Below are 576,716 nucleotides of genomic sequence, written 5' to 3'. Positions count from 1 at the left end.
CATAGACCAGTTCCTCCAACCACTTGTTATCAGTAGTATGTAGGGCAGTGTACAGAGGCCAGTAGCAAGTAGGGCAGCACACAGAGGTCAATAGAATGTAGGGCAGTGTCCAGGGGTCCGTAGTATGTAGGACAGTGTATAGAGGTCATTAATACCATATGCAGGGCAGTTTACAGAGGTCAGTAGTATGTAAGGCAGTGTCCAGGGGCCAGTAGGATGTAGGGCAGTGTACAGATGTCAATAGTAAGTAGGACAGCGCACAGAGGTCAGTAAGATGTAGGGCAGTGTACAGAGGTCAGTACTGTGTAGGGCAGTGTACATAGGTCAGTAATACCATACGCAGGACAGTTTACAGAGGTCAGTAGTATGTAAGGCAGTGACAACACTGAAGAAATTACACTTTGCTACAATGTAAAGTAGTGAGTGTACAGCTTGTATGACAATGTAAATTTGCTGTCCCCTCAAAATAGCTCAACACACAGCCATTAATGTCTAAACTGCTGGCAACAAAAGTGAGTACACCCCTAAGTGAAAATGTCCAAATTGGGCCCAATTAGCCATTTTCCCTCCCCAGTGTTATGTGACTCATTAGTGTTACAAGGTCTCAGGTGTGAATGGGGAGCAAGTGTGTTAAATTTTGTGTGATCACTCTCACTCTCTCATACTGGTCACTGGAAGGTCAACATGGCACCTCATGGCAAAGAACTCTCTGAGGATCCAAAAAAAAGAATTTTTGCTCTACATAAAGATGACCTAGGCTATAAGAAGATTGCCAAGACCCTGAAACTGAGCTGCAGCATGGTGGCCAAGACCATACAGTAGTTTAACAGGACAGGTTCCACTCAGAACAGGCCTCACAATGGTCGACCAAAGAAATTGAGTGCACATGCTCAGCGTCATATCCAGAGGTTGTCTTAGGGAAATAGACGTATGAGTGCTGCCAGCATTGCAGCAGAGGTTGAAGGGGTGGGGGGTATTCTCTAACATCCCCCAGCTCCATGATGTCGTTGTGGTGGAGTGGAAGAAGACTTCAGTGGCAACCTGTGAAGTTCTGGTGAACTCCATGCCCAAGAGGGTTAAGGCAGTGCTGGAAAATAATGGTGGCCACACAAACTATTGACACCTTGTGCCCAATTTGGACATTTTCACTTTTGTTGCCAGTGGTTTAGACATTAATGGCTATGTGTTGAGTTATTTTGAGGGGACAGCAAATTTACACTGTTCTAAAAGCTGTCCACTCACTACTTTACATTGTAGACAAGTGTCATTCTTCAGTGTTAACACATGAAAAGATATAATAAAATATTCACAAAAATGTGAGGGATGTTCTCATTTTTGTGAGATACTGTATTTATTTATTTATCTATGCATGTATATGTACACATATATATACTGTATATATGTGATCTACAATGTTTTATGGTTGTTAAACTTATTTACATTATATTGTGTTTTGTTGTAGCCCTGATGAAGGGGAGTTTTTCTGATGCCTGAATCCTGTTCGCTGTTTTTTTAGTACAAACTAATAAATGAACATGGGCTCTTTTGTCATTCAGTCGGTGCTCTTTCCATTGGTGCGTGTTTTTTTTTTTTTTGGTTAACTGCTGGGCACCCACCCACTGGAGGGTAGCTTTGTCCTTTGCAAGCAGCATAACCTGAGCCATTGAGCACTGAAATGTCTTTGCACTTGCTCTATGAACTCTAGCAGGATCCCAGTATGAATCCCAGCACCTCTTGGAGGCGTTTTCTTTACTGGAGGAACACAAAATATAATCCTTGCATCACTGCGTCAATGCTGAGAGTCAGCCGAATCAATCACTGATGATGTCACCCGGCGCTCCACACAGTGCTCTGCCTCTCCTGGAGAAACACAGAGGCAGAGCCTGCCTGCTGAATAAAGCCCCCTCCCACAGCAGTATGCAGCGAGATGGACACTAGAGCAGAAAGTCTGCTGATGAGCTGACAGCCAGTAGAGTGAAGGGGGAGGAGCTCGGGGAGACCCCACATGAAGAGAGGCACCACTGGAGGCACCAGAAGGGAGAAGAGTGACAGAGAGACACTGAGAAAGGTGGAGGGGAAATCCACTGACACTGAGAGCAGGTGAGTGCCAGTGTCACTGATCCCATCCCTCTGCCCCTGATAACTTCAATCCCACCATCCCTCTGCCACTGATCCCATCCCCCCACCACCATCCCTCTCCCCCTGATCCCTTCCATCCCATCATCCCTCTGCCCTTGATCCCATCCATCCCATCATCCCTCTGCCCTTGATCCCATCCATCCCAACATCCCTCTGCCCCTGATCCCATCCATCTCACCATCCCTCTGACCTTGATTCCATTCATCCCACTATCCCTCTGCCCCTGATCCCATCCATCCCACCATCCCTCTGCCACTGATCCCACCCCTCCACCATCATTCCTCTGCCCCTGATGCCATCCATCCAACCATCCCTCTGCCCCTGGTCCCATCAATCCCACCATCCCCCTGCCACTGATCTCATCCCCCACCACCATCCCTCTGCCCCTGATCCCATCCATCCCACTATCCCTCTGCCCTTGATTTCATCCATCCCACTATCCCTCTGCCCCTGATCCCATCCATCCCACCATCCCTCTGGCATGGATCCCACCCCCTCCACCACCATTCCTCTGCCTCTGATCCCATCCATTCCACCATCCCTCTGCCCCTGGTCACATCCATGCCACTGATCCCATCCCCCACCACCATCCTTCTGCCCCTGATCCCATCCATCGCACCATCCCTCTGCCCTTGATCTCATCCATCCCACCATCCCTCTGCCCCTGATCTCATCCATCCCACTATCCCTCTGCCCTTGATTTCATCCATCCCACTATCCCTCTGTCCCTGATCCCATCCATCCCACCACCCCTCTGCCACAGATCCCACCTCCTTCACCACCATTCCTCTGCCCCTGATCCCTTCCATCCCACCATCCCTCTGCCCCTGGTCCCATACATCCCACCATCTCTCTGCTACTGATCCCATCCCCCCCACCACCATCCCTCTGCCCCTGATCCCTTCCATCCCACCATCCCTCTGCCCCTGATCCCTTCCATCCCACTATCCCTCTGCCCTTGATCCCTTCCATCCCACCATCCCTCTGCCCTTGATCTCATCCACCCCACCATCCCTCTGCCCCTGATCCCATCAATCCCACCATCCCTCTGCCCCTGGTCACATCCATCCCACCATCCCTCTACCCCTGTTCACATCCATCCCACCGTCCCTCTGCCATGGATCCCATCCCCCCACCACCATCCCTCTGCTCCTGATCCCATCCATCCCACTATCCCTCTGCCACTGATCCTAACCCCCTCCACCACCATTCCTCTGCCCCTGATCCCATCTATCCCACCATTCTTCTAACCTTGATTCCATCCATCCCACCATCCCTCTGCCACTGATTAGACATGTGCAGAATGAAAACATTTGTTTTGTTCATTTCAATTCGTTATTTACATAAATTTGTTTAGTTAAATTAGTTTAATCTGTTTAATTAGTTTTCAGAATTTGTTTAGTTTATTCATATTCAAATCATTTCAAATTCAGATCGATTTGAAAAGTTTTTGAATCAATTTAGAATCGTTTTTAGAAAGGAATAGAATAGAAAAAAAATAACAAAAAATAAAATAATAGAATATTAAAAGAGTAAAACAGAACAAAATAGAATAGAAAATAAAAGAAGAGAATAGAATAGAAAGGAATAGAACAGAATAGAATAATAAAAAAAAAACACTAGCACAGAATAGAATAGATATAATATACCAATTTTCCAAAATTCAAATAGAATCAATTCAATTTTGAAAAGAGTAGAAAAGAATAGAATAGAATAGAATAGAATAGAAAACAACACAATAGTATAGAAAAAAACCAGAATAGAATAGAATGAACATAACCATCTTCCTATTCTTATCTTTTTTTTTCTATTCTATTCAAATTTTAATTGATTCTATTTGAATTTTGGGAAATGGTTATTTTCTTTCTATTCTATTCTTTTCTATTCTATTTTTTAAATTGTAGTATTTTTCTATCTGTTTATTCTATTCTATTCCATTTTATTATTTTTTTATTTTTATTTTTTATTCTATACTATAATTTTCTATTCTACTCTTTATTTATTATTTTTGAAATTCGATTTTCTGAAGGTGGTTATATTCTTTTTATTCTATTTGGTTGTTTTTTCTATACTATTCTGTTATTTTCTATTCTTTTCTATTCTATTCAAATTCAAATTGATTCTATTTAAATTTTGGGAAATGGTTATATTCTTTATATTCTATTTTATTTTTTTATTCTTTTCTATTCTATTATAGTCTATTCTATTTTTTTTATATTCTATTTTTTAATTTGTATTCAAATTCAAAGGTATTTTATTTGAAATTCTAATTTCAGAAGATGGTTATTTCTCTTTTATGTTATTCTATTCTATTTCTTTCTATTATATTCTAACCAATTCGGTTCTTATATTTTCTATTTTATTTTGTTCTGTTTTACTATATTATATTATATTCCTTTATTTTCTGTTATATTCTCTTCTATACTTTTATTTTATTTTTCTATTCTATTTTATTCGCTTTGAAAACGTGAAAACTATTTGAATTTGAAAACTATTCTAATTCAAAATGTATTTGAAAATGATTCAAAAACAATTCGAATTCCATCCAAATTTTTTTTTTCATTATTTCGGATTTGTTTAAATTCGGTACTATTGTAATTCAGAAATTCAGATACATCTGTATTTCACAAAAAAAATAAAATTTGTCCAATTTGGAACGAACTGCGCATGTCTACCACTGATCCCATCCCCCCATCACCATCTCCTCCTGATCCCATCTATCCCACCATCCCTCTGCCACTATTATAACAAGGCAAAATGTGGAAAATGTCAAGGACTATGAATACTTTTTTAAGGCACTGTACATGAATTTGTTTTTGGTGCTGAACTGAAGTTATTGCAAATGACTCCCACAGAAGTAGAATAATTGTTTATCTGTATCTTCTTGAATGCTACAAGCAAGGGGATGTTCCCTTAGCTTAGTGAATGTGGTGAAAATGTATTTTGCAAAGAAAACTCAATCACGTTCAATGAAATAAAAAAATAAAAATGTTTTGCTTGCACGCGGTTGTAAGATAGAAGTCAGCAGAACTTCACATCATTCATTAAGATAAGTATAAATTCCCTTGCAACAGTCTATTTTCCTTTAGTAAATAACTGCATGCCTCTAAATAATTCACTTCTTTGTTTAACCTCCCTGGTGGTATGATTAGTTCAGATTTTAGGTGCTGAAATCGGTACAATTATTTTGCATGGAAATTTGGCGTTTTATATTGTAGGCCTGCAATTCTTAGAAATAACTCTCTTAAATCTGTTCAGAAGCAGAGTCTAGCAGACATCCCGGGTATGATAAAGTTTTATAAAACTTTTTTAAAGTTAATATAATAAATAATGATAAAAAAAATTATTCAATAATGTAATCAAATCCAAAAACACTGAAATTTGCTCATTTGCAGAATTGTCGCTGTCATTAGATTTAGTGTTTGATGACGAATTTCCCCACAAATAGCTATTGCTCAATTCTGCAAGTGATTATAATTTATTATCGCTGTGTTCTAGTTGGTCTAAAATCACTTTTGACATAAAGGGACAGTTTTTGGTTGCTATGGGCAATCTCCAAATTCCAGGCAGAAAAAACAGTATTTATAATATAAAAGTGCATGCAGGGCACTGCACAGACCACTAGGGACAAAGGGGGTGTGTCATTTTTTATACAGTACTGTAATCTGTAAGATTACAGTACTATGTGTGTTTTGTGTGTTGCTACTTTTTTGAATTTGGCACCGATCTCCGCTCCCGTGCGTCATAACGTCGCAGGGAACGGAGCTCGGCGGCACTCGGGCACTGTGTGAATCAAGCGGAGGACAGCTCGATCACACAGCGCGGAGGACATCCCTGGATCCAGGGGACAAGGTAAGTAACCTCTCCCTGTGTCCTCCCTGTATCCAGCAATGTTATCCTGAGTCTGGCTCAGGGTTACCGCTTATGGTACTGAAATCCCAGCCTGAGCCAGACTCTGGATCACTGCCAGGGAGGTTAAAGTATTACAATTATTTTGTTTTAGGCCAACTCTTATTTGTAAAGGGAATGCCTAGGTCAGTTGCTATCCACACTGTTACTGGTTTCATATTAAAGTATATGTATGGGTGAAACTTTTTTTTTTGTATAACAAAGTGATCGGTTAAAACCTGTTATTTCTTGTTGTTTGTGTTTCATTAGGGACATTTCTCTTCTTTTCCTGACCTGGAGATGCAACAGGAAGTAAGAAGAAATCTGTCCAGTTATGGGAATTCTTCTCTTATTCCGTGTACACATGATCAGAATTTTGGTCGGAAAAAGCTACCGTCAAGAATGCGGTGACGTACAACACGTACAACGGGACTAGAAAATGGAAGTTCAATAGCCAGTAGCCAATAGCTTCTGTCTAGTAGTTGAATCTGAGTGTGTGTGAGATTTTGCGTGTCGGAATTGCATACACATAAACGCATTTTCGGATAGGAACTTTTTCCGACCAAAAAATTGAGAACATGGTCTCAATCTTTTCCTGGCCAAAATTCAGCCAACAAAAGTCTGATGGAGCATACACACGATCGCATTTTCCGACCAAAAGCTCTCATCGGTCTTTTACTGGCCGAATTTCCGATCGTGTTTACATGGCATTAGCTGTCACTGAAACAGTTGTTCACATTGGAGGATTTACCTTCAATTCATGTTTTAGGGACAACTAAAATGTTTTCCATCATGTTTTGTCTCAGTGACAATCCTCCTCTGTGGGGACACAGGCCGCAACAAAATCTAACAAGGGATTCTAATATCTATCTATATATATATATATATATATATATATATATATATATATATATATATATATATATATATAGATATAGATATATAGATATATACACACATTTTAATATTACCCAGTGCAGTAGCTGTACATCACAAGATTTTATTTTAATGCATTGTGCACCCAGCATTTGACAATAATATAGTGGAACCATATACAAAACCATGCATTGCATCGCCATTCAGCTTTTCATTTACATATGTAATTACACCCTTTTAAGGAAAACTGAGCCCTTTTCATGATTGACAGAACTACATTTTCTTCCTATGTTCCAGCTATTCATAATTTTAAGATCAACTTCCTCCGCTGTCTTCTTTTAGCCAACAATAAATGGTTCCTGATGGTGCAAATCTTTCAGTAGGTTGACAAAGACAAACTCCAAAAAAAGCGTTTTGGCTTGATTTTCTAAATACTAACAGGCCGTTTGCTTTGCAAGGAAAATTACAGGGTGCTAGGAGAATTTTCTCTGAGAGCTTTGTGAATGTGGTAAAATTTCACCTGCCAAAAAATGTTCAATCGTGAAAGAAAAAAAAAGAAAACAGCATTTACTTGCACATGATTGGATGATGGAAGTCAGCAGAGCTTCACTTCATTCCCTAAGCTCTGGGGCAAATGTCCTTGCAAAGTGAAACTTCCCCTGTAAAGTGAACAGACTATTTGTCTTTAGTAAATCAGCCTTATAGACTCTAAAGTTTGGTATTACTTGAGAATTTTTATATTTCCTTGCTGTTCACATTAATACGTAATGCTATTACCTAACCACTTGCCATGGCTTATGTATGTCCCCATCTTTTTCTTCTCTTTCACCCCATTCTCTTTTTTTGTACCTATCACCCACTAATGTCTATGAATGCTTCTACTTTTTTTCCCCCTTTTCCTGGTAAATATAATTTCCAGTATGTTTTATGTCATTTTAGGTCCATATTCTTTGTAGTTAAAGTGCATAGTTAGTAAACCCAGGAGCCTGCATTCACTATATCTGGTCCCCCACAGTACACAGAGAATGAAAAATGCAATTATTTTAGTAAATATGAATTGCTAAATAGCTTTGCTCTTCATCAGTATTAGCAGTCGTATGACTTCTGTCAGTGTCTGGTTAAAGCTTGTAGGAGGAGCTTTTATTCTACTCTGACTGTCCTATGAGGCTACAGGACCCCTGGCCCTCTGTCTGGACAGTGCTGATTGGCCCCGCCAAACACATTCACGCTCCCAAGAAAAAAAAAAAACTCTAGCAATACCCACCAAACTGAGCATGTGCAGAGTGACTCCAAGGCATTGTACTATCAGGAAATGGGTTGGGGACTGTGGAAAAAGGGGAGGATTAGAGACGACGGGATCAAACAGCCTTTTCAATGCGCAAGATTAACCCAATAGGACCACAGTGAGTATAACAAACATGCTTTACTGAATTTACTGTTGTGACTTTAGTAACCCTTTAACCCCTATGAACATTTAATTCCCTGTTACTTACTTGCACATATAATATTATTGTTGTCTTATGGTCAACTGTTACCAATTCCTTTGCATGTGCTTTATCTTTTAATTTTGTGTCACCCAGTCACATGCTTGCCAAGTCTACAAGATTACATTAATGAACTTTGTGAACTTTAATGGTATCCCAGTCTTAGTCCAAAGGGTTCAATGTTGCGTTGGCCCACCCTTTGCAGCTATAGCAGCTTCAACTCTTCTGAGAAGGCTGTCCACAAGCGTTCTGAGTGTGTCTATGGAAATGTTTGACCATTCTTCCAGAAATACATTCGTGAGGTCAAGCACTCATTTCGGACGAGAAGGCCTGGCTCACAGTCCCGCTATAATTCATCCCAAAGGTGGTCTATCAGGTTGAGGTCAGGATTTTGTGCAGGCCAGTCAAGTTCCTCTACCCCAAACTCAAACTAAAGCGAACAACCTGATAGAACATCTTTGGGATAAATAAGAGTGGAGACTGTGAGCCAGGCTTTCTTGTTCAACATCAGTGCCTGACCTCACAAATGCACTTCTGGAAGAATGGTCAAACATTCCCATAGACACACTCTGAACCCTCCTAGAAGAGTTGAAGCTGGCATAGCTGCAAAGGGTGGGTCAACTCAATCTTGAACGCTACGGACTGAAGCCTTGTACACACAATCAGATTGTTGGCCAACAAAACCGTGGACTTTGTCCAAAGGGCGTTGGTCCAAACTTGTCTTGCATACAAATGGCAAGGAATTGTCGGCCAACAAATACGAACGTAGTTTTTCAGCTCTTTAGCGTCGACCTTTGGCTCCTTCTGCTAATTTCGTGTTCGTAGAAGTTTGGTGAGTGTTGATTAGCCCTTTTCATTTGGCGCTTTTCATCTGGCGCTTTTCATTTGGCACTTTTCATTTTGCGCTTTTCATTTTGCGCTTTTCAGTTTGTTTCTGAATTGCCATGTTGCGGAATCGGAGGAGATCACGTGTTATTTATTATTAGCCTTGGAGTTTTTGCTTTCACGTTATTTTTTTGGTTGAATAATGATTTGATTTGGTATATTTTATATATTTTTAGATGCATAGAATGCACTTTTAGGTTAAATTCTATTGGCAGATAGCATGTCTAATTTCATTTGTTTTCTTTTTTTAATGCACAATAAAAAAAAATTGTGGAAAATAATACTTGGCTATGTGTTTTACGTCAAATGACAGTTTGGGAGTAGGCAGTTACATTTAATAAAATACAATATAAAATTGACAAGAGACACCAACATAGTTGTATCTTTGATCTTAAAAACTATGGGATAATGGTGTTGTGGTAACTTGCCCAAATAAAAAAAAAAATAAAAAAGCATAATAATATTATTCTTGATATCACCAGAAAAAAAAAACCTTTGAAAATTTGTTTGCAATAACTCCATCAGTATCACCAGCTTCATTATTATCCTATTAAAAAAGAAGAGAATGTGCTCTGCATTTCGAGATTTCATCAATTTCTACGTTACGAATGTTAATTCTCCATTACGAAAGCTAGTTTACAAGACCGATTGCTTCTGGCTCCGAGCATGTGTGTTGTACTTTGGACTTTTGTCTGGACTTGTGTACACAAGCTCAGAAAATCTAACAACACACATTTGTTTGCGGAAAATTTTAAAACATGCTAGCCAACATTTGTCCATGGAAAATCCAAAAACAATTGTCCGATGGAGCATACACATGGTTGAATTTACTGCCAACAGCCTGTCATCACACATTTCCAGTTGGAAAGTCCGATCCCATGTACGAGGTTTAAGACTGGGATGCCATTAACGGTCATGTGTGTGTGTAAAGGCAGGTGTCTCAATAATTTTGACAATATATGATATATATATATATATATATATATATATATATATATATATATATATATATATATATATATAATGGCATATGACTTTAGTATACACTTCAATACAGGGTGTTTTCCCCCCTTACTATCCAGCACTGTCATACTTTGAATGACAATTGCGCAGTCATACAACACTGTACCCAAACTACATTTTTTATCATTTTCTTCCCACAAATAGAGCTTTCCTTTGGTTTTATTTGATCACCACTGGGTTTTTTATTTTTTGCTAAACAAACTAAGAAAGACCGAAATGTTTGATGGGAACTGATATGCAGCACTAATGGACACTGATAGGCTACACTGATATGTAGCACTGATGGCCACTGATAGGCAGCACTGATGGGTACTGATGGACACTGATAGGTGGCACTGATGGGCACTGAGAGGCAGCACTGATGGACACTAATAGATGGCACTAATAAGCAGCACTGATAAGGAGATACTGACAGGCATTACTGATGAGCATCTGTTAAGGGCACTGACAGTTGTTACTGATGGGCACTAATTGTCACTTTGATGGGCACTGATTAGCGATTTTGGTGGGCAATGACTGGCAGCTGATGGGCAATGATTGGCATTGTGGTGGACACCTCTGATGGGGGCTGTGCTGATAATTAATGTTCTTATTATCAGTGCACACCCCCCCCCCCGACAGGAGAGACACCGATCGGCTCTTCCTGTCAGCATGAACCGAGGAAAGCTGATTACTGGCACTTCCTGGTTCACGCTGTGATCAGCTGTGATTGGTCACAGCTGATCATATGGTAAAGAGCCTCTGTTAGGGGCTCTTTACCATGAACTGATCGCTGTGATTGTGGCTTATCCTGCTAGACGTCATTTGATGCCCAGTCAGGATAACTGAACCACTTCCCAGCCATCTTTTTGCTATTGGGAAGTGGGTATACATGAACTGACGTAACATATGCTATGTGAGGGTTTTGATGAGGGACAAGGGCAGAAATGAAAGTGAATACAATAGAAAATTCATTCCTCACTCCTTGGTGAACTTCTTTAAATTAACCATAAAATATGATATAAAGAATAAGGTAAGGTTGATATCGCTAATGTTGTATCCATTATAAAATCACTTCAAAATACTGCTTAGGATAAATGTCCTAATGTGACCCATTATTATCTTCTTAGATTCAAAAAGAGCAAGAGTTTAAGCTCTGTTAATCAGCCACATTGTATATATTGCACTCTGCTTTCTGATTTTATAGAGTGGTAGCAAGGTCTGTGGTTGTAACCAGACCCCTTCCCATGGAGAGCTTTTCATGGAGAAAAAGGTGCAAGGTGTAAGGAGTTTAGATAATGGGGGTGTTATGTTTTTGGATCAATTATAGGAAATGGAGGTTTTGATCAGTGGCTATGGTATGGAAACTCAAGAAACCTGGTTATAGGCAAAAGTATACACTTTGTTGTATTTTAACTGTATATTTAGCAGACACGTTTTGGCCCTGCTAACAAACAAAATGGTCTATCATTATTTAAAGCGGTAGTAAAAAAATTCTTGAAATTAAAAAAAAACAAAAATAGGCCTCTTGCATGTTTAAGCCATAATGTACTAGTATGCACTGCATACTAGCTATTATGACAGACTTACCTACAGACGGAACCCTCCAGCACAGTGCTGTCACGGCTCCCCCTGATTCCCAGCTCTTCCATCTTTGCCTTGTCTTCCTTCCGGGTTACATATCTTTGGCTGCTTGAATGGCTTGGCCACAGTGATATCATTTCCACTAATGGCTATGGGAGTCACATCACTGTGGCATACAGAGTGGGCCACAAATGTGGTCTGAGCTATGCACATACATGCTCAGATTTCATTACCACTGACAGGTGTGGGGGGGGGGGGGTATTTATGAAAGAATAGACCTCATGGGTCTCTTCTGTTATAAAAACCCCTGCCTCTCAGAGGTTTTAGAAAATTTGAATTTCCTACCACTTTAATAAGCATCTAATAATTATTGTATCCTTTTGTATTGGGTAATCATTTGTTGAACTACTGAATCTTTACATTCATGACCCAAATCTTCCTACTTGGGTTTTTACAATGTTATTGAATTCCTAGCCTAGAAGTACGTTTGTCACAAATAACACAGAACAGCTGTGCTACAGATGCCTAATGTGCCTTTTGGTATTAGAAAAAATATTATTTTGCCTAGAAGCAATCATTTCAAGTAAATGTCTAGAAGTAGTGCTATCCAGTCGTATGAAAAGGAACTCACAAAAAAATGGAATAACTCAGTCTTACAAGGAGTTAATAGCTTTTTATATTAGCACATCAGGGACAATATTTTAATGAACCACTGTTTGTTTGCCTTTGTTATGATATTTAGATTGATCCCATAATAGTACAAACTAGGCTCTGGCATTCCCCAGCTTCCTGACCTTTCTCTAGAATGTTGAGCTGTTATTGGGTGAATATTTAAGCATGGTGAGGCTCGAATTAATATAAAGCCCCTATTTAATTTCAAATGTACAGTGAAATATTGCAGAATTTTATTTAATGAAATATGAATTTGATGAGTTGTTATTAGCAACCGATTACAATAGTTGTTTCAGTAGATAAGGCAATTCCTTGCACCTCTCATAATGCATTCAATATTTGAATATTTGAAAAGTCAACTAAACAGAGACAAATAAAATCATTAATCTGCTTCAAGGTTTAATACAGATTTCACCAATTGGGCAATTAGTCATTTTTGGTAAACGGAGATCTTTAGTTCATTTTTTGCTTTGGCATTATGTCGCTTACCTCCATATTCTTTAAAAATGGCATTTTCTCATTGTCAATGTTATATGTCTATATTTTATCCCCTCATCATGCATACAAGCAATAAAGTTAGGCAGGGCCAGATTTAGGCATTCCTAAGTAAAGAAGGGGTGAACGTGAAGTGACTGAGACAATAAACACAGCGGACAACTATGACAAGTGCTTCCTCTTCATACCTGTTACCAGTCTTTTCCTCAGTTAAAATTCAAGACTACATAAGTATGAACAGATAAGCACCAAGTAAAAAAATTATGCATTTCTATAGTGACTTTGCACATAAGCTTACCCAACGATTTGGCATTTTGTATTTGAGCCCAGTTACTATTTGAGACTGTCAATAGAATTTATTTGTAACTGTTTTTATTAACCTCCCTGGCGGTATGATCAGTTCTGGTTTTAGGTGCTGAAAGCGGTACAATTATTTGACGGTACAATCATATGACGTCTTCCCAGAATTCCGCTCTCGCGCGCCCCCCTGGGGCGCGCACTCGAGAGCATCTGTGACCGCCGGGTCCACAGGACCCGGCGCATCCCGGATCACGGTAAACGGCCGCTCATCACGGCCGTTTACCACGTGATCACTCCGTCAAATGATGGAGTGATCACTTGTAAACAAACCGGTGTCATGTTATGACGCTGGTCCCTCCCTCCCCCTCTCTGTACCGATCGGTACAGCGGAGGGGGAAGAGATCGGTGTCAGCAGCGCTGTGGGCTGCATCTGCAGTGCCCACATCGCTGCTCACCGAAATTTACCCCTCAATTCCCTGCCATTACTCTGCAGTACCAGCAAATACTCTGCAATACCCGCAAATAAATACTCTGCAATACCCACAAATACTCTGCAACACCCACAAATACACTGCAACACCCGTAAATACTCTGCAACACTAGCCAATACTCTGCAACACTAGCCAATACTCTGCAACACTAGCCAATACTCTGCAACACCCGCAAATACTCTGCAACACCCGCCAATACTCTGCAACACCCGCTAATACTCTGCACTACCCTCCAATACTGTGCACTACCCTCCAATACTCTGCACTACCCTCCAATACTCTGCAGTACCCGCCAATACTCTGCCGTACAATTCCAGCCAATACGCTGCAATACCCTGCCAATACTCTGCAATACCCTGCCATAAATTGCCATACCCGGAGATACCCAGCCATACTCGGAGATACCCAGCCATACTCGGAGATACCCTGCAATACCCAGCCATAGTCGGTGATACCCTGAAATACCCAGCCATAGACACCCCCCCCCGCCACCCTCCGGTGCTTCTACCGACTCGCCAATATGATCAAAGCCAGAATCTTTTTTTATTTTTTTTATTTCAGGCTTCCCAGCTTAGAGGTGAGATGCGGGGTCTCATTGACCCCATATCTCACTGTAAAGAGGACCTGTCATGCCATATTCCTATTACAAGGGATGTTTACATTCCTTGTAATAGGAATAAAAGTGATGAAAAAAAATTGTTTTTAAAGCGCCCCTGTCCCCATGTGCTCGCATGCAGAAGCGAATGCATACGTAAGTCCCGCCCACATATGAAAACGGTGTTTAAACCACACATGTGAGGTATCGCTGCGAACGTTAGAGCGAGAGCAATAATTCTAGCCCTAGACCTCCTCTGTAACTCAAAACATATAACTAGTAAAAAAAATTTAAAGCGTCGCCTATGGGGATTTTTAAGTAGCGACGTTTGGCGCCATTCCACGAGCGTGTGCAATTTTGAAGAGTGACATGTTAGGTATCTATTTACTCAGCTTAACTTCATCGTTCACATTATGCAAAAATTGGGATAACTTTACTGTGGTTTTTTTTTTTTTTAGCACAAAACAGTTTTTTTTCCAAAAAAAAGCATTCAAAAATTGCTGCGTAAATACCGTGCGAGATAAAATAAAGCAAATAAATGATGATTTTTACATGTAGGAGAGAAATGTCAGAATTGTCCTGGGTGCTCCAGAACGCCTGATGGCGCTCCCTGCATGTTGGGCCTCTGTATGTGGCCACGCTGTGTTAAAGTCTCACACATGTGGTATCGCCGTACTCGGGAGTAATAGCAGAATGTGTTTTGGGGTGTAATTTGTGGTATGCATATGCTGTGTGTGTGAGAAATAAACTGATAATATGACAATTTTGTGAAGAAAAAAAAAAGTAAAAAAAATCTTGATTTTGCAAAGAATTGTGGGAAAAAATTACAACTTCAAAAAACTCATCATGCCGCTTACTAAATACCTTGGAATGTCTTCTTTCCAAAAAATCATTTGGGGGGTATTTGTACTTTTCTGGCATGTTAGGGTCTCAAGAATTGAAATAGGCCGTCAGTACTTCAGGTGTGATCAATTTTCAGATATTGGCACCATAGCTTGTGGACTCTATAACTTTCACAAAGACCAAATAATATCCACCAATTTGTACTTATTTTTACCAAAGATATGTAGTAGTATAAATTTTGGCCAAAATTTATGAAGAAAAAATTACTACTCTGCTAAAATTTATAACAGAAACAAAGAAAAATTAATTTTTTTACTGAATTTTCGTTATTTTTTCTTTTATAGCACAAAAAATAAAAAAACGAGCGGTGATTAAATACCACCAAAAGAAAGCTCTATTTGTGTGAAAAAAAGGACAAAAATTTCATATGGGTCCAGTGTTGCATGATTGGGTAATTGTCATTCAAAATGTGAGAGCACCGGGGGCGTGGCTTGACCGGAGCCAAGATGGCAGCTTAGCACCAGAGCTCCAGCGCATAGCGGGCATACCAAGCGGCTCACGGAACACAGCGGCCTTAATTTTCGGTCCCATAGTGGCGATCTGACTCGGGCACCTCTCGCCAACATGACCAGAGCGGAGAAGAAGCCCAGAAAACTGACGGCTTACTTCGCACAGCCGCCTAGACAGCATACCAAAGATGGCGCCGGTGCGTCCTCCACTCCGCTCCTTCCGCACAATCCCTGGGAACAACAGGAGAAATCGACCCACACCAGCGGCGAACTCTCCCCTGACGACTCGCGGACGTCCACCCCGCTGAGTAGGAGCCCAGCTAAAGCCAGGAGCAGAAGAGACTATTCTGACACACCGCACCAACCTGAGGTGAGATCCCCTGTTGACTCTCAAGCAGACACTAGGGAGTTTCATGACTCCATTACTTCCTTCCCCACCACTAATCAGCCGGTTTTAGACACCACCCTTAAGGACATGCTCGTCTCCTTGCGAAGCACTATCCACACGGACATGATGTCCTGCATGCGGAGTTTCGGTGTCTAAAACCGGCTGATTAGTGGTGGGGAAGGAAGTAATGGAGTCATGAAACTCCCTAGTGTCTGCTTGAGAGTCAACAGGGGATCTCACCTCAGGTTGGTGCGGTGTGTCAGAATAGTCTCTTCTGCTCCTGGCTTTAGCTGGGCTCCTACTCAGCGGGGTGGACGTCCGCGAGTCGTCAGGGGAGAGTTCGCCGCTGGTGTGGGTCGATTTCTCCTGTTGTTCCCAGGGATTGTGCGGAAGGAGCGGAGTGGAGGACGCACCGGCGCCATCTTTGGTATGCTGTCTAGGCGGCTGTGCGAACTTAAGGAGGTGGGCGAGAGGGTGAGCCATGTCGAAAACAAAATGGGGGAATACGCCACTACCATCAACGACCTGATTGATGCTCACGACTCGGTCGAAGAGGACCAAAAGTGGATTAAAGCTAAATTGGCAGACCTGGAGGACCGGGCCAGGAGAAATAATGTGAAGCTAAGGGGTATCCCTGAATCCGTGACCCCGGCAGAGCTGCGTCCTTATGTTACCAAGCTGTTGTCCACCCTCATGCCGGATCTCTCGCCAATCGAGATGTCCATTGATAGAATCCACCGGATCCCCAAACCATCCTTTATCCCAGAAAATGTTCCCAGGGATGTACTGTTCCGTATGCATTTTTTCCAAACTAAGGATCGCCTGATGCAAGTGACCAGGCGAGGGGAACACCGAAATACAGACTTCTCTGGCCTGCAATTCTATGCTGATCTCTCGCAGCACACCTTGCAGCTACGCAAGAACTTGAATAACATTACTAAGGTCCTGCGGAATCATGACATTAACTACAAGTGGGGATTCCCCACCAAGCTAGTTGTGCACAGAGACGGGTCCAACTATGTGATCTCTACACCTGATAAAGGCCTCCAACTACTTAGAAAATGGAAGATACTCCCTGACGATTCCTCTTCGCCTCATGATGTGCACAGCCCTAAGAGTCGATCATCTGCTGAATAACTGACTTTTCCTGCCGTTACTTTTTCATTACTTTTCTTGACACCAGCTGGCGGCCGTTGTACTTCTTTAGTTAGTCCCTAATGGGGCCCGCCTGATGGAGCTGTGCTTTGTTGGTCAATACAGACCCCACTCACTTGAGCAGATAAGATCTGCACACGGGTCATGACGACCCTCCGTTTATTCATTTTCTGTTTTCGTTCTAGTTCTTTTCCCCCTGTTCTGTTTTTTCCCCAGGAGATTTCAATACCTTCCCAACGTCCAGACGCCGTCATCCTTAAGCTACCTACATGCCTTTCTCATGATGGTGACTTGGAGAAGATGTCCCACCCACCGTACCTACCTCCCTGCTTGCTACGGTTTCAACAGGTCGAATTGTATTGTGAGTACCAGTATCCCCCCAGGTTTAGCTTCCAACCTCTGAGTACTAATGCCTCTTAATGTCTTGTCTATTAATGCCCATGGTTTAAATCACCCGGCAAAAAGATTCTCCTTGTGGAAGGAGGCCGAATCTTCGAAATGTGATATACTATGCATCCAAGAGACACATTTTCGCAAGGACTCTCCTCCAAAATGTACAGCTAGGGGATTTCAACATTATTTCTTCTCTAGCGCTCACAAGAAGAAGAGCGGAACTATGATAGCCATTAGAGATACTGTCGCTTTTCAACTGCATCAGGAGCTTACAGACCCGAACGGTCGTTTCATAATTTTAGTTTGTGATATTAATAACGTGCGCTACATGCTGGTGAATACTTATGTACCTAACGTACGCCAGATCCGCTTTTTGAACAGACTTATGGTCAAAATCTGCAAAATTAAGCAGGGAGCTTTGCTGCTGTGCGGAGACTTTAATGTTGCACCTGACCCCGCAATGGACTCAACTTGTACTTCTGCTAGGAGACCTCAGTCTCTGGGCAACTTTCTTCGTAGGAATGACATTTTTGATGTTTGGAGTTGTAGACATGCTGGTGAGAGGGACTACTCATTTTACTCTCATAGGCATCGCTCTTATAGCAGGATAGATCTCTTTCTCTCGGATAGGTGGCTCCTCCAAAAAATCATGCATACTAAAATTAATACAATCACCTGGTCGGATCATGCATCAGTGCTGATCACCATTGCTGATGATAGCCCCTTTAACGCCGCTTATTTGTGGCAATCTAATTCCCGATTAATCCAGGATCCCACCACCAAACGATTAATCGAGGACCACCTGTCCGAGTTTTTTCGGTTCAACTCTACCCCCGAGATCGCTCCTGATATAATATGGAATGCGCATAAGGCGTTTATCCGAGGTATCTTTATACAGCAGGGGGCGCGGTTGAAGAGGCAGAGGCAGAGGCAGACAGATGAACTCCTGAACAAAATTGCTGCTTTAGAGAACCTACATAAATCGAATCCCACCCCGGCCTTTCATTCTGCCTTGGGCCATCTACGACATGAACTTAGGCTAGTGCTACTGCACAAATTTGAACAGGTGGAGAGGAGGCTTAAATTATCTTTTTACTCCTCGGGCAACAAGGCTGGAAAGGCCTTGGCACGTAGACTTCAGGGCCAGAGGTACAAATCAAAAATTCCTTATTTACTTAATTCTAAGACTAATGTCAAAGAATGCGATCCCCAGCAGATCGCTGACTCTTTTAGTGACTATTACAATTCCCTATACAATTTGAACAAAGATAACTCCACTCCACAACCGACTAAGGAAGACATATCAAACTTTCTTGCCCTAACAAAACTCCCTACTCTTACTGCTAAACAATTAGATGAACTAAATTTGCCCTTCTCGATCGATGAGACCTACAGGGCCATAGACACCCTTCCAATTAATAAATCACCGGGGCCTGGCGGGCTAACTGGGGACTACTATAAGTCTTTTAAAATGATTCTGGGCCCTCACCTTCTTAAGGTCTATGAGAATGCCGCTGCCTCTGCTCTCTTCCCGCAGGAGATGTTGGAAGCCGTTATTGTTACGATACCCAAGCCGGGCAAAGCCCCGGAGGTACCTCAGAACTTTAGACCTATATCTCTGCTAAATAACGACTTAAAGATATATGCTAAAATGATTGCACTTCGCCTGATGCCGATGCTACCTAACCTTATTGATGCTGACCAATCTGGTTTTACCATGGGGAGGCAGTCTTCGGACGCCACTAGGCGCTCTATTGATGTTATCCACTTAGCACGGGCTCGGCGAACGCCTTCTCTGCTCCTTGCTTTGGATGCGGAGAAGGCGTTCGACCGAGTTCATTGGGGATATTTGGAGGAGGTGTTGAGATCATTTGGATTTACGGGTCATATTTTATCGGCTATATTGGCTCTCTATTCCTTGCCTTCGGCTAGAGTTTACTCCTCTGGAATGTTGTCAAAGCCCTTTCAGATCACGAATGGTACCCGTCAGGGGTGCCCGTTGTCCCCTTTGATTTTTAATTTGACAATCGAGCCTCTGGTGGCGTGCATTAGACAGGACCCTAGGATTTGTGGGTTCGAGGTGAATAATCGCAAACACGTCATAGGCCTATTCGCTGATGATGTGATCCTAATGCTTACTAAACCAAAAACCTCACTGATGCACGTCGCCAGAACCTTGGAACATTTCAGCAAAGTCTCGTACTATAAGGTGAACACAACCAAATCATATGTTCTCGACATAGGAATTGCCCCACATGAAAAGAAAATGCTGCAAGCTAGCTACCCTTTTATTTGGAAGGACTCCGGGATATCTTATCTAGGAATCACTTTAACCCCCTTTCCTGAACAACTTTTTAAAGCTAACTATGTCCCTCTTATAGATAAATTGAAGACGGGCCTTCTATCCCTCAGCAAATATATTCTCTCCTGGTCAGGGCGCCTGGCGGCGTTCAAAATGCAAATATTACCTCAGCTGCTATATATTTTTCGGACGGTACCCATTCCGGTCTCTAATACATTTTTTTAATAAACTACAGTCTTTGCTCTCAAGATTTCTCTGGGAAGGTAAAAAAGCTAGGAGTGCTTTTAAGAAATTGAGCAAAAACAGGAGGGCTGGCGGTCTAGGCCTCCCTGTATTAGTAGATTACTACAGAGCAGCTATTCTGGCACAACTGAGGGACTGGTTTGCTATCGAACCGCCCTCGCTGTGGGGCGACATAGAGCGGCATTGTACTCCTGGTTGCAATTTGCTCAATCTAGCACTGGCATTCCCACTCCTGGAGCGGGCCCCCGACAGGCCTCCCACTCCCTGTAGTGGCGTCTCTGAACTCCTGGAAACTATTAGTTTCCGCACCCCCGCGTAGCAGCCCAACCTCTTCAATCCCAATGCCTATATTAATATTGACCTGGCTAATCCCCGAGCTATCCCTGCACAGATGGAATAGTTTGGGATTACAATGGATTCAGGATCTCTTTAAGGGACCCCGACTCAAGCCGTTTGCTCAGTTGCAGGCGGAATATGGTCTACCTCATTCAGACTATTTCACCTATTATCGTGTACAATCTTATCTCACAAGAAAGTCTATCCCCCCTTTCGTGGTCTATTGGCGAGTTAAACAATATCTTAGTGCTGGATGTGCAAAAAAAGGCAGTATCTCCTTGTTTTATGACGCTTTAAACGACAAGTCACTCTTGGAAAAGACGGGACCCATGATGGCCTGGGAGAGAGATCTTGGGATCTCGATCCCTGATGATCAGTGGGGCCGGACTATCCATCATACCTACGCTGCCACTAAAAGTACCTCCCTCTGGGAGCTAGCCCATAAAACCACACAAAGGTGGTATCTGACTCCCTACCGTCTTGCTAAGTTTAATTCCTCGATCTCACCTCTCTGTTGGAGGAACTTCTCCCAAATTGGCACCATATTTCATGTCCTATGGTCATGCAGTAAGCTAGCTGAATACTGGAAGGGAATATTCGTGCTTTTTAGACAAATGACAGGCATAGCGACCCCCCCCCACCCCCACCCCCACCTTGGCACTGCTTAACGTAGGAATTGAGGACATTCCCCCTTCACTTAGGCAGTTTGTAACCCACCTATTTATAGCAGCTAAGCTGGTACTCCTCAGGATCTGGCTCCTCATCCCCCAGAAGTTCTAGAGGTTATTAGAGTCCTTGCTACCCATTATGCCTATGAACTTATCTTAGCATCGTCATCAGGGAGGCGTACTGCCTTCCAAAACAACTGGCAGCCTTGGTGCGATTGGTACAAAACTAATATTTCACACTGACTGATATACTATATCCTTTCCTCTTACTGAGAGCATAACTGCATACAGATAATTGAGCGCTAATCTCCTTCTATGGGACCTAGTATTAGGTCCCTTCCCTCCCTTCCCTTCCCTCTCCCCTCCCTGATATGGTTTTATGTTTCTGTTCTTCCTATTGTTCCTGAATTTCTCTTTCATGTACAGGTGATTCCATGTAATGGTAATATGGTAACCGATGGGGCATCTGATATAACCCATTTGATGGGGGCTCATTTGGCTGGTTTCTGTGCATTGCGGGATCTTGCAAAAGGTTCCGGGCGCTTCTTCCCCCAGAGGTGCAGCTAGATCCCGGAAGGGGCGCCTCTGGTGGAAGTGCGGCATAGACCCAGGCTATAGCGTAGACATTAATGTGGAAACATGTTATATCGAAAGTATATGCTACTACTTTATAGATGTTGTTATGAGGTTACCTGGACAAGCCTAAACTGTCTCTTATCTATACGGACTGTTTGCCTCGCCTGTACGAGAGTTGATGTACTTTTTTTTATGTCTGTTTATACTTTGTAACTCTGAAAAATTTTCAATAAAAACTATTGGTTAAAAAAAATGTGAGAGCACCGAAAGCTGAAAATTGGTCTGATTATTAAGGGTGTTTAAGTGCCCAGTGGTCAAGTGGTTAAAATTGTTTATTAAGTACAAATCACATCATGAAAAGTGTCAATCTGGGATACAGGACACAATTTACTATGGTACAATTATTTAAATACATTTGTTTAAATATACAGTTATTCTACAGAATATCATACAACATCATGAACATTGCAAATGCATAGACACACTCATCCATTCATAAAATCAATAAACATAAGCAATTGCTCATGGTAAGCCAAACTAGTCTGGGCATCAGTTGGATATATACTCGACGCACGTTTCATGGTTCTTGCCAATCATCAGGAGTAAAAATGCTCTGAAATTAAATCCAAAAATATCTATAAATATGGGATAACCTTTAAACCTAAAACCATCTCTCAAGAAAAGGGGGGGGGGGGGGCTATAACCTATGTCCAGGGGATGCAGAGGACAGGAATAACGATCTCCCCCGGGGCTGAGGTGAGGAATCGCAAACAGATCGAGGATAGCAGCTGGGTAAAAAATAGGTGACTATGTCACGACCATATATGTCTAAGGTCGCGTACACACGGGCGGACTGTATGGCCTACTTAGTCCGTCGAAACACATTTCAGCGGACAGTCCGCTCGTGTGTGGGCTTCAGCTGACTTTTTCAGCGTGCAGTCTGGCGTACTAAGTATTTCGGATTTTTCGAAATTCTGTCCGTCATACTTTGGTTTCAGCGGACAATCCGCTCGTCAGTAGGCTAGTTCGACGGACTAAGAATGGCGCATGCTCAGAAAGGATTTACACGGCGAAAGGTTGCATTGCTGTGTATTCGACTTCCTATTTCTAGTCCCGTCGTACGTGCTGTACACGTCATCGCGCAAGCTTTCGACGGACTGTTTGTGCATCCGTGTGTGGTCAAGTCCGTTCATTCGAAAGTATGACGGACTGTCCGTCGGATTGTATGACGGACTAAGTAGGCCATACAGTCCGCCCGTGTGTACACGGCTTGATGTATACTTACCAGGCCATACTGTTCTGCGGGAATATAGAAATAAGACCCTGTGAAGTAAATTTACTATTCATGGGACAGATCCATACTTGTAGGTGAATGAAATTAATGAATGATATGCAGTTAATGCAATAATATAAAATGTAATAATTGAACTACAGCAGGAGAGAATGTACAATATATATCCACTGTGGATAAATATAAAGTAAACCCATCGTATGGTGAGCTGAAAGATGTAAGCATAGCTTATGCCATGTACACACGATCAAACAATCCGGTGGAAAAGTCCAGCAGACTCGAGTCCGCCAGACAATCTGCCCATGTGTTGGCTCCGGCGGACTTAAAAAGTAGTTTTGCACCAAAATTTGTCCGCCAGACTCGCAGTCCGGCGGACAATACGCCCGTGTGTTTGCTAGTCCGCCGTACTTTTGAAATGAACGGACTTTTCCCACACGGAGAAAAGTCCGTTCATTTTGAGTGCGGCTCCAGGTATGCGGGACTAGCGAAGGAAGCGTTGCTGGCCCCGTCACCTGGTATGGACTTAAAGGGGAAGCCCTACACTGAAAAAATGGTGTGGGGGCCCCCCCAGGTCCATATCGGACCCTTATCCGAGCACGCTACCCGGCCGGTCAGGAAAGGGGGTGGGGACGAGCGATTGCCCCCCTTCTGAGCCGTACCAGGCAGCGTGCCCTCAACATGGGGGGGTGCTTTGGGGAAGGGGGGGCATGCAGCCCCCCCACCCCAAAGCACCTTGTCCCCATGTTGAGGGGCCTCTTCCCGACAATCCTGGCCATTGGTTGTCGGGGTCTGTGGGCGGGGGGCTTATAGGAATCTGGGAGCCCCCTTTAATAAGGGGGCCCCCGGATCCTGGCCCCCCACCCTATGTGAATGAGTATGGGGTACAATGGACCCCTACCCATTCACCTGTGAAAAAAAAAATCTAAATAAAACACAACACACAAGGGTTAAAAATAATTTATTGCACAGCTCCAGGTGTCTTCTTCCGTCTTGGGAGGTCTTCTCACCGGACTACTCTGCTATCTTCTGCTAGCTCTTTTACTAGCGGAGGAGCCCTGCTTTCTTCTTATACGTGGCACTTGTGGCAGATGGCACTAATATGTGGCACTGATGACAGATGGCACTAATAGGTGTCACTGATTGGATATATTTTGGGATTTTTTTTGGTTTGGATATTAAGGGGAACCTCGTGCCAAAAAAAAAAAAAAATGGCATGGGGGTCTCCCTCAAAATTCATACCAGACCCTTCAGGTCTGGTATGGATTTTAAGGGAAACCCAGCACTAAATTTTTTTAAAAAATGGCGTGGGGTCCACCCCAAAAATCCATACCAGACCCTTATCCAAGCACGCAACCTGGCAGGCCGCCGGAAAAGAGGGGGGATGAGAGAGCGTCCTCCGTCCTGAACCGTACCAGGCCACATGCCCTCAACATTGGGAGGGTACTTTGAGGTAGCCCCTCAAAGCACCTTGTCCCCATGTTGATGGGGAGAAGGGCCTCATCCCCACAACCCTTGACCGTTGGTTGTGGGGGTCTGCAGGCAGGGGGCTTATTGGAATCTGGAAGCCCCCTTTAACAAGGGGACCCCCAGATCCTGCCCCCATGTGAATTAGTAATGGGTTACAAATGTAACCCTACCATTTCACAAAAAAAGTGACAAAAGGTTTTTGACAAGTCCTTCTTCTTCTTTGCGCTTCTTCTTTCATTTTCTTTGTTCTGGTCTTCCTTCGGTGTTGTTGTTCTTCTTCTTCTTCTCCATCCTCTTCTTCATCTTCTTCTTCTTCCACTCTTCTCGTCCCACATCTTGCTCCAGCTTCTTCTCCACGCCATCCGCACTATCCACCTCTGTGGGAGTCTTTAGCAGTGTGACGATTTGCTTCTTCTGACACTTCTTAACGACTTTAGTACCAGGCCTATTCTGGCACTTCTCTCCTTCATGTAAAAATCATAATTTTTTTGCTAGAAAATTACTCAGAACCCCCAGTCATTATATATGTTTTTTTTAGAAAACACCCTAGGGAATTAAATGGCGGTCATTGCAACTTTTTATCTCACATGGTATTTGCGCAATAATTTTTCAAACGCTTTTTTTTGTGAATTAAAAAATAACAAAACAGTAAAGTTAGCCCAATTTTTTGATATAATGTGAAAGATGATGTTATGCCAAGTAAATATATACCTAACATGTCACGCTTTAAAATTGCGCACAATCATGGAATCGCACCAAACTTTGGTGCTTAAAAATCTCCATAGGCGACGCTTGAAATTTTTTTACAGGTTACCAGTTTAGAGTTACAGAAGAGGTCTAGTGCTAGAATTGTTGCACGTGCTCTAACGCACGGGGCGATACCTCACTTGTGGTTTGAGCGGCGTTTACATATGTGGGTGGGACTTACGTATGCGTTCGCTTCTGAGCGCGAGCTACCTGGGACAGGGGCATTTTAATTTTTTTTTATTATTATTTTTTTATTTTACTTTTTTTTTTTTTTTTCACTTTTTTTACACAGGACAGAAGTCAGGGATCCAAGTAGAGCAACAGCATGCAGGATAAGGAGCCAGAAGGGATGTCAGCAAGCAAGGCTTTAAGTAGGCAGGTCAGACGAGCATCATCAGGAACAGCGGGTAACTGTGGAGAGAGAAGAGAGCTGGCAATTAGCCGACAGCTGAGCAGCCAGCCCAGAGAAGGAAGGGCTAAGCCAGCCCTGACAGGATTCTCCTGAAGCAGTGAGGGGGTGGGGGTGCCAATAGTAGGTGTCACTGTAGGTTGTGAGGACCTAGTAAGTGAAGAAGGTTTATTCATGTTGTCTAGAGTGAGTTTTTTAGCTTGTTGTTCCTCAGTCGAATCGCCGTGGAACTGACGTTTTGTGCTTAATCCAGTTTTGGATGTGTGACTTAATTGAGCTGGAGGGTGATGGGAGGGGTAGAAAAGGGAATATTGCTGTTAGCTTGGTGTATGGTGACTGAGTTATGGATTAAATTAGATTGACCTCTATTTGAATTATACTTGTTGAATGCAGAGCTCCATTTGTAGGCCCTACCATCCTTAAAAGTGTTTTTGTCCCGAGTAAATTTTTGTCCTTTTTTCCCTTAAAATGTCCCTGTTAAATATTTCTAAATTCGTTTTGAGTTTATTTTATTTTATGGGTCTCAGTGATTTCAGTTGTTGCAGTCTACTGCATAAGGAGACAATATCCACATCTAACAGGGTAGATCTCCTTGTGTATTCTCCAATTAGAACTTCCATTAGACCCCTGGAGCAAGTCCGCAGTACCTGCTCCCATTTTGTTTTTAACTCCGAGTCCAGACCCTCCAAAGTAGGGAAGATATGGACTCGGAGGCCCAGCGGATTAACTTAGTATGAGCAGCGGTTACTTAGTATTGACAACAGATCGCTCTCCTCACCCCTGAAAGCAAGGAGATCTGTCTGTTTACATTGACAGATCTCTGTTCTGTCTCTGTGTAGAGAGTTCATAGGTGCCAAGTGGTCATCGGCTCCTCCGGTGGCACGTGCACACCCCCTAGTGAACCAACATACAGTAACAATAACGGGAGCCAACCTACTGCAGTACAACTGCGGCGGTCGGTAGGGAAGGGGTTAATATCCACACCAGACCTGAAGGGCCTGGTATGGATTTCTGGGGGACATCCACACCATTTTTTTGGTACTTTTGGTTTGTGGTTCCCCTTAATATTCATATCAGACCCAAAGGGCCTGGTAATGTACTGGGGGGACTTATGCATTTTTTTCAATGATTTTTTATCTATATTGCTTGGATCTGACAATACATTACAGCTGTGAGCAGTTTTAAATTACTTTATTCCTTTAGAAATTCAATTTTGCTGTGGTACTGTTATAAACATGGAAAAGATACGGTACTTTACAGACAGACTAAGGAGACCCCCAGGCATGATATTTAAAGGCATATTTAATTTTTATTGTTTCACTTTAAGCAATAGTAAAATCACTGCTCCCGTAAAAACTTCCGTATTTAAAACATTTTTTTGCATTGATACACGTCTCCTGGGGCAGGACCCGGGTCCCCATACACTTTTTATGGCAATAACTTGCATATAAGTGTAATAAAAATTAGCACTTTAGATTTTTCACGTTCGCGTCCCATAGACTTTAACCACTTCAATACTGGGCCATAGTCATATGACGTCCATAGATGGGATCTCCCATCCTGGGTGCGCGTCATATGATGCTTCGCACCACTCCTGCGGGAACCCAGCGCTATGATCAGGGATGAGGCATGTCCCTTGGACACAGCCCATCCCAGATCCGTGTAAAGAGCCAATAAAAAAAGTCTCTTTACCAGGTGATCGGCTGTGTCCAATCACAGCCGGCCACATGCACTGTCCACGTGCACGGTGCTCGTGCACGCCCCTAGGGGGTATGCAGAGCACCGATCAGGGTCGAGGCTTGTCTTCCTGACACAGCCCAACCCCGATTGTAGTAAAGAGCCAACAAAATTGGCTCTTTACTACGTAACCAGCTGTATCCAATCACAGCCGATCACAGAATGTCAACAAAACGCGCTACGAGATGTTACCAGGTTCCGGGTAACCGATCATGTGTGAGGAGGAGATTGTGGTAACAGTTTGTTACCGCTTACAGTGCACACCAACACACACTGATTTCCCCCCCCCCAATAAAGAGGACCTGTCACCGTCCATCAAAGTACCTGTCACCAGCCATCAAAGTACCTGTCACCAGTCATAAAAATACCCGAGTACCTGTCACAACCCATCTGAGTACCCGAGTACTTGAGTATCTGTCACAGTCCATTGAGTACCTGAGCAGCTGTAGCAGCTCACTTCCGCAGAGAATGTTAACAGATTGGTCTGACAGGAACCACCCTTCATAAACCCATGCTTCTCACTACTAATAATGATTTCTTCAGCAAATTCTTGGATATAGTCCCTTATCATTCCCTCCAATTATTTACGTACTGTTGATGTTAGGCTGACTGGCCTGTAGTTTCTAGGAATATGTCTCCACACTATTTTGAATATATTTACCACATTTTTACCACATTTTTCTCCAATCAGTTGATACAATTCTTGTCACTATGCTGTCCACAAACATTAAGAATAATGGTCTAGCTATAACCTGACTGCGTTCTTTGGAGACTCTGTAAGCCATCTGGTCCTGGTGATTTGTTTGTGTTAAGCTTATCTAGTCTTTTCTTGACTCTGGCCTCTGTTAGCCACAAGGGTATGTCCTGTAATGTTTTTTTTAACAATCCTGTCATGGTCAGTATAACCCCCTTTTCCTGTGTGGAATCTACACCCACCAGAGGAGAGCGTTGCATAGATTGATTCATATTTTTTTAAGATGATTATTGTCTTAATACATTTTTTTATGGTTTTAAAGAGGAAGTAAAGCCACCGGCCCTTGTTCGCTTCCTCCAACACCGCCATCTATCCCGGAGTGACTTCCAGGTATCGCGGCTCCGGCGCTGAGCCGCAATGACGTCACTCCCATGCACGCGTGCTGGTGCCGCCACTAATGGCATGATCGCCATTAGAAATGCCAATCTCAGTGCGCCTGCACCCGATGTCTATGGCCCATGTGCCATAGACATCGGTTCTTCTATTCTGCAAATATCTCACAAACCTTTTAGGTTTGGGAGATATTTCTTGCACCTACAGGTAAACCTTAATCTAGGCTTACCTGTAGGTTAAAGTGGTTGTAATGGGTTTACAACCACTTTAACGTCCTGGCACCACCATAGACTCTTCTTCAGTACAGCGGTTATATGCTTTTCTGATATAGGAGCTCCCACCTAGCGCTACTTGTGGTATTTTTTTCTGATGGTTGTTTTTAATTTTTTAATTTAGAGTTCTTGTGCTACCCTCAGCCCTCCTTTTCATATGATTTACACTAAATGTGATCATCCTATGATCGCTAGATCCCAAGTTTTCCCGTTTTGCCACATCTGAGATCAGACTTGGATCAATCGTAATTAATAAATCTAGAAATGCATTCTTTCTAGTCAGGGAATCCACCAATTGAGACATGACATTGTCCTTTAAGACATTCATGAAAAAACGAGCCTTTAATGAGTAAGATGTCCACTCTGCCCAGTCAATATGGAGATAATTGAAGTCCCCCATTATGATGATATGTCCCTGCCTTGCTGCCTTTTCTAACTGTGATAGGAGGTCCAGTCATAATCCTCCTTCAGGTTGGGGGCCCGTAACATACCCCCACTATTAATTTCCCACTTGTTTCTTCTCGTTGGAGTTCTAACCGCACAAAATCCACCTCCCCCCTCAAACGGGCGATGTTCAGGCCAAACTTATGCTTGTCTCGAGCTTTTCGCCCATCCCTTCTCCTATCATAGATTGTGTGGCTCCAGCATCCTCCTCCCATACCTCAGTCCAGCCTGTGTTTTACTCCACACTAAAAGACATGCTGCTATCCTTCAGAGCCTCTTTGCAGGCAGATATGGTGTCTTGCATCCATCAATTTAAGAGGGACCTGCAAGACATAGGAGAAAGAGTAAATCATATTGAAGATCTATGTGCCTATAGTATGCCCTTTAACACCCTGATGAATGCACATGCAGCACACAGAGACAATCTGACCTAGCTGAAAGCTAAAGTAGCCGACCTGGAAGACAGGTAGCATCACAACAATCTCAAGACTCTTGGTATCCCTGAATCTGTTCAACCTTCACAACTTCCTCACTAGCCTGAACCCCTCAAGCACTGTTTGGCCATTTGTAATAAATTGATCTTTTTGGTAAGAAGCTGCTTTTTTTCCTCGGGCTCGGGCACACTTTTTGGATTGGGAGTGATAACATACTGGTTCCATTTCCAACACATAGGGGTTGATTTACTAAAGGCAGATCCACTCTGAACAGCAAGTTCACTGGCAAGTGCACTTGGAAGTACAGTCACTGTACATTTGAGGGAAAGATCTGAAATCAGGGGAACCTCTGCTGATTTTAACATCCAATCATGTACAAGCAAAAATGCTGTTTTTTATTTTCCTTGCATGTCCCCCTCAGATCAATAGTGACTGCACTTTGCTTTGCCTTTAGTAAATAAACCCAAGAGTGTCTTCTATTTTAAGCTTAAGAAGATATTTTTTCATCTTGCATTTATTACACTGTTTCTGTAGACACTTATATATATTTATTCACTGGACACTGTAATTTTCAGGGGTTTTCTTTCCGTTTACTTGAAGTGTTGGTTTTGCACTTTTATGTATTTATATATTGATTGTGATCATGGATTTATGTTTTCATATATGTATAAAAACAACAATTTTTATTTTTTTGTTGTGCTGTGTAACAGACTCCAGACACCATGTTGGGTATCTCCACCAATAAGCTGCTTCCCAAGTTCTGGAACCCAGGACCCGCAAGTCTGACTATAGTTACCCCAATAACTAGGCAATACCAGTTTTGGAGAAACCAGAATAATAACCGTTTATTTGAACAAGTACACAGGCTTTTATACACTTGAGAAGGAGGTTCTCCCTCCTGATCATATTACTCTAACAATACAAACTGTAACCAGAAACATAAATTAACATGAGCTAAATAACTAGTCATTTTACCAGCCTAGGTGACTCAGAGGTCTGACCTCTCAAGTAAGACTTGCCTCTTCTAGCTCAGAAGACACAATACACATTATGATAAGTCTCAAAACTCATTATGGCAGGGGGCTTCAGACAGGTGGCTTGCTGATTACATAAGCATCTGCTATAAGTCCCACACTGGCAGAGACCATTGTGGCCTTTTTAATAATGTCCCTTTGCATTACATAACAGAACATTTTCCTAAATGCTTGTAGCTCCCTCAAATGCTAAGCCCCATAGTCGGTAGCATTCAGTCCCCTCCAAAAGCCTCTGTCTTGGGTGAGTCTATCACATTTCTCCCCCATCAAAGGTCGACTAACAAGGTCCCAGACTTCCACCTGGTCTGGAAATTGGTCGGGCAGAGTGAACTCACATAGTTAGTCCTCATGATCTCCATTCTTGGCTACAAGGAATAGTGCAAGAAAAAGTTGTCATCAGTAAGTGTGGAGCAGAGGTCATTGACACTCTTTCCAGCTGCCAGAGGTTTTCGCTGGGTGGTATGTAACATTGCAGGGCTCGGTCTGCTGCTGGGGAAAGGGGCCTATTGCCCCAGCTTCCTGAAGCTGTGGAGGCACTGTAGGTGCTAGGCAGAGCTTAGCGGTGCTCTGCCATGTTGCCAGCAATTCAGCTAGGATTAGAAGCTTCTGTCGCTGGAGAGAGGGGCCAACTGCCATGACTCCCTGGAACTCCACAGTTGTTGCTGGTGCTGGGCAGAGGTTGGTAGCACTCTGCCCTTTTGCCAGCACTTTTTCTGGGCATTCCAAATAATCCGTTTTGGCTAGCCATTGGGGCTGGAGGCCAGCTTCCTCCACTCCCAGACTGTGGATCTGCTACTGGGGAGGAAGGATGACCTCCATCTCTCCCAAACTGTGTAGCTGCCAGTGGAGAGGTGAGCTGGCTGCTTCATCTTCCATTCCCTCATCTGGCTGCTGGGATGACATTTCTCGGTTGCTGTCTCCCGGGTGGATGGGTGGATCCTGGCTGGGGGGTTAAGACAATTCCCTTCACTCTGTCTGACTGTTGGGAAGGGAGGACGACAACCCCCTCTCTCTTCTCCCCCTGGATCCTGATCTGCTGCTGGAAAAAGACCATCTCCTTCTCACCCTGGGCCTCCGGAACTGCTGCAGGTGTGGGGCAGAGGTCTTGGACCCTTCATTCAGTTGCCAGCACTTCAGGTGGAGAAGTTTTTTGTAACTTCACCAATGCTGCTGGTAGGAAATCCCATGTTCTTGTCAGTCTTGTGGGAGAACAGCTGATTGCCTCTTCTCTCAGAAAGGCAGAAGATATTGTTGGTGCTGGACAGAGCTCAGTGATGTTTGGCCCTGAACCAGCTCTTCTGCTGGAGGCTCACTCAGTTTTTCTAACTCAGCAGAAAAGTCGATTAAATCACTAGTCTCTGCAACTGCTTAATGTCCAGGACACAGGTTAGCGGCACTTGGGCCCAGTGTCAACACTTTGGCAGGTGATTCGTAATCCATAACATCCTCCGATGAAAAGTAAATTAAATCCATACCTTTTGTGATCTGTGGCTGGGGAATGAGGATGACTTCCTCTTCTCTCAAGCTCTGTAACTGCAAATGGGAAGATGAGACAGCTGCTTCATCTCCCGTACCTTTACCCAGCTGCTGGACAGATGCATTCCTCCATCCAAGCTCATTCCGTGCAGAAACAGGATTGTCAAGGTCAGTCAATGCTTGCTGCATCTGCCATAGGACCTCTGCATCCATAGCTACAGGCAGAGATGGGCAAAGCACTGTGTTACTCTGGACATTGCCGACCCTACAGCCAGGATTACAGGACTGTTGGTTGGTAGTTTTGGATAATCCCAGGAGGCAAAGGGAGCTCAGACCTGCTGAACAGAATCTAGCAGTCATCTGTAGGCTATCTCCAGCTATCATTCCTGATTGGCTAGCAACTCCAAATTGTCCAGTGTCCGGGGAACTTCTGAGACATTTCTGTATTCAAAGATTTCTTCCGTAGCCACTCCAAATCGCTCCCAGTCAGGGTCCCCAGACAGCCTCTCTAATAACAGCTCCAGGCTGTCATAGCAAATACCTTCTGTAAGGGTATCATCTGCTGTCCATGGGCACACTTGGGCTACATACTAGCAGAAGGCTATGTAGCTCTTGTCCAACTGCATCTCCACCTGGACCAGCCTGGTTAGCTCAGGTTTCCATTCCTCGTGTGGTTGTCTCCTCAAAAACACCATTTGCACTCCGCACTGCAACCAGTACCTTTCCTGGAATGAGGAGAGAATTTTTCATTGATGTCACTGCTCACTGGCTAGCACTTCTTTCCAGAGTTACCAGAAGACAGAATCATACCATCCCAGCAGGACCTGCTCTGACACTGGTCCCCTGTGCTGTATCTGAATTCCTTTTCCATGGCGGCTGGAATCTGTACCTCTCCTCTCCTGCTATTCAGACCTTGGATCCAGGTGGAGGTTTGAATTTCCTAGACTGCAGGAATCATCCCACCACTGCTACCAATGTAACGGACTCTGGACACCCTGAAGGGGAATCTCCACCAAGTAGCTGCTTCCCACGTTCTGGAACACGAGACCCGCAAGTCTGACTATAGTTACCCCAATATCTGTACAATACCAGTTTTGGTATAAACCAGAATAATAATTGTTTATTTGAACAAGTACACAGGCTTTTATACACTTGAGAAGGAGGTTCCCCCTCCTGATCATTATACTCTAACAATACAAACTGTAACCAGAAACATAAATTAACATGAGCTAATTAACTAGTCATTTAATGAGCCTAGGTGACTAGAGGTCTGACCTTTCAGGTTTGACTTGCCATGTTCTAGCTTAGAAGACACAACACACATTATCATAAGTATAAACAGAGAACACCTTCACACAATAGCAGACCTACTTACAATAAACACATTATGACAGGAGGCCCTAGACAGGTGGCTTGTTGATGAGATCAGCATCTGCAGTCTCCCACTGGTAGAGACCATTATGGGCTTTTTAATAATGTCCTTTTGCATTACATAACAGAACGTCTTCCTAAATGCTTATAGCTCCCCCAAATAGTCGGTAGTCAAGAGGTTAGCATTCAGTCCCCTCTAAAAGCACTTGTCCCAGATGAGTCTATCACACACTGTAGCTTGAAAAAATATTCATACCCCTTCAATCCATGCAATCCACATTTTGTCATGTTAGAAACAAAATTGGAAATTTATTTTACTACAATTTTATGTGGCAGACCAACACAAAGTGGCACATAATTGTGATGTGGAAGGAAAATGATAAATGGTTTTCAACACTTTTAACAAATACTTATCTGAAAAGTGTGGCATGCATTTGTATTAAGCCCCTTTTACTCTGATACCCCTAACTAAAATCTAGTTCAACCAATCTAGTCACCTAATTAGTAAATAGAGTCCGCCTGTATGTAATTTAATCTCAATATATAAATACAGCGATTGTGTAAAGCCCTCAGAGATTTGTTAGAGAACCTTGTGGAGAAGTTTAAAGAGGAGGTCCATCTAAAAAAAAAAATATATATTAAAAGCCAGCAGCTACAAATACTGCAGCTGTTGACTTTTAATAAATGGACACTTACCTGTCCCAGCGATGTCAGTAGCCGAAGCAGGTCAATTGCTCAGCTCTCGGCAGCTGCCACCGCCATCCTCGGTGAGGGAATCAGGAAGTGAAGCAATGCGGCTTCACTTCCCTACTGCACATGCACGAGTCCTGTTGTCCTGTGTGTTTCCCAGGAGACAGCGCGGGGGAGGGGCATGACTACCGCTGGAGTCTATTCCCGGAAGTGGGGGCAAATACCGGTATTATACAGGTATCTGCACCCCCTGAAAGGTGCCAAATGTGACGCCGGAGGGGGGAGGGTTCCAAAAAGCGGAGGCTCCATTTTTTGTGTAAACCTCCACTTTAAAGCAAGGTTAGGTTATAAAAAAAATATCCCAAGATTTGAACATTTCACAGAGCACTGTCCAATCCATCATCCAAAAATGGAAGGAAAGTATATTCATGTGTTAGTGGCAAGGTCAAAGTCTAGACCTAAGTCCAATTGAAAATCTGTAGCAAGACTTGAAAATTGCTGTTTACAGACACTCTCCATCCAATCTGACAGAGCTTCAGGTATTTTGCAAAGAAGAATGAGCAAAAATGTCACTATCTAGATGTGCAAAGCTGGTAGAGACATACCCAAAAAGACTTGCAGCTGTAATTGCAGCAAAAGGTGGTTATACAAATTATTGAGTCAGGGGGGCTGAATACAAATGCACACCATACTTTTCAGATATTTATTTGTAAAAAAATTGAGAACCATTTATCATTTTCCTTCCACTTCACAATTGTGTGCCACTTTGTGTTGGTCTATCACCAGGGCCGCTGATAGGCCAGTACAACTGTCCCTGCTGTACTAGGCCTGACCAGCAGGGGGGCCCCGGGCAACCTGAACTGCAAAGTAAATTAAAAAAAAAAAAAAAAAAAAAAAAAAGATTCTCCTCCACCGATCATCGTCCGCAAATCCCATTTGTTGTATTTCAGGCGCAGAAGAATACGTCTTCTGCGCCCGCTCCTCCTGCTCCACACACCACACAAGTCCCGGCCAATATATCCTATGGTGTTGCAGAGTGATATTCCTCTCTCTCTCTCTCCGCGTGAGAAGAAGTAGCAGAGTGAGAGGAGCAGATAGTGCAGGGGTCGGGCGATCAAGCTATTGTGGACACTCAGGAAGGGGGAGAAAGTGATCTCTGCTGGAGCTAACAATTACACAGGTGAGGTGTATGCTTGCTTGGGGGGGGCAGGGGGGGCTTGAAGTTCAACATCTACTACTACTCTGAAATTCATACTCTGCCAATACTCTGCAATACATACTCTGCAATACTCTGCAATACATACTCTGAAATACTCTGCAATACATACTCTGCCAATACTCTGCAATACATACTCTGCAATACATACTCTGCAATACTCTGCAATACATACTCTGCAATACATACTCTACAATACATTCTCTGCAATACTCTGCAATACATACTCTGCAATACTCTGCAATACATACTCTGCCAATACTCTGCAATACTTTATACTTACCCTGCCAATACTCTGCAATACTTACCCTGCCAATACCCTGCCAATACTCTGCAATACTTACCCTGCCAATACCCTGCAATACTTACTCCACCAATACTCTGCAATACATACCCCGCCAATACCCTGGCAATACTCTGCAATACTCTGCAATACTCTGCAATACTTACCCTGCCAATACTCTGCAATAAATACCCTGCCAATACTCTGCAATAAATACCCTGCCAATACTCTCCAAAATACCATTTTATTTATTCATTAATGGTTTTATTACATATAGATATTAAAGAGGTCTGTTCTCATCTGAAAACAGTATTTCTTTTGGATAATCAAACCTATAACTGTCTGGAGAAAAACAAATATCACTTGTAGACAAACCTACCCTTTGTTTCAAGGCGGGGTCTGGGGAGGGACAATGGGTGGGGCCAGGGGTGGGGCTGAAGGAGGGACCAGGGGTGGGGCCAGGGTGGAGCTGAAGGGGCCCCCGTCAGGTAGGCTGTACGGGGCCCCATGATTTCTATCAGCGGCCCTGTCTATCACATAAGACCCCAATAAAATACATTTACTATTTTGGTTGTAACATGACAATATGTGGAAAATTTCAAGTGGTATGAATACTTTTTTTCAAGGCACTGTATATCAAAACACACAACACAATGTCCTGTTGAGATTTTACTTCTAGTTAGGTAAAAAATAAATAATTATGTCACGTACCTGGTGTGGAGCCTGATGTGCTGAGGAAGGCCTTTCTTACACCTCTGGCTTGGGGTCCTTGATAGAGTAGACAGGTGGTGCAGGAGCACAGAGAGGCATGAGTGCCTGTTGGTCTTGCTAGCAGTGAAGCCTATAGAATGTCTAGGCCAGATAGTGGAAAACTGGTGGTGAACCACAGCGGAGCAGATGAACTGGGTCATGGCAGGTCAGCAGTAGGCATGATAGGCTGGCAATGGTGGCAGCAGACTGGTGAGGCACAGGTTGGTACCAGGCCGATGCTTGCAGCAGAGGGCTAGCAGCAGGCTGGATAGCAGTGGAGTTAGGCAAGCCAGGTCAGATACTGGTAGTCGGATCAGGTGCAAGGGTGTAGACAGAAGCGTAGTCAAGTTAAAGGCCAGAGTCAGTAACCGATCAGTGGTGTAAAAGCCAAGGGAGCAGACAGAAGCAATGGACAGGAGACAAGCTGGGGATCAGTGCAAGCAGGGATCAAGGAGTAATTAAGACAAGCCTGTCCAGTAACTGGAATCAGATGCAGGATAGCAGAATGCACGTTTGCACAGAAACACTGTTTCTAGATGAGACAGCACTGAACCAGAGCACTGACTCTGTTTAAATAGCCTATTTGGCCCCATGAATGATCACCGAGCATGTGCACATTTTCTGATTGCATGTGCATCAGTTCTGTGCTGATGATACTCATGGATATCTCCCAATGTGGAAGGGAAGTAAGCATGATTTCTCTTTTATCTTCTGAATTATGTTTCCTCGACTAAGCACTGTGTCTACAGTCCTCAATGGTCCTCAATGTTGCCAAAACAATGTGTCCTCACTGCTGAGAAATACATGCAGATACTTATCCATCATGCCATACCATCAGGGAGGCATGTGATTGGCACAAAATTTATTCTGCAGTAGGTCAATGACTTAAAACATACAGTGATTAAATACCACCAAAAGAAAGCTCTAAAATGCTAAAAATGTTGTTTGGGTACAGTGTTGCATGATCACCGCACAATTGACATTCAAAATTTGACAGCATTGAAAGCTGAAAATTGGCCTGGGCAGGAAGGGGGTAAAAGTTTATTGTACTGAAGTGCAAATGGTAACAGGTAACATTTCTAGTAAATGTGGAGGAAATACAAAGAAAAGGAAAATACATTTTGTACAGAATACTATGTATTGTATATAGTTAAAGGAATCCAATATTTTTCATGGTAGTGGTCCTTTAAAACGGTCATACTTGAATGCAAACAGAGATTTTGCAAGGCATTTAAGGACACTTTGTGAACATGTTCTCAGGTATTGTAGGGCATTTTATATGATACAGGATGTCGCCTGATCCTGTATTCTTTCCTGAAACCAGAGCAAATACTATAAAACTACCATTTTACTTAGTAACCTTCTTTTGAAAATGCAAGGTAGCTGTTATGCTGACCCAGTGGTTTAATTGCTAAATCACTGACCTAGAACAAGTGTGAAGATTAGAAAAATTGGAGAAAAAAGTTAGACAGCCATATCTATGTATTTGTTCCAGGTCAGTGACTCAGAGTATTGAAATAAAATGGTCAGCATTAAAAGTAGTAAAAAAAAAAAGTAGTATTTTCAGAAGGTGGGGCAGTAGTACCAGTCTCTGTGTTTAGAGGTTAACATTAATGGTCACCTGCTGAAAGTTACCTCTAACAATAGAGGAAAAAAGGGTAGTTACCCCAGCCCCACTAGTCCAGGTGGTTTATCAGACCCAGGACTGCTGCTGGATCTGGGAAAATATGCAATAGAACCAAGTTTGGTGTCAGGAAAGGTATTCATTTAATATATTGCTGGTTCAGTGCTTCTGTAGATCCACAGATCCTTTCTTCCTATCTATCTCCATATTTAGTGTTGTGTTTTTTTTTTGTTTGTTTTTTGTGGGAATGAAAAGATAGAATAGAACATACACATAAAAGGTACAAAATAGATAATAGCAGAGAGTCTAACAACGGATAATCAATGTGGATTCATGAAATTAAGGTCATTTTTTAAATAAAAAAGGAAAGGTTTGGTGTGATGTGAACACACTGACATAGAGCTAAAGTTAGCAGTGGTGCACCATGTCAAATAATAAATACACAACAAGATAGTGATATATTACAGAAGGAAAACTATAACATGGTCAGTTAAATGGTAAATTGATTATAGTTTTGAGAAAGTAAGGGCATACTTGTAGACCAGGAAAATAGCATTGCACCCTAAAGATTAAATTGAGGGGCAACACACAGCTCCGGGTGGACTTAGGAATAATGGTTAACAATATACTTGGCATAACTTCTCAATTCCAAATGACACCTGCATAGGTTAAACAATCTTGAGGCTCATAAAAGGAAAAATAGAAACACGATAAAGGCTATAGTCCCACATATAAAATATGGGAGTTTTTTTTTGAGCAACATATTGTGAAAAAAAAACTTTATAGAAGTTTCAGAAGACCAACAGTGTCTTGCAGGGATAGATTAGAGAATGTTCATATCCTTTGTTTTTGGAAACATTAGGATTTTACATTAGTTTAGTAGTGTTCTTTATTGTGAGAGTGGCAATATGTGGAATGATTTACTGCATAAACAGAATGGAAAAAACATTAAACCGGTTGTATACCCCTTTAACACATTTTTAATTACAGGTAAGCCTATAGTAAGGCTTACCTGTAGGTAAAATGAATATCTCATATCTCCTAAACCTGTACAGTTTAGGAGATATTCACCTTGCATGCAGTCGCTGACGTCAGCAGCGCATGCGCAGTGAAAATTCGGCAAAGGCATATCGAGTGACGCCATCCGGACCCAGAAGAATCGCTGTGGCAAAATGTCAGCTTCCTCGGCTGTGAACTGGAAACAATTCAGTAGCTTCGTTCTAGGGTAAGTATTTCATAATGAGCTTGTATGTGGTGCATACTAGCTCATTATGCTCTTGGCTTATAGTTTTTTTTTTTTCGTTCTTCTTCTGGGAATACAACTGCTTTAATAGAATTTAAAAAAGGACTGGATGATTTTCTTTCAATTAATAATGGCCAACATTAGAATTAAATAAAGTTTATCTAAAGCCAAAATGTTTCTTTTAGTTATGTATACTGTGAAAGGGTTAACCATTCTGTCAAGTTTTATTATTTCTTATTGTAACAAAGGACATAATATTTTCCTGGAATTTACACAGTCTCAGCCAACAAATTTAGTCTGCCAGCAAACCTACAGGAAAAATAATGGGTTTAAAAATGTTGGCTGCTATTGTTGTCTGCTGAACTAGCACAAATACACCAGAGTCTCATAGCACTGCATTTGAAGAGCCAGTGGAAGATTACAGGGCATGGACTGAATATTGGGGTTGTATTCCTGGTGGGAAAAGGAGCTAGGTTAGATCATTCAGATGCATACATCCCCTCCCTCATATATGGCCAACTCTAGATGCCAGTAAAGACCCAAAGGAGGTATTTATTCATTCCCTCCTCTATCCAAATAAAAAAATTCATGTACTTTAATGTGTGCCTCTAGTCATATTAATCTCACAAAACCACCACTTCCATGGTAGAGTAAGTACCTCCAGGGCCTAGTGCCCATGTTTTAGAGTACCCAAGGAGCCCCAAAATCCATGGCGTTTCTTCAAGTACTAATCAGATTTTGTGATTGTGAGCTTTGATTCTATCTCTCATGCCTCAGTATTGGTCCATCACTGTGAAGTACACCCTGATTTAGATTGAGCAGGGAATAGTAAATGGAAAGGATCAGAATATGTGACTACTGCAACTTATTATTACAGGCAGTCCCCTAGTTACAAACATCCAACTTAGAAATGACGCCTACTTACAAACAGAGGGAGACAACAGGAAGTGAGAGGAAATCTACCCCTAGGAAGCAAAATTCACACCTGTAAGCCCTTGTACACACGGTCGGACATTCCGACAAAAAAATCCGGTGGATTTTGTCCGACGGATTTTGTCCGAAACTTGTGTTGCATACACACGATCGGACAAAGTTGTCGGAAAATCTGATCGTACGTAACGTGATGACATTATTTTGTTAGGACGGGACTATGTTCAGGCTAGTAGCCAATAGCTTTGGTCTAGGAATTTGATCTGAGCATGCGTGGCACTTTGTCCGATCGGAATTCTCTACATCCGATCATGTTGTCGGAAAGTTTTATAGCCCAGCTCTAAAACTTTGTCCGTCGGATATTCTGACGGAAACAGTCCGATCGAGCCCACACACAGTCAGATTATCCAACAACATGGTCCGATCGGACATTTTCCGTCGGAATGGAATGTCCGACCATGTGTACAAGGGCTAAGAGTTATTATGGGAAAAAGGTGTCTCCACTGATGCTTTATCATCAAGGCTTGTTTTCACAACAACCCCAAATTTCAAAATTCAATTGTCATTGGGTCAGGAAGTGAGGTGAAATCTTCTAAACAAGGGCACAGACAGCAAAACAAATTATACAGGGGTGTTAACCCTTCCCTATGCTATCCAAAAGCTTAAAAATTGTTTTTTTGGCCGGAGCTACACTTAAAAAATGTACATGTTCCGACTTACAAACAGATTCAACTTAAGAACAAACCTACAGTCCCTATCTTGTTTGTAACCCAGGGACTGCCTGTACTACCTAAAAAATAACCCAGTAGAAGTCTATATTATTGCATCATACCAAAACGAGCTAAATGTATTATTATTATTATTTTGCATATTTTTATTATTATTATTTTGCATATTATTATTATTATTCGAAAGGATAGTATATGCAAACCCTCACCTTGTAAAACAACCCATTCAAATTAAAAAAGAAATGAACGATAAAACATTTGTGTATAGATATATAAACATTATAAATACCTTTTTGCCCTGTTTTATAACATATCACATTCGCTCTAAGCTCCTTATGCAGCTACGAATAAAGAGCTGGGGAAGGAGAAACAGTAGCATGCTGAACTTCCCAGTAAATGCTTACACAAGGGGGTGTGTGAGCAGAAGTTTGGTCTTTGAAGGAGAACACACTAAGTTCTCGGCACTGCTGGTGAACTTACCACACTTTGCTCTCATACTTAGTGTATTCAGTTTTTAATAGGAACGCAGGGGGGACTAGGAAGAACACCAGGGATTTCACACAAAGGAAGCAATACAAAGAGAAAAGGATACTTTTTAATACAAGTACATGGTACAGCCAGGCCTGGACTGGGATAAAAAATAGGCCCGGGAATTTTAGACTGAGCAGCCAACTTTTCCAGGGACCGGGGGGGAGGGGGGGGGGCATTTGGTAGACATTTAGGGGGGTGACTGGTGTTGGTCCTCCATACTGTAATGTGCAGGGACATGGTGATATAAAGGGAACTGCACTGTAAAGGGGTACTGCAATGATTACAGTGCCCCTTTACAGTGCAGACCCCTTTATATATCAGTGTCCCAGTCCTATTGTGGCCATACAACGCTAGTACTGTCTGTCTCCTATTGTGCCCACACTGCCCAGTGACACTGACCTGCTCTTTTTTGGTTGTGCAGTACAGTGTGGCTCGCTCTCTCTGGTGGTGTGGGAACAGCATGGCTCTCTCTTTGGTGGTGTGGTGCAATGTGTCTCTCTCTCTGGTAGTGTGGGAACAGCATGGCTCTCTCTTTGGTGGTGCGGTACAGCGTGGCTCTCTCTAGTGGTGCGGTACAGCGCGGCTCTCTCTGGTGGTGCGGTGCATCGTGGCTCTCTCTCTGGTGGTTCGGTGTAATGTGACTCTCTCTGGTGGTACGGTACAGAGTGGCTCTCTCTGGTGGTGCAGTACAGCGTGGCTCTCTCTGGTGGTGTGGTGCAGAGTGACTCTCTCTCTGGTGGTGCGTTGCAGCGTGACTCTCTCTCTGGTGGTGCAGTGCAGCATGGCTCTCTCTCTGGTGGTGCTGGGGCTATTAGTTCCCCCAGCACAGTCCCTTCTTTCATTTTTTATGTCTCCTGTAGTAGCTGCTACAGGCACTTCTCAGCTTGTTTCCAGGTTTTCTCTCCCCCCCAGCAGTGTGCATGCTGGGGAGTGTAGTCAGCTCCCTGCTGAAAACAATTGGGCCACCTATCTCTGGGACTACATTTCCCATGGTGCCCCTCTAGTTCCCCGATTGGCTCTCTGTTGTGGCCAATGGTGAGGGAAGCGTTTCACATGTGCGCCGACAAGAGGGGGGCGTGCGAGCGTGAGGAAATGTCTTGACAGCAGCCATCCCCCTTGCTCCTCCATGTGGACACCTTGGCTGGAGGAGGAGGAGCAGCCCCTGGGAGCAGAGCATAACTGTCAGTGCGGCGCTCACTGAGGCTGAGCTGTGTGTGAGAGAGACACACAGCTCAGCCCATGCAGCTGAAAAGTTCAGCCGGAGAAGACACAGGAGCGGCCGCATAGCGGTAGCGGCGAGAGGCGAGCGGCAAGCGGCGGCCACGGCCTGTGTTAACCATGTTCAGGCCGCGGTCACCCATTACCTCCCACTGTGCGGCCTGAGCAGCAACATGCTATGGACCGGGCGGCCCTGGCCACCCAGGCAAATGCCCAGACAGAGCCATCTTAATAGCATCATGGGCCCCTGGGCAAAGTAATGCTATGTGGCTCCTACAAGCCTGCCTAATTTACGCACAACTTCGAAGAATTAAAGTACAATATTTTCTACTTTCTGCTATGAAACATATCAAATTACAAAAATGTCTTTGGTAAAATAAAATCCCAGAGAGAGCTATACTCTCTCAGCCCCCCTTCACACCTGTACACTCACAGCCCCCGTTTACCTCTGTATGCTCGCAGCCCCCCTCACACCTGTACGCTTACAGCCCCCCTCATGCCTGTACGGTCTCATCCCCCCTCACATGTGCATATATGACACACACACAGACACACACATATATGTACACAGACACACATGTAAACAAACACACACACATACACAGATACAGACACACGCATGTACACAGACACACACGTATACAGACACACACAGGTACACACACATGTACACAGACACACACTCGTACACAGACACACACTCATACACAGACACACACACACGTACAGAGGCACCCACCTGTACACAGGCACCCACATGTACACATACACACACACATGCACACAGGTACACACATGTACACAAACACACACACACACATATGTTCACAGACACACACACGTACACAGGCACCCACATGTACACAGACACACACACGTACACACACACACACACACACACACACACACACACACACACACACACACATATGTACAAAGACACACACATGTAAACATGCACACACACACATGTACACAGACACACACACACAGGCACACACACACATGTACACAGACACACACACACACAACCCCCTGACTTATAGAACAACCCTTACTTGTTAGGTGGTGTTCCTTGTCCCACTTCCAGCTCTTGTGCAGGACACACAAGGGGTGCACATGCAGAAATTTACCAGCTCAGTGACACTCACACACATTCCAAAAGCCAGCACAGCCACTGAGCTCTCCTGCACCCGCCCCTGCCTTCTACCATCCCCGCCAGACAGCCGGGATCTTCTAGATCCTTGGGCCCTTAATAGTGTATGGGCTGTACTCCCCTGCCCGCCAGACTACCTGTGCCCTTTAAGCCTTACTCCCTTACTCCACTGCTAATTCTATTTGCCTGGCGCCCTGGGCAGTGCCCAGGGGTGCCTGCTCAGTAAGGAGGTCATGACAGCAGACACTTATCATGATTATGAAATGTTGAGTTTACCTACTCTTTAAAGCTTTTAAATATGGTGCAAAACATTTTTTTTATTATAGAACACCTAACACGTGTAAGCTTAAAGTGACACCAAACGATATTCCTATTCTACAAAAATAGTCCATACACATTCACTATACAATGTCCCCTTGGGAGACCATGAACTTCAGTTCAGCCAGTAAAGTAAATATCAGGACCTTTTTTCCCACTTTTTGCCTAATTACATACAGGGGTTGATTTACTAAAATTGAAGAATACATAATCTGGTGCAGCTCTGAATAGAAACCAATCAGCTTCCAGATCAAAGCCTGATTGAACAAGCTGAAGTTAGAAGCTGATTGGCTACCATGCAGAACTGCACTAGACCAGTTTTAGTAAAGCAACCCCACAGTCCCTTACAATGGAACCTCACTCTCCCAAACACCATTATTTGTAATCCTCATGCTGGTATCATTAGTAAATAGATAGGAAAGTGTATCATATTTACTTGTTTTAAACTATTTATTTATTTATTTTACATTGTTTCCGTTACTTCCTGGTTTATTTTCTAGGCAAACAATGTCATACACCCCAGGAGTCTTCAGGAGGGGAGGAGGTGAGGAGGGGTTTTCACAGCTAAGCACATTCTGCTGCATGCATGCTTGAGCTAAGGGCAGATGGATACCAGGAAGTAAATGCTACATGAATCATCTATCCCTACTCAAGATAGCCGTGGGCAAAAATGTTAGAGGATGTTTTTCAAAGTAATTTCTCAACAAAATAAAGCATGGAGACATGGATGGATTGGGGAGTTTGCTATGCTTTGAATATTAAAAATAAATTAAATACTGTTTTGGGTTTGTGGTGCCCAGATGCAGTGAAGAGCTGCTTTAATACCTCTCTCAGGTTATGGCCTGGTGAGATTACATCTCCTTGAGTCCAGAGTAGAGGCTCTCCCAGTGTCTGTTTCGAGGGGCAGGAGCACTGAACTATAGACAGCCCCTTGACGGAGGCCAGGTTCACACTGGTACGACACGACAGGCGTGCGACTATGGATCCGACCTTGCTCTGCGACTTGAAGTCTGACATCTGTCCGACTTCAATGAACAGGGATCCGACTTTGATCCCCGACAACAGGCACTGTGTCTGGTATGAATCTTTAAGGGAAACTCCCTGGCAAATAAAAAAAACGGTATAGGTTCCCCCTTCAAGACCATACCAGGCCCTTCGGTCTGATATGGATTTTAAGGGGAAGCCCCCACGCTGAAAAACGGCATGGGGTACCCCCCAAAATCCATACCAGACCCTTATTTGAGCATCTAGCCTGGCAGGCCAGGAAAGGGGGTGGGGACAAGCGAATGCCCCCCCACCTGAATCGTCAACATGAGGGGGTGCTTTGGGGCAGGGGGGCCTTGCACCCCCCACCTCAGAGCACCTTGTCCCCATGTTGATGAGGACAAGGGCCTCTTCCTGTCAACCCTGGCCATTGGTTCTTGCGGACATGGGGCTTATCGGAATCTGGAAGCAGAAGACGTCAACGGAGGAGGCAGAAGAGCCGGAGAGGGGAAAGGAAGTCAGAAGAAACACCAGAGCTACCTTAATAAATTACTTTACAAACCTGTGTACTGCGTTTTATTTTTGCCTTTTTTTAGATGAATGGGTAAAGGTACAATGTACCCCATACTTATTCACATTGGGTAGGGGGCCACGATTTGGGGGCCTCCTTGTTAAAGGGGGCTTGCAGATTTTGATAAGCCCCTTGACAACCTATGGCCAGGGTTGTCGGGAAGAGGCCCTTGTCCTCATCAACATGGGGACAAAGTGCTTTGGGGTTTCCCCTGCCCAAAAGCACACACCTCCTCATGTTGAGGGCATGTGGCCTGGTACGGTTGAAGAGGAAGGGGCTGCTCACTTGTCCCAACTCCCTTTCCTGACCTGCCAGGCCATGTGCTCAGACAAGGGTTGTGTATGGATTTTGGGACCCCCATGCAGTTTTTTGGCATGGGGGTTACCCTTAAAAACCATACCAGACTGAAGGGCCTGGTATGCTCTTGCCGCTCATGCGGCATGAGCTCCCAATGTCAGAGCGTTTATCCTACAAGTGTGAACCCGAAATAAAAGTTCTGTGCACACCTGTACAATCATGATGCTGGTTTCCAGTAAAATGTAGACCTAATCCAGGAGTTATCAATACTGGAGAAAACTGCAACTCATTTTCTCTACAAGGAACAGACATCCCAGAGCCCCTCAAATGAGAACCCTGGGTGACATCTAACAATTTTGACACATGACACAGCACTGATACAGCCTGTAAACCAAACATCCTTCATGAACCTTGACTTCCCCCCTCACTTTTATTTGTTTGAAACAAGCAGTGCATGTTAGGTGCAGTCATGTGCACTGCCGTATGCTTACTTTAAATTTCATAGTCCATATTTGTTAGTCCATTTCAGGAGTTAGCAAGATAGGGTAGTTACATTCCTACATACATGGGACCAAAGAGAAGGACTGTATCCACTTTCTAACAGAAAGCCAGATCACAGAGAAAAATGAATTTGGAGATTTTAGGATACTGACAGCAATAGAAGGTGCTTTTTTGAGTTAAGAATACATACTTGAATAGAATTTTCAAACAGTTTAGTGTCATTTTAATATGCTACATCTGCATAGCTGCTTAACTAATTGCACTTGCAAGGAGAATGACAGAATCCATAAATTGACAAAGTGCCATCGTTTGGCAAACATGTGATTTATACATTTTTAATTGTTCACATACATATACACAAAAATATACACACACCATATTCACCAAAAAAATTACAGTTTAAAAAAAAAAAATTACAGTTAAAAAAAACTCAAAGGCATTGTTGCCACACCTGATTCAGCTTCCATCTTCTTTGTGCAGGGATAAAAGATGCTGGTCACAGTGGGTCACAAGCCAGCCACAATATTTTCATGGACAGTTGCTCCCATCCATGGACTTTAACAGATGGGATAAATTGTTTTTTTTTTTTTAACAAACTGTCTGTGAAAATATGGACAGTTGGCAACCCTGCAGAAGATAGACACTTGCATGCCACTACAGATGATGACTTAATACTAAGCCCTTGTACACACGATCGGAGATTCCGACGGAATGTGTCTGATCGGAGCGTTTTGTCGGATATTCCGACTGTGTGTGGTCTGCATCGGACTGTTTCCGTTGGAATATCCGTCGGACCAAATTTTCCAACTTGCCGGAAATATTTTCCAACAAAATGCTCCGATCGGACATACTCCGATCATGTGTAGAGAATTCCGATCGGACAAAGTGCCACGCATGCTCAGATCAAATTCCTACATCAAAGCTATTGGCTACTAGCCTGAACATAGTCCCATCGTAACGAAATAACGTCATCACGTCGGATTTTCAGACAACTTCGTCCGACCGTGTTAATGCAACAGTTTCGGACAAAATCCGTCGGACAAAATCCGACGGATTTGGTTGTCGGAATCTCCGACCGTGTGTACAAGGGCTAAGTCTGACCGACATTTTTAGTAACACACCACATTCTAGTCTACTTATTTTGAAACACATTTCCCATGTAAATACCAACTAATAAAAGAGAAACATCATTGACTGTCATCTTCTATAATTAATAATGATGATATAATTACATAATTATGCCTCTCCTAAATACAAGCTGTATGAAAGCCCATACAAGTTAATACATGCAAATATACAGAGAGATTTGACCCACTGCAGTAAGTGGCACCTTTATAAATTCCAATGAAAAGTTACAGAATATTTAAATGTGATATATTTTAAATTTCACAGGATTGTATTATAATGAGCCAGTGCAATAACAGAGCCTGTATAAGCTATTGTAATCACAGGTAAGATTCACCAAGCATAGTGATCAGTAGGAATGATGTATGAGCTAAAATTATGCATTCATAAACACTCTCTCATTTGCATGCTGTCCTAAGCAATAAGCACCACCAGGGATAGACTTAAGTGATCGGAAAGGTCAAAATTAATGTAGTTGTGTGGGATATTTATCAATGGTGATGAACTTCACTGCTGTCGTTAAGAGCCACTTATAGGTGGAATTGACATTGATTTAGTTACTCTTATCTTTGTTAACGATATTATTAACCCGTTTTAGAACATTACGGAAAGAGCTTATAAATGATTAATAAAAAAAAGAAAAAGTGATAACAGCATACATATATTTATCTTTTTATTGACATACAGTAGCGCCAGTTTATTCTGTAGGTTTTAATAGAAAACATTGGATCAGTCCCTGATCTAAGGAATGTGCAATCAAATGCCCCTTTCACAATCATACCCATATTAGATCAAATTTCATCTAGAAGCTACTTGGCATAATGTATGTAGATTGTGGGATGAAAACTATACAACCTAAAAAAAAATATGAAAAGCAAGCCCAGGGCAAAAGCAATGCAAAGTTTAGCTATCATTCTTTTGAATATTGATTGACAAATTGCCAACCTAGGTTGATCCACTGGGAGAATTATCCTGATCAGTTATTTGACAAAGAAATCCTTTGGACTACCTAACTATTCACTGGATGGACCCTTAAAGTAGTTATTAGAGATGGTCTGGATGCTCTAGTCAAACCCAAGTTCGACTCGAACATCTGCCGTTCGTCTGTTCGCAGAATAGACAAACATATGTGGCATTTGCGCCAAATTTGAGTGTCACAGAGCACCCCATAATGCATTGCGAGATTGCAGTGCATTGACAGCTACTGATTGGTCAAAGCATGCACCTGACCTGCATGACCAATCACAGCACAATCTGTTGTGAGATCCATGATTGGCCAAAGGCAGGGTGCTGCGGGGCTAGGTACACGCTATATAAGGCTGCTTACACAGCAACTGTATGTAGGGTGATAATGTGGAGATTGAGAACTTGAGCTAGATTAGGTCGGGTAGTTAGTGGCATGCAGACAGTTTAGTGTATATATATGTGACATGTGACAACACTGAAGAAATTACACTTTGCTACAATGTAAAGTAGTGAGTGTACAGCTTGTATAAGTGTAAATTTGCTGTCCCCTCAAAATAACTGAACACACAGCCATTAATGTCTAAACCGCTGGCAACAAAAGTGTCCAAATGTCCAAATTGGGACCAGTTAGCCATTTTCCCTCCCAGGTGTCATGTGACTTGTTAGTGTTACAAGGTCTCAGGTGTGAATGGGGAGCAGGTGTGTTAAATTTGGTGTTATCGCTCTCACTCTCTCATACTGGTCACTGGAAGTTCAACATCTCATGGCAAAGAACTCTGAGAATCTGAAAATATATATACAGTGCAGGGTATATAGTGCAGTGCAGAGTATTAGATACAGCATATTGAAGTGGTTAAGGGGAACCCTATAACAGAAAAAAATCACGGGGCCCCCCCCAAAATTCATACCACGCCCTTTGGTTCTAGTATAGATTTTAAGCGGAACTCCATGCTAAAATTGAAAAAAAAAAAACAGCGCGTGGTCCCCCAAAATTCATACCAGGTCCTTTGGGTCTGGCATAGATTTTAAGGGGAACTCCATGCCATTTTTTTTTTAAATGGGCATGGGGTCCTTCCCAAAATCCATACCACGCCCTTTGGTTCTAGTATAGATTTTAAGCGGAACTTCATGCTAAAATTGAAAAAAAAAAAAACAGCGCGTGGTCCCCCAAAATTCATACCAGGTCCTTTGGGTCTGGCATAGATTTTAAAGGGAACTCCATGCCATTTTTTTTTAAATGGGCATGGGGTCCTTCCCAAAATCCATACCAGACCCTTATACGAGCAAGCAGCCTGGCAGGCCAGGAAAGGAGGGGGACAGGCGAGCGCCCCCCTTCTTAAATGATACCAAGCCGCTTGCCCTCAACATGGGAAAGGTGCTTTGGGGTCCCCCCGAAGCACCTTATCCCCATGCTGATGGGGACAAGAGCCTCTTCCCGATGACCCTGGCCATTGGTTATCAGGATCTGCGGGCGTGGGGCTTATCGCAATCTGGAAGCCCCCTTTAACAAGGAGCTCCCCAGATCCTGCTCCCCCTATGTGAATGGGTATCGGGTACATTGTACGACTACACATTCACAAAAAAAGTGTCAAAAAGTAAAAACCACAACAGACAATTTTTGACAATTCCTTTATTAACCACTTGCTTACTGGGTACTTAAACACCCTTCCTGCCCAGACCAATTTTCAGCTTTTGGTGCTCTCACACTTTGAATGACAATTACTCAGTCATGCAACACTGTACCCAAATGAATTTTTTTGTCCTTTTTTTCCCACAAATAGAGCTTTCTTTTGGTGGTATTTGATCACCTCTGGGGTTTTTATTTTTTGCGCTATAAATGAAAAAACGCATATTTCTTTGTTTCTGTGACAGAATTATGCAAATTATTAATTTTTCTTCATAAATTTTGGCCACAATTTATACTGCTACATATCTTTGGTAAAAATAACCCAAATTAGTGGATATTATTTGGTCTTTGTGAAAGTTAGAGAGTCTACAAGCTGTGGTGCGAATCGCACAAAATTGATCACATCTGATGTACTGGTGGCCTATCTCACTTCTTGTGACCCGAACAAGTCAGAAAAGTACAAATACCCCCCAAATGACCCCTTTTTGGAAAGTAGACATTCCAAGGTATTTAGTAAGAGGCATAGTGAGCTTTTTGATGTTGTCATTTTTTTCCCACAATTCTTTGCAAAATTAAGATTTTCCATTTTTTTTCTCCACAAAATTGTCATTGTAATAGGTTATTTCTCTCACATGGCATCTGTATACCACAAATGACACCCCCAAAAAAATTCTGCTAATCCTCCTGAGTATTACAATACCACATGTGTGGGACTTTTTCACAGCCTGGCCACATAGAGAGGCCCAACATGCAGGGAGCGCCATCATGTGTTCTAGGAACATAAATTAAACATCTAACTTGTTGACTACTTATTACACTTTTGAAGCACCAGGACAATGACGCGTGACACTGATGACAGATGGCACTGATACGTGGCAATGATGACACTTATACGTGGCACTGATGACATGTGGCACTGATGACAGATGGCACTAATATGTGGCACTGATGACGGATGGCACTAATATGTGGCACTGATGACACGTGGCACTTATACGTGGCACTGATGACACGTGACACTAATACGTGGCACTGAAGACATTTGGCACTAATACGTGGCACTGATGACAGATGGCACTAATACGTGGCACTAATACGTGCCACCGATGACAGATGGCACTAATACATGGCACTGATGACGCGTGACACTGATGACAGATGGCACTGATAAGTGGCATTGATGACACGTGACACAGACAACAGATGGCACGTGACACTGACAGGTGGCACTGATGACAAATGGCACTGATATGTGGCACTGATGACAGATGGCACTAATACGTGGCACTGATGACAGATGGCACTATGTGGCACTGATGACACGTGGCACTGATGACACGTGGCACTGATGACAGATAGCACTTATACGTGGCACTGATGACAGATGGCACTGGGGACAAATGGCACTGACAACAGGTGACACTGGGGGCAGGTGGCACTGGGGGCAGGTGGCACTGGAATGGATGGCACTGGGGTGGATGGCACTGGGGCAGGATGGCACTGGGGCAGGATGGCACTGGGGGAGGATGGCCCTGACTACTGTTTACATATGAGATCATCTCCCATTGGACACGCCAATCGCGCTGTAAACGGCCGCTGTGATTGGCTGTTTACAGCGATCTGTGTTTGCCTGTCCCCGGGGGACACGGCAAACACAGAACTTCCCCGATGCGCGCCCACGGCGGCGCGCATTGCAAAGTAAACATTAGAACGTCCAGGGACGGCCACCCGGACGAAAGCGCCTGCTCTACAGCCATCATTCGGCTATAGGGCGGGCGCGAGGTGGTTAAAAAAGAAAAAAGTGTCCCACGCTGTCCAGCCATCTTCAATCACGCTGCCCGATGATTGGCATAGAGTTTCCCTTAAAATACATACTAGACCCAAAGGGCCTGGTATGGGATGGGGGGGAACCACACACCATTTTTTTCCCTGATTTTTTATATATATTGCTGGGAGCAAGTTTACAGCCGCGAGCAAGATAACCGCTTGCTGACCGCCTCACGCTGATATACGATGGCAGAAAGGCTCGTACAGGCAAACTAACGTACCTTTACGCAGCCCTTTAAGAGGCAGCCAGTGGGCGTGCGTGACCACGGCAAGCTCCGTGAGTCAGGTCGCGGGTCCCGTGGACTCGATGTCTGTGGGGATACCCGCGATTGCCTCACGGAGATGAAGAACAGGGAGATGTAAACAAGCATCTCCCCCTTCTGCCTAGTGACAGTGTCACTGATCTCTGCTCCCTGTGATTGGGAGCAGAGATGAGTGATGTGTCAAACGTAGCCACGCCCCCCACAGTTAGAATCACTCCCCAGGACATACTTAACCCCTACACTGCCCCCTAGCGGTTAACCCCTTCACTGCCAGTATCATTTACACAGGAATCAGTGCATGTGTATAGCATTGATTGCTGTATAAATGACAATGGTCCCAAAAATGTGTCAAAATGTCTGATGTGTCTGCCATAATGTCGCAGTCACGATATAAATCGCTGATCGCCGCCATTACTTTTGTATTAAATTAAAATTATTAATAAAAATGTCACAAAACTGTCCCCTATTTTGTAAACGCTATAACTTTTGCGCAAACCAATCAATAAACGCTTATTGCAATTTTTTTACCAAAAATATGTAGAAGAATACATATCAGCCTAAACTGAAGAAAAACATTTTTTTTATATATTTTTGGGGGATATTTATTATAGCAAAATGTAAAAAATAATGTTTTTTTTCAAAATTGACGCTTTTTTTTATAGCACAAAAAATAAAAAAACACAGAGGTGATAAAATACCACCAAAAGAAAGCTCTATTTGTGGAGAAAAAATGAGCATGTTTGATTTTTCATATTGGTGTCCCGTAGACTTTAATAGGGTTCACATGTTCACTAGAACTTTTTGCCTGTTTGTGGTGTTCTGGTTCTGGTTGTTTGGCCCACCCCTAGTGGTTGTAAACCAAATTTGTGAAATTTGACCTAAGCACATACATCTGTAATGTTTACTTATCTGTCTCCAAAGCTTTAATTGTTCTTTCTGGTGCTCTGTTCCTATGTTATCAGCATATTCACTTCTGACAAGTTCTCCGACACATGAGATAACAGCAGCTGAAAATTTGTGTCAGGGAGGGAGGTTAGAGGGAGATAAGCAGAGAGCTTGTCTATTCAGACTACAGCTCTGCATGTTCCTTTGTTCCTCTGTGGAGTGGGGTCGTGTGTCTTTCCTCCAATCAGCTCTCACACAGTGTATGCCTAGACTCCACACCCACTGTTGAAAGAGGAAACAAGAGATCTAACATGATCTGCACTTTCCAAAGAATGTAAGAAGGGAAAGACAGCAGGCATGCTGGTAAAACCTACGTAGGGAGATTTGTTTCATCTCTGTGTATCATCTGAGGCTATTCACATCACTGAGTATAGGAGAGTGTTTACATCCACTTTAACTCCAGGAAAAATCATAGATGAAGTAGAAATTCTAATGCCGCGTACACACGACCAGACTTTTCAACATCAAAAGTCTGATGGAATGATTCCGACAGACTATTCGATCGTGTGTGGGCTGCAGCGGACTTTTGATTTGCAAAAGTCTGACAGACTTTAGAAATGGAACATGTTTCAAATTTTTGCGAAAGAACTCCGCCGGACCCAGTTCCTACTGAGAAATCTGCTCGTGTGTGTGCTAGTCCGACGGACAAAAACCGATGCGAAGGCAGCTATTGGCTACTGGCTATGAACTTCCTTATTCTAGTCCGGTCGTACGTCATCACATTCAAATCCGTCGGACTTTGGTGTGATTGTGTTGCCAAGTCCGTTCATTCGGAAACTAGAAACTATCATATTCAAAAATAAGCAATGAAAGCACCTTTTTCCCCTCAGTACAGTATTCCCATAAAACAAACGTATGCTTTGCCCATATAGGGCACAGGAACAAGTTGACTTAAATGTCTCCCCCAAAGCTGTGTATATGCACTTTTCCTACAGGCTGGGTTCACACTATTGAGAATTGGATGCAGGAATATTGCGAATTGGATACGGTATCCCCACATTCAATTTGCAATAACAGCAGATTGTGACCGACTCTCTATGGAGCTGGTAAATATATCTCTGATGTGACTCCGGTCCATTTCAGATCCAAATTCAAGCCAAAACCAGGATGCACATGACCCCTGTTGGGAGCTACATCAGCATTAAGTGCTAACCCAGCCTCGCTCTCCTGGTGCTCAGTTTAGCTGCTAGAAGTAAAAAGAATTACCCAGTACTCATGGATATGGAGGAATGTATTCCTCTACCATACAGGATAGCATGGACGTGTGACAGTGCTGGTGCTGGAAAAATGGCCTATCACTGTTACAAGGTGGCAGGGAAAGGTCCTGTGCAGGTCCTGAGTGATTTGGAACTTATACAGGGCCTTTTTCACTCTCCCCTATGCAGAGGTTGTATAGATGGCCTCTTCATAGAAACAAATTTGATTCTCCATACATACACATACATGAACATGTGAGTATAATGCCCAATACAGGCGGTCGGACATTCCGACCACAAAATCCGTCAGATTTTTTCCGATGGATTTTGGCCCAACAAAGTTGTCGGTAAATCCGATCTTTCAGAAATTTTTTTACATAAATCACATACGACGGGACTATGAAGAGGCCAGTAGCCAATAGCTTTCGTCCAGTAATTTATTCTGAGCATGCGTGGCACTTTGTCCGTCGGAATTCTCTACACACGATCGGAAAAAGTCTGATCAGATTTTGTTGTCAGAAAATTTTTGATCCAGCTCTCAAACTTTTTTCGTTGGAGATTCCAACAGAAAAAGTCCGATAGACGATAGGATTTTCCGACAACATAATCCGTTCTGACTTTTTCCGTTGGAATTTCCGACCGTGTGTATGGGGCATAAGATGTTGTGGGTAGAGGAGTTGGGAGGGTAACTTGAAAGTCAAATATACAATATACTGTAGTTATCTGTTAAAGTGAACCTGATTTTTTATCCTACATGGGCAAAGTGCAGGTTTGCTTTAAAGAAAATTCTAAGCATACAATAGGATCATTTTAGTTCTGTTAATAAGAGCTCTAAACTTTAACCAAGTCTCTCTAGAGGTTTAGAATACAGATATAGCTTTTACTACTTTTGTTGGTGCATTATTAATAAAGGATAATAACAATCTGTAAAATGACTTGATGAGTTTTTCAGCTCAATAACTCTTGGGAATTTTCGATTAATGGCATTATTCCCATTTAATATTGCAGATAGATTTATTTTTCCTGGAGAGCTCCAAAACAGAAGGGAGACCTGCAGAGTTCTAATAGGTGTGTACAAAATATAAAAGGCATAACAATTGATCTTATCATGTTTTTATACTGTGAAAATTTGTATTGTAAATTTAGATTTCAGAATATTTTATAATGATGCTCGGAGCTATTCTCTTTTCTAATTTTCTCTACATTTTTAGTAAAAGTGAAATCGCTCTGCAAAATGTATTTAGCAGATAACATTGTCAATTTAAAAACTTTTTGTATTTTTCCCCATGAACTTTACATCAAATAGGCATTTGTCATTTTTGGTTGCGCATTTTGCTGATGCGTGCAAAGGTAATTCTAAAAAAATATATATGAGAAAAAAAAAAGAACCAGTGGAGTGTGTACTTATAATAAATTACAAACTAGTGTCCTGCCACTTCTTGTGTAATTGCATAAAAATAGTAAGTATGCTATCTGGCTATCCTGTTTTCTCCCTGACAAGAACCTCCTGACTCTATGAGGAGGTGAGTAGGCATGTGTACCATTTGTCCCCCACCCTATGTGCTACCCATTATTACTCATTTTTGTTTCCCTCTCTCCCCCTGCCACTACAGTATGATGTCATCCTGTTTGGTGTCTTCTATAGCATTAAAGTGGTTCTAAAGGTTCTAAAATGTTTTGTTTTAAATGTTCTAAAATGTTTTTTTTTTTTTACCTTAATGCATTGTATGCATTCAAGGTAAAAACCATCTGCAAGCAGCTCCACTTCTAGCCCCCCTTATACTTACCTTAGCCTGATCTCAACCTAGCTATGTGCATGCTGGTTCAATGTGCACTCATTGGACAGATATTCAACAGTGGGAGCCATTGGCTCCTGCAGCTGTCAATCACAGACAGTGAGGAGGGAGTGGGGCATGAGACCAAGCCAAATTCTCTGTTAGTGGACACACAGAGCTGGCTCAGGAGTGAGCATGCACGAGTGCCCCCATAATAGGTGACTTACTACAGTATGGAGCACTTGACAGTTTGAGAAGAGGAGGTTTGAGACTGCTCTATTTAAAACCATTGCACAAAGGAGGTATGTGTTAGCCCTTGTACACACGATTGGAGATTCCGACGGAATGTGTCTGATCGGAACGTTTTGTCGGATATTCCAACTGTGTGTGGTCTGCATCGGACTGTTTAAGTTGGAATATCCGTCAGACCAAATTTTCCAACTTGCCGGAAATATTTTCTGACAAAATGCTCTGATCGGACATACTCCGATCATGTGTAGAGAATTCCGATCGGACAAAGTGCCACGCATGCTCAGATCAAATTCCTACATCAAAGCCATTGGCTACTATCGTGAACGTAGTCCCGTCGTAATGAAATAACATCATCACGTTCTGAACGATCAGATTTTCCGACAACTTCGTCCGACCGTGTGTATACAACAGTTTCGGACAAAATCCGTCGGACAAAATCCGTCGGACAAAATCCGACGGATTTGGTTGTCGGAATCTCCGATCGTGTGTACAAGGGCTAACATGTTTATTATTTGAAAAAAAAAAAACCTTTAGACTCACTTTAACCATTTCAGTTTATTAATATGGATGATTTGTACTTTGTTTATAAGATTTGTAATTCTCAGCAGTGATGCTACATCAGGTGTTTTATAGGTCATCTAGTACTCAAATCATCTATTTGTATATGCCTTAAAAATCAATAAAAAGATTGAACAAGTAAAATAGTAAGTATGAAAGGGGGTAAAATATTCAGTAACAGTAAAGGCATAGGCAGCAGCCAGACTCAGGGGCTATTCCTATTATTTTTACCATCTAGTCTACTAGAGTGAAATGATTGGTTTATTTGTTTTTCTGGCCAGAGAGAGATTATGAGAAGAAGATGGCAATTGGCCTTTTTTACTAAAAGGGAATACAAAACTGCAGAGAAAATTTGCTATGAAGATTGCAATGCAGGTTCACAGGAGCATGTGGATATATAGTATGTGTACCCATTCTTCTTTATCCCCTTAATCTGCTAAAGTGCACACTCATGCTTATTGCATATGTTGAAGTCCCTGTTTTCAGTGTGCATAGAACATCCAAATAATGCTGTTTTTGTGCTTTATATTCTGATAACGTACACTAAGATCTTCCTTAAGATTTGATTGTGAAATTTAAAAAAAAAATGCCTTATGCCATTTCTATTCAGTAGGGTATAACTTGTGCATGTGTCAAAAACAGGAAATTAAAAAAAAAAGATTGTTGTGGTACAAATATTGTAGGGTATGTATGGGTATTTATCACTGGAACCTCCATTCACAAAGAGTGGAGTATGAAATATTTGACATCCAAATGCCATGGGCAAAGCCTACATACCTGTACACGTTAGATTCATATGCATTTTTGAACCTTGCATGCAGAATGGACTATGTTTTTTTTGTTTTTCATTTAGTAGTTTTGTACAGTCACTTTTAGTGATAAACAGTGTGTATTTCATGCGGTCTTGCACCCAGTATCACATAGCCCCCAAAAGGAACTTCCATTGTTATTTTTAATTTGAAAATATTGAAAGATGTGTAAACGCCGGGGCAGTTGCTTATGCTGGCCGCTGTGCATCCACACCTAAAGAATTGTTTGCATGGACTCGGTACTTGGTAATGAATAACAAATAATAAGTAATAAAAAATATATAAAGTTTAATGAGGACAAGCACATATACACAAACATTAAATCTTTAAAATACACCACAGTTAGCAAGCTACTGACGGGTTCCCCCATAGAGTTTCTGTTGAAGAGGGGTATACAAAATTTCCTCTACTAGTTTTGCGGCAAACGGCTTCTTCAGGAGGATAATCTATAAAGTAAATAATACATTTGAGCAGAGCATAATCAACACAGCAAACAGTATATAAATAGCGAATGAAGATTAAATTAAGGAGACAAGCTCATCCACATGGACCGAAATCACAGACCACAGGACCCATCAATTCCTCTGGCGGTGTATACGGGGGATTCTAATCAACAGACTCTGATTAAGAAATGTATAACCAAAGTTAAAAGTTATATTATACGGCTTTTTCCAGTACTCACACTGGTGTGACCAGGTGGCGAGGAAACTGAATCAGTGATATTGTGAACAGAGGGAGGAAAGGAAAAAAGATGGGGGGGAGGGGGAGAGATGAAGGAAAAAGGGAGGGAGAAGAGGGGAAAGGAGGGGGAAGGGAAGGGAAAAGGGGGGAGAAGAGAAAGAGGAGGGGGAGGGGGGAAGAGGTGGAAAGAAAAGGGGATGAAAGGGAAAAGGGGAAAGGGGGGAAAGGGGGAGGGGGAGGAGAGGGAAGGGAAGAGGAAGGCGCGGGGAGGGGGGAGAGGGTGACAGGAAAGGGGGGAAGGGAAGGGAGGGGAGAAAAAAGGGCGATGGGAAAAAATGGAGGGGAGGGGGGTGTGGGGGAGTGAAGGAGGAAGAGGGGAAGGAGAGAAGGGGGGAGAGGGTTAAAAGGGGGGAGGGGGGAAAGAGAATGGGTAAGGGGTGTGCACAGAATAGGGGGTGGAGAGAGGTACAATGCAGAGAAAAAAGATTGGAAAAGGATGATAAAAAAGGCTAACCACCAAAACCACCTTGTCCACCAAGGTATATACATCGTGATACTAAAAGACTCACCGGGTTGTTCCGCTGGTCAATTTAATTTCATGGGCTGGATGTAAAAAGGAGGGTGAGGCGGTGAGGCAGAGCAGTTACCCAGTTAAGGTGGCAGGCAGGACAGTGACCCAATAAGGGTAGCTCTCAGTAGTGATACAAGGGCCATTCAATAGCCAAAGATGAGGAAGCAGCCCTGAAAAGCACTTAAATCTGCAAGACACAATAGAAATGTAATAGTAGGGTTTTTATTCCTGGTAAACTGAATATAAACACAAGGGGCACAGGACACTAAAAGGACCTGGTCCCACAACGCTCAATAAACAGTTCAGATCTCCTTAATTTAATCTTCATTGTAAAGTTTTTCGCTATTTATATACTGTTTGCTGTGTTGATTATGCTCTGCTCAAATTTATTATTTACTTTATAGTTTATCCTCCTGAGGAAGCGGTTTGCCGCAATACTAGTAGAGGAAATTTTGTATACCCCTCTTCAACAGAAACTCTACGGGAGAACATGTCAGTAGCTTGCTAACTGTGGTGTATACTGTTTTAAAGATTTAATGTTTGTGTATATGTGCTTGTCCTTATTAAAATGTATATTTTTTTATTATTTGTTATTCATTACCAAGTACCGAGATACTTACAATCAATACAAACAATTATTTAGGTGTGGATGCACAGGGGCCAGCATAAGCAACCCCCCTGGCATTTACACATCTTTCATTATTTTCAAATTATTAATTTGGATGATAGTACTTTTATATACTGTATTCTCCTTTGGAATCTGAGGCGATACTCACCTTTTTGTCATTATTTTTATTTTGCCAGCACTTAACTGGCCTATGCCCAGACCAGCAAATGGTTTTTATTAGTGAATTTCTGTGTACAAGTTTTACCAGATGTTAATGTATGTCAGCATGCATTTGTGGGTGTATAGTAGAAGTTTTATAGCCCAGATTATCAATCTCTATTATTTTACTCTTGCTTTTTTCCTTGTAGAGATGGTAATGTTTAACTTACCTCTACAGCAAAGTAGCAAGCTGTAGCTTAGAAGAAATCAGCTGGGTGAAGATGCCTAATGTTTACAGAACAATGGTGGTTTATAAGAGATATATAATGCTAAGAAGAAGGAGAGTCCTGAGTAGTGCTCATGATGGTGATAGAAGTGGAGAGCTTTTGGAGAGAGAGCCATGGTCAAACCTTCTTATATGCTTCCAGCAACTTTCCGAGTCTTTTAACCACTGATGCTGCACCTATTGGTGAACACAAAGTAACAGAGTTACATTTTTATTACTGTAAATGAAGCTTGTCTTTACAAGTGTAATAAGCAATATACAGTTGGGCTTTAAAGTGTTACTAAACCCAGAACCCTGCATTCACTATATCTGGCCTCCCATAGTACACAGAACATGGAAATGCAATTATTTTATAAACTGCTAAATACCTTTTCTCATCAGCAGTATATAGCAGTCGTATGACTTCTATCAGTGTCTGTCCGAGTACTGTTTAAAGCTTGTAGGAGGTGTTTTCATTCTCCTCTGACTTTCCTATGAGGCTGCATGACCCCTGACTTTCTGTCTGGAGAGTGCTAATTGGCCCAGTGCTGATCGCATGCACCCCCCAAAAAAAATAAAAAAATGTCTAGTAATACACACCAAACTGAGCATGTACAGAGTGCCCCTAGGGCTCCATTCTGTCAGCAGATGGATTGGGGACAGTGGAAGAAGTGGAGGATCAGAGAAGACAAGATCAAACAGCTTTTTTTTACACAATATGCATCCCTTAGATTTCACAGCGAGTATAGCAAGCATGCTTTACTGCATATGCAGACTAATTTTATATAGTTACATAGTAGGAAAGGTTGAGTAAAGACAACAGTCCACCTGGATCAACCCGTGTTGGTGTGTCAAATACCGTGTGACATAAAAATTTGCAAAACCTACTCTTTTATTCTCTAGGGCCACTGCTACAAAAATATATAATGTTTGGGAGTTCTAACTAATTTTCTAGCAAAAATACAGATTTTTTGTTGTAAACAAAACGGGTCAGAAAAATGGTTTGTCTTAGACTCCTTATGCCGCGTACACACGATCAAACAATCTGGTGGAAAAGTCCGGCAAACTCAAGTCCGCCGAACAATCCCCCCGTGTGTAGCCTCCGGCATACTTTTTTGACACGAAAGTACGCCGGACTCGCATTTCGGCGGACAATCCGGCCGTGTGTATGCCAGTCCGCCGTACTTTTGAAATGAGCGGACTTTTCCCGCCCGGAGAAAAGTCCGCTCATTTCGAGCGGGTCTCCAGGTAGGCGGGGCCCGCGAAGGAGACGTCGCTGGCCCCGCCGCCTGGTATGGACTTAAAGGGGAACCGCAACGCCGAAAAAAGTCGGCGTGGGGGTCCCCCCCAAGTCCACAACAGACCCTTGTCCGAGCACGCTACCCGGCCGGCCAGGAAAGGGGGGGCGAGCGAGCGCCCCCCCTCCTGAGCCATACCAGGCCGCGTGCCCTCAACATGGGGGGTGCCTTGGGGAAGGGGGGGCCCCCCACCCCAAAGCACCTTGTCCCCATGTTGATGAGGACAAGGGCCTCTTCCCGACAACCCTGGCCGTTGGTTGTCGGGGTCTGCGGGCGGGGGGCTTATCGGAATCCGGGAGCCCCCCTATGTGAATGAGTATGGGGTACAATGTACCCCTACCCATTCACCTGTAAAATAAAAGTACAAAAAAAACACAACACACGAGATAAAATACTTTATTGCATAGCTCCGGGGGTCTTCCGTCTTCGGGGGTCTTCTCGCCGGACTCCTCCGCTATCTTCTTGTAGCTCTTTTGCTAGCGGAGGAGTCCGGCTTTCTTCCTCGCCGCCGGCCTCTTCTTCCGACTTCGGGGGTCTTGTCCCCCTCTTCGGTTCTTCTGCCGGGCCACCGCGCCTTCTTCTAGCTCTTTTACAGGCGGTGGTCTTCTCTCGCCGCCGCCGCCGCCTTCCGTTCTTCTTCTTCTTCTTCTCCTGGAGATGTTGACTCGACAATCTCTCCGGCCGCAATGCCAGGGACGCGCTGCGCTGCCACTTATATAGGGACAAGGGGCGGTGTCACATGGCTTTATGTCACATGGGTTGGTCACATGGGTTGATGTCACATGGCGACAGTCCCAGCATCCTCCGGGACTGTGACATCGTAAGAGGGCGGGGTCACCATGTGACACCAACCCATGTGACATAAACCCATGTGACACCGCCCTTGTCCCTATATAAGTGGCAGCGCAGCGCGTCCCTGGCAATTGAAATGAATGGACTTGCCCACACACGGAGGAAAGTTTTTTCATTCTGAACGTGGCTCCAGGAAGACGGGACTAGCGAAAGAAGTGAATGTCTTCACCTGGTATGGACTTAAAGGGGAAGCCCTACACCAAAAAAACGGCACAGGGGTCCTCCTTAAAGTCCATATCAGACACTTATCCGAGCACGCAGCCTGGCCGGTCAGGAAAGGGGGTGGGGACGAGCGAGCGCCCCCCCTCCTGAGCTGTACCAGGCCGAGTGCCCTCAACATGGGGGGGTGCTTTGGGGAAGGGGGGGCTCTCACTGGTAAATATATTAGAAGAAGAGAAGGCGGTGACAGCGACAGAAGACCGGGCCACCGCTAGTAAAAGAGCTGGAAGAAGAAAGTGGAGGCCCGGCAAGAAGAACCTAAGAGGGGGACAAGACCCTCGAAGTCGGAAGAAAAGGTGGCGGCATCAGAAGACCGGGCCACCAATAGTAAAAGAGCTATAAGAAGAAAGCGGTGGCCCGGCAAGAAGAACAGAAGAGGGGGACAAGACTCCCTAAGTCAGAAGAAGACACCCGGACGGTTGCGGCAATGAAGAAGAAAGTCGGGCTCTTCTGCTAGTAAAAGAGCTAGCAGAAGATAGCAAAGGAGTCCAGCGAGAAGACCCCCAAGACAGAAGACCACTGGAGCTGTGCAATAAATTATTTTAAAAACATGTGTTTTTTTCTTTACACTTTTTTTCACCAGGTGAATGGGTAGGGGTACATGGTACCCCAAAACTCATTCACATAGGGTGGGGGGCCGGTATCTGGGGTCCCCTTATTAAAGGGAGTTCCTGGATTCCGATAAGCCCCCCGCCCGCAGACCCCGACAACCAACGGCCAGGGTTGTTGGGAAGAGGCCCTTGTCCTCATCAACATGGGGACAAGGTGCTTTGGTGTGGGGGGGCCGCAGGGCCCCCCTTCCCCAAAGCACCCCCCATGTTGAGGGCACGCAGCCTGATAAGGCTCAGGAGGGGGGCGCTCGCTCGTCCCCACCCCTTTTCCTGACTGGCCGGGCTGCGTGCTCGGATAAGGGTCTGATATGGGCATTGGGGGGGTCCCCCACGCTGTTTTTTTGGCATAGAGCTTCCCCTTTAAGTCCATACCAGGTGACGGGGCCAAGGAGGTGTCTATCTCCCCGCCGAAGGTGGCGACATTGACTTCCTTTGCTAGTCCTGTCTACCTGGAGCCACATTCAAAATTAATGGACATTCCTCCGCGTGTGGGCAAATCCGTTAATTTCAAAGGTCCGGCGGACTAGCGCACAGACGGTTGGCGGACAATTTTTAGTCAAAACTTCTTTCTAAGTCCACCAGACTTTTGGAAAGAAAAAGTCAGCCGGAGCCCACACATGGCCGGATAGTTTGATCGTGTGTACGCAGCATTAGTGGTGGTGGTAGTGTTATGGTGCCAACTTACCAAGTCATTGAAAGTCATATAGCCCAGTTGCAAGTCAGTAGTGACAAGTCAAAGTCAAGTCGAGTCATTTATTGAATTCAGTCAAGCAAGTCGCAAGTCCTCAAACAGGTGACTCAAGTCTGACTTAAGTCAAGTCATGTGACTCAAGTCCCCCACCTCTGCATCATGACTTGTGGTTTAATTACGTCTTTTCCACCTTTTGTGTGTACCATGACAGTAGAGGTGTTGTGAATAGTACTCATTAGGCACACATCTTTTTTGTCGTGCCATCTCAGTGCCATCATTTTGCTTTTCTGCCAGGCAACTTTTTCTCCTGCCTTCAGCTTTTTATTGCCAAAGGTTGGTGGCATGTCAAGCCGATTAGCTCTAACGGTCCCATATGCATCTGTCTTGTGCTATAGAAGGAACTCATAGAGTTCTGGAGAAGTGTAAAAATTATATGTGGTAACACAGTAGCCCTGACTTAGCAATGGTTCAATCAAAGTATGAACGGAAGCGGTTGCCATTCTATAATTACTGAATCTTTTGTTGAACTTGGTTCCTTTCCCGGTGTAAAAGATCAAATTCCATATGTAACCAGTGCTGGATTCACAGAGCATGAATTATTTTATGACAAATGATGCTCTCTTAGAAGCAATATACTGTATCTGAGTCTTCCCTTTGTAGACCATTAGACCTTAGTCAATACTGGGTTCTCTATCTGGTACATAGGTCTGCTGGATTTTTTTCTGAATAATTTGATATACCTCCCAAATCTTTTTCAGTTTTGTTGCTGGGTGAGAAGTCTCATCAAAGTCTTCATTATTTTGAAAGTGCAAATATTTCATTATAAGAGAAAATGTTTACTCCGACCTGACAAAAAAAAAAGGAGTGGCTAGTAATTTGCTGGTTGTCCAATACCACTGCTGCAGGGGTTTCCCCACCACTCCCTGAATAATTATGAGGCCCAGAAACTTCCAGACTTCCATCCTCTGTGGTAACTGGTTCCCATTTTATGCTCCTGGCAAACCTCTGATGCGTAGCAGCTTGTTGTTCCTGGTAACGATTTGTCTCCATAACAATTTTTTCTATAACCTCATCGGTCAAAAAGAGTTGGAGGTATGCCAATGGGTTGTCGTCTTCCACATCCACTTTGATACCAGGTGTTCCAGTAAATGGGACTCTTGGGGGAGCTGCATGCTCCGTACCGCAGTCAATTGAGCACCAAGTCCACACATCACTGGGCACAGTCGCAGGATCATGACTGAAATCACTTTCCGTGGCTGATGACGAACTTCCCCAAGAATCACTATCACTCAATTCTGCAAGCAATTCTGTATCATTGTTGCTGTTTTCCAACAGGTCATATGCCGCTTTTGACGTATAGGCAAGCTTTTTTGATGCCATGGTCACTGCGCAGTTTCCAGACAGAAAGTACATTAAAACTGCAGGCAAGGGCACTGGATTAAACACTGGGGGCAAACTAAGGTCAATTTTATTGTATTTAGTAATGTAATCCAATAGGATTACAATGTATCAGTGTGTTTGTGTTTTATACTTTTTGAATTTGTCACTGTTTCCTCCTCCCTGCGTCGCGACACTCACAGGGAATGGAAGCCAAGGCACACAGTGCATCGGGTGGAAGATGTGGAAGATCTGGCCGCCGTACACAGTGGAAGTACATCGCGGGATCCCGGGGACAAGTTAGGTCACCTCTTCCAGGATCCAGCGATGCAATCCAGAGGCTTGAGGTTACCACTAATGGTATTGAAATCTCACCCCGAGCCACACTCGGGAATACCGCCAGGGGGGTTAAACTGGATAATGCCTGAAGGTACTCAATGAGTGTTGGACCTCTCTATGTGGCTAGGCTGTGAAAAAGTATCATGCATGTGGTATTGCCATACTCAGGAGGAGCAGCAGAATGTGTTTTGGGGTGTAGTTGCAAGTATGCCTGCTATGCCGTGTTTGATAATTAATTTGTTAATATTACATTTTTGTGAGAAAAATTATTCCTTTTTCAAAGAATTGTGGGAAAAAAAAAAACTACAAAAAGCTCACCATGCCTCTTACTAAATACCTTGGACTGTCTACTTTCCAAAAAGGGGTAATTTGGGGGTATTTGTACTGTCTTGGCATGTTAACGCCTCAAAAAATTAGGTTATCAGTTCATCAAGTGTGATCAGTTTTCAATGATTAGTACCATAACTTGTAGACTCTATAACAATAATAAATAAAGCAATTTTAAAACAGAGGTAACACTTACCTGCTCTGGTCAATGATATTGCATAGTAACCTCAATTTCCTCCTCGTCTCTTAGTCATGCGCAGATGGAATCATTGACACAGTTTACAGTAAACATCTCCTAAACGGCGCACTACCTATAGGTAAACCTTATTCTAGACTTACCTATAGGTGCAACTTACACAGGTAGGTTTACAACCTCTTTTATGCAGAGAATGTAAAAAAACATGTTGAATACTACTTCAAGTACTATATACAAATAATATTTTTATCTGCCCTGCTGTATACTCTGAGTATAATCTTGTACTGATGTTACAATTGCAGGAAACTCAAAAATCATGTAGCATTAATAAAGCAATACTGTTTCATTTTAATTTACTATGTGTCTCACAGGCTGCTTCAAAAAGCAAACAAATGTGACACAGAACAATTAGCTCTTTACCTCAAAGCTGCAACGGTGGGGTGACACAGTACAGTTTACCTGGCAATCTCTACTAGCGTTCACTGCAATTATCATTCTTTTAATGAATCTAATTAAACACAAGCAGAGCAATTTTTCATTGACTTTATGAAAAACAATTTAAATGCAGCTATTTAGTTAGATTATTGCTTTATATGTGTGACATTCCATTTCTGGGGAAAGCTCACATCAAATGCATACGTAACACCAAATTGTTACAATAACGAGCTAGGAAACTATATTTTTAAGCGCAGCTTATCCATCACATTTAGAAAGTCAGATTAACATAAATTCAAGCAGGGAACAATAGGTGTAAGTGATTTAAGGCTCTGTGCTACTTTAGAACAGGATCTTTTAAATATTTATACTATATTGTTTTTGACATTTAAGAACTCAATTATCGAATGAGTAATCAGCCTTTTGTTATGTTACTTTGGAAAGTAAAAATAAATTGCTGGAACTAGAGAGATAATACGATGGAAACGTTTCTTGGAGATTTTATGATTCCTTGTCATCTGAAAAGAGAAATATGCAAAGTCTCTGCAGAAAGAAAGATTGGAGAATGCTTGCTAAACACTGTCACAATAGTACAATTGCAAACATAAAAAATAAGAATGTAAATCATCTTATAGCTTATACGGGCAAGGTGTTACATTTTCAGCTCGATCCAATAAACAAAAAGGAAGGTACATAAAAGATGATTTCATGCTAAAGATGTAGAGGTGTAGATAAAGATTAGATCCATTGCTTTATCTTCCATCATCTCCATATATTTGACACTTTTCTCTGTAAATATTTGTGTTCCCATACCTCTACACCTTGTAATCTGAGGGGGGGGGGGAGCCCTTGCTAGTTCGCCAGACTTTCTAAATGAACGGACTTGCCCACACATGAACTAAAGTCCGTTCATTTTGAACTCGACTTCAGGTACAATGGGACTAGAAAAGGAAGTCAATCTCGCCACCTCCATCAGCGAGATTGACACATTGCTAGCCCCATCGCCTGGTATGTGTTTTAAGGGGAAGCCCCTACGCTGAGAAAACGGCATGGGGGTCCCCCCAAAGTCCATACCAGACCCTTATCCGAGCACGCAGCCTGTCTGGTCAGGAAAGGGGGTGGGGGATGAGTGAGCGCCCCCCCTCCTGAGCCATACAAGGCTGCATGCCCTCAACATGGGGGTAGGTGCTTTGGGGAAGGGGGGAGCCCTGCGGGCACCCCACCCCAAAGCACCTTGTCGTCATGTTGATGAGGACAAGGGCCTCTTCCCGACAACCCTGGCCATTGGTTGTCAGGGTCTGCGGGCGGGGGGCTTATCGGAATCCGGGAGACCCCTTTAATAAGGGGGCCCCCCACCCTATGTGAATGAGTACCCCTACCCATTCACCTTGGGGGAAAAAGTGTCTTCTTCTTCTTCTTTTCCCCTCTCTCCTGCTGTAATGGTGGGGACACGTTGCCCAGCAACTTATATAGGCATAAGGGGCAAGGTCACCGGGTTATGTCACATGGTGACCCCGCCCCTTATGATGTCACAATCCTGCTCTTTTTCTAGCGGAGGAGCCCGGCTTTCTCCTTCATCGTCATCGACATCCGGGGGTCTTCTTCTGACTTTGGGGGTCTTCTTCCGACTTCTTCGTGCTTTCCGGCCCCTTATGCCTATATAAGTCGCCACACAACGTATCCCCAGCATTACAGCGGCAGAGAGCATCGTGTCAATATCGGAAGAAGAGAAGAAGAAGACGGAGGTGGGGACGACGATGAATGAGAAGACCAGGCCAATGCTAGTAAAATAGCTGGAAGAAGATAGTGGAGGAGCCCGGCAGAAGAACCGGAGGGTGGGAGAGGAGGCCGGGAAAGTGCGGAGAAGTCGGAAGAAGACCCATGAATTCAGAAGAAGACCCCCGGACAGCGACGCCGACGAAGGAGAAAGCCGGGTTCCTCCGCTAAAGAGTGGCAAAAGAGCAGAAGGAGGAGTCTGGCGAGAAGACCCCCGAAGTCGGAAGAAGACCCCTGGAGCTGCCTAATAAACTACTTTAAAAACCTGTGTTGTGTGTTTTTTTTATTGACACTTTTTCCCCCAGGTGAATGGGTACAATGTACCCCATACTCATTAACATAGGGTGGGGGCCGGGATCTGGGGGCCCCCTTATTAAAGGGGCTCCCGGATTCCGATAAGCCCCCACCTGCAGACCCCGAAAACCAAGGGCCAGGGTTGTCAGCAAGAAGCCCTTGTCCTTATCAACATGGGGACAAGGTGCTTTGGGGTGGAGGGCCTGCAGGGCACCCCCATTCCCCAAAGCACCCACCCCTATGTTGAGGGCATGCGGCCTGGTATGGCTCAGGAGGAGGGGTGCTCACTCGTCCCCTCCCTTTCCTGACCGGCCAGGCTGCTTGCTTGGATAAGGGTCTGGTATGGACTTTGGGGAGACCCCCACGCCATTTTTTCAGCATAGGCGCTTCCCCTTAAAACCCATACCAGGCGACGGGGCAAGCAAGGTGTCAATCTCGCCAATGGAGGTGGCAAGATTGATTTCCTTCTCTAGTCCCATCGTACCTGAAGTCATGTTCAAAATGAATGAACTTTAGTTCGTGTGTGGGCAAGTCCATTCATTTTGGAAAGTCCAGTGGACCTCCGCTGCAAAGAATCCTCCTGCTCCTCCCTCTACTCTTGTGTGTTCTGTGGCATTGCAAAAATGGTGTCTGCATAAAGCATGTCTTGAGAGGAAATGAAGTCGTCCTCTTCCTCTTACTGCTCTGCCTCAAGTGTCCTGTCCATAATGCCATGCAGAGTATGCTCCAGCAGGAAGAGGGATAGTGTCACTGATGCATGCATTGTCCCAGCACACCAGCCTTGTTGCCTCCTCAAATGGTGACAATGCAGTGCATGCATCCTTTATCAGCAGCCATTGGCATGGAGAAGAAAATCAGAGCTCTCCTGAGCCTTTCCCTGTGCCATACTCACACAGGTAACTTATTGATGGCTCTCCGCTGCATGTGTTGCCAATGCAGCACTGCCAAAGTTGGTGGTTGATCTCTACTATGATGGCTGCCTCATTGGGGTTGTGCCTCCCCGTCACTTTTCTCTTCTGTTCTATCAGGCACCCAAGTTGAGTCAGTGACCTCATCATCATCATCCCACTGTGGCTAAGGGAACATGACTGCAAATTTGTTGTTTATCTGTGTTCTCTGCTCTCTGTAGGCTCATGTTTCTCCCTTCCTCAACCTTAGAACCAACATCAGAATCAAGTAATGTCTGTGCATCTTCAAGAAGCAAGTGACTGACACTTCTTTTTGAAGAAGTTCAAAAAAGTTGGCTGACTCCTCCATATATGATAGTGGGGCTCAGGGCCGCTGATAGAAATCATGGGGCCCCGTACAGCCTACCTGATGGGGCCCCCTTCAGCTCCACCCTGGCCCCACCCCTGGTCCCTCCTTCAGCCCCACCCCTGGCCCCACCCATTGCCCCTCCCCAGACCCCGCCTTGAAACAAAGGGTAGGTTTGTCTACAAGTGATATTTGTTTTTCTCCAGCCAGTTATAGGTTTGATTATCCAAAAGAAATACTGTTTTCAGATGAGAACAGACCTCTTTAATATCTATATGTAATAAAACCATTAATGAATAAATAAAAATGGTATTTTGGAGAGTATTGGCAGGGTATTTATTGCAGAGTATTGGCAGGGTATTTATTGCAGAGTATTGGCAGGGTATTTATTGCAGAGTATTGTCAGGGTAAGTATTGCAGAGTATTGCAGAGTATTGCAGAGTATTACCAGGGTATTGGCGGGGTATGTATTGCAGAGTATTGGTGGGGTAAGTATTGCAGGGTATTGGCAGGGTAAGTATTGCAGAGTATTGGCAGGGTATTGGCAGGGTAAGTATTGCAGAGTATTGGCAGGGTAAGTATAAAATATTGCAGAGTATTGGCAGAGTATGTATTGCAGAGTATTGCAGAGTATGTATTGCAGAGTATGTATTGCAGAGTATTGCAGAGTATGTATTGCAGAGTATTGCAGAGTATTGCAGAGTATGTATTGCAGAGTATGTATTGCAGAGTATTTCAGAGTATGTATTGCAGAGTATTGGCAGAGTATGTATTGCAGAGTATTGCAGAGTATGTATTGCAGAGTATTGGCAGAGTATGTATTTCAGAGTAGTAGTAGATGTTGAACTTCAAGGCCCCCCTGCCCCCCCCAAGCAAGCATACACCTCACCTGTGTAATTGTTAGCTCCAGCAGAGATCACTTTCTCCCCCTTCCTGAGTGTCCACAATAGCTCGATCGCCCGACCCCTGCACTATCTGCTCCTCTCACTCTGCTACTTCTTCTCACGCGGAGAGAGAGAGAGAGGAATATCACTCCGCAACACCATAGGATATATTGGCCGGGACTTGTGTGGTGTGCGGAGCAGGAGGAGCGGGCGCAGAAGACGTATTCTTCCGCGCCCGAAATACAACAAATAGTCCCTCCCCTGCAGCCTCATACAGAGCAGACTAATCACATCTCTAATAAAAAAAAAAAACTTACCGAACAGGGGGGGGGGGGGGGGCTGGTTTGCGGTTCAGGTTGCCGTTCAGGTTGCAGTTCAGGTTGCCCGGGGCCCCCCTGCTGGTCAGGCCCAGTACAGCAGGGCCAGTTGTACTGGCCTATCAGCGGCCCTGGTGGGGCTATGGCAAGAGTAGCTGTGGATAAGGAGGCAGAAAAGACCACTCTGGCAGCTGTGGTGGACTGCAAACTAGTGTCAGCTTGGGTGATAGAAAATGAGAATGATGAGGATTGGTTTGTAAGCCAGTCCACCACCTCCTTTGCATGCTGTGGCTGGATAACACAGGAAACATCACTAAACAGAGAGAAATCTGCCCTCCCTAAGAACCAACCATGTTCATCTTTGCCTGTGGAAACAGACGCTGCTGGACCCCTCAAAGTGGCATGGGAACATTTGCCTATCCTTGTTGGCCTCCCAGACATGATGGGAGGCTTATTACCCAAATGTAATAGACACTAGGAAATGGTTGCATTTGGATGCACTTGAATGAAAAGTGAAATTTGGTGCACTTTGAGGACTGCCACTGACAGAAATTGAAAAACTAGTAAAAGAATATATAAAAGGGGGAACAACAGCGTTGCAGGAAGAAAAACTGAGGCTGACAATTTAAAAAAGGAACAGGCTGGGGACAAAAAAAAATAGATGCAGCAACCAAAAAAAAAACAATGTGTATACAGCACTACTGCTGGTAAACACTGCTTTACACTGAAACTACACTATACTCACACTGCACTGACACTACACTAACACTCTACACTGACACTCTACACTGAGAATAGTCACAATAACATACTAACTAGCTACCACTGAACCCTAATCTATCTATCTCCAACAACATACTGCAAAAGGTTCATGTGGGAGAGAACCTTTTATAGTGTGGGTGGGACTATGAGCACTGAGCCATGATTGAGCAAAGTCATCATGACTTTGTCCAATCAGGGCTCTGATAGTGCTCTCTGACCTGATTGGGCAAAGCCTTGCTCCTGACCAGGGGTCAGGTGCATTGCTTCATCCAATTAGGGCCCTATAATGCACTGTGCAGCCCACAGTACATTGTGGGGCACTCAGCAGGGGCACATGTGATGTTTGGGCCGAACCTATGCTCAGCCCAACCTGCTTGCCCAACACTATTTGCCGAACTTGTACTTGCCTAAAGCTGGAAACCCCTCTTCCCACACACACACTTCTATATTTGGCATGTTTTAACTTTCGTTAATATTAAATCATAGTACATAAAAAATAAAAAAAATAAAGATAGCTATAATAAACTAAGGTAATAAGATTAACTTTATTCAACTTATGCCACGTACACACAATCAGACTATCCGGCGGACTTAGTCTGGCGGACAAACCACCGTAAAGTCCACCGGACTGTCCGAACGAGCCTACCTGCCCACACACATGACTTTTCCGTCGTACTTTTGAAATGAACGGACTTGCTCACACACACGGAGGAAAGTCCATTCATTTTGAGTGCAGCTCCAGGTAGCCGGGGGGACTAGCGAAGGAAGCGTTGCTGGCCCCATCACCTGGTATGGAGTCAAAGGGGAAGCCCGACGCCGAAAAAACGGCGCGGGGGTCCCCCCCATATCAGACCCTTATCCGAGCACGCAACCAGGCCGGCCAGGAAAGGGGGTGGGGACGAGCGAGCGCCCCCCTCCAGAGCCGTACCAGGCCACATGCCCTCAACATGGGGGGGTGCTTTGGGGAAGCACCCCCCCTCTCATGTTGATGAGGACAAGGGCCTCTTCCCGACAACCCTGGCCGTTGGTTGTCGGGGTCTGCAGGCGGGGAGCTTATCGGAATCCAGGGGCCCCCTTTAATAAGGGGGCCCCCGGATACTGGCTCCCCACCCTATGTGAATGAGTATGGGGTACAATGTACCCCTACCCATTCACCTGTGAAAAAAATGTAAATAAAACACAACACACAAGGGTTAAAAATAGTTTATTGTACAGCTCCGGGGGTCTTCTTCTGTCTTGGGGGTCTTCTCGCCGGACTCCTCCGCTATCTTCTGCTCTTTTTCTAGCTCTTTTACTAGCTTTCTTCCGCGCGAGAAAAGTCAGTTCATTTCAAAAGTACGGCGGACTAGCACACACACGGCCATATTGTCCGCCAGACTGTGAGTCCAGCGGACATATTTTGATGCAAAACTACTTTCTTAGTCCGCCGGACTTTTGGGTAAAAAAAGTCTGCCGGAGCCCACACACGGGGGGATTGTCCAGCGGACTTGAGTCTGCCGGACTTTTCCACCGGATTGTTTGATCGTGTGTACACGGCATTACTGTAACACTGGAAGTGTATTCTATACTTTGCCATGAACCTTCAAAACTAAGTTTGCCTTTCAGAGCCTTTGAACCCAAAACCCCATAAGACCCAATAATAAAAATGTTGACATCTTATGTGTGATATTACTTTTGTTTTGTTTTTTTGTTTTTTTTGCGATTTCTTTTAGTGAAATCATTATTATTAAAGTTAGGTTAGCATGCCTTTCCTGGGAACTAGGCAGAAACACAATTGTTTTAATGACTGATGACCGAGACCCATTCAAATGAAATGAGGCAATCTATAACTTCCCCGCAACCATGTAGCCATAAGCCAAAACTTTTCAGACAGCAACATTAATGTAAACTAGTCATTACTGCACACAAACCCATTGAAATAACTAGCTTCAGGTGATGAATTATCCACATAAGCTGTACCTTTTTATCTACAGCATTCCCTCCTCTACAGCCTTCCAAAGTACACAGTTTAGATGGCATTTCTCAGATTCCAGGAGGCAGGGGCAGAGATATGATGTCATACACTGCACATCACACACCACAGAGCTCACAGTAATCTGAAGGCTGATTGGAGGGAAAGTACACACGCCCCTCAGTCTCACTGGGAAACACACATCTGGGGCTGTCAATCACCTGCTGTGTGTTAGAAGGGCAAGGTAGAGTGGGCCACCCCCCAGCATAGTGCAAGTACACAGTATGTAATACACTATAGTATACACTATACAAACTGCTCCAAGCCTGCAGCATCTATCTCTTAGGTTTACACCCTGTATTCGGGCGGTGGCAGAAATAGAATACATCTCACTCAAAAATGTAATTGAGCAAGCAGATACCACTGCACAGTATATTCAACTCCAACGTAAGATAAAAGAAAAACTGTCTTCAGCTCAGATCCCAGCCTATCAGTCATGCCCCTCTGACATGTTTCACCCACATTGGGCTTAATCATAGAGGTGACCTCTATGATTAGGCCTAATGTGGGTGAAACATGTCAGATGGGCATGACCAATGAGCTGGGATCTGAGCTGAAGCCAGTTTTTCATTTACACTACATTGGCGTTGAATAGTGTGTTCAGCAGTATCTGCATGCTAACGCACACACTATATTCTTTGTAAATGTTTAATCTCTTATTTTCACATGCCTTTCCTGGGAACTGGGTGCCTTTAAGGAGGATTGGGCTACCTCCAGGCCCACCTACCCTCTATCTATTAGAATTCATGTACTTCCACTGTTGGAGACTCTCATAAATTTACAAGAGTAAGGACTGCAGATAATACAGGGTGCAGTGAAGTGGCCTTGCAGCTTACCCATGCATTTGCAAATGTGTGCTAACTAAACCCCTGTTTTTAATGCATACTGTTAGGTTATTTTTGAAATAATATATAACAGCAGGGACCATTCATGTTCCCAACAACAGTATCTTTGAGGGGTTAACGTATTCTGCCACCACTGACACCAAAGGCCCAATTTTTCATCAGGGTATATAGTGCAGTACATATAGTATATATACATACCTCCCAACATTTTGAGATGGGAATGAGGGACACCTACTAACAAACATATGTTGGCATAGGACATGCCCCCTGCCACACCCCCTTAAGGGAGAATTAACCAAAAAAAGGTTAATTAAATCTACAAGGACTTTTTTTTACCACTACAATTCCTTTATACTGGCTTTTAAGAATGTACAAATGCAGCAATTTAGAAATTGGAAAGATTTAGCACTGTGAAATACTTTTTGAAAGATAAAAAGTGCATTTTATATACAACTATATAGATCAGACCAAAATGAGGGACAAATGAGGAGGAATGAGGGACAGAGGGACATTGCTCCAAATCAGGGACAGTCCCTCTAAATCATCGACAGTTGGGAGCTATGTATATATTGCAGTTCAGAGTATATAGTGCAGTCCGTATAGTATATATACTGCAGTTCAGTGTATATAGTGCAGTTAGTGTAGTATATATAATACAGTGCAGGGTATATAGTGCAGTGTACAATATATGCTATAGTGTATTGAAGTGGTAAAGACCTGAAGGGCCTGGTATGGACTGGGGGGGGGGGGAACCCACACTGTTTTTTTCAATTTTTTTATGAATATTGCCGGGATCTGGCAATACATTATAGCCATGAGCAAGTTTAAATTACATTTTTCCTTTAGAAATGTCATTTTGTTATGGTACTGTTCTAAACATGGGGAAAATGTGCTACTTTGCAGGAAGACTAAGGGGACCCCCCTCCCCCGGCACAATATTTAAAGGAATTTTTCATTTTTATTGTTTCCCTTTAAGCATTCTTAAAATCACTGCTCTTGAAAAAATGGCCATTTTAAAAAGTTTTTTTTTGCACTGATACATGTGAGGCAGGACCTGGGTCCCCAAACGTTTTTTATGGCAATAACTTGCATGTACGGCTTTAAAATTAGCACTTTTGATTTTTCACATTTGTGTTCCACAGACTTTAACGGTGTTTGCATGTTGGCACATATTTTTTGTCTGTTCGCAAGTTCAGGTGTGAACTGAACCAGGGGGTGTTTGGCTCATCACTAGTCAGGAACAAGAAGATAAGAATTGTCTCCCATCAGTTAATATCATATGACATCATAAGTCCCAACAAAATAGTCCAAACAACATAAGAAAATTCCACATAGCATCAATAACCCAATAAAAGCAATAAACAATTGCTGCTGATATTGATATATATATATATATATATATATATATATATATATATATATATATACTGTATGTGAATTCTATCTCACATATCAGTTTAGATTCCCCCAGAGGTTCTCCCCCTTGCATGTAACTTGCATATTTTGAGACCCCAAGTGCATTACTTTACATGTTCCTGTCCATCTTGCTGACCATGTGCTTTCTGAAAAAGGGGTGTGTGTTACAAGGGGTGGAGACAACTGTGGGGCGTTTCCATTAATTTCTATGGGACCATAAACACTTGTAATCTGCCAAAAAGAATCTTTCGAGCTTCAGGCATTTCGCTTCAGACAACAAAATACTCATACTGTATGTGAAGAGGGGCCACTGAAATGAATAGGATTTTGCTTGTAGGGCATTTTGGAACTTTTGAGATGAGTGTTTTACGAACTAAAAGGTGTGAATGGGGCCTCATGAACTTTATATCCTGTCCTAGCTCAAGTCTACAGCGTAAGCATAGAAAGCACTACCCACTGACATATTGAACGTGCTATAATATAAATTAAAATGGAAGTAAACTCCCCTATCATTTTCAGCCAAGGAAGCTGCCATCTTTGCCTCTGTTTAATCTTCAACTGCTATGGTGCTGCACATGTGATTCGTTATGACACCAGCCACTGGATGGTTTGATAGTTTGGCTGAGAGCACAGCCAATGTGCAGTTAAGCATTCCTGGCATGCCTTTTTTTTAACTGTTTAAATCGATGGGTTTACTTCCACTTTAATTAGTTAACCCACATGAAGAGTAAAACTCCTTCATTTTAGCTAAATAACAAAAAACAATAAAGAGACCATAAACCATTAACTAGTTTCAAAAATGTGTTTGTTTTGACAAATCTAAACAACTGCCACAGTGTTATTCAATGGGTAACCTGAAAACATAATAATAATAAACTTTAATGAAAATATATGAAGCCATCCTAGCTATAATACTTAAACACAAAATTACACGATGTCCATCCAGACAATGCTGGATGACTACTTCCCCACTAAATAACACCGTGACTTATAAGTGGGTAGGAGTCATGGTCCAGTCCTGAAGGTCAGTGAGTAACGGCCAGATCTCCTTTTTATCTACTCCTGTAGCGCAGGCTTTGGCTGCCCTCCAATTCTAACTATTTCACTGCTTGCTGCTATGCAGGGCAACTAACCAATTCGTTAGCTCTTGCTGTGCAGGGATACTGCTGCTGTAGCCAATGGCAGAGAAAAGTACAGGGAGAAAATAAGCCGTGCAGTCCCCTTCAAGCTACCTCATGTTGGTCCAGCACGCACATCCCCTAGTTGTCAAAAGGTGAGCCAACGTATAGCTATGACGGTTCCCCCAGGGGAGCCAACCTGGTATAACTGTGGCAGCTGGTTGGGAAGGGATGAATGAAATCCCCCTTCCAAATATTTTCCTTGACCGAATTAGCTAGGTGAAAGCCCAGAGGTGATACTTCACAAGGCATAGCCTGTTTAAAAGAAGTTTCGCCAACCACAGCAGAAGAGGGTCTCAAAGCTATAGAAGGGTTAACAGTGTTTTGGACATCAACGGGTGCTCCAGATAGAAAATGTCAAGGAACCCCGTCACACTCCGCTTGAGTGCTTCCTCCAGTCTGAACATCAGATATCAGATATTACAGCCACATATTGTAACTAAAAACCAGGCGAGACTAGCTCAGTTACACAGCTTGAATATGGAATCCTTTATTAGACAAACACAAAAATATATACCCCCTGATCATATTACCCTAGCAAACTGTAACCATAAACAGAATTAACATAGCTAATTAATTAATCAATTAAACAACCTAGGTGAATCAGAGGTATGACCTTTCAGGGCAGACTCGTCATCTTTTAGCTCAGAAGACACAACACACATTATCATAAACATAAACACAGGACACCTTCACATAATAGCAGGAGCCCCTAGTAGCAGACAGACTGTCATTTTACAAAGGCCAATGTAATCAGCTCTTTCAATTAACACATACACTTTGTATATTTCCTGGGAGATATGGTGGATAAATATTATTGTTTCATTTTAAGTAATCCAAGCCATATTTTCTTGATCACCCTGTGCCCCTAATAGACACAGGGTAACTTAGACATAAGAGGTGCATGGGGAGCTGAAACAAGGGTTTCCCAACCTCTCCAAGGGATTCTGGGTTCCACCAACCCCTCCCGCTCAAAGTGACTCCCGTCACAGAAAACATGTCCCATTATCCAAAAAATTTCCACTAATCGGAGGTTCCAATAAACATTTCTCTATTGGACCAATATCAGCAGTATTTAAATCTATACTTGCTCAATGTGACTGTGCCCCTTTCAAATTAATGTCATTATTATTAGTAACATTCATTGCTCCAGTGTTCTGTGCCTCTTCAGCCTCCTGAGTAACAGCACCAATTGTCTGTGCCCCTTTAATATTTCCCAATATATTAGCATTAACATATTTAACTCAGAGATATTTGTATTTGAAAGGGTCTCACCACCAGAATTAATAGTAGGTTGCTCACTGCTGGCCACTTCCAGGGCTGGCTGAGTAGCACTGTTCGGCCTCATTCGAGGTGCATTCCTGTGAGGAAAACCGCCAGCTCCCTACTTACCTCTCAGCTGTGGAGAAGCACCCATCCTCTGTTTCTTAATTTTCCTTCCCGGCTGTTGGCATGTAATGCGCATGTTCGCAGCTGTCTCCTCCAAAACTCCAGGGTCTAGGCTGACAGAAAGGTCAGGAGGAGTAGCCAGGACCCTCCTCCAGGCAACATAGAAGCCGCTACTCACCTCCCGCACCTTCAGCCCTCTCAATGAGCGGCATAGAAGGCTCTCCTGTCCCTCCAGTGAATGGCACTTCATCCTGCTGATTTGTGGATCAGTCCTGAAGGCCAGTGAGTAACGTTCAGATACCCTTTTATCAACTCCCATAGCGCAGGCTTTGGCTGTCTGCCAATTCTAACCAATCCACTGCTTGCTGTTGTACAGGGCAGCCGACCAATCCATTAGCTGTTGCTGTGCAGGGATGCTGCCACTGTAGCCAATGGCAACCTGCAGAGAAAAGTACAGGGAGAAAAGGAGCAGTGCAGACCCCTTTGATCTTATGTGGGTCCAGAATATTGCTATGGACCTATCATGAGAGCCTAATAGTTAATTCACCATAACACTTAAATCAGTCATAAAATAAAAGGCTATAGGAGTAAATAAACCCATGAGTTTTTTTTACAGACAGGGGTTGTTTTACCAAAACTGAAAAGTCCAAAATCTGGTGTAGTTCTGCATGGAAACCAATCAGTTTCCATTTTTTTTTGTCAAAGATTAATTGAACAAGCTGTTTAGAAAAGTTAGAAACTGATTGGCTACCATGTATAGCTGCATCCAATGTTGCACTAGTAAATCAGCCCGATTTACTATGAAAAGAAGCTGGTCAGTTATTGGCTGTTGTAGACATGATATATTTGGTCAAACATTTTAAAATAAATACCTCTTTATTTTAAAAAAACCTGACCTATCATTTCTAAATATATACCCCTGTATTTATACTTTTTCATGACATCTGCATAGCCGCAATGCTATTTTATGGGGAAATATTAATAATATGCAGCAACATTTTTAACATTTAATTTGTATCACAAATGGTAGCTATTTATATTTTTTTACGACGTCCCATTAATCCAAGAGTTGCTTTTGACTACACTAAGTCAGGGGATATATTTGTCTCACACTTTAGCTTCATTCTCTATTTTGTACATCATTGGAGTACACAATTTATTCATTCATTTTTGTGGCTACCTCTGAAAATATCCATTTTCAGATTTGTGAGTATTGCTTTTTTTTCTGAAGGGAATAGTTATTTTTCTGGGTTTTATTTACACTATATTTTTTTCTATTACAATTATATGGAAACAATATCTGCATTTATTTAATGTGAAACAATTGTTAATTAGCTATGCACAGTCCAAAAGCACCTAAAGCACAGACAGTATCTGCTGAATATTTGTGAAAACATGAATCATATGTTCTGGAAATAAATCAGTGTCAGTGATATGCTAGAGAATTTATTGTATTTGCAGATATAACATTAGGCTTCATTTACACAAGCATATGCATATTTTCTGCATTAAATGTAGGTTCATGCTGACAGAACTAGCAGAAGACTCTACATAAAATAAATGCCTAAAGTCTAAAGCCTAAAGTACTCACATTTAGAGGTGTTTAATTGCATACATAGATTAGACCTATGCAGCTCTTCTAACGGCTTATGCATATATCTGAAAAGTGCATTTATATTCAGCCCCCTTTACTCTGATACCCCTAACTAAAAATTGTGTGAGACAATTGCCTTCAGAAGTCACCGAATTAGTAAATAGAGCCCACCTGTGTGAAATGTAATCTCAGTATAAATACAGCTGTTCTGTGAAGCCCTCAGAGGTTTTTTAGATAACCTTAGTGAACAAATAGCATCATGAAGGCCAAGGAACACACCAGACAGGTCAGAAATAAAGTTGTGGAGAAGTTTAAAGCAGGGTTAGGTTACAAAAAAAAAATCTCACGGAGCACTGTCCAATCCTTCATCTGAAAACGGAAAGAGTATGGCACAACTGCAAACCTACCAAGACATAGGCCGGGCAAGGAGAGCATTGATCAGAAAAGCAGCTAATAGCCCCATGGTAACTCTGGAACAGCAGCATAAATCCACAGCTCGTGCACATCGTGCACTTCACAAATCTGGCCTTTATGGGAGAATGGCAAGAAGAAAGCTATTGTTGAAAGAAAGCCATAAGAAGTACCATTTTCAGTTTGAGAAGCTATGTGGGGGACATAGGAAAACATGTGGAAGAAGGTGCTCTGGTCAGATGAGACCAAAATTTTATGTTTTGGCCTAAAAGCAAAACACTATGAGTGTCAGAAAACTAAGACTGCACATCAAAGTGAACACACCATCACTACCATGAAACATGGTGGTGGCAGCATCATGTTGTGGGAATGCTTTTCTTCGGCAGGGACAAGGAAGGTGGGCAGAGTTGATGGGAAGATGGATGGAGCCAACTACAGGGAAATCTTAGAAGAGAACCTGTTAGAGTCTGCAAAAGCCTTGAGACTGGGGCAGAGGTTCACCTTTCAGCAGAACAATGACCCTAAACATACAGCCTGAGCTACAATGGAATGGTTTAGATCAAAGAATATCCATGTGTTAGAACGGCCCAGTCAAAGTCCAGACCCAAATCCAATTGAAAAGACTTAAAAATCGCTGTTCACAGACACTCTCCATCCAATCTCACAGAGCTTGAACTATTTTGCAAAAAAGAATGGGCAAAAATTTCACTCTCTAGATGTGCAAAGCTGGTAGAGACATTTCCAAAAAGATTTGCAGCTGTAATTGCAGTGAAAGGAGGTTCTACAAAGTATTGACAAATGTTAAAAACCATTTTTCGTTTTCCTTCCACTTCAAAATTATGTGCCACATTTTGTTGGTTGATCACATAAACTCCCAATAAACTACTACGTTTTTGGTTGTAATATGACAAAATGTGGAAAATTTAAAGAGGTATGAATACTTTTTCAAGGCACTGTACATGTGTACAATCTGCAGATCTGTGTAGCACTGGATCCAGCTGTGAACTACTTTTTTGTATGCAGCTAAACGCACAAATCTTCACTGCTGCGTGTGGTCTCATTGATTACCATAGTGCCGCATTTAGATGCATATAAAACTGTACATTGGATGCATCTAAATTAAGCATTTAGGATTCTCATGTGAATGATCCTTTAATCTGTAAGGCATTTGATATATTTTCTATCTGGTAAAACTCTTATTTGAGTTCAATAAAAACCCCAAAAAAACAAACTCATCTTATAGCCTTTTGGCAGTTAAAGCAGAATCAAACTGTATCTAAGCTCCACAAACTGAAACCGCTATTTAACTCATTTTTAGTATTCAGGGTAAACTCACTCATCAATCCATGTCTCCATGCTTTATTTAGATAAAAAAAATCACCCCCATTTCAAGCATTTCTAGTCTTGGCCATCTTGAGTAAGTCTAGATTCACATCTATGTTGTTAATACATTTTTCTCATATCGTCTTCCAGGACAGCCTTTGAGATATAGGGCTCCTCCCTCCGGGACAGAAAACACGTCAAGCCAATTAAATAAAAGGTGTGGTCCTCCAGGCCCTCCTCAGTTTTTGTGTTTCCTGCCGGACGGGAAGGAGCACGTGTGGAACTGGTAAGGGGAGCTCCTTCTCAGGGGTTGACCTGGGGGGAGCACCTTGGTGGACCTGACCCTTAGCACCCCTCGGTCCGTTCGAAGGGAGGAGAGGGTAGCTTTCAATCCCCGCTGCCATTTAAAACGTTCGGAGAGAACGAGACCCCGATGCGCGGCAATCTCCCCCTCGGTAGCGCTAGCCGCTCGTACCTGTCGGTTGGATGGTGGCGGGAGACGTTCGTTCCACCGACCAGCGTCCGGGTACTGTGAGCGGTGCATTCGTAAGGAACGCACGCGTCGGGGCGGAGTCTTTGCGTTCTGGCGTACGGAAGTGGGAGAGACGCACTTCCGCCGGATTTGCGTCATCAGGGGGCGCCGCAGGGCCTGTTCCAGTCCTTTGGGCGCGGCGGTGTGACTACAGGGTTGCCTGGAGCGGTGTGAAGGCTCAGAGAGACTGAGTGAGACACAGGAACCATGGAGAGTGCAGTTGTGCAGGTGGACTCCGGTTCAACAGGCTCCAGTACCTCTCAGGTAAGCTTGGTGAGGGCAGACCAGGACTTACACTGGGGGGTGGAGGGGTCACTCTGACCCATAGTACCTTCCCGGGGTGGAGAACCTGCTGGTGAAGGGGGGCACTTCCTAGGCAGACCCTAGAAGCACAGTGGTGTGGTCAGGGGTGGTATTTTAATGGGACCCTGTTTTTCTTTGTTTTTAGGTTAAACAGGACAGAGCCCAGATACCTTTGCCCAGAAAGAAATGTGCCGTGTGCGGGGCTAAGTTAGGCACCGGTTGGGAGAAGCCGCTTTGCCCGGAGTGTGTCAGTAGCCTGGTGAAAGAGGACTCGGTGGCAGCTTGTCACAATGTGTTGACATCCGTAAAGGATGAGATTGCATCCACCTTCCAATCTTTTAAAAATATGATGGATAGGGTGCAGGGTCCCTCTGTCTCTTTACCCAGGGCCGTGAGTATGCCTTCCTTATCCGAACCAAGTCAGGAGGAGGAGGTGGATAGGGAGAGGTTACCTAGGTCATTAGCCTCCTCTAGGACAGAGTCTACTTCGGAATCTGAGGGGGAGGAAGAGGCCATTAGATCAGCCAGATACAAGCTGTCTTTGGATGATGTGGGTGACCTCCTCAAGGCTATTTATGACACTTTGGAGATCAGGGAAGAACAGGTCCAGCTTTCAAAACACGACATGATGTATCAAAGGTCAAGTGTGCTGAAAGACAGGGTATTACCCGTCCATAAATCGCTAGTTGAGGCGATTCTGCTGGAGTGGGAACAACCGGAAAAAAGGCCATTTTTTTCAGGTAGCCTTAGAAGGAGGTTCCCTTTTGAGACGGATGCGGTGCATCCCTGGAACAAGGTTCCCAAATTGGATGCTCCCTTGGCTAAAGTCTCTAAGAAGACAGATTTGGCCTTTGATGATATGGGTTCACTCAAGGACCCTATGGATAAGAGGGGAGATGTACTGCTTAAGAGAGCCTGCAATGCCTCTTCCATTGGGCTTAAACCAGCCTTAGCAGCTACCTGTGTGGCCAGAAACTTAGAGTGTTGGCTTACACAGTTACAATCGCATATTTCTGCGGGTACTTCTAGGCAACAGTTGTTGAAGTCTTTTCCGCTACTGTTCAAAGTGGTGGGGTTTTTGGCCGATGCCTCTGCAGAATCAGTCAAATTGGCTGCTAGATCTGCAGCACTAGTGAACGCTGCCAGAAGGGCCGTTTGGCTTAAAACCTGGTCAGGGGACGCAGCTTCAAAATTGAAGCTATGCGGATTACCATTTTCAGGGGACCATTTGTTCGGGCCCGGCCTGCAAGAGGCGTTAGAGCGCACGCAGGATAGGAAGAAAGCTTTCCCAGGAAGGAAAAAGAGACCTGAGGGGAAACGCCTTTTTCGAGGCCCTAGACAGCAGAACCTGCAGGAAAGGGAAGTTCGCCCCAAAAAGAATTGGACGGGTCACAAGGGAAGGGGCAGAGGAGGAATCTTATTCAATCCTCCTCAACCCTCCCCTAAAAACCAGTGACTCCTGCGTCCCAGTGGGAGGAAGACTGGGGAAGTTCCTCCCACAATGGGATGCTTCAGCCGAAAGTCCGTTCATTCGAGACGTAAAAAGGAACGGCTACAGGTTGGAGTTTGGTTCAGTTCCCCTCCCAAATTTTCAAGTAACAAGGTTACCAAGGAACCAAGAGAAGGCAGAGGCTTTGGGTCTTCTTCTGGGGGATCTGGTGGACCAAGAAGTACTGGTGCAGGTGCCTCAGGAGGAACGAGGCTTGGGGGTTTACTCCACGTATTCGTGGTAAAGAAACCATCAGGAAAGTTCAGGTTAATACTGAATCTCCGCCCCCTAAACAGATTCATAAAATACAAGCGGTTCCGGATGGAGTCAATCTTCTCGGTAACCAAGTTCCTGTTTCAGGGCTGTCACATGGCCACCGTGGATCTCAGGGATGCATATTTGCATATCCCGATTCATCGGGAATCTCAGAGATTTCTCAGGTTGGCGGTGAGGTTGAACACGGGTGTGTTACACCTCCAGTTTCGAGCTCTCCCCTTCGGGCTTTCAGCCTCACCAAGGATCTTTACAAAGGTCTTGGCAGAGGCACTGGCCCCGTTAAGGCTCAAGGCTATAACAGTGATCCCATATCTGGACGATCTACTGTTCATAGCCGAGTCGGCCTAACAGCTGCAGAGGGATGTACAGGAGGCCTTGGTTTTCCTACGCTCACTAGGGTGGCTGATAAACCAGGAAAAATCCAAGCTGACCCCCTCATAGGAGGTCCTGTATTTAGGATACAGGATTTCTTCGGTGGAAATGAGGGTATTTCTTCCGACGGAGAAGATCTGCAAGATAGAACAGGCGGTAGCCCAGCTTCAATCTGGTCGGGAAGCCCAGATCAGGGAGGTTATGAGAGTCCTGGGTTTGATGACATCATGCTTTCCAGCGGTGGCCTGGGCAAGGCATCATCAGCGTCCTTTACAGAGACTCATGCTCCGTTATTGGGATGGCAGGCAGCAGAGCCTGGATCAGGTTATGCCCCTATCCTCGGCAGTCAGGAGGTCTCTGTGGTGGTGGCGGGCCCAGGTCAACCTAGACAGGGGTCTTCCCTGGTCCCCACAAGCTACGGTGGTGGTCACGACCGATGCCAGTGCGCTGGGTTGGGGTGTCCACCTAGAGGGAACCTTAGCCCAAGGTACCTGGTCAAACCTAGAGACAGGTCGTTCCTCAAACCAGAAGGAGCTTCTGGCAGTTTGGAAGGCTATAGAAACCTTCCAGTCCCAGTTACAGGGCAGGGATCTGCAAGTTCGCTCAGACAATGTGGCAGCAGTAGCCTACCTGAACAAGCAAGGGGGAACCAGAAGCCCTGCGCTGCAGGTAATTGCGGACAGAATCTTCTGCTGGGCAGAGAAGAATTTGTCCTCAATATCAGCCATTCACCTGAAGGGAACTCAGAATTTGCTGGCCGACTTTCTCAGTCACCAGAAGGTAGGTCAGGACGAGTGGTCCCTCAACAAGGAAGTGTTCGAGGAGATTGTGTCATGCTGGGGAAGGCCAGAAATAGATCTATTTGCAACAGAAGGCAACAGGAAGGTGACGCAATTTTTTTCGGTTCACCCACAGGATCGGGCCAGGGGGATAGACGCTCTTGCCAATCCATGGCTGTTCGGCCTGTGTTATGCCTTTCCTCCCGTAAGGATGGTGGCGGAGGTCCTGCAGAAGTTCCGTTCGGAGGCTACGGACTTCATTTTAGTAGCTCCTTTTTGGCCAAGGAGACCCTGGTTTGCCAGCATAAAGAGATTGGCCGTTCATCCTCCGCTGTTTCTACCAGTCAGGGAGGACTTACTTTCCCAGGGGCCGATCCTGTGTCCTCAGACAGAGAGGCTCAAGCTTGCGGCCTGGTATCTGAGGAACAGATCTTAAGATCACAGGGTTTTTCAGAAAGAGTGATTAAGACCTTGTTAGAATGCCGTAAACCAGTTACTAGGGCAATTTACGCCAAGGTAGGAAAGAGGTTTAATTCCTGGTTGCGAGAACAGGGAATTGCAAGTCCCGGGGTCCCGGCAGTCCTAGACTTTCTACAAGCAGGGGTAGAGCTGGGCCTATCTATCAGCACTCTAAAGGTACAGGTGGCGGCCTTAAGTGTTTTCCTTCAGTCCTCCCTTCAGCAGAATCCATTTGTCAGGAACTTCTTCAAGGCTCTATCTAGATCCAGGCCTGTGAGAATGAAGACCTGTCCTACTTGGGATTTGGCCTTGGTTCTTAGGGCTTTGACCCAAGATCCATTTGAACCATTAGAGGGAGCATCACTTAAGTGGATGGTACTAAAGACTGTGTTTTTGATAGCGATCACATCAGCTAGAAGGGTCAGTGATCTGCAGGCGCTCTCGGTCAGAGAGCCATTTCTGTTAATCTTAGAGGACAGGATAGTACTTAAGACTGACCCTAGTTTTCTTCCTAAAGTGGTGTCCACTTTTCATAGGACACAGGATATTATTTTGCCAACTTTTTTCTCAACCTCAGACGAGGACGAGGCGAGATCTTTAAGTTTGTTAGACGTCAGGAGAAGTCTATTAGTTTTTCTAGAAGCCACTAGGGTCTTCAGGAAGTCAGACTCACTTTTCGTTAATTTTTCGGGCGCCCGCAAGGGTTGCAAGGCATCCAAAGCGTCTATCGCCAGGTGGATACGAATGGCGATAGTTAAAGCCTATGAGTTAGAGGGGAAGCAGGCACCCTTAGTTAAGGCACACTCTACAAGGGCGGTTTCCGCATCGTGGGCAGAGAGGGCTGGAGCCTCTCTGGAGGAGATCTGCAAAGCAGCAACGTGGTCCAGCTACTCAACGTTTGCAAGACATTACCGTCTGGATTTATGGTCTGATAAAGAGCAGACTTTTGGACATAAGGTCCTCCAGGCAGTGGTCCCGCCTTGACAAGGTGAGCTCCTTGCTTATCATCTCAAAGGCTGTCCTGGAAGACGATATGAGAAAACCGGAGTTAGACTTACCGGTAACTCTTTTTCTAGGAGTCTTCCAGGACAGCCTGGCTTCCCACCCAAAGTTGTTTAAGTTGGACTAAGTGGTGAGGATGTGTATTAACATGATTGTTAGTGTGTTATGTCTTTCAGAGCCTCCCGGCGGTTCTTGGAGTAAAACTGAGAAGGGCCTGGAGGACCACACCTTTTATTTAATTGGCTTGGCGTGTTTCCTGTCCCGGAGGGAGGAGCCCTATATCTCAAAGGCTGTCCTGGAAGACTCCTAGAAAAAGAGTTACCGGTAAGTCTAACTCCGGTTTTTAGGCAAGTTTTGCAGTGCATTTTTAAACCCGCATTTTGGCATGCATTTTTCACGCATTTTGCCTTTTGTGTTTTTTCCCCTTTAAAAACCCTGTATATAGCTGGTTGGACAGTCACTCAGCATCAGCATAGGCAATCTTGAAGGGATGTGACATTTCAAAAAAAAATATTCGGTTACATCAGCTTCAGGTTCTTGGTAGCTGGTGGTGATCCAAGACTGTTTCATCTTTATGAAGGTTAGTCAATAAACCGAGTCGGTGGACAGGCGCACCCTGTGATCAGTTACAAAGCCTCCAGCAGCTTCCGAAAGAACGCTGGATGTAGGACAGGCCAGTAGCTCAATTGCATACTGTGCAAGCTCTGGCCAGTGATCCATCCTCAAGACCCTGTAAGACAGAGGTGGGAAAGGTGTCCAAGTCTGACCTTGCCCCTAGGTATTCCTGCACCATGTAAATCAGACGCTGGCGATGGTTGCTAGAACCAATCATACCTTGGGGCTGCGGACTAAAAAATTGTCTGAATGGCCCCCTTCTCCACCGCTCCTTCTGTGACTGACCAAAGCCTCAGCAACACGTTGTCCAGGACCAGGAGTTTGTAACCTCCCAGTCTCTGGGAACGCGTTGCACAGACCTTTCTGCAAGGCCTCCCGGAGATGTCTCATCCTCTGCTTCCTCTGCGATAGCAAGATAAGGTTCGCAACCTTACCCTTGTACTGTGGATCAAGGAGAGTGGCCAGCCAGTAATGGTCCCTATCCTTGATCCAAAGAATACGAGGATCCTTCCACAGGCTTTGCAGGATCAGGGAGGTCATGCAGCGTAGGTTAGCTGAGGCATTTGGTCCGGAGTCCTCTGGGTCACTAAAGACAACATGATCCGCAGCCACCTCCTCTCAGCCACGTACAAGTCCACTGGTTTCTTGGGACTGTAAATCATCTCTAAAAGACTGCTGATGCTGATGCTGAGTGCCAGGCTCCATCTCCATGCTGACACAAGCCTCCTCCTCATCCTCGTCCTCTTCCTGTGTGATGGGTGGGACAGCAGGAACACTGTCTGGATAAAGGGGGCCTTGAGAGGCAAGGAAGTCCTCCTCCTCCTGCCTCTGTTCTGCTTCAAGTGTCCTGTGCTCCAACAGGTGGACAAGAGGTACAGTGTCACTGATGCATGCACTGTCACTGCTCACCATCCTCGTGGCCTCCTCAAATGGTGACAGGACAGAGCATGCATCCCTAATCATGCCCCACTGGTGTGATGAAAAAAAAAACAAGCTCCCCTGACCCTGTCCTGGTGCCATAGTCGCACAGGTACTCATTGATGGCCCTCTGTTGCATGTTTAGCCACTGCAGCATGGCCAGCGTTGAGTTCCACCTGGTGGGCGTGTCACATATAAGGCGGTTCTTGGGCAGGTTCAACTCCTTTTGGAGCTCAGCCAGCTGAGCACTGGCATTAAATGATCTGCAGAAATGCACACAGACTTTCCTGGCCTGCCTCAGGACATCCTGTAAGCCTGAGTACCTGCCCAAGGACCGCTGCACCACCAGGTTAAGGACGTGAGCCACACAGGGCACATGGGTCAGTTGTCCCTGTCGGAGGGTGGAGAGGAGGTTGGTGCCATTGTCGCAAACCACCATTCCTGGCTTAAGCTGACATTGCGTCAACCACCTCTCGGCCTGCCCCTGCAGAGCTGACAAAATATCTGCCCCAGTGTGGCTCCTGTCCCCCAAACAAACCAGCGCAAGCACGGCATGGCATCTTTTTGCCTGCGTACTTGCATAGCCCCTTGAAAGCCTACTGAGCACCACTGGTTCTGAGGACAAAGCACTGGAAGAAGCCATGGAGGAAGAAGAAGAGGAGCGGGTGGAGGAGAGAGGTGTGTCACAACCAGTAGTAGCATTTTGGAAGCATGGTGGCGGAACAACCTCCAACACTACTGCACCTTGTCCTGCATCCTTCCCAGCTCCCAGAAGAGTGACCCATTGGGGCGTGAAGGATAGGTAATGTCCCTGTCCATGCCTGCTGGACCATGAGTCAGCGGTAATATGCACCTTACCACTGACTGTCCTTCCATGAGAAAAAGTGGTGTTTGGGGACCTGCCACTGAGGAACCGCACATTGCACAAACTCACGGAAGGGGGCCGAGTCTACCAACTGAAAAGGCAGCAGTTGAAGTGCTAGCAATTTAGCCAAGCTAGCATTCAACCTCTGGGCATGTGAATGGCTGGGAGTGAACTTCTTTCAACGGTCCAGTAGCTGGGGCAGGGACGTCGGTGTACTGCTACAGAGTGCCCGCAAGTACTTGGCTGTGACACTTGGCTGTGACACTTTCTACACTTTCATTCCTCTCAGTGCAGGTTTCAGAGGGGACTGAAGATCTAGTGGGGTTGGAGATCCCAGCTGATGAGGAGCAAGGAGAGGTCCGCTTTGTTCTTTGGTGTGGGTCTTTAAGGTACGCTTGCCAACGAGCTGCATGGCAGGTCAACATATGTCTGGTCAAGCATGTGCTGCCAAAGTGGCTGATGTTTTGGCCACGCGAGATACGCTTGAGACATATGTTGCAAATAGCAGCGGTGCGATCTGATGCACTCGTCTCAAAAAAGGCCGATACCAAAGAACTTTTGTAATAACGCGCAGAGGCAGCGCCCTGCACAGGCGGAGCTCTGCGGTCTGATTCAGTCCATGCGCTGCCCCTAAGCTGGCCCCCAGAGCACATCCTGTCTCATTGGAGATGTGCCTCCTCCTCCTCCTCCTCTCTCCTATCAGGCACCCACGTGGAGTCAGTGATCTCATCATCCCCTCTATCTTCATCACTGGAGCAAACCTGGCAAACCTGGCAGTATGCTGCAGCTGGTGGAACCTGACTGCCAGATTGCTGTCCTTCTTGAGCATCCCCTCTCTCTGCGCTCACGCTACTGCCTTACTCTAGCTGGGTATCATCATCAGAGCCTTCAAAACGCTGGACATTCTCCTAGAGCATGTACCCAACACTGTGCTCAAACAGTTCGGGGGACTCTTTAGGAGGACATGGTGGGTCTAGGGAAGGAGTGACTAAAGACATTGAGACGAGGGAAGAGGACACGTTGGCAGCTGCTTTGCTAGTACCCTGAGCCTGGGTGAGAGAGGATGAGGAGGATGAGGAGGGCTTGGTCATCCACTCTACCAAGTCTTCAGCATGATGCGGCTCAACACGTCCAGCTGCTGAAAATAAGGACAAGTGTGTCCCATGGCCACGTGCTGATGACGATGCACCGCATCCACGACCAGCACTGTTGTCTCTAGACACAGAGCCTGCTTGCCCTCTTTTATTGGCTTGTGACTGTCTGCCTCTCCTTGTTGGCCTTCACGACATAGTAATGGCCTGCAGGGAGATGGGAAAACCATAAATTGGGTAGTGTATACTGTGCAGGAGGCACACAACACCCACTTCAACTCCTGCAGATGCCTGTATTAGAGAACACCAGCAATAAAAGGGTAGATACAGGTGTATATTGTGCTGGAGGTACACAGCACCCACTGTAAATGCTGCAGATGCCTGTATTACAGAACACCAGTAATAAAGGGTAGCTTCAGGTGTATATTGTGCTGGAGACACACAACACCCAATTTAACTGCTGCAGATGCCTGTATTACAGAACACCAGCAATAAGGGGTATCTTCAGGTGTATACTGTGCTGGAGGCACACAACACCCACTTTAACTCCTGCAGATGCCTGTATTAGAGAACACCAACAAAAAAGGGTAGATACAGGTGTATACTGTGCTGGAGGCACACAACACCCACTTTAACTCTTGCAGATGCCTGTATTAGAGAACACTAGCAATAAAGGGTAGCTACAGGTGTATACTGTGCTGGAGGCACATAACACCCACTTTAACTCCTGCAGATGCCTGCATTAGAGAACACCAGCAAGAAAGGGTAGCTACAGGTGTATACTATGCTGGAGGCACACAACACCCACTTTTACTCCTGCAGATGCCTGTATTAGAGAACACCAGCAATAAAGGGTAGCTGCAGGTGTATACTGTGCTGGAGGCACATAACACCCACTTTAACTCCTGCAGATGCCTGCATTAGAGAACACCAGCAAGAAAGGGTAGCTACAGGTGTATACTGTGCTGGAGGCACACAACACCCACTTTAACTCCTGCAGATGCCTGTATTAGAGAACACCAGCAATAAAGGGTAGCTACATGTGAATACTGTGCTGGAGGCACACAACACCCACTTTAACTCCTGCAGTTGCCTGTATTAGAGAACACCATCAATAAAGGGTAGATACAGGTGTATACTGTGCTGGAGGCACACACCACCCACTTTAACTGCTGCAGATGCCTGCATTAGTGAACACCAGCAATAAAGGGTAGATACAGGTGTATACTATGCTGGAGGCACACAACACCCACTTTAACTCCAGCTGATGCCTGCATTAGAGAACGCCAGCAATAAAGGGTAGCTGCAGGTGTATACTGTGCTGGAGGCACACACCACCCACTTTAACTCCTGCAGATGCCTGTATTAGAGAACACCAGCAAAAAAGGTTAGATGCAGGTGTATACTGTGCTGGAGGCACACAACACTCATGTTAACTCCTGCAGATGCCTGTATTAGAGAACACCAGCAATAAAGGGTAGCTACAGGTGAATACTGTGCTGGAGGCACACAACACCCACTTTAACTCCTGCAGTTGCCTGCATTAGAGAACACCAGCAATAAAGGGTAGATACAGGTGTATACTATGCTGGAGGCACACAACACCCACTTTAACTCCTGCAGATGCCTGCATTAGAGAACGCCAGCAATAAAGGGTAGCTGCAGGTGTATACTGTGCTGGAGGCACACACCACCCACTTTAACTCCTGCAGATGCCTGTATTAGAGAACACCAGCAAAAAAGGTTGGATGCAGGTGTATACTGTGCTGGAGGCACACAACACTCATGTTAACTCCTGCAGATGCCTGTATTAGAGAACACCATCAATAAAGGGTAGATACAGGTGTATACTGTGCTGGAGGCACACAACACCCACTTTAACTCCTGCAGATGCCTGTATTAGGGAACACCAGAAATAAAGGGTAGATACAGGTATATAGTGTGCTGGAGGCACACAACACCCACTTTAACTCCTGCAGCTGCCTGTATTAGAGAACACCAGCAATAAAGGGTAGCTACAGGTGTATACTGTGCTGGAGGCACACATCACCCACTTTAACTTCTGCAGATTCAAAAGAAAAGAACACACTATCCCTGCCTATCCTGCTCTCTCCTTGCACGTCAGAACACACTACACAAGGCCACCGCGCTGGCGGCCTTATATAGTGTGGGGTGTGTACTAAACCCCCTGAGCTATTATTGGCCACAGGCATCCTGCCTGTGGCCAATTATGGCTCTCCTCGCTGCCGGCGCTGTGATTGGCTAAGCATGTGGGGTCACAGTGCATGCTTGGCCAATCATGAGCCAGAAATGCACTGCGGTGGCACAGTGCATTGTGGGCCGTGGGCGCCACACAAATTTGGCGCGAACGGCCCATAACACTCGGTAATCACCGAACGGGTGAAACAGCCGGTGTTCGAGTCGAACATGCGTTCGACTCGAACACCAAGCTCATCCCTAATTGTAAGCTATAGCTATCTCACCACAACTGAATCAGTTATAGAGACCACACTTGAAATGCTTAGATTGGAGCTGAATGGTTTTTGATGTTCTGCTTTCCCAGGAAAAAAATTATCTATAGCGCTGGAATATAATGTGAGATGTGGAAACAGGATATACAGCAGCTTAGGACAGTTCAGCCATTGTCATTCATGTCTATACAATCCTGCAAGATAATCACAGCACAATCACAGCACAACACAACATCTTACAACACCAATGCTACAGTGATTGCATCCTACAACACCAATACTACAGTGATTGCCTAATAAAACCACTAAAAGTTCTGCTATAAGTCAATTGTGTGAATTATATATATTTTATGTGATTATATCACATTTTTCTAAATATTTTACTTTATCTTTTCATGTGACAACACTAAATGACACGTTGCTACAATGTAAAGTATTGTCAATTTTCTATACCATCAAAATAACTCAACACACAGTCATTAAAGTGGAAGGCTACTCTAAAATAAAAAATAACATTAAAGCCGTTCTGCACATATAATAATAAAATTTTCCCATTCTGTTGCCTCTAGACCGTACATTTGATAATGCCACATTTTTTAAATTTTTTATTAATCTACCTTTTGTAATTTGTAGTATTTGATTTTCCTCCCCTGTGGCGATGGGTGGTCTCTTACGGGGATCAGCATCACTTCCTGCTGAACCCTGCACTGTCTCCTGGGATCTCGTCCAAGTAATCCCAGGAGACATTGCGGCTAATGCAGCCGAAATCTCGCGAGATTTCGGCTAATACAGGTTGTCTTTGGCAAATACAGAAATTACTTGGACGAGATCCCAGGAGACAGTGCGGGGTTCAGCAGGAAGTGATGCTGATTCCCGCAAGAGACCACCCATCGCCGCAGGGGAGGAAAATCTACAAATTACAAAAGGTAGATTAATAAAAAAAAAAAAAAATGTGGCATTTTCAAATGTACGGTCTAGAGGCAACAGAATGGGAACATTTTATTATTATGTGTGCAGAACCGCTTTAACATTCTCAAAAAAAAAAAAAAAAAAAAATTGTAAAAAAAAAATAAAAAATGTACTTACCAGAAACCCCTGTTGCTAGGCAAGCTTCCTAATCTGCCTCTTCCTATTCTGCGGTGCTTCCTCTTCTTCGTGGAGCTGCCCGTTGCCTTCTTGGACATGTGTGTGTCCCAGAAAACAACAGGGCCATTCACAAAGTGCTGCATGGCTCGTGCATCGGTGGGTAGACTTCGCAAACTTGCTGGACAGGAAAGTGCCCTTATTTAAAGTCAGCAGCTACAGTGTTTGTAGCTGCTGCTTTTTTTTTTTTTTAAACGTGGCTGGAACACCGCTTTAATGTCTAAACCGCTGGCAACAAAAGTGAGTACACTCCTAAGTGAAAATTTTCAAATTGGGCCCAATTAGCCATTTTCCCTCTACGGTGTCATGTGACTCGTTAGTGTTACAAGGTCTCAGATGTGAATTTGGTGTTATCCCTCTCACTCTTCATACTGGTCACTGGAAGTTCAACATGGCACCTCATGGCAAAGAACTCTCTGAGGATCTGAAAAAAAAAAATGTTGCTTTATATAAAGATGGCCTAGGCTATTAGAAGATTGCCTTGACCCTGAAACTGAGCTGCATCATGGTGGCCAAGACCATACAGCAGTTTAACAGGACAGGTTCCACTCAGAACAGGCCTTGCCATGGTCAACCAAAGAAATATAGTGTACATGCTAAGCATCATATTCAGAGGTTGTCTTTGGGAAATAGACAAATTAGTGCTGCCAGGATTGCGGCAGAGGTTGAAGCCGTGGGTGGTCAGCCTGTCAGTGTTTAGACCATATGCTGCACACTGCATCAAATTGATCTGCATGGCTGTCATTCTAGAAGGAAGCCTCTTCTAAAGATGATGCGCAAGAAAGCCCGCAAACAGTTTGCTGAAGACAAGCAGACTAAGGGCATGGATTACTGCAACCATGTGCTGTGGTCTAATGAGACCAAGATAAACTTATTTGGTTCAGGTGGTGTCAAGCGTGTGTGGTGGCAACCAGGTGAGGAGTAAAAAGACAAGTTCATTGAGGGAGCCATGAATGGCAACATGTACTGTGACATACTGAAGCAGAGCATGATCCCCTCCCTTCAGAGACTGGGCTGCAGTGCAGTATTCCAACATGATAATGACCCCAAACACACCTTCAAGATGACCACTGCCTTGCTAAAGAAGCTGAGGGTAAAGGTGATGTACTGGCCAAGCATATTTCCAGACCTAATCCCTACTAAGCATCTGTGGGGCATCCTCAAACAGAAGGTGGAGGAGCACAAGGTCTCTAACACTCACCTGCTCCGTGATGTGATCATGGAGTGGAAGAGGAATCCTGTGGCAACCTATGAAGCTCTGGTGAACTCCATGCCCAAGAAGGTTAAGGCAGCGCTAGAAAATAATGGTGGCCACCCAAAATGACACTTTTGGGCCCAATTTGGAAATTTTCACTTAAGGGTGTACTCACTTTTGTTGCCATCTGTTTAGACAGTAATGACTGTGTGATGAGTTATTTTGAGGGTACAGAAAATTTACACTGTTATACAAGCTGTACACTCACTACTTTACATTGTAGCAACGTGTCATTTCTTTAGTGTTGATGAAAAGATATAGTAAAATATTTACAAATATGTGAAGGGTGTACTCACTTTTGTGAGATACTGTGTGTGTGTATGTATATATATATATATATATATATATATATATATATATATATACTGTATAGTAGAAGCTATCTGCATTAAAACATTTAATTCTGATTTCTGCTTATAATATATTCTTAAGTAAATGAGACAGAAAGCAGACTGGGTCTGAACCTTCAACCTCTGCTGTGTTTGGCTGTGTCTCTTCTTGCTGAAGCCCCTGGGATACTGGATAGCAGCCTGGACAATAACTTGAACAATCTTGCCTTGATCCTTGTTTCTATTAAACCTTAAACCCCTTGCTCCTCCCATAAACGTGTTTTCCAGATTATTGTGCTCTCTCCAGCCTATACCTTGCTGTTGTCATTTCTGCTGCCATTCGTGTATTCGCTGCCACTCATCATCAACCTTTGAATTGCTCCTCGATTATGCTGCTGCTTGTTTCCAACCTGAAACCACTTGTTACTGAACTTTGGCTTGTTTATAACTAGAGTTGGGCAAACGGGTTGGACTGAATTTGCAGGGGGCTTGGTGGGATGTTCGCTCACTGCGTGCCCCACAATGCACTGCACACTACACAGTGTATCCTAAGCCCTGATTGGGAAAAGCTTTGCCCAGTCAGGGCACAGTGAATAACTGTTGTTAAGGAGCAGGGACGGGAAGCCAGCTGCAGCATCTTTAGGAACGGATGAGTGAAGCTGTCAATGAGCTTCCCCGCTGACACTGAATGAAAAATAAAACATTCCTGACAATAGAAAATCCATACCAGACCCCAAAAAGATAGAAAATACATACCAGACCATTATCTGAGCACGCTGCTCCCCAGGTCAAGAAAAACGGGGGGTGTAAGTGAGCTTCCCCTACCCCAGATCACCTTGTCCCCATGTTGATGAAACAAGGGCCTCTTCTCTCCCTTTAACAAGGGGGCCCCCAGATTCCAGCCCTCCTATGTAAATGTGTATGGGGCACATTGTACCCCTACTCATTCCTCAAAAAAGTTTTTGACAATTCCTTTATTAAAAAAATAAAATAAAATTACGTTGCACCCGTCGGACCCCAAAAAATAAAAAACTATTCACCTGCACTCCATTTGATGGTTCTTATATTGGTAAAGGATGGGGTAACCTGGTACTGTCACCTGGTGGAACCTCCCTCTTGTGACGTCACTGACCAGTGCATGCTGAGTCAGTGACTTCACAAGTGGGTGGTGCCACCAGGTGACATTTCCAGGTGTCTCTGCCCCTTACCTATATGAGAACTGTCAAACAGCGGAGCTTGCAGTAGGCAGTTAGCCTTTGTTGCGAGCGGATCTTTTTTGGGTCCAATGGTGGTGTTATTGATGATGGATCTACATCGGGGGACATGTGTTTTTTATTTTTAATAAAGGAATTCGTGAAACTGTGTGTGTGTGTGTGTGTGTGTGTGTATTTATTTCTTTTTGACAATTTTTGGGTGAATGGGTAGGGGTATGTACCCCATACTCACTCACATGAGGGGGCCCTTGTTAAAGGGGCTTCCAGATTCCGATAAGCTTCCAGCCTGCAGACCCCCACAACCACAGCCCAGGGTTGCCAGGAAGAGGCCTATCAGGGTTTACTTCCTTGTTAATCACTGCTTCTTTAAAAAAAACTATCTTTTTTTAAGTTTTTTTTTTTGCATTTGTGCATTGCCCCCAGGGGAGTACCCCGGGCCCCCATACCCTTTTTATGGCCAAAAACTTGCTTATAAGCTTTCAAAATGGTGACTTTTGTTTTTTCAGGTTCAGATCCCATAGACTTCAATGGAGTTCAGATTTCGGGTCTGAACTTTTGCTATGTTCGGGAGTTCTGATCCGAACCAAACCGGGGGGTGTTTGGCCCATCTGTATTTATGACTATGCTTCTGCTTGACCCTCTACATGCTATATCTGCTTGACCTCCTTGTGGGGCGATCCTAAGAGCTGCAACATTGTAACAACATGCATCAACACAATGAAAAGCTCTTGTGAACCCTGGTTAGTGCTTAGGCTCCATGCCTTGGGTTAGCTCATGTCATCGACCAAGGTGACCTGCTTCTTTACTTATACAGCTGGTCATTGGGATCCTCTCAACTGCTATAGCTACTGGCCTCTGAGCTTGACCCCTGACCATGACAAAGTCTGTACTTCACAAAAAACCTCCAGATACAGAGCCAAACAACTGATACATTTCTCAGAGACTCCCAGTTAACTCTTTTAATTTCAGCACAGCAAAACAAGACATTTACTTTGGAGGCTGAAACACAGCAAAAACAGATATCCAGAACAGGAACTAAGCAGACAAGATAAACACTTGTTTAAACACTTGCCGACTGCTGCACGTCGATGTACGTCGGTAGAATGGCACGGGTGGATAAATGGGCATACCTGTACGTCCCTCCGATTTCGCAGGCTAGCGGGCGTGTGCTTGCGGGTCCCCAAGACCCAATGTCCCCTGGTGGCCCATGATCGTGGCAAGGAGAGGCATTTCCCTGTTCTGCCTAGTGACATGACAGAAATCTACTACTCCCTGTCATCGGGAGCAGTGATCTATGTCGTGTCCTAGTGAACCCATTACGACAATAAATTACAACTTCCAACCCCCCCCCCCCATGCCTCTTACTAAATACCTTGGATGGTCTACTTTCCACAAAGGGGTAATTTGGGGGTATTTGTACTGTTCTGACATTTTTTGGCCTTGAGAAATGAGATAGGCCGTCAGTACATAAGGATTTACTAATTTTAAGATATATATCCCATAGTGTATTCTATAACTGTCCTACAGACTAAATAATATGCATTTGTTTTGGTTATTTTCATCAAGCAAATGTAGCAGAATACATTTGGGCAAAATTTATGAAGAACAGTTATTTATTTGCAAAATTTTATAACAGAAACAAAGAAAAACTTGATTTTTTTCAAATTTATTTTTCAGTCACTTAGCAAAATATAAAAAAACCCAGTGGCAATTAAATACCACCAAAAGAAAGCTCTCTTTGTGTGAACAAAATTATAAAAAATTTGTATGGGTACAGTGTTGCATGACTGCGCAATTGTCATTCAAAAGTGTGACAACGCTAAAAACTGAAAATTGTCCTGGGCAGGAGGGAGGTAAAAGTGCCTTGTATTGAAGGGGCTAAATCACACACCTTCATAAATCTAAATCTCATCACTCTGCATCTACAAGACACTCCCCCAGATTCACTGAGTCTCTATAATCGACATCTTCCACTCTCATCCAACCACCTATTAAAGTGATTTTAACGATCACCATGTAAAACAATCCATTCAGTTTAAAATATAAACGAAAGGCAAAACATTTTTGTATAGATATAAACCGTTTAAATACATTGTTTTCCATTTTTCTTTAACCACTTCAATACCGGGCACTTATACACCTTCCTGCCCAGACAAATTTTGAGCTTTCAGCTCTGTCGCACTTTGAATGACAATTGCGCGGTCATGCTACACCATACCCAAGCTAAATTTTTATAATTATGTTCCCACAAATAGAGCTTTCTTTTGGTGGTATTTGATCATCTCTGGGATTTTTATTTTCTGCTAAACAAATAAAAAAAGGCCAAAAATGTTGAAAATTTTTTTTTTGTTTCAGTTACAAAACTTTGTAAATAAGTAAGTTTTCTCCTTCACTGATGGGCACTGATGGGGCCGCAGTGACTGGCACTGATAAGGCGGCACTGATGGGCACCAATGATGTGGCACTGATAGATGGCACTGATATGCAACACAGATAGACACTGATAGGTGGTACAAATAGGCACTGATAGGTGACACGGATTGTCATGGATAGGTGGTACGGATTGGCATGGATGGGTGGCATGGAAAGGTGGCATGGATGGGCATAGATAGACGGCATGGATGGACATGAATGGGCACTGATAGGCAGCATGGATGGGCACTGATAGGCTGCATGGATGGGCATGGATGGGCACTGATAGGCAGCATAGATGGGCACTGATAGGTGGCATAGATGGGCAATGATAGGTGGCATGGATGGGCACTGATAGGCGGCACGGATGGACATTGTAGTGCACAGTATTGTATAGGGATGGATGCCAATCAGTGCCAAACAATAATGCATGGCAATCAGCGATGCCCATTGTGGGCACTGATTGGCATCCATTATGGGCATTGATTGGCATCCATTGTGGGCACTGACTGGCACCCCTGATGGTCTAGGGGGCATATCTGGTGCTGGGCATCTCTGGTGGTCTGGTGGCACCCCTGGTGGTCCAGTGAGGGCATCCTCGGGGGGGGGGGGGGGGGCTGTGCTGATAATCGATCAGCACAGCCCCTCCCTGTCAGAGGAGCAGCCGATCGGCTCTCCTCTACTCATGTCTGAAAGACGCGAGTGAGGAAAAGCCGATCACCGGCTCTTTCTATTTACACTGTGATCAGCCATGATTGGACACGGCTGATCACATGGTAAAGAGTCTCCATCAGAGACTCTTTACCGAGATCGTAGTTGTGGTGTGTCAGACTGACACCCCACAACAATGATTGCCACGATGTGTGCCCCCGGGGGCGCGCAGCGGCTTAATATCCTGATCACATTATATGATGTCTGGTCAGGATATTAAAACCACTTTGCCACCGTCATTTTGCTATATGGCGGGTGGCAAGTGGTTAATAAATGATCAAATTATCTCTGTTCTCAGCTGCATAAGAGCTGGGGGGAGGAGAAGCACCAGCACACTAAGCTTCCCATTGAAGGACTGTGCAGCGGGGGACATGTCAAGACAAGTCTGATCATTGGAGGAGAGTACACTGAGTTCCCAGCATAGCTCGGTAACTAACCATGGTGTGTTCTCCTGCTCAGTGTGGTCAGTTTTTAAAAGGAAAGGGGACTATCAGGAACACCATTGATTTAACACAACAGAAGCAATACAAAGAGAACAGGATAATTTCTCATACAAGTACATGGTACAGCTGCCACATATCTGGAATAAAAAGTGTTTGGGTAATAAACTCTTTAACCACGTCCCACCTGGACTCTGCACATATACGGCCAGGTGGGCACTTCCTCCTTCTGAGTGGACATTGGGGAACATCCTTCAGAAGGAGAGGGATTATGTGCGTATGTGCCAGCGCAGCGGTACCATCCTGATGTGCTTGTGTCACCCGAACGCGGCACATGTCAGATCGGCAGGAGGGCTCTGTGTCTGGCCCTCCTGATCACATGATGGCTGTGCCCAATCACAGCCATCATGTGACGTAAATAGAGAGCTGGTTGCTAGGCGATCAGCTTTCTTCTCCTCACACAGAAATTGTTAGTGAGAAGAGGGAGAGAGGATTGTTGCAGCTGGCCGGTGATCAGTGAGTATGAGCTGTTTTTTACAGCTTTTTACACACTCATCACCGGCCAAGTGTCCCCACACAATGTCCCCAAAATGTTGTCCCCACAACAGTGTCACCACACATATGTTCCCACACATGTCCCCACACACTAAAAACACCTGTCCCCCACATATGTCCCAGTAAAATCATCTGTCCCAATGATCATCTGCACACATATGTCCATGATCATCTGCGCACATCTGTACATGATCACCTGCATACATATGCCCGTGATCACACAAACCAATTATTATACACTTAGCAGGATTTTTTTTTTACCAAAGACGTGTAGCAGAATACATTTTGGCTTAAACGTATGATAAAATTAGATTTTATTGGATTTATTTTAAAATAGAAAGTAGAAAATATTGTTTTTTTTTCAAAATGTTCACTCTTACTCACGCTTACATCACAAAAATAAAAAACGGTGTCATGAATAAATACCACCAGGCGTGGCTACCGCGCGCTGGTGCATGGACGCTTAGGCAGTGAGCTCCGTTCCAGCGAAGGTTCCTCAGCGACATAGCAGCGACGGACAGCATTCCCGCCTGTGTTCCCGGTGACCGGAGACTCCACAGATTCGGCCGGCATGTCCCGCAAATGGAAAGACGCGGCCAAACCGAAGAAATTGGCAGATTTCTTCAAGCCGGCGGAGCGAGGCCTGCGGCAAGATGGCGCCGGCGGTGCTGACTCGCCTCCGCCTCCCTCGTGTAGCTCCAGGTCGGACGAATCCAGCCCTGAAGCGACAAGTGCTCAGCGAGGACGTTCGCCAGCGGCATCCACTCCAAACTCATGCAGCCCTGTGAAGTCTAAACCCAGGCTGGAGGAAGACTGCAGACAGGTGAGCACGGAGCAGGACTCATTGGAGGACACAAGGGAGTTAGCAGACCCCTTTAGTGCTTTCCCTACTGCTGATAGACCTGTTTCAGATACCATGCTCAAGGAGATGCTGCTCTCCCTCCGCACCTCCATGCATGCAGACATGTTGAAATGTGTCAGTTCTTTTAAAACAGAGGTGGGGGAGGTGAGTGGCAGAGTTGACCATATCGAATCAAAAATGGGGGAATTTGCAACTTCCCACAACACACTGATTGATGCTTTTCATGAGCAGGCAGATGAAATCTCCTGGCTAAAGAGCAAAATCGCAGACCTTGAGGACAGGTCGAGAAGAAATAACATCAAAATAAGGGGTATCCCTGAAACCGTCCTCCCTGCGCATCTACAACAATATGCCAGAGAACTCATGTGTGCGTTCCTTCCCTCCACTGATGAAGCGGAGATGCAGGTAGATCGAATACACAGGCTGCCTAAACCATCCCATCTGCCAGATAACATCCCTAGGGATGTGTTAATGCGAGTGCACTTTTTTCAAACCAAAGAGAAGCTCATGATGGCGTTTCGAAAACAGCAGGTCCCCCCTGAAAAATTTACTCACATTCAATTGTTTGCGGACCTCTCGCAGTATACGATGCTAAAAAGGAAATCGTTGGTTTCAGTGACCAAAGCCTTGAGGAATCACAATATTCCGTATAGGTGGGGCTACCCAGTGAAATTGACTGTTACCCACGAAGACAACACCACTGTTGTGACCAACATAACAGAGGGCTTGGCCCTGCTACGCTCCCTAGCCATCCTACCGGTACAGACGGATGACGAGCCTGCTTCCGCAAAAGTGGCACATTCTCCGGATGGTTGGCATACAGTGTCGCATAAGAAGAAGAAAAACTCTAAGAAAAGTAATCCTTGACATGCTTTTATCCCTCGCCGAGACACGGTCGGATACACATTGGGGCCTTGCCGCACTTTGGAGCATTAGTGCGTTCTTTTTCCCCCCCTGCAATAATGGACGGTTTTTCCGCCCTCTGGTTCTTGTTGAAACCTACCTTTTTACTACTGTTTTGTTTCCCTTACATAGACATTCTTTTCTCCCCCCCTTTCCCCCTTTTCCATTTACGTTCTCCAGGGTCTGGTGATTTTCTTCTTTTTTCAAGATCAGAAAGCCTGTTGAATAGACTCATTTGTCCGTGTGGTCGCAGTAGAAGCCTGTGGGTCGTTGATGGTATCTCCCCCAGATGCCGTGAGTATCATCAAATTCCTGTTAAATTATGTCTTTCAAAGTAGTTTCATTTAATGCTAACGGGTTGAATCATCCTGCAAAGCGCTCTTCGGCCTGGAGGGAAGCTCTCAAGCTTAAAGCAGATGTCTTATACATACAGGAGACGCATTTCGAAGATGGCAATGCACCAAAATTCCAACATAAAAGCTTTCCATCCCTTTTCATGTCCTGTGCACCGAAGAAACACAGAGGGGTCCTTATTCCTATTAGGGACTCGGTATCTTTTGTCCTGAAGGAGTTGCATACGGACCCATCGGGTAGATACCTGATTGTTCAAGGAGAGCTTAATAACAAGCCGTATACCCTGGTCAATCTCTACGCTCCCAACACCCACCAAATTCGGTTTTTGCAAAGACTGTATAGGAAGATTGAAAATATGAAATGGGGTTCCCTAATTATCTGTGGAGATCACAATATTACTCCTGATTTTGCTCTGGACTCCACTACAGTCGCCAAGCGGTTCCCTCCCAAATTGCAACCTCTTATACATGCGTCGGATGTGTATGATGTCTGGAGGTGCCAACACAGTGAAGAGCGAGACTATACATTTTATTCTCCCAGGCATAACTCGTATTCCCGAATTGACTTGATACTTGTGGATAAACAGCTGTTACAGTTAATCTCCACATCTACTATTCATGACATTACGTGGTCTGACCACGCCCCGGTCTCCATGGTGGTGATGGAGGGCCGTGGTCCTGGTCCAGCCTACATTTGGAGAGCCAACTCCCGTATCTTTCAGATGCCAGAACATGTTACTAGTATTAGAGCACATTTGAAGGACTACTTTGTTTGTAACGAAGGTTCGGTAGACGACCCGATGGTTTTATGGTGTGCCCATAAGGCATATATTAGAGGGGTGATGATTAAGATATGTGCAGGGGAGAGGAGGCGGAGGACACAGAAGGTTGACCAACTGCTTGCCACCATAAAAACTCTTGAATCCCTCAATAAAGCCAATACTGATTCCCAATTAGCTCAACAGCTTTCTAGAGCCCGCTCTGATCTCAGACGTATGCTCATAGAACAAAGTGATAAATATGTGCGGTCCCTGCGTATGTCCTTTTATGCCTCAGGGAATAGAGCGGGCAAATTTCTAGCTCAAAGGCTTAGGGGCATTAGGACTAAATCTAAAATACCATATCTCCTAGGGTCTCCAGACAACAGAAAATTAGTTAATCCACAGGAGATAGCAGAATCATTTGCCGAATATTATGCGGCACTTTATAATCTAGATAGAGACCCAAACACCCCCAATCCTACCGACGATGCTATTCAGTCGTTCCTGGCCAAAATTCGGTTGCCAAAGCTCACGGAGGAGCAGTTAACTCTCCTCAACTCCCCAATAACGAGGTCTGAGATTGAAAAAGTCATCGGCACGCTCCCATTAGGAAAGTCTCCGGGTCCAGATGGCCTATCAAATGACTATTATAAGGTTTTTGGTGAGCAGTTGTCCCCAACGCTTCAACAGGTATTTGCAGCAGCAGTGTCCTCCGCCTCCTTCCCTAGGGAGATGCTTAAAGCATATGTTGTCACGATCCCGAAACCGGGCAAGGAGCCTACAACTCCGGCCAATTTTAGGCCGATATCTTTACTTAATACTGATGTTAAGGTCTATGCAAAAATTTTAGCGCTCAGATTACTTCCGATACTTCCATCTATCATTAACCCTGATCAATCCGGCTTCACTGCGGGCAGGCAGGCCTCAGATGCTACCAGAAGGGTCATTGACGTGGTCCAGTATGCAAAGACCTGTCGGACGCCTTCTCTGCTCCTATCTTTGGATGCGGAGAAGGCGTTCGAAAGGATCCACTGGGGATACATAAAGCGGGTTTTGATGCAGTTTGGTTTCTCGGGCCCCATACTTTCGGCAGTGCTGGCCCTGTATTCTTCTCCCTGTGCACAGGTTTACACATCTAATATGTTGTCATCAGTTTTTGATATATCGAATGGAACGAGACAGGGGTGTCCGCTGTCCCCCTCCATCTTCAACCTCCTCATTGAGCCACTGGCGGAGAGGGTGAGATCCGACCCCTCCATCACTGGCTTTAAAGTGCAGGGCAGGGAGCACGTGCTGAATTTATTTGCAGATGACATTATCCTATTTTTAACCACCCCAGCCATCTCTCTTAGACAGGTTCATCAGACCCTGAAGGAGTTTGGAGATATCTCTTTTTATAAGGTTAATTCAACTAAATCCTTAATCCTGGGACTAGACATTCCCCCTCCCTTAGAGACCGCATTGAAACAGGAATTCCCTTATAGCTGGAGCAAGGAACACATTACCTACCTGGGAATCAAAGTAACGAAAGAATTGAAACAACGGGCCCCTTCTAATTTTTCCTCCTTGTTGACAAAACTTAAAACTGAAACCGCTCAACTGAATAAAACTGAACTGACCTGGACAGGACGGCTAGCTACCTTTAAAATGATTATTCTGCCACAGATTTTGTACATGTTTCGAACCCTTCCGATCCCCCTAGGGGATGCTCATTTTGGTCCCTTTAATGCACTACTCAAACAGTTTATTTGGAGAGGCAAAAAACCGAGATGTGCCAAATCACTACTGGTAAAGCATAGACAGGCGGGAGGAATGGGACTGGTGGACCTCCGGGATTACTATAGGGCCTCACTTCTTACACAACTCAAACACTGGTTTAATCCTTCCTGCGAAACTCCTTGGGTGGCGCTGGAGAAAGCCCTATGCCCGACAGATGACCTGAAATTATTGCTTTTCTTAGACACTTTGAAACCCCTCCCTGTGCATACCCTTCCTCTTACTATCCGGGCCTCCCTGATGGCCTGGAAAACTCTTCTTAAACTTGCTTCGGAGGGCCAGGAAATTCTGAAATTACCTGTGCCGTTGGAGGTGGTTTCTTATATAGCTCTCAACCTTTCCATGGTTAAATGGCATAACAAAGGAATTAAATTTATTGCTGATTTATACACTGACTCGGGACCCATTAAATTTGACATGCTTCAGAAACATTATGGTCTTCCCCCGTCAGACAGATATACTCACTACCGAGTGATGCATTGCTTGGGTTCCATAAAATCACGCCAAGTGCTTGTTCCTAAGGTTGCTTGGAAGTTCTACAACTCCAGTTTCCTAGCTAGAGGTGGAATTTCCCTTTTTTATAATCTGTACCAAAACAAGTTAGAGTTCATTAAATCCCGCCCCTACCTATTGTGGGAGAGGGATATGAATACTACCTTTACGCTTCAGCAATGGAAAGAAGCTTTCCGAGCTATCTATGCCTCTTCCAAGTCCATTAACCACTGGGAACTATCACAAAAGATCGCCCTTAGATGGTATCTCACCCCCTACAAAATATCTAAGTTTGATGGTGGAGGGTCCCCGTTGTGCTGGAGGCGATGTGGAGACATTGGGAATTTATACCACGTGTTTTGGAGCTGTAGGAGCCTGACGAGCTTCTGGAATTCCTTGTTCCGCGTTGTCTCCAGCGTGTCGGGGATCATAACTAGACCTAACCCCTCCCTAGCTATACTGAATAAAGGTATAAACAACTTCCCCTTGGAATCTAGAGTAGTGATAACACACATTCTTTTGGTGGCCCGTACATTGATAGCGAAATATTGGAAATCCGACTATGCCCCGAAATTATCCGAAGTCCTGGTTACTACCCAAACCCACTGTGCATATGAAACCTTAATTGCTAGTAGGCAGGGAAACAGAATGAGGATGGTTAGTAAATGGCAAGTGTGGACAGATTGGTATAAACCTGCTTGACCCTACTAAGGGATACTAATTGATACTAATTGATAAAGATGTATTGTTTGGAGGGGATCACTAGACCCTGGACCCTTTACCCCCCTTTACCCCCCTTTTGTTCTTTTCTTTCTCTTTCTCTTTTATCCCTTTTCTTTTCCCTCCCTCCTTTCCCCTTTCCTTCATTTTGACTATCCACGACCTCATATCATAGCAGAGAGAATAGTACTTATTATCGAGAAACATTGGAAAGCATGATATATAGTATATATAGTTTATAATAGCGTTTCAATGAGGTACTGATATCATATTTGTGCTCTGCCAATTGATATAGATATTCTTTTCAACTTAAAAGAATTGTATATTTTCTTGCCAACTCTACTATTTGTCATATTCATTTGTTTGTGCTTTTTTATTCATTCTTTCCTGTATATGTTATATGAGAAATCTCAATAAAAAAATAATTGGAAAAAATAAAAAATAAATACCACCAAAATAAATCTCTATTTGTGTGAAAAAAAATTATAAAAATGTAATCTGGGTACAGTGTTGCAAGACCATGCAATTCTCATTGAAAGTGCAGCAGGGCTGAAAGTTGAAAATTGGCCTGGGAAGGAAAGGGATGAACGTGCCCAGTATTGAAGTGGTTAAAGCCTGTGCAGATGCTGAAGCTTCTAAAATTCAGGAAGCCTTTGCCCAAAAGAAAGCAGAGATGGAAGCGGTACTCAAGAAAACAAAGATGAAAGCACAGATGGAAGCAGAAGCTGCATGCAAAGATGAAAGCAGAGATGGTCAGAGAAGGGGCATATAACAAAGCAAAGATGATAATTTTGGAGAAACAATGTGAGTATGCCACAGTGTTGCAATAATCAAAAAACTCAGTATAAAGTATAATTAGGTTCTGAAATACTTTATTTGGACCCAATAAGGGAAAGTAACTTCAAAGAGAGAGGTAATAAATCTGCTGAGCCTAGATATCAGCATCAACTTTGCAAACAAATTCCTCACAAAGACACAAAACAATAATTCAGCTAAAACAATATTATACATATATAGTTCACCTCCTAATGGATGTTTCAGTTAACTACTTGCGGCACTCTAATGAAGATGTAATCTAGTCAGCCTATGCTATCCTATTAAAAGGAGTGGGTCTACAAAGAGTAGTATAGAGGCCTTCCTATAAGTAGTGGCAAAAGCGTTTCTCGTTGCAGATCTGATGTTCTTTGCTAGCTAGTTGGACCTTGTTAACTATAATCGGTTTTGGTTTGATGAAAGCAATAGATTCACCAGCAAGTGATTGTGAGATAAAGATGTCTATGCAAAGTGTCTCTGTAACAGTGGCAATGAATAGATAGGGGTCGAGCAATTTGCTCTCTCACCAATGAATAATTCGCTCCGATGTCTTCTGTACAGGAACTCGTGTAGTGGCACTTGTGTCTCGATCTTCTGAAGTGAAGCTTGCCACATGCACCCACACCGACAGGCAGGGGATCTGGGTGATGTTGACGACAGGATGTCCAACAATGAACAACAGAGCTAGGCCCCTTTTTCCTCGGGTTGGACTCTGTGTGGTAGGCCATGACCTCTCTCCCTGTGGCACAGAGAGATCCGTCTTGCATCAGGCCCAGGAGGAAGAGACCCCACGCAGGCTTTTTGGCTTCTTTTATAGCTACTCCCAGCAAGCTTCATGTTATAGTTAAGATCTCTGGGATGTGTGGTCTCAAGGTACATGGGTGCAAAGCAACTCTCTGAAGGAGAACTATACATCCCATAATTCACTTTGTTGGGCATACAAATACGAGGTCACTGATTACACTTATTATTACACGGACAAACAAAGTCTAGGAACACTGAAAGGTAAGGTGCTTTCTGCTTGTAGTCCATGTCGCTACATCCCCCCCCCCCCCACTTGAAAGTCTTTGGTCCCTAAAGATATAGCATAACCTAGAGTCACTTTACTACATGAAGTCAATCAATTAATTGTCTGCTAAACTAGAGGCTGCAACAGCTAATAATTGGCTTAATGAAGGATCCTCTAATAACAAACTATACACATCAACAGGAGAGGAAGTTATGTTAAGTTTATGACAGGCCAAAAGTAGATCAGTGATCCTTCACCAAAGACTCAGTGAAGGTAGCGAGTGCTTGACTGGGACATTGAGCAGTGGGTATGAGTTCATCAAAGTTTTCTCCAAGAGTGTCGTATGGTCAACCTCTTTGGGGGACATATCTTTTACCTCAGCTGAGAATGTATATCTTCCAGTGACTCAGGTTCCTGTTCCATTCCCCAATAACTGCATCCAGCTTCTGGTTCAAAGCCTACCTCAGTCTCTGGCTCTACCTCAAGTTCTGGTTCAAATTCAGGTTCTATTTTAGACTCAGGTTCAGGAGCTACCTCTCTCTCCATTATGTTAGCAGGAGGGATGAGTGCATCAGCTAAGTTCCAACTTTACTTTCTACGTTTCTAGAGATGTGTAGGGAGGCATAGCCTCAATGTCAGGCAGGTGGAGGCCTGTCCCTAGACAGTTTTCTTCTTCAGCCCCAGCAACAAGGGAATCATCTTTCAAAGAGGGGACCCACATCAAATCCAGGGGTACTTTCTCATCATCGCTTTCTTCTTCCGGGGATGTGAGAGAACAGGGCTTTTTGATCCGAGGTCTCAGTGTTGGAAACTGAAGGGGTCGGAGACTAAAGGGGCTTGGGTCGGGGACTGAAGGTACTCAGACAGCCTCTGAGATAAATAATGGATGGTTCCGATGCCAAGTCTTTAGAGGCCCAGTCTTCCCTTCTGGCCTGATCTGATACACAGGAGGTCCAGGCAGTCGCCTGCAAACAATGTAAGGTTGGGAATGCTAGCTTATGTTTCCCTGCCACCCCTAAATTGTGCAACAACACCTGATCCCCAGGATGTAGATCCTGGACTCTCACTTGAAGATCAAAGTACCTCTTATTTCTTTGTTCTCTAATGGTGGAAGTTTCCTTGGCTTTCTCATAAGCTACCTTTAGGTTCTTACTTAGCCTGTCAAGGTATCCCTTACAAGAGGCTTGAGAAGTGTGATCTTTGGATGTTCCAAATGCTAGGTCCATTGGTAAATGAGTCTCTCTCCGAAACATCAGTCTGTAAGGTGATTATCCCATAGAATTATTTGAGGTGCTATTATAAGCATTAATTATTGCAGCGATATGGTCTCCCCAATGTTGTTTCTTCTCTAGTGGGAGGGTTCCCAGCATGTTCAAGAGAGTATGGTTGAAATGCTGCAGTTGTGGATCACCTTGAGGGTGATAAGGGGTAGTTTTAGACTTCTTTATGTTTAGAAGTTCACACAGTCTACAAACGAATTTGCTCTCGAAGTTCCAGCCTTGATCTGGGTGTAGACGCTGAGGCAACCCGTGAACAAAGAACTTCTCCACTAGGGTTTTATCCACCGTGCTAGCTTGTTGATCCCTGGTGGGGAAAGCCTGCATATTTTTTTAAATGATCTGTCACAACTAGGACATTACTCCTCCCACTCAGATCAGGTTACAGATACAGGAAATCAATGCACACCAACTCCATTGGCCCTTGACTTTGTAGACGACCCATTGGGGGCCCTGCCAGGTAGGGTCTTTCTCTGGATTTACCTGACGCAAGAGCAACAGTAGCTTTCCACCTCCGTTCTCAGGAACAGCCAGTAAAATCAGTCCTTGACTAGTTTGAAAATTCTATCTGGGACTAAGGGACCATGGTTGTCATGGAGGGCAGTTAACACAGTCAAAAGATGTTGCTCTGGACAGAACAGCTGATTTACACTTTCAGCCTCTTTGGGGTGGGGGGGGCTCTTTGATATATGATCCCCTCTTCCATTGTCATTCATTCCCATACCCACTGAATCACCTTGGAGCCTTCAATAGGGCTATTCATCAATATCTTTAGTCAATAGTCACTTCCTTATTAGATTCCCTAGTGAATCTTCCCGCTGATCTCTTCTCATGCCCTCCTTAGTCAGCTGAGGCAGTTCTTGGCTGCGTACTTGGGTCAGGTTACAATAATGTTTTGGTACTCCCGCAGGGGTGACTCCCACAGCTTTAGCCGCAATGGCTCCCCTGTGTTTATATTCTACCCCTTGACACACAGCTTGTACTCCTTCTGGAGCCAAGTGCACCCAACTCCTCTGACTTTTCTGGGTGGAGTGAAGTCTTCGGGAAAGAGCACCAGCGTCTTCATTTCCCACTACGGGATGATATTTTTTCAAACTGAATTGGAACTAAAGCATCTAGTCACCGATGCCTGGTGGCATCCAACTTAACAGTGGATAGTAAGTAGGTCAGGGGGTTGTTAACCGTCTTCACCTCATACAGGTAGTCCCTGAATTTATCCACTATGGCCCACTTGAGGGCCAAGAATTCCAATTTGTGTACTGGATAATTCTTATCAGGAGAAGTAAGGCTGTGGCTCACATAGGTTACTGGGTGGAGTTTCCCCTCTGACTCCTGGTAAACACTCCCCCAATACCATCCCTACTGGGGTCCACATGTAATTCGTAAGGCTTTGAGGGGTCAGCGTAGGTCAACACTGGAGCCTCGACCAGACTCTCTTTCAAACTGTTCAAAGGACCTCTCACGCTTCATCATCTATTGCTCTTGGATAGATTCCTGTCAGAGCTGGCTTAGCCCTTCCTCCTCTGGGCTGGCCGCTCAGCTGTCGGCTAATTGCCAGCTCTCTTCTCTTTCCACAGTTATCAGCTGTTCCCGATGATGCTTGTCTGACCTGCCTATTTAAAGCCTTCCAGGTAATTTCTCCTTTGCCTTCACGTTGGTCACATCACAAGGAACCATCTCCTGCTGTTTGTTTCAAGACTGGCTTGCTGACATCCCTCCTGGCTTCTTTTTTTTTTTTTTTCAAAGAATTTTATTAAGTAAAAAGTCAATACAGAAAAAAGAAACATATGATTAACATCTGTTGCAAATGGTAAGGCACATAGAACCTGTTGCACATATATTAGCTCGTATAACAGTGAAAATCAAATATGAACTTTAAAGATCCAAATACTATTATTGATCCAACCGGATAGTGTAAGTTGCTCAAACAGTCCTCTTTATGGAAGTCCGTTGGCTATGTAACTTTTTTGTTTCAGTAAGCATTAAATGATAATTATCTTCCTATAAACAGAGGAGAAAGAGGGGGGGGGGGAGGGGTAGGACGGAGGAAAGAGTAAGGGAAGGGGGACAGTGGGTGAGGGGGGGGGATGATGGGTGCGACTCCGCTGCCCTCAGTCATAAGTGGGGGGTGAGGAAAATAAGACGATAGGCGGGTGGGCTGTGTGGTGGTGCATTCATTTGTTGGTCTATAGAAGCAGAGGGGTCGGGAATATGGGATGTCTGATGTTCCCTGGGGGGGTATCCAGTAAGGGGAGGTTGGTCGGTGTGGTGTGTAAAAAGGTCAAAGATAATAAGTCACAGGTTGGAATGTTGAGTGTGGGTCTATTTCTGTCTCTTGGTCTAGTTGCTACGCGCTTTGATGTGATCGAAGTCTGGTGTAGTCAAGAAGTGTTTCCAACATGCCCATTTTGACCCATATGTACTTGGGGTGTCTTTAGCTATGTGGATTAGTTCTTCCATGTCCGCTATCCTTTGCATTTTCAAAAGCCAAGTTTGGACAGTAGGGACGGTTCGGGATTTCCAGTGGATCGGGATGCATTGCTTAGCAGCATTGATCATATGTATTATAATGGATTTGCGATATGTAGATTGCGTCAGAGTAGTGTGGTGTAGAAGGAATTGAGCCGGGCTGTAAGGTACTTCGTAGGTCGTTATGGTTTTTATCAAGTGATGTATCATTGTCCAAAAGGGTTGGAGAGAGGGGCATGTCCACCAGACGTGCAGCAGGGTGCCTTGTTCTTGTTGGCATCTCCAGCACGTATCTGAGATGGAGGAGTCCCATTTGTGTAGCCTCTCTGGTGTTTTATACCAACGGGAGAGGATTTTGTATCCCGTTTCTTGAACGGATACATTTGTGGAGCCCCTATGGATGTTAAGGAATATGTTGTTCCAGTCATCTTCTCAGGGCCGGTGCACCCACTAGGCGGATTAGGCAGCTGCCTAGGGCGCACTGCCGCCTAGGGGCGCAGCCGACCCTTGCCTCCCCTTTCTTCCTCTTCTCCCACCCCCAAGCTCCCGGCAGAGCCACTGACAGGGGACCCGGGGAGCAAGGAGTTCAGTGCGGCGGGAGGGTGGTAGCCAAGCGCTGTGGTGTGCAGCTTCTCCCCTCTCCCTGCCAGGATTTCACAATGCTGGAGGGAGAGGGACGTCTGTGTAACAAGGCAGGGAGCCAATAGCGCTCCTCTTCTGAGTGGGAGGGCGTGACTGCTGAGTTGCTCCGCCTCCCACTAACTCCTTAGCCAATCGTATTGTCCAGCCCGCCACATTTGACCAGAAGATGTTGGTCAGAGCAGGGAGGGATGGAGAGGACCCGACATACCTGAGCATGGGGAAGGTATGAGATAAAACTTGTCCCAATGCTGGCTGCAGAATCGTATCAGTGTTCTCCTTCTCCTGTGCTGTGTTTAGGATATGCAGAGATCACACTGATCGGATGACTTCCCCTTGTCTTCTCAAGCTGCTTCTTATCTGTGGTTTTATTTATTTACACTGAACACAGGACAGGAGAATGCTGATTAGACTTCTGCAAGACCTGCAATGACTGCTGTTTCTATAGCTATATGTGTCCATCCATGATTTGTTTGACCTTTTATTTATCTTTGAAGGAATTAGGTTGGTCAGGCTGGGAGCGTCTCAGACCTGTTAACCATTTACTGTCCTCCTGTGCTTAAGAAATTACTGTTAGTTTTTTTTGTTTTTTTGGCACATTGTTATATCTTGTAAACTCCTGTTTACACATATTGCAGTGATCAATGTTTTTCCACACTGGTCACTGCTAGCCTAGGAAACGCTTGTACTATGTCCCCAGTCTCTGACCCTCTTCTGTACCCTGTCCCCAGTCTCTCACCCTCTTCTGTACCCTGTCCCCAGTCTCTGACCCTCTTCTGTACCCTGTCCCCAGTCTCTCACCCTCTTCTGTACCCTGTCGGCAGTCTCTGACCCTCTCCTGTACCGTGTCGGCAGTCTCTGACCCTCTCCTGTACCGTGTCGGCAGTCTCTGACCCTCTTCTGTACCCTGTCCGCAGTCTCTGACCCTCTCCTGTACCCTGTCGGCAGTCTCTGACCCTCTTCTGTACCCTGTCGGCAGTCTCTGACCCTCTTCTGTACCCTGTCGGCAGTCTCTGACCCTCTCCTGTACCCTGTCGGCAGTCTCTGACCCTCTTCTGTACCCTGTCCCCAGTCTCTCACCCTCTTCTGTACCCTGTCGGCAGTCTCTGACCCTCTCCTGTACCCTGTCCGCAGTCTCTGACCCTCTCCTGTACCCTGTCCGCAGTCTCTGACCCTCTCCTGTACCGTGTCGGCAGTCTCTGACCCTCTCCTGTACCGTGTCGGCAGTCTCTGACCCTCTTCTGTACCCTGTCCGCAGTCTCTGACCCTCTCCTGTACCCTGTCCGCAGTCTCTGACCCTCTCCTGTACCCTGTCGGCAGTCTCTGACCCTCTTCTGTACCCTGTCCCCAGTCTCTGACCCTCTTCTGTACCCTGTCGGCAGTCTCTGACCCTCTCCTGTACCCTGTCCGCAGTCTCTGACCCTCTCCTGTACCCTGTCCGCAGTCTCTGACCCTCTCCTGTACCCTGTCCGCAGTCTCTGACCCTCTCCTGTACCCTGTCGGCAGTCTCTGACCCTCTCCTGTACCCTGTCGGCAGTCTCTGACCCTCTTCTGTACCCTGTCGGCAGTCTCTGACCCTCTCCTGTACCCTGTCGGCAGTCTCTGACCCTCTTCTGTACCCTGTCGGCAGTCTCTGACCCTCTTCTGTACCCTGTCGGCAGTCTCTGACCCTCTTCTGTACCCTGTCGGCAGTCTCTGACCCTCTTCTGTACCCTGTTGGCAGTCTCTGACCCTCTCCTGTACCCTGTCCGCAGTCTCTGACCCTCTCCTGTACTCTGTCGGCAGTCTCTGACCCTCTCCTGTAGCACGTTTTGCAGTCTTTGACCCTCTCCTGTACCCTGTCGGCAGTCTCTGACCTTCTCCTGTAGTATTTCTGCAATCAAGGGGGGCTATAGGTATGTTGGGTGGTGAGGGAAGAGGGCTGTGGGCGCAGTGGGTGGTAAAGCAAGGGAGGCTGCAGGCACAGTAGATGATGAAGAAAGGGGTCCCAGATGCAGTGGGTGGGGATGAAAGGCATGCCTAGGCACAAGTGATGGTTAAGACGGGCCTGTAAAGAAAAATGTAATGTATAATTCAGGGCAAGGAGCTTCATAATCCAGAGCCCACCAAAATCTTCAGGTCCAGGCCCATGATGCTCGTAATCCAGGCTGAGCAGTCGCACTTGCAATTGGCCCTGGTGTTCACAGTGAAATAATTAAAACTGACAGATTGTCACACAATACACACTGGGATCTGTGATCAAAGAGTGTGTTGTGCTATTATTTAATGACACTTCACAAAGCCATGCAGGGCATGTTTTTTTTTTTTTTTTTTTTTTTTTTGGGGGGGGGGGGGGGGGGGCGCAAGTAGCTGGTCTTGCCTAGGGTGCAAAATAGTCTAGCACCGGCCCTGCATCTTCTGCAAGTGTAAGGTTTAGGTCTTGTTCCCAAGCTGTACAGATTCGAAGGTCGTTAGATTTGCAGTCCCCAAATAAGAGAGAATGTGTTTGGGAGATAAGATGCGCGTGGGGTGTATCTGAGGCGCAGAGTTGTTCTAAGGGTGTTAGTTGTCTCGAGTGGTCTGTCTTATTCCCCAATTTTTTGAGGAAATGGGATAGTTGTTGGAAGGTCCAGAAGGGAATAGGGGTCGTTTGCATCTCCCTAGCTATTTGGGAGGATGATTTTGGGCGTCCATTGTTATAGAAATGTTGTAGTAGGACTTGTGGTCGTGACCAGTGGCCTTGGAGGAAGTTGGGGTGCATCCCAGGCGGGAAGTCAGGGTTTAGTTTAAGTGGAGTTAGAGGGCTCGTGATTGAGGAGATGGAGGATTGTGTGCAGAGTTTTCGGAAACACCGCAAAGTCGGTGCTATGAGTGGGTGTATCTTGATTTCCTTTTGGGAAAGCGAGGTCTGAATCCACGGGAGGGATCTGAGTGGCATTATAGTGCATGAGGATTCTAGGGATACCCAGTCTTTGTTAGACGACTGGGTATTCCAGTCTACAATTCTAGTGAGCTGGACTGCCTTATAATAATTCGAAAGGTCTGGGAGGCCTATGCCCCCTAGATGTTTGGGCCGAGTCAGGGAGGTGTATTTAATCCTCGGTCTACGGGAGCTCCAGAGAAATCTGGAACATATGCTTCTGTAGGAGTTGAAGAATGATTGTGGAAGATGTATGGGGATCGTCTGAAGTATGTATAAAAATCTCGGTAGTATATTCATTTTTAATATGGCGGCCCTGCCGAACCACGAAAAGATTGGCTTATCCCATTGTTTCAGGTCAGAGGCAATTTTTTGTAACATAGTTTGGAAATTCCTTGTGTATAGGTCTTTTAGGTGGGATGTATGTTGTATACCCAGGTAGGTGATGGAGTGGTCATTCCAGTGGAATGGGAAGTTCGTTTTACAGTGGATTACGTCTTCAGGGGGGAGGGAGACATTGAGGGCATATGACTTGGAGAAATTGATTTTAAGGTTGGATAGTATGTTGAAATTTTTGAATTCACTCAATAAAATCGGAATTGTTGTGTGCGGACGTGTAAGAAATAGTAGGATATCGTCTGCAAACGCAGCAAGCTTGTATTCTTTGGTGTTGGTCTTGATTCCTGATATATCGGGGTTTTGCCTAAGGCTGTTGAGAAGGGGTTCAAGGGTAAGAATAAAAAGCATAGGAGACAGGGGGCATCCCTGTCTAGTTCCATTGGATATGGAGAAGGCATCCGACAGGGCATTGTTAACACGTACTTTGGCCGTTGGGTTGTGGTATAGAGAATTAATAAGGGCGGTAAATTGTGGTCCAAAGCCTATGGACTGTAATACAGCTTGCATGCTACCCTGTCGAATGCCTTCTCCGCATCAAGGGACAAGAAGAATCCTTTACTTTTGGAAGTTGTAATGATGTGATGCAGGTTTATAGCTTTGACAGTATTATCTCTAGCCTCACGATTGGGGACAAATCCCACTTGGTCCTTAGCAATGAGGGAGGGCAAGATGGGGAGTAACCTATTGGCCAAGATTTTGGCGAAAATTTTGATGTCCGCATTAAGTAGGGATATTGGTCTGTAGTTAGCTGTTTATGTGGGGTCCTTGTCTTCTTTGGGGATGACCACTATGTGAGCTTCAAGCATCTCTTTATGCATATAAGTCGTGTCAGAAAGAGAGTTGAAGGCTGATAAGAATGGCTTTTGTAAAATATCCGAGAAAGTTTTGTAGTAGACTGCGGGCAGTCCGTCCGAGCCTGGGCTTTTACCGGATTTTGTTTGTTTGAGGGCTTTGTCCCATTCGACTTGGGTAATGGGATCTTCCATGTCAGCTAGGAGGTCCGGTGTTGAGAGTTTTGGGCAGTATTTGTTAAAAAATTCTGTCATTTGTTGTAGTCTAGAATGAGCAGGGAGCGGGGGGTTATCAGATCCTTTTAAATTGTACAGTTTGGCGTAGAATTGTTCGAATTCCCGTGCAATCTCATTGTTTTTGGTGTATTTAACTCCCGTTGGGGAGTTTAGGCAATGAACGGTAGATCTAGTCTTTTTAGAATGGAGTGCCCTCGCTAACATTCTACTGCTTTTGTTCCCGAATTCATAAAAGTATCTTTGGGATAGCATGTACCTTTTCCTAATGTTTTTGCCTAATTCCTCCTGTATTTTTGTCCTGATAAGTTGAAGGTCTTGGAATGTTTGGGAGGCTAGGGTGCGTTTGTGTGCCGACTCTAGTGTTTTGAGTTTGTCAAATAATTGTCGAAGATATCTCTGTTTGTCTTTTTTAGCTTTGGCAGAAATAGAGATCATTTTTCCTCTTATTACGCATTTATGGGCGGCCCATTGGGTCATTAAGGGAGTGTCTGGGGTGTCATTCTCTTTAAAATAGTCATTCAAGCAATTTCTGAGTTCTGCCATGTTCCCTACGTCTGAGAGGATAGTGGGGTCCAGTCTCCAAATTTGGGTACGCGTCAGTCTATCGGGGAGTGTCAGCGTGGCCGTGATAGGGTGGTGGTCTGATTGAGTCATTGGTTCTATCGTCGCATTTGTCAGATAGGCAAGATCAGGTTGAGTCAGGAATAAATAATCAATTCTTGAGTATTTGTTGTGGGGGGATGAGTAGAAGGTAAAGTCTTTCATTGTAGGATGTGTTGTGCGCCAGGTGTCATGGAGAGAGAGTTTTTGGAGGGATAGTTTAATCTGACGCAGTGCTCTATAAGGTAGAGAGGAAGAGCCCGTGGATGTATCCACCAGTGGGTCCAGAGGGACATTGAAGTCACCACCCAAGATCAAAATACCCGATTGGAATTCTTGTAATTGGGTGGAGACGGCACGGAAAAAGGATACTTGTGATTTGTTGGGGCTATATAGATTAGCTAATGTTATAGGTTTGTTGTACCAAGTGCCTTTGAGAAAGATGTATCTACCCTGCTCGTCCTGTATTGTTTCAGAAAGCAGGGGTATGTTTAGAGAACAGGATAGATACACCCTTGGTTTTAGTGGTCGGGGACGTAGCGTGGTAGTGGGTAGTGTAATAATCCGATGATAGTTTGGGGATGTTCCGGGAATTAAAATGTGTTTCCTGTAGGAAGACTACGTCTGCTTTCAAGTGTTGCATGCTTAGTAGTATTGATTTTCGTTTTTCTGGGATATTTAAACCCTTTACGTTCAGAGAAGCTATTTTGAGCGAGGGGAGAGTGGTTTTGGAGCTTGCAGTGTTCATTATGGGTAGCTTCTTTGATATGAGTAGAGTATCAGAGTGAGGCGTTGTATCTCTGGGGTGAAGAGGGCAGTGGAGAAGAACCCAGTCGTTTGTAGGTCTGTGGAGGGGTGGGGAGTGGGTAAGGGTAAGGTTAGGAAAAAGGGGAGGTGGTAGAGGGGGAGTAGGTTGGTGATACTATAGAAATTAGGGCTTGTGTAGCTGCGTGTATGGGGGGACACACAGCTAAGCTGAATACGTGGGTACTGGGGTCGGGTGTAATAACCAGTTACACCCGACTGAAGTAATTCCAGTAAAAGTCAGATCACTCTCGGAGGAGATCTCTGCGGGTGAGGGTGGAAGGTGTCGAAGTGAGTCGTAATATGGTCTCACAGTCCCAGAAGGTCTCGGAGCCCATGATTAAGACTTACATCAGTATAATCAGTTGCAGATGGGGGAAACTGGTTAGTGTGTAATATTTCCGCAGTTTATAGATAATAAAGGGTGAAAGGGCCTATCAAGGTATGATGAGATTAGCAGAAGAGTTGTGTGGTCATCAAATACAAGCATATCTCAATCAGAACGGAGTGAGAGGGTAAAAATCAATCCTGCAAATAGGTGTAAGCGGATAAGGACTTAGCAAGTAAACAGCAAGAGAGAACGAGTGGGACGGTTTTAATAAGCCCAGGTAGATTCATGTTACTGACTATGTGAATGCCAGCAATATGTCCGCCCATTGGTATTGTTTATCCTGTATAGCAGGAGTCTACCAGGTGAGTTATGTAGCTTAACAGTCCAAAATCAAACAGTTTAACAGAGCTATAACAAAATAAAGAACAATTAAGTAGGTATAACCAATAGAGGATTCCCTATTTCAACCTGTTTTAGAACCCCGTCTCAAGGTTAAAATGACATGCTGCAAGTCAGTCTCCTACCCCCCTCTACTTAGCATGGTCGTATTACCGGTTCCCAAAGGTGAAAATCAGAATAGGGCATATAAGTTAGGGAGTCTACGGCATATATAACAGACTTGTGTAGCATACCCGCATGGCGATCGATCAATTTATGAAAGGGGGGATCTAAGAAGCTTAGCCCTCTACCACGAGAGGGTATGGTATTAGGTGGATATCGATAGACGTGTCACTAAATGGCCTTGGAGTTTGGCGGGAGACAATAAGCTAGAGTACCATAGCAGGGTTCTGCTTATTAGTCAGGGAATGTGAAGTATCTCTAGAAGTCAAATATTGCGTAACTGAGGTATCGATCGCCATGGGAGTCACACATATAATAAGAAAAAATCAGAGAGAAAAGAAAAAGAAAAAGAAAAAAGAAAAAAGATCAAAAAACGATGGGTATAAGAGAAACGGGTATTCAGCATGGTCAAACAGTAGGTATTCTCACTGACACTGCAGAAGCAGTGAAGATGGATCTATGGGCGTCCAAGCTGCAGGCGTGTAGACGGCATCGTAAGAGTCTTAAGGCACAGTCACATTTGCTCTGTGAGGTCTGGTGAAGTGGTCAACTGGGTATCCGGGTAAAGTCAACAGCTCCGCCGGGGCTCTGTGGGGGCTGTGCGGCCCTATTTAGCATTGAGTTTGGTTTCCTACAAAGGGTAGAGAGAGTTACTCACCAGACCTGTTGATCTCGTAGGAGCGCGTCAAGGCTGGGAATGAGGGATCATGTCGAGCGAGATGGGAGAGGAGTGTGCTGACATGGGCAACTTGTAGTTACCATTGTGTCTTGGGGGGGTATGCAGGGAAAACAGAACAGAAAGTTTCAGCAAGAGGGTAGCGACATGAGATCCGGGGTTCGACAAGATGATGGTTATAGGTCATTCCTTGGGAAAGGTGTGATTCCTTTTAGGCTCTTCTTTGTCTCTGGTAGTCCGGGGATGCTGTGGGACTATTATTCCTCACGTTGCCTGCTGCGCGTGGAGAGGCAGGTGCAGGTGGAGGGTATGCCCTCCGACGGCGGCTGATGCTGAAGTTCCCTGCTTCCGCTATTCCATCCATAAGTTCCGTTCTGTGCATGGTGGGTAAGCGAAATTCGCTGTACCAATCAGGTACCTCGATTGTTGGTATGTTGAGAACAGAACAAAAATGTTCCATGTCTTCGGGTACTCTGAGATTCGCTGTGTGGCCATTAGCAGTGGCTGAGAGGCAAAACGGGTATTTCCATCTGTAAGTTACTGTCCTTTCACGAAGGACATCCAGGAGGGGCCTTAGTTCTCTTCTCCTCTGCAGGGTAATGGATGATAGGTCTTGAAAGATTTTTATCTCAGATCCATGATGTACGATCCTTCCTCTGGCTCTCGCCTTTCTCATTATTTCCTCTTTTAAAATAAAATCTGTGAGGCAGCATATTATGTCTCTCGGCGGGTCCGCTTCTCTTCCTCTGGGGCGAAGCGCTCTGTGTATCCGCTCAAAGGGTATTGCGGTATCCAGGGGTCTTTCCAGTAGATCATTGAAAATGGTCGCAACCGTTTGGGCAAGTTGCGGTGGATCAACAGATTCGGGGAGGCCTCTTACTCTCAGATTCCTCCTTCTGCCACAATTGTCGAGGTCCTCCAGGTGGCGGTTTATCTCCCTGAGATGGATTGCATGCGATTCCGAAATCTGCTGAACCTGGCACAGTGAGGCGTCGTGTCGGGCCTGTGTGTCTTCTACCTCATCCAACTGCGTTGTCATAGCCTGGAAGTCCGCGCGGAGTTCCGAGATAGCTGCGGATAACGTGTTTTTAATGTCCGCAGCTACCGCTCGTAAGTCTGCGATGCTGAGGGCGGGAGACATCGGAGGGTCGTATGCCTGTGCTGGTGGGCTGCGGCTCCTAGATCTGAGGCGTCTGCCAGCTGAGGAAGCCTATTGCGCCGCGGTCTGGATTTGGGCCTCCTGTGAGGCGCCTCTGGCCCGTGACCGAAATATCTCCGGTATATGCGGGCTTGACGGAGGGTCTTGGCTCCTGGGTGTACGAGCACTTGCCGGGGGAACATTTTGTTGTGTGCTCCCCATGATAGACAACTGTGGGTAAGTCTTAGCCGATTATAGCTGGACCTCTCAGGACGGGAGAGAAGGATCAAGTGTCCATCGTCTTCAGGCTCCAAGCCACGCCCCCCCTGGCTTCTTATCCTGCTTGCAGTTGCTCTTCTTGGATCCCTGACTTCTGGCCTGGCTGATAACCCGATCTGGAATGAACTTTGGACTGGCTGACTACCCGATCTGGCTACTGGACTCTGGCTATGCTTGACTATGCTCTTTCTATTTACCTTTTGAAGGACCATTACTGGTTGGCCACTCTCCTCGATCAAAGGTGCAATAGTAAGGTTGCGGACCTTATCTTGCCATCGCAGAGGAAGCAGAGGATGAGACATCTCCAGGAGGCCTTGTAGAAAGGTCTATGCAACGCGTTCCCAGAGACTGGGAGGTTACAAACTTCTGGTCCTGGACAACGTGTTGCTGAGGCTTTGGTCAGTCACAGAAAGAGCGGTTGAGAAGGTGGCCGTCTGATCGATGCATTCAGACAATTTTTTAGTCTAAAGCCCCAAGGTATGATCGGTTCCAGCAACCATCACCAGCGTCTGATTTACATGGTGCAGGAATACCTAGAGGCAAGGTCAGACTTGTACACCTTTCCCACCGAAAATCCTCTGGCTTACTAGGTCTTGAGGATGGATCATTGGCCAGAGCTTGCAGAGTATGCAATTGAGCTACTGGCCTGTCCTGCATCCAGCGTTTTTTCTGCTTTGTAACTGATCACAGAGTGCGCCTGCCCACCGACTCGGTTGATCGACTGACCATCATAAAGATGAATCAGTCTTCGATCACCACCAGCTACCAAGCACCTGAAGCTGATGTAACTGAATAATTTTTTTTAAATGTCACAATGCCTTCAAGACTGCCTATGCTGATGCTGAGTGACTGTCCTGTTATGTTGACTGACTATCCTCCTCCTCCTCAATGATCCTGCTGATAGCTTGGAAGAACATTTTTGTTTCTGGGTGACGCCACCAGCCCAATTTTTCAGCCACTGTTTAACAGGGGCATGTAATTCCAATTTTGATGCAATGCTTTGCAGCAGGTCTCATTGCTGTACTCCAACTAGAGTATATGGTGGAGGTTGCAGTGTCGTGTCACCAGCACCAGTTCCTTAGGCCCAATTTTTCAGCCCCTGTTTAACAGGGGCATTTAATACAATTTTTGATGCAATATTTTGCAGCAGAGCTCATTCCTGCACTCCAACTACAGTATCTGGGAGAGGTTGCAGTGTCATGGCACCAGCAAGCAGTGCCTAAGGCCCAATTTTTAAGCCCCTGTTTAACAGGGGAATGTAATTACAAATCTTCATATAATATTTCACAGCAGGGCCTGTTCCTGCGCCCACTAAGAGTAATTGTGAGGACTTATAGTGTCCCAAAGGCCCAATTTTTCTACCACTGTTCAACAATGGCATGTAATTACAATTCTTGATATAATCGTTCACAGCAGGGTGCTCCAGCGCCCACCAAGAGTCACTTTGAGGGCTTACAGTGTTGTGGCAACACCAACACCTTAGGCCCACATTTCTGCAGAGCATATAGGGCAGGCCCCTACTTTCAAACATCCAACTTTCAAACGTCTCCTACTTGCAAACGGAAGGAGACAACAGGAAGTGAGATGAAAAAAGACGGACGGCCAACAAAAATTATACGGGGGTGATAACCCTTCCCTATGTTTTCCAAAAAGCTGAAAAATAGATTTTTTGACTGGAGCTACACTTTAAAAATGTACCACTTCAAAATTATAAACAAAGTCTACTCAACACAACAAACCTACACAGTCCGTGTCTTGTTGGCACCACCTGTATACTGCTTTTCTGAGTATATAGGGCCTGGGGGCCCCACTCCTTTCCTTTATTTAATTTGGGTAAGGGGTTCCCCTTAATATCTGTACAAGACCCAAAGGAGCTGGTAATGGGCAGGGGGGGCTGCCCATGCCATTTTTTTCTCAATGATTTTCATCCGTATTGCCGAAACCAGACATGACATTAAAACCGCAAGCAGTTTTAAATGACTTTTTTTCCGCTAAAATGAATTTTGTGCAGGGACTGTTCTAAACACGGGAAACACATGCCACTTAACAGGCCTACTATAGACACCACCCAGGCAGGATATTTAAAGGAATATTTCACTTTTTTTCACTTTACTCGTCATTAAAATCAGTGCTCCCGAAAAAACTGCAGTTTAAAAAAAAAAAAATTGGCATTGACCCATGTCCCCTGGGGCAGGAGCTGGGCCCTCAAACCCTTTTTAGGGCAATATCTTGCATATTAGCCATTAAAATTAGCACTTTTTATTTTGAATGTTCGAGTCCCATAGACTTTAATAGGGTTCTAAAGTTCACACGAATATTCGGTCCTTTCAAAAGTTCTGGTGCGAACTGAACTGGGGGGTTGGTTGTTCAGCTCATCCCTAGTTCCGGGCTATATCTCAGTTTGTCAAGAGTGACTGTAATGGGTGATCTGATATGACTAAGTCGTGAATACTGGATTCCCTGACTTTGTGGATCAGAGAGTGAGAGCATAGAAAGTAGTCGAGTCTCGCAAAAGATTTGTGGACTGGGGAAAAAAAAGTGTATTATTTCTCTAGGGGGTGTGAGAGTCTCCAGATGTCTAGCAACCTGAGGGCATGGATCATGTGATAAAGGTGGTTGTGTTGGGTCGGTGAAGGTAACTTTTGCTGGTGTGTGGAACTTGATCTATCTTCTCCGTCGTTGACGGTCAAATTAAAGTCGCCTCCTATGAGGTGTGGGGTATTAAGGTTGTAGTGTAGCCGTCAGTTTACTGAAGTAGGTCTTGTCTGGGGAATATGGGCCAATCGAAGTTCGCTGGATGTGAATTTGAGGTGAATAGATATAACCTTCCTTCTGCATCCTTATTGATGGAAAGTAAATCGTAGGTTAAGCTCTTGTGTAACAGAATGATTGTGTCTGCTTTACGGCCCTTAGAGGCTGAACCCAATACTGTCCCTACCCAAAGCTTCCGCATGTGAGGGAAGTCGTGTTGCTCCAGGGTGGGACTCCTGGAGTAAGGCTATATCCACTTTTAGTATTTTTAATTGTCTGAGGACTGTCATACATTTCCCAGGGGAGCGTAATCCCTTAACATTCCAAGATGTTATGCGGATGGGTTGCATTGCTCAAGTGGGAAAGATGGGTTGTACAGTGCTGTAAATGTATCTTACCTTCAATAGGTAGTCTGAGACCAGGGTAGTGGTATAAGAAGTATGTTGTCAACTGGGTGGTTGAGGGAACCTTCCTTTCTCAGATAAGGGGAAAGGGCTAGAAAAACAGGGGTAACAGAGATAGTAGGGAGTAACTATGAAATAAAAAAAATTGTGACTTCTCTTTTTTCCGTATGCAACTTCCTCATCCGTTTTTGTATTTTTATTGAAAAAATTTCAAAGAGAATGTACAAAGGGAAGTACAACAACAAACAATTGTCAGTGTCAACAATGTTACAGACAAAGGCCAAAGAACAAGAGAAAGAACAAAAATGAAAATGCAGTGGTCAGGCAATATCTGGTCACAAACACATCTAATGTATTAATTCACCCATCATGTGGAAAGGGGGGTCAGGGGGAAGCGGCAGGAGGGGGGGGGTGGGGAAGGATCCAGTGTGTGGGTAGGCCAAACACATGGGTAATCCACATAAGAAGCATAGCCAACCACCGGATCTGGGATACGCTCATTCCCCGAGGAGCCTATACCAGACTGAGGCAGCCTCGGGGTGAAACACCCATAGGTGGAAGGATGAGAGAGAATACCAAGGATTCCTGAACGGGCTATAGATAGGGGGCAGTGAAACTACCACACCGCACTTCTGTTCAAGGGGGTGAGCATTGCCGGGGGGGCTGTAGGAAGTCCTGGGTTAAGCTGGGAATGGTCCCACAAGTCCCAAACTCGGAAGAACCTAGGCAGTGTGTCGTGAATAATAGCGGTGAGGTGCTCCATTCTACAGATCTGTTCAAGAGTTTGTAATACCTGTGGGAGCGTTGGCGGAGATTGTGATAGCCATCTAACTGGTATGGCTCGCTTTGCTGCCAGTATAATAAAACCTAATAGTTTCTGGGCGTTTGCGGGTAGGTCAGGGAAGGGCAAGCCTAGCAGAAAATGGATTGGGGTTAGTGGGAGGGTGGTGTCGAAAAGGTTTTGCAGATATGCATGGACAGAGGACCAAAAAGGTTGAATGACAGAACATTCCCAGAAAATTTGAAAAAGAGAGCCAGTAGCCTTCCGACATCTCCAGCAAAGTGGGGAGACCCCGGGATCGTATTTATGTAGGATCTCCAGAGTCCTATACCAAATATTAGAATTTTGTAGATTGTCTCCTTTTGTTCTACACATCGAGATGATTTAGAGGCTACATCCCAAATTTTCAGCCACTGGGGAGTAGTAATGGTCTGGCCAATAAGCCGGGACCACTTGTGCATATAGAGGTGACCGGGGCCAGAAAGAGAGGGAGAGGCCTGTAGATATTTGTAAATCTCGGAGATGAGTCGCGTTTGGTATGGGCCTTGGGAACAAAGAAGCTCAAAGGGGGTAGGATTGTTCAAGGTAAGAGTGGGATTTTTGGAGCTAAAGTAGTGTCTGATTTGAAGATAGGAGTAAAATAGACCTTTGGGGACCTGAAATTTACGTTGGATGTCTGCGAAAGACAGAAGCGAATGAGTAAGTGGGTGTACCAAATTACGGAGCTGGAAGATACCAGCACATGTCCAGGGGAGCATGCGAGAGTAAGACAGGCTGTCTGGAATGTCAGGGTTAAACAATACATTTAATAATGGTGAACATGGGGAGGCCAGGGAGAAACGCTGGGCACATTTCTTCCATATAGAAAGAGTAAAGAGCATGGGATGTAGGCAAAGATTCCTAAGCTGATGTATGGAAGTCTTCAACTCTGCCCAGATCATCGAGCAGGGGTGGACCGGGGTGGTAATACTAATTTCAATGTCAGACCATACACTGGACGACATTCTATGTGACCACACTATGACCGGTTTCAAATGTGTAGCAAAATAGTATTTAAGAATGTCCGGGGCCCCCAGTCCACCTCCAGCTCTGGTAGCGAGCACCACTGAACTAGCTATCCTGTGGGCTTTATAGTGCCAGATGAAATTAAGGAAGGACCTCTGTGTCGCTTTAAGTTGGGACATGGGAACGGGGATTGGTAACGTTTAAAATAGGTATAAAAGTCGTGGCATGACAGACATCTTCAAGACATTGATTCGACCCAAGAGAGAGATGGGATAAGGGTCCCATTGTCGCAAGAGTTGGTCAATGTCCCGGAAGAGTGGCAGGAAATTAGCTTGATAAAGACTAGAGTAGGAAGATGTAAGGTTAACCCCTAGGTATTTAAGGGAGTCTGTACACCAATGGTAAGTGTAATTACGCTGCAAAAGGACAAGGTCTGAGGGGGGAATAAGAATAGGTAACGCTTCTGTCTTGTTGGTGTTGATTTTATATCCAGAGAGGGAGCTAAATTGGTGCAGTAGGGCATGTAGAGTGGGAAGGGAGGTGTGAGGTCTGGTCAAGGTCAGCAGAATATCGTCAGCATATAGAGACAATTTATACTCTGTTTGGCGTAATGTCACCCCTCGAATATCAGACTGATTACGAATAGCAGCTGCCAAAGGTTCCAAACAGAGAATAAAGAGCAAGGGGGACAATGGACAGCCCTGCCTAGTGCCATTACTGAGGGCGAAGGAAGGTGATAGATAGGAGAATAGCTGGACCTGCGAAGAGGGCCTGGAATACAGGGCCCGTAAGGCATCAATAAAGGGACCTTCAATGCCAAAGTGAGAGAGCGTGGCAAACATAAATGGCCAGCTGAGTCTATCGAACGCTTTTTGAACGTCAAGGCTCAGGATTAGGGCTGGGCGGCTCATTTTATTTAGTAAATCAATCAAATCTATGGTACGTCTGGTATTGTCTCCCGCATGTCTAGCCAAAACAAAACCTACTTGGTCCTTGTGGATGAGCTGTGGTATTAAACAGGATAACCTATTCGCCAAGATCTTGGTGAAGATTTTGTAATCAGAATTTAGCAGCGCAATGGGCCTGTAGTTATCCGGGAAGGAAGGGTCTTTACCTGATTTCGGAATCACAGAGACGTGGGAATGAAAAAACTGGGGGTCAGGTATGGTGCCTTTCAGTAAGGAGGAGAATAGGGAGAGTAAGTGTGGACTAAGAATCGGAAGAAAGGTTTTGTAGTAGGAATATGGTAGACCATCAGGGCCAGGGGCTTTTTGGGTGGGAAGATTCTCCACCACCTCCGCCAATTCCTCAGGGGAGATTGCGGAGTTCAGGGATGGGAGATGGTCAGGAGAGAGCTTGGGAAGGGGCAACGATTCCATGAAGGAATTACATTTCTCCTCGGTAAAAGCGTAATGGTCATCAGTGAGCAAGCAGTTATACAGCTTATGGTAGAATTGGCCAAATATTTTGGACATCATGAGAGGGCAGTAAGAGGGGGTACCATCATGTTGTTAAAGGGAATCTGGATAAGCTTGGAAGGGCCTAGGTTTAAGTTTGTTCACCAGTATCCTGTGGGGCTTGTTAGAGTACTCGTAAAATTTCTGTTTAGACCATAAGAGGGATTTATCTATTTTCTGCATATCAAGTTATCTAAAGTGGTTGTGTAAGTAGACAACATTCCTGAGCCCTGCCACCGTGGGAGAAGAGAACAAACGGTCCTCGGCTTTGCGAAGCCTGAGAAGAGCCAAGGCTCTCTGGTGTGTGGCATCTCTTTTGAGTTGGGAACTTGTTGCAATACAATGCCCCCTGAACACAGGTTTATGTGACTCCCACAGGGTGGAGGGCCCAGAGACGGTGCCAGTGTTAAGCTTAAAATAATCAGTAAGGCAGTCGGACAGTCGGGCTTTAGTCTCAGGGTTACGCAGAAGAGTCTCGTTGAGCCACCAGTTACAGGTTCGGAGGGAGGCCGAGGATAGGGAGAGTTCCAAATGCACGGAAGAATGATCCGACCAGGGGACGGGATTAATTTCCAAGGATACCGCAGCTGTCAAGAGGGGCGTAGAGATGAAGAAGTGGTCTAATCTAGAGAAAAGTTTATGAGGGTGGGAGTAGAAGGTGTACTGTTTCTGAGTGGGGTGTTTAATCCTCCATATATCTAATAAACTTAGGGCTCTGATAAGTCTGCGGAACGATTTGGAGAGGGAGTCCACATTGGAGGAGGTTTTAGAGGAGAACAAGACACACGTATCTTTACCAGGGGACATGATCATATTAAAATCTCCACCAATCACTGTAAAAGGGTGTGCATATTTATCTAACATGTCAAAAACAGCATTAAGGAAGCGAACCTGACCAGAATTGGGAGCGTATACATTCAAGATCACAAGAGATTGAGACTGAAATGTACAATCCAGAATAATAAATCTGCCCCGGGGGTCCAGGTAAGAAGATTTAATTTGTAACGGACAGGAGCGACCAATCACGACCGCCACGCATGCCTTGCCAGATGGATCCGAAGCCAAAAAAGAGGTCAGAAAAGCTTTGCTGGTGAATTTAAGGGAGCCCCCAGGACGGAAGTGCGTCTCCTGGATCAGTATCACGTCAGCCCTGGAAGCTTTAAACTCTTTCAGAGCCAACCACCTCTTCCGAACAGAGTTTAAAACTTTCACATTACTTGTAAAAAATGTCAGCGACATAACAAAATAAACTGGTGATAGAGCATATGAAGAATTACAGAGCAGTCAGTGGGTATCGAATCCCATGTGGTAGGGAGTAAGAAGCAAAAGGAAAAAAAGAAACAAAATAAGACAGAGAAAGAAAGCCTGACACTCTGGAGAACATCGGTATAATAGCAATATAGACAATGACAATCAGCAAAAAAATTGCGGCTATCGGTCACCAAGAAAAGCAAAGGAGACCGAGGCCATGACAAAAAAAAACTTCCCTAAAAAATAAAATGTAAAATCGAGTAGAGTCACAAGGATATGTGAGGCACTGGAGAAAAGCTGTAGGCAAAAAATAAAAAGACAAAAAAAGGCAAAAAAACAGTCTATGGAGGGACTGCATGAACAACAACAAAAAACAAAAAACAAAAAAAAAATGTAGATGACACCTGAAGAGAAACCTGGAGAAAAATAACCTCCAGGAAGCCCAGGTCAGGGCCAGAGCGGGTGTCACGAAGACCACCTAGTATGAGGGAGGGGGGCCCAGAGGCCACACTCCGCCTTCCATAGCCAAAAAAAACTGATTCAGCCAGCCTACAAAAAAGAACCGAGCAGCTGTGTAGGAAGAAAAAATAACAGTCAATATGCAACATAGCAGAACTGTAAACAGTAAATAATGAACAGTGCACCCCGTGGGTGTCGGGGAATAGGTATGGGGAATCCACCATGGTATTATGGCCAAAAACTGCGCCATGGAAGATCCAACAAAGCCCCATCAGAGGGGGTAGGTAAACTCAGTTGTGTTCCGATGCGGTGCCCCTCAAGTTGGGGGTCTGAAGGACGGTCTCCGTTGAGGGGTGAGGTTGGATCTAGGAGGCTTTGGTCGAACTGGGGTCCAAATCCGGGCTGGAAGTGCAGACGGCCGAGGAGCAGAGGGAAGCGGAGTAGGCTCTTCATCTGGAAGAGGAGGTAGGCCAAGGCTGCGCAGGAAGGCATCGCTTTCATGTAGATCTCGAAGAGAGAATTGCGTGCCTTCTCGGGTCACTGAGAGGCGGAAGGGGAAACCCCATCTGTATGGGATCTTGTGGGTTCGGAGATGAAGCGTCAGTGGACGGAGGTTCCTTCGTCTCGCTAAGGTAATGGGTGAGAGATCATTAAATATTTGGATCTTGGCTCCTTTAAAGTCCAGCCTGGGTGGGTTACGAGTGGCGAGCGTAAGAGCTTCCTTGCTATCAAAGTAGTGGAACCGAACCACCACGTCCCTTGGGTTAGCACCCGCTGGGGGTTTAGGCGCCAGTGATCTGTGAGCCCTGTCTAATCGCCAATCAATATCCGGAATTTGGGGGGCCACCACGTTAAACAAGCTCAGAAGGTAGGAGCGGAGATCCCTGTCCTCTACCGCTTCAGGGATGCCTCTGATACGCAGGTTCTGTCTGCGTTCACGATTTTCGAGGTCTTCCTGTTGTGTTTGGAGTTGGGAAACAGAGCGCTTAACAGCAGCATTGTCTTCCTCCAACACTTGGACATACTGAACCAGTTCATCAAATTTAGTCTCTAGGGTTTCTGTTCGACCGCCTAATTGATCGATCTCACCTCTCAACTCCTTGGCAAGTTTCCCTACTTCCTGAGTTATGGAGTGAGTGATAGCTTTGAGCAGGGATTGGAGTTTAGCGTCCAGGACATCTGCTGTAAACAAGGTGGGTGAACCCTGGTCTAGGGTGGGCGAGAGAGCTTCCGGGGTGTTCAAATCTGGTTCGTGGCGAGGATGAGGGTCTGATGCAGGGTCCCCCTCCAGTTGGGAGGAGGGGGCGGGTTTGTGTAGATAGCGGTCCATGGTGGAAGAAGATTGGGGGAGAAGTGCGGAAGCGTAGGACTTTCTTTGGTCTCCTATTTTCCCCATGGGGTGCACGGCTGAGCTGAATGGGTTGAGGATGCGACTCCCGGAGGTAGTAAAGCTGCAAAACGTTGAACAGGTGTCTTAGGAAGGCGGGGGTGAGGACATAGGCCCAGAATCACATGGTTGTCATGATAGGGAGATTCTCACATGTTCTGATAGTCAATAGGCCTGGCCAGGTTGGCACAGGAGTGGGAGGGGGGGCAGGAGAGGCACGGAGAGAATAGGGAGGGATGGGGGCAGAGCAGTCAGCTCAGGTGAACGTGGGGGGAGGCCAGGGACACAGGGGAGATAAGGGGGATGGAAGCAGGAGAGTACCTGGTTAGAAGGCAGGAGCACTGTGCTGGAGATTGATGAATCCAGGCAGGGGGTCAGGCACAGTAGGGAAGAATGGTCCGGAGTCTTCTAGGGCCCTCTGACAGGCTTCACCACAGATGGAGGGCGGCGATGGATGCAAACCGCCACCACAGGGGCCACCAGCACTTCCGCTGGCCGAGTAGGCTGGACAGGCCTGGGGCCTAAAGATGGCGGCCGGCCGTGTGTGTGTGGGGCTCCGCAATAGGCCTCAACGCGGCCGGACCGTCTGTAGGTGCTCCAGGTCACCTCCGGAGGTGGGCCTCTTCCCGGTCGGCTGTAGGGAGGCATCAGCCGCGCCGCAGAGCACAGGGGGCAGCGCGGAGGTCCGGAGATGAAGTAGGCCCCAAGATGGCAGCAGTGCTCCGGCAGCCAGAAGTAGGCCGCGAGCCTGAGCGGGGCTCGAGCGGTCGGCGAAAGAAGCAAGAACCCCCCCAGGATGGTGCGGAGAGGTTCCGGTACTCACCGGGGGGAGTCTAGGGCTCTCTCCCCGCACGGATCGCCCCGATGGCGATAGATTAGGCGGTGGTTGTGTCGGAGCTCAGGCACAACACGTCCGCTCCCGTCAACTTCCGGTCACGCCCCCCCACACCCGGTTTTTAACCAGCCTACAGTATATAGGAGTATGTAATGGGGAGGTCTGGCGCAACCCCTCTTGTTTTGAGAGTGCGCCATGGAGGGTGGTCTGCCACTTTTGCAGCTTTTGAGAAGTCAAGTAAGTGACCTTATGTGGAGAAGTTGCATAGGGCTTACCAGTGGAGATTGAGTACATATTGTAAACTTTTAAATAATAAGAAGCAATATAAACAATATGAAACAGCATATAACCATTCAATATAAAAGAATGTAGAGTGACCTTGTTAACTATTTTAGCTGGAGGGAGGGTATCATAGTCTGCTCACCGGCCACTAGGGTGGTGCTACAAGTAAGTGGGGAGACATCAGTTTCCAATAGAGCCCTACCCATACCTTGTTACAACCTGAAAGGAAACACTTTACACTTTTCTGGGGCTCCATTGCTCTCTCAGCCCCTGTTTTACCTTGTCTGCATAAGAACCAGAGGTGGTTTGTTTGGTCAAGGGTGTGTGGAGGCATTGGCCTTATCCAGTGACTGGAAGATGAGTCTCCATCAGGGGCTTGAAAGCACCGGGTTGCCGGGTATGCTAGCGTGAAGAAGATGTTTTTCTTTTAGAGTTCTGCACATATCGGCTGGAATTCCTTGCATTTGTGGGATACCTCTGCAGAGTAGTCTGTGAATAGAAGCAGTTTGTAACCATCTACTATGACAGAGCGTGAACTTCTGAAGCTTTGGAGAATATGCGCACGTTCAGTGTAGTTGACGATTACCGGACGTGGGCGTTTGTTGTCATTAGAAGGGGCTCCGATCCGATGTGCCCTTTCCACCGTGCAGCGACGACTTAAGCCAAGGGCTTCTGGAATGATGATGGTGCAGAGGTTGAGCACTGTGTCCTGCTTATGGGATTCTGAGAGGCCGATAATTCGTAGATTGTTTCTCCTGCAGCGATTCGCGAGGTCCTCCATTCGATCGTGCAGGTGTTGTTGATCTTGAATGAACTTTTCAATCGCTGCGTTCATATCGTATTGATCACCTTCTATGGATGATATACACGACTCTGCTGTGGTCAGCCACCGTGAGGGTTCCTTCCGTAGTTGTTGTATTCCTTTTGCTACTGCTCTATCAACTATTGTAGTGATTGTGGGTAGAAGTAGAGCGACTACTGCCTGTGCTATTTTGTCAGGAGGGTTGAGGTGTCCCTGGCTTCCTGAGTTAGAAGTATCCAACTCCTCATTTACTGGTTCTCCCTCCCTGGTGCTGTTAAGGGTGAGAGGTGTGTGAGCGTTCTGAGCGGGAGCAGGCGCTTGTCCTGCAGTGGCTATCTTAGGCAGCGCATATGTCCCTCAGGGAGAGGGAGAGCTGCTGGGTTCTCCTCCTTTCACATACGGTGCCAAAACCGGAAATTGCAGAAATTTTGGAGTAAATCTTTCCATGATCTGCAAGATGTAATTTGGATCAATTCACTGTCTCTAAACACTGCTGATTTTGTAAGGTATAGCTATCTCCAGCACAACTGGATCTGTTAGAGATCCCACTTGTAATGCCCAAACAATATGTTTCTGGCTTTTAAAAAGTTTACCAGATGAACCATCATCTTTCATCATTAGCTGGGACTTTTTTGATAGGTGGTTTTTCATTTTTTCCTATACTTCAGCTTTAATGAGTATTAAAAGCTTTATGAATAATTCAGTGAGATATGGTTAGGAAAGTGCTATTATCTTAGTATGCATTATTACAAAACACTGAATTACCTTTAAAAATGTATTCTAGGCAATACTGTATCTTTTTTCCAAAATTGTATATTTTGTGATAGACAAATTAATTACATTTACCACCATTTTGCATTGCACCGGAAATCATGTGTTTAATTGATTGTCTTACTCACCCCTACATTAGTTAAGACTAACTGTGCATTCAAGAAACATGCTGTTTTCTGTGTCTCTCACATGTTTTACATCAAACATATCAGGCACACATCTTAATTATTTTTTCAATTTTATAAATTAATAAAAAAAAAACATTTACATGTTATTTAATTTTTATTGATGTAATATTTGTCTTGCTTAAAGGACAGAATTTGCTAATAGGATTAATGCACCCAAAACTGTTACATACATTTTGGATCTACGCCAACAGTTTTACCATCTTTTGTATTATAATATATTCATATTTACAAGAACTGTCTAGCTTTGGTACAAATAGTGTTGCCATTCAGGGACAAAACAGGAAAAAAGGTCTTTATAAGAAGAATTTTCTTTCTTTGCATCTGTATGGACTTTTTAGACAACATTCCTGTGCTCTACTTTCCTGTTACATTACATTGTACTTACCAATGCTCCTGCCTAATGAGAGAAGCCCACATGAAGTGTTTAATAAAAAAAATAAAAGCCCTGTGGAGGGACCATTTGACATCAGGATCAGCAAGCATATTGAAAACCTTTCCAGTAGAATAACTGGCTTCATTATTGGAACAATGGAGACTGAAACCCAGTAAGATCTACTTAGTTACTATGAATGTTCCACAAGCATTTCTTCACAGGTGAATATGGTAATAGTGTCAGTGGGGTGCTGTTTTCAAGAACCATATACATTCTTGATTGAACTACACTTTGATCATCTTATTCACTGGTACGAATAACACCCCTGTGCTGTGCAGCATAGCAGTGATGGATTTAGGGTTTTGAAATCGCACACTCTACATCTCAGAGAGGAGAGCTTAATGTAATATGAGACCTGAGTGGAGGGAATAGACACTTCATACATAATCTCATAGGGAGACATGCACAGCTGAGGCTGTGAATCACAGTCTACGTGCTTGGAAAGTACACAGTATAAAAGGATTTGCTTTGCTTTGTTCATTTTTCAAGTCAAAGGTTAACAACCACTTTAACCACATTCACTAAGCTCTGGGCCAAAATCCCTTGCACAATGCAACTTCTCGTGCAATGCGAACAGCCTATTTTGCATTAGTAAATCAATCCCTTTACCTCCAGTCTTGAAAAAAAAATGTTTATCCTGCCATTTTATTAACCTCTAAGGCCCCTTTCACACGACGATCCTGTCAGTTTTTCAGGCGGACCTGAACAGATGCTCCATAGAGGTCTATGGAGCGTCAGGCGTCAGCGGTGACAAGTCCGCTGACATCCGACCTGCTCCGATCCGAAAAAGTATGATGGAGGAAAAAGCTATTTTTCCATTCGTCAGCAGATCGGTTGACCATGGACACTGCGGTCCGTCGTCACCCTATCTCCCATAGGAGGCGCTGTGACAGGTCCATCCCTGCACAGTGTGCAGGGATGGACCTGTCATCTTCCTGCTCAGCGAAGATCGCTCCGGCGATCCCCGCTGAGCAAGCGGATATCCACGGCGCGGATCAGCACTGATCCGCCCTGTGTGAAACGACCCTAACTAATTTAGGTTTTAGTTTAAAAAATTCTAAAAAAAACTATACATTTTCTTAGCTAAAATTGTGGTCATGTGACATACTGGGTTCAGTATTTTTTTTCTAGTCTGTAGTGATGGGGGATCTTTCTTGCTTCTTCCTAGTGATGTGGAAGCTAACCATTGGTTGTCAGAAGTGACCATCAAATTGTCCTCACAGGTTATTCAGAGGATGTTTAAGTTACATAGCGGTGGCCTCATGACAGTATGATACAAGGGGCGACAACAACACCAGTTAGCTGTTCATAGGGTAGCTAGTGATCATGAAGATGCACCACATATGGCCACTGGCAGTGACTAGAGGTAAATAATGCAGTTTTTAAGAGTTTTTTTTTCTTAAAATATATTCGCTAGGAGCTGTTGGGATGCAGGGAGATCTGGATAGACTTCAGCTTTAAGGATGCATTCCAGTGAACATTTCACGTAGATGGTCACCTAAAAAAGATGTCTAATGGAGCTATTATGAGGGTCTCTAGATCATTTATGCAACAAAGTATTATGCAGGGATGGGCATGGACAGTTTTTAACTCCCAAGGAAGTTCCAGCTATCAAAATCAATCATAAAAAGAAAATATTAATCCGCATAATTAATTTTTGTAATGCAAATAACTAAATGAAAGGAATATATGAGAAATGATCTAAGCTTTCACACATTGTAAAAAAAGTAAACACGCTGATTGGACTTATCTCTAGCCGAAATGAAGAACTACTAATAAAAAGAGACAGAGAGTTTCTTTTTAATTAGATTCATTATGCTAATTGAATCTAGCATTAAGTGCATGTTAGGTTCCCCAGGAACTGCTATGACTTTGAGAACCAAATCCAAGGTGGGATTTAACTTGCCTAACGAAGCACTATTAATATTTCATAACAAAAGATAATGTATGCCACACTGCACATGAAGCAGGCCGGCTAATGGGATGGAAAAGGATTGCTTATTTTGGTGTATTGTCTGATAAGTACAGTTCTCTTGGAAAACACAGGTACTTCTATTGTAAACCTTTTCAGTGGACTTGACCAGTTCTACAATGAGTTTGATAGTGTTAATTTAATACACTTGACTGATAAAACAGAAACATGGTCATCTTTAATGAAATGAGGCTTTAAAGGGCTCTATGAATTTTAATTGATACAAAATTGATTACATATTACTCATAGTGGATTCATTTTCAGGGCTCAACCTAGGGATCATTCATGACATGCTGATCATTTCTTAACAATATATTAGTACAATTAGCATGCAGAGATCCGACGTGTGATTTATTAGTATAATTAGTATCTAGAGATCTGACGTGTGATTTATTAGTATAATTAGTATACAGAGATCAGATGTGTGATTTATTAGTGCAATTAGAATACAGATATCTGATGTGTAAGCAATTTCTTGCTCAATCTTTAGTGAATAAACCCTTGACTCTCAGGAGTACATGGTGGTGCTGGCAATTTTCTTTGGCATTGTACCGGCTGAAATGAACCCCATTCTAAGCTGAATCAATAACAAAAATACACAGAGGTCTTCATACACTTTAGTTATTACAGGTTAAAAACTCTGCATGCAAATAAACAGGAAAGTTATCACCGGGGCAGATAGGAATCGTTTCCATCATGCCTGTCAAGTTAATGAAATTGTTCAATATATTTAAAATATATGTAAACCTTTAGTCAAATAAAGCACATACAGTAAATACTCATAAACGTGTTTTTTAAAAGAGAAGTATTGGAATACTTTTTTTTTTTAATCATACTTACCTTGGTGAATGCAGCATCGTCCGATACTGCATCCCTGCTTGCTGGCTCTAACACTGACAACAACTTGATTACAGAGCTGGTGACTGTTAGTCAGCAGCTCTCTGCTCTACCGTTTATTTCTCCTTTAAATACTGGTTTCACCTTTTTCATCTCAACTTGTATATCAAGTATCAAGCTGTTACTATCTAAAGTACCTTGAAAAAGTATTCATACCCCTTAACATTTTCCACATTTTGTCATGCTACAACCAAAAGCGTAAACTTATTTTATTGGGATTTTATGTGATAGACCAACACAAAGTGGCACATAATTGTGAAGTGGAAGAAAAATAATAAATGGTTTTCAAAATGTTTTACAAATAAATATGTGAAAAGTGTGGCATGCATTAGTACTTAGCCCCCCTAAGTCAATATTTTGTAGAACCACCTTTCACTGCAATTACAGCTCCAAGTCTTTTTGTATATGTCTCTACCAGCTTTGCTCATCTAGAGAGTGACATTTTTGACCATTCTTATTTGCAAAATAGCTCAAGCACTGTCAGATTGGATGGAGAGCATCTGTGAACATCAATTTCAAGTCTTGCCACAGATTCTCAATTGGATTTATGTCTGAACTTTGACTGGGCCACTTTAACACATGAAATTCCTTTAATCTAAACCAGTGGTTCTCAACCCTCTTCTCAAGTATCCCCAACAGGTCATGTTAACAGGTTTTTCCTTTATCTTGCACAGGTACTTTAAATCAGAGTCAATGGCTTGGTATTTTGGACAGCTATTTTATCTGAGAGAAATTCCCAAAACCTGTTGGGGGTACTTGAGGACAGGATTGAGAACCACTGATATAAACCCTTCCATTGTAGCTCTGGCTCTATATTTAGGGTTGTTGTCCTGCTGGAAAGTGAGCCTCATCCCCGGTCTCAAAGCTTTTGCAGACTCTTAACAGTTTTTCTTCTAAGATTGCCCTGTATTTGGCTCCAACCTTCTTCCCATCAACTCTGACCAGCTTCCCTGTCCCTGCTGAAGAAAAGCATCCCTGCAACATGATGCTGCCACCACCATGTTTCAGGGTGGAGATGGTGTGTTCTGGATGATGTGCAGTGTTTGTTTTCCTCCACACATAGCGTTTTGCTTTTAGGCCACAAATTTCAATTGTGGTCTCATCTTAACCAGAGCACCTTCTTTCACATGTTTGCCGTGTTCCCCACATGGCTTTAAAATGGCTTTCTTGTTGCCACTCTTTCATAAAAGCCAGATTTGTGGAGTGCATGACTAACAGTTGTCCTGTGGACAGATTTTCCCACCTAAACTGTTGATCTCTGCAGCTAATCTAGAGTTACCATGGGCCTTTTGGCTGCTTCTCTGATTAATGCTCTCCTTGCCCAGCCTGTCAGTTTAGGTGGACCATGAAATGTTCAAGGCTTGGGATATTTTTTTATAACATAACCCTGCTTTAAACTTCTACACAATGTTATCCCTGACCTATCTGGTGTGTTTCTTGGCCTTCATGATGCTGTTTGTTTACTAAGGCTCTCTAACAAACCTCTGAGGGCTTCGCAGAATAGCTGTATTTGTACTGAGATTAAATTACACACAGGCGGACTTTATTTACTAATTAGGTGAATTCTGAAGTCAATTGATTCCACTAGATTTTATTTAGAAGTATCAGAGTAAAGGAGGCTGAATACAAATGCATGCCACACTTTTCCGATAATTATTTGCAAAACATTTTGAAAACCGTTCATCATTTTCCTTCCACTTCACAATTATGTGCCACTTTGTGTTGGTCTATCACATAAAATCACAATAAAATACATTTACGTTTTTGGTTGTAACATGACAAAATGTGGAAAAGTTCAATAGGTATGATTTTCAAGGCACTGTACATGTATGTACTTCAGGGATGGCTGGGTAGTATTCTTCAGGGTGAATTTCCTGATTGTGAGAAGTATGTAGTCTCCATTGAGAAAGCTTGTAAAAGCCTGACAATGCAGGTTGAGTAAATTGGAGACAGAGATAAAGTGGAATCTCCGTATAACAGGAATCACTTGAAAAAGGACCTTTATGGAGGCTCAGGAGGCGGAGTCTAGCTCAATGGACATGTCCCACTAGAGCTCTGCTCTGTGAAGAAGGAGAACCGCTAAACAAAGACAGCCCGCCAAATTATTTCTTACAGAAACTCTGTCTGAACATTCCTGTAAGGTGAGAGAATCATTTGGACTAAAAATGGTATTGGGGGAGCCCGGAATAAGTTTAAAAATACCCCCAGAGGAGGCGCACAGGCAAAGACTGCAGTGAAAATGGCGCCAGTCTCCTCAGCTACAGGCACAATCACCTCAGCACACAGGATACAAACACAGCAGTCTCAGCAAGTCTCCTCAGAAGAATCTGACACTGAATTATTTCTGTCACAGAAATCTTCACATGAATTAACTGCATCCCAAAGCCTTATGAAACAATTTGAGGAGATGCTGAACAAAGCATTAAAGATTACCTCAGAACAAATAACCAGTAACCTGACTAAAGAAATCAGAGAATTGGGAAATCGCACAGCTGCGCTGGAAATTAAAGTTGAAGAAATAGAAAACTCAACACTTACTTGAATGAAATAGATCTTCTTAAAGAAGAAAACATTACACTACAAAATAAACTGGAATATTATGAGAACCGTGCAAGGTTCAATTTGCGATTCAGAGGTATACCTCTGAATCACAAACAGCATTATGCCAAGAATTGCAACCAGGAATACCGATTGAAAGGCTGGAAATGGACAGGGTGCACAGAGCTCTCATGCCTAAAAAAGCAGATGGACCCCCACGTGACATCATAGCAAAGTTCAATTTTTATTGCACAAAGGAACAACTCTTAATTGCAGCCAGAGAGAAAGACAACCTAACCTTCCAGGGTCAGAATTTTCAGATTTTCCCTGATCTCTCTTAACCACTTCCCACCCGGCCAATGCATATATACGGCCGGGTGGGAGCCATCTACTCCTGATAGGACGTTCAGGAACGTCTTTCAGGAGTAGCGGGATCGCGCGCGCCCCCGCGCAGCGGCGCGATCCCGATGTGCTCGTGTCACCCGGACACGGCACATCTCAGATCGGCAGGAGGGCTCTGTGATTGGCCCTCCTGATCACATGACGGCCGTGTCCAATCACGGCCGTCATGTGATGTAAACAAACAGCCGGTTGCTAGGCAATCGGCTCTCCTCTCCTCACACGGAAGTCACCGCTGAGGAGAGGAGAGCAGAACGCTGCAGCCGGCTGATGATCAGTGAGTATGGGCTGCTTTTTACAGCTTTTTACTCACTGATCATCAGTGTAGTGTAAACACACAACACACCACACAGTACAAACACAGTCCCCACATATGTCCCCAAAACACACATGTCCCCAAAACATACATGTCCCCAAATAATAAAAACACATGTCCCTAATAATAAAAACATGTCCCCCACATATGTCCCACTAAAATCACATGTCCCAATGATTATCTGCACACATATGTACGTGATCACCTACACACATATGTACATGATCATTTGCGTACATATGTCCGTGATCACACAAACCAATTATTATACACTTAACAGATTTTTTTTTACCAAAAACATGTAGCAGAATACATTTTGGCTTAAATTTATGACAAAATTTGATTTTATTGGATTTCTTTTCAAATAGAAAAAAGAAAATATTGTTTTTTTTCCAAATTTCCGCTATTTTTGCGCTTATATCGCAAAAAAAAAAAAACGGAGTCGTGAATAAATAACACCAAAATAAAGCTCTATTTGTGCGAACAAAATGATAACAATTTTATTTGGGTACAGTGTAGCATGACCGCGCAATTGTCACTGAAAGCGCTAGAGCGCTGAAAGCTGAAAATTGGGCTGGGAAGGAAGGGGGTGAAAGTGCCCTGTATTGTAGTGGTTAAGTAACCATTTCTAAAAGTCGTGCCATGAAACCACATTTAATGGAATTACAACGTCATAACATGACATACCAATGGGGTTTTCCATTCTCCATACGCTTCAGCTACAAAGGTACCAAACACATCTGTAGATCACCAAACGAACTTCAACAAGCCTTACTTGACCTTAAATGATTGATGGAACATCTGCAGCTACAACCTTACATAGAAGAACAGCATCTACCTCTTTCCTACCTAACTCATCCCATGCAATCGGGAAAAATGTGGTTCATCACACACATAAAAAGGGTCGCTATGTTTCTCCCCCACAAGGCCAAGAAGATCCAATGGACTGACAGGCTATTCTTTAAGAAATACAGTTATAAGCTAACATGGGAGATATTTTCCCAGAGAAACAATAACATACTGAACTCATTAACTATGCTCATTTGACCCAAAATTGCAGCCCACACCTGTATCCTATGAATAGAATTCATTATGGGTCAGGGGAAATCCCCTACTAAGGTTAAACCTGAATATGCTGAGCACATTCATATGGGAACATCATTTTCATCAGCTATCACCAATATATGAAACAAAGTTTCTTTTTCTTTTTACCTAAATAGAATGGTTAAAAGAGCTCTCATAATTTACTACTTGCCACCTAGAGTTGCATAATATTATCATTAAATAAATAAGGAGACTCATTCATGACTGAAAAGATATCATTTTTTTCTAGGGTTGATGTATTTATATAGGCTTTAGAAACAAAGTTTTAGAGAAGTCTAAGTTCTTGATAAAAGACATATCCCATTTACCTTTTTTAGATTAGATAGACTACTCTTTCAAGTATTACAGGAATTTAATAATCTTAATTATTATTTTTTTTTTTTTTTTTTTCTTGGAAAACCTATAATAGAAAATAGATAATACTTTCATTAAGCCATAAGGGCTATAAACATGCATCCTAGCGATGCAAAAAGTTTTTTTCTTATTTTTTCATTTATATTTTTTGTTTCTTGTTTAACCACTTGAGATCCGCGCTATAGTCAAATGACGGCTACAGCGCGGATCTCAATTTTTGGGACTACGTCTATTGACGTCGTCCCCTTTAAGAGCTCCCCGCGCGCTCCCGGGAGCGCGCATCGGGGAAAATCTGTGTTGGCCGTGTCCCCTGGACACAGCCAATCACAGATCGCTGTAAACGGCCAATCACAGCGGCTGTTTACAGCGCGATCGCCGCCTCCAATGGGTGATGATCTCAAATGTAAACAAATGAGATCATCACCCATTGCCGAACGGGTCTCCTCACACAGCGATAGCGTGTGAGGAGACCGAAGGAGTTAGTGAGTTTTACAGCATACTAAAAGTGACAGTAAACCTATTAAAAACCCTGCCAGTGCCCAGATCTACCCCACCTGTGCCCAGATCTACCCCACCTGCGTCCAAATCTACCCCACCTGTGCCCACCTGTGCCCACCTGTGGCCACCTGTGCCCACCTGTGCCCACCTGTGCCCACCTGTGCACCGCCAGTGCCCACCTGTGCACCGCCAGTGCTCCATCTGTGCACCACCAGTGCCCGCCAGTGCCCGCAGTGCACCACCAGTGCCCGCCAGTGCCCGCCAGTGCCCATCTGTGCACCGCCAGTGCCCGCCAGTGCCCGCCAGTGCCAATCAGTGCCCATCTGTACCAATCGGTGCCCATCTGTGCCTCAGCAGTGCCCATCTGTGCCGCCTAAGCAGTGCCCATCTGTGCCGCCTCAGCAGTGCCCATCTGTGCCCATCTGCTGCCTTATCAGTGCACATCCGTGCAATAAATCAGTGCACATCTGTGCAATAAATCAGTGCACATCTGTGCCGACCTATCAGTGCCCATCTGCCGACTCAGCAGTGCCCATCTGTGCCGACTCAGCAGTGCCCATCTGTGCCGACTCAGCAGTGCCCATCTGCCGCCTCAGCAGTGCCCATCTGCCCCCTCAGCAGTGCACATCCGTGCAATAAATCAGTGCACATCTGTGCCGACCCATCAGTGCCCATCTGCCGCCTCAGCAGTGCGCATCTGTGCCGCCTCAGCAGTGCCCATCTGTGCCGCCTCAGCAGTGCCCATCTGCCGCCTCAGCAGTGCCCATCTGCCGCCTCATCAGTGCACATCCGTGCAATAAATCTGCACATCTGTGCAATAAATCAGTGCACATCTGTGCCGACCCATCAGTGCCCATTTGTGCCACCTCAAAAGCGCCCATCTGTGCCACCTCAAAAGCGCCCATCTGTGCCACCTCATCAGTGCCCATCAGTGCTACCATGGCTAAACGTGTCTTTTCCGCTGAGGAGGCGTACCAAATTATTTCCGCGGCCGACGAGAGCAACGGGGAGCTCTCCTCTTCAGATTCCTTTTCGGATTCGGATTCTGAAGCCGACGTAAATTATGAGCCAGTCCTCAGCAGTGAAACACTGACTGATGAATCCGAGGAGGAAAATATCCGGCCCATCAAGCGAAGGCGTTCTAGTGAGGCAGTGCCGTCCACCAGCACCGCAGTGCCCCAGCGAGAAAGGCCAAGTACCAGTGGGGTGTCATTTCAGCCCCAAAGGGTTAGGAGCCATGCTGGCCTTCCCTATGCCCTTCAGAACCCCTTGTGGCTTCCTCCTAATTCAGGAGAGGCCAATGTTCCCCCTTTCACCGCCCAGCCAGGAGTCCAGGTGGACACGGAGAATTTTAGCCCTATCGATTTTTTTAATTGAATTTTTACGGAGGACATGTTGGCGTCAATTGTGGCCCAGTGCAACCTGTATGCACAACAATTTATTTTTCAAAATCCGACCTCCTATTATGCCCATCCCTACGAATGGAGAGACCTAACGGTGGAGGAGTTCAAGCTTTTTTTAGGCCTCACATTTAATATGGGACTCAACAAAAAAAATCAATTACGTACCTACTGGTCAACCCACAACCTCCACCACTCACCGCTCTTCTCCGCGGTAATGCCCAGAACCAGATATCAGATGATCCTGAGGTTCTTACATTTCAGTGACAATTCCCAGTGCCTTCCACGAAACGATCCAAATTATGACCGCCTTTACAAAACTCGACCAATACTAAATTATTTTTCAGAGATATTCCCCAAATTGTTTACCCCGGACCAACACATATGTGTGGATGAGTCCCTTATTAAATTTAGTGGCAGGCTTAGAATGAAGCAATTTATGCCCAGCAAAAGGGCCCGCTATGGGGTGAAGGTCTACAAATTATGTGACTGAGCCACAGGGTACACATATTCCTTCAAGGTGTACGAAGGGAAGGACACCCAGCTACAGCCCCCTAATTGTCCGGACTATTTGGGATCCAGCGGAAAAATTGTTTGGGACCTCATATACCCCCTACTGGATAAAGGCTACCACCTCTATGTAGATAACTTCTACACATCTCTGCCCCTGTTCCACAACCTTCACCGGAAGAAGACGCCAGCATGTGGCACTGTAAAAAAAGAATCGGAAGGGCTTTCCTCAAAGTCTGGTGAACAAGAAGCTGCGGAAAGGAGAAACCGCAAGTCTAAGAAACAAGGAGGTTCTGGCAGTGAAGTGGAGGGACAGAAGGGATGTGTATATGTTGTCTTCTATCCACAACGATACCTTCGTGGAAATCCCCAGAAGGAATGGCCCCGTAAAGAAACCCAAATGCATTTCCGAGTATAATTTGTTCATGGGAGGAGTCGACTTCAACGACCAAATGATGGAACCATATCTGGTCACAAGACGGACATATCATTGGTACAAAAAAGTAACAATTTATTTTTTTCAATTGGCCATTTATAATTCATATGTCATTTACCGCAACGCCACCCAAAACCCCAAGCGTTTCTTTGGCTACCAGGAGGAAGTTTTCACAGCCCTTATTTTCCCAAACGGCCCACCAGAAAATATCAGATCAGACGTTGTTAGTCGACTCTCCGAGCGCCACTTTCCGGATAAAATCCCCCCCACACCAACAGGCAAAAGACGCCAAAAAAGATGTAAGGTGTGTACCAAAGCAGGAGTCAGAAGAGACACATCTTATTATTGTGCACAATGTCCTTCCCAACCAGGCCTCTGTATAGGCGACTGTTTTCGGCGTTACCATACTTCAATACATTTTTAGTGAAGTATGGTAAACATAATCCTCAGTTCCTGCCTTCATACACCTTCACACCCCTTATGCCACTGCCTGCTTTGTAACTGACCCTGGCTTGTTATTTGACCACTCTTATGCCTGTCGATTCTGTACATACCGCTGCCTGATCTGGAACTGACCCTGGACTGTTATTCGACCATGCTTCTGCCTAACGATTCTGTACATACCTCTGCCTGATCTGGAACTGACCCTGGACTGTTATTCGACCATGCTTCTGTCTAACAATTCTGTACATATCTCTGCCTGATCTGGAACTGACCTTGGACTGTTTGACCACGATATTTGCCTGCCTCTTGGACTGATCTTGTATTCTGCAACTGGACTAGTGGGATTCAACACGGGGTCTCACATATGTGAGGGGCTCCAGTATAGTTTTTCTGGAAGAAGAAAACAATTTTCTTTGTTTTCTTATTCCTAGATTAGGGTCTGGAGACTCGGAGGCTTCAAAGAGATTTGGGAGGGAGAAGCCTCTACCCCTATCCCCATTCTGTCCTGAACGAGGCTCTACTTCTGTCTGCTGCCTGTAGGACTTACTGCCATCATGCCGCACTGACCACACCACAAGGACCTGCCTACTACCAGGACCAATATTTTTGGCACTGCTGACATCTCTGCACTAACCCTGGACTGTAATATGGACAGTATCCCTGCCTGCTGCCTGAAAAACTGTGTTCGCTGTTGCTGACCAAGTCCCTGCCTGCTGCCTGGACCAGTGATATCCTCCTGTGGACAACTGCGCTTCTAAAACCACAGGTAATCTTTTCTTTACCCTTTGCTCAGCATAATGTATTTGGGGGTGTAATTCTTGGTATGTGCAGGCTATGTGTCCCTGGAACGCCGACGGTGTTTCTTGCATGTTGCGCCTCTGTATGTGGCCAGGCTGTATAAACGTCTCACACATGTGGTATCGTTATACTCAGGAGGAGTAGTAGAATGTATTTTGGGGTGTTATTTTTGCTATGTAAATGCTATGTGTTGGAAATATCTTATAAACGGACAACTTTGTGTAAAAAAAATGCGTTTTCATTTTTTTCCACATTTTCCAAAAACTTCTGGAAAAAAATGAACCATTGAAAAGACTCATTATGCCTCATAGATTATACGTTGGGGTGTTAGCTTTCCAAAATGGGGTCATTTTCTGGACGTTTCCATTGCTCTGGTGTTCCAGGGCCTTCAAAACTGTAATAGGTGGTTGAGAAATGAAATGTGTAATTTATGCTCCTAGAATGCCTGAAGGTGCTACTTCAAAATTAGGCCTCTGTATTTGGTCAGGCTGTGTAAAAGTCTCACACATGTGGTATCGTTATACTCAGGAGGAATAGTAGAACGTATTTTGGGGTGTTATTTTTGCTATGTAAATGCTATGCGTTGGAAATATCTTATAAACGGACAACTTTGTGTAAAAAAAAAATGCGTTTTCATTTTTTTCCACATTTTCCGAAAACTTCTGGAAAAAAATGAACCGCTGAAAAGACTCATTATGCCTCATAGATTATACGTTGGGGTGTTAGCTTTCCAAAACGGGGTCATTTTCTGGACGTTTCCATTGCCCTGGTGTTCCAGGGCCTTCAAAACTGTAATAGGTGGTTGAGAAATGAAATGTGTAATTTATGCTCCTAGAATGCCTGAAGGTGCTACTTCAAAATTAGGCCTCTGTATGTGGTCAGGCTGTGTAAAAGTCTCACACATGTGGTATCGTTATACTCAGGAGGAGTAGTAGAACGTATTTTGGGGTGTTATGTCTGCTATGTAAATGCTATGCGTTGGAAATATCTTATAAACTGACAACTTTGTGTAAATAAAAAAATGCATTTTCATTTTTTTCCACATTTTCCGAAAACTTCTGGAAAAAAATGAACCATTGAAAAGACTCATTATGCCTCATAGATTATACGTTGGGGTGTTAGCTTTCCAAAATGGGGTCATTTTCTGGACGTTTCCATTGCCCTGATGTTCCAGGGCCTTCAAAACTGTAATAGGTGGTTGAGAAATGAAATGTGTAATTTATGCTCCTAGAATGCCTGAAGGTGCTACTTCAAAATTAGGCCTCTGTATGTGGTCAGGCTGTGCGAAAGTCTCACACATGTGGTATCGTTATACTCAGGAGGAGTAGTAGAACGTATTTTGGGGTGTTATTTTTGCTATGTAAATGCTATGCGTTGGAAATATCTTATAAACGGACAACTTTGTGTAAAAAAAAAAAATGCGTTTTCATTTTTTTCCACATTTTCCGAAAACTTCTGGAAAAAAATGAACCATTGAAAAGACTCATTATGCCTCAAAGATTATACTTTGGGGTGTTAGCTTTCCAAAATGGGGTCATTTTCTGGACGTTTCCATTGCCCTGGTGTTCCAGGGCCTTCAAAACTGTAATAGGTGGTTGAGAAATGAAATGTGTAATTTATGCTCCTAGAATGCCTGAAGGTGCTACTTCAAAATTAGGCCTCTGTATGTGGTCAGGCTGTGCGAAAGTCTCACACATGTGGTATCGTTATACTCAGGAGGAGTAGGAGAATGTATTTTGGGGTGTTATTTGTGGTATGCACATTCCGTGTGGGAGAAATAAGCTATTACAATGAAAATTTTGTGGAAAAAAAAAAAAATCGTAATTTTGCAAAGAATTATGGGAAAAAATGACAACTTAAAATAACTAACCATGCCTCTTACTAAATACATTGGAATGTCTACTTTCCAAAAAGGGGTCATTTGGGGGGCATTTGTACTTTCCTGGCTTGTTAGGGTCTCAAGAATGGAGATAGGCCTTAGTACATCAGATGTGATCTTTTTTTGCAAATCTTTATGATTTGCACCATAACTTGTAGACTCTATAAATTTCACACAGATCATATAATATGCAAAAATTTGGGTTATTTTTACCAAAGATGTGTAGTAGTATAAATTGTGGCCAAAATTTATGAAGAAAAATTGCTAATTTGCTAAATTGTGTCACAGAAACGAAGAAAAATTCATTTTTTTTCAAAATTTTCGGTATTTTTTCATTTATAGCGCAGAAAATAAAAAACCGAGAGGTGATCAAATACCACCAAAAGAAAGCTCTATTGGTATGAAGAAAAGGAAAAAAAAATCATTTGGTTACAGTGTTGCATGACTGAGTAATTGTCATTCAAAATGTGAGAGCACTGAAAGCTGAAAATTGGTCTGGGACTGAGGGGGGTTTAAGTGCCCAGTAAGCAAGTGGTTAACAAAGCGGTTCTCCTATTCACGGAAGTTCCGTGTGCTTCACCTAGTCTTCCACGGATCCCCTCTGTTAATATGGGGGGACTCGACGAGGGCCTCTTGTCCCCTGTTGGGGGGTTTTACCCTTCACCATGGGTACATTTTGAATACCTTCATATTATATTATTAAGCTTAGGTAATGTAAACGTATCTGTCTTTTTCTTCTTTCCTAATCTAGATAACACTGGACTTTTTTTTCTTTTTTCCCTTTTCAAGTCCATATGGGTTGAGTTGAGAAATCGTCAGGTCAGAACAACGGGTGAGTGCTGCCTTTTGACTCAGCTACCATGGCCCCCTTTAACATTTTATCCCTGAACATACAGGGACTACATTTTTTTCTTTCATACTATCCACAGATATTCACTGCCTCGGACAATACCAAACAACGTGGAACTCTTGAGGCTTTCCACCCCGTAACCACTCTAAAATCTCTCTCTCTCTCAACCCCTTTCCAAACACAATTTAATTGATTCATGGAGAGAGAATAATCCAACAAAAAGAAATTACACCTATTTTTCACACCCTCACCAAACATTCAGTCATATTGACTACATTTTCCTGACCACAGGAATGATACCTGAGATTCTCTCATCAAATATAATCCCCATCCCATGGTCTGACCATAATGCAGTCCTAACAACTATTGCATCAACCATACCTAAAGCACAAGATAAAACATGGTATTTACCATAGATATTACTTAAAAACCCTTTATATTGTCACAAAATTGAACATGCTCTGAAAGAATATTTAACATTCAACAAAAGCCCAGAAATTTCCCCAATAACATTGTGGGAAGCACATAAACCGGTCTTGAGGGGAACACTTCAGCAGCAGTATGGAATACTCAATAGAGAACGCAGAAATCATGCACGTAAATTAGAAACACAATGTAACTCCTTTTTCTTAGCTTTCCAAAGCAATCCTAATCCAACTACTAAAAACTATTTAGAGAAGGCACGCCTGGAATATGATCTTTTTCTTACAGAATCATCTGATAAATTACTGCATCGTCTCAGACGTGCTTTCTTTATGAAATCTAACAAACCAGGCACATACCCGGCGAGGGCACTCAGATCAACAAATAACTAATTTAAACCAATTCGATTAAAACTATCTAAAAACATATATACAAGCAACCCCCTTAAAATCGTTCACAAATGTAATTCTCACTTAAATACACTATACACGGAATCAAATACATTCAATTCAAATGAAGCAGATTCATTCTTCTCACAAATTAACCTACCTGAACTAACTGTTTCACAAAAAAAGACGACTTGAGATACCTATCACAGATGAGGAAGTAGAAAAGGTCATCAAAGAGTTTAAAATTAATAAAAGACCAGGAACAGATGGTTATTCTGCATTATACTACAACACCTTTTCAGACTCTATTTCCCCTATATTGGCAGAGGCATTCAATGATTTACTCGAAAATAAGTCATTTAGACAAGAATCCTTATTGGTGATCATATGTATGATTCCCCATTCCAAATTATGAACAGAAATTATAAACAAAGCACTGCATAAACTGTCTGCGCTATATAAATCCTGTATAATAATAATAATAATAATAATAATAATAATAATAATAATAATAAACAGTGTATTGTGGACACATTGAGGAAGATGTACTAAAAGTGGAGCACACAAAATCTGGTGCATGGTATCCAATCAGCTTCTATATTTCAAAATGTCTTGGTATACTGATGCCTTAAGACTTCTCTTCACTGGAACTAAGGGGCCAAGCCCAACCCCTGAAAAACAACCCCACACCATAATCCCCCCTCCACCAAATGATTTGGACCCGTGCACAAAGCAAGGTCCATAAAGACATGGATGATTAAAAAATTACAGTGCAGCTAGGGTGTTGTAGTCAGAGACCCCAGCAGCAAAGAAATTTGGGTTACGAGAGATGGGCTTTAGCAAACATATATTCATAAAGAATAGGGATGGGCAAGAGGTTCGGCCTGAGCATGAGTTTTGGCCGAACATTTTTATGTTTGCTCGTTTGACAAACACCCAAATTATTGGGGTGTCCAACCATTTGATCGACCTGCCGAATGATCACAAAGCACTGTGCCACCGCACAGTGCATTGGAAGGCCTGATTGGCTGAAGCAAAGCATTGCCCAATCAGGGCACAGAGCACTGTCAGAGCCATGATTGGAGAAAGTAATGATAACTCTATCCAGTCGTGGCTCATTTCTCTTAGTTCTGCCCCACACTATAAAAGTATTCTTTCAATAGCATTAATTTGTAGTTTGATATTGACGTGGAGAGAAAAATAACAGGACTCTGTTCAGCGCTACTAAAGAGTTAGGCTGGGTTCACACTGCCACACGGACTGGCTCACAGCAAGGGTCCATTGCGTCCCTGTTCCCTGTTTCAGGTTTGATTTCAGTCTGAGTTTTTGGCTGAATTCGGACATGAAACAGACCAAAAGATGCACAGGACCCCTGTGCAATTCACTCCGTAGCTGCTCCGGAGATGTGTGAATTGGCTCCAAAAAGAGACGGTCACAAACTCCCGACGTGCATATTGGATGAGGTGAAACCCACATCCAAATCACAATAGTGTAAACCAAACTTTAGTGCTCAATAGTGTGCTATTCTGATTATATTGTCAGCATAGAATATCAATTTAGTGTGAATCTAGTGATAGTTCAGTCGGTGAGTGTAGTGAGTGACCATTCACTGTTACTTTAGTATAAAGGGTAATAGGCGCAAAGGCAAACACACAATTATGAGTCCGAGAATGTTTTTTCAATATAAGTTCTCAATAAAGTTTTTCAATTAATGTCCATACACTTGTGTCAGCTCAAGATCCAGAGCGCAGCTCACTCTGTGGTATATAGAGAAAAAGAAGAGAAAAGAAGCGATACTAAGTGTAGTATTTTAAATACTATTTTAATATGACCCCCATAATGGGTTACTCACAAGACGTAGGCAATACATAGGCTCATGCATTCCACCATGGATTCCGGAAATTCTCCAGTGCTTCGGTAGCTATCTTTCAGCTATAGCCACTGCTTCCCTACAGCGGGAGACACACCACTGCCCAGTGCTTGGAAAATAGACAGACAAACCCCTCAGAGTGTACCCTTACTGATGTGTATTGCCTACAACTTGTGAGTAAGCCATTATGGGGTGATATTAAATCATATCTAACATACTACACTTGGTTGCACTTTTTTTTATCTATCAGTGACCATTCATTTTTGCATTAGTGTCAGTTTATTTTGTCAGGGCAGGTTTACTGCGGTATAGTTCAGTGTGTTAGTGAATGTTTAACCACTTAAGGACCGCCTCAAGCAATATACGTCGGCAGAATGGCACGGCAGGGCACAAGTATGTACAGGTACGCTGCCCTTTTAATAGCCCAGCCGTGGGTTGCGCACGCTCCGCCGGCGGCGCACTCGCAACCCGGGCCTGAGCTCCGTGACCGTGGCCCACGGGACCCGCGGACCCGATCGCCGCCACCGATTGGGTCACAGAGCTGAAGAACAGGGAGAGGTAAGTGTAAACAAACCTCTCCTTGTGCTTCCTAGTGAGCCTGATAGTTACATAGTTAGTAAGGTTGAATAAAGACACCAATCCATGCAGTTCAACCTGAGTGAGTGTCTACAATTGTCCCTATCCCTGTAAATTGCACACTTACATCGGTCCCTACCCTGAAGGAGCCCACAATCCAAGCTTCCCACTCATATACCAGGGCCAATTTTGGACAGAAGCCAATTAACCTATCTGCATGACTTTGGCCTGTCACTGATCGTCTGTTCCCTGTCATAGGGAAAGACGGTCAGTGATGTCACATACCAAGCCACGCCCCCATACAGTAAAAAAACACACACGTAACCCCTACACTGCCCCCTAGTGGTTAACATCTTCACTGTCCGTGACATTTTTTACAGTAATCAGTGCATTTTTAATCGCACTGATCACCGTGTTAATGCTAATGGTCCCAAAAATGGGTCAAAATTGTCCGACGTGTCCGCCATAATGTCGCAGTCACAATAAAAATAGCTGATCACCGCCATTACTAGTAAAAAATAGTTATTAATAAAAATGCCATAAAACTATCCTTTATTTTGTAGACGCTATAACTTTTGCGCAAACCAATCAATACACGCTTATTGCGATTTTTTTACCAAAAATATGTAGAAGAATACATACCAGCCTAAATTGAGGAAAAAAAATGTTTTTTATATATTTTTGGGGGATATTTATTATAGCAAAAAGTAAAAAATATTGAATTTTTTCCAAAATTGTCGCTCTATGTTTGTTTATAGCGCAAAAAATAAAAACCGCAGAGGTGATCAAATACCACCAAAAGGAAAGCCAATTTTGTTTGGGAGCCATATTGCACGACCGAGCAAAGGGGCTTGGTCCTTTAGCTGCAAAATGGTCCGGGGCTTAAGTGGTTAATGCAGTATATTTCTGTGCGTTAATGCACGTTTCACACAGTATATTTCAGTGCTTTAATACACATTTAATACAATGAATTTCTGTGCCTTACTGCATGTTTAACAAAGTATATTTAATTGCGTTAAATGCCATTTAACACAGTATATTTCTTTGAGTTACTGCACGTTCTATGCAGTATATTTCAATGCATTACTATACGTTTAACGCAGTTTATTTCAGTACGTTATGTGCCGTTTAACACAGTATATTTCAGTGCATAACATGCTGTTTAAGGCAGTATATTTCAGTGTGATACGTGGCATTTAACACAATATATTTCAGTGCGTTAGTGCACATTTAACACAGTATATTCCTGTGCATTACTGCATGTTTAATGCAGTATATTTCAGTATTTCAGTGCGTTATGTGACGTTTAACACAGTATATTTCAATGTTTTATGTGCTGTTTAACACAGTATATTTCAGTACATTAGTGCACATTTAACACAGTATATTTCTGTGTGTTGCTGCACGTTTAATGCAGTATATTTCTGTGTGTTACTGCACATTTAATGCAGTAAATTTCAGTACATTAGTGCACGTTTAACACAATATAATTCAGTGCATTACTGCACATTTAACGCAATATATTTCAGTGCATTACTGCAAGTTTAACACAGTATATTTCAGTGCGTTACGTGCTGGTTAACAGTATATTTCAGTGTGTTAGTGCGTATTTAACACCATATATTTCTGTGCACGTTTGATGCAGTATATTTCAGTGCATTACATGCCGTTTAATGCAGTATATTTCAGAGCGTTGTGTGCCGTTTAACACAGTATATTTTAGTGCATTACGTGCTGTTTAAGGCAGTATAGTTCAGTATGTTAGTGCTAGTGTTCAACAAAGTATATTTCAGTAAATTTCTGTGCATTACTGCACATTTAACACAGCATATTTCCATGTGTTAGTGCACATTTAAAGCAATACATTTCTGTGTAATACTGCATGTTAAACAAAGTATATTTGGGTGTGTTATGTGCCGTTCAATGCAGTTTATTTCAGTGCATTAGTGCCCATTTAATGCAGTATATTTCAATGTGCTACGTGCCACTTAACACAGTTTATTTCAATGCATTAGTGCATGTTTAGTGCAGTATATTTCAGTGGGTTACGTGTTGTTTAATGCATTATATTTCAGTGTGTTACTGCACATTTAATGCAGTATAGTTATGTGCATTAGTGCATGTTTAACGTAGTATATTTCAGTGTATTACTGCACATTTAATGCAGTGAATTTCAGTGCATTAGTGCACGTTTAACGCAATATAATTCAGTGCGTTACTGCACATTTAACGCAGTATATTTTAGGCGATTACTGAAAGTTTAACACAGTATATTTCAGTGCATTACGTGCTGGTTAACACAATATATTTCAGCGTGTTAGTGCATATTTTTAACGCAGTATATTTCTGGGCATTAGTGCATGTTTAATGCAGTATATTTCAGTGTGTTACATGCCATTCAATGCAGTATATTTCAAGATGTTATGTGCCGTTTAACACAGTATATTTTAGTGCATTACTGTACTTGCTGTTTAAGGCAGTATATTTCAGTATGTTAGTGCTAGTGTTTTAGCACAGTATATTTAAGTATATTTCTGTGCATTACTGCACAATTAATGTAGTATATTTCTGTGTATTAGTGCACATTTAACGCAATATATTTCTGTGCAATACTGCACGTTAAAGAAAGTATATTTTGGTGTGTCACATGAGGTTCAGTGCAGTTTATTTCAGTGCGTTAGTGCCCGTTTAACGCAATATATTTCAATGTGTTATGTAGCGTTTAACACAGTATATTTCAATGCGTTAGTGCATGTTTAGTGCAGTATATTTCAGTATGTTGCGTGCCATTTAATGCATTATATTTCTTTTTTATAACAATAAATTTTTATTATAAATTTCCACAAGAATTACAGCAAGGATGTACAACAACAAACGTATGATCAAACTATAGTGTCAAGTACATATATAAGCAGTATGGAGGTAGCACATTAAACAAAAAATATAGCAGTATAGTTCTGTGCATTAGTGCACATTTAACACAGTATATTTCAGTGCATTACATGTCATTTAATGCAGTATATTTCAATGCATTACATGCCATTTAACACAGTATATTTCTGTGCATTACTGCACATTTAACACAATATAATTCAGTGTGTTACTGCGCGTTTAACACAGTATATTTCAATCGATTACTGCAAGTTTAACGCAGTATATTTCAGTGCATTACGTGCTGGTTAACACAATATATTTCAGTGTGTTAGTGCATATGTAACGCAGTATATTTCTGGGCATTAGTGCATGTTTTATGCAGTATATTTCAGTGTGTTACATGCCATTCAATGCAGTATGTTTCAAGACGTTATGTGCCATTTAACACAGTATATTTTAGGACATTACTTGCTGTTTAAGGCAGTATATTTCAGTATGTTATTGCTAGTGTTTAACACACTATATTTAAGTATATTTCTGTGCGTTACTGCACATTTAATGTAGTATATTTCTGTGTGTTAGTGCACATTTAACGCAATATATTTCTATGCAATACTGCACGTTAAAGAAAGTATATTTTGGTGTGTTACAGGAGGTTCAATGCAGTTTATTTCAGTGCATTAGTGCCCGTTTAACGCAATATATTTCAATGTGTTATGTGGCGTTTAACACAGTATATTTCAATGCATTAGTGCACGTTTAGTGCAGTATATTTCAGTGTGTTGCGTACCTTTAATGCATTATATTTCAATGTGTTACTGCAGGTTTAACACAGTATAGTTCTGTGCATTAGTTCACATTTAACGCAGTATATTTCAGTGCATTACATATCGTTCAATGCAGTACATTTCAATGCATTACATGCCATTTAACACAGTATATTTCTGTGCATTACTGCACCTTTAACGCAATTTATTTCTGTGCGTTACTGCGCGTTTAATGCAGTATATTTCTGTGTGTTAGCGCATGTTTAAGCAATATATTCAGTGTGTTACTGCACATTTAACACTGTATATTTCTGTGCATTACTGCATGTTTAACGCAGTATATTGCAATGAGTCAGTGCAGTTTTACTACAGTATATTGTAGTGTGTGTATCAGTGGAGTGTGTCTATGTAGTGAGTACTCAGGTTAAAGTGCACCAAACACTACTTTCCATTGATTAAAGTGCATCCACGTACACATTTTCACATCTTTATTACATTTTGTTAATAAGCACCCCCCATCTTGTCTGGTAGGCCAACAAGGAGAGGCAGATGTTCCTTTGGCACTGTGAGGGGGCCAGCAGCGTATGTGTACACAGGCAAAGGTGTATGTGGTCAGACGCAAGGCATGATTTCCCCTGTTTAGCAATATAATTCAGTGCATTATTGCACATTTAACGCAATATATTTCAGTGCATTACTGCAAGTTTAACACAGTATATTTCAGTGCGTTACGTGCTGGTTAACAGTATATTTCAGTGTGTTAGTGCGTATTTAACACCGTATATTTCTGTGCACGTTTGATGCAGTATATTTCAGTGCGTTACATGCCGTTTAATGCAGTATATTTCAGAGCGTTGTGTGCCATTTAACACAGTATATTTTAGTGCATTACGTGCTGTTTAAGGCAGTATAGTTCAGTATGTTAGTGCTAGTGTTCAACAAAGTATATTTCAGTAAATTTCTGTGCATTACTGCACATTTAACACAGTATATTTCCGTGTGTTAGTGCACATTTAAAGCAATACATTTCTGTGCAATACTGCATGTTAAACAAAGTATATTTGGGTGTGTTATGTGCCGTTCAATGCAGTTTATTTCAGTGCATTAGTGCCCATTTAATGCAGTATATTTCAATGTGCTACGTGCCAATTAACACAGTTTATTTCAATGCATTAGTGCATGTTTAGTGCAGTATATTTCAGTGGGTTACGTGTTGTTTAATGCATTATATTTCAGTGTGTTACTGCACATTTAATGCAGTATAGTTATGTGCATTAGTGCATGTTTAACGTAGTATATTTCAGTGTATTACTGCACATTTAATGCAGTGAATTTCAGTGCATTAGTGCACGTTTAACGCAATATAATTCAGTGCATTACTGCACATTTAACGCAGTATATTTCAGTCGATTACTGAAAGTTTAACACAGTGTATTTCAGTGCATTACGTGCTGGTTAACACAATATATTTCAGTGTGTTAGTGCATATTTAACGCAGTATATTTCTGGGCATTATTGCATGTTTAATGCAGTATATTTCAGTGTGTTACATGCCATTCAATGCAGTATATTTCAAGATGTTATGTGCCGTTTAACACAGTATATTTTAGTGCATTACTGTACTTGCTGTTTAAGGCAGTATATTTCAGTATGTTAGTGCTAGTGTTTTAGCACAGTATATTTAAGTATATTTCTGTGCATTACTGCACAATTAATGTAGTATATTTCTGTGTATTAGTGCACATTTAACGCAATATATTTCTGTGCAATACTGCACGTTAAAGAAAGTATATTTTGGTGTGTCACATGAGGTTCAGTGCAGTTTATTTCAGTGTGTTAGTGCCCGTTTAACGCAATATATTTCAATGTGTTATGTAGCGTTTAACACAGTATATTTCAATGCATTAGTGCATGTTTAGTGCAGTATATTTCAGTGTGTTGCGTGCCATTTAACGCATTATATTTCTTTTTTATAACAATAAATTTTTATTATAAATTTCCACAAGAATTACAGCAAGGATGTACAACAACAAACGTATGATCAAACTATAGTGTCAAGTACATATATAAGCAGTATGGAGGTAGCACATTAAACAAAAAATACGTAAAGTTTAGCATTGCACTATTTCCTGGAGACTAAAGATCTGTCTAAGCAAATGCAGCTCTAGCGTAGACAAAGATAAGCCAAAGCAAATAATTGTATTACAGACTGAAAGATACACATTAGTGGAACATTTTGCGAGCTCATCGACAAGATATGTACTTAAGGGATGAATATGGGAAAATCTTCCCAGAGGATAGGGAAAACATTAAATAGGGGACGTACGCCCCTCCAGCCCGGGTGCCCCTTCCGGGATCTAGCTGCACCCAAGCCAGTTGGCCGCACCTCCCCTTGATTCGAGTCGTGAAGTTATTCCCTCTCAGGATGCTAGTTGTGTTCAGTTACACTGTATGCCCCTTATACCAGTTCAGCCATGGTTCCCATTCTGTGTAAGCCTGACTATATTTGCCTAAGGAGGAGGCGAACATTAGCTCATAGGAAATATGTAAGTGAGCTGTCTGGAGAACCCCGAAGAGCGAAGGTACTGTCATCGACCTCCACCCCCTGGCCAGCTCCAGGCGTATACTCAGGAGAATATGGGTTGCAATTTTCCTTAAACTAGGAGGTAGTATTTCAATGCCTAGAGACAGTATAGCTAGACCTGGGCATGGGTGCACAAGGGTATTAGAAATCATGGATACTACGTTAAATACGTCAGTCCATAGAGGTTGGATTACTGGGCACTCCCAGAAAATATGAAAGAGTGTGCCTCTGTATCCGCAGTTTCTCACATTGGTGAGGCTTGAGGGGTATAGCAGGCTATCTTCGAGGGCGTTAGGTACCACCGCAACAGCAACTTCTGGTAGAGCTCCCACAAGTTGGCGCTTCTAGTGGTCTTGTAGGTAGAGGAGATGGCAATACGCCATTGCTCAACGGTGTAGGATTTGGACAAATCCAATTCCCACGACCGCATGGAGGGGGTTTTAATAAATGTTGTTTTCTGCTGTAGAAGGCTATACATTAACGAGATTCCTCTAATAGACGTGATAGGGTTTGTGAAGTAAAGATGAGCCCTCCACAGTAAAACGATGGACGGGTTAGGGAGAGTCGAGAGTAAGTGGGAGATTTGATTATAGGTGAAAATGTCGCCCGGTTGTAATCCGAACTCCAATTGTAATGATCTAAAGGTTTTTGTGGCCGGTCCTATTTGCAAAGCACTAACTGCAGTGACACCTTTGGCCAGCCAGTGTTTGATATTTAGGTTTGGGATCAGGAGTTGAAGACAAGGAAGGGGTAGTGGAATGGATTTGGAAGGAGCATCGGCCAGTGGAGTGTGAAGTAGGATTCTCCAAGCCTCTATGGCTGCCACCATAGGTGGAGAAATGTTAGGGGGTAGAGTGGACATAAATCTAGCTGCCAAGAGTAGATCTAGTGGATTCTTATAAGGACATAGGTAGCTTTCCAATTCAATCCATCTAGCCTTGGCCTCGCTCTGAAACCACTGTCTGATTTGTGCCAAGCACGCCGCCAGATATTAGTCTTTTAATGCAATATGTCCTATTCCTCCTACCAATCTAGACTTAATAAGTTTGTGAAATGCGCATCTGGCTTTTTTCCCCTGCCATAGAAAATTATTCAGCATAGCTTGAGCTTTAGTAAAGTATGTGTTAGGGGTTGGAATAGGGAGAGTGTGAAATAGATATATGAATTGGGGGAGGATTGTCATTTTAAGTGCCGCCAGACGACCGGACCACGTTAGTTCCACTCTAGATAAAGAATGCAGTTTGTGTTCCAAATGTTGAAAGAATGTTGTGTAGTTTGCCTCAACTAACTGTGCCGTCCTAGCCGTTAATGTAATGCCTAGATATTGTATCCCATTGGCGTTCCAAGAATAAGGGTAGGTGTCTTCTAGGTGGGCCTGGACGACAGGGTCAATACCTAGACCAAGAATGTGGGACTTATTTTCATAAACCTTATAATAAGATATTCGGTTGAATAAAGTCAAGGCATCAGAAATTGCAGCCAGGGAAGACTCCACCTCAGTCACGATCAGAATTATGTCGTCAGCAAATAAACTGATAACATGACTGTCTGCGCCGACTGGAAAGCCCCTGATTGTAGGGTGGCTTCTAATATATATAGCTAGTGGTTCCATTAAGAGGCTAAATATTAACGGGGATAATGGGCACCCCTGTCTCGTGCCATTAGAAATCGTGAAAGCGGTGGACAGGACTCTGGATGTGCTCACCCTGGCCGAGGGGTTTGAGTACAGAGCTAGAATAGCCGAGAGTATATTGCCGGTAAAACCAAAGGCTTCCAGGACTCTTGTCATATAGAGCCAGTGTATGCGATCGAAGGCCTTCTCTGCGTCCAGAGTCAGAAGCAGAGAAGGCCTTTGCTGTTTCTCGGCCATGTGAATAATGTTAATCATTCTGCGGGTGGCATCCGACGTCTGTCTGCCCAGGGTAAACCCCGTTTGATCCGGATGAACAAGTGCAGGGAGTAGTGTGACTAGACGCTGAGCAATCAACTTGGCGTACAATTTAACATCAGTATTTAGGAGCGATATCGGCCTAAAATTAGAGGGGGTATCGGGAGTCTTCCCTGGCTTGGGTATAGTAACAATTATTGCTGCTAACATTTCAGAAGGGAAAGAGGCAGAGGTAGCCGCATCATTAAAAACTTTCACTAGATAAGGGATCAGTACTGGGGCAAATTCTTTATAATATTCCCCCCCAAATCCGTCCAGACCTGGGGATTTATTTAGAGGTAAGGAGGCAATGGCTTTATGGACGTCAGTATCAGTAAATGGTTCATTTAGGGATTGTAGTTGGCTGGCCGTCAAGCTGGGGATGGAGATGGAGGACAGGAAGTCATCAATCGCACCTAGTTGTGGTTGGGGCGTCAAGGGATCTTTTTTAAGGTTATATAAAGATTCATAGTAAAAGCTAAATGCATCAGCTATTTGTTGGGGGTGATATACTTTTTGCTTAGTCACGGGGTGGATCATGTAAGGAATCTTAGATTTGTGTCTGTCACCCCTCAAGTTACGCGCTAGGAGTTTGCCTGCTTTGCTGCCATGTACATAGTAATTCATCTTCACTCGTTTGGAAGTTTTTTCGAAATCTTCCAGAAGCAGGAGTCTAAGGTCATGTCTGAGTTGGGTCAGTTTTTTAGATAAGGGCAGAGTGGTGTGGGTCTTGTTTTGTGTCTCAATGTCAGCAATTGCTGTAGTTAGCTCGTTAAGGCGCCGCAGCCTCTGCCTCTTTGCCCTCGCTCCCAGCTGTATCAGAATTCCCCGCATATACGCCTTATGGGCATTCCATAACATACAATTATCTCCCACAGTACCATCATTATTATCAAAAAATTCCCGAAGGCGGGTGTTTACAGTGTCTCTAGAGTCCTTCTGTTGGAGAAGATAAGAATTAAGTTTCCATAGTGGGCTCCTCTGTGCCGCTGTTGGATCGGCAATAGACAACACCACCGGGGCATGGTCTGCCCAAGAAATGGTGCCAATGGAGACATCTTTCGACAACAATAATACTCTTTGGTCAACCAAAAACAGGTCTATACGCGTGTAGACCCGATGGGGTGAAGAAAAAAAAGTAAAATCCCGTTCAGTCGCATGGAAGCAGCGCCAGGCATCATACAGATTGTTGTTGTGAATAGAGGGAAGTAGTGTAGCCGCCTTCCGATGGGAAGTCGAGGTGGAATCGCACGTCGGGTCTGGAGTGGCGTTAAAGTCTCCGCAAATCACGAATAAACCCTTTTGGATCTTCCGGATTTTCCTAGTAAGCTTGTTGAAGAAATGAACCTGGTGCACGTTGGGGGAATATACTGTGGCAATCGTGTAGGTGGAGGAATTTACTTCACAAACCAGGATCAAAAATCTGCCTTTAGGGTCTTTAACCTCTAGATGCAGCTTAAACGCCACTGTATCCCTAATGGCTATGAGAACACCTCTAGATTTGGAGTCAGCATTGGCTGTGAAAACATAGGGGTAGTTGCCATGCAAGCATTTGGGGGGAGCTGAGGAGTTGAAGTGCGTCTCCTGCGCGCAGACAATGTCACTGTTGTGGAGTAGAGCTTCCCGCCAGAAGGATTTTCGTTTTACGGGATGGCTAAGGCGCATTGATGGTGAGGATTTTCAAAGCCATATTCTATGGGGACTACGTGCTAAGATGTAGCGGTGGTACGGGTCTGAGGTGGTGAAGCAGACGACCGAGGGGTAAAAGGGGTGCATAAATGAAGAAAGTGCCGCAGCCAGTAAGAAAAAAGGTGTACTCACATTGCCGACTATTGAAACATAGAATCCTCTTGGAGGATTTAGAGAAGTGGTGTACCAGTAGGCCGAGCTGCCCGACAGCTTATCCTCCAGAAGGTTCTCAAAGAGTTTCGCTTCTCTGGCCGTTAGATGTCTCATGGAGCAGAAACAGAACAAATCATGAAAAAGAAAAGAAGAAAACATGTATGAAAAAGAAGAGAAAAACATAGTTCAGTACCGCTGAGCACCAACAGGGTGCTCCTTTAAGTAACTAACAAGTCACCCGCAGTCAGCGGATAACTGCTGTTATTTGTGGGGGTTTAGTCCGACCAAATAGGTCACGGCCCTACACTCCAGGGATATAAAGTGTCTCAGGACCAACCGATAAGTTCATGTATGAGAACGTGCATTTTTGCCGGTGACCTCTTTCCAGATCCTGTCAACTGGTCTGGGGGTGCTGGTGGGAGGGGAGGTGGTCACCCCCTCAGGAAGAATATCCCATTCTCGCAGGAGAGCAATACCTTCCTCCAAGGAGGAGATCGCATACGTGCGATTGTCCCGTGTCACTACAAGTTTCGTAGGATGGCCCCATTTGTATGCGACTTTGTGGTTTCGGAGAGCTTTTGTAACTGTGTTCAGGTTCCTCCTTTTCTGCAGGGTGTATTGGGACAGATCTTCAAAAAACTGTAGGTTTTGATACTGTGAAGGGACGACCTCCCGCGTTTTCATGTATAACATGAGGGTTTCTTTAACATGAAAAAAGTGTAGGCGTAGGAGAACATCCCGTGGTATTTGCTCCGACAAGTGGGAAGGTTTGGGTAGCCGGTGTATTCTATCTATGGTAACATCAAGATCCGTAAGCTCAGGAATGAGGGTTTTAAAGAGCGTTGTAGCGTAGGAGTTCAGGTCAGATTGTTGCGCTGATTCGGGGACACCCCTTATTTTCAGATTGTTTCTCCTAGACCTGTCTTCCAAATCGGCCAATTTCGCCTTAACCCATGTAGTGTCGCTTTCTTTTTCCTCATAGACATCTACCAAGTCATTAATTGTATCAGCATATTCGCCCATTTTCACCTCAATGTGATCCACCCTGTCACCCAGATCATGAATGTCCCGGTTAAACTTATACATGCAGGACGCCATATCCGATTGTATGGTGCTTCTGAGGGACAGCAGCATGTCTTTTAATACAGTGTCCAGCACTGGCTGATTTAGTGTAGGGAAGGATTCGATCGATTCCGGCATGTCCCTTGTGTCATCTCCGGAGTCGGGGCCTGGGCTGTCCACGGTATGTAATCCGTTGCCATCCAGCCTGGGTTTGGACTTAACTGGGCTCCTGGTAGCTGGGGAAGGCGGGGGTGAGGGCCGGAGATCGGGTGAGGGGGTCAGTTTAGCAGGATTCCCTGTGTTAGCGTGATGTCGTGCTGCTGAGGTTGCAGGGCCGGAGTAGGCCTCGGCGCCATCTTGCTTACCCTCCATGCCTTTTGTGTGGAAGAAGTCCGTTAACCGGTGCGGGTGTCTGGAGTTCCTCCGTTTGCTAGGCATGATCCCGACTGTTGCCCCTGCTAGATCGCCGGTTTTCCGAGTGAAATCGGTGCTCGGATGGTCCGCTGTTAGCCGGAGCTCTGGTTATATGCGACCATCCGGCTCCGCTGCAGGCCACGCCCCCTTAACGCATTATATTTCAGTGTGTTACTGCAGGTTTAACGCAGTATAGTTCTGTGCATTAGTGCACATTTAACACAGTATATTTCAGTGCATTACATGTCATTTAATGCAGTATATTTCAATGCATTACATGCCATTTAACACAGTATATTTCTGTGCATTACTGCACATTTAACACAATATAATTCAGTGTGTTACTGCGCGTTAAACTTGCAGTAATCGATTGAAATATACTGTGTTAAACGCAGTATATTTCAGTGCATTACGTGCTGGTTAACACAATATATTTCAGTGTGTTAGTGCATATTTAACGCAGTATATTTCTGGGCATTAGTGCATGTTTTATGCAGTATATTTCAGTGTGTTACATGCCATTCAATGCAGTATGTTTCAAGACGTTATGTGCCATTTAACACAGTATATTTTAGTACATTACTTGCTGTTTAAGGCAGTATATTTCAGTATGTTATTGCTAGTGTTTAACACACTATATTTAAGTATATTTCTGTGCGTTACTGCACATTTAATGTAGTATATTTCTGTGTGTTAGTGCACATTTAACGCAATATATTTCTATGCAATACTGCACGTTAAAGAAAGTATATTTTGGTGTGTTACAGGAGGTTCAATGCAGTTTATTTCAGTGCATTAGTGCCCGTTTAACGCAATATATTTCAATGTGTTATGTGGCGTTTAACACAGTATATTTCAATGCGTTAGTGCACGTTTAGTGCAGTATATTTCAGTGTGTTGCGTACCTTTAATGCATTATATTTCAATGTGTTACTGCAGGTTTAACGCAGTATAGTTCTGTGCATTAGTTCACATTTAACGCAGTATATTTCAGTGCATTACATATCGTTCAATGCAGTACATTTCAATGCATTACATGCCATTTAACACAGTATATTTTTGTGCATTACTGCACCTTTAACGCAATTTATTTCTGTGCATTACTGCGCGTTTAATGCAGTATATTTCTGTGTGTTAGCGCATGTTTAAGCAATATATTCAGTGTGTTACTGCACATTTAACACTGTATATTTCTGTGCATTACTGCATGTTTAACGCAGTATATTGCAATGAGTCAGTGCAGTTTTACTACAGTATATTGTAGTGTGTGTATCAGTGGAGTGTGTCTATGTAGTGAGTACTCAGGTTAAAGTGCACCAAACACTACTTTCCATTGATTAAAGTGCATCCACGTACACATTTTCACATCTTTATTACATTTTGTTAATAAGCACCCCCCATCTTGTCTGGTAGGCCAACAAGGAGAGGCAGATGTTCCTTTGGCACTGTGAGGGGGCCAGCAGCGTATGTGTACACAGGCAAAGGTGTATGTGGTCAGACGCAAGGCATGATTTCCCCTGTTTAGCAATGTTGCCCATGCTATCTAGCCACAGCATGCACAGGAGGTGGTGGATTGACTTACTAAATCATTCTCATCCTCCTCATTCTATGTCACCCAAGCAGAGACTAGTGCCCAGTCCACTGCAGCTGCCAGAATGGCTAAACCTGCCTCCTTGTCTACAGCTATTCCTGCCATAGCCCCAGTATCAAGCATGGAGGAGTTATTTAATCGCTTCTCGGCCTTTTGGCTAAGATCAAGTGTAGTATCTGTTCTTATCAGTTGCCAAAGGAGGTGCTGTTCCATCCCTAATAGAGAGGGTTTGGTCAGCACTCTCCAATGGCGTAATTAGTATTTGGAAGGATGGTTTCGGTAGGGGCCATGTCGTGCCACCTGACAGTAAACTGGGGGCCTATGCATGGTCGAGTCTGAGCCGTCTGGAAGGGTGCTTCTGGTGAGGATGGGTGCTGCTATTGGTCTGACCCAGAGGGTCAAGTACCTGGCCTTCTGGCCTGGATTGGGGTAGTTCTAGCCCTGGACAGTCTTTCGGGAGGGAATACGGCTCCTCTCTATTCTGTGGGGGAGGAGCGGTTAGTACTTCCCGAATATAATTAGGTAGGAGTGATGGGAGTGACGGTGGAGCCTGATGGCAAAGGGCTCTCACCAAGCTTCTTGATCTTCAAGCCTTCCTTCCTGGGGTGGGGGCTACTGTGGTCTGGACCGTGGGTCAGGGCGGTCTTGAAAGCCTTTGTAGTATGTGCCCCTGGAGTGGCAGTCCAGGGGTGTCTTAAGATCACCGTGAGTGAGGGTCACGTTGATTTTAGTCACCACGGTCACTGCACCAATAGCACGCTTTTTTAGCACCTGCCTCTTGGGCTGGGCCTTTTGGCTGGGGCCAGAGGAATTTTTTATTCCTGGCTGGAGGGCCTGGTCATTGTTTTACACAATAGCCACTCTTTCACTCTCCTCTCCACTATCCTTTCCCCACATTATTTATTTATTTCTTGTGTGTTGCGTCACGTCTTTGTTTTGTCACTTTGCACGTGTGATGAGTAGGGTCACAGGTCCCAGGGCCTGTCCTAAAAGTCTGGGGAGGGGGTGGACATGGCCTTTTGGCTTAGTTCGCCCTCTTCCTTAGGGTTCGGGTCTCCATTCAGGGGAGCCTCAACTAGTATTTGGGTGGGTCTGTTTCGGCAGACCTTCCAAAGAACGGGGTCTGCCTGGTTTCGGACAGAAAGACCAAGTTTTAAGTGTCCTTGTCCCTGTCAGGAGCCTAATGCCCCGGGGGATTCAGGACAAGGACCTCTGATTTTAAAAGGCTTGTGTACCCGTTTGCACTTTTTTGTGTCACTCTTTATGTGTGTGCAAATTTTTTATGCACCGGGTGAAGTTTTTGAGTGTGTTTTGCACGCCACAGGCTTTCAATAGAAACAAGGAGGAGTTATTTAAACAAAGCTTCAGCCACTTGCTCCTTGACAATGCACAGCCATTACTTGATTCATATGTTGGTTATTTCTGAGGTTGAGGAAGGTAGGGACATGAGCCTACAGAGAGGGAAGAACACCGGTACACAAATTAGCAGTCATGTTCCCTCAAGTTGTCTCCAGTGATAATTATGATGGAGGAGATGATGATGAGGTCACTGATGTGACTTGGGTGCTGGATAGAACAGAGGAGGAAATTGAGGGTGAGTCACAACCCCAATGAGCCAGCCATCATGGAAGAGAAATATATCACACATAACCGTCAGGTAGTGTGTGAGGCAGCGCTCACTGGCAGCTATATATTGGATCAATAACAGGGAGGGGGGTAACAACAAGATATACCCAGAATAATTTAATAAGAATTAGTCCATACAGTCCATAGTAGTAAGGGATATCAAGGAGAAGTCCACAGGACGGTGGATGGGGATTGCACACGCAGTCACTGGCAGCTCCTCAGCAGGAAATTGGAGTTCCCTCAGACAAACAAAAGCAGCAGAAAGAGGGCACCTGGGTCAGTGTGATAGTAAAAGCAAGTTACATTTTATTCAGATACATTTACATAAAAGTATCTTGCAAGCTGCACACAGGTGGATGTGGATCACCAATCAAGCAGTCAGCTGTCACAAGGGATGAGAAGACCACTGTGGGTATAAGCTCAGACCTGACATATGGAAATGTATAACCAGCAGCATCTCCAGCTCTCACACCTGCTCTCACAGAGCTAGCAAGAGAACAAATAAGGAAGGGGACGGGCCACAAAGCATTTCTGTTATCTCCCGGTCCACTTCCCACAGCTCAGCTATCTGGGCCTTTTTAAGCACATGAGCAGCTAATCGCACTGTTGCAATTTGCAAACTTTGTTCTGAAGCACATCAAGCATGGCAAAAACACCAGCCTTTGGGTACCACATGCTTGACAAGGCATTTAAACTCCAACCACTCAGCCTGTTGGCAAGAGCACCTGAAAGCCATATAAAAGGGATCTAATTCTGTTCCTCCTCCTTACTCACCTCAGTCTGCCCCTGCTATACCTCATGACCTCTCAGCAGCCTCCACTGACAGGGATGATGGTATAGTGCAGGGTGTCCCAGGTCCTTGCAGCACATCTGCCTGTAGCACACCACCAGCTGTAGACTGTAGCTGGCAAATTTTTCTGCCCAATCTGCTGCAGCGGAAAAAAATACAGTCACTGCCTCCCACATGCTCAGTGTCTAAATGCAAGCTTGTCACAGCTGCTGGCTCTACAACTTCTGCCTTTCTGTCTAGTGAATTCTACACCCTTCTGTGAATTTGCAGAATGTACTGTACCACAATGGCAGGTTCCTAGTCACTATTTCTTTTCACGCAAGGCCATTCCAGCTCCAGCTCTGTACCATCATGTGGAAAGCAATGTTATGGCATCATTGGGCAAGGAAGTCAGCTGCAAAGTCCAAAATACTGCTGACACATGGTCCAGCAAGCACGGTCAGGAATGATATATTTTTTTTCACAGCACACTGGGTAACTCTGCTTGCAACTCAGAAGGATGCAGGACAGGGCTCAGTGCTGCAGCTTCTTGTGCCACCACGTCTTCATACAGATAGTGGTGATGATGCAAGATTTGTCAGCTCTACCCACGCTTCTTCCTCCTTCTCCTCCTCCATGTCCTCCTCTGCTGAATTGTCCTATGAACCACCAGTGCCCCCTAATTGCTCAAGGGGCTATTCAATGAGTCAGGCTAAAATGTGCCATGCAGTGCTTCAGCTGGTGTGTCTAGTGGACAGGAACCACACTGTAGCAGAGATTATTGCAGGTCTGCAGGGGTTGGCTCAGAGGTGGTTCAAACCACGCTATCTGGAGCCAGGAATGGTCGTGTGCGATAATGACACAAACCTCCTGTCTGCCTTTAGACAGAGAAAGTTGACACGTGCGTGGCACATGTCTTAAATTTGGTGGTGCGGCATTTCTTAAATAGGTACCCAGGGTTGGAAGATCTGCTAAAGCAGGCTAGCAGAATCTGTAGCCATTTTAGGCAGTCATACACAGCCAGTGCTTAGTTGGCTGAAATTTAGCGGGAATTCCACCTGCCCATAAACTGTCTGATTTGTGACATGCCCACAAGGTGGAACTTGACTTGGGCAATGCTGCAGCAACTGCAGCAGAGGTCAATCAAAGAGTACCTGTGTGATTATGGCACAATGACAGGCTCAGGTCAGTTCTGCTTTTTTTCTCCACGCCAATGGCTGCTCATAAAGGATGAATGCACTGTACTGTCACCATTTGAGAAGGCCACAAGGATGGTGAGCTGTGACAATGCATGCATCAGTGACACAATCCCTGTTGTGTTCCTGCTGGAGCAGAATCTGCATGGCATTATGGACAGGGCACTCAAGGAAGAGCAGAGTGCAGATTCTTTTTTTTGCACCACAGAACACACAAGAGGAAAGGGAGGAGGTGGATTCTGGCATTTTTGGAGGCATTGGAGAAAAGGAAGACATACGTTAAACAATAAGAGATGTTTTTTTATCCTCAGAACCCTTGGGAATAGTACGTGGCTGGGAGGAGGCAGTTCCAGATAATATAATCATCAGTGACCCAGAGGAATCTGCTTCTCATGCCCCGCAGACTTGCAGTGCATGGGCTCCCTCATGCTTTAAAGCCTGCGAAAGGACCCAAGAATATGTGACATAAAGGAGAAGGATCTCTATTGGTTGGCAACCCTCATTGACCACTGTTACAGGGGGAAAGTCTCAGAACTCATCCCATCCCCACAGAGGGTACAGAAGATGAAATCTCTTGAGAAAACCTTAAAGAGGAGTTTATCGAAAGCTTTTTCCAACTCTAGTAAGTTGCAGTATCGTTGAAAATGTAGTTTTGACACTTCTGTTGGGCAAGAGAAGAGCGGTGGAGAAGGCAGTGATGCATTTCACAATTATTTTAGTCCTCACCACCCAGGGCTGTCAGCTTTCACATCCCATCAGCAGCGTCTTCAAAATTTGGCAGACAATAATCTAGGGGCGAAAACAGAGATGGAGAGCTTTCCGGTTGATGATCAGCTGGGTTACTGGATCATGAGAATAGACCACTGGCCAGAACTTGAGCAGTATGCAATTGAGCTGCTGGGCTGCCCAGCATCCAGCATGTTTTCCAAATGGGCATTCAATGCTGCTGGATGCTTTGTTACTTATAATAGAATGCATTAAGACCAATTTCTCCACACCTGTTTGACACGTGCATATCATTGTAATTTTTGACAGCAAGGCCACTTCTTGCTTTCATCAAGAGTATCTCCATAGGGTTACGGTGAGAAGGCACCACTGACACCCAAAGACAAATTTTTCCGCACCTGTTTGACAGGTGCATATCATTTCATTTTTTTTTCCATTCTTTTTTTATCAATTTTAATGTTAGGGAATACAAAGAAGTACAAACATCACATAAAATAAAAAATAAAAAAAGAGTACAACATGAGGAGATACAAGAAAGTGCAACATGTACAAAGGAAATACAAGAATGTAGGTCCAATATCTGATGTCAATATACTGTAGCTATCATAAACACAAATAGACAATATAGCATGCCAGTTTAATAGATCCACATTTTACAATGTGCATCAAAAATATTCCTCATACCTTGTTTGTAGGCAAGCATAGCTTCATATTTATGATGTAAGAAAACAGCCTTGACAGCCTCTGACGGGTTTGGTATTTTGTCAGATTTCCACCCCGTTGCGATGAGTTATCTAGCCGCCAGTAAGATATGAGTAATTATATAATGGCAGGAGAGAGGAAACCGATCCATTCCTAAATTGAGAATCACGCTATCTAAATACACACACTTCCCACGTGATACCAATATTCCAACAGATAGACCGTGTTGATAAATAGTGATGGCCGAACGGTTCGCCCGGCGGTCGTTTCGCAGCAAATTTCGGCTGTTCGCGGCCCGCCCGTTCGGCGGACTATTGGCGCCTTTCGCCCGGCGGACTTCCGTGTTTACTGTGTAAAAGAACTTTGACCTATGATGACACATCCATCATGGGGTACAGGACAGTCAATTGAGACATTACAGCACATGGACACTTGGACATTCCCCCTAACTTAAAAATACACCCGATCCGGCGGCCATTTTACATTCTTTCTTCTGTCACTATAGGGAGAGGTTGCTGTGTGGAGCAGGGAGAGATTACAGTGACCCAAATCGCTAGCTATTTGGTACACAAAAGTTCTTTTCAGGACTGGTATGGGTGTTAGGTGTAGTTCAGGATAGGCAGTGCTGTGCTAGTGATTGTTGCAGCAGAGTGTCTTTTGTCAGTTTAGAGAAAGGGACAGGACGGTGTGTGCTGCAGGGACAGCCAGTTTAGTCATTAGCTGTTACTATCAGGTCCACAAAAGTGCTATTTCAATTATTGTTCCAGTAGCCTCTGTTTTGTCAGTTTATATAGGGACAGGCAGGAAGCAGTGTGTGAGGCAGTGAGGGTCAGTTTAATCAGTAGCTGTTACTATTAGTTCCACAAAGGTTCTTTTCAGGACTGGTATCAGTGGTATGGTAATAGGCTTGTACACGTATAATATTCTTTCTTCCAAATATAGAAAGAATATTATACTTGACTGCTGGCCTTCTGCTGCAGTCTGCTAATCATTCACAACCCACTTGTTCCACAAAGCTCCTTATAAGGACTGGTAACTTGGTCTGTCTAGGGTGCTACAGTACATAGGGTTGAGTGAGGTACAGTCTGCCATTCTATAAGGACTGGTATAGGTCCACAATACATAGGGTTGAGGTGCACTACTGCTGACCGCTGCCCTATACTGCAGCAGTCCTTCATCGGTATAGGGACTGACGTACAGTCTGCTAATCACTCACACACAACCTACTTGGTCCACAAAGGTCCTTATAAGGACTGGTAAGGTATAGGGTACTACAGTACATAGGGTTGAGTGAGGTACAGTCTGCCATTCTATAAGGACTGGTATCGGTCCACAATACATAGGGTTGAGGTGCACTACTGCTGACCGCTGCCCTGTACTGCAGCAGTCCTTCATCGGTATAGGGACTGACGTACAGTCTGCTAATCACTCACACACAACCTACTTGGTCCACAAAGGTCCTTATAAGGACTGGTAAGGTATAGGGTACTACAGTACATAGGGTTGAGTGAGGTACAGTCTGCCATTCTATAAGGACTGGTATCGGTCCACAATACATAGGGTTGAGGTGCACTACTGCTGACCGCTGCCCTATACTGCAGTAGTCCTCCTTTCAGCTTTGCATTCACAGGCAGATCAGTGGCTAACACCGCTCAATTTGACAGTTGGTAAAGTGGTGTGTGACAACGGTGCCAATCTGCTTAGCGCATTGAAACAGGGCAAAATCACGCACGTGCCATGCATGGCACACGTCTTAAACTTGGTCGTGCAGCGATTCGTTGTCAAATACCCTGGGGTCCAGGACATCTTGCGGCAGGCAAGGAAAATCTCAGCCCATTTCAGAAGATCTTACACGGCCATGGCTCGCCTTGCTGACATTCAGCGGCGACACAATCTGCCGGTCAGACGTCTTATTTGCGATTGCCCGATGCGATGGAACTCAACCTTCTATATGCTTGATAGGCTGCTCCAGCAGAAATGTGCAGTTAACGTCTACCTGTATGAACTCTGCGGCAGAACCGGTTCTGGGGAGCTAGGGTTTATTTCACCGCGCCAGTGGCTGCTCATGCACGACGCATGCAGACTTCTGCGCCCATTTGAGGAGATCACCAAACTGGTCAGTCGCAGCCATGGCGCCATCAGTGACATGGTACCTTATGCCTTCTTTATGGAGCGTGCATTGCGTCGTGTCATTGATAAAGCTGTGGAGGAGCAGGAGCGGGAAGATGAGGAAGTCGTAATGCTGGATGAATTCCCAGGGGGGCTACTCTATCTGAGACAAGTGAACAACAGGAGTCTGAAGAGGAGTCAGAGGAGGATGGTGCCGGGGCGGATGAGGAGGAGAAAGAAGAGCATGCTTTAAACCTTTCTGGGATCCCTGTTGTGCGTGGATGGGGAGAGGAGAATGAAGAGGACGACATTATCCTGGATGATAAGCAGGAGAAAGGTCACCACACCGCTTCCACTTTAGTGCAAATGGGGGCCTTCAAGCTCCAGTGTTTTAATAGGGACCCCCGTATAAAAAGCATAAGGGTCAAGGACCAGTACTGGGTGGCAACGTACTTAGACCCCCAGTACAAACACAAAATGGCGGAAATGTTACCGCTGTCACAGAGGGCTGTCAGAATGCAGCACTTCCAGGCCTTGCTTCGAGAAATGCTGCATTCTGCTTTTGCGTGCGCTGGCAGAGGAGAAATTCCCACTCCCAGAGAAGAAGTTGCGGGTACCAATCCAACAGCGCCTGCAAGAAGAGGCCGGTTTGAAGATGTGTTGGTGACTTCGGATATGAGGTCATTCTTTCAGCCGACCCATCGACAGGTGTCATCCGGATCCAGCATCAGGGAAAGCCTAGACCGTCGGGTGTCCGACTACATCGGGTTAACGGCTGATGTGGACGCTCTGAGGAGTGATGAACCCCTGGACTACTGGGTGGGCAGGCTTGACCTCTGGCCAGAGCTTGCCCAATTTGCAATCGAACTGTTGGCTTGCCCCTCGTCCAGTGTCCTGTCCGAAAGGACGTTCAGCACAGCAGGGGGGATCGTGACTGATAAGCGTACTCGCCTAGCTCACGACAGTGTTAACTACCTCACATTTCTAAAAATGAATGAGGCATGGATCTCGGAGGAATTCAACACATGTGACCAGTAGACCATGTATATGTCTATAAACAATTTTTTTAATCGAGCACACAGACCTTCTTTCTTCATTTGGCTCACTTCCTTGTCCAAAAAAAGCACACCGTACTATATGCCTGTACCCTCCTGTTTGAAGAGGTTGAACGGTGTCATATTTCTACTGGGGCTGCTTATTATGAGGGGCTCCCACCATCCCTGTGCTGTGCTGACATCCTCCTGGGGCTGTACCTCTGCTGTGCGTATTATGAGGGGCTCCCACCATCCCTGTGCTGTGCTGACTTCCTCCTGGGGCTGTACCTCTGCTGTGCATATTTTGAGGTGCTCCCACCATCCCTGTGCTATGCTCATTATGAGGGGCTCCCACCATCCCTGTGCTGACTTACTCCTGGGGCTGCTTATTATGAGGGGGCTCCCACCATCCCTGTGCTATGCTGACATCCTCCTGGGGCTGCTTATTATGAGGGGCTCCCACCATCCCTGTGCTGTGCTCATTATGAGGGGCTCCCACCATCCCTGTGCTATGCTGACTTCCTCCTGGGGCTGCTTACGGTGCAGGTGTCAGTGCTGTATATCACGGTGCTGATGTCAGTGCTCTCTGTCACGGTGCTGCTGTCAGTGGTGTATATCACGGTGCTGGTGTGAGTGCTTTATGTCACGCTGCTGATGTCAGTGCTCTCTTTCACGGTGCTGTTGTCAGATCACTCTATCACGGTGCAGGTGTCATTGCTGTATGTCACACTGCTGGTGATCATCTCCTGCACCCTCTTCTTTGCCTACCCTGGTCCCTGACCTTCCCTCTCCTCCATTGCCTTCTTGCGCTCCACAGTCCTGAATTGTCACAACAATTTCCCATATAAAAAAAGAATGCTTGTAGTTGTCGATCCCAGATTCACCTCATACATGTGTTATGTCATTGGCCATGTGGTGGGACTATGTTTGCACAGCTATTAATTATTTTGTGGCTGCAAATTTGACCTGTAGGTTTGCGAAGTTCGCCTCCCATTGAAGTCAATGGGGCCCGCCGCGAACGTTCCGGTTCGCGAACTATCGGCCGCGTTCGCGGTCCGCGTTCGCGAAACGTCCCGTCGGAAGTTCGTCCATCACTATTGATAAATATAAAAAATATATATATAAGAATAAAGTGCACAAGTGTTTTTAAATGATCATAGTGAACATGATTACCACTAACCCATAAATACAATTATGAATCACATATACATTTGCATATTGATAATCTAAAGGCTAAAATTGAAAAAAAATACATAAGAAATTAATCAAAAAAAGTCCTTATTAACAACTGAGTATATCCTCATATGATAGTCCTCAAAAAACAAATCTGACTTGTGAAGTCAATTATAGACAAAATAAAACACCACGTGTTGGTTATAGTGTCCAAAGGTTCTGATTCCTTGCTTCATAAACCGTGAGACATGACGTAGTGTACCACCACCAAATATCAAGATTGGCTCTTTACCAGATGTCAAAAATGTATTCGCACATCAAAGGATCAGATCATGCTACACATGCTCCTCAGTCCTCCAGAACTCCACCCTCTTCCGAGATCGTGGTACAAAAAGGTTTTTCTGTAAAGCTCCAAAGGTGAACTAGAATGCTGCACTCACGCTAATCCTCTCTTTAGTCTTATACATATGGGATAGTGAATACTCTGCAATGACACAAGCACATGACCTTCAGACTGATAGACTGGGTAGCAACTGCTATTGTGTTCCCACCAGAAACAAAGGTCAGTCTGACCAGTACTGGGTGGCAACGTACTTAGACCCCCGGTACACAAAATGGCAGAAATGTTACCACCATCAAAGAGGGCTTTCAGAATGGAGCACTTACAGACCTTGCTTCGACAACTGCTGCATTCTGCTTTTGCGTGCACTGTCAGAGGAGGAATTCCCACTCCCAGAGAAAGAGTTGCGGGTACCAATCCAACAGCGCCTGCAAGAAGAGGGTGGTTTGAAGATGTGTTGGTGACTTCTGATATGAGGTCATTCTTTCAGCCGACCCATCAACAGGTCTCATCCGAATCCAGCATCAGGGAATGTCTAGACCGACAGGTGTCCGACTACATTGGTTTAAGCACCGATGTGGAGGCTCTGAGGAGTGATGAACCCCTGGACTACTGGGTGGGCAAGCTTGACCTCTGACCAGAGCTTGCTCAATTTGCAATGGAACTGTTGGCTTGCCCCTCGCCCAGTGTCCTGTCTGAAAGGACATTCAGCGCAGCAGGGGGGATCGTGACCGATAAAGCTCACTCACCTAGCTCACGACAGTGTTGACTACCTCACATTTATAAAAATGAATGAGGCATGGATCTCGGAGGAATTCAACACATGTGACCAGTAGACCATGTATATGCATAACTCTATGAACTATTTATTTAAACGAGCACACGGTTATTTTTTCGACCTTTTGCTCACTTCCTTGTAAAAAAAAGCACACCGTACTATATGCACCATACCCTCCTGTTTGAAGAGGTTGAGCGGTGTCATATTTTTCGAGTTGCTGGTATCAGTGCTGCTGTCAGTGCTCTCTATCTTGATGCTGGTGTGGTCTCACTGCTCTCTATCATGGTGCTGGTGTCAGTGCTCTCTATCACGGTGCTGGTGTGGTCTCAGTGCCCTCTATCTCGGTGCTGGTGTCAGTGCTCTCTATCACAGTGCTGGTGTGGTGTCAGTGCTCTCTATCACGGTGCTGGTGTCAGTGCTCTCTAGCACGGTGCTGGTGTGGTATCAGTGCTCTCTATCACGGTGCTGGTGTCAGTGTTCTCTATCTCTGTGCTGGTGTGGTCTCAGTGCTCTCTATCTCGGTGCTGGTGTGGTCTTAGTGCCCTCTATCACGGTGCTGGTTTGGTGTCAGTGCTCTCTATCACGGTGCTGGTGTCAGTGCTCTCTATCACGGTGCTGGTGTCAGTGCTCTCTATCACGGTGCCGGTGCTGGTGTCAGTGTCCTCTATCTCGGTGCTGGTGTGGTCTCAGTGCTCTCTATCATGGTGCTGGTGTCAGTGCTCTCTATCATGGTGCTGGTGTGGTGTCAGTGCTCTCTATCTCGGTGCTGTTGTGGTCTCAGTGCCCTCTATCTCGGTGCTGGTGTCAGTGCTCTCTATCACGGTGCTGGTGTGGTGTCATTGCTCTCTATCTCGGTGCTGTTGTGGTCTCAGTGCCCTCTATCTCTGTGCTGGTGTGGTGTCAGTGCTCTCTATCACGGTGCTGGTGTCAGTGCTCTCTATCTCGGTGCTGGTGTCAGTGCTCTCTATCACGGTGCTGGTGTGGTGTCAGTGCTCTCTATCTCGGTGCTGTTGTGGTCTCAGTGCCCTCTATCTCTGTGCTGGTGTGGTGTCAGTGCTCTCTATCACGGTGCTGGTGTCAGTGCTCTCTATCTCGGTGCTGGTGTCAGCGCTCTCTATCACGGTGCTGGTGTTAGTGCTCTCTATCACGGTGCTGGTGTCAGTGCTCTCTATCACGGTGCTGGTGTCAGTGCTCAGTCTCTATCGCGGTGCTGGTTTCAGACAGTGAGGGAGATAGCAGCGGAGAAGCCAATCAGCAGGCAGTGCCAGCACCATGGCTGAGGATCAGCACTGGACTGGCACCCCCGCACCTCCGCACCTCCGCACCACCGCAGTGGAGCCCTGCATAGGTGGGGGTAAGGGACGGGCAGAGGGAGGGGCTCAAGCACAGGTTGGCACACTGGGACACTGGCACAGGGCTGCGCTGCCCTGACTGTGGCACTGATCATCTCCTGCACCCCCTTCATAGCCTGCCCTGACCTTGCCTCTCCTCCATGGCCTTCATGCACTCCTGAATTGTCAAAATTTCACAGATAAAAAAAGAATGCTTGTCGCTGTCGATCCCAGATTCACTTAATACTTTTGTTATGTCAGTGTCCATGTTGTGGGACTATGTGTGCACAGCTAGTAAGTATTTTGTGGCTGAAAATATGACCTGGAGGTTTTTAAGGTTCACCTGCCATTAAAGTCAATGGGGTTCGCAAACTTTTGGTCGCAAAACGTCCCGTCGTAAGTTCATCCATCACTATCCCAGATAATCCTCCAGAATAGGAGAGCCCTGCGACCATTGCTAGATGCACTTCGCTCCCAAAATATCCAGTATCGCTGGAAATTCCCTTTTTTTCGATTGACTGCATCCACTAGGGAGCGCTCTGCCCTCCTCCCCACCCCAGAAGACCTTCAAGGCTTTTGTGATCAACTTGATCTCCCTAACATCAAGCTTCCAGAGTGGTATGCACTTTACTTCCCAGCGGAACCCTGGCTTCCTGTCTCCCTCAACCCCTCGACAAAGGTTTCCCGGCAGAGATCCCGCAGACGGAGACCCGGATCTATGTCGCCGAACGCCCGCTCATCACGCCGCAACCTACACCAACTCAGCCCGGACTTTTCATCACCTCCGCCTGTGAGACAAGAAGCGCTGGAGGACTGAGAGAAACCTACTTCTAAAGAAACCTGCTACATGTGAGTAACCCTCCCCCCCCCCGCACACCAACCTCATTACTCTCCACCCCATACGAGACTTCTATGATCCCCTATCCTCCACCTGGCCATCGCCACCTCAGCCTCAAGACCACTCTGGCCACCTATCCCTGTCAATGGTCGGTGCAGGAATACCTCGGGCCCACTGGTTACCAACGCAGGCATAGCCAGGTCTATGTCCGCACTCCCCGATGTTCCATAGATGTTACAGAACTTCCTTTCACTCTCCAGCTCCTCTAGCATCACTCCTCTGGCTATTACCAGTTTTCGTCCGGAGGCTTTAATCAATTCGATACTTAAAGGGTCCTGTCTGCAACGACTACCACACTGTGGAACAGCCCCGACCCACCTAAAGACCTGACCCGATTCCATCGCATCCTTTCCTTTTGACGTATGTGCACCTCAGACCCCTGCTGTTACTAGCACTGTTCGGCTGCAGGCACGATTGCTGGGAACATACCGCAGGTATGGGCGGCACAGTGGTGTAGTGGTTAGCACTCTCACCTAGCAGTAAGAAGGGTCGCTGGTTCAAATCCCAACCACGACACTACCTGCCTGGAGTTTGCATGTTCTCCCTGTGCCTGCGTGGGTTTCCTCCGGGTACTCCGGTTTCCTCCCACAATCAAAAGACATGCAGGTAGGTTAATTGGCTTCTGTCCAAAATTGGCCCTAGTATATGAATGGGGACCTTGGATTGTGGGCACCTTGAGGGTAGGGACCAATGTGAGTGTGCAATGTACAGGGTAGGGTCTATTGTAGACACTCAGGCCGCGTACACACGGACGGACTGTTCGCCCAACTTTGTCCGCTGAACAGTGTTTGGGCGGACAGTCGGCTCGTGTGTGGGCTTTCAGCGGACAGTTTCAGCGGACAGTTTGACGAACAAGGTTTTTCGGAATTTCCGAAAAACTGTCCGCTGAAACCTTGTTTCAGCGAACAGTCCGCTCGTGTGTAGGCTTGTTCGTCAAACTAAGTTCCGCGCATGCTCAGAAAGGATTTACACGCCGAAAGTTATAATGCAGTGTATAGGACGTCGTATTTTTCGTCCCGTCATACGTGCCGTTCACGTCATCGCGCACGGTTTCAGCAAACTGTTCATCCGTCGTGTGTGGCCATGTCCGTCCATGCTAATTTTGAGCGGACTGTTTGCCGAAACTGTTTGACGGACAAAGTTGGGCGAACAGTCCCCGCGTGTGTACGCGGCCTTACTCAGGTTGAACTGGATGGACTGGTGTCTTTATTCAACCTTACTAACTATGAAACTATGAAACTAGGTGAACCACAGGTTGAGGTACAGTGACTGGCTACTCCTAGAAACACTCGATGCCTTGAGCTGGGCACCCCCAAGGCTCTAATGCAAACTAGAATACCCTTGATGCCCAACTATCAATACCGGAGAGGTGGACTTTCTCCTGTTGCACGTTAGCTCCAGCGGCCCCCCTTGAAGCAGCCCTTTCCATTATGTGCTATTTCATTTTATTTATTTTACTTCACTTTATTATTATTTTATCTATTTTATTTTATGTTTTTTCTATTGTTATTTTATTTCCATGGACTGTGTTTTACTACTACGCCTTATAGGATTATATCCTGTATCTGTATATCCTGTACCTGTAATAGGCTTCAATGTGGCCTGAGATAGCCTTGTTCTCCTCCCGTAGGTGACCCAGGTTTACCACTCCCTAACCCCTCCCATCCTGTATTACCCTTTCCCTACCCTTACTCTTAGATCCCTGGACCGCAATTATTCTGTGGTTGCCGTCTTCTCTACTACCCCCACACAGCAGTCTCCCTGAGAGAACGCTGACACCCCAGGACTCTATCTTCCCTCTGTCAGGTGGATAGCTAAGCTATTTCCACCTCTGGTTTACTACTCCCCTTGTTGCTCTATCTTCACCCCCCTTCTTTTCTTTCTCCCTTTTGATTTCTTATCCCCCCCAGATCACCCATCCCCTTATATTCTTCCTAACCCCTGCTTCCCCCCCCGTTCTCTCCCTTTGCCTTATTGGGGGGTGTCCCTCGTCCACCCCTGTGATGAATCCATTACCTTATCTGGTTAAGTGACTGTATTCACCACTGCCCAGCTTAATACAATGCAGACCAAACCCCAAGCAAGCGCTCCACTGACACTAAAATGTGTATCTCTAATGCCGCGTACACACGAGCGGACTTTTCAACATCCAAAGTCCGACGGACTGAGTCCGTCAGACTATTCGATCGTGTGTGGGCTGCAACGGACTTTTGACTCGCCAAAGTCCGAAGGACTTTAGAATATGGAACATGCTTCAAATTTTTCCGAAGGAACTCCGCCGGACCCGGTCCCTTCGAAAAATTTGCTCGTGTGTATGCTACTCCGACGGACTAAAACCGACGCTAGTAGCTATTGGCTACTGGCTATGAACTTCCTTATTCGAATCCAGTCGTACGTCATCACGTTCGAATCCGACGGAGTTTAGTGTGATCGTGTGTGGCCAAGTCCGCTCAGCCGAAAAGTCTGTCAGAACTCCGTCGGAATTCCAGCAGAACTCCGACGGAACTCCTTCGGAAGTCTGTCGGACATAAGTCCTCTCGTGTGTACGGGGCTTTAACGTGAAAGGTCTCAACCTGCCAGAAAAGAGATCTCAAGTTCTATCATCTCTTACCAAATTTAAAGCTCACTTGCTTTTCTTGCAGGAGACCCATTTCCGATCCGATGCCATTCCTAAACTCTCCAACCACATATATCGATCTGCCTTCCATGCCACTAACCCTGAAGCCAAATTGAAAGGCATTTCCATCCTGAAATGTGTATCTTTTAATGTGAAAGGTCTCAACCTGCCAGAAAAGAGATCCCAAGTTCTATCATCTCTTACCAAATTTAAAGCTCACTTGCTCTTCTTGCAGGAGACCCATTTCCGATCCAATGCCATTCCTAAACTCTCCAACCACATATATCGCTCTGCCTTCCATGCCACTAACCCTGAAGCCAAATTGAAAGGCGTTTCCATCCTTATCTCCAAGCACGCAAATTTCCACTTGACTGACTCTCTGATAGATCCAGAGGGAAGGTTCGTTTTCCTCAAAGGCCCCTCACCAAAAATATTCCAGGATTGACTTCTTCTTTCTTGCTTTCAAAGATTTTATTGAATTAACAAAGCACGAAAACATAACAGATACCTTGTTACATGCGTTGGAGAGATATTACATAGCCGAAAGTCTCATAAAGGTATATTCAGAGGACAACAGAATACTAAGATCCTAATACTCTGTTCTATCTTCTCCAGTTCCGCCCACACACCTTATATGCGGACTCACTATGTCTATCACCTACTGGGCCTCACCTGCACCCCAGCTGGGATCACACTGTGCAGGGTGAGAGCCTCCCGGTGTACTAGCCCCCTCCATGTGGATGGGGGTCATCAAATACAGTGTGGTAGGTGGAGTCTATCGGGAGTACACTCTACTCTCCAACTCCTCAGCCCTCCAAGTCTGAAAGATTAAGTAAAGACGATCTGGGAGAGATCCTGGAGGATGAGGGAACAAGGATAAACTTCGGAAAAAAGACAGGGGGTGGGGGGCAAGGGAAGGCGGGGGAGGAAAGAAGGGGGGAAGCATGTCAACGGACAACCATAAATATGAAACAATAATAAATAAATAAGATAGCCCTACTACTGGCAAAGATAAAGTGCAAATATATTCATAAATGAAAAAAAATTTGAAAGTGCAACTGTGCATTAATGAATCAAAAGGTGGCTGTGTGCATAATGCTCATAAGGTTTGCTGCAATGAATCACAAAGTAACTGTGTGCATAATACTCATAAGATTTGCTGCAAACACCAAAATGCATAAACAAAAAAGCAGTGTAAAAAATAATTAGATTCGTCCAGCAAATGGAGCGAATAGTGACAGATAATAGCGTGAACAATAAAACAAATCTAAATCCAAGTGACAGCAGTGAGTCACACTAAAGTGTCCCATACATGATCAGATTGCAACAAGGAAGTTGGAGGAGTCTCCAAGAGCCTGCTGCACAGCCATCCCCGTGATCATCCCTTGTTACCTGGTTGCCCTGAATTATTTTCGCTGTTTACCTTACAGCGGTGAGATAATTGCATAGCATTAGCATCACTTGCACGGATCATCACTGAAGGATTGTTGGCTCAGCACGTTGCACTTTAATCTAGTGTGTTTTACCAAATTGCACTATCTGATCATGTATGGGACACTTTAGTGTGACTCACTGCTGTCACTTGGATTTAGATTTGTTTTATTGTTCACGCTATTATCTGTCACTATTCGCTCCATTTGCTGGACGAATCTAATTATTTTTTACACTGCTTTTTTGTTTATGCATTTTGGTGTTTGCAGCAAATCCTATGAGTATTATGCACACAGTTACTTTGTGATTCATTGCAGCAAACCTTATGAGCATTATGCACACAGCCACCTTTTGATTCATTAATGCACGGTTGCACTTTCAATTTTTTTTTCATTCATGAATATATTTGCACTTTATCTTTGCCAGTAGTAGGGCTATCTTATTTATTTATTATTGTTTCATATTTATGGTTGTAAATTAGCGCATCACACCCCCACCTTGTTTTAAGTTTACACTAGTGAGAGCCAACTCATACAGTGATTGCTGCTTTTTTCATTCGCTGTTCTTTCTGTCTTCTTCTATTGTCCATAGAGCGCAGAAGCCCCTAGTTATACACATGTCAACGGACAAGCAGCATCCAAACCCGTTTCAAACCCTGGGAACTAAGGCCGAACTCCCGGGATAAGGGATATACCCACGTACTGAGCCCATGGTTCCCAGGTAGCTTCGAATTGGGCCACGGAGTCTAGTAGGATGCCAGTAAGCTTCTCTTGTAGCATTATCCACATTTTTTTCATGGCGGCTTTAAGGGAGACTCTGGGGAGTTTCCACGCCTTGGCAATTGTCATCTTAGCTCCCAGGAAAATAAAATGAATCAGTTTACGAGTATGTTTCGGAACCTTGGGGAGATTAGCATTAAGGAGGGCGATGGCAGGGCTTCTTGGAAGAGGGAGGTCTGTGATTTTCTGTATTAAGGCTAAACATTTTTTCCAAAAAGGCCTTATTCTGGGGCATTCCCACCAGATGTAAGCCATGGAGCCTACCAATTGGCAACCTCGGGAGCATCTGGGATCAGCGGCGGGGTACATTATGGAGAGACTCGTACAGGTCAAGTACCACCTGATGAGGACCTTTAGGTTGGCCTCTATCAGTGAGACATTTCTAATGCCTTTGTAGGCTCTGGAAAAGGAGGCCTGCCATTGCTCTACAGACATGCCAATTGCTAGGTCGTTCTCCCAAGCCATCATATAAGTGGTTTTAATCGGGCAGTGAGCAAGTGCCTTGTATACAATTGAAACCGCCCCTCTCTGCTCGGTAGCTTGTCCGCACTACAACTCGTACGGAGCGAAGCCGGGGGGAACCGGCTTTTCCGTCCAAATTTTTAATAGGAAGTGGCGGATCTGGTGGAATCTGAAACATTCTGAGGGCGGCATCTCAAGTTGGTTCACACAATATTCCAAGGTAATAAGGCCCTGTGCGTTGAAGAAGTGCCCAATTCGATATAGACCCTTGTCAAGCCACCATCTAAAGACTTTGATATCCTGGCCCGGGGGAAGTCTGAATTGTTAAACATGTGTTCCAGGGGCTTTAGGGGTGATATCAGGTGGGGACAAGCTCTCAACTTATCCCATAACTGTAATGATTGCGAGAGGATTGGGGAGAGAATTGGGGGTCGGAGTCTGGGGGGTGACCAGAGAAGAAAGTTGAGTGTAAAAGCCAGGACGGCCTGCCTCTCCAGGGAAACCCAATCTGGTTTTTCACTTCTGCTGTATACAGTGGAAAGCTGTGCAATTCTCGCTGCCTGAAAGTACCAAAGGAGTCGAGGGAGACCCAAGCCCCCCTGAGAGCTGATGTTGTACATGGTCCTTTGGGGAACCCTGTGGCCTTTACCCCCCCCAGATAAATTTGTTTATTTTGGCTTGGAAAGACCGTAAGTGGACTAGTTTAATGTTGATGGGCAGGGCCCTGAAGAGGTAGAGCAGTCTCGGGAGCATAGTCATTTTTATAGAGTGAATCCTGCCTAACCAGGATAATTCTCCTTTCTCCCAATGTCCAAGGTCATCCTCATGTTTGCGATAGACGGGGGGATAGTTGGTCTCATACAGCTGCTCTATCTTGGCAGTTAGATTAATTCCCAAATACTCTATGGAGGAGTCACTCCATTTAAACTGGAAAGCATTCTGCAGAGCCGACTTGGTTTCTGGCCTGAGTAAGATGTTAAGGGCATTGGATTTAGAGTAGTTCACTTCAAGTCCTGAGGTGACTGAAAACTCTTAAAGAAGTTTGCATAAGTTCGGGAGGGAGGTGGTTGGGGAAGTCAAGAACAGAAGAAGGTCATCGGCAAATAGGCCCCATTTGTGGGTTTGTTTCCCATCCGTCACTCCTTGTATGTGGGAATTTGAGCCAATGGCAATGGCCAAGGTCTCAATTGCCATCGCAAAGATTAAGGGGGAGAGGGGACACCCCTGCCTGGTTCCCCTGGCTATTGTCAGTGGGTCAGAGTGCTGGCCTTGTATTCGGATCATAGCTGTCGGGTTGGAGTATATGGACCCCAGGATCCCCTTAAAGTGAGGACCGAATCCCCAGGTGTTAATTAAGTTGAAAATGTATGTCCAATCTATAGCGTCAAAAGCTTTATGGAGATCCAGGAATAAAAGCATTCCCTCCTGTTTGTGGTTACTAGTGATGGACGAAGTTCCGACGGGACGTTTCGCGAACGTGGACCGCGAACGCGGCCGATAGTTCGCGAACCGTAACGTTCATGACGGGCCCCATTGACTTCAATGGGAGGCGAACTTTGCAAACCTACAGGTCAAATTTGCATCCACAAAATAATTACTAGCTGTGCAAACATAGTCCCACCACATGGCCAATGACATAACACATGTATGAGGTGAATCTGGGATCGACAACTACAAGCATTCTTTTTTTATATGTGAAATTGTGACAATTCAGGACTGTGGTGCGCATGAAGACAATGGAGAAGCACAGCACAGGGATGGTGGGAGCCCCTCATAATAAGCAGCCCCAGTAGGAAGTCAGCACAGCACAGGGATGGTGGGAGCCCCTCATAATGAGCATAGCACAGGGATGGTGGGAGCCCCTTATAATATGCACAGCAGAGGAGGAAGTCAGCACAGCACAGGGATGGTGGGAGCCCCTCATAGAAAGCAGCCCCAGGAGTAAGTCAGCACAGCACAGGGATGGTGGGAGCCCCTTATAATGAGCATAGCACAGGGATGGTGGGAGCCCCTCATAATATGCACAGCAGAGTTACAGCACCAGGAGGAAGTTAGCACAGCACAGGGATGGTGGGAGCCCCTCATAATAAGCAGCTCCAGGAGGAAGTCAGCACAGCACAGGGATGGTGGGAGCCCCTCATAATAAGCAGCCCCAGTAGAAATATGACACCGCTCAGCACAGGGATGGTGGGAGCCCCTCATAATATGCACAGCAGAGTTACAGCCCCAGGAGGAAGTTAGCACAGCACAGGGATGGTGGGAGCCCCTCATAATAAGCAGCCCCAGGAGGATGTCAGCATAGCACAGGGATGGTGGGAGCCCCTCATAATAAGCAGCCCCAGGAGGATGTCAGCATAGCACAGGGATGGTGGGAGCCCCTCATAATAAGCAGCCCCAGGAGGATGTCAGCATAGCACAGGGATGGTGGGAGCCCCCTCATAATAAGCAGCCCCAGGAGTAAGTCAGCACAGGGATGGTGGGAGCCCCTCATAATGAGCATAGCACAGGGATGGTGGGAGCACCTCAAAATATGCACAGCAGAGGTACAGCCCCAGGAGGAAGTCAGCACAGCACAGGGATGGTGGGAGCCCCTCATAATATGCACAGCAGAGGTACAGCCCCAGGAGGATGTCAGCACAGCACAGGGATGGTGGGAGCCCCTCATAATAAGCAGCCCCAGTAGAAATATGACACCGTTCAACCTCTTCAAACAGGAGGGTACAGGCATATAGTACGGTGTGCTTTTTTTGGACAAGGAAGTGAGCCAAATGAAGAAAGAAGGTCTGTGTGCTCGATTAAAAAAAATGTTTATAGACATATACATGGTCTACTGGTAACATGTGTTGAATTCCTCCGAGATCCATGCCCCATTCATTTTTAGAAATGTGAGGTAGTTAACACTGTCGTGAGCTAGGCGAGTACGCTTATCAGTCACGATCCCCCCTGCTGCGCTGAACGTCCTTTTCGGACAGGACACTGGACGAGGGGCAAGCCAACAGTTCGATTGCAAATTGGGCAAGCTCTGGCCAGAGGTCAAGCCTGCCCACCCAGTAGTCCAGGGGTTCATCACTCCTCAGAGCGTCCATATCGGCCGTTAACCCGATGTAGTCGGACACCTGACGGTCTAGGCGTTCCCTGATGCTGGATCCGGATGACACCTGTCGATGGGTCGGCTGAAAGCATGACCTCATATCCGAAGTCACCAACACATCTTCAAACCGGCCTGGAGCATGAAGGCCTCATTTTGCACTAAAGTGGAAGCGGTGTGGTGACCTGGCTCCTGCTTATCATCCAGGATAATGTCGTCCTCTTCATTCTCCTCTCCCCATCCACGCACAACAGGGATCCCAGAAAGGTTTAAAGCATGCTCTTCTTTCTCCTCCTCATCCGCCTCGGCCCCATCCTCCTCTGACTCCTCTTCAGACTCCTGTTGTTCACTTGTCTCAGATAGAGTAGCCCCCCCCCGGGAATTCATCCAGCATTGCGACTTCCTCATCTTCCCGCTCCTGCTCCTCCACAGCTTGATCAATGACACAACGCAATGCACGCTCCATAAAGAAGGCATAAGGTACCATGTCACTGATGGCGCTATGGCTGCGACTGACCAGTTTGGTGATCTCCTTAAATGGCCACAGAAGTCTGCATGCGTCGCGTATGCGCAACCACTGGCACGGTGAAAAAAAACCCAGCTCCCCAGAATCTGTTCTGCCGCAGATTTCATACAGGTAGACGTTAACTGCACATTTCTGCTGGAGCAGCCTATCAAGAATATAGAAGGTTGAGTTCCATCACGTCGGGCAATCGCAAATAAGGCGTCTGACCGGCAGATTGTGTCGCCGCTGAATGTCAGCAAGGTGAGCCATGGCCGTGTAAGATCTTCTGAAATGGGCCGAGATTTTCCTTGCTTGCCGCAAGATGTCCTGGACTCCAGGGTATTTGACAACGAATCGCTGCAAGACCAAGTATAAGACGTGTGCCATGCATGGCACGTGCGTAATTTTGCCCTGTTTCAATGCGCTAAGCAGATTGGCACCGTTGTCACACACCACTTTACCAACTGTCAAATTGAGCGGTGTTAGCCACTGATCTGCCTGTGAACGCAAAGCGGAAAGGAGTGCCGGGCCAGTGTGTCTCTTGGCTTCCAGGGACAACAGACGCAGCACGACATGGCAACGTCTCACCTGGCATGTGGAATAGGTTCTGGGGAGCTTGGGCGCCGCAGCAGAATAGACGCTAGCAGCGGAAAAGGAGGAGTCAGCCGAGTAGGAGATGGAGGATGGAGTATGAGGAGGAGGAGAAGAAGAGCCAGGCCTGCATGCAATCCATGGCGGTAAAACCAAATCTACACGGGTGCCACGGGTTACATGCTTGACGGCTGTCAGAAGGTTCACCCAGTGGGCAGTAAAAGTGATATACCTTCCCTGCCCGTGTTTGCTAGACCACGTGTCTGTGGTCAGATATATCTTGGCACCGACACTGTGGGCCAGAGATACATTCACTTGCCGCTGAACATGGCCATATAGCTCTGGCATGCCCTTCTGTGAGAAATACTTCCTTCCTGGGACCTTCCATTGTGGTGTTCCAATGGCCACAAATTTTCGAAAGGCCTCCGAGTCCACCAGTTTATATGGCAGTAGTTGGTGGGCTATCAGTTCTGACAAGCCAGCCGTCAACCGTTGGGCAAGAGGGTTATCCGGCATCATCATTTTTTTACGCTCGAACATTAGGCCCATGGAAGCCTGCCTTTTTGCAGAAAAACGTGAGCTTGGCGTGATGGAAGGTGGAGTGGAGGACAATTGTGAGGAGAGAGGAGAAGGAGAAGTAGAAGACGAGGCTGGACGGTGAGAGCCTGGAGTGTGGCTTTGTGTGTTCCGTTGCTCCCACTGTGCTCGGCGATGGCTGCTCATGTGCCTTCTTAAGGCGGTCTTCCCTAGGTGAGTGTTGGGCTTACCGCGACTAATGCGTTGACTGCAAAGATTGCAGATGGCAACACTATTGTCAGCAGCGGACACGTTAAAAAAAGCCCACACTGCAGACCCATGTGCCGACGTCCTGGGAGCGCCAGATGTGACCGTACATGGTCGATGACTCGCTCCTGATACATTAGCAGTCTGCTTTGTCCCTCCTGTGCAATGTAAGTTATTCCTGCTTCTCCTCCCTATCTGCTGGTCCATATCTCCCTCTGAACTCCCTTCCTCTTCCTCTCTTGTGGGCATCCACGTGACATCACTAGACACGTCATCATCGACGTCACCTTCCCCACCGCTATAAGTAGAGATCTCGGAGTAAGCAGCAACATCGGGAACCAACCTCCTCCTTGGGCTGATCTGGGTACTGTCGTCAGACTGCTGAGAGGTGGTTCTTGCTACCTCCTCTTCCTGATCCAATGCCAAGAGTGGCTGCGCATCAGAAATGTCTTGATATGGATCGGAAAATAATTCCTGTGACTCAAGCGGAAGGTATGTGGTGGTGGTGGTGTTGTTGGTGGTAGTGTCTTTGGGGGTGCACATAGCAGAGAGTGAAGAAGAGGGTGCAGATTGAGAGGATGAGGAGGGTGCAGAAGAGTAAGGCTGAGTGAGCCACTCAACCAAGTCTGGTGCATCCTTTAAAGTAATTGAACGCACCTTCTGCAACTTCCCACTTTGGCTCAAGCCTGTTGCTCCTGCCCTATCCCTACCACCCCTTCGGAAGGACCTGCCTCTTCCTCTGCCTGTCATTTTTTAAATGACCCTGTGACAAAACTCTCAGTCCCTATACTGATAAAGGACTGCTGCAGAATAGGGCAACAGTCAGCAGTAGTGCACCTCAACCCTATATACTGTGGACCTATACCAGTCCTTAAGGATTAGCAGACTGTACCTCACTCAACCCTATGTACTGTAGTACACTATACCTTACCAGTCCTTAGAAGGACCTTTGTGGAACTAGTAGGTTGTTATTAGCAGACTGTACGTCAGTCCCTATACTGATAAAGGACTGCTGCAGAATAGGGCAGCAGCCAGCAGTAGTGCACCTCAACCCTATATATTGTGGACCTATACCAGTCCTTAAGGAATAGCAGACTGTACCTCACTCAACCCTATGTACTGTAGTACACTATACATTACCAGTCCTTATAAGGACCTTTGTGGAACTAGTAGGTTGTGATTAGCAGACTGTACCTCAGTCCCTATACTCATAAAGGACTACTGCAGCAGAAGGGCAGCAGTCAAGTATAATATTCTTTCTATATTTGGAATAAAGAATATTATACGTGTACAAGCCTATTACCATACCAGTCCTGAAAAGAACCTTTGTGGACCTAATAGTAACAGCTACTGATTAAACTGACTGTCCCTCACTGCCACACACAGCTTCCTGCCTGTCCCTATTTAAACTGACAAAACACAGGCTGCTGCAACAATAACTTGAATAGCACTCAAAACTATATCCTGTACTACTTTACCATACCAGTCCTGAAAAGGACTTTTGTGGACCTAATAGTAACAGCTAATGATTAAACTGACTGTCCCTGCTGCACACAGCGTCCTGTCCCTCTCTCTACACTGACAAAAGACAGGCTGCTGCAACAATCACTAGCACAGCAGTGCCTCAAACCTATATCCTGAACTACACCTAACACCTATACCATACCAGTCCTTAAAAGAACTTTTGTGGACCTAATAGCTAGCGATTTGGGTCACTGCAGTCTCTCCCTGCTCCACACAGCAACCTCTCCCTATAGTGACATACGAAAGAATGTAAAATGGCCACCGGATCGGGTCTATTTATATGTTAGGGGGAATGTACAAGTGTCCATGTGCTGTAATGTCTCAATTGGCTGTCCTGTACCCCATGATGGATGTGTCATCATAGGTCAAAGTTCTTTTACACAGTAAACGCGGAAGTCCGCCGGGCAAACAGCGGCAATAGTCCGCCGATCGGGCGAACCGTTTAGCCATCCCTAGTGGTTACCAGTCCAGCTGGATTGGAGAAGGGAGACAATGTCGACTGCTCTCCTAATCTGCTCAGGGCCCTGTCTGCCCAGGATGAATCCCACTTGGTCTTTGTGGATGTAGCTTTTGATAAAGGAGGCGAGGCGATTGGCTAGGATTTTAATTAGAATTTTAAGGTCATTGTTGATGAGAGAAATGGGCCTGAAATTTTCTACTTCTTCGTGGTTTTTATTAGGTTTGGGAATTACAGTGATGTAGGCTGTGTTGAGGTGTGGGTCTAAGGGGGAACGCTCCGTTTTGAAGTTGAAAAATTTAGCCATATGTGGAGCTAATAAATCCCCAAAGGTCTTGTAGTATGATGTCGAGAGACCATCTGGCCCAGGAGCTGATCCAGTTTTCAGACCTTTGATAACCGCCATCACTTCTTCTGCTGAGAAGGGGTCTTCCATAATGCCCTTATGAGCTTGGGATATGGTCAGTAATATGAGATTTTTAAAAAAGGATGACAGCACTGGAGCTTTCGCCGTCGAGGTTTGGCTAGACAACTTGGCATAGAAGTCATGGAAGGCCCTCAAGATTTTAGTCGGGTTGGCAGTGGGGGGTTGTCCGTTGATCCTTAATTTGGGGAAGGAGTATGTATTGGATTTTGGTGTGAGTTTGAGAGCTAACATAGAACCTATTTTGTCTTTGTGGAGGTACCACTCCATCTAAGGTGTTTCTCCGCCGACGCGGTTAGCTTAAGGTTAAGTTCTAGTCTTGTTGCGTCCAATTGGTCAGCTAAGGCCTTCGAAGGGCGTTTTTTGTGGGCAGTTTTCAGATCTGCAAATTTGGATTCCAAATTGCAGATGTCTAAAAGGCGTTCTTTTTTAAGACGGGAAGAGAGTTTGATGAGTTCACCTCTGACTGTGACTTTGTGAGCTGCCCAAAGAGTTTCTGGGGAGATGCCCTCTGTCATGTTAATGGAGAAGTACTCTTTGATAGAGTCAGCTATGTACTTAGCGTGTACAGGGTTGCTGAGGATAGATTCATTAAGGCGCTAATGGACGCCACCTGTGTTGGTAATAACGTTGCGGAGGGAAAGAAGGACCATGGAATGATCCGACCAGGGTGAGTCTACTTTCGATGCTCTAAGGGTCAGGGGGACTAACGTTGGGGGAACAAGGATATGGTCAATCCTCGCATACGATTGATGTGGAGAAGAATAGTGGGTATAGTCCCTGCTCTTAGGGTTTAATTCCCTCCAGATGTCAACTAGTCCCTTAGAGTGGAGAATTTTTGCTATTTTACTGCTCATTTTGGTGGGTCTAGTCAGTCGATCTTTAGGGGGCTTTGTCTTATCAAGTCCCTGGTCAAATGCGACATTGGAGTCCCCTCCCATAATAATTTTGCCTTCTAAGAGCAGCCCCAGTGTCGAGAGCAGGTCTTGAAAGAATTTGGCTTGTCCCTTGTTGGGAGCCTAATATGAAACCAAGGAGTAGAGTATTCCTTAAAACGTCCCCTTTACGAGTATGAACCTGCCCTCAGGATCCCTGTAATCTGATATGTGGGTAAAGTTGCAGTTTTTGGAAAAGAGAATAGCTACTCCCCTAGTTTTATTGGGGACATTTGCTATAAAGAACGTGGGGTAGTAAGAGTGGATGAATTTGGGTCTATAACGGATTGTGAAGTGTGTTTCCTGTAATAGGACTACGTCAAGTTTCAAAGCTCGGTAGCATTCTAAGGCGACTCTCCTTTTCCTGAGGGAGTTCAGTCCTTGTGCATTGTGTGAAGCCAGCCTGAGGTCCCTGATATTGGGGGATGTGTTAGCCATTGGAGCAGAGAGGGGGTGTGCTCACCTGTATACAGCCATTTATCCCTCAATTGTTGCCGCCCGGGTCAGTGAAAACAAATCGATTCTGTTGATTGGAGGGGTCCTCAGGTCTGGAGAGGCTACATGCCCGGAGACATGCTTGGAGAGAGAAGAGAGAAGAATGTGAGGGAAGGAAGGGGAAGGTAACACAAAACCATGAAACACGTCTTCTGCGAAGACTGACGGTGAGCAGGTGTGATAGAACCCACCGCCCACCGTCCCCGATAGTTTGGGCACCCCTAGGGGTCGCCCAAAAACCCATGTCGTAGAGACAAAAACTGCCTCTAGGAGATGGGTTAGAGTGCATAGGGACCATCCCGGACCCTAACAGAAAAAGAAAAAAACTATACATAATAACTAGCCTTAGCACCAAGCGGATCAAAAACAATGTTGCCTAAAAGCTGTTGTACCTCAACTATCGCTTGTGCCTGGCCTCCGTAGAAGAAACCAGTCCCTCCAATCACGGTGGGAGCCCGACCCAAGGACCAGCCTCCCGTGTAGGAGGGGGCAAGAGCGGCCGGGGAGAGTGGAGGGAGATTGCAGCACCCACAGGATAGGGAAACCCAGGGAGAAACCTCCCCTCCCACTCCCCCCGTCTTGGGTGCCCCAGGCCCACACAACACCTGGACTCCCTCCACCCCCTCTCCCTAGGAGCTGGGGTGCGGAGGGGAACCCCAAATGACCCGCAGGCCAGAGGCCACCCCACCCCCCCTCCCGTCCCCAAACAGACTCGATGTGGTTCCGTTGAGCTGAAAAATAAAGAGGAAAACATGAAAACATTAAGTCATTAAGTCCTTCTTGATTGGTGCAAACTGATGTTGGCCGAGTGCCGATTCATGTTAGGCGAGCCCGGGCGGACCCGATGGACACAGCCGGTGGAAGTAACGGGTCATGGAGCTTGCTGAGGTTCGCATCCCACGCGATCCCTGCTGTCCCGTGGGAGATGTTAGTTTACACCAGCAAAAAAATTCAGAGGGGGGGATACTTTGTGTAACTGCCAAGGAGCTGTAAACTGGGAGTACAACAAAAAGGCAAAAGAGAACAAATGTAGAACAAGTTGGATGAGGGGAACCATCCGCTCCGTCAACCAAAAGGGCTGCCGCCCGTAGAGTTCCGCCCTATAGGGCATAAAGGTGAGTAAAAGCAGACTTCTCTGAAGTGATTATTCAGGGGGGGCCTCCATCTTTACTCTTCTTAGAGCGACCATTGAGCCAAAGAGGGGAGACAGGGCTGGTTGGTGGGGGTCTCTTGGCAGATCCGGCCGAAGATGTGGAGAAGTCCATGGGAGCCTCCTGTGAGATCAGCTTTAGGTGTAGAAAGAGTTTTTCACCTTCCAGTAAGTTGGCGAACGTGTATGATTTCCCGTGGAGGGAGAACTTCACTGCGAATGGGAAAGTCCAGCAATATTTAATTTTCTGATGGTTGAGCACGAGCAGTAAAGGCTTAAGTGACCTCCTTTTTTGTATAGTGGAGGGAGCTAGGTCTGCGAATATTTGTATGCGGTGGCCTTGAAACTGCAAATCCGGTTGAGCTCTCGATTGACGCATGACCTCTTCTTTAATCGCATAAAAGTGGGGTTTGACAATTATGTCTCGGGGAGAGCCATCCTTTCTGGGGGGCCCCAGGGCCCGGTGTGCCCTGTCCAGTTCCAGGCGTTGCGGCGGTACTTGCAGGGCCAGCTGGGAGATAATGTCACATACAGTGGGGGGAATGTCAGTAATGGATTCCGGGAGGCCGCAAATACAAAAATTGTACCTCCTAGACCTGTTCTCGAGGTCGTCGATTCTTGCAATGGCCACGTCTAGCTGGTCCTGTAGAGTTTTAATATGGGCTTCATTGTGGTTGGTCCTGGAGACCGTGGTGTCCATTTTATTTTCTATGGCCTCAATCCTGGTCCCCAGGTTGGCAAAGTCCGATTTAATATTATTTGTGATTTGGGTAGCAATATTTGCCAGACCTCTTTCCAGTAAATCAGAGAATTTAGAGAAAAGATTGGCTTGGAGAGTGGAAATGTCCGTCAGGGAGAAAGAGGGAGATGCAGGCCCCTGGAGCTGCGGTGTGGGGGGTCCTTCTGGTGATAGGGGGATGGGGCTTGAGGCGAGTGGGGTTCACTGGAGGGCCTCTGGAGGCATTGGGGGCCGCCCTGTGCCACCTGAGAGTAAGTTAGGGTAGTGGGGGTTAACACTTGCCTCAGATCTGGTGGTTTCTCAGTGTAGGCCGCGTGTGTCTGAGCAGCTGAGGCGGCGGCGGCCATCTTGGATGATGTCCCCGCCTATTATGATGTCACAGTCCCAGCATCCTCTGAGAAGAAGAGAAGAACAGAAGACAGCAAAAGCAGCGACAGCGGCGACAGAAGACCAGGCCACCGCATGTAAAAGAGCTAGCAGAAGGTAGCGGAGGAGTCCGGCGAGAAGACCCCCGGAGCTGTGCAATAAACTATTTTAACCCTTGTGTGTTGTGTTTTTTTTTTACTTTTTTCCACAGGTGAATGGGTAGGGGTACATTGTACCCCATACTCATTCACATAGGGTAGGGGGCCGGTATCCGGGGGCCCCCTTATTAAAGGGGGCTCCTGGATTCCGATAAGCCCCCCCGCCCGCAGACCCCGACAACCAACGGCCAGGGTTGTCGGGAAGAGGCCCTTGTCCTCATCAACATGGTAACAAGGTGCTTTGGGGTGGGGGGGCCGCGCGGCCCCCCTTCCCCAAGGCACCCCCCATGTTGAGGGCACGCGGCCTGGTACAGCTCAGGAGGTGGGGCGCTCGCTTGTCCCCCCCTTTCCTGGCCGACCAGCCAGCGTGCTCGGACAAGGGTCTGATGTGGACCTAGGGGGGGACTCCCACGCCGATTTTTCGGCGTAGGGATTCCCCTTTAAGTCCATACCAGGCTACCTGGAGACGCACTCAAAATGAGCGGACTTTCCTCCGCGTGTGTGGGCGAGTCCGTTCATTTCAAAAGTACGGCGGATAGTCTGGCGGACTTAGTACGCCGTATTAGTCCACTGAAAAAGTGCCGTGTGTGGGCAAGTAGCCCGTTCGGAAAGTCCGGCGGACAGTCCGGCGGGAAGTCCGCCAGACTAAGCCCGCCGGATAGTACACTACGTGTGTACGCGGCATTATACCTTCGAAACAAGACTAAAGACCAAAATGATACCGGTCTTAGACCACCACCCTGTTTGTCAGGGTATGCTTATGACCCGCCTTTTCTGTTTTTTTTGTTTATTTTTTGTCTTGTAACTGATATTTGGATGATAAGTTGTACCAAATTAACTGTACTAACCTTTATCTGTTTCTATTGTTTACTAAATAAAATCTTTATGGAAAAAAAGTTGCTTAAAGCCCCATACACACTATCAGTTTTTTCTGCTGAGTTTTTCCTTCAGATTTACCAAAACCATATAATATGAGGTCAAACATTAGGAGTTTCAATGTGTATGCAATCAGGCAGGCACTTCTATTACATGGTTTTGGTAAATCTGAAGGAAAAGCTGATAGTGTGTATGGGGCTTTTGAATGTCTTGTAGGGCTTTTAGATGGGTATTCTTAAGAGCTATAGGTAAAGTATGAAAAACTTAGAGAATTTGAGGGTGACACATTTTAAGGGAAGCTAGACGTCATGACCAGGACATCTCCACTTCCACTTTAGCTAGGCGGGTAGTTTCTTGAGATATTTGGGCAAATAATGGAGTGTAAATGGCCTCTGCCAATTTTGAAGGGTCTGCTGTCAAAAGAAGGCTTAAATAGAGGATATTGGAGTCTGTCCAAGAATAAGGAATGTTGGCCTGCATCACTGTCTTAAGGGAGGGTGGTATGTTCATAATTTAACCGATTTAGTAAAGTTGACCTTATAGTATGAAACTTTGCTAAAGGTGGTTAATACTGAGTGGGCATTAGCTAACGAAGAAGATGGATTACGCATAGGATGACATCATCCACAAAGAAACGTATAGAATGGGATCTGAAATGTGAAACCTTGTATGTTTGTGTGAGACCTAACTGTTTCAGCTAACGGTTCTATGAGAAGGTTAAATATTGTCAAAAACCATGAATCAGATCGAGACAGAAGTACAGTTAAATCACACTTGTTTAATTATAATAAAAAAAGGTAAACAAAGTAAGCGTAGTCAAAACATAGCCAGAGTTCAGGAACCGGGAACAGATTGTCAGACAAGCCAAAACATCAGTGAGTCAGAGATGAGCATATGAGCATATTAGAACAGCAAGCAGGATCTGGAGCAAGAAACAATGTCAGCCAAGCAAGTCTTTAACAGGAACACAGGAGAGCGTCTCTAGAGATGTGACCAAGGTGAAGGCAGAGATCACCTGGACTGGATGGCTTGAGTAGGCAGGAATGACGAGCAGGATATCATCAACAGGTGAGTCACTGTAGAGATAGGAGTTGGAAATTAGCCAACAGCTGAGGGGCCAGCTTTGAGAAGGAAGGGCTGAGCCCAGCTCTGACAAATGTAGAGGGGGATAATGGGCACTCTTGCCTCATCCCATTGGTTTTAGAAAATGATCTAGAAAGAATGTTAGAGGTGTAGACCTGCGCGCATGGAGATGAGTATAGGGCAAGAATAGCTGAAAAAATGGGACCCGAAAAATCAAATTTTTTAAGCGTCTGAATCATGTTCCCCCAATGAACTCTATCGAATGCCTTCTCTGCATCTAATAAGAGAACCAGAGAAGGCATCTGATGAGTGCTGAAATAATGTATTATGTTTATGATTCTTTGGGTAGCGTCTGAGGCCGGCCTGCCTGAGGTGAACCCTATTTGGTCAGGGTTACTCGGCAAGGGTAGAATGGGGAGGAGTCTAAGAGCAAGGATTTTTTCATAGAATTTTATATCAGTGTTGCGTAATGAGATGGCCTGAAATTGGATGAGGTTGTGGGCTCTTTCCCAGGTTTTGGGATGGTAACAATATATGTCTGTAACATCTTGGGTGGGAATGAGGCAGATGAGATTGCAGCTGAGTATACAGATGTGAGAGTTTGGCAAAGATTATGCTGGAATACCCAATAGTAGTCATTTATTAGGCCATCCAGTCCCAGTGATTTACCTTTGGGTAGAGACTTAATAACTTTGGCGAGTTTGGACACTGTAATAGGTGCATTCAGGGAGTCCAACTGGGAAGGAAAAAGGAAAAGGAGATTTATATTAGGTAAAAAGTCCCCTATTGTGGGTTGAGCCGCCAACTTAGGGTCTTCCCTAAGGTTATATAAGGAATGGTAATAATCAGCAAAAGAGTTTGTTATGGCCTTAGTGTTCATAACTTTACTTTTGTCCACAGGATGGATTAAATGGGTAATTTTTGGCTGGTTTTCATGCTTTTAGAGCCTCTGTGTAAGAAATTTGTCTGCCCTATTGCCCAAGGAGTAGTGAGACAATTTTAAGCTAGTTAGTTGTTTATCATACTGTTCTATAAGTAGAAGAGGTCATTCTAATCCTAATTTAGATTTACATAGCTTATGCATTGATACAGTGTATGGGTTCGCCTTGTTATGCGCCTCCATTTGTTTGATATCAGACAGCAGTTGTTCTAATTTCTGCAATCTCAGTTTTTTTACTTGGGAACTGAGTTGTAACAATATACCCCTAATAAGGGCACACCACAAATCAAATAGATTAGAAAGAGAATATGTGGGGCGGAGCCGGCCGGCGGAGTGTATGGCTGCTTAGGAGTACAGCTCCCGCCGTGTATTATTTCCGGAGCAGAGTATAGCAACGAGGGGCACCGAATCTCCGCACGAACAGACCGAGGGAGAAGCGCTGACCACAACGGGAATGCCGAGAAAGAGAAAAGACCGGAGGGAACCCGGTAAGCTGACAGACTTTTTCGCCCGTACAGGCCGAGCCGCCAGCCAAGATGGCGCCGGCCATAGCGCCAGCAATACCCGTCCGTCCTCCCCGCATGTCAGAGGAGGATGGAGAGGAGATGGTTCCCCAGCGGAGGAGCGGGGTCAGCGCTCCCCGGATTCTCGGGCCTCGTCTGCTTCCAATAGTCCTGCCAAAGCCAAACAAAAGATAGCAGACGCATCCCCTGTGGGCTTAGAATCAGACAGCAGAGGTGCAGTGTTAGATGACACTTTGGAGTTTCAAGACGCCATTGCGGCCTTCCCTACTAACAACGCCCCAGTAATGGATTCAACCATGAAAGAGATGCTGCTAACCCTGCGTGGTGCAATCCACACGGATATGCTGCAACTGGTCAAACAATGTAAATCAGAAGTTAAAGGGGTCAGCAGTAGAGTGTCCCATATTGAGAATAAGATGGGCGAAATTACTGAAACTTTTAATGCAATGGTGGACGCACACAATGATCATGACGATGATATTCAGTGGCTGAAATCAAAGGTCGCAGACCTCGAGGATCGCTCCAGAAGGAACAACATTAAAATAAGAGGGATCCCCGAAACAGTTAAACCGCAGGAGCTGGTGACCTTCCTGACTAAGGTGATGAAAGATGCACTACCAGACCTACCTGGGGAAGAATTAATAGTGGACAGGATTCATAGACTGCCGAAACCCTGCCACATCCCTGAGCAACTTCCGAGAGATACTATAGCCCGAATTCATTACTTTCATGTCAAAGAAAAATTTATGGCTGCGACTAGAAATGCGACCCAAATACCAGAAACCTTGCAGGGACTGTCGTTCTTCGCAGATCTCTCAGCCCACACAATGCAACGCAGACGCAACTTGGTGACGATCACCAAACCGTTAAGGAACAACAAAATTCCATACCGTTGGAGCTACCCGGCTAAATTGGTGGTGATGAGAGGTGACCGTGATTACATGATTTCTAATTTGGAAGAGGGAATCAAGCTGCTGGAAAAGTGGAACATTATCCCCCGCCAGAACGAGTCTCAGCAAGACGAAATGGATGGTAAGCGTAACCCCGACCAGTACACCTGAACTTCTCACAAGTTGGTGCCCCCAGTTTCGTTTCATTTTATACGCTCCGGAGAGTTGTACCGGCGATATGGACTAGTTCATCTTTCCCCTAAGAATAGCAGGTATATGCCTGTTCAGATTTAGTGAGAAATCATATCTTTTTATTCTAAGTGCTAAAGCACATTTGTCTGTTTGATTTATTCTCCAGTTTTTCTTTTGTTTCTCATCTTTTACTTTATTAGACCTTTTTGGTTCACGACTTTCAGTCCATTAAGACATTCATCGACAGAAGCCTCACAAGGCAATAACTTTGAACTACCGAACTAAGGTATCTCATACCCCTGAGATTGATACTTACCTTAATTTTGTGACACGGCACACTGGTATATCTCATTATCCTTCCATCATATTTTCTCGCCCAGGATACCAACTGTTTATCGTTACTACTAGTGTCCCATCCCTGTGTGTCAGGTAGCTCGCTTCTTTGTTTGTATTGCTACCCTATTCGTGAGAATGGCGTTCAAAATCACATCCATGAATGTGAATGGTTTAAATATTCCTTTTAAACGGCATATGTTGTGGAAAGAGGCCCGCTATCAAAAATGTGATATACTATGTCTACAAGAGACACATTTCAAAGAAAAAGGGCACCCTCTCCTGTCTCACAACCAAGTTCCGCACTGCTATCTAGCTTGTGCAAAATCAAAAAAAAGTGGAGTCGCTATCCTCATTAAACAGTCAGTAGCGTTTAAATACAAAGCCCACTACAGTGATGGCGAAGGCAGATATATTATTTTGACATGTGAGATAGGAGAGGTTGCCTATACCATTGTTAATGCTTATGCACCCAACAACCATCAAATAGCTTTTCTAAATAAGTTATGGAAAAAAATACGACATCATATGTATGGTCATGTTATACTTTGTGGGGATCTGAACGTCATTGCTGACCATCAGATGGATGTATCTAGATCTGGTGGCGGGAAGGCGATCAGATCTTCCTTACTTGATTTCATGAGTAGAAATAATCTGTACGATGTTTGGAGATGCCAACACTCTAATGAAAGGGATTTCTCCTTTTTTTCAAAGGTCCACTTGTCATACTCTAGAATCGATACTTTCCTGGTGGACAAATTTCTATTACAAAAAATATCAAGGTCCGACATAGGTCAAATCTCTTGGTCCGACCACGCGCCGGTATCTGTGACGGTGGGCACTCAAAAGTTTAACACTAGAGCCAACAGATGGCGCAACGATACCCTACTGTTCGCAGACCCGGCGCTTGCATCAGACATAGAGAACTCAAACAAAGAGTTTTTTCAATTCAACGACAAACCAAATGTTGACCCATTCACCCTGTGGTTATCCCATAAGGCGTATGTGAGGGGGATTTTGCTGAAACACAGTGCAGCCTTACGGAGGAAGAGGAGGCAACGACTGGAAGAAGTACTGAATGACATTAACCATTTAGAATCCCTAAATAAACTGACACCTTCCCTAGACACTAGTTCTAGGCTATATAAAGCAAGAGAGGACCTTAGGAACCTGTTAATTTCCCAACATACCAGGACTTTACACAGACTCAAAGCGGACTTTTATACGCATGGTAACAAAGCAGGTAAACTACTAGCAAACCAACTAAAAGATAAATTTGTTAGACAAAAAATTCCCTTCCTATTTCATCATAAGACTAAAACTAAACACATTAACCCTAAAGACATAGCTGGCACTTTCAAAGACTATTACGAAGCCTTGTACAATATTGGTAAGGACCCCAATGTCTCCCAACCGTCTTCGAATTTAATCAACTCTTTCCTGAAAGATATCTCACTCCCTGTGGTTCAACCTGGGGACTTGGATGTACTAAATTCCCCATTTACTGCGCTAGAGATCAAAGAAACTATAGCTAGACTTCCTAATGGTAAAACACCAGGACCAGACGGGTATTCCCCAGAATATTATAAACAATATAAAGACATACTAGCTCCACACCTACAGAGAGTCTTCCAGAGCGCTGCCTCCTTGGCCTCCTTTCCTGAAGAGATGTTGCAAGCCACAATTATTACTTTGCCCAAGCCGGGAAAGGAACCAAATAGTGCCCAAAATTTCAGACCCATATCGCTACTAAACACAGACAAAATTATAGCAAATAGATTGGCGAAGGCTCTCCCACGTCTTATCAATCAAGACCAGGTGGGTTTCGTAAAAGGCAGACAAACCACGGACGCTACGAGGCATATAATTAATATTATACATTGTGCAAATGTTTCCAGTCAACCCTCTGTTCTCCTGTCATTAGACGCCGAAAAGGCCTTTGACAGGATACATTGGGGATACATGTCCAAAGTGCTAGATAAATTTGGTTTTAACGGACAAATTAAATCGGCTATCAATGCATTATATTCTACTCCGTCAGCCATGGTATTCACAGAGGGTGTTTTCTCTGACTAATTTTCAATAACTAATGGAACGCGACAGGGGTGCCCCCTGTCGCCTTTAATTTTCACACTCATGATGGAACCGTTAGCGGAAATAATTAGACAACATCCACAAATAAAAGGTATACTTGTAGGAAAGGAAGTATAAGGGGATACCTATTGAAATTACCAAAGATATAAAGACTAATATGCTTGGGTTTGCATTTCTCAATAGCTTCAGACTATGTACAAAATAACGTGACTAGATGACAGATATCTGCATGTCTCTCCAGAACATCTGTCTGTAGTTTCGTTTCTATACATTGCTGAGAGACACAAAGCTAGATAAGGACTGGTTACACAAGAATATGGTCAGTCAGTAGATGCTGAAAGGGCAAAATAACTGTCAGGAGATAACCTTTAACTTACATTTCAGGAAAGAACTAATGTCATGAGTTAAATTGTTGATGTATGTGTAAATCACCCTATTGGCCCCTCACAGGGCAGGGCTTTTGTGGAATACCACATAAAAGACGGTCCTCTCTCCCATTAAACCTTGCAATCAGTTACCACGTACCCACGAGTATGTGTATTTGGTTATCCGCCGGCGATTGGGACCTCCATTGAGCCACTCCAGCCTAGGCTATCCAGGGGAATCTAGAAGACGAACACCTTACAGTTTTGGTACCAGAAAGTGGGGTTTGCACAGGTAAGTCATATTTACACCTTTACCTCTTTTTATGGTAATTGGCGTTTATGCTTGACCTGTCCAAACAACCATTATAAGAAATTTAATTGTATATATATATAAACTGTGCCTTCGCAACGGACTAGGCTGGTCCCTTGGGGGGTGAAAAGGGTTCGCAGGTACTGAGGAGTCTGACTAGGTTGGTCCGACTATAAACTAAGAGAGATATTCATGATTATATTCTAACACGGGAGGTATCATATACGCCCGTGACATAAGGATTGGCTAAATGGACGCCCACTTGAGAACTTTTAAAGTGCACTATAAATAATGAAATGCATCATGATGTGATTACTTGATAATGTACATGTAAAGTTTTAAAGCTGAAATCTTAAACCATAAAAATATGTCTGTTTCTCTTTAGGTGCAAGCGTAAGTATATAGAGTATTAACGTTGTATAAGATATAATTATATAGAGTGGATATCTGTTTGAATAAACCCAAATGTTGTTAAATGAATACAGAGTATTAAGAACCAGATTGTAGTGAGGTAGCGCCCGCCTGTTCACGCTGCACGCTAGGTTTATTTTTTCTTAGCATTGATGAAAGGTAGATTCTTTTGACCACTAGACCTACAGGCTTCTCTTGCAGACTTGGTGTAAGAGGGGTATATCCCGCCACCAGGAAAGATTTACCCTTCATCGTATATTAAGGGTAAATCTTCATAGTTTTATATAAGTCCATCTGCCCCAAAAAGATCAGGGATCCTACTCCCAGACCAGAGACCGGATTGTTGAACAAACCGGGTGTTATCACCTGTGTCCTGCCACTAGACACACTGCCCAGACTACTAGATGGGGAATTCTGCAGCAACCCAAGCCATGGCCACCCCATCACCCTATGAATTTGTCAGTAATATGATCCCTGGCCCCCAGGTAGAACCATTTTGGACACAAGTCCGAGAAAGGTGTCAGCAATTAGGGATACATGACCCAGGGCCATATGGTCCTTGTACTGAGGAAGACTGGCAGGAAGTAAGTAAAATATGCCAAATCCACAAAAATTCGTACCCTCCAGGGAAGTGGGAAAATATTCAATATATGAAAGATTGTTACCATGCATGGGATAAATGTCTATGCAAATATAAAAAGAAGCATATTAATAAAACTACAAAGCTTACTCCAAATATAGGACCCAGTGCTATGGCTGAAGCCACTGCACCCCCTTCACCTCCCCCTCCCCCGCCTCAATGTCCACCCCCACCTTATGTTATGGTAAAAAACGAGGATGGGACGCCAGGTTCATACCTTCAACTATATCCTTCACTGGATCCTGTAGTCCTAGCCGCCATAGCACACACCACAGCAACACCACAACAAGTGGCCCAATGGGAACAAGTAAGTAGGGGCAGAGAGGAAGAGGGGAGACAGGAGGAAGTTACAGGACAAGAAGAAGTGGGTAGTCCCGAAAAGCAGGAATTAGAGGCACAGATAAAAGAGTTTGAAGAGAGGAAAAAGGAGGAAATGTTAAAAGAATGGCAGGATAGGATTATAGCGCTGCCCCCCACCACTACAAGAAGCCATACAAAAGAGACACCTATTCCCAAAACTGAGGAGTCAGGTCCAATTAGTAAAAAAGGGACATTATCCATAGAAGAGGAAACTGAGAAAGAAGCAGTAGGGGCTTCATTCAAAGCACCTTTGATGACCATGGGGAACACCAAGGTGCATATACCATTACCTTTGGGTACACTCTCCAAAATAAAAGAACTATGTCCCAATCCCAAGAAGTATCCACGAGATGCAGGTACCTTTCTGGCAAAATATAGTGCAGGCACAGGGCTTGACAAAGATGACATAAAAAGTATTCTTAGCATTGTAGACCCAGACAGCCCAGAAGTAGCCCCTGTAGACGACCTATGGGCAACCCATATCCAGATCAATAAGGATTGGATATCCTTTTGGAAAGGCATGGGAGGTCATTGGTCCAAATTATACAAAGGGTCATCTGCACTCCAAGAACTGATCCTAGCCAAGCAGGAACCTAAAGAGAAATTCTATGATTACTGTACCAGAGTATACTCCCTATGGAAAGCTGTAGATAGGGCCACACCACAATTATTTACTACTACCATCATGTCAGGAGGCGATCCCAAAGTGACGCAATTGCTCAAATTCACAAACCCCAAATGGGCGGAGCAAGCACCAGATGAATTTATGAAGGACGCTAGGTCCAGAGAGACTTCAGGGGTCTTTGAACAAAAAGGGGGAATTTTCCCCTCCTTGACACAAACACAAACCCTAGTCACACCTGAAACCTCATCCTCACCACCGCACCTCATGACCATGCAGCCCTACCCACCTGACCAAGGATGTTTCAATTGTGGGGAACAGGGACATTGGAAATCACAGTGCCCATATAGACAGCGGGCGAGCTATCCAAGGGGCAGGGGAAGGGGGTACAACGCTGCTAATCGCCCCCCCCCCCTCACACTACAAGGTACCCCCAATATCCGCCACCTCCCCAAACACCATCTCAAAACCATGAGCTTGCACAGCCACCCTACATCCCAACCTCTAACAGACCTCCCCCTCGAATCCCCATGCAGTGGCCGTCTACCCGACAAACACACCCCCAATAGGGATGCCTAGAGTATGTCCCTTCCCTCAGTCTGGTGTGCCACAACCTATCATGGAAGAGTCTACCACAAGTTATATTACGCGTAGACAACCACATAGTGTGTTTCCTGCTTGATTCAGGTGCCACTTTTAGCTCATTAAATGATGAGAGGTATGACACACCACTGTGTACTGAGGGACACTCTATTGGAATAAATGGGACATCGGTTACTCATTCCGTCACCCCGCCTTTACCAGTCTCTACCCCGGATGGACTAGAGCTATGTATGCAGAGTTTCGCTGTCCTGACTTCCTGTCCAGTGTCCCTAATGGGCAGAGATTTACTATCCCAGTTAAACATTACCATTAAGTTTGACAAAGACGGCTCCCTCACTGCAAGTTCCCCTCTTTGTGACTTACACAGCCCAAAAAGACATGCACACAGGAGTTTCTTTCTAATGATACCTTCCTCCCTTGACCATCACACAATTTGGGCAGAAAACAAAGGTAGTGTGGGCTTTATTAATTGCACACCATATGCACCCCAAATGCGATCAGATGCGGGGATACAATATCAAAAACAGTATCCCCTACCCCCAGAGAAAGTCAAAGGCATCTCCCCTCAAATTAATGATTACATATCAAAAGGTATCCTGAAACCAATCATCAGTCCCTGGAACACGCCCATTTACCCCGTAAAAAAGGCTAGTGGGGAGTGGAGACTTGTACAAGACCTAAGGGCAGTTAACAAACAAGTGATTCCACTTCCACCCCTAGTCTCAGACATCACTTTTATCTTCTCATGTATACCGGCACATTCTCTATGCTACACAGTGATTGATTTAGCAAATGCCTTCTTTAGCATTCCCATTGCGGAAGAGGCCCAGCCTATGTTTGCCTTCTCCTGGACGGAGGGCCAGTTGACGGGTCAGTTAACCTGGACACGCCTGCCTCAGGGGTATGTTGATAGTCCTGCTGCCTTCTCTATGGTACTCAATGAGACTGTCAAATCTTGGACGCCTGAGCGAGGGTCGGTGCTAATACAGTATGTGGACGACTTGCTCTTGTGCAGTCGCACTGCTGAAGATTGTGCGGTCGATTCCACATCTCTGTTGAACCATCTAGCCCACATCGGGCATTTAGCATCCAGAAAGAAGATACAGTGGTGTATGCCACAAGTGGAATACTTGGGGTGCATACTAAAAAGGGGGACAAGGATGGTCTCCCCCAAACGCGCCGCAGCCCTACAAGCTCTGAGCCCCCCAAAAGACAAGGCAGCCCTGCTCTCATTCTTGGGCGCTGTGGTATATTGCCGCCAGTGGATCCCCGACTGTTCTCATTATGATGGCATACTAAGAGAGGCCACCGCCTCAACAGCCCCTAGGCAGGTTGATTGGACAGAGGAACGGCTTAAGGCCTTCCAGGCCCTATTGAACAGTTTGTCATGTGCAGCCGCCCTGGGGTTGGTAGACTATGGTAAAGCTTTTCAACTATACTGTGTAGTCTCGGGGACCTCTTTTGCCGCGGTTTTGACACAACAGCATGGAACAGGCTACCGCCCTGTCTCCTACCTATCCAAAAAAACTCCCCCTTCAGGTTCAAGGCATGCCATCATGCCTTCAGAATTTGGCCGCCTGTGCTATGGCCGTACAAGATGCCAACAAGATGGTCTTGGGACACCCGATGACGCTTTACACCACACATTCTGTCACCCACCTCATACAGAACATGAACACCCAACACATGACCTCACAAAGACTCAGTGGATATGAGATTTCCCTCATGAACACAGACAATCTGTCTCTCAAATATGTTCCCGCCAACAACCCTGCCGTCCGTCTCTTGCACTCCATGTTACGCCTACCACGAGACCCAGACCAGTTTCATGACTGTATAACACAAGTGGAGTCTATCACATCACCAAGACCAGACCTCACCGACGTACCGATTACCAATGCAGACAATGTTTTTGTGGACGGTAGTTGCTCCCGTCCCTCCGATTCCACCTTCCAAACAGGATATGCAATAGTCCAGTTGCCAAACAAGGTATTAGAAGCCAAACCACTGCCCCCCTCTTCGGCTCAGGTGGCTGAACTAGAAGCCCTCACCAGGGCCTGCATTTTATTTACAGATAAGAAGGTGAACATTTACACAGACAGTAGATATGCATTTGGGGTGGTGCATGACTTCGGAGTAATATGGGCTAAAAGAGGTTTTAAAACAGCAGATAATAAACCTATTTCCAATGCTACCCAGATTCAGGCACTTCTTCTGGCTATTTTGCTCCCAAAAGAGGTGGCAATAATTAAAGTAAAAGCACATTCTTCAGATAATAGCAGACTTTCCAAGGGAAATGCCTTAGCTGACCGAGAAGCGAAAAAGGCAGCCCAGTCCTCCACCCAGGAGCCCACCCCCACGTCCATGTACTTTAAGGATCATTTCACCTGTCCTAACTTTAAATCTGTAGTGGCACAAATGCAATCATTAGCCACTGAGGAAGATGTCTTGTATTGGGTGAAGGCTGGCTTGACCAAAGACCCAGAGGGTCTGTGGTCAAAAGAGGGGAAGATATTGGGAATACCTGAGGCAAGCAGTATTCTAATTCTCTCCTACCTTCATGGTCCAGGACACATAGGTGCCGTCCCTTTAGCCACTATGTACACCAAATCTTTCTGCACAAACGCCTTGAACAAACAAGTCAAACTCCTGACCACAAGTTGCCTTACCTGTGCTCAAAACAATGTGCAGGGCAAACGGCATGGCCTACATGGTCATCTACCCCCACCAATAGGTCCCCTTACAGATTTACAAGTAGACTTCACACACATGCCAAAACAAAAGGGGAACCTAAAATTCCTGTGCGTTGTCGTAGATAAATTTTCAGGCTGGGTTGAAGCCACTCCCTGTGCAGGTGAGACAGCCAATATAGCAGTATGCTTGCTGAATAACTGGATTTGTAGGTTTGGCATACCAACATCTATTTGGTCAGATAGGGGACCTGCATTCAGCTCCTCCGTTACCCAGGCTGTGGCTAAATTGTTAGGGCTGCAATGGAAACTACACATCCCCTATCACCCTCAAAGCGCAGGGGTAGTGGAAAGAATGAATAGAAATATAAAGGATAAATTGAAAAAGGCCACAGGGGGCACAATGAAGGGATGGCTTGATCACCTCCCTTCTGTGCTATTCCAGATTAGGACGGCACCCCACGCCAGAACGAAACTTTCACCTTTTGAAATTTTGATGGGAGTCCCCGCAAACATAGAATTACCCCCATTAGACCAAGACACTGATATTGACATTTATTCCCAACAGGAAATGTACGTGAAAAACCTGGTAAGTATGCTTCATGAAACGAACGAACAAGTTTCTGTCACCTTTTCTCCTCTTTCCACAGAGCCAACACACCCCTTCATCCCAGGAGATCAAGTGCTAGTCAAGCAACTGGCCCATAAAAAGAGGATCGGACCAATCTACTCTGGACCTTGGAAGGTTGAAAAGGTGTCCAGAACTGCGGTCCTGACTGACCAAGGAAACACCTGGATCCACGCCAGCAGGCTGAAAAAGTGCCCACCGCTTCCCACAACTCCCGACCCCCCACCTATTGAAGGAGAACCCGACCCACCCGAACAGCTACCGGAACTGCAAGAGATTCAGGAAGGCATTGGACAATTAACCCTTGAAACCCTACACGATAGCAAGGAAGAAGGACAAGCATAAGAACTTGTAGAAATGTTTTTACCTTCAGTGTCAGGGAAGGCTGTATGCCTTTGGGGTAGTCTGGTACTACTTGTATTCCTGCCCACATGGTTTATAGCCAACTGTATATATCATCCAAAAGACTTAGGTCTATTAAAAGGGATATGTGGACCACCTAAGATGAATAATACCCCCGGCCAAAGACATAGTAGAAGTATTATACCCGTTAATGAGTCACCTAAGGGACTGACTGACAAGATGTTACTACTAAAATTCAAATATAGCTATGCTCAAAAATCCGGTTTTGAGAAATGCTGGATCTGCAGCAAGCTACATCCCAGTACAGCTAGAATCCCTCTCATGGCAGTCCCCTTGAATTTTACCCCCCTCCTTAATGGAACACCCCCTATCGTCCTAACGAATGTTACTAGGACCCTTTCAAATAAAACCCTCACTTTCCAAATTATAGGTAGAAGCCACTTCCCAGACTGGTGTTTCCAACTGGGAAACACCACAGATGGAGCCGAGGTTTGCAAACAAGCAAAACTTAACATTTCAATGACGTTATTGCCCAACACAGGGAAGAGGTAAATAAACTACAGAAAGAGGCAAGAAACATAGGAAAAAACTGGGATCCATTCTCGAGCAGTTTTAGTTTTGGGGGATTAATATCTTGGCTCCGAAATACTGCCATGACAATTGCCACTGTGATTCTCTTTATTCTATTTTTATATGCCTGTTATAAGATAATCAAATGTTTATGTAAAAAGGGAAACACGGCCGCTCCGGAGGATCTGAAACTCACTTCCGTTGTTAAAGATCCAACGGTATGGTATAAAAACCAAGAGCACGAGGGTTCGGAGTATGAAGCCTGTGCTACTAAATTAGAAAGGGAATGATCATTATGTAAATCACAGAATGATCAAAGGGAGGATTATAAGGGGATACCTATTGAAATTACCAAAGATATAAAGACTAATATGCTTGGGTTTGCATTTCTCAATAGCTTCAGACTATGTACAAAATAACGTGACTAGATGACAGATATCTGCATGTCTCTCCAGAACATCTGTCTGTAGTTTCGTTTCTATACATTGCTGAGAGACACAAAGCTAGATAAGGACTGGTTACACAAGAATATGGTCAGTCAGTAGATGCTGAAAGGGCAAAATAACTGTCAGGAGATAACCTTTAACTTACATTTCAGGAAAGAACTAATGTCATGAGTTAAATTGTTGATGTATGTGTAAATCACCCTATTGGCCCCTCACAGGGCAGGGCTTTTGTGGAATACCACATAAAAGACGGTCCTCTCTCCCATTAAACCTTGTAATCAGTTACCACGTACCCACGAGTATGTGTATTTGGTTATCCGCCGGCGATTGGGACCTCCATTGAGCCACTCCAGCCTAGGCTATCCAGGGGAATCTAGAAGACGAACACCTTACAGGAAGAACATACTATTACACTATTTGCAGATGACATTATACTCTCACTGTCCAACCCGATTCATTCGCTCACAATTATCCAGGATCTACTCTCTCAATTCAATGCGATTTCCTATTATAAGGTTAACGAGTCAAAATCCAATATCATGGGTTTGGCTTTACCCTTGAGTATGGAACTCTCATTAAAAAATTCACTACCATTTACATGGGTAGACGGCTCCTTTCAATATCTGGGCATTTCTATTACAAAGCAAATCTCCCAGCTCTACCAAACCAACTTTGAACCACTAATTGCAGAATTTACACAAGAAATGGTGAAATTGAAACGTTATTATTTATTTTGGTCAGGAAGACTAGCAGCATATAAGATGATCCTGCTCCCCAAATTATTGTACTACTTTAGAGCGCTCCCTATCCGAGTGCCAGCCTCATTCTACTCTAAAATGCAAATTGCTTTGTCACATTTTCTGTGGGACGGGAAAAAGGCGAGATGTCATCGAAATCTTCTTACGAAGCATAGAGAAGCAGGAGGTATGGGGGTTCCGCTTTTAAAGGACTACCATGTGGCGGCTATTTTATCTCAAGCCGCGGCATGGTATGACTCACAGCGTCCAATACATTGGTGTAGGGCTGAAAAAACTTATGTACAGAAGTGAGAAATACAAAACCTACTGGGGACTACAATAGTAGCTAAACTACCAATATGTGAGAGCCACCCCACGATTCATGCCACTCTTAACGCATGGGTCTACTTCTTGCAAGTTAAAAACCCCCACGTCAAACACGTTACGTCACAGATCCCTATTAGTTCTCTTCTTTTACTTACACCAGATCTGCAACTCCAAAACTGGGAAAAGGCAGGAATTCATTTCCTAGCTGACCTTTATGATAGGCAGAAAATGAAACCTTTTACACGCTTACAGTCTGAATACTCATTATCACCTTCAGAGTTTCTGACATTCGCCAGAATCTCACATACTCTGAGAACAACTTCTACCTTTACAATTGATATCCCATGGGAGGTACATAAATTTTGGTCAGCTGGTTCCTCTAAAAAAAAAGGTATCTCATGTTTTTACAACCTACTAAATAGCAAAAAATACTTAGAACTTCCTAGACAACTCCAACAATGGGAATCAGATTTGAAAATTACTATTTCTCGAGAGCAATGGCTTCAAGCCATAAGGTATAATAATAATCTTACAAAGTGCACAAGCTATAAAGAAACTACGCAAAAACTAATGCTTAGATGGTATAAAACTCCGTATATAATAGCGAAATTCGACAAAACGCAGAATAACTTATGTTGGAGGGGTTGTGGTCTGGTGGGAAACTTGGAACATATGGTTTGGTCTTGTCTTTCCTTAAGAAGCTTTTGGGCGGTAATATCAAACCTAATAGCTGGTGTGACAGGTATACTGAATAAAATAACTGCCGCACAGGCCCTCCTAAGTGTTGATCTTGACATATACCCGGGCAATTGCCGTTCTGTAGTGCTACATATTTTGAATGCTGCACGGCTAGTTATAGCCCGACACTGGAAGTCAACATCTCCTCCGCTGATCAGAGAGGTTTTACAATTGGTTAAGGACTCGTGTGCATATGAAAAAACGATTGCATGGAAAGAGGGTAACCACAAGAAAGTCCTTGCCCTGTGGTCATTATGGGATAAATATAACAAAACAAACTAAACCTTATGTCTACAAGTTGATCTATTGCCTTAATCTGAATTATCTGTTTTACTTTTCTAATTAAGAGATAACTGTTTATGCAATATTGTTACTGTATCAAACACAATAGTGTACTCAATTTAATTGCTGTCCGTGACAAACTACGGTCGACGCACTAAATCCTTTTTGCCTTCTCTATATTTATGTCTAACCTACATTTTTAATAGGCAGACCTCATATGATTCCATTGTTTAAGTTTTGTTTGTATATACGACAATCGCTCTGTCTACTTTCTTTTCTAATTTGTTTCTTAAGCAAATTTTGTATCTATTTTTGAAAATTTCAATAAAAACTATTTTGAAAAAAGAAAGAGAATATGTGCCGAATGTTAAAAAGTTATCTAATTGCTGGGCAATATAAGCAAAATGAGTAAGTGTGTGTATAATATGTGAATTAGCACGCCAAACATATGTTGGATTATCAGTGTTTTCCTCCTGCACTTCAATGTATATCGGAGCATGGCCAGACCATGATATGGTGTAAATGGAGGAGGAAGACACAGATTGTAAAACCATTCTATCAACCAAAATCTAGTCAATTCTTGAATAAGTATTATGCCTTGAGGAGTGAAAGGTGTAATCACGCTCGTTAGCATTCTGAGACGTCCAGATGTCATAGAGATCAGTGGCATGCAGAAGAGATTGAAGAGAAAGGGCAGAGCACTTGGCTTTGGATGTTGAGTCCAGGAGGTAATCAGCCATCAGATAAAAATCCCTGCAGAGGAGCAATGCTCCTTTTCGTAGGGTAGAGATCTTGTGGAAAATTTTCTGGAGGAATCAAAGTTGATTATGGTTGGGAGTATAAATGTTGGCAAACATATAAAGTTTGTTATTGAGTTTTCCAAATCAATATTAAGTATCTGCCTTCGGGTATGCATGCAACAACAATTGATTGAAAGCAACAGAGTTTGTAATGTTATACCAACCCCTCCTTTTTTTGTTGGAGACCGAGGCCAGAAAAATGTGAGGATAAAGCTTATGCTCAAAGTCCGGGGTGCTGGGAGCTTGAAAATTAGTCTCTTGAATGCACAAGATGTCACTTTTAAGTTTAACCACTAACAATTTCCCCTTAATGGCCAGCCTATTTTTTGCGATACGGCACTACGTCGATTTAACTGACAATTGTAAGGTAGTGCAATGCTGTACCAAAAAAAAATTGATGTCCTTTTTTTCCCACAAATAGAGTTTTCTTTTGGTAGTATTTGATCACCGCTGTCGTTTTTATTTTTTGTGCTATAAACAAAAAAATGAGCGATCATTTTGGAAAAATAAAAAAACTATATTTTTTACTTTTTGTGTATGTACAATAATTTGAAAAAATTTATTTCTTCATCTGTTTAGGCTGATATATATTCTTCTACATATTTTTGGTGAAAAAATCAGAATAAGCGTATATTGATTGGTTTGTACAAAAGTTATAGCATCTACAAAATAGGGGATAGATTTGTGGCATTTGTATTATTTGTTTATATAAATGCACTGATTACTGTATAAATGTCACTGGCAGGGAAGGGGTTAACACTAGGTTGTGATCAATGGGTTAAATGTGTTCCCTTATGTGTGTTTATAACTGTAGGGAGATGGGACTGACTGGAGGAGGAGACATATCGCTGTTCCTAATCACTAGGGACAGCAGATCTGTCTCTCCTCTCCTGTCAGAATGGGGATCTGTGTGTTTCCATACATACAACCCCGTTCTGGCTCTCATGCCCATGATCACGGGTTGCTGCCGGACATTACGGCAGCCAACCACATGCATTGTGTCCCCTACCATGCAGCGCGCACCTCCTGTCGCCCTTAAAGGTGCCAATGTACACCTACAACTACTTCTACACCTAAGAAATTTTAAATGTGTTTTCTGATACTGGATTATCTGTGGCAGGAAGGGCAGCCAGAGAGGTGTTCTGCTTCATTCCTAATTTATCATCATCAGTGCAGTTTTTACTAATGGGAGCCGAGTGAGAGGGAGATGTATATGGGGAGAAAGTTGGTCTTTTGGAACTTTCCCTAGAGATCCTGTTGTGTGAAAATGTGCAGTCCATCTCAGCTGCCGAGGATGACACAGGGATTTGCGGAGCAGGAGTCAGGGCCATTGTGAAGCTCAACCACGACACCCCCTGCCTGGAGTTTGTTCTTCCCTGTGCCTGCATGGGTTTCCTCCGGGTACTCTGGTTTCCTCCCACACTCCAAAGACATGCAGGTAGGTTGATTGGCTTCTGTCCAAAATTGGCCCTAGTATATGAATAGGGTCCTTGGATTGTGGGCTCCTTGAGGGTAGGGACCGATTTGAGTGTGCAATGTACAGGGATAGGGACAATTGTAGACACTCACTCAGGTTGAACTGGATGGACTGGTGTCTTTTTTCAACCTTACTAACTATGTAACTATGACTGTGATTCACCAAAGTGTTTAATGAGCCAGCAAGGTCCTATTTGTGGATTTGTTTTGCAGTACCTGTTCCCTGAGTGTCCACTAACTCTGGGAACCTTTTCTAACTCTAGAAAAGGTGGTTGCTGTGGCTGCAAGTCCCTCAAAGTTTCCCTGTGTCAGTGGAGAGGAGAGATTAAGTGACCATCACGCTGTGCACCCAAGATCCACCCCCCACCCAGTAGCAGATAATACATTTTCAAAATTATCTTTGAAATGTCATTAGCATTATAAAGCTTTAACAAGATTTTAGTAATTTTTTTGGATAGTAATATCTTTCAAGTTTTGTGAGGTTTGAGTTCTGCTTGGTAGTACTGCTGTGCTCCCCTTGTATTTATACGGCCCAGTATTTTTTACCTAGGAATTGTGAATTCAGCCATTTTGACCTTTTGAAGGGTTTTTTTTTTATTTTTATTTTTTTATGAAAGAACAGAAAAACCCTTTGACCTAAGCACACTATCTACAATAATGTGCAGCTGAAAATATTGCAGGGTAAGAGTTTGTTTTGCTAAGTGCATTGCTAAATTACTATTATTTTATCAATGCTTTTTATTAGATGTTGGGCCGGAGACATAGAGCATGCAAGTAGCTGCTGTTAAAATATATGTTTTCTTGCTTTTACTTTACAGCAGGAAAGACTAGTAGAATTTAGTTGTCAGGCAAGGTTGAAAAGTAAAAAACTCAGTACTTTGAATTCTCAGGAACCAACAATCAATTGTAATTCTGGACTATTTGAAGATAAAATATTGCCTTTTTAAACAAAATATTGTACATTGCCATGTATCCCCAGCATGCGATTATCTTTAAATATAAGAATTAAAACTAGCTTTGCTCTTTTAGGACTGGTAGTTTACTATCCATACTCACAATCCTATCCTGGGCATTGCTAACTAATTTGTTCACATGTTTTGTGGTTGTTATGTTTTATGCATGTTAGTACTACCTATGGCCCGATGGTGAACCAAAGACATTATAATGTGCTCCTACTATCACCACTTGGGTATTCCAGCTTATTTCTCTTTGCCCTTAACACATATCTTACTGTATATCACCCCTAACACATATCTTACTGTATATCTCCCTGTCCACCCCCCCCCCCCCCCCCATTTGCTCCATTTCTCACCTCTGCCTCTTCTGTTTTCTTTTTTTTTTCCTTTTTCCTTTTCCCCCCTTCATGGGGAGGATACTGACACCTGTTGCTCCCCCCCCCCTCCCCATTAGGAAATTAGAAATGGATCAAAGTATATCCATTCCCTGTTAATTACCTATTATTGTATGTGTTTGGAGATATAAGGTTCTGGTAGTTGTCTTCATTGTTCTATCTACCTCTGATGCTGCCTGTGCCTGGATAATCAGATCATGTTTGTTCTTTTCTCTTGATGAAGATTTGGCCTTGGGTGTGTCATAACGGTCCTTCTAGCTTGGAGTGGGTTACTATCCCTCAAAATTACTAGTCTCTGAACAGTGTAGTGGACACAAGGTCAGGAATGTGCATAGTTGATTTATTATTTCATCCTTCTCTGCTTTCCTTTTTTGGCTTTCCCCCTCTCTCTTTCTCCTTTTCCAACTCCACCATCCCCTCCCCTCTGGGTGACAACTGGGATGACTGCTCCCTTATAGGCAAATCATATTGCCCACCTTAAATTGGTATTACGGTGAATCTGCAATTTGGTTCCCCTCATATAAGGGGTTCTAATAGTCCGAACAGACATTCTCAGATACTGTGCCATATGCAAAACCACTTGTTCATGTCTTGTTCTTACAGGAGACACACTTCAAAGCTCAAAAAGACCCAGCTCTCTCCAATTGTTATTAAAAAAAACATGGTATTTGAGTAACAACCCTCTACGTAAGTCTCTTGGTGTTGCAGTGGACATTCACTCCTCTGTTCCCTTTCAACATTTAGCCAAATTCATAGACCCTCTTGGTCGCTTCATATTCCCAAAATTCCAAATTTACAATGATGTATTTAGCTTTAACCACTTGCTTACTGGGCACTTAAACCCCCCTCAGTCCCAGACCAATTTTCAGCTTTCAGCGCTGATGCACTTTGAATGACAATTGCGCGGGCATACAACACTGTACCCAAATGAAATTTTTATCATTTTTTTCCCACAAATAGAGCTTTCTTTTGGTGGTATTTAGTTACAGCTCGGAGTTTTATTTTTTGCTAAACAAACAAAAAAAGATGCAAAAAAAAAAAATCATGTTTTAATAGTTTGTTATAAAATTTTGCAAACGGGTCATTTTTCTCCTTCATTGAAGTGCGCTGATTAGGCGGCACTGATAGGCTGCATTGGTGGGCACTGATGGGCTGCATTGGTGGGCACTGATGGGCTGCATTGGTGGGCACTGATAGGCTGCACTGGTGGGCACTGATAGGCATAGTTAAGGCGGCACTAATAGGCACAGATAAGGCGGCACCGATGGGCACAGATAAGGCGGCACTGATGGGCAAAGATGGGCACAGATAAGATGGCACGGATGGGTGGCACGGATAAGTGGCACGGATGGGTGGCACGGATGGGCACTGATAGGTACCACAGATAGATGGGACTGATGGGCACTGATAGGTGGCACTGATAGGTGGCTCTGATAGGTGGCACTGCTGGGCACTGCTGGGCACTGATGGGCGGCACTGCTGGGCACTGATGGGCGGCACTGCTGGGCACTGATGGGCGGCACTGGGGTGCAGCACCTTTGAGGCAGATTTTGGGTGGCACTGTGGGTGGCACTGCTGGGTGGCACTGTGGGTGGCATTGTGGGCACTGCTGGGTGGCACTGTGGGCACTGCTGGGTGGCACTGTGGGCACTATGGGCACTGCTGGGTGGCACTGACAGGGGGGCACTTACTTTATTTCAGGATGGCACTGCGGGTGGCAGGTGGGCACTGGCAGGGGGCAGGTGTCCGTTTAAATTGCTGGCCGTGATCGGGACTGATGTCCCGAACACGGCCGCCGGCGATCGGCTTTTTTTTTTTCTCCTCGCGCTGTCAGCGCGAGGAGGAATACTAGCCGATTACCGGCTCCGTTTTATCACATGATCAGCTGTCATTGGCTGACAGCTGATCACGTGATAAGGGGTCGGGATCGACCCCTTACACGGATCGGTGATCAGGCGAGTCTCACGGACTCGCCGATCACAGAGCGCGCGCGCCCCTCAGGGGGCGCGCAGGCCGCTCGTAACCGGGACTACGTCAATAGACGTAGTCCCGGAAATGTGGGTCCGCGCTATTGCCGTCATTTTGCAATAGCGCGGTACCCAAGTGGTTAAAATCTTTTCTAAAATGTAGGTGCTCACATCCTAAATATCATAGAAATAGAATGGATGAAGTGGGGCAACAGGATTTTATTAGTACCATCATAGGACATTACATCTGTCATCCACTGACATCTATACATGGGGGATTAGTTGTCCTTGATAGGGATGAGCCGAACACCCCCCTGTTCGGTTCGCACCAGAACCTGCGAACAGACCTAAACTTCGTGTGAACTTTAGAACCCTATTAAAGTCTATGGGACTCGAACGTTCACAATCTAAAGTGCTCATTTTAAAGGGTAATATGCAAGTTACTGTCCTAAAAAGTGTTTGGGGAGCCGGGTCCTGCCCCAGGGGACATGGATCAATGCAAAAAAAAGTTTTAAAAACGGCCGTTTTTTCAGGAGCAGTGATTTTAATAATGATTAAAGTGAAACAATAAAAGTGTAATATTCCTTTAAATTTCGTAGCTGGGGGGTATCTATAGTATGCCTGTGAAGGGGCGCATGTTTCTGGTGCTTAGAACTGTCGCTGCACAAAGTGTCATTTGTGCAGGAAAAAAAGTATTTTAAAATCACTTGCGGCTAAATTGTCGGGTCTCCGTAATACAGAGAACACTCAATGAGTGTTCTCTGTATTAGCCGACAATTCATTCATTCATTGATTAAAAAAAAAAAAAAAAAAAGCGTGGGGGTTCCCCTAAATTCAATTACCAGGCCCTTCAGGTCTGACATGGATATTAAGGGGAACCCCGTGTCAAATTTTAAAAAAAAATTGACGTGGGGGTCCCCCCAAATATCCATACCAGACCCTTCAGGTCTGATATGGATATTAAGGGGAACCCCGCATCAAATTTTGAAAAAAAATTGACGTGGGGGTCCCCCTAAAAATCCATATCAGACCCTTTATCCGAGCACGCAACCTGGCAGGCCGCAGGAAAAGAGGGGGGACGAGAGAGCGGCCCCTCTCCCTCCTGAACCGTACCAGGCCACATACCCTCAACATTGGGAGGATGCTTTGGGGGTCCGTTACATCAGGTTACATCAGGTTTCCGTTACATCAGAGGGGGCGGGGTCACCCACACGTCACTGGGGAACCCCTGGCTTCCCTCTCCAGCGTCAGAGGGGCGGGGTCAGGTGACGGGTGGCCCCGCCCTCCCAATATAAGAAAAGTCAGCGCTGTGCTCTCTGCAGTGTCTCCGGAGAGGAGACAGGAGAAGGATGTATGGACAGCGCTGGACTGAGATATTCCCCCGTCGCTGGATATGATCATCCATCGCTGGACCCCGGAGATCCGTCGCTGGATAGCAAGAGGGGATTAGCACCGCTGGAATCTTTTTTTTTTTTTTTTTTTCATTTTTAATAAAGGAATTTTTCAAAAGTGTGTTTGTCTTATTTAACCATTTTGACACTTTCTTTGTGAAATGGTAGGGGTACTTTTGTACCCCCTTACCATTTCAAATAGGGGGGGGGGCGGGATCTGGGGGTCCCCTTGTTAAAGGGGGCTTCCAGATTCTGATAAGCCCCCCGCCCGCAGACCCTCACAACCAACGGCCAGGGTTGTAAGGATGAGGCCCTTGTCCTTATCAACATGGGGACAAGGTGCTTTGAGGGGTCACAGACCCCCAAAGCATCCTCCCAATGTTGAGGGTATGTGGCCTGGTACGGTTCAGGAGGGAGGGGGGGCCGCTCTCTCGTCCCCCCCTCTTTTCCTGCGGCCTGCCAGGTTGCGTGCTCGGATAATGGGTCTGATATGGTTTTTAGGGGGACCCCCACGTCAATTTTTTTTTTAAATTTGATGCGGGGTTCCCCTTAATATCCATATCAGACCTGAAGGGTCTGGTATGGATATTTGGGGGGACCCCCACGTCAATTTTTTTTTTAAATTTGACACGGGGTTCCCCTTAATATCCATGTCAGACCTGAAGGGCCTGGTAATTGAATTTAGGGGAACCCCCACGCTTTTTTTTTTTTTTTTAATCAATGAATGAATGAATTGTCGGCTAATACAGAGAACACTCATTGAGTGTTCTCTGTATTACGGAGACCCGACAATTTAGCCGCAAGTGATTTTAAAGGACTTTTTTTCCTGCACAAATGACACTTTGTGCAGCGACAGTTCTAAGCACCAGAAACATGCACCCCTTCACAGGCCTACTATAGATACCCCCCAGCTACGAAATTTAAAGGAATATTACACTTTTATTGTTTCACTTTAATCATTATTAAAATCACTGCTCCTGAAAAACGGCCGTTTTTAAAACTTTTTTTGCATTGATCCATGTCCCCTGGGGCAGGACCCGGGTCCCCAAACACTTTTTAGGACAGTAATCTGCATATTACCCTTTAAAATTAGCACTTTAGATTTCTCCCATAGACTTGTATAGGGTGTTCCAGCTTTTCGAATTTGCTGCGAACAGCCCAAATTGTTCACTGTTCGCTGAACAGGCAAACAGGCAATGTTCGAGTAGAACATGAGTTCGACTCGAACTCAAAGCTCATCCCTAGTCCTTGATATGGGAAGTTAGCAATCTTTTATGTCATTTTCACTTACCTTTAGACATGTTGCCAAATCATTAAGACAAAGGGAGCCTAATGAGGATCTATTCTTCTGGGATTATTTCACCTCAACTCCCTGAGGTCCAGCCATGCTCCATCTATCCTCCGCCCACAAATCAGTACTGAGCATTGATTTTAATCCAACACTATTGTGGTATGTATCCTATGCCCTGTGACTTCATAGTCCGCAATACTCTAATGGCCCGTACGCATGATTGGATTTTCCGACAACAAATGTTGGATGTGAGCTTGTTGGCTGAAAGTCGTGTATGCTCCATCGAACAATTGTTGTCGGACCTTTTCGCCAACAAATGTTGACTATCAGGTTCTCAAATTTTCCGCCAAAAAATTTGTTGTCGGAATTTCCGATCATGTGTACACAAATCCGGTGCAAAATAGTTCATGCATGCTTAGAATCAAGCAGAAGTTATTGAACTAGTTATTGATTCTAGGTCTTGTGTGTCACCACGTTCCCACGTCGTAATTGTTGACCAACATTTGTGTGACCGTGTGTATGCACCGAAATCCATGATTTTGTTGACGGAAAGTCCGATCGTGTATACGGGGCATAAGAGATATGGTTTATACTATACTTTACATATTTACATAAGCCCATTATCCCCCTTACATATCTATATATTTTGACTTTTAGATATATACACTATTGTTTACCTGCCCTAAATATATGTTCTTTGTATTTACTACCATTTTAATTCATTGCTATTTTGCTGCAGATTATGGATGTGTTTTTATATTTAAAGAGTAGAGAAGTTATACTCACCATCACCAATGTCTTTTCTAAAGATAATATAATACCAATCAAGGTGTTCTCAGTTTTTCTTTTAGAAAATTAGGACATTTATTTGAGAAAAAGATAAAAACAGGATGGGACATTGGGGGTTATTTACAAAAGGCAAATCCATTTTGCACTGCAAGTGCACTTGAAAGTGCACTTGGAAGTGCAGTCACTCTACATCTAATGTGCGCACACAACTTAACTTTTCGTCAGAAAAGGTCATACGGAATCATTTCATCGGGTATTCTGATCATGTGTGGGCTTCATCTGACTTTTTTTTTTTTTCAAAAATTCTGACGGACCTATAAATAAAACATGTTTTAACTTTTTCTGAGTTAAAAATTGTACATCATTGCGTTCTAAACGAACGGACTTTGGTGTTATTGTGTGTTAGGCAAGTCCGTTTCAGCGAAACTCCGTCGGAAAGACCATCAGAGTTTATTTTGACGGAAAGTCCGGTCGTGTGTACGCGGCATTAGGGGTAGATCTGAAATTAGTGTAAGCTCTTCTGATTTTATCATCCAATCATGTGCAAGCTAAAATGCTGTTTTTTTTATCTTCCTTGCGCGTCCCCTCGTATCTGCAGCAACTTTACTTCCAAGTGCACTTTCACTGCACTTTCAAGTGCACTTGCAGTGCAAAATGGATTTTCCTTTAGTAAATAACCCCCATTGCGTCTTTTGAACAGTATTTATTGACTCTGATTGTGCCTAGGCGATTTAGGTGGCAAATACCCCCCAATAATTGTCTATTGGATGATGAGTCCAATAAAGAATGGAGTGATTTCTTTACAAGTAAAGGCTTAGAAAATCTTATGCCGTGTACAGATTGGAATTTCTAACAACAAATGTTCGATGTGAGCTTGTTGGCAGAAATTTTGACCGTGTGTACGCTCCCTTAGACATTTTCTGACAAAAACTGGTTCTCAAAGTTCATTGACAGACACAGCCCTTCTTTATTTAGACCCATAGGGTTATATCGCCCCCCTACAGGAGTAGGACACTAGGCAGACAAAAGACTTGGCTATGCTCATGGGCAGTCCTAGGTGATATACACCCCCCTCTCTGCTACAGGCCTTCAGTTATGTAACAAGCAGTATCAGAAGTATTAAAATCTCCATAGAGGGGCGGGTGCTGTGTCTGTCAATGAACTCAGAGAAACAGATTTTATGGTAAGTCAAAAACCCTATTTTCTTTTTCATTCGTGAAAGATACAGCATTCTTTATTCAGAATCCATAGGGATATCCCAAAGCAGTGCCAAACATGAGGGTGGGGCAGCCAACAAAAACAAAAAAAACTCAGGCCAACCAGACAACCTGGAGCTCAGTGAAAAAACCTGGAGCCCACCTGACCAGCAAAAAAAAAACATTCAGGAGGAAAAACCCTCTAGACCGCAGCCTGCAGTACCGTACGGCCAAAAGAAGCATCCACAGATGACAGCACGACCAGATTGCCACCTTGCAAACTTGCGCTACGGATGACCGAAGGCCTAGAAGGCACTCTGCGCCCGAGTTTGCCTTCACCGGGAAGGGAGGAACCTGACCCTTGATAGAATAGGCCTGAGTTACTGTCTGCCTGATCCATCTAGAGATGGTTACTGAAGAAGCAAATAGCCCCTTCTTTGGCCCGTCCTTGATCACAAACAGAGAGTCTGACCTTAGAAAAGACTCAGTGGTGCCAAATACACCCTGACTGCCTGTACCACATCTAAGGTGTGCAAGGCAAATTCCCTCGGATGTTGCGGCCAGGGACATAGAGAAGGCAACACAATGTTTTCATTTAAATGGAAGTCAGAGACAACCTTTGGAAGGAAAGAAGGACAAGGACGAAGCACCACCTTGTCCTTGTGAATCACCAGGTAGGACATGTGATAGGATAGCACCACTAACTCCGACACCCTGCGAGCAGAAGTGATAGCCACCAAGAAGGCCACCTTCTCTGATATCGTGAGCAGGGGAATTTCTCGAATATCCTCCAACGGATAGCTGGGGGGGGGGGGGGCGTGGTGCTGCACTGTTCCCAGTAAATAAGGGATAAATGAGTTGCTACAGGAAGTACAAATGTAAATTAAATAGGTCAATCATATACATAAACGTGCAAAAAATTGCTAATAACGCTGTTATGTTATTACTATAAGGTAAATAAATCGTGACAACCAGAATATTAAATGATATCAAAGTGCAAAGTGCCAAAAATAAATGACTAAAAAACACTGAGATAAATATACTGGGTGTATAAAATGTGCAAATGAACCAATCTGTGCAAATAAACAAATAGCTTGTGCAGAAGTGCAAACGAACAAATAAAAACGACCACCATGCAAAATTGCAAGAATGTGCAAAATCAGCAATATACATCTTCCTGTGCAAATTGCAAAAAACTTGAGCAAAACTATAGCTGATCCAAACATATCCACAGTGTGCACATTGTGAAATCAGATTGTGAATGAAAGTCTATTAGAATCTTTTCTTCTTATGCCCTGTACACACGGTTGGACATTCTGATGATGTTATGGCGGCACAGTGGTATAGTGGTTAGCACTCTCACCTAGCAGTAAGAAGGGTCACTGGATCAAATCCCAACCACGACACTACCTGCCTGGAGTTTGCAGTGTGCCTGTGTGGGTTTTTGTCTCGTAATTCATTCTGAGCATGCGTGGCACTTTATCCGTCGGAATTGTCTACACACAATCGGAATTTAAACAATCAGATTTTGTTGTCAGAAAATTTTAGATCCTGCTCTCAAACTTTGTGTGTTGGAAATTCCGACCGAAAAAGTCAGATGGAGCCCACACACGATTGCATTTTCTGACAAGATCCGATCGTACATTTTCAGCTGAAAGCCTGACTGTGTGAACAGGGCATTAGTATGGATAAACATTCCAATGTGTAAATAGCAAAGTGAAGTGCTGGAGGAACAGGTGTCTCCTCTTCGTGTAAAAAACACACAAGTGAGACATGGCCTCTTACCTTGCGGTAATGAGGTAACCGAATATAAGTAAACCCTGGTAGTAGCTGTTTCTTCTCCCATGTATTCCTGGATATGGATTAGCCGAACACCCCCCCCCCCCCCCCCATTCGGTTTGCACCAGAATATGCGAATAGGCAAAAATGTGTTCGAACATGCGAACACCGTTAAAATATATGGGACATGAACATGAATAATTAAAAGTGCTAATTTTAAAGGCTTATATGCATGGTATTTTCATAAAAAGTGTTTGGGGACCTGGGGTCCTGTCCCAGGGGACATGCATCAGTGTAAAAAAAGTTTTAAAAACTTCCGTTTTTTCGGGAGCAGTGATTTTAATAATGATTAAAGTGAAACAATAAAAGTGTAATATTCCTTTAAATTTCGTACCTGAGGTGTGTCTATAGTATGCCTGTAAAGGGGCACATGTTTCCCGTGTTTAGAACAGTCTGACAGCAAATTGACATTTCTAAAGGAAAAAAAAAATTAATTTAAAACTACTCGCAGCTATAATGAATTGTTGGTCCGCAATACACATAAGTTCATTGATAAAAACAGCATGGGGATTTCCCCACAGGGGAACACTAAACCAACATTTTTTTTAAAAATGCGTGGGGGTCCCCCTAAATTCCATACCAGGCCCTTCAAGTCTGGTATGAATATTAAGGGTAACCCCGGTGCCAAAATGTAAAAAAAAACAATGTGGGTGTCCCCCTCAAAATCCATACCAGACCCTTATCCGAGAATGCAACCTGGCAGGCCGCAGGAAAAGACGGGGGACGAGAGAGAGCCCCCTCCTGAACCGTACCAGGCCACATGCCCTCAACATGGGGAGGGTGCTTGGAGGTAGCCCCTCAAAGCACCTTGCCTCATCCGGCATCTTCCTCCGGCTTCTTCTCCGCTTTGTCCTCCGCATGATCCGTCTCAGTGGGAGTCATCCGCTGTGTGATGCTTCTGTTCTTCTGACACTTCTTATATAACAGAGGGTAGGGCCACCTGATGACCCCACCACCCTCTGATGCAGGGGGACTTCCCTATGGCTTTCCCCGTGTTTTCAGAGGGGGCAGGGTCACCGTTTATGTAGATGGGACTACCTCAAAGGCACCCTCCCAATGTTGAGGGCATGTGGCCTGGTGCGGTTCAGGGGGTCCTCTCTCACCCCCCCTCTTTTCCTGCGGCCTGCCAGGTTGTGTGCTCGGATAAGGGTCTGGTATGGATTTTTGGGGGGACCCAAGCCATTTGTTTTATTTTGGCACAGGGTTCCTCTTAATATTCATAGCCGTTTTTATCAATGAAATTTTATTTCAAAATATTTTATTTTGTGAAACATATCGAATACACATGAATATGACAGTCCATTTAACAACGTTGACAAGTTACATAGAGAAAACACTGTAGCCTTATCTTTGGGGCTAGGATTAGTAGGAAGAAAATATAGTATTCAACAAATGACAGCATGGGAGCAATATAACATGGGATGGGTTTCCCAGTTGTTGGATAGCGGGGCACCTCACAACCCGGCACCCCATATGGGATCTATCTGTGTCCGATAGGAGGGACTCCACCAGTAATCCCCAGGGTTGAGTGCCTGAAGAGAGACAGAAATTTCCATGTGTCTCTTTCTTAGAAGAGAAGAGAGAGACATAAAGAATAAAATAAATAATAAAGATTTCCTACCTAGTGAGGTTTCAGTGAACAGACATGTGTCTCTTTCAAAAATGCTTATTTAAATATGGAGAGTCAACTAAAGAGCAGAGAGCAGGGAAAAGAAGTAAATGGGATAGAAATTGGGGAGAAGCAAAGAAAGAAAGCAACATCAATTTTCGTGGTCGGATTAGGTTATGCTGGTATTGAAGTAGTGTTAAGTGGGGCTCCTACATGAGTGGCCCATGCTTGCCAAGTAGATTCAAATTTACCAACCGTGTCTGATAGAATGTTTGATAACTTTTCCTGTGACATTATCCAGGAGACTTTCCTAATTACCTCTGGGAAGGAAATTTTTTGATTTTTCCAGGCTTTTACCACAGTAAGTTTAGCACCCAGAAGAATGAAATTAATTAGCCTACGGGAGGCTTTGGAGATTTTTGGGATGTGTGCATTAAGAAGTGCAACTACTGGGGTTCTGGGGATCTGGCTACCCACAAGCTTATCAATCAGGTTGAATACTTTTTTCCAGAATGAACGTATTCTAGGGCCTTCCCACCAAATGTGGGACATTGTACCATTGAGTTTACAACCTCTGAAACGTAAAGAATCTGCCGCAGGGTAGATTGAGGCAAGCTGTGAGGGGGGTGTAGTACCATCTAGAGATGATTTTTAGGCTTGCTTCTATGAGTGTCGTATTTAGGATGCTTTTAAAGGATTTGGAGCTTGCTTTCTGTCATACCCCCAGATGCCAGTGGAATTGGAGGTCCAACTTCCAGGATTGCATATAGGAGGACTTAGTAGATAGAGAGGTTAGTGATGAGTAGACTATCGATAACCCCCCTTTTGATTAATGGCGTGACCACACCATAGTTCGTATTCGGTGAATTGTGGGGGAAGGGGTTTGTCCTTCACGAGTTTGTGTATAAAGTGAGAGATTGTGCAAATCGGAAATTTTCTGCGTTTGGTAGGTCTAATTTTTGGTTACAGTAGGGGAGGGTGATAGGGCCTGTTGCTGTGAAGAAGTGTCCGATTCAGTATAGCCCCTTTACCAACCACCATTTAAATGCTTGTATGTTTTCACCTGGGGGGAAGGCTGGGTTATTGATGATGTGAGTCAATGATTTTTTATGATACTAGAGTGGGATTTGAATGCATCATATCCCAGAGGACGTACATGTGGAAACGGGTGGGGACCATGATCAGGGGCCGTGTTTTCAGGTCAGACCAGAGAAGGTAGTCCAGGGTGAAATGAGGTACTGCCTGCTTTCTATTTGGACCCAGTTCGGTTTCTCATATCTAGAATAAATCACAGATAGTTGGGCTATCCTGGCTGCTAAGTAATATTTGTGCAGGTAGGGTAACCCTAGGCCGCGTTTTTTTCTGTGGAAATACAGGGTTTGTTGTGGAATCCTATAGCCCACCTTCCCCCAGATGAATTTGAGGATTTTGCTTTGGAATGATTTAATGTGGTCTTTTTTAATAGGGATTGGAAGTGATCTGAACAGATAAAGAAGTCTGGGGAGTAGTGTCATCTTTACGGAATTGACCCTCCCAAGCCGCGATAGGTTGTGTTTGGATCATGCTGCGAGATCCAGCTCCAGTTTCCGATGCATGGGGGGATAATTGCTATCATATAGATTTTCGGTTTTCACTGTGAGATTGATCCCCAGGTAATATAGGAAGTACTCCACTGGAATTTAAAGTTATTTCATAGAAGGTTAAAGGGGTGAAGAGAGATATTGAGGGCTTGTGACTTGGAATAATTAACCTGGAGGCCAGAGATCTTGGAGAATTTGTCTAGGGATTGGCACAGATTGGGCAGGGAGGTTATAGGGGAAGTAAGGAACAGGAGGATATCATCAGCAAAGAGGCCACATTTGTGGACCTGAGACACACATTTAACTCCATGTACGCTGGGGTTTTGATAAACGGAAATGGCAAGTGTCTCTATCGCTATTGCAAAAAGTAGTGGTGATAAAGGGCAGCCTTGCCTGGTGCATTTGGCTATGAATATCAGTTTTGAGTAGTGTCCTTGGAGCTTGATGTAAGCTTTAGGGTTTGAGTATAGGGATCGCATCAAACCCAAAAATCTGTTGCCACAACGCCAGCGCTCAAGGATCGCAAAAATGTACAGCCAAGAGACCGAGTCAAAAGTCTTTTGGAGGTCTAGTGATAAGAGCATTCCTGATTGTTTGGTACCCCCTGGTCAGTTTTTTTGTAACATGGAGACCACATCTATGGCTCTCCTGATCTGATCAGGACCCTGTCTTCCCGTGATAAACCCCACTTGATCTTTATGTAGGTACCGCTTAATGAAGGAAGCTAAACGATTCGCTAAGATTTTGGTGAGGATTTTTAAATCACAGTTGATGAGTGTGATGGGTCTGTAATTACCAACCTCTTCTGGATTTTTATCCGGTTTTGGTATTACTGCTATGTAGGCAGTGTTAAGGTGAGGATCAAGTGGGGTACCCTGCGACTTTGTGTTAAGAAATTTAGTCAGATGGGGGGACAGGGTGGAGATGAATGTCTTATAGTAGGGATTAGAAAGACCATCGGGGCCCAGTGCTGCACCCAACTTTAGGGCTTTGATTTCTTCCTGAACCTCCTCTTCCACGAAGGGGGCCTCCAGTATTTCTCTATGGTCTATGGATAGGGAGGGGATGGTGAAGCTGTCCAGGTATTCTGAAATGATTGTTGTGTCTTTGGTGCTATGGGGGCTGTATAATTTGGAATAAAAAACATGAAAGACCTCGAGGATTTTGGTTGGATTAGGTGAGGTACCTGGGATTCTGATCTTGGGCATTGCTAGGGAGCAGACTCTGGGGGTTAGTTTGGAAGCCAGCATGGAGCCCAATCTATCTCTCTGGGTATAAAATTTGTTTCTGCTACACCTTATTTGGGTTTCGGCCTTAGCCGTGAGGGCAAGATTGAGCTCCAGCCTGGCCTTGTCAAGTTGAGTGCTTACTGAAGGAGAGGGGTGTTGTTTGTGCTGAGAACGTAGTGAGGTGTATTCTTCTTCTAGTCTCTTTATATCAGCTTCCCTTTCTCATTTTATTTGAGTGGTCATTTTAATAATTTCTCCTTTAATAAATGATTTGTGGACCGCCCATAAGGTTTTTGCTGACATCTTCTCAGTCATATTAAAAGTTTTATTAAGGGACTTCTCTAGCATGGTAACTCTTATAGGATCAGAGAGAAGGGATTTGTTCAATCTCCAGTGCCCTAGACCCGGTCTCGGGTGCCGCCTATGTAGTGACATGGAAACTAACGAATGATCTGACAAGACCGTATCTTGGATCTGTGATTCTATAATGAGAGGTATAGTGTGAGTCTGGACTAGAAGGTGGTCAATCCTGGCATATAGATTGTGGGGACTAGAGAAGTGGAAGAAGTCACATTTACTGGGGTTAGGTTCTCTCCAGGCATCAGCCATACCTTGAGCATGGATGAGTCTGGCTATCTTAAGGTTCTCCCTGGTCGGGCGGTTCAATTGGGAGGAAGGGGGTCTAGATCTATCGAGAGCCTGGTCAAAGGCGGAGTTGGAGTCCCCCGTTGGAAGAATTTTCTCTAACAGTTTCATTGCCAGAGGTGACAGAGTAGTCCGAGCTGCCACAAAGTTAGAGTTAAAGATCCACAGCTTTTCCCAGTATATAACTCCTGAGCAGTTTCAGAAAGATAGAACTGGATAATAGAAGAATAGTCAATCTTTGAGGATTGTCCTTTGAGAGGACCACAATTGCGCCTCCCTTATCCGCTGGTTGAATAACAAGATCCTTCCTTCCTATAAGTTTCCGAATGCCAGAACCAAGTTATATAAAAAGTGCCATTCGGAAACTTAGAAGAAGGAAGGATCTTGTTATTTGACCATGATGGTATGAACAATATGCTGGAAGAAAAGAATACTTATAGTAAGGGGGACCATTACTTACCATACTAGGACCAAGCAGGCATCACTCCAGACAGAACCTCGTCGCCACCGAAGTGGGGGGCTGTCAGCCATGAGGGATGATGCGACTCAAGCTGAGACCCGGTCATATGTGACCTTGCAAGACGTTTAATTCACAGGGCCAGCCGCCTGTTCATTTAGGCTATGTCGTGGTCGACCTAACGTATAGCTGTGGTCTGCACAAGCTCACTGGCCAGACTGGGGTGTCCAGCCCATTGACCAGCCCAGCAGTTGATTGTAGATCTCACTGGAAAAATCCAGTAAAAATAAATAAAATAAATAAATAAAAATTTCCAGGACAAGAGATCCCAACAGGGAACTAGGTCCTTATTCCTGACTAGGCAGAAAAAAAACCTGAAGGCTTGTAGTAGAGAGGGGGTTTTATATCACCTAGGACTGCCCATGGGCATAGCCAAGTTTTTTGTCTGCCTAGTGTCCTACTCCTGTAGGGGGCGATATAACTCTATGGTTCTGAATAAAGAAGACCTTTCAGATCCTTCTGCAGGACCTGAAAGATGGCAGAACAGAACCATCTCAGGAATAATGATCAGGAATAGGGATGAGCCGAACACCCCCCTGGTTCGGTTCGCACCAGAACTTTTGAACGGACCCCAAATTCGAACGAACGTTAGAACCCCATTGAAGTGTATGGGACTCGAACGTTCGAAATGAAAAGTGCTAATTTTAACGGCTAATATGCAAGATACTGTCCTAAAAAGGGTTTGGAGACCTGGCTCCTGCCCCAGGGGACATGGGTCAATGCCTAAAATGTTTTTAAAAATGGCCGTTTTGGCGGGAGCACTGATTTTAATGACGATTAAAGTGAAAAAAAAAGTGAAATATTTCTTTAAATATGGTGCCTGGGGGGTGTCTGTAGTATGCCTGTGAAGTGCCACGTCTTTCCCGTGTTTAGAACAGTCCCTGCACAAAATGACATTAAACGGAAATAACACCATTTAAAACTGCTTGCGGTTTTAATGTTATATCTGGTTCCTGCAATATGGTTGAAAATCATTGAGAAAAATGGCATGGGTAGCCCTCCCTGCCCATTACCAGCCTATTTGGGTCTTGTACGCATATTAAGGGGAACCCTGTACCCATATTAAAAAAAGGAAATGCGTGTGGCCCCCAGGCCCTATATACTCAGAACAGCAGTATACAGGCGGTGCAAACAAGACAGGGACTGTGTAGGTTTGTTGTGTTAAGTTGAATCTGTTTGTAATTTTCAACTGGTACATTTTTAAAGTGTAGCTCCAGTCAAAAAAACTATTTTTAAGCTTTTTGGAAAACATAGGGAAGGGTTATCACCCCTGTATAATTTGTTTTGTCGTCCATCTTTTTTCATCTCACTTGCTGTTGTCTCCTTCCGTTTGCAAGTAGGAGATGTTTGTAAGTTGGATGTTTGAAAGTAGGGGCCTGCCCTATATGCTCTGCAGAAATGGCGGAACAAGGTGTTGGTTTTGCCACAACATTGTAAGCCCTCAAAGTGACTCTTGGTGGGCGCTGGAGCGCCCTGCTGTGAACGATTATATCAAGAATTGTAATTACATGCCATTGTTGAACAGTGGTAGAAAAATTGACCTTTGGTGGTTGTGGTGCTGGTGCCACAACACTATAAGTCCTCACCGTTACTCTGGGTGGGCACAGGAAGGGGCCCTCCTGTGAAATATTATATCAAGAATTGTAATTACATGTCCCTGTTAAACAGGGGCAGAAAAATTTGGCCTTAGGCACTGCTGCTGGTGCCACCACACTGCAACCTCTTCCATATACTCTAGTTTTATTGCAGGAATTAGCCCTGCTGCAAAGCATTGCATCAAAAATTGTACTTAAACGCCCCTGTTAAACAGGGGCAGAAAAATTGGGCCTTAGGCACTGGTGCTGGTGCCACCACACTGCAACCTCTGCCATATACTCTAGTTTTATTGCAGGAATTAACCCTGCTGCAAAGCATTGCATCAAAAATTGTACTTAAACGCCCCTGTTAAACAGGAGCAGAAAAATTGGGCCTTAGGCACTGGTGCTGGTGCCACCACACTGCAACCTCTGCCATATACTCTAGTTTTAATGCAGGAATTAGCCCTGCTGCAAAGCATTGCATCAAAAATTGTAATTAAACGCCCCTGTTAAACAGGGGCAGAAAAATTGGGCCTTAGGCACTGGTGCTGGTGCCACCACACTGCAACCTCTCCCATATACTCTTGTTTGATTGCAGGAATTAGCCCTGCTGCAAAGCATTGCATCAAAAATTGTACTTAAACGCCCCTGTTAAACAGGGGCAGAAAAATTGGGCCTTAGGCACTGGTGCTGGTGCCACCACACTGCAACCTCTGCCATATACTCTAGTTTTCATGCAGGAATTAGCCCTGCTGCAAAGCATTGCATCAAAAATTGTAATTAAACGCCCCTGTTAAACAGGGGCAGAAAAATTGGGCCTTAGGCACTGGTGCTGGTGCCACCACACTGCAACCTCTGCCATATACTCTAGTTTTCATGCAGGAATTAGCCCTGCTGCAAAGCATTGCATCAAAAATTGTAATTAAACGCCCCTGTTAAACAGGGGCAGAAAAATTGGGCCTTAGGCACTGGTGCTGGTGCCACCACACTGCAACCTCTCCCATATACTCTTGTTTGATTGCAGGAATTAGCCCTGCTGCAAAGCATTGCATCAAAAATTTTACTTAAACGCCCCTGTTAAACAGGGGCAGAAAAATTGGGCTGATGGCATCAACCAGAACCAGAAATGTTCTTTCAACATATCAGCAGAGGAGGAAGAGGATAGACAATCAATATAACAGGACAGTCACTCAGCATCAGCATAGGCAGTCTTGAAGGGATGTGGTATTTCAAAAAAAATTATTCGGTTACATCAGCTTCAGGTGCTTGGTAGCTGTGGGTGATCCAAGACTGATTCATCTTGATGAAGGTCAGTCGATCAACTGATTCGGTGGACAGGCGCACCCTGTGATCGGTAACAAAGCCACCAGCAGCACTGAAGGTGCGTTCCGAAAGAACGCTGGATGCAGGACAGGCCAGTAGCTCAATTGCATACTGTGCAAGCTCTGGCCAGTGATCCATCCTCAAGACCCAGTAAGCCAGAGGATTTTCGGTGGGAAAGGTGTCCAAGTCTGACCTTGCCCCTAGGTATTCCTGCACCATGTAAATCAGACGCTGCGATGGGTGCTGGAACCGATCATACCTTGGGGCTGCGGACTAAAAAATTGTCTGAAAGCATCAGTCAGACGGCCACCTTCTCCACCGCTCCTTCTGACTGATGCCTCAGCAACACGTTGTCCAGGACCAGGAGTTTGTAACCTCCCAGTCTCTGGGAACGCGTTGCACAGAGCTTTCTGCAAGGCCTCCCGGAGATGTCTCATCCTCTGCTCCCTCTGCGATGGCAAGATAAGGTCGGCAACCTTACCCTTGTACCGTGGATCAAGGAGAGTGGCCAGCCAGTAATGGTCCCTCTCCTTGATCCGAAGAATACGAGGATCCTTCCGCAGGCTTTGCAGGATCAGGGAGGCCATGCAGCGTAGGTTAGCTGAGGCATTCGGTCCGGAGTCCTCTGGGTCACTAAGGACAACATGATCCGCAGCTACCTCCTCCCAGCCACGTACAAGTCCACGTGTTTCTTGGGACTGTAAATCATCCCTACAAGACTGCTGCTGCTGCTGCTGCTGATGCTGATGCTGAGTGCCAGCCTCCACCTCCATGCTGACACAATCATCCTCCTCCTCCTCTTCCTCCTCCTCATCCTCTTCCTGTGTGATGGGTGACACAGCAGGAACACTGTCTGGATAAAGGGGGCCTTGAGAGGCAAGGAAGTCCTCCTCTTCCTGCCTCTGTTCTGCCTCAAGTGCCCTGTCCATTATTCCACGCAGCGTATGCTCCAAGAGGTGGACAAGAGGTTCAGTGTCACTGATGCATGCACTGTCACTTCATATAAAATATATACATAAAAAAATAGATAAAACTTCAAAAAAGTCCACAATTTAAATATATATATATAGCAGCGCTCAATATACAAAATCTTATTCAGATATTAGTTCATATGTGCTCTTGAAAGACTGGTGATAGAGTCCAATGAGTGAAGAGAAGAAAAAAGGATCAAAACCACTTTCCACCTGGCGCTTTTTTCCACCTTATGTGCTCTCCAAATACAAACCCCCCAAGGGGATGCACTCACCAGAAAATCAAGGATGTATGAGCCTCTAATAAACCAAACCACTGAGTTGTTTAGTCGTGGGAAATCAAAGAAATGGGAGCCTTCAAAACTTTAAATTCATTGGTCGCTTGATATCTCCATAATAGGATGGTCCAGTACTCATAAAGGAGACAAAATCATACTGACATAGTGTGATACTGTTTTAAAAACCTTTATTAAAACCCCCCATACAAAATCAGCGTACCAAATATATTCAATCAAATCGCATAGGATAAGTGTACTGTGCCTGAGTTACTCGTGGTGAGCCCCTTCGGTTACCGCGAACGACCGCTCTGTGCGTTCGGCTTACTTCCTGGTACCTTGGCTGGTTCACGAACGAGTACTGGAACGCACACGAAACTTCCGGTGTGTGTTACGCCCTGACGCGTTTCGTCATTTCCGACTTCGTCTCGAGGGAGTAACACACCACACCAGAAGATATATAGTAAATATACACGACGGGATCCAATGAAAGCAGGTGTTCCCTGTGAGTGACAAGGGTCAAAACCCGCCCAGACTAACCTATTGTGATCTGGATTTCTCGTCACTCTGCAGTTGCCATAAAACGCAATCACTGGACCCGATGTGTAACTAAATAGCATACAATTAATACAATCTCACAAATGTATATGTGTACACAGAGATCATAGTAAAACCAAATTAACAGGACCATGCCTATCAGCATGCAAAATAGAATAGCAAATAAAACCATAATCCGTTATATGTAAAAATTCTTTAGCGTATAAATATATAATTACTTAACATATATAAAAACCAATAAGTAAAAACATTGATGCTCAATACAGGTATCGCACTATGTCTTATACCTACATATATAGATATATGTGCCAATTAGTGTCCTCTATTTAGCTCATGAGGTGATCTAATGGGGCATGCTTAATTAATGAGGTAAAAGATTAACAGAATGTGAAAAATATAAATAAAAAATAAAAATAAATATAAATGAAAGTAAAAATAAAAATAAAAATAAAAATAAATAAAAATAAAATAAAAATAAATATAAAGATAAAAATAAAAATAAAAATAAAAATAAAAATGAAAATAAAAGTAAAAATAAAATATAATAAAATAAAATAAAATAAAATAAAAATAAAAAATAAATAAAAATAAAAATAAAAATAAAAATAAAAATAAAAAATAAAAAATAAAAATAACTAAAAAGCCAATAAAGATAACATAAAAGAAGGGGAAACAAAAGAAAAAAAGAATGAATGAGAAAATGAAGAAATGAGTGAATGAATGAATGAGTAAATAAATGAAAGATAAATAAATAATTAATAGTACATGAAACTAATAATATCTACAGGAGACATTCAGTTAGAAGCTTAAGTGTCACTGATGAAACAATTTATATCCAATTCAATGTTTAAACCCTTTGGATTTAAAACGTCCGTTAAAAATATCCAATGGGTTTCTTGTTTTGACAATTCACGAACTCTGTTAATTCCCCTCCAATAGGGTTTAACCTGTTCAATCCCCCAAAAACGCAATTCCTTTGGATCTCTATTATGATGGAGATCAAAATGCAGAGATACATTATGATCTTTGTAACCTATCTTGATGTTATGTATGTGCTCGGCTATCCTAACTTTTAATTTTCTCTTGGTTCTCCCAATGTACATTAGGCCGCACGGGCACATAAGGGCATACACAACATGAGTGCTATTGCATGTAATGAATTGCTTCAGGGTGAATTCCATGTTATTCGAGGTAGAAGTAAATTTAACAAGGTTTCTGGTAGGGTTCCTAATTTCCCGACATGCTTTGCACTTACGACAGGCAAAGAAACCATTTTTTTCCCAGAATGTACGAGGAGGAGCCGGTGGATCTATGACTTTTTTTATAATTTTGTCACCGAAACTCGTCGCTTTCCGATAAATGAATTGTGGTCGAGTGGGTAGTGCTGGATTCAGCTTTTTATCTAGTAAAAGAACAGGCCAATGTTTTTTAAAAATATTTTCCACTTCTTTGTATTGTATGTGGAAATTAGAGATAAAGCCCCATTCTTTATTGTTTATCGGGGTTATTTTCTTATTGCCTACCGTTAATGGCAACCCTGGATGTTGTTCTTGTAGACATTCTGTTCTTGGGATCTGTCCCACATCCTCAATAATTTTATGCATGTCTTGGGGATTATACCCTCTGGTAATAAATTTATTACTCAGAACAGTGGCCTGAGATACATAATTATCGAAATTGGTACAGTTCCTGCGGACCCTCATTATTTGGCCTTTAGGAATATTCCGTAGCCAATTTGGATGGTGTCCACTAGATATGGGCAGATAGCTGTTTCGATCAGTTTTCTTAAAGAAAACTTTTGTTTCGAGCTTGTCTCCCTTCCGATATACAGTCACATCTAGGAAATTGATCTCATTTTTATTAGAATCTGAAGACAAAACAATATTATGACTATTATTATTCAAATTACTGAGAAAAGCGTCCAATTGGGCTTGGTTACCATTCCAGATAAAGAACAGGTCATCTATGTACCGTTTGTAAAAAAGTAATTCCACAGGTCTATTATTAAAAATAACCTTATCCTCCCACTCTGACATGAAAAGGTTAGCTATGCTCGGTGCAAACTTTGCCCCCATCGCTACACCTCTTTTTTGTAGATAAAATTCTCCATTATACCAAAAGTAATTGTGATTTAGACAAAAGTCTAAAGCATCTCTCAAAAAAACTTTCTGGGCATGAGGGAGATCATCCCTTTGACATAGTGCCCAGTTTAGTGCCAATAAAGCGTCATCGTGCTGGATGATGGAATATAAGGATGATACATCCGCTGTTACCAAAAGAATATTATCTTTGGCTTTAAGATCTACTACATCTATGAGGTTTAGAAAGCTTTTCGTATCTTTCAGATATGCCTTAGTGCAAATAACGCTTTTCTGTAAAAAAGTGTCGAGATATTGGCCCAGTCTAGATGAAACAGACCCTATGCTGTTTACTATGGGTCTTGCAGGGGGATATTTTGAATTTTTATGCACTTTGGGTAAAGTATAAAGTGTGGGAATACGATTGCTCAAGGGGAGCAAATACTTTGCTTCTTTATTGGTGAGCACATTAGCTTTTTTCCCCAAGTCCACCAACTTTTCTAGATGATTCTGATACGGGCTCGTAGGGTCCGTTTTTAATCTAACATAAGTTTGATCATCAGATAGTAATGTCACTATTTGATTGTGGTAGTATTCTTTAGTAAGGATTACGACACCCCCACCCTTGTCAGCTGGGCGGATTATAATGTCTTTACGTTTCTCAAGTGATTTAATCCCGTCATTAATATGTTGTTGGTGTGGTGTTTTTATTGGCTTTAATGCTTCAAGGTCTTTTAACACCAGGCCTTTAAAGACCTCAACCTGATGATTTGGATGGTTGGGGGGATTAAAAAGAGATTTGTTTTTTAATCCACTATTTATTGCCTTATTACTGTAAGTCATAGGAATATCTACACGGGGACTGATCCCCAAAAAATATTTCTTTATGTTTAATTTTCGTATATATTTATGTATATCTATATATACGTCAAATTTGTTTATTGGTTTCTTCATCCCACATTTTAAGCCCAGATTCAAAATGTTTTGTTCTTTAGGGGTTAATGTAACCTGTGCCAAATTAAAAATCCCTTCTACTCCGACTCGCGTCTTCTTTTGTTGGATCCTCCTGCCTGCTCTTTTACCTCTTGGTTTAAATCCTTTCGTATTGGTACCATTTTGGTGTTTAATGGTGGATATTTTTTTGGGGATTGATTTTTCTGTACTTGATTCCCTCCTTCCCTTCTGTTTTCTGTGTCCCTGTATGGGATATATCTTTGATGGGGATACGGAGGTTTTCCCCTGTAAGGAAAAAAACCCCGACCTCTCCAATGGTTCCCCCTGCCTCTCCCTAAAAAAGGAGGTTGAGGGTGGTAACCATAATTTTCATTTACTTGATACAAGGGTTGGTACCTATTTGAAGTAGTTATATTGTAAGGATCCCTTCGCGATGTATTCAAGGTGTAACCTTGATTGTTATATTTATTATAAGCGGATGTTTGTGGATGATTATTGTATTGTCCCTGAGTGTTTTTACCTCTAGATGGCTTAAATTTACCCTTATTTTGCTTCATAGGGGTAGAGGAATGAACCGGGGATTCCAAATAGGAATTTTTTGGAGGATTCAATACTTGTGTAATTAACGGAATCTCGCAGGGTTTTTTATTCACCTGTTGTTGTGAGGGGATTGGTAAATCTACCTCTAAACCTTCATTTTCTTTATTGATTACTTGTTGTTGCCATGAGTATATTATATTACTTTTAAAATCATTCAAATCACGGTGATACTTTTTAAGCTTCTTTTTCTGCGTGTCTTTATCTATTTTCTCAAGTTTTTTGTGTACCCTATCATTAAAATCCTTAATTTCTTGTGACTCTTTAATAGGATCTAATTGTTCCTGTAAACTTTTAATTTTACTCTCAATGTTAAGCATTTTACGTTTTTTTCTTTGTAAAACCAACTGTTGTAACTTAAAACCTACCCCATTAAAAAAATCTAGCCATTCTTGCATTGATCCTGGATCATTTAGACCATCTTGGGGGACTACGTCCCACCGTAAGCTCCTTAATATTATGTTATCTTTAGCATACTGCTCTAAAATACATATGTCCCACCAAGCCCGCACCTGCTTTTCCAGTGCGTTACTCAGTGCGGACATGGCTCCATTATAATTAATTTCATTAAAAATCGGCTCAGAATTTACGAACAATGATTGAATATCAATGTTCCTATTATTTAAAAAATGTAGTACATCCATAGCTGCTGAGATAATTGACTTAAATCACTCGGAATATTTCAGGCCAGCGTGCTGGAAGTTTATCGTCACCTACCTACAAATCGCACACTGCTCAGCGCTTGAGGATTTAATTTTAAAAGAAAAATATAGCAATCTTTAGACTACTCCTTATGATTACTAAATGATTCAATCAAATAAATAATAGAACAATAAAAATAATAGCTGCTGCTTGTTAAAAATTGCACTTCATATAAAATATATACATAAAAAAATAGATAAAACTTCAAAAAAGTCCACAATTTAAATATATATATATAGCAGCGCTCAATATACAAAATCTTATTCAGATATTAGTTCATATGTGCTCTTGAAAGACTGGTGATAGAGTCCAATGAGTGAAGAGAAGAAAAAAGGATCAAAACCACTTTCCACCTGGCGCTTTTTTCCACCTTATGTGCTCTCCAAATACAAACCCCCCAAGGGGATGCACTCACCAGAAAATCAAGGATGTATGAGCCTCCAATAAACCAAACCACTGAGTTGTTTAGTCGTGGGAAATCAAAGAAATGGGAGCCTTCAAAACTTTAAATTCATTGGTCGCTTGATATCTCCATAATAGGATGGTCCAGTACTCATAAAGGAGACAAAATCATACTGACATAGTGTGATACTGTTTTAAAAACCTTTATTAAAACCCCCCATACAAAATCAGCGTACCAAATATATTCAATCAAATCGCATAGGATAAGTGTACTGTGCCTGAGTTACTCGTGGTGAGCCCCTTCGGTTACCGCGAACGACCGCTCTGTGCGTTCGGCTTACTTCCTGGTACCTTGGTTGGTTCACGAACGAGTACTGGAACGCACACGAAACTTCCGGTGTGTGTTACGCGCTGACGCGTTTCGTCATTTCCGACTTCGTCTCGAGGGAGTAACACACCACACCAGAAGATAGTAAATATACACGACGGGATCCAATGAAACATGCACTGTCACTGCTCACCATCCTTGTGGCCTCCTCAAACGGTGACAGGACAGTGCATGCATCCCTGATCATGCCCCACTGGCGTGGTGAGAAAAAACCAAGCTCCCCTGACCCTGTCCTGGTGCCGTAGTCGCACAGGTACTCATTGATGGCCCTCTGCTGCGTGTGCAGCCGCTGCAGCATGGCCAATGTTGAGTTCCATCTGGTGGGCATGTCACATATAAGGCGGTTCTTGGGCAGGTTCAACTCCTTTTGGAGCTCAGCCAGCCGAGCACAGGCATTAAATGATCGGCGGAAATGCACACAGACTTTCCTGGCCTGCTTCAGGACATCCTGTAAGCCCGGGTACCTGCCCAAGAACCGCTGCACCACCAGGTTAAGGACGTGAGCTACACAGGGCACATGGGTCAGTTGTCCCTGTCGGAGGGCGGAGAGGAGGTTGGTGCCATTGTCGCAAACCACCATTCCTGGCTTAAGCTGGCATGGCGTCAACCACCTCTCGGCCTGCCCCTGCAGAGCTGACAAAACATCCGCCCCAGTGTGGCTCCTGTCCCCCAAACAAACCAGCGCAAGCACGGCATGGCATTGTTTTGCCTGCGTACTTGCGTAGCCCCTGGAACGCCTACGGAGCACCGCTGGTTCTGAGGACAGAGCACTGGAAGAGGCCATGGAGGAAGAAGAAGAGGAGGGGGTGGAGGAGAGAGGTGTGTCACAACCAATAGTAGCATTTTGGAGGCGTGGTGGCGGAACAACCTCCAACACTACTGCACCTTGTCCTGCATCCTTCCCAGCAGCCAGAAGAGTGACCCAATGGGCCGTGAAAGACAGGTAACATCCCTGTCCATGCCTGCTGGACCATGAGTCAGCGGTAATATGCACCTTACCGCTGACCGCCCTGTCCAGCGAGGCAAGGACATTGCCTTCCACATGCCGGTAGAGAGCCGGAATCGCCTTCCGTGAGAAAAAGTGGCGTTTGGGGACCTGCCACTGAGGAACCGCACATTGTACAAACTCACGGAAGGGGGCCGAGTCTACCAACTAAAAAGGCAGCAGTTGAAGTGCTAGCAATTTAGCCAAGCTAGCATTCAACCGCTGGGCATGTGGATGGCTGGGAGTGAACTTCTTTCGCCGGTCCAGCAGCTGGGGCAGGGACATTTGCCTGCTATAATCGGACATGGGTGTACCGCTAGCAGAGTTCCCGGAAGCACTTGGCTGTGACACACCTAATTCTACACCTTCATTCCTCTCAGAGCAGGTTTCAGAGAGGACTGAAGGTCTAGTGGGGTTGGAGATGCCAGCTGATGAGGAGCAAGGAGAGGTCCGCTTTGTTCTTTGGTGTGGGTCTTTGAGATACGCTTGCCAATGAGCTGCATGGCAGGTCAACATATGTCTGGTCAAGCATGTGGTGCCCAAGCGGCTGATGTTTTGGCCACGTGAGATACGCTTGAGACATATGTTGCAAATAGCAGCGGTGCGATCTGATGCACTCGTCTCAAAAAAGGCCCACACCAAAGAACTTTTAGAATAACGCGCAGAGGCAGCGCTCTGCACAGGCGGAGCTCTGCGGTGTGATTCAGTCGGTGTGCTGCCCCTAAGCTGGCCCCCGGAGGGCATCCTGCCTCGTTGGACATGTGCCTCCTCCTCCTCCTCCTCCTGCCTCCTTCCAGGCACCCACGTGGAGTCAGTGCCCTCATCATCCCCTCCCTCTTCATCGCTGTAGCAAACCTGGCAGTATGCTGCAGCTTGTGGAACATGACTGCCAGATTGCTGTCCTTCTTGAGCATCCCCTCTCTCTGCGCTCACGCTACTGCCTTCCTCTAGCTGAGTGTCATCATCAGAGCCCACAAAACACTGGGCATCCTCCTGGAACATGTACCCAACACTGTGCTCAAAGAGTTCAGGAGACTCCTCAGGAGGACGTGGTGGGTCTAGGGAAGGAGTCACTGATGATGACATTGAGAGGAGGGAAGACGATGCGTTGGCAGCTGCTTTGCTACTACCCTGCGACTGGGTGAGAGAGGATGAGGAGGATGAAGAGGGCTTGGTCATCCACTCTACCAAGTCGTTGGCATGTTGCGGTTCAACATGTTCAGCTGCCGAAAAGAAGGACAAGCATGTCCCATGGCCACGTGCTGATGACAATGCACCGCGTCCACGACCAGCACTGTTGTCTCTAGACACAGAGCCTGCTTGCCCTCTTTTATCGGCTCGCGCCTGTCTGCCTCTCCTTGCTGGCCTTCCAGACATGGTAATGGCCTGAAGGGAGTTGGTTAAAACAGCAGTTGGGTAGTGTATATTGTGCTGGAGGCACACAACACCCACTAACTCCTGCAGATGCCTTTATTATAGAACACCAGAGATAAAGGGGTATATACAGATGTATACTGTGCTGTGCTGGAGGCACACACAACTTCCAATAACTCCTGCAGATGGCAAGTGGTCTCAAATAGAGAACAGCTATGTAGGTGGATATAGCGGTATGTACTGGGTACAGAGCACGCAGACAGCACGCATCTCCTAACACTACTGACTGCAAGCTCTATTATAAAAGATAGATCACTAGCTATATAGGTGAGGTGAATATAGCGGTGTATACTGCGGTCAGGGCACGCAGACAATAACCACTACACAACAGCAAGATAGAAAATTGGCCGAAAACGATCGGTGTGTACTGTGTTGAAGGTACACAGAACACCCACTGCTTCAGACGCCAACACACTACATGAGGCCGCCGCGATGGCGGCCTTATATAGTGTGGGGCGTGCACTACACAGCCTGAGCTATGATTGGCCACAGGCATCCTGCCTGTGGCCAATCATGGCTCTCCTCGCTGCTGGCGCTGCGATTGGCCAAGCATGCGGGGTCACAGTGCATGCTTGGCCAATCATGAGCCAGCAATGAGCCAGCAATGCACTGCGCCAACGTACGTTCGACTCGAACACGAAGCTCATCCCTAATCAGGAATAATAATCGCACTGGCACTGTTGTAGCTCCTACGGTTACTAATTATGTTGAGTGTGTGGTACCGACTCATTTATGAACAGGAGTTATCTTGGGTGAAGGTTGATCAGCCTTATGAAGTTCAGGAGAAATACTTCACCTCTAAACCTAAAGTACATAAGGGTTCTAATGCTAGAGGTAGAGGTGGGGGGGGGGGTAATTATCATCAATTACCCTTTAGAGGTGGCCCTTTTCACTACTCATCAAATAATGGAGAAATCCCATGAAGACCAGTACCAAGCAGGGGGGGAGGTTACCAAATGGGAAGAGGTTTTCAACAGGTAAGGGGAGGTCAAGTTTCTACCCATAATAGGTTTGCCCCACATACAGAGTAATGGGTGGAACAACAACACAATTTTTTTTAGGGCAACAGAGGACCCCTTGGAGGGGACCGCCTCCACAGACTCCAACCTGGGAGGGAGAGTGGAGAGATTATCCTCCCCCCTCAAGGCCCAATAAGAAAGGCCAATACAACCTAAAAAGAAAAGACAGAGAGAATGTAGAGGGGGGAGATGAGCCCAAAAGGCAAAGACCCCATTAGGGAGGGGTATCTATAATTTAAATGGAACTTCCCTAACAGAGGAAGAGGTACGCGTTCTAGAAAAGGCTTGAAGTTTGCCCCTATTCACAATCTAAATAAGTTCCAGACTTATATTAACACCCAGAAGTTTATTCGTGGATTGAATATGAAAAAAAAACAATTCTGTCGAATCCAGTGCAGAGTAATTTTTCCCCAACCTGAGACTAAACATTCCAATTTTAGAAATAAATTGGTATTTAATCCCATTGTCCTAATACTTGACATTTAGAAGTTTTTAAAAATATGGTGTGCAGTGATCTAGATACTCTTAAAGTGAAGAAGGTCAACGATTCCCAACATATTAATAAAGGCATTATGTCATTAGAAAAAAGGAAGGATATAGTGATCTGACCTGCAGACAAGGGAGGGGGTCTGATGGTGCTTAGTAAAATTTATTATAAAGAGGAAATGTCTAGGCTATTGCTATTGATCAAGACACATATCAAGTGTTGAGAAGCAATTCCTGTCACACCGTGTCTGAGATTTGATCCTGGGACCTGGTGGAACTTCCTCCTCCATGATCTTGGACCCTGGTCCCACCCAGTGTCCAGCTGTAGGCAGTCACATGATTTAATGACCTATAAATCATCACTTCCCCTTCCTGTCTTTGACCTAGTATAGGTTTCTGTTCCTGTATGTTTCTGGTTGATGACTTTGCTTGTGCCTGACGCCGCTTCTTGAATTACCCCTTGGATTAATGCTGATTTTGCTGCCAACCCTGCCTGTTCCCGATGCTGCCTTCTGGTTGACCTCAATGTACTTCTGCCTTGGTGATCCTTGTTAGACTGTTTGCACCTTCTATTGTGGTCCCCTAATTCTGGCTGCAGGATCTCAACCATCCCTCCACCTGATACTGGGATAACAAGACTACCGGTCAGGAAACCAGGAGTGATCGCTGGAATCTTCTGGCAGACCTGACAATCCCATGCTTACATTTAAGGAGGTGCTCCATTTGCTGATAGAAATAGGTAAAAATAAGGGGATTTTAAGTTCTAAAGAGGTGCTTTATTTAGATTCTTTGTTTTGTAGCACTCCCATTTTTTTATATTTTGCCCAAATTACATTAGAGTCTTGAACAACCTCCAGGTCATCCGATAGTCAATGGAATTAATTCTGTGATTGTGAGATTAGGCCAATACATAGATATTTCCTCCAGTCTCTGGTCACTAAAATTGATTTGTACCTGAAAACCCAAGCAACTTATACAAATATTAGATACCCTCACATTTACTCCCACTAGTATATGGATAACCGCTGATGTGGGATCATTATATACTATTATCGATCATGAGGATGCTTTGGCTTCAGTGGAATGGGCACTGACCAGTGCTGATCACACTAGAACACATATTCAGTTTCTACTAGACTGTCAAATTTTGTTTACTAAATAATTATTTTTGGTTCGATCATCAGTACTGCTCACAGACCAGAGGCATGGCCCACTGGGAGGAAGAGGTGGTGTTTTGCAATCGCCCGCCTCAATTGGTCTGCTACAAGAGGTATATAGATGACTTTGATGATATAGGAGGGTGATTTGTCCAGTTTGGAGGTATTTATGAATAAGTTGAATAGGAATCCTAAGAACATTAAACTTACTTGGACTATTGATGTACAGCAAATTACCTTTTTGGACTTGGAGTTCTTCAAGAAAGATAATTGTTTTCATACCAGAAATTGCTTCAAGCCTACAGATCAGAACTCTTATATGCCTTTGAATAGCTGCTACCACCGAATGTGGCTATGTAATATACTCAGAGGACAATTCATCAGATTCTGACGGAATTGTTCGGAGGAATAATTCTTGTGCCAGTCTCAGGTTCTGGACACAAGGTTTATGCAGAAAGGTTATGCACACTCGGACATTACCAAGGAAATTGAGAGGTCTGGGGTTATAGATAGGGGTACTATTGTAGCTTATAAAATAAAAAATGGCAATGTTGCCAATAATCAATTTAAGATGATTATGGATTATAGTATACAATACAAAAAAATGTGAAAAGATTGTATCTAGACATTGGCACATTCTGAAACATTATCGCATCCTAGGTCCATTACTTCCTAGTTGACCTGAATTAATTTACCGTAAGAAATAGCTTCCCACCTGGAGTTATTGATCCGCCTAGAATTATGGAGAGTGAATTATTTGATTTTTTATCAGGATTCCATGCATGTGGCAGATGTGAAACTTGTAAGAATGCTAAGAATAACATTAAAAAGGTAAAGATTTTAGCTCATCATTCACACATAAACAAAATCAAATTAAGGATCTGATCACCTGTGTGACAGCAAGTGTAGTCTATATGCTAGAATGTGGCCTGCAGTACATTGGAAGGACCTCTAGGGCCTTACATGTACATGTGGGTGAGCATATCAATAACATTAAGAAGGGTCTGAAAACACACAGCGTTTCTATACATTTCAGAATGTGCCATCACTGTGACCTGAAACATCTGAGATTTTGGGGAATAGAGAAAGTTTCTAGACATTGGTGAAGAGGTAATTACATTCGCCAGTTATGTTGTCGTGAATCTTTTTTGGATTTATGATACCAAGGTTATGACGCCTACTGGCTTGAATGTAGATTTTGATCTTAATTGTTTTATTTCTGATAGGTGGTTTTGTTGTGACTGGCTATTATATAGTTGTTCTTGTTTCATGTGTTTTTATTATAATGATTTTTTGACTATGCATGATTGCCGTAATTGATTCTAAGGTTTTAATTTGTTAATGTCCTATTTTTCAATTTAATTTTATTCTCAGCATCTTGCCCTTTTAAATTCTTAAGCGGATTGATTTTGATCTTTTTCTCTAAGATTAATAGGCATTGGGGTTGATGTAACCTTTGCATATTTCATCCCTCAGGTAGAGTGACACTTTTTTGTTATAATTTGAGATTAAGTTTTGGATAGTTTTTCCCATTTACAATTCGGTTCTCCCTTTGCTGGAAATCAGGCAGGACTTTGATTGCGGCTGTGCCGCTCTGCCTGGGAGAATGATTTGTTTATTGAGGGTTGCTATGGTAGTATCTACATGATTCCGAACCCGCGCTAAAGAAGTCCCACCCACAGGCATAGCGCATATGGGGGGAGAAGTCACATCTGATGTCACCCGCGGCCATCTTCCTGGTTAAAAACCAGCAATTATACCATGCTTCTATGTCTGCATTTGGCTGAAGTGCTAACTTTGTAAGTAAGATTTTTTACTGTTATGCGATATTAAACTTTTCATATGTCTGGAGAGATCATCAGCTTCATCAGTATCAGTGGACTGTTGGTTGTTTTTTCCCCCGGGTGTGGGATAAAAGCTGAGTGACCTTTTCTGTGGTGGATGAGCTATAATAACCGCTTCATATATATATATATATATATATATATATATATATATATATATATACACATCTATCTATCTATCTATCTATCTATATATATATATATATATATATATATATATATATATATATATATATATATAGTAAAGTTTGGGGATACTAGCTCTGCGGGACCAAGTGCATAAACCGGTATAAGGTGAAACCAAAATACTTTTATTTATAATTAAATCAAAACTAAAGCTTTTCTTCAGCATACAAAAACGTAAATTAAAGTCCACTTACCTTCAGCACAAATAATAAGAAAAGAAAGCACCTACAGTTCCGTAGTCAGGTCTTCACCCAAAAGTTTTTAGAGTCCTTACAGAGATCTTTTTGCAGCCTCCAAAGCAGCAAAACAGCAAGACAGCAACACAGCAAGATAGCTCCTCAGACAGGTGTCCATCTCCTTCTCCTCCACACCACCACCTCTCTACTACTTCCTGTCTTATGGGCTGTCTTCTTGGAGGCCGTTAACCCCCTGTGTGCTGAATCCCTGTGGTCAGGGAAGGAGGCTCTTTCCCACCCAAATGTCACTTCAGAGCCTCCCAAATTCCGGGTCCCAACTATCTCTCTTAATATAGAGAGGACCGCAAGTCAGTCTTCTCCTAAAACTATCCCCGGAATTTGTCACCCATTTTTGGGTGACCCCCTGAGGCCTACCAGGATTCCCTTAAAGGGACCACAACCCGAATATAGGTGCTACATAGCATCCGTCCAGGACCCAACCTTGGCGTCCTGTACATACCCCCCCCCTCTGCCTCAACGCGGAGGTGTTGGAGGCACCATTTGACACCATACAGTGGATCCGGGAGAGGGCATCGGCATTCTGATGTAGTCTCCCGGATCTGTGCTCTACTACAAAATTGAACTCCTGGAGAGACAGGAACCACCTCGTTACCCTGGCATTAGTGTTTTTTTTTGCCTCATCCAGGTCAGTGGGGCGTGGTCGGATACCAGGCGAAACTTTCTGCCTAGGAGGAAATACCGCAAGGAGTCCAAGGCCCACTTAATGGCAAGACACTCCCGCTCCACAACCGCATAGTTTTTCTCCGCTGCCGTCAGCTTTCTACTTAGAAAAACTACGGGGTGCTCTTCCCCGTTGATTACCTGTGACAGGACTGCTCCTAACCCTTCATTTGAAGCATCTGTCTGTACTACAAAATCCTTAGTAAAGTCCGGAGCAACAAGCACCGGATCCTGGCACAATGCCGTTTTAAGCTCCTGAAAAGCTTTTTCGGCATCGTCATTCAATTTCACCATCACCGACTTTCTGCCTTTGGTCAGGTCAGTCAAGGGTGCAGCAATGGTGGCAAAGTTGGGGATAAACCTCCAGTAGTAGCCAACTATGCCCAAAAACGCTCTGACATGCTTCTTGGTTAGGGGACGGGGCCAGTCCTGTATGGCTTTCACTTTACTCATTTGGGGCTTTACCAGCCCTCTACCCACAATGTACCCTAGATACTTGGCTTCCTTCACCCCAACTGCACATTTTTCTGGATTGATGGTGAATCATGCTCTTCTGAGGGAGTCCATGACTGCCTGAACTCGGGAAAGATGGGTCTCCCAATCAGGGCTGAAGATGACGATGTCATCCAAATAAACCGAAGCGTACTGATGATGTGGACGCAAAGTTTTGTCCATGGCTCTTTGGAACGTAGCGGGGGCGGAGTGTAAACCAAATGGCATTCTTTTGTACTGGAAGTGGCCTTCCGGGGTAGAGAAGGCCGTTTTCTCCCTAGCTTCCTTGGTCAGGGGAATCTACCAGTAACCTTTCGTGAGGTCCAGTGTGGTAATATACCTGGCAGGCCCCAACCTCTCAATTAGCTCATCTACCCGTGGCATGGGATAAGCATCAAACTTGGAGATTTCATTCAGTTTTCTAAAATCATTGCAGAAGCGAAGAGTGCCATTGGGTTTGGGTACCAACACATTTGGACTTGACCACTCGCTCTGGGACTCCTCAATGACATCAAGCTCAAGCATTCTTTTGACCTCTTCAGACACCGCCACTCTATGAGCTTCTGGGATACGGTAAGGCTTTAACTGAATTTTTACATTGGGTTCAGTTACGATGTCATGCTCGATGACATTGGTGAGTCCCGGCAACCCTGAAAACATGTCCCTATTTCTTTGGAGGAACTCTTTTGCTTGCTGGGTTTGGGGCCTAGTTAAGGTAGCAGCCACCTGCACCAGGTCGATCCCTGCATGGTCTCCTGACTGTACCGCTAGCACCGTGGACACCTGGTCTCTGTCTCTCCAGGGTTTCAACAAATTCACGTGGTAGATCTGGTATGGTTTTCTTTTCCCTGGCTAGTGTACCTTGTAGTTTACCTCCCCCACTTATCTCAAACGGACCTTGCCACTTGGCCAAGAACTTGCTCTCCACTGTGGGTATTAGGACAGCCACCCGGTCTCCTACTTGAAACTGTCTGACTTTCGCAGACCGGTTATACATCCCTCTTTGGGCTTCCTGAGCCCTCTGCATGTGCTCCCTCAAAAGTGGGATCACCTTAGCCACCCTCTCTCACATTTGAGAGATATGCTCTACTATGGTTTTGTGTGGTGAGGACTCACTTTCCCACGTTTCCTTTACCAGATCCAGCAACCCCTGGAGCCGTCGCCCATACACTAGCTCAAATGGTGAGAAACCCATGGACGCTTGTGGAACCTCTCGGATGGCAAACAAAATGCAGGGAGTAACATATCCCAATCCTTCCCGTCTTTCTGGACGACTCTTTTTAGCATGGTCTTTAGAGTTTTATTAAACCTCTCAACTAGGCCATCGGTCTGCGGGTGATAGACGTCCGCAACTGCTTAATTTGAAACAGTTTGCACAAGTCCGCCATCACCTTTGACATAAAAAGGGTGCCCTGGTCCATTAGTATCTCTTTGGGAAAACCAGTTCGTGAAAACATCTGAAATAGTTCCCGGGCAATAGCTTTAGAGGAAGTTTTCCTCAAAGGAACTGCTTCTGGGTACCTGGTTGAGTAGTCTAGGATAACTAATATATACTGGTGCCCCCTTTCCGATTTTACCAGGGGTCTCAACAGATCCATAGCGATCCGCTCAAATGGAACCTCAATAATTAGCAAGGGTACCAAAGGGCTTCTATAGTGGGGCACTGGGGCAGTTAACTGGCAAACTGTACAAGATGCACAATATCTTTTAACCTCAACCTTCACCCCTGGCCAGTAAAACCGGTCGGTTATCCTGGCCTCTGTTTTCTCTGCCCCCAAGTGTCCTCCCAGTGCGTCGTTGTGGACTATATCAAGTAGCATCTGCCTATACGGTCGGGGAACCAGCAACTGCTCTATAGTTTCCCCACGGCTTTCAGTCACTCGATAAAGCAAGTCTCCCTTCAGCGCAAAATGCGGAAACCTCTGGTCTGCCCCTGGCATTTGTGAGACCCCATCCACAACAGAAACCTGCTCTCGGGCATTGACTAAGGTAGGATCCCGCAACTGGGCGGTGCAAAACGCACCCCTGGGTACATCTAGGTCTGGGTGCACTGGCCTTGAGGATGTTTCCCCTTCACTTTCCTCAACCAGGAATTGCAACGGGGAGAGCTCCTCGTCATCCTCCCCCAGCATAAACCATAACGGGAAGTCTCCCCCCCCCTCATAGTTTAACTCGGTTTTGCAATCTGTAACAGAAACATCCTTCAACTTAACATTTTCTGCAGTATCATTATCAGTAACCAGTATCTCCGTATCAGTGGGGTGTGTTGTGGGGGTTTCAGGCACAGGTCCCTCAGACTCTGTCTCTTCCAGGCCCAGTGTCCCCAGTTTTTCTGGCAGCCCCATCTGTACCTGGCTCCACAGTTTGAAAAATAGTGGACAGTCCCGCCCCACTATAATGTCATGTATTAGGCTTCTCACTACCCCAACATCTTGGGTCACTGAGGTATGGCCATAGGACACAGTCACCGAAAACAAGGGGTACTCCTTGGTGCCCCCATGGATGCACACTACCCGTAGGGTTTTCCTTACAGGGCCAAGTCTCCCAATCACCCTGGCATGTACCAGTGTTACCATGCTACCAGAGTCCAGTAGCGCTCTGGCAGGAAGGTGGTTCACCCACACTTCACACTCGAACTGTCCTGCAAATGGATCCAGGTGAGTGGTGCAGACTCTTTGCACGTAAAAGGAGCTTCTCCGACCACTCCTGCAGTCCGTAGGCTCCTTCTGAAGTGGGCCTTGTGCCCGGGTATGCCCCCAGGACCGAGATCGCCAACACTCTAGGTCTCCTGTTCTTGGGACAGGAACCACCCTTCGAGGTTCTGTAGCAGACGCTGCGGTTTTGCGGATCTCAACGCCTGGCAGGGCTTCTCTCCTAGGCGCTATGGCTGGTCTAGTTGCCCTTGGCGTGGGTTCCCTACGCTTGGCAGGCCCACCCACGGTGTACCTTTCAACCAACTCCACCAGCTGGTCAGCTGTTGCAGGGTCTCCATGGCTTACCCAGCGCTGTAGGTCATCTGGCAGGGACCACAGGTACCAGTCCATCACTATTCGTTCCACCATCTGTGGGCCTGACAGTTTTTCTGGCTGCAGCCATTTTTTAACCAGCTGTACCAATTAATGCATTTGTGACCTGGGTGGTCGGTCAGGTTTGTACCGCCAGCGATGCACCCTCTGAGCCCGGGCGGCTATGGTCACTCCTAGGCAGGCCAGGATCTCTGCCTTCAGACGCTCATAGTCGCTGATATGTTCCGTTGGGAGGTCAAAATAGGCCTTTTGAGGGTCACCGGTGAGAAAAAGGGAGATAATGCTGGCCCATTGGTCACGGGGCCACCCCACTCTCTCTGCTATCCTCTCAAAGGTGGTGAGAAAGGCCTCTACATCATCGCTAGGTGTTAGTTTTTGTAAAAAATGGCTGGCCCTCACAGACCCCTGGTTGCCAGCGGCGACAGCCGCTTGTTCACATCCCTGAGCCAGCCACTGTACTGCCTCCTGCAAGGCAGCCACCTGTGCTTGAGTGGACTCCTGCTGAGTAGTAAACTGGGCGGCTAGCAGCCGTGTGCTTTCCTGTTGTGCAGCTATGGCCTGTGCCAGGGCCTGCTGCTGCTGAGCCATCGCTTCCTCATGGCGACGGTTTGCATCTGCTGAAGCTTGCTGCTGGGTCACAGTGGCTTGTACCAAAGCCCTGATGACCTCCTCCATGTCTTTGCCTGCTGCTTGCAGCGTCTGAGCTGACTTCACCCAAGACATGCAATTTGTACACAGTCTCTTTTAAATGTCAGTTTTTAAATGATTTTGCGGCTGCAAATGCATTTTTGCCCGCATTCTCCACCAGTTGTAAAGTTTGGGGATACTAGCTCCGCGGACCAAGTGCATAAACTGGTATAAGGTGAAACCAAAATACTTTTATTTATAATTAAATCAAAAATAAAGCTTTTCTTCAGCATAGAAAAACGTAAATTAAAGTCTGCTTATCTTCAGCACAAATAATAAGAAAAGAAAGCACCTACAGTTCCGTAGTCAGGTCTTCACCCAAAAGTTTTTAGAGTCCTTACAGAGATCTTTTTGCAGCCTCCAAAGCAGCAAAACAGCAAGACAGCAACACAGCAAGACAGCTCCTCAGACAGGTGTTCATCTCCTTCTCCTCCACACCACCACCTCTCTACTACTTCCTGTCTTATGGGCTGTCTTCTTGGAGGCTGTTAACCCCCTGGGTGCTGAATCCCTGTGGTCAGGGAGGGAGGCTCTTTCCCACCCAAATGTCACTTCAGAGCCTCCCAAATTCTGGGTCCCAACTATCTCTCTTAATATAGAGAGGACCGCGAGTCAGTCTTCTCCTAAAACTATCCCCAGAATTTGTCACCCATTTTTGGGTGACCCCCTGAGGCCTACCAGGATTCCCTTAAAGGCACCACAACCCGAATATAGGTGCTACATAGCACCCGTCCAGGACCCAACCTTGGCATCCTGTAAAATATATATATATATATATATATATATATATATATATATATATATATATATATGTAACCTCGGGAAGGTTACTCTCCTGTTGATCAGTTTAAATATTCAGAACAGCGTCAAGTGGAACTTCCAATCCTCTACCAATAATCATTCAAGAAAAAAGACGGGACAAGTGCTCCGATGCAATTATTTCTTTTTTACTTCAATGCTTTTTCATATCATGCATAACAGCAGCCACTGTACAGTTACGAGTGAAAACGCTCTTCCTCAGCACACATGAGCATGCTCTTCCTGAGCACACATTGCCAGAGATAGCCTGAGGAAGAGTGTTTTCGCTCGTAACTGTACAGTAGCTGCTGTTATGCATGATATGAAAAAGCATTGAAGTAAAAAGAAATATTTGCATCAGAGCACTTGTCCCATCTTTTTCTTGAATATATATAATATATATATATATATATATATATATATATATATATATATATATATATATATCATGACGGCATAAAGGCTATATTATAGCCTTATATTTTATATATATAAATATATATATATAATTTTAGTGGCCCGATTATGTCTGCTCCCAGGCTCTACCAGCGGTCATTGCCTTTATGCCATCATGATGGCTACAGACTAAACCTGGCCTGACTCTTAGCCCTTGTACACACGGTCAGAGATTCCATCGGAATGTGTTCGATCCGAGCGTTTTGTCGGATATTCCGACTGTGTGTGGTCTGCATCAGACTGTTTCCGTCTGAATATCCGTCGGAACAAATTTTCCAACAAATTTTCCGGAAATATTTTCCCGACAAACTGCTCCGATCGGACATACTCCGATCATGTGTAGCCTACTCCGATGGACAAGGTGCCACGCATGCTCACATTCAAATTCCGACATGGAAGCGCTCGTTCAGGTAAAACTACTGCTCGTAATTGATATAGCACATTCATCACGCTGCAATGTTAAAAATTCTTTCATGAAGCGCATTCTCTTGTTCTTTACAATGCTGCAAGAAGGAACTTCTTTTGATGCTCATAGTCACACACACTTCTCCCGAACGTATTTCCTGACTCTTTTTTACTCATTTCGGCAATACCATTTTTGATTTCGTCACATCTACACAATTTTAGATTTTTTTTTTTTTGGCTGCATTTTTTTTTGTTTTTTTTTAAACATCTCCTTTTTTGACAGTTTGCTAATTTTTCCATTGTTTGGGGTGTGTTTTGTGTGTAAACTTACCACAACAACATTATTGTATTTTTTATATTTTGTTTTTCTTTTTTAATCTACAGGAGGTTGTTTAGTGTTGGTACCCCTTGTTATTCATGTCACTTTGTTTTTTTGAAATGTACCTGCCTGCTCACAAATAAACTGTCCTTTTGGAAGTAAAACACATACGCAAGTATTTCTTCAAACAAAAAATTAATTATTTTGGTGTCAGTAACAGATAAAGAGGGAGGCAGCGATGTAGAAACTGGGGAGATTAGCAAAGCCTTTTGCCCCCAGGGCACACATCAACTATTTAAAAGCAAAACTTGGTGGCCTGAGGAATACATGTCTGAGGGAGAGAAGTTTGGTCCTGAAGTCCATGAAACCCGGAACAGCAGCAGATGACATCTAGGTTCCCAGGCTGTGGTACTACAACAGGCTGCATCTTCTGTCAGACCAGACTGAACCCAGGTCATCACCCTTCCAGGCTTCCTTCTAGGCTGTGGCTGTGGTGCTGGAGGTGTGGCAGAAGGAGGAGGAGGAGGAGCAGGGGGGCATGGGCCAAACCACACAAGTGTGTGTTTCTTGTGTCATTTGACCCAACAGACCCTTGTTGAGGGTGTGTATAATAACCTCCTCAAACAAGAGCTGTTGCCCCTGCTACATTTTATCAAGCTTGCACGCAACCAAGGCGGCAAAGGCCTCTTGGTAGGTGGGTTTTGCTTGGAGGGCTGCAGAAACCTCACCAATCAACCTCAGGGCCGACTCCTCCACATTCCCCCCCTTTCTCGCCCTTTTGCGTGGAAGGCGGAGGGGAGGGACCTGGCATTCAGTGAGGCTCCTTTGCCCACCCACCGCCTGGCTACCGCTTACCCCCACCTCCTCCTGGCTGCCACTTTCCACAGCCACCTCCTGGCTGCCACTTTCCACAGCCACCTCCTGGCTGCTGCATTCCACACCCTCCTGTTCCTGGCTGAGTTCTTCCTGTGTATGAAAAAGGGACATAGTTTTAGTTTTTGGTTCATCAAACACACACAATTTTCACATCAACACTGTTGAAAATTGTTAACCAATAGAAAAGACTATCATTCTGAGCCCAGCATTTTTCTTTCTTGTCCCAAAGGTTTTGGCCACTACTGTCTATTGATATGTGAAACACTTTCTAAACTCAGCAATTAGTGAGCAAAAATCAAGTTAACATCATTCATTTATACTGCCAAAATATGTACAACAATACTATACCTGGCTCAAGCTGGGCTCCCCCAGTTCTTTCTGAGTGGAAGGCCCAGGTTGGGCGTCAGAAGACTAAGCAGGGGGTGGAATGTAGCATAGGACGCGTGGAAGGAAGAGTAGAGTGATTCTCTGTCCTCAGCCTGGTCTGACAGAAACTGCATCCTCTCATAATACCACAGGCTGGGGACATAAACGTCATCTGCTGCAGCTCCAGATTGCATGGACTTCAGCACCTTGGTCCTCTCCCTCAGATATTTACTCCTGAGGCCACCAATTTTCTTTTTTAAATAGGTGACGTCTGCCCTGGGGACCACCGGCTTCACAAACTCAACCAGTTTCAACATTGCTGCCTGCCTCTTTTGTCTGTTACTATATTGAGGGTGTGTTGGTTGCCACAGGCAGGGCATGTCTCTGTATTTATCGATGAACAGAGGGAGGAAGCTATGATCTTTGAAGCCGTCCATAATGTCTGCAAGACACAACACAAGACAAACCCTAATGTCAGGCTAAAGTCCACTAATGCAGGCCTCAATATAGAAGTAGTATAGCCTAGTGATGTACCAACGCAGGTTTCCGTTACATCAGAGGGGGCGGGGTCACCCACACGTCACTGGGGAACCCCTGGCTCCCTTCACCAGCGTCAGAGGGGGCGGGGTCAGGTGACGGGTGGCCCCGCCCTCCTAATATAAGAAACGTCAGCGCTGGGCTCTCTGCAGTGTCTCTGGAGTGGAGACAGAAGAAGGATGTATGGACAGCGCTGGACTGAGAGATCCCCGGTCGCTGGATATGATCATCCATCGCTGGACCCCGGAGATCCGTCGCTGGATAGCAAGAGTGGATTAGCACCGCTGGAATCTTTTTTTTATTTTTTTCATTTTTAATAAAGGAATTTTTCAAAAGTGTGTTTGTCTTATTTAACCATTTTGACACTTTCTTTGTGAAATGGTAGGGGTACCCCCTTACCATTTCAAACAGGGGGGGGCCGGGATCTGGGGGTCCCCTTGTTAAAGGGGGCTTCCAGATTCTGATAAGCCCCCCGCCCGCAGACCCTCACAACCAACGGCCAGGGTTGTGAGGATGAGGCCCTTGTCCTTATCAACATGGGGACAAGGTGCTTTGAGGGGTCACAGACCCTCAAAGCATCCTCCCAATGTTGAGGGTATGTGGCCTGGTACGGTTCAGGAGGGAGGGGGGGCCGCTCTCTCGTCCCCCCCTCTTTTCCTGCGGCCTGCCAGGTTGCGTGCTCGGATAAAGGGTCTAATATGTATTTTTAGGGGGACCCCCACGCCAATTTTTTTTTTTAATTTGATGCGGGGTTCCCCTTAATATCCATATCAGACCTGAAGGGCCTGGTAATTGAATTTAGGGGAACCCCCACGCTTTTTTTTTTTTTTTTAATCAATGAATGAATGAATTGTCGGCTAATACAGAGAACACTCATTGAGTGTTCTCTGTATTACGGGACCCGACAATAGCCGCAAGTGATTTTAAAAGACTTTTTTTCCTGCACAAATGACACTTTGTGCAGGGACAGTTTCATAGTTTCATAGTTAGTAAGGTTGAATAAAGACATCAGTCCATCCAGTTCAACCTGAGTGAGTGTCTACAATTGTCCCTATCCCTGTACATCGCAAACTCTCACAGGTCCCTACCCTCAAGGAGACACAATCCAAGGTCCCCATTCATATACTAGGGCAAATTTTGGACAGAAGCCAATTAACCTACCTGCATGTCTTTGGAGTGTGGGAGGAAACCGGAGTACCCGGAGGAAACCCACGCAGGCACAGGGAGAACATGCAAACTCCAAGCAGGTAGTGTCCTGGTTGGGATTTGAACCAGCGACCCTTCTTACTGCTAGGTGACAGTGCTAACCACTACACCACTGTGCCACCAAGCACCAAGTTCTAAGCACCAGAAACATGCGCCCCTTCACAGGCATACTATAGATACCCCCCAGCTACGAAATTTAAAGGAATATTACACTTTTATTGTTTCACTTTAATCATTATTAAAATCACTGCTCCTGAAAAAACGGCCGTTTTTAAAACTTTTTTTTGCATTGATCCATGTCCCCTGGGGCAGGACCCAGGTCCCCAAACACTTTTTAGGACAGTAACCTGCATATTACCCTTTAAGATGAGCACTTTAGATTTCTCCCATAGACTTGTATAGGGTGTTCCGGCTTTTTGAATTTGCTGCGAACAGCCCAAATTGTTCACTGTTCGCTGAACAGGCGAACAGGCAATGTTCGAGTAGAACATGAGTTCGACTCGAACTCGAAGCTCATCCCTACTCAGCAAGTATGAGGACACCAGGGACCCCACCCCTCCCAAAGAAGGCCACATTCCAAAACCAGAAGCAGAGGAGGAGGAAGGAGAGATCGTTGAAGTTGGACAAATTGTCACCACAACAGGTGAGTGTCGGAGAACACAGCTTCCGGTAAGCTCATCAATTTATATCACCATATTTTTAATACATGGTGTGTTTTTTTGATTTGTTTTGTAGGTGATGTGGAAGAAGATTCCAATTTTACCAGTGAAAGTGCCCAGATCCTGATTGGGGAGATAATGGGGTGCAATCGGGATTTGGAAAATATACAGCAAAACTTCAATGATGTGAAAAATAAAATGAAGAACATCATTGATGTTTTGGGGAGAGTGTGAAACAACCTAAACTAGCTATGCTTTTAGTTTTTCTATTTTAAACCACAACTTTTGTATTTTTAGTAAATCCAAATTTGGAAGATGCACAGAGTGTGTAAACATGCGCTATCTCCCATCATGGGGGATCAATGTACATGTTTTGTGTAAAGTGGCTGAGGTGAAGTGGTTGCAGCTCCAAAACATGTACATTGATCCCCCATGATGGGAGATAGCACATGTTGACACACTGTGTGCATCTTCCAAATTTGGATTTTCCAGGGGTGACACCCCATGTGATGAAGGCAATATCAGCCCAGTTTGTACATACTCATGTCTGATATTGTCTCCACTTTTCAAAGTTGAACTTTGTAAGTTCCTGTGTTCTGTATGTTACGCTTTGATACATGCCTGTTTACACAAAAACACCAAGTACACAAAAATTTGCTGAAAGACTGTTTTTGATACACACAATTTCTTGGTTTGTTGTAAAAACCTTTTCTAAACGCACATGTAAATGTGCTTGGATTAAAGTTAAATTATCATCAATGTGTGGCTTCCTTTTTCATTGCGCCAAAGATGTATTTGGAGTAAAATTTTAGATTGCGGTGAGAAGGAGTGTGATTTACTAAAGGCAACTCCACTTTGCACTCCAAGTGCAGTTTCAGGTGTACTTTTGCAGTGCACTTGTAGTGCATAGTGGATGTGCCTTTAGTAAAAAACACCCACAGCGATGTGTTAATTTGGACAATCATGCCATTTTCCTGCCATGGTGCGGAAAATGAGCACAATTTTGGTCAGTAATGCACTACATACATTAGTTAGCAAAAACAAGGTGTGTGTGTGTAGCAGACCCACAACATAATAAGATTATCTGAAGAAGAGACTGTCCCCTTATCTCACTCTGAACTTGGGTTTGCACTGTTGGTGAAAAAGGCACAACAAGAAAAAAACTAAATTTACATAGGAGACACCTAAAAGCAAGCCAAGCAGTAAATGAAGGAATTTCAAAGAAAAATTTATTGAGAAAATGCCTCTCAGACATTGTCTGGCATATCAATGGCCCCCCTACCCACAAAGTAGTCCATGTATTGAGTTCTAACTTCATGGGCGCTTTGGGGGGGGCAAGCCAGGATGAGCGGGTTCAAGGCCCGTGAGGTTATCATCGTTTTCAAGCAAGTCTGCTTCTTGTTGGCCAACTGAGACTGCATAGTTCACAGAAACTTTTTTAAGAAAATTGTTCAGAACACAGCACGCCAGCACTATGTGATTCAGTTTGTATTCCGCCATGTGGATAGGCGTAAGAAAAAGGCGGAACCGGCTGGCCAGTATACCAAAAGTGTTCTCCACCACTCTTCAGGCACTGGACAGGCGTAAATTAAAAATCCTCTGGTCTGGGGTGAGGGTCCTCATCGGGAAAGGCCGCATCAGATGGTTCGCCAGGGCAAACGCCTCATCCGCGACGAAGATGAATGGGAGTCCTTCCTGATTCTCCTCTGGGGGTGGCAAGCCCAGACTGCCACTCTGGAGACGCCAGTAGAACTCCATCTGTGCGAACACTCCACCATCCGACATCCGTCCATTTTGCCCCACGTCCACATACAAAAACTCATATGTCGCAGACACCACCGCCAACATCACGATACTATGAAACCCCTTATAATTATAATAGTACAACCCCGAGTTGGGTGGTGGGACGATGCGGACGTGCTTCCCATCTATTGCTCCTCCACAATTGGGAAAGTCCCAACGACTGGCAAAGTGGGAGGCCACAGTCTGCCATGCCTGTGGCATTGAAGGACACTGTGGAGTGAAACAGGAACCAAAATTAGTAATTTAAATAACCAGCATTGCAAGCAGATTAGACAGCAACATTTTTGGCCAAGATTAGTCTAACATTTTGGGAACTGAGTATTTAAAGCCTAAAGTATAAGGTCCCCTTATGAGAGTCGTCACCCCCCCATCCCCCCCATCTGATGGGCCCTTGATAAAAAATGAGGGGGGGGGGTGTTTTGGACAGGTAACCATCTCCACTTGATTGATAGCTGAATGCCGAAATAATGTGTGATACTTTGGGAAGCCCCTCCTTACTTACACTATTGGCAGCCCACCGGACAGGTAAGAAGTGTCATAATATCAAAAGTAAAAAAAAATGGAAGTACATTTTGACATTCTGCTGTCACATATCAAGATAATTAATAGGGGAAAAAACAAAAAAATTAAAAAGCATTTGAAAGTATTGAGGCAGGCCCTTGCACTACATGCTTTGGTGAACTCGTCCATAAATGTGACCATCAAAAAGGTAGGTAGAGTGTGTATTGGGTTTGGTAAAGTCATCAGATAGAAGATTGCTATCAGCTGAGCTAGCAGTTGGGGGGAGGGGGGTTCCTAATGAGTTTGGCACAACCAAAAAAAAAATAAAGCACTCTGCATGAATTGAAGCACACACAGAACATTTGTAGACATTTTAGGGGGTGTTTATGGGAAAGCAATGCTATGGAGCTGACAAAAGACATTGGTAAGTGACTAGACTATAGTTTTATGGGCCAAGAAGAGCATGGTGGGGAAATTAGTGAGGCAAATATGCCTGAGGACAAAGGGGCAGAGTATATGAATTAGATCATATTGCAATGATGGTAATTAGGGAAGGAGGAATGAAATGCAAGACATTAGCAATCATGAAATACATAGAATGTGATGTTAAAGGATAAAACTTACCTTCATATAGTCCTTCTGCAGGACCTGAATGATGGCAGAACAGGTCTCTGGAATAATTATCCCCAGAGCCTGGGGGGAGATGCCTGTAGAGAACTTGAGGTCCTGAAGGCTTCTCCCTCTCGCCAAGTAGCGCAACGTGGCGATGAGCCTCTGCTCCGGAGTGATGGCTTGCCACATGCAGGTATCCTGCCTGCTGATATAAGGGGTCAGCAAAGCCAGCAGACGGTGAAAAACGGGGTCCGTCATCCGGAGATAATTCCTGAAATCATCAGGATTATTCTCCCGGATCTCACGGAGCAAAGGCATGTGCGAGAACTGGTCACGCTGGCGCAACCAATTCTTGGTCCACAAACGCCTCCCCTCCCTGTTCATGGACTGGGCTTGTGTCAAAGTAACAACCCCAACACGAAGCCCCTGCACAGCACAAACTCTACGACGAGTATGTAGACGAAACGTGGTTTCAAAACGGTCGGCTCGTCAGAACGGACAACAGAAAGCACCGAAAAACAGCAATGCCTGAAAGAACGAACTGAATAGCAGAAGCAAGCAGACAATAAGAAATGCAAATCAAAGCGTACTATACCAAGATATAGTCCACGATGAGAAACAAATACTTACTGACTGCACGCACTGATCAGATACGCAAAGACAAGCACAAACTGAAGAGCAGTAGCGATCTGAATCACAAATCTGAAAAGCGTGAATCGTCTCTCACCAAACTTCTACTAACATGCGATAGACACGAGATCAGCAGAAGGAGCCCAAAGGGTGCCGGACGTGGTGCTGAACTTCCCTTTTGTAAGCCCGCCGTACACGGCTTACGTCACCGCGTTCTTGGCAAACGGAAATTCCGACAACTTGGTCCGACCGTGTGTATGCAACATCACTTCCGGACCTGGTCCGGAATTAATCAGACGGATTTGGTAGTCGGAATCTCCGACCGTGTGTACAAGGGCTAAGGGTTAGTGTCCCCCACACCACTCCTCTGAATAAATATAGTTGGTATGAACTCTATGACTTATATAGCATATTTTTGTTATCAGTGATATCACTAGGCTGTATACATGTTTATGTTTTTCACATTACATTTTTCAGTGTCCTTTTCCCTCTGTTCTTCTCTTGAAGAAGCGGGAGAGCGGGAAACATGTTGAGTTATACGGCCCACACATAAATATCTTCTTTGGAGTAGCTTCCCAGGTAGAAGTGACTGAAACATTTGGGGTGTAGTAACCGTCAAGAGGGACAAATTTATCATTTGTATATTGTGCGTTTATATGGCCTTTTAAATTGTGTTGTGAACTATTTGTGCATAATAAAATTGATTGTTTTTTTTTAAATGTCCTATTGTTCCACTTCATGTATTCTTCTTTCACATATTTAGCTTAGTGTACACCTATCTTGCCAACCAGAGTCAGGCTAAATATATCATTTCACTACTGAACCACCGTAATGAGTTTATGGAGGGCCTGGAGATCTTTGGGAGGAGACTTTTACAACTTCGACTCCAATAGGATCCCCAAGTTGAAGTGACTGTACTGCTACCAAAATTTTCAGCCAGCAGTGGGCTTTTCTGTAGAAGCGATCCGAGCACAATTACTTCTACAGTGCGTGGAAGTGCCCCCTCCGCTGCTGCCCTTACCAAGTGACCAGGGAGCCCGGGACTGCCCTTGTTCACATTGGTGAAGCACTTGGAAGAGGAGGAAGATACATCAAAGATTGTGTCACTTCCGGTTTTGGTTTGTTTACAATACATTACCAGTTTGTACAGCATCTGAGCATACCAATGCAGGTTTCATCAGATTCTTTGAAGGCTAGAGGAAAGATGTGGGGTCTAATACATAAAGAGAACCTGTCATGGACCCATCCCTTGTGATAGCAATAAAGTTATTAAAAAATGGTTACAAAGTAAAAAACATGTTTTAAACAAAATAAATAGGTAGTTCCCGTGCGCTGTAAACCGTGATCGCACCACACACGTGTGAGGTATTGCCATAAATTTCAGAGTGAGAAAAATCATTCTAGTGCCAAAGCTCATTTTTAGATCTAAACTGGAAACCTTTAAAGGCTTTTAAAATATTACCTATGGAGATTTTAAGGTACCATAGTTTTTCACTTTTCTACAATTTTAAAGCTTGACATGTTATGCATCTACCGTATTTACTCTGTCTAACATATTTTATGTTATACCAAAGAAATAGGGTATTATATTGCATTATTGTGTTTGTGTGCACTAAAATTCATTAAAGTATACTATTTCCTAAAATATTTTTTTTTTAAATCACTGTGCAAATATCATTAGACTGAAATAATTGCATTGCTTTAATCTCAGGAGTCTCTGCTTTAAAAAGAAAAAATAATAATAATTTTTTTGGTAGTTCTAAGTCATTTTCTTACAAAAAAGGGAAGATTTTTACATGCATGTGTCAGACTTGGCCTGGGGGTCAAGTGGTTAATATAGTTTTAAAAACCCACATCTAGACACCTGCTAAGGCAAAATGCCCATCACCTGGCCCCGAATAATAGACTGAAATCCACCCTTTCATTCCTCCAACTAATCTACACTTGGCACATCCTTCTCTCTGGTCAGAAGGATTGTACATATTATTACTCAGTCCATCACTCCTATAATCAAATTGGTTATTTTTTCATCTCTCATCTTTTGGATTGGAACCTGAGTTTTCTGATGTTTCTCTTGCTCAAAGTCCCATGCCCCTCTAAACCATTCTCTGCCTGGAGAGTCAACTCAATGCTGCTTTCAGACATAGTTGTGCGGGCGGAGATTATTTCCACATTTCCGACTGAACATTCCAGGGTTGACACCCCACTCCCAATTAAATGGGAAGCACTGAAATGTGTGATCAGGGACTCTGATCTTGGAAACCTAACAAATTTTTTTAGATAAATCCCATGGACTGTTTCATTTGCTCACCTCATAAAACTGGCAATAAATGTGGCAAATACTTGCCATACTCCATATCTGCCAAGCAGACCCAAACTTACATTTCCAAAATCTCATACCCAATAGGTAACCTCTGTCATATGCTGCTTATTACTGGCCAGCAATATCTTTGGTGAAGCAAAATCAATTAGTAAATATGTGGAGCGTTCTCCAGTGTGTACTTACTATTTCATTTTGCTTAATTGAGTGAGTTTCAGATGGTTTTGAGGGATTCTAAGTTTATATTCTGTCTGGTGGAACATTTTTTTGGGGGGTGGATATATTTTGATCACAATGAAAGATCTCATGGATAAGTGTGTTTGCCGTGGCCCTATCCACATTTATATTTGGTGAGCAGTGTGTTTAACTAGTATATTCACCATTGAGTTAAATACTACACTACCCCTTTTGTTGCTTTGGTATATGAATTTTGTCTAGGCAATAGAGATGAGCTGGGTGTTTGAGTTGAACGCATGTTCGACTCGAACACCGGCTGTTCGCCCGTTCGGCGAAGCCAAAAATTTGTGGGCCATTTGCGCCATATTCGTGTGGCGCTCGCGGCCCACAATGCACTGCGCGATCGCAGTGCATTTCTGGCTGATGATTGGCCAAGCATGCACTGTGACCCGCATGCCAGGGTTGCCACCTTTTCTTCAAGTCAAACCCGAACACTTTAGCAGTGCATGATTTTTATATATTTTTTTTATATAGTATAAACTATACATATATTTTGCTAATAAATAACATTTCTAATCATATGAAGTTAATAACAAGAGTCCCCCTTTACATCGGAGTCCACAGAGTTCACCTTTTACATCTGAACTTGCAGAGCTCCCTTTCAAAGTAAGGGGGGGGGGGGGACTCTGCAGACTCTGATGTAAGGGAGAGCTCTGGGGACTCTAACATAATTCCCACATCCTCTGGGAACCCTGATGTAAGGGGAAACACTGGCCTCTGGTGTAAAGGGGAACTCTGATGTAAGGGGGTGCTCTGAAAACCCTGATTTACCTTAGTGTACTCACTCAGAGGCAGGAGAGAGAAGAGGGGAGACTTCAGTCACAGACAGGGATGGATGGTGAGCTCACTCACCCCTTGGCAGTCAAGACCTCTCATCCAGATGTATCTGAGGCTGCCGGATTCAAATTTCTGGACCCAACTTTCCTTTTCTGTGGCACAGTGGCAGGGATTGGAGTGTGGGTAGACACAGAGGGGTAGGGGTGGGGGGGAAGAGGTGCAGGTCGAGCCCTCTCTCCTCTCCCATCTGTGTGTGTTGGGGGGGGGGGGGGTGGGGGGGATTGTTAGTGCTGGTTTTGGGCAGTCTGAAAGAGTGTAACAGACACTCTCAGCTTACTAAGGCCGCGTACACACGCGCGGACTGTTGGCCCAACCTTGTCCGCTGAACAGTGTTTGGGCGGACAGTCCGCTCGTGTGTGGGCTTTCAGCGGACAGTTTCAGCGGACAGTTGGACGGACAAGGTTTTACGGAAATTCCGAAAAACTGTCCGCTGAAACCTTGTTTCAACGAACAGTCCGCCCGTGTGTAGGCTTGTTCGTCAAACTAAGTTCCGCGCATGCTCAGAAAGGATTTTCAAGCCGAAAGTTATAATGCAGTGTATAGGACGTCGTATTTTGCGTCCCGTCGTACGTGCCGTTCACGTCATCGCGCACGGTTTCAGCAAACTGTTCGTTCGTCGTGTGTGGCCATGTCCGTCCATGCTAAGTTTGAGCGGACTGTTCGTTCAAACTGTTGGACGGACAAAGTTGGGCCAACAGTCCGCGCGTGTGTACGCGGCCTTAGACAACTGCAGCCAGCAACCCTGCTGGGAAGCCATAGTCCAGTCTATATGATGTGTCCGGGTTTCAGGTGGTCTGAAACCCGAACACATGATTCCAAACCCGAACTGTCCGGGTGAATCCTGGACAGGTGGCAACCCTAATCTAGAACAGGGATATGCAATTAGTGGACCTCCAGCTGTTGCAGAACTACAACTCCCATGAGGCATAGCAAGACTCTGACAGCCACAAGCCATGACACCCAGAGGCAGAGGCATGATGGGACTTGTAGTTTTGCAACAGCTGGAGGTCCGCTAATTGCATCTTCCTGATCTAGAAGTATTAATTGTGCCCTCAAACAAATTACTATTTGTCGTAACGTTTGCTGTGTGATTTTTACCTAAAAAATGAATATCTCCTAAACGTACACCGTTCAGGAGATATTCACACTGGATGCTCAGGAGTGATGTCATTGTGGCTCTGGCCACTTATAGGGTTGCCACCTTTTCTTCAAGTCAAACCCGAACACTTTAGCGGCGCACAGAATTTTTTTTTTTTTTTTATATATAAACTATACATATATTTTGCTATTAAATAGCATTTATAATCATATGAAGTTAATAACAAGTGTCCCGATTTACATAAGAGTCCACAGAGTTCTCCTTTTACATCTGAACTCGCAGAGTTCCCTTTTCACTGTAAGGGGGGATTCTGCAGACTCTGATGTAAGGGAGAACTCTGGGGACTCTGACATGAGGGATGCTCTGGGAACCCTGATCTAAGGGGGAACACTGAGAACTCTGATGTACGGAGAGGACTCTGATGTGAGGGGGAACACTGTGGCTTTGGGGTAAAGGAGAACTCTGATGTAAGAAGTGCTCTGGGAACACTGTTTTATCTTAGTGTACTCACTCAGAGGCAGGAGAGAAAAGGGGGGAGACTTCAGTCACAGACAGGGATGGATGGTGAGTTCACTTACCCCTTGGCAGTCAGCACCTTTCATCCAGATGTCTCTGAGGCTGCTAGACTTCAAATTTCCAGCCCCCACTTTCCTTTTACGAGGCACATCCCTGGGGACTGGAGTGTGGACAGAGGGGTAGGGGCGGGAGAAAGAGGTGCAGATTGAGCCCTCACTCCTCTCCCATCTGTACATGTATTTGGGGGGGGGGCTTTGGGCAGTGTGAAAGAGAGTGTAACAGACACTCTCAGCTTAGACAACTGCAGCCAGCAACCCTTCTGGGAAGCCATAGTCCAGTCTGAATAATGTGTCCGGGTTTCAGGCAGGCTGAAACCTGGACGCATGATGCCAAACCCGAACTGTCCGGGTGAATCCTGGACAGGTGGCAACCCTACCGCATGCTTGGACAATCACAGATCCGGCAGCGAGGAGATCCATAATTGACCACAGGCAGGATGCCTGTGGCCAATTATAGCTCAGGGGGTTTAGTACACGACCCACACTATATAAGACCGCCTGCGCGGTGGCCTTGTGCAGTGTGTTGTGGCATTCAGAGAGATAGGATAGGCAGGGACAGCGTCTTATTTTCTTGTGATTGAATGTAGCGCAGTTAGAGTTGGTGTATTGTGTCTCCTGCACAGTATACACCTGAAGCTACCCCCAATTGCTGGTGTTGTTCTGTTTCTATACCACAGGCATCTGCAGCAGTTACAGTGGGTGTATTGTGCTTCCTGCACAGTATACACCTGAAGCTACCTCCAATTGCTAGTGTTGTTCTGTTCCTATACCACAGGTAACTGCAGCAGTTAGAGTTGGTGTATTGTGCCTCCTGCACTGTACACACCTGAAGCTACCCCCAATTGCTGGTGTTGTTCTGTTTCTATATCACAGGCAGCTGCAGCAGTTAGAGTTGGTGTATTGGGCCTCCTGCACTGTATACACCTGAATCTACCCCCAGCTGCTGGTGTTGTTCTGTTTCTATACCACAGGCATCTGCAGCAGTTACAGTGGGTGTATTGTGCCTCCTGCACAGTATACACCTGAAGCTAACCCAATTGCTGGTGTTGTTCTGTTTCTATACCACAGGCACATGCAGCAGTTACAGTGGGTGTATTGGGCCTCCTGCACCGTATACACCTGAAGCTACACCCAATTGCTGGTGTTTTTCTATTTCTATACCACCGGCATCTGCAGCAGTTACAGTGGGTGTATTGGGCCTTCTGCACCGTATACACCTGAAGCTACCCCCAATTGCTGGTGTTGTTCTGTTTCTATACCACAGGCATCTGCAGAAGATATTAAAAAGTAAGGGTCCCAGCACTGAACCTTGGGGTACACCACTCATAACCTTAGACCATTCAGAGTAAGAATCATTAACCACTACAAACATTTTAAAATAAACATCATCAATCCACAGCAGGCCTAAAAGTGTGGGTGATTAAGGCAATTCCTAATATTTTACCCGCTGCAGAACATTATAAACGTGTATGCCAACAAGCAATGTTCTGGATTTATTCTCTTAATACCCTTACCCCAAAGTTGCAAAGCCTAGTGTGGGGTATTATATGGACCTGGAAATGACGGATCCACTGCTCCGACACATGTTTTGCCATAAATGGCTCTTCAGAAAGGACTTTGTGATGGAAGATCTAGAAGATTTATCTCAGAGTATTCCATTTTGTTGTTGGTATTTATTCACTTACGGACTTTATGCTTGCTTATATTTCTCATTAATGTGCACATTTGAGTTTGATGCAGTGTTTTATTTTTTGTGACTTTTTTTTTATATGAACATGTATAGCGCCTTTCTTCTTTCTTTCTTTTATAATTTTGCACAGTTCCAGTAATTCGTTCACCTTAAAGGGGGCAGCTGTTTGTTTATATGTACTCATCCCCACAAAGCGCCATTTTTTTGGTACACATTTTTTGCATACGTCTGTTAATTCTTTTTTGTTCATTGTTGACGAGTCTTAATGCCTCCACGATTTCAAAATTTTCTTTACAGGAACCCTGCTTATATCTCTATCCCATTACCACTGAGAAAAAATAGAATATGTTTATTCTGCAAGGCAGCTCTGCAATACCTCCCTTTCCTTACTGCATAGGTGCAGGGTATGTGTACATACATTTATTTTTTGCAGCAATCTAAAAAAAAGGCCAAAGTGCACCACAGCTCTAGAAATAAGAGTTAGCAGTCCTAGAAGTATAGCAATAATGTTCCCTACATTGCTGTCTGACAAGCCACAGCCAACACCTTTAAAACAGAAGTTCTAGAAATGAGGCTAACAAGGAACATGTGGGAATTCTCAAAAAATTAAGGACGATACTACTGCTTTTATTGAAAATGGGTGCTTGGTTGACAAAGTCCCTGTCACCCTTCTATGCTCTTGAGTAAGCACATTCTGTCTTGGCCCAATGTCTCCCTCCTTGCAATCATCCTTGTTCACTTCTTGCATGCCTTTGAATTATCATCAGAAAGACCACATGTAGGCCATATTAGGCACTTTGTTACAGGGTCACTTTACTTTTTTCTTTTGTGTCATTTTAATCAATGCCCTTGGACAAGGTTGAGGCTGCCATGAGGGAATACTCAACCTTAAGGCATGCCTCCACTCCTAAAGATAAACGTACACCATGCACACCCCAGATAGCAAGCAATTGAGCTGCAAGTTTGAAAATGACTAGAATGTCAACTAGAACTTGTGCTTCAAGTGCTCTGCAAGTATATAACTTGTCAGTGAAAATGTGCAGTAAGTTAACAAGACTTAAAATTCAACACTGCCACAAATTTGTCAAGTTATCCTTGTTATCTGGGACTGACACCATAACTAGAAATGTACAGAATGAAAAGTTTTGTTTTGTTTAGTTTAGATTCATTATTTACATACATTTGTTTAGTTAAATTTGTTTAATCCATTTAATTTGTTTTTAGAATTTATTTTGTTTATTTATATTCAAATCGATTTGAATTTTCAGAATTTGATAAGTTCAAATTCAAAAAGTTTTTCATCAAAACGATTTGAGTTTCATTATAATTATTTTTTTGTTTAAATTTGGTACTATTGTAATTTGGAGATTTGGAGATTTGGATACATCCGAATTTCTGAAAACAAAATTCTTTAGTATATAACCCCACTGTGTTAAACATGCACTGAAATATACCGTATTTTTCGGACTATAAGGCGCACCGGATTATAAGGCGCACTAGCAACGACCGGCTGATAAAATGGATATTTCCATATATAAGGCGCATCGGACTATAAGGCGCACGGTCGATTTTGTGAGAAAATGTAGGCTTTTACGTGCGCCTTATAGTCCGAAGGTTTACGTCAAGAGACCGGGTGGCTTTTTCCACGAATCTCCATCCCTATTGATCTGTGACTCCATGCGCGCCCATCTGACAGATACTGTTAAAGCCCAAGTGAGTGCTTGCCATCATTCCGGGTGCATTAACCAAAGAACTCCAGCGATGTCAACAGGTCATATATAAGGCGCACCGGATTATAAGGCGCACGGTCGTTTTTGTGAGAAAATTTAGGCTTTTACGTGCGCCTTATAGTCCGAAAAATACGGTACTGAGGTAAATCTGCAATAATGCACTAAATTATACTGCATTAAACGTGCACTAAAACACTGCAACAATGCACTGAAATATAATGTGTTAACTGTGCCATTGTTGCAGTGTGTTAGTGCATGTTTAACACAGTATAATTTAGTGCATTATTGCAGGTTTATCTCAATACATTTCAGTGCATGTTTAACACAGTGGGGGTTATATACTAAAAGCAAATCCACTTTGCACTACAAGTGCACTTGAAAGTGCACTGGTAAGTGCAGTCGCTGTAGATCTGAGGGGGACCTGCAAGGAAAATAAAACACTTTTGCTTGTACATGATTGGATGATAAGGGTGGGGATGATATGGGGATTGGATGATAAATTCAGCAGAGCTTCCCCTCATTTCAGATCTCCTACTCAGATCTAAAGTGACTGCACTTCCAAGTGTACTTGCAGTGCCCTTGTAGTGCAAATTGACTTTAGTAAATCAACCCCTATATTGCAGTGTGTCAGTACAGTTTTACTGCAGAATATTGTAATGTGTCAGTGGAGTGTGTCTGTATAGTGAGTACTCAAAGTAAAGTGCACCAAACGACACTTTAGACTTCCCAATTTCCCCATCTTTATTACATTTTGTTAACAATCCCCTCGCATCATGTCTGGGAAGCCAACAAGACAGGCAGACATTCCTATGGCACAGTGAGTGGGCCAGCAGCATCTGTGTTCACAGGCAAAGGTGAATGTGGTCCATCCTCAGGCAGTGCATCATTTTGTCTGTTTAGTGATGTTGCCCGTGCTTGCGATCTCACAGTGCATTATAGGGCATTCTCCACGGCGCTCAAATGAACAAGTGAATACCCGATGTTCGAGTCAAACTTACGTTTGACTCAAACCGTGGGCTCAACCCTACTTATGACCTATTAGCAGCCTCCATTGACAGGGGTGATGGTATAGTGAAGGGTATCACAGGTCCTTGCAGCACATCTGCAGTAGCACACTATCAGCTGTAGACAAGTTTTTCTGTCCTATCTGCTGCAGCAAAAAAAAATAATAATAGTCACTGCCACTCACATGCCCAGTGTCTAAATTCAAGCTTGTCAAAGCTGCTGGCTTTACAACTCCTGCCTTTCCGTCTGGTGGTTTCTGCCCCTGTGATTTTGCAGAATGTGCTGTACTACAATGGCAGTCGCTATTTCATTTCAGGTAAGGCCATTCCAGCTCTGTACCATCACATGGAAGGCAATGTTGTGGCATTGTTGGGCATGGCAATCATCTGCAAGGTCCACGTTACTGCTGTTACATGGTACAGCAAGCATGGTCAGGGATGATATATTTCATGCACAGCACCCTGGGTAACTGCTTGCACCTCAGAAGGATGTAGGACAGGGCTCAGTGCTGCAGCTTGTTGTGCCGCCATACAGCTACTGGTAATGATGCAAGATTTGTCAGCTCCACCCCCTCCTCCTCCATGCCCCCCTCTGCTGAATTGTCCTATGAACTACCAGTATCTCCAAAACAATAAAGGGACTATTACATGAGTAAATGGGACCATGCAGTGCTTCAGCTGGTCTGTGTAGGGGACAGGAGACACACTGGAGCAGAGATTCCTGCAGCTCTGCAGGGGCAGGACCAAAGGTTGTTCACGTCACACCACCTGGTGCCAAGACTGGTGGTGTGCAATAATGGCACAAACCTCCTGCCTGCCCTTAAACAAGGAAAGTTGACACATGTGCTATGCCTGCAACATGTCCTCAATTTGGTGATGTAGCATTTCTTAAGCAGGTACCCAGGTTGGAAGATCCGCTAAAGCAGGCCAGAAGAGTCTGTAGCCATTTCAGGCAGTCATACACAGCCAGTGTCCAGTCATCTGAAATTCAGTGGGAGTTTCACCTGCCATAAACTGCATGATGAACTCAACTTTGGCAATGTTGCAGTATCTCTACATGCAGCAGAGGGTTTTCAACGATTACCTGTGTATGGCACAACTACAGGCTCAGGCCTGCTTGACTTTTTTTTCCATGCCAATGGCTGCTGATAAAAGATGCATGCACTGTACTGTCACCATTTGAGGAGGCCACAAGGATGGTGAGCTGTGCATACAACGCATGCATCAGTGAAACAATACTTGTTGTGTTCCTGCTGGAGCAGACTCTGCATGGCATTATAGACAGATCACTCGAGGCAAAGCAGCAGGAGGAACAGGAGGATTTTCTTTCCTCTCAAGACCCACTTTATGCAGACACTTTTCTTGTGACGCCATACAACACACAAAAGGAGAGGGAGGAGGAGGATTCTGGCAGTTTTGGAGGCATTGAAGCAGGAGAAGATATATGTCAGCCCTTAACAGATGGTGTTCCATCTCCAGAACCCTTGGGAATAGTGTGTGGCTGGGAGGAGGCAGTTCCAGATACTTTAATCCTCAGTGACCCCGAGGAGTCTTCTTCTCATGCCTCCTCAAACTTTCGGTACATGGGTTCCCTCATTCTTCAAAGCCTGTGAAAGAACTCAAGAATATGTGACATCTGAGAGAAGGATAACTATTGGTTGGCAACCCTCCTTGACCACGGTCACAAGCGGAAAGTCTAGGAACTCATACTGTCCCCACAGAGGGAGCAGAAGATTAAATTTCTTGAGGACACCTTAAAGAAGAGTCTATGTAACACCTTTCCAGACTCTGGTAGGTTACAGTCTCAAGGAAAACATAGTTTTGATGCTTCTGTTGAACAAGAGAGGAGCAGTGGAGAAGGGGGCCGACTCAGTGATGTATTTCAAAATTTTTAGTCCTCAGCGCCCAGGGGTGTCAGCTTAAACATCCCATTGGCAGTGTCTGCATCATATAGTGGGAGATTATCTAGGGGCACAAACAGACATGCAGAGCTTTCCAGTAGATGATCCACTGGGTTGCTGGGTCATGAGAATAGACCACTGGCCAAAACTGCACCCAGCGTGCTTCCCAAACGGGCAGTCAGTGCTGCCAGAGGTTTTGTGACAGAGCGCGTCTGTTCAGAAACTCAAAATAATCACTCCTGGATTAGAAGCGGCTATCAAGCCCCTGATTCTGATGTCACTGATTAAGTGCTTTCTGGTTTTGAAATCTCTGACAGACTGTTTAGGATGCCTAGCTTTGTGGGTGTTGGTTTCATCTGGGAGACATATTTTGGTGTAGGTTTCATAGGCACAATTAACACCCAAGGACCAATTTTTCTGCACCTGTTTGAGAGGTGCATGTCATTAAATTTTTGGACCGCAGGGCCAAATCTTGCTTTCATCAAGAGTACCTCTATAGCAGGGGTAGGGAACCTCGGCTCTCCAGCTGTTTTGAAACTACAATTCCCATGAGACATTGCAAGACACTAACAATCACAGGCATGACTCCTAGAGGCAGAGGCATGATGGGATTTGTAGTTTCAAAACAGCTGGAGAGCCGAGGTTCCCTGCTCTATAGGGTTATGGTGTAAAGGCACACCAACACCCAAAGCCCACCTGTTACTTCTATACAAAGTCTGAAAAAGACCAGAATTTATTCAAAACTCTATTGTGCCAAGTGCACTAAATTGTGACCTCATCATACAGACTGTTGCTTACAAAATGAAAACAGTTTGCAGGGAAAATGTCATTTCTTTGGCTTTATAAATGTCATTATTACTGCAGCAGATTCTAAACATACTACTGGTGTTCCACTTTACAGGCATACTAAGGGGACAGCCAGACACTATATTTAAAGGATTTTTTCATTTTTATTTAGTATTTGTTTTAGTATTTCTAATTTTTATGGTTTACTTTAAGAATCGGTAAATAATTGCTCATTTAAAAATTATGTTTTTTACAAACTTTGTGTTCATTGATACATGTCCCCCAGGGCAGTATCTGGACCCCTATACCCTTTTCGTCCAATTACTTGCATATAAGCCTTCAAAATGGGCACTTTTGATTTTTCAAGTTTAGGTCCCCTTCAATGGGGTTCGTTATTCGGTTCTGAACGCTTGCGATGTTCGAAAGTTATGCCGCAAACCAATCAGATTTGTCAGACTGTCAGAATCATTGTATTCTGACAGCAGGGAAGGCTCCCCACTGTCGGAATACAATATCACAATGTGAATGATTTGCTCATCCACCTTGTGAATCTGGAAATTGTCTCATTTTCATCATTCCACCATCTGGCTGAACAAAAAAAAAAAGCCAGCCTTAACCTTCTAATGGGATGGGTAATCTTTTATAACTCTCAATGTTGGATCCCTCAGACTTCTATTAAAAAAGAAAACAATGGCATTTTCCAAGATCTTATTTGTAAGATTAAAAACTGGGCAAATTATGTCATTTTTTCACATGTAAAACCTCCATAACCTTTGCTTAAAAATACATGTAGAATATAATGGTGGTAGTTTCAAGTAGTTTGTCAAACAGGAAAAAATACACAACAATAACTTTAGTGCATTCGAACACAATAAAATACCACATTTTTGATCAAATTTAAAAGATGATGTCACGCTGAGTAAATAGATACCTAACAGAGAAAACAACAAACACACAGCAGAACACTGTTTACTACATAGTGTAAATCAAATCTAGAAAATGTATAAAAACTTAAGAAATGCACTCACATGGATTAAAAAAAACAGATGGTGGGTTAGGTACAAAGGTAGTGCGTGCATATGTAAAAGATGATCCCATCACACACGTGAGGTAACATCTGAGAGAGCAAAAATTCTAGTGCCAGATCTCCTGTTTAACGCTAAGCTGGTAACCTGTAAAGACTTTTAAAGTCGCCTATGGATGATTTAATGTACCATAGTTTGTTGCCATTCCATGAATGTGCACAATTGTAAATATTATCAACTTCATATCAGTCATCAACAAAGTTGTACTAACCTTCCATGATGTAGACCTGTATCAAAATGAGTCTGGCAGGATTGGGTCTAAAATACATTTCAAACCCACTGCTGGAAACTTGTATTTGCACCAAACAAGTTGTCTTCATCCTGCTTGGAAACCTAGCATTCCTTTTAGACAATTTTGCAGGATTCCCAGGAATGGCACCAGACAAGAAGATTATATATCCTGAGGTCAAATTCAGAAGGGCTTCAGTAGGAATTCAATTGATATGGCTTTTGAAAGGTAAGTTATTAAGTAAGATGAGACCTCTACTGAACCCAAAACTAGAGGGTAGAACATGGATCTGTTGGGCCCTAGCTTTAGCACACAGTTTAATGCCAGGTATCTATCTATTAACATTTTTGAACAAACACTGGAAAATCTTGTAGTGTGACCCTAAATTAAGATCTCAGTTGCCTAAACACCCTAAGGTTGTCCTCAGGAAGGCTAGAAATCTTAAAAATATGATAGCATCCTTGCAAACTGACCCACCATAGAACACATCCTAGAGTCAATATTCCCACCTTCTTGTTTCTTAAGGGTATCTTTCAATGTAGGAAATATAGTTAAAAACCCCAGATGACGACTCCGTAGTCGAAACGCGTTGGGTGGCTCCTCTGCAGACATCGCTGTTTCTCCATTCATGTACATGCCATTTTTGATTTCTTCTAAATTTGAGTTTTACATATTTTAAAAAATATTTTGTGACAATATTACGCTATGTTGGACCTTTGCTTTTATGGTTTTATGTACGAGACCATCACCTCATCTCTCATTGGATATTAACAAACTTCTCGCCTATGTGACATGGTGGTGCAAGCTGAGTCTGTGAAGTATCTACACCTATCGGGTGAATTCCATACATAAGCATATATGACTTGGGGGGGATACGCCTGACTAAGTCCAAGTCTTCCGGTAAGCCTCCCCCAGTTTCACGGTGGTGGTGGTGATGCATGTATGAAGAGTACACAATTTTTTGGAAGTTGTTTCTTGGAAAGTTGATTCTTCTACAAATTTACTATTGGACTTTAAATTTTGGGACTTATTTAGCACCTGCACATTTTTTTTGATAATTATTCATGAATGATCATTATTTATAATTTTTATTCATCTTTCTCACTTATATTTGCATTTCAAAGGTTTATTCAACTGCCTAAATGTGGTTTATGTCTTTTCACTATTAGGGAATATGCTTTTCCTTGCCTTAAGATTTATATGGTGACACGTATAATTTTTTAATTTTTTTCATAGCGCTACACATATACTTTTTCTATTTCCATTTATGCTTTTTTTTGTCTAGAAGCGGTGTTGGCAGCTTGATAAAGTTTATCATCACAGCGCAGCATATACCAAAACATTAGGAAATATAGTTGCCTTAAGCCCCATACACACTATCAGATTTTCTGCTGATTTTCTCCTTCAGATTTACCAAAACCATGTAATATGAGTTTAAACCTTAGGAGTTTCAGTTTGTATGTAATCAGGCAGGCCCTTCTACTACATGGTTTTGGTAAATCTGAAGGAAAAAATCAGCAGACAATCTGATAGTGTGTATGGGGCTTAAGGCAACTATATTTCCTAATGTTTTGGTATATGCTGCGCTGAGATGATAAACTTTATCCTTATATCAGTCATTGCCACCACTCCTTCACTTACCTTCAAAGACAAATATTTTTTTTAAAGGAGTTCCTTACCTGCTCATCCACTTATGTTAGGGCAATTAGGTCCCCTGTGCCCATTTTGAAAAGCATAGGAGAACTGTGGAGAATCGATACACCCATATACGGCATGTCCAGGCATTGTCTTACACATCATGATAAATATCCCAGTGTCCTTAGGGTATTAGTTATTAAATGTATCCCTGGGTACATTTTGGATTTTTATGCTGGATACTCTTGCACTTTGGGACCTTAGTGGAGAGTAAGGATGAGCCGAACACCCCCCGGTTCGGTTCTCACCAGAACCTGCGACCAGACCTAAATTTCTTGTGAACTTTAGAACCCTATTAAAGTCTATGGGACTCGAACGTTCAAAATCTAAAGTGCTAATTTTAAGGGCTAATATGCAAGTTATTGTCCTAAAAAGTGTTTGGGGACCTGGGTCCTGCCTCAGGGGACATGTATCAATGCAAAAAAAAGTTTTAAAAATGGGTGTTTTTTCAGGAGCAGTGATTTTAATAATGCTTAAAGTGAAACAATAAAAGTGTAATATTCCTTTAAATTTCGTACCTGGGGGGTGTCTATAGTATGCCTGTAAAGGGGCGCATGTTTTCCGTGCTTAGAACTGTCCCTGCGCAAAGTGTAATTTTCTGCAGGAAAAAGTCATTTAAAATCACTCGCGGCTATAATGAATTGTCGGCTCCCCATAATACAGAGAACAGTCATTGAAAGTCATTGATAAAAAAAAAAAAAGCGTGGGTTTCCCCCAAAATCAATTACCAAGCCCTTCAGGTCTGGTATGGATATTACGGGGAATCCTGCGTCAAATTTAAAAAAAAATGACACGGTGTTCCCCCTAAATATCCATACCAGACCCTTCAGGTCTGGTTTGGATTTTAAGGGGGACTCCACGCCAAATTAAAAAAAAAAATGGTGTGGAGTTCCCCCTAAAAATCCATACCAGACCCTTTATTCAAGCACACAACTTGGCAGGCCACAGGAAAAGAGGGGGGGACGAGAGAGCGGCCCCCCTCCTGAACCACACCAGGCCACATGCCCTCAACATTGGGAGGATGCTTTGGGGGTCTGTGACCCCTCAAAGCACCTTGTCCCCATGTTGATGAGGACAAGGGCCTCATCCCCACAACCCTGGTTGGTGGTTGTGGGGTTCTGTGGGTGGGGGGGCTTATCAGAATCTGGAAGCCCCTTTAACAAGGGGACCCCTAGATCCCTGCCCCCCCATTTGAAATGGTAAGGGGGTACAAAAGTACCCCTACCATTTCACAAAGAAAGTGTACAAGAATGTTAAAAAAGACAGACACACCACTGAAAAAGTCCTTTATTAAAAGCGGTGGTAATCCACTCTTGCTATCCAGCGATGGATCATCTCTCCGGGGTCCAGCGATGGCTGATCTGATCCAGCGATGGGTGATCTCTCCCTCCAGCGCAGTGCAGTCCATCCATCCTCTGTCTCCACTGGCAGAGTCACTGCAGGGATCCCGGAAGCCTGACATTTCTTATATGAGGAGGGCTGGGCCACCCTTCACCTGACCCCGCCCCCCTCTGACGCAAGTGGGGAAGCCTGGCTTCCCCAATGACGTGTGGGTGACCCAGCCCCCCTCTGATGTAACGGAAACCTGTGTTACATTAGAGGGGGGTGGGGTCATCCACACGTCATTCCTCATATAAGAAATGTCAGGCTGCTGGGATCCCCGCAATGTCTCCGCCAGTGGAGACAGAGGAAGGATGTACTGTGCTGCGCTGGAGGGAGAGATCACCCGTCGCTGGATCAGATCAGCCATCGCTGGACCAAGGAGAGATGATCATCTGTCGCTGGATAGCAAGAGTGGATTACCACCGCTGGAATCTTTTTTTTATTTTTTTTTATTTTTAATAAATGACTTTTTCAGCGGTGTGTGTGTCTTTTTTAACATTCTGTTACACATTCTTTGTGAAATGGTAGGGGTACTTTTGTACCCCCTTACCATTTCAAACAGGGGGGCTGGTATCTGGGGGTCCCCTTGTTAAAGGGGGCTTCCAGATTCTGATAAGCTCCCACCCGCAGACCCACACAACCACTGGCCAGGGTTGTGGGGATGAGGCCCTTCTCCTCATCAACATGGGGACAAGGTGCTTTGAGGGGTCACAGACCCCCAAAGCATCCTCCCAATGTTGAGAGCATGTGGCCTGGTACGTTCAGAGGGGGGCACTCTCTCATCCCCCCTCTTTTCCTGCAGCCTGCCAGGTTGCGTGCTCGGATAAAGGGTCTGCTATGGATTTCTAGGGGGAACTCCACGCCAATTTTTGTTAAATTTGGCGTGGAGTTCCCCTTAAAATCCATACGGTCTGGTATGGATATTTAGGGGGAACCCCCACGTCATTTTTTTTCTAAACTTGAAGCGGGGTTCCCCTTAATATCCATACCAGACCTGAAGGGCCTGGTAATTGAATTTGGGGGAACCCCACGCTTTTTTTTTTTTATCAATGACTTTCAATGACTGTTCTCTGTATTACGGGGAGCCGACAATTCATTATAGCCATGATTAAATTACTTTTTTTCCTGCAGAAATTACACTTTGTGCAGGGACACTTCTAAGCAAGGGAAACATGCGCCCCTTCACAGGCATATTATAGACACCCCCAGGTACAAATTTTAAAGGAATATTACACTTTTATTGTTTCACTTTAAGCATTATTAAAATCACTGCTCCTGAAAAAACTGCAGTTTTTAAGACTTTTTTTCCATTGATACATGTCCCCTGGGGCAGGACCCAGGTCCCCAAACACTTTTTAGGACAATAACTTGCATATTAACCTTTAAAATTAGCACTTTAGATTTCTCCCATAGACTTGTACAGGGTGTTGCGCGGCTTTTTGAATTTGCCGCAAACACCCCAAATTGTTCACTGTTCACTGAACAGGCAAACAGGCAATGTTCGAGCCGAACATGAGTTTGACTCGAAGCTCATCCCTAGTGGGGAGTTATATGTACACACGATCCTCTAGACTGCTTCCCTCTCCTTATCTATCCCCCCCATGTTGGTTTTATGTCAATTAATGCCATCGTGTATGCACCCTTGTTTCCATCAGTACGGGTGTTCTCTATTCTATTACATCTCCAATATATACTATAAAACCTTTTTTGTTCCCATCGTGCTTATGTTCTTGTGTTTTTAATTAATTGATACATTCCTAATGACCTGATACATTTAGCATGATTTATCAATTAATTGGCTCCCAATGAGTTTATACATGTATTATTAATTAATTAAAGGTAATTTGTTTACATAATTTGTCTATATCTCTATATACACCATATATGATTTCCTTGTACCATGCATTTTCTTTATGTGCCATGCATTTTTAATAATTTGATACAATTTTATTTAATTTACATTCCTAATGAATATTTATGTTCATTATTGGCTAGTAATATCATTTGTGCATATCTCCACATGTACCATAAATCATTTTCTTATTTCATGTGTTTTACTTGGGTATTTCAATACTTCAGCTTTAGACCAATATATCACAGATGTTGTTGCACAGCACTCCATTTTGCCTGTAAATTTTCTAGGAGATGGGTCTCATCAGCTTCCCCCAGAAGAATGATTCTGGGAAATACATATTTACTGTATTGGATATTCCATGTTATCCTTGCCTGACAACTTTTTTTCTTTGTACATTGTTCCAAATGTCTGACATATTTAGTACTTGTACTTTTTTTTGTCTGATTTTTATTTTTATTTTTATTTTTTTTAATTCTGGAAAAACTCAATAAAACTTACCTGACAAGCAGCTTTGTTTGAGGAAAATATGGGATTCCTTTGCAATTTACTTTTTTTGTTTGTTTGTTTTTTTATTTTTAACTGCATGCCTTGCAATTATCTTCTGTATTATCTGTTTCTTATTTATAGTTATCCTTACAGAAAAAATCTTGCCTTCCTTAAATACTACAGTTCTTTGTAATAATTAGATAGGTAAGTGATGATGGTATAATTCAACCTAAACATGCAAAAGGTATGTACCCGATGTCTTACAATGTGCATGCAAGCAACAGTCTACATTTGAGTATCACTTTCTATATTTGGCTCATGTCTTATAAACATACCTATGATCTGAAAGGGTTAATTTCTAGATGCAGTTTTGCCAAAACATTGAAAAATGTCTTTCTATATTGTCAAGAGAAAAGAGAACAAATGCTTCATCATGTATGCATATCTCACATGTGTGCTGTAGAGGGTGCAACATTTTTGATAAGAGCTCTCATATTCCATTGTTCTTGGTGACAGAGTTGGACCGGCATACATGGTTCAAGGATTTTAACCATTAACCACTTAAGGTCTCACGCTTTTTCTGACATTTGTTATTTACAAATAAAAATCTATATTTTTTTGCTAGAAAACTACTTAGAACCCCCTAAACAGTATATATTTTTTTCAGCAGATACCATAGAAATAAAAAATATTTTTTTTTCTGTTACACAGCACAACAGTTTTTCAGAAACTAATGATAAATAATATGTGGCGCAGGAAGGCTGGGGGAAAACAAGTACATTAAAAGTCCTGATCCTACAACCATACAATCTTCGCCCTCTCTCTCCCCTTTTTTCCCCCCACTTACAGTACTTTACCCCTATTCTCTCTCATTATCCAAAGAAAAAAAAAAGAATGTGTTAAATTGAATAATAGTCTCATCTGTATTAAAATTGGTGAAACACATATGAGATATCATCTTAGACCAACAGTTTTGTTCTTAACTACAATGTCAATTCATCATATTGTATAATTTAACTCATCTAAATTTTTATTGTGAACAAGTTTGAATGTTTTCTTCTTTTTGTGTATTACAATGTAATGTATTTACATATTCACCTAATAAAACTTTGTGAAACAAAAAAATAAATATGTGGCGCTACCTCAGCTCTAGTAAACCTTTAAATACAATATCAATAAAAAATGTAATCATCCAAATACAGTACATAACATTAATAATAAAGTGCAAGTAGTGATAAAAGTGCAAACGTGCAAAAATGCTTGAAAAAGTGCTAACGTATACCAAAATATTGTGCAAATTTTTTTTTAAGTAAAGTGCAGTATGCTAATGAGGTAGCAAATATTTTCCAAAGTATATCCGTGTATCAAACTGATTAAATATTCAATAATGTGAGCCTCAAATAAATATTATATCCAGTCCCAAAACTGATATAAAGAAAATTTAATTAAAATAAGCATCCTCATAAGTGAGTACAATAAACTGTAGTGCAATCCACTTCAAATAGTGCAAATCCACTGATGCTTTGTGCTCAAAAGTGATCCGGGGTGTGCCCCTTATTTCCCCCAGCCTCTCACCTCCAAGAGCGGCCACTGAAGGCCATATGATGCTGCATATATAATACTGGCTGTTAATTCTCTGATCCACTCCTCCAATGGTGGCCACTGAAGACCATATGGCGCTATATGCAATACTGGCTGTTATTCTCTTATCCACTCCTCATAATTCAGCCCATCAAGTATCAACATAAATCATCGGTATCCATAGTCATACACCAATAACAAGGCAGAGAAGAGAAGGGGCTTCAATGTGTAGTATGTATAAACAACAATTGTATTAATCCATAAAAACACTTACAGTTAAGCAGAACTTTTAGCGCTGTAAACACAGGGTATGTCCAGTCTCAGCCGCAACCGGAAGTGATGACAATGACACCTGGCTCCTCCTTGACACGTTGCGTCACCGCTCTCATTACTTTTTCAAAGGCCCCTTTAAAGAAAAAAAAGTGTACATGGTCTGAGAACCAGACGTGATGTCATAATATTGCTCTGGTCCTCCAAGGGCATAGAGATGAGCGGTAGTCATTTTGCCATCACTTATATCTATGGCAAGACACTGCTGGCACCTGATGATTTCCAGGCTCAGCGATCAGTAACGTAAGCCTGGGAACCACTAGGAAGCGATGGGAGGGGGAACCCTCTCCTGCGGCTTCTAAAAGTGATCCCATGGTGAATCTGCCTCAGGGACCACTTGTATCTGAAAGACTGCTGCCTAAGGAAAAATAAATTACTGAGGTTATGCCATCTAGCTGCAGCTATAACCCCAGTATTTACCATCAATTAATGACGTATTTTCCCAGTTAGGTGGTCGGCAAGTGGTGGGCAAGCTGAATGTACCAAGTTAATCGATCAATCAACTTGGGTACATCCAGCCTGATGGATTCACATCGTTTTATCGCAAGTGGCTGCTATGGCCACTAGCGTTAATCACAGTCTTCTCCCATCAGGGTGGCTTCCCCTGGCCGCCTCTGCTGGGAGAAGACAATTGATCGCCCCCTGTCAGCACTGTCTGTGTTGGTGGTGCAAGAGAGACATTTGCACCGTCTATAGGTTGACTTACCCTTATCTTTGCCATTATTTATGTAAAAGTAGGGCATTGCAGAAACATAAAGACATTTTTTCCAATAAAGATATACTTGTAGGCTAGGTTTTACTCTTGAAATATTTTTCTGAAAACAAGAAAAAACTGATGATTTTGTTGTAGCCTATCTCTGAACTGTAAAACGTTTGATCACTCATTGGCTCTGCATAAAACATGACAGCTTCCTTTGGGTTTAGCTGGCACTGATGTCTTATTAAAAGTTTTTTAAACAATTGTCCCAGGGGCATAACAATATTATGGTGCTGGAGATTTGGCTGATTAAACAACATATGTTACCCACTCTCACAGAGTACTTTCCTGCTATTTGTGCAATTTGCTTTTCATTCATGTGTAATATTAACTCAAAGCAATTTTCTTGTAACAATTTTGCAACAGCTGTTAAAATTATTTTATGTAACAGTTAAAACAATTGCCATTTAGATTGTCATGTTGGCCAGTAATGGAGAGGTAAAAATGAATACATAAAGGGCATATTTTTCATAGACAGTGGTAGAGGGTGCAGAAGAACATGAGGAAGAAGGAATCAAAACACCATTCACATGTCACTAATGGGTCTGTTAGGCAACAGCAGCCTTTAAGATGACATGAAGATGGGGATTTCTGTGGTCCAGCAGGGGAGGATTGAGCAGGGCTGATGACATTGCTTGGGACTTCAGAGCAGTAGAGAAAGGGTTGTCAGCTCACATAGTAAATTAGGAGCACATTGGATTTCTGGCAGGAATAACAGGTATTTTTCTGTTCTTGCTGTGCTTGTAAAGAGTTAAAATAGAACAGAAATGTGCATGCAGTACAGAAAGTAATGTCAATTTTTTTTATTATTATTATTTTCCCAGTCATACACATTACGTTCTGAACATGAGTGTTAAACTAAATTAAATATGATGTCCTAGTACAAAGCTCCAGTTATATTTAAAAGCTGTTGTTGCATAACAGATGCATCACAGTACTGCATTTTTTGTTACCCAGACATACACTTTAAACCGTTTATTAAGGTGAGTCACAATTTCTATCACTACTTTTAGGTTCTCAGTAGTATCCAATAAATGGCCACAAAGATATAGACATATTACAAAGTCTTGCTTCAGCAAAACTTGTTCTCAAACTAACTTATCTTCCATCCCAAGCCAATTAACTTCAGTGAAACTAAATCTGCACAACCACTTCCTTGATGAAAATTTCCCACAAGACTATATCAGAACCCACCAATTCTTCCACCAGGGGAAAATTCTCACTGCCTCCCAAATTTCTACCTAAATGGGAAAACCGCCTATTTCACCATGGACATACATACTACTTGCCCACTATCTGCATCCTTAGACAAAGACTCCAAGTGCTCAAGACCACTCACCCCTTTCAAAACACTCTGCAGTCAAGTGAATCCCCAACCTCACCTCTTATCTGCCACACACAACCTTTTCACAGATAATCAAGATATTAAGGGGAACCCCATACCCATATTAAAAAATGGAAAGGCGTGGGGCCCCCAGGCCCTGTATACTCAGAACAGTAGTAGACAGGCGGTGCAAACAAGACAGGGACTGTGTAGTTTTGTTTTGTTAAGTAGAATCTGTTTGTAATTTTGAACTGGTACATTTACAGTGTAGCTCCAGTCAAAAAAATCTATTTTTAAGCTTTTTGGAAAACATAGGGAAGGGTTATCACCCCTGTATAATTTTTTTTGCCCTCCGTCTTTTTTCATCTCACTTCCTGTTGTCTACTTCTGTTTGTAAGTAGGAGACGTTTGTAAGTTGGATGTTTGAATGTAGGGGTCTGACCTATATGCTCTGCAGAAATGGGGTCCTAAGGTGTTGGTGTTTCCACAACACTGTAAGTTCTCAAAGTGACTCCCTGCTGTGAATGATTATATCAAGAATTGTAATTACATGCCATTGTTGAACAGTGGTAGAAAAATTGGGCCTTTGGTGGTTGTGGTGGTGTTGCTGATGTCACAACACTATAAGTCCTCACAGTTACTCTCGATGGGCACAGGAACGGGCCCTGCTGTGAAATATTATATCAAGAACTGTAATTACATGCCCCTGTTAAACAGAGGCTGAAAAATTGGGCCTTAGGCATTGCTTGCTGGTGCTATGACAATGCAACCTCTCCCAGATACTCTAGTTGGAGTGCAGGAATGAGCCCTGCTGCAAAGCATTACATCAAAAATTGTATAACATGCCCCTGTTAAACAGGGGCTGAAAAATTTAGCCTATACACTGCAACCTCTACCATATACTCTAGTTGGAGTGCAGGAAAGAGACCTGCTACAAAGCATTGCATTAAAAATTGTAATTACACGCCCCTGTTAAACAGGGGCTGGAAAATTGGGCCTTAAGCACTGGTGCTGGTGCCACAACACCGTAACCTCTCCCAGATACTGTAGTTGGAGTGCAGGAATGATCCCTGCTGCAAAGCATTGCATTAAAAATTGTAATTACATGCCCCTGTTAAACAGGGGCTGAAAAGTTGGGCCTTAGGCACTGGTGCTGGTGTCACGACACTGCAACCTCTCCCATATACTCTATCTGGAGTGCAGGAATGAGCCCTGCTGCAAAGCATTGCATAAAAAATTGTAATTACACACCCCTGTTAAACAGGGGCTGAAAAATTGGGCTGGTGGCATCAACCAGAACCAAAAATGTTCTTCCAAGATATCAGCGGGATCATTAAGGAGGAAGAGGATAGTCAGTCAACATAACAGGACAGTCACTCAGCATCAGCATAGACAGTCTTGAAGGGATGTGCCATTTCAAAAAAAAATATTCAGTTACATCAGCTTCAGGTGCTTGGTAGCTGGTGGTGATCCAAGACTGATTCATCTTTATGAAGGTCAGTTGATCAACCAAGTTGGTGGACAGGCGCACCCTGTGATCGGTTACAAAGCCACCAGCAGCACTGAAGGTACGTTCCGAAAGAACGCTGATTGCTGGACATTCCAGTAGCTCAATTGCATACTGTGTAAGCTCTGGCCATCCTCAAGACCCAGTAAGCCAGAGGATTTTTGGTGGGAAAGGTGTCCAAGTCTGACCTTGCCCCTAGGTATTCCTGCACCATGTAAATCAAACGCTGGCGATGGTTGCTGGAGCCAATCATACCTTGGGGCTGCGGACTAAAAAATTGTCTGAATGTATCAGTCAGATGGCCACCTTCTCCACCGTTCCTCAGGTGACTGACCGAAACCTCAGCAACATGTTGTCCAGGACCAGGAGTTTGGAACCTCCCAGTCTCTGGGAACGCATTGCACAGACCTTTCTACAAGGCCTCCCGAAGATGTCTCATCCTCTGCTCCCTATGCAATGGCAAGATAAGGTCCGCAACCTTACCCTTGTACCGTGAATCAAGGAGAGTGGCCAGCCAGTAATGGTCCCTCTCCTTGATCCAAAGAATACGAGGATCCTTCTGTAGGCTTTGCAGGATCAGGGAGGCCATGCAGCGTAGGTTAGCTGAGTCATTCGGTCCGGAGTCCTCTGGGTTACTAAGGACAACATGATCCGCAGCCACCTCCTCCCAGTCACGTAGAAGTCCACAGGTTTCTTGGGACTGTAAATCATCCCTAAAAGACTGCTGCTGCTGATACTGAGTGCCAGGCTCCACCTCCACGCTGACACAATCCTCCTCCTCCTCTTCCTGTGTGATGGGTGGGACAGCAGGAACACTTTCTGGATAAAGGGGACCTTGAGAGGAAAGGAAGTCCTCCTCTTCCTGCCTCTGTTCTGCCTCAAGTGCCCTGTCCATTATTCCATGTAGCGTATGCTCCAAGAGGTGGACAAGAGGTACAGTGTCACTGATGCATGTACTGTCACTGCTCACCATCCTTGTGGCCTCCTCAAATGGGGACAGGACAGTGCATGCATCCCTGATCATGCCCCACTGGCATGGTGAGAAAAAACTGAGCTTCCCTGACCCTGTGCTGGTGCCATAGTTGCACAGGTACTCATTGATGGCCCTCTGCTGCATGTGCAGCCGCTGCAGCATGGCCAACGTTGAGTTCCACCTGGTGGACATGTCACATATACGGCGGTTCTTGGGCAGGTTCAACTCCATTTGGAGCTCAGCCAGATGAGCACTGGCATTAAATGATCGGCGTAAATGCACACAGACTTTCCTGGCCTGCCTCAGGACATCCTGTAAGCCCGGGTACCTGCCCAAGAACCACTGTACCCCCAGGTTAAGGATGTTGAGCCACACAGGGCACATGAGTCAGTTGTCCCTGTCGGAGGGCGGAGAGGAGGTTGGTGCCATTGTCACAAACCCCCATTCCTGGCTTAAGCTGGCATAGTGTCAACCACCTCTCGGCCTGCCCCTGCAAAATATCTGCCCCAGTGTGGCTCCTGTCCCCCAAACAAACCAGTGCAAGCACGGCATGGAATCTTTTTGCCTGCATACTTGCGTAGCCCCTTGAACGCCTACAGAGCACCGCTGGTTCCAAGGACAGAGCACTGGAAGAGGCCATGGAGGAAGAAGAAGAGGAGGGGGTGGAGGAGAGAGGTGTGTCACAACCAGTAGTAGCATTTTGGAGGCGTGGTGGCAAAACAACCTCCAACACTACTGCACCTTATCCTGCATCCTTCCCAGCTGCCAGAAGAGTGACCTAATGGGCAGTGAAAAATAGGTAACGTCCCTGTCCACGCCTGCTGGACCATAAGTCGGCGGTAATATGCACCTTACCGCTGACCGCCCCTGTCCAGCGAGGCAAGGACATAGCCTTCCACATGCCGGTAGAGAGCCGGAATCGCCTTCCATGAGAAAGAGTGGTGTGTTGGGGACCTACCACTGAGGAACCGCACATTACACAAACTCACCCAAGGGGGCCGAGTCTACCAACTGAAAAGGCAGCAGTTGAAGTGCTAGCAATTTAGCCAAGCTAGGATTCAACTGCTGGGCATGTGGATGGCTGGGAGTGAACTTCTTTCGACAGTCCAGCAGCTGGGGCAGGGAAATTTGCCTGCTACAATCGGACGTGGGTGTACTGCTAGCAGAGTGCCCACATGGACTTGGCTGCGACACACCTAATTCAACACCTTCATTCCTCTCAGTGCAAGTTTCAGAGAGGACTGAAGGTCTAGTGGGGTTGGAGATCCCAGCTGATGAGGAGCAAGGAGATGTCCGCTTCGTTCTTTGGTGTGGGTCTCTAAGGTACGCTTGCCAATGAGCTGCATGGCAGGTCAACATATGTCTGGTCAAGCATGTGGTGCCCAAGCGGCTGATATTTTGGCCACACGAGATACGCTTGAGACATATGTTGCAAATAGTAGTGGTGCGATCTGATGCACTCGTCTCAAAAAAGGCCCACACCACAGAACTTTTGGAATAACGTGCAGAGGCAGCGCCCTGCACAGGTGTAGCTCTGCGGTGTAATTCAGTCAGTGTGCTGCCCCTAAGCTGGCCCCCGGAGGGCATCCTGCCTCATTGGAGATGTGCCTCCTCCTCCTCCTCTCTCCTATCAGGCACCCACGTGGAGTCAGTGACCTCATCATCCCCTCCCTCTTCATCACTGGAGCAAGCCTGGCAGTATGCTGCAGCTGGTGGAACATGACTGCCAGATTGCTGTGCTTCTTGAGCATCCCCTCTCTCAGCGCTCACGCTACTTCCTTCCTCTAGCTGGGTATCATCATCAGAGCCTTAAAAATGCTGGGCATCCTCATGGAGCATGTACCCAACACTGTGCTCAAACAGTTCGGGGAACTCCTCAGGAGGACATGGTGGGTCTATGGAAGGAGTGACTGATGATGACATTGAGACGAGGGAAGAGGATGCGTTGGCAGCTGCTTTGCTAGTACCCTGAGCCTGGGTGAGAGAGGATGAGGAGGATGAAGAGGGCTTGGTCATCCACTCTACCAAGTTTTTGGCATGATGTAAAGACATAGTAATGGCCTGCAGGGAGATGGGAAAACCAGCAATTGGGTAGTATATATTATGCTGGAGGCACACAACACCCACAAACTCCTGCAGATGCCTGTATGATAGAACACCAGCAATAAAGGTTAGATACAGGTGTATACTGCGCTGGAGGCACACAACACCCACTAACTCCTGCAGATGGCTGTATTAAAGAACAACAGCAATAAAGAGTAGATACAGGTGTATACTATGCTGTGCTGGAGGCACACAGCACCCACTAACTCCTGCAGATGCCTTTATTATAGAACAACAGCAATAAAGGGTAGATACAGGTGTATACTGTGCTGTGCTGGAGGCACACAACACCCACTAACTACTGCAGATGGCTGTATTGGAGAACAACAGCAATAAATGGTAGATACAGGTTTATACTGTGCTGGAGGTACACAACAACCACTAATTCCTGCAGATGCCTTTATTATAGAACACCAGCAATAAAGGGTAGATATAGGTGTATACTGTGCTGTGCTGGAGGCACACAACACCCACTAACTACTGCAGATGGCTGTATTTGAGACCAACAGCAATAAAGGGTAGATACAAGTGTATATTGTGCTGTGCTGGAGGCACACAACACCCACTAACTCCTGCAGATGGCTGTATTTGAGAACAACAGCAATAAAGGGTAGATACAGATGTATACTGCACTGGAGGCACACAACACCCACTAACTCCTACAGATGGCTGTATTAGAGAACAACAGCAATAAAGGGTAGATACAGGTGTATACTGTGCTGGAGGCACACAACACCCACTAACTCCTGCAAGTGGCTGTATTAGAGAACAACGGCAATAAAGGATAGATACAGGTACCGTATATACTCGAGTATAAGCCGAGATTTTCAGCCTCTTTTTTGAGGCTGAAAGTGCCCCCCTCGGCTTATACTCGAGTCACCGCTGTCTGACTGCCCGAACAGCGTGTCGAGCAGACAGACAGTGGCCATTCTACCTTTCAAAAGCCGCGCCTCCGCCTCCGCCTCCGCCTGTGATAGGCGGAACACTCAATTTCCCAGCAGTCAGTGTTCCGCCTATCACGGACATCGGCTCATCCGAGGATGAGCCGATGTCCGTGATAGGCGGAACACTGACTGCTGGGAAATTGAGTGTTCTGCCTATCACAGGCGGAGGCGGGGCTTTTGAACAGGGGAATGGCCGCCAGGGCGCCGACGAAGAGCGGCGATCCTGGCATGGGACGACACGGAGGCTCGGGACGGGACGACACGGAGGCTCGGGACGGGACGACACGGAGGCTCGGGACGGGACGACACGGAGGCTCAGGACGGGACGACACGGAGGCTCGGGACGGGACCGGACGGCACCGCTCGGGACACAGGTAGGCTGGACACACAAGGCTGCACGGACACACACACACACACACACACACACACACACACACACACACACACACACGGATGGATGGACACACACACACACACAGGGATGGATGGATGGATGGACACACACACACACACACACACACACACACAGGGATGGATGGATGGATGGACGCACACACACAGGGATGGATGGATGGACACACACACAGGAATGGATGGACACACACACAGGGATGGATGGATGGACACACACACAGGGATGGACGGACACACAGGGATGGACGGACACACAGGGATGGACGGACACACAGGGATGGACGGACACACACAGGGATGGACAGGCATATCTCACCCTCGGCTTATACACAAGTCAATAGGTTTCCCAGTTTTTTGGGGGTAAATTGGGGGCCTCGGCTTATACTCGGGTCGGCCTATACTCGAGTATATACGGTATATACTGTGCTGGAGGCACACAACACCCACTAACTCCTGCAGATGCCTTAGAAAAGAACAAACTTTCCCTGCCTATCCTTCTCTCCCTGCACGCCGGAAAACACTACACAATATATAGTGTGGGGCATGTACTAAACCTCCTGAGCTATAATTGGCCAGAAGCATCCTGTCTGTGGCCAATTATGGCTCTCCTCACTGCCGGCGCTGTGATTGGCCAAGCATGTGGGGTCACAGTGCATGCTTGGCCAATCATGAACCAGCAATGGACTGCGATGGCGCCGTGCATTGTGGGCCGTGAGCGCCACACAAATTTGGCATGAACGGCCCATAACATTCAGTATTCGCTGAATGTGCGAACGCCCGACGTTCGAGTCGAACATACGTTCAACTCGAACACCAAGCTCATCCCTAGCTAGAATCCGAAGAGTATAAAATGGAAGAATTAATTCACATTGCTCATGATAACCCTACCAAATTCAACAGAAAATGGAGCTTTTAAAAAAGCACCCTGATTTCTAATAACAATGAAATGGTAATAAAAAATGCAACTTGATGTTTAAAGAAATTGACAATAAGCAATAACAGTAAGAGTAAAGCAACTGACAGACTCCCTTGCACTGACAATAATTAGAAATAAGTGGATTAAGCCAATTTGCTCTGATCCAGGGTTCTCTGGAAAGCAGCAATCTACTTAGCTGACAAATTAACAAGCAAAAAGCCTGTGGAGCTCAACGGGGATGTGTGACATTGTTGCCCTAAAAATTTAATATTTAGAATAACACTTCATGAGGAAGAATAACAAATCCTGCTTAGACAACCTATACCACAGGGATGGAGATTCTTGCCCCATAACCTCCTGTGGCCTAAACCATTGTACCCTTATGGTTTACTCACGATCACTTAGAGGCCCAGGATGCCTACACTCCCTTAAAGAGAAGGCTGTATACTCTGCTAAATAGAACTGATAGGTAGTTCTTTTTTATGACCTGTAACATTCACGAATGTGCATATTTAATTCACCCACTGCAGCAAATAATGGTGTCTGCTCCACTGAGTCAACATCATCGCTGATTTTTTTTATTTTTCCCTAAACTATAGACATTATGGGACCATAGGCAGAACCAAAAAAACAAACTTTAATAATGAAAAAAAAAAAAACTATGCATCAACAGACTGTGGCCCTTTATTATAGGTCTTAAATAAATTAATTTAGCTTCACCATATACTACATTAAATAATTAAATAACACACACTGCAATCATCAATAAATAAATTATACATATACAAACTTTAGCACAGCTATTTTAAGTTTGAGCTAACAAATACAACAACCTACCCCTTTCTTAAGAGACAAATCCTCATAATAAAGCCACAACAGGGGTAGGAGGGCTGGATGTGCCATTCACCTTCTGTCCACCGGTTACTGTATCTCTTGTGATGCATCTTTCTCTTTAAATGTGTCAGCTCGGGCTCAGGACCGTTTGAAACAACATGTGACATTCAGGCCACCAATTACAGATAAGTATGCAAATTGGGTTTAACTCTAGAACCTTCTTTAGTCTGCCGCGGCCCCATAGGTGCCCCTCCCCCAATACAACACATTTTTGCCCTACTCCCACCTTTCATGGGATAGTAGGCAGAATCAAATAAAACAAACTTATAATAAATAATAAAAAAAAAAAATACTGGATTCAAACAGTTGATTAATAGGCAATGGTCCTTTATTATAGGTATTACATATATTACTTCAGCTTTTATCTTATAATAAATTAAATGATTAAATAACATACACTGTAAACTTCAATGCATAATTTATACTTATGAAAACTTTAGCTCGGCTATTTTAAAGCGGTAGTAAACCCACAAATTTTTTTTTTTTTTTTTTTAAACCTGCAAAGCAAAAGGCATAATGAGCTAGTATGCATTGCATACTAGCTCATTATGAAATACTTAGAACGAGGCCCCGACATCTGGCCCGATCCACGCCGAGGGAGCTTTCATTCCGCCGGTCGGCCACTGCCGGATTTTCAGGCCGAGAATCCCCTTGTGCGCATGCGCCGCTGCAGTCAGCGGCGCATACCGAGGGGAATATCTCCTAAACTGTACAGGTTTAGGAGATATTTTTTTTTACCTAAAGGTAAGCCTTATTATAGGCTTTCCTGTAGGTAAAAGTTAAAAAAATTGAGTATACAACCACTTTAAGCTTGAGCTAAAAAAATTCAACAACAAACAAACCTCCACAATGAGCCTGGCACCCCACCTGGGCCACAACCAACTGAACACAAGTTTGTAAGTCCAAAGTAAAAATGTCAAAGGCAATGTCGGGAAAGTGAACTTTGTCAGTTCTGTAAAAACCCGTGTAAAGGGAAAATACCTGGAAATTAAAAATGTTTATTAACATATATATATGGGGAACAGAGATTTATACAAAACGTTTTTATTTTAGCAGTGTCCTGATGAGCATGACAGACCTCTTTTCTTTTATATACCTTCTATGGTCGACACACCTAGCTTATCTGGTTTATCAGTGTCCACCATTTCTCTGTCATTACGTAGGACCTTGACTGACCTTTCTTATCAGGGGATCACACACAATATGATTTGGCACATTCCTACAACTGCTTACAAGGTGATTACCATCTACAACAGCTTACAATACATAATGTTATCTTAACTTGCTGCCAACACATAATCTAATGACAAAAATCTCCTTTTATTAATGAAATCAATCCAAAATTCCTCTTTCTCCCCATGTCATTACCACCTAAGTGGATGATAATGCCAAGAGGAGTAGGACAATGACCAGCTGTCTCTAAAGCCGCGTACACACGGGCGGACTGTCTGGCCAACTTAGTCCGTCAGACAATCCGACGGACAGTCCGTCATACTTTCGAATGAACGGACTTGACCACACACACCACTTTTTGAGCGGACTAATACGGCGTACTAAGTCCGCCATACTATCCGCCCTACTTTTGAAATGAACGGACTCGCCCACACAAGCGGAGGAAAGTCCGCTCATTTTGAGCACGTCTCCAGGTAGGCGGGGCCCGCGAAGGAGACGTCGCTGACCCCGCCGCCTGGTATGGACTTAAAGGGGAACCCCAACGCCGAAAAAAATCGGCGTGGGGGTCCCCCCCAAGTCCACAACAGACCCTTGTCCGAGCACGCTACCCGGCCGGCCAGGAAAGGGGGGCGAGCGAGCGCCCCCCCCTCCTAAACCGTACCAGGCCGCGTGCCCTCAACATGGGGGGTGCCTTGGGGAAGGGGGGGCCGCGCGGCCCCCCCACCCCAAAGCACCTTGTCCCCATGTTGATGAGGACAAGGGCCTCTTCCCGACAACCCTGGCCGTTGGTTGTCGGGGTCTGCGGGCGGGGGGCTTTTTGGAATCCGGGAGCCCCCTTTAATAAGGGGGCCCCCGGATACCGGCCCCCCACCCTATGTGAATGAGTATGGGGTACAATGTACCCCTACCCATTCACCTGTAAAATAAAAGTACCAAAAAAAACACAACACACGTGATAAAATACTTTATTGCACAGCTCCGGGGGTCTTCCGTCTTCGGGGGTCTTCTCGCAGGACTCCTCTGCTATCTTCTTGTAGCTCTTTTGCTAGCGGAGGAGTCCGGCTTTCTTCCTCGCCGCCGGCCTCTTCTCCCGACTTCGGGGGTCTTGTCCCCCTCTTCGGTTCTTCTGCCGGGCCACCGCGCCTTCTTATAGCTCTTTTACAGGCGGTGGCCCGGTCTTCTGTCGCCGCCGCCGCCTTCCGTTCTTCTTCTTCTTCTTCTTCTTCTTCTCCAGGAGATGTTGCCTCGACGATCTCTCCGGCCGGAATGCCAGGGACGCACTGCGCGGCCACTTATAAAGCCATGTGACACCGCCCCTTGTCCCTATATAAGTGGCCGCGCAGTGCGTCCCTGGCATTCCGGCCGGAGAGATCGTCGAGGCAACATCTCCTGGAGAAGAAGAAGAAGAAGAAGAAGAAGAAGAAGAAGAAGAAGAAGAAGAACGGAAGGCGGCGGCGGCGGCGGTGACAGAAGACCGGGCCACCGCCTGTAAAAGAGCTATAAGAAGGCGCGGTGGCCCGGCAGAAGAACCGAAGAGGGGGACAAGACCCCCGAAGTCGGGAGAAGAGGCCGGCGGCGAGGAAGAAAGCCGGACTCCTCCGCTAGCAAAAGAGCTACAAGAAGATAGCGGAGGAGTCCGGCGAGAAGACCCCCGAAGACGGAAGACCCCCGGAGCTGTGCAATAAAGTATTTTATCTCGTGTGTTGTGTTTTTTTTGGTACTTTTATTTTACAGGTGAATGGGTAGGGGTACATTGTACCCCATACTCATTCACATAGGGTGGGGGGCCGGTATCCGGGGGCCCCCTTATTAAAGGGGGCTCCCGGATTCCGATAAGCCCCCAGCCCGCAGACCCCGACAACCAACGGCCAGGGTTGTCGGGAAGAGGCCCTTGTCCTCATCAACATGGGGACAAGGTGCTTTGGGGTGGGGGGGCGCGCGGCCCCCCCTTCCCCAAGGCACCCCCCCATGTTGAGGGCACGCGGCCTGGTACGGTTTAGGAGGGGGGGCGCTCGCTCGCCCCCTTTCCTGGCCGGCTGGGTAGCGTGCTCGGACAAGGGTCTGTTGTGGACTTGGGGGGACCCCCACGCCGATTTTTTTCAGCGTTGGGGTTCCCCTTTAAGTCCATACCAGGCGGCGGGGCCAGCGACGTCTCCTTCGCGGGCCCCGCCTACCTGGATACCCGCTCGAAATTAGCGGACTTTTCTCCGGGCGGGAAAAGTCCGCTCATTTCAAAAGTACGGCGGACTGGCATACACACGGGCGGATTGTCCGCCGAAATGCGAGTACGACGGACAGTATTTCGAACATTCCGAAATACTTAGTCCGCCGTACTGCACGCTGAAAAAGTCCGCTGAAGCCCACACACGAGCGGACTGTCCGCTGAAATGTGTTTCGGCAGACTAAGTAGGCCATACAGTCCGCCCGTGTGTACGCGGCATAACAAGAGTGGCCCAAAGCCCTCCAGCGCATTCCCCTAACACCACCTAAAATTATCTTGTTAGGATCACAGCCCCAATTCTCTATCCCGACTTGTAATGCCTTCTTCTGGGCCCAATGTATATATGAATGCCCCACAACCCAAATTTCTTGATCATACATCACGGGACACAGGAGCTCATTACATAGTGGGTTATATAGGCACCTCTGGTGATTGGACACTGGTTAACCCCAATTAAGGAGAATTCCTCCCCTATATAACCCCTACCATATGGGAGGCACCTCAGTTTTTTCGCCAGTGTCTATGGTGGTTGGTCACGTAAAACATGTGCTATGAAGAAAGCTCTGTGCAGGTTCCTGCGGGGGCCTAAGGGCTACAACAAACCGGATATATATCTCGGGTCGATATTTGACTCCCAAGATTGTATGGTACCCGGGCCTCGTCATCCGAAGAAACGAGGTTTGGCCTATAAGTCCTCTCCTATTGGAAGACTGGGCTCTGGGAAAACCAGACTTGGTGTACTATTTACATAGTGGCATGAATGTTTCTGGCAGAGTCTTTTACAAGGTCCAGGTAGGAGGTTCTTCTGAGAAAGAACCCCAAAAAAAACTGAAGGTTGGCACAACTCTGCCCGCCGTGATGGGTGAAGGCTGGAATCTGTCTATTTTCAGCAATTCCTGCGGCGAGGACAGGTAAGGGAAGTTAATCCTATATAAATTATATTATGGATTTCTTCATTGAGTAGTAGTATGTCTTACCTGGTTTCCACCACTAGAGGGAGTAAGAGCAGCCTGATGCATACTTACATGCCTTTCAGTACACACGCTCAGTGAAGCCTGGTTCTCCAGATGTCTCACGTCTCCACTGCAATCCCTGCCACAATAAGGTAATACAGGGGTCCCACGTAGTCTGGGGGTCCCACGCAGCTCCAATGGTGATTCCTTTCCCCCCCTGGATACCGGCGGTCCTCGTGCACGCGTGCCGAGTGCGCTCCCGGGCTAATGGTGGAGGGGGAGTGTGGTTGCGAGCCGTGCACGTCGGTGTGTACGGCGCTGTACTGCGCAGGTGCCAGGTGGCAGTTTTAAAAAGCCCAGAGCGTCAGGGGGCTGTAAGTGGAGACACAGGAGCTGTGGACAGTAAGCATCCCATGGGATTGGATCCAGGCAAAGCTTAGACACCTACTCAGCATCAGGTTGTGCAGTTTAAGCATATATATTTATTGTGAGACTTTAAGCACAACAGTGATTGCACTTTGTACTAGTACCTCTGCTTGTAGCTTAGGACTATGTCTCCTCGTAAGAGGGTCTAAGGGGGAGGTAACAAGGGCACTGGTAAATCACCGCCTAGTTCCAGGGGTTCAAAAAATGCCTGTAAGTTACCATCCCCCCCTGAAAGACTGGAGCCAGCCTCACAGGATGAGTCAGTGCCCCTGTCAGGTTTTGCAGCCTCTCCTAATGTCTCAGCCCCGGTATATGTCACTGAGGACTCCCTTAGGGCTACATTGGAGGGTTTTGAAGGGAGAATCATGAATTTTATTTCAGCTTCCCTGAAAGATAGCAGGAAAAGGGGTAAATCTCCTCCCTCTGCTGAGATTCCTCTTTCAGATGACACTTCTGACAATGAGGAGAGATCCCTATCTTGGGACAGGGATCTTGAGCAGTCGGAGGAATCAGAGGAAGATGAGAGAGTTTCACCAAGAAATGGGGGGTCCCATCTGGAGGCTGTTTCTTGCGTGAATAAAAACCTGTCCTGTCCTTTGGATAATGCTCAGGTATTTAAAGATCCAACTGATAAGAAGCTGGAAACATTATTAAAAGCCTCCTTTTCCATGACTGGCGCTGTAGTGCAACCTACAGTCGCAGCCATGGGGTTGTGTCAGTTCCTCAAGGAAAAGGTTAAGCAGATGCTTGGCCTCCTTCCCAGTGAGGAAGTGGAGAATTATGCAGAAATACCTCAAATTTTGTGTTTCATGATTGATGCGATTTTGGATTCTGTCCAACAAGCATCTCGTTTGTCTCTCCTGTTGGTATACATGCGAAGGGCCCTATGGCTAAAGAATTGGGCAGCTGAGCTATCATGCAAGAAACATTTGATTGGGTTCCAGTTTAAAGGGGAACATTTGAAGAAGAATTAGACCTCCAAAAAATTTCAGGGGGTAAATCTACTCTCCTTCCAGTCAAAAGGAGCAAACGTCCATCATTTCGGCGTTCTCTCTCCCCCGGAGCATCAAGCTCTAAGCAGTGGCGACAGCCTTCTCAACCCTCCTCTACAGGAAAGGCTCAAGGCCGGGCCCAGGGGCAGAAGAAATCCTGGGGGCGAAAGCCTGCCAAGCAGAGCCCAAAAGCTTCCTTGTGAAGGGGCGTCCCCGCTCGGCCGAGTGGGGGGAAGGCTCCTGCAGTTTGCGGAAGCCTGGCGGGAAAAGATCCAGGACAAGTGGGTGATCTCTTCGATATCTCTGGGCTACAAGCTAGAGTTTCAGGAGATTCCACCTTCTCGCTTTCTAAGATCAAGGTTCCCCAGGGACCCAGTAAAGCAAAAACCGCTATTTCTGGCCTTAGATCACTTACTATCCCAGGGGGTGATAGTAGAAGTGGACCCAAAAGAACAGGGTTCAGGCTTTTACTCGAATCTCTTCACCGTTCCGAAGCCAAATGGAAGTGTCAGACCTATCCTGGATCTGAAGGATCTGAACCGGTTTTTACGCATCCGGTCCTTCCGAATGCAGTCAATTCGCACTGTGGTCTCCTCCCTGCAAGGGGGAGAGTTTATGGCATCAATAGACATCAAGGATGCATATCTCCATGTGTCAATTTTTCCCGCACACCAAAAGTATCTAAGGTTCGCGGTAGAGTGGCGCCATTTTCAATTTGTGGCCTTACCGTTCGGGCTCGCTACGGCCCCTCGAGTCTTCACAAAGATTCTGGACCCTCTCTTGGCAAACCTAAGAGCTCAGGGTATAGCCGTCATGGCTTATCTAGACGATTTGCTTCTCATGGAGAAAACAGTAGCGCTCCTGAACCACACAGTGTTACCAGAACGCTAGAACACCTGGAACGCCTAGGTTGGATTATAAACCTAAAAAAGTCGTCCCTACAGCCTGCTATCAGGTTGGATTACCTGGGTATGCTTATCGACACCGCTCAGGGCAAGGTGTTTCTTCCAAGGCCAAAAGCCTTGGCCATTGGGGATCTGGTGCGCCTAATTCTGGGCAGGAGATCTTCCCCCATTCGGTTGTGCATGAGACTGTTAGGGAAAATGGTCGCCTCCTTCGAGGCCGTTCCATTCGCCCAGTTCCACTCAAGGCCTCTGCAAAGATGCATCCTTGCGGCTTGGAACAGGAAGCCCCAGTCCTTGGATCTTCCTATGCGTCTATCCCCAGGGACACGCAAGAGTCTCGTCTGGTGGTTACAAACCAAGAATTTGCTGAAAGGCAAAACTTTTCTTCCTCTTCCATGGAAGATTATTATGACAGATGCCAGCCTGACAGGCTGGGGAGCAGTGTTGGAGGAGACGTGCTCGCAGGGGAAATTGTCTTGCGATCGAGAAGCTATTGCCCATAAATGTCTTGGAGATCCGGCAGTTTATATGGCTCTCATAAACTGGTCTTTCAGACTACGGGGTCTCCCTGTTCGGGTTCAATCCAACAATGCCACAGCAGTGGCCTATATCAATCACCAGGGCGGTACCAGGAGTCTGGTTGCGCAAAAAGAGGTGAATCGCATACTTGTCTGGGCAGAAGGGCACGTTCCATGCCTTTCTGCAGTCTTCATTCTAGGAGTGGAAAATTGGCAGGCGGATTTTCTGAGCCGCCAGCAGTTGTGCCCAGGAGAATGGGCTCTGCACCCCGACGTGTTTTGGAACATATGTCGCAGGTGGGGTACTCCAGACGTAGATCTGTTTGCGTCCAGGTTTAACAGAAAACTGGACAAATTTGTGTCAAGAACAAGAGATGCACTTGCTCAGGGGTCAGATGCTCTGACAGTTCCCTGGGATCAGTACAATCTGATTTATGCCTTGACCCCCGTGCCCGCTTCTGTCGCGGTTTTTGGGAAGAGTCAAGAGGGAGACAAAGTCGGTTCTTTTGGTAGCCCCGGCTTGGCCCAGGCGACCTTGGTACGCAGAGATCATGAAGTTGGCAGTAGGCAGGCCATGGATCCTCCCTCTCCGGCCAGATCTGCTCTCACAGGGTCCAATTTACCACCCTGCTTTACGCAGTCTAAATTTGACGGTTTGGCTGCTGAGACCCACATTCTGAGAGACCGTGGGCTTTCGGGGCCAATCCTTTCTACTCTGGTCAATGCCAGAAAGCCGGCCTCCAGGCTTATTTACTACAAAACCTGGAGGGCATATGTTTCCTGGTGTGAACTCAGGGAATGGCATCCTAGAAAGTATGTCATTAGCAGGATCTTGGCCTTCCTCCAGTCAGGCCTAGAAATGAATTTGGCCGTAAGCACTATCAAGGTGCAGATTTCGGCCTTGTCAGTGTTTTTTCAGAAGTCACTTGCATCGCATTCCCTGGTGCGGGCTTTCATCCAGGGGGTTATGCGGATAAGGCCGCCAGTCAAACCTCCGGTATGCCCATGGGATCTGAATTTGGTTCTCTCGGCTTTGCAGGGGCAACCTTTTGAACCTTTGCATCTGGCTTCGTTAGTTCTTTTGACTAAAAAAATGGTTTTCTTGGTAGCCATATCCATGGCTAGGAGAGTGTCAGAACTAGCAGCTCTCTCCAGCAAAGAGCCGTATCTAATTATTCATAAGGACCGAGTGGTCATGCGTCCCAACAGGTCATTTCTGCCTAAGGTGGTTTCAGGATTCCATTTGAATCAAGATGTAATCCTACCATCCTTTTTTCCGGACCCACAGTCTGCAGAAGAAGAATCTTTGCACACTTTGGATGTGGTTAAGGCAATCTATCTTCAAGCAACTGCTCAGATAAGGAAAACTGATTGCTTATTTATTTTGCCGGAAGGCCCTAGGAAGGGCCAGGCGGCATCAAAATCCACTCTCTCAAGGTGGATTAGACAGATTATTTCTCAGGCCTATAGTGTTAAAGGGAAAATCCCTCCTTTTCAAGTGAAAGCGCACTCTACTAGGGCTGTAAGTGCTTCTTGGGCAGTGCATCACCAGGCCTCCCTGGCTCAGATCTGTAAGGCTGCAACTTGGTCATCAGTCCACACATTCACCAGATTCTATCAGGTGGATGTCAGAGGGCAAGAGGATATCGCCTTTGGGCGCAGTGTGCTGCAGGCTGCAGTTTAGGTCCTCTGGTCCATGGCGGTCTATAATTATGATCTGTGTCTCCCTCCCCTCAATCTGAGCATTGCTTTGGGACATCCCACTATGTAATGAGCTCCTGTGTCCCGTGATGATCATGAAAATATGATTTTTATATACAGCTTACCTGTAAAATCCTTTTCTTGAGATTACATCACGGGACACAGGGTTCCCGCCCCTCTTGGGTTTTACGTGGTTTCCTATTGCTTTGCTACAAAACTGAGGTGCCTCCCATATGGGAGGGGTTATATAGGGGAGGAATTCTCCTTAATTGGGGTTAACCAGTGTCCAATCACCAGAGGTGCCTATATAACCCACAATGCAATGAGCCCCTGTGTCCCGTGATGTACTCTCAAGAAAAGGATTTTACAGGTAAGCTGTATATAAAAATCCTATTTTCTTGCACAGTATGTTTGTTTACCAATATATGAAGTGAGTCATCAGAATAAACAGACTCCAGATTCTCTCCTGAGGTAGGGAATTGGGTCCAGCAACACAGCTTAATTGTTCTAGTTCAAAGTTCATGATAGCGAATGTAGGGCTTTTAGATTCTTCAAATGTGCCATAAATCATCCGGGTGGGTAAATTCTGAATTTCAAGTTCTGATTCAGGCATTTCTGCTTCAGCAGCATAACAGGACAGAAAACTGCAATCAAATATGGAGAATAGGTCTGACATTTCACTTTCTACCATTTCTTCCTTTGAGAAAGCAAAGGAAACATCTGTGGTTTTCTTATCAGGTTTTATCTTTACCTTACACATTGCTCTACATGCACACATGACTATTTTAAAGCACACATACAAACATAGCACAGCTCCTAAGATCACCCCCAGAATTTTCAGTAGTCCTATCAAACACTTCTCCTATTCCCTTGAACCATGATAGAGGGTTCAATCAGGATACCCATCCTCCTCCCCATTCTGATAAATCCAATTCCCTTGCAATTTCCCTGCTGCTGCTAAATGCTCCTCTACATCTGTCATGTACCAGATAAGACCAGGACTGCAATAGAGGAAACCCAAACACGTATTAGTGAAATATGAAGATTTATTAAGGGAAGTGAATAATATAAATACAACCACACAGTGCAACCAACCAAACAACAGACAGATATGTATAATAAATGGGAAATACCAGGATCATAAATAATAGCCAGGCCAGGGTCATGCACAGAGGATCAGTAGATAAACAAAGGGCAGTCCAGAATCAGAGACACAAGCCAGGCCAAGGTCATACATGGGGAGATCAGCAGATGGGGTAAGGATCACAGGACAGGGAGAGGATGGACAGATCAGACTGCAGGGCAGGGATGACGGTAACAGGTAGGACAGGGTAGGGACTAGGACATGGAAACAGGATCAGAAACATGGGCCACAGATTCAGGGAACAGGAACAGGTTTAGAATCAGGATCAGGATCACAAACAGGTCAGGGCACAAGGACAATACCAAGGCAAATATGTGAGTGCTTTCCGGCTATTTATAGGCCTGTGATTAGCCTCAAGTGACACCTGATTGCAGGAGGTGCTGTCTGCTCCACACTGCCAGGAGGCACCTGCTGGTGGACTGCACGCCAAAAGACAGATATTATCAGCGGATGCAACATTACCTGAAAAAAACATAGCTATTATCAACTATATAGGTACAACATTCCTGTTCAACAACTTTACACAACCCTCCTTGTGAAGCAAATAATATATCTAATCACATGTGATTAGCAATTACCTGTCTTTGTATCTCTATTAACTAATTTGTTTCCTCCTTTAGGGCCTCCAAAACATGTCCCAACATCATATTAGTAGCATTTGCATAATCATTCAACCTATTAATCATTTCATGTCCCCATCCTTTGAACGAAGGGGCATAAGTCCATGCCTTAAAAGCCTCCCCGAACAAAGAAACTGAACACTTTTTCCCTATTTGTTCCATTTCCTTTTGTGCTGTCGTGATACAGTACACCTTATTTTCCGTAGAGCTCTTAAATATTTTTCCTTTATGGGCCTCTATTAGTTCTGTAGTAGTAACAACTCTACTAGTGTAAATCAGCCTAGCAAGCACACAAGCACCATTTGCCTTTACTGGTAGCCACTTATAGGCCTTTCCGGCCACACGCATAATAATATGAGGCTGGCATCAACATCTCAAGGAAGCAGAAGAGAAGAGGAAGAGAAGAAGAGAAGGCGGCGGCAACAGAAGACTGGGCCACCGCTAGTAAAAGAGCTGGAAGAAGGAGCGGAGGACCGGCAAGGAGAACCGAAGAGGGGGACAAGACCCCCGAAGTCGGAAGAAGACCCCCGGACGGGGGCGGCGATGAAGAAGAAAGCTGGGCTCCTCCGCTAGTAAAAGAGCTAGCAGAAGACAGCGGAGGTGTCCGGCGAGAAGACCCCCCAAGACGGAAGAAGACCCCTGGAGCTGTGCAATAAATTATTTTAAAAACTTGTGTTGTGTTTTATTTAAAAAAAATTTCACCAGGTGAATGGGTAGGGATACATTGTACCCCATACTCATTCACATAGGGTGGGGGGCCAGTATCTGGGGACCCCCTTATTAAAGGGGGCTCCCAGATTCCGATAAGCCCCCCGCCCGCAGACCTTGACAAACAACGGCCAGGGTTGTCGGGAAGAGGCCTTTGTCCTCATCAACTTGGGGACAAGGTGCTTTGGGGTGGGGGGGCCGCAGGGCCCCCTTATCCAAAGCACCCCCCATGTTGAGGGCATGCGGCCCAGTACGGCTCAGGAGGGGGGGGTCTCACTCGTCCCCACCCCCTTTCCTGACCGGCCGGGCTGCGTGTTCGGATACGGGTCTGATATGGGCTTTACCATACCAGGTGACGGGGCCAGCGAGGTGTCAATCTCGCCGCCGAAGGTGGCGACATTGACTTCCTTCACTAGTCCCATCTACCTAGAGCCGTGTTCAAAATGAATGGACTTTCCTCCGTGTGTGGGCAAGCCCGTTCATTTCAAAAGTCCGGCGGACTCCCGCCATAGTCCGGCGGTTTGTCTGCCGCACCTAGTCCGTGGGAAAAGTCCAGTTGTGTGTGGGCAGGTCCGCTCGTTCGTAAAGTCCGGCGGACCTCCGCTTCAAAGTCCGGCGGTTTGTCCGCCGGGCTAAGTCTGCCGAATAGTCCGATCGTGTGTATGCGGCATTAGAGCAATCCTTAAGGCACTAACACATAGTTTGGTTTTCTATGCTAAAACAATCATTCACCACAACCTGAACATTTCCAGGGTCCTGATAATAATCAGTAATCCCCATTTCAACCATCTCTGGGTCAGTACTATGGTTAAGTATTAGTCCTATTCCTTTTCCTGATATTCCCTGCACTAACAGCCTCTTTTCTCCCACCAGTTTCCAAGGTTTCTCAGCTAGGGTACTATTGGCTGTTTCTTTCATCAATATTGCATAAAGTAAATTGGGATCTGTAACTGCTAGGGCTACTATTGGTTTGTGTCTCACACTTGGGGGAATCATAGAACACTCCCAACAGTTAGAGAGATTGAGTACTGATCACCTCATGTAATTGGATCATCCTATTCAGATAGGTTTGACCATCCACAAGCACGCACCACGCAATACCCAGCAGCAGAAAACTTTTCCAGGTACTCATAATCCTTCTTCGGGTACTTTTTTTTTTTTTTTTTTTACTTTATCTCTTTATTAATTGCTTTTCAATTTAAACAAAGCATACAACATTTCCATACAAAATTGAGCAAGAGCTATAATAAAAATTCCATAAAACCCTTTTACACCCTTCCATTCCCTTTCTTCATCCCTCCTACCCACTCACACAGACATTCTCCTTGCACTATTTCCCTAGCTAGCAACCCTTCCACTTAGGTGTAAATACCTTTATTCATTTTCTCGCACCACAACTTCCAAATCTTATCAATTTTTTTTATACCTCCCTGTCTTATAAATGCTACCCTTTCCTTGAGGACTACCCCATTCATATTCTGCACCCACTCCACACTACTAGGGGGTATAGAGGACTGCCATTTCTGAGCTATGAGCTTCCTAGCCTGGAAAAGGCATCTTAATTTTGCTAGTTTAGTGTCTTTGTGATCGCTACCTCCATCTATCCATCCCAGTACACAACCCAGGGGTTCCATATCTACTGCCATCTCAAATACCTGAGTTATTGCATATATATATGCAACTTGGGGCATCTCCAGAACATATGAATCATGTCCCCCTCCATCCTTCTACATCTAGGGCAAGATGAATCCTGCCTTCGACCGAACGAGAAGAGTCTCTTGGGAGTGTAATATGCTTTATACAATAAGAATAAATGAGACGGCTTTTGAGATGAATAGAGGGATACCCAAGGTGCCAACTCAAGAATCCTCTCACATTGGGCTTCCGAGATACTTCCCACATCTATTTCCTATTTTTTTCTGTATGATTGCTCCTGTGTTCTTACCCGAGTCTTCTTATATATACTTGCATAAGTTTTGGATATTAGCCCTTTCCCCGATTTCGCTCGTAATATTTCCTGGATTATTGGTATCTCGCACCAGTTTATTGCATCCACCCCAAACTCTGCAAGTATCTAAAAAAAAGACTTTTTCGGTATTGCAAACTGGTCCATTAACTCCTGGAAAGATTTCAAATTACCATTCTGGTAGATCTGATGGATAAACTTTATACCTCTTCTTTCCCATTCCTTTATTTGTCCTATTTTTTGTATCTTGCCCAACTTGTTATTGGCCCATAAGGGAGCGTATTTAGTAAATCCCCTGTACCCCAGTATTCCTTTAGTTGTTTCCCACACTTTTAACATCAAACCAAATGTAGGAATGTCTTGCATAGAGAACCCTGACTCCAATGCCTCTACCAGCGCCCTACCAAGAAATTGTTCAAGGAGTGTTTTCTTTTCTCGTCCACCACTCTCCATGTCCCCTCCTCCTAGATGTTGTAGCTGAGCTGCTAAAAAGTAACTGAATGGGTGAGGAATTGCCACTCCTCCTTCATTACTTGGAGATTGCAAAGTTTTTAAGCTGATCCACGCTTGACCCCCCTTCCAAATCAATTCTCTAAATATGGAATCTAGCTTATAGAACCATTTCTTATGGATCCATACTGGGGAGTTGTGAAAAATTTACATAAGTTGCGGCAGAAGTATCATTTTAATTAAATTACATCGGCCTGCTGCCGATAGAGGAAGTTTCTTCCAAATGTTAATTTTGTCCTTAAATTTGGATAACAATGGGACTAAGTTATTCACTATATACTGTTTGGGGTCTTTAGTAATGTAGATGCCCAAGTATTTAATTTGACTTACTATTTGCAGACGTGCAGCTCCTCGGGGTAGGGGGCTATCCAGGGGGTCAATTGGTAATATATACGATTTCCCCCAATTTATCTTTAATCCCGAAAGGTCTCCAAAGTTTTTAATTCTATACATTACTTCCCCTATTGAGTTCTGTATATCTCCGAGAATCAAAAGAAGATCATCTGCAAATAATATAATTTTTTCTTCCTCTTCCCCTCTCCTATACCCTTTTACCTCCGCATTTAGTCTGAGGGACATGGCCAGGGGTTCGATCGCCATGGCAAACAGGAGGGGAGACATAGGACACCCTGTCTTGTACCCCTCCTCAATCGAAACCCAGCGGAGCTATCGTTATTTATTCTTACCCTTGCTACCGGAGATCTATACAACATTTTTACCCATTTACCCTGATGGGTTTACTTCCTCTTTAAATGAAGACAAGAAACAATGCAAAACAATCAGGTCCTCGTATATGTCTGAAGGGACTTTCACAAAATGAAATTAAGAAATTCTCAGTGATCCAGGTATAACTTGCAGTGAGTAAGCTGAGACAAAGATCTCCCTGCTGATTACAGTGAAGGGTGCAGGCGCCCATGCTCCATTCAGAGGAGTAGAAGTATTAACATAAAATAAGGAACCGACTCAGTGCATTAATATATGAATGAGTGTTGCCTCAGCCAGTGCTGCTGCAGCTGTTTTCTTTCCTTTCTCTTTAGGAGAAGAAATTTGCCATAAATCACCACCCATTCAAGAAAAGTACAAAACAATTTAAATTTTTTGCAAGACAGCAAACACCACATGGGGAGTCACTTATTTCAATAAGGCCGCGTACACACGCGGGGACTGTTCGCTCAACTTTGTCCGTCAAACAGTTTCAGCAAACAGTCCACTCAAAATTAGCATGGACGGACTTGCCCACACACGACGAACGAACAGTTTGCTGAAACCGTGCGCGATGACGTGAACGGCACGTACGACGGGACGGAAAATACGACGTCCTATACACTGCATTACAACTTTCGGCGTGTAAATCCTTTCTGAGCATGCGCGGAACTTAGTTTGACGAACAAGCCTACACACGAGGGGACTGTTCGCTGAAACCAAGTTTCAGCGGACAGTTTTTCGGAATTTCCGAAAAACTTTGTTCAGCAGACTGTTCGCTGAAACTGTCCGCTGAAAGCCCACACACGAGCGGACTGTCCGCCGAAACACTGTTCAGCGGACAAAGTTGGGCGAACAGTCCCCGCGTGTGTACGCGGCCTAACAGTTACAATGAAAAAAAAACCCAAGGAGTTAAATGACATCGGATGGATAGGCAACAAACATAAAGAAGATTTAATATCTGCTTTTGCTAGGACAGCAAAAGTGCCAACGCGCCAAATTTTAAGCAAAGCATTGCCAAAGAATAATCAAGAAACAGAACACATCACCAGGTCAATTTCATAATTTGCTGAAAAACCCTTCAGATATAATAAATGATGAATTTAGTCTAAGCGCATTTGGTTCTTTCTTGGGAAGAACTCCAAGAGGGGATACCCAAAAATTCTGAAAGAGGCAATGCAAAAGTGCCAGCCATTCTTACTTCAAGAGGAGCAGTGCACGAAGAGTTTTTGACAAAACTATTCCTCATAAAATGACTAAGAATGTCCAGGAAAATTCTTATACAGTATGCTTCAGGAATGCAAAGTTCCAGACACTCCTATTACACTAGAAAATATACAAAAAGCTTGCAACCAATTGTTGAAGCTACAAGGAACTGCTTTACGCCTGTTATTTATAAATTGTTAATGGAAAAAATATACCGCGCTAAGAAAAAAACATAAATACAAATAAACTATATGTGAAACAGGCTGCAGCAATAGATGTGATATAACACCCAACAGATATGCAAAAATAGAAAACTGCGCCAACCCTATACTAATGAAAATAATAATAATGAAAAAAATATATAATAAAAAATTATAAATAAAAATAAAAATAAAAAATATGAAATATATTATCAAAATATGTAGGTGATTATCACAAATGATTATAACAATAAGAACACCTTAAGTGCAAAATAAAACACAGAAATGCATCAAGAAATAATGTCATAAACAAAAGTCCAATCATGAAAAGTTCATATGTGAATCTGGATAAACGTTAGTGACACCACAGTGATTCAACACGATCCAAAAGCGCATAAAAGTGCCCGTCACCGTATATTAGATGCGCTTACCAGAAAATAGGCAAGTTAGGGCGTTTATATATACTCAATGGGTCCCATCAGAAGATATCCTCCTCTTTAGTGGGTCAACTCTTCATCTCATAATAGTGCCCTCCAGATAATAATGATACTTCGTGATCCCAAATGGGGAGCTCAGTAATGCCTGTCTCCAATCACTCCAGCAGCTCATTCCTGCCTGCAAGCCTCTTCTGATCCCTTCTCTGTCACGCCCAGCACGTGACAGAGAAGGGATCAGAAGAGGCTTGCAGGCAGGAATGAGCTGCTGGAGTGATTGGAGACAGGCATTACTGAGCTCCCCATTTGGGATCACGAAGTATCATTATTATCTGGAGGGCACTATTATGAGATGAAGAGTTGACCCACTAAAGAGGAGGATATCTTCTGATGGGACCCATTGAGTATATATAAACGCCCTAACTTGCCTATTTTCTGGTAAGCGCATCTAATATACGGTGACGGGCACTTTTATGCGCTTTTGGATCGTGTTGAATCACTGTGGTGTCACTAACGTTTATCCAGATTCACATATGAACTTTTCATGATTGGACTTTTGTTTATGACATTATTTCTTGATGCATTTCTGTGTTTTATTTTGCACTTAAGGTGTTCTTATTGTTATAATCATTTGTGATAATCACCTACATATTTTGATAATATATTTCATATTTTTTATTTTTATTTTTATTTATAATTTTTTATTATATATTTTTTTCATTATTATTATTTTCATTAGTATAGGGTTGGCGCAGTTTTCTATTTTTGCATTTATAAATTGTTATACTTTCTCAAGTCTATTATCTTTGGCAAATCAAGGTGAGTAGAAAATTCTGGACAGCCGCACTCCAAATTTAATTTCTCGTGCCTTTATTAGAACATCAGGATCACAATTTCATAATTTGCTGAAAAACCCTTCAGATATAATAAATGATGAATTTAGTCTAAGCGCATTTGGTTCTTTCTTGGGAAGAACTCCAAGAGGGGATACCCAAAAATTCTGAAAGAGGCAATGCAAAAGTGCCAGCCATTCTTACTTCCTGTATTTTTTTCATAATCTTATTATTATACAGGGGTGTTTCCTAACCGACAGAAAATTTTCAAAACTGACACAACCTTCACCAGAAAATGAGGGTGGCATGAAGCCGGCTGAGAAACGTTCATACAATAGGCCCAGAATCAGATGGCTTGGATAAAGATGAAGCCATGGCAACATGTTTTCCAATTTCACTGAGGTTACCCCTTTTGAGAAATATTTTTGGAAGTAGGAGCAATATTGAGTGCCAGCTTTTGAAAGCAATGTGAAGCAGGGTGTGCACCAGAACAGTGAACACATTCATGTTTATATTTTCAAGAGTGAGGCCACTTGCATTGTCACTCATTAAACCGAAACATAAACCTTGCTTAAATAACCCAGTATGATATGAATTGTTTCTGTGGCAGGAGCAAATTAAGCTCTAATCCTATGTCCTTCATCCCCCACTTTAAGGAGCAGTGCACGAAGAGTTTTTGACAAAACTATTCCTCATAAAAGAACTAAGAATGTCCAGGAAAATTCTTATACAGTATGCTTCAGGAATGCAAAGTTCCAGACACTCCTATTACACTAGAAAATATACAAAAAGCTTGCAACCAATTGTTGAAGCTACAAGGAACTGCTTTACGCCTGTTATTTATAAATTGTTATACTTTCTCAAGTCTATTATCTTTGGCAAATCAAGGTGAGTAGAAAATTCTGGACAGCCGCACTCCAAATTAAATTTCTCGTGCCTTTATTAGAACATCAGGATCACACTGTACATTTCACAGCAAAGTAATACAGATCTTTAGCAGAAGGGAGCACTTACATATTATCAATGTATTTGCCCTTCTGAGGGCTTGTTTAGGTGTAGCCACAGCAGCATCATCTTGCAGGTTAGAATTTGTAATTCCAGACGGTTAGCAGAAGTTATAGGAACCATTTTTATAAATTTTTTGCCTCTCCTATAATTAAGCTGCTGTCTTTGTTGTGTCTCGTCCCTTGGCATGGACTGGCATTCAAACTAACAAAGTCTCTTATTCCTTGTTACAGGCAGTTCTGCTCATGCACCCACCCCTGGGAAACACCACGATGATCATCATTTGCCAGTCTTGGCAAGCATTTCCTCTCTCCAGAGTCCTATTGCTTCTTATACTTGGCATCTCAACTAATCTCATCTTAGTAACCCTGCAACTTGTTTCAATATAGATATTCTCCTAAAGGAGTACAGCTGTACCGCTCGGAGACAACCCCTTTTCCCGCAGTGAAACCAAACCAGTATTCATCAACATGAATCAAAGGACAGAAAGGGAAATTAGGGATTTTTGCGGTGCTAATTAACAAAATACAGTTAATTGAAGTACAAAGTTAGTAGTACAAAAATTTATTAAGTTTGAGCTTAAAATCAGTAGCAATATATGCTTAAAAGATTCAGAATAATGCAATACAGTGGTTGTTCTCGTCAAGCACACATAGTCCCGACATGTTTCGCATTAGATTGCTTCTTCAGGGGATGTGTGAAAGTTTGAACAAGATCTAAACCGAAAATACAAAGTACAAAATAATAATAAAGTATGTCACAACATTCGTAAATGCAGAAATAGAGGGGAAGGGGAAAGGGGGAGGGGAAACAACAGACACACACACATCAAACCCACCTTTAACCACTACGTTGGTGGTAAAGTAGTGGGATTGTCCACCTCGGGGGTTAGCCACAGCAGTGCTGAATCGCAGGGGGCTAAAAAGCCAACCCAAGAAAACTGATAAAAAAAGGAATATATAGTAAGACCAAATTTGAAATTTTGGGATGATTTAAAGTTCTTTGAGTACCTAGCTTAATTTCAAGGTTGCTAAAATAAAACAACCTTTTGGGGGTGAAGGACCCTCTAAAGTATAAAAATTGAGAAAAAATAGTACAAGGATGTATTTTAGTTTCAAATGTATTACTTACGTAGGTTGGATAATTGTAAGCAGTGGGGACGCTCGCATTTTGAAAAGAAATCTTTTTGAGCAGTCAGGGAGACATACCTGCATAGAAATACCAGCTGAGTGGCCAATCAAGGAAAAAACAAAACGAAGATAAGAAAAATTAAAATTAAAAAAAAAAAAAAAAAAAAAATGTATCTCAAAAGGGTGGTGTGTACATCATAAACTGAGTGTTATCCGGACACCAACCCTCAGGCATATAGATATACCCAGAGAGTTAAACATTCGCATCCCAAGGCATAGAATTCAAAGCCAGGGAGTTAATGCAAGCATATGAAAAGGGACATAGACAGTAGCCTAGGTCCAAAGGGTTGAAACACCGGCAGAGAGATACGTGAAATTCACTAAACCTTTCAATTCACGTACAAATAGAAATAATGATAACACTCCCAATGTCTCTCCACCCTCCTCTTTTTCTTCTACACAGTCCACCATGTACCGTGACCTGTCTGAGGACAGAGTACCGAAAAAAAGAGAAGGGAACTCTGAACACGCCTCCACTGAGTCCCTTCGGAATCAATTGGGCACTCCGCTCTCTCGTCGGGCACCACCATTTTCATCGAAACCAACACCTGCTGGTACACTTGCGATGTTTCACCCCTCTCACTCTCTTTCTTTAGGCTCTCGTGGCACACAATCAATGTCAAATCAATGCACAGCCCCTTCGGCCCAGGCAACTTCCTCCATAACTTCTTTGCAATCTGCGAATCCATCGGTAAGCACTACCAATGTCATTATCTCGCCTCTAGGTACTCCTTTACCTGCAGATTTGAAATTGGCACCTATTTTTTTAGGCAAGGACCAGATTCCACCGATGATTTGAATGACATTTATGTACAAGGTACACTTGATTCATCTACAAATGAGTTGTCAATAATAAATTTATCATCACAGAGATTATCCGAACCTGAATTGGAAGTCTTGAAATTAGGACTAACCTTTTGTCCTGATTCAAATACAACCAAATTTCAACTTATTAAGGATTTACATCTTTTTGCCCGTAGACTGTTATATCGAGTTATCTTTGATAAGCCTGTTACTCCAGACTTTGATAGTAATGACGATGTCCGGTCTTATGAAAATATGACCGAACATTATGCCATCAAAAATTTGATGGAATTATGGGAGGAGGGAAACACTGATGACGACGACTCGGAAGCAATTTCCACTCCTAGTCTGTCAGTCCCAGGTGTTTCCTCCCCCCCCCCTCCATCCTTTAAATGCAAATCTAGAGCATTTCCTTTACTCAATGCAAACCCAAACATTTGGGCGTTTATACAGCAAACAACTATAGAGATTGAGAAATTGTCGTTTCATTCACCTTTATCTAACAATCTTTCGTTACAACATAGAGCAGCTATTAAATCCTTACAAAAAAATACAAATTTAATTATTAAGCCCGCAGACAAGGGCGGAAATTTGGTGATCATGGAAGTTGCACAATACACCTCCATGTGTCGAAATATACTGTCCAATAGAAATTGGTATCGTCCTATTTCTAAAACTGTCATTCTAAATTATCGAAATATCTATTTGAATCTCATTTTTAAGGCATATCAACAAGGGGTCATTGACCTCAACACATGGAAATTTCTAAACATCAAGGATCCAAAGATTCCAACTTTTTACGCACTACCGAAAATTCATAAGTCTCAAACAAATCCCCCAGGACGTCCTATCATTTCCGGATGTTCCTGTTTAACTGAAAATGCGAGCGCATTAGTTGACAGCTATCTAAGTCCACACGTCATCTCTCTATCTTCATATGTTAAAGACACCATCGATTTGTTAAGAATGATTGAGGGACTGTCTCTCCCTCCCAACTCATGGTTGGTTGCCCTGGATATCGAAAGCCTCTACAACACAATTCCCCATGACAAGGGAGTTGAAGTTGTACGCAGGTTTCTTTCTGAAAGAGGTTCCTCTTTCTTACAATATAGTTCTTTTGTTGTGGACCTTCTTGAATATATTCTTAAGCATAATGTCTTTGTTTTTGACTCCACCCACTACCTCCAGGTGCAGGGAGTTGCGATGGGGACTAAATGTGCCCCATCGTATGCAAACCTGTACCTGGGGGGGTGGGAAAAGGAAACTTTCTCTAGAGAAGATTTGTCACCGTTCTTGGATAAAATTATTTCATGGTTTCGTTATATCGATGATGTTCTTTTCTTTTGGGCAGGTACGGAAACAGAATTAAAAACTTTCTTTCAATTGATTTCTATTAACAATTTCAATTTGAAATTTACTATGCAACATAGTCAGTCAATAGTTAACTTTTTAGACATAACTATCTCGGTGGACAGTGAAGGTAGACTCAACTCTCTCTTATTTAGGAAACCATCTGCCGGTAACACGGTTTTACACGCTACTAGCTTTCACCCAATTTCTTTGATTAACAGTATTCCCTATAGCCAATATTTGCGTTTAAAGCGAAATTGTAGCAAAAATTCAGATTTTAATATAGCAGCTGATGACCTTTACCAAAGATTGAGAAAAAGAGGATACAGTCATAAATGCTTGAAACGAGCCTATAACCGTGTAAAACCTAAAACTAGAACTTCACTTATTTTTTCAACCCGACGTCCCAATACAAATGATTCAGTTAGAATTATTACTCGCTATTCCAATCAGCATCGTAAGTTCAAAGAAATTTTACACAAGTTTTGGCCACTCCTTCTAGCTGACCCTATTACCAAGAAACATATTAAAAACTTCCCCGAAGTTACCTTTAAAAGAGTTCCCTCTCTCAAAGATTAATTAGTGCATAGCCACTTTGAACAACCAAAGTTGGACACTAGAAAAGTAACCAGTGGCACTTTTCCTTGTGGCCATTGTGACGTTTGTTGTTATGTCAATTCACATACCAAACTTAAACTGCCAAATGGCAAATGGCACTCCATTAAACATCGAGTCACATGCCAAACACAGGGCGTTATATATCTGGCCCGTTGCCTTTGTGGCGGGTTCTATGTAGGTAAAACAAAGCGACAATTTTGTATTCGAATCAAGGACCATATCAAACCCATTATCAAGAAGAAAATGGAGACGGCCATCAGTCGACATGTTGGCCTCTCCCATGCCTTCAATCCCAAATTTATCACCTTTTCCGCACTTGAACATATCCCCCTTGATGTGAGAGGGGGCAGTGTGGATAATATCTTACTTCAACATGAAGCTGAATGGATTTTCAACCTAAGGGCTACAACTCCACCTGGCTTCAATGAAAACTTAAGCTTCAAACCTTTTTTATGATATAGAAACCTTTTCTGGCCTTTCAATCTTGCTGACCGCTCTTCTGAGAGGGAACCTGGTTGGGTTCCCATTTCCCTTTCCCCTCCTTCCCCTTTTCCCTCCCTCCCCTCCCCTTCCCTCCCTTCCCCCCCCCCCCCCCCTCCCTTCTTTTTTATTTTTATTTTTATTTATTTTTTCATTGTTCTATTGTATTATTTGAAATCTGTCTGTATTGATTTGTTTTGAGTATAAAAATACATCATGTATATGTCTATATGTTTACGATATTATTATGTTCTGTTATGTGCAGCTTTTAGAGAATTATTTTTTTGTTCTTCCCTTTTTAGGATTTCCCACCCGAATGGTCCACCTCTACGGCTTCCCCATCAGTGCTGTTCGCACGGACACCCGGGGGCACAGGCGCCTTGTGTGCCATTGCCCCTTTTCAGCGCTGCGACGCTCCCCCTACATTGGTCGGAAGGATTGGCTATTTCTTCTGCCATTCTGTTCCGACCCTCTTTTCCATCGTTTTTTGCCTCTACGCCTGACCGGGCGGTCAGATTGATGGCCGCGTTCGTTTATGCCTTCGCTTTCTACGAAGGCATCGATCGTTCCCCTCTTTCCTCCGCCCACATGCCTGAGGCATTATGGGGTTTGTAGGCCTATTCAGTCTCGTCCCATTGGTGAGCATGCGCAATAGCGCTCCTTTTGTCCGCATCAGGCCGACTACGTCAGACGCCGGCTTGATGGCGGGGCATATAAAAAGCCTTCGTAATATCGTCATTCCGTTGCGGGTTGCAGCCAAGGGTGACGCTTGATCGTTCAGACTCTGTACTTTTCGGTAAGCTTATTGTTATATTCTTAAACATTTATTCGATCGGTCTTTTTTTCATTTTAAAACGTTCACGTATCTCTCTGCCGGTGTTTCAACCCTTTGGACCTAGGCTACTGTCTATGTCCCTTTTCATATGCTTGCATTAACTCCCTGGCTTTGAATTCTATGCCTTGGGATGCGAATGTTTAACTCTCTGGGTATATCTATATGCCTGAGGGTTGGTGTCTGGATAACACTCAGTTTATGATGTACACACCACCCTTTTGAGATACATTTTTTTTTTTTTTTTTTTTTTATTTTTTTTTTTTTTATTTTAATTTTTCTTATCTTCGTTTTGTTTTTTCCTTGATTGGCCACTCAGCTGGTATTTCTATGCAGGTATGTCTCCCTGACTGCTCAAAAAGATTTCTTTTCAAAATGCGAGCGTCCCCACTGCTTACAATTATCCAACCTACGTAAGTAATACATTTGAAACTAAAATACATCCTTGTACTATTTTTTCTCAATTTTTATACTTTAGAGGGTCCTTCACCCCCAAAAGGTTGTTTTATTTTAGCAACCTTGAAATTAAGCTAGGTACTCAAAGAACTTTAAATCATCCCAAAATTTCAAATTTGGTCTTACTATATATTCCTTTTTTTATCAGTTTTCTTGGGTTGGCTTTTTAGCCCCCTGCGATTCAGCACTGCTGTGGCTAACCCCCGAGGTGGACAATCCCACTACTTTACCACCAACATAGTGGTTAAAGGTGGGTTTGATGTGTGTGTGTCTGTTGTTTCCCCTCCCCCTTTCCCTTCCCCTCTATTTCTGCATTTACGAATGTTGTGACATACTTTATTATTATTTTGTACTTTGTATTTTCGGTTTAGATCTTGTTCAAACTTTCACACATCCCCTGAAGAAGCAATCTAATGCGAAACATGTCGGGACTATGTGTGCTTGACGAGAACAACCACTGTATTGCATTATTCTGAATCTTTTAAGCATATATTGCTACTGATTTTAAGCTCAAACTTAATAAATTTTTGTACTACTAACTTTGTACTTCAATTAACTGTATTTTATTAATTAGCACCGCAAAAATCCCTAATTTCCCTTTCTGTCCTTTGATTCATGTTTCAAACTTTCAGGGATGAGGTGCCATCTTTGTTAGGTGTTGCTTGAGGTTGAACCATCAAAATTATTCCAGTATTCATCAACCTTCGAGGAAATACACCAGAGGGGCCATACTACCGATGAGCCCCCCACCCCTTTTACCACATCTGTTACAGCTACCGTCACTGACCAACAAACTAAACACCGCCAACCCACCAGCTTTCATGACGACCATCTTCACTTGAACCTGTAATGACAACATGCAATATAACCATTAAACCAACAATAAAGGGAGGGTGGGTGAGGAAACTGCCTCCTCGCGTGATAGCTGCCGACTACCTCCACCCAGCTCCGCCCCCTATAATAATGGCCGCTCCCTGCTCTGCCCCCTTATCCTCTCCTACCTTAACCCCTTACAGTGTGTCACTGGGCACACTGTCATGCCCGCCCTACGCTAACTGTTAACTGCAGTGCCTTCCCGCTCCGGTCCTCACTCTACTCTCTGAATACAGTCTTTTATCCAGTTTTTTGTCCATTTACAAACTGATTTTTCTAGGCCTGTAGACTTAACCTTACACATTAGCCATGTGTAGGGAACTGTTTTAAACGCTTTTGCAAAATCCAAGTATACTACGTCTGCAGCCATTGGTTTACTTACAAGGTTTTACTTACCTTAATAAAAATAAATCTGATTTGTCCAACAACTTTTGTCTTTGATGAATACATGCTGTCTGTTGCTTAAAATATTTTTCCAGCAAGAACTCATCTTTGTGGTCTTTTATTGAACTCTCCAGCATCTTCCCAACTATAGATTAACACTAACAGGTCTATAGTTACTTGGTAAAGACATTGATCCCCTTTTAAATAAAGGCACCACATTGGCTCTACGCCAATCCAATGGTACTATTCCAGTCATTAAAGTGATACTAAAGTCTTTGTTTAAAAAAATAATAATAAACATGTTATACTTACCTGCTTTGTGCAGTGGTTTTTCACAGAGCAGCCTCTATCCTCCTCTTCTCGGGTTCCACACCGGCACTTCTGGCCCCTCCCTCCTGCCAAGTGTCCCCACAGCAAGCAGCTTGCCATGGGAGAACCCAAGCTGAGCCGTTGCTCTGTGTGTCCATTCACACACGGTGGTTTGGCCCCGCCTTCTCCATCTCCTGTACGGCTCACTGGTTGTGATTGACAGCAACCAATGGCACAATGACACTTGAAAAACGTGCAAGAAACCACGAGCAGGAACATGCATTTCCGCTACCATGAAGTGTGAATGAAATGTGCTTGGAGGAAGGCTTTAGGCTTGAAGAATGACCAGGATGGAGAGATGAGGATTAAAAAAAGAAAAAACACTGGTCCATCAAAGTTGCGTGGGATTGATAGTCATGCTGGATGACATGTGATTTTCATGTGGTGCTACTAGTGTGAACCAGGGCTGTCTATCCAACCCCGCTCAGAATCAGCACAGCTAGCTTCCAGCAGCTCAGTACTGTGTATGTGTGTATATTAAGGGGTTTCCTTCTTGACAATTGATGTGATCTATGAGGCTGGACTTAAGACATTTTGGACTATTTCTGTAGGTGTGAATGGTGGGATTGAATCCTAATTAGGATGTATTCAATCCCTCCCACCATTAGCTGTGAAGGAAGTTACATCATTTGCAGAGCCTGAAAGACTACAAAGGGGAGTGCTATAGACTGTAGCTTCTGCAGGAAGTGCCTGTGGAAGAGTCCAGACATCCCAAGTCTCCCGGGAGGTTTGGGAGTCTGCTGAATTTCTGTTGTGGCTCCTGGACCCCCACAAGCGCCTCCCGATATCCCGGCTGTAGGACCGATCCTAGATGGTTCCCTAGTTCACAGCGGGGAATGATCGGTGCAGCAGGAGGGACAGCTGTGAACACTGTTCTCCATGTATAGCTTTTTAACTGACAGCTGCTTCTCCTTCTCTCCCTCCCATGGCTGTCAGCTCCCTCCCTATGTCCTCTTCCGGACACTCCTCCAGCTTCCTGTCCGTCTCCGGCCCCCCTCCATGTCCTTATTTTCCCCCCATGCTCTCCTCTAGCCCCCTGTCGTCCTCCTCCTCCACCCCCCTTGTCACCCACAGATGGCTTCCCTCCTCTCCCCCGGCTGCTGTGGGGATGTGTCAGGATGAAGAGCGGAGGAGGGGCCCGGTAAATATGTAATTTACGGGTCCCTTCCTATTCTGAATTGGACACAGTGAGCAGAGCTCGCTCCTGTGTCCTGTAAAAACTGAGCAGCGCTAACTCTGCTTCTGTTTATGAATGGACAGGAGTCGCTGACTCCTGTCCTTTCATCTTCAATACTTAGAAAGGGGGTGGGAATCTGTGTCCTCAGTCCCTTTCTCTGTCTCAAAGGGGAGATGTCATAGGTATGTTTAGATATCTGATACTTCACCAAAGTCTCGAGTGTCAAGAAATATAAAAAAAAAATTATTGTACAAAAAATCAAAAAAATGTAATTGTAAAAAAAATATATAAAATATAAAAACTACTGACACCACTCCCCCTAGCCCTACCAACACTCCCCCCTGCCCCAAACCTCCCCCCTCCAAAAAAAAAATAAAAAATCAGCGTGGAAAAAAAATAAAAATAAATAAATCCATAAAATAAAAAACTACTGACACTATTCGATGCCACATACCCCCCACCCCCTTCCCCAGAAGCACTGTAGAAAAATATTAACTATTTACCACCCGCCCACTGTCATATGACAGCGGGACAGTGCAGCTGTAGTTCTGGGCGGACGTCATATGATGCGATCACCCTCTCTGCGCCCGCAACGTCACTGGGGACCCGATACACATGCACAACGGCCGCGATGTCCACCGAGCACCCGCGATTGCCCAGTAACAGAGCAGGACTGTGGATCTGTGTGTGTAAACACACAGATCCATGTTCTGTCAGGGGAGAGGCGACTAATGGTGGGTTCCCTGTACAGAGGAACACCGATCAGTCTCCTCCCCTTGTGAGTCCCCTCCCCCTACAGTTAGAATCACTCCCTATGAACATAATTAACCCCTTGATCACCCCTAGTGTTAACCCCTTCATTGTCAGTCACATATATATAGTAATCAATGCATTTTTATAGCACGGATCGCTATATAAATGTGAATGGTCCCAAAAATGTGTCAAAAGTATCCGATGTTGCAATATCGCAGTCATGAATCGCAGATTGCCGCCATTACTAATAAAAAAAAATGATATAAATCTATCTATGTAGACACTATAACTTTTGCGCAAACCAATAAATATATGCTTATTGCAATATTTTTTACCAAAAATATGTAGAAGAATATGTATCGGCCTAAACTGAGGAAAAAAATAGTTTAAAAAAAAAAAAAAATATTTGGACATTTATTATAGCAAAAAGTAAAAAAAAAATGTGTTTTTTTTCCAAACTTGTCACTCTTCTTTTGTTTATAGCACACAAAATAAAAACCACAGAGGTGATCAAATACCACTAAAAGAAACCTCTATTTGTAGGAAAACAATTATAAAAATTTAATTTGGGTACAGTGTTTCATGACCGTGCAATTGTCATTCAAAGTACGACAGCGCTGAAAGCTGAACATTGGCCTGGACAGGAAGGGGGTGAAAGTGTCCTGTACTGAAGTGGTTAAAAACTCCCTGAAATGAGTTTGCCCTCTCCCTGAAATTAGTTTTTGCAGGTTGGGATGTCTGAGAGTCCATCAGTAGGATATGCAGAGTGTCACATGTTCCAAAGCCTCAACGAAACCCAAAATATAAGGGGATCTGCAGACAACAGAGCAATATAGTACAGAGGTATGATCTATGCTGGGATTGATCATTCCATTCCGTTCTAGTTAGAAGAAAGTTAGAGTTCAGCTTTAATGTTGTTTCGCTTCGACTCCAGACTTGACAATCATTAAGCTTCTACAATCTTGATGGTGCTGGCATATATTTACTTCTAACTGTAGAAGCTATTACTTTTTTAGTGTCAAAATAACAATGAAGCTACTATATCAAAGGAAATAATGGTGCTGCAGATTTTATAAGTGCTATTGAAGGCATTCACTCAAGCAGCGGACAGAGCTGCCACATTTCTGGACAAAATTGTTGTAAAAAAAAATAATCTCTGTTGCTCACAGTAACACTAAGGTAAAGAACTGAAATGGTCAGCCTTTAGAACTTTGTGGCAACCAAATCTATAAGCGGAAAGCTAAGAATTCAGACAGATTTCCTAGAAACACCCAGCAGAATTTCCAGTTGAGAATAGTAAAGAGTTTCCATTAAACCTTTCTTTCTTCTATTCAGCTAGACTGTAAAAAAAAAAGAGCGTCCTATGTGGAAGAGTAAATTGAAATACATTTTCACTGCACAATACAGCGTTTTAGATTTTCCATAATGGTATCCTTAACTGCAGTGATTTTGAGCTGGTACGGTACATGAGCTACTTTTTACAGCTCTTCTATATTGTGCAGCCTGAAAAACAAAGCTGGAGTTCAGTACTTTTAAAACTATTCAGTATATAATTTTACAAAATAATTTTACAACAAGAAATGGCAAACAATACATCGTTGAGACTTTATTAATGAACCCATTTCCACTAAAAGCTGGAATGCAAATCAATTTCATTTGTGGTGTGTTACCAATGGTATCAAATCATTTTGTTCTCTTTTTTAATGAATCTACATGCACTTAATGATTTAGCCCTCATTCACGCTAAATTCAACTTTGAACTTGTGTGACTTCACATGAAGTTGCACAACTTCAAACCCGTAGGTCAGTGCAAAATCACGTGCAACTTGGCTGACATCTGTGTGACTTTATGCACAGATGTCTTTGCAAGTCGCACCTGAAATCGCAAAAGATAGTGCAGGAACATTTTTTCGAATAAGTGCGATAGCGCAAAGTTAGTTGCACCCATTTGAACAGTTCCATTGCCGACAATAGGCTGCGACTTGTCATGCAATTTGGACCCTTCAAATCACATGACAAATTAAATTGTGTGAATAGGGGCTACAACAAACAGTTGGTGTTACTGACTAAGGATGAGCCGAACACCCCCCTGTTCGGTTCGCACCAGAACCTGCGAACAGACCTAAACTTTGCATGAACTTTAGAACTCTATTAAAGTCAATGGGACTCGAACGTTTAAAATCTAAATTGCTAATTTTAAAGGCTAATATGCAAGTTACTGTCCTAAAAAGTGTTTGGGGACCTGGGTCCTGCCCCAGGGGACATGGATCAATGCAAAAAAAAGTTTTAAAAACGGCCGTTTTTTCAGGAGCAGTGATTTTAATAATGATTAAAGTGAAACAATAAAAGTGTAATATTCCTTTAAATTTCATACCTGGGGGATGTCTATAGTATGCCTGTAAAGGGGCGCATGTTTCCCATGCTTAGAACTGTCCCTGCACAAAGTGTCATTTCTGCAGGAAAAAAAGTCATTTAAAATAACTCGCAGCTATAATGAATTGTCGGCTCCCGTAATACAGGGAACACTCATTGAAAGTCATTGATAAAAAAAAAAAGCGTGAGGTTCCCCCAAATTCAATTACCAGGCCCTTCAGGTCTGGTATGGATATTAAGGGGAACCCCGCGTCAAATAAAAATGACGTGGAGTTCCCCCTAAAAATCCATACCATACCAGACCCTTTATCCGAGCAAGCAACCTGGCAGGCCACAGGAAAAGAGGGGGGAGGAGAGAGCACCCCCCTCCTGAAATGTACCAGGCCACATGCCTCAACATTGGGAGGATGCTTTGGGGTCCCCCCCAAAGCACCATGTCCCCATATTGATGAGGACAAGGGCCTCATCCCCACAACCCTGGCCGGTGGTTGTGGGGGTCTGCGGGCGGGGGGCTTATCAGAATCTGAAAGCCCCCTTTAACAAGGGGACCCCCAGATCCCGGCCAACCGTTTGAAATGGTAACGGGGTACAAAAGTACCCCTACCATTTCACAAAGAAACTGTAAAAGAATGTTAAAAAAGACACACACACCATTGCAAAAGTCCTTTACTAAAGGTAAAAAATAAATAAAAAAAGATTCCAGTGGTGGTAATTCACTCTTGCTATCCAGCGACGTATGATGCTCTTTCTGGGGTCCAGAGATGGCTGATGTGATCCAGCGAAGGGTGATCTCTCCCTCCAGTCCAGAGCAGCGCAGTCCATCCATCCTTCTTCTGTCTCCACTGGCGGAGACACTGCCTGGCTTCCCCAATGACGTATGGGTGACCCCGCCCCCCTCTGATGTAACGCAGGTTTCTAAAGTTTCCGCAGTTATGGATAGAATGAGAAGCGGTTACAAACTGTTATGCCGTGTACACACGATTGTAAAAATTCGACCAGCAAAAGACCGATGAGAGATTTTGGTCAGAAAGTGTGACCGTGTGTATGCTCCATCTGACTTTTGCTGGCGGAATTTCCCCCAGAAAAAGATTGAGAGCGGGTTCTCAATTTTTCAGTCGGAAAAAGTTCCTATCCAAAAATGCGCTTGCGTGTGAGTAAAAACTCACGCATGCAAAGATTTAAGTACTAGACGAAATCGCTCGGTGTAGTAAAACTACCGTTTAATGGAGAGGGCACATTTGTCACGCTGACATTTTTTAAATAGCTTAATGCAGCGCATTCTCTTCTTCTTTAAAATGGTTGAAGAATGAAGTTGTTTTGCTGCTCATATTCCCAGTTCTCACAAACTTCTTTCTTTATTATTTCTCATGATCACATGAATAATCTTTTTTGCTTTTAAAGTTAGATCTCCATAATAATGTTTGGAATTATTTTTTATTGTCGTTTTATTTAATTTTAATGAAGAACTTTTTTTTTGGAATATTTTGAAATTATTTCAATAATGTTTATTTTCTTTGTGTGTTAAGTTTGCACAACAATATTATTATCTTGTATTTTTAAAGCTCAAGGAGGTTGGTTGGTGTCCCTTGTTAATTTGACCTTGTATTTTTGAAATGTACCTGCCTACTCACAAACTGTCCTATTTGTAGAAAAACACATAGGCAAGTATTTTCATATGAAAAAAATCTCCATTCATTCTGGCTCATAACAAAATAAAGAGGAAGGCAACGCTGGAGAAACTGCTGGAATTTGCAAAGCCTTTGTACCCCAGGGCACACATCAACTCTTTTGAAATCAAATTTGTTAGCTTGAGAAGTGCATACAATAGAGAGCACAATCTGGTCCAAGACTCCCAGAGATCAGGAGCAGCAGCAGATGACATATGTGTCTCCAGGCTGTGGTAAAACAGACCAGACTGAACCCAGGCCATCAATTTCTTGTATTCCCTGCAGAGGAGGAGGAGGATGGACGAGCGCACATAAGTGCATGTTATCACTCCTTTGGCCCCGCCAACTCCTGGCTGACACTTATCCCGCCTCCTCCTGGCTGGCACATTCCATAGCCTCGTCCTGACTGAGGTCTTCCTGTGTATGAAAAAGGGACATAGTTTTAGTTTTTGGTTCATCAATCACACACAATTTTCAGCTCATGACTGTTGCAAATTGAATGTTAATAAATCACATTAATTATCGCAGATAAACACGAGATTAGGAGAAGGAGCCCAAACTGCCTATTGAACTTATGGTTTATAGTCCCGTTGTATGTGTTGTATGTCACCGTTTTCTTGACGGACAGAATTTTGTGTGACCGTGTATATGCAAGACAGCTTGAGCAGAATGCCGTCAGAAAAACCATCATACCTTTTTCCGATGAAAATTCCGATTGCAATTAATTACAAGTAATTTTACTATAGCCAAAACCTTTTTTTAAGTTATGGACAGAGAACAGTTACAAATAAACTATGTCATTTTTTTTTTTGCTACCTTTGTCCCTACTTGGAAGACCTAACTTCTGTATTTGCCTTGGTGACCCTTTTTACCATTTTTAATAATACTGTATTTTGAGCATAGCCAGCTTCAAGAAAAGCCCTATGCAAGCCTTTGAAAGCTTACTGCACAGGGGCAAAATACTTTTGCCAGGGCATAAAAACAATATAGCCGGTTTAACTTTGGGTATCAAGGTTGAGGTTTGGAGTTTTTTTTTGGATTTTGTTGGATTTCCTTTTTTTTTTGTTAGTTTTTGTTTAGGTTCAGGGTAAGGCTTCATTCCCATGAGGCCACCTCTGTCCGCCAGCTCAGCGGGAGATCTCTCTGTTGAGCTCTGCTGAGCCGGCAGATGGCAGGTACCTCTCTGCTCACTGAATGGGGAGGGGCTTGTCTAGCGCCGCTGGTTGCTATTGAGAGATCGGCCGAAAACAGGCAGCATATCAGTTTTCATCAGATCTCACCTGATCCGATTTGCCAGGGAAGGATGTGAACGTAGGGCCATCCATCTGATTTTAGCAGATAGAACCGGGTCGGATGTCAGCGGAAATGTCATTACTGACATCCGTTGCTCCATAGGCTAACATGGAGCACACGTTAAGGTCCGCCGACAAAATTGACAGGTGGACCTGAACGATCCGACAGTGTGAAAGGGGTCTAAAGCTCATTCCCAGCTAATGCCGTGTACACATGTATCAGACTATTCGGCGGACTTAGTCTGGCGGACAAACCACCGGACTGTCCGCCGGACTGTCCGAACGAGCATACCTGCCCACATACAGTACTTTTGCGGTGGGCTATCCGCCGTAGTTTTGAAATGAACGGACTCGCCCACACACACGGAGGAAAGTCCATTCATTTTGAACGCGGCTCCAGGTAGCCGGGACTAGCGAAGGAAGCGTCGCTGGCCCCATCGCCTGGTATGGAGTTAAAGGGAAAGCCCTACACCGAAGAAATGGCATGGGGTCCCCCCTAGGTCCATATCAGCCCCTTATACGAGCACGCTACCCGCCGGTCAGGAAAGGGTGCGGGGACGAGTGAGCGTTCCCCTCCTGAGCCGTATCAGGCCGCGTGCCCTCAACATAGGGGGGTGCTTTGGGGAAGGGGGGGCCACGCGCCCCCCACCCCAAAGCACCTTGTTCCCATGTTGATGAGGACAAGGGCCTCTTCCCGACAACCCTGGCCGTTGGTTGTCGGGGTCTGTGGAGGCCCGGCAAGAAGAACCAAAGAGGGGGACAAGACCCCCGAAGAGGTGGACAAGACCCCCGAAGTCGGAAGAAGACCCTCGGGCGGCGACGAAGAAGAAAGCCGAGCTCCTCTGCTAGTAAATGAGCTAGCAGAAGATAGAGGAGGAGTCCGGCGAGAAGACCCCCGGAGCTGTGCAATAAATTATTTTTAAACCTTGTGTGTTGTCTTTTTTTGACATTTTTTTTCACAGGTGAATGGGTAGGGGTACATTGTACCCCATACTCATTCACATAGGGTGGGGGGCCGGGATCCGGGGGTCCCCTTATTAAAGGGGGCTCCCGGATTCTGATAATCCCCCCGCCCGCAGACCCCGACAACCAACGGCCAGGGTTGTCGGGAAGAGGCCCTTGTCCTCATCAACACGGGGACAAGGTGCTTTGGGGTGGGGGGGCTGTGCAACCCCCCTTCCCCAAAGCACCCCACCATGTTGTGGGCACGCGGCCTGGTACGGCTCAGGAGGGGGGCGCTCACTCGTCCCCAGCCCCTTTCCTGACCGGCTGGGTAGCGTGCTCGGATAAGGGTCTGATATGGACCTAGGGGGACCCCCATGCTATAACCTGGGGCCAATACTTTGACTTTCACAAATGATGAAGCCTGCAATCTGTTTTCAGTCTAAATGAAGGCTGCAATATTTTTCAGCCTTTATTTGTATAGAATCTGCTCTCAATAGTTCTGGTTACCTTTAGGCTGGGTTAACACTGTTGCGAATTGGATGTGGATTTCCCCACATCTAATTCGCATAGCAGGAGATTGTGCGTCTTTTGATCCATTTCAGGACAGAATTCAGCGAGAATAGCGAGAAACCGGACTCCTGCTGTGAGCCTCTGTGTTCTCCAGTGTGAACCCAGCCTTAAAAATTACATGGAGGAGTATATGAAGGGCTAAGCTGTGAGTTTGACATCCCATACAACTCTATGGGCAAAGAGTGCTTGCTATATTCCATATTATTTGTATGTAATTTGAGAAAGTAATAAGGATCTACTGAACATGAAAAACATGAGAGAATGGGATATGAAGTCAAAACAAAAAAGCACATCTCTGCAGCAACAACTCTCAGCAATAATTAGATTTTAGAGGTTAATTGCCGAGGGACCAGGAAAAAAAAAAAAAACTATATTTAGGCTCTGTCAAGCTTGTTTAAGCAAAAAGGCAGGTGCAGAAATATTAATTGACTATTGAGGAATCTCAGGAGTTATCAAAGGTACCTTCTTCACCAACTCAATCTGCAAATTCATTGATCAGAAATGGGCTGCACACCTGCTACAAAAAAAACCTTGATCATTGGATCTAAACATGGAAACTACAAGACAGTTTCTAGCCTAAATTAAAACTACAATTCCATAAATAAATGGCAAATAAATATTTAATGTTATACATAATGTCCTGTACCACTGTATATGCATTTTAAATCTGAAAATATATAATTAATCTTGTTTTGTTTCATTAAAGTACTCTGTAATTTGATATGTTTGGTAAGTTGCATTTGTTGCAAGAAATTAAAATCAATTTTACTAACTTTGCAGTCTGGATAATGTTTTGTAAACTAATGTATGCGACTGTGAATTTTATATGGAAAGTGACAAAAGTGAGCAACAGTTGAATACAGTAATTTGGTTTGAGAATATTTTGCAAGACAAGCAAAATGTTTTAATACATTTTGACTTGATATACATGTAGCGTCATTTCACAACTGACTATAAAATAGAAGAAAGGCACCTCTAATGCTGGGTACACACGCTTAGACATTCCGACAACAAAATGTTTGAGCTTGTTGTCGGAAATTACGACTGTGTGTAGGCTCCATCGGACATTTTCTGTTGGAATTTCTGACAACAAACATTTGAGAGCTGTATCTCAAATTTTCTGACAACAAAATCCGTTGTCCTAAATTCTGAACCTGTGTACAGAATTCCGACACACAAAATTCCACGCATGCTCTCAATCAAGTACGAGACGGAAGCGCTCGGTCTGATAAAACTAGTGTTCGTAATGGAGATAGCACATTCATCACGCTGCAAATTTTGAAATCTTTCAATGCAGCGCATTCTGTTCTTCTTTATAATACTAGAATTATGAAGATGTTTTGCTGCTGATATTCACACAGAGTTCTGACAAACTGGTTTCTTTATTATTTCTTGAGATCTCATAAATAATATTTTGTATTTTTTCACCAGATCTCCACATAGCCAATGATTTAAGAAAAAAATATATACATTTATTAGGGGTCATAATAAAATAAAGAGGAAGGCAACACTGGATAATCTGGTGAAATTAGCAAAGCCTTTGTACCCCAGAGCACACATCAACTATTTGACAGGCAAAATTGGGAGCCTGAGGAGTCCATTTAATAGGGAACACAATCCAGTCCAGGACTCCAAGAGATAAGGAACAGTAGCAGGTGACATATATGCCCCCAGGCTGTGGGCTTACAACAGCCTATGTCTTTTGCCAGACCAGACTGAACCCAGGCCATCACTCTCTTGTCTTCCTTACATGCTTCTTTCCACGCTTGCTTCCAGGCTGTGGCTCTGGTGTTGGAGTTGTGGTAGGAGGTGGAGGAGGAGGAGGAGGATGGTCCAACTCACACAGGTGGGTTTTGCGTGTGAGTTCGCCCCTCAACCTCTTATTTAGGGCCATATATATCACTTCCTCACAAAAGAGGCATTGGCCCACCTCCATTTCCTGATTCGGTCAGGCTACTGGGCCTGGCCACCTCCTGGCTGCCACTTTCCCCTGCCACCTCCTGGCTGCCAATATCTACAGCTTCCTTCTGGCTGAGGATTTCAAACTTGACTCAAAATTGTCCACCAGACTCGGTAATCCGGCGGACAAGCCACCGGTCTGTATGCTAGTCTGCCGGACTTTCCAAATGAATGGACTTACCCACACACGGAGTAAAGTCAGTTTATTTTGCGCGTGACTCCAGGTAGATGGGACTAGCGAAGGAAGTCAATGGTGCCACCTCCATCAGCAAGAGTGACACATCGCGAGCCCTGTCACCTGGTATGGATTTAAAGGGGAACCCCATACGCTGAAAAAAACGGCAGTGGGGGCCCCCACAAAGTCCATACCAGACCCTTATCCGAGCGCTCAGCCCGGCCGGTCAGGAAAGGGGGTGGGGACGAGCGAGCACCCCCCCTCCTGAACCATACCAGGCCGCATGCCCTCAACATGGGGGGGTGGGTGCGTTGGGGAAGGGGGGCCCTGCAGCTCCCCCACCCCAAAGCACCTTGTCCCCATTTTGATGAGGACAAGGGCCTCTTTCCAATAACCCTGGCCATTGGTTATCGAGGTCTGCGGGCGGGGGGCTTATCGGAATCCGGGAGCCCCTTTAATAAGGGGGCCCCCAGATTCTGACCCCCCACCCTATGTGAATGAGTATGGAGTACAATGTACCCCTACCCATTCACCTGGGGGAAAAAGTGTCAATAAAAAAAACACAACATATGTTTTTAAAGTAGTTTATTAGAAAGCTCCTGGGGTCTTCTTCCAACTACAGGGTCTTCTTGCTGGGCTCCTCCGCTATCCTCTATTCTTTTGCCCGCTCTTTTGCTAGTGGAGGAGCCCAGCTTTCTTCTTTGTTGTCGCCACCATCCGGGGGTCTTCTTACAACTTTGGGGGTCTTGTCCTGCTCTTCAGGTTCTTCTGCTGGGCCTCCGCTATCTTCTTCCAGCTCTTTTACTAGCGTTGGCCTGGTCTTCTCGTTCGTCACTGTCACCGCCTTCTTCTTCTTCTTCTCTTCTTCTTCCTTCCGTGTTGTTGATACGTTGATACGTTGATATGTTGATACAACACTCTCTCCGGCCGCATTCCCTGGGGACTGTGACATCATAAGGGGATGGGTTACTATGTGACATCACCCGGTGACCCCTCCCCTTATGCCTATATAAGTCACCACGCAACACGTCCCTGGCATTGCGGCCGGAGAGAGCATTGTGTCAACATCAGAAGGAAGAAGAAGAGAAGAAGAAGGTGGCGATAGCGATGAACGAGAAGACCTGGCCAACGCTAGTAAAAGAGTTGGAAGAAGATAGCGGAACCCGGCAGAAGAACTGAAGAGCGGGACAAGACCCCGGAAGTTGGAAGAAGACAGCCGGACGGTGGCAACGAAGAAGAATGCCGGGCTCCTCCGCTAGTAAAAGTGTGGTAAAAGAGCAGAAGATAGCGGAGGAGCCCCGCAAGAAGACCCCCGAAGTCGGAAGAAGACCCCTGGAGCTGTCTAATAAACTACTTTAAAAACCTGTGTTGTGTGTTTTTTATTTACACTTTTTTCCACCAGGTGAATGGGTAGGGGTACATCGTATCCCATACTCATTCATATAGGGTGGAGGGTCATAATCTGGGTGCCCCCTTATTAAAGGGGGCTCCCGGATTCCGATAAGCCCCCTGCCCGCAGACCCCAACAACCAATGGCCAGGGTTGTCGGGAACATGGGGACAAGGTGTTTTGGGGTGGGGGGGCACAGAGCCCCCCTCTTCCCCAAAGCAGCCACCCCCCATGTTGAGGGCATGCGGCCTGGTAAGGCTCAAGGGGGGGGGCGCTCGCTCGTCCCCACCCCCTTTCCGGACTGGCCGAGCTGCATGCTCGGGTAAAGGTCTGGTATGGACTTTGGGGGGAACCCCAAGCCGTTTTTTCAGTGTAGGGGTTCCCCTTCAAATCCATATCAGGCGACAGGGCTAGCAAGGTGTCAATTTTACCGATGGAGGCAGCGACATTGACTTCCTTCGCTAGTCCCACCTACCTGGAGTCACGTTCAAAAGAAACAGACAAAACTCCGTGTGTGGGTAATGCCGCGTACACATGTAGCGGACTATCCGGCAGACTTAGTCTGGCGGACTTCCCGCCGGACTGTCCGCCGGACTTTTGGAACGAGCTACTTGCCCACACACGGCACTTTTTCAGCGGACTAATACGGCGTACTAAGTCCGCCGGACTATCCGCCGTAGTTTTGAAATGAACGGACTCGCCCACACACGCGGAGGAAAGTCAGCTAATTTTGAGCGCGTCTCCAGGTAGCCGGAGCCAGCGAAGAAGGCGTCACTGGCCCCGTCACCTGGTATGGACTTAAAGGGGAACCCCAACGCTGAAAAAAATCGGCATGGGGCCCCCCCCCCAGGTCCACATCAGACCCTTGTCTGAGCACGCTACCCGGCCGGCCAGGAAAGAGGGGACGAGCGAGCGCTCCCCTCCTGTGCCGTACCAGGCCGCGTGCCCTCAACATGGGGGGTGCCTTGGGTAAAGGGGGCCACGCGGCCCCCCACCCCAAAGCACCTTGTCCCCATTTTGATGAGGACAAGGGCCTCTTCCCGACAACCCTGGCCATTGGTTGTCGGGGTCTGCGGGCGGGGGGCTAATCGTAATCCGGGAGGCGCCTTTAATAAGGGGGCCCCCGGATACTGGCCCCCACCCTATGTGAATGAGTATGGGGTACAATGTACCCCTACCCATTCACTTGTGGAAAAAAGTAAAAATAAAACACAACACACAAGGGTTAAATTAGTTTATTGCACAGCTCTGGGGGTCTTCCGTCTTCGGGGGTCTTCTCGCCGGACTCCTCCGCTATCTTCTGCTAGCCCTTTTGCTAGCGGAGGAGCCCGACTTTCTTCTTCACCGTCGCCCTCTTCTTCTGACTTCGGGGGCCTTGTCCCCCTCTTCGGGGGTCTTGTCCCCCCTCTTCGGTTCTTCTTGCCGGCCCACCGTGCCTTCTTCTAGCTCTTTTACAGGCGGTTGCCGGTCTTCTGTTGCCGCCGTCTTCTGTTCTCTTCTTCTCTTCAGATGTTGCCTTGTCGCTCTCTCTGCTCACAATGATGAAGACACGGCGCGCGGCAACTTATATAGGGACATCACCCAGAGGATGCTGGGATTGTGACATCATACTGGGGGGGGCATGATCCGGTGATGTCCCTATATAAGTCGCCGTGCGCCGCGTCTCCGTCATTGTGAGCAGAGAGAGACCGACGAAGCAACATCTGAAGAGAAGAAGAGGAGAAGAGAAGAACAGAAGACGGCTACGGCGGCGACAGAAGACCGGGCCACCGCCTGTAAAAGAGCTAGAAGAAGGCGCGGTGGCCTGGCAAGAAGAACCGAAGAGGGGGGGACAAGACCCCTGAAGAGGGGGACAAGACCCCCGAAGTTGGAAGAAGAGGGCGGCGGCGAAGAAGAAAGCCGGGCTCCTCCGCTAGCAAAAAAGCTAGCAGAAGATAGCGGAGGAGTCCGGCAAGAAGACCCCCGAAGACGGAAGACCCCCGGAGCTGTGCAATAAACTATTTTAACCCCTGTGTGTTGTGTTTTATTTTTACTTTTTTCCACAGGTGAATGGGTAGGGGTACATTGTACCCCATACTCATTCACATAGGGTGGGGGGCCGGTATCCGGGGGCCCCTTATTAAAGGAAAAAGCATGCGCTCGAAAGTTACCTAAAAAATATTTTTTTAACCTGATGTGACTAAGATAAAAGAAAAAGTTAAACAGCTAAAACAACTTTTCCTCTGTCAGGGTGATTCTCCATTCAGCTTGGCAGTGATCGGTCATGGTGTGGACCAAAATAACGTCTGGCTCTTCCTGGGCGTGGAGAGTTGGACTGGCTGGTGCTGTTGCGGGGTCCTCTAGCGGATGCATTGAATCTGGTGCCTGATGTTGATCTGTGTCTGCGGTATCTGATGGTTTTCCCATCGGAAATTCATACGGAATTCCGCTCAAACTGTCTTGCCTACACACGGTCACACCAAATTCTGACCACCAAGAACACGGTGGTGTACAACACGTACGACTGGATTATAAAAAGGAAGTTCAATACCTAGTAGCCAATAGCTTCCATCTCGTAATTGAATATGAGCATGCGTGAGTTTTTGCGTGTCGGATTTGCATGCACACGATCGTAATTTTCATCGGGAAATTTTTTTTCCATCAAAGTTTTTCCATCGGGAAAATTGAGAACATGCTATCAAATTTTTGCTGGTCGGAATTCGGCCAGTTAAATTTCAATGAAGCATACACACGGTCGCATTTTCTGGCGAAAAGCTCTCATCTGTCTTTTGCTGACTGAAGTTCCAATCGTGTGTACGGGGCATAACTTTCTGTATCTTATGATGTGATGTTTTATACCTGTCCTAAATAAACAATTTATCCACTTACCCACTTAAACCCCCTTCCTAACCAGACCAATTTTCAGCTTTTGGTGCTCTCACACTTTGAATGACAATTATTCAGTCATGCAACACTGTACCCATATGAAATGTTTGTCCTTTTTTTTCACACAAATAGAGCTTTCTTTTGGTGGTATTTAGTCACTGCTGGGTTTTTTGTTTTTTGCGCTATAAATCAAAAAAGACAGAAAATTCAGTAAAAAATAAAAATAAAAAAAATATTTGTTTCTGTTAAAATTTATTGCAGAGTATTGGCAGAGTATTGGCAGAGTATTGGCAAGTATTGGCAGAGTATTGGTGAGTATTGGCAGAGTATTGCATAGTATTGGCAGAGTATTGGCGAGTACTGGCAGAGTATTGCATAGTGTTGGCAGAGTATTGCATAGTGCTGGCAGAGTATTGCATAGTGTTGGCAGAATATTGCATAGTATTGCTGCAGAGAATGGCAATACTGTCAGTGGCAGAATATGAGCACTGAGCAGCACTGTGGGCTGGATCTGTAGTTCCCACAGCGCTGCAAATGATCTCTCCCTCTCTCACTGTGCCGATCGGTACAGAGAAGGGAGGAACCGGCGTCATGACATTGACATTGTTTACAAGTGACGCTCCATCATTTTACGGATTGATCACATGGTAAATGGCTGCTTTCAGTGGCCGTTTACCTAATCCCTGATGCGGTCACGGATGTTCCTGGGTGCCCACCCCAGGAGGCGCGCAGGAGCAGGATTCTGTGAGAACGAACCACGGACGTCCACCCAGAAAAAGCTGACCTCGCTGTAGCCGTCTATTGGCTATGGCCCAGTCGGCATTTGGCAAAAAAATTAAAAATAAATATTCCTTTAAATATTGTACCTAGGGGGTATCTATAGTATGCCTGTAAAGTAGTGCAGTTTTCCCTTGTTTAGAATAGTACCACAGCAAAATGATATTTCTAAAGGAAAAAAGTTTTTTAAAACTGATCGCCGCTATAATGAATTGTCGGGTTCTCGGCAATAAAGATAAAACTCATTAAAAAAAAAAAGGCATGGGTTCCCCCCAGTCCATTACCAGGCACTTTGGGTCTAGTATGAATAATAAGGGGAACCCCGAACAAAGTAAAAAAAGAAATCACGTTCACCAAATTTAACAAAAATTGCGTAGGTGTCCCCCAAAAATCCATACCGGACCCTTCAGGTCTGGTATGGATTTTAAGGGGAACCCTGCACCTAAATGTTAAAAAAATGGCATAGGGTCCCCCCAAAATCCAAACCAGACCCTTATCTAAGCACGCAACCTGGCAGGCCACACGAAAAGAGGGGGCGACGAGAGCACCCCCGTCCTGAACCATATAAGGCCACATGCCCTCAACATTGGAAGGTGCTTTGGAGTAGCCCCCAAAGCACCTTTTCCCATGTTTATTGGGATAAGGGCCTCATCCCCACCCCCGGTGGTTGTGGGGGTATGCAGGCGGGGGGCTTATTGGAATCTGATAGCTCCCTTTAACAAGGGAATTGGTAAGGGGTACATTATGTCCCTACCATTTCACAAAACAAAGTGTCAAACATAGTAAAAAAGACAGGAGACACTTAGGGACAAGTCCTTTATTTAAAAAAAAAAACTGGACTAAGAGATCCCCCGTCGCTGGATATGATCATCCATCGCTGGACCCCGGAGATCCGTCGCTGGATAGCAAGAGTGGATTAGCACCGCTGGAATCTTTTTTTTATTTTTTTTATTTTTAATAAAGGAATTTTTCAAAAGTGTGTTTGTCTTATTTAACCATTTTGACACTTTCTTTGTGAAATGGTAGGGGTACTTTTGTACCCCCTTACCATTTCAAACAGGGGGGGCCGGGATCTGGGGGTCCCCTTGTTAAAGGGGGCTTCCAGATTCTGATAAGCCCCCCGCCCGCAGACCCTCACAACCACCGGCCAGGGTTGTGAGGATGAGGCCTTTGTCCTCATCAACATGGGGACAAGGTGCTTTGAGGGGTCACAGACCCCCAAAGCATCCTCCCAATGTTGAGGGTATGTGGCCTGGTACGGTTCAGGAGGGAGGGGGGGGGGCGCTCTCTCGTCCCCCCCTCTTTTCCTGTGGCCTGCCAGGTTGCGTGCTCAGATAAAGGGTCTGGTATGGATTTTTATGGGGACCCCACGTCAATTTTTTTAAAAATTTGATGCAGGGTTCCCCTTAATATCCATATCAGACCTGAAGGGTCTGGTTATGGATATTTAGGGGGACCCCCACCTCAATTTTTTTTTTTATTTGACACGGGGTTCCCCTTAATATCCATGTCAGACCTGAAGGGGCTGGTAATTGAATTTAGGGGAACCCCCACGCTTTTTTTTTTTTTTTTTTTTAATCAATGAATGAATGAATTGTCGGCTAATACAGAGAACACTCATTGAGTGTTCTCTGTATTACGGGGAGCTGACAATTTAGCCGCAAGTGATTTTAAAAGACTTTTTTTCCTGCACAAATGATACTTTGTGCAGGGACAGTTCTAAGCACCAGAAACATGCGCCCCCTTCACAGGCATACTATAGATACCCCCCAGCTACGAAATTTAAAGGAATATTACACTTTTATTGTTTCACTTTAATCATTATTAAAATCCCTGCTCCTGAAAAAACTGGAGTTTTTAAAACTTTTTTTTGCATTGATCCATGTCCCCTGGGGCAGGACCCAGGTCCCCAAACACTTTTTAGGACAGTAACCTGCATATTACCCTTTAAAATTAGCACTTTAGATTTCTCCCATAGACTTGTATAGGTTGTTCCGGCTTTTCGAATTTGCTGCGAACAGCCCAAATTGTTCACTGTTCACTGAACAGGCGAACAGGCAATGTTCGAGTCGAACATGAGTTCGACTCGAACTCGAAGCTCATCCCTAATTGTGGCTTAAAACAGTTGTAAACTGCTGGAAAGTTTTCTTTTTTCTACCCTGCAAGGTAAAGTTATAATGTGCTAGTATGCATAGCATACTAGCACATTATGTTGTACCTTAAAACAAAGCCCTTCCTGTGGCGAGATGTCAGAGCTACAAGAGCTCCCATCTTCACCCGACTTGCTTCTGGGTTCATGGACTCCAGCTCTGTGACTGGCTTGAGCTGCGATGACGTCTCTCCCGTGCATGCATGTGGCAGGCACCATTCATGGCATATGGCTCAAAAGGAACAGCCCGGGTGGCTGTACCTTCAGAGTGCATGCACCAGTGATGTCACAGGCTGCATGTACAGTAAATATCTTCTAAATGGCGCACGTTTAGGAGATATTTACACCACCTATAGGTAAGCCTTATCATAGGCATATTTACAGTTAAAAATCAGAAATGGAAGTTTGCTTCCACTTTAACCACTTCCCGATCGTTGCACGCCGATGTACGTCAGCAGAATGGCACTGACAGGCAAATAGGTGTACCTGTATGTCCCTTTAAATTTGCCACCATGCCATCGCGTGCACGCCGACGGCGGCGCACGCGTGCCAGTTGGGACCTCCGTGAGTTGGATCATGGGTTGCGCGGACTCAGTCACCGTGGGGATACCCGCGATCGTCTCACAAGGAGGAAGAACGGGGAGATGCTAATGTAAACAATCATCCCCCCGTTCTGCCTAGTGACAGTGTCACTGATCTCTGCTCCCTGTCATCGGTGACATGTCACACACAGCCACACACCCCCCCCCCCCACATAGAAACATGCCCCAGGACACACTTAACTCGTTTACTGCCAGTGTAATTTACACAGGAATCAGTGCATTTGTATAGCACTGATTGCTGTATAAATGACAATGGTCCCATAATGTGTCGATTCCTCCTACTGCCCCGGTTTCCCCCCCCGTTTTGGCCCCTCTGCCCAGCAGTGCTGCTGGCTTCCCTTTCTCTCCTATCCTCTCCCCCGGGTGCTGCAGGGATGTTTCAGGATGGAGAGCAGGGGAAGGGGCTAGTAAATATGCCATTTACCAGCCCCTTCCTTTTCTAAATGAACACAATGAACACACTCACTGCGTTCATTCATAACTGAAGCATAGTAAACTGTTTACTATGCTTCCGTTTATGAATGACCTGGAAGCTGCTCAGCACAGAGCACTTCCCATTCATTCAATGCCACGTCCAACTGAGGCTGTAGAGAAAGGCAAGTGTTTTTAAGCTTTGGATTGCACACCCTAAAGCAATAGGCTGTGCTCACCAATGCCTGTGAGTATGCATTAACTGATTAATAACTTTATGACTAAAAGGACTTATAATACTTTTATTTAGTACATTGTTTTAAAGTTTTAAAATATTGTCTGCTCATTTCTCATTACAGGCTGACAAAAGGGCAAAAATGTAGAAAAAAAAATATTTTTCAAAATCGTTTTAACTTGTATTATTTGCTCATTAGTAGGGATGAGCTTCGTGTTCGAGTGGAACGTACGTTCGACTCGAACATTGGCTGTTCGTCCGTTCGGCGAAATCCGAACTCTTGGTCCGTTCGCGTCAAAATTCGTGTGGCGCTCACGGCCCACAATGCACTGCGATGGCGCAGTGCATTGCTGGCTCATGATTGGCCAAGCATGCACTGTGACCCCGCATGCTTGGCCAATCGCAGCGCCAGCAGCGAGGAGAGCCATGATTGGCCACAGGCAGGATGCCTGTGGCCAATCATAGCTCAGGCTGTGTAGTGCACGCCCCACACTATATAAGGCCGCCATTGAGGCGGCCTCGTGTAGTGTGTTGGCATCTGAAGCAGTGGGTGTTCTGTGTACCTTCAACACAGTACACACCGATCGTTTTTGGCCGATTTCCTATCTTGCTCTTGTGTAGTGGTTATTGTCTGTGCCCTGACCGCAGTATACACCACTATATTCACCTCACCTATATAGTTAGTGATCTATCTTTAATAATAGAGCTTGCAGTCAGTAGTGTTAGGAGATAGTGCGTGCTGTCTGCGTGCTCTGTACCCAGTACATACCGCTATAATCCACCTACATAGCTGTTCTCTATTTGAGCCCACTTGCCATCTGCAGGAGTTATTGGAAGTTGTGTGTGCCTCCAGCACAGCACAGTATACATCTGTATATACCCCTTTATCTCTGCTGTTTTCTGGTTATTGTCTGCGTGCCCTGACCGCAGTATACACTGCGATATTCACCTCACCTATATAGCTAGTGATCTATCTTTAATAATAGAGCTTGCAGTCAGTAGTGTTAGGAGATAGTGCGTGCTATCTGCGTGCTCTGTACCCAGTACATACCGCTATAATCCACCTACACAGCTGTTCTCTATTTGAGCCCAATTGCCATCTGCAGGAGTTATTGGAAGTTGTGTGTGCCTCCAGCACAGCACAGCACAGTATACATCTGTGTATACCCCTTTATCTCTGCTGTTTTCTGGTTATTGTCTGCGTGCCCTGACCGCAGTATACACCGCAATATTCACCTCAGCCTAAGGCCCAATTTTTCTTCCCCTGTTTAACAGGGGCGTTTAAGTACAATTTTTGATGCAATGCTTTGCAGCAGGGCTAATTCCTGCAATAAAACTAGAGTATATGGAAGAGGTTGCAGTGTGGTGGCACCAGCAGCAGTGCCTAAGGCCAAATTTTTCTGCCCCTGTTTAACAGGGACATGTAATTACAATTCTTGATATAATATTTCACAGGAGGGCCCCTTCCTGTGCCCACCCAGAGTAACGGTGAGGACTTATAGTGTTGTGGCACCAGCACCACAACCACCAAAGGTCAATTTTTCTACCACTGTTCAACAATGGCATGTAATTACAATTCTTGATATAATCGTTCACAGCAGGGCGCTCCAGCGCCCACCAAGAGTCACTTTGAGGGCTTACAATGTTGTGGCAAAACCAACACCTTGTTCCGCCATTTCTGCAGAGCATATAGGGCAGGCCCCTACTTTCAAACATCCAACTTACAAACATCTCCTACTTGCAAACGGAAGGAGACAACAGCAAGTGAGATGAAAAAAGATGGACGACAAAACAAATTATACAGGGGTGATAACCCTTCCCTATGTTTTCCAAAAAGCTTAAAAATAGTTTTTTTGACTGGAGCTACACTTTAAAAATGTACCAGTTGAAAATTACAAACAGATTCAACTTAACACAACAAACCTACACAGTCCCTGTCTTGTTTGCACCGCTTGTATACTGCTGTTCTGAGTATATAGGGCCTGGGGGCCACACGCATTTCCTTTTTTTAAATATGGGTACAGGGTTCCCCTTAATATGCGTACAAGACCCAAATAGGCTGGTAATGGGCAGGGAGGGCTACCCATGCCATTTTTCTCAATGATTTTCAATCATATTGCAGGAACCAGATATAACATTAAAACCGCAAGCAGTTTTAAATGGTGATATTTCCGTTTAATGTCATTTTGTGCAGGGACTGTTCTAAACACGGGAAACATGTGGCACTTCACAGGCATCCTACAGACACCCCCCAGGCACCATATTTAAAGGAATATTGCACTTTTTTTTTTTTCACTTTAATCGTCATTAAAATCAGTGCTCCCGCCAAAACGGCCATTTTTAAAAACATTTTAGGCATTGACCCATGTCCCCTGGGGCAGGAGCCAGGACCCCAAACCCTTTTTAGGACAGTATCTTGCATATTAGCCGTTAAAATTAGCACTTTTAATTTCGAACGTTCGAGTCCCATAGACTTCAATGGGGTTCTAACGTTCGTACGAATTTGGGGTCCGTTCGAAAGTTCTGGTGCGAACCGAACGGAGGGGTGTTCGGCTCATCCCTAGTGGTGGGACTGGCACTTGGGTGTTCGCATGTGAATCCTTTAAGATTGGATGGTCTATTTGAACTTTAACTACACACGTGGGACTTGAACACTTCCTTCTAAACAAAGAGACTTTATGTTTATTTTGTTCATTATTGATTATTTCTTGTTTTATACATAAGCACAAGTCTATGCAAATGTTTCATTGATATGCTTTTTGTGTTTATCAATATAAAGTATTCACTATAGATAGCACAAAATTTACGTGGTTGCACACGGGGATGTTATATATATTCTTTCACTAAGTTTGTAATATATTTAGCGCTACACTTTTTATAAACTGTACACTTTATACCTAAAATATAAATTTTTAGTGTGTTAGCAGCTTTTCAACATTGGGACAGTGCAGTGTTTTTTCTTTAAATCGCTTTCCATTTCTACCTTTGTTTGGAGTCTATAGATGTTTTTTTTTTTTTTTTTCACTTTTTGTCCATGTTGGTTACAATTTTGCTAAACTCCTTTTGTTGTCACACAAACAAGCCAATGTATGACAAGTAAAAGTGGCTAAATAAGAACTACACTTGAACAATAATCAAAACAATTCTAGATCCCACCTGTTGCCTTAGATCCATCTCACTTGTTGTTTTTCGGTGCTCACAGAGAATCAGTGAAGATGACAGGGATGGTGGACAAATTACAGACCTTCAAATTGAGAAGTCATTGCCGACTTGTGCCCAGCTGCACAAATGAATTTTTCAGCAAGCGGAGACCTTTCTTGAAAAACACTGCTTTCTGTTAATAAACTTTTGTAAACAACTGCATAGCTTCTCACCTGGCCACTAGACAAATGAACTGCACTGAAAATGAAAGTTTTGCAGGCCTAATGTCCGTTAGCAGCCCCAGAATCCACAGCTGTTTCAGTAATGACAAGCTGAATGGTAATCGCTATGGCCATTGGCAGAAGCTGCAAAATATTATTGAGTTATAGTGGCTAAAAGAAGAAATGGTAATCGGAGGTGAAAAGATTGTCTCCCTTTTATTACTTACCTTAGAGTTATGTCAAGGATGATATAAAAAAAATTCTATAACTCAGTAACATTTATTTTAAAGATTGGATTTTTAAGGCAGAATCACATCACATCTACTTGCATTTAACATGGATTCACACTGTTCCACTTAACTAGAATGTATAGTAGAATAAAAGCAATGCAAAAATAAAAATAATGGAATTTAAAAAAGGACAGGATGATTTTCTTCCAATGTATAGGATTCATCGTTAGAATTACTCAAAGCGGAGTTCCAGCCATATAAACGTATTCTCATTCTGTTTGTTATTGGCCATATTTTCAGCAATGGGCATTTTTAAAAACAAAATTCTTGTAGTTTACCATGATTCTAAGCTTTTCCTTATCGATTCTTCTCCCACCCGCGAATATCTCCGTCATATCCGGCGGCGCACTGTCTCCTGGGAGCTTTGTGTCATCATTCCCAGGAGTCAGTGTGGATTGCGACCGTTCATCTTTGCGAGATATGCAAAAACAAAAGTGACACGATGACATTGTGATGGCAACCTGAGAAGTTTCCTGCTCTGTGAGCTGTGCATACTGGGCATGCGCGGGAACGGGCAGTGCATTATGGGTATTCAGCAGCACTGTATCTTGGAAGGTTATGCTTGTGGGCTTCACATGCCCACATGCAAGATGGGAACTGCCAACAAGGACACATATAAGGTTGTTTTTTATATAACATATTAACTGCAGTGGCGCAATTTAGAAGAATAATGAGTGCCACATTAGTATATGATGTGAATAGATGTGAATAGATGCATTTAAAAAAAAAAATGGGTGGGTGCGCATGCGCGGGCGCTCTGTAATGGCTGCCTGAGCCGGGAGCTCCGCATCACCTCTGCCCCGCGATAGCCCGCAGCACTGCAGCACCAACCGAACCGGACCGATAATACCCGCTCCGCATAGGGGATCTCGGCGAGAACGTTCCTAGATGCCTGGTCCGGCGGCCAGACGCGATCTGGGACCGGACTTCCATAGGGCCGGATCGAACGGGTGTACCAAGATGGCCGTCGTGCAGAATACCTCACAGCCTCACACAGCCACGGGGGAAAAGAAGCCAGATCAAAGGCAAGTGATAGGTAAGAAAAAGAAAATAGATATGGCGCTATACCTTATTAAACTCACTAAATATGGATATCGTAGAAATGTACAAATTTTCCAGCTTGCTGGCTAATAATTTTAAAATCCCGAATAAAACTAGATGAACTAAGTAATAAAATCAATAAATGATATAGTGCTAAAAATCAATCAATATTAAATAGTGAATACAAAGTGAATATAAATTTTCCAGCGTGCTGGTTAATAAATTGAAATAAGGATATAAGATCCACAATAAATTAAATAGCTGAGATAAATGAATGAATAATTAGTACTATGTTACTAAAATACCATAAATCAATCAATATTCAATAGTGAAATGCAAAAAATACTCAAAGTGCCTGTGACTGTGATTAGGTTTACAAAATCAAGGAAATGGCCATAAAGGGGAACGACAAAACAAATTGTTCAAAATTATACAGGCGTGAATACAAGTGAAATAGTGAGTGCAACAAATATATATAACACACTGTGTGAAATTTCAGAACATGCCAAAGTTTGCAAATAAAAAAAATAAATAAAAAAAAAAAAAAATAGAAAAAATAACATCCGCTCGGCTACCACACCGTTTGCACTGGAGGTGTACGTATCTGGCCACGCCCCAGTGCAAACGGCGTGGTAGCCGAGCGGATGTTCCGAACGCTTTATAGCAATACAATACGTGTTTTATCGTACTAAATGTGAGTACTTTTAAGGTTGTTTCAAATAAACTGAGTTTCAAACATACTACACCATGGATAGTCCTCTTTTCTATCACATGTAAAACGAGGTACAACATCCCCACGGAGGAACGAGGGATCTCCCCAGCATCACAGCAGAGACAGCCCAAGAAGCGACACAGTGGCTTATACTGTGGAGGCTGATCCACCCCAGACGGGGTTATATCTCTGGTGAGAGCAAAATTCATAAACGTTCACTGCGAACGGATAGCGAAGTCACTCCCTCCACTCCTCTCCTATACACAGAAGACCTTTTTCACCATCAAATTTTCATTTTTAATTTTTAAATTTTTTAACCCTTATTCAATTGGACTTTCACATCTGATTAGTTTTGATTTCATTCACCATCTTCACATAGATTTCATCGCAAGAATTTTTCACTTTCTGGACTTAATCTTATTCTTATTTTTATTTTTTCTATTTTTATTTTTATTTATTTTTTATTTTTTATTTTATTTGCAAACTTTGGCATGTTCTGAAATTTCACACAGTGTGTCATATATATTTGTTGCACTCACTATTTCACTTGTATTCACGCCTGTATAATTTTGAACAATTTGTTTTGTCGTTCTCCTTTATGGCCATTTCCTTGATTTTGTAAACCTAATCACAGTCACAGGCACTTTGAGTATTTTTTGCATTTCACTATTGAATATTGATTGATTTATGGTATTTTAGTAACATAGTACTAATTATTCATTCATTTATCTCAGCTATTTAATTTATTGTGGATCTTATATCCTTATTTCAATTTATTAACCAGCACGCTGGAAAATTTATATTCACTTTGTATTCACTATTTAATATTGATTGATTTTTAGCACTATATCATTTATTGATTTTATTACTTAGTTCATCTAGTTTTATTCGGGATTTTAAAATTATTAGCCAGCAATATGGAAAATTTGTACATTTTTACGATATCCATATTTAGTGAGTTTAATAAGGTATAGCGCCATATCTATTTTCTTTTTCTTACCTATCTCACTGTTCCATCCATTTGGATGGAAACAAAATAGAGGCTGCTCTTACCTACATCACATTATATATACTCTCTGTATAACAAACTCCATAGCGCATCCTATCCCTTTGTTTTTATTTCCAAAGGCAAGTGATAGCCCCAGCTGTACTCTCGTACTCTCAAGTAGCTAAGGGAGGACATCACTACCCCCAGACGCCATCCCCAGCCTCCACAGAATCACTTCTGGGCCGCCACATGGAGGACAATGCCCTGTCTCCTTCGGGGCCTACTTCTCCTAACCTCCTAGCTGCTCACTCTCCATGTCTGCCTGAACAGGACTCCTTCTCCCAGCAGGGAGATCTCTTTCACAAACTTTCAACCCTCCTGGAAAGAGGCCTAGCTAACTCTGCAGCCCAGATCACCAGAGATATGAAATCAGATTTTGCAAACCTAGGCTCCAGAATGGAAGCTATTGAGAACATACTGTGTCACGCACCAACCAAAATGCTGCTCACATTCAGACCCTCCAGGAGCAACTGGACTTGGCCCTATCCAGGATCGACGACCTTGAAAACAGATCCAGACGATATAACCTTAGGATACGTGGCCTCCCTGAGTCCTATTCCGATGTTTCCACGGCAGTCCAGGATTTTTTCAGGGATTTAATTCCGAATATACCATCACACCGTTTGGAATTGGACAGGGCCCACAGAACCCTCGGACCCCTAAGAAAGGACGGTTCCCCGAGAGACGTCCTCGTTAAGCCACACTTCTATGCTGTGAAGGAGGAGGTTCTGAAGCAGTCCAGACTCCAGCCACAGATCGCCTTCCATGCCCACCAGCTTCAAATCTTCGTGGATCTGTCCCCAGTCACTATTCAGAAGAGGAGAGCCCTGAAGCCGCTTCTTACGGTTCTCTCCAACCAGGAGATCAAATACCGCTGGGCCTTCCCTTTTGCAGTTAGATTCAACTACAAAGGACATTCCTACGCCTTCTCCAGCCTGCCAGAAGGTGAAAAGTTACTCCTTCATCTAAAGCTCCTTTCCCACGAAGCACCCATGGAAGTAACAGCCAACGCTGCTGCTTCAACCAAGCGTCCTCAACCAACGAGCCCGGTCTCCCCCCTATGGATCTCGGGGAAGAACAAGAAATCAAGAGAGGGAAGGCCACCATAACGAGACCTTCCGATTTTTCACTTGTTATTTCCTAAATTTTTATGGGTCGAATACCTAGGTCAGGTTTCTCTGTTCAGGTCGGGGGCCCGGAGCCCCCCCCCTATATAACCTGTCCCCATGCGTAATTTTTACCATTTTTTCATTTTCAAAATTTTTATGGATTTTTTCTATTTGGATGCAATCCCCATCGCCCCCCCCCCCCCCCCCCCAGGGACTCTTGCTGCTTGACTTTCTGACATTGTTGAGGGTGATGCACTAGCCCTGCATACCCAGGGGTGCCCGTACACTGTCGACTGTTGAGGGAGAGGGGGCAGGGTTCCTATTAACTTAGGGATCCCCCCCTTTACTTTGACATTCGAATCAGTAGATTCTTTGTTCATCATCTTGACACCTCGGGGGAGATTTTAGTTGTGTTAGTATTGTGCTCTCCCTAGGGGTTGCATCCAAGACTTCCAGTTTCTTTTACTAAGTCCACGGTCAACCCCTACCCTGGGATTGGGGGGGTTTAGGTTCGGTTTACTTCTGTTTAAATGTTATGGTTTAGTGAATATATGCCTTGTCTATTGGATAATTACGGTCAGCTCCTAATCTATCTCATTTTATTTCTAGTGCTGTTCCGGGTTTATCCCGGGGTTTTTTTTTATTTTTACACAACGTTATTTTTTGAAGCAAGGGGTAGAGGTGATCCCCTTGCGCCTCCACCCTTCCCGCAGAGACAGGCTTTTGTTTCTGCGCGACGGGAAGTCGGCCCTTGGTTAAAGGTCGCCGACGACTTTTGCTCTGCGGTCCCTGGGGGATACCTCCCCCTAGGCACCGTAGATCTTCTTAGAAGATGTCTGTCTTTTGTGTATTTGTCTCTCTCTTTTCCCCTATCTCCCTCTTCTTTCCCCTTCGGAGCCAGCCGACGGGACGTTCGCGTACCGCAGATCTGATCTCAGTCTGGATCATCCCACCTTCATATGCCAGACCTCATTGGAAGATGATCTTCACGGGTAAGAGATGTCCAATCCCACAGCTTATCACAACCGGGGTTCTATGACCAACTCAGATAGCTCTAAGAGGGCTCTTAGAATTGCCTCTCACAACGTTCAGGGGCTGAACTCCCCCAGAAAAAGGAAATTGGCTATTGAACAATATCGCTCCCTTAATCTTGATATAGTCCTACTGCAAGAAACACATTTCCCAGTTCGGTACAGCCCCAAATTCCTTTACCCACGCTATCCAACCTTCTATTTAGCAAACGCTGAGAACAAAACTCGAGGGGTAGGCGTCCTATTTGCTAAGTCATGTAGATTTGAACACTCTTCTACCCTTAGAGACCCGGAGGGCAGGTGCATTTTGGTCAAGGGCTTGATCGAGCGCATTCTCTATACCATAATCTCCTATTACGCTCCCAACCAAAATTTTTTCAGGATCTTCTCAGGGTCCTACTGCCCCTAACTGAGGGTAAGGTGATCTTTGGGGGAGATTCGAATGTCGCCTTCGATCAGGGACTTGACAGATCCAGGCCTCTGGGGTCTCAGCTTACACGCCCCACCAAAGCCAGCTTGTCCATAGCTAGGACCCTCCATGCCCACGGCCTGATTGACGTTTGGAGAGAGTTGAACCCAACCAAACGAGACTTCACACACTACTCTTCCCCTCACCAATCCTACGCTAGAATTGACCACATTCTGGTCCCCCCGGGGATGATCCCATCTACCCACAAAGCGACAATTCTTGATGTCTCCTGGTCAGATCACTCAATAGTATGCGTCTCAGTACACAACGTAGTAACGAGGGTGGCGGGGTTCCACTGGAGGCTTAATGAATCTCTTTTGAATGATCCCAGCACATCAAAAGACATTGAGAGCGCCTTGAAAGAATACTTCCTTCTCAATGCAGTGGGGGGGATCTCCCCGGAAACCCTTTGGGCTGCCCACAAAGTAGTGATCAGGGGTAAAATAATAAACATAGCCTCACGCATTAAAAGAGAACGAATGATCAACATTAAAAACCTTGAAACCAAATTCAAAACCCTGAAGTCCCAGCACAAGCAGCACCCTTCTAAGACTTTAGCGGACTTAGTTGACGCCTCTAGACCTGAACTAAACCTAGCTTTAACCGCCAGAACGGAAAAAGAAATCCGTTGGGGCAGTGCTAAATTTTATAACCAGAAGGATAAGATTGGCTCCATGTTGGCAGCCAAATTAACCCCTAAGTCTCGTACCCACTCTTTCCCCAAAATTAGAGTCTCGGGACAAGTCCTCTCTGCCAACCCCACCAAAATACTTAAGTCGTTCCAAGATTTTTATGCCAAACTTTACAGTTCGACTCCAGGGGATGACAGCAGTGCATGTGAGACTCTACTTAAGGATTTGCCCATACCTACACTCTCAACAGACCACAGAGATATCATGGAAGCCGAAATCTCCGTTGAGGAGATTAAGGAAGTCATAAAATCTCTTAAAACAGGATCAGCTCCAGGTCCTGATGGCCTCTCAGTGCCATACTATAAGACCTTTGTAGACTCTCTCGTGCCGCATATGGCAAAAATTATTAACTCAATAACCAAGGGCTCACCTTTAGACACTCAGTTAAATTCCGCTTACATTTCGGTCATCCCTAAGCCGAACAAGAATCTGGAGGAAGTGAAGAATTACAGACCCATATCCCTAATCAATAATGATCTCAAGATACTCACCAAAATCCTGTCCAACCGGCTAGCCTCCTTTATTAGCAGATATGTCCATAAAGACCAAGTTGGATTTATCCCGGGCCGACAGGGGCCGGATCTGACCCGAAGGGCTATTGATATAGTTTCCATCCTGCAATCCAACTGGGAGGGGGGACCCAAACAAGAGGGTATGCTTCTATCCATGGACCTCCATAAGGCCTTCGATTCCATAGAATGGCCTTATATTTTCTCGCTCATGGAACGTTGGGGGTTCGGAGACAGGTTTTTGGGTATTCTGCACTCTTTATATTCAACCCCAACGGCATCGATTTGCCTTTTAGGTCACTATTCCCCACCACTCAGCATAGCTAGAGGTACTAGACAAGGATGCCCGTTGTCCCCGCTGATCTTTGCAATAGCTATTGAGACGCTAGCCATAGCCATCCGCACCAACCCCGATATCCAAGGGGTTTCCTGTGGGTCTCAGACACATAAATGTGGCCTTTTTGCGGATGATGTTCTCCTCTTCATAACATCACCCATCACGTCATTGCCAAATCTTTGCAGAACCCTAGATACCTTTTCCAAGGCCTCAGGTCTCAAGGTTAACTACTCTAAATCCCATGCCCTTAATATTTCGCTACCCCTAACCACAGTATCCACCCTTCGGAGCAGTTTTGACTTTGCGTGGAGAGACACCTTCTTAGATTACCTTGGGATCAAACTTACTCCTAAAATTGAACAACTATATTCAGCCAACTTTCCTCCTACTTACAAGAAGTTAGAAGCAGACTTACAAACTTGGGCTAAGGGGAATCTCTCTTGGCTGGGCAAAATTCACTCTCTCAAAATGACTCTCCTTCCTAGGCTGCTGTATTTATTCAGAGCTATCCCGATTAACATAAGGTCTGACCACCTACAATCCCTTCAGAAGAAGGTGATTCAGTTTATATGGGGGAAAGCAGGTCACAGGTTACCCCGTAATACACTCTTTAGACTGAGGAGGAAAGGAGGGATGGGAGTTCCAAGACTGACTTGGTACTTCCAAGCTGCCAGACTTGCCCAATTGTCTACGTTATACTCCAGATTCGAAAAACCTGACTGGCTGAATATAGAGAGACAGGCTGCCCCTACATACACTTTAGACTTCTTGCTCTGGATCCCTCACAGGGAGCGCCCCCCCATTCTCTCTCCCATACTATCCCAATCTCTCTCCCTCTGGGATAGGTTAAAATCCAACACTTCCTTAGTGTCAGACTCTCATCCACTAGCCCACATCTTTAATAACCGTGATTTCCTACCAGGGTTGGATATTAAAGCATTCAAATGGTGGTTGGATAAGGGGCTGTACCGAATTGGCCACTTCTTCACGTCCTCTGGTCCCATCACTCTGACATATTGCAAAAAGAAATTGGAGATTCCGAACTCGGAACTCTTTAGGTTCTCTCAAATTCAACATTTCCTTCATGGGCTCTGGAGGGAGAAACCGGCCCCTCCACGCTTCACCGACTATGAGGCGTGGTGTGGACAAGCCACAAACCAAAGAGGAGGTATTTCGGTTATATACCAGGCACTAGCTCGGAACGATAACAAGACTTCTTTCATGTCAGCCTGGGAGAAGGATCTCCTAATTCAATGGGAGCTGGAGTCCTGGTACTCTTCTTACTCCAGAGCCTATAAAGGGGTTAGGAACATTTCTCTAATAGAAGCCAATATCAAAGTGATGACTAGATGGTACCTGACCCCGTCCAAATTGGCCCACATGTTCCCCTCGGCCAGCCCCCTCTGCTTCAGGGGCTGCGAGATGGCAGGTGATATGGTCCACATCTGGTGGGAATGTGTGAAGCTTCGACCCTTCTGGCGGAGGATCTTCAACTTAATTTTTAGAGTAACGTGTATTCAGGTCCCTAGAACCCCGGTTGTAGCTCTCCTAAATAGTCCCATCCCCCGAATTGGCAAATTTACTAGCATTCTGATACACTACATGTTACTAGGTGCCAAGGTCACCATAGCGAAAGCTTGGAAACAGCCCAAAGTCTCCATTCGTGCAGCCAAACATAAGATCTCTTGGATCATGACGCAGGAAAAAGTTACGAGCGTTTTACTAGATTACAGAGATAAATTTGAATCTATCTGGGAGCCGTGGGCCCAACACGTGGGCATCTCCCTTGTTGCGGGCGTTCTGCCAACTTGAACTAGTTTGGCGTTTGTTGTCCGGGTTCGGTCCTGTCGTCTGGCTCTTCCCCCCCTTCCCTAGCCCCCCGCCGGCCCATAATTTGAGCACCCCTTATGGGTAGTCCTACACCGCTGGCACTCTTACCTTGGGTCTGGCCGGGCTCCATCTGTCCCCCCTTGCTCCCCTTGTTGATCCTTTTCCTCCCTTATGTGTCTTTTCCCATCTAGAATCCCCCACCCCCTTTCTTTCTTCTTTCTCTTTTTCTTTCTTCGTTTCTCCAAGTGTAGTTGTTGATGTTGACATATTTGTAACTCGGTCTCATAGTTTATCCAGAAGGGGACCGAAAGAATCTAAGCTAGTCTGTACAATGGATTTGAGGGTTCTCCCCTTGAAGCTTTAGCCTTACTCACATAAATTCTCACCACCCTGGGACTTCCCTGGATCTGCAACGGGAGCGGAGGGTTCCTGGTGGCTTGGGCGGAGAAGGCCTGGCACAGCGAGCTCCTATTAGGGGTGCTGGGCTGATCCCCCAGGTCCCTTGAACCTTCTCCTTCCTTTTTTTCTTGGATATTTGAAGGCATGTCGCTCCCCAGGGTTACATCTTGATGGAACAGATTGTTTTCCCCTAGAGGTCTCAGGGGTTTGAAATGTTACACCTGTATTTGTGATTCTCAGCCGGCCGACTAATCTCGGATGTATTTTATGATCATATGTCTGCACCTGGCATATATTTGTACTTTGTCTTTTGAAAATAAAATTCTTTGAAATTTAAAAAAAAAAATGTCTATATATCGTTGGAACTCAAGTTCATTTTTGCTTTGCTGAAATATTAGTGAAAATTATGAGATTTTGATGAGATTTTGCTATTTTATTGAACTGCATTGTGGTCAAAGAGAAGGCAAAATGAAGGTGTTTTTGCATTTTTTTAAATTGCTTCTAAAATTATAAAAGCTCTTTTAAAGAGTCCTGGACCTGTTCTTTGCCAAAAAATGCCCTCACCAGCTAAAAATATCTTGTTCGATTGACCTTTTTTGCATCCTGTTAAAAAAAGACAAAAACAATAGAAACACTTTAATTCTATGTGGCAAAATTGGCAACAGTTGTATGAGGGTTGTGTTTTACATTTCCCTGAATCAAAGCTGCAGAAACTATGAGAGGTCAAACTTGATGGACCTCATTCTTTTTTCAGATTCTTTACAAAATTAGTTACTAAGAAGCAACAAAAATGGCTTTATGGCAAGCATAGGTTTAGTCTGATCTAGAGGCAAAACACCCTTCAGAATTGGCACCACATCCCAGAGATGAATAATAAATGGAAATAGAGAAAAAGGGATTTTAACGGTGCATACCAATACATTTTAACTAGAGATAAATAATAAGTTGTTTTAGTAATTTTTAATAAATTTCAAAGTTAAAAAACAGTTATACAATAAGAATAATTGCAGTGGTTCACAGGTATGGTGGTCTGAACAAGCTGGTACATTTGAGAACATATTGTTGCACATTAGCCCGACATGTTTCACTGAAATTCTTCTTCAGGGGATGTGCGAGCCATCAACTGTATAACATTATAAACTGTATATACAAAAAAAATAAGAGTAAAAGAAGAGAAATACATAATATGAAAAGCAGAAATGACATTCATAGATTAACATATTTCTAGGTGAGTACAGCAAATGTGGGGCACCACATAAAGCCCGCTTACCCTGCAAACAAGACCACCCAATGACATCAAACACTGAACCCTCAAATCAACACAGGTCCCCTGGGGGAAGGACGTCTAGTCCGGTTTTCTCTAGTCCAGAGAAAAATGGACTAGAGAAGGGGAGTATACAAAAATATAAGTAAGTAAAAATAACTATGTTATAGAAAATCCTGCTGTTTTTAAGGAACAGCCAGGGAGATAAAAATATAGGACTATTGCTATATTGCCATTATATTTATGCTATTGAGGAGTTTTATACTCCTTTTCCAAGGGAGAAGCTTTTTGTTTGTTGTTAATTTAAGATATTTTGGCGCAGATTTTTTTGCAGTTGATTTTCAATTGTTTTTCACATAACTTGTGACATACGACCACTGGAAAGACTCCTGTGTTTCCAAGCTTCAGTTCACTACTTCAGCTTCCTGGCACATGCGCCCTTCCACTGCCCTTAGCAGGCCCTGTCTCCATTTCAAGAGGTGCTTTGATGGAAATTGTGCAAGAGTCCACCCTCATCATCTTGGGCTCCACAGTCAGGTATGTGACAATACCTCCCCACAAGCCACTTCCTACCTTTAGCTCTTTTATTTGGAAACAACCATAATGTTACAGTTATCCTATTGTTAGTACATCTCATAATTTCTTTTTATTTTATTTTTTATTTTTTATTTTTTTACCCCACTTATTTGACCCAAAATATAAAAAAAAATTTTTTTTAAATGTCACTGTATAGTTCCTGCTACTACCATAACCTGCCACCAAAGAACAACCCAACATAAATTCTCCTGCTCTTGATGACCTGTCTAAAAGGTACTGACCCCAAACTTTTACCCTGACTTTGACCTTTGAACTCCTACATTCACAGAGACAGAAAACACTGGGGCAGGCTTTACAGTGACCAATAACTGTGATAGCCAATCAGAGGCTAACACAGCGACCAGGTGACCCAGAATTAGACATTTCGATTCCCGATCGATAAAACGGGGCCCAGGGCTCTCGGTGAGACCCCGGTCTCTGAACTGAAAAAAAAAGATACGCAAATATGCAGCTCCATGGAAGAAAGCCCAGTCCAGTGGGGCTGCATATTTGCATACAATCAGCATTAAGGGGTTAAATAACAAACATGTTATAGGTACCTGTTCTGTGCAGTGTTTTTGCACAGAGCAACGCCGGTCCTTATTTTTGGGTCCCCCGTTGGTGCTCCTGGAAGATCCTCGAACAGTGCCACAGAGAAAGAAACTTGCCCTGGGGGCACTACTGCATGCTCACTCCTGAGCCTTTGCTCTATGCGTCCATAAGACAGGCTCTCTCCTCATTGACTCACTGTCTGTGATTGACAGCAGTGGAAGCCAATGGGCCAATGAGGAGGGAGAGTCCTGGGACAGCTGGGATGGCTTCTGGGGCCACTGCACACTTTGCCACCCTGTTTACGTTCTTACACTTCTTTTTTTTTTTTCAAATATAAATTTTATTTATTTTCCAAAAGGAATAAAAAGAAGAAGGAATTTACAGAGAAAACACAATACAATTCTTATCACCATCTTTGGTGTCCATAGATGAGCACATGGCATGTCAACAACATTTTGTGGTTAAATATTCAGCATTCGTATCTGATTTTCTGTAACAATAGCCTAGTGTCATGGATGACGTGCTTCAAGTCTTTGTAGCCATAAGCCGAGTTTAACCTTGCAATCCCTGGTAGTAAATGTGTCAGGGAGAAATCTCAGAAGTCTGACATTTAAGAACTAAGAAGTTCCATATAGTGTGGAAAATGAAATGAAAAAGAGAGAAGAAGGAGGAAAGAGGGATGAGATAGCAATGAGTTTAGAGGGGGAGGTGGGTGGGATGGAGGGGTGTGAGGTGGGGGGGGGTAGGCCCAGGTGAAACCTTGTCTGTTATGTTTCTTTGTTTTAAGTGGCGAGTAGAGCTATTACTTCATCGGAGAGTATGGACATATTCCAAAGCATCCATGCCCGCCAGTGTTGTTCCTGTTTATTTTGTGCTGTAAGGACCAGGTCCTCCAACCTTCTGATTTCTTCCACTCGGCGCAGCCATAGCCCTATAGTTAGGGCATACTTTTCTTCCACAAAAGTGGGATGCAAGATTTGGCTGCATTCAATAGATGCCTTACTATGAGCTTTTTGTATCCCCTTGCTGGAATGGTAGCGGCAAGCAGCAGGATGAAGGCTGGATAGTCACTTATCGTGTAATCCGTGAATTTTTGTGTGATTCTTTGGCCCGTCATCCAGAAGTGCTGAAGCAGAGGGCAGGACCAAAAGATGTGAAGGAGTGTCCCTTTATCTGCCTGACATCTCCAACAATTGTCTGATGTGGCCCAGCAAGTACTTGTGGAGTCTACTAGGGGTGTAGTACCATCTGGTCAGGATCTTTCAATTGAGTTCCTGTATCTTTGGGCAAATAGATGTTTTTGGGCACTAGTAAATGTAAATCGTAGGTCAGTTTCCCATTTTTGTATGAATGTCAGATCTGGTTGTTCCTGAAGAAGAGCTGAGTAAGGCATAGGTTTTAGATAGTACTTGAGGTAAAACTCCCTGGTCGTTACATTAAACTTCAAAGGTCGTCAGGTCACGGTTAAACTGTGCTGGTTGGGGAATTAAGTGTAGGAAGAGGTGTAATCTGATTGCTTTCCAGGACGGTAGTTGGAAATGACCGCTCTCGACCGTTAGAGAGTGAATAGAGGGCCATTCATTGTCTATTAGGAAATGTGAGGCCCGATCCCTGCTGTTTATTGTGAGTGTCTCATACCCATGTGTTCCAGTCCGGGTGGGAAGGCAGGGCTACCAATATCAGGTAGAGAGGAGAGTTATCATTGGAGAGGGAAGTTATGAATATTGTGGATGCTCCTGCCTGAAGAGTCACCCCGATAATGGGGTGTGACTTCAACAATGAAGGCTGTCAGTCCAAACACCAAACTGCTCCTTTCGATGAAGACACAGACTGTGCCTGCTCTAATTGTATCCATAATTTATTTTTGCTATGTTGGTTCCAGTCTATTATTCTGCCCAGATGTCCTGCCAGGTAGTAGTTTTTTAAGTCCGGGAGGGCCAGGCCACCGTAGTGTTTAGGCAGTGTTAGATAGCGCCTGTGCACTCTAGGCTTTGAATTTGCCCAAATTAATTTGCTAAAGATGAAGTGTATTTGCTTGAAATATTGGGGTGGGATCTGGATCGGCAATGCTTGGAACAAGTATAGGAATTTTGGAAATATGGACATTTTAAATGTGTAAATTGCACCTGCCGAACCAGACGTGTAGTCCTTTGGTCCACTCTTCCAAGATTAGTCGGGTTTTGGTCAACAGGGGTGGGAAGTTGAGGTCAAAGGTGTGTTTTAAGTCCTTAGGGATCTGGGTTTCCAAGTATTTAAGGGCGGTGTCTGACCATTTAAATCTGAATTGCGATCTTAAAGAGTTCAATCTATTTGGTGATGAATTGAGCCCCGCTGCCTCTGATTTGTCAAAAAAAAATTTTAGATTAGAAAGATTCCCATACCTATCGAATTCCTGAAAGGAGGTTCGGTAGTGACACCATAGGATTAGTTAGTGAGAACATGAGGTTGTCTGCATAAGCAGAGATTTTGTATTGGGTTCCTTTTACCGTCACTCCTGAAATGTCGGGATTTGAACTTATAGTGCATAGGAAGGGTTCTAGGGCTAGGCGAAAAGAAGAGTAGAGAGTGGGCATTGCAGTCTATTGCTGTTAATTATTGGAAATGTTTCTGAAAGGATTCCATTGGCTTTTTTTTCCACAAAAGATTTTTATTAGGTTTTACACAGAACAGCTTATACAGCAAAAACAGAAAACAGAAGTTAAAAAAGGGGTAGAGTGAGGCTGTGCTATGGATTATACTAATCAAAAATATCTATTATGTGATATGGGGTTGGAGCTGCCTCTACAATTTATTACCCCCACAGGCGGAACATGTATGTAATTGAAAAGTAAAGCAGAAGTGGAGCTGCCCCTATTAATTCAAATACATAGAAATCTTCCCAACATACTGTGCAGAAACTGTTCAGTAAAACAATTATATATAAAATATAATAAAACATTTTTTTAAATATTTAAATTCCAAATATGATAGAGCTTGTGTTAGAACCCCTGGCGGGTGTTGACTAGTAGTAAACCTAGTGCTATATTGGATCCAAAGGGTTTTCTAAATGCATTTAATCGAAAAAAAACCTGTGTAATGAGTATTTGCTTCTAAAAAAATATAAAATCATAAAAGAATTTTGAATGATGGGCTCCGGATGACGTCTTGATGACGAAACGCGTAGGTCATGGCCATAGGACGTACACTCTCATTGCCGATTGTAAACACGACACTCGGCGGCTGCTGCAGCAATAATTGCCTGTCATTACGTTATTAAATGTGAGTACATCTCTTAATAAATAAACTGGATTTCTAAAACGTTACTGCACTATGTCACTCCTCTTTTTTACATGCCTCTGATGAATGAGATGGTTGACACTTGCTGAAAAATGAAAGGTCCCAGGAACAACGCTATATAGCTACACAGGGGCTCACACTGTGAAGGAGCCATTGCCCCCCTGTTGGGGCAAAGCATCTGGTGAGTGCAAAATGCAAAGGGGAATTCCACTGTAAATTTAAAAAAAAATGGCGTGGAGTTCCCCCTTAAAATCCATACCAGACCCTTTATTTGAGCATGCAAACCTGGCAGGCCGCAGAAAAAGAGGGGGGTGCCCCCCTCCTGAACCGTACCAGGCCACATGTCCTCAACATTGGGAGGATGCTTTGGGGGTCTGTGACCCCTCAAAGCACCTTTTCCCCATGTTGATGAGGACAAGGGCCTCATCCCCACAACCCTGGCCGGTGGTTGTGGGGGTCTGCGGGCGGGGGGCTTATCAGAATATGGAAGCCCCCTTTAACAAGGGGACCCCCAGATCCCAGCCCCCCCTGTTTGAAATGGTAAGGTACCCCTACCATTTCACAAAGAAAGTGTAAAAGAATGTTAAAAAAAGACAAACACACTTTTGAAAAAGTCCTTTATTAAAAATAAAAAAAATTTAAAAAAGATTCCAGCGGTGGAAATCCACTCTTGCTATCTAGCGACGGATGATCATCTCTCCGGGGTCCAGTGATAGCTGATCTGATCCAGGGACTGGTGGTCTCTCCCTCCAGTCCAGCGCAGCGCAGTCCATCCATCCTCTGTCTCCACTGGCAGAGACACTGCAGGGATCCCGGCAGCCTGTCATTTCTTATATGAGGAGGGCGGGGCAACCCGTCACCTGACCCCACCCAGAATGCTGCTGGGTGTCATTTACCCTAGAAGTGGAGTGATGCCACATTGCTGGATTGGTCATTCTGCGATGGTCAGCACCATTCTTCAGGTAAGTATAGCAGCCTGAAATGCTTTTTTATTTCTAGAATCAGGAATCTTTTTCTTAATTTTGCAGAAATTAGGCTTTAAGCAATACAGCTTGATCATCTTGCCCATAATCTGTGATTGCCCAATAAAGGAGCACCAACTTCCTAGTGAAGACACTTCTATCCTCCTGACAGCATGTCTTTTGTCAGTACAAGCAGCACAGCCTGGTTATGTACTGATTTTTCCTCTCCCAGTGTTAGTGCTACTGTGTGGTGGATTACAAATAGTTAAATCCAAGAAAAGGTACTTACACTTACTGCATAAAAAAATCAGTGTGGTACCCATGGTTGGTTTAGAATGGTTCCCCAGGAATGTCTATTTAGGCATTTTCATGTTTACTGTTTTCGTGTTTTGATTCTCCTTGATGTATAATAGTTTGCATGATTAAGGCAAATGACTCTAAGGTAGATAGGTTGTCTCCATCCCCGACACAGTTTTGCTCCTGAGGGGATGTCCGGACGGTAGACAAAATCCTGTACTTTTACCCTATACCAAGTATCAGGTAACTCATATAAAGAAAATATTATTCACCTGTAATATCATTCTGTTACCTCATATGTACTCACATATATGTTGCTGCTTCTACAACCTCACACTATTCGACAGATGTTTGTTTTTATATTACTCTAAATGGTGTTTTTATATTTGTCTTGGGTTCAGGTTTATTTCAACTTGTCCTTTTGGATTGTTCATGCCACCTACACTGCCCATTTATCTAAATATGCTAAAGAATTATAGTATTGGCTGAAAAACACCTATCAATAAAGAAAATATGCTAACTACAGCAACTATTTCTGGCCAGAAGAGAATGAGATAAACATATATTACTTACTTGTAGGGATTGCAGTGCATTGATGGCTGCTGATTGGCCAAAGCATGCACCTGATTTGCATGCTTTGGCCAATCACAGCACAATCTGCTGTGAGAGCCATGGTTGGCCAAAGGCAGGGTACCTTTAGCCAATCATGGCTCAGGGGACTAAGTTCACGCCCCACACTATGTAAGGCTGATTACACAGTGTCCGTGTATAGTGTGATAATAACGTGAGGAGAACTTGAGCTAGATTATATACATAATTATATATATATATATATATTATTATATACATATAGTGTAGTCGGTGTAGATAATATATTCAGTGCAGGCAGTCTACTATATATATGTGTATATATATATACGTATATATCAATACATTACTGAAAATATTCACAGTCCAATTGCTGAAAACAAAGTTACTAAAACAGCGCTAAAAATGATATTACGCCAACATCTCAATGTGTGGTCTTCCCCACACAGTGCAGTTTATAAATAGTGAGTGATAAAGTAAGACAGGTCAATTCAAAGGAGAGATGGTTCTGAGTGTAGACTCCAAAATATTCAGAATGTGCACCTATCACCGAGATGTAGAAACAATCCACTGCGCGCTGCACACTCCCCCAAGGGGTCAAACTCACCAGACTCCTCTAGATAAACGGGCATTCAAGACAACCAGATGTCAGAGAGCAGCGTCTTATTTCCTCATCATCATCCCCCACAAGTATCCAGAAATGCAGAGGTTCCACAGTAATGTCATAAAATGCAAGAGAATCCGTACATAGTGTAATCTCATTTGTTATAGACAACCCCCCCATGCATAACAGTACCCCTTAGTAAAAACTACGTACATCAAATAATTAAATTACAAGCATAAAAGTGCAAAAAATGCAGAGGGCTCTCTCGCTATACTCAGCCATCCTAAGATGGAACGCACATTTCCTTTCAGAAGCTGCAATCACTGCCGGTTAGGACACTGGAGGGCTGTCGTGTTGGTTACACCTTGACTGGTTTCGTCATCACGGACTTCAACAGAGGGAGTCCCAATCCTATACCCATACAGTAGTTGATCCAGATGAAGGCGAAAAACCCCAGCAAAGCATGATCCAATTTGCTACAGTAGGGGAAAAATTCCTTCCTGATCCCCGAGAGGCAATCAGATTTTCCCTGGATCAACATTACCTTTAAAATGTTAGTACCCAGTTATATTTTGTCCATTTAGGAAATAATCCAAGTCTTTCTTAAAGCAATCTACTGAGTTGGCCAGGACAACCTCTGGAGGGAGTCTATTCTAAATTTTCGCAGCTTTTACTGTGAAGAATCCTCTCCTTATTTGGAGCCGAAATCTCTTATCCTCTAGGCGTAAAGAGTGCCCCTTTGTCCTCTGTCTGTCTACCATAAGTGAATAACTCAACACCAAGTTCACTATATGGACCCCTTATATATTTTTATATGTTGATTATATCCCTCCTTAATCTCCTCTTCTCAAGAGAGAATACATTAAATTACTCTAATCTTTCCTCAATGCTGAGTTCCTCTATGCCTCTTATCAGTTTGATTGCCCTTCTCTGCACTTTCTCCAGTCCCCTGATATCCTTTTTGAGAGCTGATGCCCAAAACCAAACTGCATATTGCAGATGAGGTCTTACTAATGATTTATACAGGGGTAACATTGCATCCATACATCTCTTAACCTCCCTGGTGGTATGATTATTTCTGATTTTAGGTGCTGAGAGCAGTACAATTATTTTGCATGGAAATTTGGTGTTTTATATTTTAGGCCTGTAATTCTTAGCAATAACTCACTTAAATCTGTTCAAACCAGAGTCTAGTAGACATCCCGGGTATGATAAAGTTTATAATATAATAAATAACTATGAATAATTATAACAAATAATAATAACAATTATTCAATGTAATCAAATCCAAAAACACTGACGTTTGCTCATTTGCAGAATTGTCGCTGTCATTAGATTTAGTGTTTGATGACGAATTTCCCCACAAATCAGTATCGCTCAATTCTGCAAGTGATTCTACTTTATTATCGCTGTTTTCTAGCTGGTCTGAAATCATTTTTGACATAAAGGGACACTTTTTGGTTGCCATGGACAACCTCCAAATTCCAGGCAGAAAAATCAGTATTTATAATATAAAAGTGCATGCAGGGCACTGGACAGACCACTAGGGACAAATGGGGTGTGTATTTTTTTTTTTATACAGTACTGTAATCTTACAGATTACAGTATACGGTATGTGTTTTTACTTTTTTTAATTTGGCGCCTATCTCTGCTCCCGTGCGTCGTAACGTCGCAGGGAACAGAGCTCAGCGGCACTCGGGCATTGTGTGAATCGAGTGGAGGACGGCTCGCACACACAGCGGGGAGACATTGCAGGATCCAGGGGACAAGGTAAGTAACTCTACCTGTATCCTGCAATGCGATCCCAAGTCTGGCTCGGGGTTACCGCTAGTGGTGCTGAAATTCCAGACTCGGGAATACCGCCAGGCAGGTTAATACAAGAAAGGACTTTGCTTGCTTTGGAAACCCCAGGTTGGCATTGCCTGCTATTATTGAGCTTATGATCTACCAAAACCCCCAGATCCTTCTTCACTACAAATCCCCCCAGTTGTACTCCCCTAGTATGTATGATGCATGCATATTCCTAGCCCCCAAGTGTATAACCTTACATTTATCAACATTTAAACACCATTTGCCACATAGTCGCCAAATTGGACAGTGCATTGAGGTCAGCTTGTAAATTGGAGACATTCTGTAAGAACGTTATTTCACTACATAGCTTGGTGTCATCTGCAGAGACTGAAATGGCACTTTTTTTTCCAAAGAATTTTTATTAATGGTTTTGTAAATACATTACAAAGAATAATAAGGAACACTTTAAACATTATGTCGCGAGCAAACAAACAATAGCTCGTCTTTTCTTATTATGAGTACAATGAAGATGTTATACCAGATGAACGCTGTTTATATTCCAGAAGTATCATTGTATCGTAGCAAAACTCTACCCTACCTTCTCCAGCACCCCAACTGGGAACTATCTGTGCCGGAGAGGGCCAGGCAGAGTGCTCTTAGTCGCTTGGCTTCATTGTAGTTGATCCGTAAACATCAACATGAGCTTTGTCCTAATATCTAAGAGAGGGACTGCAGCTGTCAGATTAAAGTAAGGTAAGGAGATCCAAGGGGGTTTGGTGGGAGGGAAGGGGACTTATGAATGAATGAAGTATTTGTATAGCGCACAACACGAACTGAATCGCCTCAAGGCACTGTGAAGAGCTTGGTTGTCCAACATCTAGAAGAGGAAGGTCTTGAGTTTTTTCCTAAAGGCCAGGTGGTTTTCTTCCAGGCGGATGTTGGTTAGTAGAGCGTTCCATAACGGAGGTCCTTGGACAGCGAATCTCCGATCCCCCTTTGATTTGTACCGGGATTTGGGCACGAGTAGGTTTTTGTTAGCTGATCGAAGACTGCGGCTTGGTGTGACATGATTTATTTTCTCAATTAGGTATTGGGGAGCGTCTCTATGCATGCATTTGTGGGTGAGGCAGAGGGTCTTGAATGTGATCTGATTCTTTACAGTTAGCCAATGTAGGCTCCTCAGGGAAGGAGAGATTGATTGCCAGTTTTTTTTTCCTGTTATCAGCCTTGCCGCCGTGTTTTGGATAAGTTGTAATCGCGCAAGTTGATATTGTGGAAATCCTATGTAAAGCGAGTTTGCAAAGTCCAGTCGTGAATTAATGACTGTTCCAACTACCACTGCTTTGTCATTCTTTGGGATAAAAGGGATGAGTCTGCGTAGCAGGCGTTGCAGATGGTGAGAGCCACTGACTACTGCCCCTATTTGTGCATCCGTTGACATTTGTGAGTCCAAAATAACCCCGAGACTCTTGGCCTTGGTCTTTGGGGAGATGGTCTGCCGAAAGATGGCGGGTGGTGTCTAGGAGGTTTTGGTTAAGGAATTATGTTTTGGGTGTAGGATAAGAAGCTCTGTCTTTGATTCGTTGAGTTTGAGGGAGTTGGTGGTCATCCAGTCTTCTATTAGATTAAGGCAATTTTCTAGTTGTTGGTGGTGATCTCTTTGTCCAGTGATACGGAAATAAAGTTGCGTGTCGTCAGCGTACAAGTGGAAGCAGAGGTCTGAACATCTGATAATTTGGAGGAGTGGGCGGATGTAAATGTTGAAGAGGACTGGTGACAAGGGTGATCCTTGAGGGACTCCGCAAGCGACTGCCTGGGGTTCAGAGAAGAATTCTCCTAATTTCACTGTCTGTGAACGATTTCCTAGGAAGGACGTGAACCATTGGAGATCTGAGCCTGTGACTCCCGCTACTTCTGAAAGCCGGACGAGTAGAGTAGTGTGGTCTACTGTATCAAATGCTGCGCTGAGGTCTAACAGTACCAGGAGACATGACTCTCTGTCATCCACTACTTCAAGGACGTTGTCCCATAACTTGAGGAGGGCTGTTTCCATTCCATGGCCTGGGCGGAAGCCTGGTTGGAGCGGGTCCAGGAGTTTGTGTGTATCCAGGTGGAGTTGTAACTGTTGTACTACAGCTTTCTCCATTATCTTGGAAATGGTGTTAAGGCTTGTAATTGGCCTACGGTTGTTTGGGTCCTGAGGGTCGAGGTTAGGTTTCTTTAGCAGGGGTTTGACGATGCCTTGTTTGAAGGTGCCAGGAACGATCCCTTCTTGGAATGATCGGTTTATGAGGTGCGTTATAGCGGGAGCCATGATGTCGGAACATTCTTTCAGTAGTTTTGTGGGGATAATGTCAATTGGTTATGAGCTATCACAAAGTTTATTGATGATGTTTTTAGTGGTGTCCGCGGTTATTGGGTTCAGTAGAAACTGCGGCGGTTGTGGGATGTTGGTGTAGACATAATTTTTTGTTTTTGATAGCTGAGGTTTGCTGTTCTCTTCTGAAAAATAGTTTTCCTGATGGTTTTGACATATCAATGAAAAAATCAGAAAGTTTGTTGCAGTAATCCTGGGTTTCATTTGCTGGGGGCTCTAGGCATACCAGGTTCATTGATTGAGTGACTATTTTAAACAGTTCCCGAGAGCGGTTTAAGCCCGTTGCAATCGTATATGAGAAATTATCCTTTTTAGCTTTGAAGATTGCTTTGTGATAATTCTCCGTGAGTCCTTTGTAGTTTGAGTGGTTTTCCTCGGTGGGATTTCTGTTCCAAGTTCTTTCAGCTCTTCTGCATTCTTTCTTTAGTAGAGAGAGGGAGCCATTAAACCATCCCAAGTTTGTTTTCCTGATGAGAGTCCTGCGTTTTGGGGCTACTGAGTCTGCCGATTGCAGTAATGCCTTGTTCAGGAAGTTGAGTGTTTGCTCCACAGAGTGGCTTAAGTACATTGTAGTTATCTTATTGGATAAAGTGGTTTTGAAGAATTCGGAGTACAGTTTTTTCTGCGATCTGGTCCAATGCGTTGTTGTTGCAGGTTTCCGTTTTTCGTGGGTGATGTTGGAGGAGATTTTGAATTTGATGCCGTGGCGGTCCGTCCATGGCAATGTCATGTTGTCGAGTATGTTGATGTCAATGTTTTGTTTAAAGATGAGGTCCAGGGTGTGTCCTGACCCATGTGTGGGAGTCTTTATCAGTTGCTGGAGACCCAGTTCTTCCAGTTGATTGATGCAGGCGGTCTGGGCTCGTTTGCCCAGAGGTTAAAAAGTGCCAGGAATTTTTTGAATTTTTATTGGGATAATAATGAAATGGATTTGCTGGTGATACTGATGGAGTCATTGCAAACAATTTTTCAAAGGCTTTTTTTTTTCTGGTGATATCAAGAATAATATTATTATGTTTTTTTTTTTTTATTTGTGCAAGTTACCACAACACCATTATCCCCTAGTTTAGAAGATCAAAGATACAACTATATTGGTGTCCCTGGTCAATTTTACATTGTATTTTTTAAACTGTAACTGCCTACTCCCAAACTGTCATTTGAAGTAAAACACATAGCCAAGTATTATTCTCCACATTTTTTTTATTGTGCATTAAAAAAAAAAAAAAAAATAGACATGCTATTTGCCAATAGAACTTAACCAAAAAGTGATTTCAATGCATCCAAATATATACCAAATCAAATCATTATTCAACCAAAAATATCAAATAAATATATAAATATCAAAGCAATAACTCCAAGGCCAATAATAAATAACATGTTATCTCCTCCGATTCTGTAACATGTCTGGTTGACGAACGGCCATTCAGAAACAAACTGAAAGAAATGAAAAACTGAAAAATAAAAGCGCATTGTCATGAATGCAGCACCCACCGTATTGCCAAGGATGCAGCACCCACCGTCTTGCCATGAATGCAGCATCCACCATATTTCCATGAATGCAGCACCCACCGTATTGTCATGAATGCAGCACCCACCGTTATTGTCATGAATGCAGCACCCACCGTATTGCCATGTATGAAGCACCCACCGTATTGCCATGCATGTAGCACCCACCATATTTCCATGAATGCAGCACCCACCGTATTGCCATGTATGCAGCACCCACCGCATTGCCATGTATGCAGCACCCACCGTATTGCCATGAATGCAGCACCCACCATATTTCCATGAATGCAGCACCCACCGTATTATCATGAATGCAGCACCCACTGTATTGCCACGTATGCAGCACCCACCATATTGCCATGAATGCAGCACCCACTCCATTACCATGAAAGCAGCGCCCACTCCATTGCCATGAATGCCGAACTCCATTGCCATGAATGCCGCACCCACCGTATTGCCATGAATGCAGCACCCACTCCATTGCCATGAATGCAGCACCCACCGTATTGCCATGAATGTAGCACATGCCGTATTGCCATGAATGCAGCACCCACCATATTGTCATGAATACAGCACCCACCGTATTGCCATGTATGCAGCACCCACTGTATTGCCATGAATGCAGCACCCACCATATTGCCATGAATGCAGCACCCACCATATTGCCTTGAATGTAGCACCCACCGTATTGGCATGAATGTAGCACATGCCGTATTGCCATGAATGCAGCACCCACCATATTGTCATGAATACAGCACCCACCGTATTGCCATGAATGCAGCACCCACTCCATTGCCATTAATGCAGCATCCACCATATTGCCATGAATGTAGCACATGCTGTATTGCCATGAATGCAGCACCCACCATATTGTCATGAATACAGCACCCACCGTATTGCCATATATGCAGCACCCACTGTATTGCCATGAATGCAGCACCCACCATATTGCCATGAATGCAGCACCCACCATATTGCCTTGAATGTAGCACCCACTGTATTGGCATGAATGCATCACCCAATCCATTGCCATGAATGCAGCACCCAGTCCATCGCCATGAATGCAGCACCCACCGTATTGCCATGAATGCAGCACCCACCATATTACCATGAATGCAGCACCCACCATATTACCATGAATGCAGCACCCACCGTATTGCCATGAATGCAGCACCCACCATATTACCATGAATGCAGCACCCACCATATTACCATGAATGCAGCACCCACCATATTGCCATGAATGCAGCACCCAATGTATTGCCATGAATGCAGCACCCACTCCATTGCCATGAATGCAGCACCCACCGTATTGCCATGAATGCATCACCCACTTCATTGCCATGAATGCAGCACCCGCCGTATTGCCATGCATACAGCACCCACCGTATTGCCATGAACGCAGCACCCACCATATTGTCATGAATGCAGCACCCACCATATTGCCATGAATGCAGCACCTACTCCATTGCCATAAATGCAGCACCTACTCCATTGTCATAAATGCAGCACCCACCATATTGCCAAGAATGCAGCACCCACCGTATTGCCATGAATGCAACACCCATCGTATTGCCATGAATGTACCACCTACTGCTTCAACCATGCTGTACCTGCCGCCGCTCTTGGTCCCTTGGTTACCCGTTGCCACTCCCGGTCACAAGGGGGTGGTGAGTCCGGTCCTCTGTCTTCACACTGCTTCAACCATGCTGTCACTCTGCACTTCCACTCCAAAAAAAACCTCTTCGACAGCACCCCAAAGCACCCTCCCCATGTTGAGGGCAAGTGGGCTAGTATGGTTCAAGAGGGGGAGCGCTCGCTCGTCTCACCCCCTTTCCTAGCCTGCCAGGCTGCTTGCTCGGATAAGGGCCTGGTATGGTTTTTGGGGGGAACTCCACGGCAATTTTTTTTTTTTTGGCATGGAGTTCCCCTTAAAATTCATACCAGGCCCTTCACCTGTTATGGACTGGGGGAACCCATGCCGTTTTTTACCTTTGAATTAATTATTTTTCCTTTAGATATGTCATTTTGCTGTGGCACTGTTATACACATCACACAGATGAGCCACTTTACAAGCGAACTAAGGGGACTCCCCAGACACAATATTTAAAAGACTATTCAATAAAAATGATATGGAAAAAAAAAGACTATTACATTTTTATTTTTTCACTTTAAGCATTATTAAAATCACTGCTCCTGAAAAAGCTTTAATTTTTAAAACTTTTTTTTGCATTGATACATGTCCCCTGGGCCAGTACCCATGACCCCATACACTTTTTATGGCAATAACATGTATATAAGTCTCTAAAATTAGCACTTTTGATTTTTCATGTTCATGCCTCAGACTTTAATAGGGTTTGCATGTTCACACAAATGTTTTGCCTGTTCGCATGTTCTGGTGCTAACTGAACCGGGGAGGGGGGGTATGGCCGGGGAGGGGGGTGTTCCACCTATCCCCATTTATTTGTTTGGTTGTCATTGTTTTAATCTTTATGGATGATACAATCATAATAAAATATCAGTGATGATGGTAAACTAAAAATGTATCTGATGTTTACATTTTAAAAACACAAGATTCATTTCGCCTGCATGTAAAGTATACATCTGGTGCTGAAAAACTCTTTGTTGCCAGATAAGTGTTGACATCACTGCTGACTTCTAAAATATAAAAACTATGCTATTTTTAACTGTAGGATTCTGTATGTTTATTTGTCGCACAGACTTTATACCATACAAATCTGCTGTCATTATAACTGCTGCCATTGTAAAATTAATAAAATCTGGAAGTCAAGGATAACATTTCACAGGTAAGCAACAGTATAATTTCTAGTTTAATGCAGTCCGAGTGCTGCCTTATTAAATCTGTACAGTTTGTTCTTGTACTTAAAGCATACACAGTGCTAGAAATTTTATTTATAGCAAAGGGTAGAATGCTACAAGGCGAAATAAAACAGTATAATTAGGAAACACCTGATATGAACAAAATATTGTTGGCATGGTCAGCCAACCATTAAGCCGATATGATAGAAAGTACCATAGCTTACACTGAAGTAGTTTAGTGGGGAACTCTATAATTGCTTCAACAGCATTTTCATTGAATTAATTTATTATTATAAACACTAGCAAACTTTAGGTATAAATGACTGTAAGCTGTAGTGTTTCACTGAGAAATAAAGAACAATGAGCCAGCTACACATTTCCATCCTGTGTGGTATACTTTTCTTTAATTAGCGGTGCACCAAAATAATTGTTAAAGGATGTCAAAATTAAAGGGTCCCTAGAATGAAGAAATCAGTAAACATCTGGGTATGGAGAAATGTGGTAAGCGATAAGTCTTAAAGCGGTTGTATACCCTTATTTTTAATATAATAAGGCTTACCTGTAGGTAAAATGAATATCTCCTAAACCTGTACAGTTTAGGAGATATTCACTTTGCATGCAGCTGCTGATGCATGCGCTGTGAATGCCCAGGTGAAGGTCGCTGCCAGACGCTGACGGTCCTCGCCGGGAAGAAGACTCGCGTGCGCAGGCGCGGGAGTGATGTCATCATGGCACCTGCCACTCACAGTACCAGAGCTGCAAACCCAGAAGAAACACCGGAGCATAATGTCAGCTACCTCGGCGTGGACTGGGCTATGGTACGGGGACCTCGTTCTAAGGTAAGTATTTCATAAAGAGTTAGTATGCGATGCATACTAGCTTGTTATGTTTTTGCCTTTTTCAGTTTTTTTTTTTAAGCTATTGTAAAGGTAGAAGGATTTTTACCTTAATGCATGCTCTGCATTACAGTAAAAAAACCTTCTGTATACAGTTTCCCAGCCCCCAAATACTTACCTGAGCCCAATCTTGATCCAGTGATGCACAGAAGATCAGAGACTCTCTCGGCTCTCACTGCTCATTTGCACCCACTGCTGTGAATAACAGCCAGTGAAGAGGGAGTGGGGGCAGGTCCAAGCCGAGCCCTGTGTGTCTTATGGACACACAGAGTGGGCTCTGGAGCAATGCATGCGTGCCCCCATAGCAAGTGGCTTGGTACTCAGCAAGGAGTAAGAGCCAGAAGAGCTGGCGGGGGACCTGAGAAGAGTATCAGGGTTGATCTGTGCACAAACAATTGCACAGAGGAGGTAAGCAGGACATGCTTGTTATACGTTGGCAAAATGGCACTCTTGTGCAACTGACATACCTGTACAACATTCAGCAAAAGCAGGATAGCGGGAGCAGGCCACAATTGTGGTGAGGAGAGGCAGAACAGGGAAGTGCCTATGTAAATAAAGAATTTCCTGCTCTGCCTGGTAGTAACATGACAGAGATCTTTTGTTCCCTGTAATTGGGAACAGTGATCTCTGTTATGTCAGTGGTAGCCCATCCCCCCTACAGTTAGAACATGCTGAGGGAACACACTTAACCCCTTGATCACCCCCTGCCAGTGACATTTACTGTATACAGTAATCAATGGCTATGTTTAGCTCCCATCACTGTATAAATGCCAATGGTCCCAATCTGTCCGATCTGTCCGTCACAATGTAGCAGTCCCAATCAAAATCGCAGATCACCGCCATTACTAATAATTAAAATGCCATAAATCTATACCCTATTTTGTAGACGTTATCACTTTTGTGCAAACCAATCAATATAGACTTATTGTGATTTTTTTACCAAATTTTTTCAAAATTGTCGGTCCTTTTTGTTTATAGAGCAAAAAATAAAAACTGCAGAGGTGATTAAATACCACCAAAAAAAGCTCTATTTGTTGGAAAAGAAAGGCCATCAATTTTGTTTGGATACAGCATCGTACGACGCAATTGTCAGTTAAAGCAACGCAGTGCCTTATGGTAAAAAATTATCTGGTCATTAAGGGAGTAAAATTTTCCAGAGCTGAAGTGGTTAAAAAAAATAAATGCACATTTTTTGGAGGTAAGAAATGGCAATTTATTATTATTATTATTATTTTTTTTTTAAACCCATGATCAGCAGATGAAATCCATTGGATTAAAAAAGGGAATGTTTACCTAAAGAGTGTGTAGCGCTACCCCTCTGAGGGCCGCTCAAAGGTTCTGTACTCCACTGGTCGCCTTGAACTTGCAAGTACTCCAACACCTCTGACACTCTGGGTTTTGACATTTCTGTTATAAGTAGAGATGAGCCCGATGTTCGAGTTGAACGTAAGTTTGACTAGAAACATCGAATGTTTGCCTGTTCGCCAAATAGTGAACAATTTGGGGTGTTAGCGGCAAATTTGAATTTGATGTCCCCATGCATCAGGCGGCAGAGTCACCCGGCGACATCACCATGTGGCCCCGCCCTCAGTTATAAAAGGGCTGTTACCTGAGACGATGGTCATTAGGGTGGGTTCCTCCCATGGAGGTGGGTCGGTCATGTTTTTTTTTTTCTTTTTTGGTCAATCAGCAGAGCAAGAGAAGAAGAAGAAGAGTTTGTGGGACAGTTTTATTTTTTATTTTTTAATAAAGGACTTGTCCCCAAGCTGTGTCGTGTCATTTTTACCATTTTCACACATTTTTTGTGAAATGGTAGGGGTACATGTGTACTCTGTTACCATTTCACATGGAGGGAGGCCGGGATCTGGGGGTCCCCTTGTTAAAGGGGGTTTCCAGATTCTAATAAGCCCCCCACCTACATATGCCCACAATTACTGGGCAAGGGTTGTGGGGATGAGGCCTTTGTCCCCATCAACATGGGGACATGGTGCTTTGGCTACCTCAAATGGTGTTCGCATATCCAAACAAATTTTTTTGCCTGTTCGCATATTCTGCTGTGAACTGAACTGGGGGGGGGGGGGGGGGGGTTGGCTCATCCCTAGTCAGGGCCTGGATCTGTACCTGGGACCTCTGCTGTGTCTGGCAGTAACACTTCTTGCAGAGCCATCAGAGATGTTAGACAGCTTCCATTAGACAATCTTGCCTTGTACCTTGTTTTTTGGGAACCTTAAACTCTTTGCTCCTCCTATGAATTTCCTGATTTAAGCCATGTCTCTGCACTTCCTGTTTACTAGATTATTATGCTCTCCTTTCAGACAGTATCTCACTCTTGTCACTCCTGCTGCCATTCGTATTTTTGCTACCACTCATTACTGACCTTTGGCTTGTTCCTCAACTACACTTCTGCTTGATCCTTATCTGCAACCATTTGTTACTTAATCCTAAACCCCAAATTCATGCATTTCTGAGACTTAAGATAAAACATGCCACTTTATCCCCGAATCCTCAATGAATTCTACAGGAATTTAATTCTTACTACAGCAAAATACAGTGCTGTGAAAAAAACATTTGCCCTCTTCCTGATTGTTTTATTTGTTTGCATATTTATCACATTTAAATGATTCAGATCATCAAACTAATTTTAATATTATAGAACGATAACCTGAGTAAATACAAAATGCAATTTTTAAATTATGATTTAATTTATTATGTGAAAAAAAAAAATCATGGATGAACTGTGATTAACCACATTTTTTGGAAAGCTGAATTCAATTTCACTTGCACACTCAGGCCTGATTACTGCCAGACCTGTTTAATCAATAAATCACTTAAATAGAAGCAGTCTGGCAAAGTGAGGCATGTTAAAAGATCTCAAAAAGAAACAAATCATTTTGCGGCCTAAAGAAATTCAAGAACAGAAGAGAAAACAAACATGTATCAGCCTGGAAAGGGTTACAGAGTAATTTCTAATGCCGCGTACACATGTAGCCGTCTGTCCGACGGACTTAGTCTCGCGGACTTCCCGCCAGACTGTCCGTCAGACTTTCCGAACGAGCTACTTGCCCACACACGGCACTTTTTCAGCGGACTAATACGGCGTACTAAGTCCGCCGTACTATCCGCCCTACTTTTGAAATGAACGGACTCGCCCACACACGCGGAGGAAAGTCCGCTCATTTCGAGCGGGTCTCCAGGTAGGCGGGGCCCACGAAGAAGACGTCGCTGGCCCCGCCACCTGGTATGGACTTAAAGGGGAACCCCAACGCCGAAAAAAATCGGCGTGGGGGTCCCCCCAGGTCCACATCAGACCCTTGTCTGAGCACGCTACCCGGCTGGCCAGGAAAGGGGGGACAAGCGAGCGCCCCCCCTCCTGAGCCATACCATACAATGTACCATACAATATACCCCTACACATTCACCTGTAAAATAAAGTACAAAAAAAACACAACACACAAGATAAAATAGTTTATTGCACAGCTCCGGGGGTCTTCCGTCGTCGGGGGTCTTCTCGCCGGACTCCTCCGCTATCTTCTTGTAGCTCTTTTACTAGCGGAGGAGCCCGGCTTTCTTCCTCGCCGCCGCCCTCTTCTTCCGACTTCGGGGGTCTTGTTCCCCCTCTTCGGTTCTTCTGCCGGGCCACCGCGCCTTCTTGTAGCTCTTTTACAGGCGGTGGCCCGGTCTTCTGTCGCTGCTGTCGCTGCTGTCGCCGCCGCCTTCTGTTCTGTTCTTCTCTTCTTCTTCTTCTTCTTAAGATGTTGCCTCATCGAGTCCTCCGCTCACAATGGCTCTGACCGGGCACGTGGCGACTTATATAGGGACATCACCGGATGATGTCCCCGCTTATTATGATGTCACAGTCCCAGCATCCTCTGGGAGTGTGACACCATAATGGGTGGGGACATCATCCGGGATGTCCCTATATAAGTCGCCGCGTGCCCGGTCAGAGCCATTGCGAGCGGAGGACTCGACGAGGCAACATCTGAAGAAGAAGAAGAAGAAGAAGAAAAAGAAGAAGAAGAAGAAGAGAAGAACAGAACAGAAGGTGGCGGTGGCGACACCGGCGACAGAAGGCCGGGCCACCGCCTGTAAAAGAGCTACAAGAAGGCGCGGTGGCCCGGCAGAAGAACCGAAGAGGGGGGACAAGACCCCTGAAGTCGGAAGAAGAGGGCGGCGGCGAGGAAGAAAGCTGGGCTCCTCCGCTAGTAAAAGAGCTACAAGAAGATAGCGGAGGAGTCCGGCGAGAAGACCCCCGACGACGGAAGACCCCCGGAGCTGTGCAATAAACTATTTTATCTTGTGTGTTGTGTTTTTTTTGTACTTTATTTTACAGGTGAATGGGTAGGGGTACATTGTACCCCATACTCATTTACATAGGGTGGGGGGCCGGTATCCGGGGGCCCCCTTATTAAAGATAAGCCCCTCGCCCGCAGACCCCGACAACCAACGGCCAGGGTTGTCGGGAAGAGGCCCTTGTCCTCATCAACATGGGGACAAGGTGCTTTGGGGTGGGAGGCCGCGCGGCCCCCCCTTCCCCAAGGCACCCCCCATGTTGAGGGCACGCGGCCTGGTACGGCTCAGGAGGGGGGGCGCTCGCTCGTCCCCCCTTTCCTGGCCGGCCGGGTAGCGTGCTCGGACAAGGGTCTGATGTGGACCTGGGGGGGACCCCCACGCCAATTTTTTTCAGCGTTGGGGTTCCTCTTTAAGTCCATACCAGGTGGCGGGGCCAGCGACGTCTCCTTCGCGGGCCCCGCCTACCTGGAGACCCGCTCGGAATGAGCGGACTTTTGTCCGGGCGGGAAAAGTACATTCATTTCAAAAGTACGGCGGACTGGCACACACATGGCCGGATTGTCCGCCGAAATGCGAGTCCGGCGGGAAGATTGGAGTGCAAAACTACTTTCTAAGTCCGCCGTACTTTCGGGTCAAAAAAGTATGCCGGAAGCTACACACGGGGGGATTGTCCGGCAGACTTGAGTTTGCCGGACTTTTCCATCCGCTTGTTTGATCGTGTGTACGCGGCATAAGGCTTTGGGACTCCAGCAAACCACAGTGATAGCCAAGTCAGTGGCAGGCAGCAAGCAGAGAGTAGTCAGAGGCAAGCCGGGTAACAGGAATCAGGTAACAGACAAGGTAATAACAGGGGGGTCTCTCAGGAACGCTGTAGACTGGGCAGCAGGGAGGCAAGGTGACAACTCCCTTTAAATAGCCCCTTTGGCGCCGAGATTTGTCATACTGCGCGTCTGTGTGCACACGCGCATACTCATGCGTGTTCGCGCACATACATTAACATTAACACGCACCCGCGTGCACCCATTGGTGCCCTCACGCACACGCGTGTGCCCATCAGCATTAGCGCGCACCCGCATGCGCCCGACAGTGTTAGCTCGCACCTGCGTACACCCGACAGTATTAGAGCGCACCCGCGTGCGCCCAACAGCATTAGCGTGCACCCACGTGCACAGGTTGGCTCTTCTGCTGGGGATTCTGCAGGTAAGACTTCTGGGTACAGTCGGGTGATCAGAACGTCCTTCTTGACAGCATCAGTCAACTGACCACCTTCTCCACCACTCTTCCTCTGACTGAACAAAGCCTCAGAAACACATTGTCCAGGAAATGGTAACCTTCCAGTGTCTGGAAAGGTGTAACACAAGTTTTTCTTTAAAGCATCCTGAAGATGTTTCATTCTCTGCTCCCTCTACGAAGGCAGGATGAGCTCTGCAACTTTACCCTTGTAGTATGGATCAAGCAGGGTTGCCAGCCAGTAATGATCCCTCACCTTGATACCACAAATCCTTGGGCATTTCCCTTTGTTCCTGTGTTTTGGGTTTGATTCACACCTATGCATTTTTCATTGTTTTTTGCACAATTTAACATGGTTAACATTTCAATATACATTACACAGGCATTGTCCAATTTTACCATCATCAGTACCATGAAGCCTGACAGGAGATGACTTCACTGAGGCTGCAAAAGATCACCAGTGGTGATAGGCGAATTTGCCTAGTTTTATTTTCCATGGGTTTGGGGACTCTTGTTAAAATATCTGTGAATCCAATCTTAGACCCCTTTCACACTTTTTAGCGGCACCTTAGCTCTATTTAGGCAGCAATTTTTGGCTGCTAGCGGGGCACTTTTAACCCCCACTAGCAGCTAAAGAGGTTAAAAAGGGCTGTGTTGCGTTGCTTCAGAAGTGTTGCCCATTCATTGCAATTGGGCACGGGTGTATTGGGAGCGCTGTATATAGTGCTCCTAAACCGCCCCAAAGATGCTGCTGGCAGGACTTTTTATAATGTCCCACAACTACACCACCCCAGTATAAAAGCACTCGGTCTTTCACATTCGGGCGGCATGTGAGGCAGTTTTCAGGTGCTTTACAGGCGCTATGTCTAGCGCTAAAATGCCTAAAAAGTGTGAAGGGGCTCTTAGATGTAAAATGTATCAAAGTTTATGGAGGGGGGTAGTGGGAGTAATCTTGTAATTAATGTATGGCTATTTTTAGGACTAATGGGCCATGTACTGTACAAAAAAATACATGGGGTGCTTACTGAGTGCCAATGGGCACACCTATGCTAAAAAAAAGTTTAAAAACAAGGTTAAAATTGGGAATAAGGCCTTTTTATGTGGCTTCAAGGACAACATTGAAAACACAAAAATTCTCTAATTAACATGCTTGAGAATGCCTTAAAGTTGTACATTGCATCATGTAACAGCGTGATCTATTTTTTCTCAGTAAGTGTTTGCTCTGGCAGTGCATGTTTGGCAAAGTGTGGAATTGTTTTTTTTTTTCATTTTACAACCAGCATGGTGTATCCATTAACAGCATCTTAATCTGGTTGAATACAGTTTGAAATACAAGGCTTTTTCAGGTAGGTTTATCAGCAACAAATACAGTTTCATGCAATGGTAATAGACCTGCTTTGATTAACAGATAGAAATTGGCCAGTAGTTTTCTGTATCTGTTTTTGTTCTCGCTGATGCAAAGCTGCCCTGCTATTGATCAATCTCTATCAAGCTCTCATTATGAATTAAGAGACTACTGATGATGCAACACTGTAAAATTTGCTAGCAGGAAGACATTTTTAATGAAGGAGAATTGGCCAAAATGCACTAGAGAAAAGAGCATAGGCATGTGTTTTACTAGATGAGTTAAGGGATCTCAGATGACACAGCAGTGTAAAATTTGCTAACAGCAGCACAATTTTAAATAGCACATTTGGGCCTACAAGAACTAGGATACTGCAGAGGGCACAGCAGTGTAAAATTTAAAACAAGTACATGTGATATACTTCTTATGCTAGCAGCCTGAGGATTAAAAATAATCAATTTTGATTGGGGGAATTCAACTTGCTTGCTCTGTTTGATGAGGCAGGCTATAGATGATGCAATGCTTGTCCTGCAACCATGGGTTGCAGAAAAGAAAATAGCTTGATTCCCAGTGGCAGCTGGTGCTCAAATTTTTTTGGGGAGAGTGGCAAACAAACCTAGCCCCCTCTCTCAGCGGCTCCCCTCTCCTTGCCCAAAGACAGACAGGAAGGCGGAGATCTGTGGAGGCTGATGACGAGGTGGTGCTGCATTCAGGGTAGGGATCCTGCCCCTCTTCCTGCTTCTTGCTCCAGTTTGCAGAGGGAAGAGACGGGGCTGTTGCTACTCCTCCCAACCAAACAGGCGTTGCTTCTCCTCTTGGCTGAACAGGGAATGGGTCCTGAGACCCGATTGGCCGGGAGTCCTAAGCCCTTGTACACACGGTCGGAGAATCTGTCGGAATGAGTCTTATCGGACCGTGTCGTCAGATAATCCGACTGTGTGTGGTATGCATCGGACTTATTCCGTCCGAATCTCCGTCCGACCCAATTTTCCAACATGTTGGAAATATTTCCCGACCAACTGGGCCGGACGGACCTAATCCGATCATGTGTAGAGCATTTCATCGGACCAAGTGCCACGCATGCTCAGATCAAATTCCTACATCAAAGCTATTGGCTACTAGCCTGAATGTAGTCCCATCGTAACGAAATTACGTCATCACGTTCTGAAACATCGGATTTTTCGCCAACTTGGCCCGACCGTGTGTATGCAACAGTTTCGGACACAATCCGTCGGACTAAATCCGACGGGCAAAATCCGACGGATTTGGTTGGCAAAATCTCCGACCGTGTGTACGTGGGCTCAGACTCTCTAGCCAATCGGGTCTCAAGACCCGCTTCCTGATTGGTCAGGAGGAGAACCAGGAAGACAATAGGGACAATGTCACACACCTGGGTGAGCCCTGAGCCCACCCTTTTTTGAAGCCGATTAGAGCCTCAGGCTCTAATCATGTGCTTTTAAAAAAACAAAAAAAAAACTTTGAAATCAATGCGTCCTGTGCCCTGCATGTAGATTAGGGGCCAGGCGCATGGATAAGGGGGGCGGCGCCCCTATGGACATGCTGCCACTGTAAATTGCCCCATCAACACAGCCTGTATTGATGGGGCAATCTCTCCTGCAGCTTATTGTGTTCTTAGGGATGGTAAGGGACTTTCTAAACTCACACATACACAAAACAGAGCCATGGTATACTTGGTATTTTAAAATTATTGATGAAAAAAAATGAGTGTCACTTTAACCACTTGCTTACTGGGCACTTAAACCCCCCTCAGTCCCAAACCAATTTTCAGCTTTCAGCGCTGATGCACTTTGAATGACAATTGCGCGGGCATACAACACTGTACCCAAATGAAATTTTTATCATTTTTTTCCCACAAATAGAGCTTTCTTTTGGTGGTATTTAGTTACAGCTCGGAGTTTTATTTTTTGCTAAACAAACAAAAAAAGATGCAAAAAAAAAAAAAAATCATGTTTTAATAGTTTGTTATAAAATTTTGAAAACGGGTCATTTTTCTCCTTCATTGAAGTGCGCTGATTAGGCGGCACTGATAGGCTGCATTGGTGGGCACTGATGGGCTGCATTGGTGGGCACTGATAGGCTGCACTGGTGGGCACTGATAGGCTGCACTGGTGGGCACTGATAGGCATAGTTAAGGCGGCACTAATAGGCACAGATAAGGCGGCACCGATGGGCACAGAAAAGGCGACACTGATGGGCAAAGATGGGCACAGATAAGATGGCACGGATGGGTGGCACGGATGGGTGGCACGGATGGGCACTGATAGGTACCGCTGATAGATGGGACTGATGGGCACTGATAGGTGGCACTGATAGGTGGCTCTGATAGGTGGCACTGCTGGGCACTGATGGGCGGCACTGCTGGGCACTGATGGGCGGCACTGGGGTGCAGCACCTTTGAGGCAGATTGTGGGCACTGTTGGTGGCACTGTGGGTGGCACTGCTGGGTGGCACTAAGGGCACTGCTGGGTGGCACTATGGGCACTGCTGGGTGGCACTGACGGGGGGCACTTACTTTTTATTAGGGTGGCACTGCAGGGGGCAGGTGGGCACTGGCAGGGGGCAGGTGGGTGCTTGCATTGCTGGCCATGATCGGGACTGATGTCCCGATCACGGCCGCCGGTGATCGGCTTTTTTTTTTTCTCCTCGCACTGTCAGCGCGAGGAGGAATACTAGCCGATTACCGGCTCCGTTATATCACCTGATCAGCTGTCATTGGCTGACAGCTGATCACGTGATAAGGGGTCGGGATCGACCCCTTGCACGGATCGGTGATCAGGCGAGTCTCATGGACTCGCCGATCACAGAGCGCGCCGCACGCGCCCCTCAGGGGGCGCGCAGGCCGCTCGTACACGGGACTACGTCAATAGACGTAGTCCCGGAAAAGGAGATCCGCGCTGTAGCCGTCATTTGGCTATAGCGCAGATCTCAAGTGGTTAAGTATCTTAGTGATTTAACCAGTTGCCGACCGCCGCACGCCGATGTACGTCGGTACAATGGCACGGGCAGGCATAAGGACATACATGTACGTCCCTTGCCTCCCGCGGGTCGGGGGCCCGATCGGGCCCCCGCCCGGTGCCTGCGGCGGTCGGTTTTCGTCCGGGAGCGATCCGGGACGAGGGGGCGGCCATTCATTCATGGCCACCCCCTCGCGATCGCTCCCGATGAATAGAAATCCCCGGTGACATCACTTCCTCTCCTGTAATGTAAACACAGGAGAGGAAGTGATGTATTCTCTCCTCCGTGTCGGTATTTTCCGTTCCGACACGGAGGAGAGCGGATCGGTGAGTTGCACCAACACTCTACACACACAGTAGAACATGCCAGGCACACTCACACCCCCCCTTTACCCCCCGATCACCCCCCCAATTACCCCTGCCCCCCAGTCACAGTGACACCAATGTCATTTTTTTTTTTTTTTTTTTTGCATTGGTGTCATTTGTGACTGTAATAACTGTTAGGGCAGTTAGAGTTAGCCCCCTTTAGTTCTAATGTACCCCCCTAACCCCCCCAATAAAGGTTTAACCCCGTGATCACCCCCCGTCGCCAGTGTCACTAAGGCTGGGTTCACATTGCAGCGGTTTATGAGAACGAATGTGATTCGCACCGCACTGCAGTGCAAATCACATCCGATCTCTGTGCGATTCGAGTTCAGCCATTCGCCGCACCCGCCGCACCCGCCACACCCGCCGCACCCGCCGCAAATTCGCACGGGACCCTTTTTTTGGCCCGCAGCAGAATCGGATCGCATGGGTGTTCACACCATGCGATCCGAGTTTGCAGATCGCACTGCGATATGCGAACTGATCTGGGGGTGTCAGTAACATTTCACTGACACTCCCAGCAGTTCGCATAGGGCAGTGTGAACTGCCGCCGGGAGGCATGCGATGCGGGAACCCGCCGCGGATTCGTGCGTTCCCGCATCGCTCCAGTGTGAACCCAGCCTAATAAGCGATAATTTTTCTGATCGCCGTATTAGTGTCACAGGTGACGCTAGTTAGGCAGGTAGGTATTTAGGTTCGCCGCAGCTTTTTATAGCGCCAGGGACCCCCATATACTACCGCATAAAGCCCCCTGATTGCCCCCTAGTTAACCCTTTCACCAGTGATCACCATATAACTGTTACAGGTGACGCTGGTTGGTTAGTTATTTTTTTATAGTTTCAGGGCACCCGCCATTTATTACCTAATAAAGGTTTAACCCCCTGATCACCTGGCGGGTGTCATTTGTGACTAATAACTGTTAGGGCAGTTAGGGTTAGCCCCCTTTAGTTCTAAGGTACCCCCCTAACCCCCCCAATAAAGGTTTAACCCCGTGATCACCCCCCGTCGCCAGTGTCACTAAGGCTGGGTTCACATTGCAGCGGTTTATGAGAACGGATGTGATTCGCACCGCACTGCAGTGCAAATCACATCCGATCTCTGTGCGATTCGAGTTCAGCCATTCGCCGCACCCGCCGCACCCGCCGCAAATTCGCACGGGACCCTTTTTTTGGCCCGCAGCAGAATCGGATCGCATGGGTGTTCACACCATGCGATCCGAGTTTGCAGATCGCACTGCGATATGCGAACTGATCTGGGGGTGTCAGTAACATTTCACTGACACTCCCAGCAGTTCGCATAGGGCAGTGTGAACTGCCGCCGGGAGGCATGCGATGCGGGAACCCGCCGCGCATTCGTGGCGTTCCCGCATCGCTCCAGTGTGAACCCAGCCTAATAAGCGATCGTTTTTCTGATCGCTGTATTAGTGTCACAGGTGACGCTAGTTAGGCAGGTAGGTATTTAGGTTCGCTGCAGCTTTTTATAGCGCCAGGGACCCCCATATACTACCGCATAAAGCCCCCTAATTGCCCCCTAGTTAACCCTTTCACCAGTGATCACCATATAACTGTTACAGGTGACGCTGGTTGGTTAGTTATTTTTTTTATAGTTTCAGGGCACCCGCCATTTATTACCTAGTCTCACTAGTGTACCCCTAAATTTAGGGGTGTCTACTTTCCAAAATGGGGTCATTTGGGGGGGTTTGTGCCATCTTGGCATTTTATGGCCTTCAAAACTGTAACGCCCTTAGAAAGCCTGAAGGCGGTGCTTGGTTTTCGGGGCCCCGTACGCGGCTAGGCTCCCAAAAAGTCCCACATATGTGGTATCCCCGTACTCAGGAGAAGCAGCAGAATTTATTTTGGGGTGTCATTTCACATATGCCCATGGCATGCGTGAGCAATATATCATTTAGTGACAACTTTGTGAAAAAAAAAAAAAAAAAAAAAGTTTGTAATTTTCCCGCAACTTGTGGCAAAATATAAAATATTCCATGGACTCAACATGCCTCTCAGCAAATAGCTTGGGGTGTCTACTTTCTAAAATGGGGTCATTTGTGGGGGTTTTGTGCCATCTTGGCATTTTATGGCCTTCAAAACTGTAATAGGTAGTGAGAAGTGAACTCAAAAATTTACGCCCTTAGAAAGCCTGAAGGCGGTGCTTGGTTTTCGGGGCCCCGTACGCGGCTAGGCTCCCAAAAAGTCCCACATATGTGGTATCCCCGTACTCAGGAGAAGCAGCAGAATTTATTTTGGGGTGTCATTTCACATATGCCCATGGCATGCATGAGCAATATATCATTTAGTGACAACTTTGTTAAAAAAAAAAAAAAAAAAAAAAGTTTGTAATTTTCCCGCAACTTGTGGCAAAATATAAAATATTCCATGAACTCAACATGCCTCTCAGCAAATAGCTTGGGGTGTCTACTTTCTAAAATGGGGTCATTTGTGGGGGTTTTGTGCCATCTTGGCATTTTATGGCCTTCAAAACTGTAATAGGTAGTGAGAAGTGAACTCAAAAATTTACGCCCTTAGAAAGCCTGAAGGCGGTGCTTGGTTTTCGGGGCCCCGTACGCGGCTAGGCTCCCAAAAAGTCCCACATATGTGGTATCCCCGTACTCAGGAGAAGCAGCAGAATTTATTTTGGGGTGTCATTTCACATACGCCCATAGCATGTGTGAGCAATATATCATTTAGTGACAACTTTGTGTAAAAAAAAAAAAAAATTTTTTTTTTTGTCATTATTCAATCGCTTGAGGCAAAAAAATAAAATATTCAATGGGCTCAACATGCCTCTTATCAATTTCCTTAGGGGGTCTACTTTCCAAAATGGGGTCATTTGGGGGGGTTTTGTACTGCCCTGCCATTTTAGCACCTCAAGAAATGAGATAGGCAGTCGTAAACTAAAAGCTGCGTAAATTCCAGAAAACGTACCTTAGTTTGTAGATGTGACAACTTTTGCGCAAACCAATAAATATACAATTATTGACTTTTTTTTTACCAAAGACATGTGGCTGAATACATTTTGGCCTAAATGTATGACTAAAATTGAGTTTATTGGATTTTTCTAATAACAAAAAGTAGAAAATATCATTTTTTTTCAAAATTTGCGGTCTTTTTACGTTTATATCGCAAAAAATAAAAATCACAGAGGCAATCAAATACCATCAAAAGAAAGCTCTATTTGTGGGAAGAAAAGGACGCAAATTTTGTTTGGGTACAACATTGCATGACCGCGCAATTACCAGTTAAAGCAGCGCAGTGCCAAAGTGTAAAAAGACCTCTGGTCATTTACCAGCAAAATGGTCCGGTCTGAAAGTGGTTAATAAAATTACTGATTGTATTGTTATTATAAGTCAGACAGTTAGTATAAGTGCAGCTTTTTGGTGGGTTCCATATTGTGACAGTCTTTCTCTAAACATTGTACTTATTATGCCGCGTACACACGAGCGGACTGTATGGCATACTTAGTTCGTCATACAATCCGACGGACAGTCCGTCGTACTTTCCACTGAACGGACTTGACCACACACGGATGCACAAACAGTCCGTCGAAAGCTTGCGCGATGACGTGTACAGCACGTACGACGGGACTAGAAATAGGAAGTCCAAGACACAGCAAAGCACCCTTCCGCCGTGTAAATCCTTTCTGGGCATGCGCCATTCTTAGTCCGTCGAACTAGCATACTGACGACCGTACTGTCCGCTGAAACCAAAGTACGACGGACAGAATTTAGAAAAAACCGAAATACTTAGTACTCCGGACTGCACGCTGAAAAAGTCCGCTGAAGCCCACACACGAGCGGATTGTCCGCTGAAATGTGTTTCGACGGACTAAGTACGCCATACAGTCCGCTCGTGTGTACGCGGCATTAGTGTTTAACTGAATTTGTATTCTGTGATGTAACATTTTAGATACAGTATATTATAACTATATATATATAAAACTCTATACATTATTTAAAAAATATTCACACACACACACACACTTGAAGAAATTCCTATTTCCAGATGTAAGACATTTATAATATAACCTAGTTGCTATAAAAAGGCACTTTCAAAGATGTATTTTTTAACCATTACTATATTCAATTTCATTCTTAATATATTGATCTGTATGAAGCTAATAAGAGAGTTTAAGGAGTGCACTTAGGAAATTATTGTGTAATCTAAGACACTATCTTTTCCAGCTCCCTGTACAGAGCAGAATACATTTATTTCTTTTCTTATTGAACAATAAAGCATTCCTTGCTGTAAATAATGGTATATTAGTTTGACAAGGGTCACGGTGGGAATCTCATTCTTACACTAAGATACTTTCACATGACTTGTAGTTGCCAAGAGCATTAGTGAATACAAGGGCATTTAGAGCTATTGAGCTGTTCACCCTGCTCTTCAGATGTGCAGTCCTTGTGACAGGGATGTGCCTGACAGCACCTACAATGCACAACTTGTACAAATGTGGCTGATTTATCATCTAACGTTCCTGCCATCTGTTTTCATATTGCTTCCAGCATAAGATAAGTGGCTCTTGACCATGTGCTGCCGAGCTGAGAAGATTGCAAAGTTCATGAGTTGGCACAATTTATGATTAGGCAGGATTTTTTTTCTCAGGGCATCAGTCATCTGAGCAGAACCCAGAACAGACAATGTCCTGTCCAGATGTTTTCCTACTCTGAGAAACTTTGATTGCCTAGAAGATGCTTGGTCAGATCCCTATGACTTTCATCGACATCACATTATTCTATAATATGGTGGTTTAGATTGCTGTGGAGATTAGATTTTATTAAGATAAATATTATTTTTCTAATAAATTTTCCAGTTTACTAATATACAAAAAGGTGAACAAAGTGAATCACATATTTGCGTTGCATATGCTTTTTTTTTTTTTTTTTTAGCTAAGCTTGTGTCACAGGTCTGATATCACATACTTGTGGAATACGGATAAACTGCTGCTAGCCTTGTAACGAGTGTTCTATGTATAATAGATGTAAGGTTTTTTACAGGAAAGTGTTTTCTTTATTATTGTACTTGTATTGGCAGAAAGCACAGATATATGAGCATTTGTTGACATATTTGTCAAGGTGCATGTGAGACATCTTTGTCTCTATGTTGGAAAGCATTTAACCCATTTAAATATCTAGTAGCTAAGATTTATTTGATTTGATTTAAGTGGCTAAACCATATGAGTGGTAATCTCTACAATTAAAGCAGATGAATGACATTTTGTTTGCTGAAGCACTGTGTGTGACGGTGGCACTCTTAGCTTCACCTTACACAGAGATGTTTCAGTTCACAAGACAGCAATCTAAGTGGCAGCAAACTGGCAGTGATCATTATAGGGTAGTTTAACTCTGAAATGAACCCTTTACACACAGTACCACTGCATTTTAGTAAGAAAACATGCCAGAGGTGTAACTAGAACCTTCAGGTCCCCCGGTGCAAGAAACCATGATGGGCCCCCATGACCCTTCCATCCTAGCACTGGGCCTCCAATTTTGGGAGGGCATCCATGGATATCCTCTCAGAACCCTGCTTCCTGCATGCCCCCTGGGACATGCATCCAGCGCAATCACAGTGGCCCTTTACCATGTGATCAGTTGAACACATGTACACAGACTTGCTGGTTATCAGTACCCCTATCCTCCCACGCTGTGTCTGTGTGAGGAAAGGAGAGACATTAACCGGCAAGTATGTCAGCAAATTGTTTGCACTGATCATCAGTGCAACCTATCAGTGCTGCATTTCAGTGCTGCATTCCAGTGCCCACTAATTCCGCCTATAAGTACCCATCAATTGTGCCTATCAGTGCCACCTATCAGTTCTCACCAATGCCGCCTATCAGCGTCCATTGGTACCACCTATCAGTGCTAATCAATGCCACCTATCGGAGCTACATTTCAGTGCCGCCTATCAGTGCCCATTAATTCCATCTATCAGTGCCAATCAGTTCCGCATATCAATGCCATCTATCAGCGTCCATCATTGCCAACAATTAGTGCTCATCAATGCTGCCTATCAGTGCCCATCAGAGCTACCCATCAGTCCTGCCTATCAGTGCTCAATCCCCATCAGTGCCACCTATCAGTGCTCATCAGTGCCACCTATAAGTGCTCATCAATGGAGTCTATCAGTGCCCATCAGTGCCACCTATCAGTGCTCATCAATGCTGCCTATCAGTGTCTATTAGTGCCACCTATCAGTGCTCATCAATTATGCCTATCAGTGCCCATTAGTGCCACCTAAAATTGCTCATAAATGCTGCCTATCAGTGCCCCCTATCAGTGCTCATCAATTCTGCCTATCAGTGCCCATCAGTGCCTCCTATCAGCATTTATCAGTGCCTCCTATCAGTGCTCACCGATCAATGCCACCTGCCTCCTCAGCAGGTCTCGCACTGGATGAGAAAGGAGACAGCCGATCTGCTTCATCTCCAACACCTCCTCTCTTGTGTGTGCACTGCGGGAAATGTGAGCTTGTTAGCTTCACACTTGACTTCTCACAGTGCACACACTTCAGAGGGGGGCCTGGAGATGGAGCAGACTGGCTGTTTCCTTTCTCATCCCGTGCGAGAGAGGAGAAAGGGAGAACTGTCAATGATGGCTCTGAGCTGTATGACAGGCATTCTCTCAGCTCAGAGACCTGCGATTAGCAACCCCGCTGGGGCCCCTTGACAGTGGTGGAATGCCAGGGCCCATTCTCAAGTGTGACTGCTGTGACCCTGGTAGTTCCGCCACTGAAACATGCACTGATTACACTATCTGCTGTAATAATTCTGAACTTTAATAATGTAATCCTACAACAGTAAGTATCTGCTGTAGTTTCAGTATCTGTGACAGTGGTGGCATTGGTCTCGGGCACAGCTCTGGATCGAGACTCAGCTTGGAAAAGTATTTAGTGGTGAGAACCTACACCTAAGCATTATAGGATTTATATAGTGCCAACATCTTACAAAATTAAGGGACAGTACAGTTAAAATATCATTCAATAAAGGAGAGTTTGGAGGGCCCTATTTCAAAGAGCTTACAATCTGAAGAGAAAGGCAAGTAATACAAAAGGCATTCATTGTGAGGAATGAGCTAATGAAGAAAGTAAAAGTACAGATTTTAGGTAGAAGTAAGCTAGGCTTTCCTAAAGAGATATATTTTCAAGTATCTCCTCAAGGCAAACAATATAGGAGATAGCTAGGTGGTTTGGGGGAGTTATAGAGAAAGCAAGGGGCTCTAGAGAAATCCTGAAGATGGTAGGTGGTATTGAGGGTGTTGGTGAGCAGGAGGTCACGAGAAGAGTGAAGAGATATTTTGAGATGACGATCGTGATGTAATGTGATGCAGAGTTGTAGGTAGCTTTGTATGTTATCTTTAGTATATTGAATTGCATTGGGTGACCAGAAGCCAGTGGAGAGATTAGCAGAGAGAGTTGGCAGACACTGAGTAGTTGGTTAAGTGGATGAGTGTGACAGCAGGATTCCTACAAGACTGAAGTAAGGATAGCCAGTCTAGAGGTAAGCCAATGAGGATGGAGGTGTCAAGGCAAGAGATAACAAGAGAGTGAAATTAGAAGCTTTTTGGTGTCATTTGTTAAGAATGGGTGATGTTTGGAAATTTTGTGGAGATGAAGGTGGCAATATTTGAACAGTGTCTGGATGAGGGGCAGAAGTCAAAATCCAGGATTACACCTAGCACCCTGGCTGATTGATTGCAGTGCTTCTTATTTTAATGGAGAAGTTAAATCATTTAAGGAGAGAGAGGTATGGGGGGGGGGGATATTATGAGCTCAGTTTTTGAAAGATTAAGTTTGATGTAGCGTTGTGACATCCATGCAGGGCTGTTAATTAGTAAGTTAGCGATGTGTAAGAAGACATACTGTAAGGGGTGAGCTGAGGAATGGAGAAATCGATGTGAGGGTTGTCAGCATAGTGATGGTATTGAAAACCATGAAAGGTTATCAACTGACCCAAGACGGAAGTGTATATAGAGAATAGAAGGAGCCAAGAACAGAGCTTTGGGGCACCTCTGTGGTAAGAAGAGGAGAAAAATGAGGCAATAGAGTTGTAGGTGACACCGAAGGTGCACTAAGATAAACAGAGAAGAGCAAAAAAAGGGATGCCAAGGGAGTGGAGTTTTTTGAAGAGTGGAGGGTCTTCTCCATGAAAAGCTTCATAAAGCTCTAATAATAAAATACATGCTCTTCTTTTTTTCATCTTGTGTTGCAGCTCAGTGTGGATGATCATCTGCAGACTCTTTACAGCCATATCCAATCTGCATGCTTGCACTCCAGCTATGGCTGCCCTTGTTGTCTCCATCAAAAGCCCATGTTATAGGGAGACAATACAAGACAGAAACAAAGCACTGTCAATCTATAAGAAAAAAAGTGTCTGAAGGACTTTCAAGGCAAAATGACTACATATTGATTTAATGAACGCTATAGATTTAAATTACTAAAAAGCGCGTGACCTGTTTGGACCCAAATGCAACATAAGCATGCCTCCATCCCTATAATGATAAAAGAAAAGTGAAAGTGGATTGTGGGACTTTAAATGAGGCATGGATATGTATTTGAAATGGTCTGGGATACCTGAAATATTATTCATTGTCACTGTCCCTGCGGGAAAATCTGTATACCCATAAAGAATTGCTAATCAATCTAATAAATGAAATACAAATACTGAATAGTAGGTATATATAATGTATCATAATATATAATACATGGATCATGCAACAAGATGCTTCTTGTTGCATGATCCATGTATTATATATTATGATACATTATATATACCTACTATTCAGTATTTGTATTTAATTTATTGGATTGATTAGCAATTCTTTATGGGTATACAGATTTTCCCGCAGGGACAGTGACAATGAATAATATTTCAGGTATCCCAGACCATTTCAAATACATATCCATGCCTCATTTAAAGTCCCACAATCCACTTTCACTTTTCTTTTATCATTATAGGGATGGAGGCATGCTTATGTTGCATTGGGGTCCAAACAGGTCACGCGCTTTTTAGTATACATGTACCAGGGTGGAAGACACCCATTCCCCTTGTGACCTGCTATGGAAATACAAAAACCCAATATATCCAAATGATTGTATACCTTCAGTTTTTAGATTTCTGAGTTAATTTATAATTTTGGCATCTCCCCCCACTAGTTTGTATCATCATTAGGATCTATATCAATATTTCTCTTTTCATTAATGGGTCATTATATGAAAGTCTCTTTTTATTAATGTTCTGATATTTCAGCTAATCAGCTTCCCTTTTTTCATGCCCTTTGGCTCGTCCAGCCCACTGAATGGGTGGTCCTGTTTATTTTGGTCTTTCTCTCCTGGGGTTGCGAGGCATCCAGCTCCCTCTCCCCTGCCCATCCCTGTTAGATGATGGGGGCAGAGTGGGACCTTGATGCTTCGGCGTCATGCCAGCACGCTGCATGCTCGGCAGTGCTTTTTCCATCTAGCTAGGCTATATGGACGGGATGGACTACAGCTGTGGTCTCTGCACCACGGATGGGTGTCCACTCTGTCCAATCGCAAGACGTTGGCGGTGACACGCCCCATATCTGTGGATACAAAGGCAGGGTCAGGCCAGCAGCTCACTTCACACATTCCATCAGGAGGACAGGTTCTATGGGCTCTGATCTACAATCTAGGTAATTAGGAGGTCCTATTTATGGATCAATCTAGACACATGCTTGCATAACACTTAGACCTTTTTTGTATATATAGGCTATTTAACCCTTTTTTCTATCACTTACTACTTAGTTTATTTCATTATATATACACTCACCTATTTGTAATGTTTATCACCTAGTCACTTCTTGATAGGTGTTTAAGCCTAGGTGGACAGTGTTGTTTTTTGCAATTCCTCTTACTTCACACACATTTTATAACACGTTTTTTTTTTTTTTCCTCTCTTTAAAACGTCATTATTCATCATAGCTTTTATCATCCAATTTTTATTTTATTTCACTATATTTATTTATTTTTTCATTCATTTTATTTACTCTTTTAGATTCTGATCTGTGGCCCATATGTGCATACCTCATACTCTGGCATTGTGGTGTGGCTGTTCGCTTCTCCCGTTGGCCGCTGTTTCCCACTGCCCCTTCTCCATTCCTCCAGGTTCCTTGGAGAGCTATGGCTTATGGTGAGGGGGATGTGTCCCCGCCTCAACCCCGGGGGAGACGGTTCATTCAGTGCCACCATCCTATTCCCTTTTTGGGTCTGCTGGGTGACTTATCTGAACGTGGCCAAAGGTAATGCATTCACATTCAACACCTGCTCTCTTTTAGAAAGCAATAATTTTTCATTTGAGACTGTGACCGACAAATTTACTCATTTATTTCATCTCTCTATTTAGCGATTTTTTGATGCATCCCACTCCTGATGATTGGCTGAAATCGCCATGAAACGCGTAGAGTCCATACTCAGGGATGCCAAGCCAAGTTTGCTACAATCATGAATTTCTTTTATTAATTTATTGTTATATTTATTAGGATAACCATGTTCACCTGTTCTGTATGTCCATTCAATTTTTTAATTGTGATTGCTTGTACCAATTATGTCTATCCATTATATACATTAAATATGTCAATATGATTATTACTACAATTAATCATGCTTCTTGTTGCATGATCCATGTATTATATATTATGATACATTATATATACCTACTATTCAGTATTTGTATTTAATTTATTGGATTGATTAGCAATTCTTTATGGGTATACAGATTTTCCCACAGGGACAGTGACAATGAATAATATTTCAGGTATCCCAGACCATTTCAAATACATATCCATGCCTCATTTAAAGTCCCACAATCCACTTTCACTTTTCTTTTATAGATTTAAATTAGTAAAATTATTTTAAATCTCAAGCTTATTAAAAAATAATATCTGTGGTTAAAGTGTTTCTAAAGTAATGTCAGGATGCCTGTGGCCAATTATCATTCAGGGGGTTTAGTACACGCCCTACACTATATAAGACCGATTGCGCGGCGGCCTTGCGTAGTGTGTTACGTCAGCTGAGAGAGAGAGATAGACAGAGAGACCGTGTCTGAATTTCCTTTGAAGCTGTTGCAATTACAGTCGGTATATTGTGCCACCTGCACAGTGTACACCTAAAGCTACCCCAATTGCTGGTGTTCTTCTGATCCTATACCACAGGCAGCTGCTGCAGCAATTACAGTCGGTGTATTGTGCCACCTGCACAGTGTACATCTAAAGCTACCGCAATTGCTGGTGTTCTTCTGGTCCTATACCACAGGCAGATGTAGCAATTACAGTGGGTGTATTGTGCCACCTGCACAATGTACAGCTAAAGCTACCCCAATTGCAGGTGTTCTTCTGATCCTATACCACAGGCAGCTGCTTCTGCAATTACAGTCGGTATATTGTGTCATCTGCACAGTGTACACCTAAAGCTACCCCAATTGCTGGTGTTCTGCTGATTCTATCTGCAGGCAGCTGTAGCAATTACAGTCGGGGTACTGTGTCATCTGCACAGTTTGCATCTAAAGCTACCCCAATTGTTTGTGTTCTGCTGATCCTATACCGCAGGCAGCTCCAGTAATTACAGTTGGTGTATTGTGCCATCTGCACAGTGTGCACCTAAAGCTATCCCAATTGCTGGTGTTCTGCTGATCCTATACCGCTGGCAGCTGCAGTAATTACAGTCCGTCTACTGTGTCATCTGCACAGTATGCACTTAAAGCTACCCCAATTGCTGGTGTTCTCATAGTAATAATACTACAAGCAGTCACTTGATTCTGCTAGCTGTAGTATAATCAGTATATACGTCCCAATTTTGTGCAGCTACATCTCCCTGCAGGCCATTAGTATGTCTGGAAGGCCACCAAGGAGAAGCAGACAGTCGCGATCCATTAAAAGAGGGTAAGCATGCTCTGTGTCTATAGGCAACAGTGCTGGTCGTGGACATGGTGGATTCTCATCAGCACGTGGCCATGGGACACGCTTGTCCTTATTTTCGGCAGCTGAACGCGCTGAGCCGCAACATGCCGAAGCCTTGGTAGAGTGGATGACCAAGTCGTCCTCACCCTCCTCATCCTTTCTCACCCAGGCTCAGGGTACTGGCAAAGCAGCTGCCAACGCGGCCTCTTCCCTCATCTCAATGGCATCAGTCACTCCTTCCCTAGCCCCACCATGTCCTCCTGAGGAGTCCCCCGAACAGTCATGTTCCCCCAGCTACAGCATACTGCCAGGTTTGCTCCAGTGATGAGGAGGGAGGGGATGATGAGGTCACTGACTCCACATGGATTCCTGATAGGAGAGAGGAGGAGGAGGAGGCACATCTCCAATAAGGTAGGATGCCCTCTAGGGGCCAGCTTAAGGGCAGCTCACCAACTGCATCACACTGCAGAGCTCCGCCTGTGCAGGGCGCTGCCTCTGCGTGTTATTCCAAAAGTTGTTTGGTGTGGGCCTTTTTTTGAGACGAGTGCATCAGATCGCACTGCTGCTATTTGCAACATATGTCTCAAGCGTATCTCGCATGACCAAAACATCAGCCGCTTGGGCACCACATGCTTGACCAGACATATGTTGACCTGCCATGCAGCTCGTTGGCAAGTGTACCTAAAAGACCCACACCAAAGAAAAAAGCAGACCTCTCCTTGCTCCTCATCAGCTGGGATCTCAAACTCCACTATACCTTCAGTCCTCTCTGAAACCTGAACCGAGAGGAAGGAAGGTGTAGAAGGAGAGGTGTGTCACAGCCAAGTACTTGCAGGCAATCTGCTATCGGTACACCGATGTCTGATTTGACCAGGCAAATTTCCCTGCCCCAGCTGCTGCACCGTCGAAAGAGGTTCACTCCCAGCAATCCACATGCCCAGTGGTTGAATGCTAGCTTGGCTAAATTGCTAGCACTTCAACTGCTGCCTTTTCAGTTGGTAGACTCTGCCCCCTTCCGTGAGTTTGTGCAATGTGCGGTTCCTCAGTGGCAGGATCCCAAACGCCACTTTTTCTCACAAAAGGCAATTCCAGCTCTCAACCGGCATGTGGAAAACAATGTTCATGCCTCGCTGGACAGGGCGGTCTGCGGTAAGGTGCATATTACCGCTGACTCATGGTCCAGCAGGCATGGACAGGGACGTTACCCATCTTTCACGGTGCATTGAGTCACTCTTGTGGAAGCTGGGAAGGATGCAGGGCAAGGTGCAGTAGTGTTGGAGGTTGTTCCGCCACCACGCCTCCAAAATGCTACTACTGGTGATTGTGACACATTTCTCTTCTCCACCCCCTCCTCTTCTTCTTCCTCCATGGCCTCTTCCTGTGCTTTGTCCTCGGAACCAGTGGTGCTCCGTAGGTGTGCAAGGGGCTACCCAAAAATATGCCAGGCCGTGCTTGCGCTGGTGTGCTTGAGGGACAGGAGCCACACTGGGACAGAGATTCTGTCAGCTGTGCAGGGGCAGGCTGATAGGTGGTTGAAGCCACTCTAGCTTAAGCCAGGAATGGTGGTTTGCGACAATGGCACCAACCTCCTTTTCACCCTCCGACAGGGACAACTGACCCTGTGCCCTGTCTGGCTCACGTCCTTAACTTGGTGGTGCAGCAGTTCTTGGGCAGGTACCCAGGCTTACAGGATGTCCTGAGGCAGGCCAGGAAAGTCTTTGTGCATTTTCGCCAGTCATATAATGCCAGTGCTTGGCTGGCTGACGTCCAAAAAGAATTGAGCCATCCCAAGAACCGCCTAATCTGTGACATGCCCACCAGGTTGGCCAAGCTGCAGCGGCTGCACATGCAGCAGAGGGTCATCAATGAGTACTTGTGCGACTACGGCATCAGGACAGGGTCAGGGGAGCTTGTTTTTTTTTCCCCATGACAGTGGGCCATGATCAGGGATGCATGCGCTGTCCTGTCACCATTTGAGGAGGCCACGAGGATGGTGAGCAGTGACAGTGCGTGCATCAGTGACACTGTCCCTCTTATCCACCTGTTGGAGCACACGCTGCATGGAATAATGGACAGGGCAGTTAAGGCAGAACAGAGGCAGGAAGAGGAGGACTTCCTTGCCTCTCAAGGCCCCCTTTAACCAGACAGTGGCTGGCCCGCTGATAACACAAGAAGAGGAGGAGGAGGAGGATTGTGTCCGAATGGAGGTGGAGCCTGGCACTCAGCATCAGCAGCAGTCTTTTAGGGATCATTTACAGTCCCAAGAAACCCGTGGACTTGTACGTGGCTGGGAGAAGGTGGCTGCGGATCATGTCCTCCTTAGTGACCCAGAGGACTGCTTCAGCTAACCTAAGCTGCATGGTCTCCCTGATCCTGCAAAGCCTGCGGAAGGATCCATGTATTCAGCGGATCAAGGAGAGGGATCATTACTTGCTGGCCACTCTCCTTGATCCACGGTACAAGGGTAAGGTTGCCATCGCAGAGGGAGCAGAGGATGAGACATCTTCGGGAGGCCTTTCAGAAAGGTCTGTGCAATGCGTTCCCAGAGACTGGGAGGTTACAAATTCCTGGTCCTGGACAACGTGTTGCTAAGGCTTCGGTCAGTCACAGAAGGAGTGGTGGAGAAGGTGTCCGTCTGACCGATGCATTCAGACAATTTTTTAGTCCACAGCCCCAAGGTATGATCTGTTCCAGCAACCATCGCCAGCATCTGATTTACATGGTGCAGGAATTCCTGCTGATGCTGAGTGACTATCCTGTTATGTTGACTGACTATCCTCTTCCTCCTCAATGATCCTGCTGATAGCTTGGAAGAACATTTTTGGTTCTGGGTGCCACCACCAGTGGCTAAGGACCAATTTTTCAGCCCCAGTTTAACAGGGGCGTGTAATTATAATTTTTGATGCAATACTTTGCAGCACAGCTCATTCCTGCACTCCAACTAGAGTAGCTGTGAGGGGTGTCAATGTCGTGGCACCAGCATCAGTGCCTAAGGCCCAATTTTCAGCCCTAGTTTAACAGGGGCATGTAATTACAATTTTTGATGCAATACTTTTCAGCACGGCTCATTCCTGCACTCCAACTAGAGTATCTGTGAGAGGGTTGCAGTGTAGTAGCACCAGCACCAGTGCCTAAAACCCAATTTTTCAGCCCTTGTTTAACAGGGGCATGTAATTACAATTTTTGATGCAATACTTTGCAGCAGGGCTCATTCCTGCTCTCCAACTAGAGTTTCTGTGAGGTGTTGCAGTGTTGTGGCACTTGTGCCTAAGGCCCAATTTGTCTGCCCCTGTTCAACAAGTGCATGTAATTACAATTCTTGATATAATATTTCACAGCAGGGCCCATTCCAGTGCCCAATGAGAGTCACTGTGAGAACTTACAGTGTTATGGCACCAGCACCACCACCACCAAAGGCCCAATTTTTCTACCACTGTTCAACAATGGCATGTAATTACAATTCTTGATATAATAATACACAGCAGGGCCTTCCAGCACCCACCAAGAGACACTTTGAGGGCTTACAGTGTTAGGGCAACACCAACACCTTAGACCCAAATTTCTGCAGAGCATATATGGCAGGTCCTTACTTTCAAACATCCAACTTACAAACGTCTTCTACTTATAAACGGAAGGAGACAACAGGAAGTGAGATTAAATCTACCCCAAGGAAGGGAAATTCTCTCCTGTAAGAGTTGATATGTGAAAAATGTGTTTCCTCTCCACTGATGCTTTATCCCAATCCTTCTTTTAATAAATACCCCAAATTTTCAAAAAACATTGGTCATTGGGACAGAAAGTGAGGTGAAATCTTCTGAAGAGGTGCAAAGACAGCAAAAAAAATGTTACAGGGGTGATAAGCCTTCCCTATGTTTTCCAAAAAGCTTAAAAATAGTTGTTTTGACTGGAGCTACTAATGTACCACTTCAAAATTATAAACCGATTCTACTTAACAACAAACCTACATAGTCCCTGTCTTGTTCACACCGCCTGTATAGTGCTGGGGGTCCCACGCCTTTCCTTTTTTTAATTTGGGTATGGGGTTCCCCTTAATATCCGTACAAGACCCAAAGGGGCTGGTAATGGGCGGGGGGGGGGGGTACCCATGCAATTTTTCTCAATGATTTTCATCCATATTGCCAGGACCAGACATTACATTAAAACCGCAAGCGGTTAATAAATTACCTTTTTTCCGTTAGAAATGTCATTTTGTGCAGTAACTGTTCTAAACACGGGAAACACATGCCACTTCACAGGCATACTATAGACACCCCCCAGGCATGATATTTAAAGGAATATTTCACTTTTTTTTCACTTTAAGTATCATTAAAATCAGCGCACCCAAAAAAATTGACATTTTTAAAACTTTTTTGTGCATTGATACATGTCCCCTGGGGTAGGAGCCAGGTCGCCAAACCCTTTTTAGGACAATAGCTTGCATATTAGCCTTTAAAATTAGCACTTTTGATTTCAAATGTTCGAGTCCCATAGACTTTGTTGGGGTTCTAAAGTTTACGCAAATTTTCGGTCCATTCGCAGGTTCTGGTGCGAATCGAACCGGGGGGCTCATCCCTATTTCTAGTAGATGATAGGCTCAGAAATGCAAATGCCAAGCTTCTGCTAACATAGAAAACCAAGCATTAAAAGGGGGATCAATTGCAGAGATAATTCTCCCACTGTACAAGACTCTGGTCTGATCGCATCTACAGTATGCTGTCCAGTTCTGGGCACCAGTCCTCAGGAAAGATGCACTGGAAATGGAGTGAGTACAAATAAGGGCACCAAAGCTAATAAAGGGTATGGAGGATATTAGTTATGAGGAAAGGTTGTGAGCACTGAACTTTTTCTCTCTGGAGAAGAGACACTTGAGAGAGGATATGATTTAAATTTATAAATACCATACTGGGGACCCCACAATAGGGATAAAACATTTTAAGGAAGGGAGTTTAACAAGACGTGGCCATTCATTAAAATTAGAAGAAAAGAGGTTTAACCTTAAACTATATAGAGGGTTCTTTACTGTAAAGAGCGGCAAGAATGTGGGATTCCCTTCTACAGATGGTGGTCTCAGCAGGGAACATCAATAGTTTCAAAAAACTATTAGCCAAGCACCTGAGCTACCACAACATACAGGGATTTACAATGTAATACTAATATATAATCACACACATAGGTTGGACTTGATGGACTTTTTTCCAACCTCACCTACTATGTAACTATATGTAACTGTGCAACATTACTGAGTTCAGGTAAGTATAAGGGTGGGGCTTTAGAGGGGAGCTGGATGCACAAGTTTTTCTTTATCATACATCATGGGACACAGAGCAGCCATAATAATTACCAACCAGTGTTTTACAGCCCCTATAGGTGAATGGGCAATGGCAAACCAAAAAGACAGGAAGTCCCCCTCTATTTAACCCCTCCCATACAGGAAGTATCTCTGTTTTTTGCCAGTGTCTTGAAGGTGATGGTCATGGTTGTGAAAGCTCTCCCTAATCTATGGACATGTTATGGTCACAGATAAGGATCCTGCAGGAGTCAAGGGGCTATGTGATCGGTTCCTTTTGGATGCTGTAAGACTAAAATGAATGGTACCCAAGCCTGCGAGGTGTTGCCTGTAATTTTACCCTTTTGGCGCTGGACCCTGGAATCCAGACCCTTGATAAGAAAGACTCCAAAGGAGATCCAGCAGGGTGCACTACAAGGCCAAGGGAGTGGACCTTGAAGGTCCATAGGAGACAAGGCTTGCCATGATGGGTGAAGGTTGGATTCTAGCTATAAGCAGAATCCTGTGGCAGGATTGGTAAGTTTTTTGTTTTTAAAAAACATATTGTGCACTATTAACCTGAACAGCATCTTGCAATTAACAGTAAGCTGGGTGTCATGATTTGTTTCCCCACTAGAGGGCAGTGATGTCACATGTCCAGCTGTATTATGTCATTATTATATCAGAGTCTCAGTTGGTGGCTGGTAACCAGGAATTTGGAGAAAAGGAAATCCCTTTTACCAGTGGTCCGGAAGGTGGTGACCATGGACGCCCCTCTCTCCAGATGGGGGGGGGGGGGCAGTTCTGGAGGAAGCCACTGTCCAAGGGAAATAGTCTTGGATGGAAAAGAGCTTGCCCATCAATATCTTGGAGATTCAGGTAGCTCATCTGGCTCTAAGTTTCTGGACTACCAGACTACAGGGATGCCCCATCAGGTTCTAGTCCAACAACGCCACCGCTGTGGCCTATATCAACCACCAAGGGGGCACCAAGAGTCAGACAGTCCAAAAGGAGGTGGGCCACATACTGACATGGGCAGAGAAGTATGTGCCATTCCTATCGGTAGTATTCATTTTGGGAGAAGAGAACTGGCAGGCGGACTTTCTAAGTCACCAGCAGATGTTTCATGGGGAATAATCCCTACATTCTGAGATTTTTTTATTGATTTGCCAGCACTAGGGTTTCCCAGACATAGATCTGTTGGCATCCAGGTTCAACAACAAACTGGACAGATTTGTGTCCAGAACCAGGGGCATGCTCGCAGTCGGGGTGGATGCCTTAGTGACTCCTTTGGATCAGTTCTACCTGATCTATGCCTTTCCTCAGGTTCAGCTGCTTACACCACTTCTGCATAGGATTCAGGAAGAGGGAAAACCAGTGATGCTGGTAGCCCTGGCATGACCCAGAAGGACTTGGTAAGTGCAAATTGTAAAATTGGCAGTGGGAAGGCCATGGGTCCTGCTCTCTCAAGGTCCAATATTCCCTCCTGCTTTACAGTCTCTAGATTTGACAGTTTGGCTATTGAAGCCAGGATTTTAAAGGATCGTGTAATCTCTGGTTCAGAAATCAAGATATATCACCTCCAGGTGGATCAAGCAAAGCTAGAAACCCTCTCCTCCAGTTTGGAAGCCCAGGTGCTGGCAATGCATATAGTAATTAAAACAGGAAGAAGTTCTGGACAGCCGCACTTCAAAAAAGTTTTTGCCTTTTATTCAAAAAAATGTATTCAAAAATACATGCCACAGCAGAATGGACAGAAGAGCTGATATGTTTCACACCACAAACAGTGCTTAGTCATAATGACTAAGCACTGTTTGTAGTGTGAAACACGTCAGATCTTCTGTCCGTGCTGCTGTGGCATGTATTTTTGATTACTTGTTTTGAATAAAAGGCAAAAACTTTTTTGGAGTGCGGCTGTCCAGAACTTCTTCCTGTTTTAATTCATCTCTGGTTTGGCAGTTTCTACTATGATAAGGAACATCTACAGAGTCTGGAAATCTTACATATCCTGGTGTGAGGCCAGGAAGTGACATCCCTGTAAATCGGGAGGATTCTTGCATTTTTGCAAATAGGGGTAGAAATGAAGCTGGCTTTGGTTACAATTAAGGGTCAGATTTCAGCCTTACAGTTCTGTGAAAAAAGCATTCGCTTTTTTTTTTTTTTTGCATATTTCTCACACTTAAATAATTCAAACTTGCTTGGCCCTATGTTAAAAAGTAATTTCCCCCTCCCATGCTGAATCATGAATGAACTGTGATTTACCACAATTTTTTGTAAAGCTAAGTTAAATTTCACTTGCCATACCCAGGCCTGATTACTGCCAGACCTATTGAATCAAGAAATCACATAAATAGAAGCTGTCTGACAAAGTGAAGCATGCTAACAGATCACAAAAAGCCACACATCATGCCACAATCTAAAAAAATCAAGAATAGATTAGAAACAAACATCTATCAGTCTAGGAAGGGTTTCAAATCCATTTCTAAGGCTTTGGAATTCCAGTGAACCACAAGGAGAGCCATTATCCACAAATGGAGAAAACTTGGAACAGTGGTGAACCTTCCTAGAAGTGACCTGCCTACAAAAATTACTACAAGAGCATGATGACCACTCAGAACAATATCTAAAAACTGCAGGCCTCATTTGCCTGAGGTAAGATCAGTGTTCATGCTTCAACAATAAGAAAGAGACTGGGCAAAAATGGCATCCATGGGAGAGTTCCAAGGCCAAAGCCATTGCTGACCAAAAAGAAACAAAAGCTCATCTCACATTTACCAAAAAAATATCTTGATTATCCCCAATACTTTTAGGAAAATATTCTGTGGACTGATGAGACAAAAATGTAACTTTTTGGAATGTGTGAGTCCAGTTACACCTGGCATAAAACAAATACAGCATTTCATAACAAGACCATCATACCAACAGTCAGACATGGCGGTGGTAGCGTGATGGTCTGGGGCTTACAATACTTACCATAATTGATGGAACCATGAATTCTAAGCTCTACCAGAAAATCCTAAAGGAGAATGTCCAGCCATCAGTTTGTGACCCCAAGCTCAAGTGCACTTGGGTTCTGCAGCAGGATTTAAATCCAAATGAATCCAAAAGGATTACCCACAATAATGATATAACAAAAAGTCCCACACAATGGATAGTCAAATCAAGTGATCTATAACTCAATTGCCCAAAGATGTGGTCAGAGTGACTCTTAAATCGATCTCAAAACTTCACAGGTGGAAATCAGATGGAGAGATAAAACACTCTTACCAGATATGTTGGATACAAATACCATACGGCAATGTATCATACAGGCTTGGAATGCTAGAATCACTAGCACAAAGGGAAGATGGAGCCAAACGATCAAGGCTGCAAGGTGGCCATCATGGAAGTTAGCACCTGTCCACGCCAAATGTCTTGTGATGGAATATCTCAACAGGAATCCAAATACAATATTGCTCTCTTTTTTGTTTATAGCACAAAAAATAAAAACTGCAGAGGTGATACCACTGAATACCAACAAAAGAAAGCTCTATTTGTGGGAAAAAAGACATCCATTTTGTTTGGGTACAGTGTCGCATGACCTCACAATTGTCAGTTAAAGCAATACAGTGCGGTATTGAAAAAATGGCCTGGTCATTAAGGGGGAAAATCCTTTCCGGGACTCAAGTGGATAGAAACTAGAAAAATTATTTTTTTTTACAAAATTTTCAGTCTTTTTTTATTCATAGCACAAAAGATAAAAAACAGAATAGGGAATAAATACCATCAAAAGAAATCTCTACTTGTGAAAAATAGGACACAAATTTCATATGGGTACAGCGTTGCATGCCCACACCATTGTCATTCAAATTGTAAGAGCACTGAAAGCTGAAAGTTGGCCTGGGCAGGAAGCGAGTGAAAGTGCCCAGTAGGCAAGCGGTTGAAAATATTAAAAAAGGACTTTAACATGTAAATTTTTATATTAGAAGTAAGTTGCTTTACCTACTTTTAAAACTTTGTTTCCATTCTGGATATAATGTATTTAAAGCCTACAGCAAGGGAACCAACAGTTTGCTTTTTTATTTTAAATTTCCAAGTACATTAAAATGGTACCTGAACAACTCTGCATAAATAAATTCTTGACATGTCACAATACACAACAGTGTGATTATGAAAAAAAAACTTTGATCATTAAAAAGAAGTCAATGAGCTCAAAGTGACTGTGTCTAGGCACCATCCCTCGAAGTCTGCCTGAGGAGCATTGAGGAGAACTTCTGTCAAAACAAAATCTATCAATAACAGACTGGCACAGCAAAAGGCTGTAGGAGTCTCTGGTGGGTTCTGCCGACATGCCCATTGGTGGTAAAGTGTAACTCTGTGCAGATGTGTCTAAAAAAAGATCAAAAATTGATCAACCATTTAGGGAGTTCTACCTGGAAGCAGTTGTATCACGGTAGTTTTATTTTTAATTAGATTGTGATAATTACAGATGGATAGCAGAGGGACCCTGTCCTTACTTGCTGATGTTATGTTATATGTCAGATATCCTATATCTGGTTATGGATAACCAGAACAAGGCAATTTCAGGTGGAAGAATATTTTTGTCTACTTTATGAGGCTTGTTTATTATAGTAACTGAGCTTGGTATAAAAGCCTTTAAACCACAATTCCTCACAAAATATTAGTCATGCTTAAGGAACAAAACCAAATCACTAAAGTGCAGTGCTGTCTTGCAATTATATGGGAATAAATAAACATCAATCAAGATCAAATAAATAATAAATAAATTGTGAAAAAGTCATACATCTAAAATAAATAAATACATAAATACAATGCCGAATAATGCATATATACAGTACATAACATAAATAATCAAAAAAGTCCTTTTCACATAGAGTGTGTTACATACAAAAATAAAGTGCAGTAAATGGTGTTTTTCATACAAAAAGTCCCATGACCAAGCAAACACTCCACTAGATGAAAGATGGAAGCTGAATAGTGTGCAGAAAAATTACCCACCATTAAACTTTCTGCATGAAAAACACCATTTAACTGCACTTTATTTTTGATTATTGTGTGTAACACCCGAGGGGTTATTTACTAAAGGCAAATCCACTCTTGGAAGTGCAATCACTGTAGATCTGATTTTACCATCCAATCATGTGCAAGCTAAAATGCTATTTTTTTATTTTCCTTGCATGCCCCCCTCAGATCTACAGCGACTGTGTGAAGTGGATCCTCCTTAAACCCCCCCCCCCCCCCCCCATGTGGGAAAAAAATATGTTTATTGATTTTTTTGTCACTTTTATTTATACATTTTATCTATGTATGCACTTTTAGGTATTGTGAATATGTATTTATTTATTTTGGATGTATGAAATGTTTTCACTATTTACTTATTTTTTTAAATCTTGATTGCTGTTTATGTATAGTAGTTACATATTGTGTGCAAAACAGTGCTATACTCTTTAGTCATTTGGTTTTGTTCTTTATAGGTGTGTGTATAATTGGTACAAGCAGCTGTCTGAGTTTTTCCCTTTAAAGTCACACTGACTTACTGCTATCCACTCTGGTTTATAAAGATATAAACTATAGCGTGTGTGTTTTTTGAAAATGATAATGCTAAATCCCTTTTCTCAGATCGCCGCTGTGCAGTTACGTAATCCCCCCCGATCCTTTCCCGAACTAAGGAGAGTAGTGGAAGGGGCTGAGATTCCCCTGTGACATCAGCCATCAGAGGGGGATCACCGCAGCAGTGTTAAAAAAGCCATTGCGAAGAATCCACAACAGAAGAAGTGAAATATCAGGCATTTTCTACAACAGTAGATCATTCAGCTAATATAAACAGCCAACATATATTTCTAAGCTGTTAGAAACTGACTGGAACCTGAGTGATTGTTGTGATCTTTGAAGGTCTTTGAGAATAAAAACAACTTTACATTACAAGCAGCTAATTAGGTGAGTGATGGCTTATTTTAACGCACTTTTACTGCTTGTAATTAACATGCAAATAGTTTAAAGCTTTTGTTAACCCCTAAAAAACAGATCCTGTTCCTTTAAAGCATGTTATACAGCACAGTGTTTGTGTTGTGTAATTTAGCCCCCCTATAACACTTATAAAACCTGGCTGACCCTGCTTGGCTATATCCTCCCCTCTGCAAACTGACCACGATAATCATGGCTGCTGAGCCCTGACACCATGGTCCATTTACGAGATTCCTTTCCCCTCCCTGCCTGTCTGCTCATAATAGTGTCTACCCCAAACCCCCCCCCCCCCCCCCCACTCTTGCTTCTCTCATAACTGCAGCTAAATCATCTTATCCCCTCTGTACCATAATAACAAGTGTCCCTGTGCCTGTGTAATGTAAAAAATCTACCGATCTGTACCTGCAGTATATGAGCTCTGCTCCAGGCACTCATCTGATGCACGTCTCTCTCTCTCTCTCTCTCTCTCTCTCTCTCCTCTCCTCCCCAGTTGACATCAAAAGGAGTAATCGGCTCCGCCCACTGCAGCTGTGATACGGAGAGTGAAGAGAACCGAGGAATCAGCTGAGCGCCGGGAGCGGAGCTCATATAGGTACAGATTGGAAGATTTATTTTTACATTACACAGGCACATGGACACTTGTTATTATGGTACAGAAGGGATAAGATGATTTATCTGGAGTGGGTTAACAACCACTTTAATGTTCATAGTCTGGGCACAGGTGCACGTTACTACCTCAGTACCAACAGGTTTCAACCCCTTCATTACCAGGTAATTTTTCAGTTTTTAGTGACTGACAATTACTAGGTCATGCAACACCCAAATTAATTTTATATTATTTTTTGAAACAGATAAGGCTTTCTATTGCTGATAGTTAACTGCCATTAGGTATTTTATTGTTAACTAAATAAAGGGGAAAAAAGTTGAAAAAAAGTTGAAAAAAGTTTCCGTTGCTTTATGTTTTAAAACATAAGCCCAACAATTTTTTGGGAAATTTAAGAAAATTCCAGTATTGAGGGGATAATACCATGGAGGCTTGGCAATGGTCCACTTGATATAATAAAGTAAAGATCATACAAAGTGGCATCAAGAGATGAAAGGGTTAATGTACAAGTCACATGCATTGGGAAGAATGAGATCAAGGGTTAAAGTGTTACTAAACCCACAACAGTAAAATCAGTCTGAAAATGCAGTAAAGCATGCTTGTAATACTCACTGTGAATCCTAAAGGGTTAATCCTCTGCAGTGTTTTACTGTTTGAGCCTGTCTTCTGTAATCCTCCCCTTCTTCCACAGGCCCCCATCCATCTGCTGATAGTACAGAGCACTAGGAGTCAGGCTGCACATGCTCAGTTTGGTGTGTGTTGCTAGAGAGGTTTTTTTTTTTTTTTTTTGCAGGGTGTACAGTATGTGATTAGCACAGGGCCAATCTGCACTGTCCAGACAGAGGATCAGGAGTCATGCAGGTCTCATAGGACAGTCAAAAGAGATTGAAAAGTCCTCCTACAAGCTTTAACCAGTGCTCCTCAGGACACTAAGAAAAATTACAAGACTGCTATATACCGATGATGAGAAAAGGTATTTAACAGTTTATATTTACTAATAACTGCATTTGCATGTTCTGTGTACTGTGGGAGACCAGATATAGTGCAGGGTCCTGGGTTTAGTAACACTTTAATGTGTTTGAATTATTTTTATTTATTTTAGAAAAGGATTACAAAAATAATATATCACAATAAAAAACCCAGACAACAATCATATTATAAACAAACACAAAATAAAGAGAACATTAGATCTCAAACACAACACAACCTAGATACTATTACATACGTACATTCAGTATTTAAAAGTTGTATCTCTTAGGGCCTTATCATACCACCCATATGTATTGTAATGCTTCCCCAAAGAGGAGGCAAGAGGCATTGTGAGAGGTTGAGGAACCTCTAGTAACACTTTAACAGGTATCAGTTAACTGGTATACAGGAGAAGGTAGGTGAAGGATAATGATACAGGTCAGATAAGAGACAGGATAGGGCTGACATATACATGAGAGGGGTGAATTACAGCAAGGGGATTTATAGCCTTGACACTAGAGTTCAGGGAACGTTTCAGGTGGAGCAAAAGTTTGGCCCAAACAACACCTGTTCACCCGTTCGGCAAACACCCAAATTTGCAGGGTGTTTAGTGGGGATGTAATTTGCCCATTCAAGGCGTAATGAATAGCTGGTTGTTAAGAAATGGGTTCTGGGAAGCTAGCCACAGTGTCCTTTTACAACCAATAAGTCATCAGCTCTCAATAGGCCTCCCCACTGACTAAAAAAGTGAAAAAAAGAAACAGCGTGGGCCCCCCCAAAATCCATACCAGACCTGTAACTGAGCATGCAGCCCAGCAGGCCAGGAAAGGATGGGATGAGCGGGGGCCCCCCCACTCCTGAACCATACCAGGCCACATGTCCTTAACATGGGGGGGTACTTTTTGGGCGGGGGGCTCTGATTTGATACATGTCCTCCAGTACCTGCGCCTCCATACCCTTTTCATGGCCAATAACTTGCAATTAAACCTGGGCACTTTAGATTTTTCAAGTTCAGGTCCCATAGACTTTAGTAAGGTTCGCTGTTCTGGTCAGAACTTTTTATCTGTTCGGGAGTTCTGGTGTGAACCGAATAGGGGGGTGTTCAACCCAACTCTACTTGACATTACACTGGATTGAAATGCTGCTGGCCAGGAGGATTTCTTTCCGCTCACATTCTGACTGGTGGGACTTTACATGAAGCGCGTGAGTGCAATAAAGTAGAATTTGGTGAACAAATAAGGAAATTTATTGATTGGTTCATAAAAGTTAATTAGTAAATAGACAATATACATACAATATTATCAATTCCATGTAAGAATAGACAGATACAGTAAACATAATAAAACAATTATACATGGTGATATATACACAAAGAAATTTCCACAGTACACCAAATTGATGTTGATATAAAACCATAAATATGAAATAATGCCTGCATGACAAGTAGCTCGAAAAATATCTAGGAGAAAAAAACGTTACTGAAGATTATGGAAAATTGGGTACAGTTTGTAATGAACATGTAAAGTCCCACCCTCGTTGCTCTCCCCAATTTAACACTCTGACTGGTGTATGGGAGAAAATAATGCGTGCTGATCATTAGCCATTAAGTGAGACACAGCTGCTCACTGCAGCCTATGTTTACATTCTGTGATACTGTGTTTGGTCACAATGATTACATGGATCAGGACCACTCTCATTGCCTCTATACCTTTTGTCTGTGATCCATTATGTCCTTTTTTCAATGCAATCTACTGCCTGTACACTGGGATGCACATAGGCAGGGCTGTTTTAAGGAATTTGCGGGCCCCAAGCAAAATGGACATGGAGCCCCCCCAACCCCCCCCCCTGCATGCATGCACGCAAAGCCTAGAGGAATCACAGCATAGCGATACAGAAAATGGAAAGAAAGCTATGGTCATTGTTTTTATTATGGTCAGCAAGCTACCATATTTTTATTACTAAATGGGTCTTGATGACTGCCTCTCCCCCTTACTACACACCCCGTGTTCTTTTTAACCCTCCTTCCCTGCCGCATACCACATGGCATGAGATCCAGTTTTCTAGTCCCGGCCAGCCGGACTGAAAGGAAGTGAGCACTCAGTGTGTGCACTTCCAGTCAGTCCGGCCGGGAACAGGAAACTGAATCTCCTGTACTGCGTGGACTGCAGGAGGAAGGAAGAGGAGTTCGGCCACGCTACAGGCTGCAGCTTATAGTAAGCAGCGGCCAGAGGCGCGGCTGGGGCCCCAGGCCAGCTCAGGGCCCCAAGCAATTGCTTGCTTTGCCTGTCCTGTCACGATGGGCCTGCACACAGGAGTGCAATTTTTGAAGAATGTACTGGTACATCCTCCTGGAAAAATAATAGAACATACCAGTTGTATATGTACAGTATATTGGTCTGCAACAGTATACCCAGAGTACCGCCAGTCAATTGTAAGGTTTGCTAATGTTATATGGTTAATGCTTGCATACATGGAAGAAAGTTTTATCAGTGTTAGGAGAGGAATCTGATGCTCCCATTTCCAGTTTCATTACATTTTGACAGAGCTAGTACTTTAACAGAATAGATCATTTGAATCCACTGCATGTTTTAATCCATGGCTATATTTGATCAATGATATCACCACGATCCCTGTCCCTTTTCTTATATAGCTGATGGCAGCTCAAGGGGCTGTTATTCAGCTAGGGTTATTGTCCGTATTGGTCACATGCATTGGGTCATCTGGCTTTTTTTGGGTGTGTGGCAGGCATTGTGATTTATGATGAATTTACAAAAAGGGATGTTTGTTGGGGATTTTAATAAAGAACTTGTCAAGCATTTGTCAGCCATTTCTAGGCTACAACTTTCTTTTTGTTAATAAGTAGGGGTACTATGTACTCCATATTCATTCATGTAAGGAAGGGTGGCATCTGGTAAAAATCTGGTAAACTCTTTGCCTGCAGTCCCCCACAAACTCTCACAATCACTAGCTAAGGATTGGGGGGAAGTGGTCCTCATGAATATGGGGACATGGTGCTTTACCAGGACACCATCCATGTTGAGTGGATGTGTCCTTGTATGGTTCAGGAGGATGGGGGAGTCCCATGCTTATCTCCCCCCTTTCCTGGCCAGCCATTTCAACTTTGATAAAGAGTCTGGTATGGATTTTTAGGGGATCAAGTATTTTAAATCTATTCTTGCTGCAGGATGCACCCCTTCACATACAGGATTAGGACACCCTCCAGGCATGTTATTTAAATTGGAAATGTTTTATGTTTTATTTCACAGGTAAACAGCTGGGGGGATCCAAAAACAAAAGACCCTCCTAATGGAACTGGAATACTCTGGTAGTCATTGGGGAGGGGTTCCCCAAATTAGTTACGTGCTATGTGCTATTAGTCTTCTGACTGCTGCCCTCACAGCAATTCTGGCAGTGGAGGCCCTCTCACCTGGCTGCAGATTAACTAGTTGCCGCCCGCCCACCGTCAAATGATGGCAGGGTGGTGCGGCTCACTTTTTAGGAAGACATCATATGATGGCTTCCCAGAGCGGCCGCTCTCTCGCACGCCCGTGGGGGGTGCACAGCACAGCACAGCACAGCACAGCACAGCATGGTGACAGCGGCCACACTGTGTTACTAGGACTCGGCATGACCCCAATCTCTGTAAAGAGCCATGGCTCTTTAACCACGTGATTGGCTGTGTCCAATCACAGCTGGTCACATATAAACACGGGGATGCTGGTAATCGACGCTGCTCGCCTCACACTGACAGAGTGTGTGAGGCGAGAAGAGCCGATCATGCTGCATCTCCTCATAGGAAACATCTACACATGTAATCAGATAAGCAGTGCCCTGATTATAATAGCGATGCCAGTACCACAAATCAGTGCCAGTAATGAGTGCCCACTAGTGCCAGCAATCAGTGCCTACCACTGCCAGCAATCAGTGCCTATCACTGCCCACAAGTGCCACCAATTAGAGCTCATTAGAGATGCCAGTCCATGCTGGCTATCAGTGTCTCCCATCAGTGCCACCCATCAGTGCCCATCAGTACTGCCTATCCATGCCGCCTATCAGGGCTCACCAGTGAAGGAGAAAAAATACTTAATTACTAAATTTACTGACAGAAATTAAGAAACAAAAAAAAAAATTCAAATGTGTTGTTTTTTTTTGTAAAAATTAAAAACCCAGCAGTGATTAAATACCACCAAAAGAAAGCTCTATTTGTGTGAAGAAAATTATAAAAATTTCATCTGGATACAGTGTAGCATGACTGCGCAAATGTCTTTCAAAATGCGACAGTGCTGAAAGCTGAAAAATGGCCTGGGCAGGAAGGTGCCTGTAGGCAAGCGGTTAACAGGTTCAGCTGCCTCTGAACCTGTTCAGCTGCCTCTGAATCTGCTCAGCTGCCTCTGAATCTGCTCAGCTGCCTTTTCTCATCAGGTGTGCCCTCTCTAAGCTGCGAGAGAGGGAACATGTCAACATGTCCACATGTCCAGGAACTCTGGGAGTTGTAGGAAATTGAATTAGGGGTCTGTGTCTACACTTGAGCATGGTAAGTAAATGGACACTCCTCTACAGTTCTTATTTGGGATGAGAGCAAGAGAGAGGGACCTAGAGTGTTGGAGTAGGGGACAAGTAGATCAAAGAGAGTTTACCTGGACTATTTAGGGAGCAGAGAGTTAGAAGGGGGGCAAGATGAGGCACAGAGGTTTAGAGTGCAGTAAAGGATGGAGCATAGATATTTGCAGAAATTGAATATAGAGAGTAGGGATGAGATCCTTAGTAATTTGCAGAAATATCTGGAGAGCACACAGGATTTACACATGGTGCAGAGAGAATACACCGAGAGTCCTAGTGGGGGGCAGGAGAGGTTTCAGAGAGTTGGAGAATGAAGAACACTCTACACACTTTATCGTTTGTTCATGTCCATTGTTTGCCTTGGCACTCTTTAAAAGCAGCTTTCTTATCAATGTACAATCAATTTTCTAGACCTCTCAGTGTCCCTGTATGGTAGCTTCAACATTTAGCTTAAATTAGGTTTATGTGAGTAATTTAAGCAATAGAACTATGGGCAGTCTGTCAATAGCATTAACACAGCAGTTTTCGTTTTTCTGAGTCCCCGCTGTTCATCCTGCAGTGAAATTACTGCAGCGGTGATACCCTGTGAACAGGGTAGTCATCGATGGATATGTAGATTTAAATGTGCTTTAAATGAAAAAAAAAAGTCCTACTTTAGCTGACACTTTAAACATTTACAGCACCAGGTTATTTTTCATTTTCATATAAATAAAACTTGACTGTTGTAAGCACCCCTAATAAAGTTATTTTTTTGTCCCAACTGTCAGTGTTGCTGGACACCTTGGCCTGCATGTCATGTGGAGAAAATATAACTACAGGGCATTTAAATTAAAGAAATGGAATGTATATTCTTAATATGAACATTAGAGGTATTTACCTCATACAGTAAACACAATGCAATATTTTTTCGATATAGTGATATAGTGATCTTTTAACTTGGCAAATTACCAAAAAATGTAATGTCTTGCAATAGGAATGATTACGCCATGTTATAAAGATTACTGTAGGTATCGAAGCAGTAGAGTCATATTTTCTAGTTCTGTACACTGAGTATAATTCTCAGAATCTGTTCTTACTTTGTAAGTATGAATGCTATTTAGTACTTCTTATGTCCTGTGTGCCCTGGACTTCTGGACTTGCTCATTCTATGAACATTAGAATTAAGCCATGCCATTTGGATATTTTTACACCTGTTTTTTGAGACACATTTTGGAAAAGCTTCTTTGTCATCTATAGGGATGGCCAAACGGTTCTCCCGGCGGTCGTTTCGCGGCGAATTTCGGTGTTCGCGGTCCGCCCAATCGGCGGACTATTGCCGCCGTTCACCCGGTGGACTTCCATGTTTTTACTGTGTAAAAGAACTTTGACCTATGATGACACATCCATCATGGGGTACAGGACAGCCAATTGAGACATTACAGCACATGGACACTTGGACATTCCCCCTAACTTATAAATACACCCGATCTGGCGGCCATTTTACATTCTTTCTTCTGTCACTATAGGGAGAGGTTGCTGTGTGGAGCAGGGAGAGATTGCAGTGACCCAAATCGCTAGCTATTTGGTACACAAAAGTTATTTTCAGGACTGGTATAGGTGTTAGGTGTAGTTCAGGATATAGGTTTGAGGCAGTGCTGTGCTAGTGATTGTTGCAGCAGCCTGAGTGTCTTTTGTCAGTTTAGAGAAAGGGACAGGATGGTGTGTGCTGCAGGGACAGTCAGTTTAGTCATTAGCTGTTACTATCAGGTCCACAAAAGTGCTATTCAAGTGATTGTTCCAGCAGCCTCTGTTTTGTCAGTTTATATAGGGACAGGCAGGAAGCAGTGTGTGAGGCAGTGAGGGTCAGTTTAATCAGTAGCTGTTACTATATTAGGTCCACAAAGGTTCTTTTCAGGACTGGTATCAGTGGTATGGTAATAGGCTTGTACACGTATAATATTCTTTCTTCCAAATATAGAAAGAATATTATACTTGACTGCTGCCCTTCTGCTGCAGTCTGCTAATCATTCACAACCTACTTGTTCCACAAAGGTCCTTATAAGGACTGGTAAGGTCTAGGGTGCTACAGTACATAGGGTTGAGTGAGGTACAGTCTGCTATTCTATAAGGACTGGTATAGGTCAACAATACATAGGGTTGAGGTGCACTACTGCTGACCGCTGCCCTATACTGCAGCAGTCCTTCATCAGTATAGGGACTGACGTACAGTCTGCTAATCAGTCACACACAACCTACTTGTTCCACAAAGGTCCTTATAAGAACTGGTAACTTGGTCTAGGGTGCTACAGTACATAGGGTTGAGTGAGGTACAGTCTGCCATTCTATAAGGACTGGTATAGGTCCACAATACATAGGGTTGAGGTGCACTACTGCTGACCGCTGCCCTATACTGCAGCAGCCCTTTATAAGTATAGGGACTGACGTACAGTCTGCTAATCAGTCACAACCTACTTGTTCCACAAAGGTCCTTATAAGGACTGGTAAGGTATAGGGTACTACAGTACATAGGGTTGAGTGAGGTACAGTCTGCTATTCTATAAGGACTGGTATAGGTCCACAATACATAGGGTTGAGGTGCACTACTGCTGACCACTGCCCTATACTGCAGCAGTCCTTCATCAGTATAGGGACTGACGTACAGTCTGCTAATCAGTCACAACATACTTGTGCCACAAAGGTCCTTATAAGGACTGGTAAGGTATAGGGTACTACAGTACATAGGGTTGAGTGAGGTACAGTCTGCTATTCTATAAGGACTGGTATAGGTCCACAATACATAGGGTTGAGGTGCACTACTGCTGACCGCTGCCCTTTACTGCAGCAGTCCTTCATCAGTATAAGGGACTGACGTACAGTCTGCTAATCAGTCACACACAACCTACTTGTTCCACAAAGGTCCTTATAAGGACTGGTAACTTGGTCTAGGGTGCTACAGTACATAGGGTTGAGTGAGGTACAGTCTGATATTCTATAAGGACTGGTATAGGTCCACAATACATAGGGTTGAGGTGCACTACTGCTGACCACTGCCCTATACTGCAGCAGTCCTTTATCAGTATAGGGACTAACGTACAGTCTGCTAATCAGTCACACACAACCTACTTGTTCCACAAAGGTCCTTATAAGGACTGGTAAGGTATAGGGTACTACAGTACATAGGGTTGAGTGAAGTACAGTCTGCCATTCTATAAGGACTGGTATAGGTCCACAATACATAGGGTTGAGGTGCACTACTGCTGACCGCTGCCCTATACTGCAGCAGCCCTTTATAAGTATAGGGACTGACGTACAGTCTGCTAATCAGTCACAACCTACTTGTTCCACAAAGGTCCTTATAAGGACTGGTAAGGTATAGGGTACTACAGTACATAGGGTTGAGTGAGGTACAGTCTGCTATTCTATAAGGACTGGTATAGGTCCACAATACATAGGGTTGAGGTGCACTACTGCTGACCACTGCCCTATACTGCAGCAGTCCTTCATCAGTATAGGGACTGACGTACAGTCTGCTAATCAGTCACAACATACTTGTGCCACAAAGGTCCTTATAAGGACTGGTAAGGTATAGGGTACTACAGTACATAGGGTTGAGTGAGGTACAGTCTGCTATTCTATAAGGACTGGTATAGGTCCACAATACATAGGGTTGAGGTGCACTACTGCTGACCGCTGCCCTTTACTGCAGCAGTCCTTCATCAGTATAAGGGACTGACGTACAGTCTGCTAATCAGTCACACACAACCTACTTGTTCCACAAAGGTCCTTATAAGGACTGGTAACTTGGTCTAGGGTGCTACAGTACATAGGGTTGAGTGAGGTACAGTCTGATATTCTATAAGGACTGGTATAGGTCCACAATACATAGGGTTGAGGTGCACTACTGCTGACCACTGCCCTATACTGCAGCAGTCCTTTATCAGTATAGGGACTAACGTACAGTCTGCTAATCAGTCACACACAACCTACTTGTTCCACAAAGGTCCTTATAAGGACTGGTAAGGTATAGGGTACTACAGTACATAGGGTTGAGTGAAGTACAGTCTGCTATTCTATAAGGACTGGTATAGGTCCACAATACACAGGGTTGAGGTGCACTACTGCTGACCGCTGCCCTATACTGCAGCAGTCCTTCATCAGTATAGGGGCTGACGTTTAGTCTGCTAATCAGTCACAACCTACTTATTCCACAAAGGTCCTTATAAGGACTGGTAACTTGGTCTAGGGTGCTACAGTACATAGGGTTGAGTGAGTACAGTCTGCTATTCTATAAGGACTGGTATAGGTCCACAATACATAGGGTTGAGGTGCACTACTGCTGACTGCTGCCCTATACTGCAGCAGTCCTTCATTAGTATAGGGACTGACGTACAGTCTGCTAATCAGTCACACACAACCTATGACTGCTGCCCTCACAGCAATTCTGGCAGTGGAGGCCCTCTCACCTGGCTGTAGATTAACTAGTTGCCGCCCGCCCACCGTCAAATGATGGCAGGGTGGTGCGGCTCACTTTTTAGGAAGACGTCATATGATGGCTTCCCAGAGCGGCCGCTCTCTCGCACGCCCGCGGGGGTGCACAGCACAGCACAGCATGGTGACAGCAGCCACGCTGTGTTACATAGGTGCACTACTGCTGACCGCTGCCCTATACTGCAGCAGTTCTTTATCGGTATAGGGACTGAGAGTTTTGTCACAGGGTCATTTAAAAAATGACAGGCAGAGGAAGAGGCAGGCCCTTCCGCAGGGGTGGTAGGGGTAGGGCAGGAGCAACAGGCTTGAGCCAAAGTGAGAAGTTGCAGAAGGTGCCTTCAATTACTTTAAAGGACGCACCAGACTTGGTTGAGTGGCTCACTCAGCCTTACTCTTCTGCACCCTCCTCATCCTCTCGCTCTGCACCCTCTTCTTCACTCTCTGCTATGTGCACCCCCAAAGACACTACCACCAACAACACCACCACCACCACATACCTTCCGCTTGAGTCACAGGAATTTTTTTCCGATCCATATCAAGACATTTCTGATGCGCAGCCACTCTTGGTATTGGATCAGGAAGAGGAGGTAGCAACAACCGCTACTCAGCAGTCTGACGACAGTACCCAGATCAGCCCAAGGAGGAGGTTAGTCCCCGGAGTTGCTGCCTACTCCGAGATCTCTACTTATAGTGGTGGGGAAGGTGACGTCGATGATGATGTGTCTAGTGATGTCACGTGGGTGCCCACAAGAGAGGAAGAGGAGGGGAGTTCAGAGGGAGATATGGACCAGCAGATAGGGAGGAGAAGCAGGAATAACTTACATTGCACAGGAGGGACAAAGCAGACTGCAAATGTATCAGGAGCGAGTCATCAACCATGTACGGTCACATCTGGCGCTCCCAGGACACTGGCACATGGCTCTGCAGTGTGGGCTTTTTTTAACGTGTCCGCTGCTGACAATAGCGTTGCCATCTGCAATCTTTGCAGTCAACGCATTAGTCGCGGTAAGCCCAACACTCACCTAGGGACGACCGCCTTAAGAAGGCACATGAGCAGCCATCACCAAGCCCAGTGGGAGCAACGGAACACACAAAGCCACACTCCAGGCTCTCACCATCCAGCCTCGTCTTCTACTTCTCCTCTCTCCTCACAATTGTCCTCCACTCCACCTTCCATCACGCCAAGCTCACGTTTTTCTGCAAAAAGGCAGGCTTCCGTGGGCCTAATGTTCGAGCATAAAAAAATGATGACGCCGGATAACCCTCTTGCCCAATGGTTGACGACTGGCTTGTCAGAACTCATAGCCCGCCAACTACTGCCATATAAACTGGTGGACTCGGAGGCCTTTCGCAAATTTGTGGCCATTGGAACACCACAATGGAAGGTCCCAGGAAGGAAGTATTTCTCACAGAAGGGCATCCCAGAGCTATATGGCCATGTTCAGTGGCAAGTGAATGTATCTCTGGCACACAGTGTTGGTACCAAGATACATCTGACCACAGACACGTGGTCTAGCAAACACGGGCAGGGAAGGTATAAGGGGATATCTATTGAAATTACCAAAGATATACTAAGTCAAGTACCAATATGCTTAGGCTTGCATTTCAATAGGTTCAGAATTAAGACAAGCATACTGGCGTACGTGACATACTATGTACAAAATAACGTGACTAGATGACAGATATCTGCATGTCTCTCCAGAACATCTGTCTGTAGTTTCGTTTCTATACATTGTTGAGAGGCACAAAAGCTAGATAAGGACTGGTTACGCAAGAATATGGTCAGTCAGTAGATGCTGAAAGGGCAAAATAACTGTCAGGAGATAACCTTTAACTTACATTTCAGGAAAGAACTAATGTCATGAGTTAAATTGTTGATGTATGTGTAAATCACCCTATTGGCCCCTCACAGGGCAGGGCTTTGTGGAATATCACATAAAAGACGGTCCACTTTCCATTAAACCATGTAATCAGTTACCACGTACCCACGAGTATGTGTATTTGGTTATCCGCCGGCGATTGGGACCTCCATTGAGCCACTCCAGCCTAGGCTATCCAGGGGAATCTAGAAGACGAACACCTTACAGTTTTGGTACCAGAAAGTGGGGTTTGCACAGGTAAGTCATTTACACCTTTACCTCTTTTTATGGTAATTGGCGTTTATGCTTGACCTGTCCAAACAACCATTATAAGAAATTTAATTGTATATATATATATAAACTGTGCCTTCGCAACGGACTAGGCTGGTCCCTTGGGGGGTGAAAAGGGTTCGCAGGTACTGAGGAGTCTGACTAGGTTGGTCCGACTATAAACTAAGAGAGATATTCATGATTATATTCTAACACGGGAGGTATCATATACGCCCGTGACATAAGGATTGGCTAAATGGACGCCCACTTGAGAACTTTTAAAGTGCACTATAAATAATGAAATGCATCATGATGTGATTACTTGATAATGTACATGTAAAGTTTTAAAGCTGAAATCTTAAACCATAAAATATGTCTGTTTCTCTTTAGGTGCAAGCGTAAGTATATAGAGTATTAACGTTGTATAAGATATAATTATATAGAGTGGATATCTGTTTGAATAAACCCAAATGTTGTTAAATGAATACAGAGTATTAAGAACCAGATTATAGTAAGGTAGCACCCGCCTGTTCACGCTGCACGCTAGGTTTACTTTTTCTTAGCATTTATGAAAGGTAGATTCTTTTGACCACTAGACCTACAGGCTTCTCTTGCAGACTTGGTGTAAGAGGGGTATATCCCGCCACCAGGAAAGATTTACCCTTCATCGTATATTAAGGGTAAATCTTCATAGTTTTATATAAGTCCATCTGCCCCAAAAAGATCAGGGATCCTACTCCCAGACCAGAGACCGGATTATTGAACAAACCGGGTGTTATCACCTGTGTCCTGCTACTAGACACACTGCCCAGACTACTAGATGGGGAATTCTGCAGCAACCCAAGTCATGGCCACCCCATCACCCTATGAATTTGTCAGTAATATGATCCCTGGCCCCCAGGTAGAACCATTTTGGACACAAGTCCGAGAAAGGTGTCAGCAATTGGGGATACATGACCCAGGGCCATATGGTCCTTGTACTGAGGAAGACTGGCAGGAAGTAAGTAAAATATGCCAAATCCACAAAAATTCGTACCCTCCAGGGAAGTGGGAAAATATTCAATATATAAAAGATTGTTACCATGCATGGGATAAATGTCTATGCAAATATAAAAAGAAGCATATTAATAAAACTACAAAGCTTACTCCAAATATAGGACCCAGTGCTATGGCTGAAGCCACTGCACCCCCTTCACCTCCCCCTCCCCCGCCTCAATGTCCACCCCCACCTTATGTTATGGTAAAAAACGAGGATGGGACGCCAGGTCCATACCTTCAACTATATCCTTCACTGGATCCTGTAGTCCTAGCCGCCATAGCACACACCACAGCAACACCACAACAAGTGGCCCAATGGGAACAAGTAAGTAGGGGCAGAGAGGAAGAGGGGAGACAGGAAGAAGTTACAGGACAAGAAGAAGTGGGTAGTCCCGAAAAGCAGGAATTAGAGGAAAAGATAAAAGAGTTTGAAGAGAGGAAAAAGGAGGAAGAAGAGAGAATAGGGAAAAGGAGAACTGAGTTAGAAACACTTATGGAAAACCTAAAACAAAAAGAAATAGCCCTCAATGAGGCAGAAAAGGTAGAAGTGGATAGGAAAATAGAGTTAGAAATGTATCAGAAAGACTTGGAAGAAAGGGAGAAGGAATTCCCGGAGGGAAAGAGAGAGAGGAACATAGGATGGAGGACTTACAAAAGGAACTAGAAAAGTTAAGAAGGCAATTAGGGAAGAAGGAGGAAATGTTAAAAGAAGCGCAGGATAGGATTATAGCGCTGCCCCCCACCACTACAAGAAGCCATACAAAAGAGACACCTATTCCCAAAACTGAGGAGTCAGGTCCAATTAGTAAAACAGAGACATTATCAATAGAAGAGGAAACTGAGAAAGAAGTAGTAGGGGCCTCATTCAAAGCACCTTTGATGACCATAGGGGACACCGAAGTGCATATACCATTACCTTTGGGTACACTCTCCAAAATAAAAGAACTATGTCCCAATCCCAAGAAGTATCCACGAGATGCAGGTACCTTTCTGGCAAAATATAGTGCAGGCACAGGGCTTGACAAAGATGACATAAAAGGTATTCTTAGCATTGTAGACCCAGACAGCCCAGAAGAAGCCCCTGTAGACGACCTATGGGCAACCCATATCCAGATCAATAAGGATTGGATATCCTTTTGGAAAGGCATGGGAGGTCATTGGTCCAAATTATACAAAGGGTCATCTGCACTCCAAGAACTGATCCTAGCCAAGCAGGGACCTAAGGAGAAATTCTATGATTACTGTACCAGAGTATACTCCCTATGGAAAGCTGTAGATAGGGCCACACCACAATTATTTACTACTACCATCATGTCAGGAGGCGATCCCAAAGTGACGCAATTGCTCAAATTCACAAACCCCAAATGGGCGGAGCAAGCACCAGATGAATTTATGAAGGACGCCAGGTCCAGAGAGACTTCAGGGGTCTTTGAACAAAAAGGGGGAATTTTCCCCTCCTTGACACAAACACAAACCCTAGTCACACCTGAAACCTCATCCTCACCACCGCACCTCATGACCATGCAGCCCTACCCACCTGACCAAGGATGTTTCAATTGTGGGGAACAGGGACATTGGAAATCACAGTGCCCATATAGACAGAGGGTGAGCTATCCAAGGGGCAGGGGAAGGGGGTACAACGCTGCTAATCGCCCCCCCCCTCACACTACAAGGTACCCCCAATACCCGCCACCTCCCCAAACACCATCTCAAAACCATGCGCTTGCACAGCCACCCTACACCCCAACCTCTAACAGATCTCCCCCTCGAATCCCCATGCAGTGGCCGTCTACCCGACAAACACACCCCCAATAGGGATGCCTAGAGTATGTCCCTTCCCTCAGTCTGGTGTGCCACAACCTATCATGGAAGAGTCTACCACAAGTTATATTACGCGTAGACAACCACATAATGTGTTTCCTGCTTGATTCAGGTGCCACTTTTAGCTCATTAGATGATGAGAGGTATGACACACCACTGTGTACTGAGGGACACTCTATTGGAATTAATGGGACATCGGTTACTCATTCCGTCACCCCGCCTTTACCAGTCTCTACCCCGGATGGACTAGAGCTATGTATGCAGAGTTTCGCTGTCCTGACTTCCTGTCCAGTGTCCCTAATGGGCAGAGATTTATTATCCCAGTTAAACATTACCATTAAGTTTGACAAAGACGGCTCCCTCACTGCAAGTTCCCCTCTTTGTGACTTACACAGCCCAAAAAGACATGCACACAGGAGTTTCTTTCTAATGATACCTTCCTCCCTTGACCATCACACAATTTGGGCAGAAAACAAAGGTAGTGTGGGCTTTATTAATTGCACACCATATGCACCCCAAATGCGATCAGATGCGGGGATACAATATCAAAAACAGTATCCCCTACCCCCAGAGAAAGTCGAAGGCATTTCCCCTCAAATTAATGATTACATATCAAAAGGTATCCTGAAACCAATCATCAGTCCCTGGAACACGCCCATTTACCCCGTAAAAAAGGCCAGTGGGGAGTGGAGACTTGTACAAGACCTAAGGGCAGTTAACAAACAAGTGATTCCACTTCCACCCCTAGTCTCAGACATCACTTTTATCTTCTCATGTATACCGGCACATTCTCTATGCTACACAGTGATTGATTTAGCAAATGCCTTCTTTAGCATTCCCATTGCGGAAGAGGCCCAGCCTATGTTTGCCTTCTCCTGGACGGAGGGCCAGTTGACGGGTCAGTTAACCTGGACACGCCTGCCTCAGGGGTATGTTGATAGTCCTGCTGCCTTCTCTATGGTACTCAATGAGACTGTCAAATCTTGGACGCCTGAGCGAGGGTCGGTGCTAATACAGTATGTGGACGACTTGCTCTTGTGCAGTCGCACTGCTGAAGATTGTGCGGTCGATTCCACATCTCTGTTGAACCATCTAGCCCACATCGGGCATTTAGCATCCAGAAAGAAGATACAGTGGTGTATGCCACAAGTGGAATACTTGGGGTGCATACTAAAAAGGGGGACAAGGATGGTCTCCCCCAAACGCGCCGCAGCCCTACAAGCTCTGAGCCCCCCAAAAGACAAGGCAGCCCTGCTCTCATTCTTGGGCGCTGTGGTATATTGCCGCCAGTGGATCCCCGACTGTTCTCATTATGATGGCATACTAAGAGAGGCCACCGCCTCAACAGCCCCTAGGCAGGTTGATTGGACAGAGGAACGGCTTAAGGCCTTCCAGGCCCTATTGAACAGTTTGTCATGTGCACCCGCCCTGGGGTTGGTAGACTATGGTAAAGCTTTTCAACTATACTGTGTAGTCTCGGGGACCTCTTTTGCCGCGGTTTTGACACAACAGCATGGAACAGGCTACCGCCCTGTCTCCTACCTATCTAAAAAACTCCCCCTTCAGGTTCAAGGCATGCCATCATGCCTTCAGAATTTGGCCGCCTGTGCTATGGCCGTACAAGATGCCAACAAGATGGTCTTGGGACACCCAATGACGCTTTACACCACACATTCTGTCACCCACCTCATACAGAACATGAACACCCAACACATGACCTCACAAAGACTCAGTGGATATGAGATTTCCCTCATGAACACAGACAATCTGTCTCTCAAATATGTTCCCGCCAACAACCCTGCCGTCTGTCTCTTGCACTCCATGTTACGCCTACCACGAGACCCAGACCAGTTTCATGACTGTATAACACGAGTGGAGTCTATCACATCACCAAGACCAGACCTCACCGACGTACCGATTACCAATGCAGACGATGTTTTTGTGGACGGTAGTTGCTCCCGTCCCTCCGATTCCACCTTCCAAACAGGATATGCAATAGTCCAGTTGCCAAACAAGGTATTAGAAGCCAAACCACTGCCCCCCTCTTCGGCTCAGGTGGCTGAACTAGAAGCCCTCACCAGGGCCTGCATTTTATTTACAGATAAGAAGGTGAACATTTACACAGACAGTAGATATGCATGTGGGGTGGTGCATGACTTCGGAGTAATATGGGCTAAAAGAGGTTTTAAAACAGCAGATAATAAACCTATTTACAATGCTACCCAGATTCAGGCACTTCTTCGGGCTATTTTGCTCCCAAAAGAGGTGGCAATAATTAAAGTAAAAGCACATTCTTCAGATAATAGCAGACTTTCCAAGGGAAATGCCTTAGCTGACCGAGAAGCGAAAAAGGCAGCCCAGTCCTCCACCCAGGAGCCCACCCCCACGTCCATGTACTTTAAGGATCATTTCACCTGTCCTAACTTTAAATCTGTAGTGGCACAAATGCAATCATTAGCCACTGAGGAAGATGTCTTGTATTGGGTGAAGGCTGGCTTGACCAAAGACCCAGAGGGTCTGTGGTCAAAAGAGGGGAAGATATTGGGAATACCTGAGGCAAGCAGTATTCTAATTCTCTCCTACCTTCATGGTCCAGGACACATAGGTGCCGTCCCTTTAGCCACTATGTACACCAAATCTTTCTGCACAAACGCCTTGAACAAACAAGTCAAACTCCTGACCACAAGTTGCCTTACCTGTGCTCAAAACAATGTGCAGGGCAAACGGCATGGCCTACATGGTCATCTACCCCCACCAATAGGTCCCCTTACAGATTTACAAGTAGACTTCACACACATGCCAAAACAAAAGGGGAACCTAAAATTCCTGTGCGTTGTCGTAGATAAATTTTCAGGCTGGGTTGAAGCCACTCCCTGTGCAGGTGAGACAGCCAATATAGCAGCAAAATGCTTGCTGAATAACTGGATTTGTAGGTTTGGCATACCAACATCTATTTGGTCAGATAGGGGACCTGCATTCAGCTCCTCCGTTACCCAGGCTGTGGCTAAATTGTTAGGGCTGCAATGGAAACTACACATCCCCTATCACCCTCAAAGCGCAGGGGTAGTGGAAAGAATGAATAGAAATATAAAGGATAAATTGAAAAAGGCCACAGGGGGCACAATGAAGGGATGGCTTGATCACCTCCCTTCTGTGCTATTCCAGATTAGGACGGCACCCCACGCCAGAACGAAACTTTCACCTTTTGAAATTTTGATGGGAGTCCCCGCAAACATAGAATTACCCCCATTAGACCAAGACACTGATATTAACATTTATTCCCAACAGGAAATGTACGTGAAAAACCTGGTAAGTATGCTTCATGAAACGAACAAACAAGTTTCTGTCACCTTTTCTCCTCTCTCCACAGAGCCAACACACCCCTTCATCCCAGGAGATCAAGTGCTAGTCAAGCAACTGGCCCACAAAAAGAGGATCGGACCAATCTACTCTGGACCTTGGAAGGTTGAAAAGGTGTCCAGAACTGCGGTCCTGACTGACCAAGGAAACACCTGGATCCACGCCAGCAGGCTGAAAAAGTGCCCACCGCTTCCCACAACTCCCGACCCCCCACCTATTGAAGGAGAACCCGACCCACCTGAACAGCTACCGGAACTGCAAGAGATTCAGGAAGGCATTGGACAATTAACCCTTGAAACCTTACACGATAGCGAGGAATAAGGACAAGCATAAGAACTTGTAGAAATGTTTTTACCTTCAGTGTCAGGGAAGGCTGTATGCCTTTGGGGTAGTCTGGTACTACTTGTATTCCTGCCCACATGGTTTATAGCCAACTGTATATATCATCCAGAAGACTTATGTCTATTAAAAGGGATATGTGGACCACCTAAGATGAATAATACCCCCGGCCAAAGACATAGTAGAAGTATTATACCCGTTAATGAGTCACCTAAGGGACTGACTGACAAGATGTTACTACTAAAATTCAAATATAGCTATGCTCAAAAATACGGTTTTGAGAAATGCTGGATCTGCAGCAAGCTACATCCCAGTACAGCTAGAATCCCTCTCATGGCAGTCCCCTTGAATTTTACCCCCCTCCTTAATGGAACACCCCCTATCGTCCTAACGAATGTTACTAGGACCCTTTCAAATAAAACCCTCACTTTCCAAATTATAGGTAGAAGCCACTTCCCAGACTGGTGTTTCCAACTGGGAAACACCACAGATGGAGCCGAGGTTTGCAAACAAGCAAAACTTAACATTTCAATGACATCGCTTAACAGTCCTTCTTTCTTCCATACTTCAGATCCCACCCTAAATGCCACCTTTTTAGACTTTCTTAGCTCCAGTACCAAGTCTACAATACACCAATTAATGTCAATTCTGATGCTCTCTGGCCTTTCTGATACTCTTAGGAACGTGTTCCATAAACGGCCCCTAGCTCTAGGAAATACCATATATATATGCTGCGGCAAACTCTGTCACCCCTGGATCCCAACCAAATCCCAGGGGTGGTGTTACCTTGCAGCCCTGGTTCCTATCATGGGGGTATTAGGGGATAACAAGGGAAGTCACCTCCTTGAAGCTAGCATGCATCCTAGATATCCCCTTAGACACCGTAATAAACGAGAATTGTTTTTAGAAAAAGATATGGCCTGGGCATGGTTCCCTTCCTGGACAGGGTGGGGAATTGACCTAATGAAAAGATTAAATAATTACACTGGCATAATTGATGAGATTCTGGAGAAGAATTCTGATGACATAACCACACTAAATCTAGAAACTAGGGCAATTAGGAAGCAACTAGAACTACATGAGTTGGCTATAGAAAGTATGAGTGCAGCCCTTACTGGCCTCTGTGAGACTACCGAGGATTATGAGTGCTGTACCTGGATTCATAATACCAGCATCGAAGTCCCAGACTACTATGACGTTATTGCCCAACACAGGGAAGAGGTAAATAAACTACAGAAAGAGGCAAGAAACATAGGAAAAAACTGGGATCCATTCTCGAGCAGTTTTAGTTTTGGGGGATTAATATCTTGGCTCCGAAATACTGCCATGGCAATTGCCACTGTGATTCTCTTCATTCTATTTTTATATGCCTGTTATAAGATAATCAAATGTTTATGTAAAAAGGGAAACACGGCCGCTCCGGAGGATCTGAAACTCACTTCCATTGTTAAAGATCCAACGGTATGGTATAAAAACCAAGAGCACGAGGGTTCGGAGTATGAAGCCTGTGCTATTAAATTAGAAAAGGAATGATCATTATGTAAATCACAGAATGATCAAAGGGAGGATTATAAGGGGATACCTATTGAAATTACCAAAGATATACTAAGTCAAGTACCAATATGCTAAGGCTTGCATTTCAATAGGTTCAGAATTAAGACAAGCATACTGGCGTACGTGACATACTATGTACAAAATAACGTGACTAGATGACAGATATCTGCATGTCTCTCCAGAACATCTGTCTGTAGTTTCGTTTCTATACATTGTTGAGAGGCACAAAAGCTAGATAAGGACTGGTTACGCAAGAATATGGTCAGTCAGTAGATGCTGAAAGGGCAAAATAACTGTCAGGAGATAACCTTTAACTTACATTTCAGGAAAGAACTAATGTCATGAGTTAAATTGTTGATGTATGTGTAAATCACCCTATTGGCCCCTCACAGGGCAGGGCTTTGTGGAATATCACATAAAAGACGGTCCACTTTCCATTAAACCTTGTAATCAGTTACCACGTACCCACGAGTATGTGTATTTGGTTATCCGCCGGCGATTGGGACCTCCATTGAGCCACTCCAGCCTAGGCTATCCAGGGGAATCTAGAAGACGAACACCTTACAGAAGGTATATCACTTTTACTGCCCACTGGGTGAACCTTCTGACGGCCGTCAAGCATGTAACCCGTGGCACCCGTGTAGATTTGGTTTTACCACCACAGATTGCATGCAGTCCTGACTCTTCTTCTCCTCCTCCTCCTACTCATCCTCCTCCCTCTCCTCCTCGGCTGACTCCTCCTTTTCTGCTGCTAGCGTCTCTTCCGCTGCGCCGCCCAAGCTCCCCAGAACCTATTTGACATGCCAGGTGAGACGTTGCTATGCCGTGCTGCGTCTGTTGTGCCTGGAAGCCAAGAGCCACACTGGCCTGGAACTCCTTTCAGCTTTGCTTTCACAGGCAGATCAGTGGCTAACACCGCTCAATTTGACAGTTGGTAAAGTGGTGTGTGACAACGGTGCCAATCTGCTTAGCGCATTGAAACAGGGCAAAATCACGCACGTGCCATGCATGGCACACATCTTAAACTTGGTCGTGCAGCGATTCGTTGTCAAATACCCTGGGGTCCAGGACATATTGCGGCAGGCAAGGAAAATCTCGGCCCATTTCAGAAGATCTTACACAGTCATGGCTCGCCTTGCTGACATTCAGTGGCGACACAATCTGCCGGTCAGATGTCTTATTTGTGATTGCCCGACGCGATGGAACTCAACCTTCTATATGCTTGATAGGCTGCTCCAGCAGAAACGTGCAGTTAACGTCTACCTGAATGAACACTGCGGCAGAACAGGTTCTGGGGAGCTGGGGTTTTTTTCACCGCGCCAGTGGCTGCTCATGCGTGATGCATGCAGACTTTTGCGCCCATTTGAGGAGATCACCAAACTGGTCAGTCACAGCCATGGCGCCATCAGTGACATGGTACCTTATGCCTTCTTTATGGAGCGTGCATTGCGTCGTGTCATTGATCAAGCTGTGGAGGAGCAGGAGCGGGAAGATGAGGAAGTCGCAATGTTGAATGAATTCCCAGGGGGGGCTACTCTATCTGAGACAAGTGAACAACAGGAGTCTGAAGAGGAGTCAGAGGAGGATGGTGCCGGGGCGGATGAGGAGGAGCAAGAAGAGCATGCTTTAAACCTTTCTGGGATCCCTGTTGTGCGTGGATGGGGAGAGGAGAATGAAGAGGACGACATTATCCTGGATGATGAGCAGGAGCCAGGCCACCACACCGCTTCCACTAGTGCAAATGGGGGCCTTCATGCTCCAGTGTTTTAATAACCCCCGTATAAAAAGCATAAGGGTCAAGGACCAGTACTGGGTGGCAACGTACTTAGACCCCGGTACAAACACAAAATGGCGAAAATGCTACCGCCGTCACAGAGGGCTGTCAGAATGCAGCACTTCCAGGCCTTGCTTCGAGAAATGCTGCATACTGCTTTTGCGTGCGCTGGCAGAGGAGCAATTCCCACTCCCAGAGAAGGAGTTGCGGGTACCAATCCAACAGCACCTGCAAGAAGAGGCCGGTTTGAAGATGTGTTGGTGACTTCGGATATGAGGTCATTCTTTCAGCCGACCCATCGACAGGTGTCATCCGGATCCAGCATTAGGGAATGCCTAGACCAGTGATGGCAAACCTTGGCACCCCAGATGTTATGGAACTACATTTCCCATGATACTCATGCACTCTGCAGTGTAGTTGAGCATCATGGGAAATGTAGTTCCAAAACATCTGGGGTGCCAAGGTTCGCCATCACTGGCCTAGACCGTCAGGTGTCCGACTACACCGGGTTAACGTCCGATGTGGACGCTCTGAGGAGTGATGAACCCCTGGACTACTGGGTGGGCAGGCTTGACCTCTGGCCAGAGCTTGCCCAATTTGCAATCGAACTGTTGGTTTGCCCCTCGTCCAGTGTCCTGTCCGAAAGGACGTTCAGCGCAGCAGGGGGGATCGTGACCGATAAGCGTACTCGCCTAGCTCACGACAGTGTTAACTACCTCCCATTTCTAAAAACGAATGAGGCATGGATCTCGGAGGAATTCAACACATGTGACCAGTAGACCATAAACAATAAACAATTTTTTTAATCAAGCACACAGACCTTCTTTCTTCATTTGGCTCACTTCCTTGTCCAAAAAAAGCACACCGTACTATATGCCCGTACCCTCCCCTTCGAAGAGGTTGAGCGGTGTCATATTTCTACTGGGGCTGCTTATTATGAGGGGCTCCCACCATCCCTGTGCTGTGCTGACATCCTCCTGGGGCTCTACCTCTGCTGTGCATATTATGTGGGGCATATTATGGGGGGCATATCCCTGTGCTATGCTCATTATGAGGGGCTCCCACCATCCCTGTGCTATGCTTATTATGAGGGGCTCCCACCATCCCTGTGCTGTGCTGGCTTCCTCCTGGGGCTGCTTATTATGAGGGTCTCCCACCATCCCTGTGCTATGCTGACATCCTCCTGGGGCTGCTTATTATGAGGGGCTCCCACCATCCCTGTGCTATGCTCATTATGAGGGGCTCCCACCATCCCTGTGCTATGCTCATTATGAGGGGCTCTCACCATCCCTGTGCTATGCTCATTATAAGGGGCTCCCACCATCCCTGTGCTATGCTGACTTCCTCCTGGGGCTGCTTACGGTGCAGGTGTCAGTGCTGTATATCACGGTGCTGATGTCAGTACTCTCTATCACGGTGCTGCTGTCAGTGCTGTATATCACGGTGCTGGTGTTAGTGCTTTATGTCATGCTGCTGATGTCAGTGCTCTCTATCACGGTGCTGTTGTCAGATGACTCCATCACGGTGCAGGTGTCATTGCTGTATGTCACGCTGCTGATGTCAGTGTTCTCTATCACGGTGCTGCTGTCAGTGCTGTATATCACGGTGCTGGTGTTAGTGCTTTATGTCACGCTGCTGATGTCAGTGCTCTCTATCACGGTGCTGGTGTCAGATCACTCTATCATGGTGCAGGTGTCATTGCTGTATGTCACGCTGCTGATGTCAGTGCTCTCTATCACGGTGCTGTTGTCAGATGACTCTATCATGGTGCAGGTGTCATTGCTGTATGTCACGCTGCTGATGTCAGTGCTCTCTATCACGGTGCTGCTGTCAGTGCTGCATATCACGGTGCTGGTGTTAGTGCTTTATGTCATGCTGCTGATGTCAGTACTCTCTATCACAGTGCTGCTGTCAGTGCTGTATATCACGGTGCTGGTGTTAGTGCTTTATGTCACGCTGCTGATGTCAGTACTCTCTATCACGCTGCTGATGTCAGTGCTCTCTATCACGGTGCTGTTGTCAGATGACTCTATCACGGTGCAGGTGTCATTGCTGTATGTCACGCTGCTGATGTCAGTGCTCTCTATCACGGTGCTGCTGTCAGATTACTCTATCACGGTGCAGGTGTCATTGCTGTATGTCACGCTGCTGGTGATCATCTCCTGCACCCTCTTCTTTGCCTACCCTGACCTTCCCTCTCCTCCATTGCCTTCATGCGCTCCACAGTCCTGAATTGTCACAACAATTTCCCATATAAAAAAAGAATGCTTGTAGTTGTCGATCCCAGATTCACCTCATACATGTGTTATGTCATTGGCCATGTGGTGGGACTATGTTTGCACAGCTATTAATTATTTTGTGGCTGCAAATTTGACCTGTAGGTTTGCGAAGTTCGCCTCCCATTGAAGTCAATGGGGCCCGCCGCGAACGTTCCGGTACGCGAACTATCGGCCACGTTCGCGGTCCGCGTTCGCGAAACGTCCCGTCGGAAGTTCGTCCATCACTAAATATCAACTTCTATTGATAAGTAAACCTAAAAGCTTGTCTGTCACACAACGATAAACCACCTTATCAGGGCTCTCGGAAAGCCCATGCAGGAGACAAAATATTATATATATAATTCACATAACCCACTGGCCAGTACGTCATATCAAATAGCAAACATGGAAACCATAGACGTCTAAAGTAGAAAGTAAAAGAGATGAGAAATTAAAGAAAAAAAGGGGGGCACTGCCCAAGAGGTTAGTCGGGGAGACCACAGCCCCAAGCCGCACTCATTCAAATGTACAGTACATGGTTTTGAGGTATTTAAGCCTAGGATCCCAAACAAGATCAAACCTAGCAGATCTGACTTTCAGTATGTTGATCAGCTTTTTGTGTAAATTAATCCATGTCAGTTTACTTTTCATTACTGCCAAGTCTACTACCAGTTTCTTCCAGGCAGATTTTTGCCACAAGAAACATAAAGTATATGAGAGTCTGAGTATATTTGGGGATTTCAGCAACCATCTCATTGAGAAGGGCCACTCTGGGGTTCTTTACTATGTTAACATGTGTCACAGAATAGATCAGTGCATGAACTCTCACCCAGAACCGGTGACCCTTTGCACATGTCCACCAGGTATGAAACATCATGCCGAGCTGACCCCAGTCTCTTAAACACAAGGAGGAGGTGCCTGGATACATTTTAGAAAGACAAACCAGAACCAGGTACCATCAGGACAAAACCTTGTAGCCTGCTGCCACAGGTTCCTATTCATAATGCTTTTATAAGTCTGTGTGTTGGTGTGGATATTATAATTTTCTTATGTTCTTTCTAGCCCTGATGAATGGGACACGTAAACCCCCAAAATGCATTGGCTATTTCTTGATCTGTACTCTTTTTTTTTTTTTTTAAATATAGATTTTTATTAGATTTTAACAAGTATTACAAATGACAGTGCGTTACAGTTGTATCAAAATACATACATTCGTTAACTTGTTGATATCGGAATTAACCCAGAGTGAGTCAAAAACAAGGGTAAGTGTACAGTAATGTAGAATACAGGCAGTTACTAGTAATAGAGATGTTATCTTGTTGCTAGTTTGTCTAAGGGGACATTGGAGCTTTCCCCCTGGACACCCCTCACGGGAACAATGCTGTGGCCAGGAGGAAAGTCCATCCCTCTGATGGTAAGTAGAATACTAATCGTTTAGTACAGAAGGTACAGCTATAAGCAAAATATCATAATACGTATGGTTGACAACATAACTATGGTTCATAGGGTAATGACATTAACGTTCCTGTATTCAGAAATCTGCGGGCGGATTTATGATAGTACTCTCTTGCGACAATGGAAGGATAGTTTGGTGCTTGATCCATGTTGACCATGGGAGCCATACCTGGGAGTTGTGTTGTAGGGTACCTTGGCAACGTGCTATCGTTCGTTCGTAGGTGAAATGCAGGTGGGTCATTTTCACCACATCTCCCACCATGGGCGGTAAAGGATTTTTTACACAGCCTGGCTGAGAGTAAGACATGTAGAATCGCATGTCTGAGATGTTTGGGGTACATATCTATGCTTAGGGAGAGAAGTGCCAGGCTGGGTTGAGAGGTTACTGGTACCTGGGCTATATCAGAGAGTAGTTGAAAAATTGACTCCCAAAAGGATGTCAGCTTGGGGCAGCTCCAAAATGTGTGGAGCATGTCCCCTTTGCCGCCACATTGTCTCCAACATCGGTCATTTTGGGGTGTGCAGAATTTCGATACTCTCGTAGGAGTTAGGTACCAACGCTGTATTATTTTGATAGCTAGTTCCCAAAGATTAGAGCATTTGGTAACCTTAAATGTGGAATTATATGCTGTAGCCCATTGTTCCGAGGTGTATGTATGGCCTAAATCTGATTCCCATGCAAGCAGTGAATTGTTTTTGGTGAAAATGCTTTTCTGTTGAAGTATGTTGTAGAAGAGGGAAATGCCTTTTCTGATAGTAGGTTGGGACGTAAAGCATTTCCATGCGGGGTGAGGGAGTGTGCAGGTCCACTTTGGGGTTGTGAGTAGGTAGTGTCTCGCCCGGAGATAGAGGTAGAAGTCAGTGTCAGGAATATGAAATTCCTCTTGCAGGATGGGAAAGGTTTTAAGTTTGTGGTTGGAGAAGAGATCATTAATATAAAGGATGCCGCTGTGTTGCCATTGGTTAAAAGAGATTAGGTCAATCTTGTAGTGGAGAACTTGTAAGGGGATTTGTATAGCAGTTTTAGTAGGGTATGATTGGCCGAGGCGAACAAATTTTTTCCAAACTTGGGCCGTAGCAATCATTGTAGGGGGAATGTGTGAGTGCAGCGGTAGGGGTCTAGGGTTAGATAGGAGCCATGCGGAGAGATTCTTCCCTGGGATATGAGATGCTTCGTAGACGGAAAGGGTGAGAACCAGTCTTTAGTTTGGGTCAGTATTGATGCCATGTAATAGTCTTGAAAGTCAACATATCCAGCACCCCCAGCCCTACGGTGTTTGATCAATTTTGTGTGTGCGCTTCTACTTTTTTTACCTTGCCACATGTAGGAGGAGAGAAGGGACTGTAGGGATCCGAAGTATTTGGCAGGAATGGTTATAGGTAATGTTCGGAACAGGTACAGGATTTGGGGGAGATGCATCATTTTAAAGGCCGCTAGACGCCCCATCCAGGACAATTCAAGAGACGCCAGCCTGCGCAGATCCTCCTGCAGTTTGGTTTTAAAGGGAATGAAGTTATGTGAAAATAGTTCTGCTGTTGTTTTGGTTAGTTGGACACCAAGATAAGATATACTTTTATCTGCCCAAGTGAATGGCGTTTGTTGCTGTAGGATCAGACTAGTAGTGGAATCCACTCCTAGGTTCAATATGCAGGATTTAGTGTCGTTGACTTTGTAGTAGGAAACTTTGCTGAAGGAGGCTAGCATCTCTCGGACCGCTGGGAGGGAGGTGAGGGGGTCAGATATCATGAGGATTACGTCGTCCGCAAATAAGCTGATTTTATGTGCTCGATCTCCTATGGTAATACCTTTAATTAGAGGGTTTGTGCGAATCGATTGTGCCAGTGGTTCCATTATTAGATTAAATATTAGGGGGGATAAGGGACATCCTTGCCTAGTGCCATTGGATATAGCGAATGGGGAAGATAGTGCTGCAGCAGAGTACACTTGGGCTGAGGGGGAGGAGTAAAGTGCCATAATAGCATTGAATATTGGACCATTAAAACCAAATTTATGTAGAGTAGAAGACAGGTACCCCCAGTGTACTCTGTCAAACGCTTTTTCAGCGTCAAGGGACAAGAGTACAGAGGGGGTACCCGAGCTCCCTGCGTGGTGGATAATGTCAATCATCCTTCTAGTGGCATCGGAGGATTGGTGGCCTTTTGTGAAGCCGGATTGGTCCTTGTGTATAAGATTGGGGATGATATCTATCATTCGGTTGGCTAACAATTTGGCATAAATCTTGACATCCACGTTTAATAAGGATATAGGGCGAAAGTTTTGGGGGACATTTGGTTCTTTACCAGGTTTTGGAAGTGTAACTACTATTGCGTTTAGCATCTCTGATGGGAAGGAGGAGGAAGATACAGCGGAGTTGTAGACCTCACAAAGTGTAGGAGCTAAAATATGTTGAAAGGATTTGTAGTATTCCCCATTAAGTCCATCTGGTCCCGGGGATTTATGGTTTGGGAGCCTATTTATAGCACTTAATATTTCAGGGACTGTAAAGGGGGCATTAAGGGTAGTTAGCTGTTCCTGTGAAACGGAAGGTAGTTTAATCTGCTCTAGGAATGCATTTATTTCCTCCTGCGATGGTTGTACTGTATGCTTATCGTCCCTCAGATTGTATAGATCCGTATAGTAGGACCCAAACGCGTTAGCGATCTCATGGGGTTTCAGAAGTTTTTGTTTGGAGTGAGAGTGAATCAGGAATGGAATTTTGGATTTGAATCTGTACCCTTTTATTCGCAAGGCCAGTAGTTTTCCCGCTTTATTACCCGTTGAATATGTAGTCGCTCTAAGTTTGGTGAGGGTTTTCCCATAGGTTTCTAGGAGGAGTGAGCGTAGCTCGTGACGCAATTTAAAAATTTGTGTTTGAAGTGCAGGGGAGGGGTTCTGTTTATTTTGGGATTCAGTGAGTTCAATGGCGGCTGTGATTTTGTCAAATTTCAATGATCTCTGCTTCTTTTCCCTAGCTCCCAGTTGGAGAAAGACACCCCTAATAACAACTTTGTGGGTTCTCCACACCAGCACCGGATCAGACACTGATTGGGAATTAATAGAGAAAAATTCTTCTAGTTGTTGTTTGAGAGAATTTGCAGTATGTGGGTTATGGAGAAGGTAGTTGTTTGTTCTCCAAACATATGAGTTAGGCAAAGGCAATTTAGCATTGATAGTAATACTAATAGGGGCATGGTCTGACCAGGTGGTGGTGTGAATCTCCGAAGCCGACACTTGTTGTAACAGACATTTATCAGCAATAAACAGATCTATGCGTGAGTAGGTGTTGTAGCGTTCAGTCGCGTGACAACACCTCCACACGTCGAACATTTCGTTTGAATACAGAAATTTGCTTAGTGGTGAGGCAGTTCTCTTAAGCCCAGCAGTGGAATCGATACCATAATCTGGTACGAGATTAAAGTCTCCACACCATAATAGATTACCCTTCTTGTGAGAATTAACCTTCTCCGATAGGTCCCTTAGAAAGGACATCTGGCAATGGTTCGGTGCATACATTGAGACTAATGTGTATTGGACGTTGTTGATTTTGCAAACCAGGATGATGTAGCGGCCTTCTGTGTCAGTAATGCAGTTCTGTAGCTGAAAGAGGACAGTGTCCTGAACAGCGATCATTACTCCTCGTTGTTTTTTGGAATAGGAGGATTGAAAGATGTGAGGAAATGCTTTGTGTTGGCACCGGGGCGAGGATTCTTGCATAAAATGTGTTTCCTGGACGCATATTAGATCGCTTTTGAGCAATAAGGCTGTTTTCCACAACGATATGCGTTTGGCCGGGTGATTTAAGCCTTTCGCATTAAGGGAGACTACAGTAATTGACATTGTGGTACTAGTGGTTGGAACAGATTGATTGGTAGACTTACAGTTGGGAGAAGTAGGGCAGCTGTCATCAAGGAGATCCTTTCTTCAAAGGTTGAGAGCAGAGTCCAGGTAGGCTGGTGAGTAAGGGTTCCGCGGCGACGGTCAGAAGCTTGATGTATGAGGCGAGATTGATACTATTACTCTAGGTAATGCTCTGCGAATACAATTCAAAGTGAGAAAGCAAGGTAACGGGATAACTCGGTGCGAGGCAAATGAAAACAACAAAAAGAGAACAAAAAAGAAGAACAGAATAGCATTAGTGATGGACGAACTTCCGACGGGACGTTTCGCGAACGCGAAACGCGAACGGACACAAACGTTCGCGAAAACGACCGTTCGCCGCGGGCTCCATTGACTTCAATGGGAGGCGAATTTCGCAAACCTTTAGGTCGAATTTGCGGCCACGGGGTAATTATTAGGGGGTAGCACGTAGTCCCACCACCTGGACAATAGCATAATACATGTATGAGGTGAATTTGGGATCGATAACTACAAGCATTTTTTTTTTATTTGGGAAATTGTTCTGACAATTCAGGACTATGGAGCTAATGAAGGCAATGGAGGAGAGGGAAGGTCAGGGACCAGGGTAGGCAAACAAGAGGGTGCAGGAGATACAGAGCACTGACAGCAGCACCGTAATACAGAGCACTGACATCAGCACCGTGACATACAGCGCTGACAGCAGCTCCGTGACATACAGCGCTGACAGCAGCTCCGTGACATACAGCGCTGACAGCAGCTCCGTGACATACAGCGCTGACAGCAGCTCCGTGACATACAGCGCTGACAGCAGCTCCGTGACATACAGCGCTGACAGCAGCACCGTGACATACAGCGCTGACAGCAGCTCCGTGACATACAGCGCTGACAGCAGCTCCGTGACATACAGCGCTGACAGCAGCTCCGTGACATACAGCACTGACAGCAGCTCCGTGACATACAGCGCTGACAGCAGCTCCGTGACATACAGCGCTGACAGCAGCACCGTGACATACAGCGCTGACAGCAGCTCCGTGACATACAGCGCTGACAGCAGCTCCGTGACATACAGCGCTGACAGCAGCTCCGTGACATACAGCGCTGACAGCAGCTCCGTGACATACAGCGCTGACAGCAGCTCCGTGACATACAGCGCTGACAGCAGCTCCGTGACATACAGCGCTGACAGCAGCTCCGTGACATACAGCGCTGACAGCAGCTCCGTGACATACAGCGCTGACAGCAGCTCCGTGACATACAGCGCTGACAGCAGCTCCGTGACATACAGCGCTGACAGCAGCACCGTAAGCAGCCCCAGGAGGAAGTCAGCACAGCACAGGGATGGTGTGATCCCCTCATAATAAGAACCCCCAGGAGGAAGTCAGCACAGCACAGGGATGGTGGGAGCCCCTCATAATAAGAACACCCAGGAGGAAGTCAGCACAGCACAGGGATGGTGGGAACCCCTCATAATAAGCAGCCCCAGTAGAAATATGACACCGCTCAACCTCTTCAAAGAGGAGGGTAGGGGCATATAGTACGGTGTGCTTTTTTGGGTCAGGGAAGTGAGCCAAATGAATTAAGAAGGTCTGTGTGCTTGATTCCAAAAATTGTTTATAGACATATACATGGTCTACTGATCACATGTGTTGAATTCCTCCGAGATCCATGCCTCATTCATTTTTAGAAATGTGAGGTAGTTAACACTGTGGTGAGCTAGGCGAGTACGCTTATCGGTCACAATCCCCCCTGCTGCGCTGAACGTCCTTTCGGACAGGACACTGGATGAGGGGCAAGCCAACAGTTCGATTGCAAATTGGGCAAGCTCTGGCCAGAGGTCAAGCCTGCCCACCCAGTAGTCTAGGGGTTCATCACTCCTCAGAGCGTCCACATCGGCCGTTAACCCAATGTAGTCGGACACCTGACGGTCTAGGCGTTCCCTGATGCTGGATCCGGATGACACCTGTCGATGGGTCGGCTGAAAGAATGACCTCATATCCGAAGTCACCAACACATCTTCAAACCGGCCTCTTCTTGCAGGCGCTGTTGGATTGGTACCCGCAAATCCTTCTCTGGGAGTGGGAATTGCTCCTCTGCCAGCGCACGCAAAAGCAGAATGCAGCATTTCTCGAAGCAAGGCCTGGAAGTGCTGCATTCTGACAGCCCTCTGCGACGGCGGTAACATTTCCGCCATTTTGTGTTTGTACCGGGGGTCTAAGTACGTTGCCACCCAGTACTGGTCCTTGACCCTCATGCTTTTTATACGGGGGTCCCTATTAAAACACTGGAGCATGAAGGCCCCCATTTGCACTAAAGTGGAAGCGGTGTGGTGGCCTGGCTCCTGCTCATCATCCAGGATAATGTCGTCCTCTTCATTCTCCTCTCCCCATCCTCGCACAACAGGGATCCCAGAAAGGTTTAAAGCATGCTCTTCTTGCTCCTGCTCATCCGCCCCGGCACCATCCTCCTCTGACTCCTCATCAGACTCCTGTTGTTGACTTGTCTCAGATAGAGTAGCCCCCCCTGGGAATTCATCCAGCATTGCGACTTCCTCATCTTCCCGCTCCTGCTCCTCCACAGCCTGATCAATGACACGACGCAATGCACGCTCCAGAAAGAAGGCATAAGGTACCATGTCACTGATGGCGCCATGGCTGCGACTGACCAGTTTGGTGATCTCCTCAAATGGCCGCAGAAGTCTGCATGTGTCGCGCATGAGCAGCCACTGGCGCGGTGAAAAAAAACCCAGCTCCCCAGAACCGTTTCTTTCGCAGAGTTCATACAGGTAGACGTTAACTGCACGTTTCTGCTGGAGCAGCCTATCAAGCATATAGAAGGTTGAGTTCCATCGCGTCGGGCAATCGCAAATAAGACGTCTGACCGGCAGATGGTGTCGCCGCTGAATGTCAGCAAGGCGAGCCATGGCCGTGTAAGATCTTCTGAAATGGGCCGAGATTTTCCTTGCCTGCCGCAAGATGTCCTGGACCCCAGGGTATTTGACAAGGAATCGCTGCACGACCAAGTTTAAGACGTGTGCCATGCACGGCACGTGCGTGATTTTGCCCTGTTTCAATGCGCTAAGCAGATTGGCACCGTTGTCACACACCACTTTACCAACTGTCAAATTGAGCGGTGTTAGCCACTCATCTGCCTGTGAACGCAAAGCTGAAAGGAGTGCCGGGCCAGTGTGGCTCTTTGCTTCCAGGCACAACAGACGCAGCACGGCATGGCAACGTCTCACCTGGCATGTGGAATAGGTTCTGGGGAGCTTGGGCGGTGCAGTGGAAGAGACGCTAGCAGCGGAAAAGGAGGAGGCAGCTGAGGAGGAGAGGGAGGAGGATGGAGTAGGAGGAGGAGAAGAAGAGTCAGGCCTGCATGCAATCCGTGGCGGTAAAACCAAATCTACACGGGTGCCACGGGTTACATGCTTGACGGCCGTCAGAAGGTTCACCCAGTGGGCAGTAAAACTGATATACCTTCCCTGCCCGTGTTTGCTAGACCACGTGTCTGTGGTCAGATGTATCTTGGCACCGACACTGTGTGCCAGAGATACATTCACTTGCCGCTGAACATGGCCATATAGCTCTGGGATGCCCTTCTCTGAGAAATACTTCCTTCCTGGGACCTTCCATTGTGGTGTTCCAATGGCCACAAATTTGCGAAAGGCCTCCGAGTCCACCAGTTTATATGGCAGTAGTTGGCGGGCTATGAGTTCTGACAAGCCAGCCGCCAACCGTTGGGCAAGAGGGTTATCCGGCGTCATCATTTTTTTACGCTCAAACATTAGGCCCACGGAAGCCTGCCTTTTTGCAGAAAAATGTGAGCTTGGCGTGATGGAAGGTGGAGTGGAGGACAATTGTGAGGAGAGAGGAGAAGGAGAAGTAGAAGACGAGGCTGGACGGTGAGAGCCTGCAGTGTGGCTTTGTGTGTTCCGTTGCTCCCACTGGGCTCGGTGATGGCTGCTCATGTGCCTTCTTAAGGCGGTCGTCCCTAGGTGAGTATTGGGCTTACCGCGACTAACGCGTTGACTGCAAAGATTGCAGATGGCAACGCTATTGTCAGCAGCGGACACGTTAAAAAAAGCCCACACTGCGGAGCCATGTGCCGGTGTCCTGGGAGCGCCAGATGTGACCGTACATGGTCGATGACTCGCTCCTGATACATTTGCAGTCTGCTTTGTCCCTGCTGTGCAATGTAAGTCATTGCTGCTTCTCCTCCCTATCTGCTGGTCCATATCTCCCTCTGAACTCCCCTCCTCTTCCTCTCTTGTGGGCACCCACGTGACATCACTAGACACGTCATCATCAACGTCACCTTCCCCACCGCTATAAGTAGAGTAGGCAGCAACACCGGGGACCAACCTCCTCCTTGGGCTGATCTGGGTACTGGCGTCAGACTGCTGAGTAGCGCTTGTTGCTACCTCCTCTTCCTGATCCAATACCAAGAGTGGCTGCGCATCAGAAATGTCCTCTTGATATGGATCGGAAAATAATTCCAGTGACTCAAGCGGAAGGTATGTGGTGGTGGTGGTGGTGGTCGTGTTGTTGGTGGTAGTGTCTTTGGGGGTGCACATAGCAGAGAGTGAAGAAGAGGGTGCAGATCGAGAGGATGAGGAGGGTGCAGAAGAGTAAGGCTGAGCGAGCCACTCAACCAAGTCTGGTGCATCCTTTAAAGTAATTGAACGCACCTTCTGCAACTTCCCACTTTGGCTCAAGCCTGTTGCTCCTGCCCTACCCCTACCACCCCTGCGGAAGGGCCTGCCTCTTCCTCTGCATGTCATTTTTTAAATGACCCTGTGACAAAACTCTTAGTCCCTATACCGCTGAAGGACTGCTGCAGTATAGGTGAGCGGTCAGCAGTGGTGCACGTCAACCCTATCTATTGTGGACCGATAGCGGTCCTTACAGAACAGCAGACTGTACCGCACTCAAGCCTATGTACCGTAGCACCCTATACCAAGTTACCAGTCCTTATAAGAACTTTTGTGGACCAAGCAGGTTGTGTATTAGTGTTTAGCAGACTGTACGTCAGTCCCTATACCGCTGAAGGACTGCTGCAGTATAGGGCAGCGGTCAGCAGTGGTGCACGTCAACCCTATCTATTGTGGACCGATAGCGGTCCTTACAGAACAGCAGACTGTACCGCACTCAAGCCTATGTACCGTAGCACCCTATACCAAGTTACCAGTCCTTATAAGAACTTTTGTGGACCAAGCAGGTTGTGTATTAGTGTTTAGCAGACTGTACGTCAGTCCCTATACCGCTGAAGGACTGCTGCAGTATAGGGCAGCGGTCAGCAGTGGTGCACGTCAACCCTATCTATTGTGGACCGATAGCGGTCCTTACAGAACAGCAGACTGTACCGCACTCAAGCCTATGTACCGTAGCACCCTATACCAAGTTACCAGTCCTTATAAGAACTTTTGTGGAACAAGCAGGTTGTGTGTTAGTGATTAGCAGACTGTACGTCAGTCCCTATACCGCTGAAGGACTGCTGCAGTATAGGTGAGCGGTCAGCAGTGGTGCACGTCAACCCTATCTATTGTGGACCGATAGCGGTCCTTACAGAACAGCAGACTGTACCGCACTCAAGCCTATGTACCGTAGCACCCTATACCAAGTTACCAGTCCTTATAAGAACTTTTGTGGACCAAGCAGGTTGTGTATTAGTGTTTAGCAGACTGTACGTCAGTCCCTATACCGCTGAAGGACTGCTGCAGTATAGGGCAGCGGTCAGCAGTGGTGCACGTCAACCCTATCTATTGTGGACCGATAGCGGTCCTTACAGAACAGCAGACTGTACCGCACTCAAGCCTATGTACCGTAGCACCCTATACCAAGTTACCAGTCCTTATAAGAACTTTTGTGGACCAAGCAGGTTGTGTATTAGTGTTTAGCAGACTGTACGTCAGTCCCTATACCGCTGAAGGACTGCTGCAGTATAGGGCAGCGGTCAGCAGTGGTGCACGTCAACCCTATCTATTGTGGACCGATAGCGGTCCTTACAGAACAGCAGACTGTACCGCACTCAAGCCTATGTACCGTAGCACCCTATACCAAGTTACCAGTCCTTATAAGAACTTTTGTGGACCAAGCAGGTTGTGTATTAGTGTTTAGCAGACTGTACGTCAGTCCCTATACCGCTGAAGGACTGCTGCAGTATAGGGCAGCGGTCAGCAGTGGTGCACGTCAACCCTATCTATTGTGGACCGATAGCGGTCCTTACAGAACAGCAGACTGTACCGCACTCAAGCCTATGTACCGTAGCACCCTATACCAAGTTACCAGTCCTTATAAGAACTTTTGTGGAACAAGCAGGTTGTGTGTTAGTGATTAGCAGACTGTACGTCAGTCCCTATACCAATGAAGGACTGCTGCAGTATAGGGCAGCGGTCAGCAGTAGTGCACGGCAACCCTATGTATTGTGGACCGATAGCGGTCCTTACAGAACAGCAGACTGTAACGCACTCAGGCCTATGTACCGTAGCACCCTATACCAAGTTACCAGTCCTTATAAGAACTTTTGTGGACCAAGCAGGTTGTGTGTTAGTGATTAGCAGACTGTACGTCAGTCCCTATACCAATGAAGGACTGCTGCAGTATAGGGCAGCGGTCAGCAGTAGTGCACGGCAACCCTATGTATTGTGGACCGATAGCGGTCCTTACAGAACAGCAGACTGTACTGCACTCAGGCCTATGTACCGTAGCACCCTATACCAAGTTACCAGTCCTTATAAAAACTTTTGTGGACCAAGCAGGTTGTGTGTTAGTGTTTAGCAGACTGTGCGTCAGTCCCTATACCGCTGAAGGACTGCTGCAGTATAGGGCAGCGGTCAGCAGTAGTGCACGGCAACCCTATGTATTGTGGACCGATAGCGGTCCTTACAGAACAGCAGACTGTAACGCACTCAGGCCTATGTACCGTAGCACCCTATACCAAGTTACCAGTCCTTATAAGAACTTTTGTGGACCAAGCAGGTTGTGTGTTAGTGATTAGCAGACTGTACGTCAGTCCCTATACCAATGAAGGACTGCTGCAGTATAGGGCAGCGGTCAGCAGTAGTGCACGGCAACCCTATGTATTGTGGACCGATAGCGGTCCTTACAGAACAGCAGACTGTACTGCACTCAGGCCTATGTACCGTAGCACCCTATACCAAGTTACCAGTCCTTATAAGAACTTTTGTGGACCAAGCAGGTTGTGTGTTAGTGATTAGCAGACTGTACGTCAGTCCCTATACCAATGAAGGACTGCTGCAGTATAGGGCAGCGGTCAGCAGTAGTGCACGGCAACCCTATGTATTGTGGACCGATAGCGGTCCTTACAGAACAGCAGACTGTACTGCACTCAGGCCTATGTACCGTAGCACCCTATACCAAGTTACCAGTCCTTATAAGAACTTTTGTGGACCAAGCAGGTTGTGTATTAGTGTTTAGCAGACTGTGCGTCAGTCCCTATACCGCTGAAGGACTGCTGCAGTATAGGGCAGCGGTCAGCAGTAGTGCACGGCAACCCTATGTATTGTGGACCGATAGCGGTCCTTACAGAACAGCAGACTGTACCGCACCCAAGCCTATGTACCGTAGCACCCTAGACAGACCAAGTTACCAGTCCTGATAAAGAGCTTTGTGGAACAAGTGAGTTGTGAATGATTAGCAGACTGCAGCAGAAGGGCAGCAGTCAAGTATAATATTCTTTCTATATTTGGAAGAAAGAATATTATACGTGTACAAGCCTATTACCGTACCACTGATACCAGTCCTGAAAAGAACCTTTGTGGAACTAATAGTAACAGCAAGTCTTTAAAATTATCCTCACTGCCTGACACACTGCTTCCTGCCTGTCCCTATACAAATTGGCAAAAAAGAGTAGGCTGGAACGATTAGCTGGAACAGCTCTTTTGTGGACCTGATAGTAACAGCTAATGATGATGATGATGATGATGATGAAGAAAGACTAATCTGGCTGAGCTGTCCCTAAAATAGCAGCATACAGCGCTCTGTCCCTTTATCTAAACTGACAAAAGAAACTCAGGCTGCTGACCTAACACCTATACCAGTCCTGAAAAGAACTTTTGTGTACCAAATAGCTAGCGTTTTCTCTGTCCCTACTCCACACAGGATCCTTTCCCTACAGTGACAGAAGAAAGAATGTAAAATGGCCACCGGATCGGGTGTATTTATAGGTTAGGGGGAATGTCCAAGTGTCCATGAGCTGTCATGTCTCAATTGGTTGTCCTGTAACACATGATAAACGTGTCACGAAAGGTTAAAGTTCTTGTATACATTAAACACGTAAGTCCGCCGGGGCGAACGACGGAAAAAGGCGTTCGAACCCGCGGACGGCGAAAGTCGGAAATTCGCCGCGAAACGACCGCCGGGCGAACCGTTCGGCCATCACTAAATAGCATAAGATGCTGGAACAAGTACTGTGAAGAACAGGTCAGCAGTGTTCATCCCTAATGGGCGCTGACGTAACCAGGGGGAAAGTTCGGGCTCTAAGGTCAATGGAGGAGACGGTCAGACGGACCGGATTCTTTAGGTAGCTCCGTACGAAACACGGAGAAGAATAGGTAACAGAATATCAGTTCATCTGTGGGTGGTAGCTCCTGCAGAGAGGTCCTTGAGGTGGGGAGTTATGTCTCCTGGATGTTGCAGAGTTACCACTCGGCGCCTCAGGACTAATGCCCCATGAATGTAAGAGCTTCATGCCTCCTTCCACTGTAGAGATGGTATGAGGTATGCCATTGTGCAGGACCAGGACAGTGGCAGGGTGGCGCCATTTGTAGGCGATTTTATGGTTTGTAAGAGCTTTAGTGATGGATTTCAACTGTCTGCGTAGTTGAAGAGTGTGCTGTGATAGGTCAGCGAAAAGTTTAATGTCTGCATAAGGGGCAGGTAGAGTAGTGAGGGTTCTAGCTTTAGAGAGGATTTGTTCTTTCGCTTGGTAAAAGTGGATCCTTAATAGCACATCTCTGGGAACCGTGTCCGCCAAGTGGCCTGGTTTAGGGATCCGGTGAATGCGGTCTATAGTGAGTTCAATGGGTGTCAATTCAGGTAGCATAGTAGAGAACATGGTGGTCGCGTATTTATGCAGGTCCATGGGAGGGACCGTTTCCGGTATACCGCGTATCTTGATATTATTGCGGCGGGAGAGCGGTCCTCAAGGTCTGCGATTTTAGTTTTGATCCAGTCAGTATCGTCCTTCTGGGCCATACATGTGTCAACCAAGTCGTTAACAGTGATCGCACATTCCTCCATTTTATCCTCCATATACTGCACCCTGTCCCCCATCTGTTGCATATCTTTAGTAAATTTGTGGATCAGTGATGACAGATTGGTCATGAGGGATGATTGTAATGAAAGGAGCATGTCCTTCATGGTGGTGTCAAGGACCGGCTGGCCTGAGGTAGGGAAGGCCGCTATGGAGGATTGCAGGGAAGATATGGCGTGTGAATTGTGCAGCTCAGTACTCACTGTGGTCTGGGCCTTGTCCTCTGTATCCAAGCGCATCCGCGCTTTAACGGGGCTCCTGGAGGACGGAGAGGCTGGCGGTGAATTGTTGAAGGAGGATGGTAGTGATTCCCCCTCTACATCTCCAGGATCACTGCTTGGCAGATCTGTGTATGCTGAGGATGGGCGCACGGCGGTCCCGCCGGCGCCATCTTGGCTGTGCCTCTCGCGCTGGAAGGAGAGCGCCGTGAGCTTCTGGAGGTTTTTATCCTCCTTTCGTTTGCGGGACATCGCGGCGGATCGTTCCGGGATCTCTCCGGGAGTGGATGCTGACTCGCTGGGTGTCGCTGGGGTCCGTATCGCTCTGGAAGTCCGGCCGGCTGACAAGAGCTCCAGGCTTAGGCTACCATTCCCCTCGCGCGCAAGCCACGCCCCCTTGATCTGTACTCTTGACCTTTAATGGAATAAAGTTGTATCTGGACCTCTTAGCAGTGGTGTGGTGCTTTCTTTACGCTTTCCTCAACCATTTACTTACATGACTGAAATCCTTGGCCGTGTTCTTGGAACTAGGGATAGGTAAGGCATGATTCACACCTATGCATTTTTAGTGCTTTTTTGCATTTCTAAGATTTGCCCTACAATCCATTTAACATGGTTCCCTATGCAACACGTGCTGTAGTGCAAATCTGCAAAATGCACTAAAAATGCGTAGATGTGAATCAAGCCTAAAAGAAGAAAAATTACATGTGAGTTCCCCCATAATTCAGACAAGGTCCTGATATAATTTTAAGGGGGACCAGCTGCAAGAAAAAAAAAAAAAAGAAAAAAGCAGGACAAATAGGTGTGGGGTCATATCTTGTATGTATATAATGGGGAACCCAATCCAAAACTCAAACAAAAAAAATGTTTGGTCTCTGCAAAAAATACAGACTTCTATCGGACTCTTATCGAAGCATACCGACTGGCAGGACAGAAAAGCAGGGGAGAGAGTCCTCCATGAAATTAACCATACCAGCTTACAAACCCTCCATATGGGGGCGGGGGGGAGATTTGGTGAATTCCGCGTAGGGCTTTGTTGTGGAAATTCCGCTATACATTGCCGATTCAAATTCCATCAAAGAAAGACAAAGAAAGACATTCCTGGACCATGTCATCCTACTAGGTCATAAACTTGGTTAGAATTAGAGTGGTTAGTATTATTGGTTTGAAAATTGTCATTCTTACCTCTATCCTCCCCATTTTCATCCTCATTACAAACTGGAGGAAGAGATGCAGGGTTTAGATGGTGCATAAAAAAAATGAAACAATGAAACAGCCTATTATACTTTTACCTTCTTTTAGGCGTGTGTATTTATGCATGTGTACAGCTATCTACATACACCTGCTTTCTATGTCATACACTTTCAGAAACTCCCTGGACCTGAAAAAGATGCTTATAAACAAAAGTTAATACTCTATCCTTCATCTTTAACCTGCAAAGAATGGCAAACATTTGTGTACATTGGTAAAATTGTCACTGACATTTCTCAAAACTGACAACAACAAAACCCTCTGTGACTCTTAAGGCCCATACACATGATCAGACTTTTTGAAAACAAACCGTGTATACGCTCCATCGGACAAACTTTTTTTCGGTTTTCATCTGACTTTTGTTGGCTGTGCGAACAGACAAACTTTCCGGCAACAAAAGTCTGATGGAGCAAACTCCAATCGTGTGTACAGAAAACCATACTACTTTTGTACAAAGTACAAACAAGCCTGCTCAGAACCACTGCAAAAGATCAGGCAATACAAAAGTTGACCAAAGGTGGCGGTAAAGAGCAGAAAAACCCAGTGATTTGGTGAAAGGTGGCTTAAGAAGTCCTGCCATGTGTATGCAATACAAGTTCACGGCCGACGCCCTTTGTACAAAAATCCACGGGAAAGTTTGCACAAAGTCCGATTGTGTGTATGAGGCTATACTTTCAACATCCTACAAAAATAGAACAGTTGCAACACATAGGAGGGCCTCTGCGGTGGATTATAACATATTCATGTTACTACATACAAACAATGAGAAGACTTAAGCCTCATACACACGATCGGACTTTAAACAAACTTTCCCATGGATTTCTGTACAAAGGGTCTTGGCCTTGTTAAGTATACACATAATCAAACTTTTTCAGCCAACTTTCACCAAATCACGTGTTTTTTCTGCTCTTTACCGATGGAGCATACACACAGTCGGATGTTGCCTTAAAACAACTAATTTGCATGTTTGTTGTCAAAAAGTCCGATTGTGTGTATGGGCCTTAAGACATGTGACAAACATTTAGATACAAAAGTGAGGGAGATTTTTCATAGTTTCCAAAACAAAAATAAAAACAAAACAACCAGACAGAATACTGCCTTCACTCTTTTAGCAATAGAAAAAAATACAATGGGGAAAAACACAAGAGCAACTCCAAACCTTGCATAGGTCAGCCACAAAGTTTAATAACAAGCAGGAGGATTTTAACCACAAAAAAGTGTGCTACACATTCATCCCACTCATCATTACAGATTTCTGAAGCCACATCTAAGGTCTTTGCTGCCCAGAGCCTGGGTTTAAACTCATTTATGAATTTCTCCCACCTCCAGGCGCCAAATGTCCCCTCCAGAGAGATACCCCAAGTAGTATCTTTGGATCACCTGTGAAAAGAAAGAACGGGTGGGACTTTATATGAGACCAGGACTATCCAGCATCTAGGTCTCCATCCCTAATAACATCGAAAATAAAGGAAAAATGGGGGGAGGGGAAAAAAAGTTGGGACTTTATATGATAACACAACCCTCAGGGTAGGATGGGACATACAATATAATATCTAGATTGAATCAAAGATGACGATAATGGACATAATACAATGATAAATATGCATTTAACTGATACAATAAATATGATACACATTAGTAAAACATTGTTGAAACATCATATAAAATAACATAGTAAACAAGGTATCATATAATGAGAACAATATAAGCAGTACGTCCAGAATAGTCAACGGAACAGTATAAACATGTAGTATTAAATAAATTGATGACTCATCCAAATAAACCCATGGTATGGACATGGTTGCTGTGACATGACATCAAATATATAATCTCTACGTGTTTCGTGGATTTTATCCACTCATCAGGAGCAGTTTAAATAGGGATGTCTAAAATAAATAAATAAATAATAAGTAAATAATTAATATTCAATTAATTCACACAGGAAGAGAGGGAGCAGCAACTACATTCCTAACACTCTTACCTGTGAATGTGAAATAGATTTGTAGAGAAACATTACAATAGGACTGTTGATGATGAAAGGCACCAGGGGATGAAAGAATCATCCACCCGGGAGCTGAGGTGGTAACACAAAGGCAGCAGGGCAAAGCCAGCCATAAAATCCACGAAACGCGTAGAGCTTATATATTTGATGTCATGTCACAGCAACCATGTCCATACCATGGGTTTATTTGGATGAGTCATCAATTTATTTAATACTACATGTTTATACTGTTCCATTGACTATTCTGGACGTACTGTATATATTGTTCTCATTATATGATACCTTGTTTACTATGTTATTTTATATGATGTTTCAACAATGTTTTACTAATGTTTATCATATTTATTGTATCAATTAAATGCATATTTATCATTGTATTATGTCCATTATCGTCATCTTTGATTCAATCTAGATATTATATTGTATGTCCCATCCTACCCTGAGGGTTGTGTTATCATATAAAGTCCCAACTTTTTCCCCCTCCCCCTATTTTCCCTTTATTTTCGATTTGGATCACCTATGTTATTCCTTAAGGAGTTTAATTGCCTTTGCCCCAAAACGAGACTTCATGTACCATATAGCCGTCTGACTGAGGGAAGCTTTGCATTCCTTCCCTTGCACGGACTGAAACTAAGGCATTATTTAACTCTATGGCTTGTTGTCCCAACACTTTTGTCATAGAACTACAACGTAAATGCCTCCCGTTTATTCTCTACCCAAAACGGTATTACAGTATAAAACTTTGCAAAACAACTGGAATTACATTTAAAAATCAAAGTGATTTGCACCATCCTTCCAAACACAAGTCCCTTTGTCCACATGCTTGTTTAAAAAGACCCCAAGCTCCTCCCACCAACTTCCTGTTAATAAATCACATCCTGCCAAGAACTTTCTGTTGTCTGCTCAGCTCTAAAAACCCATCTAACTGGTTTATTTACATATCAATGGACAAGAAGAAGGAAGGGAGAGGGAAAGCTTTGAAAAGCTATGGCTACCACCTCTGGACTTTATAGCATCATATAGGAAACTTCAACATATCTAAAAACCCTTTGTCCAGGAAAGGGTGGAATAAACCCCCATATTACAAATGGCAGGGAATCCCCCTTGACTCCCATATACCCTGGGCAGTCAGACCACTGAAACTCATGAAAAAAGATGACTGAACCTCACTAAATGCTGAAACCTGGCCCAAAAGCAGAGCAATTCCACCCAAAACCAAAACGCAGCAAACACAAACAAAAATCAGGCCATGACAAAATGGTGGATGAAATCTGGACTACAGCAAAATGGCAGACGAAAGCCGGACTACGACCACATGTTAGATGAAATCTGGACTACAGCAAAATGGCTGATGAAAGCCGGGCCACAAAAAATGGTGGCATTAACACATGAAATGCAATCACTGATCTCGTCAAAACCAACACAAACCAAGATGTCTTCACTACAAAACTAAAATTTCTCCCCACAAAAGCTGACTACACAATTGAGACACCAAATGAACATTTAACAATACAAACACTTTAGGCTACATCAACTAGGACCTATAGGAGGCCTAAAACACAGGCTCTCCAACCAAACAACACATCCGAAAACACCAAAGTTACATAAAACACAAATTAACATGGCTCAAACATACACACTTGTTCCCAAATACAAAATAATACTTAGCTCTGAAAGTTGGAAGGTCACCAGATACACAAGACTAGGACAATGCTGCTTGCATGCTTGATCTTTTCATCTAAAAAAAAAAAAGAACCCCCCCATGCTATTGCCTAGAATCCTGTAAGACATGTCCCAAAAATGCATGGCCACCCTTCCCCCCTCAGCCACATGGGCACTTGAATATGCGGCAGCCATTTAAAAAAAAAAAACTTTCTACAAAGTCATTTCAAAACAACTTCAAACCAAACCTTTTCTAAATTACATCAAAGGTCACTAAACCATTTGTAGGTGAAAAATATTATTACATTTATGGGGACATGTGTCTTGTATCAGTGAAACAATATACACAACTGGCTTGTTGGTCCCATACAAAGGTAATAATCACAATTCATAAATTTCTATTTCTCATATACAACACAAACTTATTATACAATATATAGTTACTTATCAGCCTGCTCAGTCATACACAGCATACAATTAAAATCCTGCCATTATAACAAAATATGAAAAATGTGTTCTTTTGCAAAACAGAATTCACTTAACACATAGAAAACAGACCCCTTGCCTCAGGACAACAAAGTATTTCAATCAATCAAATCAATTCTTATTCTCCCAATTACTTTTTTAGATTACTGGTTAATTTCCCATGCTCCCAGAGACCCTGTCCTAGATGGAGGCACTGCCAACTTTATTAGATCTATTTTTTGTAACCCCCCCAGAACACTGATTTCCTCAGCTGCCTTTTTTTTATCCCATAAACTAACAATCTTTCACAGTAGGCTATCACTGAATATATAATGCAACTAAATTAAATGATTTTGTTTGAGTGAACATTGGTGATGCATTCAAGGTATTTTTAGAGTATGTGGCTTGAGACAGAGTACATTCATTGAAGAAATCTTGAACGTGGTCCTTTACCTTCTTTCGACCACAGCATACAGGGATATACAATGTAATACTGACATATAATCACACACACAGTTTGGACTTGATGAACTTGTGTATTTTTTAAACCTCACCTACTATGTAACTATGTAACCTCGTATGTTAATATAGTTGTGAAACAACTATATCAACAGAATAAAGGTGGATAAAGCACCTGGACCAGATGACATCCACCCACGGATCCTAAAAGAATTATGGTCTGTCATTTTAAATCCATTGTTTCAAAATTTAGGTACTTGTTAATGACTGGAATAGCACCACTGGATTGGCGTAGGGCCAATGGGGTGCCTATATTTAAAAAGGGATCAAGGTCTTTACCAAGTAACTATAAAACTGTTAGTTTAACTTCTATAGTCGGGAAGATACTGAGAGTTTAATAAAAGATCACATAGATGAGTTCTTGCCAAAAAAATATATTTTATGCAACAGACAGCATGGATTCATGAAAAACAGATGTTGCCAAGCAAACATGATTTCTCTGTATGAGGAGGTAAGTAAAAACTTGAACAGAGGGGTGGCTGTGGACCTGGTATACTTGGATTTTGCAAAAGCATTTGACACAGTTCCCCACACATTGCTAATGTGTAAGATAAAGTCTACAGGCTTGGAAAGATCAGTTTGTAAATGGATAGAAAACTGGTTAAAAGACTGTATTCAGAGAGTGATGGTTAATGATTCTTACTCTGACTGATCCAAGGTTATCAGTGGTGTAGCCCAAGGTTCAGTGTTGGGACCCTTACTTTTTAATATATTTATAAATTATATAGGTTCTGGGATTAAAAGAAGCATTTCAGTCTTTGCAGATGGCACCATGCTATGCAGTGGAATAACGTCCTTACAGGGATGTCTCCAACTTACAAACCAATCTCAACGTACTGTACTGTTTAAGTGGGCAAATAGGTAGCAAAGTTATTATTAATTTTTCTTCATAAATTTTGGCCACAATTTATACTGCTACATGTCTTTGGTAAAAATAACCCAAATTAGTGGATATTATTTGGTCTTTGTGAAAGTTAGAGAGTCTACAAGCTGTGGTGCGAATCGCACAAAATTGATCACATCTGATGTACTGGTGGCCTATCTCGCTTCTTGTGACCCGAACAAGTCAGGAAAGTACAAATACCCCCCAAAATGACCCCTTTTTGGAAAGTAGACATTCCAAGGTATTTAGTAAGAGGCATAGTGAGCTTTTTGATGTTGTCATTTTTTTCCCACAATTCTTTGTTAAATTAAGATTTTTCATTTTTTTTTCTCCACAAAATTGTCATTGTAATAAGTTATTTCTCTCACATGGCATGTGTATACCACAAATGACACCCCCCAAAAAATTCTGCTACTCCTCCTGAGTATTACAATACCACATGTGTGGGACTTTTTCACAGCCTGGCCACATAGAGAGGCCCAACATGCAGGTAGCGCCATCATGTGTTCTAGGAACATAAATTACACATCTAACTTGTTGACTATTTATTACACTTTTGAAGCACCAGGACAATGGCACGTGACACGTGACACTGATGACAGATGGCACTGATACGTGGCAATGATGACACGTGGCACTGATGACAGATGGCACTAATATGTGGCACTGATGACAGATGGCACTTATACGTGGCACTGATGACACGTGGCACTTATACGTGGCACTGATGACACATGGCACTAATATGTGGCACTAATACGTGCCACCGATGACAGATGGCACTAATACATGGCACCGATGACGCATGACACTGATGAAAGATGGCACTGATAAGTGGCATTGATGACACGTGACACTGACAACAGATGGCACGTGACACTGACAGGTGGCACTGATGACAAATGGCACTGATACGTGGCACTGATGACAGATGGCACTAATACGTGGCACTGATGACAGATGGCACTATGTGGCACTGATGACAGATGGCACTTATATGTGGCACTGATGACAGATGGCACTGGGGAAAAATGGCACTGACAACAGGTGGCACTGGGGGCAGGTGGCACTGGGGGCAGGTAGCACTGGGGGCAGGTAGCACTGGGGGCAGGTAGAACTGGGGTGGATGGCACTGGGGCAGGATGGCACTGCTGGGGGAGGATGGATGGCACTGCTGGGGGAGGATGGATGGCACTGCTGGGGGAGGATGGCACTTTTATTTTTTACTTTATTTTTATTTTTTTAACTCAAAACGAAGGAAAACAGAACGGCTGCAGCTGCAGCCGTTCATCTCTCCCCTCTCACACTCGGTCTGTGTGAGGAGGGAGAGCGGCGCTGAGAGATGATCTCATATGTTTACATATGAGATCATCTCCCATTGGACACACCGATCGCGCTGTAAACGGCCGCTGTGATTGGCCGTTTACAGCGATCTGTGTTTGCCTGTCCCGGGGGACACGCGAACACAGAACCTCCGCAATGCGTGCCCGCGGCGGCGCGCATTGCGGAAGTAAACATTAGGACGTCCAGGGACGGCCTCCCGGACGAACGCGCCTGCCCTACGGCCATCATTCGGCTATAGGGCGGGCGCGAGGTGGTTAAAAAAAATCCTGAATTATACTGTACATCCTTTCACAGGTAACTATTCTTATGTATTTCAATTAAATATTTTATTTCTTGCCTGCAAGTCAGCTTTAATGGTTTAGCATTATTATGTTTTACGTAATTATACAAAATCATTTGTGCAAAACCAACTTTGTGCTTTCCTTTGCTATTTAAGTAACTGTTCAACAGTCTGTTTTGATTTATCTGCTATACATGAATCATCCCCTTATTACTATTTTCAGTGTACGACAGTGGTGAAACAAAGAATGACAACACTAAATAATTTTGCTATTTATTTGTATAGTTTCGCAGAAACTGAAAACAGTTTAATCTGGGAAAATAAAATGAAAATGAAACAAAACAAGTAGTGAGATTGATTCAGAGAAGAGTGTTTAGTTTGAGGAATGAGAACATCCATTATCTAACAACGTCCTGATCTGAATAGGTCTTATTCATGGGGCGCAATGATTTCCCATCTTTCAGACGTGAGTCAGTTTGAATGACAGGAGTGGCCTTGGGTATGTGAATAATTCTCTGCTAAGCTGCAATTTGTTTAATAGGCAAGATGTATGCAGCCATCCACGATAAAGCAGGTCACTCATGCTTGGTATTAGAGCCTTCCGTTCAGTGTGCATAAAAGCATATCTTCAGGGTTAGTCACTTTCAAGGGTGTGTATTGTGTGTAAAGATTCTATTTCTGATCCAAGGATTCTGATAGAAGTATAGGCCCTCGGTGTTGTCTGAGGATTTATACACAGTTATTGACACAATGCAATAACAATGAATTGGATTCAAAGCATGTTCTCTTTAAAAAAAAATGGTCACAAATGCTAACCACACTTGTGACAATGCAAACTAATGGACTATTTCATTGTAAATTAAGCATACTGACCATATTGAATATGAAATTTGATTATATTTAAGTCTGGCATTTAATAGAAAGCATGGGGTTGATTTACATGGGATAAATAGACTGCAAGACTTTGCATAGACTTTGTAAATGCACAGTCTATCTGCCTTTAGTAAACCAACCATAGTGTGTCTACATATAGCTGAGTATATAATATAAATTATACACTATTTTTCTGCACAAATGGCTTCTAAAAACGGATTGGACGTATGTCAAAATCAAAATGTTATGTAACCTAACCTAAAGACATTTTATATTTCTATATATTTATTGATTGCATCCTTTAAAGCGGAGCTCCACCCAAAAGGGGAAGTGTGCTTGTTTGCCTCCTCCCCCCTATGCTGCCACATTTGGCACCTTTTGGGGGAAGAAGGGGGAGCTGGTACCTGGTTTTGACAGGTACCCGCTCCCACTTCTGGATAATCTCGCTGTGGCAAACACCCCCTTCTTTTTTCCCTGCTGCTGGGCCATGCACAAAGTGCAGCTTGCTTTGTGCATGTGCAGTAAGGGACCGGCTGTGAAGCTGCGAGGCTTCACTGGTGGTTTCCCTTAGTGGAGATGGTGGCAGCAGCACCTGACAGTCTATTGAAAAATCATCTCGGGTGAAGACACCTCTGGATTTGTGGACAGGTACGTGTTCTAATATTAAAAGTGTGCAGCTACGGTATTTGTAGCTGCTGACTTAAAAATTTTTCTGAAGGAGCCTGGAGCTCTGCTTTAAGTATCGAGATAATTTATTCAAAAGTTTGCAACAAAATCCATAAAACATAGCAGCTAGAGACAAGGGGGTTGATTTTTTAAAAGCAAATAGGCACTTTGCAAGGGAAGTTTCACTTTGCAAGGGGTTTTTTGCCAGAGCTTAGGGAATGTGGTTAAATTTCACTTTGCAAAGAAAAAAACAATTACATGCAAGGGAAATAAAAAAAAAACAGTATTCTTGCCTGCACATGATTTGATGAAGGATGTCAGCAGAGCTTCATCTCATTCTCTAAGCTCTGAGGAAGATTTCCTTTCAAAGTGAACAGCCTAGTTCAGTAAATCAACCCCATATAATCTAGTCAGTTGTGGGCTCAACCTGTCTTCCTGTATCAAAAAGAATCCTATATATTGTTACCAGCTCTTTAGAACATAATTCAGTTGAATTGTAATATGGTTTTATCAAACTGGATTTTTACATTTTTAAGAACACTTATTTAATTTCATAAAACTAAAGAGGGTTATACAAGTATTTCCTAAAGTTTTGGGCCTCCAATCAGTGATGGGATAAGGTCACCCAGTGCCCAGAGGGAAGATGCCGAATTAAGAAATCTCCTCCCCCCTCCAGATAGAAAAATAGGGGGTGGGGTTGGGTTAATAACAATCCATGCAGCGTTCTGCACCGAGACATATGTAACATATGAATTTGATGGCAATACACCTTTTATCCTGCAGTAAAATAGGGGGCTAATCTAGATGCAGGGGCTGATTTAGAAATAGTTACAGCAACATAAGTGTATTGAAAAAATGCCAATAGTGGTAGTTTTACTGGAAGAAAAAAATGCATATTTGATTTTCCTGGAAGCCGATTTCCCCCTGCACACTGTTCACCTATCATGGACCCACACATCTCCATTCTGCCAAATTGATTTGAGGTTGAAACTGAGGCTGTGTTGGATGCACACTTTACATCTATCTCCGGAGAGTCCCAGGGCATCTGTAATATATTAGAATCATCCTGAGTGCTCTCCTGAGTGTCCCTAGTGTCCTTGGATCTGAACCTAGATGTAGACCTGGATGTATTACGGCTTCCAACCCCTGTATGTGAAACACGCTGTCAATGACATCTTGGTGAGAGCCATCTGATCCATGCTTCACCTTCTCCTGCTCCTTTTTCTGGTGAGTCATTACCCCAGACACTGTCAGTAATTTAGTAGACAACCAAGTCCCTATTTGGTGCTGCTATGCTGTAGGAGCCATCACTGTAGGAGCTTCTATGCTATAGGAGATTTCCATGCTGTATGGGCCACCAGACAGTACACCCACCAGCATTGCCATAGACTGATGCTTCCGTTTAGAGAAGACACTCACTACCCCTCTCCAGGTCGTGTGCTCCCAGCAACTGGCTCCCGGCTCCCAAGCACCCCCACGTCTGCCACCGGCTGGAACATGGAGATCACTCCCACCACACGCTGGTGATCTCTAGCTATTAGCTCCCGCCTCCCGGTATCTGGTGTGAAGCATGCGGTGAACTGCCCCGCAATCCAATACCCCTGGTGGTATCAGGATGGTGTCAGGATGTCGATGGTACTGCGTGATTCTGCTGGATCGCCCACTAACGTCTGCATCATATCCACTTCCCCCCATCCCCCAAGTTTCCTTTTGGTGTTTTTTTTATCACTACTGGATTAGGTATAGTGTCTAAAACGATGGTTTATATATACTGGATTTTTTTTTTACACTACTAATGGTGATAATCAGCGACTTATAGTGAGACTGTGATAGTGCAGTGGGCAATCTTGCACTAGCTAACACTGGGTGGGAGCTGACTAACTGCCACTGAAATTACCAGTGACACTAATACAAAGATCAGTGATAATATTATACACTGTCACTGTACTAATGACACTGGCTGGAAATAGGTAATCTTTGGTAATCAAGGGTATAAATATGTGCCTAACAAGTGTTTGTGTAATCTGTGCTGCTTTTTACTAAAGATATTTTTGTTTCTTATCATTCCCTCTGTACAGAGCTCTGTGTTGACGGTTAACACAGGGCTCTGGGCTGTGATTGGACATAGCCAATTAGTAGGTCCTGGCCGTAAATTGTTAGTCGGGACCTGCTGACAATCACAGAAAGTGTGGGTGGGTGGGCAGGTGTACATGTGGGCGCCCTAAACTTGGAAACAGAAATACATTTCCAAGAAAAACTTGGAAACAGGCAGTGATGTACCGGGATGACGCTGTGTCTGTACGGCCAGCCCATCCGCAGTACATGCCAGGCGGGCAGTCGGCCAGTGGTTAATCTTATGCTTACTTCTGCTGTATAAAGTAGCAAAATATGCTAAGATTATTTGCATGATTATTAATTGGGCTCTCAAATAAACTAAAACAAATACCACCACAAACTTTGTACTTATCTGCTAATTTTCTAAATTTAGCAATACTGAATTTATGAACCAGTGTTTGAAAACCCAAAATGTCTGATTTGCTATGGAAACTAAATTTGAGAGACAGCGGTTAATTCGGCATTTATTTTTCTCTTTAATGCTCAATGAGTCTCGATTACAAAAGATCTTACATGAGCTAATATAAATGTTTCTATTTGCATTTGGACTTTTTACATTTCACATGATCTACTAGCTTGACCGAGCTTGTCTGTTGCCTCAAGAAGCAGCATTTTGTACAATGACATTATTTTAACTTGCACTTACAGATAGATGGATACTCTCATTACAATATATGATTCTGAAGACACAAAGAATAATTATCTCTGCACATTCTGGAGTGGGTGAGACTGATTATTACTGTGAATTCTGGAGGGGGTGGGTGTTGATTATCACTCTGAATGCTGAACTTGGTAAGACTAATCATCAAGCCAAGGACACTCTTCAGGGAAAAGTACAGGACCTTTATTTATCTGACCCAGATACCTTCATGTATTAAAGGCTCATTTTCTAAGGCAAGTAGTTCAGTTCAGCTTCAATAAGCACTCATAAATGTAATATCACTGCTGGCTGTCTCTTCACCTCTGCTGTATGCTGGGCAGTCAATAATCAATAGATTTTCAATGACTTCTTTCTACTTGTCATTGATATAATTGCTCCCGCATTGCAAGGTCCATAAGTCAGCAGAACTGGCTAAGCCCTTAAACACTGTAGGGATAAGATTAGGTTCAGAAACATAATATATACTCTCTATAGTCTTAACTGAAGCAACTGTGGATGAAAAATCACTTGACCTGAAAATAGCAATGAAATTGTATATGGTTATACTAAGCATTTGTTCTGGCCTTTTCACCCAATAAATAATAAAACCATAGCTAAAACCTATGAAATTGAAATATTGAGTAGATTTTTAGCTCAAAAATGGAAACAAAGAGATTGCCTTTGAATCAGGTGATAGGATGAGGTATATGGCAAAAAGCCACACTGTGTCATAGATGGTGATCTCAGGCTTGAACTCCCATGTCTGGATTAAGTACTGAACAAGTGCAAAAAGTAAAAAGAAAAAAAAAAGGAACTGGATTTAGGGTCTTAGTAAAAGTAAGAGCCCAATGAAAGAACAGCAATGCCAGGAAATGTGTATTTATTGATACTAGTCAAATCGGTTACCTACTACCTATTAGCCTCTTGAACTTTACAGCAGAGATCAGAGCAGAAGAGGAAGAGGCACACCAGGGGACAATCAAACATAGAAACACAGAAAAATGACGGCAGATAAAAGACTGAGTAGTCCATCAAGTCTGCCCATTTTTTTTTTATTTCATGTTTTGTATTTTTTTTTTTTTTTGTTTGTTTGTTGTTTTTTTTTTTATCTATTTTTTTTTTTGTTACCTTTTTTTCTAAGTATAGAGCTGTTTGTCCCAAGCATGTATGAAGCCATTTACGTTTGACTGGCTCACTACCTCTGCTGGAAGTTTATTCCAAGCTTCAAATACCCTTTCAGTAAAATAATACTTTCCAAGAAAAGTTTTGAACTTTCTTCCAATTTTTTCGAGGTCATGTCCCTGTGTTCTTGATTTTGGTTTTATATTGAAAAAACTTCCCTTCTCAACCTTATTCACCCCCTTGGTGTATTTAAAGGTTTCAGGTTGGGTTCCCACTATCTTCGCATGTGGCTCACAGTAGGGGTCTGGTGCCTCCCCGTTCACTGCTTCAGGACCAATTTCAGCCCAGTTTTTTTGCTGAATTCGGACTTGAAACAGACCAAAAGACACACAGGTCTCCTGTGCAAATTCGCACAGGAGCTGCAGGGGTGATGTGTGAACCGGTTCCATAGAGAGCCAGTCAAAATCGCCTACTATTGCGAATTGGATGCAGAAAAATCCATATCCAATTCGCAACAGTATGAACCCAATTTCAATCATGTCTCCCCTTTCCCTTCTTTTCTCCAAACTTTACATTTTACATTTCTGATGTCCCCCACAATATGTTTTGTCCCCCAGACCTTTCATCGTTTTTGTTACCTGTCTCTGAACTCCTTCTATTCTATTAATATCTTTTTGTAAGTGAGGTCTCTAAAACTGGACACAGTAGTCTAAGCCCTCGTTCACATTGACTGCCGCTTTAAAATCGTGTGACTTATCTTAAATCACATGATTTCAAAGCCACATGTCAGTATGACTTGGAAGATATCTATGCAGCTTTATGCATAGATATATATGCAAGTATCACCCAAAATCACCAAAAGTAATACTGAAAATACTTTTCAAATTTGTGCGAGACTGCAAAGTCACCGATTTGAACAGTGTGATTGCCATTAATAGAGTTTCGACTTGTCATGCGATTTAACCTGTCAAATCGCATGACAAGTCGCTTCAATCTAAACTAGGGCTTAATAAGATCTCATTAAAGAACTATATAGGGGAATCAGGATATCCTTGCTCCTGCTCTCAATTCCTCTAATGATGGATCTTAGAATTCTATTTGCTTTTACCACAGCCTGGTCGCAATGGTGGAGATCCACTAAAACTGGTGCACACAGAATCTGGTTCAGCTGTGCATAGCAACCAAATAGCTTCTAATTTCAGCTTGTTTAATTAACCTTTGACAATACAAGCTAGAAGCAGATTGGTTACTATGCACAGCTGCACTAGATTCTATGTGCACCAGTTTTGCTCACTTTGCAATCATCTGAAATAAGTACTACACCCCTGCTCAAGGCATTATTTTTCCGTAGATGCATTATTTTAGGTTTAGAAACATTAAACTGCAGTTTCCACTGCTTTGATCAATCTTCCAGCAATGCTAAGTCATGTTCCTTGTTACAGACACCTCCAGGAATATCAACTGTATTACACACCTTTGTATCACCAGTAGGGATGAGCTCTAGCAGGTGTGTGAATCGAATGCCTCTTCAAACTTACACTGCATGGCCTCCCTAATTCTGCAAAGCCTGCAAAAGGACCCTAGGATTTGTGGTATTAAGGAGAGGGATCATTACTAGCTGGCAACCCTTCTTGATCCATGTTATAAGGGTAAGGTTGCAGAACTCATCCTGCCTTCACAGAGAATGAAACATCTTCAGGAGGCCTTGAAGAAAAGTTTGTGTAACGCATTTCCAGACCCTGGGAGGTTTCCATCTCCTGGTGCTGGACAACGTGTTTCTGGGGCTTTGTTTGATCAGTGGAAGAACGGTAGAGAAGGTGGGCGGCTGACCAATTATTTTTTCTATTTTTCAGTCCCCAATGCCAAGGTTCCATCAACCATCACCAGCGTCTGCATTATATGGTGCAGGAATATCTAGGGGCAAGAGCAGACTTGGAGACCTTTCCAACAGAGCATCCATTGGGTCTTGAGGATGGACCACTAGCCAGAACTAGCTCAATATGCAATCGAGCTACTGGCCTTTCCTGCATCCAGCGTGCTTTCTGAACACACATTCAGTGCTGCTGGGGGGTTTGTAATGGATCAAAGAGTGCGCCTGTCCACAGACTCTGTTGATAGGCTCACATTTATAAAAATGAATCAGTCTTGGATTCACAGCTATCAAGCACCTGATGTTGATGTAACTAATTGAATTTGCTATGGATGTGGGATCCCTTGAAGACTGCCTATCCTATTCCTCCTAAATCATGATGATGCTAGCTTGCAACAATATTTTTGGTTTAGGGCACCACCACCACCCGAGGCCTAATTTTTCTGCTCTTATTTAACAGGGGCATGTAATTACCATTTTTTAAATTATATTTAACAGCAGGGTCCATTCCTGCACCCAACAAGAGTAACTGTGAGGGGTTACAGTGTTCTGCCACCACCAACACCTAAGGCCCTCAGCAGAGTATATAGTGCAGTCCTTATAGTATATATACTGCAGTTCAGAGTATATAGTGCAGTCAGTGTAATTTATATTATACAATGCAGGATATATAGTGCAGCATACAATATATAATTTAGTGTATTGAAGTGGTTAAGGGGAGCCCTGTGACAGAATTAAGAAAAAAAACGGCATGGGTTCCCTTGTCCATATCAGGCCCTTTCGGTCTGGATTTTGGGGGGCCCCCATGCTACTTTTTTAAAAATATTGGCGTGGAGTTCCCCTTAATATCCCTACCAGTCCCAAAGGGCCTGGTATGGACTGGGGGGGGGACCCACGCTGTTTTTTTTAATGTTTTTTATGTATATTGCCTGAATCTGGCAATACATTATATCAGTGAGCAATTTTAAATTATATTTTTTTCCTTTAGAAATGTAATTTTTCTGCGGTACTTTTCTAAATATGGGGAAAATGCATTACTTTACATGCAGACTAAGGGGTCCCCCCAGCACGATATTTATTGTTTCACTTTAAGCATTCTTAAAATCACTGCTCCTGAAAAAACAGCTGTTTCAAAAACTGAAAATTTATGTCAAACACTTACCGTAATTTTCCTTTCCTGATGGATTCCATGGCAGCCTACGTGTGGGTTTAGTCCCGCCTCCATTACCCTATAGGACGACACTCCCATAAATCTTTACTCCCTGCCACAGGCCGTGTTCGGTAACTATCCTACTCCAGCCATTTGGGAGGGAACTCCTGCTGGAGTCCATCAGGAAAGGAAAATTACGGTAAGTATTTGACATAAATTTTCCGTTTTCCTGACAGACTCCATGGCAGCCTACGTGTGGGAAATAACTCGCCAAGACACACCCGGGTGGGCAAAAAATGCTGCTTAACAAAGATTTATTTGACACCGTCAACTGACAAAACTTTAACTCCAAAATCAACTGAGGATAAAGCCGCTGGCTCAACACAATAATGAGACATAAAGGTGTGAATGGAAGACCACGAGGCTGCCCTGCATATCACGTCAGGAGCCACATGGCGAGAAGCTGCCCACGAGGTAGAAAGACTTCTGGTCGAATGTGCCGTCACCGCCTGAGGAGGAGCCAAGCCCTTTTCTCTGTATGCCCACTGGATCGCTTGAACTATCCATGCTGCAATTGCCCTGACTGATGCTCTAGTTCCCTTGTTCTTTCCACAGAACAGAACGAACAGGAAGTCCGACTGCCGGAACGGAGCTGTAGCTTCCAAGTAGAGCTTTAAAGAGCGTCCAACGTCAAGAGGATGAATTTCTGAGGAATCCGAGGATCTGAATAAGGGTAGAGAGATTTCCTGATTATCATGAAAGACCGAAGTGACCTTAGGGTTTGACCCCAACATTGGAACTAGGACCACTCTGTCCGGAAAAAAGGTTAGGAAAGGCTCCTTGACTCCCAGAGCTTGAATTTCCGAAACTCGTTTCGCTGAGGTGACCGCCACCAGGAACGCGGTTTTCAAGGTAAGTTCTCGGATGGAGAGATCCTTACTGAGCAGAGAAAAGAAGTCCAGGACTAGAGGTAGATCCCATTTAGGGAATCTGGGTTTTCTTTGGGGTCTCAATCTTACAGCACCCTTAAAAAACTGCTGAATAAGAGCGTGGCTGGCCCACTGAACCCCTGTAAAAGCAGAAATAGCTGAAACTTGCACCCGAAGGGAGCTAACTGATAACGGTAAGTCCAAACCTGATTGAAGGAACCCCAACACATCTTGAACTGTTGGTGAAACATAGGAACTGGTTCTGGAGGACACATAATAAACGAACTTGGCCCAGATTCGTTCATACACTTTATTAGTACTTCTTCTCCTTGCACTTAGGAGAGTGGGGGTGGCTTCCTTAGGACACCCTAGAGCTTCCAGCCTTCCCCTCTCAAGAACCAGACCTTCAACCGGAGTTGAGCCGGGCATGGATGGAGAACCGACCCTTGGGAGAGAAGGTCCCGCCTGGACGGAAGAGGAACCGGGTCCCGAAAGCTGAGCAGGGATAGGAGAGGAAACCAGGGCCTGTTGGGCCAGTATGGGATTATTGCCAATACTTCTACTCCTTCCCATCTGAGTCTCTTCAGGAATTGGAAGATGATTGGCGTTGGAGGGAAGGCATATGCCTTGTGGAATCGCCATTGCTCTGTTAGGGCATCTATCCCATAGGCCTGCGGATCCTTGAACCTTGAATAGAACCTTGTTAGCTTCTTGTTGAAACGAGAGGCGAATAGGTCCACTTCTGGAGACATCCCCAGGGATAGAACCCACTGGAACACTTCTTCGTGAAGGGTCCACTCGTTGTTGTCCAAGTGGACTCGTGATAGAAAGTCCGCCTGGACATTGAGGACTCCGGGTACATAGGCTGCTGTTAGGTTGGACAGGTTCCTCTGGGCCCAACGCATTATTGGATCCACTTCCTTCAGCAAAGACCGACTTCTGGTGCCCCCTTGCTTCCTCACGTATGCGACCGCAGTCGTATTGTCCAGCCTGAGGACTACGGATGCACCCACTATCAGATGTAGAAATGCCAACAGCGCTAGGAAGGCTGCTCGTAGTTCCAACACATTCGACACTATTCCCCGAGAGGGAAAGTCCCAAATGTCCTGAGCCACTTCCGACAGACAATGTGCCCCCCAGCCTTTGTTGCTGGCATCTGACGTCACTGAGATCCATTTGATTGGCAGAAGAGAATGACAATTCAGTAGATTCTCCCGACGAAGCCACCAAAGGAGGGAACCTCTCATGGTCTGAGTAACTTCGATGGACTGGGCCTTCTCTCCCGACCATTGACGGAGAAACCCCACCTGAAAGGGGCGCATCCTCCATTGTGCCCACTTCACCATCGGTATAGTAGACACCATGGTGCCAATGATCTTTAGGCAATGAAGAGCACTGAGACGAGATGAGGAGAGAGCTAGGTGGATCCTGTCTCGTATTACTGCAATCTTCTCCTCGGGTAGAGAGATGGTACCTTTTGCCGTGTTGAACAGGGCGCCGAGGAACACGAGAGACTGTGTAGGAACCAACTGGCTCTTCTCTAAATTCAGGAGCCAACCGAATTCTTTGAGGGTTGCAATGACTTGATCCCTGTGGCTCAAGAGACAATCCTTGTCCTGAGCGAGAAGAAGCAGATCGTCTAGATAATGATGAATCCGGATCTTTCTGACTCTCAACAAGGCTACAACTGCCAGAAGGACTTTAGAGAAAGTGCGAGGGGAGGTTGACAGTCCGAAAGGAAGGCAAGTAAACTGTAAATGGAACTGGCCAATGGAAAAACGAAGGAACTGTTGGAACTCTGTGGCCACTGGGACGTGAAAATAGGCGTCTTTGAGGTCTATTGAGACAAGCCAGTCCCCTGGCTGAACTGTGTCACGTACCTTTAAGCAGAGCCCGGAGTGCAGGGAGTGGCCTCTCGTAGACCTCTGACTCGAGAGACCCTGGTAGTGGTGACAGGGGCTCAGGAGCACAGAGGGGCACAAGTGCCTGACTGGATAGCAGATGGTAGAGGCAGAAGACCGTTGAAGGAGGAGGTGTATTGTAGTCCGGTGTCTGAATGCAGGCAAAGGTGAGACAAGGTCCAGCAGACAGCAGAAGGGTTCCTGTAGTCCAGCAACGGCATACAAGTGATTGCAGGAGGTGACAAACAACGGAGGGGTATTGTAGTCCAACAACGGATGCAGGTGCAATGGATAAGCGGAAGCGGAAGAGTCCAGTAGTCTGTGGCCAAAGGTAGAAGGCTACAAACGCAGAAGGAGTACAGCCAAATATTGCGGAGGACTGGGAGGTGTCCTGTAGTACAACAGCAAGCAACTTACAGTTGACGGATGGTGTAACAGTCCAGGTCAGGCACAGGCGGGCAGATCAGGTACAGAAACGGAATCCAGAAGAGTAGTCGGGTACAAGCCAAAGTCGGGGGCAGGCAGCAAACAGCAGAATCGGAAACAAGCCGGGTTCGATACGGATCAGGGTACAGGTACAGGTTCAGGTTCAGATTCAGATACGGATCACCAGGACGCACAGGAACGCTGTTGATCAGGCAGCAAGGCAGTGAGGCATGGATCCAGTTTAAATAGCGCTATTGGCGCCAATTTGCGTCAAACGGCCGCACGCGCACGCGCGCGCATGTGCACGCGCACGCGCGCACCGCCGATCGCGGTAACGCTCCTGGAACTGGGCAAGAGATCTTCTGCGACTTTCGCCGCTCGGACGTCCGTGAGGAGGATCTTCCTGACATTGCCCCCCCCCAATGGGCAGCCTCCGGATGCCCAACTGGGACATCTTACCTGGGTGAGATCTTTTAAATGCCAGAACCAACCCAGGAGTTCTCTTCTGGACCATACCCCTTCCACTTCACCAGATACTGTACCTGGTTGCGTCTCTTTCTGCAATCCAAAATTGCTTCTACTTCAAACTCCTCTTCACCATTAATAAGCACAGGTTCAGGAGGGCCCACGTTCCGATCTGTGAAGGGATCCTGGATTGAAGGTCTTAAGAGGGACACATGAAACACTGGGTGAATACGCAGCGATTCTGGTAATTTCAGCTCATAAGCCACATTGTTAATTTTCCTGGAAATTGGGAAAGGACCCACAAATTTTGGGCCCAGTTTTCTAGATGGGCATGTTAATTTTAGATTCAGAGTAGATAACCAAACCAAATCTCCGGGTTTTAGGTCGAGCTCCCCTCTCCTCTTTCTGTCAAAAACTGCTTTGTTGCGTTCTTGAGTTCTTGCCATCGTTTCTTGAAGCAACTTGTTATTGGTGCAGAAAAAGTCCAAAGTTTCTTGAACTGCTGGAACCGTGCATTCTGGGATATTGGCTGATAAGAACTGAGGGTGAAAACCATAGTTCGCAAAGAAGGGAGATTGATTAGTTGCAGAATGAACAGAGTTATTGTAGGAAAACTCGGCAAGTGGTAAAAGGGATACCCAATCGTCTTGCGAAAAAGAAGAATAACACCGCAAATATTGCTCAAGGGTCTGGTTCGTTCGTTCGGTCTGGCCGTTGGTCTGGGGATGATAGGCAGACGAGAACAAAAGATCAATTTTCAAGGACTTACATAAAGCTCTCCAAAATTTTGATGTAAATTGTACCCCTCGGTCGGAAACAATGTTCGCAGGTATACCGTGGAGTCTTACAATCTCCTTAATGAAGATCCTTGCGTTCTCAGGGGCAGAAGGTGTACCCTTCATGGGCAGAAAGTGAGCCATTTTGGACAATCTGTCGACCACCACAAGGATAGTGGTGAAGCCTTCTGACGGAGGTAATTCTACAATAAAGTCTATGGAAATCATTTTCCAAGGCCTTTCCGGGATGGGGAGTGGTTTCAGCAACCCCCAGGCTTTGGTCTTGCTACTCTTGTTCTGGGTACAGGTAATGCAAGATTCAACATAAAGTTTACAGTCTCTTAGCAGCTGAGGCCACCAGAAGGTGCGTTGGAGAAGTTCGGCGGTCTTGTGTACCCCAAAATGACCGGCCAATTTGTGGTCGTGGCAAGACTTGAGAACAGCAACCCGTAGTTGTTGGGGCACGTAGATCTTGTTTTCATGCCATAACAAGTTATTGCTAGAGAGTAAGGTGGTGTTTGAGGGATGTGGAGCTGAAGATGAAGCCTGCTTAAGTTGGGATAGAAGATCTTCCTGGAGCATAAGGAAATTTCCGGGCGCAAGGATGGTGTCTGTGGGTTGAAGAACTTCGGGTTCGCTGAACATCCGGGATAGCGCGTCGGGTTTGGTGTTCTTTGATCCGGGCCTATAGGTTATGTGGAAGGAAAATCTTGTAAAGAACAGTGCCCATCTGGCCTGACGCGGCTTCAGCCTCTTAGCAGTCTTTAAATACTCTAAGTTCTTGTGGTCAGTGTATACCAGAATGGGATGGGCTGCTCCCTCCAGGAGATAGCGCCATTCCTCAAGTGCGGCTTTGATAGCGAGTAACTCCCTGTCCCCGACATCATAATTCTTTTCCGCTTCAGACAATTTACGTGAGAAGAACGCCACTGGGTGCAATAAAGCCTTTGGGCCCTGTCTCTGAGAAAGGACTGCTCCCACTGCAACTTCGGATGCATCCACCTCAAGGATGTAGGGTAGCGCAGAATTAGGATGCTTCAGGACAGATGCTGACACAAACTGTTCTTTAAGGGAAGAAAATGCGGCCTGTGCCTCCGGAGTCCACTGGAACTTGATACCTTGTCTCGTTAATCTGGTGATTGGAGCGATGATTGTAGAAAATCCCTTGATGAATTTTCGATAAAAATTCGCAAACCCCACAAAGCGTTGAATTCCTCTTTTATCAGTAGGGGCTGGCCAGTCCAGGATGGCCGAAACTTTTTGCGGATCCATCTTGATTCCATCCACCGAAATAATCAGCCCCAAAAACTGAATGCTGCGACGTTCAAACTCGCACTTCTCAGGTTTTGCGTACAAGCCGTGTTGGCGAAGCCGAGTGAGAACCTTCTTAACATGTTCCTTGTGAGCTGGCAGAGAGGGGGAGAAAATTAAGATGTCGTCCAGATATACTATAACAAACAGGTCGAGAAAATCTCTAAAGATATCATTCACAAAATGCTGGAAAGTCGCAGGAGCGTTGCATAGCCCAAAGGGCATTACGAGATATTCAAAATGTCCGAAGCGGGTGCGGAAGGCAGTCTTCCATTCGTCCCCGCTTCGGATACGGACCAAATTATAGGCTCCGCGAAGATCCAATTTTGTGAAGATACTAGCTGATCCAAGGCGCTGGAATAATTCGGGTACCAAAGGCAGTGGGTACCGGTTCTTGACTGTAACTTTATTTAAGTCCCGGTAGTCAACACAAGGGCGGAGAGAATGGTCCTTCTTTTCTACAAAAAAGATTCCTGCCCCAGCTGGGGACGTAGAAGGACGTATGAACCCCTTTTTCAGATTGTCGTCAATGTAAGTCCTGAGAGTCTCCAATTCCACTTCTGTTAAGGGAAATATTCTCCCGAAAGGGATTTCGGCTCCGGGAAGGATCTCAATTGGGCAATCGTAGGGTCTATGAGGGGGAAGTGTTTCTGCCCCCTTCTTGCTGAACACGTCCAGGAAGTCATGGTAGGTCTCAGGAACGTGCTGGCGAGTCTCAACATCGGTCTCCATACACATTAAATGGGGTGAAACCTTAGTTGATTCTTGAAAGCAGTGTTGACGACAATAGGGGGAGAAAAAGAAAATGTTTCCGGTGGACCAGTCTATTTGCGGGTTGTGTGCCCGAAGCCAGGGCATACCCAGTATGATAGGGAAAAGGGGAGATTCAATAATGTCCAGGCAGAGTTGTTCCTGATGGTTACCGGAAATAGTAGCAGTCAAAGGACATGTCTCTTGTGTCACTGGTCCTGATTTGATAGCTGACCCATCGGCAAGGTGTACAGACAACCCTTTCGCCCTGGGCCGTAAGGGCACTTGGAACTTTTGGGCAAACGATAAGTCCATAAATCCACTGCACGCTCCAGAATCAACTATTGCGGGGACTTGAATGTTCCCTCCGGGTAGCTGAAGAGAGACGGGAACAGCCAGGTGAGTAGCATTACTAGGCACAGCAGGTAAAACAGGAGAAGATACAGAAGAATGCTTACGGAATTTGGCAGGACAGGATCTCACGTAATGTCCGGGTTCTCCACAGTAAAGACACAGATTGTTGAGCTGCCGGCGTTGTCGTTCCTCGGTGGTGAGCGTTGGTCTAAGTAAACCCAGTTGCATGGGTTCAGGCGTGTCAGCAGCAGGATGTGCAGGGGGATTAGGTACACGGGGTAACATCCAGACTGGTCGGGACGGCCCGGCAGTGCGTTCTGTTCTCCGTTCTCTCAAGCGTCTGTCTATCTGGATGGAGAGGTTGATAAGGGCTTCAAGAGTTGCTGGAACACCCACCCGGGCCAATTCATCCTTTAGAGGTTCAGAGAGTCCCATGCGAAACTGGTATCGCAGAGCAGCATCGTTCCAGGTAGTATCGGAACTCCAGCGCCGAAATTCAGACGCATAGTCCTCTGCCGCTCTGCGGCCTTGCTGAAGAGAATACAAAGCTGCTTCCACTGTGGCCGCCTGTTGAGGATCCTCATAGAGCAAACCCATGGCTTGAAAAAAGGTATTCAGGTTATTAAGGCAGGCTTCCTTTTGCTCCAAAAGGCGGTGGGCCCAAGCCTGGGGCTCACCCAGTAGGAGGGAGATAACAAAACCCACCTTAGTGGATTCTAGAGAGAAAGTTCTGGGTTGAAGTGCAAAAAACAATTCACAGGCATTGCGAAAAGCTCTATACTTGCTGCGATTTCCCGAAAACCTCTCCGGAGTTGGGACCTTGGGTTCAGGGGGTAACATAACCACTGATGGCGCAGAAGAAGTTCCCGACACGGTAGGGCCTGTGGTAGATAAGACCTGGACACGCTCTTCCAATCGAGAATAGCCTTCTTGTAGAGATTTAACAGCCTGGGTAAGTCCAGCAAGATGACGGCATAAATCATCCATGGCCGAATCTCCCTGCGTGGGCTCAGACATGGCTGCCTGATACTGTCACGTACCTTTAAGCAGAGCCCGGAGTGCAGGGAGTGGCCTCTCGTAGACCTCTGACTCGAGAGACCCTGGTAGTGGTGACAGGGGCTCAGGAGCACAGAGGGGCACAAGTGCCTGACTGGATAGCAGATGGTAGAGGCAGAAGACCGTTGAAGGAGGAGGTGTATTGTAGTCCGGTGTCTGAATGCAGGCAAAGGTGAGACAAGGTCCAGCAGACAGCAGAAGGGTTCCTGTAGTCCAGCAACGGCATACAAGTGATTGCCGGAGGTGACAAACAACGGAGGGGTATTGTAGTCCAACAACGGATGCAGGTGCAATGGATAAGCGGAAGCGGAAGAGTCCAGTAGTCTGTGGCCAAAGGTAGAAGGCTACAAACGCAGAAGGAGTACAGCCAAATATTGCGGAGGACTGGGAGGTGTCCTGTAGTACAACAGCAAGCAACTTACAGTTGACGGATGGTGTAACAGTCCAGGTCAGGCACAGGCGGGCAGATCAGGTACAGAAACGGAATCCAGAAGAGTAGTCGGGTACAAGCCAAAGTCGGGGGGCAGGCAGCAAACAGCAGAATCGGAAACAAGCCGGCTTCGATACGGATCAGGGTACAGGTACAGGTACAGGTTCAGGTTCAGATTCAGATACGGATCACCAGGACGCACAGGAACGCTGTTGATCAGGCAGCAAGGCAGTGAGGCATGGATCCAGTTTAAATAGCGCTATTGGCGCCAATTTGCGTCAAACGGCCGCGCGCGCACCCGCGTGCGCGCACGCGCGCACCGCCGATCGCGGTAACGCTCCTGGAACTGGGCAAGAGATCTTCTGCGACTTTCGCCGCTCGGACGTCCGTGAGGAGGATCTTCCTGACAAACTGATTGTTGAATCGTGGACAGTGTTTCCATTTTGAACTTTTCCTTTTTTATGTAGCGATTTAGATGCGTCAGGTCTATTACGGGTCTCCATGTACCGTTCTTCTTCTGGACCAGGAAAAAAGGTGAATACATTCCCCTGCCGCGCTGGACATCTGGAACAGGAATAGCGGCGCCTTGATCCAACAAAGATTTTATGTAAGCTAGAAGAATTTGTCTTTTTTCTTCCGATTTTGGAATGGATGTGGGAACACATTTGAGTTTGGGTACACTGCTGAATGTCCACGTGTGTCCGGAGGAAACTGTCTTGACGGTGCAAAAATCTTGGATCAAGGCCGCCCAAACGTGTCGAAAGTGGAACAAACGTGCTCCTACCCGGACCGCCTGGACGAGCTTGATCTCAAAAGGACTTAGTCGGCTCCTTTTCCCCCATTGAACTGCTTTTCGCAGACTTCTTGAGAGATGTCTGTCTGGATCTCCAAGATCTGGAAAATTCTCGTCCAGGCCTGTAAGTGCGTGCCTCCCTAGCACGATCTTGAACCTGCTTCCTAGGGAACGATCTTCTTTGACTCTGCAGGCGTCTATCCTGGGGAAGAAACCCCGACTTTCCCCCAGTGGCTCGAGTTATGGCACTATCCAGCTTATTGCCGAAAAGGGAAGAACCGTCAAAAGGAATACGACACCAAACCTGCTTAGAAGCAGGATCGGCCAACCAAGGACGGAGCCAAAGGGCACGCTTGGCAGTTACAGATGAGAGCATAACTCGAGCCACCAGACGGATAATGTCGATCGAGGCTTCTCCCAGGAAAGCTGAAGCCAGTCTCATTTCCTAAATGGGAGAACTCCTGGCCAGATCTTCAGAAACATTCCTGAGTGAATCATCAACATTATTGGACCAAACCTCCATTGCTCTAGACAGAGCCGCTAAGGCCAAAGCCGGCTTACAGGCCATGCCAGCCGTAATGTAGATCCGCTTTAGGTCAGAATCAATTCTCCTATCCAAAGCGTCCTTAAAAGAGACTGTGTCTTCCAGGGGAAGGGTCACATGTCTGCTCAATCGCATTACCGCTGCGTCCACTAGAGGGGGAGACTCCAAATTCTTAACCTCTTCTTCCTTGAAAGGATAAAGTCTCTGAATCTTAGAAAGAAGAGAATTCTTTTTCTCTACCTTACTCCACTCATCTGAAATCACTTCTCCCAGTTCTGAGAGGAAGGGGAAGCTAATACGCTCTTTCCTCAATTGTTTGAAAAATTTTCCTTGTTTTGCCGGGGCAACCACCGGCTCTTCCCAGTTCAGTGTTTCCTTAATGGCTTTGACCAAGGGAGGGAGCAGGGCAAAGTCAAAACCTGAACCAGACTCTTCCTCCTCAGATTCACTTTCTGAAAGGACAGCAGATGGATGGCTAGGCAACGAGGAATCCCAAATGTCCTGGGCCTGAGCCTCCCTCCCCGGAGACCTTGGAGACTCTATGGGAGACAACTGGAGGGCTTCAAACTTCTTAAGACTGTCCTTAACCAATCTTTCCACCATAGACCTTAGCTGTTGGTCAGAGTCACTCCTTTCACCCGTCGCTTTGATATAACAGTCATCACAAAGGGACTTGTCAGCAGGAACCTGCGTCTTGCACCCCCAGCATACACCTTCAGCTCCGTGACTTGGGCGAGCTGTTGAAGGGCGGGAAGATTCCCGGCTACGGAGACTGGTTCTCGCAGGAGAATCATGTCGTCTGGACCTGGAAGAGGAATGCCGGCGGTGGGACTTAGACGAATCACTTCCTCGGTGAGAACTTTGTCGTTGAGTAGACCTAGAAGGGCTGTAGAACAAACCAGCAGTGTTAGTGGAACATTCCCTAATGTTCCACTGCTCCCCCCCCCGGCAGGTAACCCCAAAAGAAGTACCTTCTCCGAGGGGGCTGGCCACTAGCAGGCGGTGAGGCATCCACAGGATCCATCAGGGCTGGAGAAAAAACAGCCTAATTTAAATACAGAAAACAGCAAGGAGGCAGAGAAAAAACTGATCCCATAAAGACACATACCTTAAAACAGAAGAATCAAAGCTCAGGAATGATGCTTCAGGCTTCACAAACATCCCAGGGATACTACCAGCTGTTTTCCGTTTTTAAATTCGCCGCCATAATGACGTCACGATTTTCGTCACTAAAACGCTAGTGCGCATGCGCGAAGCCCGCATCGCGCATGCGCGAACCAAGCCTCGTCCTCGCTCCGGTCTCGCGCATGCACAGAACGACCGAGTGACGAACGAGGAAGTAACTGGGCGGCTGGAACGCACGGAAACCAGCCGCCCAATCAAGCCAGATACACCGCACGGCGCTGTATGGGGAGATGAAAAAACGGGGGGACACTGCACAAAAAAGAAAGCAGACAACAGACAAATACAGGCTGCCATGGAAAGAAAACGTCTCACCACTCCAGTAGACGGACACCAGCCGAGGTAGGTCCCCCCACATGCCGGACTTCTGAGAGGGGGGGAGGTTGGGGGCGAACAGTCACCTGCTAGTAGCAAGATTCACGACTTAAAACGCGGTTTCACCTGTCAGTGACCAGGCATACACCTCTTCAGCGCCTCTTCCATATGCCCCTTTTCCATACTCCGCTAGTAGCTAGAGCTTATTGGAAATTTGCGACTTCCAAGTCGCACGGCCGGTCCGTAACGCAGAAAAAGTAAGTCTTTAGGGTAAAAAGACACATGTTAAGTCCTATGGAGGAGGACAAAAAAAGAACACGGCCTGTGGCAGGGAGCAAAGATTTATGGGAGTGTCGTCCTATAGGGTAATGGAGGCGGGACTAAACCCACACGTAGGCTGCCATGGAGTCTGTCAGGAAAACATTTTTTTGCCTTGATACATGTCCCCCGGCAGGATCCGGGTCCCCAAACACTTTTTATGGCAATAACTTGCATATAATCCTTTAAAATTAGCACTTTTTCCTTTTTCACGTTTGTGTTTGCATGTTCGCTAAAATTTTTTGTCTGTTCACAAGGTCTGGTGCGAACAGAACCGGGGGTGTTCGGCTCATCCATAATCACCATCAAAAATACATAACTTGCCCAAGAAACCTTTATTTATATCACTTACATATAGAACAAGACCCAATACAAAGCCTTGTGGTACATCACTAGTGACTGGTTCTGTTCTGAATGAACCCCCTTTACAATAACACTCTGGTATCTGTCCTTTAGCTAACTGCATATCCACTGAACCAACCAAGGGTTAATTCCTACCTTATAAAAGTTCTGTATTAGATCATTATGTGGAACTGTATCAAATGCCTTGCTGAAATCAAGATATGCTATGTGCACAGCACCACCCTGGTCCAAACATTGGTAATATAGTTAACAATCTGATTACTCTGACATTTTCTGCCCTCGGTAAAGCCATGCTGCTTTGGGTCCAACAAGTTGTGTATTTTTAATTGATCGATGATCTTTCTTTTCAGGAGTGATTCCATTAACTTGGCTACAACTGATGTTAAACTCGCTGGTCTGTAATTGCCAGCTTCTACCTTGCTGCCCTTCTTGTGGATAGGTACAATAGTAGCTCTCTACCAGTCATGAGGAATTTTTCCTTTTAGAAGAGATTGATTAAGATCTGTTAATGGCACAAAAGCTATAACCCGAAGTTCTCTTAGAACTCTGGGATGAATACCATCAGTGCCCATTGCTTTTTTTAAGCTTTGACCAACCAGTTCCTCTCCTACCTCTGTCTACATAAATCGTAAAAATTAACTATCATTACAAGAACCAATATTATTCCCCAACTTTTTATTGTTAGTACAATTTATTTCTGAAAAGAAGTAACTGTTTAAATGGTTTGCTACATCCAGGTCTCTGTCATGTACCTGGTAGGAGACTGAATTGACAAAGCTGGTGCCGAAGGACAAGAGGAACACGAGTGCCAGCAGGTGTTGATAGAAGAACTTGCAGCAGGAGATGCAAGCTTGAGAAATCAGGCAGGACATAAGGCCAGGAGCAGATGTAATGCACACTGGACCAGCTGAGACTGATGGGGCAAGAGGTAGTCAAGGTCAGTAGCAGGCGGGCACAGAGGTACAGAAGCATAGGCAGAAGGTCAGTAATGAAGCTGAGATCGGAAACAGGTGGGCTAAGGTACAAGCAGAATCCAGGATCAGGTCAATAATAAGCCAGGTCATCTCCAAATGTTTCTGCATTTTCTTTTATTTTTACAGAAATTTACTCTAAATCAGGGATATGCAATTAGCGGAACTCCAGCTGTTGCAAAACTACAAGTCCCAGCATGCCTCTGCCTCTGGGTGTCATGTTTGTGGCTGTCAGAGTCTTGCTATGCCTCATGGGACTTGAAGTTCTGCAAATGCTGGAGTTCCGCTAATTGCATATCCTTGCTCTAAATGATACTTTGCAGAGCGTGTGTAATCCCCAAGATGCACTGAAATTATATTTCAGCGAGAGCTGTTAGTTTGGACAGTTATCTATATGAGCAGGAGTGAATTTTGTAATTTAAAGGACTCCCTCCTTGCCTTCTTAACTGCCCTGTAACCATCATTATGTCCCCCTCCCCTCATCCCCACACAGTGCTAATATATCTTCTCTGATAGCGGTAGCCTTCCATTTTGTCTGAATCCTGTCATAACATCCCATTCACATCTATAGGGCATTAGTATCCAGGCAGCCTGGAACTAAATATTACCTGGCCCAGATATGGAGAATGAAGTTACACCATGACAATTTTTAATTAATGAGCTTATCCTGTAATACTAGGCTAGCCATTTAAGTTGAACTATGGTCAAACTATAAAATTGCATATATGATGTTGGCTGTCCATATCAGTAAGATTGGGCTCTCTATTTTTCTAAGTACAGCTCAGAAAAGTAATAAACTGTTAATCCTGCCAGTAGAGTCATTAGATAGGCCCTTCGTTTGATAGGGTGGCAATGCTTTTCCTTCTGCAGTGACACCACTGTAGTGGGTATAAATCCACCGCAGTTCTGAGTAAAGATGGGAAGACTTGGTTAAAAAAAGGGGGGAAATTTGAAAAAAAAAAAAAACATTTCCGATGTTTTCAAAGCCATTTTTTTGGTCCGGAAAAAAAACAAAAGACGCAGGCCTTATGCTCTTTTACAGTGATAAAAAATATATGTCTATGACACAGTATTCAAACTATATAACATAACAAGCCCTAAATGAATGATAAGTAATTTATCTCTAAGATAGGCAAATCCTGGAACACAGCTCAAGTAACACTGTACTTCTCAATGCATTTCTCAAACAATAGAAATATGCATTTCTGCCACCTGGGGAGACTGCCTGGAAAATATTTCAATTGACTTTGTTTGTGGGCTCCATATTGTACCTAATACAGTAGAGCGATTGTTCGGCTACAGTAGATAGTTTCTGACCTCTTAGCCCTTAATTGACATTTAAGATGGTAAATTTGTCTGACAAACTTGTTAATCGTTATAACCCTTAAATTATTCCACCATCACAGCATAATGCTTCCTATAGTCTGCTCAGTAAATTGGTTTCTCTTTTCCTCCTTTCAGTAAAATGGCAAGACCAACATCTAGAGTTTGAAAACATTTCCACAGTACAATCTCTGCTGAGAACAAAACTGCAGTTTTCTGATATTGCGATAAGGAATATTCTTTTCCAAATACTACAATGATGACAAAACACATCCTGACATGCCAGAGGTGCCCTAAAGGCATTAAAAATACTTTATGGAATTAAATGATGAGGACCATAATGAAAGTACTAGTAGTTTGTACCCCCAGAGTTCTAATTCTAGAAACACTCTTTCTGCTGCTTCTGGATCATTACAAAGGGATTGTATTTACTAAAACGGTAGTGCACAAAATCTGGTTCAACTCTGAATAGAAACCAATCAGCTTCCAGGTTTTATTTTAGCAAAGCTTAACTGAACAAGTGGATGTTAGAAGCTGATTGGCTGGGACCTGATCTTTGCTGCATTTTTTCCTTCTCGTACAGCTGTAACAAATTGCACCCTCCAGTTTTAGTAAATCAACCCCACAATGTTTCTTCACCAACAGCATCTTTAGGTAAGGAAGTTTTGCAAACTGCGACCTCACAAAAAATACACAAACTCTTCATTTATAGAGAAAATTACAGCTGAAAATCAGAAAAAAATTGATCAAGCTCTTAACAAGAGCATATATGCTTCTGGATCAGCTTTGTCAATAAGCTATATCAGTGAATAGCCACACTTGTACCTGGCTAAAGTCCTTTAGACTGACAGCACATTGCTCTGTCTGTAGGAACTTAGGAACATTATAAATAAACATGATCTTCCTAACCCTTTCAGCAGTGTATAACAAAGTGCAAGAAACATTCTTCTTCAGCTGCATGTACTATAAAAAAGATTTAATTTATTTTTAAGATATTTAACATGCCAACTTGCATTGATAATGCTTTTTTTTACAATTGAGAGGTTTTAAATGGATCTCTTAACAAAGAGAATATTCTGTAATGGCTTAATAAATAGACCGTTTCTCTTGGCATGGAGATTGTGACAGGACAGAACACCCATTTCTTTAAAGTAAACCTATCATGAGAGAAACCATAGGAGCTGCCACTGTTGACCTCCCTCTGAAAATGCTTAGTCTGCTGATGCTCTAAAATGGTATTATACCCAAAAACAAAAAAGTAATAAAATGTATATTGCAGCATCATTGTAAGTACTCTGGTTAGTACTAAAAGTTTTGTCTCAACACTCTTAACTGATGCATTTGTAGAGAGCGTGTTCTGTTGAAAAACAATAGACTTACTGGCCAGATCACCAGGTTAAAATAAAAGAAAAAACAAAAGAAAATCTCTGCTAGCAAATAAATAAAGATAAGGACTGCTGCATCTATCCCAAAATATAGATACAAGCAGGATTGTCTTTAAGGCAGGGCAAAAGGGGCAGCTGACCTGGGCCCTGTCATTGTTGTGGGGCCCAAAGCAGCTGCCTCATACTTGCCAACTATCCCAGTTTAAATTCCCTTGTCCCTTGAAGTTTTAGTCCTGTGCTGTGTCCTGATATCTCAGTGTGAATTGCTGGTACTAATGCTGCCCTATTGTTATGTACAGATGACAATCAGACCCTGTGTTTACTTGTAAATAGCTGGCATTCATATGTAAATAGCAGACGTGTTCATAAGTAAATAGCTGTGGCTGGCAGCATTGATATGTAAATAAAGTTTACATTCATATGTACATCATGCCCTTCTGCAGTGAGACGATGTGCTGTGCTAGTAACCAACCAGTGAGCAGTATTGCTGTGCAGTAATCTCTAGCAACCAATCAACAAGCATAAATCATTTGTTGTAACCTCTAGCAACTAATCAGTGAGCCGTAATGTGTGCTATAACCTCTAGCAACCAGTAGGTAAGCAGTAATGATACGCTGTAACCGCTGGCAACCAATCACAATTGCTGCCTGATCTGATACAGTAAACTGATTTTAAGTCTAGCTGCTATTTATTGTATGTCTCAGAGCAGGTGGAGAGTGAAATTGCAAGAAAAATTTTGCCCAGGGTCCAATCGATATTAAAGACGGCCCTGGATAGAAGATGTGCAAAAAAAACATTCATAAAATATATGAACATGCTGTCCCCTTTAAACATCAGCATTCTAGTCTGTATAAGCCTAATAGAGTTACAGTAGAAAAAAAAGTGCTATGCCTTAACCACTTGACCTCCATAGAGTTTACTCCCCTTCATGACCAGGCCATTTTTTGTGATACGGCACTGCATTACTTTAACTGACAATTGTGTGGCCATGCAATGCTATACATAAATTGCATTTATGTCATTTTTTCCCCACAAATTGAGCTTTCTTTTGGTGATTTTATAAACAAGAAAGACACTTTTGAAAAAATAAAAATTACTTTCTGCTATAAAACATATCCAATAAAAAAATTAACTAAAAAAAAGTCTTCATAAATTTAGGCCAATGTGCATTCTGCTACATAATTGTGGTCAAAGAAATACCAATAAGCATATATTGATTGGTTTTCACAAAAGTTATAGTGTACAAACTATGAGATATAGAGTATAGTGGATTTTTTTTATACTAGTATAGTGGGACTGCGATATTGCGGCAGACAGACTAACAATAACTGACACTTTGTGGAAACCAGTGGCACTAATACAGTGATCAGTTCTAAAAATATGCACTGTACCAATGACAATGGTTGGGAAGGGTTTAAACATCTAGGGCAATGAAAGGGTTAAATGTTTACCTAACCAGTGTTTGTATACTATGAGTAATGTTTCTACAAAGCAGGGAAAGATAATCCATCACATCTCTGCTAACAGAACAGAGCTCTGCCTTGTTTACATAGAGCTCTGGTCTGTGTCTTTCTTCGCTGGCCAGTGGGTACATCCACTGGCTGTCACCTGCTGATCATCTTGTGCATGTGCCCTCTACCTGGAAGTGTCGTATCACGTACTAGGTACCAGGTAACATGTGACACTGTGTTGATCATTCTAGCATTGCATAATCCCAATGAAAATATGTGAATTAAAATTTACAAAATATCATGGTTTTACTGTAGGATTACGCTTTATGTCACTTTGTAATTTTTTATTGTGGTTCCATAATAAAAGTATATACAATTCTATAAAAGTTTAAAGGAACAGTCACACAGATTTTTTTTTAGTTTTAAGGAATAGCACTTTTTTTTGTGTTTTTCTACTAAAGGCTTATTAAAGCGGAGGTCCACTCTAAAGTGGACCTTCCACTCATCGGAACCCTCCCCCCCTCCGGTGCCACAATCGGCACCTTTCAGGGGGGAGGGGGTGCAGTTACCTGGATAATCCAGGTAACTGCACCCACTTCCGGGATAGCTCTCTGCGGAAAGGGGCGTAACTTACGCCCATTTCCGCAAGTGCCTGCCCCTTCCCGCAAGTGCCCCGCTGCCTGCTGGGAAACACACAGATCCCAGAGGCAGCGGGGAGCGTCCTTATTGCGCAGCGCGATTCGCGCATGCGCAGTAGGGAACCGGGAAATGAAGCCGAAAGGCTCCATTTCCTGATTCCCATACCCAAGATGGCGGCGGCAGGACCCGACAGACGACCTAGGCCGCGTACACACGGGCGGACTGTTGGCTCAACTTTGTCCGCTGAACAGTGTTTCAGCGGACAGTCCGCTCGTGTGTGGGGCTTCAGCGGACAGTTTCAGCGGACAGTTTGACGAACAAAGTTTTTCGGAAATTCCGAAAAACTGTCCGCTGAAACTTGGTTTGAGCGAACAGTCCGCCCGTGTGTAGGCCACTTTCGAAATGAGCAAACTGTTCCCGCTCGGAGGGAAGTCTGCTCATTTCGAGCGCGTGTGCAGGTAGGCGGGGCCCGCGACGGAGACGTTGCGGGCTCCGCCGCCTGGAATGGACTTAAAGGGGAACCCCAACACCGAAAAAAATCGGCGTGGGGGTCCCCCCAAAGTCCACAACAGACCCTTGTCCGAGCACGCTACCCGGCCGGCCAGGAAAGGGGGGCGAGCGAGCGCGCCCCCCCTCCTGAGCCGTACCAGGCCGCGTGCCCTCAACATGGGGGGTGCCTTAGGGAAGGGGGGGCCGCGCGGCCCCCCCACCCCAAAGCACCTTGTCCCCATGTTGATGAGGACAAGGGCCTCTTCCCAACAACCCTGGCCGTTGGTTGTCGGGGTCTGCGGGCGGGGGGCTTATCGGAATCCGGGAGCCCCCTTTAATAAGGGGGCCCCCGGATACCGGCCCCCCACCCTATGTGAATGAGTATGGGGTACAATGTACCCCTACCCATTCACCTGTAAAATAAAAGTACCCAAAAAAAAACACAACACACGAGATAAAATATTTTATTGCACAGCTCCGGGGGTCTTCCGTCTTCGGGGGTCTTCTCGCCGGACTCCTCCGCTATCTTCTTGTAGCTCTTTTGCAAGCGGAGGAGTCCGGCTTTCTTCCTCCCCGCCGCCGGCCTCTTCTCCCGACTTCGGGGGTCTTGTCCCCCTCTTCGGTTCTTCTGCCGGGCCACCGCGCCTTCTTATAGCTCTTTTGCAGGCGGTGGCCCGGTCTTCTGTCGCCGCTGTCGCCGCTGTCGCCGCCGCCTTCCGTTCTTCTTGTTCTTCTTGTTCTTCTTGTTCTTCTCCAGGAGATGTTGACACGTCGCTCTCTCCGGCCGGAATGCCAGAGCCGCGCTGTGCGGCCACTTATATAGTGACAATGGGGCGGTGTCACATGGTATATGTCACATGGGTTGGTCACATGGGTTGATGTCACATGGGGACTATGACATCGTAAGGGGGCGGGGTCACCATGTGACCAACCCATGTGACATATACCATGTGACACCGCCCCATTGTCACTATATAAGTGGCCGCTCAGCGCGGCTCTGGCATGGCCGGAGAGAGCGACGTGTCAACATCTCCTGGAGAAGAACAAGAAGAACAAGAAGAAGAAGAAGAACGGAAGGCGACGGCGACAGCGGCGACAGCGGCGACAGAAGACCGGGCCACCGCCTGCAAAAGAGCTATAAGAAGGCGCGGTGGCCCGGCAGAAGAACCGAAGAGGGGGACAAGATCCCCGAAGTCGGGAGAAGAGGCCGGCGGCGGGGAGGAAGAAAGCCGGACTCCTCCGCTAGCAAAAGAGCTACAAGAAGATAGCGGAGGAGTCCGGCGAGAAGACCCCCGAAGACGGAAGACCCCCGGAGCTGTGCAATAAAATATTTTATCTCGTGTGTTGTGTTTTTTTTTTGGGTACTTTTATTTTACAGGTGAATGGGTAGGGGTACATTCAAAAGTTTGAGCGGACTGTTTGACGAACTTAGTTTCGGCAGACAGTCCCCGCGTGTGTACGCCGCCCTAGAGATCGGCTTCGGGTGCCGACATCGCGGGCGCGCTGGACAGGTAAGTGTCACTATTTTAAAAGTCAGCAGCTGCAGTATTTGTAGCTGCTGGCTTTTAAAAAAAAAAAAAACGCGGAGTCCCGGTGGACTCCCGCTTTAAGCTCATATGGTCTAGCACACTTATATTTAAAGGGGGGCAGTGCATTCATAATTTTATGTACGGAAAATAAACAACAGAAAGTCTAAAAAAAAAAAAAAAAAAAGCAAACAATTACAGCCAAGACATCTAAGCCAAGACACACGGTCAGAGATTCCGACAACCAAATCCGTTGGATTTTGTCCGACGGATCTTGTCCGAAACTGTTGCATACACACGGTCGGACAAAGTTGTCGGAAAATCCGATCTTTCAGAACGTGATGACGTAATTTCGTTACGATAGGACTACGTTCACGCTAGTAGCCAATAGCTTTGATGTAGGAATTTGATCTGAGCATGCGTGGCACTTTGTCCGATCGGAATTCTCTACACATGATCGGAGTATGTCCGATCGGAGCAGTTTGTCGGAAAATATTTCCAGCAAGTTGGAAAATTTGGTCCGACGGATATTCCGACGTAAACAGTCCGATGCATACCACACACAGTCGGAATATCCGACAAACCGCTCCGATCGGACACATTCCGACGGAATCTCCGACCGTGTGTACAAGGACTAAGAATGGGTAAGTTGAAATAAAATAAATGTTTGATTTTGGGTTTAATACCACCTTAACTTAAATATTTCCTGACCTGGAACAATTATATAAATCAGAAAAGTAATTGAAAACTCAGAAACCCTTATCAGGATTACTCTTCTAGAGCAGTGACTATCGTTCAACATGTCAGCCAGGCAGCTAGCATTTTCATAAAAGAAAAGGTCAGTAATCGCAACCTTTGTATATTTTATAATATAGCACAGTATGTATATATTTTCCTGTTGACTTTGCAAGTATTTTCTGCAGTTAATCCATAATGGCATATTGAACCATAAATAACTGCAGTAACTGAGGATTTCACATTTGAACTACTTAGTTTCAGTTAGACTTGTGCTCACTATCTATCATGTAGTACTACACGTGCCTTTTTCCTAAAATAGATGTAACATTCTCATTTGTACTAAGTATTAGTAGGCTAATCTACTAGTGCCAAGGAATTGCCGTAGCACTAGTCTAGTAATAAGCAAAATCAGTGAATCTGTATACCACTAATCCTTTACTTTGAATATATGTATGCAGATTTGTCAAGTCAGTTGAGTATCATACAATTGAAGTAGATCATGCAATCCAGTGCATTCCTTACAGCATTTCAAGATTCCATATGTGATTGTTACAATTAACCAGTGTTGCTAACTTTCAGTATTTTTACTAGCAGCCAGTAAAAACAGACACTTTTCTCCTGCTAGTAAATGCCTGTGGCAGGAAAAGATTGGCAGTAAAAAATATGGACGCGATGCTTAGTTTCAGTCTGCAGCTTTTAGTGCTTGCTACAGTGTGTTAGGGTGGTGCTAGAGGGGGTCTGGTAGAGGTAGTGCTGGAGCATGTGTTGTGATGTCATGGTGCAAGGTAGTGGAGTGGCTGTAGCAGGATGGGAGCAAGGCAAGACTGAAGCGGGACTGTCAGTGCTGTTTAGACTGGAGTGGACTGATGGGATCGCCTGGAATGGAGAGAAACTGTCACTGTGTCATCATCATCTGTGCTGCTGCACACTGCTGTCCATCACTGTAGAATCAAATTTCTTGCCCTCCTGAGTCTTGTTCCTGAGATACTTACAGTCATGCAATTCTTCTGCCAGTTTTGGCTGCAATCTTTCTTGGTATACCTGACCTTGGCTTGGTATTATAGAGCCCCTAATTTTCCACTTCTTAATTAGTGATTAAACAGTACCGACTGGCCAACTTAAGGCTTTTGATATCTTTTTATATGCTTTTCCATCTTTGTAACGTTTCATTACCTTGTTACGCAGGTCTTTTGACTGTTTTTTTCTACCTCCTCATGGCTTAGTGTCTAGTTTGCTTAGCGCATCCATGTGAGAGCTAACAAATTCATTGACTATTTATGCACAGACACTAATTGTGATTTAAAAAGCCACAGATGTGAGAAGTTAACCCTTCAATTGCCATTTTAACCTGTGTGTGCAACCTTCTGTGTCTGTACCAAGTCCAAACATTCCAGGGTATGTAAACTTTTGATCAGGGCCATTTGGGGGATTTCTGTTACTGTGATAATAAATGGCTTCATGTGATTGCCATCCTTTAATAAAAGACAATTTTTCTGCAATTTTTCAGTCATATTTTCAATATTAATGCCAAAATTTCACAATTTCTGCCAGGGTATGCAAACTTGTGTGCACAACTGTACTTACTCTATTGAAAATAAAATAAGAAATATTTTTTTTTTTGCTTTAATATCTGCTTTAAATTACATTGCTAATTGCATATTGTACTTGTTTGTGTCCTAAATACTGAAATTTGCACTTAAAATGTTGTACCTTTTGGAAATGCCAGTAAATTTCAATCTGGTATGTTGGCAACACTGCAATGAACAAACAATGGCACCACTATCAGTCAAAGCATCTGAATAGAGGAACATTACCAGCACACCCAGAACAAAGCAATGACATTTATCATCATAAAATAATGCAATGCTTCAAGGCCACAAAAGAACTCTTCCTCAAGACAGTAGTGACTACAGTAAATAATCCTGATGTGCTTATGAGATGCTCTGCTACTCTGATCCTCATACATTTCATGAGTCTCGGCAACCTGGAATTCTTCTTCACAGATTTGACAAATCTGCATGCGATAATTAGGGTCAAATGTTTGATAATCACCAATTCACATAAATCAGACAATACTATACACCACTATATTTCTATAACAACTTGATAGTGGACCTATTTTTCATAGGACCAAGTGAACTAACTGTAATATTTAGCATTACAATAATGTCTGATTGGAAAGAAACATACAGTAGAAGACTGACCAAACGGTTCATTGAGTTTCCCTTCTTGTTTTTAACATTACATGTAATTTTATGTAATGCAGATATTCAAACGTATAAAAAAACATTTCCATTGGGACTTTTTTTATTATTATTATTATTATTATAATACAGGATTTATATATCCACAACAGTTTGTGCAGCACTTTACATGAACACATTTTAACTTGCTGACCGCCTCCTGTACAAATACGTCGGCACTTTGAAGAGGGATATCTCGGTAATGGCAGCAGCTGCTGCCACAACCGAGATATCCATCTTTTCAGGAGCTGGTCGTGTTTACGATAATGGTGATCTCTGCAATGGATTCACCGTGAGATCACCATTATCGGCGGCAGGAGAGGTGCCATCCCCCCTCCCACTGCTCACCTGAGGCAATGGGGTCCTCTCGGGGCCTGGGTATGGAGACAAGTGAGGCTAAGATGGCCCCCACCCATCTCCATACCATAGCAGGGTGGTCATAACGTCACTTCTGCCCATAGCTCTTAAAGGCACATTTTTTCAATGTCATTTTTTCAAATGACAATTTTTATTTCTTTTGTTATTGCATTTTAATCCAAATATGAGATCTGAGGACTTTTTGACCCCAGATCTCATATTTAAGAGTATCTGCCATGCTATTCTATTACAAGGGATGTTTACATCTAAGGGCCTGCTTTAATTTCTGAAACTCCTCTTCGGCTTCAGGATTCCATTTGACAATGACAGACCCTCTACCCTTCGTCAGGTCAGTCAGAGGGGCGGCAATGGTGGCAAATTCGGGTATAAACCATCTGTAATACCCCGTAATGGACAGGAAGGCTGAACTTGTTTCTTGTTTACCAATTGGAGCCATTTTTGAATTGCCTCGATCTTAGGCCGCGTACACACGCGCGGACTGTTTGCCCAACCTTGTTCGTCAAACAGTTTCGGCAAACAGTCCGCTCAAAATTTGCATGAGCGGACTTGCCCACACACGAGCGGACTGTTTCAACGAACTGTTTGGCAAACAGTCCGCTCAACTTTTGAAATGAACGGACTCGCCCACGTAAGGCGGAGGCAAATCCGCCCATTTCGAGCGCGTGTACAGGTAGGCGGGGCCTGCGAAGGAGACGTCGCGGGCTCCGCCGCCTGGAATGGGCTTAAAGGGGAACCCCAACGCCGAAAAAAATCGGCGTGGGGGTTCCCCCAAAGTCCACACCAGACCCTTGTCCGAGCACGCTACCCGGCCGGCCAGGAAAGGGGGGCGAGCGAGCGCGCCCCCCCTCCTGAGCCGTACCAGGCCGCGTGCCCTCAACATGGGGGGGTGCCTTGGGGAAGGGGGGCCGCGCGGCCCCCCCACCCCAAAGCACCTTGTCCCCATGTTGATGAGGACAAGGGCCTCTTCCCGACAACCCTGGCCGTTGGTTGTCGGGGTCTGCGGGCGGGGGGCTTATCGGAATCCGGGAGCCCCCTTTAAGAAGGGGGCCCCCGGATACCGGCCCCCCACCCTATGTGAATGAGTATGGGGTACAATGTACCCCTACCCATTCACCTGTGAAATAAAGTACAAAAAAAAACACAACACAGGGGAAAAAATATTTTATTGCACAGCTCCGGGGGTCTTCCGTCTTCGGGGGTCTTCTCGCCGGACTCCTCCGCTATGTGTGTGTAGCTCTTTTACTAGCGGAGGAGTCCGGCTTTCTTCCTCCCCGCCGCTGGCCTCTTCTCCCGACTTCGGGGGTCTTGTCCCCCTCTTCGGTTCTTCTGCCGGGCCACCGCGCCTTCTTGTAGCTCTTTTACAGGCGGTGGCCCGGTCTTCTGTCGCCGCTGCCTTCGGTTCTTCTGTCGCCGCCTTCGGTTCTTCTGCCGGGCCACCGCGCCTTCTTGTAGCTCTTTTACAGGCGGTGGCCCGGTCTTCTGTCGCCGCTGTCACTGTCGCCGCCTTCCGTTCTTGTTCTTCTTCTTGTTCTTGTTCTTCTTCTCCAGGCGATGTTGACACGTATATAGTGACAATGGGGCGGGGTCACATGGTATATGTCACATGGGTTGGTCACATGGGTTGATGTCACATGGGGACTATGACATCGTAAGGGGGCGGGGTCACCATGTGACCAACCCATGTGACATATACCATGTGACACCGCCCCATTGTCACTATATAAGTGACCGCACAGCGCGGCTCTGGCATTCCGGCCGGAGGGAGCGACGTGTCAACATCGCCTGGAGAAGAAGAAGAAGAACAAGAGGAAGAACAAGAACGGAAGGCGGCGACAGCGACAGCGGCGACAGAAGACCGGGCCACCGCCTGTAAAAGAGCTACAAGAAGGCGCGGTGGCCCGGCAGAAGAACCGAAGGCGGCGACAGAAGAACGGAAGGCAGCGGCGACAGAAGACCGGGCCACCGCCTGTAAAAGAGCTACAAGAAGGCGCGGTGGCCCGGCAGAAGAACCGAAGAGGGGGACAAGACCCCCGAAGTCGGGAGAAGAGGCCGGCGGCGGGGAGGAAGAAAGCCGGACTCCTCCGCTAGTAAAAGAGCTACACACACATAGCGGAGGAGTCCGGCGAGAAGACCCCCGAAGACGGAAGACCCCCGGAGCTGTGCAATAAAATATTTTTTCCCCTGTGTTGTGTTTTTTTTTGTACTTTATTTCACAGGTGAATGGGTAGGGGTACATTGTACCCCATACTCATTCACATAGGGTGGGGGGCCGGTATCCGGGGCCCCCTTCTTAAAGGGGGCTCCCGGATTCCGATAAGCCCCCCGCCCGCAGACCCCGACAACCAACGGCCAGGGTTGTCGGGAAGAGGCCCTTGTCCTCATCAACATGGGGACAAGGTGCTTTGGGGTGGGGGGGCCGCGCGGCCCCCCTTCCCCAAGGCACCCCCCCATGTTGAGGGCACGCGGCCTGGTACGGCTCAGGAGGGGGGGCGCGCTCGCTCGCCCCCCTTTCCTGGCCGGCCGGGTAGCGTGCTCGGACAAGGGTCTGGTGTGGACTTTGGGGGAACCCCCACGCCGATTTTTTTCGGCGTTGGGGTTCCCCTTTAAGCCCATTCCAGGCGGCGGAGCCCGCGACGTCTCCTTCGCGGGCCCCGCCTACCTGTACACGCGCTCGAAATGGGCGGACTTTCCGAGCGGGAACAGTCCGCTCATTTCGAAAGTACAGCGGACAGGCCCACACACGGGCGGACTGTTCGCTCAAACACAGTTTCAGCGGACAGTTTTTCGGAATTTCCGAAAGACTTTGTCCGTCCAACTGTCCGCTGAAACTGTCCGCTGAAAGCCCACACACGAGCGGACTGTCCGCCCAAACACTGTTCAGCGGACAAGGTTGGGCGAACAGTCCGCCCGTGTGTACGCGGCCTTATTGGTCTGAGGCTTGAACAGTCCCTGGCCAATAACGTACCCGAGATATTTGGCCTCCTCCAGGCCTATGTCACTTTATTTTGGTTGGCTGTGAGACCTGCTTCTCTAAAGGAATCTACCACTGCTTGTACTTGGGGCAGGTGCGATTCCCAATCTGGGCTGTGGATGACCACATTGTCCAAATAAGCAGCTGTGTATGGGCGATGTGCTTTCAAAGTTTTGTCCATCATTTGCTGGAATGATGCAGGGGGCTCATGCAGACCAAAAGGCATCCACTTGTACTGAAACAAGCTCTCAGGAGTGGAAAAGGCAGTCTTCTCCTTGGCCAGTTCAATTAGGGGTATTTGCCAATAGCCTTTTGTTAGATCTAGGGTTGTTATGTAGCGGGCCTGTCCCAACCTGTCCTCAAGTTTGTCAACCCGAGGCATCGGGTATGCATCGAACTTGGACACACTGTTGAGTTTCCTACCTGATAGTGCCATCGGGTTTTGGGACCAGCACTATGTGGCTCAACCAATCACTGTGGGATTCCTTCATCAAGTCCAACTCTAACATATTTTTGATTGATTGCCTCTTGCCTGGCCTCTGAGATTTGATATGGCTTTACATTTACGCGAACCCCAGGTGCCCTGATTGGTTAAGATCTCTTTTGGGATCCCCACTTGACTAAACACCTGGACTAACTCCTTATGCCGCGTACACACGAGTGGATTGTATGGCGTACTTAGTCCGTCATACAATCCGACGGACAGTCCGTCGTACTTTCCACTGAACGGACTTGACCACACACAGATACACAAACAGTCCGTCGAAAGCTTGCGCGATGACGTGTACAGCGCATACGACGGGACTAGAAATAGGAAGTCCAAGACACAGCAAAGCACCCTTCCGCCGTGTAAATCCTTTCTGGGCATACGCCATTCTTAGTCAGTCGAACTAGCATACTGACGACCGTATTGTCCGCTGAAACCAAAGTACGACGGACAGAATTTCGAAAAAACCGAAATACTTAGTACTCCGGACTGCACGCTGAAAAAGTCCGCTGAAGCCCACACACGAGCGGATTGTCCGCTGAAATGTGTTTCGACGGACTAAGTACGCCATACAATCCGCCCGTGTGTACGCGGCATTAGCGATTACGCAAGGGTATGGCCTGGTATTGAAATTCAGTATCTTTGTCTTCCCCTTATGTTTCCTATTTGTGTGATTTATACTGAAGCCAATTGACCTGTGATCGCTGTTTCCTAAATTGCCGACTATTTCCACATCCGTGATCAGGTCTGTATTGTTGGTAATCAGTAGATCCAGTAACGCATTATTTCTAGAAGGTACGTCTACCATCTGAACCATGAAATAGTTCTGCAAGAGCTTTAGGAACTGGCAAGCCTTAGACAAATGTGTTTTCCCTCTGTCCAGTCTATGTCTGGATAACTAAAATTCCTCATTATGATAACACTTCCAATCCTTGCTCCTAAATATACTGTAGCTCGAGAAATCTCCGGACCTTACCAACCATGTTAAAAATATATATTTGTTCATCCCAAAAATGTGCCCATTTTGAATTAACTATAGTTTCTCCAGAAATTATACATGTATGCCAAGCATAATCTGGCTGTGCGTTGTCTTAAAATGCCAACATAGAGAGGGCTTATTGGCACGGAAGTTTTTTGCTGTTTGTTTTTCATAGTAGTCAGGTGCTGAAACATTTTACAAAATGATTGTCTATAAAATGGTCTTATGCTATACATGTGTCCACATTGTCTCCAGGTACTAGCAGGCACATCGATTATCTGTAAGGCCGCGTACACACGCGGGGACTGTTCGCTCAACTTTGTCCGCTGAACAGTGTTTCGGCGGACAGTCCGCTCGTGTGTGGGCTTTCAGCGGACAGTTTCAGCGAACAGTCTGCTGAACAAAGTTTTTCGGAATTTCCGAAAAACTGTCCGCTGAAACTTTGTTTGAGCGGACAGTCCGCTCGTGTGTAGGCTTGTTCGTCAAACTAAGTTCCCGCGCATACTCAGAAAGAATTTACAGGGCGGAAGCGCTCGGTCTTGTAAAACTAGTGTTCGTATTGAAGCTAGCATATTCGTCATGCTGCTAATTTTGTGTTTTTTTAATATAGCCCGTTCTTTTCTTCTTCGTAATGCAAGAAAAGTGAAGTAGCTTTGCTGCTTATATTCACACAGAGTTATACTACATGTTTTTACTCATCCTCATCCTATGATTAATCTTCCAATTATAGAAAAAATATATTCCAAATTAAAAAACAAAACAAAAAAAAACCCTCTAAAAAAAAAATTATATATATATATATATATATATATATATATATATATATATATATATATATATATATATATATATATATATCTATATATATATATATATATATATATATATATATATATATATATATATATATATATATATATATATGTGTGTCTATCTTAAAAAAAAAAAAAAAATATATATATTTTTATTTCTGAAAAAAAAAATATAGAATTTATCTATTACTGTATATTTTTGGAACTACTATTGTCATTTTTTTTTTTTTTTTTTTTTTTGTGGGGGGTTTGAAACAAGATGGACTTGCATTTTTTTTGGCCAAGCAGGACTATGCAAGTAGAGATAGATAGATAGATAGATAGATAGATAGATAGATAGATAGATAGATAGATAGATAGATAGATAGATAGATAGATACCCAAACCAGCATTTTAGCTTACACATGATTGCATGTTCAAAATCAGCAGAGCTTCCCCTCATTTCAAATGTTAAGCCTCAAATTTACAGCGACTGCACTTCCAAGTGCACTTGCAGTGCTTTAAAAATTGCACTTGAAGTTAGCATATTTACATGAACATGTGTTTTGTAAATAACCCCCAGAGTCTTTTGACATGTATCTGCCTACTCACAAATAAACTTAGTTTTTTAAGCCAAAATTATCCAAAAATATTTTAAAAAAAATAAAATAAAAAAAACATACAATATTTTTTGGAAATAATAAATTTTTATTTTTCCTCAGAACAAAAATAAATCAAGACGTTGACGTTTGTGAAGCCTTTTGTCCCCCAGGCACACATCAAGTGAGTGGACACCAAAATTCCGAACCTGTGTAGCATGTACATAGGGAGCACAACCAGGTCCTAGAATCCCAAAGACCAGGAACAGCAGCAGATGAGATCTATGTCCCCAGACTGTGGTACTACAACAGCCTGCATCTTCTTTCAGAGCAGACTGAAGCTAGGCAGTCACTTGCGACTCTTCCGTCTAGCCTTCCCTCCACGCGTCGCTGGAGGCTGTGCCTCTGGTGGTGGAGTTGTGGTAGGAGGAGGAGGAGGAGGAGGAGGAGGAGTAGGGTCTGTGTTGTAAAGCTTAGTGGTGGGTGTGAGCTCACCCTTCAGACCCCGTTGGATGGCATCAAAAAAGATTGCTTCACACAAGTTTCGCTGTGGTTTGTCCATTTCTTGTAGCTTACTAGCCAGATAAGTGGCATAGGCCTCCTCCGGATTGGGGGGTTTTGACAAAATTTGTGTGGCTTGGCGTATAAGCACCAAGGACTCCTCCTCTGTACGGCCCATCCTCCTGGGCCTTTTGCTGGCTAGGCGGAGGGGAGGGACCTGGCTTTCAGTCCGACTCCTGCTGGGCCCAGCTAGCTCTTGTGTGTGGCTGGTCTCCTCCTCCTCCATACCACTGGTCCCGGCCTCCTCCTCCATACCACTGGTCCCGGCCTCCTCCTGGGTGAGCTCATCCTGTGTAAAAAAAACAAAGAAATCAATAACTAAAATATGTCTATATTTAGAAATCATCAATCACTAACAATTTTACAGTTCTCACTTGCAAATACATTTGTCTTGAAATACAAAAGGCTATCATTTTGACACCATCATTTTTCCATCAGTTCACCAAGATTTGAGCCACATTTGTGGAAACTACTGTATCCTTCTATCTAATTTAATTTGTGATGAAATCCTAGATTTGGAAGCAATTCAAACATTGAACTTGACATCATTAATATTTGAGCAATCCAAACTTTAGAAACTAAAATATACCTGGCTCCAGCTGGGCGCATCAACTTCGTCCAGCAAGGAAGGGTCTGGATCTTCCAGGGATGGCTCACCTGAGGCGGAGGGAAGGGTGGAGGGACGGGTAGACGGAAGAGTCGAAAGTGACGGCCTGGCTTCTGACGTGTCATCCAGAAAACGCAGCCTGTCATAATACCACAGCTTAGGTACATAGACCTGACCTGCTGCTGATCCTGATGTTTGGGACTCTAGGATCTTTCTTTGCTCCCGCCTATACACGCTACGCAGGTTCTAAATTTTGGCGTTCACAAAGGCAGTGTCTGCCTGGGGGACTCGGGTTTTCACAAACGCCAAAACTGTCTCCAGTGTCTTCTTCCGGGCAGCACGGCTTGAATATTGGGGGTGTTTTGTATCGCAAAGATTGCTGTGCGACTCCACTAAATCGAGAAATGTTGAGAGGAAGGCCTCCTCCTTAAAGGGGTCTGCAGTATACCTTTGCATTTTCTGAAAAAAAAAAAAAAACAAAAAAAAAAAACAAAAAAAAAAATAAAAAATAAAGTCAGACCAAATGCACACTATATTGTGACAATGTAATGTAGGCGAGTCACACACTACTACACACGCTACCCCCCACACACACACACTACCCCCCCCCCCCCCCACACACACACACACACACACACACACACTACCCCCACCCCCCCCCCCCCCCTATACACCCACCTCCACCCCCACACTACCACACAAAACACCAACCCCACTCAACCACCAACCCACATAAAAATCAATTAAACATCAATAAGAATAAAATTCAATATGCACATCCCTAACGCAGGCTTTAAATTAAACGAAAATAAAACGATAACTATCTTACCGTCGCGTGTAGCACTCGCTGCTTCCGTTCGGACAAGCGTACGGCCTAGTGGTAACGCTTTATTTAGAGCGCATGATGCGCTCAGGCTCCGCCTGCGTCGCCCGCCCCTGACGTTCCTTGCGTCCGTGTTTCCCCGCCCCTTTTACCCTTGTTCCGCTGTGGGTGAATGAGAGGAGAAAATGGCGGACGCAAATTCAATGAGCAGCGTGAGCAGCGCGGAGGAAAGCCATGGGCCCCATGCTTCCGGAGGAAGGAGGAGATATAAGGTCACCAATATGGCCTTTGAAGAGATGGTGGAGATGGTGGCTATCTTAAAAAGGGAGGATTATGATGGGGAACATGGCCCGTACCCCAAACCTAATGTCCGGAAAAGCGCCATCTTGGATGAGGTAGTCACAACCTTGGAGACCAAATTTGGGGTACGAAGAGGCAAGGACCAGCTCCGGAAACGATGGTCCGACATCAAGTCCAGGGAGCCGGACCAATATTACCGCATCAAAAAGGTCCTGAAAAAAAGTGAGTAAACTCTGCGATTTGATCGTAATCGTTCGTGTAGATAGTGTATGTAAATCTCGCGGATTTTATCGTAATCGTTCGTGTATGTAGTGTATGAAACTGGCGGATTTGATCGTAATCGTTCGTGTAGATAGTGTATGTAAATCTGCGGATTGTATCGTAGTCGTTCGTGTAGGTAGTGTATGTAAAACTGGCGGATTTTATCGTAATCGTTCGTGTAGGTAGTTTATGTAAATCTGGCGGATTTGATCGTTCGTGTAGTTAATAGTTCGTGTAATGAGCGCATATGGTTTTTCGTATATGTGGGCGTAAATAGCATGAATTTGTGTATGGTGTAAATTTATCTGGTGTTAGATTAGATTTTAATTAGTTATTATTTTTTTTTTGTATTGTTCATGATAAACTGAATTGTCATGCTCAGTTTATAGGATATAAATTTTTATTAAAGTTTCATAAATTTATTCAGTGCAATGTAGACTCAATTAAAAAAATGAGATAGATAGATAAAATGCTGGTTCAACATCTGGACTAGGAAACTTTTATAAGTGTAGTTTGGGCCATCATAGAACATTTTTGACATAATCACACACAGGTACTCCAGGCGATGATTCGAGTGTGTCCGTCTGTGAAACTTGGACAAAAGATATACAGTATCACAGTTTGGTTAAAGGCTAGGTTCACATTGCTGCAATGTACGAGATCAAATGTGATTTGCACTGCACTGCAGTGCAAATCACATGTGATCTCTGTGTGATGCGATTTCAGCCATACATATAGTATGGCTGAATTTGCATCGCATCCGGCCCAAACTTGTACATGGCCCTTTTTTTTAGTCCACAGCCGAATCGGATCACATGGGTATTCACACCATGTGGTCCGATTCCTGTCCGAGTTTAAAGATTGCACTGTGAAATGAGAACTAATTTGGAGGTGTCAATAAAACTTTACACTGATACTCCCAGCAGGTCACATAGGGCAGTGCGAACTGCGCATGCGATGCGTGAAACCACAGTAGATTTGCAGCGTTCGCACATCGCAGCAGTCTGAACACAGCCTAACTAAAAAAAAGTCATTTTAAGGATGTATTAAACTAGGATATTGTAATAACCAGCTAATAATTGTACACCACTTCAAACCAATGTTTCATATTCAAATTTCTGAACTCAAATATCACTATGCTTAAAAGTTTTTTTTTTTTTTTTTTTTTTTCATTCTCATAGGGGAACAACGACTCAGACAAGAGGCGGAGCAGCCCAGGACCCCCCGACCTCGCCAGCCTGATTGGGCAATTAGCCCCAGCCCCAGCCCCAGCCCCGTGTCGGTGATGGAGCCATCCAGCCCCGTGTCAGTGATGGAGCTTCCCAGCCCCGTGTCCCAGCTGGAGCAGACAAGCCCAGGGCTAGATGTGGAGGAGGAAGAGGTGGTGGAGATCCGCACCCCACAAAGTGAGTGTCTGACAACCCAGCTTAAGGTAAACAATTAATGGCTGTATATGTTAATCAATTTTTTTATCTACACATGTTTTTAGGTGATGATCTGGTTGTGGAAGGACAAGCCGAGTCATTTACCTCGGACAGTGCCCACAGGCTGATTGGGCAGGTCATGGCCTGGAATGCAAGAATGGATTTGATGGAGAGCAACATCCAGGCCATGCTACACCAAATCCAGGCTATACAACAACAGCTGGTCTCTATGAGGCAGGAAATGAAGGACATGATCGATGTTTTAGGGAGAATCTAAGCCCCTTTTCCCTAAAACACAATCGATCATGTTCTTCATTTCCTTGCCAAAAAGTTTTTAAGGTTTTTACTTGATTTTTAGAGGCCAAATTTTGAAGATGCACACGGTGTGTCAACATGTGCTATGTGCCATCAGAGGATCGCAATGGACGCATTTGGTGTTTGCAAACCCTTCCTCATTCTAGTATGTGAGAGGAAGGGATTGCACACACCAAACACGTCCATTGATCACTCATGATGGTACATAGCACATGTTGACATTACCAATTTTTGGTGTGCAAAATTTGGCTTTACCCCTTGTTTTATGTAAATAGTTAAAAATCTGATTTTATTTTTTTATTTTTGTGATAATTGCATTTTGGATATATCTATATATTTCTATGTTTACCAAAAAAGAAAAAAAAACAAAAAAAAAGAAAAAAGAATTTATAAAAAAAAATATATATATATATAAAAAAAAAATTTTAAAAAACAATTTCCCAAAAAAAAAAAAAAAAGAATTTATTAAAAAAAAAAAAAGACACAAAAAACAAAAAAAGATCTAAATAAGAGGCACTGGTTGGAATGTGCACTATTAAAAAATCAAAAAAAAAAAGGTGTGTGTGTGTGTCTACTTCTTTCAATACTCAATACCAGTTTGGGAAGTCATTTTGTGTTTTGTGTCACAAAGGGCCTTATTTCCTATTGTCAAAAACCACTTTGCTATACAAATGCACTAGGACAGGAATATGCAATTAGTGGAAATCCAGCTGTTGCAGAACTACAAGTCCCATGAAGCATAGCAAGACTGACAGCCACAAGCATGAGACCCAGAGGCATGATTGACTTGTAGTTTTGCACCAGCCGGTTGTTGGCCAATTGCATATCCCTGAATTAGGACAATGTAGGATACAAGCAACGTGAAAAGCAAACAAGAACCAAACTTCAAAATTTGAACAGACAAGACATATTTCCAGAAAAATATATTTTTATTGGTCAGCTGGCATTGGAATAGCCCCCCTACCATTAAAATAGCTGACATAGCGGTCACGCACCTCACGTGCTGTTTGGGGGGCTAAGCCAGGAAGGGCATGATCTAGCCCTGTCAGTTCTGGAAGCCTGAGTCCGGCCTCAGGCCCAATAGGCTGCAGGTACTGGTTACCTGAAAATTTCCTTAGAAAATTGTGCAGAATGCAGCAGCACAGAATCACATAGTTCAGTTTATATTCTGCAAGGTTGATGGCTGTCAGTAAAAGACAGAACCGGCTGGCCATAATGCCAAAGGCACTCTCCACAACCCTTCTTGCTCTAGCCAGCCGGTAATTAAAAACCCTCCTCTCCGGGGTGAGGGTCCTTTGGGGGAAGGGTTTCATAAGATGTTCACTCAGACCGAACGCTTCATCAGCCAGAAACACAAACGGTAGACCCTCCACATTCTCGGCATCTGGTGGCAAGTCCAGGCCACCAGTGATAAGACGGTGGCAGAACTCGGTCTGCCTAAAGACTCCTCCGTCAGACATCCGGCCGTTCTTCCCCACATCCACATAAAGAAAGTCACATTGTGCCGACACCACCGCCATTAGCACCACACTATGGAACCCCTTATAATTCCAATAGTAGGACCCCGAATGGGGTGGGGGCACAATCCTCACATGATTCCCTTCGATCACCCCTCCGCAGTTGGGAAAGTCCCAACGGGCAGCGAATTGGGAAGCCACAGTCTGCCATTCCTGTGGTGTGGAAGGACACTGGGGAGTCAAACACAGGGAAAAAAAATAGTCATTAAATAAAAACAATTCATAACAACTAAAACACCAAGCCCCAATATAGCACGAACTCATTCCCGAGTACGTCCACTCTCCATGGCTTTCAAACGGTCGGATGGACAGACAAGCTCAACTGAACGCACTGAAGAACAGCCAGACCTATGAAGAACGACCTGAAACCCAGAAACGAGCGGACCAGAAGCGCCTAATAACAGGTACAACTGATCCACGCGTACCGAAAGACAGATATAAACCTCACAGGTAGACTGCGCTGCAGTGAACGGACAAATTAAGCTGAAGTCTGAAAAGCGCGAATCGTCTCTAACCAAACTTCTACTAACGCAAAGTCAGCAGAAGGAGCTCAAAGGTTGCTTTGCTGTGTCTTGGACTTCCTATTTCTAGTCCCGTCGTACGTGACGTACGTCATCGCGCACGCTTTCAGCGGACTGTTCGTTCGTCGTGTGTGGCCAAGTCCGTCCATGCTAATTTTGAGCGGACTGTCCGCTGAAACTGTTTGACGAACAAAGTTGAGCGAACAGTCCCCGCGTGTGTACGCGGCCTGAGCCTTTATTTCTGTACTGGGCTTATCCTCTGTGAATTCTGTATTTTGTGCACACTGAGACAACTCCATGACTGTCTGGCACATTTCTTATGTGTAAGGCCGCGTACACACGGGCGGACTGTTCGCCCAACTTTGTCCGCTGAACAGTGTTTGGGCGGACAGTCCGCTCGTGTGTGGGCTTTCAGCGGACAGTTTCAGCGGACAGTTTGACGAACAAGGTTTTTCGGAATTTCCGAAAAACTGTCCGCTGAAACCTTGTTTCAGCGAACAGTCCGCTCGTGTGTAGGCTTGTTCGTCAAACTAAGTTCCGCGCATGCTCAGAAAGGATTTACACGCCGAAAGTTATAATGCAGTGTATAGGACGTCGTATTTTTCGTCCCGTCGTACGTGCTGTTCACGTCATCGCGCACGGTTTCAGCAAACTGTTCGTCCATCGTGTGTGGCCATGTCCGTCCATGCTAAGTTTGAGCGGACTGTTTGCCGAAACTGTTTGAAGGACAAAGTTGGGCGAACAGTCCCCGCGTGTGTACGCGGCCTGAGCATGCTTTTTAGTAAAGAAGATACTCTTATTTAGCCATTAGAAATTATCCTGTCTTTTAATTACCATTGGTTTTGTTTAACATTCATATGTAAATTTTCATTTTGTTTCCTTTTCATGAATTTATTTTCCATTTAAAAAAGTAATATTTTTAAGGATTTATTTCTTGTTAAAAAAAAGAAAAAAAAACACCTTAACCTGCTTTTATATGTAAAACCATTGATTTAAATACAACACTAATTAAACTGCATTTTTTCACTCTGCTACAACTATTTTGTAAAATACCGATACTAAAATAATATATGCAATACAATATTGCTAAAAGAAAGTTTTTTTGTCCTTAACACAAATAATAAAAATTGTATGTGTATATATATATATATATATATATATATATATATATATATATATATACAGTATCTCACAAAAGTGAGTACACCCCAAACATTTTTGTAAATATTTTATTATATCTTTTCATGTGACAACACTGAAGAAATTACACTTTGCTACAATGTAATGTAGTGAGTGTACAGCTTGTATAACAGTGTAAATTTTCTGTCCCCTCAAAATAACTCAACACACAGCCATTAACCACTTCAGCCCCGGACCATTTTGCTGGCTTAAGACCAGGCCACTTTTTGCGATTCGGCACTGCGTCGCTTTAACTGACAATAGCACAGTCATGCGACGTGGCTCCCAAACAAAATTGACGTCCTTTTTTTCCTACAAATAGAGCTTTCTTTTGGTTGTATTTGATCACCCCTGCGTTTTTTATTTGTTGCGCTATAAAAAAAAATAGAGCGACAATTTTGAAAAAAACACATTATTTTTTACTTTTTGTTATAATAAATATCCCCTAAAAATATATAAAAAAACATTTTTTCCCTCAGTTTAGGCCGATACGTATTCTTCTACATATTTTTGGTAAAAAAATCACAATAAGCGATTATTGATTGGTTTGCGCAAAAGTTATACAAAATAGGGGATCGTTTTATGGCATTTTTATTAATATTTTTTTTTTTACTAGTAATGGCGGTGATCAGCAATTTTTATTGTGACTGCGACATTATGGCAGACACATTGGACATTTTTGACACATTTTTGGGACCATTGTCATTTATACAGCAATCACTGCTATACAAATGCTGTGATTCCTGTGTAAATGACACTGGCAGTGAAGGGGTTAACCAGTGGGTGGCAGTGTAGGGGTTAAGTGTTCCTAGGGGCGTGTTACTAACTGTTGGGGGCTGGGCTTTCTTTTAGTGGACATTGATCTCTGCTCCAATCACATGGAGCAGAGATCAGCATTACTTGTTGCTAGGCAGAACTTGGAGATGCTGTTTATAACGGCATCTCCTAGTTCAGCCTCCCCGTGAGATGATTGCTGGTATGTCCAAGGCGATCGAGTCCACGGGACCCGCGGCCGGACTCACGGAGTCCCGACCGGCACGCAAGTGCGCCACCGGCAGCACGCTCGCGATGGCAGGGCAGCAAATTTAAAGGGATGTACAGATACGCCCATTTGCCTGCCCGTGCCTCAGCGTGCACTGGTCGGGAAGTGGTTAATGTCTAAATCCCTGGCAACAAAAGTGAGTAGACCCCTAAGTGAAAATGGGCCCAGGTAGCCATTTTCCATCCCCGGTGTCAAGCGACTTGTTAGTGTTACAAGGTCTTAGGTGTGAATGGAGAGCAGGTGTGTTAAATTTGGTGTTATCGCTCTCACTTTCTCATACTGGTCACTAGGAGTTCAACATGGCACCTCATGGCAAAGAACTCTGAGGATCTGAAAAAAAAACTGTTGCTCAACATAAAGATGGCCTAGGCTATAAGAAAATTGCCAAGATCCTGAAACTGAGCTTCAGCACGGTGGCCAAGACCATACAGCTGTTTAACAGAACAGGTTCCACTCAGAACAGGCCCCCCCTTTTTGACCAAAGAAGTTGCGTGCACGTGCTCAGCGTTATATCCAGAGGTTTTCTTTGGGAAATAGACGTATGAGTGCTGCCAGCATTGCTGCAGAGGTTGAAGGGGTGGGGGGGTCAGCCTGTCAGTGCTCAGACCATACGACACACACTGCATCAAATTGGTCTGCATGGCTGTCGTTCCAGAAGGAAAAAGTCTAGAGGGAAGAAGACTGTAGAGCCTGAGCACCTCCAGCGTCACCTGCAATAGCCTGCATTAATGATGATCTGACGGTATGGAGCGTGAAGTGAGACTGGCGGTACAAGCCACACATTTGCCTATGATTGACCACAACCTGTTCCACACTAGTCTGAAGCAAGGATGATCTGATGGTGGGGAGAGTGAAGTGAAAGATCCGTATTACGAGCCATACACTTGCCTATGGTTGGTAAGTGTTGAATTAATAGGGAGCGGCACTCACTCCTGGTGAATATATGGTGATTTAGGATCCTAATCACAACGGATTACATCTCGCACTGAAGTCACCCCACTAATGCCCTGTACACACGGTCGGACATTCCGACCACAAAATCTGTTGGAATTTTTCTGACGGATTTTGTCCGAAACTGGTGTTGCATACACAGGGTCAGACAAAGTTGTCGGAAAATCCTATCGTTCAGAACGTGGCGATGTTCATTGCGTACGATGGGACTACATAGATGCTAGTAGCCAATAGCTTTGGTCTCGTAATTTGATCTGAGCATGCGTGGCACTTTGTCCGTTGGAATTCTCTACAAACGATCGGAAAAAGTCTGTTTGGATTTTTTGGACAGAAAATTTTAGATCCTGCTCTCAAATTTTTTCCGTTGGAATTTCCGATGGAAAAAGTCCGATAGAGCCCACACACGATCAGATTTTCTGACAATATAATCCGATTGGACCTTTTCCGTCTGAATTTACGACCGTGCGTACAGGGCATAATACTGTATCTGTTTTTAAAACTTGGTGGACAGACAGCTGATGATCACCATCAGTCATCGGCTTGCATATGATTTAAGCATATTTGGTATACACTAACAAATTGTTAGACCCCTTTCACATCAGGGCATTTTGCTGGTGCTATAGCATTAGAAATAGCGCCTGCAATCCGCCCTAAAAAAGCTGCACCATTGTGTGTAGTAAGAAAGTCTGAGGGCTTTCACACTACAGCGGTGCGCTGGCAGGACGTCAGGGAAAAGTCCTGCCAGCAGCTTCTTTGGAGCGGTGAAGGAGCGGTGTGTTTACCACTCCTCCACCGCTACTCCCCATTGAAATCAATGGGGCAGCGCTGTAATTCCGCCGGCAAAACACGCCTATTGCGGCGTATTGCGGTGGTTTTAACCCTTTCTTGGCTGCTAGCGGGGGATAAAAGCGCCCCGCTAGCGGCCGAAATGCGCTGCAAATCTGGCGCTAAAACGCTGCTAAAAATAGCGGCGTTTTACCGCCCACGCTATGACGGTGTGGTGTGAAAGGGGTTCCTAGTGTATGAGCACTGCTTGTTTTGTTATTATGCATTATTCTTTCTGATCTGAGTGTATGAGGATTTTCAGCAGCTGCTTAGGGATTGGTTTTATTCAATTTATGTGGATTTAGTTTGACAGGGTTCATCATCTGCATCTGTGAGCACTTGGTGGTGTGGTGCCCCATTTTTTGTATATATATATATATATATATATAATTGTCAAAAGTATTGGGACGCCTGCCTTTACACAAACAAAAGCTCTAACTATTCTTGGAAAGATGTCCACAAGGATTTAGGAGTATCTCTATGGGAATGTTTTTCCAGAAGCACATTTGTGAGGTCAGGCACTGATGTTGGATGAGAAGGCTTGTCTCGCAGTCTCCACTCTAATTCATCCCAAAGGTATTCAATCGGGTTGAGATCGGGACTTTGTGCAGGCCAGTCAAGTTCCTTCACCCCAAACTTGCTCATCCATGTCTTTATGGACCTTGCTTTGTGCACTGGTAAAAAACATTTGGTGGAGAGGGGATTATCGTGTGTTTTTTTTTTTTCAGGGGATAGGCATGATCCCTTAGTTACAGTGAAAAGAACTCTTAAGGTGTCAGCATACCAAGACGATTTGGACAATTCCATGCTCCCAACTTTGTGGGAACAGTTTGGGGATAGCCCCTTCCTGTTCCAACAAGACTGTGCACCAGTGCACTAAGCAAGATTCTTAAAGCCATGGATGAACAAGTTTGGGGTGGAGGAACTTGACTGGCCTGCACAGAGTCCTGACCTCAACCCGGTAGAACACCTTTGGGATGAATTGGAGCCGAGACTTCAAGCCAAACATTCTTATTCAACATCAGTGCCTGACCTCACAAATGTACTTCTGGAAGAATGGTCAAACATAGACCTAAACCTTGAGGAGAGCCTTCCCAGAAGATTTGAAGCTGTTATAGCAGCAAAGGGGTATCCAATGCAATATTGAACCATACGGACCAAGACTGGAATGCCAATAAATGTCATGTCGTGTAAGGGCAGGCAGTATAGTGTGCAAAGATATTATATATATATATATATATATATATAAGAGGGCCAGTATGGTGGCCCGTAATTATGGGAGGAGCCCGGAGGGTATATAATCAGACCACCCACAATGGTCTGTGTTGGTTCCAGTGCAAGGTACTGCACATCAAGGGGGCCGGCTCTTCTCAGCTCCCTCACAGTCGTCTATCTGTGTGTCCAATCGTAGGTGCACTTCGGCTTCTTCATTTGTGGTCTTCGTCGGCGGTTCCCGCTCATGGTCGCAGATAAGTAGTATCCGAATCTTTTCATATCATGTGCAAACTTGCGGCTTATCATGCTTACTATCCTGCACCCCTTTCGCAAAACCTACCTCTGAGTTGTTGACACTCATGTCCCGACATTGTTCGGCACAGGCATAGTACATTCGTAAATTCTTTCTACCAAACGTACGATTCATTCATAGATCCAAGCCTTCGAGTCGCTGTCGGTTGTTCTCCAATATCACTCGCCATAGGCTTCACTGGTTATAAAATTCACTGTTCTCATCCTTTTTGAGATAAACAGGTATTGTTTGTATGGGTTTCTGTGGCTGATTGAGGTGTAATTAAACCCACCTGATGTCTTTCCTGCACTTGCCTAGCCTGGGGGGATGGGTGGTTGATAGGTGTTTGGCTTCACAGTAAGGAATGGCATACACTCTACAACCAATTCGTATCAGATACTCCTTACTGCCAATTTATATCAGATTCATCTCATACATTTTTGAGCTGATTCGTGTCAAATGCATTGCAGAGGCTGACTCTGCCAACTCCCTGCATGTCCACGTAGCTGTACCTTCGAGATCGGTTGTATATCTTCATCGATTGTCCCACGCTTGGACCGCTACACACTCGCTGTCGCAGGTAGGACTTTGTTGCTACCGCTCTTCTAAACTCCAATAGTTACCTTATCATGTTCGTTTATCATGTTCGTTTTGCAAAGTCGCACTTACGCCACCGTAAGTCTATGTCATCTTTCATGTATTTCATCCTTTCTACCCAACGCGGGTTTATTCGAGCCGATCACTTCACGGTCGATGCGGTCAAATCCGACATTCAAGCCCCTTACTCACCTCGCATCTACGGCCGATTCGAAATCTAGTCGCAACTTCGCTTCTATGTTTCGGATCCTCGGCAATCACAAGCCCCTTCAACCGTCATCACCATTTAGTTGATTCGAACCCAGCCATATCATCTGCAACACGGGCAGATCTGTCATACGAGCCCTGTAGTCACCTCGCATCTACGGCCGTTTCGAATCTAGTCGCAACTTCGCTTCTATGTTTCGGATCATTGTCAATCACCAGCCCCTTCAACCACCATCACAATTCAATCAATCCGAACCCAGCCATATCCTCAGCGATATGGTCGGATCCCATATACGAGCCTCTCAGTCGCATCTACGGAGGATTCGAGTCTAGTCGCAGCGTCGGCGCAACGATTCCAGTCCTTGCCAAACGCAACTCTAACAACCATGCCGAATCCTGTTGCATCATCGACTCAAATGAGTCAAATCTTTCGCAGACTATTCCATAGCTATAGCCCAGTTCAAACTAGTCACATCGACTGTACGAATTCAGCAGTACTTACATTTGACCTTCTCAGTCTATCCATACATGATCGTACACAATTCTCTCCACCAATTTGCTCAGTATTGCGCACGGTCATTCCTACATAATCACATTTCCTCTATAACCTTTCTTTCGCCTTTCAACAAAGCTGCGTTCTTGCAATCGCTGCAAGTCTTTCTGCATTTGGCTCAAAACTGCCAATCGTCTCCAGTAGCAACACTGCTGTTCACATCATACGTACACACTTATAAATCCGCAAAACATTGCTTTCACCTTTCAAATAAAGCTGCTTCCTTGCAATCGCTGCGAGCATCGATGCAATGGCTTAATACGGCCACTCATCGCTCTCCTCATTCCTACACACTTATAATTAAATTTATAGATTCAAATAAAGCTGCTTTCTTGCAATCGCTGCGAGCATCGATGCAATGGCTTAATACGGCCACTCATCGCTCTCCTCATTCCTACACACTTATAATTAAATTTTATAGATTCAAATAAAGCTGCTTTCTTGCAATCGCTGCAAGCATCTCTGCAATGGCTTAATACGGCCACTCATCGTCTCCAGTAGCAACACAGCTGTTCACCTCATTCATTCATTCATTCTCACCTCATAATTCAATTTATAATTCAAATAAGGCCGCTTCCTTGCAATCGCTGCAAGCATTTCAGCAAATGGCTCAAACTGCCACTCATCGTCTCCAGTAGCAACACGGCTGCTCATCGTTTTCTCTGTCGCTTTCCCCTTTTAGGCCAGTTGGAACACCAGTTAGTCCACCCTGCACAAGGTTTGGACAGTATCTCCCAAAAAAAAAAAAAAAAAAAACCCATTGTCGAGGGCTTGCATCTTCACCAGGGGGCCAGCTTTGCCCCAAACAGCTTTTTGCAATCCCCATTGTCAAAACTAAATTCTCATGTCGCCTTACTACAGGCTCCCGGTCAACTCAGTTCTCGACCACCAACCAGTCGACTTCACAACTAGGGCATAAAGTCAGGTGTTTAGTTCAATGGGATTCCCCCTTTCTCTTAAACACTCTTTCACTACATATTTTTACTTCACATACAGAATTTGACCTGCTCCTGAGGCGTTAGCAACTGTCACATACTTCTGTGCACTTCACTCTGTTTTCGAAGCACAAGCCTTCAATACGCAGACAAGGTCGCCTAATCTCCATACTTGCTGGCAGTGCAAGCATTAGTAGACCGACCCCACCTCAATTAACTACAGATCGCAACATTCCTACTTGGTATACCAGACTTCAGCTACCCACCCCAGTCCGCCCTGGGGCGCTCTGTTTCATTAGTCTGTGCCGAGCACAGACTGACACCCGAGCTATCGGTTACCTAGCCAGTCACCTCCTGGCTCACCTCGGTTGTTACGCATTCTTTTGAGTTTTCTAAAGTCACACTCAACAGCGCTCGAGCGCAAACCAACTGTCACTATGGCTGTCGTTCCTTGTCCTATTCTTGTTTCCTTCCGCCTTTCATCTTATCTACCCAACACAACTATCCCCTCCTACCTTTTGCAACTTACCTAAAACATACGCACCCCCCCTTGCTTTTAGTTGACGCCATGTCGCAGGCAGTCAGTGAGGACTTTGCCTCAGCCCTGCCATCACCCTTTACGGGCTCAGCAAGCGGCGGTTTACAGTCTCACAAGAGCTTGGACCAATAAAAAAAAAAAAACACAAAAAATAAAAATAAAAAAATAAACTCCTAGCAGAACGGTGTCGCAGGAGTAAATCCTACCCTGCTGCAGCCAGGAAACCAAGCCTTTAGGCTACTGTTTCCACCGCCAGTGGCAGCCCTTCCAGGCACCACTTCAGTCTATCTTTGCGACTACTCAGCTGCACTCCTGGGTAACCACACTGTCAGCAGCAGTCGCCGAAGTCCAAGCAGAGTGACAGCCCTGGAGGTACGCCCAGCCGTGCCCCTACCAGCTCCAGTCACCACCGTCATTCCCGTACCTTCACTTACAGATACACCCAACTTCTGCACCATCGTCTTCCCTGCACACCTTGTCCTAGCAGGGCATCTAGGAGGACATCTTGGATGACAACGACGTTAACTTAGCATCCCTCCTCATAGCAGTACACAACTTGGCCTAGAACAAATCATATTCGCGGGGAGATGTCTCCGTCATCCTGAAGGCCAGAGACCCTTTACTTAATCGCAAGCTCACTGTCAGAGTTTGTGCTGGCCTTGGGGACAGTCAGAGACATGCTAGGCAGAGCAACCCCAACAGGAGGGTAGAATTGGACCCGTATCTGCACGCAGCAGGTCACAAGTACGCAGGGTGCCCATCCTTTGACTATCACTGCTTATTTTCAGCCAAGGCAGCAGCCAGACTCAAGGGCATCTTTTACCTCCCATCTTTTAGTGTTTCTCTTGCAGGCAAAGACCCTGACTAAATCCTTAAATTAAGATATGCCAGCTATAGCAGATCTGCCCATGGGAGTTGAATTTCTCACAAATTGGAATGGCATGCCAATGTGTATTCCCTCAGCATCTCTCTCTTCATCTCAGGTAGTCATGGTCACCACAGCCTCCACAGGTCCTCGCCTCAATTTTGGCCAAATTGGGTTTATAGGGCCATGGCTGTCAGAAATCCTCTTGATTCCTGGGTTCAGTTAGTCCTCCTCTTTGTTCGACCTCTACCCCATTGTCGCAGCAGCTCAAGTCTGGTGCAACAACTGGGCAGGACAAACAGTGACGTTCGCCACAGACAACCAAGCTACAGCCAGTATTATAAATAAAGGAGGTCCTAGTAGCTGGCCATTGTGGCCTTCCTGTGCAGGCTGGTGCCACTATCCCCACAGCACCAATCTAACGTCCTATGCGTCCACATCCCAGACAAATGCAATAATCTGGCCGACGCACTACCCGTTAACTTTGCTTCGTTATTTTTTGCAGGAACCTGGAACCGACCCGACCATGTCTCTTATCCCACACTGGTCGTAGCTAACCTCGGATTCAAACAACACTTTCACGACGCTACCTGCCTTATTAATCTTTCACTATCTCACAACACCCTGAAGGCCTACCGTGCAGCCTAGAGGTTCTATGTCAGGTTACTAGCCTCAAACCCCAGAGCAATACCAAGAGTTCTCCATCACATCCTGGTCTTCATATTATGCCACCGCACACAGTTGGCATTGTCACACAATACCTTAGACCCCACTCAGCTGACATCCAGTATTTCATCCCCTTATGAGATCCTAACAAACCGTATTGTTCGCCACCCATACGGTCAAGACCATGTTGTGTGGTATTCACAGGCAATGACCCCAAATCAGTATCAAACGGCTACCCGTCACCAGCGCCATATTCCAAGACATTTCTTTCATCCTGTCACATTCCCCTTTTGGCTAAATTCAGCCTGGTCCTTCAAGCAGCCATCTACCTGGCTTTCTACAGCTTCTTGCGCCCCAGTGAATACTGTCACCATCCCAGTTGTAAAGTGTTACGTAGACGCCACCTCACACGCCATCAGACTTCATCTTGCTCCTCAGCGTGTCCAAAACACAATAGTCCGGTCCAGGGGTTGACATAAAACCTTTCCAAACTCTCAAAGCCTGGTGCCCCGTGTCCATCCTAGATCAATTTTTGGCCCATATGTTTGATCCCTCGCAGGACAGCCCATTACTACCGTTCTCGATTAGTACCCCAGGCAGCAACCAGTTCATTAGTCACGTCAGGTTCCTTTTGAGCAAATTAGGCCAGGACCTTGGTCATTTTCTTGGACATTCTTTCGCATTGGAGCAGCATCAGCAGCCTCACGAAACGGGGTCCCAGTCCATGCGATCAAAGATGGGCAGGCAGGAATCCACCTGCTTTACTCGATACATCTCCAATCCACAAGTGGAAATGACCTGAGCCTTCAGAAACGTTGCCCCGTAGTGTCTTGTTGTACATAAATTAATAATTACTTCCCTACACCAAATCTTTTGCGGCCTTCTCTTGGCATATCGCCCAGCAGAGTAGGGCTCACCGCCCAGCTCACCAGGGCTTACCTTACAGCAGACCAAGGGCACAATTCAGGTCCATTTTATGTTGTTAGTCTTGTGACGTGTTTATGTGTTCTTTCATATCTCTTAGAGCGGAGGGCTCCAACTATATATATATATATATATATATATATATATATATATATATATATATATATATATATATATATATATATATATATATATATATATAATTTATACACACACAACATATGTATAAATTAGAGGGCTTGTTCAACTGGTAACTGCAATAAACAATGTAGGAAATAGGCCAAGCAGTTTTGCCCTGCCTGCATTTCTTTTTTTTATCAAGGCTGTAAACTATGTAGCTCAATGCAGGGGGGCTTACAGCAAATACAGCACATCCATAGCATAAAACAATGAGAACATTTGCTTGTCCTACCTACTAACTTATTTTTTATAATTTCCTGGTGCCCCATAATAGGCTCCCAAAAATGAAAAGGCAGCACTTTTTAGCAAACTGCCAGCAGTCAACATTTTTTACCCAGCAGTGGGCTCTCATAGTATATAGCTACATATTTAATCTGGTTGAAAGAAGACACATCCAGCTTAACCCACCCACAGGAAAAACGAAAACACACACAAATCAAAACCTCCATATACACAAACCTATACCCACAGTTGATCCAGAGGAAGGAAAAAAAAAACAATAAAGCATGATCCAATTTGTTCCAGCCGGGGGAAAAAAATCCTTCCTGATCCCGGAGAGGTTATTTGGATATTCCCTGGATCAACTTTCCCTTTTAAATATTAGTATCTCATTATATTTGTGCATTTAGGAAAGAATCCAGGCCTTTTTCAAAATAATCTACTGAGCTGGCCAGAACCAGCTCTCGAGGGAGTCTATTCAACATGTTTACAGCTCTTACTGTGAAGAAGCCTTTCTGTATTTGGAGGATAAATCTATTTTTTTTCTAGATGTACAGAGCGCCCCCTTGTCTTCTCTGATGATCTTAAAGAGAATAACACTACACTATATGGACGACTTATGTATTTAGAGAAAAGAGAGAGAGCACCTTTAGCATAAACCAGCTCCAATAAAAATGCTTTCCACGAGTGTGAATTTATAATCTATGAGCACAATTGTGTTATATCTTGGAGAATTTCTACTTGTCCCTTCCACTGTACATTTAAGTTCGACTTACACCCCTTTCACACCACACCGCCCATAGTGGCGTTTTACCGCATTTTGGCCGCTAGCGGGTGCTTTTACCCCCCGCTAGCGGCTGAGAAAGGGTTAAAACCACCGGCAATATGCCACCGTAATAGCGCCATTTTGCCAGCGGTGTTACAGCGCTACCCCATTGATTTCAATGGTGAGCAGCGGTGGAGGAGCAGTAAACACACCGCTCCTTCACAGCTTCAAAGAAGCTACTGGCAGGACTTTTCCCTGACATCCTGCCAGCGCACCGTTGCAGTGTAAAAGCCCTCGGGCTTTCACACTACAAACAATGGTGCAGCTTTTTTAGGGCGGATTGCAGGCGCTATTTCTAATGCTATAGCACCTGCAAAACACCCTGGTGTGAAAGGGGTCTTACTGCCTTTCCTCCCCTACTATTATCAATTTTAATGGACAGTAGAGATGAGGTTGAAATTCACAGCAACACAAGGTTCACCACAAACCCTGACTATTTGCCATTTTTAGTATCTGATTTTCTGCCTTTCTCAATAGGGGTCCTCACTCACTTTGCCAGAAATGTACTCGCCAATGGTGGCCATCAAAGCTCTCAGGTCAAAGTTTCTGATTTTAGCACAGAGGTTATAAACTGTAGCCTGCATTTCTTGGGCTTATTGCATATGTTTCTGCACTATGGGCAAGACTGCCACAATCCTATTTGGCATCTGAACAATGTGTTCAAATACATTTTTGTGAGATGTGAAAACTTGCTTCCGTGTTTCAATTAGGATTGTAAAGTAAAGAGCAAAGGTGAACAATTTTAAATATCCAATACAGCTCTTTAGGTACCTTTGCCATAAAAGGGGTTTCTCGTTCTGTAAATAAAATATTCCTCTGGATCACCTGTATAGAAAACATGTGGAAAAGGTATTTTGCGATTTCCTTAGACCCATTTCTGAGTGCTTGCTTTTGGATACCAGGTGGCATAATCAAGGACTACCAATATTTGCTAGCGCCCCCTGGCAGACTTCCGAAGTGGCTCGACCAGATCTATAGCAACCTTTTTAAAAGGGACCTTAGATATATTGTAGGCAAGTTTATCTAGGGAATTTGAAAATGTAGTTTGGGGCAAGATTTACAATACTGCTCAATGACTTTATAAATAACGGACAGAAAAAATGCTGCCCAATCAGTAATTTTGTTTTTCTATCCATCATTCCCCATCACATGATAATGGAACAGATCCAACACCAACCTCATGTGAGTCTAGGGAGCTACCAGCCGCTCCACAACTAGCTCCCATTCTTTCTTTACCTGGAATTGTATGCCATGATATACTGGGATGTTGTATAGATGGAATAAACAAAAAAAGAAAATGGTGTCCCCAGAGTGGGGCTTTTTACCAGCAAAGTTTAACCTGTGTAATATAAATAACATTGACATGTAGAAAGTAGACTAATATTGTAAATGTTTATTAATAAAAAAGAGGATAAAATAGGTAACGCAGTGGTCAAAGACTGAGCTCCACTAAATAGGTAAAAATGTATGGTATTACATGTATAAACAGAAATACACATATACATAGAATTGTGATGCTTGAAACATAGTATCAATACAATAAGAGATATATGCGTATAGATAGTAAAAACCCTTTACGCGTTTCAACCCTCCCAGGGGTCTTCTTCAGAAGGTTACTATCTATTGTAAAAAAAAGGAAAAAAGAAGACAAGCATAAATATATATCACAATACATGATGCACTGTGTTGTACTAAAAATAATCTGCTGTAGGCAGAGTATATATCAAAACATTGTAAGATTACACAGTTAACAATCAAGTGATACATATTGTAACAATAAATACCTATATTGATCACAAAGGAAATCCTCTTTTAAAAGACCGGACAGGATTCCGTACATTCTCCCATAATCTTCATAGATGTGCCGACCTTATGTAGATGGAAAAAAATGGCTAGCTCTACCCAGAAAGAGGGGGGGAAGAGCAAGGAAAATTGATCCAAAGGGTAAAAAGCTTGCAAGGGATCACATCCCTATTACCACCTCCAAAACACAATAATGGAGGAAGGTATGGGTGAGCGGGATTAGGAGAGAGGGCAACCTACAGGAAAAGAGAGGATATAAGACATATGTATGTATATATATAAAGAAGGGCCCTATTTAGAAACTATCATCTCTGTATAGAGAGATAGAACATGCCCGCATGCAGTGTCAATAGTATACACACGTCGAGGATACACATATGTCAAGTGAATCCTGCCATTTCAGAGTGGAATATTTCACTCGGTTAGAGTGTGAGCAGATGCCCAAAAGAAAAATGCCCAAAGGAAAGACCAACGCCAGACCGAAACACCATATGCAAAAAAGGTGGGAAAGCGGGGAAGGACAAAGGATAAAAGAGGGAAAGAAAAAGAAAGGGAAAAGGGGGTGAAGTGACTACGAACTAGTGCCAAACAAAACTGCAAAAATGAACAAACAGTGAACATAGCTAAAGAAAAAAGTGAATGGGGAAAGAAAGTGAAGTGGTGTAACAGCTTCAGAATATCACAGCGTGACCACAGTGGTGCAGGGATAGAACAATGTATATATACCTATAGCCAATTTCCAATGGGTCCACATTGGACAACAGAGCCAGAAGGAAAACACTCAAATAATTAGTGGTAAAGTGGCTTGAAAGTGGTGACCTTTACAATACAGCCCTTCACATTAGTATGTTTCCATGGGGCGAGAGAGGTCTTAAGTCTGCAAATAGACAAGAGATAGTCTTATACTCCTGCCAACAGAACTATATATAGTGCAATAGAATAAGTGGAACAGCATAGGGTAAAAGAACCCAGGGACTTACCCAGTTGCGTGAAAACGATGTGCGTGTGCTCCTGTGGATGAGGAAGAGATGTGCAGTGTGAAAGGGTGGGATATAAATAGCCCAGGTTGGGTTGATAGGTCAATCAGAAGTCTCCACCCGTTAACCCATGACCACTATTGGTCGCCTGAGAGACGACCGGATGTGGTCCCCTCGGCGTTCCGGAAATGACTCTCCTGATAGGACGGGAGAGTGCACGGTAGCGTCGCACCAGCGTGACATGGGTGCATCGCGTCGCACGCATAGAACGCGCGTGCGCGGTGAGGCCACCAGTCCGATACCGTTCGGAATGCCGCCGACCAGAAATTATCGTCCCGGGTAGACGGGCAGCGCTCACCCGTTCGTACCCCGGGACCTAATGGGGAGAGGCAAGCGCGTGCCACTGCCACTCCCCTCTTCTGGTCGTGAAGCCATACCCCATTGGTCCATCCAATCGACATAGATAAGGATGGGAGATAACCTCACATGGCACCATCTAGTGGAAAAAATGGGAAAGTGCAACCGGACCCTCCGTCGTACAGCATAAGGGATAGTAAATCCAAAAAAAAATAAAAATATATTTTAATAACAACATGTCACAAGTAAAGAATAACAATGAATAAACCTAAATGAAGAACATTTCATAATGAGCATGTAATCTACAGGTAAACTGGGCACACAAAAGGAGAAATCTACTGGTTGGTATATAAAAATATGACAGACTAGTGATCACGGGGCACAAAGTTGTATGCTGCACCAATGCATCACACACATGCACATACGGCCCATCAAAACCACAAAGGTGGACGGGAGCAGGTGGAATGCACCCATTCCAAAGGGAGATGGGGTGCATGAGCATGCGGCATGCACATATGCGACGCATCACGCATACATACAGCATTAACGCGTCACATACGTGCACGTGCCACCCATCAACCATAAAAATGGACAGGTGTAGGTGGTCACTCCAAGAAAAAGTGGGGTGCCCACATATGCACAATGCATACATGTAACATGCCATGCATACATGCAGCACAACCGGCCACATAAGTGCCCCACAAGACCCACGCACAAAAAACAAGAGGTGAATAGATCTGCAAGAAAGTAAAAAAAAACAAAGACGCAAAAGTATATTGAAAGGACGACATGGAAAACACATGGCTAGTCCGCAGTGTGTCACTGTGTTTTGCCAGAGGTGAAACCCTTTAGAAATGGGGCAAAAGATATGGCTTCATTCAGGCCTGGAGAAACGGTAGCATTGAGCTTAAAGATCCATCCCTGTTCGAGTTGGAGAAGGGTCTTATTCCAATCTCCCCCCTCGAACAGGGATGTGTATACGATCTAGAGCTACAAAGGAAATAGCGGGCATCTTGTAGTCATGTGTAATTACTACATGTCGTCCAAGGGGTACATAAAAGTTACCAATCTCCATATGGTAAATGTGTTTGGCCATCCTTTTATGTAGTTCCAACTTAGTTTTTCCTACATAGTACGACCCACATTCGCACTCCATGAGGTACACGACCCCACGTGTTTGACAATTGGCGAAGTGGGATGGACGGAATGTTCGACCATTTGGGAGTTGAAAGATTTTATCCCGTTTAATGTACTTGCAGGTAGAGCAATGCCCACAGGGAAATGATCCCAAGACTGAGCAGTGCACTGCTCGTCTTGCTTCATCTCTATATTCACTTTGTACTAGTTTGTCGCGGAACGAAGTAGCGCCTTTGTGGGTAATTAAAGGCTGTTTCGACACTAGTTTGCCAATTTTATGGTCATCTTTCAGAATAGACCAGTGTTTTTGGATATGACGAATCGAGGCATGTTGCCTGGAATAACGAAGAACGATCCTGGCAAAATGCCTAACAGGGTCGCTCTTCGCTGCCCCAGGGTGTAGAAGATTGTTACGAGATTGGGCCAGTGCTCGATTATACGCCTTACGCAGACATACCCGACTATAGCCACGGGCTAAAAGTCTTGTCTGTAATTGGGCAGCTTCGGCCCTAAAAAGGGCATCATCCGAACAGTTCCTGCGCAACCGCAGGTACTGGCCATAGGGTATAGACTTCTTAAGATTTATTGGATGGAAGCTGTCTGCATGAAGTATAGTGTTCCCGGCAGTATCCTTACGATACAGGGTAGTGAAAATTGAATTAGTAGGAGAGCGCCCAATTTTTATGTCCAGAAAGGTGATCAAATGAGGACTATATGACATTGTAAATTTTAAGTTGTATTCATTTACATTGATTAGGGTCATAAATTCAAGTAACTGATCCTCCGTGCCCTCCCATATGACGAGAATATCGTCGATGTATCGCCGCCATAAACGGATATGGTGCGTGAAATCGACGAACTTCTCGCCAGACAGGAGGGATTTCTCCCACTCCCCCAGGTACAGATTGGCGTAGGCCGGGGCACAACAAGTGCCCATGGCCACGCCCTGCACCTGGAGGTAGTGGGAGTTGTTAAATACAAAATAATTATGATGCAGGATATACTCCAAGCCCTGTATGATGAAATCACTCAGGGTCTGGTCATATAATTTCCTATGTTGTAAGATGTTGTGGATAGCTTCAATCCCTTTAGTGTGGGGTATTGAGCTATAAAGGGCTTCTACATCAATTGCTACTAACCAAGCATTGGTCGGTAATATCATATTGTCAATGATCTGCAAAAGATGTATGGTATCCTTCACGAATGACGGCATCTCCATCACAAGGGGTTGCAGGAAGGAATCGATTAGCTTGCTAAGGTTCTCAGTTAACCCGGGACGATAATTTCTGGTCGGCGGCATTCCGAACGGTATCGGACTGGTGGCCTCACCGCGCACGCGCGTTCTACGCGTGCGACGCGATGCACCCATGTCACGCTGGTGCGACGCTACCGTGCACTCTCCCGTCCTATCAGGAGAGTCATTTCCGGAACGCCGAGGGGACCACATCCGGTCGTCTCTCAGGCGACCAATAGTGGTCATGGGTTAACGGGTGGAGACTTCTGATTGACCTATCAACCCAACCTGGGCTATTTATATCCCACCCTTTCACACTGCACATCACTTCCTCATCCACAGGAGCACACGCACATCGTTTTCACGCAACTGGGTAAGTCCCTGGGTTCTTTTACCCTATGCTGTTCCACTTATTCTATTGCACTATATATAGTTCTGTTGGCAGGAGTATAAGACTATCTCTTGTCTATTTGCAGACTTAAGACCTCTCTCGCCCCATGGAAACATACTAATGTGAAGGGCTGTATTGTAAAGGTCACCACTTTCAAGCCACTTTACCACTAATTATTTGAGTGTTTTCCTTCTGGCTCTGTTGTCCAATGTGGACCCATTGGAAATTGGCTATAGGTATATATACATTGTTCTATCCCTGCACCACTGTGGTCACGCTGTGATATTCTGAAGCTGTTACACCACTTCACTTTCTTTCCCCATTCACTTTTTTCTTTAGCTATGTTCACTGTTTGTTCATTTTTGCAGTTTTGTTTGGCACTAGTGCGTAGTCACTTCACCCCCTTTTCCCTTTCTTTTTCTTTCCCTCTTTTATCCTTTGTCCTTCCCCCCTTTCCCACCTTTTTTGCATATGGTGTTTCGGTCTGGCGTTGGTCTTTCCTTTGGGCATTTTTCTTTTGGGCATCTGCTCACACTCTAACCGAGTGAAATATTCCACTCTGAAATGGCAGGATTCACTTGACATATGTGTATCCTCGACGTGTGTATACTATTGACACTGCATGCGGGCATGTTCTATCTCTCTATACAGAGATGATAGTTTCTAAATAGGGCCCTTCTTTATATATATACATACATATGTCTTATATCCTCTCTTTTCCTGTAGGTTGCCCTCTCTCCTAATCCCGCTCACCCATACCTTCCTCCATTATTGTGTTTTGGAGGTGGTAATAGGGATGTGATCCCTTGCAAGCTTTTTACCCTTTGGATCCATTTTCCTTGCTCTTCCCCCCTCTTTCTGGGTAGAGCTAGCCATTTTTTCCATCTACATAAGGTCGGCACATCTATGAAGATTATGGGAGAATGTACGGAATCCTGTCCGGTCTTTTAAAAGAGGATTTCCTTTGTGATCAATATAGGTATTTATTGTTACAATATGTATCACTTGATTGTTAACTGTGTAATCTTACAATGTTTTGATATATACTCTGCCTACAGCAGATTATTTTTAGTACAACACAGTGCATCATGTATTGTGATATATATTTATGCTTGTCTCCTTTTACCTTTTTTTTACAATAGATAGTAACCTTCTGAAGAAGACCCCTGGGAGGGTTGAAACGCGTAAAGGGTTTTTACTATCTATACGCATATATCTCTTATTGTATTGATACTATGTTTCAAGCATCACAATTCTATGTATATGTGTATTTCTGTTTATACATGTAATACCATACATTTTTACCTATTTAGTGGAGCTCAGTCTTTGACCACTGCGTTACCTATTTTATCCTCTTTTTTTATTAATAAACATTTACAATATTAGTCTACTTTCTACATGTCAATGTTATTTATATTACACAGGTTAAACTTTGCTGGTAAAAAGCCCCACTCTGGGGACACCATTTTCTTTTTTTGTTTATAACATACCAGGGGTGATCAGCGCCCTCTGACCCCAATTTTGGGGGTGTTACCGTTCTTTCTGTTGTATAAATGGAGGGGTGTAATCTTTGCTAACCTCTGGTTCTTGGGGTGCCTATTTTATACATTTAAATGTTTCCACACATTGTCACAATTTAAATCCTGCAACTGTGTGGTCCTAAAACTGTTCATTAATTCACTGAAAGCCAGTGTTCAGATCTCACTCCATGTACTTGCTCTCCAAACCCCCAGGTGGGCATAAAAACAAAATAAACTCTGGTAGTATTATTCATCAACATGACTTTAATTAGAATAATGTGAACTATACTCACAAATCATAAACAGCATTCGCAAAAATAAGCTCATACTCCCAGTGAAAGATTCATACATCTGACGAATGAAACAATCTCTCTGCATTTACCACTCCATTCCTCCACTCACACATACCACAGCCAAAAGGAACACACCAGTTCACTTGCCAGCATCAGGCTCCATCTCCAACTTTTGCTTTATGTCGTGTACACACGAGCGAAATGGCTGACAGAAAGTCAGACAGCTTTTCATCGTATTATCCGATCGTGTGTATGCCTCCTCTGACTTTTTAAAAAAAAAATTCTGACGGACCTAGAAATAGAACATGTTCTAAATATTTACACCGGAATCAATTCCTATCGGGAAAACTAACCAAAAACAACACATGCTCTGAAGCAAGTATGTGACGAAAGCGCTCCGTGTGGTAAAGCTAGCATTCGTATTGGAGCTAGCACATTCCTCTTACTAGTTTTGTGAACTTTTAATGCAGCGCATTCTTTTCTTCTTTAAAATGTTGGAAGAATGAAGTTGTTTTGCTGCTCATATTCACACAGAGTTCTCACACAAACTTCTTTCTTCATTATTTATCCTGATCTCATGAATAATATTGTATTATTTAAAAGCCCGATCTCCATAATAATGTTTACGATTACTTTTTATAGTCATCTCTTATTATTTTTTTTATTTCATCAAGATTTTTTTAGGATTAATTAAAAAAAAAAATTCTAGTGATCTTCATATAATTTTATTTTTTGGTAAGTCAAGTTAACACAATAACATTATTATCTAGTATTTTTTATTAACTTCAACGAGGTTGGTGTCCCTTGTTAATTTGACATTGTCTTTTTGAAATGTACCTGCCTACTTACAAACTGTCCTTTTTGTAGGAAAAGTATTTTCTGAAAATAAGATATTTATTTATTTATTCTGGGTAACAAAATAAAGAGGAAGTTAACGCTGGAGAAACGGTGGAAAAGAAAATTGGAAGCTTGAGGAGTCCATATAATTTGGAGCCCAATCTGGTCCAGGAATCCCAAAGATTAGGACCAGCAGCAGATGGCATATCTGTCCCCAAGCTGTGGTACTACACCAGCCTGCGTCTTCTATTAGACCAGAGTGAACCCAGGTAATGACTTTCTTCTCTTCACTGCTGCCTTCCGTCCACACTTCCCTGCAGCTTTCCTTGGAGGCTGTGGCTCTGGTGGTGGACTTGTGGCAGGAAGAGGAGGAAGATTGGCTTGCTCATATATGTGGCTGTTCTCAGTCAGCTGGCCCCTCAACCCTTTCTGAAGGGCCTCAAAAATAATTCCCACACAGAGGAGGCGTTAGCCGTTCTCCAATTCTAGCAGCCTGGTGTCTAGATAGCAGCCATAGGCCTCTTCAGCATTGGGGAGGACATTGCTTGCTTCCCTAATGAGGCCCAGTGCTGCATCCTCTGTCATTGTCCCTGTCCTGGGCCTTTTGGTGGTAAGTCAGAGGGGAGGCACCTGGGATTGGGTGAGGCTTCTACTGGGCCTGCTCACCTCCTGGCTGACACTGGGCCCACCCACCTCCTGGTTGAAACTGGGCAGAGCCTCCTCCTGGCTGCCACTTTCCAGACCCTCCTCCTGGTTGAGCTCATCCTGTGTATAAATAAGGAACATAGTTTTAGTTTTTGCTTCATCAATCACACACAATTTTTAGCTCATGACTTGCAAATTCAAGGTAATAAATAGAAAAGACTATCATTCTGAACCCCGGCATTTTTCAAGCTGGTCACAAACATTTTTGCCCACTACTGTCAATTGATATGTATACATAATTTTTGGATAAAATCATTAAATTGTAATGAATTATCTTCTCATAGGGGACCAAAGACTCAGAGGACACCTCTCAACAGAGGACACCAGGAACCCCCCCACCTGAGAAAGGAGAACTCCAAACACCACACCCCGAGGATCTGGAGGAAGGAGAGGTGGAGGAAGTGGGCGAACTTGTCACCACAACAGGTGAGTGTCTGACACCCCAGTTTCAGGTAATATATGTATGCCTGCATATTTATAAGACATGTTTTTCCTAAATTTTTTAGGTGATTTGCTAGTTGTGGAACAGCAAGCTCAATATTTTACAAGTGCAAGTGCATAATTACTAATCAAGGACCTCATGACATGGAATTGTGAAATCGACATCATAAGAAACAAGCTAAATTGTATGGAGCAACACAACATGATTGATGTGTTGGGGAGAATTTAAACGGTCTTCAAAATACAACAATTTTCTCAATTGTTGTTGTCTTATTAAAAACACTTTTTTTTAGGAATTAGTAAAAGCCACATTTTGAAGATGCATACAGTGTGTCAACATGTGCTATCTGCCATCAGGGGATTTCAATGTACGCGTTTGGTGGGTGCAACCCCTTCCTCCCAAATGAAGTAGGTGAGAGGAAGGGGTTGCCCCCTCAAAACACGTCCATTGATCCCCCCCCCCCCCCATGATGGGAGATAGCACATGTTGACATTAGGTATGGGATCAGGAGGGAAATCCCCAATTTGTGCGCATCTTAAAAATTTGGCTTTTACAGGGGTGACATCACCCATCTGATGAATGCAATATCAAGACACTTTGGACACTAGAATTTCTGATATTGCCTTCTGTTTTTCTACGTGGAACTTTGTAAGTTCCAGAGTTTTGTATGTTATCTTATTAAACATGCCTATTTACAAAAAATAAAATTCCAAAAAAAATAACAAATTGTTGTCAACAAAAATTTAATAACACACATGTATATGAGCACACAGTAAAAAAAAATGCTAATCAACAATGTGTGGCTTCTTCTTTAAATGCTCAATACCAGTTTTTTAAGGAAATTTGTGTTTACAGTGGCAATGGGCCTTATTTACTAAAGGAAAATCCACTTGGCACTACAAGTGCACAATATTTTGAGCTAACTTTTTTTTTTTTTTATTTAAACTTTTTTTTTAGACATTGTCTGGCATAGCAATGGCCCCCCTAACCATACAATAATTTACATATTTCTTCCAAACTTCACAGGCGCTTTGGGGGGCCAAGCCAGGATGGCCAATATCCAAGCCTATCAGGGGATTCTCTGTAATATGTCTGACCTCAGACCCAATTGAGGCTATATAATTTGGGGAATTTTTTCTTAAATAATTGTGCAGTATGCAGCAGAATAGGATGATATGGTTGATTTTGTAGTCGCCATATGGATTGCTGTCAGAAACAGGTGAAACTGGCTGGCCATTATCCCAAGGTATCCTCAACAACTCTTCTTGCTCTGGCCAGCCAGTAGTTAAAAACCCTCCTCTCCAGGGTGAGGGTCCTTAGGGGGAATGGCCTCATTAGGTGCTCACCTAGACCGAAGGCTTCATCTGCAGTAAAGATGAAGGGAAGTTGTTCCACGTTATCTGCATCAGGTGGCAATGCCAGGCCACCAGTCTGGAGACGCTGGTAAAACTCCATCTGGGCAAAGACTCCTCCATCCCACATCCGGCCATTCTTCCCCCACATCGAGGAACTCATAAGCCCCGTACACACGAGCGAACTTGACTCCGAAGGAGTTTCCAACGGAGTTCCGCCGGAGTTCCGACAGAGTTCCGTGGAAACAGACTTGCCTACACACGATCCCACTAAAGTCCGCCCATCTGGTACGCGGTGACGTACACCAGGTCCGACGAGACTACAAAACGCAAGTTCAATACCAAGTGCGCCACCCTTTGGGCTCCTTCTGCTAATTTCGTGTTTATCTCGTGTTAGTAGAAGTTTGGTGAGAGACGATTCGCGTTTTTCAGACTCGTATTTTTCAGAACGTTTTTCACTGCTTTTCAGTTTGTGAGGTTTGTATCTGTTTTTTAGTGCGTGTAGTCAGTTCGTCTCTGTATTTTGCAGTACGATCTACTGCGCTCGCTGACTTTCAGCTCGCTCTTCACAGGCCTTGCTGTTCTTCAGTGACTTCTGTTAAGTTCGTTCTGACAAGCCGACCGTTTTGAAGCCATGTTGCGTGTACGTACTCGTCGTCGAGTTCGTGCTTTGCTTGTGCTTGGTGTTGTAGTTCATTCTTCAACCCAAGAACAGTCCGTGGACGGGGTGTTGAGGAGTTCATGGACGAAGAATTGGTTGCTCCAGCGTGACCAGTTCTCGCACATGCCTTTGCTTCGTGAGATCCAGGAGAATAATCCTGATGATTTCAGGAATTATCTCCGGATGACGGACCCCGTTTTTCACCGTCTGCTGGCTTTGCTGACCCCTTATATCAGCAGGCAGGATACCTGCATGCGGCAAGCCATCACTCCAGAGCAGAGGCTCATCGCCACGTTGCGCTACTTGGCGACAGGGAGAAGCCTTCAGGACCTCAAGTTCTCGACAGGCATCTCCCCCCAGGCTCTGGGGATCATTATTCCAGAGACCTGTTCTGCCATCATACAGGTCCTGCAGGAGGACTATATTAAGGTAAGATTTATCATTTAACATCACATTTTATTGTCTTTAATGTTTGCTAATGTCTTGTATTTCTTTCCTCAATCTCTAATTACCATGATTGCAATATGCTGTGAATGTCCCCTTTGTCCTCATGCATGCTGTAATCTTTTAATGCTCCTTTTTGTCTTTCATGCATATTTGCCTTCATTAAACCTCACCAACATGCTATGGTAGGCCCATATCCACCTAGTCTAGTCACTTAAAATGTCTTTTGTCAGCTCCATTGTATTGCTTTATCCTAAAACCAAACATTTAAAGATTATTCAAAATGGTCTGTGTCCCCTTAACTGAATCCCAAATGGTCTGTGTCCTTTAACTGGATCCCCCCCCCCCCACTTAATATAATTCCAACTAGTCTGTGTGTCCTTAAATGTTGAATTATATATTGTATTTTTAACCCACTTCAACCCTGGAATGATTTTCCCCCTTCCTGACCTTCAGCACTTTTTTTTTGAATTGGCAGTGCGTTGTTTGAATTGACAATTGAGCGTCCTTGTAACATGGCTCCTCCTAGTAAATTATCTTCATTTTATTAGCACAAATAGATGTTTTATTTGGTTGTCTTTGATCGCCAAAAATAAAAAAGCAGAGGTGATTAACCACCAACAAAACCAAAACGCATTTTTCCAAATATGCATTATTTTTCACTTTTCGCTCTAGGAAATATAGCCCCAAAAATATATCACCCAGATTTTTTTGGACATCATTTTATGCTGATACGTATTCTTATTAAACAAATTTGTTCAAATGAATCGCAATAAGCGTTTCTTGATTGTTTTGTGCAAAAGTTCTATCGTATCCTAAATATGGTCTATTTTGCTGGCATTTTTAAAATCTTGCCATTTTTGAAAATAGTAATGGCGGTGCTAACCGTTTTTTTTTTTTTTTTTTTTTTTTTTTTTTTCTTGTGACTGCCACATTATGGCGGACACATTGGCCAATTTCCATACATTTTTGGGACCATTGTCATTAATACAGTGATCAATGCTGTAAAAAATTGTATTGATTACTGTAAAAATGTCACATGCAGTGAAGGTGTTATTAACCCCCCTGACGGTATTCCCGAGTCTGACTCGGGGTGGATTTTTTATACCAAGAGCGGTATCCCCGAGTCAGACTCGGGACTGCATCGCTGGATCAAGGAGGAGGATTACTTACCTTCTCCCTCGGATCCAGCGTTGTCTCCCCGCTGTACGAGCGAGCCGTGTCTCGCTCGATGCATTACATCGCCGATCTCCGTGCCCTGCGAGCGTTGCGACGCACGGGCACGGAGATCGGCGCCAAATTCAAAAAGTGAAACAAACAGTAAACATACAGTATAATGTAATCTTACAGATTACATTGCTGTATGTAAATATTTCACATCCCCGTTGTCCCTAGTGGTCTGCCCAGTGTCCTGCATGCAGTTTTATATAATAAAAACTGTTCTTTATGCCTGGAAACTGGAGATTGCCCATAGCAACCAAAACTGTCATTTTACATCAAAAATGATTTTAGACCAGCTAGAAAACAGCGATAATAAATTAGAATCACTCGCAGAATTGAGCGACAGCGATTTGTGGAGAGATCCGTCATCAAATACTGAAAAGTAATGACAGTGACAATTCTGCAACTGAGCAAATTTCAGTGTTTTTGATTTGATTACATTATTGAATAATTTTTATTATTGTTATATTATTATTTGGTACAATTATTTATAATTATTTATTATATTATAATTTATGATTTCATTTTTCAAACTTTATCATACCCGGAATGTCTGCTAGACTCTGGTTTGGACAGATTTAAAAGAGTTATTCCTAAGAATTGCAGGACTACAATATAAAACGCCAAATTTTCATGCAAAATAATGGTACCGCTTTTAGCACCTAAAATCCGAAATAATCGTACCGCCAGGGAGGTTAAGCACAAGGGGGCCGAGGAATGGTTTAAAGTGTGCTCTGGGTGAGTGTTTATTAACTGTCTGGGGGATGGGCTAGCAGTGACCTGACCCTGATCACTGCTCCCAATGACAGGGAGCAGACGATCGGTGTCCTGTGACTAGGCAGAAGCGGGAAATAAAGTTTTTGTGTTGTAATGTACAATGTTTAATGTGCAAAAGTACTTATTTTTTTTTTCTGCTTTGCCTCCCCAGTTTCCTTCATCGCCACAGGAATGGCAGACTGTGGCATCCCATTTTGCCACCCGTTGGGACTTTCCGAACTGCGGTGGTGCGATGGATGGGAAGCACGTCCACATTGTGCCACCACCCCATTCGGGGTCATACTATTATAACTACAAGGGGTTTCACAGTATTGTGTTAATGGCGGTGGTGTCGGCACAGTATGAATTTCTGTATGTGGACGTGGGGAAGAATGGCCGTATGTCTGTCTGATGGAGGAGTCTTCGCCCAGACGGAGTTCTACCGCCGTCTACAGACAGGTGGGCTGGGATTGCCACCTGATTCCGAGAATGTTGAAAAACTCCCCTTCGTCTTCATAGCTGATGAAGCTTTCGCTCTGGACGACCACGTCATGAGGCCATTCCCCCAAAGAACCCTCACCCCGGAGAGGAGGGTTTTCAACTACCGGCTGGCCAGAGCGAGAAGAGTTGTGGAAAATGCGTTTGGAATAATGGCCAGCCTGTTCCGTGTTTTTCGGACTCCAATTAACCTAGCCGAATACAAACTGAACCATGTAGTACTTACGTGCTGCATTTTGCACAACTTTTTAAATAAAAACTCTAACAATTATTTGTCAACAATAGTGCCTGAGGCTGGACTTGTTCCAGAATCTCTGACAGGCCTGGATACTGGCCGTACTGGCTTGGCCCCCCAAAAGTGCCCGTGAAGTTCGTCAAAGATATGTCACTTATTTTAACGGTAGGGGGGCCATTGCAATGCCACAGAATCTTTAATTTTTAAAACCAGTAAAATAATAAAAGAACATCAAATCTGAATTTTGTTTTCTTGCTTGCTTTTGGTTTGTGCTGTCTCCTATGTTATCCTAGTGCACTTGTAGTGCCAAGTGTATTTTCATTAATTAAATAAGGCCCATTGTCACTGGATACACAAAATCACTTTTCACAAACTGGTATTGAGCATTGAAAGAATACGCCACACATTGTTGATTGTTCAAAATTTTATTTTGGCCACATTCACATGTGCCATTGAATATATTTTTATATATATATTTTTTTTTTTTTTTTTTTTTTTTTTTTTTTTTTTTTTTTTTTTTGGGGTTAATTTAACTTTCTTTGAAAAACATTTTTTTTCCCTTTTTTTTTTTTCGAATTTTAAAGTTGTTTTATTTTTTTTTTTTTTTTTTTTTTTTCTTAAAAATATGAAAAATGTAACAACAATCAGCCACAATATTTATAATTTAGGAAGTAACAATCTTTTAAGTAAAACAAGGGAAATGAAGAACATGATCGATATTATGGAGAAACGGATTATATTCTCCCCAAAATATCGATCATGTTCTTCATTTCCTGCTGCATATTGTCAATCCGATTCTTCATGAGATCCAGGCTAGTTCGCATGGCATCTATTTCCCCATTCCAGCACATTATCTGGCCAATCAGCCTTTGTGCGCTGTCACTGGAAAACGGGGTCCTTTCCACAACCAGAACATCACCTACAATAGATGATAAAAATTGGGTCAAAAAATATGCAGTCATACATGGATTTCAACAAGCTGGGGTGTCAGACACTCACCTGGTGGGGGTGCCCATCTCCCCTACTTTCTCCACCTCTCCTTCCTCCACCTCTCCTTCCTCCACCTCTCCTTCCTCCACCTCTCCTTCCTCAACCTCTCCTTCCTCAACCTCTCCTTCCTCCACATCCTCGGGGGGGGGGGCACTGGTGCTTGGAAATGTGTCCCTTTCCAGAACATCACCTAAAATAGATGTAAAAACATGTGTTTTGAAATATGCAGGTATACATCGATTAACTGAAGCTGTGGTGTCAGACACTCACCTGGTGGGGTGTCCATCTCCTCTCCTTCCTCCACATGCACATCCACGGGGGGGATGGGGCTAACCTCACATTCATGCTGGCAAGGGTGGCGGTCCCTGGGATCCTGCTTTTGTGAGTCTTTTCTCCCCTATGAGAAATTAACAAACAAAAAGGTATACTTTAGCACACAGATATTTAAGGCCAGAACTAGGAAGATGAAACCTTGATTAGAAGTGTTGTACAATTGTCGGTTTATGAAGAGATGCAAAATGTGAAGACATGATAAATCAATTCACTTTGCCAAAAACTACAATAATTTGCTTTTTGTGCCAAGTTTCACACATGCCCAACCCCCCCCCCCCCCCCCCAAGTATACCAAGGAACCCCGTGTGGTTTACCCTAATAAATGTTCTCTGGTGTCCCACACTTTTGCTCATGAGTGCAGATGTGTTTTTACCCAGCTGCCAAGTGTCCTCTCCTTCAATTACACTGAATGTTCTTTTCTAGTCATTGTAGTTTGAAACACATCTAAACCACAATGTCCTAATCTTTTTTTTGGTTCCTAAAAATTGCACAGCAAAAAAATGAGGATTAAACCCTGTATCATAAATGAGGTTTGCCACGAACAACTTACGAGGGTTTGTTAATAACGATACGATTATTTTACTGTATCCAACATGAAAGCAGCAATTTTTTTACATTGTACAAAGGTAAAGCATATGGATCAGTATGCAATAATCATAAAATAGGAACACACACGACAAGTACTTACTTTTTTTAAGAACTTTCTTGATCCTTCTGTACTGATCCGGCTCCCTCAATTTAAGGTCGGACCACCGTTTCCTCAATTGGTCTTTTGACCGTCGTACCCCAAAACGATTGTGCAGGGTCTTAACTACTTTGGCCATGATTCTGGCCTTGCGCAAGTTCGGATGGGTGTATGGTCCATGCTTGCCATCATAATCCTTACTTTGCAAGATTGCCACCATCTCTTCAAATGCCATATTTGAGGCCTTAAATCTCCTCTTTCCGGATTGGGATGTTTGTGGCTCCGGGGATTCGTGACTACTGGAGTCGTTAATATCAAGCACCTGTTGTGTTTCCGCCATGTTTCTCCTACTGCGCACCGTAGAGAAAAGGGGGCGGGAAATATTCTTGTAAAAGAACATCATGGGCGGGCAACGCAGGCGTGGTTCTACGCATGCGTACTGGATATTACGCCAAAATGCACATGTCGTACGTACGTTATGAGCGCAGAAAGGGGCGGGAAAACAAAAACTTGACCAAAAGAACGTCATGGGCGGGCAACGCAGGCGTAGTTCTATGCGTACGCACCGGATATTATGCCAAAATGCACATGTCGTATGTTCTTTTGAGAAAATAGGAACGGAAGTTTGGAGCAAGCAAAACGAAGGTAAGTTTAAACAAATTCCCCAAATCAGTGGCATATCCTGCTTAGAAGTAATAATAAAGATAGAAGAACCGCGCAATTCAACACCAGGAGTGGGTAAACACAAGCCTAAATCGGCTTAATATAAATCCTATAAGTGTCTTGTATACATGTATGCATATGATTCTAGGTTGCTGCCCCCCCCCCACAAAAAAGAGAATCCCCTTACAAGGGTTTCTTTCAAGAATGGAAACAATATACCGTATATACTCGAGTATAGGCCGACCCGAATATAAGCCGAGGCCCCCAATTTACCCCCAAAAAAACTGGCAAACTTATTGACTCGTGTATAAGCCGAGGGTGAGACATGCCTGTCCATCCCTGTGTGTGTGTCCGTCCATCCCTGTGTGTCCGTCCATCCCTGTGTGTCCGTCCATCCATCCCTGTGTGTGTGTGTGTCCATCCATCCATCCATCCCTGTGTGTGTGTGTCTCCATCCATCCCTGTGTGTGTGTGTCTCCATCCATCCATCCATCCATCCCTGTGTGTGTGTGTCTCCATCCATCCATCCATCCATCCCTGTGTGTGTGTGTCTCCATCCATCCATCCATCCCTGTGTGTGTGTGTGTATCCATCCATCCCTGTGTGTGTGTGTGTGTGTCTCCATCCATCCATCCATCCGTGTGTGTGTGTGTGTGTGTGTGTGTGTCCAGCCTACCTGTGTCCCGAGCCTTTGTCCCGAGCCTCCGTCCCGTGTCGTGCCTTGCCTTCGTCCCGTCCCGTCCCGTCCTGTCCCGTGCCGTGCCTTGCCTTGCCTCCGTCCCGTGCCCTCTTCGTCGGCGGCCATTGTAAAATTCAAAAGCCGCGCCTCCTCCTTCGCCTGTGATAGGCGGAACACTGAATTTCCCAGCAGCCTGTGTTCCGCCTATCACGGACGTCGTATCATCCTCGTCCGTAGTACGAGGATGAGACGACGCCCGTGATAGGCGGAACACAGGCTGCTGGGAAATTCAGTGTTCCGCCTATCACAGGCGAAGGCGGAGCCGGAGGCGCGGCTTTTGAATCCTAGAATGGCCGCTGTCTGTCTGCTCGACACGCTGATCGAGCGGGCAGACAGCGATGACTCGAGTATAAGCCGAGGGGGGCACTTTCAGCCTCAAAAAAGAGGCTGAAAATCTCGGCTTATACTCGAGTATATACGGTAACAACCGGGGAAACTGGCGCTACCTATTTACCATGAACCCGAACAGGTTCTCATTCCACCTAAATGAAAACTAAAAAATATATAAAATATAATAACTAGGGTTTTTACCCGAAAAGCCCTAAAACTTTCCGGCTCCTATTGCTATTGAGCCCAGGAAGAGATACAGGAACAGCTCCACCCAGAAGCTATTAAATCACACAATTTGTATAATATGTCTCCAAACCAACGCAAATCCTGTGAGAGAAGCTAAATATCAAGAGATAATAATGCTAACTGCGATTAATCGCAAGGACGCATCAATGCTAAAGTTTGCCAACAATCTCCTCACTAGAATATAATATTGGAAGAACGACAACCTTAATTTCAAAATGTGAAGAAAACATCCAGTGAAAAACAGGGAGAATTATCATGAAAGTACCAAGTGTAACAAAACTAGTATATAACTCAATGCGATTTTACCTTAAAATCGCATATGTGCTAAATTATAATTGTGCCAGTAATTGAATATATATTTTAGTGAAAAAATATATAGCCCAATAGCTAAATGTGAAAGAAATGCAGATGCTATTATTTCTAAAAGAGCATAAACAATTCAAGGTGAAAAAATATATATATAAGTGAAAGATTATAGATAAGAGACAACCTGATCATGTAGTACAGTCCCTAATAATAAAAGTGCAAAAATTACTGTTTCTTGACTATATCTGATAAATCTGTTGTGACTTGCCTGAAATTCTGCCGTTGTCTCACTCATTTGCTGCATTTAAATGATTGTCTATCAACCCGCCCATTGAGATACAACATTGTTATCAAAGATGGCTTTACTGGTTGTGTTTTATTTTGGTATTTCATACTTTATACTTCTACGGTTCTGTATGAGATATGTAATCCTCTATATGGCTTACTACGTATGTACACGCTTATGTGGAATGTCAATTTTTGAAACCTTTAATAAAAAGATTGTTAAAAAAAAAAAAAATATATAAAAGTGCAAAAATTACCCTTGAATAATAAAATTAATAACACTCGTGAATAAAGAAAAATATATAAATGATTATAATAAAAATCAAAATCTAAAAATAGTGGTCAAAAAACCAAATAAAAAAATAAATAAATAAATAAAAAATATATATATGATATTAATAAAACAAAAAAAATTGTCCAAAATATATGTTCAATAGTGCAATCCCAAGAAATGTTCATAAAGTGACTTTGGTGCTTCCTGTGCAATCTTCACCGTGACTTCCGTGCTCCCCCACAAGGAACCCCACTCACCAAAAAAAAGTACCCCTACAGGGGTTGTTCGCCTTCAGACTCAATCTCCCGATGTCCGGCTCTTTACCCCGTAGTTTGGTGATTGATCGTATCCAGAAGAAAGTTCCATATATCCTCATAAGAAAAAAATTGGAGTCTCCATAGTGTAATCCGTATAAAAAATCAATTTATTTTCACAAAAATGATAAAAAACATATAAAAACAGCAATAAAAAACAAAAAAACAAAAAATAAAAATTATATATATGACCACAACTCTCATATAATGAGAAAAAACTGTGGAGACGCAGTCCACCAAGAGAACTAATGTGTTAGTTCATCCGAATATTCCGGTATTGCTCCAGAAAACAGCATGTGATTAGACAAAATAAAAGAAAAACGCTAATTTGCTCTCTGTCCCGGGGAAAACAGAAAAACCTCCTACAAATGGAAACCACACTTCAGGGCCAATGTCCCGGGATTTACCCTTATGAAGGTGGTAGCTCTATTGCTACACTTCCCCTTGGGATAGAGTCCTTATAGCGCAAATTTCAATATACCCGCGGATGCCGTACGGTGGATACGCAGCTTGCGCTCCACCTGCGTTCCAACCACCGTCGGCGATCCGGAAGTGACGTAATCAGCGTAACTCCGTCGAACGCGTTTCGTCATTGACGTCTTCAGCGGCGGTGTCACGCTAACACGTCCTGCATGTTAAATAGGAAAATCTCAGATAATTTAATTGGTCGTTATTCGGATTCAACACCCAATCATGCAACAGTGGAAGAAGCCCGATATCCGAACGAATAAGACAGCAATTTCCTTATACAGACAGCAGTCTCCTTATACAATAAGACAGCTATCTCCTTATACAATCCGAACGAATAAGATAGCAGTCTTCTTATACAATCCGCCTATGGATAACATCCAATCCCAAGGCTTTAAAAAGCGGGGAAAGGACATACTAAGCGAAAGACCTAAAAATAAAACTACTAGTTTATGACAATATGTATATCATAGAATCGGAATAAATCTCCACCCACCATTTAGGTAAAATAACCCGAAGGATGATCTATCCCATGGGGAAATCCAACAGTAGTTTTACTTCTCCTTCCCTTATAGACCTTAATGGCCCTTTCTTACAGGATAGCTTATAGATATTTTGAAAGCTGTAATAACACAAACATTTAGGGGTATTCTCCAGGAAATTGTTCACTTATTAAAGCTAAGGTGGTTATAAGCGGTGAGTATTTAAGGGAAAAACTCTCTATTCATTTCATTGCAATCCAGCTACTATAAAGTAAAAGTAATCTTATACAAGTTAATATTTCCTTTCTCCACAATATGTAGGCTAGGATAGCGAACAAGAGAAAAAGGGGATAAAGATACACCACATCATACCCAAAAAACTGGAAAATTAAAAAATTAATTAAAAAGAGGGGAATAGTATATATAGAGGAGTACATATACTAGTAGAAACATATACTCATACTTGTAGAAACATATAGAGGAGTATATGTCTATACCTATAGAAACATAAATATTTGTATACAAAAGGTAGGGAACACGAGTCAAACCCATCGATATCCATAAAAAGCATATATCAAAAATATGTATACATATATGTGTATCCATGCATACAAATCAGAAAACCAATTTCATAAAAAGAAGAAGAAGAAGAAGAAATCCCATCTGTACCATTCTCCAATTATCAAAACAGTCCCGAAAAATGCAACATGCAAACAGGATTAGTGCACATGGAAGAGAATACATAATGGATCAACATAATGGTGTAGAATACCATTATTCAACATAGTATCCAAAAATATGTTGATCTTAGTGTGGCAAATCTCATGATGAACATGTGGGAGGAAGAGTATATCTATGGTGGAAATATACCTCAGGTGAGGTTCTACCGCAGATATATAGATGACCTCATCTTATTATGGGATGGTACTCCGACAGATCTTGATATATTTTTGAACAATCTTGACAACAACGTTTATGGATTGACTTTTACTGGCAAATACAGTGAACATAGTGTTGATTATCTGGATCTCCAAATCTCTAAGAAAGATGGGATTTTTAGTACCAAGACCTTTTTTAAAACAACGGATAGAAACAGCTATATCCCGATTACCAGCTGTCACCACCCCAAGTGGAAAAACAACATTCCTAAGGGACAGTTGCTAAGATTGAGAAGAAACTGCCACTCTACAGAAGATTACCATCTCCAAGCAGACGTTATCATAGAGAGATTTCAAGAGAAAGGATATAAGCCGGAACCACTACTCCAATTAAAGAATAATATCGGAGGTTTAGAGAGGAAATTGTTATTGGAGAAACAAAAGAAGAAAGATGGGAAGAGGGAACTGGCATTTATTACGGGTTTCAGCACCCAATATAGGGACCTAGAAAAAATTATCAAGAAGTACTGGCCTATACTCCAAGAAGACAAAATACTATCTAAAGTCCTCCCTAAAAAGCCTTGTTTTGTATATAGAAAGGTCCCTACCTTACGTTCTTTCCTAGTACAGAATGCCATTGATCCACCGAGACAAATAAAAATCTTCAATGACATGAAGGGATTTTATAGATGCCAGAAATGTCTTCCATGTAAAGTTAGTAAGAAACAGCCACGGAGAAAAGAAACGTTTAAAGCAAAGACAGATCATAAAGAGTACAAAATAAAAGAACTAATTACCTGTCGGAGCACACATGTAACGTATGTTATAGAATGCCCATGTAATTTACAGTATGTGGGTAGGACCACACGTCCCCTTTTCGTTAGGATCAGGGAACATATCAATAATATTAAAAAAGGGTTCCCAAATCATAACCTTTCCCGTCACTTTGACGAATTCCACCAAAGAGACCCATCTGGTTTAATATTCTATGGGATAGATTGCATCAAGGGGAATTGGAGGGGAGGAAATAAAACCACCCTCATCTCGCAGAATGAAACTGCTTGGATATACAGGTTGGGGTCTCTTGTGCCACGGGGCCTTAACCTGGACATAGATTTGAACTGTTTCATAGCAAACCCGTAGATTTCTCTTTCCTGATGGTTGTCCCCCATTGTGTTTTGAAAAGTGATATGTGCTCCCTATTAATTAATCGGCTATAGACTAAGATCAACATATTTTTGGATACTATGTTGAATAATGGTATTCTACACCATTATGTTGATCCATTATGTATTCTCTTCCATGTGCACTAATCCTGTTTGCATGTTGCATTTTTCAGGACTGTTTTGATAATTGGAGAATGGTACAGATGGGATTTCTTCTTCTTCTTCTTCTTCTTCTTCTTTTTATGAAATTGGTTTTCTGATTTGTATGCATGGATACACATATATGTATACATATTTTTGATATATGCTTTTTATGGATATCGATGGGTTTGACTCGTGTTCCCTACCTTTTGTATACAAATATTTATGTTTCTATAGTGTGAGGGGGTTCGCTCGGTAGCGGGTGTGTGTGACCCCCTGGGTGGGTTCACAACACAAAGTCAGGCACAGCAGACAGCGGTGTAGGTGCAAAAAACAAAAAGATCCGGTTTATTTAGGCTACATGCAGTGATACATATAACAGCCAAACAAAATAAAACAAGAAAATAAATCCTGGTCAGCTTGACCTCTAACTACACACGTAGGCTCCCTGTCTAACAACTGGGTGCAGCCTTGTGCTGCCCCAGTCCCTGTCTCTATTGTAGGGGTTTGCCACACAGGCGTTAACTCACCGCACAGAACAGATCTCAGACTCCCCAGTCTATACACACAAAACTGGTTCCAGGATGGAGCATCTCCCTATGCATGCTGGTTTTTTTTTGTAGAGGTCTTAATGAGCCCACTTACTACAGCTGGGCTCATTAACTCTTCCCCTCTAATTGTAAAAGTCTGCATAAAGCCTGAATCTAGGACACACATATTTCCCATCCTGAATACAACCAGGTGATTTTACCTGTGTGCTGCCACAATAGGTATAGACATATACTCCTCTATATGTTTCTACAAGTATGTGTATATGAGTATATGTTTCTACTAGTATAGACGGGTACTCCTCTATATATACTATTCCCCTCTTTTTAATTTTTTTTAAATTTTCCAGTTTTTTGGGTATGATGTGGTGTATCTTTATCCGCTTTTTCTCTTGTTCGCTATCCTAGCCTACATATTGTGGAGAAAGGAAATATTAGCTTGTATAAGATTACTTTTACTTTATAGTAGCTGGATTGCAATGAAATGAATAGAGAGTTTTTCCCTTAAATACTCACCGCTTATAACCACCTTAGCTTTAATAAGTGAACAATTTCCTGGAGAATACCCCTAAATGTTTGTGTTATTACAGCTTTCAAAATATCTATAAGCTATCCTGTAAGGGCCATTAAGGTCTATAAGGGAAGGAGAAGTAAAACTACTGTTGGATTTCCCCATGGGATAGATCATCCTTCGGGTTATTTTACCTAAATGGTGGGTGGAGATTTATTCCGATTCTATGATATACATATTGTCATAAACTAGTAGTTTTATTTTTAGGTCTTTCGCTTAGTATGTCCTTTCCCCGCTTTTTAAAGCCTTGGGATTGGATGTTATCCATAGGCGGATTGTATAAGAAGACTGCTATCTTATTCGTTCGGATTGTATAAGGAGATAGCTGTCTTATTGTATAAGGAGACTGCTGTCTGTATAAGGAGATTGCTGTCTTATTCGTTCAGATATCGGGCTTCTTCCACTGTTGCATGATTGGGTGTTGAATCCGAATAATGACCAATTAAATTATCTGAGATTTTCCTATTTAACATGCAGGATGTGTTAGCGTGACACCGCTGCTGAAGACGTCAATGACGAAACGCGTTCGACGGAGTTACGCTGATTACGTCACTTCCGGATCGCCGACGGTGGTTGGAACGCAGGTGGAGCTCAAGCTGCGTATCCACCGTACGGCATCCGCGGGTATATTGAAATTTGCGCTATAAGGACTCTATCCCAAGGGGAAGTGTAGCAATAGAGCTACCACCTTCATAAGGGTAAATCCCGGGACATTGGCCCTGAAGTGTGGTTTCCATTTGTAGGAGGTTTTTCTGTTTTCCCCGGGACAGAGAGCGAATTAGCGTTTTTCTTTTATTTTGTCTAATCGCATGCTGTTTTCTGGAGCAATACCGGAATATTCGGATGAACTAACACATTAGTTCTCTTGGTGGACTGCGTCTCCACAGTTTTTTCTCATTATATGAGAGTTGTGGTCATATATATAATTTTTATTTTTTGTTTTTTTGTTTTTATTGCTGTTTTTATATGTTTTTTATCATTTTTGTGAAAATAAATTGATTTTTTTTTTACGGATTACACTATGGAGACTCCAATTTTTTTCTTATGAGGATATATGGAACTTTCTTCTGGATATGATCAATCACCAAACTACGGGGTAAAGAGCCGGACATCGGGAGATTGAGTCTGAAGGCGAACAACCCCTGTAGGGGTACTTTCTTTTGGTGAGTGGGGTTACTTGTGGGGGAGCACGGAAGTCACGGTGAAGATTGCACAGGAAGCACCAAAGTCACTTTATGAACATTTCTTGGGATTGCACTATTGAACATATATTTTGGACAATTTTTTTGTTTTATTAATATCATATATATATTTTTTTTTTTGACCACTATTTTTAGATTTTTATTTTTATTATAATAATTTATATATTTTTCTTTATTCACGAGTGTTATTAATTTTATTATTCAAGGGTAATTTTTGCACTTTTATTATTAGGGACTGTGCTACATGATCAGGTTGTCTCTTATCTATAATCTTTCACTTATATATATATTTTTTCACCTGGAATTGTTTATGCTCTTTTAGAAATAATAGCATCTGCATTTCTTTCACATTTAGCTATTGGGCTATATATTTTTTCACTAAAATATATATTAAATTACTGGCACAATTATAATTTAGCACATATGCGATTTTAAGGTAAAATCGCATTGAGTTATATACTAGTTTTGTTACACTTGGTACTTTCATGATAATTCTCCCTGTTTTTCACTGGATGTTTTCTTCACATTTTGAAATTAAGGTTGTCGTTCTTCCAATATTATATTCTAGTGAGGAGATTGTTGGCAAACTTTAGCATTGATGCGTCCTTGCGATTAATCGCAGTTAGCATTATTATCTCTTGATATTTAGCTTCTCTCACAGGATTTGCGTTGGTTTGGAGACATATTATACAAATTGTGTGATTTAATAGCTTCTGGGTGGAGCTGTTCCTGTATCTCTTCCTGGGCTCAATAGCAATAGGAGCCGGAAAGTTTTAGGGCTTTTCGGGTAAAAACCCTAGTTATTATATTTTATATATTTTATATATTTTTTTAGTTTTCATTTAGGTGGAATGAGAACCTGTTCGGGTTCATGGTAAATAGGTAGCGCCAGTTTCCCCGGTTGTTATATTATATCCTGCTTAGAGATTGGGGTCTATATTGGGCTAAGATTAGGAGAGTCTGGGCTAACATTATTGTTTTTGGCTTGTGTATTGTCTTTCAGAAAAATGAATCAGAAATTTAAGGATCCTGAATTTTTGAGTCTATTTATTGACAAATACAAAGAGCTGACAAATCTGTGGCAAGCCAAGCACATTGATTATTATAATAAACCAGTAAGGAGGGCAACACTGGAGAAATTTCTGACATTTGTGCAGACTTGGATCCCAGAGGCAGACGTGGACTTTGTGGAAAAGAAAATTCAAATATTGAGAAACATGTACCGAAAGGAGAATAAGAAAATCCAGAAATCCATCACATCAGGAGCAGTACCCAGGCTGTGGTACTTTGACAAACTACGGTTTCTTGGCGACCAGAGTAAAGCCAGGGAATCGCTTTCAACTCTTCCCTCCACCCTTCCCTGCAGCATTCCCTCCACCTCAGCAGAGGCTGATGAGCAAGCTGAGCCTTCCATCCTGGAAGAAGCGGATGCACCCAGCTGGAGCCAGGTAGTTTGTTACAATAAATAGTGATATTCATAATATTAATGATGTTAACTAGATGTTATAATTTAAACGCTATTATTGATGTTAAAAAAAACTAATATTTTGACATATCAATTTACAGTAGTCGCCACAAATGTTTGTCACCAGCAGAAACAAGAAATAGTGGTGTCATAATGATACTCTTTTATATGTATTAACAGAATTTTGAAGTCAGGAGCTGAAAAATGTTTATGATTGATGAACAAAAAACTAAAACGATGTCCCTTTTTTATACACAGGATGAGCTCAGCCAGGAGGAAGGTGTGGAAAGTGGCAGGCAGGAGGAGGCTGGGCCCACTGTCAGCCAGGAGGTGGCCGGGCCCACTGTCAGCCAGGAGGTGGCCGGGCCCAGTAGAAGACTCACACAATCACAGGTGCCTCCCCTCCGTCTTCCAGCAAAAAGGCCAAAGAAAATGACAGTAACACAGGAGGAATCCCTGCGCTTCATTCGAGAGGCTACTAATGTGTTAAAGAGCCCCCCTGAAGCTGAAGAGGCCTAGGGCTGCTACATAGCCAGCCGTCTGCAGCAATGATGGGGAGATGGGCCAACGCCTCCAGTGTGTGAGACTCATTTTCTTGGCCTTGCAGAAGGGGCTGAGTGGCGAATTAACTGCCACCAGCGATATTGTGGATCAAGTTCCTCCTGTTCCTCCTCCTCCTCCTCCTCCTGCCACAAGTACACCACCGGAGACACAGCCTCCCATGAAGGCTGCAGGGAAGTCTGCAGGGAAGGGTGCAGTGAAGGGTGGAGCGAAGAGAAAAAAGTGATGACCTGGCTTCACTCTGGTCTGACCAAAGACGCAGCCTGTTGTACCACAGCCTGGGGACATATACAGTGGTGTGAAAAAGTGTCTGCCCCCTTCCTCATTTCCTGTTCCTTTGCATGTTTGTCACACTTAAGTGTTTCGGAACATCAAACCAATTTAAACAATAGTCAAGGACAACACAAGTAAACACAAAATGCAATTTGTAAATGAAGGTGTTTATTATTAAAGGTGAAAAAAAATCCAAACCATCATGGCCCTGTGTGAAAAAGTGATTGCCCCCTAAACCTAATAACTGGTTGGGCCACCCTTAGCAGCAACAACTGCAACCAAGCGTTTGCGATAACGTGCAATGAGGCTTTTACAGCGTCCTGGAGGAATTTTGGCCCACTCATCTTTGCAGAATTGTCCTAATTCAGTTACATTAGAGAGTTTTCGAGCATGAACGGCCTTTTTAAGGTCATACCACAACATCTCAATAGGATTCAGGTCAGGACTTTGGCTAGGCCACTCCAAAGTCTTCATTTTGTTTATCTTCAGCCATTCGGTGGTGGACTTGCTCGTGTGTTTAGGATCATTGTCCTGCTGCAGAACCCAAGTTCGTTTCAGCTTGAGTACACGAACAGATGGTCGGACATTCTCCTTCAGGATCTCTTGGTAGACAGCAGAATTCATAGTTCCTTTTATCACGGCAAGTCTTCCAGGTCCTGAAGCAGCAAAACAGCCCCAGACCATCACACTACCACCACCATATTTTACTGTTGGTATAATGTTCTTTTTATGAAATGCAGTGTTCCTTCTACGCCAGATATACTTGGACACACACCTTCCAAAGAGTTCCACTTTTGTCTCCATCGGTCCACAGAATGTTGTCCCAAAAGTCTTGGGGATCATCAAGATGTGTTGTGGAGAAATTGAGACGAGCTTTGATGTTCTTTTTGCTCAGCAGTGGTTTTCTCCTTGGAACTCTGCCATGCAGGCCATTTTTGCCCAGTCTTTTCCTGATGGTGGAGGCATGAACGCTGACCTTAACTGAGGCAAGTGAGGCCTGCAGTTCCTTGGACGTTGTTGTGGGGGTCTTTTGTGACCTCTTGGATGAGTCGTCGCTGCGCTTTTGGGGTAATTTTGGGCGGCCGGCCACTCCTGGGAAGGTTCACCACTGTTCCATGTCTTCGCCATTTGTGGATAATGGCTCTCACTGTGGTTCGCTGGATTCCCAAAGCTTTGGAAATGGCTTTATAACCCTTTCCAGACTGATAGATCTCAATTACTTTCTTTCTCAATTGTTCCTGAATTTCTTTGGGTCTCGGCATGATGTGTAGCTTTTAAGGATCTTCTGGTGGACCTTACTGTGTCAAGCAGCTCCTATTTAAGTGATGCCTTGATTGTGAACAGGTGTGGCAATAATCAGGCCTGGGTGTGGCTAGAGAAATTGAACTCAGGTGTGGACAACCACAGTTATAGTATGTTTTAACAAGGGGGGCAATTACTTTTTCACACAGGGCCATGATGGTTTGGATTTTTTTTCACCTTTTAATAATAAACACCTTCATTTACAAATTGCATTTTGTGTTTACTTGTGTTGTCCTTGACTATTGTTTAAATTGGTTTGATGTTCCGAAACACTTAAGTGTGACAAACATGCAAAGGAACAGGAAATGAGGAAGGGGGCAAACACTTTTTCACACCACTGTATACCATCTGCTGCTGCTCTTGATGTCTGGGATTCTGGGACCATATTGTACTTCTCAATATTTGAATTTTCTTTTCTACAGAGTTTAATGTTTGCCCTGGGGCCAAAAGGCTACACAAATGTCACAAGTTTCTCCAGTGTTGCCTTCATTTTTTTTTGGTTGAACCAGAATAAATGGATATTTTTTTGGGAAAATCAATAATCAATAATTGCCTATGTGTTGCCTATGTATTTTTTGGTCAAATACATTTCTAAAAGACAATGTGAAATTAACAAGGGACACTAACCTCCTTGAGGTTCCAAAAAAAAATAAAAATGTTATTGTGGTAACTTGTCACCAGAATAAAAATAAAAAGGTTTTTGTGGTAATGAAAAACACAAAAAAATAAATAAAGGTTTTTGGTGTTAACTTGACAGAATAATTAAATATGGAGATCACAAGAAAATAATTGGTAAAGAATTATACGGAAAATATGGAGGAAAAATTAAAAAAAAGACGACTACCAAAAAAAAAAAAAAACATTATTAATGAGATGGGGCTTTAAAATAAAAACAAGATCATTCATGAGATGAGGAGAAATGAGCCAGAAATGTGTTTTGTGAGAACTCTGTGAGTGAATATGAGCAGCAAAGCAACTTCATTCTTCTAGCATTATAAAGAAGATGTGCTGCATTTAAACGAGCACAGAATTTGCAGCATGACGAATGTGCTACTTCCAATACGAACTGGAGTTTTACAAGACCGAGCACTTCCGTCTCGTACTTGCTTCAGAGCATGCGTCGTTTTAGGTCTGTCGGAACAGCATACAGACGAGCGGACTTCTACATCGGAACTGGGTCCGACGGAGTTCCGTCGGAAAAATTTGAAGCATGTTCCATATTCTAAAGTCCTTCAGACTTTGGTGAATCAAAAGTCCGTTGCAGCCCACACACGATCGAATAGTCTGACGGAATCAGTGCGTCGGACTTTGGATGTTGAAAAGTCCGCTCGTGTGTACGCGGCAATATTGTGTTGACACCACCGCTATTAACGCTGCACTATTAAACCCCTTATAGTTATAATAGTAAGACCCCAAATGGGGTGGTGGCATGATGTGGACATGCTTCCCATCTATAGCCCCTCCACAGTTGGAAAAGCCCTAATGGTCGGCAAAATGGGAGGCCACAGTCTGCCATTCCTGTGGCATTGAAGGAAACTGTGGAGTCAAACAAGAAAAAAATATATAAGTACTTTTGCACATAACATTGCAAGCAGATTACACAAAAAACATTCTTATAACATTTATTTTAAGGAGTATTTAAAGACAAAAATATAAGGCCCACTTATCAGATTTCTCACCCCCTCTGATGGCCCATTGATAAAATTTTAGGGGGGGGGGGGGTAAAGCACTACAATGGAGGTGACAATATACATTGTTAAGGGACTAGGCTATAGGTGTATGTGGGCCCAGGATAGCATGCTGGGGAGTTAGTGAAGGCAAATATACATGTGGGCCAAAAAAGGATGCATGAAGATAAAGGGGACATTCACAGCATATTACAATCATGGTAATCAGGGAATGATGAAAGAAATACAATACATTAGCAAACATTAAATACATAGAATGTGATGTTAAAGGAGAAAACGTACCCTAATATAGTCCTTCTGCAGGACTTGAATAATAGCAGAACAGGTCTCTGGAAAAATTATCCCCAGAGCCTGGGGGAGATGCCTATTAAGAACTTGAGGTCCTGAAGGCTTCTCCCTGTCACCAAGTATCCAATATCCCTGACACCAAAGTCCAATAGTTTAGAACGTGGTGACGTACAATACGTATGACGGGACTAGAAACAGGAAGTTCATTAGCCAGTAGCCAATAGGTGCATGTGTAGTTTTTGGTCCATCGGAACAGCATACAGACAAATGGTTTTCCCGATAGAAATTGATTCCATCGGAAAGATTTAAAACATGTTCTATTGCTAGGTCCCTCAGAATTTTTGAAAAAAAAACGGTCCGCTGAAGCCCACAAACGATCGGAATATCCGATGAAATTATTCCGTCTGACTTTTTCTGCCGGAAAGTCTGACCGTGTGTACACAGAATTAGTCGTGCACTCCACAAATCTGGCCTTTATGGAAGAGTGGAAAGATGAAAGCCATTGTTGAAAGAAAGCCCTAAGAAGCTTCATATGCAGTTTGCAAGAAGCCATGTGGGGGACACATGTGGAAGAAGGTGCTCTCATCAGATGAAACCAAAATGTAACTTTTTGGCCTAAAAGCAAAACGCTATGTGTGGCGGAAAACTAACACTGCACATCACCCTGAACACACTTTCGCCACCATGAAACATGGTGGTGTCAGCATCACATTGTTGGAATACTTTTCTTCAGGAGAGACAGGAAAGTTAGTCAGATTTGATGGGGAGATGGATGGAGCTAAATATAGGATAATCTTAGTAGAAAACCTGTTTGAATCTGCAAAAGACTGGAGCGGAGGTTCACCTTCCAGCAGGATAATGACCCTAAACATATAGCCAGAACTACAATAGACATATGCATTCATTTTCGTCCGAATGCATTTTCATCCGAGTTTCAGGTATTCTCGTTATCGTTTTAACAAACAATAACGAAAGTGCAGAATCCGAAAAAGGAAAGATCCGACACAAACAAATGCTTTATTTTAGTTTTCGTTGCGACAACAGTTCGTTATAGATAGGAGATTTGACATGACACTGACAATAACAATCTGTGTCTATCAAACCTTTGGTCAAATGTGCCTAACCTTAACTCTATTAGTTCAAGATTATTCTACATAGAGATAAATGATTCGACATAGAGGGGAAAGATTCAACATAGAGAGAAAAGATCTCTGCTGGAATTGGGTGGGGGAAGTAAAATAAAAATAATGATGATGATAAAAGGTTATTACACACGTACAGCCAACTAATTTTCACTTACGATTGCTAGCAGAGAGAGACACACACACTCAATCATTTCAGAAGACAGTCAATCTTTGCTGGTCAGTTTGTCAGAGAACCTGAATTATTTAACAATTAAGCATAAGCACAGCAGCAGAACAATAGTGAAGCAAGCTACAGTTCAACTTAACTTTTTCATAATGATCTGCTGCTATTGTGTTAGTGTTGTGAACCTGATAGTGATACTAGTGTTGCTAGTGTTGTGATAGCCTCAGAGGCTGCCCATGTTGTGGGGGGGGGGGGGGATTTATTATTATAGATTCTATATTATAGATTGAGATCCTATATAGATTCTATATACCCTATCTTGTTACCTGTCTGATCAGTGATCACTATCAACAGTCCATTTTTTGTATGAACTATATACATTCAACATGAACAACTAAGATTCGATAAGCAGTGAAAAACGTACAGTACAAACGTTGAATCTTTGGCTTATGGTGTCTGTCGAAAGTTCTAAGAGGATTCAATGGAGCAGCTAAACTATAGATAAACTATAGCTGCTCCATCGAATCTTCTTTGAACATTCGACAGACACCATAAGTGTTCAATGACAGATTCGACCTTAATTTATTTGGATTTTCGGATTAATGCATTTTTTAACAAAAAACAAAATAAATAAAAATGAATTTCGGGAGTAACTAAATAAATATATTTTTCGGATGAATACGAAGTTCCAAAACAAAATATTTCAGTGTGCACATGTCTAAACTACAATAGAATGGTTTCGAACCAAGCATTTTCATGTATTAGAATAGCCCAGTCAAACTCCAGACCTAAATCCAATTGAGAATCTGTGGTATGTTTGAAAATTGCTATTCATAGACACTCTCCATCCAATCTGACAGAGCTTGAGCTATTTTGCAAAGAAGAATGGACAAAGGTGTCACTCTCTAGATGTGCAAACCACCTTTCACTGCAATTGCAGTGAAAGGTGGTTCTACAATGTATTGACTGAATACAAATGCACGCCCCACTTTTCACATATTTATTTGTAAAAAATCTTGAAACCCATTGATCATTTTCATTCCACTTCACAATTAAGTGCCACTTTGTGTTGGTCTATCACATTGGTTAAAACAGCTCCTATATGTGTATTTATCTGTTTGCTATAAGATCAGATTTAAATGATAAGTTCACCTTTATATAAAAACAAATACTGTTTATTGGAGTATAACATGCACAGGCATATAAACACGTGCCCTCATTTTAAGAGGGGAGTTTCTGGGAAAAAACTTTCCACTGCCCCCTGCCCAGCACACGGACCCCCACATAGCACATGCACCCCCCGCATAGTGCACGGACTCACTGCACACCACCCAGACCTGTGCACAGGACGCGGACGCCCACTCAGCACGTGGACCCTTTTCCCTGCACAGAACACGGATCCCTTTCATTATAAAGTCCTCCTCTGCACTCCCAGGAGACCCCCAGTCTCCTGGGACAGCATTGCCAGCATACTCTAAAGATGAGAAAACATCACTGTCAGCCCCTTCTCATACACCGCTCATCCTCTGTCACTCTCACTGTAAATCAAACCTTCTATATACCTCAATTAATGCCATTCTCTCATGGACACGGTCATGTGTCTCTCCTCTGCTGTTTCATTGATGGTCACATGACCGCTCTCCTCCAATCAAAGAGCTACACTCAAGGAGGTGGAGCGGGAGGAGGAGAGCGGCCAGAACAATTCCTGCCTTTATTTTCAGAGCAGGGAATTTGTGGAATTTGAGAGTGGCAGATGCGGCAGAGAGGTAGAAGGACTAGTACTATGATGACCTTTTTGAACTTTTATAGCAGGTCAAGTATCCTCAAACGGTTACATTTTAAAATACTGTCATTTCTGTCAGAATTATCACTTTTAGATACAGCAGTGTTTGTAAAACTGTTGCAATGTGCTAGTAGCAGGTTCTGTGTCCCATATTACATCCAACACTTTTGTACAATAGAGGATTTTGATGGACACGGCTATGGGAGGTTGACCAAACCTATGCAAAGTTTTTTAAGTCACAGCCAATGGAAACTCTGAGTATTTTTTTTGTGCAGGTTATTGAGCATCTGTTTGTTAAGTCAGTCTGTTTTATTTTCCATGTTATTTACTGCTTCATATGATTTTCACTAGTTAAACAATCTTAATTTTTGTTTATTTGAGCACTTACCTTATTACTTTTTTTCACATAATCATATGGAATTTGTTACCTGTATGCTTTTTGGGATTGAGATAAGATGAAAAATAGATAATTAAACCTGAAACATTGTAATGACATTATAAATTACTATTTACCATAATGTTTTTAGGGATGGCATCACACAAAATAAAGGGGCTAATGTCCAGGAATTTATTAAAAAAAAAAAAATATATATATATATATATATATATATATATATATATATATATATATATATATATATATATATAGAGAGAGAGATGTATAACCATTTAAAGACTTTTCTTGTTCTACTGTCTTCATCTTATTACTGAAACACATTATTTTTCTTCATATCTTTATGCTTATACTGTATACATGGTAATAGGGTAAAGTGACAGAGTGTTGTGACCTCGTACTAAGCTGTGATACATTGGAGAACAACTGAATTACAGAAAAAACACATCTTTTATTAAATTGCTAAGCCAGCAAAAAAGCCACTACCTATCATGAGCTGAGACAAGAGTTATTAATAAACTTGAGAATATACATACAAGATCAGAAAAGTGGGTCAAGGTCTTAAACACAAAAAATAGATTCAGTAGAGGACGTTTTGGTAAAGTGGTGCAAACGGAAATGGGAGCATTTGCCCACAGAGACACTGGCATATTATTGGATTCAGCATTAATTCAATCCAGGATATATAAAGAAGGAAAAGAAAATGGTGCAAGCTCTTAAACACACATTTATTTATCTGCAAAGTCAAACTCAAAATCTGCCGGTTCTGGTGAGTTAGGGGACAAATGAATAGAATGGAGAATATGAGAATTAAGATCCATACAAGTCATACAAGTCACGATTAAAGTGTATCTATAAGCAACACAAATATGTAATGTATTGTACTTTATAAGCCCTAAGATGCAGTGGCTGCATTTTTTTTTTATTAGACTTTTTTTCTTTATTTCCATCCTAATATTGTACTGCGTCATTGTACTACATCTACAATATATGAAGTGGTGTTGGCAACCTAGAACAGAAAGTGTGTTAAGACTACAGAACGCCCCCTCCTCATCCCAATAGCATAGGGGGAGGTAGTATGTAGTTCACAAAGGTGAACAGGGCTACTAATAGCGCTTGGGTTAACACGGTAGAGTGTACAGGAGTCTACAAGATTTATAAAATGATCAACAGGTACCCGAAACAGTCATTTAGACACATGTACATGATTATGTAATTTATGATTAAACAATTGTTGGGACGAACATGTACACACGCTACTGTGCATATGTGATCACTGTCTGGATTTTAAGGAAGTGTTTGGATTGTTTGGATTGAGACATGCTCTCAGCTTGAACTTTTGCTATCCTGCGTATATATGCACTGCTGCTAATAAACTGCAAAGAGGAGACAATATTATACTATGTGGAGTATTTTGTCTCTCTATATACTCCAGCTCTGAGACTTTTCTAAAACGCCTCACCCTGATCAGCTGTGAAGTTCCTGGTGTGTTTCTATTGAGGTTACTGGGGAGAGACCTCAAGACATCTTTTCTGTGGATCACAGATCCAACAAAGCACTTTGTGACCTTCCTGAATAAGGTGGGTTTCTGATAAGCCTTAATTTTTTTTTTTTTGTGGTGTTGGTTATCATGCTGCCAAGCATTTGAGCATCATTTTCTTTCAAATTTGTTGATTGGAGTTTACAGTCAAATACAGTAAGGGCAAGACAAAAAAAAAATCACAGGCATTGATTATTTTTATAGATCTTAAAGAAAGTTATTAACAATAAGGTAAGGAACTGTATGTACTTATGACATTTCGAGGTATATCCCTTCTTGAATCATTTCTAGGTCGTATCTTCGCTGGTAGTAGTTGAATATAGTTACCCCATCACCCCTAATGGAATCATACTGTGAAGGGGTTATACAAATATATGGATACTATTACCATAGTACTCATGTTTCTCAGAAAGAAAGGTCATGAATTGTGGAACTCAGAATTTTGCTTAAGAAAAAAACACAAACAAAATGGGGGTAAACTGAGGGCAGCTGAAACAACACAGGGGCAGGTAAAGAAAAATATAGTTACCAACATTTTATTCAGATACCACATTAATCATTGTTTGGTATAATATACCAGTTAAGTCCCATACACACTATCAGATTTTCTGCTGATTTCTTCCATCAGATTTACCAAAACCATATAATATGAGGTCAAACTTTAGGAGTTTCAATGTGTATGCAATCAGGCAGGCCCTTGTACTACATGGTTTTGGTAAATCTGAAGAAAAAAATCAGCAGAAAATCTGATAGTGTGTATTGGGCTTTACTTGACCTTGGATTTAGCTATGTTATGGTTTGAGGTCTTTAGCCATCTCTGGATACAGGAACCAAGCTTGCCAAGATCTTACAAAGTGGTGCACTTTACGTTTTTTGAACGCCAATAATTTTTCATATTGGCACTGTGTATTAACCCTTGTGGTTATTTCTCTCATTGTAGGAAGGGCAGAGGTTTTACATTTAATAGCTAAGGCTGTTCTTGCTGCAAATAAGACATGGGCTATTAAAGTTCTAACTGTAAGAGGATATGTATCTAGCCCGATATTCCGGAGGGCCAGTGCCGGTGTCAATGGCATATAATGCCCTGTGATTTTGCTTATAACTATGGCTATGTTTTACCAAAAGGATTTGATGTGAGGACAGTTCCACAACACATGGTACAAGTTCCCTACTTGGGTACATCCTCTCCAACATTTGTTCGTGGAGTCCTGAAATATTTTGATAATCTATTAAAGGGGTCATGTACCACCTGTGGTAAATGTTTTGAAAGTTTTCCCAGTGATCAACACAGGAGGACATACTGAAGCTCCAGTGTATGGCTCTTAACCATTGTTGAAAATGTAAAAAATTATTGCGCTAATCTGTGAAAAAAAAGAGCTGCTACATACAAATGTGACAAAATTCACACATAAAGAGACATTTCTATTTCACTTAACCATTGTTGCAGAGAGAATTCTTTCTCTAGATCTTTTTCCCATTCGAGCATGTCGGGTGTTTTGGTCGTTAGTGTTGGACCTATCAAGGTGTTGTAAAAGAAGGAGATCCCCCAAATTGATATGTTTGATTTCCTCTGTAGGAATTCCCAAACAGGGTTTGAGATTTCTATGTATTCTTTGCATTTGGTAACCACATAAAAATGTCTCATTTGCATTGACCTATAAGCATCTATAGTTAGCTCGCTTTGTTGTAGGTTTTTTGGAAATTTCATACCCCTTTTATGACAATCTCTTGCATCAAAACCACTTATAAGCCATTCATACTTTTTAAACGGTAGATCTAGTTTATGGATGATTTCTACATGTGCTGTACTGGTGGCTAGGGTGGGCCAGACTTTTAAAGTGGCTCCAATTATGGGATGAGGCACCGTGGAGTCAATTAAGCTGGACATGAGGGATGCTGCCAATATCACTAGGAAGTCCTTGTGTTTCATAAAACTTTGTTCCATATCGACCCCATAGTTTGTCACCTGTCTTTTGGATCCAATGTGTAACTTGGTCTAGCAAGGACGCATTATAGTAGCCCAGTAGATCTGGTAATCCTATCCCACCATTCTTTTTCAGTAGTTGTAATGAGCAATCCTCTTACTTTTGCTGTGCCAAATGAATTCCCTCAAGAGAGAGTTGCATTTATTGAAGAAGGAGTTGGGGATATGGATAGGGAGTGTTCTAAACAAGTATAATATCCGTGGGAGAACTTGCATTTTGACAGCAGCTGATCTTCCTACCCAAGAAAGTTGAGTTTTCCATATTTGCCTTAGGTCTTCGGTGATATTAGTCAGTAGGGAGGGAAAATGTGCCTCGTAGTGTGAGTTAGCTGGATAAGAAAGTTGGATTCCTAGATATGTTATAGATTTGGATCAACATTTATAAGGAAATTTGTTTTTCAGTAAACTGATTTGTTCTTGGGGTAGTCCCATGGCAAGAATCTGACATTTATTGGAGTTGACCTTATAGTAAGAGACTCTCCCAAATTCTTCTATCAAATGTTGGATTCTATGTAGGGAATTATAGGGCTTAGATAGAGAAAGAGAATAATTGTGTCTGCAAATAGACCTATTTTATGTTCAGCTTGTCCCACCATTTAATCCCTGGGTAATGGGATCAGACCGGATGGCTTCAGCAAAGGGTTCTATAGCCAGGGAGAATATGATAGGCGATAGGGGGCAGCCCTGTCTCATGCCATTTGAAATGTCGAACGACCCAGACTGGACACCATCAATATATGTGAAAAATATATACTAAAATATATACTTGTGCTAATGGTGTAAAAACTGTGAAACAGAAAACAAAAGCAGCTGCCACACACAAAGTGCTAATCACTAGAAAAATTTAAACAATATGTAAATATGGTGCTCACAAGTAAGAAAATATGTGCAAATATATAAATATAAATAGGTGAAAATTATAATATGCAAAGTTCAAATAAAATAAGCAAAAGTGTTTAAATCTATGGTGAAGCAGAACCACAGATGCTGCAAAGCTTTTCAGGTGGAGAAAACCACAAGTGCTCCAAAGCTTTTCAGGTGCAAATCAACACCCCCTTATGTGTCCCACTCACCAGATCACACTGACCCCCAGCTCAGGGGGTAGCTTCAGGCTTAGTAATGGTATCCAAAGATGTTCAGGAGTGGTGATATACACGTCATATCAAGAGGATTCTTATCGAAGGTTCTCAGCACCAGGCACCCCAAAAAGATAAGCAAATGGAACTGATAGCGAAAGTACTGTTTAAAAAAATGTATTCCACAAGAGAATGGGTACTTATAAAATTTCAGGTTAAAACAGGCATGTAAAATGGGGTTGTGGATGTGTTGGAACATGGCTCTCGGCGTGCATTCCACAGACCAGATAGTGGGTTCCACGGAGCCAGAAATTACGTCAGTGCCACTGGAAATGCATCAACACATTTCGCCCTCCCACAGGGCATCATCAAAGACCTGATTGCCGGCCAACTCAACCATCTTAAAATAGAGTAAAGATGGGAACCTCCCCCAAGTCAAAGCCAATCAGCATTAGCATGGCAGCCATATTATTGGTGGGGTAAAAAAGGTCGCTCCCAGGGGCAGAGCACAACCGCTGGGAGAGGCCAAAACATATTGGTAATTTGCTAGCAACAATGGTTCGAGAGACTTAGGACGTCAGTTCTAGATAGATAGTGGGACTAGTAACAATGTTACAATGTAAAAATGTGTTCTTCAGGTGAAGAAGGCAGCCATGCCTCCGAAACATGTTGTCCCAAGCAACTGCATGAAACGTACAAGAGGAGTCAGCCTTTTCACTGTGCTCCCCCCCCCCCAGCCACGAGAGATGTCACAGAAGTGCCGGCTGGTCCTTTTCGAGTGTCCTGAGTGGTGTGTGTTACTACATAGTAGGGGGCCAGTGATTGCTGTTACCCTTTACCACGCCGCAAGTCTCAGTGAGCCAACTGATCCTTATAGACCAGGAGAGGAGGTCACTATGGAGTTGTCAATGCTGTTTAACATCGGATGTCAGTGAGTGAGACCCTCGTATTTTACACATTGAACTTTGCAATTAAATGATAACACACTAGGGCTGATGTGCGCTCTCTTGTTCTATATATTTTTACTCCAGATCAACTTTCTTTTCAAACATTCTGCAAGTCTGCTGCAAGTTCTGGTTCAGTTATGTTTTGCAATAGTCATTCAGCCACAGTGGTCACTGTGGCAGAATTTTCATGCTGTAGACTTGCAAAGCTCTTACTGTAGACTCACCACTGCAACTTTTCTCTTGCTACAAAATTTGCAACAAATTAGAAAAGTATAATTTAGAACTTGTGCTTAACCACTTCCCGACCAGCGCACGACGATGTACGTCGACAGAATGGCACGGGCAGGCATATTGGCGTACATGTACGTCCAATATTCGATGCCGCCCTGCCATCGGGAGCGCGCCGCCGGCGGCGCGCTCCCGCGCTGGTCGGGACCCCCGTGAGTCCGGTCGCGGGACACGCGGACTCGATCGCCGCGGGCATCCCCGCGATCGTCTCACGGAGCGGCCGAATGGAGGAAATGCTGTATAAACAACATTTTTCCATTCTGCCTAGCAACTAGTGACGCTGATCTCTGCTCCATGTGATTGGAGCAGAGATCAGTGTACACTAAATGAAAGCCCAACCCCCCCACAGTTAGTAACACACCCCTAGGAACACTTAACCCCTACACTGCCACCCACTGGTTAACCCTTTCACTGCCAGTGTCATTTACACAGGAATCACTGCATTTATATAGCAGTGATTACTGTATAAATGACAATGGTCCAAAAAATGTGTCAAAAATGTCCGATGGGTCCCCGACAATGTCGCAGTCACAATAAAAATCGCAGATCGCCGCCATTACTAGTAAAAAAAAAATAATAAAAAATTATTAATAAAAATGCTATAAAACTATCCCTATTTTGTAAACGCTATAACTTTTGCGCAAACCAATCAATAATCGCTTATTGCGATTTTTTTTTACCAAAAATATGTAGAAGAATACGTATCGGCCTAAATTGAGGGAAAAAAATGTTTTTTTATATATTTTTGGGGGATATTTATTATAACAAAAAGTAAAAAATAATGCGTTTTTTTCAAAATTGTCGCTCTATTTTTGTTTATAGCGCAAAAAATAAAAACCGCAGGGGTGATCAAATACCACCAAAAGAAAGCTCTATTTGTGGGAAAAAAAGGACGTCAATTTTGTTTGGGAGCCACGTCGCACGACCGCACAATTGTCAGTTAAAGCGACGCAGTGCCGAATCGCAAAAAGTGGTCTGGTCTTTGACCAGCAAATTGGTCCGGTCTGAAAGTGGTTAAAGTGCTCTGCAAGTGTAGAACTTGCCAGTGAAATGTGCAGCAAGTTAACAAGACTTACGATTCAACATTCAAATGAGTCAAAAACCCTTGCGAGCAACCTAGAGCTAACAAATGCTCTCTATTCTATAATGTCAGCAGCAGGCATGACTTACATTTCCATACTGTGTGCACAGCTACTACAATTCAATGTGCTGCACTTCTAATGTAGTCTAAATCAACCCTAAAAACCTCTTCTGAACAGATTATGACATGTCTCTTTATATTTTAAATAAATCACAAAGTACACACTAGACAGTGCTCATATAATAAACTGAACAAGCAGCATATACAATTGCATGTATCTTCCACAATTCTTTTAATAAATCACAACATATATAATTCACGGTGCTAATGCAATTTTGTGAAAAGTGTGCATGGATAAAAACGTGCTGTCCTGGCAAATGTTAAACCATCAAACACAATATAAATGAAGGAAAAAAGAAAAAGTCCAATTAAATTGTAGTGCAGGTGATCACAACTCTTTCTGTGCAATCCATTAAGGTGTTCAATATACTACAGCTGGTGATAACACCCCACTCGTGCTTCCCCTCTGGGTATGCTCTCACCTCTATGCCAGTGATCTCACACTTAAGTTTGGTCAACACTCGGTTTTTAGTGTCAACCTGACTAATGAAAGAGGATGTTCTGTCTCCCTCTTATTCTTCTTGCCGATAGCGATGTTTCTTATTCATGCATGCAAGAAAAATTATCTCCAATAGTGCTCATACCATTTTAAAATCAAAATCTTTATTAAAATGTTCAAAATAGCTACTCGCATATTCAGGGTGCTTGTAGCACACCACTCTGACCTTGCTTAATAATGTGTTCAGTGTATTTACTCTGTGACACCACTTGGCTATTTTGGGCATTTTAATAAAGAATTTTGGTTTTAAAATGGTATAAGCACTATCGGGAGCATGTGTTCTTGCATACAAGAATTCTATGGTAAGAAACATCGCTATCGTCAAGGAGGATAAGAGGGAGACATAACATCTTTGCTCATTAGTCCGGTTGTCACTAAAAAGGGATTGTTGGCCAAACTTAAAGTTGAAGTTGCACCCAAAAGAGGAACCTCCTGCTTATTTCCTCCCCCCCCCCAGCCACATTTGGCACCTTTCAGGGGGCAAAGAGGAATGGTGACATGTTTTTGACAGGTCCCCCTTCCCACTTCTGGAGACAGTGCCACAAAGCCGTCCCTCGGAATTTCAGCCCCCCTCCTCCTTCCTCTGCCGTCGGGCCAATTAGAAAGTGCAGCGCGCATCATGCATGCCCAGTAGGGGACCGTCTGTGAAGCTGAAATGATTCACTGCCAGTTTGCCTTAGTGAAGATCCTAAGATCGGCTGGGGCGGTAACATTGCGGGCTCTCTGTTCAGGTAATATATTAAATATATTACCATATATTAAAAATATGGTAGCTGCTGACTTTTAACTTTTTTTTCCCCAGGCTGGGACATCTTTTTAAGTGTTAGGTCAGTGGCATAAAGGGGAGAGCATACCCAGAAGGGGAGCATGAGTGAGGTGTTATCACCAGCTGTAATATATTGAGCAACTTAATTGATTGCACAGAAGGAGTGGTGATTACCTGCACTACAATTTAATTGGAATTTTCTTTGTCTTTTTTCTTTTATATATATTGTTTGATGGCTTACCATTTGCCAAGGACACCACGTTTTTATCCATGCTCACTTTTCACAATATTGCATGAGCACTGTGATTTATATATGTTGTGATTTATTTACTGATTAGTGTATTCTGACAGCAATGAGTGAGGGATGTGGATGAGTATATAAGGCCAGAAAAAAATATACCTATATTATTCTGGACCTGGTCTTAGTGACTGCCAATTTACCTACTAGGAGAACTTTGTGCACCAACATTAACAAATACTGCAAAAGCCGATTATTGTGGACACCACCAGGCGGCCGTGCAAGATATTGCAACTCTTACAAAAGGAATGCCCGGGGAAGGAAAATAAAAGCACCTGAGGCTCCTGTGTGGCAGGGAGCCTCGTTGAGCCACAGAAGGGGTGGGGAGAACACCACAATACCAACACACAGTATACAGTTTAAGTAATAATAAATTTATAACAAATTATGATCATTATGATAAGGTGGAAGTTACCATCTCTCTTGAACAATTCTCACAATTCAAAATTGGAAAAAGCTGTGAGAATACACAAAAAAGAGAGGAGAAGGAGAGAAAAGAGAAAATCACGTTGGATATTTGATTATGCAAAAGAGATTTTCAAATGTTTCCAAAATCGAGTCTAATGCCTTGTACACATGGTCGGAACTTCCGACCGAAAATATGCGATCAAATCACATTGTCAGAAAATCCGACCGTGTGTGGGCTCCATCTGACTTTTTCAGTCGGAATTTCCGACGCACAAAGTTTGAGAGTTGGATCTCAAATTTTCTGACAACATGATCTGATCGCCTCAATTCCAATCATGTGTAGCCTAGTCCGACGCACAAAGTGCCATGCATGCACAGAATAAATTATGAGACGGAAACGCTCGGTCAGGTAAAACTAGCATTCATAATGGATATAGCATATTCGTCACACTGCAATGTTAAAAATTGTTTAATGCAGCGCATTCTCTTTTTCTTTATAATGCTAGAAGAATGAAGTTGTTTTGCTGCTCATATTCACACACACTTCTCCAAAATGTATTTCTTTATTTTTTTCCTGATTTCATGAATAGAATATTTTTATTCGTCAGATCTCCCAAATCCTTTTTGGATTTTTATCTTTTTTTTTTAAATTTTGTGGTTCCTTTTTTAACCACTTCAGCCCCGGACCGTTTTGCAGCTAGAAGACCAGGCCCCTTTTTGCGATTCGGCACTGCGTCACTTTAACTACCAATTGTGCGGTCATGTGACGTGGCTCCCAAACAAAGTTGACGTCCTTTTTTTTACCACAAATAGAGCTTTCTTTTGGTGGTATTTGATCACCTCTGTGGTTTTTATTTTTTGTGCTATAAACAAAAATAGAGCGACAATTTTGAAAAAAAAGCATTATTTTTTACGTTTTGTTATAATAAATATCCCCCAAAAATATAAAAAAAAATCTTTTTTTTCCCCTCAGTTTAGGCTGATACGTATTCTTCTACATATTTTTGGTAAAAAAAAAATCACAATAAGCGATTATCAATTGGTTTGCGTAAAAGTTATAGCGTTTACAAAATAGGGGATAGTTTTATGGAATTTTTTACTAGTAATGGCGGCGATCAGTGATTTTTATTGTGACTGCGACATTGCGGCGGACACATCGGACATTTTTGACACATTTTTGGGACCATTGTCATTTAAACAGCAATCACTGCTTTATAAATGCAGTGATTCCTGTGTAAATGACACTGGCAGTGAAGAGGTTAACCAGTGGGTGGCAGTGTAGGGGTTAAGTGTTCCTAGGGGTGTGTTACTAACTGTGGGGGGCTGGGCTTTCATTTAGAGAACACTGATCTCTGCTCCAATCACATGGAGCATAGATCAGCATCACTAGTTGCTAGGCAGAACGGGGAAATGCTGTTTACAACGGCATTTCTCCGTTGAGCCGCCCTGTGAGATGATCGCGGGTATGCCCGCGGTGATGGAGTCTGCGGGACCCGCGACCGGACTCACGGGGGTCCCGACCGCCACGCGAGTGCATTGATGGCATGGTGGCATTAAAGATTAGACATACCTGTACGCCAATATGCCTGCCCGTGCCATTCTGCCGACGTACATCCGCATGCGCCGGTCGGGAACAGGTTAATCAAGATCTCCTTTTTTGAATTTTGGTCATCTTCGTAATTTTTTTGGTGTGTTTTGTGTGTCAACTTACCACAACACCATTATTATCTTTTTATTTTATTTATTTATTTATTTTAATCTCGAGGAGGTGGTTTGGTGTTGATGCCCCTTGTTAATTTGACTTTGTATTTTTGAAATGTACCTGCCTGCTCACAAATAAACTGTCCTTTTTGAAGTAAAACATATAGGCAAGTATTTCTTTAACCAAAGAAAGCTGGAGAAACTGGTGAAATTGGTGAAGCCTTTGGCCCACAGGGCAGTCATCAATTATTTAAAGGCAAAAATGGGTGGGCTGAGGAGTCCATATCTAAGGGAGAACAGTCTGGTCCAGAAGTCCAAGAGATCAGGAACAGCAGCAGATGACATCTATGCTCCCAGGCTGTGGTCATACAAGAGCTTGCATCTTCTGTCAGACCAGACTGAACCCAGGCATTCACTCTCTGGTCTTCCTTCTATTGCTGCTTCCAGGCTGTGACTGTGGTGTTGGAGGTGTGGCAGAAGGAGGAGGAGTATGGTCTAAATCACACAGGTGTGTTTTGGTGTCATTTGGTCCTTCACCCCCTTGTTTAGTGTGAGGTAAATTATTTCCTTACACATGAGGCATTGCTCCTCCTCCATTTCCTGCAGTTTGCAGGCAGCCAAGGCAGCAAAGGCCTCTTGATGAGTGAGGGTGGCTTTGAGGGCCACAGAAGCCTCCCGAATAAACCTGAGCGCTGACTCCTCCCCGTTCCCCCCCTTTCTGGCCGTTTTGGTTGGAAGGCAGAGGGGAAGGACCTGGGATTCTGTCAGGCTCCTAGGCCTGCCCACATCCTGGCTGCCACTAACCCCTGCCTCCCCCTGGCTGCCACATTCCACAGCCACCTTCTGGCTGTCACATTCCACACCTTCCTCCTGGCTGAGGTCTTCCTATGTATGAAAAAGGGACATACTTTTAGTTTTTGGTTCATCGATCACACACAATTTTTTAGCTCTTGACTGTTGCAAATTGAATGTTAACAAATAGAAAAAAATATCATTCTGAGCCCAGCATTTTTCATTCTTGTCCCAAATATTTTGGCCACTACTGTCTATTGATATGTAAAACACTTTATTAAATCAGCAATTAGAGAGCAAAAATCACATCTAGTTAACCTCATTAATTTTTACTCCAAAAATAAGTAGAACAATACTATACCTGGCTCAAGCTGGGCTCCTCCACTTCTTCCTGGCTGGAAGGCCTAGGTTGGGCGTCGGAAGCCTCAGCAGGGGTGGAACAAAGCGTAGAAGGAAGCGTGGAAGGAAGAGTGGAGAGGGATTCCTTGACCTCAGTCTGGTCTGACAGAAAGTGCAGCCTGTTATAGTACTACAGCCTGGGGACATAAACATCATCTGCTGCAGCTCCAGATCTCATGAACTCCTGGACCTTCTTGCACTCCCTCAGATATGTACTCCTCAGGCCACCAATTTTCACTTTTAAATAGGTAATGTCTGCCCTGGGGACCACTGACTTCACCAACTCCAGCAGTTTCTCCATCGCTGCCTGCCTCTTTAATTTTTTGCTATAATGTGGGTGTAGGGATGAGCCGAACACCCCCCGGTTCGGTTCGCACCAAAACTTTCAAACGGACCCCAAATTCGTACGAATTAACGTGAAAAAAAAGTGAAATATTCCTTTAAATATCATGCCTGGGGGGTGTCTGTAGTATGCCTGTGAAGTGCCACATGTTTCCCGTGTTTAGAACAGTCCCTGCACAAAATGACATTTAACGGAAATAACGTAATTTAAAACTGCTTGCGGTTTTAATGTTATATCTGGTTCCTGCAATATGGTTGAAAATCATTGAGAAAAATGCCATGGGTAGCCCTCCCTGCCCATTACCAGCCCCTTTGGGTCTTGTACGCATATTAAGGGGAACCCCGTACCCATATTAAAAAAAGGAAATGCGTATGGCCCCCAGGCCCTATATACTCAGAACAGCAGTATACAGGCGGTGCAAACAAGACAGGGACTGTGTAGGTTTGTTGTGTTAAGTTGAATCTGTTTGTAATTTTCAACTGGTACATTTTTAAAGTGTAGCTCCAGTCAAAAAAACTATTTTTAAGTTTTTTTGTAAAACATAGGGAAGGGTTATCACCCCTGTATAATTTGTTTTGCCGTCCGTCTTTTTTCATCTCACTTGCTGTTGTCTCCTTCTGTTGGAGATGTTTGTGAGTTGGATGTTTGAAAGTAGGGGGCCTGCCCTATATGCTCTGCAGAAATGGCGGAACAAGGTGTTGGTTTTGCCACAACATTGTAAGCCCTGAAAGTGACTCTTGGTGGGCGCTGGAGCGCCCTGCTGTGAACGATTATATCAAGAATTGTAATTACATGCCATTGTTGAACAGTGGTAGAAAAATTGACCTTTGGTGGTTGTGGTGCTGGTGCCACAACACTATAAGTCCTCACCGTTACTCTGGGTGGGCACAGGAACGGGCCCTCCTGTGAAATATTATATCAAGAATTGTAATTACATGTCCCTGTTAAACAGGGACAGAAAAATTGGGCCTTAGGCACTGGTGCTGGTGCCACGACACTGCAACCTCTCCCATATACTCTAGTTGTAGTGCAGGAATTAGCCCTGCTGCAAAGCATTGCATCAAAAATTGTAATTAAACGCGCCTGTTAAACAGGGGCAGAAAAATTTGGCTGATGGCATCACCCAGAACCAGAAATGTTCTTCCAACATATCAGCGGAGGAGGAAGAGGATAGAAAATCAACATAACAGGACAGTCACTCAGCATCAGCATAGGCAGTCTTGAAGGAATGTGATATTTCAAAAAAAATTATTCCGTTACATCAGCTTCAGGTGCTTGGTAGCTGTGGGTGATCCAAGACTGATTCATCTTGATGAAGGTCAGTCGATCAACTGATTCGGTGGACAGGCGCACCCTGTGATCGGTAACAAAGCCACCAGCAGCACTGAAGGTGCGTTCCGAAAGAACGCTGGATGCAGGACAGGCCAGTAGCTCAATTGCATACTGTGCAAGCTCTGGCCAGTGATCCATCCTCAAGACCCAGTAAGCCAGAGGATTTTCGGTGGGAAAGGTGTCCAAGTCTGACCTTGCCCCTAGGTATTCCTGCACCATGTAAATCAGACGCTGGCTATGGTTGCTGGAACTGATCATACCTTGGGGCTGCGGACTAAAAAATTGTCTGAAAGCATCGGTCAGACGGCCACCTTCTCCACTGCTCCTTCTGACCGATGCCTCAGCAACACGTTGTCCAGGACCAGGAGTTTGTAACCTCCCAGTCTCTGGGAACACGTTGCACAGACCTTTCTGCAAGGCCTCCCGGAGATTTCTCATTCTCTGCTCCCTCTGCAATGGCAAGATAAGGTCGGCAACCTTACCCTTGTACCGTGGATCAAGGAGAGTGGCCAGCCAGTAATGGTCCCTCTCCTTGATCCAAAGAATACGAGGCTTTGCAGGATCAGGGAGGCCATGCAGCGTAGGTTAGCTGAGGCATTCAGTCCAGAGTCCTCTGGGTCACTAAGGACAACATGATCCGCAGCTACCTCCTCCCAGCCACGTACAAGTCCACGGGTTTCTTGGGACTGTAAATCATCCCTACAAGACTGCTGCTGCTAATGCTGAGTGCCATCCTCCACCTCCATGCTGACACAATCATCCTCCTCCTCCTCCTCCTCATCCTCTTCCTGTGTGATGGGTGGCACAGCAGGAACACTGTCTGGATAAAGGGGGCCTTGAGAGACAAGGAAGTCCTCCTCTTCCTGCCTTTGTTCTGCCTCAAGTGCCCTGTCCATTATTCCACGCAGCGTATGCTCCAAGGTGGACAAGAGGTACAGTGTCACTGATGCGTGCACTGTCACTGCTCACCATCCTTGTGGCCTCCTCAAATGGTGACAGGACAGTGCATGCATCCCTGATCATGCCCCACTGGCGTGGTGAGAAAAAACCGAGCTCCCCTGACCCTGTCCTGGTGCCGTAGTCGCACAGGTACTCATTGATGGCCCTCTGCTGCGTGTGCAGCCGCTGCAGCATGGCCAACGTTGAGTTCCACCTGGTGGGCATGCCACATATAAGGCGGTTCTTGGGCAGGTTCAACTCCTTTTGGAGCTCAGCCAGCCGAGCACAGGCATTAAATGATTGGTGGAAATGCACACAGACTTTCCTGGCCTGCTTCAGGACATCCTGTAAGCCCGGGTACCTGCCCAAGAACCACTGCACCACCAGGTTAAGGACATGAGCCACACAGGGCACATGGGTCAGTTGTCCCTGTCGGAGGGCAGAGAGGAGGTTGGTGCCATTGTCGCAAACCACCATTCCTGGCTTAAGCTGGTATGGCGTCAACCACCTCTCGGCCTGCCCCTGCAGAGCTGACAAAACATCCGCCCCAGTGTGGCTCCTGTCTCCCAAACAAACCAGCGCAAGCACGGCATGGCATTGTTTTGCCTGCGTACTTGCGTAGCCCCTGGAACGCCTACGGAGCACCGCTGGTTCTGAGGACAGAGCACTGGAAGAGGCCATGGAGGAAGAAGAAGAGGAGGGGGTGGAGGAGAGAGGTGTGTCACAACCAATAGTAGCATTTTGGAGGCGTGGTGGCGGAACAACCTCCAACACTACTGCACCTTGTCCTGCATCCTTCCCAGCTGCCAGAAGAGTGACCCAATGGGCCGTGAAAGACAGGTAACATCCCTGTCCATGCCTACTGGACCATGAGTCAGCCGGTAATGTGCACCTTACCGCTGACCGCCCTGTCCAGCGTGGCAAGGACATTGCCTTCCACATGTCGGTAGAGAGCCGGAATCGCCTTCCGTGAGAAAAAGTAGCGTTTGGGGACCTGCCACTGACGAACCGCACATTGTACAAACTCACGGAATGGGGCCGAGTCTACCAACTGAAAAGGCAGCAGTTGAAGTGCTAGCAATTTAGCCAAGCTAGCATTCAACCGCTGGGCATGTGGATGGCTGGGAGTGAACTTCTTTCGCCGGTCCAGCAGCTGGGGCAGGGACATTTGCCTGCTATAATCGGACGTGGGTGTACTGCTAGCAGAGTGCCCGGAAGCACTTGGCTGTGACACACCTAATTCTACACCTTAATTCCTCTCAGAGCAGGTTTCAGAGAGGACTGAAGGTCTAGTGGGGTTGGAGATCCCAGCTGATGAGGAGCAAGGAGAGGTCCGCTTTGTTCTTTGGTGTGGGTCTTTGAGGTACGCTTGCCAACGAGCTGCATGGCAGGTCAACATATGTCTGGTCAAGTATGTGGTGCCCAAGCGGCTGATGTTTTGGCCATGCGAGATATGCTTGAGACATATGTTGCAAATAGCAGCGGTGCGATCTGATGCACTCGTCTCAAAAAAGGCCCACACCAAAGAACTTTTAGAATAGCGCGCAGAAGCAGCGCCCTGCACAGGCGGAGCTCTGCAGTGTGATTCAGTCTGTGTGCTGCCCCTAAGCTGACCCCCGGGGGGCATCCTGCCTTGTTGGACATGTGCCTCCTCCTCCTCCTCTCTCCTACCAGGCACCCACGTGGAGTCAGTGCCCTCATCATCCCCTCCCTCTTCATTGCTGGAGCAAACCTGGCAGTATGCTGCAGCTTGTGGAACATGACTGCCAGATTGCTGTCCTTCTTGAGCATCCCCTCTCTCTGCATTCACGCTACTGCCTTCCTCTAGCTGAGTATCATCATCAGAGCCTACAAAACACTGGGCATCCTCCTGGAGCATGTACCCAACACTGTGCTCAAAGAGTTCAGGAGATTCCTCAGGAGGATGTGGTGGGTCTAGGGAAGGAGTCACTGATGATGACATTGAGAGGAGGGAAGACGATGCGTTGGCAGCTGCTTTGCTAGTACCCTGAGCCTGGGTGAGAGAGGATGAGGAGGATGAAGAGGGCTTGGTCATCCACTCTACAAAGTCGTTGGCATGTTGCGGCTCAACATGTCCAGCTGCCAAAAAGAAGGACAAGCATGTCCCATGGCCACGTGCTGATGATGACGATGCACCGCGTCCACGACCAGCACTGTTGTCTCTAGACACAGAGCCTGCTTGCCCTCTTTTATCGGCTCGCGCCTGTCTGCCTCTCCTTGCTGGCCTTCCAGACATGGTAATGGCCTTAAGGGAGTTGGAAAAACCAGCAATTGGGTAGTGTATATTGTGCTGGAGGCACACACAACTTCCACTAACTCCTGCAGATGGCAGATGGCTCAAATAGAGAAGAGCTATGTAGGTGGATATAGCGGTGTATACTGGGTTCAGAGCACGCAGACAGCACGCACAATCTCCTACCGCTGACTGCAAGCTCTATTTAAAACGAGCAAGATAGTTAGCTATATAGGTGGATATAGCGGTGTATACTGGGTTCAGAGCACGCAGACAGCACGCACAATCTCCTACCGCTGACTGCAAGCTCTATTTAAAACGAGCAAGATAGTTAGCTATATAGGTGGATATAGCGGTGTATACTGGGTTCAGGGCACGCAGACAGCACGCACAATCTCCTACAACTGACTGCAAGCTCTATTAAAAAAGATGCAAGATAGTTAACTATATAGGTGGATATAGTGGTGTATACTGGGTTCAGAGCACGCAGACAGCACGCACAATCTCCTACAACTGACTGCAAGCTCTATTAAGAAAGATGCAAGATAGCTAACTATATAGGTGGATATAGCGGTTCAGAGTACACAGACAGCACGCACAATCTCCTACCGCTGACTGCAAGCTCTATTATAAAAGATAGATATATCGCTAGCTATATAGGTGAATATAGCAGTGTATACTGCGGTCAGGGCACGCAGACAACAACCACTACAGAAGAGCAAGAACGAAAAATCGGCCGATAACGATTGGTGTATACTGTGTTGAATGTACACAGAACACCCACTAACTGCTACAGACGCCAACACACTACACAAGGCCGCCGCGCTGGCGGCCTTATATAGTGTGGGGCATGTACTACACAGCCTGAGCTATGATTGGCCACAGGCATCCTGCCTGTGGCCAATCATGGCTCTCCTCGCTGCCGGCGCTGTGATTGGCCAAGTATGCAGGGTCACAGTGCATGCTTGGCCAATCATGAGCCAGCAATGCACTGCGCCATCGGGCGCGAACGGCCCATAACGTTCGGAATTCGCCGAACGGGCGAACAGCCGATGTTCGTGTTGAACATATGTTCGACTCGAACACGAAGCTCATCCCTATGTGGGTGTTTCATTTGCCATAGACAAGGCAGCTCCCTGTACTTGTCTATGAATAGGGGGAGGAAACTGTGGTCATTGAACCCATACATATTCTCTGCAAGACACAACACAAGACAAACCCTAATGTCAGGCTAAACTCTCCTGATCTTGTCCGAATATAAGCCTTACTCTAGAAGCAGTATAGGCTAATGATGTACCAAGTTAAAATTGTACCTTGGTTCAAATGATCGGCGCTTCAGTTCCTCCTTCCTCCACTCACTGATCGTATGTACGACACACGCCTTTTACGTTTTATATACAGTGCGCATGCATGAAACTCCGTCCACCCCTAGCGTTCTTTCTAGTCTATTCTCCGCCCCTTCTCTTTCGGTGCATGATAATTCCACTAACGAGGAGGAGGACGAGGAAAGCCTGGAGCCAGAATTGTTCATATAGGATAATAATCTCAACAGTTCAAGTAAATCAAGCTTATATTGTTCATCTAACTCATCTAACTCATATAATTTCAATGATATATATATATATCATATTAAGCCTCTCCACTGCTTCCACCAGTCAACTGACCCTTTGTGTTTATTCCTACACATTATCCCCTCTTACCATATATATCCCAGTACTCTTGCCTCAGATTTCCCCTATTTAATAATCCCATAAAAAAAAAAAAAAAAGGGGGGGGGGAGGGAGAAAGCGGTAATGGTGGTGGCGAATGCGCCCTGACTAGATATCTCAATCTCAAAAATTCCCTTCCTCTCACCAATCGTTCCTCCAGATAGTCCCCTTTAGATTACCTTTCTTTAACCCACCTTATCGCTTTCAAACAGGGTCCGTCCCTCATTAGAGAAAATATATTTATTCCAGGATGTCCAGGTCTCAATATATTGTTCCCTTTGATGGCCTTTTGTGAGGATTAAATCTTCCATTTTCTTAATTTCCTCTACTTTTTTGAAGCACATACCGATAGATGGCCCCTGTATAACTTTCAAGCATAATGGAATACATGCCTTAGCAGCATTGAGAAGATGACAGATTACCGATTTTCTATAAATTCCGCTTGGTATATTAGATGCATGAAGCAAAAAAAAAAAGCTGGATCATTTGGAATTTCATATTCCATGAAATTTTGAAGTATTTGTCGATTCTTCTTCCAAAAATATTCAAATTTTGGGCATGTCCAAAATATATGTAAAATTGTTCCCCTATCCTCTTGACATCTCCAACACTGGTCCGAGAGAGAAGAGTATATCCTTTGTAATTTTACCGGAGTTTGATACCACCTGGTAACCACTTTAAAATTTGTACCTTAGTGCTTATAGAGGAACTGTGTATAAGGCTAATGATATTTTGCCGTTGACATGCTGTAAACTTGCATCCAATATCTATCTCCCATGCCCCAAGGCATGGCACCTGATAGTCATCTGATGGCGTAATCAAAAGCTGACATACAGCCGATAGGGCATGTGGCATTGCCCCCTCCTCTGTACAGTAGCTCTCAAATCTGGTCAAATTTTGGCTAAAACCATCCGAGGATGGTAGAGACCTTAAGAAAGGGGTCAGCTGAAAGGCTCTACAATGATCCAGTCCCAGGATACCCATTTTATCCATAAATTCTAACATAGACGGCCACTTATTATTAACCAAAAAATGCGATACCTGGAAGTGATCATGTTGCCTTATTGAATAAAGAACTGGATCTTGGATTCCTGGAGGGAACGCCGTGTTCCCCAGGATCCGGTAAAATAAGGAGTAAGTTGGCGTTAGAGAATATTTTACAAAGAGTGATTTACATATCCACACAGTCACCCCCACCAACGGTTGTTTTTTTATATCATCTGGCATTGGCGAATGGCACCATGGTGCCCTAGTGAGTAAAATGCTAGTCTGAGCTTGTTCCAGACTTGGCCATAATTTAGTTTTTTGATGCAGATTCCAATCGATTAGCCTAGTTAGATGTATCACTTGCTGGTATCTCTGTATATCCGGTACCGCCAGACCACCATAGATTTTAGGATGTGAGAGTTGTTGTCTGCACATCTTGATAATATTACCCCTCCCAAACCATGAGTGTAATCCCACTTGCCATTTATTAAGTAATGTCCTTGTTTCTCTTAACAGAGGTGGGAAATTTAGATCAAATATTTGAGACATTTTGGGAGAAATATATGTCCCCAGATATCTCAAGGCAGTTGTTGTCCACTTAAATTTAAAGCTCCTCTGAAGTTTCTCATGTTCGAGATTTCCTACCCCTACTCAAATCGCCTCTGATTTATTAAAATGAATCTTTAAGTTTGACAACATGCCATACTTTTTAAATTTGCGGAGAAGTATCGGTAGGGAAATTATGGGATTCGTAAGTGAAAACAACATGTCGTCCGCATATGCTGATACCTTCCGTTGGGTGACCCCTATTGTCACTCCCCCTATGTACATAAGAAAGGTTCTAATGACAGGGCAAATAGGAGTGGTGATAGAGGATAGCCTTGCCTCGTACCATTTTTAATCATGAAAGGCTCCGATAATACCCCATTAGCTCTAACTCGAGCTGAGGGTTCCGAGTACAAAGTGCATATTCGGGAGATCGTAGCCTCTCCAATCCCCACATATCTCAAAACTGCCTCCATAAATTGCCAGTCGACCCTATCAAAAGGTTTTTTTCCCACCAGGGGTTTACTCACTTCCGAGGTTAATTTAGGCATTTGAGATTCAGCTAGATATTCTTCTGTTTGAGTCGGGGGGGGGGGGGGGGGGGGATCTTTCTGAAGATTATATAAAGCTCAGTAATATCTTTGAAACTCCCTCACAATGTCCTTAGGGAGAGAACATTTTTGTACATTTGATGATATTATATGGGGTATATAATTCCCCTGATCCTGCTCTCTCAGAGTTCTGGCCAGTACCTTACCACATTTATTACCGAACTCATATGATATTCTCCTGCAAATTTGTATTTCTGCTTTTGCTTTGAATATCATTAAGTCTGTGATTTTTTTACATAGGATTAATTATTTGGTCTCTGATGAGGGTGTTTGGGCATGTTTATGTCTCGCTTCTACTATGTTTAGTTAGTTTAACAAAGAAGTTAGCTGTATGGAGCGCTGTTTCTTAATTCGGGACCCATGTTTTATAAGTACCCCCGTATTACAGCCTTGTGCTCCTCCCCAACCATGCCCATGTCACTGTCAGGGGTATCATTAATTTGAAAGAAAAAATCCAGCTCCCTTGTTACCTCTTTTATTACTTCCTCGTCTTGTAATAAGCTTTCATTTAATCTCCATGTCCTCGTTCTAGAAGTAAGATAATCAGTCAATGCATAAGACCGTAAAACCGGCGCATGATCTGACCATGTAATATGGTAAATCGAGACCTCCCGGACCGCCTGCAGTTGCAATTCTTGAATATTGTTTATGTAGTGATAAATAAAAAGTATAATCCCTTTCGGCAGGGTGTAAAAGACGCCATACATCTATAAGCTGTGTTTTATGCAGAGCTTGAGCAATACGTTTCCGAGAGCTAGGAGATATCGCAGAACAACTTGAGGAAGTATCTTCTGATGGAATAAGTGGGACATTGAAGTCACCCCCCAGTATAAGTTGTCCTCTAGCAAATTCAGACAAAATGTCTAACGTTTGACTTATAAAAGTCTCTTGATGAGAGTTAGGTACATATACACTGGCAAGGGTGATCTCATCTCCACCAATTGCACCCCTTAAAAAAAGATATCGTCCCTTCAGGTCTGATCTTACATCTGCACAGGTTCACGGTACCTTAGATGATATGAGTATAGACACGCCACATGTTTTACTAAGCTCATTAGTAGAGTGATACACAGCTGGAAAAAATCTACTTTTCAAAACTGGTAACTTACCATCTTTGAAGTGCTTCTCCTGGATGAAAGCGATATCTGATTACCTACGATGCAGGTCTTCCATAAGCATACGCCTTTTTTCTGGAATATTAAGTCCCTCTACATTCAACGAGAGAACGTTCACCACCTCCATATCTCAAAAAAGGAGAAAAAAAACAAAAACCCCTATTTAAAGGGGGGAAGTTCAAATAGAACAGCAAAACTTCACTAATGCGCTCTCCAGTCCCTGACTGGCATAGAGCACTAGCCTACGTAGGGGTGTAGTCAGAGACTGCCGGGAGGGGGGCTCCTCTGCTCCCCCCAACCTGCCACTACCTTATTCAATTATAATTTTATGTTGAACAACAGCGATTGTCATACAAAAATGTGCCTTTATACTATAGTATAAGATTATGATCGAACTTCCCACACACCAATATTCTTAGTCTGATACACGCCACCCCACTGGGTAGCATTGTTAATCACTCGGTTATCCCCTCCCCCCGCGCCCATCCTCCCTCCACCATTCCAGGGGTCATCTCATCCACTCCCCTCTTCCATTTTATGCTCCTCAGGATATAAGTTTGGTCTATACTACCCATAATAGTCATCTGAGCTGACTGGCTCCACCATAACCTTATGATTTAATATTTAATATTTTATTATATCAGTCTCGCATCTGTACAATAACCTTATAGCACAGGTCTTTACATTTTAGAAGTCACTAAAAAGTCGATAACCGATATACATCTTCTATTGATACCCTCCTTTCCCATTCCTAAAAGCGTGTATATCACCGACTGTGTTTCAACCATTTTTAAACAACAGACACAAAAAAAAATGAGTAACAAAATACATACTTGTGTGATTGTGATTAAGAGCAAATCCAGATCTCCACTCTCTATGCCGAGGGCTAGGAGTTGAGTTTCCAGATTGCTAAACCCAAGACACCATATATATTAACATGTATGATAGGTGATTTATATGTGCTACTATTTACTTATTTCCTATATATTCCCACCTTTGTAAATAAGTGAACACATCACTGTATGGTAGGAGGTGCATTCCCCCCCTAGGCAGCATGCATCTGCCGCCCCGGATGGGTACTGCACCCTCCACCCCCATTGTCACTTTTCCCACCACTTACCCCCCCCTCCCCTAAGACCCAACCCTATTGTGTATATCTGCTACCCACTAGTGGTATATTGTGTCTAAGTGAAAAGAAAAGAAAAAAAGAGAGAGAAACCCCCCACCCCATCTCCCCACAAAACCCATCCCACCCCCTTATTGACTGGAGGGTATCTATACATCCCAGATAGCTATAGGTAATAGATAATTACCATGTTTCCTATATCCCGATTTATATAATGCCATTTAACCCCCTTAGATTCATATTCTCCCCAAAAGAGAGACTTCAGAGTATTTTCTTTATATAATTCACCAGCTATTAAACTCCCATAGCAGAGCAAATACATACCTAACATAATACCCTATTCATTGTACCTAAAAAAAAAAGGAAATCCCATCTACCATCATGACCCAACAATATAAAGGAGCCCCCCCCCCATCAATACATATTAGATCAATACCAACATTAATCTAAAAAAAAATGGGGGCAGGGGGACAGGGGTAAGATGGAAAAAGAGGAACAAAAAAGGGAAAAGAGAGAAAAGAGAAAAATTTTAAAGAGAGGAAGAGAGAAGGGGGGAGGGAGAGGAAGGGGATAACACCCAACCGGGGGGGGGAGACAACCACTTCAACTAGAATCGAATCAGTATAGTGAGGTCCGTCCATTTAAAAGTTATTCATGCCTCACATGTCCCTTTAGTAGATAAGGCTTGAGACCCCCTTCTAGGCCTGTGTACACGAGCCGTTTGATTGTTCTGTATATCAGCAGGGCCTGGTCGGGCCATTAATCTAGGGACAACCTGAAGCCAATTGTGCACCTGCACTGGTTCCGCACCCAGAAAAGTCAAAGTTGGAAGATCTGCTGGAGAACATAAGGTAAAAGACAGCTGGGCCTCATGAAAAGTAACCGCAAATGGGTATCTCCATCTATAGGTACAGTCATGACGTCTGGCCAGATCTAATATTGGTCGTAATATAGCTTGCCTTTGCAATGTTGCTCTTGAGATATCTGGTAGGATCCTCACCACCGTCCCATCCAGCTCTACATCCCCCTGATCCCATGCTTTGCTCAGTATAAGTTCCTTCTGTTGATACTGATGTACTCTACAGAGATTATCACGTGGTCTATCTGGATCCAGAGATCTATGCCCGGAGATTCTATGCACCCTATCTAATTCCAGGGACCCTGATGTAGCCCTCAATACTTTAATAAAAATTGAGATAACTGTCCCTGCTAAGTCTTCTATACCTATAGCCTCCGAGATCCCTCGTAAACGCAAATTGTTGCGATGGCTACAGTCTTCCAATTCCTCTAAGTGAAGCTGTATCTTACATGTTGTATCAGCCTGTAAAGTTTGACATTGCTCCAAGGCTAGTACTCTAGTCTCCAATGAGGACGTAAGAGCTTCTCCAGTCTCTATCCGGCCAGATAGGGATTGTACTTCTGCCCTCACCTCCTGGATATCTCTGTTATGTGCTTCTTCTATACGTGTAATCATATCTTCAATATCAGCCTTCGTAGGGAGGGCTTGCAGCAAAGATCTTAAGTCCTCCTCTATGCGGTATTGATTTGGCAGAGTGCCTGCCATTACCCCCATAGAGATCACCATGCTCCCCAATAGATGGTTAAAGAGAGTAGAGGCAGGAGAGGAGCTCGCTAGGGGGGCCACACCACCGTCCCCTGAACAGGGTCCCTGAGGGGATACTATAGCTCCTTCTGGCCATGTATACTGCTGATCAGGATCTAAGGGGAAAATAGGGGACTCTATTAAAAATGCTGCATCACCCTCACCTGCCCGGAGTCTGCTCTGCGTTTCCCCGTGGCTTCCTGATGGCCAAGCTTGTGCATCCAGATCCGAGATACTGGAGCAGAGCGCTATTGAGAGAGAGACTGCTCTGTCTATTCTGCTCGAGAATCTCGCGAGCATTCCTGGCGGTGTGGGTTGTAGGTCAGATGAGGGGAGGTCCGCCAGCTCCACTGAGAGAGGGATGGCTATGTCACCTTCTGGATCCGCTGTGGAGGCACCTGACTTCAGACAGCGCTGCTCCAGGATCAGGGAAAGATCCGGCGGGTCCGCCATCCACACTTAGCCTCCCCGGGGCTATAGTAGCCACCTCTGAAATCGAGTGCTGGAACTCAATGGCCGAGGTGAGAGTGTGGAGTAGAGCCGGCAGTGTATTAGCACTGTCCGTATTATGTCTCTGTAGCTGTGTCTCCCTGGAGCCCGGTAACAGATGCTGTGTATCACGCAAAAATCTTCTTATCCCACTCTGGGGTATAGCAGATACGTTCCCTCTTGTCACTGATCTGGTCCTGTGCCTTCTTCGGGTTGTCATGCCACGTTCAAACACTGGGTTAGCAATTTACTGGCTGTGGCTTAGCTGGGGATTACCTGGAGCTCCAACAATGTTTCTCCTCACTCAGTCATCTCCGAAACACACCCCTTGGTCCACCCACTATCCCCTCTAGTGTTCTACTAGCTATAGTGTCAGTAAACTATAGTCTGCCCCAGGGCCAAGCCTGAGCCATGGAATCTGGGTCAGGGTTATTACAGCTTAGGGTTGGGGGACTCATCCAGGCAGTTCTCTGGTTCTTCTCCCTGGTTCTAGAATGTTGGAGAATATTCTAGAAATTAGTGGGTGGAAGCTAGGAGGGTTCTCTTGCATATTTTGGGGCCCTTAGCCAATTTTCCAGGAAGTGAGCCTGACAGGGAACTAAGGAGCCCCTAAATAGTCATGAGCCATGGCAGCAAGGGAAGTCAGGTGGAAGATGGAGAAGCAATGCTGAGGGAGTCTGTCAGTGGCCCTTGAGAGACCCCTGCTAGGGAGGGGTTTTACCTCAGGCCAAAGCTCAGGTGGCTGGCCTGGAAGGATCCTACTACAGGAGGCAGATGGAGGAAAGCTCTCTGGATAGACAGCAGGAGCAAGGACAGTTAAGGGGGGAGACTGCCATCTGTAGCGAGTCTCTCTTAAAGACAGCAGTGTTCTTAAGTCTTCATCTAATATTAAGAAGAAGATCCAGCTCTGGAGAATGGGGCACATGAGTCAGCATGCCTAATGTGAGGTTGTAGAAACACTTGTACTTTCTACCTCATGGCATACTTTCATGTACATGCTGTAAAACTCTGCACTTTTGTGAGTATGCATTTTATTGGTTTCCTTTTATTTCAGTAAATATCTTTTTACTTGGGTAATGTATCAGGGGCTTGTGCCTTCCCTTCTTTTGTTTTTGTACTTCATGTAACCTTGCCCTGGGAAATCTCCAGTGTGTCAGTGGCAGAGCCCCCCACCCCAAATCGCCCCCCCATATTGAGGGCATGGGGCCTGGTATGGTTTAGGTGAGGGGGCACTCGTTTGTGTCACCCCCTTTCCTGGTCTGCCAGGCTGCATGCTTGGATAGGGGTCTGGCATTGATTTTGGGGGCATCCTACACTATTTATATTTATTTTGGGGTTGAGTTTCCCTTAAAATCCATATCCTCTGTTTTTTTTATTGCATTGTATTGCCTGCAATTTAAATGTATTTTCTTTCTTTAGTCAGTTTTAAATGTCAAATTTGCTGCAGCAGGTTCTATGCATGGTACAGATGTACCACTTTACAGGCAGACTAAGGGGAACCCCCAAGCACTATATTTAAGGGAATTTTTCATTTTTATTGTTTCGCTTTAAGCATAATCAAAATCACTGCTCCTTTAAAAACTATATTTGTACAAACATGTTTTTGACATTGATAGCATCAAAAAAAAAAAAAATAGTAAAATAAAAATGAAAAAAAAAAAACTGTGTGGGCTCTCTCCCCCCCCAATGGATACCAGACAAAGTGCCTGGTATGGATTATAGGGGGAACCCCACCCCAAATTTAAAAACAAAGAGCATTGTACCCCTACTCATTCACCGAAAAAGTGTCAATAAGAAAAAAAAACAGACAGTTTTTGACAATTCCTTTATTAAAAATCCAAAAAAATGTCCCCTGATGTAGATCCATTGTCAACCATGATGCCGCTGCTACCACCGCACCCAAAGAAGGGAAAAAAATTCTCCACCTGCAAGGAAGGCTAAACACCTACTGCAGGCTTTACCGTTTGAAAATTCTCCTATAGGTAATGGGCAAAGTGAGCTGGCGATGTCACCTGGTGGCACTGCCCAGTTGTGGCACCACCCCTTGTGACATCACAGACACAACATGCACTGGTCGGTGAGGTCACAAGGGGATCGTGCAACCAGGTGATGTCACCAGGTGGTGTCACCTCTTTACCTATTTAAGAACTGTCAAATGGCGGAGCAGGCAGATGGCAGTTAGCCTTTGTTGCAGGCAGATATTTTTTTTCTGGAGTCCAGCAGTGGTGGCAGGCATCGTGATTGATGATAGATCTACATCAGAGGGCATTGTTTTCTTATTTTTAATAAAGAAATTGACAAAAACTGTTTTTTTGGGTGAGGAGTAGGGTTACAATGTACCCCATACTTATTCACATGGGGGGCGGGATCTTGGGGCCTTCTATATTCTGATAAGCCCCTTGTTCACAGACCCCCACAACCACAGCCCAGGGTTGTGGGGAAGAGACCCTTGTCCACATCAACATGGGGACCAAGTGCTTTGGGGTGGGCCCCCCTGCCCCAAAACATTCCCTCCTATGTTGAGGGCATGTGGCCTGGTATGGTTCAAGAGGGGGGCGCTCGCTCGTCAAACTTTTTCTCAGTCCGAACCATTTGCCCAACTCTAGTTCCTAGCCTGTATGGGGCGGTTGCTGAGCTGACAAAAATACGGTTAGCTCCTAAAGGAGTGAACCTAGCAGAGCTGTGCAAAGAACCAAGTATTGTGCAGGAGGAAAAAGTGGATGCTATAAATAGGGAGGAAGTTGTTCCTGGTTGTTCCTGGTTTTCTGTGTCCGGATGCAAGAAGAAAATCCCATGCAACTGGCTGTGCAGCAGTGGGGAACCCCCGACATTTGCAACTCCTATGGGGGTAGTTGTACATAAACTAAGAGGAAACTCAAATGTCCAATACTGGATGGAGCCCTACCAACCAAGGAGGGACCACTCCATGAACAATAATTGTACCCCAGAGCTTTGTTCTTTAATAAACTTTCTTAATAACCTTTTATAGTTTGTTAAAAAAATTTGCAAACAATTTTTCTCTGATGTGCGCTGATGAGGCTGCACTGATGGACACTGATGAGATAGCACTGGTGGGCACTGATGAGGAGGCACTGATGAAGCTGCAATGATAGGCGGCACTAATGGGCACTGATAGGTGGCACTGACAGGGACTGATAAGTGGTACTGATGGTTACTGATAGGCAGCACTGATGAGTGGCATGGGTGGGCACTCATAGGCAGCACTGATGGACACTGATGGGTGGTACTGATGGGCACTGATAGGCTGCACTTTTTTGGTTGACACTATTGAGAAGGCACTAATGGGCACTGATTGGCAGCACTGATGAGCACTGATTGGCAGTACTGGTGGGCATTGATTGATAACACTGGTGAGCACTGATTGGCAGAACTGATGGGCACTGATTGGCAGCACTGGTGGGCACTGGCAGTACTGGTGGACACTGCATTGATAATCAGGACACTGATAATCAGTGCCTTAATTATCAGAGTAGATATTCTTTTCACACAAGTCGATTATTGGCTCTCTTCTCCTCGCCTCACGCTATGAGGCGTGGGAAAAGGAATGCTGACAACTGGCTTGTGTTTACATTGTGATCAGCTGTGATTGGACATGTTCATGTGGTAAAGAACCGCTGATTGGCTCTTTACCCTGATCTCTGATCAGCTGTGTCCGGAGGCTGTTTCTTTGATTAATGCTCTCCTTGCCCGGCCTGTCAGTTTAGGTGAGCCTTTTTCAACCTTTTCAACACAGAAGAAACCTTGAAATAGTACTCCGGTCTCAGGGAACCCCTGCTAAAAATTTGAAATTTACAACTCATGATACATTAGTGTAATGGTCAGTGGGAAAAATGGTCCTTACACTTGTGGTCATTGGGAATAATTACCTCCTTACAGATAGTTAAAAAGATCAATGGTGTCAGTGGGAACTTATCTGAGAGGCAGAAATTGCCCAGTGCTGAAGGAACCTCTAGCAACCTCTGGAGGAACCCTAGGGTTCCACTGAGCCCTGATTGAGAATCACTGGTTTAGGTGGATGGCCATGTCTTGGTAGGTTTGCAGTTGTGTCATACTCTTTCCATTTTTGGATGATGGATTAAACAGTGCTCCGTGAGATGTTCAAAGCTTGGGATATTTTTTTATAACCTAACCCTGCTTTAAACGTCTCCACAACTTCATCCCTGACCTGTCTGGTGTGTTCCTTGGCCTTCATGATGCTGTTTGTTCATTAAGATTCGCTAACAAACTTCTGAGGGCTTCACAGAGCAGCTGTATTTATACTGAGAATAAATTACAGGTGGACTCAATTTACTAAATAGGTGACTTCTGAAGGCAATTGGTTCCACTAGATATTAGTTAGGGGTATCTGAGTAAAGAGGGCTGAATGCAAATGCACGCCACACTTTTCAGATATTTATTTGTAAAGAAATTGAAAACCATTTATCATTTTCCTTCCACTTTACAATTATGTGGCACTTTGTGTTGGTCTGTCATAAAATCCCAACAATATACATTTACATTTTTGGTTGTAACATGACCAAATGTGGAAAATTTCAAGGGGTATGAATACTTTTTCAAGGCACTGTATGTCTGGTCTGTGTTTCCTATATCTTCTGAGAAAATCAAGATGCACTGAAAGCTTACTGGGGCCAAACATTTGTTTTCTTGTGGCAGCTAGAGGAGGATTTTGGAGAGACCCATTCTACTATAGAGTGCTAATTGACCTACTTATTTAATTATAAGAGCTCAATTAATGCCGGTTAGTGCACATCCTAAAGGGAGTGGAGGAGAAACTGTGCAGTTTTAAATAGCTGCCATGTTTTTTTATCACAAAAAGTGGAAATTTAGGATGACACTTTGAATGTGGACATTGTGGACACGTTATTTATGCCCTTTTTATATATTTCTAATTGGCACAGTATAATACTGGAATTCGCATTTATGCACATGTAACTTTTGTGGAGCTCTTTATATTTAAATTGTGCACCCACAGCACTTTAATTTGTATTGTAGTCGCTTAAGTCTTTCAAATAGCACTTAAAGCCCGAGCGCTGGTCACATCTTTAGTAAAGAGTTCTTGTCATATGAGCATGCTTCTTTTTTCTGTAACTTATGGCAAATGTGACTACGCCATGATCATTATTACCCAGGTTGTTTCTAAGCTGCACATCTCTAACAAGCCCTGTGTGGTTATGTTATGTTATGTTGTGAATAAGAGATCCAACAGAACATTCTTTCTTGTTCAGGTTTCCACCATCTGCTCTATTAAATTGTCCTGCGATCTGTTTAAGAAACGGCAAACCAGACATTTCAATCTATAAAAGGAGCTGAGACTCTTCCTCATCTTTTGTTAGGGGGGCTATTTACTATGCTTCAGTTATGAATAGACAGGAGCAATTGGTACCCATCTCTCCCTGCATTCATTCAGAAAAGGAAGGGGGTGGTAAATTACATATTTACCACCTCCTTCCCCACTCTCCAGCCTGAAGAATCCCCCACAGCAGCTGGTGGGAGAGGAGAGAAGCCACTGCCAGAATTATAAGCTGCTGCCAGCGCTATCAGCACTTCAGGCAGACCAGGGGAACACCCGGGGGACTGGGCACCAGCAGGAATGAAAGTTGGACAGGAGGGGAAGTGGGGGAGGCATCTACTATAACAGATCAGCTGTATTTTCCTTCTGCAGCTACTGAATGCCAGCAGGAGGGAGAGGAGGAAAACCAGGCATGCAGCAGCTACAGGAGGAAAATACAATTTATCCATTCTAGTAAATTCTGACCCTGCTGCCCCTCCTGTCCAGGTGTGACAGAGAAGCCACATGGGCCCCCTAGAGCATGAGGATGGTGGCACCCCTCTCAATCCCCCCCCTTCAAACTTTAAGCCCTGAGCCATAATCATCATCGTTCACAGTTGACAGTTCCTTATAGGCCTCTGGACATTGCTTCTCAGCCCTAATATCAGATATTGGGCCCTCTGCATCTGTGGCAAGTGATAATGATTATGTTTTTTCAAAAATAGGAAATTATCAATATTACAGTCCTTCTCCATTGATGGGTATTTGGGTGAATGGTTCACAGCCAATTGTGCTTCCCTGTGCTCAGTTGAACCAAGCGCACTGTTGTTGGAGCTTAGTAATTTCCGGTTTGTGGTAATGGACAGCTTCCCTCTGAAACCAGCATTCCACAAGCGATGCCGACATCGCTGGATTCCAGGACAGGTAAGTGTCCTAATATTAAAAGTCAGCAGCTACAGTATGTATAGCTGCTAACTTTTCATTTTTGGAGGGGGAGGTCAGAACACTGCTTTAACCCTTAAATGTACCATAACCGAATCCTTTAATAAACCCTTGCTTGTTAACCTGAATCCTATCCCTTAAACATAACCACTATCCTAACCCTAACATTTATCTTATCCCTTAAGACTATTTTAAAGTTACTGCTTAAATGTAATCACGTATTTATGGACCTCAACCTAACATTTAGCCTAATCTGTAAAGCTAGAATATACTCTAAAGCAGTGGTCATCAACCCTGTCCTCAGGGCCCACTAACAGGCCAGGTTTTATGTATTACCTTGGGGAGATGCAGACTAGAATACTGCAATCACTGAGCAGCAAATGATATCACCTGTGATGTATTTCAGTTATCTTGCAAACCTGGCCTGTTAGTGGGCCCTGGACAGGGTTGATGACCACTGCTCTAAAGCGATATTAATCCTACTGAATGCCTAAACTAGCACTAGGTATGAAATTCAGGTTCGGGTTGGATCTGGGTTAGAGGCAAATTCAGCCTATTTGCTGTTCGCCATTTGTTAAACTTTTTTTAGTTCTTCTTTTTGATTGGTAGCGAGAATTGCACTGTATATTCAAGATGAATGAATGAATGAATGAAAATATTTGTAAAGCGCACAACGCGAACTGAATCGCCTCAAGATGAGGCTGAATCAATGCTTGCTCCTTCAGATAAATAACTTTTTTTAATGCATGTATTATTCTGCTTACTTTTCTAAATCTGTGGTCTACAAGTACCCCCCCCCCCCCCCTCCCCAAATATTTCTCCACACAGATTCCTCCAGTGTGGCAACTTTTAATCAGTACTTTGCATGCAAATTGTTAGACCCAAATTGCTTATATTTTTAAATATTGTGCTTTATTTGCCATTCTCCCTGTATTTTCAAGATCCTCCTGTAACGTTACTATATCCTGGGCTGAGGTTGTTCCCTTGCACAATTTGGTATCAACTGCAAATACCAAAACAGGACTCATGATTCCAAGATAGAACCCAGCGGCATGCCACTCACCACCTTAGAGCACTCTTTACATCTGTTCCTAAAGACAACTTTTTATCCACGAGCATAACATTGCCTCCACATATTTTATATATATATATATATATATATATATATATATATATATATATATATATATATATGTGTGTATGTAGCGCACTACTCCCTTGGGAGCTGCTGGGTAGTTCCTACAGTACTGCTAACATACCTCAGTTCTTCCACCCCGCATGGTTCACAACAGTCACAGTCAATAAAGGTTGAACAAATAAGTTTTATTCTTCTTATTTCAGTCCAGGTGTAATGGTGGGAAATATGAGCTGCCTCCTCCTTCTGGTTCCTTTTTGAGTAGCTAAGTCCCTTTCCCTTAATGAACTGACCGATGCCCCTCTGAAAAGCACCTTGGTAAATGGATGCTGGAAGTCCCAGGCCTCACCTGCCTATCTTGCCTCCTACAATCCTCCGCAGGCCAGTTCGGGAAAGTCCGGATAACATCCTGGTCTAATCCGTCCTCTTAGCAGCTACTTCCCACTTCTTGTAGATAGAACCATCCCAGCCTGGTTCACCTGGATGCCTGGTTCACTTCCCCAAGGTTTCTTAGATGACTTGGTGTGCTTGAACCATCTAGCACTGAGGTCTCTGAACCCGCAGGCCTTCAGGTTTTGGTTCCTGCTCTCCAGCGCTGGGGCCTCTGAAATCCCAGGCCTTCAAGCCTGCTCCTTAGAGTCACATTTTGGCTGCTTCTCTGGACTCATCCTCCCCAAGAAGCATGTGACCTGAGTTTATATATCAGTCCCGACCCTGCCGATACAAATTAATGATTGGGCCAGGGCGATATACACTGCCTTCACTCCAGTCCATGACCGCCTACTTTCCAGAAAATTTCTTAAGGAAAGCAAGGGAGGTTTTTCCAGGGCAGAGTACAGGTGGTCACACCCCCCTCTATTCTTCTACTCAATTTTCTCAAATAAAAATCCCTTTAATGGATCTGTCGTCAGTCTCTGCAGTTTTTGGGCCATCTACCTTGGGAAACCCCTAGACGCATATGAGGAGCCCAATAAATTCAGCCGCTCCTTCGGGAGTCAGTGCTACATGTGGGGGCTCGTAGTCCGGGATTTGCCCTTACCCTTCGCAATGAAAGAACTGTGCACGTGGTGAATATAAGGACGGAGAGTTATTTTTTGGACTGCGCCACTTTCTGAAAAATGATAGACATCCACTGTTGGCGCGTAAGTGTGGGAGGAGCCTGGAAAAAGCCAGCAAGTTGCGTAGCCGAAGGAACCAGTGGGAGGAGTCTCGTCTGTTTCATTTCCCTGCACGAGGCACCACGTGTGTGTGTCATGGGAGAGGAAGATGCAGGTTGTGTTTTCTGGATAGAGAAAAGGAAAACGAAAACCCCAGAGATGTTTTGAGTTCCAGGAATGTCGCCCGCCATGGGACCCCGAATGCCGTCAGTGGGAGTTCCTATGGGTGTGAGACTCCCTGGAGCAATGCTGACCGATACAGGGATTCACCTGCATCAGGTGACGTCGAGGCCCTGGGGATGCTCTGTGTAAAATGTGAAGGACTGATCGTAAACCCTCGGCCGTTTGATCGCTGTCCTGGCTGTGGGGAATCTTCAAAGTGGAGCAGTCTATCATGCCACCGAAGGCCTACTGTGCCACGGGAGTGGCTACTGAGGAGTCTACTACCTCAGTAGCCACAGGAATTTACTACCTGTGCCCCTTTGGTGAGGCCTTCCACAGCAGCAATGAGGGAGATGCCACCGCTTCTACTACCGCTACTGTTGGAGGAACCACTCCGGAGCTGATGGACATAAATTCTTCTACTATCACCAATGTCACCATGCCCACTTTAGAGAAAGTGGAGTGTGCAAAGACTTTTCACAACCACAGCGGAAGACCTCTCCCAAGTCTGGCCAGAGCAAATCGGTGGAAGAAGGTTGCCCCAGAGAAGTCTAGCAAAACAGTAAGACTGTGACTAATTACTTGCCGGCGGAAGAGTTATGGGACTCAGAGTTAGACTACCTGTCCGACACAGGGGATGATGATCTCTTTGAGACAATGTCACAGGAGTTGCGATGGGCTGGTGGGGATGATGTGTCCGCTACCTGTACAGACATTTTGGACTGGCTAGCTCTTAATTCAGGGAGTGGAACACCACGTGTGGAAACCCCAATCACTGTTAATGGGACTTTGCCAAAGCCCGTAAATCTGCCCAAACTTCAGAGAAACTCTGCCACGCTGGTACATAGGTTCCCGAATTCATGTATACCAACCGGGGGGAGGGAAGTGCTGAGCTTAAATCAGACTTGCAAGGTCTCAGCGGCTCTTAAATAAATGAGTAGCAACTGTGTATGGGTTGGAGTTCCCATATGTGCCCAGAGAGATTATGGATGTGATCGAAGAGAATCATGAAGCATGGAATGCAGATGACGTCTGGAGCTATCTGAAGGTTCCAAAGCCACTTCGCAAAAAAGTTTTTTTCCCTGAGCTGTATGAACGATTTGATGGTTGTCTGCAGCACTGGAGCTACGGCCGGCATATCTATGGGGACAAAGTTGTTATCTGCAGACCAGATAAAGACTTAGTGCCGGTTCACACTACCGCGACTTGGGACGCGACTTGTCAGACCGCAAGTCGCCCCAAGTCGCTTGACAATAGTAATTCCATTAAAGTGAATGAGAGCCGTCTTAATGACCGCTACTCAAGTCGGAGCGACTTCAAAAAAGGTTCCTGTACTACTTCAAGGCGACTTATAGGCGACTTGTACCCATACATTTCAATACAAGTCGCCTACAAGTCGGATCGCTGTCTGTAACCAAGCGACTTAACAGGAAGAAGAACACAATGGCATCCCTCCCCCTTCCCATACACTGATCACTTCCTGTGTGAAGTGTGGGTAGGTGAAGTGAAGAAGAAAAGAAGTGATTGTGATTGTGATTGTGAGAAGATTGAAGAACATGTCATCCCGAGGCCGCAGAGAAGTGCAGCACAGGGAGCCAGTAGATAATGAATCCCTCATCAGACATGTGAGGCAGCGACCCTGCATATATAACAAGCAAGATCCCGACTACAAGGATCAATCCAAGAGGGATAGTGCTTGGTTAGAAATATGTAGACTGACTTTCGAAGATTGGGAAACAATGCTGCCGACCGATCGTAGTGACAAATGTAAGTTTAACCTTTTTATTAAATTCATGGTGTTATTACTTGCCACGTCACCTGCCACGTCACTTGCCACGTCACTTGCCACGTCACCTGCCACGTCACCTGCCACGTCACTTGCCACGTCACCTGCCACGTCACTTGCCACGTCACCTGCCACGTCACTTGCCACGTCACCTGCCACGTCACCTGCCACGTCACTTGCCACGTCACCTGCCACGTCACCTGCCACGTCACCTGCCACGTCACTTGCCACGTCACCTGCCACGTCACTTGCCACGTCACTTGCCACGTCACCTGCCACGTCACTTGCCACGTCACCTGCCACGTCACCTGCCACGTCACTTGCCACGTCACCTGCCACGTCACCTGCCACATCACCTGCCACGTCACTTGCCACGTCACTTGCCACGTCACCTGCCACGTCACCTGCCACGTCACTTGCCACGTCACCTGCCACGTCACCTGCCACGTCACTTGCCACGTCACCTGCCACGTCACCTGCCACGTCACCTGCCACGTCACTTGCCACGTCACCTGCCACGTCACTTGCCACGTCACCTGCCACGTCACCTGCCACGTCACCTGCCACGTCACCTGCCACGTCACTTGCCACGTCACCTGCCACGTCACTTGCCACGTCACCTGCCACGTCACTTGCCACGTCACCTGCCACGTCACTTGCCACGTCACTTGCCACGTCACCTGCCACGTCACTTGCCACGTCACCTGCCACGTCACCTGCCACGTCACTTGCCACGTCACCTGCCACGTCACCTGCCACGTCACCTGCCACGTCACTTGCCACGTCACCTGCCACGTCACCTGCACGTCACTTTTGTGTATTCTTTCACTGATGCTAACTGCTAGTGTTAATAAATGTTAATAATGAATGATCGTGAATGAATGATTCTTTTATTATTACATTATAGAAAAAAAAATAACCAACATATCATTTTTATTACATGAAATAAAGATGACATAGCAGGAAAACATTATAACCGTAATAACACATTAGCAAATTCTAGATGCAAAGCAGTGAGCAATGTAGTTAGGAAATGGCATCCAATTGCCATTCTAAGTCACCGGCCGGTGAAATAAAGTATGATGCAAACTTTTCACGAACAGTGGCACCATCGCAGGATCCCCTTGCAGCAGTCATATGTGCACTTTCCAAGTCATGCATAAGGGAATCCTCAAAACGGTACCCGTCACGTACCCGTACAAAATTGTGCAGCACGCAAGCTGCTTTGACAGCAGTAATTGCATTTTCAATGTTTAATGCGATAGGCGTATGTAACAAACGCCATTTATTGGCAAGAATTCCAAACGTGCACTCAACCATCCTTCTTGCCCTTGTCAGCCGATAATTAAAGACTTTCTTGCGGGTTGTCAGATTTCTATTGGAGTAAGGCCTCATTAGGTGTTGCGACAATGCAAAAGCCTCATCTGCGACAAACACATAGGGTATTGGGGGTTCAGTTGTGCCAGGAAGAGGACAGTTCTCAGGAATATCTAGCTGATTAGATCGTAGCCTTTCACCAAATGAGGAATTTGCAAAAATACGCGAATCGCAGCTACTTCCGTAGGATCCTATATCGATATAGGTGAAGCAGTAGTTTGCATCGACAACAGCAAGAAGTACAAAAGAACAATATTTTTTGTAATTGTAGAACATACTTCCACTACCAACAGGCTTAACGACACGCACATGCTTCCCATCTATAGCTCCAAGGCAATTTGGGAAATTGCACCGACGCCAAAATATTTCTGCTATATCACGCCAATTATCTTGTGTAGGCCGTTTCATAACCATGCTGTTAAGCACATCCCATATGACTTGGCAGGTGTCACGGATAATGTAGCTGATCGTTGATCTGCCCAACATGAACTCATAATGTAGACTAACTAGGGAATGACCGGTTGCCAGGTATCTGAAAGACAAAAGACATAAACCATTTTATGTTCCTATTTATGTTTTGCAGTATCAATCTTACAAATCCGTTGGAAGGGTTTGCGTGACTGTTTTTCGCGCTACGTACGCAAATTGAATGAGGCCAGGAGTGGATCTGGAGGAAAGCGTATTGTCCCCTATGTTCACGCAGATGAACTAGAGTTTCTGCGGCCTTTCCTGGAGCTGAGAGAGTAAGATAAAATCTTACATAGTTGTAAAGTGATACTATACAATTCAAATAAGAAGGGGGTAACTGTTCTTTTATATGTTTATTGCAGAACACAATCAAGTTGGCCAGTTGCTGGTGAACGGCAGGATGCAGCACAGGAGGAGGCAGCTTCTCAAGAAGTGGAAGGCTCGTTGCCCATTTCCCTGGATGATCCTTTGCTGCTGGAACAACAGCAAAGTGAAGAAGCGGACCGCAACCAGGGAGAGGCTTCCACTAGTCAGCAGCCGGCTCAGCCTATCCGACTCCGGCAACAACGAAGTCGACCAGCAAGGGGCAGTAACTCACAAAACCTAGAACGATTTTCGGAACTGGTTGATCGGATGAACCAGAAATTGGACGAGCTGCATTCGGAAGACCATAGTTTTGGAATCATGGTCGCCGAAATGCTAAAAAGAGTACCGCCGGAGAGGAAAAATGATGTAAAAAAATCAGTGATGGATCTCATAGAAGCGAGCATTACAAATGATCCTATTCAATCCGCTTCCATGTTTGGACCACCACCACCATCCGGACCCTACTACACGTACTCAACCCCTCCACCACCCAGAACCCATCCCTACTATCCCCCTCACTTCCGTCCCTACTCCAATGAGTATGGACATGCCCTTAATCCTGCCCATCCACCTATACCCTATCCCTCTCCATCCCCACTGACATCAGCAACTTCAGCTAATGTTACACCAATGCCTTCCACCAGCTCCTCACCATATGAGCCAGTGTACCAAAACCTGTGAGATTTTAAAAATAAACATATGTTCTGTTTTGTTGTTATTTGGTTATATATTGTTCTAATTATTAAAGTTTTTTTCAAAAAAAAAGGATGTTGGTGTGATAAATTTTGCAATATTTCTTCAACAATATTTTTATTTGGAAGAATT

At 44.3% G+C, this 576,716-nt stretch overlaps 1 long non-coding RNA gene and 1 pseudogene across 1 annotated transcript; both read left to right on the top strand.

Moving 5' to 3' along the window:
- Positions 1-165,735: 165,735 nt before the first annotated feature.
- LOC143934643 (U2 spliceosomal RNA) lies at positions 165,736-165,843 on the top strand (annotated as a pseudogene).
- Positions 165,844-311,235: 145,392 nt separating this feature from the next.
- Positions 311,236-315,868, top strand: LOC143933181 (uncharacterized). The gene is made up of 2 exons (XR_013263028.1): positions 311,236-311,467; positions 315,688-315,868. It is a non-coding gene; the product is annotated as an uncharacterized LOC143933181 (long non-coding RNA).
- The last annotated feature ends 260,848 nt before the right edge of the window (positions 315,869-576,716 follow it).

This window comes from Lithobates pipiens, unplaced genomic scaffold (genome assembly GCF_037356315.1).
Source record: "Lithobates pipiens isolate NorthernLeopardFrog02 unplaced genomic scaffold, aLitPip1_a1.2 Scaffold_27, whole genome shotgun sequence".
In the NCBI taxonomy this organism is placed as follows: domain Eukaryota; kingdom Metazoa; phylum Chordata; class Amphibia; order Anura; family Ranidae; genus Lithobates; species Lithobates pipiens.
The sequence above is the reverse complement of the archived record's forward strand: the minus strand, read 5'-3'. Positions and strand labels throughout refer to the sequence as shown.